The sequence below is a fragment of the Triturus cristatus genome, chromosome 8 (assembly GCF_964204655.1).
Source record: "Triturus cristatus chromosome 8, aTriCri1.1, whole genome shotgun sequence".
NCBI lineage: Eukaryota > Metazoa > Chordata > Amphibia > Caudata > Salamandridae > Triturus > Triturus cristatus.
The window spans coordinates 1,090,642,798-1,091,219,513 of record NC_140591.1 but is presented as its reverse complement, the minus strand read 5'-3'; the positions used below and the strand labels follow the sequence as shown (position 1 = coordinate 1,091,219,513).

The following is a 576,716-nucleotide window of genomic DNA, read 5'->3' as shown; positions in this document are numbered from 1 at the left end:
ACAGAATACGCATATTTTGACCTCAAGTTCTTCCATGTCAAAATGGTGACAGGCTTTTCCGGGTCTACAATGGTTCTGTCGGGTGTTCAACATATTTCTTGTGAAACCAGATACTTGTTATTGTCTTCAAACCTCAAATAATGATATATAAGTTGTTTTAACATATGGAACACCAAACAAGAAGGCAAAGGCAACACATTGAGTTATTTTATATAAATTAAACCATTTATATATACACACATTTTTAAATAAGGCTGTCAACACAAGGTGAATTGACTATGGTGACGTCTGCTAAAGTGAGATTGGTGCTTAGTGATAGATCATAGTGCATATATTATGTACAAGGTGATTAAAAATATATACAGGTAGAAAGAAGGCCAGAAGACAACGGAATTCACAATGACTAAATTAGTCATTCAATTGTACAGAGAGACTTGGAAAATCTGGTCCACAGCGAATCGTCGACGTTTCAACCTAATCTATTCTCAATTAATCAGTCAAAACGGGTCTTCATCAGGACAAAGATGGCGGAAGGGGATGACAGCCCTCTATGAACCAGAATAACTCTAGGTCAGTTGGTCATCTTTAAAACGGTCAATCCAAGTGGTTGGATCAAATGTGGTCTTGGTCCTGGCTTGGGGAATCAAGTTTAATTTTTCCCAGTGTAAAGATTCTGGAGTGTTTGCTTCCAGATAAAGATCGGGGTCTCAAAGTGGCGAGGTAAAGCCAGGCATCAGTCCTGTTTCAATGCAGCCGTCTTCCGGGTCAGCATAGGTGACCACTTGGGAGACCTCTTGGGTGACCACTTTATAAGGCGAGTAACTACTGAGTGCAGTGTATCTCAATACATCATTAATTAATCTATGTCACAATGAACATCCTTCAGAATTCATTGTGTTTTGTTATTTTTTTCACTTCTTTGACATTGCTTGGCATAATGTTTTTCTTTCTTCTTGAGAGTTTTATCTGACTTGTTTCATCTTTGTCCGCTCTTCCTAGATGCTTTCCTCTCTGTTTATCGAAGGTCATCACAAATAAAGAAACTATTGTGGAAGAATTTGGAGGAATGCTTGAAATTTGTCTAACCACTGGCAACTGCTCGGGAAAGCATAAGAAACCATTGTTCTTTTACCCACCATGTCAACTGAGACTAACCCAGTCATATGCAAATCAGTCTTAAGCCTGCTCCAATTGGACGAGTCCAGCCCGAACTGCCAAACCGGGTCCTCTCTAAACTGAAACACAAGCAACCCAAGACCAGTCTCGCCCAAATTGAGCGCCATCAGTCAGGTGCAGCTTGGTTCCAGTGGCACATTGAGCAAAGGACCCAGGTTGGGGCAAAACCATGGCCATTTAGGGCATTACATCAGACACACAATGGTGATGGGAGGAATGCATTCAATTTGTCTAACCACTGGCAATCACTCAGGTAGTATTCCAACCCATTGTTTTTTTGCCCACATGCCACCTCAGTTTGGACCCAGCCTTAGGCATACCCTTGGCCACTTAGGGAGCTACATCAAACACGCAAAAGGTGCTGCAAGTTTGTCACCTATTTGAGTGGCACCTGTGAAAGCTGCTTTACATGTCTTTTTGCTCGGGCCGGAGAAGCAGCAGGCTGGCACCTGGCAAATGTTGCCCTTATCATATTTTCGAAGTAAAACTGTAGAAGTGGAGGATTGACTAGAAGTTGCACCCATGATACTCTCATGCACTTGTGCTAGTCCTGTCCTAAGGTCACTAGGCCTGCTGCACTATTGTATTCGTGGTCACAAGTGAGACACATTGGGCACTGGTGGTGGGCAGCTGTTGCTGATCCTCTCACCCATCTAACCGGTTGTCACAGGCAGGCCTGGAGGTGCCTCAGTGCCAGTAAGCAGTGGTGACGAACGCACTGGCTAGACAGGGCCTGAGCTGCAAAATGAGTGTGACATGTGTACGGATCCGACAGTGACCAAACTTGAAAATTAATTGCAAAGTCAAAAACATTTTGTTAAAGAGTTGTCAATGTCTCACATGGGAGACAGGACATTACGTGGCAGCGAGCCAGCTCCTAGTCCAGTGATGGAGCCATCTTGCATTGTGCCAACAGTGGATACTGTGTATGCATGAATGCGCTGGGCTTCAGCCTAACGCTTCGCACCTGGCGGGACCCAGACCTGCACTCACCTTCCCCCCCTCACCACAATGGTCACCTATCATTGACAATGCCTGCTATAACACTGTGACTGCACCACCGGTTACAGCCTTGGCATATTTCTTTAAGAGTAGACCCCGTGACCATTCCTTGGCAGATGACATCAAGTGCAGCAAGCACGTGTACCCTACCCCTTTAACCCTTGTGCAGCAAAGTGCTGCATCGTACGTGAGTCAGAGAGTCTAAGATAAGGGCACTGACAATGGAAGCATACACCCCAACCTCAGGAAACAAGTAAGAGGGACATTTAGTATGTGATGAGAAATGAGTCGTAAAATCCACCATTTTTCCACAATGTTCAATTCTTTTTAGAAGGAAGACGCCTCCCAAAGTTCCCTTAAAGCAGTAGTCCCACAAAGTTTGGTATGGCTAAACCCACGAGGGCTGTTTTTTGTTCCTGGTCTGGCCCTGGTATGAAGGTTACGGTGTGGAAGGAACTCTTATGTTTGAGTCGAAGCACAAGTAAGTAAAGACATATCTGTAGGGTGATCAGACGTTCTGGTTTTCACTGACGGTGCTGGTTTTTGGAGCAGTGTCCCGGTGTCCCGACACTTTGCTTCAAATTAAAGAAATGTCCCGGTTTTTGCGCAGCATCCGAGATAAACAAATAAATGTCCTGGCTTTTAAATAGTGTCTCGGGGGCGCCTGCTGTACTTCTGAAGTCAGTGTGAGCAGTCAGTGTGAGCAGTCAGTGTGAGCCAGGTGCAGCGAGAAGGTGCAGCTGCCCAGGAGGCGCCACAATGGGGAGTGGAAAGTCAGCCAGGTGAGCAGCTCAGTGCGTTAATGCACCGACTGCGGGGATCTGCATCAAACCTGAAGGCCACCTGTTCACAAGCCAGCAGGATGGGGTTACTTCTGGGACCGGGGAAATGCGATGGGTCTATTGGGTTCTCCATTTTTGCCCTCATGGTGACAAAAAAAATCTTACTGCTGCAGCATTACCACGTTTCAGTGCCTTCAAAGAGACCAGTTATAGTTCTTTCACAGTCTCATCATTCCAGAACTGAAGCATTTTCAATGTTATGTACAAGGAAGCCAAAGTTGTTGCTTATTTAGCTTATGCAGCTAACAACAATTGACAAAGCTTATAGTCCTGGGTTGTTGTATGTGTATTGTTACTCGTTGTATTAATTATCTGGACACAATGACAGAAGCAGCACATTTTTCTGGCAGGACACTATGCTAAGCACAGATTTTTTTAGCTTATGTGTTTTAAGCCACGTCTTCAATTATATCAGCCACTCCCCTTGAGAGACCCTCCCCCACCATGTTTTTTCATCACACTTAAAGCCCTGGGTACTTCTGTCAGTCCTACTTCTATGTCTATGACCTGTCCCGGTTTGTAGGTCTCGCTAGAGCCAGCGCATGCGCTGCACTGGCGAGACATTTAGTTAGTGGGTTTGCAAAGTGCTACCCAGGCTTTTGCTGGCCTCAAGCTGGCGATTACGCGCACAGTCGCGCGCAGAGCCGCCATCTGCCTTTCCTTTGTTGTCATGGGTAATTAAGCACCTCTCTCGCGGGCACCTTTTTTATTGCAGTTCCATGACGTGCTCTCTGTTTAAAGCCTGCAGTGCTTGTTTAACTTTCAGCGCGCGCTCGTTTTTGTTTTTAACATGCTAGCTGGTGTGTGATGTATACTATAGTTCGGCTGATGCTTTAAACTTCAGGGCTATGAATATTAGTACATATATAGCTGTGAACAGAGGCGGTGCTTTCGAGGAAGCAGGATGAGAACTCGAGAAAGGCGGTGGTGATGAAGGCTCCAGCTAAAGAAAACGATCGAAAATGCTGAAGCAAACTTGACCTTTGTTTTAATTTTTAGCTCCAGCCACACATTCTAAGGTGAGGCAGTTCCCTCTGCTGGTCTGGAGCGGTGCCGCACCTGCTGCATAATATACAGTAGAGGAGGAGTGAAAACGCCGTTTCTGTTGTTGAAATTTATTATCAATTATTTTGCGTGTATACCATCACTTTCAGTAGCGATCCTTTTGCCATGCAGCAGTACTTGAAACCAGAGGAACAACAGTTGTCAATTTACACAAGGAAAGTGGGTCTTCCGACGCCCCGGTTTAACAGTAAATGACAGGCACTATTGAGGAGCAGCAGGCCAATCACTATCACGGGCACTGGTGCAACTGAACCCGCTGCACAATGTGATAGATCTATTCATGGGAGCAATCAGCACTGAAGTTGTGTAGTGCGGTAATAAAATAAAACGGGGCATATGAGTTAGCACACTTTTATAGTGCACATTGCAAACAAAATCTGCTCCAAGTACTGATCAACAGGAAAATAAAGTTCTTTGCCCCGGATCAAACAATTTACAAGAATAGTGAAGCTGCATTTGAAGGCTACCTCTCGGAGCTCCAAATGTTTAACTTTGACGTCAATCTTTTATTCTTTTTTGTTTCTGTTTCAATCCGGCTTTGTCTTGCTCATGTTGCTAATGCCACTGGGTCTGACTTTAAGCCATGCACATTGTGTTCCCAACCATTTGCAGCAGCGGCCTTGTACAACTTTTGCACCTTTTGTTTCAGAATACCAGTGCTGTGTGTGTGTGCCACGCCAGTAGGACGAGACTCCAGAATTGGTTGAGAAGGGAGCACCACTCCCACATGGGATACTGGATTTTATCATTAAGAGAAACTGTCTAAAGGTGAACACAGTGCCTTGGGTTACCAGGTGAAGTCCTGGTCACACTTCCTGCCAGGTCAGTAGGATACACGATACCCCATTCTACATTAAATGAGCGATGGCAAAGCCAATATGTCTGTCATTGGCCATGAACCTTTTTCCTTTGTCAATGCTTGTTTTGCTTCATCATTATTTTTCCAAACACTGATTGCAGACGAAGCAGCTGGGCACTCAATCTTAAAAAAATTAAAAAATAAAACAGGCTGAAACCCAAAATATTTTTGAGGTCTCAAAAGGCTTCCATTTGCTAGTGGTTGCCATTGGCACTTAAAGGATCTGCTTAATGTATGGATGTGCTCTTTGTCAAAGGGCAGAATGCCATCACTCTCAGTGACGGAAGTGGGCCTATCCTCCACCCCATGCTGAGGTGGTGTAAGAAAAATGTGAATGACACACCAACAGAGGAATGGACGAAGAGGGCTGACTGAAAGTGTGCTATACATTTCGTTTTTGTAAAATCAAAAGGTTTTGGCTAACGCCAGTCCTTTAAAAGCGTACTGGTTGTAATCTTAGTTAAAGTGAACGTACCTGGCCCCCCAACACCATTGCAGTGGCAAATATACAACAAGCATTGGCATAGCCAATAGGTCTCGCCTTTCGAACCTTATAAGTATTTAGTTATGCAGTACAATATCCTCACTGCAACAACATTAACTGTCGCATGGCTAAAACACTTATAAGGTCCCAAAGGCGAGACCTATTTGCTATGCCAAGCAATGCTTGTTTGTTTTGATAATCCGGCCACCCTACATATCTGCAGCAATTAACAGAAAGTAATGACTAGTGCATTTAAGCGTAACAATTTGTCGGACACCGTGAATGACCAGCAAATAATAATATGGAGCTATAAGGGAACTACTTTCCACAGTGTAGTACAAGATGTCTTTAACAAGAGTGAACAGTTAATGCTGGCCTACCACGACACATCGACCATACCTTGTATCATTTAAGTTTCTTCAAGACGTGAATGAAATGCATTTTGGAAAGTGCATTAGACATTTTTGGCATTCGACTTGCAAAAACAGCACTCCACCGGCAGCAAAACACAGAGCTGGACCTGTACTTGTCATGAAAATTCAAGCCCGGTTGCCAATAGCCCCAGGACCCGAGAAATTCCGTGCAAACATAGAGACGTGTTTCATACGTGCAAACGCTCTTCTGGAAAGAAATACAGTGCTTCTTTGACAAATTACAGCCGAAGGCGACTACCGAGGATATCTTTTAAATATGCCATAAAACATGAGAAGCGTCCCTGACGGGCCAGACACACTTTCCAGTTTGTTTCCAGTGGAAGGATGCTCAGCGCCAGCTGGTTTGCTTCAGGTTTCTAAGCTGCATTCCATTGCTTGTGTCAGCTCGCGCGCATCCACGGGAGCTTTCTCCAGACCAGAAGATGGCCTCGCGCAGCAGCACGCTCCACCAGGGCTCGGCCGGTACCGCCAGGTGGTGGTGCCCTCGTGGGCTCTCCTTGGCAGCATTCACCCTCCTCCTGGCCCTCATCTGCCTCTGCCCAGGTGAGAACAATTCCACATGCACGTGCGTAATTTTTAACTCTCTTAATATTGTATGAAGAAATGTGTAAAATGTCTGAGGAACGACCCCGTTTAGGGCAGAATTTCCGTTAGCCAATGCGAGGAATTCCGACTCCACCACCATTTCGACGTATTTCTTTCGAATGTTCTATTAGGAGAGAGGAGATTTCTATTTAGAAAAAAAACAGTTTAATCTATCATGGGTCGAACATCTTTGGGGGAAAAAACACTCTGAAATTATATAAATGCCTGCTACTTCTGGTGGAATTTAAATCACCAAATGTGGAAAACGGAAAAACAAGATATCTGTTACTAGCGGGTGGCTTTCTTAGCATATTAGGAACATCGCAATTCCCTTTTTATTTAAGGTCTTCTGCCATTTGCATAAGACGCTTTCATGGAGTTTAGGCTTTCAGATGAGTTGGTGAACCAGTCACCCAGGATTGGACAGCCCAAGACGTTTTAAGGCATGGGCAAAGAGAGCAATTGCCCACGTCGCCCACCTTCTTCCTCCCTCCTCCTCCCCCAGAAAAAGAAAAATGTTAAAATATCGAGAATAATCTCTTTCTCTTTCTCTCTGCCTCAGTATTTCGCACTACTTGGCTCTCTTCCTTTCACTCTCTCACTCTCCTCTATTTCTTTATCTCCTCCTCTCTATTCATCCCTCTCTCTACCAGGGTCTGATTGGGATCACAATTCAGCCCGGGCATACCCCTAAGTGACCCGCATCTCTGGATCATGCTCTTTCATGAAACACCATTTGGTTTGTCTCATTTTAGAGAAATGTTTGGTAAATGAAGCATTTTAAATCTAATATCCAGTAACATTGGTGAAAAGTATTATAAGCACAGCATTTTGTCCGGAAGGTGGAGGTGAAATACAAGGGCCACAACATATGTTCTGGCTAGCGTTGCAACTTGTCTGATTACTCTCCAAGCATGAGTGGTATTTTAATAGCTTGGCCCTACAAAATGAAAAAAAATCACCCAAAGCCGGTATTTTTCCTTTGACCAGTATGTATCTGAAATAGTGCCCCGTAAAAGCACTTTAGAATGTGTTTTAAAGCTGCCCTAATTGTCCTGACTGATAGTTAAACTAAACAAAGGCAGAAAAGACATGGTAAAAGGGAATATGGGTGTTTTTATATGAAGAGTCCTCTTTGATTATCATGCTCTGGCCTTTGCAGAGAAAAGAAAAAAAATAGATAGTTATTTTTGTTATTGTAGCTTTAAATAGTGTGAGCACGACCCAAGGGCATTGGAGCAGTTTACATGATCACCAGTTACATTGCACAAAATCAAATTAATTTTGATTTTAGGCATGGGGAGATTGATTGCCTGGAATTACAGGATGTTGATAGGACAGTGGGACTTGAACCTAGCGCCCCAATTTCAAAGTTGACAGCTCTACCCTAAAGCCACATCTTCTCTATTTTTAGGTCTCGGCTAGGCAGCACATGCACTGTCTCGTCGAAAGATGCTGTGTACACATTAGTGGGGGAAGCTCCGCCCACTTTCCACCTATCTTTGTGATTGGCCACAATCGTAAATGCTGAATGCTGATTGGTTTTTGTAAACCTAATCCCGCCTCCTGACGGTCATGTCGTCATTATTATCCTTCCACAGCTATCAGCTCCTTTACCTTTAAAACTGTTTAGTTTCCCTGCCTCCTCCCGTTCCCTCCAGCAGTCCGTGAATTCTCAAGCAAGCAGCACCACCCCACCCCCTACCGTTTGTGCATTTTTAACGCTCGCACTTCCGTTTAAAATGCTATAGGGCTTGCGTAAATACGAGTCCCATTGCATTTTAAATGCTTGTTTGGTGTGGGTTTGGTGGGTGAATTAGCACTCCTTTTTCGTTGCAGCGAATGCGCTGCTTGTTTCTCTCTCATGCACGCGCAGGCACTAGCAGATGCTACTCAGTTGTAAACATGAGTGCTGTCTGCAGCCTCTTTTGAGCGAAGGGAGCACCGTCCACACGCTCGTAAACTCTGGGAATTGGAGCCGTGGTGTGCAAATCGTTTCTGGTAATCTTTGATGTGTGGATTCCTTTTCTTGATAAATATAAATACGGGTCCTGCACCCGTGAACTTGCACCGATCCCGTCAGCTGGACATGGCCGTGCTGATTTCTGACATCAATTTGAGCCCGACCTTCGCCGCAGCATGCAGACAAAGGATTATTTGTCTGCAATCTGAGAGATTATCGGATGGCTAACTGAAAGTATCTCATCACGAAGACCGTGAGCGTGAGACGGCAAGTGTGACAAGTTGGGGTGCTAACGCACAGGAGGGCGTGGGGGGAGCCTGACCTGGTTTACTCACTGGTCTTACTGCTCGCGGGGCTCTGTATCCATTGAGTTAAAGCTATCACCTACATATAATTGCGGCGGGATACTCCAGGGGGCACAACTTTGGAATTTCCCAATTTAGATTTTTTCTTTTTCCCTCTGTACTTTCCTGCTCAAAGATGGTAGATGGCTAATTTTTAAGGATTGGAAAATATTTTACATCTTTTCAATATGAGTGAAATACGAAGGAAAATAACAGAGTCAACCAAGAGTCTTTTCAATGAATTTGATGATGGACAGGGGCCCTCCCCAGAGTGCAGAGAAGGTATACCACCGGCCTCCAGCACTATAAGACAATTACTATATGTTAGAATCCGGGTTCTCTGGTTGGCACAGGCGGGTACTTGTGTCAAGCAGGGAACCTTTCCTCTAGTCAGGGTAAGGGTGTACACTCCTAAAATAACCCCTGCTCACCCCCTTGGTAGCTTGGCACGAGCAGACAGGCTTATCTCAGAGGCAGTTGGTAAAGCATTTGTGAACACATACAGTAACCAAGTGACAACACTACAAATGGACACCACACAGGTTTTATATTAAAAATAAGGATTCTTTATATAGAGTTACTACAAGACCATTAAACGACAAAAATACACAATACTGTTACTTTTAGATGGTAGAAGTTTGCTTAGTTCTCTTCAGTTCTTAAATGCGACACTTTAAGTCAATGTACCTTTTAGATGTGACACGCAGGGCAACGAAAGTGTTGCAACGATGTTGATGCGATGAAGTTTTTGGTGCAAAGAAATAAAGACGTGAAGATCTTCCAGATGCGTTACGCTTCTCCGATGTTGCGAGAAGACTCGACTTGATGCGTCAGCTGCAGCGGCGTCACCCTTTACGCGATGCGACGACAGCGGCCTTGGCAGCGGCACTCTTCTCTGACGTTTGCGAGACGTTTCGCTCGATGCGATGTTGCAGCAGCGACCCCCTTTACGCGATGCGACGACAGCAGCTCTGACGGCGGCACGCTTCTCCATGGATGCGAGGCGCTTTTCTTGATGCGGTGCAATGCGACAGCTACGATGGCTGTGATGGCGACACGCTTCTTCTTCGATGCAAGACTCTTCTCTTGATGCGGTGCGATGCGTCAGCTATGATGGCTGCGATGGCGACACGCTTCTTCGGCGTTGCGAGACACTTCCTGGATGATGCGAGACGCTTCCGCTCGATGCGATGCTGCAGCGGCGACACACTTTACGAGATGCGATGACAACAGCTCCGATGGCGGCACGCTTCTCCTCCTTGAGTCGCGCTTCCAGCTCCTTGCGACACGCAGTCCCTCAGAAGGCCCAACAACAGCAGCAGGCACTTCCAAGGAACTCTGGGGAGCTGGGGGGTGAAGTCTGTTGTTCCTGAGACTTCAGCAGGAGGCAAGCTCTAGTCCAAGCCCTTGGAGATCTTTTTAAGCACAAGTTGAAATAAAGTCTTTTGTAGTCTTTCTCCTCTCCTTCAGCAGTAAGGCAACCACTGCAGGCCAATCCCCCTGGTCAGGGACAGTGCTCCTCCTTACAGCTTTCCCAGTTCCTTCTCCTCAGGCAGAGGTTCTTCTTGTCAAGAAGGATCTAATTTCTTGGGATCAGGGTCCCAATACTTATACCCCTAATTCCTTTGTTCCTCTGGGGTAGAGGGGCCTTTGCCCAGTCCAAACCAGTTCCTGAGCACTTTGTTGACATGACTCTGACTTTCTATTCAGGGTGCAGGGCAGAGACATCAGCCGCTCCACAGGAGGTGGAGCCAGCATTGTGGTGGCAGAACACAGCCCTATTCAGAGTCCAGGTGCACTCCTCCCACCCATCTGGATGTCAATCTCTCTATTCACCACCAGGCTACCTAGCCCTGCCCCTCTGGGTTTCCCCAGCCCTGTCACTCACACAAACCAGACAGGTAGATACACATCATAGCAGAGGCGGGCTGAAATGCTTAGGCAAGCAAATACCAACTTTCTAAAGTGGCATTTGCAAACACAGAATATTAAAATAAACTTTACTAAAAGATGCATTTTATTATTCTGAGTTCAGGCATACTAAACTCGAATTTCTACCATGTTCCCTGGGTCTGTTAGGATCATAGAATGTAACAATTCTAACAGCCCATTCTGGCCTATGGAGAACAGGTAGCCTTACAATAGTGAAAAACAAAAATGGCTGTAATTCACTATTAGGACATGCCACACACATCAGGGCTTGTCCTACCTTATGCTTACAATGAACCCTGCCCTTGGACCTACCATGGGGGTGACTAATAGGAAGTTAAGGGAAGGTTTAGGGACTGGCAAGTGGGTGCACTTGCCCAGTCAGCATGACAGTACCAATCTGCATGCAGGTTCTGCAATGGCAGACCTTAGATACATTTTACCAGGCCACTTCTGTGGGTGGCACAACCAGTGCTGCAAGCCCACCAGCAGCATTTGTATTTACAAGCCCTGGGCACTCCTGGTGCACTTTACTGGAGTCTCACAGTAAACCAAATAAGCCAATCATGGAATCCAACCAACATATACCTTTTAAATAGGGAGCACTTGCACTGTGGCACTGGTTGGCAGTGGCACAGTGCTCTGAGCAGCTAACACCAGCAAAACACATGAGGCACAGCGACAAAAATTGGAAGAGAGACTCACGCCAAGGTGCCAGGTCTAACACTATATCATTATGAGAAACTGCTGAAAAAGGAAACAACTGTTCCACCATAAAAACTCAAGCCGATTCCTGCGCGCCGGAAATTAGCTGTGTAAAATAAAGCTCATTAAACTACAGTACAGTCACCCTTCTGTCAGACCGCAAATCTGAAAGCAAAACAAATGCGGCGTAGAATGATTCTTTTCAGCGGCTCCCTCGTTCTGTTTTTTTTCTCTTACAAAAATGGAAGAAACTTTTCACTTTCCCTCTCATATCAGTACTCTGTTGCGTACTTTGTTTTTGTGAAGACCGCACTGCCTCCAAATGCCCCCAAACAACTCCTGATGTCGCACAGATAGTTGGCGTCTGTCCCTTTGCACACACCCCTTGTGCAGAAATTAACGAGCCACACTGTGCATTCTGTCTGACTTTTCTCCTCATGGTCTCACCTGGGAATTGTCCTCCTGTCTGTAGGGTGATCTGTGTGATCTTCGGCAGGCCGGGAATCAATAAGTAGCGTGATTTAGGGAAATGTGAAGTGCTAAACATCTGACTCTCAACAGAGCGACTGCTTATATACAATGGTGGCGATGGAAGGGGGTGGGCGCTAATGAGGATGGTGCACCACCTGTAAATGTCCTGCACCCCCTTGTGTGTTGCTGCCAGTGACATCCGCAGCTTCACCTCTGGAACAGCTCACCTCAGGGACACCCAGGGCTGCTCTACCCCGCCACGTGCACATTCTGCTAGCCAGACTCACTCTTTCCCCTAAATCTTCCCCATCCCCTCACTGTTTAAAACATCCCCGTGCAGACAGGTAAAGCATACTCTGCAGTGAGCACTGCCTGAACACCACACATGCTCCCATGGAGGGTGCAAGATGCGATGGAACAATACTGCTGCCCCAAAGAGAGACTCCAGAGACCCAACAACCCACAACCTGCTCCATGCTCAAGTACATGCATCCAGCATACACAGTACCTGCCTTTAAATAGTATACTGCGTGTTCCAATAGGTTTTATGTGATGCTATCGAAACGTTGCCGCACACCGTTTCTTCTTAATTAATTTTCAATGCATGGAATTTCATGCACCTGTATGTAACGTAAAATAATGGAGCCCTGTTTCCTGCGCCTTATTACCAGTCGCTGGCTGGCTCCCTCAAGCTGCCAGCTTACCTTTTCCCTCGGCAGCCTGCAGCCAGACCCCAAATTGCCAGGCTCTGTAATTACCAGAGTGCTCCTGTTTAAGTTACAAGCTTTTTTTTGTGAACTCTAAATAAAACTCAAGGACGAACCTGTCTGTCCTCTGCTTATCTAGGGAGTCACTTTCTGGCCAGCCCTCTCAATTTATCTCTCTTATATTTAATCAGCATTAAGGTATTGGTTGTCCTTAAGAGCTTTGTCTAATGGGGTTACTGGACGCTTTTGTAAGTCAAACGTTTCCTTTTAATCATATACTTAACTTTCTAAAGCACAATTGGGGGCAGGCAGCGCATAAGGTGCTGCATAGCTCAATAAGGTCCCAAAGCCAAGACCATTTGCATTGCAAATGCTTGTTTTATTTGTAAAAGGTGGCCTCACAGTGAGGCCCATATAAGCATACACTTCCATCCACCTAGGCATGAAAGACACTGGGGAAAGGTGATGACACCCGACTCCCAGGTAGCCCTCTTTTCTTATTCACCAACTGACCAGCCCATCACAGCCTCAGTGCGATGGCCAGGCAGGGGAGAGGTTAGGAAAAACACAAAGCTTCTGCTGCTCTAGTAATGGGAGGAAGCAAAAAACACACAAATTATGGACAGAATGCAGAACAAATCAAACATTCACCCCCAGTCACAGATCTGGGTTAAATCCATCGTTTTTTTGCTTACCACACCACCTCAGTTTGGACCCAGCCATATGCAAATCAGTCTTGACCCTTCTCCCCATGAGAACCGTCTAGCCCGAACTGCCAGTCCAGGTCCTCCCAAGACCACAAAACAAGCATACTGATATCAATTTCGGGGATATCATCCCTCATCAGCCAGGCTAGTTTGATTTCAGTGGCATAGTGAGCAAGGGACCCACGTCTGGGCATACCCTTCCCACTTAGGGCGACAAAGCAAAACAAAACACAAATGATGGACGAAATGTAGAACAAATTACACATTCACCCCCAGTCTCAGATGTGGGTTAAATCCAATGTTTTTTTGCTCGTCACACGACCTCAGTTTGGACTCAGCCATATGCAAAACAGTCTTGACCCTGATCTCCATGGGAGCAGTTCAGCCTGAACTGCCAGGCCAAGTCCTCCCTGAACTGGAAAACAAGAATCACCTACTCCCTGCAGACCCAAACCTTCTCTTTTTCTATATGTAAGGCACCCCTAAGGTAGGCCCATGGGCAGGGTGCAATGTATTTAAAAGGTAGGACGTGTACCTTTGGAGCTTTACAAGTCTTGGAAGTTAAAAACGGCTAAATTTGTTTTTCACTACAGCAAGGCCTGTCTCTCCCATAGGTTAGCATAGGAGCTGTCTTGTAACACTTTGTGTATCTTCCAATTGGGAGTAGATGGAAAAATTGGAGTTTGGTGTCTCTGGACTCACAATTTATAAACATATCTTCAAATGAAGTTAGTTTTTAAATTGCAGGTCTGAAAATGCCACTCTTAGAAAGTTAGTGTGAAGGTGTCGAGTGCACTCCTTCCCTCGACACCTTCACACTTGCTTTGCAACTAAACTCGTCCCAAAAATGAGAGTTGCACCCCACGAGTGATTCAATTATTGAATTAAGCGAGTTACAATATACACTTATACATCGCTTTGGAGACAGGATAACATCAAGGACCTTAAGATCATCGTTTAAAAAAAACATCAAGTTTGAACTGCATTTGTTTCATTCTAAGGAAGTTGACTCGACACTCTAAGGGCTGCTAATTACATCATGGATTTTTTTCTGTTGAAAGTCATCGATTCCAGATATTACTTTTTAATATTTATTTCATTATGCTTTGATAGTATATTTATAGCAATAAATTTTGGATTATTATTTATGTTTTAAAATCTATCGTGGTTAAGGAGGATTAGTTCTGATTTGCGTTAATTTGATGTTGGATTTCTGGGTTAGTGCATTATGGGATGGGTAGTTTTCAGTTTTCGCTCACGAGCACCAAAGGAGAAAGCAGGGAACGGGACTTGGTCTAATTAGGCTTAAAGGGGAAAATGTGTGCAAACATGATTTAAGAAAGGGTTGTGGAAGGAGGGAAGTTGATAATTTTTTGCAAATAAGGGAAGACACACAGATTTTGAGTTGCCGGTTTCACGCGGTAAATGTACATTATATCTTGAGGGTTTTATATCATAACAAGGGAGTTTGGGTGAGGAAATCTTTGATATTCTTTTCTGTATTATAATTTTGTTTTCATGGGTTTCAAGAGGGGATGGGAGTCTAATGGCAGACCGAGGTAAAACTGTAGCTGAGGTTACTGTTCTTTAGAAATCAAATATCTTGCGCCTTTTTATCATTGTTGATGCAGTTCTTTTTTAATTTATTTGCAGTACCCCTGAAGAAGAACAAATGTTCGAAATGCATTGGGTTTATTTACTGTACCGGTCTAAGGAGGTTGAAAGCACATGTCAAAGTTTAAGCTTTTGGCAGCATTTGGCATTTGAAAATGCGGAATAAAACATTCCATCTCAACCTAGCTGTCTCTGCAGTGATTTAAAAAGAATGTAGTACATGGATTATCAGTTTCGTAAACTTCAATTGGATTACTATGGCTAACTATGGTTCACCTGGTTTACATATGGTTTATTGTAAGAGGAAGGTTTCCTCACTTTCGCAGTGCAGCAGTAAGGGGTACAAGTGTTGCCCCCTTGTTCTACTCTTAGAAAGTTAGCATTTTGTTACTTTAACCATTCTGTGCCTCTGCCTGTCTCTAGAATCCACGTCTTGATTGGATGACAGTTGGGCTTTGTGAATTCACTCTAGACAGTCAGACACAAAGTGAGCTGAGGTGTGCCTCACATTTCCTGATGGCACATCACCAGGCTGATGGGTCTTCCTGAGCTAAAATGGTGGGAGGAGTTGACACTTGCACCTGAATATGACTCTGCCTGTCCCGTCACAAAGAGCTGCATGCCACCCATGTAGTGTTTCTGGAGCCAGGGCCAGAAATGGCAGGGTCTTGTGCGCTTCAAAGACCTTTCGTTGAAGTCTCCTTACTTCAAAGGCTAAAATGGGTATATGTACTGGACCTCAGACACCACATCCTCAGAACACTGTTGGACTGAGGACATTCTGCCAGGAAGAATAGCTGTTGTACTGCTAGGAGGGACTGCCACTTTGCTGCTTGCTTTACTGTGTCGGCCTGATGTCTGCTGCTTCTTGCCTAGGAGTGAAAGGACAGGACTTTACTCTCTGCATCCTGTTTTCTAACCATCTCCAAGGCCTTGACCAAGGTTGCCTCCTGTTGCTGAAGACTCAGGGACATTAAAGACTTAACCTACCTCTTGCTACCAGCTCTTCTGCTCTGAGTACTGACTTACCAAGAGGTGCCAAATCCAGTCCTAAGCCATTGGAGTTGATTCTGGTGCTGGTCCTGTTCCAAGTGAAAGAAGTGCGCTGATCTGTTGTGACCACCGTGAACAGACGAGGAGTGGTGCAAAGTGCTATAGGATCTGCAAGTAGGTCCTTCCCCCTGGGTGATTGGAGCAGGGGTGCTTGGGAGGCACCTGGGCCTTTACAGAAGTCATGGAGTGCTGACCATGCTGCATTAGAGGCAATGTTCCAGAGGACTGACCCCCAGCTGCAAGGGCCATGGGAAAAGCGATGTGAAAGACGCCTAGGCTCTGCTGTGGTTCCTGCCAGTGCTGATGGGGGCCGGTGGGCGCCTGCTCCCTATGAGGGGAGCCCCCAGCCTGACTGTATTCCCAGGGTCTGCATCACTAGTAGTCCTGAGCACCTGCAAGGAATGCACCTGGGCCCGGTGGGGGGCATCATATCAAGGCTTGATCACTGACTGTTGCTTCTGCCTGCTGTCCATCCAGGTACCCAGATGATCTTGGGATTGCAGGGGTTTCTACTCGGCCTCCGTCCTAGACTGATGGCCTCTCTAACTGAGACACAGTTACCTGACCAACTGGGCTTACCTGGTTATGCAGGCCTACAACTGTGTCACTAACATGAGGAAAGACAGATTGTAGCATCAGGCTCAGGATAGCACCATCACCCAATACACCATCACGTGCCAGCTGCTACACAGCATCACTTGTCAAGGTTAGGCGGCCTCGCCAGAACAGTACCCGGCATGTGAGATTAACCATCCAGGGTGGATCTACTGGTAGCCATTGAGGGCTCCAGGGAAGCACTTGAGGGACAAATAGCAGGTGTATCCATGGAAGTCAACCTCCTATGCACAGATGTACACAAAGAAGCAGACAAGGTAGACAACACTGAATCCATTATCAATACCTTGCAATCGGAGGTCAGTCAGTTTAAGCAACAGGTGTCACAAATGTCAGATGCCACAAATTTGCCGAAAAATAGAGTTGAGGATGTCGGTCACTCATTCTGAAACAATGTAATACTATTGGGATTTCCTGAATGAGTTGAGAGCCAGTTTGCGTAGACCTTTCTTGAGGAATGGGTACAGGACACTCAGCGCCCTAGGAGCCTCTCAAACCTTTTGTGTTGGGGAGGGCCTGTGGGTCATGGACCCCCTTGACACCACCAGGAGACCTACCCAGGGTTCTCATTGCCAGGATTATGAACTACTGTGACAGGGACATTATCCTGAGGGCCACAAGGGAACTTTCAATCCCTCAATTCGAGAATCACAACATCGCCATATATCCGGACTACACTCATAAGTTTCAGGAGAGGTGCAAGTCCTTCCTTTCTGTGAAAAAGAAGCTCTGGGAGATGACCTTCAAGTATATGCTGTTATATCCTGCAACACTCCGTGTCATTGGCACTGGGAAATCACACTTCTTTGAGCACCAGGGGGAGGTATGGTCCTGGTTGGATTTTTCTTCTCTGATCTCAGCATGTCCGCTGAGTGATGTTGGACCCCTTCCATGATCATTCTGGGAGAGGCTTGAATGGATGCCCTCAGAGTGGAAATAGTGGCCAACGGGAGCCGCGGAGGCTCGGCCACATTGTGGTCAGAGAGGATGGCACCATAGACTTTGATGCAGAAGATCAATCCTTGGTTCCCAAGACTTTGATAACTGAGATCCACGGTAAAGGTGGAGCGCTTAGCTTTACCCCACGGACCCCTGACGTTGTTCCTGAAGCTGTGATTTCCTGATTTGGGGAGCTTCTCCATTTCCTACTTGACATTAACCTTGTTTCTACGGCACATCAGTCTTGATCACCTTACTCCTTCATTCAAGGGGGTGTCTGCTCTCTTACACCTAGATCTTTTGGGGCACACAATGGGTTACAGGATGGAGCTGTGCCAACACCTAGCCATGGGATAGGGTATGACAGATATTGGATTGGACCCTGCTAATGACTGCCCTCTGTGCCTCGTTGGTGCGGAGGGTGCACTATCACTGAGTGGGGCGGATGGGATCATACACCCCTGATTTTTTTGTATCGGTGGGAGGTAGTCTTCCGGAGGAATGGCATCTATCCCTCTCTCCCCTTTTTTCTTTCTAATTCTTTTTCCTTTCCCTTACAGGTGCCACTTGTTGGTGTCGGTTGGGGATTTGGGGCATAGTAGTGTCCTTTCCCCAGCACTTTGATGAACCTTCGAGTTTATGCCAACAGTTTGCAGGGCAGGGCCTCTTGATTCACACTCACACTTACATTTGCCATGGTTGGTACTGATGCTTACTTGTTGATATCCTTGAGTGTAAGGGGTCTGGGTACCTACACGAAAAGATATCTAGTGTTGTCCCTCCTGTGGTGGAATGCTGTCCAGATTGTGGGTCTACAAGAATCCCATCTCTCCGACTCAGAAGCCAGTAAATTTGTTAAGCGGTGGAAGAGACAGCTTTACTTTGCTAATCACTACACAACGCCAGGGGGATCCTTATATGGACAGCACCAGACTTTCCTTTGATCTGAGACACATGGAGGCCTATATTGAGGGGAGGTTCCTACTGCAACAGGGAAGACTTGATGAGATAGACATGGCCATTGTGAACACTTATGCACCTAACACATATGACTGGCAATTTTTCCCCAAGATTCAGGATGTCCTCACACTGACCATACATTGATCAGTGGTTTGTTCGGGTGATTTCAACTGTGTCGTGGATGGTGGTCTGGACAGACACCCTTCTAAACTGACCTCTAAACCCAGGATTACACTTTCCCTAAAGGAGGCAGTCGTTAATCTGGGCTCCGCAACATATGAAGGGGAACTTACCCCGATGTGAAGGAGTTCACTTGCTACTCCTCTACTGACAACACATACAGTTGATTAGACCGTATAGTGATCTCGGACTCCCTGGGGGGAGGGTGTCATTGGTGGCCCATTTGTATCAGTACCTCTCCAATCACTCCCCAGTACTCAGTAAGTTCAGCTGGGGGAGTGCAACCTGCTCGCTTCTGGGATGGAGACTTGCCCCTGAGATCCCACAGGATACAGAAGGTCAGGAGACTGTCGTGAAGGCTGTCTCAGACTATTTCACTGTGAACTGGTCCTGCACCCTACATCACGTGACCGAATTGAAGACGATGAAGGCAGTGATCCGGGAGAGTTGCGTGGGGCTCTCTTGTGGGGTACGGCGAACACGCCATTCCAAACTTTAGCAGGGGAAAACTGAATTAGCACGTGTACAACAGCTGCCACAGGTTGGCACCTCCGAGTGCCCAGGCGAACTGGCCATTCGGCAACATATTGTGGAAGTGAGGGATAGACTGGAGAAAAATACCCTTAAATCATATCGCCAGCTCCTCTATGGGGAGGGCAACACTTCAGGGCATCTGTTGGCCTGGCTCCTAGGAAGGGAGCTTCCTCACTCCCCTGTACTCCACCTCAAAGACTCTATCTGAAGAGATGTGAGCACACAATGGGCATTGTCAAAACCTTCAGGGCCCATCTGGAGGGTGCCTACCAGAGGGGCACTGCAGCAGCTCCCCAGTGGCAAGACGCTGGGTGGCGATTGCCTCCTTACAGAGTTCTACCAGGCTTTTTCCCTTTCCCTTACCCACTACCCACTGGAAGTGTTCCTGGAACCTAATAGTCCTGGGGTCCTGCCAGAATCTATGCAGGAGTACTACATCTCCATGATGCTCAAACAAGGGTGTGGCTGCTCGAATCCCACCTCCTATATATCCATGATTAATACAGACACTAAAATCGTTTGCAAAGCTCTTGCTCTCAGGCTGTGTCTGGTCATTCAGCAATTGGGCCACTAAGATCAATGTGGATTAATTCCTGGTCATAATACCACCGTGGACTTATGTAGGTTGTCTTGCACCAGGTGGATGGAAGGGAGAACGAACTCTCCATTGTCTCCATAGATATCGCTAAAACCTTCAACACGGTGGAATGGCCATTCCTTAAGCAGGAGCTGAGGATCATGGGGACTGGCCCTTGATTTCGTTCCAAGGTGCATTTATTATACAGGTGGCCTGACACCAGGGTGTGGGTAGGTAAATTATGTTCGGAGAGCTGGCCTACTGACAGAGGAATGTGGCAGGGTTGCCCTCTATCCCCGCTTCTTTTTGCCCTTGCTCTGGAACCCATGGCCATCTGGATTCGGCAAGCGATGGCGCCCTTCGGGATCACCATGGGGGACACCAATCACCTTGTGTCCCTGTATGCAGACAACACTCTCTTTTACTTGTCTTTGTAATGACACTTGCTCCCTGGTCAAGGGATCTTTAAGACAGGTTCGGGAATGTGTATGGCCTTCAAATCAATTATCGGATATCCTTGCTCTTCACAGTGGGAGCACTACACTCTCCTTTCTGATATGGGCTTGGGGATGCTGCTGTGTTGCTAAGAACATTCGGTTTTGCCCCCTGGTGGAGGAGGGTTTAGCAGTCCCTAATTTGTAAAAATGCTGCCTGGCTTCACAATTACAACACGCAACGTGCTGGCTCATGGAAGAGGATAACTGGGAGAAGAAATTGTCACAAGACAACTCCGGTGCCTTCTTATTACCTCCGATCCTGATGGCAAGTGGGAGGGGAGAGGGTTATGTGCCATTGCTGGTAAAATACACTGCACTGCAGTAGGGATGTACAGTTAAATCAATATTAAAGATGGCACACTTTACCAGGGAGTTAACTTTCTGGGACCTCCCAGCGTTTAGGGCACTCATGAGTTCAGTGGACATGACCCCATGGCAGGATGATGGGCACGAAACCCTATGGGATCTATTCCCTAATGAAAAGTTAATATCCTTTGAAGCCACTTGAGATGTTTTTAATATGGGAATAGGACACTTCTTTCAACATGCCAGCCTCTTTGGTATTACCAGAGGCATCTGGATCTCTTTACCAGCAGCCTCACCCACTTCACACACCTTTCAGGTCCTACTGGAGATAGGAGGAGGGCGACACCTGGTCACACACTTATACAAGGCCATGTCGGTGGATTGAATGCCGGTTCTACCCACCGTTAGAGCGACCTGGTTTGGAGAACCTGGGCTACAACTTGATGACATGCAATGGTCACCTGTATGTGGTCTGGTACAGTCTATTTCTAGCAACTCCAGATTCAAAATTACACATTTTCACTTTTTACATCGGACATACATAGCACCATCCAAGCCACACAGAATAGACCTTTTTAGGCCCCAGCAACGCCCCCAATGCCACCATCCGACAGTATCCTTTCTACACTTTGCATGGCATTGCCCATTAGTAAATGCCTTTTAGGTGCCGTGGCAGTGATCTTGTGTCTCGTGGATCCAATTACATGTATTTTGGGGGACATTTGTCACACAAAAAAGTCATAAAAAGGCTTTCAAGTTTTTACATGTACTCCTCGTTCTTGCCAAACAGCACATTACAATCACCTGGAAGGGCACAGTGACCCCAGACTTGAATCGCTGGGAGCATGATGGGACAAAATGGTTGGTAGCAGAGGAATTGAAATTGAAAAAATTCAGGACTGATGACAAACTGTACGAGGACCTTGATGTTTGGGGCAGAATGTTAGCTACCTTCCTAGACTCTTCTGCCCGGGCCTCGGGAGATGAGACTGGTAACTCCTCTATGTCAACTTCTGATTAAACCGACACTCTCATTCAACTTCCAAATTTGACATTGATTGCTTATGGGCGCATTACACTGGCTATTACTTGCTGTGTATTGCATACTTACGAATTGTATTGTGGATCTGGAACTGTACTTCCTTGTGAATAGGTTTTGAATGGAATATGTTTATTGATGACTTGTCATCCTTTTCTCTATTGATATTACCAGTAACCAATAAAGAATGTTTTAAAAAAAGAAATTTATGGGCATATTCACAAAGGTGACTTACATTAGTGAGTAATTTACACATGTATGTTTGCTCTTACACTTTTGAGTGACTTTACTACGTTGGGCTGCACACAAAACCGGAGTGTAAAGTTACTCAAAAGTGTAGACTTGAATGTCAGCATCCCTACCAAATTTACGAGTGTAAGCTACTACTGCCAAACTGAAACAATAGTAATTCCAGCACCACACAAGGCCAACCACTGACACTGCAACAATCTCCCATAGAAAATAAGGGAAGAAGAAGGTTAAAATAAAACCCCTTAGGGAATAATATTAAAATACCTTACTCTTTTGAGGGTGGGTGCATGTCCTTCCCTAAACTCCATCCCTGAACCCCCCTCACTCCTCCCTAAACCCCTCCCATTTAGGGGTAAGCATGTCCTTTTTTGCAGCCACTCGCCCTGGCCGCTCCCGCCTTCACTACTTGGGGGCCTATTACGATCTCGGTCGGAAATCGCTTTCCAACCAAGATCGCCGGTTTCAATTTCGTCCGCTTAATTTCAATGTAGTTGGTCTGCATTGAAATCCGCTGGATTCTGACGAGCTCAAGGAGCCCATCGGCCAGTCGGAAACCCCCTGTATTCCCAATGGACGGCGTTTTTGCCGTTGGGATTATGATGCTCGGTTTCTGACAGGCTTTGCATGCTGGACTTTCCGATGAGGAAAGCCTGTCGGAAAGTGAGTTTGGGGGCCCCTTGCAAGGCCCCCTTTTCCTTGCGGCCGCTGGTTCGGGATCGATGAGGCACCTATCATGCCCCCCTGTTCACCTTGAGGTGCCTGCCACGTGGTGCAGGGATGAATACAACCTCCCATTTCCCTACGGGAGCTTGTGTTATGGCCGGTTTACCGCCATGGCACAAACTCCCATAGGGAAATGTGAGTATACGACTGCACCATGTGCAGTCGCATCATAATTAGGGGATGGTCGGTCCCTAATCCACGATGATGTTGGTCGGAGGCAGACATCATAATGGGCCCCTGAGTAATAAACTTACGTGTATGAGGAACTCCCCATGGAGAAGATAGTAGAGGTGGATGTGAAGATTTACACTTGTAGGATTGCAAATAACATTTTGTAGTACATTTAGTAGTAGGATTTTAGTACTCCTAAATGTATTACAACATGCTGATTGTAAATAGGCCCTTTAGATGTTGTTAAAGATCATCCTCAAAGTAATTTAGAAAACACCACTAATTCGAAATTTATTGATTGCGTGTAAACAATGTTGTTTCTTGGAGTCAATTGACACAATGTGGGATGTAAGTATCATTACAGTCAAATTTCATCTTGTTCCGCAATTTGATTTATGTTTTGACAGTTTCTAAATGAACCAAAACTTGAGATAACAAATCTTGTCCTGCTCGTTTTCCATAAATATTTCAAAATCCACATTTTTCAGAATCAAAAATGGTGTCGTTTTAGTAGGAGTCACTTCGCGATCTAGAAGCAATTGGTCACATTTTACAACTGGTGATATTTATGTGCTAAATTCTGCTGCCTTGCGACCTACCTCTTCTTTGTAATAAAGCAAAAATGAGGATACTTAATCTATGAAAATGTGGGAGAGGTTGTCGCCTTCCCTTGACAGACTGTTTCAATTTCAGCTCCCCAATAGGCAAAATAAAATTCGACCAAGGCAAATAGTTTTCGATCACACATGGACTAATACTTAGTACCAAGGCAAGGAACACACTTCTCTTGCGCTTATTAATCCACATGGATTCTATTCGGAGAGCCAATGGAAAAGTGGTGAGATTTAAGTACTCATGGATACTATTTCAAAATTTCTCAATCCAACGTCTCAAACTAGCAGCTCTGAGTCACAATTCATATAACAAGCATTTGCAATGCAATAGGTCTTGCATTTACGCAAATTTGAGCTATTGACATGGCAAATAACAAAGCCTTTTATTTTTGTTTTAGTTTTTAAAACAGAAATAAAAGGCATTGTCATTTACACTGCCAATAGCTTAAACTCGCGTAAATGCGAGACCTATTGCATTGCAAATGCTTGTTTATATAATTTAGCAGAAACTGAAGCCATTTTGTGTTGAGTCTGAAGCAGAACTAGTGTGGGCTCTGGAACAGAAGAGAACGGTTGCCTAAGTGCACTGCCAGTTCAGATAGGCTATGCTCTTAAGGCATTACCGCAGATTCTCTTTCAGCCGTGCATTATTATTATGCTAACACGTTGAAGAGACCCCTTGAATACCTAACTTTCCACTAAAGGAGATGCAAAGACGCGCTACTGCTATGCAATTCAGATCAGACGGCACGTGAAATTCAGGAGATTGCTTGTTGCACCGTTTGTAGCTCTGTTGGTATGACGGAGAGGGAGAGAGGTCAAACGGATCTTTGTTTAAACTACCACCTTCGCTACAGGTTTAAGTATTTATATTATTTGAAACGTAGGATTTAACTCCTTGCTAGAAGGAAAACGCGGCCAGCATTTACACAATTTTTGGAGATTCATAAATTTTTATGCAGCGCCTAAAACAGCACGTTTTCGGCACTTTAGAGTGCTACTAATACTAACTTTAATGCTACCGAGTTTAGCGACCTCGGAATCAGTCTTGCCGGACCTCAAACTGATGGCCTACAGATTGCTGCACTTCCATCCTGCCACCTTGGAAACTGATGTGTGCAAGGCCAGCGGATGTATGCACTAAAGTGGGTCAATACAAGTTTGCCCCATACAGCTATTTGGAATGAATAAAGTACGAGGAATGGAGCATGTGACGTGTACTAACAGAACACCCATCTCGCTAACACTTGCAAGGACATTTAGTGCACGCGCACTTCCTTTACCTCAGAGAGACTATTCCCCCCCCCCTCCCTCCCACCTACCACACACAGCAGCACAACATTGTCATTTTCACAGTTTGAAATGTAGTGCTGGAAACCCTAACGCCTCAGGTTGGAGAAACCGAGAGAGAGGGTCAGAGACAGCGAGAAAGGCCCAGAGGAAATTAAGGAAGGAGCAAGAGTGATCAGGGCATAGAGGCCGGTGGAGCAAGAGTGTGGGAAGCAGGAGAGAATAAAGGTGGATGGTAGGGAAGCACGGAGCAAGGGTGTTTTTTTTTCAATCAGTAGATAATATGCTGAAGCTACAATTGCTCTTAAAAAGAAAGAGTGAATGACGTCATTTGTGGGCCAATGCGCCAAAAAAACCTTGGAAGCTGGAGGGGAGGCTCGTCACTGCACAGACGAATCAGTGTTTCAGACCCCTGCCGGTTCGCACTGCTGGGTTGCCTGTGTGTTTCATCCTTCCGTGTAATCTGCTCGGTGGGCAAAGAAGCATTGTCAGGGACCTTTTTGTTTGACACCAAGCACAATGCATAGTACCCCCAGGGGCACCCCGCTGTCGCCCCTCCCCCATGGTAGGTTACCCAAATGACACACACAAGACAGTTGGTGTTGGGTAACAATGCTGCAGGTTTATCACATAATTCCAGAATATGTAATGAGTGGGTTATTTTACGGGCGATCCAAGGGCAGGCAACCAACTGGGTCGCCTGCCCGCCTGATGAGCCGGGCAGTGCGGGAGCGATGCCCGCTGATGCTGCCATCCATGTGATTCTTTCTAAGATCACGTGCCGTTGGTAACTTCTACTCACGCCCCCCTATCGGGGCGGAGCGTCGCTTAGCAAGCCCCCGGTTGTTCAGGCCCACAACCGCCCGCAGGACTAGTGGGGCGCCGACACGGCTTACGGGACCCTCTCATGAGGCTCTTCGGTTTTGGCTCAGGCACCCCCAATGGTGCCGCGCAGAGTTACCCTTTGTACCGGCCTGCTTCCAGATCGCCCTGTAACTCCGCCTGCAACGAAAAAGGAAAACATTACAATGCTCAGAAACCACCCCCACCCAACACCTACGCCGGGTAAGCGGTAGAGAGGGATGTGGCGAGGTGGGCGACAAAGAGGTCGCCAGGAGGGTGGGGGAAGGCTAAATAGCCTCCCCCTCACACCAGGGCCAGGAAGTGACACGCATTGCGCGTCACTTCCGGCCAACCCGAGGAGGGGGGCTCCGGTCAGCGTCCCCGCCCCCTCCCCGTGGGAGGGAGTGGGGAGGGGTGACCGATGCCCCGGGGGCACTAAGGCGCCGACCGCTGATTGGCCCCCTGCGGCATAGTACCCCCAGGGGCACCCCGCTGTCCCCCCTCCCCCATGGTAGGTTACCCAAATGACACACACACAAGACAGTTGGTGTTGGGTAACAATGCTGCAGGTTTATTACATAATTCCAGAATATGTAATGGGTGGGTTATTTTACGGGCGATCCAAGGGCAGGCAACCAACTGGGTCGCCTGCCCGCCTGATGAGCCGGGCAGTGCGGGAGCGATGCCCGCTGATGCTGCCATCCATGTGATTCTTTCTAAGATCACGTGCCGTTGGTAACTTCTACTCACGCCCCCCTATCGGGGCGGAGCGTCGCTTAGCAAGACCCCGGTTGTTCAGGCCCACAACCGCCCGCAGGACTAGTGGGGCGCCGACACGTCTTCCGGGACCCTCCCATGAGGCTCTTCGGTTTTGGCTCTGGCACCCCCAATGGTGCCGCGCAGAGGTACCCTTTGTACCGGCCTGCTTCCAGATCGCCCTGTAACTCCGCCTGCAACGAAAAAGGAAAACATTACAATGCTCAGAAACCACCCCCACCCAACACCTACGCCGGGTAAGCGGTAGAGAGGGATGTGGCGAGGTGGGCGACAAAGAGGTCGCCAGGAGGGTGGGGGAAGGCTAAATAGCCTCCCCCTCACACCAGGGCCAGGAAGTGACACGCATTGCGCGTCACTTCCGGCCAACCCGAGGAGGGGGGCTCCGGTCAGCGTCCCCGCCCCCTCCCCGTGGGAGGGAGTGGGGAGGGGTGACCGATGCCCCGGGGGCACTAAGGCGCCGACCGCTGATTGGCCCCCTGCGGCATAGTACCCCCAGGGGCACCCCGCTGTCCCCCCTCCCCCATGGTAGGTTACCCAAATGACACACACACAAGACAGTTGGTGTTGGGTAACAATGCTGCAGGTTTATTACATAATTCCAGAATATGTAATGGGTGGGTTATCTTACGGGCGATCCAAGGGCAGGCAACCAACTGGGTCGCCTGCCCGCCTGATGAGCCGGGCAGTGCGGGAGAGATGCCCGCTGATGCTGCCATCCATGTGATTCTTTCTAAGATCACGTGCCGTTGGTAACTTCTACTCACGCCCCCCTATCGGGGCGGAGCGTCGCTTAGCAAGACCCCGGTTGTTCAGGCCCACAACCGCCCGCAGGACTAGTGGGGCGCCGACACGTCTTCCGGGACCCTCCCATGAGGCTCTTCGGTTTTGGCTCTGGCACCCCCAATGGTGCCGCGCAGAGGTACCCTTTGTACCGGCCTGCTTCCAGATCGCCCTGTAACTCCGCCACAGCCCTGGAGGCGGCTCACCGTCGCAGCCAGGGCCCCCCACCAACCCGCTATAGTCTTACCTGCAACCTCTGGTGAGGTGGGCGACAAAGAGGTCGCCAGGAGGGTGGGGGAAGGCTAAATAGCCTCCCCCTCACACCAGGGCCAGGAAGTGAGACGCATTGCGCGTCACGTCCGGCCAACCCGAGGAGTGGGGCTCCGGTCAGCGTCCCTGCCCCCTCCCCGTGGGAGGGAGTGGGGAGGGGTGACCGGTGCCCCGGGGGCACTAAGGCGCTGACCGCTGATTGGCCCCCTGCGGGGGCCGCGGTCAGCAGCAAAGTAGCAGCGCCTTAAAGCATCACAAGCGAGGCACTTTTCATTAAAAAATGGTGTGCTGGTAAAACATTTTAACTTCAGAATGTCAAAATGTCTCAAAGATGTAATATATGTTTTAAGCTAAAACAAAACCATGCAGAATTGTTATAAAGAGGAATGCATGCTTTTTAGGTCTCGCCTAGCGATGCAGTGCATGCGCTTCTCGCTATGGCGAGATCTATTGTTGTCGATGTAGCTTCCAAAGGGGGACCGGAGATATGAACGCGTCCGGACAGGTGATGTGCACGTGTACGGCTCGCGGCATTTCAGCACAATGCGCGCAGTGCGCGCATTCACTTTTCCTCCTTTTTCCCGTCGGCTCCAGATCATATCGGACAGGAGATGAGCACGCGCCTGGACCGGACATGTGCACGGGTATGGTTTGCGGAAATGGCGCGCTTCCACTTTTGTTTTGTTGCATTGCATTCTGCCGTATCTTTTCATTATGGCTTTTTAGCAGAACATGCGCATGGCGTGCTTTCCGTTTTTTTACTCCCCCTGAGTGCCTTTTCTTGGTTTTTTTGCTGTTGTATATAGCGCTTACTCGGTGGTAAAGAGTCAGACCCCATTATGTGAGCACCTGTTGTTTTACAAGCGGACACGTTCAATTTTGGGCACAGATTACGTGATGTGGCCAGAAACACAGGATGTTCGAGCGTTGGTGCCGAGATTCGAACCAGGTTCCCTAGCTTTGAAGTCCGACGCTCAAGCCATTCTGCTTTGTTGCTGTATAGTCAAATACGTGTGTATCCCGGAGCTGTTGTTGAAGTGCTTCTGTTCCGACAGGTGAGGGCGCCATAACAAGCGACACCGACAAGTGTCTGGCACCGCAGGATGTGAAAGAGCTGAGTGACGATTCCCTGCCACAAGAAGGCTACATGGGGGCGCGATCTGTGTGGGTATATAGAAAATACCCCTTAGTATCGTTTGCATTGCTGATGTCTTTTCAGGCCTATATGAGTGTTCAGGGAGTGTTCAAATGCTTACACATGACGTGTTGAGTCCGTCAGTCATGCACTTCCTGTCTGCCTCAGTTAATTAAACAGTGGCGTAGCATACAGAAGCTGCTGCAGAAACACGGCGCAAAGCAGGTGATATGCCGATTTCCTTCCCACTAAAAGCACAGTTCATGTTTCTGGCAGTGTCTGTCTAAGCCTTTTTGTTTTGCTTGAAATAAAATCTGCCTTGTGCCCGTGAATAAATAACTTCCACAGTGGTGGATTGTTTGTATGCAGGAAGTGACGTGAACCTCATGTGCACAATTTGGTCATGTTGTTCCTCCTCTATTGAACTGATCCATACATATTATCTGATGTTATATACATAACTGACCTCCCCTATAGGCGCATGCATGCACCTGCACTAGTTGTGCATTCAATCACATTCTTGCAACATACATATATACAGTGCTTCAACATTGTGACATAACTTTTTTGTACTGTTTTTGAAGTATGCACATTAAATTAGACAGCAGGCAGCTTTCTGATACCCAAAAGGCATACGCACAAATCCACTGAGTTTTCACTGTTCTCATTCAGGATGGGAGGAGAGCGGGGAAGGGAGACCAGCTAGCCCCCTTTCACAGTGCGGGAATGGTGTAGCGGCCAGAGGACCGCTCCCTGCTCTGCTACTCTGAGAACTGCCGACTGTCCTGCGTGCACAGCTAGCGCCCCTTGAGGGGCGTAGAGACATGCTCTTAAACTCTGACCGTGTGGGCTCTTGCTGAAGAGGGGTCTTGGGCTCAATCTGCAGTGTGGGGGAGAAATACACTAGTGACATCCCCAGAGTGAAAAGCGGAGCTATACGTGCTATGGTATTACAGGGCTCTATGGTCCCCGAGGCGCTGTCTGGGGGAGGGGGCAATTCCTGTTCTAGACTGCGGTTTACAGCTCTGTACTTCAAATCTGTGGCTCTTTTATGTATGGAGGTAGCAACCCCAGGGAACAGCACTGGCCCATTTGAAGTGGATTAAAGTCTCTTTGGTGAGGAGGGCGGAGTTGGAGGAATATGGTTGGCTTGGGAAATAGATGTCATTCACTGTACGGCCACTCTAACTGCTGGACATACACAAGCAGTTGTTGCGTGGCTCGCTGGTTTAAATACTGAATCATCAATGGAGCGCAGGTTGGTAGGGTACATCCATCCTGTTCCAAACCTGTGCCACGCTAGTAGTGGCTTCCTGGCTAAAGCAAGCCCTCTGGCCACCCTGGCATTTTACTGGCACTGCCTCGGGGTGGTTTGTGACCTCATCTGTGTTACTGTACCTGGCATGATGTGGATTTCTTGCTTTAATGCTTCCTGTTCCCCTGACATGTTTTTGTGATTTTTTTATTGGTAAGCAGGGCTGCTTTACCAATAAAGTGTATACACTGACTCTTATCACTTCTGCTGCTGTGAGTGTGTGTATATATATAATCAGTTTCTAGATAAAGACTTGGATTAACTTGGTATATTATTTATCTGAACACTCAAAGCCATTTGACCAAATCTTGGTTATGTTTATTAATTCACTCTCAAAATGGCCCACACATACATCCAGCGGAACCAGCATATTAGTAGAACAGCAGGTTAAATGTGACAAAAAAAGTTCTAGCATTATCCAGGGCTGACCACTGGACAATCATATATGTATCTAAAAAAAAAGCGCTAACAACAAGCGCTCGAATTAATACATTTTTTTATTATGGAGCATTAATCAGTATAACTATAGTCTGTTTCCATTTACTTCCAGTTTAAAGCAAAAGTTAACTGAATGCAGTGCTTGCCTGTCGAAACAGTTCCAATGACACGTATAGTAATAACCCTGTGAAAGGGTAACGCAAAGTCAGGCAGCGGGAGCAGGAACTGCCCATGTGGACCCAGTTATGTCTTAGGCCCTTGTGACTAGGTGTAAAGAGCTAAATTATTTCTGCTTCGTTTAGCTGGAAAGCCACACGAGGAACTTTCATGTGTTGTCCTATAAACAGATAAAAAAAGCATTTACAATGGAATACATCTCACATTTGCATGAGTTTAAGATATTGGCATTGAAAATGACAATGCCTTTTATATATGTTTTAAAAAACAAAACATAAATAAAAGGAATTGTCATTTACAATGCCAATAGCTCAAACTCGCAAAATGCGAGACCTATTGCATTGCAAATGCTTGTTTAGTAATCTGAGCACGGGCTTTAACAATCCTGTCTTGGTGTGGACATTTACTTTTAGCCAGACACCTTCTTCAAGACCACAAAGATAGAGAAAGCTTCACAAGGTGACCAAGGGGGGTGGGAGGGGAGGGTTCATCTGTAGCTGTCCAAACTGTAAAAGTGCTGATTCTGCGCAAATTGCCTAATCTCCAAAAATGAACGTGTGTAACTGGTGCTCATGTAAAGCACTTCAATATTTTCGGGTCGAGTTGGCGCTACATAACACTGCAAAAAAAAAGAGACAAATATTCTATGGGTAGGTCCAGAGATATATACCATGACCCAATGGGAAATGAAAGTGCTAAATATAAAAAAAAATCTGAAAGAACCCTTTTTGTACCTCATATGCAGTAATAAATAAACTTTTAAACAGAAAACAATATACTGAGCTGGCAATTATTTTTTTCTGCAGAATCAGTCTGTTGTAGAGCTGATCACCGAGCCTCACGTGCAATCTATTAACCTCAGTTACATGAATGAATGTATGTGGCACAAAACTGGTCACTCAATGGCTGACAAGGCAGAGAAGCCACTGTACTATTCTTGGAACTCTCTCCCCGTTGAAATACGGGTTCCTGGAATGTTACCGCAGCCCACGCGGAAGGTGGTCAAGAGGATTCGATCTGTAAACATGGGATTACACTTTACAGAGAACAGTGATGTTGCTGCTCAAACTGTGGTAACATGGAAAGCTGCTCAGATGCATAGCCCAGGGTAAGAGGATCTATAGGTAAACAACGTCACGTACAGAGGGCATTGTTTCGCAAGAGCGAATCACACTGTTCCTGCTAGGGCCCCTTTAAAAACACCAGTGCATGCATGTCTCACAAATACATTTATACACCGGCAGTATTTTGTATAGCGCCGACATGTTGTCTTGCCACTAGCTCTTGGTTACAAGGGCGACTCTATCCCGCAGGTGACGTCATCGGGGATAATGAAGAATTGCGGGCACCGTGGCGTATTAAAAAAAAAAGCCGAATGCATGTTCTTATAGTAATCTGAGCACAGGCTTTAACAATCCTGCCTGCGCTCGTCACCTATGACAACGCACACCATGAAGCGGGCGCCGTGGCGATAAAAATAAAATATGGGAAGCATCTGTTTTTGAAGGCGCCACAAGTAGTCCCAAAGGAAACGGACAAAGCCCTACAGCTCAACATAACTGTAGTTGCTAGGCGAGACATAAAAAGGGATTAAAAAGCAAAGGGAGTTAGCAAAAGGGCAAACTAGGAAAGTTTATTATGTGTCACAATTTTTTTTTTAAACCAATCCTGTATGCAAAACTAGTCCTTTTAGTCCACGCACTAGTTTATGCCAATTGGTGGAGATTACTAAATCAGCGGGAGCAACAGTGTAATCCAGCAAAATAGCCCTGAGAAATGTTGATTTTGCTGATGCGGCTAGTTTATACCTCCTGCATTGTGAGAAACGATTAGAAGCTACACACTGGAAGTGGAATAGAATAACATTCAAGCGTCCAGGGAACATACTAGAGCCAAAATGACAATGCCTACCGTGAAAGAGAAATAATTCCTGTATTTTGCAAGATGAAGGGGCTAAAATACTATTTTACTTGATCAAAGCAGACAAGTTCTAAGTATGGCAGTCACTCGATCCTTTCGTGATTGAAAAATAAATTTGGCCCAGTAATCGTAAGAACACAGAACATCAGAATGGACAAAAAACTGCCTATTTAAATATGTAAAGCAACCTCAAAGATATCTAAGTAGAACACAAAAATGATGAGGTGCAACCTAATCGTCAAAATAATTTACAATGGCCAATTTCAAGAGCTACTGTATTCTGCAGTATCAGGTAAACTCACTTTTTGACATTTCCGGTAGAGCAGCGAATCACTGTCTGATCAACTGGCGCACCCAATGAAATCTTGTGTACCAAATTCCATTACTTCATGACTGTGTCTTTTCACTCTTTCCTCTAGCCAACTCAATATAGTTCTCTAGTGTAGGAAGGTGGAATATGACTATATGGTTGCCCCCACTTTTTTCCTGGTGTTGTGATGGTTTTTGACTAGTCTGGCTGGGATCCTGCTATCCACGACCCCAGCCTATCTGCTTTCTCCCTTACATGACTTGGTGTGCATATTAGATGCACTAGTGATTGGATACTGTGGTACCTTATGAACCTCTAGTATATGGTACCTTACGTACCTAGGGCATAGGCACTTCACAGGCCTACCAGGGGCTGCAGCGTGTATTATGCCACCCCTGGGAAGCAGACACAATCTGACACCACAGGCCTGCTACTGCAGCCTGGGTGAGATAGTGTTAGCACTCCTCACAGAGGTATAAGTTCCTAAATCTCACCATACACACACATATAAACCTATCAGCCACCCCTATGGCAGGCCCTAACAATCCTGAGGGCAGGGTGCTTGGTTTACTATGTGAGGGGGTGCTTCTGCATGAGCAGGACCCCTCTGCAGCTGGCAGAGTCTATTCTCTGTGGCTGTTTGTGAATGCGGTTAAACCATATACTCTTAAGTGCATTATAACCCAACGATAAATGCTAACTTTGGAATGACTGCATCAAAACATGTTGTGTTTGGTGTCAAACAACTTGAAATCATACCCCCACACCACTAACTGGTGTGGGAGTATGATCCCACCCTTCTAGAGGGGACGACATGTACCAACTGTACTAAAACAACAGAAATCTGAAAGAGCCTTGGCATCACAAAATGGATGCCACCAGCACAGACGCTGGGCTGCCCTCTTGCTGCTGACTGAAACTCACAGTGGAGGAAGCCCAACAAAAGGCATCCTGTCACAGGGAGGTGTCACCACCTTCCATACAGAATTAGTGTATTGGATCTGGGTGGGTGCACTTCTAGAGTGCTTTGAAGTCTTGCACTGGGGGAGCAGTAGGCTCCTCTGTGTATATGGCAGCTCAAACCGGTTCAGGGGCTACCTGTCCCTGCTCTGGCGTGAAACTGGACAAAGGGAAGTGGGTGTAACCACCCCTATCCTGACCCTCGCAGAGGAGTGGTCATAGAGCGAGTCCCTCCCCTATCTTCAGTATAAGATAGCCAACCTTGCCATTGCAAAGTAGATAACCCAGGACGACGCTCTACAAAGAAGAATCCTGGCCCTTCGACATTCCACTACCTTTGGAAGACAGAAGAATCTCCCTTTTAGTCAAGGAGTGACACCAGGCACCAGAAACTCTAATCAATGGTCGCAAACTTTCCCGCTCCCACTGGAGTTCGAAGTCCCTGCAGCCCCAGAAGTAGATTTCCTGACTTCTCGAAGGCCATTGTGAGTCCCCAGGTAAAACTGTGGCGAGTGGACCCCACGAGTGACGAGGAACAGCAATGCCCGGGGACTGTGCACAATTGTCAAGTGCAACCCCTTCACGATGTTCTACGAACTTGTGTATTGGACCATTTGTGGCCCAAGCCTCCAGCAGGTTTTGCAGTGAAAATCAGAGGCCTACCCCGTCCCGAGTGACCGTGGGCTCCTGTAAAGCTTTTCATCAAGAGGCATCTACGCAATTAATTGTCCGTTGGCTTGTGGGTCCCCTGAAGACTTTCTTATCAACTAAAAGGGCTCCCCTGGTTGCTCCAGGCCTGCCCTCACTCACCCTTTCTGGGTGAGTCCCTCAGACCTTGCTGGTCTTCAACGCTGACAATCTTCACTTTTCACAACACTTGCAGTTGCCAAGGCTTGTTGGCTCCAGTCCGGTTGCTCACAAGGCAGTCAGCTGCAGACGTTGTGGTACACTCCAAATCCAGCTGCTTGTCATCGTCGATCTCTACTGGATCTCGTGAGCGAATAGTCAAAACACCATCGACGACCTGAAATCACCCGACATCTGTGGTCATCCATCTTCCTGGCCACCGGTCACTGGCAAGTGACTTTGAACACTGTCCCTTCAATTTTCAGGTCATCTCAATCTTGAATCCACCCTTGGATTCCACCGGACACGTCTTCAGTGGACGCAAGCAGCAAGTCTTCTTTGGTCTCCATAGAAAACAGCGACACGACCCGACACCAAAAGACACCTATGCACCCGGCTTCCCTGGGTGAGGTAACTCCTGCACTCCGGTGCCCTGGTACGTGTTGGCTCTCGAAATACTTACCTTGTAAGTGGCTTGCTTGTAGACTTCCTCGAAGTACCCTTAAACTTTAAAAATCAAACCGCGACTTTCTCCTTTGTAATCAATAGGGATCCCGCGGCTGTGTTCACACACTGCACGCGTCTCCCGTGGACCTGTTACTTACCTGCTAACACTGCAGTAGTGAAGCCCCAGCAATTGCCCAGGCCCTAGGCCTTGTCATTTTGCAAGTCGACATTCTTAACCCATTTGTTTAGTATATGGTCTGGTATGCCCCTGGGGCTCCAGCCATATTTGTGCTTAACTTATTGTGAAACATTGATATTTGAATGTGTTCCTGACTTATAATCTCATAAAGAGATTAGTAGAGTGTGTCTAGTAATAAATACATATATATTTGATATATATACCTGTGTGGTGTCCTTTCATTTGGTAATTCAAAAGACTATAAGGTAAAACAAGCTGCTTTACATTCCTCAGAGACTTAGCCCGAAGGCTGCTCTCCACAGCTACCACTAGGATAGCTTTCTTTAAAAGGTTGTCTTAAACCTATCTACCATAAGAGTCAAATTGGACTGGTGCAAGGTGGCCACTATAACTAGTGACCAGCATATGCCAGGCCAACTTCTCACATTGGTGGCAGCGGTGGGGTTCCAGCTTGCCATTGTTTTACCAGAAAATCTCTATTTGAATTACTAACTGAAAACCACTAAAGGTACTCAAGGTACATGTAAAAGTCAAGCTTAGAATCAATAAGTTCTACTGAACTTAGAGTTGTTTGTGAAGGGATAGCACACCTTTGCTACAGCTCAAGTTAGGATCAGTAGGCCACAAACTAGTGTAGGTAGTGCAACACTGCAAAACACTAGAATGTCCTCAAGGGATGGACCCAGTGGATCCACCCAACCCCAGTATAAGGACATGACCTTCTTTGACTTGAAGGCCATGTGTGTTGCAAGACACCTGGGATTAGGACAGAGTCCCTCCACACAACTCCTGATAAATCTACTTGTAGCAGATGATCTTAGACTAGCTCTAGAAGCTGGTAGATCTGGACCAGGGGGTGGGTCAGCCATGGTCTCTGGGTCTGATGATGACAATCAAGATGACCTGGAGTCTGTGATTGAAGGGCCAGACCCAGAAAGGTCTGAACAGGACAGAGGAATTCTCCCTATGAGAGTTGAAAGAGTGGAAGAAAGGCATAGGTCCCCTTCAAGCGAATCTAACCTCTCATAGCACTCTGACAAGGATTCTGTCCATCAGAGGAACTCATACTTACAAAGAGAGACCTCCTCTGAAAGAAGGTACAAGATGCTGCAGTATGAGGAAGCTAGGCTTGCCCTCAGAACCAAGCAATTGGCCTTAGATAGAGACGCCTTTGAACTCCTGAGAGCTTCTAGAAAAGAGGGGTTAGATACCCCTGGTGGCAGCAACAGTGTCCCTAGAGGCAGAGATTACATTCCAGACCATAAGAACCTGTCCAAGGTTGTTACTCCCTACCAGAGTGGGGATGATATCCAAAAAGGGATAACTGCTACAGATAGGGCCTGTAAAGTTAAACAGGTCCCCCAGAAACAGTGGGCAGCAATCTTGTAGCTCTCCTTTTCTGATAAAGGTAGAGACAAGCTCCTCACTTTTAGAGAAGAGGATGCTAATGATTATGAATCCCTGAAGAGTGCATTAATAGATGTGTTTGGCTTAACCACTGAACAGTACAGGTTGAAGTTCAGAGACACCCAGAAAGCAAAACATTCAGCATTGGGTGGACTTTGTAGATTGTGCTACCAAGGCTCTGGAGGGATGGATAGTTGGCAGTAGAGCCACTGACTTTAAAGGATTGTATAATTTGATTATGAGAGAGCAGATCCTTAACAATTGTCAAAACCAACTCTTACACCATTACCTGGTGGACTCTGATCTGACCTCTCCCCAAGAATTGGGAAAGAAGGCAGACAAATGGGTCAGAACCAGGGTAAGGCCCAAGAACCAAGGTGGTGACCAGAAGAAAGATTCCACTAAACCCAAAGAGAAAGGTGCGGATAATAAAAATACAGAAAAGTCCTCAGAAGGGCCCCAAAAACCCACTTCTGGGGGTGGGTCCCAAAATCCTTCCTCTTCCACTAAGAAACCATATTGCCATGTGTGCAAGCAACCTGGCCACTGGAAAACTGACTCCAGCTGTCCAAAGGATGGCAATAAAGAAAATGTTCCTCCCACTGCAGCTCCAACACCTCCTGTTACAACAAGTAGTAATCCCCCAGGTGGTGGGAGTGCACCCAAAAACTGTTAGGTTTTCTTGGGGAACTCAGGTGGACTCTGGCCTAACCAGGTTCCCTACACAAGCAACTCTAGTCTGTGATGGTGGCATGGGGTTTGCCAACTTTACCATGCGTCCCAATATTTTGGGCAGGTAGAGACAAGAGCCCATAATCAATGGTCAGCAGGCTGTGGCCTACAGGGACACAGGGGCTAGTGTTGCCGTGGTGACAAGGAGACTAGTGCCCCTAGAACAGCTTTTACCTGAGTTTAGATACCAGGTGACCAATATTGATGGAATTAGGACAGACCATCCCATGGCAGTGGTAAATCTCAGCTGGGGAGGGGTCACTGGCCCAAAGAGAGTGGCAGTGTCCCCAACCTTGCCTGTAGATTGTCTACTGGGGAATGATCTGGAAATCTCAGCCTGGGCTGAGGTAGACCACAATGTCCATTTAAGAATGTTAGGCATCCCTGAGAGAGTTGATGAGACCCTGAGGGCCTCACCTCCACCCCAGGGGAAATTAAGGGGAGTGAAGCCTGAAACTATGGATCACTCCACACAAACAGAGAGCATAGGGGGTGAGGAACAGTCCTCCCCCCACCAGACTAAAGGTAAGGGTCAGCTTTCTAAGGGAACTGATCCTGCCCCTTGTGAAGTAACTGCCCCAGAAGTGGTCAGGCCTGTCCTGGCCACAGCTCTGATGGCAGGGGATCCTTCCAAGGTGGTACCTACTCTGGAGCAGGTATCCTGCCCCTCTCTACCCTGCCTCAGTCAGCCCAGGGCTGCAGAGGTCAGGGAGGTCAGTGGACCCTTAGTGGGCCCCTGTCCAGAGGAACCCCCTCATCAGCAGATTAGGGACACCCAGCAGAGTACTTCTAGCCAGTGAATATTCCTCTACAAACTGAGGGATCCCCCTTACCCTTAGGTACAAGTACCCCCCAGATGGACTTTGTTGGGCACAGTGAAACCTGGGGCTTAGTAGCCTCAAACATTCCAATGCCCTCCACTATTCCAAACAGAGGGACCCAACCCCCAGCTGTAGGCAGCCAGAGGATGACCCTTAGGGCCAGATATGACACAGTCATGGACAGAAAGGCTTCCATGGTGACCAGTGTCCTGAGGAGGTTGAGACCACCCCAAATAGGGCCTCACTTCCAGACTCAGACACCCCACCAGCCTGATTCTGTACCCAAACACAATACAGATAATTTCCCTAGACTTTGGAGAAACTCTAGAACCCCTTGGGGTAGGATTTCCAAAGTGGACCATGAGACAGGGAGCAACCATGCTAGTGCAGGTTCTTCCTTATATGGCCACTCAGTCAATAAAGGCTTATCTGGACAAGGGTAGCCTTATCTCCTTTCGTTTGGGGGGGGGGGTTATGTAGGAAGGTGGAATCTGACCATATGGTTGCCCCCACTTTTTTCCTGGTGTTGTGATGGTTTTTGACTAGTCTGGCTGGGATCCTGCTATCCAGGACCCCAGCCTATCTGCTTTCTCCCTTATATGACTTGGTGTGCATATTAGATGCACTAGTAATTGGATACTGTGATACCTTATGAGCCCCTAGTATATGGTACCTTAGGTACCTAGGGCATATGCACTTCACAGGCCTACCAGGGGCTGCAGCATGTATTATGCCACCCCTGGGAAGCAGACTCAATCTGACACCACAGGCCTGCTACTGCAGCCTGGGTGAGGTAGTGTTAGCACTCCTCACAGAGGTATAGGATCCTATATCTCACCATACACACACATATAAACCTATCAGCCACCCCTATGGCAGGCCCTAACAATCCTGAGGGCAGGGTGCTTGGTTTACTATGTGAGGGGGTGCTTCTGCATGAGCAGGACCCCTCTGCAGCTGGCAGAGTCTATTCTCTGTGGCTGTTTGTGAATGCGGTTAAACCATATACTCTTAAGTGCATTATAACCCAACGATAAATGCTAACTTTGGAATGACTGCATCAAAACATGTTGTGTTTGGTGTCAAACAACTTGAAATCATACCCCCACACCACTAACTGGTGTGGGAGTATGATCCCACCCTTCTAGAGGGGACGACATGTACCAACTGTACTAAAACAACAGAAATCTGAAAGAGCCTTGGCATCACAAAATGGATGCCACCAGCACAGACGCTGGGCTGCCCTCCTGCTGCTGACTGAAACTCACAGTGGAGGAAGCCCAACAAAAGGCATCCTGTCACAGGGTGGTGTCACCACCTTCCATACAGAATTAGTGTATTGAATCTGGATGGGTGCACTTCTAGAGTGCTTTGAAGTCTTGCACTGGGGGAGCAGTAGGCTCCTCTGTGTATATGCCAGCTCAAACCGGTTCAGGGGCTACCTGTCCCTGCTCTGGTGTGAAACTGGACAAAGGGAAGTGAATGTAACCAACCCCTACCCTGACCCTCGCAGAGGAGTGGTCATAGAGCGAGTCCCTCCCCTATCTTCAGTATAAGATAGCCAACCTTGCCATTGCAAAGTAGATAACCCAGGACGACGCTCTACAAAGAAGAATCCTGGCCCTTCGACATTCCACTACCTTTGGAAGACAGAAGAATCTCCCTTGGAGTCAAGGAGTGACACCAGGCCCCAGAAACTCTAATCAATGGTCGCAAACTTTCCCGCTCCCACTGGAGTTCGAAGTCCCTGCAGCCCCAGAAGTAGATTTCCTGACTTCCCGAAGGCCATTGTGAGTCCCCAGGCAAAGCTGTGGCGAGTGGACCCCACGAGTGACAAGGAACAGCAATGCCCGGGGACCGTGCACAATTGTCAAGTGCAACCCCTTCACGATGTTCTACGAACTTGTGTATTGGACCATTTGTGGCCCAAGCCTCCAGCAGGTTTTGCAGTGAAAATCAGAGGCCTACCCCATCCCGAGTGACCGTGGGCTCCTGTAAAGCTTTTCATCAAGAGGCATCTACGCAATTACTTGCCCGTTGGCTTGTGGGTCCCCCGAAGACTTTCTCATCAACTAAAAGGGCTCCCCTGGTTGCTCCAGGCCTGCCCTCACTCACCCTTTCTGGGTGAGTCCCTCAGACCTTGCTGGTCTTCAACGCTGACAATCTTCACTTTTCACAACACTTGCAGTTGCCAAGGCTTGTTGGCTCCAGTCCGGTTGCCGACATGGCAGTCAGCTGCAGACGTTGTGCTACACTCCAAATCCAGCTGCTTGTCATCGTCGATCTCTCCTGGATCTCGTGCGCGAAGAGTCAAAACACCATCGACGACCTGAAAACACCCAACATCTGTGGTCATCCATCTTCCTGGCCACCGGTCACTGGCAAGTGACTTTGAACACTGTCCCTTCAATTTTCAGGTCATCTCAATCTTTAATCCACCCTTGGATTCCACCGGACACGTCTTCAGTGGACGCAAGCAGCAAGTCTTCTTTGGTCTCCATAGAAAACAGCGACACGACCCGACACCAAAAGACACCTATGCACCCGGCTTCCCTGGGTGAGGTAACTCCTGCACTCCGGTGCCCTGGTACGTGTTGGCTCTCGAAATACTTACCTTGTAAGTGGCTTGCTTGTAGACTTCCTCGAAGTACCCTTAAACTTTAAAAATCAAACCGCGACTTTCTCCTTTGTAATCAATAGGGATCCCGCGGCTGTGTTCACACACTGCACGCGTCTCCCGTGGACCTGTTACTTACCTGCTAACACTGCAGTAGTGAAGCCCCAGCGATTGCCCAGGCCCTAGGCCTTGTCATTTTGCAAGTCGACATTCTTAACCCATTTGTTTAGTATATGGTCTGGTATGCCCCTGGGGCTCCAGCCATATTTGTGCTTAACTTATTGTGAAACATTGATATTTGAATGTGTTCCTGACTTATAATCTCATAAAGAGATTAGTAGAGTGTGTCTAGTAATAAATACATATATATTTGATATATATACCTGTGTGGTGTCCTTTCATTTGGTAATTCAAAAGACTATAAGGTAAAACAAGCTGCTTTACATTCCTCAGAGACTTAGCCCGAAGGCTGCTCTCCACAGCTACCACTAGGATAGCTTTCTTTAAAAGGTTGTCTTAAACCTATCTACCATAAGAGTCGAATTGGACTGGTGCAAGGTGGCCACTATAACTAGTGACCAGCATATGCCAGGCCAACTTCTCACATTGGTGGCAGCGGTGGGGTTCCAGCTTGCCATTGTTTTACCAGAAAATCTCTATTTGAATTACTAACTGAAAACCACTAAAGGTACTCAAGGTACATGTAAAAGTCAAGCTTAGAATCAATAAGTTCTACTGAACTTAGAGTTGTTTGTGAAGGGATAGCACACCTTTGCTACAGCTCAAGTTAGGATCAGTAGGCCACAAACTAGTGTAGGTAGTGCAACACTGCAAAACACTAGAATGTCCTCAAGGGATGGACCCAGTGGATCCACCCAACCCCAGTATAAGGACATGACCTTCTTTGACTTGAAGGCCATGTGTGTTGCAAGACACCTGGGATTAGGACAGAGTCCCTCCACACAACTCCTGATAAATCTACTTGTAGCAGATGATCTTAGACTAGCTCTAGAAGCTGGTAGATCTGGATCAGGGGGTGGGTCAGCCATGGTCTCTGGGTCTGATGATGACAATCAAGATGACCTGGAGTCTGTGATTGAAGGGCCAGACCCAGAAAGGTCTGAACAGGACAGAGGAATTCTCCCTATGAGAGTTGAAAGAGTGGAAGAAAGGCATAGGTCCCCTTCAAGCGAATCTAACCTCTCATAGCACTCTGACAAGGATTCTGTCCATCAGAGGAACTCATACTTACAAAGAGAGACCTCCTCTGAAAGAAGGTACAAGATGCTGCAGTATGAGGAAGCTAGGCTTGCCCTCAGAACCAAGCAATTGGCCTTAGATAGAGACGCCTTTGAACTCCTGAGAGCTTCTAGAAAAGAGGGGTTAGATACCCCTGGTGGCAGCAACAGTGTCCCTAGAGGCAGAGATTACATTCCAGACCATAAGAACCTGTCCAAGGTTGTTACTCCCTACCAGAGTGGGGATGATATCCAAAAAGGGATAACTGCTACAGATAGGGCCTGTAAAGTTAAACAGGTCCCCCAGAAACAGTGGGCAGCAATCTTGTAGCTCTCCTTTTCTGATAAAGGTAGAGACAAGCTCCTCACTTTTAGAGAAGAGGATGCTAATGATTATGAATCCCTGAAGAGTGCATTAATAGATGTGTTTGGCTTAACCACTGAACAGTACAGGTTGAAGTTCAGAGACACCCAGAAAGCAAAACATTCAGCATTGGGTGGACTTTGTAGATTGTGCTACCAAGGCTCTGGAGGGATGGATAGTTGGCAGTAGAGCCACTGACTTTAAAGGATTGTATAATTTGATTATGAGAGAGCAGATCCTTAACAATTGTCAAAACCAACTCTTACACCATTACCTGGTGGACTCTGATCTGACCTCTCCCCAAGAATTGGGAAAGAAGGCAGACAAATGGGTCAGAACCAGGGTAAGGCCCAAGAACCAAGGTGGTGACCAGAAGAAAGATTCCACTAAACCCAAAGAGAAAGGTGCGGATAATAAAAATACAGAAAAGTCCTCAGAAGGGCCCCAAAAACCCACTTCTGGGGGTGGGTCCCAAAATCCTTCCTCTTCCACTAAGAAACCATATTGCCATGTGTGCAAGCAACCTGGCCACTGGAAAACTGACTCCAGCTGTCCAAAGGATGGCAATAAAGAAAATGTTCCTCCCACTGCAGCCCCAACACCTCCTGTTACAACAAGTAGTAATCCCCCAGGTGGTGGGAGTGCACCCAAAAACTGTTGGGTTTTCTTGGGGAACTCAGGTGGACTCTGGCCTAACCAGGTTCCCTACACAAGCAACTCTAGTCTGTGATGGTGGCATGGGGTTTGCCAACTTTACCATGCGTCCCAATATTTTGGACAGGTAGAGACAAGAGCCCATAATCAATGGTCAGCAGGCTGTGGCCTACAGGGACACAGGGGCTAGTGTTGCCGTGGTGACAAGGAGACTAGTGCCCCTAGAACAGCTTTTACCTGAGTTTAGATACCAGGTGACCAATATTGATGGAATTAGGACAGACCATCCCATGGCAGTGGTAAATCTCAGCTGGGGAGGGGTCACTGGCCCAAAGAGAGTGGCAGTGTCCCCAACCTTGCCTGTAGATTGTCTACTGGGGAATGATCTGGAAATCTCAGCCTGGGCTGAGGTAGACCACAATGCCCATTTAAGAATGTTAGGCATCCCTGAGAGAGTTGATGAGACCCTGAGGGCCTCACCTCCACCCCAGGGGAAATTAAGGGGAGTGAAGCCTGAAACTATGGATCACTCCACACAAACAGAGAGCATAGGGGGTGAGGAACAGTCCTCCCCCACCAGACTAAAGGTAAGGGTCAGCTTTCTAAGGGAACTGATCCTGCCCCTTGTGAAGTAACTGCCCCAGAAGTGGTCAGGCCTGTCCTGGCCACAGCTCTGATGGCAGGGGATCCTTCCAAGGTGGTACCTAGTCTGGAGCAGGTATCCTGCCCCTCTCTACCCTGCCTCAGTCAGCCCAGGGCTGCAGAGGTCAGGGAGGTCAGTGGACCCTTAGTGGGCCCCTGTCCAGAGGAACCCCCTCATCAGCAGATTAGGGACACCCAGCAGAGTACTTCTAGCCAGTGAATATTCCTCTACAAACTGAGGGATTCCCCTTACCCTTAGGTACAAGTACCCCCCAGATGGACTTTGTTGGGCACAGTGAAACCTGGGTCTTAGTAGCCTCAAACATTCCAATGCCCTCCACTATTCCAAACAGAGGGACCCAACCCCCAGCTGTAGGCAGCCAGAGGATGACCCTTAGGGCCAGATATGACACAGTCATGGACAGAAAGGCTTCCATGGTGACCAGTGTCCTGAGGAGGTTGAGACCACCCCAAATAGGGCCTCACTTCCAGACTCAGACACCCCACCAGCCTGATTCTGTACCCAAACACAATACAGATAATTTCCCTAGACTTTGGAGAAACTCTAGAACCCCTTGGGGTAGGATTTCCAAAGTGGACCATGAGACAGGGAGCAACCATGCTAGTGCAGGTTCTTCCTTATATGGCCACTCAGTCAATAAAGGCTTATCTGGACAAGGGTAGCCTTATCTCCTTTCGTTTGGGGGGGGGGGGGGTTATGTAGGAAGGTGGAATCTGACCATATGGTTGCCCCCACTTTTTTCCTGGTGTTGTGATGGTTTTTGACTAGTCTGGCTGGGATCCTGCTATCCAGGACCCCAGCCTATCTGCTTTCTCCCTTATATGACTTGGTGTGCATATTAGATGCACTAGTAATTGGATACTGTGATACCTTATGAGCCCCTAGTATATGGTACCTTAGGTACCTAGGGCATATGCACTTCACAGGCCTACCAGGGGCTGCAGCATGTATTATGCCACCCCTGGGAAGCAGACTCAATCTGACACCACAGGCCTGCTACTGCAGCCTGGGTGAGGTAGTGTTAGCACTCCTCACAGAGGTATAGGATCCTATATCTCACCATACACACACATATAAACCTATCAGCCACCCCTATGGCAGGCCCTAACAATCCTGAGGGCAGGGTGCTTGGTTTACTATGTGAGGGGGTGCTTCTGCATGAGCAGGACCCCTCTGCAGCTGGCAGAGTCTATTCTCTGTGGCTGTTTGTGAATGCGGTTAAACCATATACTCTTAAGTGCATTATAACCCAACGATAAATGCTAACTTTGGAATGACTGCATCAAAACATGTTGTGTTTGGTGTCAAACAACTTGAAATCATACCCCCACACCACTAACTGGTGTGGGAGTATGATCCCACCCTTCTAGAGGGGACGACATGTACCAACTGTACTAAAACAACAGAAATCTGAAAGAGCCTTGGCATCACAAAATGGATGCCACCAGCACAGACGCTGGGCTGCCCTCCTGCTGCTGACTGAAACTCACAGTGGAGGAAGCCCAACAAAAGGCATCCTGTCACAGGGTGGTGTCACCACCTTCCATACAGAATTAGTGTATTGAATCTGGATGGGTGCACTTCTAGAGTGCTTTGAAGTCTTGCACTGGGGGAGCAGTAGGCTCCTCTGTGTATATGCCAGCTCAAACCGGTTCAGGGGCTACCTGTCCCTGCTCTGGTGTGAAACTGGACAAAGGGAAGTGAATGTAACCAACCCCTACCCTGACCCTCGCAGAGGAGTGGTCATAGAGCGAGTCCCTCCCCTATCTTCAGTATAAGATAGCCAACCTTGCCATTGCAAAGTAGATAACCCAGGACGACGCTCTACAAAGAAGAATCCTGGCCCTTCGACATTCCACTACCTTTGGAAGACAGAAGAATCTCCCTTTTAGTCAAGGAGTGACACCAGGCACCAGAAACTCTAATCAATGGTCGCAAACTTTCCCGCTCCCACTGGAGTTCGAAGTCCCTGCAGCCCCAGACGTAGATTTCCTGACTTCTCGAAGGCCATTGTGAGTCCCCAGGTAAAACTGTGGCGAGTGGACCCCACGAGTGACAAGGAACAGCAATGCCCGGGGACCGTGCACAATTGTCAAGTGCAACCCCTTCACGATGTTCTACGAACTTGTGTATTGGACCATTTGTGGCCCAAGCCTCCAGCAGGTTTTGCAGTGAAAATCAGAGGCCTACCCCATCCCGAGTGACCGTGGGCTCCTGTAAAGCTTTTCATCAAGAGGCATCTACGCAATTACTTGCCCGTTGGCTTGTGGGTCCCCCGAAGACTTTCTCATCAACTAAAAGGGCTCCCCTGGTTGCTCCAGGCCTGCCCTCACTCACCCTTTCTGGGTGAGTCCCTCAGACCTTGCTGGTCTTCAACGCTGACAATCTTCACTTTTCACAACACTTGCAGTTGCCAAGGCTTGTTGGCTCCAGTCCGGTTGCCGACATGGCAGTCAGCTGCAGACGTTGTGCTACACTCCAAATCCAGCTGCTTGTCATCGTCGATCTCTCCTGGATCTCGTGCGCGAAGAGTCAAAACACCATCGACGACCTGAAAACACCCAACATCTGTGGTCATCCATCTTCCTGGCCACCGGTCACTGGCAAGTGACTTTGAACACTGTCCCTTCAATTTTCAGGTCATCTCAATCTTTAATCCACCCTTGGATTCCACCGGACACGTCTTCAGTGGACGCAAGCAGCAAGTCTTCTTTGGTCTCCATAGAAAACAGCGACACGACCCGACACCAAAAGACACCTATGCACCCGGCTTCCCTGGGTGAGGTAACTCCTGCACTCCGGTGCCCTAGTGCGTGTTGGCTCTCGAAATACTTACCTTGTAAATGGCTTGCTTGTAGACTTCCTCGAAGTACCCTTAAACTTTAAAAATCAAACCGCGACTTTCTCCTTTGTAATCAATAGGGATCCCTCGGATGTGTTCACACACTGCACGAGTCTCCCGTGGACCTGTTACTTACCTGCTAACACTGCAGTAGTGAAGACCCAGCGATTGCCCAGGCCCTAGGCCTTGTCATTTTGCAAGTCGACATTCTTAACCCATTTTTTTAGTATATGGTCTGGTATGCCCCTGGGGCTCCAGCCATATTTGTGCTTAACTTATTGTGAAACATTGATATTTGAATGTGTTCCTGACTTATAATCTCATAAAGAGATTAGTAGAGTGTGTCTAGTAATAAATACATATATATTTGATATATATACCTGTGTGGTGTCCTTTCATTTGGTAATTCAAAAGACTATAAGGTAAAACAAGCTGCTTTACATTCCTCAGAGACTTAGCCTGAAGGCTGCTCTCCACAGCTACCACTAGGATAGCTTTCTTTAAAAGGTTGTCTTAAAACTATCTACCATAAGAGTCGAATTGGACTGGTGCAAGGTGGCCACTATAACTAGTGACCAGCATATGCCAGGCCAACTTCCCACATTGGTGGCAGCGGTTGGGTTCCAGCTTGCCAATGTTTTACCAGAAAACCTCTATTTGAATTACTAACTGAAAACCACTAAAGGTACTCAAGGTACATGTAAAAGTCAAGCTTAGAATCAATAAGTTCTACTGAACTTAGAGTTGTTTGTGAAGGGATAGCACAGCCTTGCTACAGCTCAAGCTAGGATCAGTAGGCCACAAACTAGTGTAGGTAGTGCAACACTGCAAAACACTAGAATGTCCTCAAGGGATGGACCCAGTGGATCCACCCAACCCCAGTATAAGGACATGACCTTCTTTGACTTGAAGGCCATGTGTGTTGCAAGACACCTGGGATTAGGACAGAGTCCCTCCACACAACACCTGATAAATCTACTTGTAGCAGATGATCTTAGACTAGCTCTAGAAGCTGGTATATCTGGATCAGGGGGTGGGTCAGCCATGGTCTCTGGGTCTGATGATGACAATGACAATCAAGATGACCTGGAGTCTGTGATTGAAGGGCCAGACCCAGAAAGGTCTGAACAGGACAGAGGAATTCCCCCTATGAGAGTTGAAAGAGTGGAAGAAAGGCATAGGTCCCCTTCAAGCAAATCTAACCTCTCATAGCACTCTGACAAGGATTCTGTCCATCAGAGGAACTCATACTTACAAAGAGAGACCTCCTCTGAAAGAAGGTACAAGATGCTGCAGTATGAGGAAGCTAGGCTTGCCCTCAGAACCAAGCAATTGGCCTTAGATAGAGACGCCTTTGAACTCCTGAGAGCTTCTAGAAAAGAGGGGTTAGATACCCCTGGTGGCAGCAACAGTGTCCCTAGAGGCAGAGATTACATTCCAGACCATAAGAACCTGTCCAAGGTTGTTACTCCCTACCAGAGTGGGGATAATATCCACAAATTTATAACTGCTATGGATAGGGCCTGTAAAGTTCAACAGGTCCCCCAGAAACAGTGGGCAGCAATCTTGTGGCTCTCCTTTTCTGATAAAGGTAGAGACAAGCTCCTCACTGTTAGAGAAGAGGATGTAAGGATTATGAATCCCTGAAGAGTGCATTAATAGATGTGTTTGGCTTAACCACTGAACAGTACAGGTTGAAGTTCAGAGACACCCAGAAAGCAAAACATTCAGCATTGGGTGGACTTTGTAGATTGTGCTACCAAGGCTCTGGAGGGATGGATAGTTGGCAGTAGAGCCACTGACTTTCAAGGATTGTATAATTTGATTATGAGAGAGCAGATCCTTAACAATTGTCAAAACCAACTCTTACACCATTACCTGGTGGACTCTGATCTGACCTCTCCCCAAGTATTGGGAAAGAAGGCAGACAAATGGGTCAGAACCAGGGTAAGGCCCAAGAACCAAGGTGGTGACCAGAAGAAAGATTCCACTAAACCGAAAGAGAAAGGTGTGGATAATAAAAATACAGAAAAGTCCTCAGAAGGGCCCCAAAAACCCACTTCTGGGGGTGGGTCCCAAAATCCTTCCTCTTCCACTAAGAAATCAATCAATCAATCAATCAATCATAGGCATTTATAAAGCGCACTACTCACCCGGAGGGTCTCAAGGCGCTAGGGGGGGGGGGGTCCGCTACTGCTCGAACAACCAGGTCTTGAGCTTCTTCCTGAAGGAGAGGTGGTCTTGGGTCAGGCGTAGGTCGGTCGGGAGGGCGTTCCAAGTCTTGGCGGCCAGGTGGGAGAAGGATCTTCCTCCTGTTGTCGCTCTGTGGATGCGGTGGACGGCTGCGAGGGCGTGACTGGTCGAGCGGAGGTGGCGTTTGGGAGCGTAGAAGTTGAGGCGGCTGTTGAGGTAGGTCGGGCCTTGGTTGTGTAGGGCTTTGTGTGCGTGGGTGAGGAGCCGGAAGGTGATTCTTTTGTTGATCGGGAGCCAGTGCAGGTCTCTCAGGCGTCTGGAGATGTGAGTTCGTCTGGGGACGTCGAGGATGAGTCTCGCCGAGGCGTTCTGGATCCGCTGGAGTCTCTTCTGGAGCTTGGCGGTGGTACCGGCGTAGAGGGCGTTGCCGTAGTCCAATCGACTGGTGACGAGGGCCTGGGTGACCGTCTTCCTGGTCTCGGTGGGGATCCACCGGAAGATCTTACGTAGCATGCGCAGGATGTTGAAACAGGACGAGGAGACGGCGTTGACTTGTCTGGTCATGGAGAGGGAGGAGTCCAGGATGAAGCCCAGGTTGCGTGCGTGGTCTGTCGGTTTGGGTGCATAGCCCAGGGCGGGGGGCCACCAGGAGTCGTCCCAGGCGGAGGGTGAGGAGCCCAGGATGAGGACTTCCGTCTTGTCTGTGTTCAGTTTCAGGCGGCTGGTCGTCATCCACTCGGCCACGTTTTTCATCCCTTCGTGTAGGTTGGCTCTGGCGGTGGCGGGGTCGTTGGTCAGGGAGAGGATCAGCTGGGTGTCATCGGCGTAGGAGATGATGTTCAGGTTGTGTTGGCGTGCGATGGCCGCGAGGGGGCTCATGTAGACATTGAAGAGGGTGGGGCTGAGCGAGGAGCCCTGAGGGACGCCGCAGATGACCTCCGTGGCTTCTGATCTGAACGGGGGCAGGCGGACTCTCTGTGTCCTTCCGGTGAGGAAGGAGATGATCCAATCCAGTGCCTTCTCCTGGATTCCGACGTTGTTGAGGCGCTGCACTAGGGTGCGGTGGCAGACAGTGTCGAATGCCGCGGAGAGGTCTAGGAGGATGAGGGCCGCTGTTTCTCCGTTGTCCAGCAGGGTTCGGATGTCGTCGGTGGCAGCGATGAGGGCGGTCTCGGTGCTGTGGTTGGCCCGGAAGCCTGACTGGGAAGGGTCGAGGGAACCGGTCGTCTCGAGGAATGCTGCCAGTTGCTTGTTGATGGTCTTCTCGATGACTTTGGCTGGAAACGGGAGGAGCGAGATGGGGCGGTAGTTCTTGAGTTCGGTGGGGTCATCCGTTGGTTTCTTTAGTAGAGCGTTGAGTTTGGCGTGCTTCCAGCTCTCAGGGAAGGTGGCGGTGTCGAGGGAGGTGTTGATGATGTCCCGCAGGTGGGGTGCGATGACAGCGTCAAAACCATATTGCCATGTGTGCAAGCAACCTGGCCACTGGAAAACTGACTCCAGCTGTCCATAGGATGGCAATAAAGAAAATGTTCCTCCCACTGCAGCTCCAACACCTCCTGTTACAACAAGTAGTAATCCCCCAGGTGGTGGGAGTGCACCCAAAAACAGTTGGGTTTTCTTGGGGAACTCAGGTGGACTCTGGCCTAACCAGGTTCCCTACACAAGCAACTCTAGTCTGTGATGGTGGCATGGGGTTTGCCAACTTTACCATGAGTCCCAATATTTTGGACAGGTACAGACAAGAGCCCATGATCAATGGTCAGCAGGCTGTGGCCTACAGGGACACAGGGGCTAGTGTCACCGTGGTGACAAGGAGACTAGTGCCCCTAGAACAGCTTTTACCTGAGTTTAGATACCAGGTGACCAATATTGATGGAATTAGGACAGACCATCCCATGGCAGTGGTAAATCTCAGCTGGGGAGGGGTCACTGGCCCAAAGAGAGTGGCAGAGTCCCCAACCTTGCCTGTAGATTGTCTACTGGGGAATGATCTGGAAATCTCAGCCTGGGCTGAGGTAGATCACAATGCCCATTTAAGAATGTTAGGCATCCCTGAGAGAGTTGATGAGACCCTGAGGGCCTCACCTCCACCCCAGGGGAAATTAAGGGGAGTGAAGCCTGAAACTATAGATCACTCAACACAAACAGAGAGCATAGGGGGTGAGGAACAGTCCTCCCCCCACCAGACTAAAGGTAAGGGTCAGCTTTCTAAGGGAACTGATCCTGCCCCTTGTGAAGTAACTGCCCCAGAAGTGGTCAGGCCTGTCCTGGCCACAGCTCTGATGGCAGTGGATCCATCCAAGGTGGTACCTAGTCTGGAGCAGGTATCCTGCCCCTCTCTACCCTGCCTCAGTCAGCCCAGGACTGCAGAGGTCAGGGAGGTCAGTGGACCCTTAGAGGGGCCCCTGTCCAGAGGAACCCCCTCATCAGCAGATTAGGGACACCCAGCAGAGTATTTCTAGCCAGGTGAATATTCCTCTACAAACTGAGGGATCCCCCTTACCCTTAGGTACAAGTACCCCCCAGATGGACTTTGTTGGGCACAGTGAAACCTGGGGCTTAGTAGCCTCAAACATTCCAATGCCCTCCACTATTCCAAACAGAGGGACCCAACCCCCAGCTGTAGGCAGCCAGAGGATGACCCTTAGGGCCAGATATGACACAGTCATGGACAGAAAGGCTTCCATGGTGACCAGTGTCCTGAGGAGGTTGAGACCACCCCAAATAGGGCCTCACTTCCAGACTCAGACACCCCACCAGCCTGATTCTGTACCCAAACACAATACAGATAATTTCCCTAGACTTTGGAGAAACTCTAGAACCCCTTGGGGTAGGATTTCCAAAGTGGACCATGAGACAGGGAGCAACCATGCTAGTGCAGGTTCTTCCTTATATGGCCACTCAGTCAATAAAGGCTTATCTGGACAAGGTTAGCCTTATCTCCTTTCGTTTGGGGGGGGGGGGCTATGTAGGAAGGTGGAATCTGACCATATGGTTGCCCCCACTTTTTTCCTGGTGTTGTGATGGTTTTTGACTAGTCTGGCTGGGATCCTGCTATCCAGGACCCCAGCCTATCTGCTTTCTCCCTTATATGACTTGGTGTGCATATTAGATGCACTAGTAATTGGATACTGTGATACCTTATGAGCCCCTAGTATATGGTACCTTAGGTACCTAGGGCATATGCACTTCACAGGCCTACCAGGAGCTGCAGCATGTATTATGCCACCCCTGGGAAGCAGACTCAATCTGACACCACAGGCCTGCTACTGCAGCCTGGGTGAGGTAGTGTTAGCACTCCTCACAGAGGTATAGGATCCTATATCTCACCATACACACACATATAAACCTATCAGCCACCCCTATGGCAGGCTCTATCAATCCTTAGGGCAGGGTACTTGGTTTACTATGTGAGAGGGTGCTTCTGCATGAGCAGGACCCCTCTGCAGCTGGCAGAGTCTATTCTCTGTGGCTGTTTGTGAATGCGGTTAAACCATATACTCTTAAGTGCATTATAACCCAACGGTAAATGCTAGCTTTGGAATGACTGCATTAAAGCATGTCGTGTTTGGTGTCAAACAACTTGAAATCATACCCCCACACCACTAACTGGTGTGGGAGTATGATCCCACCCTTCTAGAGGGGACGACATGTACCAACTGTAGTAAAACGACAGAAATGTGAAAGAGCCCTGGCATCACAAAATGGATGCCACCAGCACAGACCCTGGGCTGCCCTCCTGCTGCTGACTGAAACTCGCAGTAGAGGAGGTCCAACAAAAGGCATCCTGTCACAGGGAGGTGTCACCACCTTCCAGACAGGATTTAGTGTATTGGAGCTCAAACCGGTTCAGGGGCTACCTGTCCCTGCTCTGGCGCGAAACTGGACAAAGGGAAGTGGGTGTAACCACCCCCTACCCTGACCCTCCCAGAGGAGTGGTCAGAGAGCTAGTCCCTACCCTATCTTCAGTATAAGATAGCCAACCTTGCCATTCCAAAGTAGATAACCCTGGACGACGCTGTACAAAGAAAAATCCTGGCCCTTCGACGTTCCACTACCTTTGGAAGACAGAAGAATCTCCCTTGGAGTCTAGGAGTGACTCCCCTGCTTGGCAGGCACCAGAAGCTCTAATCAACTGTCGCAAACTTTCCTGCTCCCGCTGGAGTTCGAAGTCCCTGCAGCCCCAGAAGTGGATTTCCTGACTTTTCGATGGTCATTGTGAGTTCCTAGCAAAGCTGTGGCGAGTGGACCCCACGAGTGACGAGGAACAGCAATACCCGGGGACCGTGCACAATTGTCAAGTGCAACCCCTTCACGACATTCTACAAACTTGTGCATTGGACTTTTTGTGGCCCAAGCCTCCAGAAGGTTTTGCAGTGAAAATCAGAGGCTTACCCTGTCCCAAGTGACCGTGGGCTCCTGTAAAGCATTTCCTCAAAAGGCGTCTTCGCGATCACTTGCCCGTTGGCTTGTGGGTCCGCCGAAGACTTTCTTATCAACTAAAAGGGCTCCCCTAGTTGCTCCAGGCCTGCCCTCACTCACCCTTGCTGGGTGAGTCCCTCAGACCTTGCTGGTCTGCAACGCTGACAATCTTCACTTTCCATGAGACTTGCAGTTGCCAAGGCTTGTTGGCTCCAATCCGGTTGCAGACACTGCACTCAGCTGCAGACTTTGTGGGACACTCCAAATCTAGCTGCTTGTCATCGTCGATCTCTCCTGGATCTTGTGAGCGAAGAGTCAAAACACCATCGACGACCTGAAATCACCTGACATCTGTGGTCATCCATCTTCCTGGCCACCGGTCACTGGCAAGTGACTTTGAACACTGTCCCTTCAATTTTCAGGTCATCTCCATCTTGAATCCACCCTTGTATTCCACCAGACACTTCTTCAGTCGACCCAAGCAGCAAGTCTTCTTTGGTCTCCATAGAAAACAGAGACGCGACCCGACACCAAAAGACACCCATGCACCCGGCTTCCCTGGGTGAAGTAACTCGTGCACTCCAGTGCCCTAGTGCGTGTTGGCTCTCGAAATACTTACCTTGTAAATGGCTTGCTTGTAGACTTCCTCGAAGTACCCTTAAACTTTAAAAATCAAACCGCGACTCCAGTGCCCTAGTGCGTGTGGGCCCTCGAAATACTTACCTTGTAAGTGGCTTGCTTGTAGACTTCCTCGAAGTACCCTTAAACTTTAAAAATCAAACCGCGACTTGCTCCTTTGTAATCAATAGGGAACCCGTGGCTGTGTTCACACACTGCACGCGTCTCCTGTGGGCCTGTTACTTACCTGCTAACACTGCAGTAGTGAAGCCCCAGCGATTCCCCAGGCCCTAGGCCTTGTCATTTTGCAAGTCGACATTCTTAACCCATTTTTTTAGTATATGGTCTGGTATTCCCCTACGGCTCCAGCCATATTTGTGCTTAACTTATTGTGAAGCGTTGATATTTGAATGTGTTCCTGACTTTGAATCTCATAAATAGATTAGTAGAGTGTGTCTAGTAATAAATACATATATATTTGATATATATACCTGTGTGGTGTCCTTTCATTTGGTAATTCAAGAGATTATAAGGTAAAACAAGCTGCTTTACATTGCTCAGAGACTTTGCTTGAAGGCTGCTCTCCACAGCTACCACTAGGATAGCTTTCTTTAAAAGGTTGTCTTAAACCTATCTACCATAAGAGTCGACTTGGACTGGTGCAAGGTGGCCACTATAACTAGTGACCAGCATATGCCAGGCCAACTTCTCACATCTAGGCTCCCTCATTTCTCATTGATGCTCCTTCTCTAGTAGCAAAGAACAGAATGTTATTTTTGACTTATCTCCTACTCCATGCATTATATACTTTTGTTTTACTGTTAAATTATATAATTTGCCTGCACCACAAGAGGCTTGTTATTTAGCTGGAGTAAGGTCAAAGGAAACTTGAACATTTCAAAACTTAGCGGAAGCAGGCTGGGAAATTGACTAGCTGAGACTGATGATCCATGTCAAGCATCAATATGTAGTTAATTAATGTCAAATACTAGTCACTCCCAGATTTGCAGAGGACACACCATGGTTATTGTGCATTTCATGTTACACCGATAAAACAGAAGCTTTTGTGAAGCTTTTGGACCCACCCCCAAGTTGTACCTCACATTCACATAAATCACCGATCATCAGTATGGTGTATCCTGAGTAATTAGGCTGTTGCTTCATTCGACACATGGGAAATAGGCCAATGCCAGAGGAGCCATTGACTGTCCCATTCCAAATACCAATGTGTGCCTTGATTGATGTAAAAGGTTAGTTCACTTGCCTGGCTGCCATGCACAAAACACACAGTAGGTCCAGCCTCAGAGGTCCCATGCACACAGTGGGGGTCATTGTCATGCACAAATGGACAATGAGCCACCCAGCTTGGCTTTGATATATGTAGCCATGCTCATCTGTGCTGCATTCTACGGACTGGCACTCTTCCTCTAACAGAAGTGCCCCAACTCACAATTGTTCCTACCCACAGCTTTGATTGGGATGGGCCATCCTCTACCCCAGGTGCCACCAGGTTGGACTTACAACAGCACAGACTAAACAGAGGCTGAAAAAAGATGGGCAGGAACCCTCTCTGAAATTGTGTTTGTTTCTATTATTTTGGGTAATTAAGTGTCGGGGATTGGCATGTGTGAAGCCAGAGGGACAGCGTGCCCCTCCCACAGTTCCACTTGCACAACTCACATCTCTCCTATGAACAGAACAACTATATGACAAAGTCTATTGTCTCACATGCTCAGGCAAGTCATGACGTTTTCCACATGAAAGAGAACAAAATGTGTGTGAAAAAACAAGAGCTGAAAGGCATTGTGTAAATGTGCTATAGCCTGTCTTCAGATTCGGGAGGGAAAATAAATACTTTTGAGTGCACAAAGTAAGTACTGTATACTAGGTCTACATGGTAAGTTTATTAATGATCGTAAATGTACATATATATATATAGCAAAAAGAACAGCTCAATTCCTTCTTACATCTTAATAACATTTTAATTACTATCCAAATGAATGGTACTGATTTTATTGACCTCCAAAGAATGAACATTCAAGCTAGCCCTGCATGGATTCAACCTCATGCTCTGCATGTCACATGCAGGTCTTTGTAGTGTTACATAACTTAATGAATTATTTTACAAGACTTCTTGCAAGCTGGTAGTAATGCTCGGGTCTCTACAACAAATGGACAACCTATTATGCTCTCCTGATAGGATCCAAACCTGTGATGGTGCTGGAATTCCTAAATCTTGAACATCGGGAGTAATCATTATACAAACCCGGCCACAGACCTTTGTTATTCGATGTGGAGAGAAATCTAGGAGAACCCACTGACATACATTTCCATAACAGTGAAGACCAATGGGAATCCACAGGAAATAACACAGAGAGTTGTAGTGAGTTTAAAAGGATTTATCAACAAATGTAGTCAGACTAGCAGTCATTAATCATTGAATATTCAGAACTTGAGTATCATTATTACAAAGTCAAATGGTCCAAAGCCGATATTTTAGCATGAGATAAAACAGAATACCAGCAATAGCTACAAAAAGAGTACAGAATATACAAAAAATGTGTTCCATGAAAGAAAACTCTTTAGTCTAAATTAAGCAGATATAAGTCAAGGAAGGTAATTTGGTTAGGCAAATAAGGCAAGGAGTCAGCTTAAAAACACCAAATAAAGGTTTCTGATGAGATAATATGAATGCTTAGGAATAATGAGAGAATATGCATGTTTAGGCATAAAACCTTTGCACATTGTGCAGTGGAGATCAGCACGAAGGATTTTCTCAGATCGAAGACAGAAAGCACCTCCTCTTCTCTAGTCTAAGGAAAACAGAGTATTATTATTCAACAAGATGTTAGTTTGCAACATTGCAGCTTGTTCTCACCCTCAGGAGCCAATCATGTTCCTCCACACTTTGAGAGCAGGTAAACACCCTTCTTTTTCAAGGCAGCGCAATGGTCCATGCTTTACTATGTCCTTGAATTGATAAACTGGACAGACTTGTGGGTACAGTCAGCTCTTCCCATGAGTTGTTCTCCCATCCTGGCACCTCCTTTTAATGAGACCCTCACTATCAGTCATGTAATACATAACAAAAACTATTTACTAGCTAGCAAAAGGCATCTGGAAAAAACACACCAACTGCAATGAAAAAGCAAAATGTGTAAAACAAACACAAATGAAATGTGCAATGAAAGGCCTAGTAGTTTGAACATAAGTAAGATGGCATACATTCAATATGGTAGTCAGAAATGTATGGTCAACTTTAAGTTGTATGGTATTTTAAACTTGTGAGTTGCTAATAATGGCTAAATTCAGTCACCTGCTACAATTATATGATTAATATGCATACGTTATTTAACAATCAATCAATCAATGTTTATTAAGCGCCTACTCACCCATGAGGGCCTCAAGGCACTGGGGGAGGGGGCTTTAGGTCCTGATGGGCGCTGAGGTTCAGTCGAAGAGCCAGGTCTTGAGATCCTTCCTGAATTGGGTCAGCGACAGGGATAGCCTGAGGTGGAGAGGCAGGGTGTTCCAGGCTTTGGCAGCGAGGTAGGAGAAGGATCTTCCTCCGGTCCTGGTCATGCGGATCTGAGGTATGGTGGCAAGGGCCAGTTCGGTGGAGCGGAGGTGTCTGGTGGGTACGTGGAATGCGAGGCGGTGGTTGAGGTATGCTGGTCCAGCGTCATGGAGGGCCTTGTAGATGTGTGTGAGGAGTTTGAACGTGACTCTTTTGTTGACTGGGAGCCAGTGGAGTTCCCGCAGGTGTTCGGAGATGTGGCTGTGGACCACACGGGCTGTGGCATTCTGAATGTTCTGTGGCTTCCTGAGGAGTTTCTGGGTGATGCCTGCGCAGAGTGCTTTGCTGTAGTCAAGTCTGCTGCTGATGAGTGTGTTAGTGACCGTCTTTCTGGTTTCATTGGGGATCCATCTGAAGGTCTTTCAAAGCATGAAAAAAGTGTGAAAGCATGATGAGGAAATGGCGTTGATCTGGTGGTTCATCATGAGTGAGGAGTCCAGCATGATGGCAAGGTTACATGTGTAGTCTGTGGGTGCGGGGGAGGTTCCTAACGCTGTCGGCCACCAGGAGTCTTCTAAAGTGGAGGATTTGAGCCCCAGGAGGAGCACCACGGTCTTGTCCGAGTTGAGCTTGAGGAAGCTGAATTTCTGAAATTCTTGAGGTCGGGGTTGATCTAAGTGTTTTTCCAGTCATCAGGAAGGTGGCGGTCTCGATGGAGCAGTCGATGGTGCAGCATAATTCAGGGAGGTGGGGGTTCTGTGGAAGATGTGGTGTGGACAGGGTCCGAGGGTGCTCTGGAGTGAAAGCTCATCAAAGTCTGGAGAGTGTCATCCATGATGAACGGGGTCCAGTTGAGCAAGATCTGTTGGGGGATGTTGTCTTCGCTTGTGGTGGTGGTGGGATTAATGGGCGTGTCTTGGGTGTCGAAGCTGTTGTAGATCTGCTTGATCTTGTGGTGGAAGATGGTGCCGAGTTTGTTTCATAGGTCTTGGGAGGCTGGGGCTTCGGTGGTCTAGCTGTTGGGTTTGGCAAATTCCTTGACGATGGCGAAGAGTTCTTTGCTGTTGTGTTCATTGGCATTGAGGGCCATTTTCTTTGTGGTTTTGAGGAGGAGGTAGTGTGTGGTGGTGGCGGCTTCAAAGTCTACATGGACTTCCAGGGTTTTGCTGTTCCTCCATCTCTTCTTGAGCTGTCTGCAGGTGTGTCTGGGCTCATGGAGGGTGGCAGTGTACCAGCTGGCTTTCTTGGTGTGGTGCTTGCCAGGTGCTTTCTTGAGGGGCGTCAGTGCGTCGGAGCAGTTGGAGATCCATCTGTGGCTGTTGTGTGCTTCGGTGTCGGCATCTGTGGATGTTAGTGGTTTGGTTCTGCTGAGGGTGGCTCTGAGCTGTTCTGCAGTGACTCTGTTCCAGTTATGGTGGGGGGTGGGTGCAGTGGAGTACGGTGGGTTTGGTGAAGGCAAAATGAACGCAATGTGAATCACACTGATATTAAATGCTTTCATTATGCTAATGTAAAATTGCACTCCTTCACCTGTTATCTCTAGATTACAGACAGTGCTTTGCAGTGATACCTTAATTATGTTAGCTATTTTACCAACCAGAGTGGGGTATTTTACAGATAAAACATACACTTAGGAAGAATTGGTAACCAGCTTTATTGCAACCAAGAGGACACACGACAAGTGGTGCATCTACCTAGAGAGTTTCACTTCACTTGTCTTCCAGGAATCCTTAACACCTTAAAACCACTCCCTGATTTCATACTTTACAGTACAACATGGTCAAAAACATGATTGACATTGAAACACACACACACACACAGACGCACACACACACACAGCCTCCATATTTATGTATAAATGTAGTAAACTAGACATATACACTTCCCACTTAAGATATACACCAGGATGAGCAATAACATGTAGGTGCTCTAAACAAACAAATACAAAAATAAAAGTAAGGAAGGAACATTTTACAGATTTTCTTTCTCCAAATGGAAGCTTTTTTCATTTTTACAGAATTGTGATGATTGTTCTGCAAAGAACCATCTACACCATTTGCTCTATTGCTACTAACATCAGGCTGCGAAGAGCTGCTCTCTCCCTCACATCTTCCTATAACCATCTCATTATGTTCAACTATATTCTCAAATTTTCTCTCCAGCCAGCCTATATTCATGCAGCGTGACACTAACTTTTAACCAGTTCCATTTTCCTCATCTCAATGCATGCTGACCCTATGGCCATTCCAAGAGATGCCAGACCAGGAGTGTGCATAGAGATTAGGGTAGGGGCTAAACTGCACTTACACGCTATCATATCTGATCTTGCTTTCTCCTTTCAGATCCATCTAGTGGAAACAAACTGAGACTGATGCTACAGAAAAGAGAAGGTAAGTTAAGAAGAAGGGGTTACCTATCGATTTATCATGTTTATTCTTTCTTCAGTCCTTTTATGAAATACAAAATAATGAAAATTAAATATGGAATGACATTAGATATAGCTGTGCATACATTACATCATTTAATTACCACTGGTTCTGTCTAGCCACTTCAAAGCACTTGTAGGTAGGGATAATGGTCTACAAATATCTGTAGAGCTCAGGATGACTTCTTCGACTCTCAGATAAAGTAAGGCGGGGTTCTAGGTATTGGAGCCTATTATTTAAAAGGTTCTTCAAGCAAAAGCCTTGTGTTTACACAGTTAAAAATACATTTATGGGCAATCAACCACAGGTATCTGGTTGCCATGAAAGGGCAGATGGATGACTTGATGAAGTAGACTGGCACAATTCCATAAAATGCCTTACACATCAGATTCATGTCTAGTATTTCCATCTTTGGTTGTCAGTGCAAGTCTATTACTGCTGGAGTGAAGCGATCAAAGTTTAGCAGTCCAGATGTGGTGTACTGAATATGGTTTCAGGCTCTCTGGAGTTTGTTGATGATCTTGGCTGGAAGTCATGTGCATGGGTTACAGAATGTAGGCAAGAAGCTATCAAAGCATTCATTATTTCAAACCATTTTCTTTTGCACAGTACCAGATTTCCAACACAGAAACAGAATCTGCTGCCAGTACCTGCTTCTGGCTTTGTGGCGCTGTGGGAGAATTCCGATTAAAGGCAGCTGAGGTGAAGAAAGTGGCACAAATTCACTAAGCTTTCTAAAAGGTTTGAGGGACTTGATGGTAGCAAAATCTGCATGCCACAAAGATGCCTACTTTTGCACCAGACAACCATGGCGAAGTAGTTATTGAGTTGTACCACAATAGCCATCTCAGAAGAATGAGCTTTCAAATCATGGGGCAAAATGTGCCACACTTGAGGTCCATTCTGTGTGCTATCAGTGCGAACATTGAGAATCTCCATAGGAACTGGCGAGGCTTAGCACCACTGGATCTACCTCATCGTGTAACGCTGTGAGAGAAGAAAGGTGGTTTAGAGAAAATGAATGTAAATATCGTTTTGCCAGGTGAATCCTTGCTGGACACTTGTAGCATTTATATAAAGCAATGTCTGTCCTTAAATGTTCTCATGGTGTGCATGTACTAATAATCACAATCTCACAACATTTACATCAGCCTTCAGAAGTCTCTATCTTAGATCAATACAGAGAAACAGTGGGGTTCTCTAGCAGAAAATCCACTTTCGCAAACAAGTTATTAATTTTCTTTCTAGTAATGTGCTGTGTGGTTGCTAGACTTTCAAAAGGGATTATTCCCCTCAAAACTCAGAGAACTAGGGTTGTAGAGTCTTTTGGTACACATCATTTTATGCAGGCTCAATGAAAGTTCTCTCCCCATCATGCTATAAAAACAAGAGCTTGTGGCCTTTGACCATCTTCTTGTAAGAACAACATTACCATGCTCGGCTCGGTTCTTTTAGTCATTTGTATATTGCTGACAATCATCTTCTCCCTTCTACACCTAAGATGAACAAATATTTAATGCAATGGAAATCAGCTAGGAAACGTGCTGCACTGTGTGAGCGGGAGATAGCAGAAATGTGCCATATGTACTAAGAAATGGTGCATTTCTGATCTCTCCTAGCACTGGCGCACTATGTGCTGCCTAGCATCAATGCTGTCACCCTTGTGCCTTGCTACAAGGGTGCCTGTGTTAAGTCAGGATTGCTTTTGTGCAAGAAGATCTTTCTTCCTGTACAAAAACAGTTCTAAGAGGCAATTTCCTGCTGTTGCAGAATGCATCATGCATAGAAAGAGGAAGTCATGAGGAGAAATATATATCTCCTTGTTATGCTGCTCTGTAATTGGCAGACCATGTTGGCAACATGCCTTTAGTGAATCTGGTAATGTGTCAGACACCCATGGAACGCATACCCAATGCAAAGTGATGCAACGGAGCACAATGAGTTCCTTTAGATTTACTAAACCAAGCAAATCCACACAAATCAACGTTGCATGGCTTAGGAAATGCCTACATGGATTTTGCATGGGCTACGCCACAAAAGTGACACAACCCTGATACGAAATCTTAGTAAATCTGGACTCTAGTTTTAACAAAGTCCCGTTACCGATAATGGAATTCTGGTTTACCTCAGTTTGATTTTCTTAATGTATTCAAAACTGTCATTCTTATTACTAAGATGCAGCCGCGGCCCGTGGAGGGTGTTCCGTGGGGCGGAAAGGCGGGGCGGGGGAGGGGCAGGGTGGGGGGTACTAAAAACCGGAATATGGATAGTTGGAGGTAAGTAAACAATTAAATAAATAAAACGAATTTCGTAGCGCGCGCTGCCTCGCAATTTGGGATGCAGGGCGTGCTACGAAATTCGTTTTATTTATTTAATTGTTTACTTACCTCCAATTATCCATATTCCGGTTTTTAGTACCCCCCACCCTGCCCCTCCCCCGCCCCGCCTTTCCGCCCCACGGAACTCCCTCCACGGGCCGTGGCTGCTAAGATGCATGTTTTCTGAAAAGAAGCCTTGCTTCTGGCCTGCCACCACAAATTTTATTTGCGTTTACAACCTGTTTGAAGGGGACCAAAGTGACCCACTCATGCCCCTTGAGAGCTAGCAAACTTAACTGCAGCAGTCCAAATTCTGAAATAGTAAATCACCAGCATTCAGATTGTGCAATGACCTTTGATGTTGATCCATCTTGTTGTAATTTAACTTGTTATCTAAAACATACACACATATTTCTGAAAACACGTTTGATACTTTTATGTTTAATGTGCTAATGTTATAGATAAAAAATATGGAGCAATGCACCCTTCTACATCTCAGCCTGCCACCAACTTCCACAATCTCACGCGTCTCACTCAATTCGCCCATGGGTACACCAACATTCGGATCATGCACAGGTGGGTTTGTATCCCATCGTCGCTGCCTCAATGTTGAGTCATGATAATCAGACGACACTGTAGACATTTCACAAAATGTATTAAAGTTATTGAGTACACGTAAGAAGTGACACACCCATCTGGGTCTCTGCTAACCAACAACTGGCACCCACTAGCAGTGGCGGCTGGTGACATTTGAAAGTGGTGCGCATAAACTTATTGCCGTACTGCACTATGGTGAGCGAGCGAGCTCAAACAACTTAATAGGGTTCGGGGGGGGGGGGGGGGGGGAGGGTCTCCCCGGGAGAAGATTTTGAAATAAAGAGTGTACAAATGGTGCATTTTCAAGCAAACTTGAGGAAGTTGGAAGGTTAATGAAGCAATACGATTGAAATATTTATCATTTAAGAAATTGCCAATTTTTATGAGTTATAGAGGACAATCTTTGCGTATTTTACCAGCAGAGTGCTCGAGCTTTTACTAAATAGCCTAAAAAAAGTCACATTTTCACCCTTCTCACTGGTTACCTAGAAGGTTTCAGATACATAGCACTCTGGTCAACAGCCTCAGGTAATTAATACTCCAAGGCCAGCCCATGGAACCCACTACCGAAAGACCACTTACAGCTGACGGTAGTGCAAGACATACATGAGCTATACCAGCAGACTTACTCCTGAAAACCCTATCCATGACCAGTATTGTAAACCCATCACAGTCAATATTAAAAAATACAGACAGGTCCATTTTAATATTATTATTACTCCATCAGACAACATTTGGTCTATGAGGAGGGGGTGGGGGTATCACAAATTTAAAACAACAGACTGACCCTGTTCAATTATCTACATTATTCTTCCGACATATTCATTATATCTGACGTGTGTGTGCCATCAAGTGATGTTTCATGTCATTTCACTGCCACATGAATGCAATACCTAGACTGGGCTGCCTTACTTTCACAGATGCAGCATCTTGTGTGGTGTATCTAGTCCTTGCCATGTCAATGCCAGCCTAAACCAAAAGCCATCACAGCTCTTGTTGCATTAGATTATCTGTCACTAGCAAAACAACATGTAAAATGATGCTCTTCTAAGACAATGGGCTTAAGATGCCTTTGCTATCAGCACAAATCCACTGGGCGGTATGTTTTCCGGCCAAACATGCCACCCAGAAATGTCTACCTCCTTGATGATGCCAGGGGCTCGCTCACCCGTTGAAGACCCTCCTGAACCTCTGTTGCAGGGTGAAGGGCGTGCTTGTTCTCGATGGTGGACACTGTAGTGTCCTGCGAGACACGCTCTAGTGTCTCACAGGAAGCTGTAACCCCAGCCACTCCCTCGAGGGCTGGGCACACTGCACCCGACACCCATCCGGGTGTCACGAGTGACGTGGCCCCGCTAATAAAAAGGCCCGGGTGCACGTGCTCGTGGCCAGTTACTGCACCAGCCATCCAGTGTCCGTATCACTCATTCATCTGCCATTTGGGCCTGAGGCCCAACATTACACTGGCGACGAGAGTGGGTCTTCTCCCACGCGTGTGACTGCTGCCGCCTCCCGGTTCTTCGGGGAAGAAGTGTCGCCTGCAACCCCTGAGCACGCGCCCGCCAGTCCGCCCCTACGTCTGCCCACACGCTGACCCGGCGACTGCCCATCACACTGGCTGGCATGGCGGCGACCATTCGGCGGCGGAGAGGGGCCTGCTAAAGCCAGCACTGAGTTCGAGGCGACCGTGTGTGCTACTATTGACACCGCAGGAGACGAGGCGCTAAAAGCACCACCCACCCGTGGAGCGATAGTTGCGACCATCCCAAAGGTGAGCGAGGCCTGGAGCCACCCTGCATCGCTGCCCCGGTGCCTGCTACCACCCGGACGGTATGGGCTGACAGCCAACAGTGCGTAACAGAGGTCCTTGCCCCCATACCTGTTAAAGCGCGAGGAGGCTCCTTGCCCACCACCACTGCCCACCGCCTTTGACGACGTGAGCGGCTGCCGCAGCGCCACGAGGCGAAGACTGCCCACAAAACTTCACAGGGAAAGGCTACAGGTTACTAAGGCCCCGAGAGCTCCCCGGGAACCTCTTCATGCTGCCATCATCGCAACCCCTAGTCCGGGCAATCGCAAAGGAAGCAAGAGTGCCCTCGTCCACCGTAACAGACAGTGCGACGACCGGAGTCCCAGCGGTGCCGACAGGAGGGTGGTGAGTGCGCCGTGCCTCCTCTGCCTACGAGGCACCGAAGACCGCCCAAAAGCCACCAGAGGTCACTAGTGCGAAGCGATGCCCAACACGCGCGGTGAGCGCGAGAAGTCTGTCACCCGCCAGCGGAGTACGCACCCAGCGAGAGAGACTACCAAGGCTGTTTTCCCTTGGGGGAAAGCCCATGCATGACTGAGCCGGGACGCGGAGGAGTACAGGCCGCACCGCCCGGGCTCAGAGCGTCACCGCCAGCAAGCTGTCACCCAGGTGCGAGGCCCCGACTGCGCCCCCTATGTTCTGCAGGCGACCAGTACGGTCCAGGGGCTTAACTGCCAGTAAGTGCCTGAACCCGGTGCCGGATACCACCACTGATCAGCCCCACGCGCTGAAGGCCAAGAGGAAAAGGCAAGCAACACAACAGCCTACAACAAGCACCCACCAGGCTGACACCCCCTGCCACGGCCTGCGAGAGGAAACACAGAGGCAATCCTGAGCAGAAAACAAAGTAGACGACAGCACTCCCTACCTGCCAGTGAGCTTCTCTGCCAACCCCCAGACCACAGCGAGGGTTTTCCTTTCTGTCGCCGGTCAAGAGGCTGCAGCGCCACCTGGTGGCCACAGAGCCACATTGCACCTGAAAGCAGACAGAGCTGACACACGCACCAGCCAGTGGTACAAGGAGGGACATCCTGTGTCTCTGTAGCTCCCTGTCTGTGCCTACCGAGTGGTAGAACGTCGCCAGAGGCCGCTGCCACAGCCAGTGAAGAGGAGAAGCCTGCAGTGTCCAGAGCATACCGCAGCTACTTCAACCGGGCACAGGAGGAAGAAACAGCCTGTAGGGCGAAACTATTGGCAGGACAACCTCATCATACCAGGGAGATCCATGCACATACATCCACAGGTCCGCTGCGACCAGTACACCCCCGGCCCAGGGACAAGGCGGAACAAGGCGAAGCTATAAGGAATGCCCCAGACCTCACACAAGGGGAGAGGGCAGCTCACTCCACCTTAGCACCAAGGGCACCACGCAATATTCTCAGCTCCCGCACGGTGGCCACGGACAGTCACCACACCGGCTCCCCCAGCCCCCACCGACTACAGCATTCAAGGCAAGCCACCGCGATAACCGCAGCGCCACCTCGTGGCTACCCAGACACCACGCGCTGAGGGACAGACGCACCGCCTGGCCAGAACTGTTAGCCAGCTACACCCCGCGACCGTCAGCCCAGCAGCACTAAAGACTGAAGGGGAGGCCCTGACACACACTACCCTGCCAGACGCAGCAGGATCAGCAACAAAAATTTGCGAAGGGATCCGAGCAGGAGGTCCCAAACGAGCACATCCAAAGAGCAGTCCAGCACACTCGCCACCCACCGCGACCGATGACTGCAGACCTGCGACAAGCATAGCTGCGCGGCACCCTACAGACCGTCAGTACTGACCGCAGTATCCGGCTAACCAAGCGGCAGTCGATAGATCCAAGCGAGCACACTGCCGTCACCTGGAAGACAGCCTACCCATGCCCAGTGGCTGAGATAAACTGCACCTGGCACAGCAAGACACGCACTCCAAGAGGAATGCTCATGGAGTGACCCTCTGAACCCTGCAAGTGAGAGCAGCAAGGGCACCTTCAAAGACAGCAAAGTACCCAGGTAGCTGTTACACCTTGAGCTGCAAGAGAGACTGATACCAAGCGCACACCACCGGTGGCTGATTGACTGTACCTCCAGCAAAGACACGGCGACACAAGCCCCACTAGTAAGGGTGGACGATCAGCCAGAACAGCAACGTCTCAAAGGAACTGTCTCCACCGACAGCGCGAGCAGAGACCAGTGCAAAGCGTGCACTGCAAGCAGCTACCTAACGCCGCCACCAGAGAACAGGCACAACCGCCAACCACACCACGGGCACACCAGTGCCAGAAGGGAGTGCCGAAGGCAAAGACGGAGCGCACGTGGTCCGAAGAGCGCAGAAGACCACACCAGCGAATCCGACAGCACAGGCAGGTGCCAGGGAGATCCAGACATCCCCACAAAGGAGCACTGCTAAACACAGGCAGGAGAGCATCCACGCCTCCACTGCCCCAGCGAAGCCCCGCAGTGGGCCGAAAGCAACAAGGTCCTCCTCAACACTGCCTCAAGATGGAGTCGGCGGTGACCCACGACAGGCAAGAAAGGAGTAGCAACCGCAGCCCCGCAGTGGGCCGAAAGCAACAAGGTCCTCCTCAACACTGCCTCAAGATGGAGTCGGCAGTGACCCACGACAGGCAAGAAAGGAGTCGCACCCACAGCGGCCCGAAAGCATCACAGTGTCCTCCTCAGCACTGCTTCAAGATGGAGTCGGCGGTGACCCACGACAGGCAAGAGAGGAGTCACACACTCCACGTGGCAGGCCGCCACAGCAATAGGCGCTCCAACACCAGTGACACGCGACTGGACGTCACGTCGCCCAGCAAGCAAGGAGCGCACCGGAGCGAAAGCAGAAGCCGGCGCCATGACAGCGCCGCCGCGAGGTCCAAGCGCAACGCCCTCGAAGAAAGAAGAGTGACAGCCCTGTCACCCTGAAAAACCGGAAGACACAGGTATACTGAACAGACCGGAAAAAGGAGAAGACCAGGGACTCACAGCAAGCCAAGAGCTCACCCTGACACATCCGACAGCCACCAAGGCGGACCACCGTCCCTGGACACAGCCTCACAGGAGAACCAAAGGTAGGCCGCAGCAGTCGCGAAACGCGTCTCTCCACAACGCCACCCCAGGTGAACGGTCGCTTTCCAAGGGTCGGAAGTCCGAGTCAAGTGGCATCCCTGCTCCTGTCCGCAGATGCCCCGGGTGAAGATCTGCTCGGAGTGTCCGTCCTCACACCGCCTCAAGTTGGAGTCGGCAGTGGCTCCCAAGCCAGGCAAGAGAGGATCAGCACACGCTACGTGTTAAACCGCCACGGATGCTCAACATCAGCAAGGCGGAGGCACGTGGCTGTCCAGGTCCATCCTGACATCCGAACTCTCTCAGCAAGCCACCATCACCTGTAATTCCGACTCACCACGTGGCTGGCAGCCATCACCACGCCAGCCGTCAACACATGCGTCAAGCACCACTCCCTGAGTACCGATGAACTGGAGTCCAAAACCGTTGCCACACAAGCCGACTAAATGGAACCCAAAACATCCTGTGAACCTGGCCTACACCCGAACAGCGACAGCGAGCGCAAGTCTTGACCAACACTCCTCCACCCGTGAGGGTTGTGCGTGCGACCAAGCAACGGCTCCTCGGCGGTCCGGCAGCTGCCCCCAGACGGCACACAAGCAGCGGCTCCAGCGCAGCCTTCCTACAGTCCCGCAGCAACCCCGACGACGGGCCTCCCCAGGCGGGAGAGCGAGAAGAGACATTGCCCCACCGACAGGGTACCGGTCACAACCAAGTGTTCCACAGGGACAGTCGGTCCAGCAACACCTCCGTGAACTCTCACGTTAGACCCCGTCCATGGTCATGACGCAGCCCACCAAAAGAACTAGTAGATCTCACCACAGACCATCACCGACGTCCGCCAAGAGGAAGCCATGCAAGACACGTCATTGTCAGCGAACGGACGGTATGCAGCGGACGTCTCCAAGCCAGCGGTCGTGCCCTGTGTCCCTCAGGTTAAATTATGAGTGCCCGCGGAGAAGGTTCTGCTGCAAGCCAAGTTCACTAGCCCACGTCTGATGTCGTCCTGCCACCTGACTCGAGAAGCTGATGAACCCTGTGGTATTTCATCAACTGTGTTTTTCCCCACAGGTTGGACTTGACTCTTTGTTTGTCCTTCAATAAAGTTGGGGAGGAATGTAGTGTCCTGCGAGACACGCTCTAGTGTCTCACAGGAAGCTGTAACCCCAGCCACTCCCTCGAGGGCTGGGCACACTGCACCCGACACCCATCCATCACGGGTGTCACGAGTGACGTGGCCCCGCTACTAAAAAGGCCCGGGTGCACGTGCTCGTGGCCAGTTACTGCACCAGCCATCCAGTGTCCGTATCACTCATTCATCTGCCATGTGGGCCTGAGGCCCAACATTACAGACACCACATAGTTGGCCTGCTCGGGCATCATGTGGGCAGCAGGTGGTCCAGGGCAGGTTGGAAACGCTCAGAGTTTTCCACTTAGACACATCTTAGACAGAAAATACTTCCGCTTGTAGTTTCTCATATGCATATTGATTCTATTAGGAAACTATCGAGTTTTCAGGTCCGAAAGGTACCGTGATAACAGAGCACAAACCAATTCGCTTTCGTTAAGACATATTAGGTCCTCTCATCACAGGCAAGTTAAACATTTTTTGGATTGAAAACAGCTTGCACTTTTCATCTTTCAAATCGTCTTAGTTCTGTCGCATAATTTCCCGGGAACTGCTGTTTACATTTACCATGACGCTACTGCGCAGCTTTTAGTCAGATGCTTTCGCAAAACCACGTGGCTTTTCAGCACTATTTTCCACGTGGGAGTCACACACAAATTCCCCAACAATATTTTGGCTTATAACGTTATCTCGGTGGCGTAGGCTTCCACTCTGTGTCATCTTTCAGTGTGAAATGTGCATCACAGCTGGAACTAGAACATTAAATGACAAAGAAGCCACACACTGCAGCAGCATGCGTTTAGCCCAAACAAGTTTCCTCACTACCTCATGCGGCAGTTTTCACTGTCGCCTTTACACGGCAGAAGTGTACATACACACGGGGAGGGCTTAGCGGCCCCCGGCTGAGCATGCCTCTGGGCCTTAGGATGTGTACAGGCCTTCGAGCTGCTGGGCAGTGCGACGTGTGACAGATCATGTGATGCTTGGGTGCATACCGCCAGCTAATATTGACCCTACTGCCCTAGCAGAGTCACTCCACAGACCTGTAGGAAACAACAGCTTGGCGCGCCCTGCCGGCTGTGTTACAAATTACAACAAATTCGAGCACTTCCGTTGCACATTGTTTTAGTAGGCCAACTTGCCGAATGTGGAGCTTTGCACATTGTTCTATACTAGTCCGATGAAATGCTTGAAGTGTATTCTACTTAATAAATGAAAATCTCTTCTGAAAGTTCCAGACAGCACAAATAACAGTTTGAGACGAATTTCAAACTATACCTTACTATAGGGTCTCACGTTAGCCACATGCTTATCACATATATGTTTCTCTGGGTATCTCATGGGTCATTTGGCGAACGTTTTAAAATCAAAATGCTTACCACCATCCTAAAAACCAACTCAGCTGTTGTGTCTTTGGACACATTGTGAGCGCTTACCGCGCGATAGGACTGCAGGCCGCTGTGCTAGGAATGATGACACGGGGACAGTAGTGGTGACTTATGCAGTCCGCCGCCGTAGCCTCAGTGGCGTACGCGCGCGCGACTTGCTTTTTATTTTACTTACTCATGTGACCTGACGCGTACGCCCAGGCGTATCGCGTCATGGTCACGACATCACACTCAGCTAACATTTACAAAAGTCGAATCTCTACAACATTTCCACCCAGTCACGCAAACACCATGGCATACGATTAAGGCATTATAAATAGAAGCGGGATCGTTGCATATAAGCACATAATTTCATTTTGTGGACCTGGCTGCTTTATATCTGTTTAACAACTTGCTTCGCTTCAGCGTAAATCCAGCGTACCAAGTCCCGGCTCACAATACGCAGGGGGGGGGGGGGCGCTGGGGAGTTTTAAAATAAAATTTTAAAAAACTTACCGGGTCCGCGCCGCCGCTGCTCCGGGGTCTCGTTGGCGCCTACAGGAACAGCCGTGTCACTGCTGGCAACCCCTCTCAGCCAATACTGGAGCTGCTCCAGCAGCACCATGATTGGCTTAGCGGGGATACTCGCCGCCCGCCTGGCCATAAGGAGACTGAGGTTTGAGCCTTTGATCAACCCTCGGTCTCCTAATGCGCAGCCGCCAGCTTGAGCAGACAATAATGCGCATGACTGGGCAGGTCAGAAAAATTCGCCGACCTTCACCAGTTATGCGCACTTGTGCTGCTGCCTGCCCCTGGTCTCCACTCTAACAATGCATGTCAGTCAACATGACGCCGGACCGCCCACCCGCTAGGCACTCTCAAGGGGGTTGGCGGTCCGACGTCATGCTGACTGACATGATTGTCAGTTCTCCCTCGGCATCTCTGAACTTAAGTTAATGTTAATGTTAATGTTACTGGGTATTTGTAAAGCGCACAGCTACTCCCAGGAGTGTCCCGGCGCTAAAAACAAGAGGGACCAGTGACAAGAACACGTCTATGAAGCCTCGAGGCCGCCGATCATACAAACAGGCAAGTTTTAAGCTTGTGGCAAAAGCACAAAAGATTCCCCTCACGACGCAGATCAAGAGGTAGGTTATTCCAAAGCCCGGGGGCCACCACCTGAAAGGAGCGACCACCCAGTTGAGAGCGAAGAAACCTTGGGGTCTGTGACAAACATGAGTTTGAGGACCGTAGGTTTCGAGCTGGAACATAGAGCTGGCATCTATTTTTCAAATACGGAGCCCCAATGTTGTGGAATGCCTTAAAGGCCAGTACCAAGGCCTTAAAAATCACCCTCTTACGTACTGGAAGCCAGTGTAGGGATCTGAGGTGAGGGGTCATATGGGTCCTGAAGTCAACCATAAGTATGGCTCTAGCCGCGGCACTCTGAACCAACTGAGAGTTTACTTAAGTTCAGAGACGCCGAGGGAGCTGTGGGCGCGGGCGGCTTGTGGGGCAATGCCCCAGCGTCCTAATGGACGCACCGCCACTGCCCACTAGACAATTTAATTGCAATCGCCCACGCTGACCAGCTCATCCAGAAAATTCCACAAACAGCCTTGGCGAAAAACTACACTCTGCAATGCTTCTAAGAGATTTATGTGACTTTTTAACAGAAGAACTGTTCTGCAGTCTGTGGTAAATAATTTAATTACCGGTACTTAATTTGATGCGGAAAATCTATAATAATAGCTCAGTAAAATAAGAGGCAGAATCCGTGGTATTAGAGGTTCGGAACGGGCTTTATTCCAAAATCAATTCGAATTGAGGACTCCATATTCCATCACCACGAAGGTTCAGGAAGTGAAGGACCAACTTTATTGACAGGTAATCATTTTTATACAGAGGCATTATAGTGAAACAGATGCAGGAGGCGTAACAGTTGATAACAGAGATAAAAACATACATGCGTAACTAAAATGGGTGTAACTAGGCGTAACTAAAGAACGTCATTAGGTATGATGTCATAAATGGGTGGTTCCATGAAAGAATTTCGCAATATCAGCAGAAATACTTGGCAGAGATGCGCGCGCAGCAGCATGACGTGTGATTGACGTGCAACTAGGGGGTGAAGGGGACTTGACATTTAGCTCTACATGTGGAGACAGAAGTCTGGGGGGTCAAGTCAACCTAATCCCAAATCATATCTAACATCCTATGTTTAAAGAACTATGTTATCCAAAAGGAAAGGTCTCTCGAACAAAATCTATTCTATACTGACTGTGAGTGCGTGTACAAGCGTCTAAGTGTCTACATGAGATGCAAGGGCAGAAATCTTCCATAGTAACAGGGCTATGAATTACTTGCATAAAGACAGAGAAGCCGGGCCTTTTGCTCGGTAGCTGGAAGAATGTTTACTTAAACTACTAGACAGGAATGCATTGGATGGGGAGCGGAGCAGATAATCTCGAAGGTGAAATACAGTTTTTGGCAAGCAGACAGGTCGAGTCAGGCACCGTTAGCCGCGCAGGGAGTAGGACAAAGTTCATGGATACAGATGCGAGCTCAGACTGGAGCTTTCAGAGGCAGAAGGCAGGAAAAGGCTTAATGGCAGAATCAGGGCCTACTCGCCTGGACTGTAAAATGGCATAAATGAACCATATAAAGCCGGTGGCCTTTCATACTTAGGAATAGAATATCCGGCCCATTCATGGTGGATCTGAAAGAGGACATGTTGACGGTGGACGCACATGTGTTTGCGTCTTCATAACTGGAACTGGAGGAAACATGCATGTACTTGTGATTTATACATGAAACCGTTGGGGTCCAAGATAGGGGACATAACTGATCATAAAATCCATATTTCCACATTCCCTCCTTGTCCCCTACTTGCCCTTAAGAGAGATCAATCTTCATCAATCCGTTGATCTGTTCATATAGCATCATTTGTTCTTCTTTCTTCTTCCGGGATGAATGAAATCTTGGTGGTGGAATACACGATGTGGCACACAGACCACAAATCGCTGGTCCACATTGTAGGCATAAGCAGCAACTGAATAGTATGAGAAAGCCAATACCTAGGGAGGATAGGACCCTCCATCCAAAGGTTGACAATACACTCCAAAACCAACCGGACCAAGTCCAGGTGCCTGGATTCTGGTGTATCTGGCTTACAATCTTATGAAGGCGAGTTATGGCTTTATATACAGACGGCGAATTTTCTGGTATGAAAATGCAACAACTTGATCCGATGACCCTACAAGCTCCGCCCCTATCGGCCAGGATGACGTCAAGGACAAGACGATTTTGAAGCACAACAATCCGCATAGCAGACTGCTCTTCTGTTAAATTGCCTAAGGCGGAAATAGTTTCGTTCACTACTGCTTCAAGGGTTCTGGTTAATCTACGTATCAGCTTACTATTGGTAACTGTACCTATATAGGGAAAGAGACCTTTATTGAAATCTGTGTATTTTTCCCATGCTGTTTCAGTGTAGTCGACTATTGGGAGATCTCTCCGTTCTCTATTGTGTACTAAATGAGTATTTCTGTGATAATCAGGAGGAGCTAGGAAAACAGGTGGCAAAAGGAATCCGATGTAGCAGGTACCATCCCAATCTAGAGGTAGACGTATATATGCAGTCTGACCACATACGAAGTAGGAATGGCGAGAAGCTCTAAATGTAGACTTGCCTTGATCACTGAATTCTATTACAGTGGTGCATCTACTATGGCCCATATGTATGGAACCATTCTTTCTTACACATAATTCACCTTTAACTGGAAATACTGACATAGCGGGCAAAATTGGTGCAGCTTCGGATTCAACATTCAGGATCATGAGATTAAGCGTGAAATTCCCTAATCCATATACTTCATTTTCTAGATCAGTTCCTGTTCTTTTGGGAAGTCCCTCCTTGTTAGGGTAGCAGACTTTGAGTAAAGCTAGTTTCAGGTTTCCCCTTACCCAAGTATCTTGATAAGTTACTGAGTTTGAATCTAAGTAATTAATTAAACTAAACCATGCTCCACAGGAGCCATTGTGTGTGAACGGATATGGAAAGAGAGGCAGAATTCCCTTATAGTTCTGATAGGGAGGGAGTCGGCCACATATCCAACAATTGGTAGCATTGCTAGTCTGATGGGAATGATGTAACATACTAATAAAAGTGTTATTGCGCAGCGCAAATCTATAGGACAACTCATGCGGGGGTAATTCACTAAAAGAATGTTCAGCAGTAACATTGTAAACATGTTTAGAAATAGGATAATATATGTGCAACAATATACTTGCAGCGATTATTAAAAGACTTAAGAAAAACAAAATTAATAACGTCACTGTGCAATGACTACGCAGTGATTTACAGTACGCATGTTGTTTCAACTGCATCTTTCGGTTTCTTTCTCTATTCAGGTCTAGGGAATACATGTCAGAGACAAATTCGACCGATTCACCTTGGAGAGGACTTAAACAATCAAATTGTCTGACTTGTTAGACCGTAGTTTTAGTTTGTATAGTTCCTTATTACTCTGTTCAATCAAAGGAAGCTTTGAGTCAATCGGTGAAGACACGCGAGGTGTATCGTTTACATCAGACGGTAGTCCATGAAATTTCTTGATATGACTTGAATGTATCCAACCTTTGCGACCTTCGATCTTCACGGCTGTCCTCGTGGTGAGCAGTACTAGTTGAGGCGATTTCCACCTAGGATCCAGCTGAGACTTCCGGTCAAAGTTCCTCACTAACACCAGGTCCCCGGGAACTACGTCATGGGGTTTCACCTCGGTGTTGTCGGGAAAGGCTGCAGCTACCTGTGAACGACAAGATTGTAGTGCAGACATCAAGGAAGCCAAGTAATCTGTCAGCATATTACAGTCAACATCAGTTATTTTGCGTGGTATAGGCGTCCCCCACATATTTGGTGGTCTACCGAAGATCACCTCATAAGGGGATAGCCCTGTTCGAGAGTGCGCTACCATTCTCATGTAAAAGAGTGCAACTGGTAAGGCTACTACCCAGTCGACACCTTTCTCTCTACATATTTTGGACAATCTAATTTTCAGAGTTTGATTATGTCGTTCCACGAGACCTGCTGCCTCGGGGTGTCGGACACAGTGAAATCTCCACTGATAGCCTAACAAAAGTGAAACGTGTTTCATTAGTTCGGATGAGAACGGCTGGCCGTTATCTGAGTAGACAACACGTGGTAAACCGTACCGTGGGAAGAATTCTCGAACCAACTGTTTGGCAGTAGTCGGGGCAGTGTAATCTGAAACCGGGTATGCCTCTGTCCAACGGGAAAGAGCACAGACAACTACAAGAACATATGTGAATCCTCGACATCGTTCCATCTGGATATAATCCATCTGGAGGACTTCAAAAGGGTGCTCAGGAGGCTGAAATCCACCCTGTTCTACGGGAAAGCTTTTACCTGGGTTGAACTGACAACAGATCATACAGGTACGAACTTTTTGTTTAGCTGCTGCTCGTAAATGTTTGTTGAACCAAATGTGTTGAATGCTGTCTAGCATAGCTTTTTCTCCTAGGTGTGCTGGACTATGTATAGTGTTAATGATAACTTGAACCATAGAATCAGGAAGGAACCATACAGATTTTTCCTTCGTCATCCATCCTTGATCCGTTTGGATCCCTCCTAATTCAGTCCATTTCTTTATTTCATCTGGTGTAGCATGTGTCTGTATGTCAATTACGTCAAGAGCGGGATCCTTAACCGTCATGCAATGTGTTGGTGCCAGAACTATTGTCTTTGTCATGTCAGATGTGTGAGTTTGAGCAGTCTGTTTAGCTGTTCTGTCAGCTAGATCATTGCCTTGGGAAATGATATCAGTAACTTTCGTATGAGCTTTACATTTCATAATTGATATTGCAGTGGGTAGATGTATTGCATCTAATAAGGCATGAATGAGGGGTCCGTGCTGAATGTGGGCACCGTGAGAAGTTAAATAACCTCTCTCTCGCCACAGCACGCCGAAGTCATGTACAACTCCGAATGCATAACGTGAATCAGTGTATATGTTGACTTTTTTATTTGTGGCTTGAATACAGGCTTGTGTCAGAGCGATGAGCTCTGCTGCTTGAGCTGACAGGGTATTTATGCAATTTGTTTCAATGACTTCAGTGTCTGTTGTGACTGCATACGCGGCCACTAGCTCTCCTGTACTTGTTCTCATACATGAACCATCTACGTACAACGTCAGGTCTGGATCTGACAATGGGACGTCCGTCAAGTCTTGTCTGGGTTTCGTCGTGATAGTGATAACTTCAATACAATCATGTGCTAGTGGGTCTGTTCCGTTTACTGGTAACAGTGTGGCAGGATTCAATGTACTACAACGTCTGATTTCTATGTGTGGCTGAAACAATGTTAATTCGTAACCGGTGAGTCTTGCTATAGTCAAGTGTTGTGTTTGTGTGCGGTTCAAGAGAACCTCTACTGCATGTGGTACTTGTACTGTCAATTGGTGTCCTAACACTATGGCATCGCTTTGTCGGATTGCTAAAGCTGTTGCTGCCACTGATTTCAGGCACGCAGGCAGAGCCTGAGCTACAGGATCTAATGTACTAGAAAAATAAGCACATGGTTTGTGTGATCCTGCTTGTTCCTGTGTGAGTACTGACAAGGCAGTACCTTCGCGTTCTGTAACAAAGAGTGTAAACTGTTTGTTGTAACATGGTGTTGCTAAAACAGGTGCTTGACATAAAGCTTTCTTTAGGCTTTCAAAAGCTTGTGTATGTTCCTGAGTCCAAGGGAGAACAGTCGATGTGGCTGCCTCCTGTGTTGTCAACTGAATGAGTGGTTTTGCTAGAAATGCATACTGAGGGATCCACTGCCTACAATATGAAGTGAGGCCTATAAAAGCCCGCACCTCCTTTTGTGTCTTGGGTATTGGCATGTTAGCAATTAACTGGATGCGATCGGGTGTAAGCTGCCTTCCCTCCTTGGACAGCGAGTGCCCAAGGTAAACAACTCGCTGGACACAGAATTGCAGCTTAGAAGGGGACACCTTGTGCCCCTTTTCGGCCAAAAATTGTAAAACCGTCAGTGAGGCTTTTTCACATTCAGGTTCGCTTCTAGCGGTGATCAGCAGATCATCGACATATTGAAGCAGGGCAGTGTTGACTGGCATGTGGATACTGTCAAGTTCTCGTTTCAGTGCTTGGCTATAGATGCTGGGGCTTTCTGTGAATCCTTGAGGTGCGCGTGTGAATTTAAAGCTTCGTCCATTTAAACTAAATCCGAACAAGTATTGGCTTTCCGGATCTATTGGGACGCTGAAAAAGGCATTCTTGAGATCAATTACAGTAAAGAATGTTGCTTCGGAATCAATGGCTGTCAGTAATGAAGAAATGTCTGGGACTACTGGGTATTGTGGGACAATACATTTATTTAATTCGCGCAGATCAATAACCAGTCGATATACTGGCGGGGCTTTTGGATCAGTTCGTTTAAGAATCGGAATTATCGGGGAATTACATACATTGGAGTCGGTTTCCACAACCACTCCTTGGGTAATAAGCTCGTCAATGATTTGCAGTAAAGCCACTACAGCATCTGGGGGTAACTTGTATTGTCGCATTCGTGGTAGTACCACTCCTGTCTTTAGTGTGACTCGATATGGTGTAATGTTCATGCAACCAACATCTGTAGGGCCTTGTGCCCATAAATGTGTGGGTAAAGTCTGCAGTCGGTGATCCATGTCTCGGGACACGTAGTGCCCTTTGAAATCACGTAAAAACAATCTTACTCCTTCCGGAGAACAACATATTATAGCTCCTAGAGCTTTCAATGTTTTTATACCTAACAGGTTTTCTGGACAGGATTTAGTAAGCAATAAATCTGTAGTTCGTGTCAAGGGACCAATCGTAAGTGGAAGAGGCTGTGATACTTCGTTAATGATAGGTTTTCCTGAAAAGCCAAGGGAAATATTCTGTGAGCCTGAGAGGGGTGCCCCTGGAACTTCACTACGTTTTATGGTTGTTCGGCTTGCCCCTGTATCAAGTAAAAATTTTCTATCTTGGCCTAATAGTTCACTGTGTACATAAGGTCCTTCTTGATCTACAGGAACCTCGATAAGGGGTAAGCCAACTTCCCTCTCTAGGCTGTTTCATGAGTATCGTTGATAATCAGGATAGTCATACTGTGCGGTCTGGTACATCTGTTGTGTCGTTGTTTGTGTGGCAGCAATAGGCTGCGGTGGCGGAGCTGACATAGACTGTTGCGGAGCTGGCATGGACTGTGCATGCTGCGGGGCTCCTTGTTGGTTCTGATCCTGTCTAAGTGGCCGTGGTCTTTCTTTTGTATTACCTATGGCGATATTATGTTTTAAAACTGGACAATCGTGTACATAATGACCTGGCTGTTTACAATAGTTGCATGTCCCTTTTACAGAACCTACTGAAACACTGGACTGTGTCATACCCTTTTTATGACCGTCAGCTGGAACTGTCTGGGAAACTAGCATTTTCATTTTCGTGTCTTTCATGCGTCTTTGTTCATGTTCTTGTTCCTCTCTAATTCTATTGCGATGGTACTGTAGCATTTGTAACATTTGTGACGGAGTGTTACCTTGCCAGGTACTCTCGAATTTCAATACTCTATTCTTAACTTGGGGCATGGAATTTTCAACTAATTTTGTCACAAACAGATGTGGGTACGATTCGCTACTTGCTTTTATTCCACTATTTATACCAAAACATTTTTCAAATCGGGCATAGAAATCACTAGTGTCCTCATCTTGCTTTTGTTTACAGGCTGAGATTGCACCCCAGTCTTCCTTTTTCGTAGTTAATAAACGTGGCAGTACCTGTACTAGTAAACCTGGTAGTGTTTTGGTCTTGTCCCCAAGCCCTGAACCTGGACCTCGAGCTTTTTCTTCGTTTTCTAATGCTGTCCAATCTATCTTTTGGTCTCCCACCTCCCAATCCTTTTCCTTGAGTTTTTCGTAAATGCCCGCAGGCATTAATACCTTCAATATTTTCATAATGTCGGGATAGGTATACTCTCCCATGAGCAACATGTCTTTAATTTCACGGTGGAAACCCGCTGGGTCTTTGTCATGACTGGGTACCACTTTCTTCATTTCTAATAGTTCTATTTTAGATATGGGTGTGTATACAAACACACGTTTAAACTGGTTGTCATCCCCTTTTATCGGGTGCACTTCGCGTAAAGGATTCTGTCTATCCATATAATACGTCGTTCTTTCCTTGATGGGCAGTGAGACATGTTCGGGACATACAAAAAGAATGTACTGCTTTCTGGATTCTAGTATTTCTCTAATTAACTCAGTACCTGAACCTCTCCATTTATTCGTGAGTAATTCAGTCAATATATCAGGTAAGGGACCAGGATCGGAGTGTTGGCTTTTATATAATATAAGGAGTTGTTGAATCATGTAGATACCAGCTAAACGCTGTTCATCTGGGGTGAGGTTCAAAAACGTATGTGCTAGTGTATCATCACTATATTTTCCGGGACTGTCAACCCAGTGAACGGCTGACCTGGCTAATTCTTGTTCGTCCATAGAATCGAGTATATGATAACCCCTTCGTTCTCGGAGTAATTTGTCAGCGGCTTGGAACGAATGTTCGGGGGACCTTATATTTATTATAGGTGTTTGGAAATTTCTGTTATTATCTGGACGTATCGGACGTATCGGATCAGTAAAGCATCTAGTATTATTGCATGATCTTCCTCTACCTACATAGGCCATGGTTTCTAACTGTCCTGTGGGCAGTTCTAATTCTTCCTCCTCCTCGGTTTGTTCAGGCTGGTCTACTGCTAATCTTTCTTCGTGTATTCGTTCTACTTCTTTGCGGATTTTTCGGCACATAGCTACTATACTTAATCGTTTATCATGTCTCCCCTCTGATATATTCCGACTCCATGTGGTAAGAATTTGCATTTCCTCCGGATTTACCCCTGGTCGGTCTTGATTTCTGATCACACAATTTATGAGGAAACGTAACAGTTCCCCCTGTATCTCCACTTTCTGGTACTCCATGGCTCTATTAATACTCTCAGAATCTCGCCCTGACTGGACAAAGTGATATATATTTTCTAAATGTGTAGTCATTCCTGGTAGCCTCCCTAAATATATTGCAGCTCGTCGGATACGTAATGATGCCAGCAGCATTTCGTCCTCTTTGCCGGGCACAGGGTCATATCTACAATCTATTAGAAGTTCCTTAAGCATGTCGGGAGTTACTAGTTTGGGCGTACGTTGGTGGGCTAATTCTTGAAAGGAAAGTTTATTTACTCTGGGTGGCGTGGAAAAAATGTTTGATGTACCTCCTGTAGCACCACCTGGGGTGCTGGATGTGAAAGGATTCGTTTGAACGTGATATAGCAACCATAGGTGTGGATACAGCTGTAGAAACAGATGTGCTTGCCGGAACTTGTGTCGGAGTTTGTTGTTGTGGAGGTACAGACGGAGGAGGGTCTTGGCGTTGAACCCCCTCGGTAGGCGGTCTATGTGGCGCAGTATTAGCATACTCGGGAGCTGCGTCGTCTAAATAAGAGGAAAGGAAAACATCTTCTGCGGTTCTGGGATGCCCTTTGGGATGTGCTTTTATCGGAAACAATGGGGGTGGCAAGTCTTTTGGTATCTCCGGAGTAGCCTTAGGTAACCCTTCGGCCAGAAGAGGATACATACCATTCATAAGGGCATTTCTTTGTCTGTCTACTTGTTCTGATTTTACTCGAGTACCTTCTTCAATTAATATATTTTCTCGAACTTTATTTGAATTCTCTTTACTTTTCTCTTCCTGTCTGAGTGCTTTTTCTGTACGTCTATATGATTCTTTACGCCATAATTCAATGGCATCTTTCTGTGACTGTCTAGCTTTCTTTTTCCATAATTCTTCCTCTACTTTCATGATGCAATCTGCATCCCAGGTCCCAGCTGCGGGCCACCTCTGACTTTCTGGTAATTCCTTGGTGTAGTCTACCCATAAATCAAGAAATAATATGGCGTCTAGGCCATGTTTATGATACATGAAGTACCCTGGAGTGTCCCTAGGAGGAATGGGAACAGCTTCTTCGAGTACCCCTTTTCTAGTTTTGATCTGTCTTAACTTCGAAAAGAGCGGCATATTGAGAACTGATCTGATACCTAATTTTGAACACGTTTAATACAACAAAACACAATAATGAACAGTCATTCACACCACAATATGCAGAACGTATTTAAAACATTTAACATTTAACATTTAATGAACAACAATGATGGCCATTTAGGGAACTAGTCACTAAGCATAATACTCGGCACTAACTAGGTAATTCTGAATTATATACTAGACATACTTGATATACTGCTAAACAGTACAGATACACTGCTGAAACAGTGCAGACCGGATTTGTGTACCCAAACCCGTCTTGACCGGCACAACCTATGTGCACGTCAGAACGCCTCCCCGACAATGGTACTCACCGGGTAGCTCGGAACGGAAGGCCTCGGAACTGAACTGAACTGGACTTGAACCGGACTGGACTCGACTCGAAACTTCGGAACTTCGGAAACTGGTGGGCCTCTGTATACCTCGGATCTTGCTCTCTCAGCTAGGCTCTGGTCGGGATACTTCGCACTTCTCACCGCCTCGTCTGGGTGTTGATCGCAGCCTCAGTTACCCCCGCTCGGCAGGAGGGAGATACAGGAAATCCTGTGGGTACGCGTTGTTGTCCGTCCAGCTGTGGCAGGAGACCGGGCCTGCAACGCACCTCCGGCGCGTGAGATGAGAAAGTGTCCCTGTTCGGGCGCCATATATGTGGTAAATAATTTAATTACCGGTACTTAATTTGATGCGGAAAATCTATAATAATAGCTCAGTAAAATAAGAGGCAGAATCCGTGGTATTAGAGGTTCGGAACGGGCTTTATTCCAAAATCAATTCGAATTGAGGACTCCATATTCCATCACCACGAAGGTTCAGGAAGTGAAGGACCAACTTTATTGACAGGTAATCATTTTTATACAGAGGCATTATAGTGAAACAGATGCAGGAGGCGTAACAGTTGATAACAGAGATAAAAACATACATGCGTAACTAAAATGGGTGTAACTAGGCGTAACTAAAGAACGTCATTAGGTATGATGTCATAAATGGGTGGTTCCATGAAAGAATTTCGCAATATCAGCAGAAATACTTGGCAGAGATGCGCGCGCAGCAGCATGACGTGTGATTGACGTGCAACTAGGGGGTGAAGGGGACTTGACATTTAGCTCTACATGTGGAGACAGAAGTCTGGGGGGTCAAGTCAACCTAATCCCAAATCATATCTAACATCCTATGTTTAAAGAACTATGTTATCCAAAAGGAAAGGTCTCTCGAACAAAATCTATTCTATACTGACTGTGAGTGCGTGTACAAGCGTCTAAGTGTCTACATGAGATGCAAGGGCAGAAATCTTCCATAGTAACAGGGCTATGAATTACTTGCATAAAGACAGAGAAGCCGGGCCTTTTGCTCGGTAGCTGGAAGAATGTTTACTTAAACTACTAGACAGGAATGCATTGGATGGGGAGCGGAGCAGATAATCTCGAAGGTGAAATACAGTTTTTGGCAAGCAGACAGGTCGAGTCAGGCACCGTTAGCCGCGCAGGGAGTAGGACAAAGTTCATGGATACAGATGCGAGCTCAGACTGGAGCTTTCAGAGGCAGAAGGCAGGAAAAGGCTTAATGGCAGAATCAGGGCCTACTCGCCTGGACTGTAAAATGGCATAAATGAACCATATAAAGCCGGTGGCCTTTCATACTTAGGAATAGAATATCCGGCCCATTCATGGTGGATCTGAAAGAGGACATGTTGACGGTGGACGCACATGTGTTTGCGTCTTCATAACTGGAACTGGAGGAAACATACATGTACTTGTGATTTATACATGAAACCGTTGGGGTCCAAGATAGGGGACATAACTGATCATAAAAATCCATATTTCCACAAGTCCATGCAACTTCTAAATAATCGAAAGAACAACGACAGAATTTGCAGAAGTATAGTCTTATATTGGTGATATTTTGTTGCTGTGTTTGTTTCAGCCCCAGTTCCCTCTAAGGCGGAGGTGTCAGTATCGGAGAATGCAGCCAAGGCCTTTTTAAACACCCCCAAACGTCAGAAGCGCCAGCTGTGGGACAGAAACCAGCCAGACGTGCAGCAGTGGTACCAGCAATTCATCTACATGGGATTTGATGAAGCTGTAGGTATTCAAATACTGCAAGCAAAAACAGTCTTGAATAATGATGAATTTCACAGTGTGTTTTATGATTAAAACCTGTTTGAATGCGGCTAGTGTCTGCGTCGAGACAACCTAGATCAAAAAAAATCTTAGGTGTTTTTCTTATCCATGTTGTACAGCAGCGCGGCTGCTGTGCAACATGGTTGAAAATGAAATAATGATGTGGCCAGCGTTGATAGCGTCATAGATTTAGGGTTATTTGTATTTATTCAATGTATGCATTTGTGAGGTGCAACACCAAGAGAAAATGTACAACGTTTAATCACAGGTGGACATTATCACCCTATGAGTTTACTGTATGTACGAATAGTTGCAACTGCGCCTAACTCAAGATGCATATGACTCACCCAACATTGTGAGCAATGTTAGCCCACTTCTTTATGGGGATAGCATCCTACTCACCTCACGAAAAGATTTGCAAAAACTGGTAAATACATATTTTAAGTATAGGGTATCCACTGATCTATGTACAAACATACATAAAAAAGGTAAAGTCATGATAAGTGTTTTCAATTTGAGACGTGGCAGAATGGACGACTCAGTGGACTCACTTCTGTGAATTCCCCACCCATGCTGTAAAAATAGAGTAATATCTTGTTCACCGCCTACTGCCAAAATAATGATCTATCATGTCTCTCAGCTGCAGTAAAAGGCCCATGGGCAGTCTTAATGTACACCAGATGCATTTCTGTACATGTTGAGTTCCAATTGCCCAAGGTTACTCCAAAGTTTAAGTGAGAAAACTGATGTTGAAGACAGGGCACACAGGCTCTGTGAATGTATGGTGTGACCTGTCGCCAGGCAGGTGGAAGAGTGGGGAAGTGAACCTGTCCTTTGCTACAGACGCTGCTGCAATTGAGTTCCCTGGGTGACCCCTATCTCGCTAGTTGACCCCAGACTGACCTGAAGCAGGGCAGCCTTTATGTTGGAAGTAGTGACTAGATCCACACAGCCAGAGTATTGATAGCCTCGAGGGCTAATGGGTATTAGCAGGGCCGGACTGGGAACCCAAAGTAGCCCTGGCATCTTAGTCGAACCAGTATCCCCCCAAACCCCCACTGCCAGTGGGCAGGGCAGGTACAGGAGGAGGGTGCACTGCTGCTTTTATTACTGGGGCCTGATATTGCAGCACTGTTACGAAACTGGCCCCCAGTAACAAAACCGGCCTCCACAGCTGTAAACCCGGCCTACCATTCCAGCCTGCCGGGTAAACGCCTGATGCCTGCTATGGCCAGTCCAGCCCTGGGTATTAGAGATAAGTTGCTGGGCAGCACTGACATGGTGGTGGTACTTGAAAACATATAACACATGTTTTGTGGGGCCGCACCAAGAATCTGGAACTGGCTACCTCCCTCCATCAGAAGAATTCCTGCTTTGTCGCGCTTCAAAAAGGAAGCGAAAACCTTCCTAATGAGCAAATTCCTCCAATAACTCCCCTTTATTGCACATTCCGCCTTTTCATGGCCTAGGTTTCTGTGCATAATCTCCTGTATTGCTTGGCCTCTCTATGTATCAATTGCTCCCCGTGTTTTATTGCTGACATGTCGCTCGCTGATTTTAGTACTGTACTGTTTATTGTCTATAGCTCTGACTTTTATCCTACTGTAGTCAATTCCCTAACCCCATCCTTGTATTTTGCCTATGCCTATACTGTACGCAATGTGTATATCCCTGTAAAGCGCTCTGATACCCTAACGGGTAATGTTTGCGCTATATAAAACCTCAAATAAATAAATACTGTCTACCGGTTAATTTATGTGGTGAGGTTAAATGAAGTAGAAGTAAGGGCTAGCACTGATGACCAGCTTACAGAGTGTTGATGGTACTAGTTGTCCCTCCGGCTTGAGTCTTGTTGCAGTGAAATGACCCTGAGTCATTAGTAGCAAGGAAGCAAAAGGCTGCAATCTGAGTAGGAGGACAGCCTGTTCCAGGAGCTCTGATATGAACAAAATTATATATATCAATGTCACTAAGTTCTTATTCTCCACATGAATTGTTCCCAGGAAAGCTTCAGTTCCGCGGTTGACCATTGACCCACCGTGATTATATTGGTCTTTCAAGGACTTTTGCAAGGTATCTTGCTTTGCACTTATTGTAATTACGATACTTTAAGACAATGGAGGAGCAGGCTCTTTTGATTGCTTGTGTTAATATTAGTCTGCTTCTTTGCCTTAGCATTCGCACTTTATGATATTTTTTAACACTAATGATGCTATACTGGCATGTTTTTAGCTTGGACACATACTATGTATTTCTAGGAGATATTTTACGATTGCTAATTTTATCTCAATCATAACAATTTTAGTTGACTGTTTTGATTGTGATGTATGCTGTTTTTAAGAATTTATAATCCGAAATAAACTACTTTGATAATGATGTTCCAGGAGGTAGTAACAGCCAACTTGGACACAAAATCTCAGTACCACTGTACCACCCACCGTCTGTGAGCTCCCCAGCAGTCTTTGCTCTGGATCTACTCTCGAAGCACCGGAGCCCTACATTTCAGTGCCTTCCTGGTGCTCCAGTGGTCCCTCTGCCACCAAGGGATAGACTAGAGTGAGATGGAAGTGGGAGGTGCACAAGAACACTGCCCTGGGGACTCCAATGTGAGTGAGCAGAGAAAATGGGGAGAAAGGGGGAAACTAACAAACTCTAGTAAATTGAAAGACTTCTATCTTACCCTGACCTCGCTTTGACTCTTTCTGCCTTGGACACATCCTGCTGTCTTTCTCAAAACATCAGCCACCAATGCCATTTTCCTATTGATAATTTAGTCGGAGGTTTATGTTTACTGGAGCCAGGACGCTCCTTGGCTGGAGTATCTGTGCGCACAATAAATAGTCGTAACATAACATAACATAACATATCATCTGCACATTAAACATGAATACTCAAGGCTGTAGTGTCAGAGGCTCTGTATGTCCCACAACTGTCAAAGGAAACAGTCCTTCTTTAAGAACGAAAGCTTTCACCCACCCAAGGGTGTCCTGCTTCATCGTAGGGCTCCTCGTGTTGGCAGGATGCCAGTGTAGGCTTCAACCCTACTTAGAGGAGAGCACTGCGGGAGATGTGATTGGCAGGTATATTCCTATGGAAAATGTGAGAGAAGTATGAAAAGTTGTGCAGAGGAGAGATCATCAATGGTGAGAGCATATTACAACTTCCTCCTGGCAGACTCAGTCTTTATTGTTGTCCACAGTGGACACGATTAAAAGGAAACAGGGATAGGTTTCACCTGCAGAGAGTGGTCCACAAGTGTCTGCCTCAAACAAATGCCCTCATCAAAGAGGTGCAGTGGCTTTCATCAGGACATGTCCCTCTCGGCTTATCTTAGTGCAATGAAGTAGTGAATGTAAAATAAAAGTTGGAATACAACACTAATTGTGTTTCTAGTGGTTGAGCTCCACAGGCGTATCTGTGTATGGTATGAGAGGCTTAAAACATACATATAGTATAGATACCTCAATAGTGATCCAACATGAACCACACAGTAGATATATTGCGTGAACACTGAACGCCACAGATCCATACATCTCGTAGCCCTATAAGGTTGCTTACCCTGTGTGAGTCAAGGTATACGTCTCAACTCACCCTCCAGAACTGGCATGGGGGGTTTAATGTTAACACATTAAATGAGAAAGTATTCAGAATAAATAAATCAAGTTAGATTTGGCGGTGAAGATAAAAAGTGATACTATGTTGTCTCAACGTGTGGTAACCTCCATAGTGCGTGAGCTGTAATGCAAAAAGCAATAACGCTGTATACAGAAAATGGGAAGCGTCTCAAGGAATGGAACTCTTGGCTCAAGTGTCTCCCCCTAGGTGGTGGAAAATATGTAAATAATTTCAAATGAACCCCCCCCTCCCCTTACTTGTTTCTTGTTGCATGCCTGCTTGTCGTGTTGTGAATGAGAAATGAGGGAACAATGTATAGCCAGCAGTACACTTTACATAGTACTCAAGGTGTGAGGCGGATTTATCGTCTCAGTGTGCACAGGGACTCTGGGGCGTAGCTTGGTCAGTAAGATTGGGGGCGTGAGAATCAGATTTCCCGACCATCACGCTGGCATATAAAGTTAAAATACACAATATGACAAGCAGGGCGTATGAGAGGGACTTAAGAGGCAGTGGAAAGGGAGATGAATATGGATTAATAGAAGTACTAAATGAGAGCAACACAATATTCTGTAAAATAAAAATGTTTAGGGTTTTCAAGACAGAGATGAGAGAGAGTGTGTGTGTTTTGGTCAGTGTGTTTATGCAAAAAAATCACAGATGAAACTCAACATATCCGACTGAAAGCACCTGTACCTAACGATTCATCTGAATATACATTTATTGAGGGGAGGTGTGTAACACCCCAAACACCCCCCCTTCCCCTCCCCTGAAGCTACGCCCCTGCACTAACTGTGTTGTGTTGCACGCCGGACGCTGAGACATGTATTTGTTCCCAGTGCACACAGAGGCAGAGTGTATTGCACCCAGTTGCGGTCACATTGGTAGGCAGAGAAGTGCATCCGATTCTCACCGGACTTTGGGCAATGCCGATTTTGGTTCCCAATGCTTGGTGTATGCAGTGAAACAGAGTGTAATGCTGCCAGCCCTGGTCGCATTAGTGGGTGGAGAAGGGAGACTCCGCTTGTATTTTGCACAGAAATGATGGACATTGGGGGTGTAGTTGTTTATGAATGTCACGTCTTGTGGTGTGTGACTGGCTCACACGATTGAACCTTTGTGGTGTAAAAATCATAAATCCATTGAGCACAGTAATACATGTTTTTCGTCAAATGGACATCTCACAGCTCTACAGTTGCGATATGGGCACTATTTACCCGAATACAGGTGAATGAACTTCATAAAAGATTCACAGCAAATTCTAAAGCATAGGCCTGTCAACAAGGTATCTCATTGTTGTATAGATATAGTGTCACCAGAGCCAGGAGACATAATCTGACTGGGCAAGCTCAAAATTATGGGTTGGCTGATTTTGTTATATTGTAGCACTAGACCAAACTGTGAAGGAAAGAGACACACATCCGATTCCAGCATTGAAGATCCCTTTTTAAGGAGTCAAACCATGAGTCGCATAGTGTAGTCTATGGTACATCGTCATTAAGTCCTGATACATTGTCCACAACCAGAAGACCCATCATGGTTCTTTCATCAGGAGAACAAGGGGTCTGTCAGTGGGGAAGCATGATAACTGAGGTTTCTCCACTATAGTTCAGTTTATGCCATCTTTACAATGTGACATTTCCAGAAAATGGTTAGTCAGTACCGTAATGGAACACTTGTACCTTACCTCACTCTTGTGTTCGATTAGCCAGGTCTTAACCTTCCTAGTGTTTATTCCCACATAGTGAAGCACACAAGGTAATTAGGTAGATTGCTCCTTTGCTGTTGGAGTTAACGAAACAACTTAACTCCCAATGAGTCGTGAGTCCCAAATCTAGTTGTTTAGAAGGGATGGCAAATTTACACACACCACATGTGCGGCAATGAAAGTGACCTATTACCCTTGGAGGGTGCCAAAGTGGAGATTGTACACCCGACTCTAGTGGCTCAGTTGACTAATGTGTCCACTGCAGGGGCCTGTATTCGACCTCATGGTCACAGGTTCAAATGCCAGTGGGTCCACTCAGCCTTTCATCCATCTGAGGTCGATAAAATGAGTACCATTGTGTTGGGTAACAATAGACGTCTGTTATTCAGTGCCAAGATACCTCTGGGTGAACAACGCTTTACAAATACACATGTTATGTTCTCTGTGTGGGTACTCTTCTTCGATCCAGTATGTACTAACAGATCCTCGAGATTCTTGCACTGTTTAAAAACAAACAGAGGTGTGTTTGGTAAAATTGTTTGCTCGCATTCAAAATGTGTCAATTTCTTATTATTGCTCTCTTGATATAATTGGCAAAACTTTCCATGTCTTGCCACAGACGCACTTGTCTGATTCGCTGTGTATTTGTGTGTTGAGCAGTGGCATTCTGTTGTTGTTCTTGGCCTGCTGTTTGGCTTTACATACCAGCCTTCGGGGAAAGGCACTGATGACTGAGAGAGCCCAAAAGATGGGACCACCTGCTGTTCGGATCAATGAGTATTGCTTATCTACAGGACATTTCACTGGGGGCACTACTACTGACACTTGTCAACCCCACCCTCAGCAGAGAAGAACTTCTGCATGGTCTTCACGTTGGGGTCCTAAGTTCCAGATTGCCTGATGGGAGAATTACATAGGCAGCCCTTTGGCAGCCATACTTTGCCGCTGAATTGACTTGCACCAATGTGGCGGATTTTCTTCCATCAGTCACTGGGACTTGAACTGGTCTATATTTCATGGATCCCTCTCTGGGCTGGAACAATGCTTCAGCTTTGGATGTCACTTGGTTCCTGAGGGATGTGACCTAGTTATGCGGGCATGCTGACTTTAGGGTGGCCAAAAACTCCAGACATTATTGGCGATGCCTCCAGCACTGAATCGTTCATCCTCAAATCATTGTTTTCAGTTGTGTTCGTCAAATTAGTTCAAAGGGAGCAAAACAAGGCCACAACATCCTGAATGCATTGCGTTATCACACAGAAGCAGAGGGGTAGAATCTGGGACTGTAATGACCTGGAGGGTGATTAGCAGTCTGATTGAGTTTGTACGGCCACATCAGTGATGGTAGGGTCCTCTGAACAACCTTGTGACCATGACTGTCCATATCCTCCTCATGCCTACCCTTTGTAGCCTTATCTGACCGCTTTTCTGCAGGAGCAACTTGAGCAGAATTGGATTATGTTTTTGAACAAAAAAGATTTCCTCAAATTTCAACTGGCTGGAGTGGGCTGCCCGAGGCTCCAGCAGGCACAAGGGACCTGTGCCTGCTCTCCACCCAGCTGTCTAAGACAGCTGAGTGGAGAGGTTACATTGCGCATGTCAGGCTGGCTGTCGCAAGACGGCCTGCCAAAGTGTCATGCACAGTGTAAACAAGTGGAGTGAGCCCCACTCCCCTGCTGCCAGTCAGCAGCAGTGGCCCCACCCCCAAGCAGGGCTCAGCCTCGAGAAAGTAAAAAATAAAATAGTTATACATTCATTTTATTGCCATTTTATTTTTCACTTTACTGGCAATGGCAGCAGGGGGTGATGCTACTCCACCCTAATAAAGGGGCTGTTACAAGGAAATGCCTCTTTTTGCATGTTCACTTCCGTATTTCTGGACTGATGCTGCTGGTTTTTCAACTCTGAGAGGGCACCGAGGCATGCTAACCAGATTTCAGTGCCAGTGTTCTTAAACCTTGACAAAAGAATGTTGCATTGGCTCTACCCAATTGGCAAGTACTGACTTACTTATAAGTCCCTAGTATATGGTACACCGGGGATGTAAGACAAAGTATCCACACAGGGCTGCATCTGGTTGTGCCACAATGAGTGTGACAAAGGACAGGAATCCCAGCCTGGCTAACTCCTGAGTGGGACTCCCTAACTGGGTAATGTAAGGCATCAAATTAATGTTGCCATATATCTGAATTGATGCCCAAGTCGAGATTTATGGCACTTTTGAAGTCAAGCAATATTTAGAAAGTTGCCACTCTGTACCCTGCTAGACCAGTGGCCTCACAAAGGCCTTAGCACACAGACAACTTTCTGCCCACTTGGGGAAAAATGTGAACGTTTTCCAGGCTAAGAAACAAAGGGAGTTGCAGCAGAGTGAGGTGCTACCTCCTTGCCAGGCAGGCCACTTGCGGCGTTATCCCAAAAGGCGAGCTTCAAAGGGTAAGCTGCCTTTGAAGAGCCACTTGTAACAATACTCCCGGGCAGGAGGCCTTTTGTTCCAGCAGACAACTTGGAGACATGGACAAGGAGGGAAGACCCATTCTGAAACCTGTTTTCCTGTGGGCATGTAGTCCACAGGTAGCAGCACCACTAGGGTGGGCTACTGAGCTCCTGGCAGCTGAGAAAGGGTCCCTACATTTTGAATGAGGCTAGAATAGTGCACTCTGTGATAGCTAAATGCTAGTGACCGTATGGTTCCCTCAGCGCACTTTACTGGGATAAAAGGATAAATGTGGCACTCAACACCCTGATTGACAGATCACTCTTGACTTGAAGAGAGGATCAAAGAAAGAATGCCCTGATGTTCTGTTTTTTGGGGGGAGTTTCATATGGTGCGAACTTGGTCGAAGGTATCAGGGCACTTTACATGAATACCAGTTGCCTTACACATTCATTTTATTAGGCACGGGTGATTAAGTGATTTGCCCAGAATCACAGGATGTTGAGCATCCCTATTGAGGATTGAACCTGATTCCCAAGCTTCAAGGTTGACCACTCTAGCCGTTAGGCCACACCCTTTCTTCCTGAAACTGCATGGAGAGAGGCTGCACCATCGGAAGAAAATCACCTGCTCCACTTAGTGCCAGTGAAGTTTGGACTGTCCCTGTGGATCTTGACCCAGGAAAAAGTTGATTCACGGCTTCATCTCACTTCAGAGACTCCAAAGATCAGGTGAGCAGGTGGCTGATCCCCTGGAACAAGATCCAGGAACACAAGAGATGAAAGAGACCAAACCAACAAGTTGGCAGCCATCGAAGAAGATTTGCTGCTAAAAGGCGCTGGGTGCAGAAAAAGATAAATCCGAGAGAGCCAAAGTCTGCACCCAGGTCTGATAGACCCAAGAGTGCTATCAGAGACCAGTTTCGTCATACTCAAAGGACACTAGCCCCACGTAAGGATTTCACCCCAAATGGGGTCCAACGAGACCAGTAGCCCAGCATCCGCTGGTCTGCTCCTGCAACACAGAGAACTTCAAGGGACTTTGATCACTGTGGCCACAGTCGCCCTTCGACACCCAAGGACCGAGGGAGAACCACAAAGACACCCTCATCAACCGCACCTCAACCGGAGAATGCATCCCCGGCATCAGGATCACTCCATTGCAGTCTACGGCGGTCATACTGTAGAGCTTGGTATTTGCCCTAAAAACACACTAGTAGCCAGATAACTGTTCAAAGTATCCTCTCTGCCCCCCTAGTCCTCCATCCTATCTGATTTGTTGCCTAAACTAGGCCGTAGTTGCCAAATTAGCTCTTTCATACTTTTCAAAAGTTTACTAACTGTTTGTTGACCAGTGCTTGTTTGCAGTTGTCTTTAAAAGTATTTAAAAGTTCTAAAATTTGTATCTGCAGAACCCTCTAGCGGATTTTGATCCTCAAGGCCTCATAAAATTCATAAACATCTGCTCTATTTTTATAAATTGTTGTTGTGTTTCTTTCTTGTAGTGTGACTTTCCTATTTCATTGTTTGGTACTGGGAAATGCTTTACACATTGTTACTTTGCTAAGCCTTGCTGCTCAAAGCTATTGCTACCCAGGGTTGAGTTTAAGGTTTGGAAATGAGCCTGACTGGACTCAAGACAGTTTTTGTGAGTGTATTACATGATAAGGGCCCACAGCCATTTCATATAATACACCCAAATCCTCACATAAAACTAGAATGGGTTATATATAGAACCTTATAAGAAGTGCCACAAAAAAACATCTGGTAACTCTGTCCCCCAAGGTGTTACCAACACTGTTGTATGGCTTATACATTCTCAGTGAAACTGTGTGTTTGTTGGACAGCGTAAATGTAAAAACTGTGCTAGACTGATTCTGAGCACACCATCAGGATATATTGACTTATGTCCTGCTAGCTCACAGTGCACCATCTGCGTCCCTAATCAAGTATGGTAACAGGTAGAATGTGCAACCTCACAACATAACAACCCTAACTCCTCAAGGAAATCGTGGTAACAGATATAGAACCTTTTTCCTTGGCAACTCATACATACCCAAAGAGATACACAAGAAATACACAACATGGCATTTTATATTTATTGACTCATGATTTTTGTGTAAAGTATGTGCACTGCAATTATCAATAGAAGAAAATAAAATAGCGTGATCAGCATTACAAGAATGGTGAAGAAGATAAACAATTCAACCATTGTGCTGCTACAGAAAATGTATGCTTGCATATACGTACTGTTATGTTTTGGGCTCCTATCTAGTGCTACCATCCTAGTGTGCTTAGGGTGGGTGAATCTGCCAGAAACCCTGTAGGGTGATCTAACTCTCCCATTACCTATGGATAAGTGTCATCCGGGAGACCGTCTTGGTGGGGGGCTGGGCTTCACCCCACACAGGAGGTAAACAGGAATCATCTGAGCTGGAATTCTGGCATGGGGCAATCTTAGTGACAGCCAAATGCTCCTCTGATTAAACAAAGGAGTTAAGTTGCTTATATAATAAAATTCCCCAATGTTTTCATGCCAAAGTCCCAATCAGGTTGCCAATATTGATTCTACCCTGACAAAGCTTTCAAAGAGTGAACATTAATAAACATGAACTTTAGCTTTCAATCAGAATGTTCAAGGCTGTGGTAGTGTAACTACAAAGATGTGTAAATGTAAGCAACGCTTATTTCATGGAACATTATCCATACAAGTATGCAAGCAAAAGTGTGTCAAGTGTCAACATTTAAGAAAAGATGTCAAGTTTAAAAGTGAACGTGTGATACACAATACATTAAGCTCGGCCCAAGGGTTAATTGTAATAGCACAAATAACAGCTGTTCAATGTAGAGTTATTTTGTCATGTAATACTAAAATAATGGATAAATATAGGTCCTGCCTAGAGACAGCTTTAGCTGTGTTACCAGCCTTTTATAGTAAAATAAATAATTTATAAAAACACATACATACAGAGGGGTTTTGGGTGAACCCTCTTTATTCATTGGTCTGTTCAACTGTCATTCTGAAGTCAAATAAAAAATAAAAAACATATATAACTAACCATCACACCACCAAAACAAGGCCGGATCTATTGGCTGTACCAATGCTTGTATGTTTCACAGCCGCTTTTGTGAAAGGTTTTTATCTTACCTATTCTTTTTTTTCAATTTCCTTTAGCTCAAGAGGGTTTCAGGCTTGTTTTCATAACTTATAAAATCAATCAAAGCAGGCATTGTACAGCAATCTGGATTTGCAAAACATTTCAGTTGTACCAATCAAACACATCAATGTGTCTTACACAATGATGTTCATGTTACTGATAGTCTACACATGCTAATTTGTGTGCCCTGTGTGACTTACTAGTTACAAGAATGATAAATTGTGTATGGTCAAAGTGTTCTTTCTCAGCATCACCCTTTGGTCAATAAAGAAGTTCCCTTTTCATCTTTAAGCACTTGCGACAATCCGATGATCTTTGAAAATAAAATCCTCAGAGTCTGAGCCAGTGTAGTATAGCAATCAAGGACATTATCCTACATAGCAACTAAGCTGACTACCATCCCTACCTCACTTCCGTCTGTTACTGCACTCAAGTTTCAAGGATATTCATTAAGCCGCAAGCAAATTTAAATAATCTAATATCAATGTTGAACCTTGAACTGTCATCCACAGCTAAAGGCCACTTTCTGGCTTAGTGGAAATGACAATCTTAATAGCCTCTTTCCAAAAATGATCAGTGCTCAGTGATTTAAAACTTGCAATAATCTCCACTTTAGTTAAGAAAGCTGGCGTCAGGCCACTGGATTGAGCACCCTAAAGGCCAATGTTGAATCTCACCTGTATTAGGAAAATCACAGAGGGGAATGCTACTTGCCAACTCCAGGAATTCGCAGAACAACTTAGTTGCTCAACAAAGTCAGACTTCAGATGAGGAAGCAAGGCAGAGAGTGCAATATTGGACTTCAAAAAAGATATTCTCACCTCCCCCAATTGATGTGTGTGGAGGGGCTGGGAGGGGGAATTAGTCTGAATCTCATATCCTTCTTCACTCATTAACTTCATATGGCACACTGAACCACAAATCCCCACCTCCTTCCAGTTCATTACGGACACTGTTTGCAGTCCTGCACTTCAGTACAATCATCTAGTCCATTCGGAGTCCTGTAGTTTTGCTTCCTTTACAATGAGCTAATTAGACAATGTTAAAAATCTCTCTGGAGGTTATGGGGCTGGCATGTGCTACTGGGACACAGCAGTGGGGGCGTCTGCCTCTACTGTACCAGGGCCTGTCTAACTATGGCACTGCAAACTGAACCAAGTGCAACACTTCCAGCACTTGACTCTCATTGGTGGTGATGGAAAGCAGTCAGAGGCTTCTCAGGAAAGTTAGGAAGTGGGTACTCAGGCTCAGCACACAGAGCCAACCCCAGCAGCACAAGAAGGTCATTCCAGCCCAATGCTTCTATTTATAAAAACATTAACTCTATTTCACAGAAAGCAAAAATACTTCACACTACAATCTCGTGGAAATTCCTGAATCAAAGGTGTGAGTGCTAGGTCCTTTAAAGAGGGGCAGTCTCCTTTTGGCGCTATACCTTCTCCCCCCCTCTTTCTCAGGGTCTTCAGGGTTTGTGGCAAAGGTTCTTTAAAGGTGCAGCTTGCTCCCCCCCCACATCTCTGCACACACAGTTTTCTAGGGAACGGAGCCATCTCTCACTCCTTAGCTGGAGTGGCACTGGGCCACCTTGGCAGCGTCATTTAATCTTCAGGACAGGGCAGTCCTAAGGAGTGTATAGCCCTCTGCTCAGTGTGGGGGTCCTCGGGTTTGATACTTTTTACTTCTTGGAGACCAGTTAGGACTGTACAGCACAGATTGGTAGTGCTGTGGTAATATCATCCACATCCTCAGGCACACAAAATCCCAGCTTTAGTTGGGCCAACCAATTGGGTGCCATGGTACCAACAACTATGATAATGCAAGGAGACCACTGGGCATACTTTAGCAGTGTGGCAACTCCTTTGATGAAGCTGCATGGACGGCTTGGCGCTCCCAATCTAGTTAATCATGTTTAATGGTGAGTCTCTGATGGACGGACCCCTATGCCAGGATCATTTACTGCAGCACCTTCCTTGGTCAGCTCCTCCCTCTCACATTAACACTACTCATTGGTTCCCAGGCAAGTTCAGCAATTCTTCCACCAGATCTGACTACAGGTGGTTTCCTTTATTTCTGGGGAGCGGGCTGTCAGATGAACTCAAACCCTTGGTTGCACAGTAGTCCTCTGAGTACTCTGCGAAATACTACCTCCTCGGCTGAAGAGAACTTGGAACAACAAGTGGGTCAGCACCACTCAATTTTGTATGGCTTTCCCAAACAGAGGATGTGGATTTCAAAGCTGCCTTCATGCAACCAGTTTATGTTAGTTTCACTTTTATGTGTCCTGGGCAAGCCATTTTCATGACCCTGTCTTTACCTTGAGTGATGCTGTTCTGTGCAGGGCAGTCTCCGGGAAGAGCACCCACCACAAATGTTCAAAAAGGTGTGTGAAAGCTGCACCAGGGCTATTTACGACCATGTCTGATAGACATCATGAAATGACAAAGACACGGAGGCCACCAAATGGCAGTACAAGAAGACCCATTTGTAGCCCTCTGGCTCACAAAGGACCTACCCAACTACTAAGCAAAAACCTTTCTCCTCTTTCCTCACTCCAGTGTCTGGTTACCTCTTTTCCCATCTCAGGAATGTCAGCCATATACTTCTGGCATCTGGGACAATACAACCTCACCTCCATCTAGTACACACTAAAATGGAAACCATAGGCTTGTGACATTCTGACTAAACCCAGACACATGTTCTGCATTCTATCACATACAGATGCTCAGTGCTTGGGATCTAAGTGCTAGGATTTTGGGTTTCCCATGGGCAGCGCAACATTCAGATGAGTTGGCTCGTAAGCTAAAATTCACATGACTTGGGTAACAAGCATTGAAAATGCAATAGGTCTCACCTTGTATTAAGTTAAAGCCATTTGCTTTGCTAATGGAATTGTATAGCAAAGCAAATGGCTTTAACTTAATTAAAGACGAGACCTATTGCATTTTTAATGCTTGTTTTAAATATTGCCTTTAAGAGGGCAAACATTGAAATAACAGGTGCATAAGGACCCTTTGTTTAAGAAGCATCTCAGGAAGCATATGCCAGGACCCTGGCAGGCAGCAACTGGGAGCACCTGTGAAAACAGTCAAGCCACATTATTTAATCGTGGAGGGTACGCAGCCCAGTGGAGCAATTCGGTGGGCACAACACCATCGCCATAACTTGGTTCTTTCTATCTCTGAGAGGCAGCTCTTCCCGGCCGGTCAATTTCATCCTTAGCTGCACTAGCGCAGGCCTGACGTGAAGGCTACAGGGCGGTGCAGGAGAGGTGAGCGGCGCATGTCGGCAAACGTGCAGAGAAGCACTCACAGCGGGTTGTGAAGAGCCTATGGCTGGGCGGTGTTCGGCCTGCACTCACGGGAACACTCGCGGTGAGGCGGGCTATGAAGCAGGAGGGAATGTCTAAGACCCAACAAGCAACGAGTGCAGACGAGACCGGGGGCAGCAGGCGATGATGTCCCATGACGTAGGTAGAGGCCGCGTGGCTCCGATCAGGGGAAAGTTTCAGGGAGGCCGCTGCGAAGCTGTGTTTGAGAAAAAAGACTGACTGAGTTTGCCTTTCGTACCAGTCACAGTTGTCTTCCTGCTGGCTTGAAGTCTGTCACACTGACGGACAGGCTAGATTTCAGGCCTGCAGTTAAAAACCCAGAACAGATTAGTTATTCAGTACCAAGCGCCCCCCACACAGACATAGTTCAGCTCACCCGCTCTCGGGAGGCGGGGCCGCGTTGTAGAAGGACTACAATTCTAAAGGAGCACAATTTTGTTCTGCGCGCGCCGAGCAGTGATGCAGCTGGGCACCGTGGGTGCGTCACATGAGTGCACCGTTGCTTTGGCTGTCGGTCAGAGGAGGCCACGAGGGTGAGTGTTCTATTGATTTTTGGGAAGCAAGCTGCATACGCGAAGTAGCATTTTCATTGCTATGACAACGAAAGCTTCTTCGCAAGATGGCGTCGGACTGTCCACAGTCCGTACGGACACGCGCATGCTGTCTGCTATAGACAAATGGCAAGAGCAGCCATGTTTGTCCATGCAGACGCGTGCACGAAAGCCCTCGCCAGAATTGATTACAAAAGGTACTTGCAATAGGGAGAGCAGCGCATGCGCTGCTTTCGTCAGGCGAGACCTAAAAAGGCTTGCTCAGTATAGCCAGTTAGAAATCACAGTATGCTGCCACCACAGCGTTACACGCGTAAAAACTGTGACAGGGACAGTAGTGCGGCAAGGACAAAATAAAAGAAAATATCATCACAGATTCTTGCAGTTTAGGCATGCAGTGCAGATGACATTATTGTACATCATGCAGGTGGTATTCTTGTCCAAACGGACTAACATCTGATTACAATGATGTGTAGGTGAACAGCTAAGGACTAGAGACGGTCTGTAATGTTCAGGAATGAGGTGATCACCATAAGGTCAATGGACCAATAGCAAAAATGGGCTAAAATAATGGGGCCAGGAATCCAAGAGAGACAATATTACTCCAGAGGAATTGCTACTACCCTAACCACTTTTTTAATAGTTACTTGAGATCAGTGATCACATCAAAATATGACATAACGTTAAAAAGGTTTGTTGATTATGTTCAACCAACACATATGCCTGGAAAACAATTAGACCGAGAATAAAATCACTGGTTGTTAGAAACATGAGGATAACTGAATGAAGGAGAATTATATCTGCCTGAAAGGGGCGAATACTGAATCAAAGATCCCCCAGAACATTTTCTAGGCCCTTGCAAGCTTTAATTACAACAGCAAAACTCACAAAATTTGTAAATTTCACATCACATGAAGATCTTGAAATTTCGCAATACTCCAATTTGCATTGTGTTTGGCTTGTTGGAAACTAGTTGGTGCAGAAAGCTGAGAGACATTTTATGCTTGAACAAGTCGCCTGTTGGTATGTCTTGTGACTTTTTTGCACGAGGTATGCCCTTGTATAAAAACTGAACATGAGAGGCCAAATTATATTTCACACCATGCATTACATTTTTTTCAAATATATGTTTTTATTCATTTTCAAAAGGATTAACAGGCGTATTTATGGGTGACATACCCAGTCTGATGCCGCAAATTATTATGCTGTGCCATGCTGTGTTAGTTTCCAGGCACAGGGATGCAACATATTTACATCAACATGTCGCATCTCTGTGCCTTTCCCTGCACTGGTGCACAAACTGCTGCCATGCGCAGGTGCAGGCACCCTTGCACCATGGTGCAAGGGTGCCTGCATCATCTGGAGATTGTTTTTGTGCAGGAAGGGGCACCTTTCTGCACAAAAACAGTCACTTGAGGTAATTTCCTCTTCCAATGCGTGCTGTAGAAAGCAGCATGCATAGAAAGAGGAAAAAACGAGGAGAAATGAAGACATCTCTCCTCGTTGCACCTCCCTGCGCCAAGGCGTAGCATCCCGACGCATTTCCAGATTTACGATTGCTCATAAATCTGGAAATGCATCAGTGGGCATCGGTGTTGCGTGGGAACACCCACAACAACACCCATGTCACGCCCCTAACACGTAACATGTTGCATGAAATGGAGCGAGATTTACGAGCACATGTAAAGCCACGCAGGGTTGCTTTATTTAAGGTTATATAGAGCGCGAACATGACCCGTTAGGGTATCAGAGCGCTTTACAGGGATAACACATTACGTACAGCTTAGGTACAGGCAAAACACGAAGATGGAGTTTAGTAGTTGACTACATTAGTACAAAAGCCAAAGTTATATACAATAATCAGCACAGTACCATAATCAGCAGAGCAACATGTCCGCGATAAAAAGAGAAAACCAGCAATTGTATAAGAGGGAAGATATTATAGCAAAAGGCAGAGAGAACCAGCAGAAAATTACAAGGAGTGAGAGTTGGTACACGGGAAGGGCTAGGCAGTACAGGAAATTATGCACAGAAACAAAAACCAAGACAAAAGGCGGTATGCGCGACAAAGGAGAGTTATTGGAGGAATTTGCTCATTAGGAAGGTTTTAGCTTTCTTTTTGAAGATTGACAGAGAAGGTATTCTTCTGATGGAGGATGGTAGCGAGTTCCAGATTATTGGTGCAGCCCCAGAGAATGCTTGGTTATATGTTTTTTCCTTGCGGAAGCGGGTTGGCTGGAGCACACGGTCTCTGGCAGACCGGTAGTTACGGAAATCCCCATTTACCACGATTTTCTGGGCGAGATATGCCGGGGAGTTCGTGTACAAGGCTTTGTGAGTGATACAGGCCAGCTTGAGCTGGATTCTGGCTTCAAGAGGAAGCCAGTACAAGGCCTTCAGATATGGTGAAATATGGTTACTTTTTTTGACCCAGATTGAGGCAAGCTTTTAGAGGGGCCGTGGATGTCTTTGGTAGCTTTACATGTGCTTGTAAATTTCACGTAGGAGGTTGCGCCATCAGTGCCCCTAAATATGTACAGATTAATGATGTCGAAAATGCCAAGTGGGTGTCGTTTTAACAATACAGCAGATAGGCAGGTATATGTTTCACACAGGTGATATTATTGCAGCTTCCATTTTATGTCATGTACAATTTAACAAGTCAATTGTTGCAATAAATACATAAGATTTCCAACTTTCAACAATCATAGAAAGCAAGCCTGAGTAATTTGTTTGCTCCTTATCTATACAGAGTTCTGTTGAGGCCTTGGTACTTGTCCCAGGCTCCACAGATGGTAGCAAACTTTCTGGCACACCCACAATCTTTATAAACATATTTTCCAGCAGTCATGCACCAGTCCATATCTGCCTTCCATTAATTTGCGACTTCCCAATGATGGGCAACATTATGTCTCGCCACGACCAAACCTAGGTCTTATAGGAGTTTTACATATTTAGGATGGGCATCATGATTCTAAATGCCTAATATTAGAATTATGTTTCCTCTTTCATAGAAGTATCTGTCACCCATGCTAGGATATGTCTGACCCCTTTTAAAAAGGGTCGCATGAGGAACAACCATACGGCATGGAAAGAAGGTGCTCCAACCCACACTCTCAAAAGCAGATACCGGAACTGGTTCAACTAAATGTGATCTCTTGAGTCCTGGTATTCTATACCCTGTGTAGTATTTTGATTTGTGACAGCCTGGACCCCACTCTGATAGCTACCTCTCTTAGCTATTGAAGATCTTCTTCCCAATTTCATTTATGTAATTTCGTGTAATTTTGTGGAATAAGAAGATACACAATGTTAGACCTGGCACCTTGGCGTGGGTCTCCCTTCCATTTTTGCTGTTGCCTCATGTGTTTTTGCTGGTGTTAGATGCTTTGGGCACTGAGCCACTGCTGTCCAATGCCACAGTGCAAGTGCTCCCTATTGTAAATTGATGCATGAATTAGTGATTCCCCGATTGGTTGGTTTGGTTTACCTGTCAAACCCTAGTACAGTGCACCAGGAGTGCCCAGGGCTGGTGATCCAAATACTGCTGGTGGGCTTGCAACACTGGTTGTGCCACCCACAGAAGCAGCCTGCAAAAGTGTGTCTAAGGCCTGCCATTGCAGAGCCTGCGTGCAGTCTGCTACTGTCATGCTGACTGGACAAGTGCGCCCACTTGCCAGTCCCTAAACCTTCCCTTCTCTACATATCAGAGACACCCCTAAGTAGGCCCAAGGGCAGGGTGCATTGTAAGTATAAGGTAGGACATGCCCTGGTGTGTGCGGCATGTTCTAATAGTGAATTACAGCCATTTTCATTTTTCACTATTGCAAGGCTACCTGTTCTCCATAGGCCAGAATGGGCAGTTTGATTATTACATCTTATAATCCTAACTGAGTCAGGGAACATGGTAGAAATTCGAATTTAGTATGCCTGAACTCAGAATGATAAAATACATCTTTTAGTGAAGTTGGTTTTAACATTCTGTGTTTGAAAATACCACTTTTAGAAAGTAGGTATTTTTTTGTCTAACCAGTCAAACCTGCCTCTGCTAGGCTGTGTATTCTTTGTCTGGAGTTTGAGTGACAGGGCTGGGGGATTCCAGGAGACAGGGTGAGTCAGCCCAGTGGTGAATAGAGAGATCTGCATCTAGATGGGAGGGAGGAGTTGCACCTGGGACCTGAATAGGGCTGTGCCTTCCCTCCACAATGCTGGCTCCACCAACTGTGGTGCGTCTGATGTCTCTGCCCTGCACTCTGAAAGGAAAGAAGGAGCCATGTAAACAAAGTGCTCCAGGACTGACCAGAACTGGTTTGGAATAGGCAAAGACCTCTCTGCCTTCAGAGAACAAAGAGAAACGGGGTATAAATATTGGCAACCAAACCCAAGAACTTTCGATCACTTTGGGAAACAAGATGAAACGTTTGCTGAGGAGTGGAACCAGAAGAAACTGAGGAGAGACTATCCCTAAGCTGAAGTGCTGCTTGGGGAATTTGCCTGCAGTGGTTGCCTGACTGCCAAAGAAAGGACTTTGTGTGCATTTTCATTCAACTTTTGTAAGGATCTCCAAGGGCATGGAAAAGAGCTTGCCTCCTGCTGAAGTCTCAGGGACAACAGACTTCAACCACCAGCTCCCCAGAGTTCTTTGGAAGTGCCTGCTGCTGTTTTGGGCCTTCTAGGGACTGCATGTCGCAAGGAGCTGGAAGCACGACTCATGGAGAAGAAGCGTTTCGCCATCGCAGCCGCTGCCGTTGCATCACTGAACAAGGGTGTCGCCGCTGTAGCTGTCGCATTACACCGCACCACGAGAAGTGTCCCGCAACACTGAAGAAGCGTGTCGCCGTCGCAGCCACTGCCGTCGCATCACTGAACAAGGGTGTCGCCGCAGTAGCTGTCGCATTTCACCGCATCACAAGAAGAGTCTCGCATCGAGGAAGAAGCGTGTCACCGTCGCAGCAGCTGCCGTCACATCGTGGATGTTGCTACTGTAGCTGTCGCATTGCACCGCATCAAGAAAAGCGCCTCGCATCCACAGAGAAGTGTGCCACCGTCAGAGCTGCTGCCGGCGCATCGTTGAACAAGGGTGTCGCCGCTGCAGCTGTCGCATCGAGCGGAAGCATCTCACATCGTCGGAGAAGAGTGTCGCCGTCAAAACCGCTGTCGTCGCATCACTGGACAAGGGTGTCGCCGCTGCAGCTGATGCATCGAGTCGAGTCATCTCGCAACATCGGAGAAGCGTGCCGCATCAGGAAGATCTTCACGTCTTTATTTCTTTGCACCGAACTTTCATCGCATCACCATCGTTTGAACACTTTCGTTGCCCTGCATGTCGCATCTAAAGGTACATTGACTCAAAGGGTCGCATTTAAGATTTAAAAGAGAACTAAGCTAAATTCTACCATTTTTAAAGTAACAGTATTGTGGATTTTTGTCGTTTATGGTCTTGTGTTAAATCTATATAAAGAATACTTATTTTGTATATAAAACCTGTGTGGTGTCCATCTGTAGTGTTGTCACTTGATTACTGTATGTGTTCACAAATGCTTTACACACTGCCTCTGAGATAAGCCTGTCTGCTCATGCCAAGCTACCAAGGGTGTGAGCAGGGGTTATTTTAGGAGTGTACCCCCTTACCCTGACTAGAGGCAAGGGTCCCTATTTGTCCCAAGTACCTATCTGTGCCAGCTAGAGACCCCCAAATCTAACACACAATTTTAAACCACTAACCGGTTTCTCAATCCTTAAGGATGAAGTAATTTTCTGAAGGAAAAGCAAATGACAGTCATTTCTAAATGTGGAAGCTTTTTGCCATTAAGCATCACAGATATGATAATGTGTCTCAGATGAGCTACTGAGATGTCTCTGCTACTTACTCGAGGCAATATTGTCACATTTAGGTGGGTGTGATCTGCAGAAAAAGCTAGAACTGTAAAAGAATACAGGCCAGTAAACGTTTAGTGGGTTCAACATTAGAAATATAGAATCATAAAAAAACTGACACAAATCCAGTGGTCGCTTCGCCATCTTCCTTAGTCAGCCTGTGCCTACTTTGTAATTCTTTCTATTTTATTTCCGGTTGTGTATGCCACACCACATGTATCCCAAAGGATTGCCTCCCGTTTTGTTCTGACCAGAAAATCGAAAACATTTACTTCTAACATTCAAAACATGAAAGCCTTTAGTCTCATTTCCTTAGGAGTAACATCAAAGGCTCAGTGCACCACTACAATGCACAGTTTTAGTCTCATATACTCGTATACAGCTGCATATGTTCAGAATGAGCCCCATATGATCAGCATTCCACTATATGCTCAGGTTTAGCCCCATTAACTCTGGCATAGCTCTTAAGCATAATTACCAAACATACATGCTCAAGCTTAGCCCCACATGCTAACCTCATATCCTCAGTTCAGTTCGATTTGCCAAGTTAGAAGACCATATGTTTACTGCTGCTTTATGAACAGGTACTGCCCAATATGTTCCTCCCCATCAGGGCAACATGTTTGCAACAATAAATAAATGCCGGCCCACAACAAACATAGTAAAAAGACTCGAAGTCTTTCTTCTAAGTTTAATAAAGGAGTCTGAGTTTGACTGCAAACAGTCACTCTCACTTTGAATGACTGTATAAATATACAAGGACTATGCATTTCACCGTTCACATTTGAAGGACTTGAACCAGATCCTCTGCGTCACCAACAAAAGCATTCACAAATCCTGTAGATTAGTGTGAAACAAACACACCATATGTTGCTGGACGTTGCCACTTCTCCTTCTACCAATTGTTCATTCGTAGCTCAGGAAAAGCACCAACTGTACTAGAAAAGGAGGAGGACAGTGTGCTCCAGGTTCCTAACTATAATGCTCCTAGCAGATTTCTCCACTGAGAATAACCATAGGACAATAAAAAACAAAACCGAACCCATATTTTATACATACCTATCTCCTCTTCTTCCGCAGGGAAGTGACCAACTTTGTGAGGTTGTCGTATACGAGCTGCCTTATGCGTTCATTAATTAGTTCATTCATTGTTTTCCGAGAAGCAGAGTAGCACTTTTATATGCATCATTAAACCGTTTTCTTATGCAAAAAAAAAATGTTTGGGGTGACACGCTATGTATTATGTGCTTGGTTTACCATTATGCGTTCATTTTTTGCAGAAATTTGAAGATGATATGACCTACTGGAAGAATATGGGCCGCGGTGGCAGTGAACACCATGGGGGGTACTACCAGCACCACTATGATGAGGATGCAGCAATAGGACCAAGAAATCCACATACCTTCAGACATGGAGCAAGCGTCAACTACGACGACTACTAAGCGCGCCTCTCTTACTATAAAGAGTAGCATTGCCTTTATTCATGCATTGTTGGTTCCCAATCGAGAGCTCCTTTCACTCTGTGACTCACATGTATCAACAGATCGCAAAAAAAAGAAACATGCAAGCATAAAGTAACCGAGCAGCTGACTCTGTTAGGTCTATCTGCATTCTATTCAAACTTCTTTCATTCTCTGATACTATATATTGAGCATATAATTAAAACATTTTTGTACAAAAAAAAGTAGTATTTTCTGAAAATTACAATACAGTCTTTACTAGACTACATACTTATAGAAGATGCAATGTTTATATACAGAGTCTCAATAAAATATCAACATTTTATGTAAAATGTAAGGCCGTATCCCCACACATTGCACTTTAGATGCTGATGTAAGAAAGCAGAGGATGACACAATCATAGTCGCCAACACAACTAATCAAGAATCGCCAAAACATATACCTCACCGAAGTAACAACGACTCCTCAATGACAACCACGAGAATAGTCAGCCTCTTTTACCATCAAATCACCACATTGGTATACCTTCAACCTGCACATCCCAGGGTGGTGGGCAGGTATTTGCTCTGTTCCTGTTGTATCAATTCAGACCAGCGAAGAATGTGTAGTCATAATGACCAATAGATACCCGTCCGAATCAATATTCATGAGGCAGGATTCCTTCAGCAAATTCTTGCAAACAGGTGTGAATGCAGACAGGGAGATCTTCTTCTCTCCATTCACAGAGTCCCAATATTGCAACTCCATCTCCATTAAAGGAAGGAGATTTGCAACACCAAAAGAAAGTGTCACTTTGAAAAGGGACTTTCAGGGCTTTAGGTGGGATTAAAAATGTGATGGGTCTCTAAAAGTGGCGTGGCTATGCAATTAAGGGCATGGCTTAAACACAAACCACATTTCTGTGATTCCCATAGTGTGCCACCTGACCAGTATTTTGGTGCCTCTTTGAGCTTTCTTTTATTGCATCAGATGAATAACACAACAACTGACAGACACCTAAAACCAGTTAGGACTATTGGCTTTGTCAATGGTTGTTAGCTGTTTGAGATAAATGAGTAACAATGATTTTGTTGTAAATAATATTGAAAATGGTTCAATTCTGAAATTATGAGACTGGGAATTAAACATTACAGAGGCTCGCGGAAGCAGTAGTGTTCATCAGAGTGTCTCAATAACTCCTGTCATGTTCACTCAGTTAGACAGGTGCACCCTTTTTCTCTCCTTGCCTTCAGCTGCATATTTTGTGCACATCACTTTCTGCTCCAGGCCCACATTACTTTCTCCTGAATGCTCTTCCTCGCATCTCCTTCCCTTCTCCACCCCCAAATACACAACACGCCCACTCACCTGGGAGCACTGCATTTTCATTTACTTCCACCTTGTCAATATTTTGCTAACTGTAAACCACCTTTACACACATTTGCACAGAATCCCAATTGCAACTGACATACATGTCAATTTCTCTGTGCACTCTGCAAAGAGGCTAAAGATTGTATGACAATGTAGTCTGACCACCTTTTGGACTCACTGACAGGCAACTCAGTTCAAAGAACCCACTATACAAGAGTAAAATGCTACACGAAAAAAATACAAAATCACACCATCCTGGAAATAGCTAACACTCTTAGGGGATACAAGATTGAATAAAATGTGAAATATAAAGTAGAATTAAATCACTGACTTGGATTACCTAAACGTTTTTTACATTCATTGTTCGGAAATCAATCTGTGTTTACCAGTTCTGTTAAGGACATGAAGATAGGGCCCCATAGAGACCCGTTTCAATATCTGTTTTTAATTACTGCTGGGTCTGAGACCCAAAAGGACCTGGCCCATTTAAGACCCTGGGGACAATGGTGGAAGCCAGTAGCAGTCTATGTGAATACTGTCTGCCCCCTCTTGCCGACAATGACCATCAGCACAGAGGGCTTCCATATCGCAGATAGCTATCAAGTGGCAAGAATGGACGCTAAACATTGAGGGCCAAACTTACTAACTGTTAAGAAATTGGGTTATTGGTTGAGGGGGTGAAAGCCCCACTCAGGAAACAACCACCTTCCTTGTCAGGTTGAACCAAAAAAGTCAATAAATTAACCAGTGATTAACCCTCTAGTAGCTTGGCACAAAGCAGTCAGGCTTAACTTAAAGGCAACGTGTAAGGTATTTATGCAGTACAAAAACAGTAATAATGTGAAAATCCCAAATTCCCAAAAATATTTTGATAGATAGAATGATACCATAATTACAAAAAACCAATCAGTAGAACTTCTTCTGTAACATTCACTGGTCCAGGAATGTTCTGATGGGTGGCTCTGGAGGTAAGCCATAGCAGCATATGTACAAGCCCCGATCGTCAAGGAAACATCACTTATTGTGATGTTTCCTTAGCGATAGGGTTTGCCTCATTTACAAGGCAGAGTTAACACACTTAACTTGGCTTAACGCTGCCTTGCAAGTAAAGCCCCCTTTCACACTATGCTTAGCGTGAAAGGGGTGGGCAGTGGGTGTTGCGGTGTGTGTTTCACCGCAACACCCATTGTTTTTGATGCTGCCCCCTATTTACAAGGGCAGCGTAAATAGGAGACAGCTGCAAAATTAAGATCAAGGAAAACCTGGTCTTAAGTTGGTGAAACGAGGAGAAACACTATATCCAAAAAGCAAAAAAGCCCTTTGTTGTTTATATACAGGAAGGTCCCCCTTCCTGCACATAAACAATCTTTAAAAAAATGACATTTTGTGACTTCCATGTGTGCTGCATTAAGCAGCACACACAGAAGTGACAAAATGGCATTTCAAGTTTGTTTATGTACAGGAATTGGGACCTTCCAGTACATAAACAATCTTTCCCCTGCACGCAGACACCCTTGCACTATTATGCAAGGGTGCCTGCATTGGCGCTACACTGCTAAGGGTAGCGCCAGCGCAGGGGGAAACGCAAGGCTGCACCATATTGTTGTAAATATGGTGCAGCCTTGCATTTCTGAAGTGGCGGAGTGCAGCGTTAAGCCATGACGGCTAATGCCTCACTCCGCTACTTCTGTTGTACATATCCCCCATAGTCCCTTTTTGTCCACTGTCTTGAAGCAACACACAAACCCCAACAGCAGAGACATTCAGAGTCACATGACCCAGGACCCTGGCAAAAGGCAAAAATGGTTAGGAAAAGAAAATGCCAACTATATGAAAGTGGCGTTTTCAGAATTGTGACCTAAAATTTGACTTCGCCATTAAAGAGGATTTAAAATTAGTAATAATTTGATTGCAAACAGTATATTTCTATCTGCTCCCAATCCAGAGTTAGCACTTATTACATATAATAGGGTAAAACAGTGTTAGTCAATGGGGCCTTACAACAGTGAAAAACGACTTTAGGAGTTTTCACTGCTAGTACATGTAAAACTTAAACATCCATATACTACTTTTTAAATACAATGCAGCCTACCCTATGAGCCTTTAGGGCCTGCCTTAGAAATGACATATATATTAAAAAAGGAAGCTTTGCGCCTGGTGGCAGTTTAAAACTGCCTTACAGGCTGCAGTGACAGGCCTAAACCATGTTTTCAAAGCCTACTTTAGAGAGTGGCCCAATGAGTGTTGTAGGCCTACTAGTAGCATTCAATTTACAGGCCCTCGGTACATGTAGTACCATTTACTAGGGGCTTACAAGTAAATGAAATGTGCTGATTAGGTGTAAGCCAATGTTACCAGGGTTGAAGGAGAGTGCCCAAGCACTTTAACACTGGTTAGCACTGGAAAAGGGCACAGATTACTAATGCCAACAAAAAGGAATTCAGCAAAACAGGAAGAGTTAAGGCAAAATGTGTGAGGGAACACCACGCAAAGGATGTCAGGTCTAATACTAAAGTTTCAGGCAATGTAATACAGAAAGGGAATGTGTTGTGCTGTGTTGCATGGAACCGAGCAGAAATGCGCCATATCTACTAAGAAATGGTATGCTTCTGCTTCCTCCTAGCGCTGGTACACTGATGGCCACCCAGTGCCAATATAGGCACCTTCATGGCATGTCACAAGGGTATCTACGTTACAGTCAGGATTGTTTGTTTTTTCAAAATCGATTTTATTGAGTGCAATAGGAATGACCAGGCCAGAATGGCCTTTATACAGAAATAGAAAATGATAAAGCAAAGTTCCATAACCAATGGAAACACTAAAACTTGCACAGTTGATCCCTGACCCGCCTCCGCGCCCACAGTTCGCATGTCCACATGTCTTTTATAACGATTACCACCTATTCCCTCAGTACTGAAGCAGAAGTAATTTTGGATGTAGTGGGACTACCAAGGACAGAACCATGACAAGACAGGACATCACCCCCCCCCTCCCCCGAAGCGTGGCAAAGCCGCACAACCCCACAGCCCCGCAACGGAGGGGAACGGATTGTTTTTATGCAGAAAGGGATACCGTCCGGCACTAAAACAATCCTTATGACTTTTTCCTCATCCCATGTGTGCTGCAAAATGCTGCACACATGGAAAGACAAAATCATGAGGAGATAAAAAATATATTTCTCCTCATTACGCCTCTCTGTGGTTTGGGCAAGGAGAAATATCTTCATTTTTCCACTCTTTTTCCTCTTTGCATGTAGGAATATGCCTATCCCTACAAGAATATTTTTTGTGCAGAAAGGTATCCCTGGCTGCACACAAACCATTCTGACCACAATGCAGGCACTCCTTCATCCTGCGGCAAGGGAGCCTGCGTTGGCGCTAGGCTCACTTTCACGCAACGCAGCTCAGCAAGTTCCCATGCAGTGTTGCGTGAAAATATAGTAAATCCTGGTCCCCATTAAAGGATTTGAGTTGCTTTTTGATGATTTGCACCACGTAAGGACAACGCAAGTCCTTTAGTAATTTTGGCCTTCAAAGATTTGTGACTGCACTTGTTGTCACGCAGCATTTTATATATCCGCGGGTATTACAAGGAAGTGTGTTAACCCTTTTTGAGTACAAGGAGTAGAAGAACGCTGTTTACCTATCCACGTTTCCACACGATTTGCAATGCTAACATTGCGAGTAGCAAATATCTGTATAGCCAGCACTGTCATTTTAATATATCGCAGTTTGGCTTTTCACCCTGGCAAAGCCAGTCGTTCATCACACACTGGAGGCTTTGTGAGGCCAATAGCTTTTAATATCAGGCTTGCCATTAGTTGGATTTTGTGCATCCTAAAATGGGAAATACAAGGACACAAGTAGAGTATTTTGCTAATTATTGTGTAGTTTTACATAGCTCGAACAAGACCTGAATGGGTGAAAGAGTGCTTTACACAGGAATAATTGCAATGGATGATACACAGAGGGCAGGTAGCAAAAGGATAGTTACAATCAAGCAACAGAGTAACTTCATGTAATATTTCAATAGACAATGAGTAAATCAAACACTGTGAGATAAGGGTATTCAGACATATAGCCTGCCATTTTAGGGGGAAACCACCTGTCGCTATGGAACTTACCCAGGCCCGGACTGGTGCTTTCGGGCACCGGGCAATCCCCCGGTAGGCTGGATGGGGTGGGGGCTGGTTTTCCGATAGGGGGCCGGTTTTGTGGCTGGGGGGCCGATTTTCATTCCGACCGTCGTCGGACCGTGAGACTGTCTGACTGACTGTCTGACTCTCAGTCCGACAGTCAGTCAGACTTCCAAGTTCCTAGCTAAAGCAAGACTACTACTCCGACCGAGTCCGCTCTCTGAGTGCAGCTGCAGGGAAAAGAGCAGCAAGGCTGATTGACCCCTGCAGTGTGCAAGTGGAACCGAACTTTCAGGAGGAGGAGGTGCCTCTGCGCAGCGCGCAGAAAGATGCACTGACTCCTCCTCCGCCGCGTCTGCGCGCCTCTCTAGGGTGCGGCTGATGTCATCCCCGCATGCGCATTGGGCCTCGCGCGAATTGAACTGCGCGACTGCCTGCAGCATCAGGAGTGACGACGAGCAGAGGTCCGCACTTCTTGATCTTGGGCAGCCATAATTTTTTAATTCTTTCCTAGGCTAGCCCTCCGACGTAGCCCCCCTATGTCTGCAGACTGCCACCAACAGCAGGTGAGTACGTAACGTTTTTCTGGACCAAATCAATTAATATGACATTGATTCATCATGGTGGGTGGCACAAACAGTTGGCGGGCGTCGCGCCTCGTGCAGTGGTGGTGACGGGTGGTGGTTTGGAGATTCCATTACCGTGTATGCACAGCTCTGTCCTCTGTGTACATGCTGAGGCCTCTCGCCTGCTAGCGCCTAGTTTAACCTTCACTGAGCTACCCATTTCTGAGCTGAGCGCACAACTCAGGCTCAGCCTGAGTTGTGCGCTCAGCCTCTCACGGGGCTTTCGCGGGTGCAGGCAATAAATCAAAATGTGTAATTATGATGATGAATCAATCATCATCATGATTACAATTTTTGATTTGGTGGCGCGCATGGTGCGGGCGGCCAGGCCGCGATTAAAGTAGGAGAATTTACCTAAGCTAATGCAACAGGCTGGCTGGCTGCTTTTTTCGTTCTCCTACTTTAATCACGGCCTAGGCATGAGTTTGATCAATATTAGTGATCAGCATTTGCTGTAACTTTAAGGGATTGGTCATGAAATCTGTAGGCTGCACCGAGCTATTTTTGATCTTAGTTTGAGAAACTATTCAGTAAGATGTAGACACACTTTATTGTGGTAAATCACTGGCAGAGCTACGCATGAAACCTTTTTCATGGGCATTTAATCTCACTGCTTTCCTTTTATCCATACCCCATGTCTAAACCTTTCCCATGTAAACTCCTCCTTTCTGTCCCTCAAAACTTACAGCTGTTTGTATCTCTTCATATTTTTGTCTCCCTTTCTCTCCTTTGCCAAGTCTGTCTTACTCTCCCCTATTCAGTCTCTTCCCCCTTTTTTTTTTCTTTTTTTTTCTCTCTCTACCTACGCTCAGTTGCTTTTCTTAATTCTCTTCCTCTTGAATTTATAGGGGTTCTTTCGTCTCTTTTCCCCATCTTTACCTCTCACTGCCTCCTGCTTCTGCATCACTGTACCTTCCTTCCATCTTATTGGCGACTGGTGGCTTGGAATTTCGTAGCTATTTGTTTCTGTTTTTACACGAATACAATGAACAAAATCGTGTTTCTGTGCCATTACAATACTTTTGCAATGTCTTCTCTCCCTCTTTTGAGCGGTATGTCAAGTCATACATTTCCCTATCTCGTTTACAATTGAACAGGGAGCTCGCTGGGCCGCACACAATAAATTAACTGGTTGGTAAGGTTGGCAGCGTGTGATCTTGCAGCAGAGCTTGCTCTCTGTTTGCCAAACAGGTGACCCACTGTATAATCAAGGCCCAGGAGGAGCGCCTGCACTGCTGCTGGAACCCTGTGAGCACCGGTATTCTCCCTGTCTAAGGAGAAGCTCCAGTCCTCCAGGAGAGAAAACTGAGAAATGCTGGAATTCCATAACGACGAGTACCGGCCAATTTAAAACACAGGTCATGATGACCAGTCGGCAGGGTTTCTTGACCCTAGAGCCAGAAAGACCATCATTGTAGTACAACTGTACCCAGCGGTGCATCCTGTAAACCTGGCCCCATGGTGTCCATTGAAATTGCCATATCAATCATGTGCCTTAACGATAACTCCTCACAGTGAAATCTACTTATTTTTGACTGAAAACCGAAGGTAATTGTATGATCACACATTTGTTTTGCACTTTGAGGAGCAAAGGAAAGTGAGGCTGACAAACGTGATGTAAAAAAAAGTTGTCTGTTACTTTGGATCTGCTGCAGTTTACAATAAGTTTTGAAATGCGGACTCGGAGGCGTCCAAGTTTGGTCCAGGAAGGCTGGATCCTTGGCTGGTGTTGGGATAAGCACAGACTGTGTAATGTGTTTCATTTCAGACTCGGTGGATGTGCATTTATCTCATGTCCATAACCTTAAAACGTCCCAATGCCTATGGACCTTTTCGGTTAAGTGTTGCCTGCTGTCAATATTGGGACGTGCTCTGTCTAGCATGCATGTTGCCCCATAGGTGGCTGAAGTGGAGCCAGTCGGGGTGGAGAGCCTACTTGAGTGTGGCTAGCAGTGACTTCGTTTGGAGAGCCGATCATGCAGAGAATGAGAAGGCTACTGTGATTGCTGCCTCAGCCTCTCGGGACTGCAGGGGGATGGGGGGGGGGGGGGGGATTGGGGGGGGGGGCCGGGGCCACCGAAAGTAAATCACAGGCCCAATTAAAAAATGTTTAGATGTTTAGATTACTCCTCTCAAAATCGGAATGGTTGTATTGAAAATGCAGAAATGGCTGCTGTGTGTTGTGGTCGCAAATTATACATTCTTTAATGTTCAACAATTAAACTCAGAAGCCACATAAATGTGATTTGCCTCAGTAGTTCAGCCAGTGGGGAAGAAAGATGCTTGTGCGACCAGATACTCTCCTTGCGACACTGGGTCTGGTTTGATCTGTGCAGATATCACGAGCATTACCGTACGGTGGCTGTAATAATGGCAGGCCAGGCTTAGACATACAGGTGTTTCACTGCGTAGAAGGGGTGGGGAATGAGAGATTGGGAGGTAATGTGTTTTTGTTAGTGTGTGAGAGCGAGACAGAGCTGCAAATCTGTTTGTGTGTGTGTGACAGCGAGACAAAGTATGTATGTATTTACATGTGTGCAAAAGCCATATTGTTTCTGTTCGTATGTTTGAGTGGGAAGCAGAAACACGCATACACAATGGGGGTGTGTGCGTGCAAGCGAGAGTGTGGGTGTGAGAGAGAAGATTAAGGGGAGACTGTGTGTGAGAGGGTGAAACAGAGAAATACGAATGGATTTTTTTTCATTCTTTGGTTAGGGGGTTAGTTTACCTCTGTAAATACCCTTATATGTCACCTTCCACATTCTGCCTAAAGTGGTATTGAAAAGTGTGGCCATACCTTTAAAATAGTGCAGCACATGAACCTACAAGCACTGTTTTTATAGTTACACACGGTTACATGAAACGCTTCAACAGCCACAGTCCCCAAATGTGAAGTGTATGTGTGTGGGTCTTCCTGGGAGGTCGTGCCACTAGACAATGCACACACTGCAGGAGTGAAAGCGACCAGAGAATGTTTACTAACATGGTGCACTCCATGAGACTGCATGCAGTGTTCACTATTTTGATATGAAAACGTTTAGCAGCCAGACATGCCCCCAAACATGCAGTCATGAGTTGTCACTTCAAAGCAGCTGAACATATGTACTTATCCTTCCTTCTAGAACAACTATGCCATAACAGAGTGGCCATGCATGTGATTGCCCATGTATGTAGTCTTTGTGACATGTCTTGTTTGCTGTGAGTACCCGTTTCTATCAGAGAAACCACAAAATGTTACTGACTGGCAGGCATATGGGAGAGAGAACTGCCTTCCCTGCAATTCTAGCGCCTACACATTCTAACTTCTACCTGCTGCAAGTGCTTTTTTTGCTGAGAACGCCGCCCAACCAAACTCCTGGTGAAAGAGCGCACTGGGGGAGTGGGTGGAGGGGGAGCTCATTCGCACTGCCTTCCACATCTACAGAAACGCAGGGGCCATGCCCTGCTGCAGGCTGGAAGGTCTGCTGTCACGCGCATCTGTTGGGCACACGGTACTGCGGACGCATTCAAAGGTGTAAACTGTACACAAGCACTCTCGCGCCTGCCAGTACAAATCCCCGTGCCAGGGACTCTGCTCACTACAGAAGATGGCTTGAAATGCCGCACCTCCAGCCTGCGCAAGATCTGACTGACCCATCCACCTTTCGATGTCTGTAATTGTGGCATGGGAGGAGGGGGGGCACTCTCTCCCCGCCGCATATCTGATGGAACCTCGTGCATATAACGAACACCCCAGCGTGCCCCGTCCATACTGCAGGGGTGAGCCTGTTTTTACCAATTCACTCTGATCCGACGAGGCACACAAGTCAAACTGTGATCGCTTTGGCAATTCCGACAAAATAAAATAAATGGCTTGTATTTTTCCTTCTTTTTTTTTCTTCTTGCATTGTGAGCAGCCCTCCTTTTAAATGTACCTTTTTTAGAGAGTGGCTGCCTGACTGTAAACCCAGCAGGTACAAGCAAATCTCCTTAAAAAGGGTGGGGGGGGGGGGGCTTGGCGCGTGTGCTCGCCGTTGTGTTCAACCAGGACTTCTCTGTGATGCAGACGTGACCTCAATTTCCTATTATCACAGGTGCATTACATATCTTATAAAAAGTGGCTACAAGCTTATGGGAGGCCCCACCGGATACACCCATCGCACAATAACGCACTAGCTGGAGTTTGTGAGCCCACGGTTGTGCCGATTCCAGTGTATAAAGCATCTGTATGGTCTAGAGCGCCTTATTCGTTTTTATAGCAGCTTTATATTTCCTTGTCATATGAATGCATTTTTAATGCAGGCGTTCCTGGAATATTGAAAACCTAACACACAAAAAAGAACTATGTTTTGGAAGGCCCACCTCTTATATTTCGTAGCACTGTCCCTGGACAGCATGAAAAGATCTCATCGGTTTATTTTGATTGCAAGTTTCATCTACATTCAGGGGAAGAAACCACAAAAAGGCAAGTACAAAAGGGTCAGAGACAAAGAGAAGGGACCGAGAGTGAAACAAAAAGCGAAAATCAAGGTGGTAGAGAGATGAAAGTAAGAAGAAAAGACAAATGCGGACAGGAAAGGGAACAGTGTGATCGCTCTCGCGCTCTCTCTCTCTCAAGCGCTCTCTCTCTCTCTCTCCCTCTCTCTGGCTCCCTCACGCGCTCTCTATTTATCCCTCTCAATCTCTCTCTACACCTGTCCCCCTATCGCTCTGTCACTCTCTCCCCCTCTCTCTCCCTCCATCGTCCTGATGTTCTTTAAGGTCATCATCTACTATTTACTGTGCTTTGAAAATTGATACAATTTGAATATGTAATGAAAAATGTGCTGTAAAATTCACCATTTTGGTCTGTCGTTCTCCAAAATTTTCTTGGGGAGAACCCCCCCCCCCAGTGGCGGTCGGGCGCGCTCGCGTCGCGCCGGACGGGGGCTGGTCTGGCTAAATTTGCCAGGGCTGCTTTCAGTTCCCAGTCCGGCCCTGAACTTACCAGTCCAAGTTCATTTGCTGCTTTTTGTGTCAGAAATTAAGATAGTCCCAGCAGGGTCCCGCGGAGTCACGTAAACCATCATAGTTGTTACAAGGTGCCTCCAGAGTTGATAACTAGCTAAATTATATCTGCCCTGTCTAAGTTGCAACCTCATTAGCAACACCATCAAGCCGTTGTGTAATACCAAAGATGCGCATGCCAAAAATACCCCTTAAGTCAATCGAAACCAAATATCTGTGCAGAACCCACTTCAGTGTTTGACCATATTTAACAAACAAAGCACCAGCATTGTAAACCCATAAATTGCAATTTCTGAAATCTCTATTTGAGCAACTTCAATTGTAGCAACGTCCTGCTGGTAGGAAAACAAGACCCTTCTCACTGGAAGCGACCACACACTGAGGAAGAGGGCACCCCGGAAGTAAGAGATAGATTATAATAGGGATGACAGTAGGTATCTCCATGGAAGATTATGTAGGGTTCCCTGGAACCTCTGAAGGGCAAAATGGTGGCATTCGGATCGGAGGTGGCACCTGCAGGAGAGAACTGGGAGCAATCCTGGTAACAAACCATTGTGAAAACAACTGTTGCATAGTATTGCTCATTGCACCACAGAATTCCCATGTGTCAGGGCATTTAAACAAAAAGCTTGGTATTCCCTTGGTAAGTGAATAGAGGTAAGCATGGAGCATTAAGCGCTGCCATTTTGGGGCCCAATTCATTCAGTCATATCTGGGAGTGCACTCCTACCCAATGTCCCAGCATTAATAAACCACTGATGGTCCTTTAGTGATGAAGAGGGTGTGCTAGGAAAGATATGGCTTTAGGCCATTGCAAGGGTTAGGAAGTTGATGGCCACTCAGTTGTTGCTGGTGCAGGTGAGGAAGCCTGGCCCCAGCCCAGTTAGGTGGCATCAAAGAAGCTAGAGGAGCCGTGGACGGGCAGGCTGCAACCACAAGTTGGGAAGAGACGGCTGCAGGGTGAGATCAAATATCAGGCAGGGATCCAAGAATGAAGGCAATTCAGCAAGCTAGCCAAAAAACACAACAACCATCCTTAGGTTTGCTGTGTCGACGGTCTGGATATTCAACTTAGGAAAGAGGACTTTCCCCTATGGGTGAGGTGGATAAGAGGTCCTCTCTGAATCCCACCTTGGTGAGCAGAAGAAAACTGGAAAGCTCTTCCTGTCGTCAATGATCTGTACTGAATGCTGGTAAGATTTACAGTACAACATGCAATATGGCACAATAAAGTAGTGGAAACCCAGTACTTACTGTGTGCCGATGGTTGTAGGTGGTGGGCAATGGCACTCATTTTTGGGAACCAGGACTTATATTTCATATTTCAATTTTGACCCAGTACAAGGGAGGATATGTCAGAAAACAGAGAAAGAGGTATAGTAGGATATGAAAGCAGTGACAAGCGGAGAGAGCAGGAATGAAAATGATCCTGCAAGAGTGAAAACAAGAAACATGAAGAGTAGGGAGGTGAAATCAGGCAGCCTTGGTATTCAGTGGCGGGCTCCTACGAAAAACTATGGGCACCTAAAACATGTTGTTTTTTTTAGAAAGCAACCACTAGAGGAAACCCACACCCTCTGAGTTTCTTGATGAACTGAAGGGCAGTGGCAGTGATTACATTGCAGTCCATGGAGGACCAGTACTCTGGGGGACCCGTTCTGCTTTCTGGCTCTGCAAACCAGGATGGCAACCAGGCTCACTGGAGAACAGCCTTTTTTTTCTTTTCTGCAGATTCATAAAGCGCGAACTCGACCCGAAGGTATTGGAGCGCTTTACATGAGCACCAGTTACGATACACAAGGACACATTCCTTTTTTTTGGGGGGGGTAGGCAAGGGGAGATTAAGTGATTTGCCTAGAAGCACAGGATGTGGAGTCGACCCCGAGGCTCGAACCTTGGTTTCCCATCTCCAAGTTCGGCAGGCTAGCCGTGACACCACATGCTCTCCCCTTTTCCACAAAACACATGCATACAGTGTCCCTGGCTGCAGAGCAGTAGGTAGCTTTTTATGCCCAGGTTAAAAGAGGTGCAGTCACATGGTGCTAGAAAGGAGAAGGGAAATCTGCTCTCACAGAGAAGTATTTGTGCATGGCATCTCAGAGATCATCAGTAGACATCAATGATATATTCCAATATCTTACCCTCCTTAGTCCTCTTTGAGCTACAAGAACACAGCACAAATCCTATGCCCATCTGATTTGAGATAACGAAAAAAAATCCCACAACACTGCGCCTTCATGGGAATCTTATAGAGAAAGCGAGTAGTAGGTTGGAGCAGGGCCGGCTTTAGAGCTGTTGATGCTGGGTGCGACAATTATTTTTGCTCCCCCCCCTCATGACCACCTCTTCGGATTCCCTCATGACCACCAGGCAAAAGTGCCCCTCATCTCTCCATAGCCCCTCTCTCACATACATTCATTTGTTTTAAAGAAGTAGTAAAGGCTGACTGTTAAAAAAGAATGTATATCTACTCAAACAAACACTTTTCAGCAACATTGGGAATAGATCATTACAGACTGGGGGGGGATATGATGTCCTAACCTATTTTATGCTGTTTACATGCAGCTCTTTGATGACAGTTACTAACAGTCACTGTTCTATTTTAGGGTTGTATCTTATGATCTGCGGTGACTAAAGGATCTCTGTGACAAAAGCACTAATCTACTGAGCTAGCCACATAAAATACAGATCTGTGAACTGCACAGTACGCGTCCTTTGCAGCAGGCATATTAACCCTCTTTGCTAATTTATGGCAAGTCAACACTGCCCCTACACAGAACTCTGATTTCTCTCTCCAGCAGGAACATTAATCACAAGAGTTATCATGACATTTTTATTGCAGCCTGAAAACTGGATGCACAAGGAACTCTGCTGAGGGTGTTTTTAAATCGTAAGTTATTGCTCAACACAGCACCCCTACCTGAGGTCAACGTCCCCGCCCCATGTCAGCGGCCTGTGCAGCCTCACCAGTCGCACTGCCCTGAAGTCAGCCCTGGTTTGGGGAACACTCAGATGCATTGTTGGATGGTCTCTGTGGAAGCAATACAATCTTCTTAGTGGATCATACATGATTTGCTGCCGCAAACAAAAACTGCTTGGGCCACTATGACAAATTGCGAGGCAAAGATAAATATTTAAGATGCTACTATTTAGAACTGCTTTCATCAGTATATTTAGGGCATTGCACTAGAAAATGAATTGTTTCGGCCTCATTAAATATAAAGAGAGAGAGGGGGGGCAGGCAGGCGGACGGACGGACGGACAAACAGACAGACAGACAGATGGATAGATAGACCCTCCAAACAGTTCTGGCGCGCTGATTGGATCTGTTGAGTAATGGAGCAAGCTAGGGCTAGTGTGAAAAAATGTGCAAGTGTGTATTTTAGCCACCAGACTTGCCCTGTCTGTGCATCCAACAACATTTACCCCTAGAACAACTTTACTCTTTATGCCTCTTTTTCCCGCCAGTAGACTGCTTCATTGATGATGGCCTGTAATTGGATTCTCACTTTTTCTGCCATCACAATAATCAGGTTAGAGTTTCCATGGAAACCTGAGATTTCTGGAGAAATAAACTGACAACCTCTGGCAAGTGAAATGGGCAGAAGGAATTCGTTTTAATGAAAATAAGAATATATATTTAATTAGCCACACCTTGCATAAAGTAACACATTTAAAAGTAACAGGAAATGCTAAATATAGACGTTGGCTTGAAGAAAGATTGAGATTCTTCAATGAAGCAGAAAATGAGATATTTCATGTGCCAAAAATCGGGATTTCTTCCTTATCAATAGAGTCCAGGATATTAGTTGAATACACCTGCATCGCTGAATATTTAGGAGGTCACTATAGTTTCTGTTCCCCGATCTCACTCACTGATATGTGGGAGAAGCCTTTGCCCCTAAGGGAGATCCCAGTACCACCATTCCAACTCAGAAAAAGGCTTCACTGTTTATTTTCAAGATATAGTTGAATATTGGCGCATTCCAGTTAAGAATATGCTGCACACCAGAAGATGTGCAAAGCCTCACTTGAAAAATGCGTAGCATTTTTGTAGTTAATGTGAACTGTTGGTGATATGGTCAGATTCACTGTGTGGGATTGGTTGCGAAAATGTGCTCAATGGAGAGGAAATTGGGGACATTGGTATCATGTGTTGGAGGATTCAATTACTTATGCAGGGGAAATGCCACTAGGGGTGGGTGGAACTTGCGGAGTTACAGAAAAACTCAGCAAGATTCTGTGGAATTCCTTGAACAGGCGGAAAATATGCACCTCGTGCTACAATTCAGCACCGGTAGCGCGAGCAGGGCAGACAGTCAGTTTATGCGCCACCATGCGTTGCACAAGAGTGTGCAGCCATTTGAGTTGGCTTTACTGCTGCTCGAGTAGAAAATCTACGCGAGCGGCAGCAAATCTACTCAAATGGTAGCCCTCTTACCATAACCGCTCGCGAACGCCAGCTTCCGCACACATTAGAAAACCAAGCTGGGGGATGCCAAATCTCGCTTGCATATTTTTGAGCCTCACAGGAGAAAGTTTCCCCCATGCGGCGATTGGTGGAATTTGGACAGAACTCTTCATTAAAGAGTAACACGGAGTGGCTCAAATTCCACCAATTCCAAGGGCGGAACAGAATATTTCGCCCACCCCTAGATGCCACCACACTTGAAGCCAAGCCTCACTGGAAAAATGTGTAGCGTTTTTGTAGTTCCTGTGAACTTGTGGTGGTATGGTCTGATTTGCTGTTTGGGAGTGCAGGTTAAATGTTGCTTGCTGGAGAGTAAATTGGTCACATTCGTATCATGTGTTGGAGCATTAAAGCTATTTTTCCAGTGTGTAGCTATGTTTAAGTTTTCCTCCATGCTGTCTTTGGAGCAGTTCCGATCCCAGGAGGTTGCCACCACACTTTACATTTTTATTTATGCCAGGTTACATAACACTGTAAAGGGCGCTCTGCTGGGTTTTGCAGATGAACCTACTGACTTTCCCCCATTAATGCAGCTCATGACCTCGGCCGATGCCACCGGATGGGTATCTAGGCTCTATGTCTAGTTATCACAATGCAGACTGTATTGGTCTGATGCGGCCAGCGTGGCTTGAGAAGTGGAGTTGGGCAAGCCCCTGGATATATTGATGTACACAAACTGGTATAATCTCTATGAATTATAGATACAAGCTATTGCATTATAAGTATCTTCACCGGGTCCACAATGCTCCACAGCAACAACACAAAATAGACCCTTCCCTCCCCCACAGTGCTCCCGATGCAGACAGGACAATGCCGGGTTATTCCATCATGTTTTTGTTTGACCTGTTTATTAAAGTTTTATAAATGAATGAAAAACAATATACAATCATAGGAATTATCATGCAGAACCAGTAGGTAATTTGCCAAACCCAATTTGTGAATCAGCATCTCAACGGCATGGTTACATCATTATTATTAGGTACAACTGGTAACAATAGATGGCATACCCCATCGAACACAGAGCTTCCTCCCTCCATCAACAATGCTGTTTAATCTCGTTGTGGTACATTATACCTCAACTATGCAAATACGTAAGGAAACACAGATGTCAAATGCTGTGAAACAGAACCCTGTCAGCAATCATATAGGTGCACTCCATGACTGCCAGGAATTTACGCAGCCCCTGCGTATCCACACATACTAAGGAAAAAGCCTCCGCCTTCACCCAATTCAGCATTGAGAGAAGCCAAGCCTTCATCGGCGGAGGCTCCTCCGCTTTCCACCGGCGTATAATTAGTCTTTTAGCCACAATGAAACCCCAGTCCAGAAACCTAGAGGATGCTTTGTGCTTTTTGCTTCTTGGAAATACTTCCTGTGATGCAAGCCTCTCATGTACGCGGTACCTCCCTGTCCGTGCTAGTGGCTAAAACCCAGAGTGCCACTTCCCAATATGAATGCAGATAGGTACAGGACCAGAGCATATGTAAATGGTCTGCATCTACATGCAGCACGGGCAGCACGCATCCTGTCCGTGAAAATATCTATTTATCTTGTCTGGGAAGAGATATGCCCTGTGGACAATGTAGAATTGAATTAATCTAAAACTGGTGTTTCAGGGGATCCGTTTAGGACTCTCCAAGACTATGAACCACTCCTTCTCCGAATAGGGCCTCCCCCGGTCAGCCTCCCATTTAACTCGCAACAACGTTAAGTCACCAGATTATGCTCTCGTATCGACTCTGCAAACCACTTCACTAGGTGGCGTCCCATACCCATGACGTGCACATATTGCATGAGGAGATGTGTTGGAGGCTCCCGTGCAATGTCATCTCACCAGTGCCTCATTGTGGCCATCCAGGAGGCATGATTCAGGAATTGGCCCGAGGGAACCCCATCTTCGTCCCTGATGGTGAGTAACTGCTGTAATGCGCCCTCTCCATATAAGTCCCTTAGGGTAGTTATACCAGCCCCGCCCATTCAGTAATGTCTGTACTCTGCACTCGTCCCTGAACTGTCGGCATAACCAATATGGGCACAACTGGTACGTTCGGTCTGAAGGGTCTGGTGAGGCACAACGCCCTGTGAAAACATTTCCGCGCAGTCTGGACCAATAAAGCAAGAAATTCATTCGATCTTTACAAGGGTGGAATAAGGAGAGGATCCTGTCCAGAGAGTATGGGGGGGGACGCGCTCCACCAATTTTGAAAAGTGCAGTTCCTCCCCCCATTTTGCCACCCACAATATTTGAGATGCCAGGAAATAATGTTCTAAATTAGAGAGAGCCAGCCCACCCCTTGACCGTGGTAAGTACAACTTCGAGAACGCCACCGCGATTTATTCCAGATGAAGTCCTGTTGCAGGGATTCTGCTTATGCGCAGAACTATGCGCAGGAACCCAGGCCCTCAGTGAATTGTGGTGTACCAAAAACTCACCTCAGAACCCAGAACCCCTTATCCGGCCAGCATCAGTGTCCCATTCGTTATCTGAGGTTTAGCTCGGCGGTCCCAATGTATAGACAACCCAGAACAAGCGACTTAGTATATTTCTCAGGAATGGTGGGAATCAGAAATACCTTTTTGTAATTATTCTCGTACCAGTCCACAACAGAATAAACAGAGACACGGTAAAAGTTTAAAGAGTTTATTTTATAAACCTCGTGTCCTAAGATGCAGCAGTTTGGCTAACATTAGCAGACAAACGATTAAAATCAAAACCATCAGCATAGTTACAATACCATAGAAAATGAAAGGAGCAATCATACTAACATGACAATGGATCTAAGTCACCTTCCTTTCTCTAACACACTAATAGTATTATTAGACTAATAAAAGGTCTCTAGGCTTGAATAGGGAACCCCATACCGTAAAGATCAGCTCCAAGAATTCACATCACAGGATCAGCTATGCTCTGCTCCTAGGAACGCTCTTCTTCCGAATGTCATGAAAACATGTAACGCTGCAATATTAAAAGCACTCGACTTTCAGGTATTTGCAGCGGCGTGCGTGTTATGGCTAAACTAGTGGGCCGATCAACCTGAACTCAACAACATGCACCGTCTAGCGACCCAGACTGTTTCTTTTACACTGTGTACAGACCAAGGTCGCTGCTCACTGTTTGGGATGTTAACAACAGACAGTTCTCATGTGAAGCAAAGTCGAGTAAGCATTTCTCAATTTAATAACATGTGACTACAGTGTCGTGTGCAAAAGCAGCAAAAGCAGCAAAAGCAGCAAAAGCAGCAAAAGCAGCAAGATGGCTTTTTAACATCTAACGCGGTTATGCTAACTTAGCATTGTACATAGGTAGATAACGATCTTCACTACACCCCCCCATGATCGGACCACTAACCATTAAGGGCGCACTTGCAAGAACGCAGAGTTCAAGTTTGATAGAACGGAACCAAGGGCATGAACTATAAGTCCATATAAGGGAAGTGAAAAAAGTTCGAAGAGAAAAAAAAAAAAGAAAAAGTTAAAACGGAGTAAAAAAAACATGTAGAGGAGAAAAAACATCATTGAAGGACGTAGGACGAAATGAAAGTACAAAAGTCAATCCATCACTGTATAGGCACAATAAGTTGCAACAGCTTCCAAGAGGAAATCATTGGAACGTTCCGCAAAATTATCTGCCATCCAGTTCAGGACGGGGAAGGAACATACATGCTCCTCAACCACCGGAGCATCCAGCACCAGATGAGGACAACTGGCGTGCTCTTCAAGATAACTTCTCTCTAAGAATTCAATCGCAGCCTTTCTGATGTCCCAATTCCCAAGGACTCCATGTGCTGCACCACAGGCCATAATCGCAACTCCCGAACAGTCTAACTCATGAGCCACTAAGGGGCTCATTAGCCGATCAAAATCCGGGGCCGGAGACGCCGAGTTTGACAGACACAAATCCAGAGCCCATTGGAATGGACAATCTAGGCAATGAAAAATGGGCTGTACACAAGTAAAGTATGGAAACCGGAAGGAAAATCCATAGGCTATGTGATGTAAGTAAACACAAGCAGGAATGCAGGAGTCTCTTCTATATAAAGCAGGATCTTTATTTGCAGAGCACAGACAAAGCGTACACCACAACCGCTGACCGGACACCAACTGCCCCCAGCTGGAATCCCCACAACGGTAACATGCTAGTACTAAGAACGCTACAAGCGTTCTAGGATCTGAACTGGGAAAGGACACAAAGGAAGGCTTGACCCACACACAAGAAGCAGGGTAAGTACTAACAAGGCTAATATGTAAATAAGTATTTACAACACATCTTCTTCCCTAAACCAAAACAAAGAAACAATATACCCCAAGATACAATCACATCACTTGTGACACAAATAATCATCCAAATAAGCTGGAGGTCTGCGAGACCTCACCACTCTGGTCTCCTCGCGGTGAACAGAATCATTGTTAGCATGGGCTTGACTCTGTATATCAAAAGAACTACAAGCATCACCACCACCATCCTCCCTACAGCGGCTTGAACTCAGACCCGAAGTAACATTCTCCGGGGTAGAAAACAAGTAACCGCTACTGGTTGAACCTGAAACAGCAGGCGTAGGAAAATCCTTAACCACTGCAGACTTGCTATACAAAGCCACCCTCCGAAGATTCCACTTCTCCCCATTGTCAAGCACCACATAATGCTGAAAAACCTTCTTCACCACATGTGGACCCCTAAATTTCGAAAGACCCTTGGCCACTCTCCCCGATTTGACTTTGACTAAGTCACCCTCGGAAATTGTACTCCCCGTTTTAACAATTGTCTCTTGCTGAGTACAACCAAGAGCTGAATTTTTAATCCAAGAGGGAGCTAGTTTGGTGCCAGGACGTCTTCCCCGCATGAGTTCAAAAGGCGATTTAAAGTCCGCTTTATGAACAGTGGTCCTATAGGCCCATACCATGTTTCTGACCATTTCGTGTGCAAACCCACCTGAAACACACGACATCTGAATAATACCCTTGACCACTCTATTAGCCCTCTCACACACACCATTCGCTTGCGGGTTATAAAGAGAAGTGCGGTGATGGGTCACACCACACCCACTCAGAAACACACGCATCTTCTGAGACGTTAGTTGAGTACCATTATCTGTGATTAAAATTGAAGGATACCCCTCATCCAGAAAAATCCCTTTTAAAAACTGTATAGTGCAGTCAGTGGTTATGTCCTTAACGAACTCCACAGCAAGCCACTTCGAGTAAACATCCACTATTACAATGGCAAACCGTTGAGCAAAAGGCAATTCGTCCATTGGACCTATAAAGTCCAAGCTCACGGTATGCCATGGTAAACCCGGACAAACAACGTGGCTGGGCGTAGAACTAGACCCAATCTTGAGTCTCTTTTCACTATCCTTACACACTGAGCAATTCTCCACCCATGAAGTCACCTGTGTGTCCATGGCAGGCCACCAAAAATCCATTTTCAACCTACGCTGTGTAAGAGTTTGCCCTAAATGACCCTCATGAGCCAACTTTACAATTTTCAGTCTTAAACCATATGGTGGAATGTATCTATCGCCTCTCATTAAGATCCCAACACCATACAATGACAGCTCATCCAACACCTTAATGAAAGGTCGCACCGGTGGTTGGACACAACTTTCCCGCCGGGAGCCTAATTTCACCAAATCAATCACCTTCTGCAAAACTATGTCTTTTTCCATGGCATCCAACCACTCCTCCTTAGTGAAAGTACCATCACTCAAGGCGACCACATCTTGAATGACGGCAACAGCCTCATCACAATGCGTATCGGACAACTCCTTCAACGTAACATCCTCTCTAATAGGAAGCCTTGATAAACAATCCGCCTGTACATTACGCCAACCTCGTCGCCAAAATGATGTAAGTAAACACAAGCAGGAATGCAGGAGTCTCTTCTATATAAAGCAGGATCTTTATTTGCAGAGCACAGACAAAGCGTACACCACAACCGCTGACCGGACACCAACTGCCCCCAGCTGGAATCCCCACAACGGTAACATGCTAGTACTAAGAACGCTACAAGCGTTCTAGGATCTGAACTGGGAAAGGACACAAAGGAAGGCTTGACCCACACACAAGAAGCAGGGTAAGTACTAACAAGGCTAATATGTAAATAAGTATTTACAACACTATGCTTAACGTCGCCAGTGGTAAAGTGCCATAGTACTCAAGCATCCGGTTACGAAGATGGAGCAGCCGGGACAGGTTGTCGCGTGACGCAAGTTGTGCATCCATAGCGCAGGGCGCAGACCAACAATAGTATTCCAGCTATGAGGGCGAGAAGTAAAGGGAGACCTCTGAAGACACTGGAAAAAATAGAATGAAAAAAGGCCGGGATCACACCAAAAATCGTTTGAAAAGAGGTCACGAGGCCGGAGCCCACAATTTAAAAAAAAATGAGCTATGCCACTCGTGGACGAGGCATTAAAGATCGTCTGAATCAGAGTCCCAAAATGAAGTGGGAGATCAGTATTCAAAAGCGTTTGCACCTCATTGTCGGTGTTTGCTACGTGAAGGACAAATGTTTCCCGGGATGAAGTCAACGCAACTTCTTTTGGAGACAATAGAGCCCTTATTCTGCTCATCTTGTTGAACTCTGCTTTCACGGTTGGAATGGAAGGCCAGATGGATACATCGAGCCGGCCATGCGGGGGTGGGAACAGGACGTTATTACAGCAAACTACTCTCTGTGATACAGTCACTATGTAGGGAATTCCCACTAACATCCCACAGCAAGCTTCAATATTTAACAGCAAATAACTACCTTTAGCAAGCAGCGTAAAAGATGGAGTAATAACCGGCACAGGAATCCCTTTCAGGACGCAAGCTAAATTAGGGGCGTGCACATTACATGCACCATGCAATTGAATGTGCCTACACACAACAGAGTGATCCGGAGTGGAAGTGCACTCTACACCTTTCAAATAAACCTCCTTGCCGTCCCTCACACATCTGTATGTGAAAGGGAGTGACCAAACTTCATGCAGGTAGGCAGTACCCAGTTCTTCATATCTGCCTAGAGCATAATGTATCATGCATGAACTAAACTTGAACAGGGGAAACGGTAACGTGATCAACCCATGTACAAGCCACACAGCAGAATTCAATTCAGCAACAGAGAAAGGCAAAGGTTCTAACTTTTCAATGTGTAGCAATGAATATGTAGCATCTTTCATGGACATGAACTGCTGTTTTGCAGTTAAATTAAAAGGGAGGAACAAAGATGAAGTATTCATGTAATCCCAAGGGACCTTCCCTGCCTTTAAAGTTTGCAACGTCCATGCAAACTGCATAATAGAGCGCAACTGATTTTGACCATGATACAATACAGACAAATCATCCTGCACAATGTCTACCACAGACGATACAATATTGTCTAAGGTATAAATTCTAGAAGAGAGGGTGTTACTACTATTATCTATTACAGCCAACACCTTTTCCATATTGGCTTGATCAATAGCACGCAATCTGGATGCAACCTCAATTTGTGATAACTTCCAAACTTCGTTATAAACAGCATACACCCATCGTTGGAGCCTGCCAACAGCAGGACCCTTAACAAAATCATTCAAATCTATTTTGTCATTTAATCGTGCTAAATGAAGTTTAACAGACGCTAAAGTGGAATGTTGCAGCCAAGACTGGCATAACTTCCCCACTGAGTAAGTAGTTACAGTGTGAGAAGATTCAAAACGGGGGTCTACACGAACCTGTGTATACCCCTGCTTGAGATCCAGAAACCGATGTTGACAGGAGTCTGAACTTGTTTGCCACACCAACCACCCTTCCGGATTCAATTCAGAAATATTGAAGGACGTGTTGGAAACCTGTGTCTGCAACACAGCAAGTGATAGATCCGTATGATTACCCCAATTGGGATAAGCACCCAGACCCGGAACCGAGGGAGAATTTAATTTTTTAGAAGTAGCCAATCCAAAACAGGTTGTCTGAAAAATGGATGAATTTAAAAATAACATGTGATTCGGGATAAGACAGGCACGATGCAAAACTTCTGTTCCCTGTACTTGCCATCGTTTGGAGCCCCAAACCGATTTAAGATCGACTGTAGCTTTCCACAGATCATACCCACCAATTGCCAACTCGTCCATAAAGGACTTGGAATACAAACATTTGGTGTGTGTCAGTCTAACTTTAGAAGCAGACTCAGGCGCAACTTTAAAATAAAAGGAGGCTAGATTGGACACACTAAAATCAGAAAAATAAGTGAACTTTTCCACTAACCTGGCAGAGCTGCCCATCCTAGGGGCGGGGCAGTGTTCCCACTGCGTAAAATTTACAAAATTTCTAAACGTATTTGCTTTGTGTAGGAAATGCGTGCCATAATGTTGATAACAAAACTGCTCATCATAATTAGCAGTATCTAAATACAAATCCTCAGCATCAAATGCAGCATAATATTTCAAATCAGAAAACAGTGTTTCTATGGCCTGAACATCCCAGTCATCTGAATGAATGTTCTGCTTAACGACATCACCCATAGAAACACGAAATACATTTGGCACATTAATTACTTCAGTGGGGCCATGAATTTGAAATTTAACGGCATCCCAAGCGATCCCATCACGTACAGGCCAGGCAGTAATGTTCACAAAAGTCTGGTCCCTCTTCATAATATGTTATGAGGAGTGGGGGGCCAAAGTTCCATTAATTAGTCGAATCGTAGACCTTTCATTCAGGTAGTGTCCATTGATAAGCCTAAAAAACACTACCACAAAGCCAATGGACATAAACAAAAAAACACATATGAGCACCAGCCAAATGTAAGTCCAAGGGGGTATTAAAAAATGTCTTTTGAACCAAGCCACAAAAATTGAAACCTTGGACGGGGCAATGGAAGTCATTGAACGAGAATCAAAAGAGTCTTGTGAGAGGGCAACTGTGGTGGATTGTAAAACAGGCAAGGTAACATCCGCAGGAAAAGCATACTCAACTTCTTCAAGCACACCACTAGGCGTTTGTGGCAACAAGGGACCAGTAACGGCATGCATCTCGATGGCAACATCAGGCACTGTGTCAGAAGCTCGGGCCACAACAGGATTTCTCAGCATCGAAGGGCAGGAAACCGCCGGCGTCATACTAAGAAGAATCGGCCACTCGTTGTAGTCTGACATTGTCAATCGAAATGTACCTGTTATCCTTTCGACCAGGAAGTGGAGGTAAAATGACTGTTCTAGTACCCTGCACTCCAAGCACTGGAACCGGTGCACGATAAGAGGGGCCGAACTCCTTCTTGTTCTCCACCTTCTCACGGACCAGATCACCAACTCGAGGTAGCCAGCCGACTACCGGAATCTGAAGTTCAGCTTCAGATGAGGACGGTACGTGTTCCTTCGCTAGACTGTTTCTGGCTTCTTGAAGATTCTGCAATACAGCACAGTGTTCATCTACATCAAAGGGTACGGCTGACGCCGCCATGTCTAGACCATCAAGATCTGGAACAAACATTCGAACACCAAAGAGCATCATGTATGGGGTCCGCCCACCCAGAGACCTTCTAGGAAGATTATTAAGTGCACGTTGCACATCATACAAGTGGGCTAGCCAGTTCCGGCCAGTACCCAAAACTCTGGCTGTCAAAGATTGCTTTAAGTCACGGTTCATTCGCTCCACTTCACTATTGCCCTCAGGCCGGTATGGAGACGAAAATTTGACTTGGACCCCCAAATTTCTCATGGCCTCTTTGTACGCCTTAGAGGCGAACGCCAGGCCCTGATCAGAATGAAAGGTACCACATGCAAAACTCCCAACAAAGACATGCAAATCTTTTATGACAGTGCGAAAATCAGCACTCCTTTGTGGCCACACCCACAGAAAACGTGTGCACGAATCAACTGCAACCAAGATGTATTTGTACGCAGTATCAGAGGTAAAAGGACCGCAATGATCTAAATAAACACAACCCATTGGTTTATTAGATATGTACAACTGAGTTTGTGGTGGGCGCGCCGCAGTTGAAGGTTTAATCTGCTGGCAAATGTCGCAATTAAGAACATAAGCTCTGGCTTGTTTATACAAACCGCACCACCAGTAACGTTGTTGTAGCAGAGATACAGTAGCTGCAATGCCGGCATGCGCGGACGCCATGCCCTCGTGAGTCGCTAATATCAAAGAAGGTCTGCAGTCCGCGTTGGGAATCAATCTGTCACCAACGTCATTAATCCACACTAATGGGACCTTATCAGGACTCAAGCGATAATGGTAACGAGCAGGGAAACCTCTCGGTGGCTTCGTTCCCTGTTCTGTAGCAGCAATAGCTGCCAAAATGTCATCATCGATCTTACTTTTGGATCTTGTAACCGCTGCTACTAAATATGTCGCCACTGCTGTTTTTGCTGCCTCGTCAGCTAGGCTGTTGCTGACAGCATGGACACCAACTCGTTGGTGACCAAGAGTGTGAATTACATTCACGAGAGGCAGACGTTCTTTAAGATCTGCCACTCGAACCCAAAGCAGTTTATGCTTAATAGTGCTACCTTTGGAATCATGGAAGTCATTCTGAGACCAAAAATTTTGATTGTCTTTGTAAGATTGAACACAATAAAAGGAGTCACTCACTATAAGAGTAGTGACTGGGGGATCAGCAAACTCCAGTGCAAGCACCAGAGCACGAAGCTCCGCCAACTGAGCGGTACAATCACCCAATGACTGCGTATGCACGTCATCGGACTGGAAATCACCATTTACGAAAGTACCGACTACAATTGCGCAAGCAGCTGAATAGGCGTGCTTTGATCCAGTTGCGGGTTGAGCAGAACCGTCAGTGTATATGACACAATGGTAATCCTCGAGCGGGCGCAAGGACAGAGGAGCCGGATGAACGAATTCATACTGCAAAAACTCCTGAGTCTGAAGTGCCGCGTCAAAGATAAAAGTGATGTCCGGCGAGGTCAAGGAAGTGGCCCATTGTATCCACCTTGGATGCAAAGCTTTAGAATTCGGTACACTTGCTTTTGTCACCGCCTCAAGGGCAGGATAGGGTGTTACCACCAACATGCGTTTTCCTTGCGACTTGCACTGCTGTCACAATTTTCTCGACAGCGGAAAAACGCAGTTCAGCTGAAGTGTACAAGTGAGATTTGTAAGCAATGGGGACTGTATCGCCCTCATTGAACGTTAAGTATGTGAAACCAACTGCGACGGGCACTAGTCTTATGACCAGGTTAGTGTGGTTATCACGCGTCAGTAAGTATTTAGAAGCAAGAAGATCAGTTTGCAATAATTGCAATATAGCTGAATGCTCTGTCAGCCAACAAGATTTGGAAAAAGTAGGTTGTACCAAGGCATAAAGCGGCTTGATACGCTGGGCATAATCCGGGATGTAAGTTCGACCGAAATTCAGAAAACCCAGCAGGGATTGTAATTTCTTCAGTGAAGTAGGAGCACGGAGGCATGCGCACTTCTCTAGAAAGTGCGGAGCCAATCCTCGACCTTCATTGTTGAGTTCGTACCCCAAGAACAACACTGTATATTCCACAATATGTGACTTCGCAAAGTTGAATTTGTAACTGAAGTCTGCAAACAAAACAATAATGCGATCAACGCGTCGGAGATGCGGGTCCAACTCGTCATCTGTGAGATAAATGTCATCCACATACGAGTACGCATCCGGGTCTATACCCTCTAAGAGGGAGACCACCCGAGCGGCAAAGACTCCCGGGCTATTCTTATAGCCCATTGGTAATCTTTTGAATTGTTTTTGTTTGCCACCAGAGGTGAATGCCGTCCACTCACTACTAAGAGAGGACAGGTTGTGGCTGTAAAAGTCAAGTGTGGTTTTAAAACTTTTTCTCACGAGACTATCGACGAGAGCCAAACTATGGGTGTTCTGTACTGCACAGGTCCGGCAATGAGAATTTAGGTGCCGGTAATCCAAAACTAGGCGGTACGACCATAATACCATCCGCTGTCTGAGGTGTAAAGTCCGGCATTCTCAGTGACACCTTATCGGATGAGTCCGCTATTGTGGGGCCCCCATCACCCAAAGAATGAAAGGAAGTGTCCACTTTGTCCTCCGTTACTGCTGTGTCTGCCATCTGTTCCCGAATATATAACATTACAACGCATGTGATTACAACGTGGTCGTTACAACAACCGCATTGTTACATCACAGTACTATTACAACACAAGTCATTACAACTTGCTCTTGAAGGCTTGCTCAACTTAAGAATAGTATAATTTTCTATTCCAACTCCACTGTGGGCAACAGTAGGGAAGATGTTGAAATAGTAAATTATACTACTCCTTAGTTTAGAGCGCCATCTAGAGCAAGTTGTTGTAACGACTTGCGTTGTAATGGTGCAGTCGTTGTAACGACCGCGTTGTAAAGGTAACGCGATGTAATGACCATGTTGTTAAGGTTGTTTCCCTCTGTTCCGCAATGCGAACCACCGCCTGCCATTCTCTTTGGTTCTGGTCCAGGCCAGGCACCGCTGCTGACCCCAGGAATCGCCTCCAAGGCCACCGTCACTGAGGTCCTCAACCACCTTCCTCACCAGACCAAGCCGCAGCAGTGCCCGTGGGTCGTGGGCCAGAGTACTGACCGACGTCTCCAGCCAGTCGCAAGCATCCTGAGGCGTATCGAAGAACCTGTACTTGGGATAGCTGTGCGCCTTATAAATTGAAATTAAAATAACTTCCCATCAGAGACTACGCGGAGTCTAGCTGTGAACAGCGGTGAATAGGAGATATTGAGCTATCAAAGCTGGCACTTGACCGGAAAGAAGGACCCCCGCTGATGTTGGATTCTCATTGTATAGTCCGGAAAAAACAGCACCATGGCGTTCTCATGTTGGATTTCATCCAGTTTCCTTGTCTCTCGGAGGATGACATCATGATCCCTGACGTATAATATTTTGAAGATGAGCAGGCGTGCCCTGTCACCCGGGGCCGGCTTTTTGCCCGGGACACAATGTGCCCTTTCTATGGTGAAGAATGGGGAGAATTCTGTATGTGGTAGGGTGGTTTTAAGCCAATGTGACCGCGTCTTGTCCTTCAGCACTTTCCGGCAGTCTAATCAATCGGATATTTTTCCTATGGGAGCGGCCCTCCGCATCCTGGATGCGCTACTCAAGGTACCAGATCCGAACCTCATGGGCATTCTGCTGTTTTTTTGGAACTCCGCGGCCGGCTTCAATTCAGCTACCTCCTGTTCTACGGCAGTGACCCTATACTGCAAATTCCGATGGTCAGCATGCAGCAGGTTGAGATCCACGGCCACCTTATCTAACTTGGCTTCCATGGATGCATGAGAGTGCTCAATAGTTGCAGGATAGCGTCTAGGTGGTCATCTGGAGCCATGTGATCCCCCACCTGTTGTGGTGGATCAGAGTCACCGGTGCCCGCAGCTTGCGAGGAGGCCTTTGACTCGGTGCCCCTGGTGTGCCCCATTCTCCCACGCACAACTAGTCTCACCTGCTGCACACCCAGGGACTCTAATCGATCGGACTAGCAGGGCGGTGCCCCCCACCAAGTATGTGGGTCAACTCAAGTATGCACTGCATGAGGGCACAGCCCAGTGCTGTCCCCACGGTTGTCGTGTTGCCGGCCCGCAGTGTGTCATTGTGCTGGTCAATCCAACCACTGCAAGGGTCCGCTGCCGCATTACAACCCCACTGCCGAAGCTCCTAGGCTGCCACACAATGCCGGCTGTACACTATATGCCTGCCACTGCCCACGGGGCAAGCGCTGTCCGAATCCTGTTTCGGGGGCCCCCATCACGCCTCTTGGCCCACCACCAGCACACTCACCTTCAGACCACAGCTGTGGGCCTCACGCTGCTCTCCCATCACTCACCACCACAACAGTAGCCGCGGGTCTCTTCTCCTTGCCCCACAGTCACGAGGGCTCCTAGGCACCACGCCGCTCCACCGACATAGAGTGCATCACCACTGCACTCCAGTACGGTAGGCCTGTGCTCGACTGCGCCACTCGCCTGCTCCTGCTGCAGGATTGCCCCGATCAGTGTCACCACTCCATACCTTGCATCAGCCAACAAGGTGAACTGGATTGGCCCGTACCTGTGCCTCCCGGTGTTAACCGGTCATCTGATCCCAGGCCTCCGTCCAAATCAGGCCACCGCTAGGCGCTTCCTCCAAACTCCCATCTTTATCCGAGGCCCACAGGGTCCTCACTCCACTGCTACGGCCTCCAGTCAGCCTGCTGGTGCCCCCTCACCGTCGTCTCCGCTCCTCATGCGGCTAAGCCAGGCCTTACCCGGCCGCTGCGCGAAATGCCTTCCGGGGCCCCGTAGGCTGCACTTCTTGCCGCCCCCAGCATCTTGGGGGTCGGCTCCCTCGCTCACCGCCTCTCACTACACTCTTGTGGGGGCACGAGATGCTTGGACGTCCAGATCCAGAAGCCGGGGCCCAGTCGCAGGTGCCTCACCCGGTCGATTGCGACCCGTCTCTCTGACTGCTCACCAGCGCTCCGCTGTCATAAGCTGTAAACTCACTGTCAGGGCCCAGTTTCGGTTTCTGCTGGCACCCGGGGGTGTCACTGGGGTATCAAGCACAGCCCCTTGCCAGCAGATAGTGGCGATGCAGGAGATATGTGGTGGATTAAGGGGATAGACGACGGAGCTATCTCAAAATGCCATGCTGCCCCTGCAGGCCAGGACCTGCCAGGTATCTCCATCAAGTGTGGGAATGTCCCCCTATCTCTAAATACTGGCAGGAGGTTCTCCAGGTCAAGAATAACATGACACAGAGGGAAACAGCGTTTACAACACTGTCTCCACAACGCGGTAACTTTACAACGTGTTGTTACCACGTGTGCCATTACATCGCAAGTCATATCAACAACTTGCTGTAGGGGGCTTGCAACACCAGGAAATGTGTTGGATTTTAAATCCGACACCTTTACTGCTGTTGCATAAATTGGAGTGGCATAGTAATTAATACTATTCCTAGGTCCAGCACACCCCCTACAGAAAGTCATTGATACAACTTGCGATGTAATGGCACGCGTGGTAACAACGCGATCATTGTAACAACCACGTTGTAAAGATATGCGTTGTAAACGCATTTGTTGCAACGACACATATTCGACACAAAACTCACTATAGCCAGAGCCGTGGGTGATATGGTGGGGCTATGTGAAGGACCTCCCATGGTGTGTGCGCCAGTTGCTTTTGATGGCCCTCTTCTTGGCCATACATGGAATACCCATGAATTGGGGATGGACTAGACTACCCAAATGCACTTATTTGTTATGCAATATGCTGACATGCAATGACTGTGTAGAAGCTTACTCCTTGCTACTGTCCCATACATCCAGACCTCAGGATAACTGGGGATCTAATAGGTCTTATCTCCTTCGTGGTGAGGCAGAGGCACCTGGGGACCCTGCTAAGGGTGGGACTAAATAGCTACCCAGCCTATACATGGTCACTTACGGGTTGCGATTTCAGCCCTGGTGTTTTTTACTTCATAATGCCACTTTTTGGGTTTTTCATAATCTCTTTTCTTTTCACTTTTCACCTTTTGTCTATGATCTGTATGCACTGATGTATTGATCTGTCTACATTTGAACTCTGCCTTTGCATTGTCACGTGCCTGTGATTACCTCTCCTGGATAATGATAATGTCCTTTGTTGAGCTATATTTTTCCAACCCGATCTGTGCATGATCGCTAGTACTGCTTCTGTAGGATTGTACTTGCTATGCTGATCATGAAATTAAAAAAGTTTTTCCCCACGTGTAGTCAGCAGTGAGTGTTCTGTTCTGGTTACACCAATGGTCATGAGCATGGCACCCTACAAGTCAGGGATACAGCATAGTATTAGCAATAGACTCACATACTCTTGGTCTCTTGGTGTGGACCAGTGTCTGTGCTCACTCAATCCCTTTCATTCAAGCCTTGCCCAACCAGGAGGGTGTGTACCACGGAACATTGGCATCATACGTCTTTCATCAGACGTGAGTGCCTGTTGTAGTAAATAACACTGAGCTGCGGATATGAATCTGAAGTAAACTAAATTTGCACTTTTCGATTGGCTATCGTTGATAATGGAGTCTTAGGCCATCCTGACGTAAAAAGGGACTGCCCGCCATAAGTGTGGCGGTCCCGTGGGGGTGATTAGGATGCGCCCGCTACACTGGTTGGCACATGCAGCATTTTTAACATTGCAGCGGTCGGCGCTTTCAGCGTCACCCGCCGCAATGCCAAATATACATGTTGTACATTTGCATGCACAACGTGGCAGGCACCGTGTGGTGCCTGCCATGTTGTGCATGCAAATGCATGGGGGTACCATAGGTACCCCCATGTGCCCCCAACCCACCCCCCCAACATCCTGGGGGCCCACAACGGGCCCCCAACTTCAAATTCTGCATGCCTCTCCAGAAAGGCTGCCTCCTGCCTGCATCTTGATATGGATGGCAGTGTCTAGCAGACACCACCACCATATTATACCCTTTTCCGCCCGGTCGACTCGTCAACCGGGCAGAAAAGCGGCAGACGGTCTTTACGTCTGCCGTGGTACCCCCGCCACACTGATTTGGCAGTGCATTGCGGGCACGCGAGTTATAGTTAGCTGAACTAACTATAACGGGGGAATTTCAATGGTTTTGTACGAGTGAAAAGTCCAGCTAACTATAACGCCCCTGAAACCTATGTTTTTTTCAGTGAATTTCTAAGGTTTTTTAAATGCTAACTCCTAACTATAACGTGCCTGAAACCTATGGCACAGAAAGAAAAAAAAGAAATGCAGAAAGAAGCAACAGAAGTCCTCAAAGACGAAGAAAATTGCAGGAAGAAAGATAACGTGCAGAAAGAACAAACAGAAGAGCAGAAAGAAGCCTTGTTGCAAAATCATCCTGTACCCTCAACTTTTTCAGACGGATACTGGTGGTGACTGAGTCTGACTAACCAGTCCTAGAGCCAGTGCTATGTTAAAAGACACTCAGAATACAGTGAAAACACCTACATACACTAGGGAACACTATGCGTTGGGGTCCCCCTGTGATCAGCATGACCTCCTCTGTAAGCCCCTCGTATTTAATAGGGCAGGGGATTAAAACTACCTCTTAAAACGCGCCACAGGGCGTGTTTGCACACGTCACCTCAGGCCCCGTCCCCTCACTTCCCCACTGTGTAAACACGCCCTGTGGCTGTTTTAAGTTGGGAGATTAAGTCCCCTTGAATCCTGAGGGTCCCTAGGGTCCAACTAGACCACTAGGTACCTCCAGTAAGCGCCACAGAGCTGTGTTGCAGAGAGATGTAAAAAGGGGCACGGCCTGGACCACCTCTCTGCAACGCAGCTCAGTGTCGCTTACTGGAAGCACCTGGTGGGCTAGTTAGCCCCCAGGGGCCCTCAGGATTGAAGGGGAATTATTTCCCCAACTTAAACGCGCCACAGGGCTTGTTTGCACATGTTAACTCAGACCCCGTCCCCTCCCTTCACCACTGTGTAAACACGCCCTGTGGCCGTTTTAGTTGGGAGATTAAGTTAATTTGAATCCTGAGGGTCCCTAGGGTCCAACTAGCCCACTAGGTACCTCCAGTATGCGCCACAGAGCTGCGTTTGCAGAGAGGTGTAAAAAGTGGCACGGCCTGGACCACCTCTCTGCAACGCAGCTCAGTGGCACTTACTGGAAGCACCTGGTGGGCTAGTTAGCCCCCAGGGGCCCTCGGGATTGAAGGGGAATTATTTCCCCAACTTAAAACGCGCCATAGGGCGTGTTTGCACACGTCACCTCAGGCCCCGTCCTCTTCCTTCCCCACTGTGTAAACATGCCCTGTGGCCGTTCTAAGTTGAGAGATTAAGTCCCCTTGAATCCTGAGGATCCCTAGGGGCAAAATAGCCCACTAGGTACGTCCAGTAAGTGCCATTGCAGAGAGGTGTAAAAAGGGGCACGGCCTGCACCACCTCTCTGCAACGCAGAGCAGTGCACTTACTGGAAGCACCTGGTGGGCTAGTTGGCCCCCAGGGTCCCTCAGGATTGAAAGGGAATTATTTCCCCAACTTAAAACGCGCCACAGGGCGTGTTTGCACACGTCACCTCAGGCCCCGTCCCCTCCCTTCACCACTGTGTAAATGCGCCCTGTGGCCGTTCTAAGTTGAGGGATTAAGTCCCCTTGAATCCTAAGGGTCCCTAGGGTCAAACTAGCCCACTAGGTACCTGCAGTAAGCGCCACAGAGCTGCGTTGCATAGAGGTGTAAAAAGGGGCGTGGCCTCAGAACACCTGTCTGCAACGCAGCTCCCTGGCGCTCACTGGAGATACCTGTTTGGCTAGTTGGCCCTCAGGGACCCTCAGTATTGAAGGGGAATTTATTCCCCAACTTACAACTGGCCAGGGAGCGCGTTTGCAGAGTGCTGCAAGGAGGGGGCATGGCCTCCAGCGCGATGCCGGTCTTTTATTTATTTTATTTTTTTAAGAAGGAGGGCTGTGTGGCCCCCCTTCTTTTTCTAATTTACTGGCCCTGGGGACCCCATCCCCCAGGGCCTGTACCCTAATTTTTTTTGTTGAAAAAAATTAATTTGGCCCTCCCAAGGCCTTAATCGGCCTGGGGACCCCAACCCCCGGGTCATGGCCTTTTTTTTATTTAAATTCTTTAGGAGGGGGCTGCGCCCTCCTCCTCAGGCCACTTATGGCTCCGGGGACCCCATCCCCCGGGGCCGGGCTTTGTTTTTTATTATTTTAAAAATATATATATTTATAGAAACACCTAGGACAAGCTGGACAAACCGTATGTACCTATCACCATGACGATTTGCGTGATATTCATTAAAAGGCGACTATGCATAGAATGAATCCACATGGAATGTATTTACACCGCTAGTGAAGCTCCGACGTGTCTGACGCCCTACCGTGCCTAATCCCGGCGCCCCCACCGGTGGGCACTCTTGTCGTTTATTTATACAAACATGGGTAGCTATTGACGGGCACATTTAATATACACGCACACCAAGCCATTCAAAGGGGATTCGACAAAAATTCGACCAAACTATGCAAGAAACCCCCCTCACGGTTAATAAAAAACACATCCACCGCCGGATGTGTAATACTTTTTATTTTACTCTCTGGAAAGGAGATGAACCTCACTTGAGAGTCACAGCGTGCTCCTGGCTGAGCCCAATGCTGTGTTACACCCACCAGTGCCCGCTGATTGCCTCACACCTCTGTGTTGTATTCCACCAGCTAGTGCGTATGCTATGACACTCTCTAGCCCATGTGCACTGTAACACCACCCTGTGAATATGTCATGCCACACTTGCCTTCGCACGGGTTATATTGCCCCATCTAACGTGCCTTCCTCGATGTGTATGTTATAACGCACAGCGCTATGCCATACATATTACAATCTGGGATCCATATCTTTGTCACAGTGCATATGCAACGTTACACTCCCCAGCACATATTTTATATTACAACTTTAGAGACTAGTTATGTTACACAACACTTGGTAGAACCGAGGCACAAGAAAGCAGAAAACAAATGTGCAAAACACGCAAAGGGGGCAGGGTAGACACACCCTGACCCCCTAGGCCTGCTCAGGGGGTCCCACAAGGACCCCCAAGGCACCCAAAAAGTTTTTTGTTTTTTTTAAATCGCGGGATGCGCAGATTAGCACATCCCGCTGCTAAAAAAAAAAAAAAAAAGAAGCGCGGGCTACCACACTTCGTTTATAATTATCCCCCGGGGGGGCCAAGTCCCGGGGGCATTATTTTATGGTCATGGGGGGCCCAGAGGGGCCCCCCAGCCCCGAGGACTGCCAACCCCCGGGGCTTTTGTGAAATATGTGGGGGGCTCTCAGCCCCCTCAGCCCTGGGGACCGCCACCCCCAGGGCTTTAGAAAACATGGGTGGGGGGGATAAAAGGCCCCCCCAAGCCCAGGGGACCGCAACCCCTGGGGCTTTATGACATTAAATGCGGGGGCTCACGGCCCCCCAGGGCTTCAAAGTATGACGTGGAGGGGACCGCCACCCCCCGGGGCTTAAAATTAATTGTGTAGCGGGGGGCACATGGACCCCTGCAGCCCCGGGGACCGCCACCCCCTGGGTTTTTAAAAAAAATAAAATCAACCTGTGTGGGGGGGGGGTTTGAGCCCTCACCACACGCCCCGGGGACCGCCACCTCCCCGGGGCACTAAGTTTTTTAATTTGGGGGCTTTGACACAGGTGGGGCGGGTGCGTGGCCCCCCTCCTGGAGCCCTTGATGGCCCTGGGGACCGTCAACACCCAGGGCCAACTCCTGCAGTGTCCCGCGGTGCCCACCCATGGGACACTGCTGTTTGTAATGGCAGGGCGGGTGCCTCGCGGCTCCCACCGTGCCATTGCAAACTGCTTTGCTTCATTGAAGCAAGAGCAGGGAAACCTGCTCTCACTTCAATGAAGCAAAGCAGATTGCTTTTCCATATGGGGGGCAGCATGTTAGCTGCTCTTCATGTGGAAAAGCAATGCCGGCTCCCGCAGGAGGCGGGCAGCCGGCTGGGACCGTGGGGGGATTTGGGACCCCCCCACGGTCCCTGATGAGAGGCCAGGCCCCGGGGGATGAGGGCCACGCGGTTCCCCTCCCCATTAAGAACAAATAAATAAATAAAACAATGGCTGGCCCCGGGGGATGGGGTCCCCGGGGCCTTAAGTGGCCTGAGGAAGGGAGCTACGCAGCGCCCTTCATAAAAATATTTTAAAATGTGGCCATGCCCCGGGGGATGGGGTCCCCGGGGCCCGGAATTGGCCATGGGAGGGGGCCACGCGACCCCCTTCCCGTAAATAATTTTTTAAAATTTTCATTTGGGGGTGAAACCCTGGGGGATGGGGTCCCCAGGGCCCCAAAAAAGTAAAAGGAAGGGGGGCCACACAGCCCCCCTTTCACAACATTTTTTTTTAAAAAAGACGCAATCGTCCCTAGGCCCCGCCCCCTCACAAACACACTCTGCAAACACGCCCTGTGGTGTGTTTTAAATTGGGGAATGAATTCCCTTTCAATACTGAGGGTCCCTGGGGGCCAACTAGCCCACCAGGTACCTCCAGTAAGCGCCACAGGGCTGCGTTGCAGAGAGGTGCTCCAGGCCACGCCCCTTTTAACACCTCTCTGCAACACAGCCTTGTGGCGGTTACTGGAGGTACCTGGTGGGCTAGTTGGACCCCAGGGACCCTCAGGATTCAAAGGGACTTAATCCCCCAACTTAAAACATGCCACGGGGTGCGTTTGCACAGTGGTGAAGGTAGGGGGTGGGGCCTGAGGTGATATGTGTGCAAACACGCCCTGTGGCGCGTTTTAAGTTGGGGAATTAATGCATCTTCGATCCTGAGTTCCCCTGGGGGCCAACTAGCCCACCAGGTATCTCCAGTAAGCGCCATGGAGCTGCGTTGCAGAGTGTTGTAAAAAGGGGCGTGGCCTCTGAACACCTCTCTGCAAAGCAGCTCCCTGGCGCATACTGGAGGTACCTGGTGGGCTAGTTGGCCCCCAGGGGACCTCAGGATAAAAGAGGAATTAATTCCCCAACTTAAAACGCACCACAGGGCGTGTCTACAGACTGGTGAAGGGAGGGGACGGGGCCTGAGGTGACGTGTGCAAACATGCCCTGTGGCGCGTTTTAAGTTGGGGAAAAAATTCCTCTTCAATCCTGAGGGACCCTGGGGGCCAAGTAGCCCACCATGTGCTTCCAGGAAGTGCCACCGCGCTGCGTTGTAGAGACGTGGTGCAGGCCGTGCGCCTTTTTACATCTCTCTGCTACGCAGCTCTGTGGCGCTTACTGGATGTACCTAATGGGCTGGTTGGACTCTATGGACCCTCAGGATTGAAGGGGAATTATTTCCCCAACTTAAAACACGCCACAGGGCATGTTTGCACAGTGGGGAAGGGAGGGGATGGTGTAGAAAAGTGGCTCTGTATATACGGGACATAAGTAAAATCAGCCGAACTACGAATTCCCTTTTAGTCACCTGTTATCAGGAGAGACTTCAGTGCTGCATCTTTGAGCCCAGTACTGAACCTGAAAAGTAATTCTAACTGTACTTACCAGTAACTTGAATTTCCTTCCATAGGCTAACATTGAATGGTTTCACTTGGAAATTCTTCTAAGTGTGGAGTTTTGGAACTTACAAATATTCTTCTAAAATCAGCTGAAAGACAAATTCCAATTTATTCACCTGCTATCACGAGAGACCTCAGTGCTGCATCTTTAAGCCCAGTACTGATCCTGAAAAGTAATTCTAACCGTACTGAAAATTAACTTGAATTTCCTTCCATAGGCTAACATTGACTGGTTTCACTTGGAAATTCTTCTAAGTGTGGAGTTTTGGAACTTACAAATATTCCTCTAAAATCAGCTGAAATACAAATTCCAATTTACTCACCTGCTATCACGAGAGACCTCAGTGCTGCATCTTTAAGCCCAGTACTGATCCTGAAAAGTAATTCTAACCGTACTTAAAATTAACTTGAATTTCCTTCCATAGGCTAACATTGACTGGTTTCACTTGGAAATTCTTCTAAGTGTGGAGTTTTGGAACTTACAAATATTCCTCTAAAATCAGCCGAACTACGAATTCAGATTTACTCATATGTCATCAGGACAGACCTCAGTGCTGCATATTTGAGCCCAGTACTGATCCTGTAAAGTAATTCTAACCGCACTTACCCGTAACTTTAATTTCCTTCCATAGGATATAATTGCCAGCCACCCCGTTCCTGTTTAATAGTTTAATAGTACTCCCATTAGTGATTGAGCTGGCGGATGAAGCACCCGCATGCCTGTGAGAGGTACCTGACCTGAGAAAGATGTTGGCAGCCTACTCAGCAAACCCGACATTTCAAAGACTGTAATCTCTACTGATGACCGATAAAGAACCAGAAACACGTGTCTAGAGATCAGCACTATCTGCGCCAACTGTGGCAAAACACTCGAACACTCTTGAAGCAAGCAAGTAACTGAAACTGCATTTACCACAATGCCAGGGGCAAACCTTGCTGGGAGGTGAAGTGGTGTGCTCCCACTCCTGTTCTTGTTTAATAGTACTCCTGTGAGTCATTGAGCTGACGACCTCGTGGATGAAGCACCCGCATGCCTGTGAGAGGTACCTGATCTGAGAAAGATGTTGGCAGCCTACTAAGCAAACCCCAAATTTGAAAGACTGTAATCTCTACTGATGACGGTTAAAGAACAAGAAACACGTGTCTAGAGATCAGCACTATCTGTACCAACTGTGGCATAACACTCGAACACTCTTGAAGCAAGCAAGTATCTGAAACTGCATTTACCACAATGCCGGGGGCGAACTTTGCTGGAAGGTGAAGCGGTGTGCTCCCACCCCTGTTCCTATTTAAAAGTACTCCCGTGAGTCATTGAGCTGACGAGCTCATGGATGAAGCACCCGCATGCCGGTGAGAGGTATCTGACCTGAGAAAGATGTTGGCAGCCTACTCAGCAAACCCCAAATTTGAAATACTGTAATCTCTACTGATGACGGTTAAAGAACCAGAAACACGTGTCTAGAGATCAGCACTATCTGCACCAACTGCAGCGAAACACTCGAACACTTTTGAAGCAAGCAAGGAACTGAAACTGCATTTACCACAATGCCAGGGGTGAACCTTGCTGGGAGGTGAAGCGGTGTTCTCCCACCCCTGTTCCTGTTTAATAGTACTCCCGTGAGTCATTGAGCTGACGAGCTTGTGGATGAAGCACCCGAATGCCTGTGAGAGGTACCTGACCTGAGAAAGATGTTGGCAGCCTACTCAGCAAACCCCAAATTTGAAAGACTGTAATCTCTACTGATGACGGTTAAAGAACCAGAAACACGTGTCTAGAGTTCAGCACGACCTGCGCCAACTGTGGCGAAACACTCGAACACTCTTGAAGCAAGCAAGTATCTGAAACTGCATTTACCACAATGCCAGGGGCGAACCTTGCTGGGATGTGAAGCGGTGTGCTCCCACCCCTGTTCCTATTTAAAAGTACTCCCGTGAGTCATTGAGCTGACAAGCTCGTGGATGAGGCACCTGCATGCCTGTGAGAGGTACCTGACCTGAGAAAGATGTTGGCAGCCTACTCAGCAAACCCCAAATTTCAAAGACTGTAATCTCTACTGATGACGGTTAAAGAACCAGAAACACATGTCTAGAGATCAGCACTATCTGCGCCAACTGTGGCAAAACACTCAAACACTCTTGAAGTAAGCAAGTATCTGAAACTGCATTTACCACAATGCCAGGGGCGAACCTTGCTGGGAGGTGAAGCGGTGTGCTCCCACCCCTGTTCCTGTTTAATACTACTCCCGTGAGCCATTGAGCTGATGAGCTCGTGGATGAAGCACCCGCATGCCTGTGAGAGGTACCTGACCTGAGAAAGATGTTGACAGCCTACTCAGCAAACCCCAAATTTCAAAGACTAATCTCTACTGATGACGGTTAGAGAACCAGAAGCACATGTCTAGAGATCAGCACTATCTGTGCCAACTGTGGCGAAACACTCGAACACTCTTGAAGAAAGCAAGTATCTGAAACTGCATTCACCACAATGCTAGGGGCGAACAATGCTGGGAGGTGAAGCGGTATGCTCCCACCCCTGTTCCTATTTAAAAGTAATCCTGTGAGTCATTGAGCTGACGAGCTCATGGATGAAGCACCCGCATGCCTGTGAGAGGTACCTGACCTGAGAAAGATGTTGGCAGCCTACTCAGCAAACCCCAAATTTGAAAGACTGTAATCTCTACTGATGATGGTTAAAGAACCAGAAACACGTGTCATGAGATCAGCACTATCTGCGCCAACTTTGGCGAAACACTTGAACACTCTTGAAGCAAGCAAGTAACCAAAACTGTATGTACCACAATATCAGGGGTGAACCTTGCTGGGAGGTGAAGCAGTGTGCTCCCAACCCTGTTCCTATTTGACAGTACTCCCATGAGTCATTGAGCTGACGAGCTCGTGGATGAAGCACCCGCATGCCTGTGAGAGGTACCTGACCTGAGAAAGATGTTGGCAGCCTACTCAGCAAACCCCAAATTTGAAAGACTGTAATCTCTACTGATGACGGTTAAAGAACCAGAAACACATGTCTAGAGATCAGCACTATCTGCGCCAACTGTGGCGAAACATTCGTACACTCTTGAAGCAAGCAAGTAACTGAAACTGCATTTACCACAATGCCAGGGGCGAACCTTGCTGGAAGGTGAAGCGGTGTGCTCCCACCTCTGTTCCTGTTTAATAGTACTCCAGTGAACATGGAGAGACCTCAGTGCTGCATCTTTGAGCCCAGTACTGAGAACCGTACATACCAGTCTTTGAATTTCCTTCCATAGGCTAACATTGACTGGTTTCACTTGGAAATTCTTCTGTGTGGAATTTTGGAACTTTAAAATATTCCTCTAAAATCAGCCGTACTACAAATTCTGATTTACTCACCTATGATCAGGAGAGACCTCAGTGCTGCATCTTTGAGCCCAGTACTGATCCTGAAAAGTTATTCTAACACTTATAGATTCACCCAGGCACCCTCCCTGCAGTACTCTAATCATTCAGTCAGTATCCAAGTACTCATGCAGCGAGCCAAGCATTAGCACATGGACTCCCTCAAATCCCTATCCACCATGCATGCAGTCCCCTAACTAACCAACACACTTATAGTTCTGCACTTATACATTCAACAAAAAAAACAATATTTCAGTTTCAATATTTTTAAAAACATTTTTATTTCCATTTATATTAAAAATATATAATGTAATTTAAAAACTAAAATATGTAAAAATAAACAGTTAAACAACTGTAGAAAATCAGTATAAAAAAATACATATAACTATTATTACATTTAATAATTATCATTTAAAAAACCTTCGAAATTCACTGAAAAAACCATAGGTTTCAGACATGCTATAGTTAGGAATTAGCATTTAAAAAACCTTAGAAATTCACTGAAAAAAGCATAGGTTTCAGGGTTGTTATAGTTAGCTGGACATTTCACTCGTACAAAACCATTGAAATTCCTCCGTTATAGTTAGTTGTACTCACTATAACTCGCGTGCCCGCAATCCACTGCTGATGATGTCACATATTACATCATTCATGACATGGTCAGTGACATCACTGATGACATCACTGATGACATCTCAAATAACATCACTGATGACATCATCCACGTGACATTCAGATACACCTCATCATACACTAGTATAACCTTTCATCACTCACTGTAAAATACAGAGTACCATATTTGAATCCATAGGCTGACCAACCTTTTAAATACAAAACTTAAATGAAAATTAAAGTGGAAACCTAACTTACAGAATCCTTTTCGGACTTATCTTTTTCGTGCACCCCCGTTTCTCAATTTCTATTTGACATTTGATCTGGAGCACAGCAGCACCACACAGCGGCTGGCGTTTTTGGGGTGGTGTGCACGATAACCACTACAGTTTTCGCAGGAACTGATGTGAGGTGCGGCAAGAGGGGCCCGCCGCTGTTTTCAGTTCGAACTCCATTGAAACACCAATACAAGTTTCTAAATACCCACTCAGTGATTCCTAGATCTACACACACATCTAAACACTTACCTATAGATTCACTCATACATGCTGTCAATGATCAATAGAACACTGTCAAATATACTTATACACCTATATCGACATTACACACCAGCACACATCCTATTCACTTATGCAGTCATCCTACTCATTTATGCAAACAATGAATAATACTTACATTTACTCAGCTACACACTTATACAAACACCACTTCATTTATTCATATAGATAGTAACTCATACTTAGTGTGTTATAAAATCACTATTACAAGTGTACAGTTGTCCATACAGTCACTCATACAATCACTGAGTCTTATATACTTATTTACATACAACAACTGTCACATACACTGCCTTTTATTTTTCTAGTTTGTTGGACATGTACCATTGAGAGATATATTTGCTCATCACCACACCCATAAAGATATTCATTCACCCAAACAACGTTTATAACATGTAGTCTTAACCTCATTTACCTACTGAATCAACTATTCACACATCTTTCGGCAGTCACACACCCCCACCGAACCAGACACACATTCATTCTCCCATATAAATACTCAGTAAACTAATCGATAACTAGTATAGACTTTCACATAGCTAGTAACCAACTGGTGCAGCAGTTTACACAACAACTGACAAAGTGATACAGATATTCACACAGTTTAGTCACTATCCAATATATTTAGTGAGACACTTTAAATTAGTCACTTAGACAGTCAATCACAGTGCTACTAAATCCTCCATCCAGATATTTATATATCCACTCATTCTTCAATGCAGATTGCTATATATATAATACATATTTAACTAAGGAACCAAACCACATTCACTGGATGATGTCATCAGTGATGTCATCAGTGATGTCATTTGAGATGTCATCAGTGATGTCACTGACCATGTCCTGAATGATGTAATATGTGACATCATCAGCAGTGGATTGAGGGCGCGTGAGTTATAGTGAGTACAACTAACTATAACAGAGGAATTTCAATGGTTTTGAACGAGTGAAATGTCCAGCTAACTATAACAGCCCTGAAACCTATGCTTTTTTCAGTGAATTTCTAAGGTTTTTTAAATGCTAATTTCTACCTATAAAAACCTTTGGTTTTTTCAGTGAATATATATATATATATATATATATATATATATATATATATATATATATATATATATATATATATATATATATCCAAACAAAAAGTCTGACAATCAAGAGCGCCTCAACCTCAAGAGTTGGGGCCTGTCTCAGGTGTGTCAGACACCTCCTATATTCCATAAGAAAACACACTGCCCTTGCAGCATGAAAACAGGCCACTCCAAACATGCTCAGCAATTTCTTTATTTGAGGCAAAGGTAGGCATGCAGGCATTACGCGTTTCGACTCGGCTGAGTCTTCATCATATGCCACTGTGTCCTGGTGGGTTCGTTTGCATTTTGAAAAACGTAACTAACAACATTGAAAAAGGACAATGTCCATTTCTTTCCAATTTTTAAAGAGGCAGTGAGTGCTTTATCTAAGAGTTCGTTTTTTATGCAGCAAAGGTGAGTACAACATTTCGAGTTTCATCAGGTTGAATCCTTAGAACAACAGTGTTCATTAAATCTATGTTTCCCTTTGTTTGGAAGTTATATATTTTAATGGCTGATTTTTAAAATCTTACTTACAAACATTGACCATGTATTATGGAGATAACGCCAGGTAATCTCTCCTTCTTCCAATTTGAAATCACCTTTGCCTCTGAGCACCTATGCCAGACATTAGGCAGATTTACTGACTCAGACTACAGCGAGGGTAGACATATTTTTTATTGTACCACTAGTAAATCATAGATTTGAATTCATTGCTAGTATTGTAAAAAAAAGGGGCAGAAACAAGGGTGAGCCACCACTTAAAGATTTTTGATTTATGTGATAATCAGGGCCGTGGACAGAGTTAATTGAGAACGGCAATTCTCACAACATAGTGCAAGGAGTTGACACTGAAAGTACGTTTTCAGTTTTCACAACTACAGTGTTTGCAGTCTTCACCAATGCTGCTCACCCTTCAAGATTTAAAATGCTTAATGTACCACAAATTTCTCACAAAATGAACCCACTGCTACTAACCAAGACACGTTTTGTGAAAGATTGCACTCCATGCACTTGGGACACTTTTTTGGGTTGCCCGGGCCGATTTTTGGTCCCAATCCGACCCTGGTTGGTCCATGCTTCATTAACATTTTGCACCTTAAACGAGAGCGCATCTTTAAACCAGAGGGATTTGCATGAAGAAAACTCACGAAAAGTGTGTAAAAGAACTATTGATGCTTTTGGAGCGAAGTACGGAAACAATTTAAATTCACTGGCACGGGTAACAGGGGGAGCATTCATGGGCGATAGTTCCAGCGATTGACGCTCCGACATTGCCACCTAGTGCCAGTGGTGCAGAACTACCAGAACAATATCTCAGATTTAGCCTTTTAAATGTGAAGCAGAATCATCAATACTTACAATCACCTAACCTTTTTTCGGTAAACGAGATAAACATAAACACCACACATCAGGGTATTCTTTTATAAACAGCATTTGGATTTCTCTGGTTAATTCCTACGCAAGTAAGGAACAAGAGAGCAGCCACATAATGAGCTAAGAAACTGATATACAATCAGGGAAATTCAAGGCCTGAAAAGAAAGCTTTATAAGACAGGAGGATTATAAAAAAAAAAATTTAAAAGACAAACTACACAGGAGCTGCACTTGCCTGACAAAATATTTTGTGTGTGAAACATCGACAACGCTGGAGATCTCAAGAAAGGATAATACCGTGTAATAAAGTCCCTATCAGGACCGTAAAGAACGAAGGCAAGTTGTAAGCATCTTCTTGGAGAAAATATGGAATCTCTTGTGGTTTTTGTTAAGGACCTTGAAGTGGAATGGACTGTTAGTTATCGGCTGTGAGGTTCTTTTTCCAATCTTTTCTTTGAAGGAAGACCTTACATTTGCATACCACATTTGAGATAGGACAGAGCAGTGTAGAACACAAGCAGCTCTTCTGTAGCACTTAATGCTCAGTAGGCCTGGGCAAAATGTAAATTACACCAGAGTAATCTACATAATTTTGTAAAATTTGTATTTCGCTTGTTATATAAAATTTCCAAAAATTGCACAACTACAGCACGTTGCGTAATTAAGCACTATTTGCAGCATAAATTTAACATGAATAGAGAAATTTGCTGTCAAAATTTACCATGAACAAATGGGAACAGCGGTTGTTTGTGGTGCTTTTAAAATACAGCCTTGCATCAAAAATGTATGTAAAACTGTAATGCTAAAATATAGCATCGGCATGAGAATTTGTGGTGGAAGGATACTCACTTATAGGGTTGCCTTATTGTAGTCGTCTCATATACCTTATGCTAAGAAGAGTAGAGTTTTGTACTGGCAATAAGCAAGTATACAATGCATGTGCGTCGCATAAGCAGAAAAACAAGGGCACTCTGTTGTAGAGTCAAAGGTTAAATAGGCCTAAGGTGATTAGAAAAGTGACATGTACATACCAATGCAAGGATTCTTGTTTGGAAATTCCTGTTTTTTGACAATTTGTATGACCTGTTATGTAAGAGAAAATAAAGAAACATTGATCCAAGACCAACAAGCTTGAAGAGTTGGTAGTAGACTGATGTCCTATGAAGATGCAAATATCAGGTCAAGCTACTTAGAGATGCTAGAAGAAAAATAAAGTTGTCTGATCAACAGCATACCAGAACCATAATTGTAGCTAAAAGTAGACTATTCCTTTAGTAAATAGACTAACATTGCGAAGCTCCAAACCATCTAAGCAGTAGGGGTGTGCAAAATTCATTTAATTTGCTTTCTCGTAATTAGGCAAAATTTCGGCAACAATACAGAAGGGTCTAAGGTGAATGTTTTCAAACATTACCTCTGTCGAAAGACCAAGTGTAATGTTGTGCCTTATTAGAAGGAGAACAGGCTCTCCTACACAAAAGGGCAGTCATACCTGTACTGAATTCACAGAGGGGACAAGGTTTTTACTTAATCCTCTTTTTGGTTCAAATGGAATCCAGAAGCTTTAGACCAGTGCTGGATCTAAAACCACCTCCTCAAGTAAAATTTTAAATAATTTCATTACAGACAGTGTTGCAGTACGCAAAGAAAGGACACTTACTGGCATCCTCAGATCTCATGGACAATTACCTGTACATTTTGATACTTAAAGCATTGCACATGTATCAGAGTTTTGTATATCAAGACAATCATTACCAGTTCCAGGTTCTACCTTTTGGGCTGACAACCTCGCCGAAACTCTTTACCAAGGTATTGGCTCCTTTGTGGAGCTGTTACACACAAAAAGAATTCTGGTTTCTGGATGGCTCAGACAACATGGGAAAGAGGTTTTGTGAGTTTTGGAAGAGTTGCTTTATTAATAAACTATGAAAAGTTTCACTTCACGCAGACTTTAGATCTCCAGCAAACAGGAACCCACTTCTGGACAGATCTAGGAAAGGTGTTCTACTCAGCTATCAGGAATCAGAAACTGGTGTCTTGAATTTCAATTCTGCTAACTTAGGACGATCCAACACCCAGAGACTGTTTGGTATTGCAGGGTTTCATGGCATCCTCACAAGTAATTCTTCCCTGGTGCAGGCAGCATCATTATCCAAATGTCGATCATGTACTTTGACATTGGAATCCCAAGCCACAGTCGTTCAAGCACAGAGTTCTGGTTTTGCCATAAGTCTCCCCGACACTGCAGTGGTGGTTAAATCCAGAGATCCTGGACAGGGCATTTTCTCTGGAGGCTCTTGCCACCAAAGATCCTGATGATGGGTGTGAATGGGATTGGATGGAGAGTGATACTGCATGACGAGGCTGCACAGGGTGAGTGGTCCAAGAGGCAGAATGTTTTTTCTTTCAATTGGAGGGAGTTAAAAGAGGTTCACAGGCATTGCTGCATTTTGCTCTGCCGGCGATGGGTCACATGGTCCAACTCAGGGCAGGCACTGGGTGATTCTACCATCAAGCAGGTTTGAGAATTCACCCACTGTAGCTACTGGCTCAGGAGTGCTGATCCTTGACAGAGATCAATCTCCTCTCCTTACATGCAGCCCATCTTCTGGGGTAGGAGAATGGGCCTGCAGATTATCTGAGCAGCTTCTTCAAGAATGAGTCTGCAGGTCATCTGAGCAGCTTCTTCAAGAATGAGTCTGCAGATCATCTGAGCAGCTTCTTCCTTTCTTCAGTGGATCAAGCCCTGTCTCCAACAGTATTCCATCAGATAATGCAGAGGTTTGGGCTCCCGGACTTAGATTTGCTTATGGCCACACAAAATGCTCTTCCTGTCCAGTTCTGCAAGGGAGTGTCCTGTCAAAGAGTTTGGAAAGTGCATGCGCTATCATTTCCATGAGCCAAGGATCTTCTTTATGCCTCTCTTCCAATTCCCCTACTGTTGAATGTATTAAGGAAGGTGCAGGAGGATCAGGCGGATGTTCTTCTGGTGGTTCCATTTTGGAAGCAACATCCATGGTTCCTACTTCTTCTCGAGTTGGCAGTTCCTGTGTCTCAGGCATCTCTGATCCACGACCAACTGCAGGTATGGCACTTGAAAGGGCAAATTTGGTAAGCTTGAGTTGTTCTCTGAAGGTAGTGGAGCTCATAAAACTATTTAGGACCTGGCTGCTCTTAGGTCTTATTCAAAACATTGGTGGAATTTTTAGAAATGGAATTCGGCTGGAGACCTGAACCCAGTGTCTTGTGATCCAGCCTCATCCTTTAGACGGGTGCACCTGGAGGTCTTAACCCTGTTGGTGGATAGATTAAGACTTATTTTCGAAAAAGACCAGTGATTCATTCACCAGCGCCAGCATGAGACCTGCCATTTGGAGTTACAAGCAATCCAAAAATCTTCATTTGGTCCATTGGAGAAAGCAGATATGAAGTATGTCTCGTACAAAGTTTGGTTTCGATGTTGCAATTTCCCTGAGGAGGAGAATTGGGGAACTTCAAACCCTTTTAATATTAGAAACGTTGTTAAAGATGTTTTCAGACAAGGTGATCTTAGTCCTAAACTCCTTAGATATGAAAGGGCATGGGAGATTCATTTTGAGAAACTCAGCCCTTGCCATGTAATTTTTTGGGAACCTCTGGGAAGGTAATAAAACCCTCACAGTCATCATTGAGGGTATGGATGGAGCCAGCCATCATATTGTCTTATGAGTGCGAAGAGAAGTCCCAGTACAACCAGGGGATATTAGGTAGAGGAGTGTCAGCTCCTTGGGGCATTTTTAAAGATGTCCCAATGAGTGACTTATGCATTGCTGCCACACAGGCTACCCCTCGTACCTTCATTGGACACTACGGATTGCAGTTTGGCGCAGTGCCACTTCTTCGATTGGTACTGCAGTATTGAGTGCAGTGTTGTTAGAGTAGTCGTAAAAAGAGACCAAACCTTCAAATATGACTGCAATGATGTATGATTCTTAAATGTACAGAAGGTTGAAGCCGAGTGCTTAACGTTGATATCAGCGCACTCTTAAGGACTGTGCCGAGGAGAGAGTGAGGAGGTAATGCCCAGTTAATCGCTGGTAATCTTCATTACTCTGAGTCCAGGTCTTCTACGTCACAGTCCAAGATTCCCTACTCACCCACCCAGAGGGGTGGAGGTTGTTGTCTGTTTCAAAAGGCAGGATGCGCTTGAGTAACAGGAGGGCTTCTTTTTTCTATTGCATGATGGGAGAGGAGCGACAGGAAGTCATTTAGGGCGGGTGGAGTTTAAGTTTCGTTTGGTTGGTGAACTTCTGCCAATAAGGAGGAAAAGATCATTTGTCAGGACTGTAATGAGGAAGACCTGGACTGGTTGTAATGAAGATAACTGGTTAGTGGGCAGCTCTATTTACTTTCAGCACAGTAAGAGGCCAGCAGTAATGACAATTGCATGGCTGGAGCAGGGTTTCTCTCAGAATCCCTCCAAGTTGGTGCTCTTTCAAAGATGTAAAAAACAATGTCATGACCAAGCGTGAGCTCATTTAGCCATTTAAACTGTGCAGACGGTGGCCTAGTGAGTGGCAGCAAGTAATTTTAGCAAGGAGGTAGGTGGGTGGCCACACACCAACAGTCACTCACACCCATGCATTCACACACACACACAGACCCATTAACAACACTCAATCACGACTACACATACATGCATACATTCATACATAGATGCACCAAACATCAAAAAACATAAAGTTTACTTTCAGTGCAATTCCCCAGGAGTGAAGACTCGGAGGCCCCAGCAGGGTTGGGACAGCTGCCTTCCCTCATTGGCTGACTTTAAGTCAACTGAGAGAAGGCAGCAGTCCCTCATTCTTCACAAAGTGGGATGAGGTCAGTGAGGCTCCTGAGCCCACCCCACCCTGTGACTAGGTGTGACTGATTGACACTCAGCTCTGGGCACTACAGGGCTTAAAACTGAAGCACCCAGGTCCAAAGCTATCAGTGACTCTCCCCCTCGTCACAAGGGGGTGGGCCTCACTTTTGCATGGCTGAGGAGGTCACACCCACAGGGCTGTGAAATCCTCAGCATGGCAAAATTCAGCTCAGGCAGCCAGGAGCATGCGCTCTTAGCGTACTTCTAGCTCCTGGCTGCCTGACCTGAACAAGAGGATTGTCTGTCAGGCCGACCTTTGTTCAGCCTGACAGACACTCTTCTTGTCAGGGGTAAAAAGGTGGGGGACATGGCCCCTATGGACAGCCCACGGCTAGTGCTGCTGGCATTTCATTTGGGTTTAAAAACCCACACTTTCTGCTCATGGAGGGCTGCAGCTACATTCTGTCTCTTACTGTTATCATCTGGATCGGTTCCATTTAATGCCTATACAGCTCAGTGTACATTCTCTTATTAGCAACCCGCACAGTAGTTACACCTGGTAGAAAGCCTGATTTCATCATCTTTCTTCCCACCCAGGCTTGTTGTGCTGCTGATTGCTGGCGCTCGCACTTATTTGTAAACACTGGCAGATATTTACGAGAAACCACCACATGGTGGCACTGTGTGTGTATTTTTGAACATAGTTCATTAGTGGAGCATTTCATTATTTTTTAGGTCTCGTCTGAGACAGCGCTTTAGCGCTGCTCTGGCGAGACTTATAGTAAGCGAGTTTTGGAAGTGCAAACGAGTGCTTTCAGGCCTCCAAATACAGTGCATGTGTGCCGGGCGCGCACACCATTTGGAAGCCTGAAAGCACTCGTTTTCTTTCACTTTCGCCTGTCACACAGCCGCGCTTTGAAGTGTGATCGCGATTGCGATCACTTACATTTCGCGGGCGCTTTGATGTTTTCAGTGAGCCGCGCGGCCACTGAGGACATCAAAGCGCCCGTGAACACCATTTGCCACCCCCACCTCTTCAGCCAACTTACTCGCCATGTCTGCTCTGGATTCTTGTTTATAATGCCTGAAGAATTACTAGTCCATACAATATGGAGCAGGTTCCTCAGATATTTTTTTAAAAAGCGAGCTGGGCCTGGTTCTATGCCTTGCGTCCATTTCACCCACGGACGTGGCTGCTGTGCAGAATTACACTCGACTTCTACATAATGGAAGAGGAATGGGCTAGAGACTTGCCTTGCAACGTGGAATCTTCAATATGCTGAACTCAACACTGTAGAGCCACTTAAGTGTGTCACTAATGCATTTTGCTTCTGGAATTCAACTCAGTGCTCTTGTTGCTTTACAGACTTTAGAAGCAGCCATTCTAGTTAATGGCAGAAAACAGGGCTGGGGACAGCCCGATCCCAGTGCTATAGGTCTAGCATCACAGAGAAATTATGGGTCCATGACTGTGGTTTCCATTATTATAGGATTATTCTCTGATTACGGGTTCTTATAGGATTTATGAATGTTATAATTATTCCAGGCTAAGTACAACTCTGCTTTCTGTGCTTTGCAGCAGAGACCTTCAAGCACCAGGGCTCCAGGATCCCTCAGAAGTGACACTTTAGACAATAAAGACCCCTGGTGAAAGGCACTATCCAGTTTCGGGTACACCCACCAACTTAAAATTCTAATTTTGACATCATTAGCAAAAATTCATTAAGGGTCCCCCAGAGCACTATGCAATGCCTTCCAAACGAACAGACAGTCACGAAAATCAATATGAATTAGCCCTCCTTCAAAAGAAGCATGAAATGGCCACAAAGAATGTGCAACTGGTGATAGGATGGAACGTGATAGACTGGCTTCGCCTTTGCCCTACACAAAGTATCATGCCCGTGCTTGGTTGCCTTGGCCTGGTTTTCCTTTCCTTCTACATGGTCCACGAAGAGGAACGGACTGGAACGATAATGGGCTTCCTGCACTTTAAGAAAATATATATATTCCGTACTAGGAACTTTGTCTCATGGTCTCAATCTGGAGAGGCAGTCGTTATACAGGCCAGATGTAAGCACTGGACCCCAGCTGTCCAGCACCAACAGAAGTTGGTGCCAAGGGGTGCTCCCTCAGTTTTTCCGATTAGAGCCCCGACTTTAAGGCTTCCAGCAAAGCTGCAGCAGGTCCCCCAAGGTGACCTCAACCCTTTCCCTCATATCCTTTCCGTCAGGACTACATGGGCTTTACAGCTGCCTTACAAGCCTTCAGGCGCTTAGTCTTGCAGCAGTGATGACAGACCTGGGAGTCCAAAAAGTACTAGAACGGATCAAACTATTAATTATAACAAAGCCATGAAACACCAATGATTGTATTTGTTTAAAAGAAATCTGTATAAACTGTTTATGACGAATAATTATCGTCAAACCTTTTATATCAATTCTTCTCCAAGAATGGTTTTCAACAGGCTGAGAAAACGCAACCTGGCGAATGGTCCTCTTGGAGAAAAATATTTTTTTGTGGGGTCGTTTTTATTTTTTTAAAGGGGAGCGGCTTGCCTCTCTTGTGAACCTTCTTTTCCACCTTTATATGCCCATCCCTCTCTCCTTTTGGCCTACTACCCCAACCCTTGGAAGGTGGTGTAGCCCTCTGTCGTTCTCCCCCTCCATGTTTTGTACTCCTAACCCCCTGTACATATACCTACTTACTGTTGTTTCTTTCCTATCTTTTTTATTCTTTACTCCTGTGCTTTTCAGTGTCCTTCTTTTCCTATTCTTCTAATTGGTACAGCTTTTCAACCTATTTCCTAAAAGGAGATTCCTCTGCCCAATTTTATCAATCGGGATTTCTTTATTTTGCGGTTTTGTTATAATGACAGAATTCCAACACTAGCACATCATTCCTGAAAGGAATCTCCTGTCCTGCAAGAACTCTTAGAAAGCAGGGTAGGTCTTCAGCTGGCACAAAGGTAAGAGATGCAGATTGTTTGAGGTGGAGATAAACAGCTTTGATATAGAATTGGATTGCAGCTTTTGTTTCCTATGATATCCACCCACCATTATGGCAGAAGGAGCTACAAGAACTTTGTCTAAGCAGCCTAAATATACAGTGAATCTATTGCCACATACCCTATGACTCCATGATGTCTTAATAGTTCATTTTCAAAATTAATCATCTGCTTTGTTCCTCTCCCATGTTTTTCTGTCTACCTCAAAGGACCAGACACCAGAGTGTTGGGGTTTGGATCAGGCTTTCATACTAGGCTGTAAATTTGACAATCAGGAAGAGACAATCCTACCAAAGAGATGACAAAAAACACGTGGTGGCCCACAATGTAAAAAAGATCTGGCCGCTTATTGTAACTGTGTTATCACAGATGCAGTTCAGTTCTTGGTCAGACACCAAAGTCCTTACCTTCTTTTTTTCGCATACCAACTAGCCATGGGTGTAAGTTGACCTTGTCACTCAGTTTTCACTTCCAAAGACTTTTCACTAAGTCCAGTATTAGACCAGTTACAACTGGTCAAATGGTCTGCCTCACAAGAACAATCTTTTGGGTGCTCTGCTGTGGCCCTGGGAGCTACCAGGAAATCAGCCAACATTAATCCTATCGTAGAACAAAATACACAGTTTAGCAGTCTGTTGTCAGCTTCCAAGTTCTGCATTATGCATGTGTGAGGGTCTGTTAGTATTCCCTTCATTAGGTCTCGCCTGACCCAGCGCATGCGCTGGTCTGGCGAGACTTATTGAGAGGGCTCCAAAAAGTGCTACCAGGCCAACCTAGAGCTACAGTGCATGTGCGCGGGCGCCGCACCGCCATTACTTTCACTTTCGCGGTCACCCGGCCGCTTTGATCGTGATCGCGATGACTTTCACTTTCGCGGCCGCAGGGCCGCTTAGCATAGCATGGTACTCTTTTTTTCTGGGTAGAGCTGTTCTCTGCCTATAAATCTTCTGTCACTCGGTGTGCATGTGAGTTTATGCAGCTGCTATACCACTGCACGTGTGTGCGACTGCAGGAGTCTACACATATGTGAATACTTGTATGGGACAGATGTGGGTGTTCAGCTGCTCTGATCCTTTTAATGTAGGAGTCTCCTCTATTACTTTTCCATTTACTATATTACCATTTGAAAGCACATTTTTGAAATATGAATGACATCGTGGAACTCTCACAATCTGTGTGGATGTCCACATCCTTTTTAAATTTATCAATCACACTACTCATGGTGGCCTGAAGTGTGTGTCTTTGGCCAGTGACGATCGATTTGTTCACTTTATTGTTAACAAGTGGTTGGTATTGGCTGACTGGAATAATACAACTTGCTTGATTCTGTCAGTGATGTTTGTATATGTGTGGTATAAGTTCCGGGGCGTTGTGCACGGTTAAAGACAAGCATACAGTTGTGAGTGACTGAGGGGTATCTGAGTTCGGGGAGCAGGAGTGGGCTGTTACTTTGTTGTGATGTAGTGTCTGTGACTGAGCCGTTTCTTTAAATCTTTCCTAAATTGGCGCAGGTTTGTGCTATTCTTGATGGATATGGGAATGTTTTACCAGAATATGGGTGCATCGATTGAGGCCGCCTGTTGCATTGTTTTTTCGGTGTTTGTTCTTAGACTCATGGTTGCGTGTGGTATAGAATCCTGAATTCATTTTGTTCAACAGGTGAAAAGATTTATCCGTTGTCTGTCTTTAAGTGCCTTTTATTGAGCTTCACTATTCTTAATGGGCATCACTGTGAAAATCTGATCAACTGTCTCCTTTTGCAACCGCTCTGTGGATGCTCGTATGTGCAAATAGCCTGTGACTTTTCTGGTTTTTTTGTTGTACTGTGGATGCAGTTTTTCTTATCTTTAAATCTGTTGGTTATATCTGCTGTATGGGTGTGACTACTAGGCCTGGGCGGAGTTCGTGGCGTTCCGCAAGTGGCGGAGTGCGTTAGGTCAAACTGTTCACGCTGATTTTTAGCACCGTGTGTTTGTCCTGCACTGAAAAATCAGCATGAACATCACCATGCGCAGCGCAAGAGGGTGATGCTTCTTTCTGCTGCTAGAGTAGATGTTCTACTCGAGCAGCAGCTTCTTCAACGCAAATGGAAGTTTTTCATTTAGGCTGCGAAAATGTTCGTTGCTTCAGGCAAAATATAATTTTGCTACTTAAGTACTCCCTGTTCACTCATCCAAATTCCGTGTTTCCTTCCTTTTCTTTCCATTTAGTGGTGACGCCCTTGCCTATGGAGGTATCAGCGCCAGTAAGGAATCGCGTGGTCGGGGGAGCCGCAGTATCTATGCACTTACCAACAATTTTAAGGTTTTTGCGAGAGTTTAAGTTATTGGCATTGTAAATGACAATACCTTTTATTTATCTGTTTTGAAAACAACACATAAATAAGAGGCATTGTCATTTACAATGCCAATAGCTCAAACTCTCATAAATGCGAGACCTATTGCATTGCAAATGCTTGTTTTTACTATATCGTAAACAACGATAAAACCGGACCTAAAAATGCAGTTTGAAGTGAGGGGCGAGTTGTGCAGGCTGCAGTGGGCCCGTGTGAAATACCTTCGGTCCTTAGCACTACATTTTTCAGAAGTTAAGTATCTTTTGTACGTATCCATCCCCCGGGGCGTGTGCATTAACTGCCTTTCTCCTAATGCTAGCGTTTGTTGTCATTTGAATTGTGTTGCTACAGCAGACGTCACGTGCCTCTGTAGAATCTAGCCCTTTATTGCTGCACCTAGTTGCGCAACTTTGCTGTACATAATAAATATTTCCCCATCGAATATCTCGGCCGAAGACGTTGGCACGCCTATAACAAACAACCTCCGCCCAGGGGCCCCGCTTCCCGTTGACCACATTGTCAGCGAGGACTGAAAAGGTGTTAACATTCCATCCGCCTCAGAAAATCATTCGCAGGACAAAAGGTTGCCCTTGCCACGCTCCCCGCAAACGTTTATTGAATAGGTTATCATAATTGTAATTTAGGCTTTCGTCCCAGATGGAGGCATTTCTAATACTTTGTGCGGCACCATTTTGTTTTCCTTTAATTGCCAAAATGAATCATCCTGCAAACGCGAACAAATGCACTTAGGGGGCTAGAGAAGTATCAACGCGTTAGAAAAAATATTTAGCCAAGTCCGCCTCCCCTTACCTACCATGGTGGGCTACATGTGAGAAAGAACAAGTGAGAGCTCCTTAGTAAAGCAAGACAGGAAAATATGAGGAGGGAAATATTTTAATCATCCACACACTGGTTAAAAGAGTAAACTGAGATGAAATTACCAGTGTGGGATGCAAAAGCGTGGTCCCCCCCCCCCCCCCCCCGGAATGAAGAGCGGAGGCTGCGGGGAACGTTCTGTACAACTTTATGGTCAGTACAACCCTCTAAATGGGACAGCCGTCCTGTCTCGCCCGGCGCCGCAATCAGCATCCACTAGCCCCCCGTGTCACTGTCTCCCGCGATAGCTCTCGCAGTTCACGTGACTGCGGGAAGGCTAGAGCGCAACACTACACATCTCAGGGCCGGCTTTAGTGTAGGCCTGGGCGGTAAATTCCGTTCCGCTCGCGGAATTTGCGGAATTCGAGTAATTTCTCGTTTCGCGGAGAACGCGAAATTGCTCAAAATTCTGCATTCCGCGACTTCGCGAAATTTTTTGCTTGTTTGCGTTCTAAAATGGCGTGTTCGCAAGATATTTCTCCCCGAGCACGCAAACAGCAATTGTGAACAGGGAAAAAGCATAGCGAACAAGCAGTTCCGCTTGTTCGCGAAATTTCTGCGTGTTCGCGGAGATTTTTTACCGTTTCGCGGAGATTTGCGTAACACGATTATGCAAATTCCGCCCACCCCTACTTTAGTGCTGGTGGCGCCCTGTGCGACAATGTTTGTTGGCGCCCCCCCCCCAATGACCACCTCCACCACAGATTCTCTCACTAGCACCCTTTAACAGTGACCAAGTCACCATAACCACACTCTCTCAGATGCATTGAATTAGTTATATAGCGCCACTCATACCAGTGTAGGGTGTCCGAGCACTTTGCATCACACACACATTACACAGAGACAATAAATCATACGAGTGTAAATCAGTGTATAGGAAATGTTACTTAAGCCAAAGGACTGAAAGTGTAGGAGTCACATGTCACCCATACTGGTAGGCAGTATAGTTTAAGAGTGCTTGGTGTGGAGAAGCACAAACGCAGAGTCGAAAAAGAAACAGCATAGTTGGGAGTTTTCTTTAATAATAAGAGTCGATTTCTAGCCAAATTAATCCTTTTTGCAACATTAATCAATGTTCTAATAATGCATACTTTGCAGTGTGTATGCAGTTCTGGGATGAAAGTTAAAATAGCTCACTGTTGTATATTAGGACTTTAAGTTATAAATTGCAAGTAACAAAAGGATGTCTCTTTTGAAAGCAGTAATCTGCTGACCTGTTTACATCATATGTAATCTACTTGATACAAGTTCTTTGCAGCAGGCATATTAACCCTCTGCACTAACTTCACCTAAGTCAAAACCTCAACTATACAAAACGCTGATCTCTCTCCAGGAAGATAATTAATCACACGAGTTTTCTTGACATTTATGTGAGGCCTGGTAATTGCAGGCGTAAAGAAACGCTGCAGCAGGTGCTTCAAAAGCTTAATAAAGTTTCAAACACAGCGCCCCCAGGAAGCCAGTACCTGGTGCGGTGGCACTGGTCGCACCGCCCTAAGGCCGGCCCTGACACATCTTCCCCCTTAACAATAGAGGACATAACTGTAACTGTGCCCACAGGCGTGGGGAAAGGATAGAGAACGAGATAGAGAGAGAGATATGGTTTCACAACTGAAAGTCATTGAGGTGTTTCAGCAGCTTCACCGCACGGCCCTTGCGGATGTGCGATCCGGTCCCTTGCTCTCTTCCTCCGCGGGGTCCGTCTGACCTCGCACCCTACTCCTGGTCTCTCTGGGAGGCGTTGGGTGTCTCGTCCGGAATGCTCCCTCCGTCTGCGTCCTGGCTGGGCAGATATGGCGTCAGCTATCCGGGTGATTATCCCTCCCCACTGGTGCAGGTCCGGCTGCACTCGCATGGTCTGCAAAGTGTGCTGCCACTCCCGCTACGCTGGGGCTTTCGTCTAGTTCACTGTTGTTCATGCCCCAGTGCAGGATCTTGTTTCACTTGGCCATTCTGGATTGGGACCATACCTTGCCATCACTCAATAAGGCAGAGCGGGTGTATGCTTCTACCACCCGCAGGGGCTCACTGAATTTGCTGTCACCTTTGAGACCTGGTTGGCCTTTTTTGACTCGGACCCACTCGCCGTTTGTCAATGAGTCCTCACGCACACTGTTCCTTTTGTCATAGTGTGCCTTGTAGATGCTTTGTGCCTTTTCTATGTTGCTGTGGACAATGGCTGGGGACCATTTGCTTTGTAGTCTCATGGTCATCCAGGCTGTGTTGTCTCTGGTGAAGGGTTCTCTGCCTCGTAGGATCTTAAATGGGCTGTAGCCTGTCAAGTTAGGTGTAATGTGGTAGGCCCATACCGTGTTTCTGACTTTGGACTCCCAGTTCTTACCGGCGCTGATGGCTGCTTGGATCGAGCCCATGATCACCCGGTTAAAGCGTTCCACTTTCTGGCTGGGTGGCAGACCGGAGTGCGCTTCGTCTGGATTCCGTTTCTGTTGGTGAAGGCTGGCCATTTGGCTGATGTGAACTGGGGTCCATTGTCGCTGGTGATGGACTTGGGGATGCCCTCCCTCAAGAAGATGCTGGTGAGGAAGGTTATGACTGCATCGGAATCAACCGACTCACAGATTTCGACTTCTGGCCACTTGGTGTAACAGTCCACGATGACAATGAGGTGTTTGGGTGTGCCCCATGTGTCTAGGACTGGGCCTACAATATCGATGGATAAGTCCTTTCAGGGGTTGCTGGGAGTTGAGAATTTGCCCATGTGGGGCCTCAGGGTGACAAGGGTTTTGTCCGCTCTGGCGCAATAGGCGCAGTCCCTCACGAACCTTTTCACTTGGACATCCATGGCAGGCCACCAGTACAGCAGTTTCATCCGCCTTTTGGCTATCACGATGCCCAGGTGTCCTTCATGGTTGATGTGGAGGATGTGATCATGCAGATCATTCGGGGGCACCACTTTGTCACCTCGTAGCAGGAAAATGGAATCCTCGCCAATGGAGAGTTCCTCGCGGACTTCCCAGAATTTTCTTAGGCTGCTGTCGATGTGCTTCTTTTCCGGCCAGCCTCTCGTGACGTACCGCTTGACGTGGGATAGTTCCGCGTCCTTCATGTAGGCTTCTGCCCAGTCCTGGGCACTGATGGTCTGTTCATGATCCGCTATGAAGGCGACGCCGTATTCATCCCAATCAGATGATGTGACAGGCTCCTCCATGGCTGCGGCCCTGCTCAGGAAATCCGCCACTCTGTTCTGCGGGCCCGGGATGTACTCTACATCGTAGACAAAGTCCAACAGGCACAATGTCATTTTAGCGATGCATGGAGTGGCTGTCACGTTTCTGCTGGATGTGAGGACCTTGATCAAGGGCTTGTGGTCAGTGCGGAGTGTGAATCGTGATCCCCACAGATACTGTCGGAATTTCTCCATCGCCCAGATGGAGGCTAGCATTTCCTTCTCAATCACACTGTACTTCTCTTCACTGGGGGTGAGGGATCGTGATGCGAAGGCCACCTTGGTTTCAGTGCCGCCTGAGGCCCTCTGGGACAGGACTGGTCCCAGTCCCTTGTCACCGGCGTCTGTGGTGAGGATGCTGGACGCTGAGCCGTGGAATCCATGTAAGGGAACAGCCTTGCAGATGTCCTGTTTGATGGCTACAAACTCTGCTTCCGTCTCCTCCAACCAGGCGAAACTATTCCTTTCCTTGAGCAGTTGGAGTAGGCTGTGTGTCTTTGTCTCAAAGTTCCTGACAAATTTACTGTAGAACTCTGCCAGCCCCAGGAATGAGCGAACATCGCCTTTGGACTTCGGGGAGGGAGCTGACATGATGGCCTCTACGTTTGCCGATTTGGGTGTGATTCCCATGTTGCTGATTTCATGTCCTAAATACGTGACCTTACGAAGACCGAATTTGCATTTCTCCAATTCGGCCATGAGGCCATTGGCTGCGAGCGTGCGTAGGACGGTGTGCAGGATGCCGTCATGTTCAGCTTTGGATTTCCCCATGACAAGGATGTCATCTTGAAAGTAGAGAACTCCTGGGACACTTTGGAACAGCTTGTGCATGAGTTTTTGGAAGACAGCCACCGCGGATGTGAGTCCGAAGGGCAGACGTCTGAACCTGTAGCATCCGAAGGGTGTGATGAAGGATGTGAGTTTTAAGCATGACGGGTGGAGTGACACCTGGTGGAAGGCTGCTTTGGGGTTGATGGTAGAGAACCACTTGATACCTTTTGTCTGGGCGAGCAGTTCGTTTATCTTGGGTAATGGAAACTTGTCCACGATTATGTTTTTGTTAAGTTCGCGGAGGTCAATGCAGAGGCAGATCTTCCCACTAGGTTTGCGCGCCACCACCAAAGGCGCGAGCCATTCGGCGCATTCAATCGGTTCAATGATGCCGCTGTCTTCTAAGCACTTCAGTTCGAGCTGTACTGCTTCACGGCAGTTGAATGCGATGTTCCTGACTTTGTGGGCAACTGGTACTGCTCCGTCTTGAAGTACGATCTTGTGGGAGAACTTGCACATTTTGCCAATCTGGTTGCTGAAAACAGTGGGGAACTCTGCTTGGAGTGAGGACGGCATAGACTTGTCATACATCAGAAGCATTTGCGTGTCGCCACCGGGGTTGAGCTGGATGCCAAGCGCTCCCAGCTTAGCTTACCCCAGGACCGATGGGCCCTTCTACGCTACGTACAATTTCGCAGTGGTGTGCCTTGCTTTGAACTTGAACAGGAGCTACCGGAAGCCTACCATGGGGATCCGTTCTCCCGTGTATGTGACTGGGTGGACATCCGTGGGATGAAGCTGGTCCCCCACCACTCGGGTGAAGTCTCGGTCCCAAATCTGTTTCTGGATGATGGTGTAGGGCGATCTGGAGTCCGCAACCATGAATACGTGGACACCCCCTATCGAAAACTTGCATGAGGGCTTTTTCATTGCAACGCCCCCTATGCCCAGGATGTGGTCTTCGATGCAAAGAATGCTATCTGGCTCTGAGAGATCTGCTCCCTCTTGATCATCGGAGACGTCTTAGAAGTATTTGACTGCAGCGTTTTTGGGCCTCCGACGGCAGACCTTGACAAAGTGTCCTGTGATGACGCAGAACAAGCATTTAACGTGTAACGCTGGGCATTTTTTGTCATTACCCATGTGGGAGTGGCTGCCACATCTGTAACTGGCGCCCTTTTTACCCTGAGGGGCACGACCTGGACCTCTGCCCTTAGACGTCGGTTGGCGGGGTGAGGCGGAGTCCGTCGTGGTTTTTGATGGTGGCGCCTTCCGATCAGTGATTTTACACACTGGCTTGTGGAGTTACGTCTTTTTTGGCTGCAAGAGCGCATCGCTTGGATAATTCCGCTCATTTCACTATCGCGATGATCTCCAGTAAAGGCGACTCACTGCTAACCCAGAGCTTTTCCTGGACACTCATGAGGGTTGGGTGCATGATAATTTGGTCTCGTATGAGGTCGTCGTGCAGGGTGCGAAACTTGCAGTTGATGACCAGGGCTGCCACCTAGTCCTCCACTGACTCCACATCTGTCTGTTTCTGTTGGAAGAAGTTGTAACGGTCGATGGGCGTGCATATTACCGACTGGTAAAGGCTGTCCAGGTCTTCAAGAGCATGTTGGAAAACGTCGTCGTCGGTCGAAGCTCTGGTCTTTTTCACCATCTGGTCATAAACGTGCAGACCCTCCAGCCCTAGGTTGTGTAACAGGATCTTCTTCCGCCGTTTGCTTGAGAATTCCTCCTCGCCTTCGTCCTCCAACGCTGAGAGGTAATTCAGGAGATTCCCCTTCCAATCAGCCCACTTCATGGCCGGCTTCCCAGGTTTAGGCAGGAAGGGCACTGGGTTGGTTAAGGAGTAGGTCTGTGTGCACATGGTGTGTGTGGCGAGGACAGCAGTGGAACCTTACAGCACTCGTAGAGCCCAGGGGGGCTACGGCAGGCTTGGAGGAGGTGCACCCCTGCGTGGGCTGAGAGGGCACTGCTTCCTGGGTAGCAGGCTGTAACGTGCCTCTGCGGGACTGCCCTCGTGCTGGTGTGTGGGGCAACTGTGTGGCCAGGAGGTCGCTGAGGCCGCTAGAGGCCAGCTAGGGGCCCTTCTGTACGGGTGATAGGCGGGGCACCTGGCCCTCTGGGAGTGCAGGTTGTGAGGCTGATGCCAAGTGGGCCACGTGCCGAGGGTGGGTCCTTGTAGAGATAGTCCAGGGGCGATTCCCCTAGCGCCCTGCCCTTCCCTGTATGGGTGGGCTCCCTGTGCACCAAGGCTGTGCTGTGCAATGGCTGGCTCTTCTCTGAATGGGGCCTGGTGGTGACTGCTGCAGTTGCCCATTGGAGGTTGCCCCTCGTGCACCCCAAAATGAGCTGTGCCTTGGCTGGCCCACCGTGTGTTGGAGCCTGGAGGTGGCAGCCCCTATGGTAGGCCGTGGCAAGCAGGGAATGGAATGGTGCTGGCGCCGCGCGCCGAAATGTGAGCCGAGACTACGGTGGGCGTGGTCCGCGCACCGCGCTGGAGTGCACGCCGATGCTGCACTTTGGATGGGGCTGCTATTGGAAGTGGGGCAAGGTAGAGCGCGAGGAGCGGTGTGCCCCCCTGCCTCGTTGCAGGCGCCGGCTCTCCCCTACCTGGCCGAAGTTGGGTGGCGTGTCGTTCCGTCTGCCTCATCGCCACTGTGGGATGCAAAGCGTGGTCCCCCCGTAATGAAGAGCGTAGGCTGTGGAGAACGCTCTGAAACAACTTTATTGTCAGTACAACCCTCTAAAGGGGAGAGCCGTCCTGTCTCGCCCGGTGGCGCAATCATCATCCACTAGCCCTCCACGTCACTACCTCCCGCGATAGCTCTCTCAAGTCACGGGACTGCGGGAAGGCTAGAGCGCAACACTACAACCAGGTGCTCTCTGGGGGTACTTGGTGTAATTGGGACGTTTTTGAGGGGGACACGCACTCAGTGTTCCACGTACTGATCTACAGTGGCGACTGCGCCCTCAATAGGTTATGCACAAGCTATTTCCGGTGCCACTGCCCCTGTGGGGAGACTGCCTACCTGCTCTCCCCAGGCAGTGCTTAATTTGTAAAAGAATAAGTGCCAAGCCGAAAGCTTTGCTCAGAAGCTCACAGCCCAAGAAATGTGGCACCCTTGCGGCTGCTGGTGAATAATATGTGGCAGCAAGGAGGTCCAATTATATCCCTGGTGGCTACATCCAACAGCGGTTCCTCCGCTAAGGCGGAGGAGTGTCACCCCAATGCTCTGTGAGCAGTTCAAAAAGGAAAAAATACAATTATAATTACACAATGTTATTATCACTTTATTTTTCCATCCTGGCTCAGCTGATTCAAATTTTAGGGGTGGGCTGGGCTGTCACAGGAGCAAGGTGAGGAGTGGTGGGCACTCTCTTAAGTGTGCATGATGGTTTGTCTGGCAGTCTTGGGCCGGCCAAACAGTCATGCGCACTTAGCATGTTCTCCGCCCGGCTGTATTGCACAGCCATGATGGAGAACATGAACAGGCTCCCAGTCCCTGTCTGAGCTCCGAACCACGGCGGTCAGTCAAATCACGATGCTGCTGCCAATGCTGGGAACAGCAGGGTCGTGATTGGCTAGGGGAGTCTGGGAGCCTGTGTGCTTCCTGCTTCTGGAGTCAGCTGAAGAGGATCAAGAGGTGGCAACCGGCCTGCAGGTAAGTGATCTCTTTTTTTTTTATTATCCCCCACCCCCTGCCGCGTCACCCTCTTTAAGTAGCAGCCGCCATTGACTACATCAAAGTAGTGACAGGACTCTGAACACATACATTTCTGCTCCTCCCCCAACTCACCTGGCTCACTCTGAGATTAGCTCCTCACGCTGGTGCCAGGGTGTTTGTTGGCGTGGGGAGGAGGCTAATAGTGTGTGGCAGCAGTGTGTATAAATACCTTTTATTGCGAGATTCATTGAAATCATTGCAAATCAGGTTGAACAATCATGATGCATACACGTGTTAAAACCGCAGCATGGTGCCATACAACAACCAATAACGTTAACATAATCAAAAGTGAATCCTCAGTTTTTACATTCAACTTGTTTTTCTCCCTACTAATATACCGTGTTGTGTAAACTAAGGGAAGACTAAAAGCTGCTTTGAGCGTATATGTTAAACAAAATTAACCTGTACAAACTATTAAAGGATTATAAAAAATCGTGCAATAATGTGCTGCAGTGTAAACATTTAAGCGCCCTTTAAGGACAAGAAAGTGCGGGTGAGCAAAGTTGCAAACCGCAATATCCAGTAAAACCATTACAGAAAAGAGCCCCAGTGAACGCTGAGCACTCGTTGCATGACATCACAGGTACTAATTTGGCCTGACTGTGTGTTTTGCGTTTCTTGCCCGAATGTCCACTTTAACTGCGACATCAAAAAGTGCATGTGTGCAAAGTGGCATGGTACATCTTCCCTTTAAAGCATTACTAAAGTGCATATGTGAAAAATTGCAAACAGCAATGTCTGGTAAAAGCATCACAGAAGATGCAGCAATGAGCGCTGAGCACTCGTGCGTGACGTCAGAAACCGATTTGACCCAAGTATGTCTATAGTGTGTCCACTTTACATGCGACAACAAGGTGAGCATATGTGCAAAGTAGCATAGTACATCGTCCATTCAAATCATTGCTAAGGGAGTACAGTAAGGGTCTTAAGGCCAGGCATTTATCCACTATGGCCATACTTTTTATGAGCATTGCTGACGCAAGAAGAGTCACCTTGCAGGCAGAATACTATCACATGTCTGCATGTTCTGGCTACAAACTGATTAAAAATGCTGCAAGCCCAGAAGCGCCAGTCATTAGGCAAGAACGTACCCGTACATGAAAAGTGTGCTAATGATTCTTCCTGATTAATGCAGAGTCGACACATCTTTGTTAAGGGTTTCGATAACCACTTCGACCGATGATCAAGTGTCGATATATTACCAAAACGGAGATGCTGCAGCCGGATCTTGTGATAGCGTCTATAATTCTCAGTTAGTATTTATTAATGGACATTCAGGCGTGACTTCTGCGTTGAAATTATTCCATATTGCTAATTAGTTAGATGATTTTTAATTGTTTATTAAGGAAGTGTTTAAACTGATTTTTTTTGTTAATGGTTGATCCCACATTAATGCAGTTTCAAGCTTTGAAAGTGCGTCTTTTAGTGCAGTTGCCCATGCATTTTTAGGTGGATCTGTTTGAATTTCTTCACAAATTAGGGCGTTGAGGGTTTTAGTGTCCGCCTTGTGCAGGGCAAAGAGATATTTCAATAGGCCTGACTTCGGGGCCAAGTCTTGTTCAATCAGCCCAAACTCAAGCCTAATTTGGGACTGTGAGGTGTCTCCAGGTAAGCCAAAAAATTGATCGCGGAAGACTTTGCATTGTGCAACATTTAGAAATGATGTTAACTTGTTCAGGAAGGCCTCGGCCCCATAGGCCAGTGTTGGAATAAATTAGGCCTTTATGGCTCGAAGTTGCGGACTCAGCAAAGGGTTTGCAGTGTTAGCCAGGAGTTCCTGAAAGGCAAATGTGAGTGAGGCGAGCTTGGGCTTCAAGGCATTCAAATGCTGGAGGTGAGAGGCGCGGGCTTTAGGCCAGGCTCCTAGATACTAATAAGAATGTTTTCTCTTTATGATGGCTCTCCCAAGTACCATGTGCCCTTTTTGATGCGACATTTCCCCAAAATTAGGATGTTCGTCTTTTTCAGGTTAACTATCATTCCATTATCCTTGCAGTATGTATCCAGGACGTCAAGCAGTCCTTGGAGGCCAATGCGACTCAGTAAGACTACAACATCTGCATATTATAGGGTTGTAATTGGTTGTTGAGCTTGTTTGGCAGATGAGAGTCTGCTTGAGCTCAGAGTTGTGAGATCTGTTCAAAACGGATTATAAAGAGGGGCACCAGGACACACCCTTTTTTCAATCCTCTGGTTTGAATTTTAGGGAACAATAAATGGTTTTCTCCCAGTTTAACTCAAACCTACGTGTATGGCTATAGGAGCTGAATTGCACAGAGGAGGTTTGAAGGTATGTTAATTCCTTTGAGTTTTTCTCAGAGTAGATCCCTGTCAACGTGGTCAAATGCCTTCAAAAAGTCAATAAAACAGGCATACAGTGGCTGACTTTTGCTGATTGATTTTCCCACAAGCATTGGAAGTGCTAATAGGTTATCTAACATGCTTGCATTGGGCCTGAAGCCGTTCTGATTTAAGGGAATTGGCTTTCCAGATTCTTCCCGCGATTCTAGATCTTCCAAAAGGAGCCTTGCAAAATATTTAGCCGTGTTATCCATCAGGGCAATCAATTGGCAGCTCTCCGGATCTGTGTGAGACCCCTTTTTAGGTCGCAGACTACCAGACAGCGCAGCTGTCTGGCTATGCTAAAGACATCTTGGGGAGTTTCAGTACGTTGCCTGCCTGCCTGTTGCTTGCCATTGGCTTTGTGGTTTGTAACTCACATCTTCTTGATTTCCATTTTTCTGGCTTTATTTGCTTTAGGCGGTCCAGGTTCAGTTAGTTCCTCCCAATGCCAATGGCGTGTTTACTGTATTCTTCCACAAACTTGTTTTCCGTAATATACAGGCCTTTAAATCTTGTTCCAAAGACTGAGGTCAAATGTCAAGATGTGTGTTTGAGGGAGTCTGGTGTTTATTTTGCCTTTGGCTGACTTCAACGTGAGAGCGTTTACAGGAAAGAGGAATCCATATTTCTTTCCCCATGGAGCCTGCTTATGCCCCTCCTGTGCTCAATTTACGAGGCTGTAACATAACCCTTAAATAGCACATCATGTAACATGCGGATGACAGATTACTTTTTTTAGGCTCAAGAAATGTGACCTGCTTATAATCACAGGATGTTGCAGCAGCCACAATGTCCCTGCTTGCCTATTACAGAAACTGCTAGCTGCATTGAATTGGGGAGGGGGGCATTTTAAAGTGCTCATGTGAATTGGAGTTTGTTACATTCTGGAACACTAAAAATGTGTTCAGCACTCACTGCAAAATGCATTTTCTCTAGTTGCACTGTGTAACGGGTGATGGTAACAGTAGGTAATGGGATAGAATAAATGCACACCTAAAGCTCAGGAAGCACCATCTATGTGCACACCATCAATAGATACATTGTTAAAAACTACAAACAGCACTGAAACGTTGTGCTTCCTCCTCCAAACCTCCTTACAGTGCCATGACTGGCAGCCTCGTGGCAATGTGCTAATCGGACTACAAATATCCCCACAGACACCTAAAACTCAGCGTTTTATCATCAAAACCAACAGTAGGCGCTATACTACTATCACACTGGGAGCATCCCAGTGCATTGTGCTTTCTCGTGATAAACTGCCATGCAGCACCAAGCGTCATCATTGAAACACGTATTTCTTTTTTTTTTTTATAACTTTATTTTTATTTTCCTGTATCAATAAAAAACAAAACATACATATGGGAAAAGAAATCATCAACACCAAAGATACGATCAATAATGTGCATGGAGTTACGATAATGGACACTGAACATTGCTGGGGATTGTTCAAGAAAACACATAAATTCACATCAACAGTGAAAGTCCAATAAGTACACAAGGCAAGACCTCCCAAAGTTCCAATCTCGAATGGATGGTGGGGAAACATTTCTCACGTGCCAGGTGTAGACCCGGTATGAGACAATGGAAGGGCTCCTTCCTCTGCACCAAGTTCTAGTTTGTAATATTTCAACCAAGGGGACCAAATTTTTCGTAATTTGCGCAGGCAGCCCCTCGCCTTATAAACCACTTGCTCAGCCGCCATGTAGAGATCCATGTTGGACTTCCACTCCATAAGTGTAGGAAGGTGATGTGCACCCCAGTACTTGGCAATATCACTTTTAGCCACCACTAACCCCAAGTTGGCCAGTAGGAGCCCATAGCATGGCAGGTCAATATCCGTGGGAATTGGAACACCTATTCTTTGCAGCACTTAGAAAGGACAAAAAAACGGTAGAACTGGGCGCTGTATACAATCACTTTATTATCCTTCTGATCAACAGCTACTCAAATCTGTACAAACATTCTGATGGTCAGATATAAATAGCATCATGCTCTATAGTAACAAACAGCCATGCTGACCCCTTGCTTTTCTCCTTACCAACAACCACGCACCACTTGCCTTTCTTGTGACATGGCGGGTCCTTAGCCCCGGGCTGCCTTAACAGTAAAATTCATTTCCTTAAGGAGCTGGACTCTTGCCATTACAAACAGCAAAATAAGGCAACCGAGCACAACCACGTCACGCGCTTTCTCTCCTGAAAGAACACTTAGGTATCACATTTCATTTAAATAAGAATGTTGTTTATTTTAGGCGGGGTTGTTCCAAACCAAGATTTGAATTGACTTCAGGCCCTTCCTAGCTTGAGTCAGTGTTAGTATACAGGTGACATAACTGCCATGGTGACTCACGTGCAACACATTCAGCCACTCATAGCTTTTTGGCCTACAGGACTTTGTCAGCTGGAATTTTTACTTGCCCAATCTGTGGCACCATGCATATAGTTACCAAGTGGCCCCACATGATAATGACACCATAGGCTACTTTGGGCTACAGACCAGCAGAACACTGCAATCCAAAGCTTGTAATTTAACATATCTCTTTATACGGAAGGGACTACAAGTCCCAGAAAGCAACCTGCTGTTGGGCACAAAGCCAGGACAGGTTGATGATATCGTGTCTAACAAGGGTTACTTTTCACTTGGTTTATTCCATTGGAACGTGCAATTCTGTTTACCAATGCACGTACAAACCTATTTCTTTGTGTTTTCTTTGTGTACTACTTAGGAATACAGGCTGTGTTGCACAATAATATACACCCAGTCTTGCAGAGCATTATAATTTGAGCACAATATTATTAATTAATCCCAAACTTCTTTTTTCTTCTTTTCTGGAAGGCCCAGTAACTGAAATTTGCTTCTGGGCCTGTCCTGCCTCTATAATTCACGCTTGCTTTTTGTTTTGTTTAATTTGAAGCTACATGATGGGAGTCCACCAACTGGGAACAGAAAATTTGAAGTAAACAAAAAATTGCCTCCCCAACATCATGACGCATATGTGTGCATGCATGGTGACAAGAACATGCATATATGTCATCACATTCAGACAGGAGATTTTGCCTTTTTTTGGTGCTCTTCTTCATCAGCAATGGCCATTTTTTTTTTGTCGAAGCTTTTCAGCATCAAGAACAAGCAACTTGAAAGTGAAAACATTATTTGAGACCTATTGGCTTTGCCAATGCTTGTTATAAATTAGGTGTATCACCAAGCCATGCCAGGAATCAGGGACTGAATTAGTTGCCAAGCAATATTTGAACAATTTCAGGAAACCTGCTTCCCTGTATTTTACGTCTTGTTTGAATATAATCGCATGCAGGCCGTTTAGGCAGGGGGCACCATAATAATAATACTCGGATTTGTATAGCCTGGCTAATCACCCATGAGGGTCTCTAGGCGCTGCTTATACTGATGCAATTCTCTATATCCTTAAGCTGGTACTCTATAGGTGGCCGGGATAGGTAATGGGGGACTGACTTGAAGTCAAGTGTGCCCCTAAGGTACAAGGATTGGACGTGTGATATCCAGGACCGAGGCTCCACAATATTCCCTTCTATTCTTGATGAGATATTTTGGAATTGCCTAATGACATTTCAGAAAAAATGCTGTTTTTTGCTGGAACATGCCTTGTGGAGTTCTATCCATATCTCATTTTCTCTATTTTTCTTTGCTGCCCAAAGTGATTTTTTATAGGCCTTCCCTAATAATTAGATTTTATTTATTTTCCACCTGTTGGATCTCATGAGGCGTTAATAGCCGTGGGATGCCTATCCAAATTTGTCTTCCCTTTTCTCAAAGTTTTAGAGCACCAATCCTTGGTTTGAAGTAGTTTATGAGGTTTTTGAGGAGTTGTTTGCATTCCAAGAAGTTTTTTAAGCTCTGTTTGAATTTGTTCCTAGATTTGGGGAGAGGATTTCCAGCGGCCCAGATCAAAGAATTTGTTGCCGCTTGCCATTCCATATAACACCCCTGCAATGTAATGTTCCTGAAAGTGTATCAGCTTGTGAACCGATATGTAGTATGGAGTTATGGGGGATGCTCCAGTTCTGAAGAAAGAGTTTTTTGCGGATAATGATCGCTTCCACATCTGGGGATAATTTCGAAGGATCTGATCTTGGCATATAAGGGCAGTGATACAAAAGTGTAGTCAATAATGGAAGTGTGGTCTTGCTTACCTTGTGGGTGCCTTTGATGATCAGGAGCTATATGGCCATTGGGAGCCAACACCCTCTAGGAAGCTAAGAAAGGAATGGTCCGGTTTAGGCAGGCCCATGAATGGCGGAATTTGCTGCGGAATTCTCAATTTAGCATCTACTTTGTTCAAGAAACCCTGTCTTGCACCCTAACTGGCCAAGTTTAGATTGAAAAGTGTTATTGCCCATGGGATGGGACCGTGGACTGATAGTAGGTGTTCCAGTATGCAGTCTATGCGTGTTGTTGTGTGTTGCTTTTCCGAGTGGCCTTGAGTGGCAGCAGAGGGTGAGAGTGGGATGAGGCGCTAAAAGGAGGCGTATGAGGTGTTAAAAACAGCACTTGCAGAGTGCAAAAAAAAAGTCAAAGCACTTTAATGTGAATCACTGGAGCCAGGTAACAGGGACTCTGCTGTCTGCATGACGTTCTGCAGTTAGCTGCTTACATCACTCAGAAGAATGGCCTGGGCCCAGCTCACCCATGCCAAAAGCCGGCCCGGCCACCAGACACTTCTTGCCCCTTTATTTCACTCTCACATATATGTTTTCCTCCCTGCGGCCTCACTTTATCACTGTTTTTCGGTCTTTCTCTTCCTCTTTTTTTCCCCTTTTGTGTTTTTCTCTCTTTTGCGCTGGGTCAAAGTGGCATAAGAAAAAATGTGCCAGTCCCCCCCAAAAAGTACTGGTAGGCCCACCTGCAACCACTGGCTCAAATTAAACACTGCTCCCCAGATATGTGACCCATTGATTACACCGTGGTTGGGGCACATATGAAGGATATATCTTTATGTGTGAATGTGCAGCTTGTGGGTGGCCGGGTGAATGTCATTTGAACCACGCTACACAAAATGTTGGTTTCCTTCGTTTTAAGCTGGCGGTGTCCTTCAGGGCCATCCCTGCCTTCGTAAACACCCTTCCTGTTCCCCTTGACAAAAGAAGTGTATCTGATGGGAGTGGGCGCTATCAAGCCCATTGCCTTTTCAAAGCCCTGAGTGGAGCATCCATCCTCCATATTCCTCCCTTCTGACTGAAGGAGCCTAAGCACTTTCAATACGTCATATCCTCTGATCGGAAATGAGGACAGGAACTATAAACAGAAATGTATATGTTGAAAAGCATACCAGTAGTTCGTCTGAAGAAACTGCTTGGCATTTGACTGACTTCAACAAGTATCAAATGCTCATAGGAAGAAACAAAGACCTTTTTATTGCCTATTTTCCAAATAAACTCCATTAAAAAGTTATTTGGGGGCGAAGCAGCAACTCTGTATCCCTACTTCCGGAGCCTCACCACAATTAATACACTGCAACTGTAGCTTTGGAAAACCGCCAATGGAAAGGTGCCAGGGCACAGAAAAACACACAGAGGAGGGTCGTCCACACAAAACCGTCAGGAAAGGAAAAATAAAACCACACTGTTTTTTTTTCTTTTTTCTGCCGAGTCTTAGGGAAGGGGTCTGGTGGGGACAGGCACTGAGGGGAGTGGTAGAGCACTCCCATCACTGCCTGGGCCGGACTGGGAACCAAAACCGGCCCTGGCAAAGTGCTCGGCCGGCCCCTCCCCAGGGCTTGGGGGTGCCGCCGAGCTCTTTGCCAGGGCCGGTTTGGCAGATTTTGTTACAGGGCCAATTTTGCAGCTATGCTGCAAAAACGGCCCTGTAACAAAAACGGGCCCCGGGGCCCAAAACCGGCCCCCACCCATGCGGCACACCAGGGGATTGCCCGGTGCCCGGTGCGGCCAGTCCGGCCAGTCCGGCCCTGATCACTGCGCATGATGGTTTGGCCGGCGGTATCAGGCCGGCCAAACCATCATGCGCAGTGAAAGCTCTCTCCAACCCAGCAATGCAGCTGAGGTGGAGAGAGCAGGCACAGACTCACAGTCTGTCCTGGAGCGCTAATCCAGGGCACTCAGGACAATCCTGAAGCTGCTCTCACGTGCAAGAGCAGCTTCAGGACTGGCCACAGGGCATTCTGGGAGCCAGTGCCTTTCTGAAGATGTGAAGAGGAGTGTGTGATGGGACAGCTGTAGTTTTTTTTTTTTTAACCTCTACCGTGACCCTCTAGTGCCCCTCCCTCCCGCCCACCCACTCCTGCAGCATACTGGCCGGCCCTGAAAACACAGCTCTTGTGAACATAGCTGCTAGACATGCATATTGGATTGCTTGGATTGAAAAAGGCCTGGGGAATGCCAAGCAACATGGAATGCATGGGAACAAAAGAACCTATGAGCTTTTATTGCACTCTTTTTAAGCTCAAAATTGGTTTGCGTGTCAGAAATTAACTCAAGGACCCATTTGACTTGAAAATATATCGCTAAATGAAAGATTTGCAGAATTTTACCAATATTTCCCCTAATTACCCGAAATCAAATTATGCAAATTTCACTCACCCTAGTGAGGACAGCGAGATTTACTCAACACTTCACCACATGTCAAATACGCCCTGATGGTGCTGCTTGGTGACAGCAGGAGCCGCGGCAGGGAGGAAAGATTGGGGGGTGTTGCTGTTGGCATCAAAGGTAGGAAAAAGACTCTTATGGTGGAGACATGCAGTGGGTGGCAAGCGGCAGGAACATGTGTACATCAGAGGGGTGGTGGAAGGCTCTTTGTGCAATAGTAGCCACATACACCACTATTTAAGTGCCATTATTGCTTCAAACTTTAAGTGCACATTAAACATGCACTTACAAGAAGTGATGAATATGAATTAAGAAAAAAGTATCTTTAAAAAAATGCACTGGAATGATACAACTAATCCAATCAGAACAGACTGAAATGCTCCAGGCAGAAAAACACAAGAGTAGCGAGGAAAGACACTGAATAAAGAGCAGGGAATCAAGCTTGACAAAGCAAACAAGTATGACCATTTCCATATAGATTTATTGAAAACAATAGGTCTGCCTGCACCCAGCTAAAACAGTCTGTACTCAAGACCTGAAAAGGTAATGTAGAGCAATCTACTGCTGAATGAATCACTAGTCCATCTGTTCTTCATAAAACCAGGACCACCAGTTGAGTCCTGACAATGGCCCCCTTTAACACGCAGACTATCCCTGTTCTGATACTGGTCACCTATACATAACTTCCAGAAACACCGCAAAGCACCAGGGACTTTTCTGTGTGGGATCAACTACTTGTTTGGATGAAAAGTATTTGGGATAAAAAATTTGGGTGACATTTACTTTGGCCTTGTCCTGTTTTTTAAGGGTTGAACCTCTTATTCTATTCTTGATTCATGTGTAGTGGCCAAGGATGGTGCAGCGACAGCGTCCGGTCAAGAATCCCCACATTGGTTACCTCTAGCACAGCTGTAATACCACTGTCAAGGATCAGCTCTTGCTACCTTCGGGTGGTATTGGCTCTACATAAAACTGAAAGAAGCACAGTGTTAGGCTGGTTAGTGGACATGAGGAAATACATTGCATCAGCAACCACATCACGAGGACTACTTTTGCCATGGACACTGAAGGGAAGGCAGAGTCACAGCGGAGTTAAAAACGTAGGCAGAGTCACAGTGGAGTTAAAAATGCAACAACCATGCTTTAACATCTATTCCAAGGGTCTAGATCCCATAAAAGTTCTTTTTGACAAAGGGCGGAAATGACTAGTCACATCTGGGGATGCTACAAGTCAAGGGGTAGCCATCACTGCGTAAGGCACTTACTCTTTCCGCTTGAGGGCATTCGTTTTTGTTAACACCCATTCCCTCTGTCTTCTTCTATTGCCTCTTCATTCTTTTGCTTTATTGAATTCTTTCTGATGAATTTCTCTATGCAATTACATCTTGAAATCTAACTTCCTCAGGCTTGGAGCATCAACATCAGGGACTACAGTAACTACTGGGGAAACCTTTCCTGGGCAGTGAGAGTAGGGGCTGATGACAGGGACTGAGGAGACTACTGATGAAGGGTCCTGTGCTGCGGAGCACTATCATTAAGCCCTGCATATTCCGCATCTATATCCAACTAAAAAAGCTGCTTTGAGATGACGTTTTTTTGTAGACTGTAATAAATAATAATCTTAGCCATGTTGTCTCTTGAAAACCTGACTTAGGCTACCAGCACACACTGCTCAACCGGTCAGCCATTTTCCATTAATGGCCTCCTACTTTAAATGTAGCAAATGTTGTGCGTCAGAGCCAGACGTCTTGCCCAACACTAGGATATTTCTCTAGGTTCTGCACCACCCAGTCCTGAATGGGTATTATCCATGATGGATAGAGTCCTTTGCACACTGGTGTCCTAAGGTACTACTGTTGTACACGTGATAACCAAAATTTACAATCGTCCTCTAAAGACAGAGATGCTGAGCAGTCAAGTCATCATCAAGGAGGTAATAAAGGATTTGGCATTTAGATACAGGATACATACTTGGCTCAATATATTCCCAGCAGATAACAGGTGTTAAATTAGTAAGTATAAAAAAAATATCTGTACCCCATTGTGAGTTTAAATACTTTTAAGGGTGGTTAATTTATGCACAACAGGAGATGAAAAAAATGGTATGCAGGCGGACTAGTTAAGGGAGTGACATGTAGAAAGTCGGACTCCATCCTAGTACGTTTTGTGTGTTTTTTGAGGCAGTAGTTAAAGAACTAGTTAGTTCCTTTGGTAATGATCTTTCTGATGGATACTCTATCTAACCTCAGATTCCTCACCTTGTAAATACTCCCCAGCCGTCAGACAGGACATGTAAACTTTAAAGTAATACTTCTGCGTGCCAGTAGGTGGTGTCAGGCGCCTCCGCACAGATGTTGCTCTGCTTTGGAAGTGATGAATGAAGCCACATATAAGCGCCACATGTGTGCTGATGTCAGTTGCTTTCTTAGGCTCAGACGCATGTCATATTGGCAGATTGGCATGCCCAGTGTGCAAATTTGTAAATTAGGACCATTTTAGATGGAAAAGGAGCCAAGTTAACAGAATGGGGATATGGAAGAGTCATTGAGGAATCTACAATTAGATAGAGTATCCACCAGAAATATTGTTGGGGAGGGTAAGCAACTTATTCTTTTGATGGATGCTTCTAACTGCAGATTACTCCCCTTTTCAATAGATATCAAAGTAGCACCATACTCCCAGGTGGTGGGGATTTAGAATGGCTCAACCAAAAAGTCCTGCCAGATTGAACAGGCAAAATGCCCCTCCGGACAGACCTGACTGTCGAGGTAGTAGTGTTTTGTGAACGTATGTAACAAGATACACATCACAACCTGATGTCAAGGACAGACACGCCACATGTCAGTGGAGTGGTAGCAAACTTTACCCTGGTGGAATGATCCTATTAGCTTTCTGGAGGCTGCTTCTTAGCTAGTGCGTAGTAGTTTTTAATGCAGAGAACTAGTCACCTTGACTAAGTCCATTTCTGCTCTGACTTGCCTTTCTTACACCACAGAAAACCCCACAAAGAGCTGATCATCCACCAAATAGTCTTTGGTGTGATTGATATAAAAGCTTAAAGCTCTGTTGGTGCCCAACTGATATAGTCTCTACTCCTGTTTCAAGGGGGAGGCAGAACAAATAACGTTGTGAGAGTAATAGATTGTCCAACATGAAAATCGGATCACGCTAGGCTGCTGCCGTCTGAATCAAATTCCCTGAGTTTTTATTTTAATCTCTTTTAAGCATCTTTTAAGCATTTTAAATACCCAACACAAAGCCAACAGCGCAATTTACCTGCTTTCCCCGCCCTGGTCCATCGCGGCTTTTGCCGTTTGTTTGGAGGGTGTGGCAGACAGCACCAGCACCAAAAGCACCTGACTTCTGGTTGAGGAGGGGGTGGTGTAGTTGCTGCGCGCTCTCCCACTTTAGTCAGATGTGCCAGCGGACATGCAGCGGATCACGGTAGGCTGCTGCCGTCTGAATCAAACTCCCTGAGTTTCTATTTTAATCTCTTTTAAGCATTTTAGGCATCTTTTAGGCATTTTTAATACCCAGCCACAAAGCCAACAGCGCACTTTACCTGCTTTCCCCGTCCTGGTCCATTGCAGCTTTTGCCGTTTTTTTGGAGGGTGTGGCAGAAATATGAGATCTATGAAGGAACAAAAGCCTGACGCCATGTTTCTCACTGAAACATGGCTCAACGATAGCTCTACCCCAGATATCCTGGATGCTCTACCAAGAGGGTATGGGATAGTTTATTTACTCACTTAAATTACTCTAACGGATCAACCGTGGTTGATATTGGTGCACGTTAGTGGGGAGAGATGTGAAGGATCTAATTAGAGTAAATACCTACGTCTTCACCAACAGGTGAGCAAGGAAAAGTCTTCCTTTTTGTTTATTTACCCTCACACACCCTAGTGGTGTCATGCTTCATCATCGGGTCACCCCGACGCCTAAAAGTCGGGGTGGGCTCAACCACAGTATTGGGAGCTCTTGGTAGAAGTTGGTGACCTGGGGGGCTGAATAAATTAAAATACCTCAAACAGATCCCCGGTTTCCCTTTATTCTTGGGTCTGTTTGGGTAACTAAAAAATAAAGGTTGGGTCTTATAAGGAGTCTTATGGTCCTAAGACCCTAGTGCCAACATGTTTCAGTCCTATTCTGGCCTTATGGGTCCTGGACTTTCATCAGGGCTAGGTTTTGGCCTCCCTAGGAGCCAGGATATAAGGGGGTTTCCCTATCCTGTATGCGATTCAAGGGAAGAGTAGCTGCTCCTTGTAACAATGATTGATGATTTACCAATCATGGGTAGTACTCCATCTGTAAAGAAAAGACAGACAACAGAGAAAAACGAAAAGACAAAAACAACATACATTTTATAGTAATGTCAATGTTTTTCTTCCAGACTTCGTCCCACATTGCGTGCTCTGGAACTAATTAATAAACCACTGGTGCCAATATGTGTCTATGACATAGTGGTAATCAATTGCTTTCAAACTTGTGCCACTCACGTGCTTGTCATCATATAATACTATTAAGTGACAGATGATTGGTGGGGTGGCTATGGTACTCAATAACTGATCTTGATTTGTGTCAGTATGTCTATGCTTATACTAGTGTAACACTCCATGCCTCACATTCATTCCACATTCATACAGTGTTAGTGCGAAGAATAGCGATAATCGTAATCATGTTGTATTTATGATTTATCCCTCCTGATTCTGTGCGAAAAAATAATAAACAATAAAATCTTAGTCCCTTACCCAATTCTTGGATGGTTTCTGTGTCTCAGGGGATCGTTAAGCATCTAGGGGTAGCTTTATAGTCAAACCCTACATTCATGACCCCAGATGGTTAAGGGAAACAAATATGGCGAGTGGTTATTGTCTAACCTCGAAAAGTACATCTCCCTCGTATTCCTCGTTTAGAGAAACGAAGGACAAAAGTACTTAGCGATCGAGTTGGAAGTTGCCAGACTATGACTTACTTCATCAAAAGTCCTGCCCCGCATGCACACCTACTTGGCTCCGGTCCCCGGCTTTCGCGTTTTGAAAAGCGAAGGGACCGTGTATTTAAACCCGTGAGTTGTCATGGAGACAAATTGGTAGGACGACCGTCCTAGGCGCATATCCGTATACGTCATAACGTTAGTTACGTACGCGGATCCATGGGGTTTGTAGTTCCAAATTAGATTTGTATGCATACGCCGAGATCGAGATCTTGTACTAAGATCCAGCCTCTTAAAATGCCAACCTTGTACTACGTCTTTTAATTGCCATATCATAGTGCAAACATGCAATATAAAAGTATATGCGGGCCGTAGTTGATGGCATTGTATATAGTTATCGCCGTTGGAAAGTGGAAATAACGTCGTTACGTAAGCCCACGTACCGGGAAATTAGGGAGATGTAGTTCCTTGTGGCTAATACACTCCGGGCGAGTGAATAACACTGGTACCATTATCTAACAATTAATGCCTATGGGATACAAGGCATGTATTAAATACAAAGAGGGTGAGATAAAGAATCCTTTTATGGTCTTATTACAACACAGTTGAGGCACACTTGGTGTGCCAACTTTTTCGGCTGTTTACTTGACCGCTGATTATTGGAGAAAGTTTAAACAACACAATGACAGCGGATTTTTCTGGTAGATCACTGATAGTGATGCATTAATTATTCGTGTTCAGCTCGTGTAGGAGGATCAGCGGGGGAGTTTTAATCTAAGTATACTCCATGTGTTATAATAGAGGGAGCTTCCTTTTTTGTAGCAATTGATAAGCTTGATTCAAACACCAATCTTTTTATATATGTATAAGGGGTGTTGTATTTATATATATGTATATATACATGTATGTGCCCTTAAACGAAGGGAGAAAAAAAATTTGGGAATACCAACGTATACCAATGCTATCATTAGGAATATGAGCTAGTGCTCATGTTGCCACCAGATAAAGGTCCCCAAGTTGTATAGACAGTGTTAGTGCCCGTTTTTAATAAACACATAACAGGAGGGTAACCTAGTTATATACAACTTTTATTTATTTAGTTGGTTCCAGGGTATGCAATCGTTAAGGCCCCTTTCATAAGTTTTTAATCGGTGGACCCAACGTTGTTCGCGCTCCAAGAGTTTGTATTGGAGGTTGTTAACATGCTTGATCTTTTCTATGATGGTCCACTTTATTTCTGTGTCTTTGTGTTTTTTATCATTGTAGTGTGCAGTCAATTTAGTTGCTGTGATTGCACGTCTTATTGTGCTCCTGTGTTCACTAATGCGTAATTTTACTTTTCGGCTTGTCATACCAATATACATTAGATCGCACGGGCACTTAATCATATAGATCACTGCTTCAGAGTTGCAGTTGGTATGAGTTCTCTGTTCCCATGGGGAATGTAATCCCAGATCTATCTCTTTGGTGTGTTCTGTGAATGGACACGCTACACATGTGCCACATGGATAGTGTCCCGTGACCTGAGGTGTATTCCAGAGGGTTGATTGACTGGTGATCTTCGGTGTGTATGTGTCAGTATGTACCAGTAAATCTCGTAGACTTGTATTCCTTTTAAATGAGAACATAGGTTTCTCAAACGTTATTGTATTTGATGTCAGGATGGACCATTTTTTGTTTATTATCTTCTTTAGATCATTAGAAGATGTGTTATATGTAGTAACACATATCAGTTGGTCACTGTGTGTCTTTTCATGGGTCTCTAGCAATGCCTCTCTTGGTGTATTACGGGCTCTCTTATTTGCTTTATCTATAATCTTTTTCGGGTACAGTTTCTGTTTAAGTTTGTTGGTTAGGATGGTCGCTTCCTTTTTGTATGTTTCCAACTCAGTACAATTTCTACGTACCCTTAAAAATTGGCCTACAGGTAGATTCTCTCTTAATGAGCGCGGGTGTGCGCTATCGAACCTAAGTAGGCTATTTTTATCTGTAGCTTTGGTGAACAGAGAGTTCTTAAGGGTACCTTCACTAGCTGTGAAGACTACGTCTAGGAAGGATATTCTTTCTTTATTCATACTCATTGTGAAATGTAGATGGGGATTCAAACTATTGATCCATTTCTTGAATGTTTCCAAGCCAGTGGTATCTCCTTCCCAAATCAGAAAGACGTCATCAATATATCTATACCAACAACGTATGTTGGCAGAGAATGGATTATGTGTCCATATATGTTGGTCTTCAAAGTGTCCCACATATAGACAGGCCAGGCTCGGGGCGAATGTACTGCCCATCGAAGTGCCGTGAGTTTGTAGATATATCTGATCTTCAAACTTAAAAAAGTTTTCAGTGAGTGCTAAATGGATGAGTGTAGTGATCCATTCGATTGGCGCTGCCCATGGCCATTCTTCCTTTCTGAGGATCTCCTCAACTACCCTGATGCTCTCAGTCTGAGGGATGTTAGTATATAGCGCCTCAACGTCAAGGCTGACCAGGATATTCTTCTCTGGATTGTATTGTATCCCGTCCAGTAGGTTGAAAAGGTGTTTTGTGTCCTGTACATAAGACTTAATCTTCGTTACAATGGGTCGTAGGAACCAATCTGTGTACTTGGACAGAGGTTCAAGGATGGACCCTATCCCTGAGACAATCGGTCTTCCTGGTGGGGGTATCTTCCCTTTATGTATTTTTGGTATTGTGTAAAAAAGAGGTGTTCTTGGATCTTCCTGATTTAAAAAGTCATGTTCCTTCTTCGTGATCCAATCCTTATCCAGTGCCTCCGCGGTCAATGTGGAAATTGTTGTCTTGATCCGTTGTGTGGGGTCTCGATTAATTTTTTTGTAGTACTTTGTATCTGCCAGCAGGTTCATACATGCGGTTCTGTAGGCACTTGTACTTTGGATAACCGTGGCCCCTCCTTTATCCGCAGGTTTTATTATTAGATCAGTTCTAGACTGAAGGGAGGTTAAGGCTTCCCGTTCCTTCTTACTTAGATTATTGAACGTGTCTCTCCTAATTTGTAACAATTCAACTTCTTTCGTTACAGCTTCTTCAAAGGCGAGTACCTCTGGCGGCATCATGTTGGTAGGGGGATAGAAGGTCGATCTGCACCGTAGGTCCGTGTGTGTTTCGTCCAGATGTGGGTCCTCTTTGTCCCTAAAGAATGTTTTTAAACGGATCTTCCGGAAGAAGTCACCCAATTCACAGCGTAATCGGAATTTGTCCAAATGTGACGTGGGTACGAACCCTAGTCCTTTTTCCAGTACTGTTTCTTCATCTGTAGTAAATATAACATCCGTCAAATTTACCACTAGTCTCTCATGCTGCTCGTTCCTGGTTGTTGGTCCCGGGTGCTGCTCCGTGTGTTCATGCTGCTCCGATCCTCTTCCCATTGTACTCTTTTGTTCCCTCTTCTTCCACGTCTGCCTCTCCTGCCGCCCTGTCCTAAAAAACGTTGATTGTAGTCGGGCTGGTAGTAAGGACCCATAGGGAACTGGGTCGGGCCTTGAAATGGAATTGGTCCAAATGGGGCGGGCCATGGGTACATCTGCTGGTGTCCATATCTCTGGTTGTAGTTACCTCTCCGTGGTCTTCTACCCCTACCTCGCCTGCTCTTATTTGATCCATCACTAGACCAGTTGTCATAGTCAGAATCCGATGATCCCGTCTGTTCACTATATACAGATCCTGAGTCTGAATTTTCTTGGCCTTTGTAGTCGTCCCGGATGTAAGGATAAACCTTTTCGTGACTAAACTTTTTTAGATCCTTCTGTAGTTTGTTGATTTTACTTTGCATGAGGTAGTCTTTATGTTCACTTATCTCCTTATTTACTTCCTCAAGTTTTTTCTTAAATATGGATAGTTTTATCTCCGTCGCTAGTGAATCCTCACTGATTTTAATTTTTATCAAAAGAGCATCTGCTAAACGTTTGGCAGTATTGATGATTAAAATGAGCCAATCGCGCGAACATCTCCACGCAATTAACGACCATTCTTTTTTAAATTGGGGGTCTTCGAGAAAGATTCTAGGTGCATTGGTGACAAGTAATCCTGTCGGTGCCGTGTTGCCTCTTAGGTACTCCGTCATGATGGCTCCGTGTAACAAAATTTTCATTTGGTTACGTTTTAATTCCTTCAATTCATCCCAGTTCTGAGCTTGGGAGAGATTCTGACTGATGTTCGTGTCCGGTAATAGTGATGGTCCTGCTAGAATGGCTGATGCTATATCGTCCGAATAGCCAATACCCAGTTGTTCTGCCATATTTCTACAGTTAGATGATTAGCTGTTGCTTTGGTGTATTGTTAAAAGGAGGGAGAAAGGCGCGTGAATTGAGTGTGAGTACTAATGAAGGTCACTAGAAAAACAGATAATGGCTTATGTTACAGATAGTTTCTGGTGATACACCCTGCAGCTGTGCGCTGCGCTAACACTATATTCACTTTAAAGGTAAATTCGAAAAACACTTTTTTTCTTTACCTGGAGGGGTAGAGAGGATATCAAGTTAGAGTAACTCCTCCTATAATATAATCAATTACTCACTTAAATTACTCTAACGGATCAACCGTGGTTGATATTGGTGCACGTTAGTGGGGAGAGATGTGAAGGATCTAATTAGAGTAAATACCTACGTCTTCACCAACAGGTGAGCAAGGAAAAGTCTTCCTTTTTGTTTATTTACCCTCACACACCCTAGTGGTGTCATGCTTCATCATCGGGTCACCCCGACGCCTAAAAGTCGGGGTGGGCTCAACCACAGTATTGGGAGCTCTTGGTAGAAGTTGGTGACCTGGGGGGCTGAATAAATTAAAATACCTCAAACAGATCCCCGGTTTCCCTTTATTCTTGGGTCTGTTTGGGTAACTAAAAAATAAAGGTTGGGTCTTATAAGGAGTCTTATGGTCCTAAGACCCTAGTGCCAACATGTTTCAGTCCTATTCTGGCCTTATGGGTCCTGGACTTTCATCAGGGCTAGGTTTTGGCCTCCCTAGGAGCCAGGATATAAGGGGGTTTCCCTATCCTGTATGCGATTCAAGGGCAGAGTAGCTGCTCCTTGTAACAATGATTGATGATTTACCAATCATGGGTAGTACTCCATCTGTAAAGAAAAGACAGACAACAGAGAAAAACGAAAGGGACTAAGATTTTATTGTTTATTATTTTTTCGCACAGAATCAGGAGGGATAAATCATAAATACAACATGATTACGATTATCGCTATTCTTCGCACTAACACTGTATGAATGTGGAATGAATGTGAGGCATGGAGTGTTACACTAGTATAAGCATAGACATACTGACACAAATCAAGATCAGTTATTGAGTACCATAGCCACCCCACCAATCATCTGTCACTTAATAGTATTATATGATGACAAGCACGTGAGTGGCACAAGTTTGAAAGCAATTGATTACCACTATGTCATAGACACATATTGGCACCAGTGGTTTATTAATTAGTTCCAGAGCACGCAATGTGGGACGAAGTCTGGAAGAAAAACATTGACATTACTATAAAATGTATGTTGTTTTTGTCTTTTCGTTTTTCTCTGTTGTCTGTCTTTTCTTTACAGATGGAGTACTACCCATGATTGGTAAATCATCAATCATTGTTACAAGGAGCAGCTACTCTGCCCTTGAATCGCATACAGGATAGGGAAACCCCCTTATATCCTGGCTCCTAGGGAGGCCAAAACCTAGCCCTGATGAAAGTCCAGGACCCATAAGGCCAGAATAGGACTGAAACATGTTGGCACTAGGGTCTTAGGACCATAAGACTCCTTATAAGACCCAACCTTTATTTTTTAGTTACCCAAACAGACCCAAGAATAAAGGGAAACCGGGGATCTGTTTGAGGTATTTTAATTTATTCAGCCCCCCAGGTCACCAACTTCTACCAAGAGCTCCCAATACTGTGGTTGAGTCCACCCCGACTTTTAGGCGTCGGGGTGACCCGATGATGAAGCATGACACCACTAGGGTGTGTGAGGGTAAATAAACAAAAAGGAAGACTTTTCCTTGCTCACCTGTTGGTGAAGACGTAGGTATTTACTCTAATTAGATCCTTCACATCTCTCCCCACTAACGTGCACCAATATCAACCACGGTTGATCCGTTAGAGTAATTTAAGTGAGTAATTGATTATATTATAGGAGGAGTTACTCTAACTTGATATCCTCTCTACCCCTCCAGGTAAAGAAAAAAAGTGTTTTTCGAATTTACCTTTAAAGTGAATATGGTATGGGATAGTTAACAGGACCTGGTTGGACAAAGAAGGGGGGGGGGGGGGGGGGGGTTCGCAACAATTTATAAATTACCATTGAAATGCTGTATAAAGGAAGCCAACCTAGAAAAGTGTGAGGGTATCTTTTTTACTCTTTCAGTAGCAGATAATGACACTATAGCAGGTTTCCTGATTTACCGTCCACCTGGCATAGAAACGCAGTTCATACCTAGCTTAGGGGGGAAAAGTGATACATACAGCAAAACGTCACAACAAACTCCTCGTTCTAGGTGACCTGAACATACACTTTGATGAAACTGAAAAATTGGAGGTACAAACTGTAAAGACCTGATGATGTTTAACTTCGCGCAAAAGGTTAAGGCTCCAACACACCTAGCGGGTCATATTTTAGGCCCAATCTTTACTAATATAACAGATATCGAAGTGAAAGCATCCTGGCCAGTTCCCTGGTCAGACCACCACATAATCCCTTTTGTCATTCCGCTTCAGGGTCCCCCAGTCAAGAAGCCAAAACAGACAGTGACCCACAGGAAGTGGGAACATTTTAATCCTAACTCGTTTACACAGGCACTGCGAATAAATGAGCCCATAATGGATAAGGACATAAATATCACCAATAGACAAGTGGGAGCATGGATAACAGAAGCATTGAATGAAGTCGCGCCATGGACCATAATAAATACCAAGAGGGTGAAGGCATCAGCACCTTGGTTCAATGAAAAATGAATAAAGGCCAAACAAAAGTGTAAACAGTTGGGACGCAGATGACGTAAGAACTACTGTATCAAAATTAAGGAGGAATATAAACAAGAACAAAAAATATACCACACATTGATTAAAAACAACTCGCTGCGATTTCTATTGAAATTGAAAGGGCAAAAAACTCTTCAAAAGAAATGTTCACCATACTAAAATCCCTACAGTCAACTGAAAAACGAGTGGAGCCCCCTTCGAGTTCTGCAATAGAATCGCTGACTTCTTTGCAGGGAAAGTGGCAAAGATTTATACCTTCCCTACGGAAGCACAGCAGGGCAGAAGCACTGAATGCACTTCGGACACAGTATTTAGGGGAGAAACCCTAGATGAACTTAAAGTGGTAGAGCCAGATGAGATGAGGAAGCTAGCTAACGGAATCAAATCTGGCTCCCTGCGGGACCCAGCACACCTAGTAATCCTGTTGCAGGTAGAGAATCGCATTATGGCACTCATCTCGGAGCTAATTTCCCGGTCCTTCTAATTGGGAGAAGTCCCCTATGAATGGAAGCAGGCCATAGTTCGCCCACTAAGGAAGAAACCGCAAATAGACCATACAGTGCTAGAGAACCTACGTCCTATCTTGCTTCTACCCTTTTTGGCAAAAATTGTAGAAAAAGTAGTAAACATACAGCTTACCAATCATAGTGATAGAAATGCCCTACTGCACCCCTCACAATCAAGTTTCCGAGCTGCACATTCCACTGAGACAGCTCTGCTCCTGGCCACAGAAACCCTAAGACAACAGGCGGACGAAGGACATACAGCTGCACTGATCCTTCTGGATCTTAGTGCAGCTTTTGGCACCGTCTTCCATGGCCGCCTTCTCCAAAGATTAGAGACATGGGGTGTTAGGGGCATGGCCCTCCGCTGGATGATATCCTTCCTGGCGTCACAGGGTTTCCAGGTCACGCAAGACACATATACATCCAAAAGATCTCCCCTATTACAAGGAGTCCCTCAGGGCTCAATTTTGTGCCCCACGCTGTTTAACTTATTCATGGGGCCACTCGCCAGCATAGTGGAAGGTCATATGGTGTCTATTGTTTCCTACGCTGACGACACTCAGCTAATTGTTACACTGTCCCAAAATTAGAACGCACTGCCCATCAATTTTCCCATTGCATGGAGGAGGTAACAGCATGGATGTCAAATCATTGCCTGAAACTCAATGGCAGTAAAACAGAGGTGATGATAGTGGGAGGGGCTCCATCGGTCTGGACATCTGCATGGTGGCCTGAGTCACTTGGCCAACTTCCAACCCCTAAAACACAAGTCAAAAACCTGGGAGTGTGGCTTGACTCGAATCTGACTTTTGAGAGTCAAATCTGGAAAATAACAGGTAAATGCTTTGGGATGCTGAAAGTCTTGAGGAAGGTCCTCGACCTACTACCAGTCAACGCCTGGAAAACTATAGTACATGCCGTGGTCACCTCTCAGATTGACTACGGCAATGTCCTATATTTAGGTGCATCCAAAAAAGGCTAATGAAGCTGCAATCAATACAAAACGTAGCTACCCGACTAGTGCTGAATCTCCCCAATAGAACATCTATTATAAAGGCCTTAGCCAACCTGCATTTGCTACGTGTGGAGAAAAGAATATTGTTCAAGACAATGTGCTATTGTCACCGTATCCTGGCAAAAAAAGGTCCACGGTACCTTCACACTATGATAACTGCCTACACACTCAACAGAAAACTGAGATCCGAAGGAAAGGCTCTAGCAAATGTGCCTAGAATAAGGAAGCAAAACACTGGAACTCATTACCTGTTGATATGAAAACAGAGCCATGTAAAGCTACCTTTTGGAATAAAACTGAAAATGTGGCTTTTCCCCACAGGAAATTAGAATAGACCCCTGATATATACTCATAGACTAGAAGTGACAGGCCTTACTTCCAACTCCTGCCATCTGAGAGTCTGTTCTAGCACGGGGACACACCGGCGGTGTAACCATGTGCTCTATAAATGGATAAATAAATAAAAATAAAAAGCAGTCAAAAAGGCTGCTCAGCTCCTCAATATCACTTTGTCTGGAAAAAAGGTGGTTTAAGGTGGCTGCACCAAGACAGCCTGCAGTTCACTCCCAAGATAAGATGAAGTCACCATGACCGGAAACAGTCTTCAGTGCCAGGAGACCTAAAGGACAGCTGTGCATTGGTTCAAATGGCATGCAAGAGAAAAATGAGAATCAAATTAAGATCCTGCGGTGGCATCACAAAGCGTTTGGGAGTCAACCATTTTAGACACCTCATCACAACAGGTGATTTGAACAAATAAGATTTGTCTGATAAACTTAAAAAGAATGAAAGGGTTAGCAAATAATCTTTATTGGTGCCCATTGCAAGTAATTGCAGGCAGGAGATAAAATAATAAACAAGAAATCTAACAGTTTAGCATAGGACACCTGGCAGTCAGGATGACATCCACAACTTAGGAATGAGGACAAATCCAGTCAACTTCAGGTGGAAGTCAAATCCAGTCAACTTCAGGTGGAAGTCAAATCCAGTCAACTGTAGCCACTTGTCTCCTTACAATTTAGAACCAGTATGATTACTTGGGTCCCAATTGTTCCATATATGCTTAAGAACTTGGGGAGGCAATGGTGAAAAGGCCTACAGGAGTCCCAAGCTCTACTCTATTCTGAATGCGCCTCCAAGACAGAGCCTGCTTGGAAACTCCTACGTGCACCAGTTTTCTTGGGAGTGGAGAAAATATCTATCCAGGGTTCTCTCAAATGCTGGAAGATGCACTGTGCCACGTTGCTGTGTGACCACCATTTGTAATCCACCATGCACTGCCAGCTAAATTTGTTCGCCCTAACATTCAAACATTCAACCAGGTAGATCACAACCAGGAAAATGCCCCAGACGCTCCAGCTCTGGCACATAACCCAGGACTCGACACCACCCTGCTTGTTGCAGTTTCACGTGGTGGTGTCCATGAGAACCTGATGCAGCCTCCTCTCAACAGACGGTAGGGAAACTTTCAGTACCAGTGACAGATTCTTTTGGAGATGGATCTCTGCCGGAGACTAGAATCTTCTGATCTCCAAGTTGACCTACCCATCCCAGCAGCGATGTATCAATAACCATCATCAGCTCTGGGTGGGGTAGGGAGAAGGGTCTACCGCTGGTCCAACTGCAGTCGAGCAGCAACCATTGCAGATCTTTTGCAGTTTCCTCCCTAACATGGATGAAATCAGACAGGTTCCACTGATGCTGGTCCCACTGATATTTCATAGTCCACTGCAGCGCCACCTCGCATAGCTGGTAAGCAGGATGCAGAAGTCCAAGAGGCCCAGAAAACACAGAACCATGCTCGCCAAGACCCAGGACCAAGGATGAAACATAGGGATTGTAGCCTGAATGTCCTGAGCTTGCAGAGATTGAGGTAAGACCGAAACTGTGCCATATCCAGGATGGCTCCAAGGAAAGGGAGCCTCTGTGATGGAGTCCGGTGTGACTCCATCAAGGCGATTGTGAACCCCAATGGTGCCAGAAGGTTTGCAGTCATGTAGAGATGGTCTGCTACTAACTGAGCCGAGCCTGCCTTCAACAACCAGTCATCAAGGTAGAGGAAGAATGGTATCCCTAACCTCCAAAGGTGTGCCGCAACCACCGCCATCACCTTCATGAATACCAGTGGGGCAAACTAAAAATGCTCCTTGCCCACCTTGAGTCAGAAGCTTTGTTTGTGGGACTACAGGTCAGTTACATAAAATTAGCCATAATGTAGGTCCAAAGCAACCATCTGGTCAACCCTGTATCCGTACATCATCCCCTTTGGTATCGCTTTGTTCGCCCTAAGTTGGCAGGGTATGCCCAGACGTGGGTCCCTTGCTCACTTTGCCACTGGATTCAAGATAGCCTGGCTGATGAGGGTTATTAACCCGAAACCGGTCCCAGGATGCTTGTTTCCGGTCCAGGGAATACATGGCTTGGCAGTTCGGGCTGGACTGTTCCCATGAGACCCAGGGTCAGACTATTTGCATATAGCCATGTCTGAACTGGGGTGGTGGAGAGAGCTAAAGACTGATGATGGATTAAACCCAGATCAGTTGACTGGGGGTGAGTGTTTGATTTGCTCAAACGCTCCGCCCATCATCCCCTTTGGTATCGCTTTGTTCGCCCTAAGTTGGCGGGTATGCCCAGACATGGGTCCCTTGCTCACTTTGCCACTGGATTCAAGATAGCCTGGCTGATGAGGGTTATGAACCCGAAACCGGTCCCAGGATGCTTGTTTCTGCTCCAGGGAAGACACGGCTTGGCAGTTCGGGCTGGACTGTTCCCATGAGACACAGGGTCAGACTGATTTGCATATAGCCATGTCTGAACTGGGGTGGTAGAGTGAGCTAAAGAATGATGATGGATTAAACCCAGATCAGTTGACTGGGGTTGAATGATTGATTTGCTCAAACGCTCCGTCCATCATCCCCTTTGGTATCACCCCTGTATCCAGGACAAAACCTGGGTCAACATGAGCATCTTGAATTTGTCTTTCGGTAAGACACCAATTAGAGGGCAGAGATCTAAAATGGGATGAAGGCATGAAGAAATAGTGTGAATAACAGCCAGCCTATTTTCCCAAGGCCAAAAAACTCTCTACGGCTCCTTTTGCCACAAAAGGCTGTATCTCTTCGAGCAAGATGGACAGATGCTAAAAGAGGTCAGAGCTAGGGAGGTTCTAAAAAGGATGGCAGGGCATAGCCTTATTGCATGATCTTAAGGACCCACCCATCAGATGTACTTTTGCCACCTTTGGAGGAAATGTCGGATTCTACATCCCACATCGAAGAAGAATGCCACTGAGGAAACTGAAGCAGCTTTTAGGCTAATGCCACCAAGGGGGTGGGCTGAGAAATGCACCCCCCCCCTTTGTGCCTGAGTGTTGTCTGCTTGATTCCAGTCCTTGACCTCGTAAGGACTGTGGTGCCTGTTGTAAAGAGGTGGCCATACACAATCCCTCTGGAATAGCCTCAAAACTATTGAGAATTCCTTCTCACAGGGGTAAAAAGGCCTAAGCAAAGCATGGTGGCCTGGTACTCTTCAAAGTATTCCAACTCTGAATCAGCCTTCTTGCCAAATAGGTGAGACCCATCAGAGAGGCTTGCACGTCCCCAGAAAGCCCGAAGTTGTTAAAGCACCACGGTAGTACCAACTTCTCTGCCCAAGCACTTAGTAATGTTCAGCCCAGAATGTATATTTTGCAGCATCCTGACCATTCTGGATGGTTTGAGCCAGGTTGAGCTAAAATTCCTCAGGGGCAGCAGGAAAGATCTCACCAACCATGCCCCGTAAAGCATGGGTATTTCTCCCCAGAAAGACACCGACATTGACTGACCAGAGGGCAGACTTGTAGAAGAAAACATCGGTTTCCTGAATGCTTGGATTAATTTTCACTCTTTGTCTAGGAGAGTTGTGGGGAATACAATGGGGTTCACCCTACTGGTTTAAGTCTGAACTACCAAACCTTCTCGCATAGAATGCCACGTCAAGAAGTCTGGGTCACCAGATCCTAGCATGTGTGTGCCTAGCAACCTGCCTGTTCACTGGTGGGCAGGAATAAGACTTAGGCCAGATGGACAGAAAGGTGTCAGTCAGGGCTTCATTAAATAGAAATAAGGGTTGAATGAAGTTTTTCTAAGTTGCAAAACTTCAGTTGGCACGTTAGTTTTGACTTCCATAGATGACAGCTGTAAATCCAACATCTCAGCTACCCATCTCATTAGCAGTAGCAGGCACTATAGTCTGTAGTTGGCCCAGGAGGAGAACACATCTCAGTGTCCGGGGAGTGTCCAACCCACTAGCCTCCTGAAAGTCCATGTAGAAATTATCTTAGTGTGGTGTGGAAAATAATCCCCTTCATCTACATTGTCATCGACAAAGGATGGTTGGCTCTGAATAGAGTCTGAACCAAAAAGTTATTGGAGGGCTCTGGTGCGGCGCAGAAATAAAGGCATGGTTCTGTTAGAATTAGACTGGACTGGACCTGGGTCTGGGTCTGAACAACTTCAGAACACGACCTCGGTTGAGGCACAGAGAAGAGTTTGAGTGGGATTCGGAAATGACGATTAGGGCAGGGTAGTCATTCGGTACTGATGTCAAAGGGACTGGTATGGATTTTGGTTCTGGGTTGGAAGTCAGCTCTGGTGTCCGAGCGGAACTTGAGACAGGTTAAGTAGGCACAGAGGGCGGACCGGCTGGCAACATGAATTGAGGCTTCTGCGTACCCTTGGGGCCTGAAGGCACACTGGAAGAGTGCCAAAAATTTGCAACATGGCCTCTTTAACGACCTCAATCTATTGCAACAGTAAGTAGCCCTGGATACTCGTGGTGTTCCGGATCAGTTGTGGGATTGGCTCCTCAGTGGGGGATCTCAGCAAGACAACAACATGCTTGTGAGTTTTCGAGCTGAGAGTGGTGGCACTGGGACCAATTCCATTTCATGTGCTTTCGCTTAAGTTCTCAAAATATTTGGACTGCAACGAATACCTGTCATGGCAAAAGTCTCCAAAGAGGGAGCAGGTCTGCGTCTTCAATTTAGAGTAGGAATTCAAAGACTACTTTCGGTGTTTAGTGATGTACAGCTTCACTTTGCTTTCCCAGAGAGCCTTCAGATACTTAAGGGCACACTCTTCGCAGGACTTGGAGTTGTGTGCAAACACCAGACACACTTCTTGGGAATCTGTCAAAGGCATTTGTTTGCAACAGTGTCCCTACAAGGCTTAAGCCCTGTAGCCAGGCACTTCCAGGGCAGAACAAAGTCAATGGAGAGAAAGCCACACAGTGTCACCTATGGCATGGAGGAGCAATTTTTTATTTCTTAAGAGGAAGCTCATGTTCAACACAGGCTCACGTTGGGAGGGAAAGTAGTGGAGGGGAGGCATAGTGCACAATTGACCAATTAGAATCCAGGAAAAGTATTTATGTCTAAGGTCTACAAAATAACACACGAAGGCTTTTGGGTATCAAGAGTGGAAAAAATTAAACAAGGACCATATATTCCAACATTAACCTTAAGTGATGTCATGCCGTCATATGGAAGAATGAAGGGCCATCTAATGAGACAAATGAAGTGCTCTGTTCCAGTTCATAAGTGCTTTTAGGGGCCAGGACTTTCCCAGAGAGAAAAAAAATTCTATCCCATGCAAGCCAATGTGTCACATTAAATATATAAGCTAACTCGCCTGTGACAATGGTAATGCTCATGTCAGACAATAGATCCTGAGAGTAGGACAAGCTTTTATCTAACATTGCCAGATAAAATGCAAAAGTGGCAATTATTTTTACTCATTTCACTCAGTGTGTAGATAACTGGTGACAATGTTTGTTACTGTACTCCTAGAACCCTGCTCAGGGGGCCATGGAGCACGCAGGGGTTACTGGGCCCAACTGTGGGTATTACTCCGGATGTCCTGGGTCCCAACCTACTATAAATCATGAGAAACTGAGCCAAATACCCTTTCTGTACAGCACTGTTGGGGTAAGAGTGGTCTGAACAGTCCAATGCACCCTCTTGGGGGGAGTCGTGGATACAGGGGGGTGAACACTAGCTCACCACTCAAAATATGTGCATCAGCATTAAATGATTTTCCTTTAATGATAAAGGAAGTATTTTATTTTTACAACTATCTACACAAAGGGAAATAGGATATTCACAAATAACTACAAAGTACCCCTGAGGTCAGGGTGCCAGTGTTTTTGGGTCCCACTTCCTCCTACCGATCATGGTTATAACCCATCCACTATAGGCAATATCCATGGTAAGCCCACCCTATTAGCTCAAGAGTCCATTCTGACTATTTTAAAGTCAACAGTGTTCCAGCGACTCAGCGCTATTTAAGCAATTGGGCCTGGGCTGACTGGGGGTGGTCTTACCTGCAACTGCAGACTTGGCATGACTGGAGTTCCTGAGCGTGCCCAGTCCATGGGCTCTTGGAACGGCAGCAACTGAATCAGGTTGCACAGGCACCGGTCTGAATGGCACAGCAGAGTGCTCAGAGGTGGCCCCTCCTGGTATGCGGGATCGAGGCCCACCATGGTACAAGGGCTACAGCCTTCACAGCACGGCAATCATCAAAAGGCAGCCTCTCCTGGTATGCAGGGTTGTCGATTCCTCATGATACGTGGGCTCTGACCCCATTGGTGCAGTGATGCACATGGCTAAATTCACAACGGCCCTCCTCTGGCAATCAAGGGTCACTGACTACATCCTGCACACAGGTAACAACTTGATTGTTACAACAGCCGTTCCTCTCATCTTACAAAGGGAGCCCACTCGACAGGGCTCACCACTGGACCTCACTACTTCCAATACTCTCCTCTACCTTACAGGGCACACTGGTCTTGGCAAGCAGGCTGACGCTGGTGCGCCAGAGCAGGTAGTCTTAGATTCCCTGGGTGATGTCCCCTCACCCAGCAGTGGGACTAGCATGCCTTGGCCCTCAGTCCTGGTCACAGGCAGAAGTGTTTCAGAACTTCACTTCACCACGTAGCCCGTCTGTCTGCTTGGCAGATGAACATTTTGGGGTCTCAAGCTCTCTTTCTTACAGTTCATTTCCAGACATCTAATGTGACTTAGAGTTTGAGTCTCTGAAGTTTGTTTTGGGGGTCTGCTTCCTTTTGAAATGCCCACTCCTCTGCCTTCTCTTCCTCTGTCACAGAAGGAGCGACTACAAAGCTGATAGCCCCACAACACAGGGCATTGGAGGGACTAGAGTTCACACCTGGATGTCAGACACATTGATAAGTGCATCAAAAAGTTAGCACAGGGCCCTTGCCTTACTCTTTAAGATCCTTTTATCAGCCCCATCTCCAATAAGAGATGTGCCCAGGCCCCTTCCTTGTGACCCCTCATTAAATCAAAGAGCAACCTTTGAAGTGTACAGGGGAACCTGGTTCTCCCCTCTCTAGTGTGTATCCCAACCAGCTTACAGAAATGCAGCAATACACAAATTTGCCTGGGGGTTCCCTACCTCCTCATCATCATGCAGGCCTGATCTTCCCAAAATGGAACCCAGGGTCTTCCATTTATTGTACCATTAACAGACACACATACACCCAAGTACATGCATTTAATATACACACACTGCACAGCCCTACATCCTTCATGTACTGTACCACTCAGACACACATACTGCACAGTACTGCATTATACCTGGACTGTCCCCTTCTCAGACACATACACCCGGTGCAGATACACTGCTCATGCTCTGCGCAGCACTACATACTAAACCACTGCAGTCCAAGGGCGAGTTAAGCACAGCAGTGGTACTTTAGAATGACTGAATCTGTATGCTTCAATCCAGTGACAAAGGTTAACAAGCATTGGAAATGCAAAAGGTCCCACATTTTTTTTAGGGAAGAGCTATTGGCACTGTAAATAGCAAAGTCTTTTACCTACCATGGGAGGAGGGCGGGAGCAGCGGGGGCGGACTCATGAAATTCTCTCTTAAAAAATGATTGGCCAAAAGTAAACAAAAGAAGCAGAGACTATTTGTAAAATAAATAAGTCTGTATCAGTTGGGGGTGTATCTACTATTTGTAACATTACTGCAAGAGAGCATATTGATAGGATCGGGTCTGTGCTGTTTCTAGACACTATTGCAATATATTACACACAGGACCATGTTAGCAGGATGAAGGGACTGATGGAGGCGGGGTGTAATAAAGAAGGGCACAACACCGCTGGCTCTTCAGCACCGTGGCCTGCGGTGCCCAAATACCTCGGGCTAAAGTATGCCAGCCCCAAACCACCAATTCCATATGCAGCACCTTCATGGTGATGCCTCGATCCATAAACATAGGGCAGAATAGCTGATTTCCTTGTTGAAAAAGGCCACAAATTACACAAACAGATGCATGTGAACAGAAACAGACACGATGCATATAAAGACATACACACAAGCCTACTGATTGTCAGTCGGATGCAGGATATCTTGCAACACCAATTATCATGAAAGTTCCCTGTGCGTACAGGTTCTGGCAAATACAATATATGCACATGCGCCAATGTAGGTAGCATTCTGTCATATTTGCGCAGATACTGTTCCGTTTTATGTCTTCACTCTCCACCTGAGGATGAATGGCTGGTCTCGAGTCCCCGGTTTGTTTCTCCCAGCTGTTTAAATACTTTCTATTAAAGTCCCTAAAATTCTAAGTGAAAAGAAAATGCAGCATTTGAGAACATGGACACTTGTGCAAACTGTGGTGTCTTTCTCAGGTGTTGTAGCACAAAAGTGAAAATAGGCTGCTTTCTTCTCATAGTTTACATCCCCAGCCCCTACAAATTATACAGCACTCAAGATGGTTCTGAGTCTACCACACGGAGGTCCATGGTGGCTTTGAGTTTATAGACGTCAACAGTCTTCAGGTTGCAACATGGATTTTTTTACACCAAATGAGAAGTGAGGGTTTCAGTGAGATTAGTGAATGAATGTCTGATTTTAAGTCTCATGGTTGGAGATTGAGCAGTCGGAACTTGTCGTATCAAATGGCATCTCAAAGCAATACTAGTGCCGTATGGGTGACGATTCTGCTTCTATGTCGACTGGGGTCTAACCGTGCTATGAGCAATGAATAAAACTGTGTGTGGTGTTGGCAATCGTATATCTGAAGTACAAAAAATAGGACATTTCTCCTATGCAACACAGCAAGTGCGTGCTGCGACCCAGTAATACTGGTACTACTTAGTATTAGCTACGGGATAATGAAGGAACAAAAGAGAGTTCCTAGTCAAAGTATTTGTGTACGTTCTGTGCAGGCACTGGAATTCATGTTTGCTAACTGCACACCTAAAATAACTTACTAACACACAGCTCCTCCCACCAGTAAGCCACTTGGGTTGAAAGGCATATGAAATATGGGCCTTCATGTATGATGGTTGAGGGGGAGAGTGAAAAAGAAAGATGGGCAGCGGAACAGCAAAGAACGAAGAAATAGAGGGAGAAACAAGAAACTGTGAAAGAAACAGCTCCATACGGAGTCCGCTTACCAGCAGTGTCGTTGCCAGTGGGGGCTACTCTTAGGGGGGGGGGTTCTCGAGGGGCAGGGCCCACTGACAAATCCTGGCAGAGTAGAGCGAGAGAAGCACGAGAGTGAGGTGAAGAGACCATGAGGAAACAGGGATACAGGACAAGAACAGGAAAGAGAGTGTAAAGATGATGCGGAAGCAATTGTAATTCCAAGGATTTATTCCAAATGTACAAGAACAGGCGAGCGCCAGGCTACACAGTCTCCCTTCCAGGACATCAGTCCTGGAAACTGTCCAGAACCCACAGGGATTCCATGCCACACTCCACACTTACATTAAAAGAAAACAACACGGTAATAAAGCAATACACAACACATCCCCCAGCCTTGGAAAATAAAATAAAATAAAATAAAACTGAAAGTAACTTACATGGCAACCATAAAAAGGAAAGAAGAAAAATGGAAGGAAGAACTTTTTAGGAAAGAAAAGAAAACCATATTGGTAACCAATATAATCAAAAGTGTGAGTATATTCAACAACATACTACTTGACATATTCCTTAAGCCATGCAGGTAGAACTCTCTTCCTTTCACCAATGTCCACACCTATGTCCCCACCTTCCTTTACCAACTCCATATTAATACTAGAACTACCGGGAACCACCCCCCACGGTGGGGAAGAATTCCGGAGGAGTGGAATTCTTTTCACCAATCTCCGTGGTGACTTGGACATCCTTGGATGCCCCATTCTGTTTCTCGATCTCTTTTGCAACCCTATCTTCACAACCCAAATCAGCTTGAATTTTCCTGCAATCAAAATAATCTTCCACCCATTCAAAATTAGATGTATACTCAGAACTGGGTGTACTCTCACAATGCATCTGATCCAAATCAAGTGCAACATTTTTCAGGTTCCAAACCCTTCCATCTTTAAGTATAACGGCATTACGGAGAACTTCCACCACCTGTTGTGATGCTTCAAACATACTCTCACCTTTAGGAACTGTATTGGGTCTTTTAATTTTGACCCTGTCACCTTCCCTTACAGTTACACCCTTAGAGCCATGATGTACATCATAGTATTCCTTACTCTTACCATGTGCTATTTCTAAATTATTATTTACTTCCTCTGATGACCATTGTTCAATCCCCCCTCTCATTAACCAGTTGGGACAGAACTTACATCTAGGCCTTCTACCTCTCATCATAACAAAAGGTGACAAACCTGTTGTAGAATGTTTTGTTACCCTGTAAGCCCAAACAGCTTTTTGTAATTCCAACTTCCAGTCCAAATGCTTACTCATTGCAAATTGGATTACACCCTTGAGTGCACGGTTAAAGCGTTCTACTGTACCATTGCCACTAGGATTATAAAGTGAAGTTGTCTTATGTTGGATGCCACACTTTTGGAAATATTCTTTTGCTGTATTGGAGGTAAATTGTACACCATTGTCACTTAATACACACACAGGTAACCCTTCTAAAACAAATATTTTATCTAAAAACTTTAAAATAGTGTGTGTATCTACTTTGTCTACAATCCTGACCACAGGCCATTTGGTGAATAAATCAACCGCAACAATGCCATACTCCCTCAACTCACCTACCGGTCCAAAAATATCAATTGCAATCACTTCCCAAGGAAGACTGGGAATCAACCCTTCACTCATTGGGGGTCTCAAAGTCTTTAATGATTTGTCTGCAGAGGAACAAATTGGGCATCCTCTAACAAACTTCTCCATGTCAACTCCCGGCCACCAGAACATGCCCTTAAAAACAAGCTTGGTCCTGACTACCCCAAAATGTCCTTCGTGACACAACTCTAAAATTCTCTTACGCAAACTTCTAGGTGGAACTATTCTATCACCTCTAAGTAGTAAATCTTTATCCAAAGATAATTCTGTTCTCACATCCCAATAGGCTTTTTCTTCCAAACTGATATTATGTTTCTTTGGCCACCCTTTACAAATATGGTTAGAAACCGCTTGTAAAACCTCATCCTTGGATTGTTCATCCACCCATTCAGTTTTAGTAATGACTGGGGTGCCAGAATCTTGAATAAGGGCAATGCTAAAATTACCCCAAGGATCATCCTCACACTTCTCTAGAGGTGCAGGTAGTCTGGAGAGACAATCCGCAACTATATTGTCCTTTCTAGGTACATAAATGATTATATAAATGTGTTCCTTCATCCTCATGGATATTCTTGACAGTCTAGCAGAAGCTCCCACACTACCCTCACTAGTCAAAATCTTAACCAAAGGTCGATGGTAAGTGCGGATGAGAACTGGCTAGCCCCACACAAAAGCTCTAAAATGTTCTAACGCCCAAGCACAGGCTAATGCTTCCCTTTCAATGATGGGATATCTGGTCTCCGCAGGAGATAAAGCTCTTGAAGCAAACAGAATAATTTTTTCATGAGCATTATTTTCCTTCTGCGACAAGACTGCACCCAGTCCTTTATCGCTTGCATCCGTGGTCAAAAAACACTCTAAGTTTGGATCGAAACAATTTAAGTCATTCACATTATCCAAATACGTTTTGATCATCGAAAACTCTTTTTCACAGTCCTTTGTCCATTCAAACTTTACTTTTTTTTTTTAAAGTGAGCGGATGTTGTATAACATGCTAGCAAAATTAGGTATACATTTTGAGCAATATTCACTCATTCCCAAAAATGATCTAACTTCCTACTTAGTGCAAGGAGCTGGCGATCTCATTATTGCATTAATAAGTGAAGGTTTGGGTTTCACACCCTCGCCACTAATAGTGTGTCCTAAGTAAGATACCTCTCTCTCACCAAATTTACATTTGCTCAGCTCTACACTCAAACCAGCATTCTGTAAAATTCCCAAGACCTTATTAAGCAATTCATCATGTTCTCCTTTGTTTACAGCAGATACCAGAATATCATCTTGAAAGAAACTCACACCCTTTATTCCACCAAAGAGTTTGTGCATCAGTCGCTGGAAAACAGCCGCGGCTGAGGCGAGGCCAAATGGCATACGTTTGAACTGATAACACCCAAAAGGTGTAATAAACGCAGTGAGCTTTCTTGATTCTGGCGCCAAAATAACTTGATGATAGGCTGCCGATAGGTCAATGGTTGAAAACCAGCTAGCCCCTCTGAGTGAGGAAACCATTTCATTAATTTTTGGTAGAGGAAATTTCTTTATAACGATGTTATTGTTTAGGTGGCGTAAATCAATGCACAGACGAATTTTTCCGTTGCCCTTCCGCGCGACGACAACCGGAGAAATCCATTCCGAGCTTTCCACCTCCTCAATCACACCCTTAGCTAAAAAATCATCTTGTAACTCTTTATTGACCTCATCCCTTATCAGAATGGGGAATGGTCTCACCTTATGAACTTTAGGTTCAACCGCTTCTTTAAGCACTATTTTATGTTCAAACTCTTTGAGTGCCCCTAATTTCTTTCCAAAAACACCTGGAAATTTTTTAGCCAATGAATCTCCAATTTTGCTGGTTTCGTCCATTATCAAAACTTTTTCCTCACTATTTGGGTCTTAAACAATGTGTAAATTCTTTTGATCAAACCAACCCAAAACTGATGGTCCATGTCCTGCCACATATAATTTACCTCTGGCTGATCTTCCTTTGAACAGGAATGTAAGCCATCTGAAACCTAGCATGTTAATTTCTCCCCCCGTAAAACTTACAGGGTTCACATCCGTAGGATTTAAATCCATCCCCATTTTACCTATAAACTTTTCTTTCCAGACCGCCTCATTTACAATAGTGTAAGGTGATCCAGAATCCGCATATACGTTAATCCTGACACCCCCAAAGACACTTCACGTATAGGCTTCCCTTTGACTGATTCCTCTAAGACATTTATGACATAGTTCCTTTTTAAACTTTTAACACAACTGTCTTCACTGTCCACTCTAACTTAATTGTCCTCTTCACCTTCTCACACATATTTCACATTACTTCTTCTACGGCACATTTTGCTAAAATGACCCATCAACCCACAAATGCCGCATTTCTTCTTTAACGCTGGGCAATATTTACTAAACGCTAAATGTTCCTTGCTATCGCAGCAGTAACATCTCCTCTCATCTTGTCTCCATTCTTTCTGTGCAGACTTCTGAGCTTGAATAGGCCAACGTTGTCCTAGATTCTGATTTGCATTCTGTAATTTAAAAACGCCACTAGGATCCTTTCCCGACTCTTTAACCACAGTGGTGCATCTTCCTGACATCTCTGATTTCCTCACTATGGCCAAAACATCGTCTAAGGGTGCATCCCCGTTGACCCACAATCTGTGTTGTAAGGAAAAATTGTTGTTGTGCATGACCAGTTGGTCCCTAATGAGATCGTCATGAAGATTACCAAAATTGCAATCTATTGCTAGTCTCTTGAGGTCATCTAGCCATTCATCCACAGGTTTATCCTTATTTTGTTTCCTTTGTAAGAATCTATGTCTTACTACGCCGATACACACCTTCGGAGCGAAATATCTATCAAGGTCTTTTAGTGCCGCCTCAAACACATTCACATCGCTGCCAGTGACTTTCTGCATTCGTGAATATGTTTTTAACCCACAGGACCTAAAGAGTGAAGTAGTAGTCTTTTTTTTTGGTCTGGTTTCATCTTACCTTCTTTTTATAAACAAAAGGATCCACCTTATAAAAGGAGGTACTCAAAAAGACCAGATAGCAGGGGTAATGGTGAATGAGTGTCCCAAAACGTGGTTGGGCACACCCAATGTTGTTTAAATACCCCTCACACACCAAGAATGGCCCATGGTGTCATGCTTCATCATTGGGGTCTTCCCGCCCCGCTGCGGGACGGGGCGTGCTACGACCTACGACTACGTGGGAGCACTTTCGATGAAGTACTATGTGTGATGTAAAGGGAGGGTCTATTGTAGTTGTGAGAATGTGTATGTTAAAAAGCAACTGGCCCAGGGAGACAGAAAAAACTTTAATTTGTCCCAAGAGGGCTGGTGCTAGTAAAAACAAAAGTGCGGAGTTTGCCTACATAATGAGTGGTTACTCCTTGTGGGTCAACATGTTTCGATGCTGGGCATCTTCATCAGGACAGAGAAAAGATCCCTCCCAACTTAGAAGCATGTGCTTAGTAAATACGTAAAAGTGAAAAAAATGCAGTAAATAATGCACGTGTATACAATACCTAATAGTATGTATGAAGATCTGCAAAGGGAAACAGAGACTTTATCAATTTCCCCAGAAGGAGAGCGTAGTACCTGTAAATGTAAATAAACGCCACAGTGTGACTATAAATAGCGTGCTTCAACTGTAATATTAGCGTTATCAGGAAGTGTGCAGTGACCTGTAAAAGAAAGGACAGTACAAGACACTACACAACAGAAAACACACACTCTATAACTAAACGTGAAAAATCATTGGCATTTCAGGTGAGAAACGTGGTTAAAAACAAAGGTGCATACTTATATGTATATGAGGAAAATGCCTCATGAACCTAGAACGGGTAGGATCGTAATGGAGCTTTAGTTCTAGTGGGGAAAAAAAGGGTAAAAAAAGGATCAGGTTGTTACCTCCAGCGAAGGATTTGAGTGATGGACGAAGTCTTCAAACCGGAGCCGTGGCTCCGTACTTACGTGCCCTGGCTGACAATCTCAGCTACGAGTCTGTCCTTCCCGCGGTTCCGCTGTGTATTGGAACCAGGGCGGGTAGAACGCTCTTAAAGCTCCCGTAATTGGCTGGGAAATGGGAGTCAGCTGATGACGGCGGAGCACCTAGATGCGCTTCCGGGTTGGGGCTTTTACAGAGACTAGACCGTAACCCTTGCACACTGGGGAACGGAAGTGAATAGAAATCTCTAGGTTGATGTGATGTTGAATAAAAAGAGTATTATAGTGCACCAATGTCTGTGGAACATTGCGTCTATGCCGGTGTGAAGTGACAAAAAACGGATTACGGGGCTGGCGAAAAAGACAATGCTGAACTCATGATAGATGATTTAGCTGGATTTTACGCTGTGGTTGATTCCTACATAAATACGTAAAGTCCGATATGTGCATTAATTTCTGGGGAAAAAAATCGGTCTAAGGAGGTATGAAGTGACAATAGTGGATTACGGGGCTGGCGAAAACAATGCTAAGTTTGAGATTGATGTTTTAAAAAGATTTTAAGCTGTGGTAGACTCCTACATAAATAAGTAAGGTCTGTTATTGACACGGTGTGCCTAATGAAGCAGTCGCGCCAGTAATCAAGAAAAGGGGGGGGGGGGAAAGGGGGAAGGGGGAAAGGGAGGGGGAGGGGGGGGGGAAAGGCACAACACCCTGTAGGAGAAGTGCTCTGGTGTATGCAAGTACACCCACAACGTTTTGGCAAATTCTGACTATTCACACCTCGTCGTTCTTGATAGATTATTGATAGTAATCCAGTAAGGAGACACCCTTATTATGTCAATTGTGCCCAAGGTATATCATCGTTCAGGCCCGTTATGTGTGTGTCCAGACGGAACACCCAACGTTGTTCCTTTTCAAAGAGTCCACGATCATTGTTGAGTTGTTCAATGACAGTCCACTTGATTTCATCCACGCCATGATTCATATTCAGAAAATGGGTGGCCATTTTGGTCGTGCTCTTCTTGCAGCGGATATTACTTTTATGTTCTCCAATCCGCACCTTTACTTGTCTCGTGGTCATGCCAACATATTCCATGCCGCATGGACAGGTAATGAGGTATACCACGTTCTTTCTGTTACAATTCGTGAACTTTCGTTGCTCCCATGACGTCCCATTTGAAAAGGTAAGCTGGGTACTCTTTTTTGTAAGAGAGCACGCACTGCACACGCCACATGGGTGATGTCCTTTGATGGGTGGCAACAAACTACACGTATTTTGATGTGTTGAAAGGAGACGGGGTCTGGTATGAACCAAAATGTCCCTCAAACTGCGGCCGCGTTTGTGAGAGAACATTGGTTTAGGTAGATCCAGACCGCCACAGTTTAGAATTTTCCAGTTCTTATTAATGATTTTGGACACTTGGTTAGAGTGGGTATTATAAGTGGTCACACAAATTGGTCTGGTCACCTGTTCTTTCGGTGTTTGGTTTTCCAGGAGAGCATCTCTGTTGTTATTCCTGGCACGCTTGAGTCCTCTTTTGACTATTCGTTCTGGATAGTTGCGATCTAGAAGCCTCCTTTCCAGGTCTTTGGCTTGTGTTTTAAAATCTGTAAGCTCTGAGCAATTTCTCCGTAAACGGAGGAATTGTCCGTAAGGCAGATTATCCCGAAGATGGCGAGGATGGAAACTGTCATAGAGCAACAGGCAATTTTTTGCAGTCGGTTTGAAGTGTGTTCTGGATTTTAATTTTCCTTCTTCAGCATATATATATAGATCAAGAAACACCAAGTTGTTGTTAGAGACAGTGTGGGTAAATTTTAGGAAGGAGTTCTGTTCATTTAGCCAAGTCATAAATTTAGATACTGATTCAGAATCACCTTTCCAAATGACTAAAACGTCATCTATATAGCGTTTCCAGAGAATAATGTTGTTGAAAAATGGGTTTTGTTGAAGCAGTATTTTCTGCGATTCCAGGTGGTGGACGTACAGGCCCGCTAGACTCGGCGCGAAGGTACTCCCCATACTGGTACCGTGTTTTTGGAGATAGTGTACATCCTGGTATAGGAAGAAGTTCTTCTTTAGGGCTAAGGTGATACACTCCAAGACCAAATTCCTGGGTGTGTGGTAATTCCAGGTACCGGAGAAAAGAACCTCTTCAATGATGTCAAGGGTCTCATTATGTGGGAGACTGGTGTATAAACTCTCCACATCCAGTCCAAGTAGTAGATGTTGATTGGGGTCAAAATTGAGACCTTCAAGGAGTTGTAGGACTGCTTTTGTGTCCTTTAGGTAGGTATCAGTAGCCTGGACTAAAGGGCGGAGGAAAGCGTCTGAAAATTTGGATAGAGGCTCAAGAATGGAGCCAATACCCGAAACAATCGGACGCCCTGGTGGATTATCGAGGTTTTTATGGATTTTGGGAATGGTATAAAAATAGGGTGTTCGGGGTGATTTTTGAATGAGGAAATCAGCCTCTTTCTTGGATATCCAGTCGTGTGTGATTGCTTCTTCTACCATTCCCATTATTCGTATCCGGATTGCCTCCGTGGGGTCATCGGGGAGGATTTCATAATTCCTCTGGTCCCCCAGGAGTCTTCTGCATTCGGTGTCATAGTTAGTGGTAGTTTGGATGACTGTCGCTCCACCCTTATCCGCTGGTTTTATGGTGATGTCAACATTATTGGCGAGCTGTTGTAGTGCTTCCTTTTCGGATCTCGTCGTGTTCTGAAAGGTTTGGTGTTCCTCCTTAAGTGTCTTATTTAGATCTTCCATTACAGCTTTTTCAAAGGTCAATAGTTCAATGGGTATGGTTGAGTCCAAAGGACTAAAGGTGGATTTTGGTCTCAAACCCGTGTCGGAAGGCTGACTATCAGAGGATGTCTTGTCAGCAAAGAAAGTTCTTAATTTAAGCTTGCGTACAAACTCTTTAATTTCTAGACAGAGTTTAAATTTGTCTACCCTATTAGTGGGGACAAAACCGAGAACTTTTTCTAAAGCTGCGATTTGGGGATCAGTTAGTATGACCTCCGAGAGATTGACAACTAATTGTCCTTTCGGCTGGTTGACGGTTGATTGGACGCCGCTGTCATGCTCCGTGTGGATACTCTGGTCTGGTCTTCTTGGTCGTTGTTCCAATGGACCTGGTGTCCACTCCGATTTCTTCCCCGTGGTTGTCCCTGGCGCATCCCTAAAAAAGGTGGTGGACCGTAGTAATTGTAGTCTTGGGGGACCGGATTCCACTGTGGGAATGGTATACCCATTGGTGGTGGACCGAATGGATACTGTGTATATAGAGGTGGGCCCTGATAGCCCCCCCAACCTCTGCCTCTTTGTCTGAACGGTCTTTGTTGTTGGCCCCTGCTTCTCTGATTCCTTGGGTTACTTGTTCTACTGGAGTAGGAGTCATTAGAGGCGGTGTCTGAAAGATCACTGTCTGTGTCCTGGTCACTCCCGGTTCTATTCTGGACGTAATCGTCTCTTATATAGGGGTATACTCGCTCGTGACTGAAGGCTGTGACATCTTTTTTCAGTTTTTTGTATTTACTCTGTTTGAGTGAGATTTCATATTCACTCATCTCTTGATTGAGTTCTTCAAGTCTCTTCTTAAGGACCGCCGTAGATTGGTAACTCTTACCTTCCTCATCGATGGCTTCAATATAATTCACAAAATATTCTTTCCATTCCATCCACTTTATAGTGGGTTGTGGTCCATTCACCCAAAAAGCATGTGGGGGGCTTATAGTGAAACTTTGTTGAGCCATCGTTTGTACCTCTGTTTGGGGTGCCTGGTCTCCTTGATCCATAAACAGTTCCCAATAATTCAGAAGTGGAAAATATGCATTAAGAACTTGTAGAGATCAAAATTCTGTTGTAAAAGGTGACTTGCAAAATTTACAAAAGATTGTTCCACCTGTATATTACTTTTCTCTTTTTTTTTTTCTTTGTTTCTAAATATCTCCCCCGACTCTCTCACCTCTTCTTTTCTTTTAATTCTTGCCTCTCGATGTCATCTATGCATGAGTTTCCGATTTAAATTGTATATTAGCTGTTAGTTATTATTATATATTTTTTTTCCTTATGTTTTCAAATTGCTGCTGTAGGAATATAACCTTCCTCCTCTTACGATCGTGATTCCCCAAAATGGCCGCTACGTTACGCGAGGTCGCGTTGCGTGACCTTGCGCGTCGGTGGTGCTGTTGAAATGCGCATGCTCCCGCGTTAGACTTCCTATGACGGAGCGAGTGGGGTCTGCGCTAGGTGGAGGAACGTTGCTGCCGCGTAAAAGATGCGGCCGATAGCCCCAACAGTCCACGCTACTATGTAAGCAATTAATCTTACATCCAATACGATCGGCACTCCGCAGCAGAGCTAGATAGAAGTCACACAGGGATAGATGATATCAAAACCCCTCAAAACAAAACGATCAGTTCCTCGATGAAAACCTTGTTGAATTTCCTCTCCTCTTTTCTTTTGAGACGAAAATAATGACAAGATCTTCGTGGGTTCAATCCGTATCGTAGCCAATTGTAAAGATGATGCGGAAGCAATTGTAATTCCAAGGATTTATTCCAAAGGTACAAGAACAGGCGAGCGCCAGGCTACACAGTCTTTCTTCCAGGACATCAGTCAGCATCGGACGTTCTGGACTGGAAACTGTCCAGAACCCACAGGGATTCCATGCCACGCTCCACACTTACATTAAAAGAAAACAACACGGTAATAAAGCAATACACAACAGAGAGCAGCAAGAAATTAAAGATTGTGGATAAAGAGAGAGGTGGAGAGACAGATAGAGGGAAATATGAGAAAGAAAGACTGCAGCAAGGCGGGCTGAAGAGAATGGAGAGATGCTGAGGGGGCGAGAGAAAAAGGAACACGGGCAGCGGAACATCAAAGATTCAGAAAGAGAGGGAGAGAAACAAGAGACTGTGAAAGAAACAGCACCATATGGAGTCTGCTTACCAGCCGTGTCGTTGCCTGTGGGGGCCGCTCTGAGGGGGTCTCTCGAGGCAGGCACTGGAATATAACCCACAGCCGAACACAAGCCAGAATGAGCAGATGGATAGCCAGAATGAACAGATGGAAAACTAGAAGGAACCATGAGGCTGGGATGCACAGACGGGAGGAGGGGCCATCGCACGCTGTTCCAGGAGGAAGCGTGAACATGTTGAGATGGCCAACAAAACAAGCATTTGCAATGCAATAGGTCTCGCATTTGCGAGAGTTTAAGCTATTTGCATTGTAAATGAAAATGCTTTTTATTTATGTTTTAAAAACCAACACATAAATAAAAGGCATTGTCATTTACAATGTCAATAGCTCAAACTCTCGCAAATGCGAGACCTATTGCACTGCCACAGTGTGCATGGCGCGCTGGTCATATATAGAAGCGGCCGCCATTGCCAGCGTCCCGCAAGTGCTGGGGGGCAGCCACAGTGAAAGCGCGCATGGCACGCTGCTAATACATAGAAGCGGTTGTCTTAGGGTTTTCACCAACTGTTTAACTGCATAAAATGAAACGTATTTTTCTAAGGCACAGAAGGTAAACTATCGGAAGCAGTAGAATAAACTCGTCACTAAACCACCTTTTCATACATTTATTTTCTTCGACAAAATAAAGTTTGAAAAGCTCAGTTGAAAAAAAAACCTGCTGTGCCTCACCTCATCAACTAATATTCTGTGCTGCTATGACCACAGGATACAGTGTTGCTACAAACCATGAGTTAGAAAAAAGTGCGCTAATCGCTCCTTTAACAGTCCATAATACGGGATATTTTTAAACAAAAAGAATCCGTGAATTCTTATTACTACTAACTGATGTAAAGGGACTAAATTTGATGGGTGGCACCACAGAGGAGCGGGGCCAAGGGAGCCTGTTGTCTGTGCCGCTGATGCGTGTAACAGACACCAATAGGAATGGGCGGAGCAAAGGCGGGACATGCGCCCGCCTTTGCCCAATTGCGTGCTGTATTTTTTTTAAAAAAAGCATGCTAAAGCCAATTGCAGCCGGCGAAAGCAAAACCACACGCACAAGCATGTGGTCAGCTTTCAGTACCCCCTACATTAGGTCTCGCGCTGCGCGAGCAGTGCTACGCACTGCAATGCTAGGAACGAGACCTAAATAGGACTAGCGGGTGATAACGCCTTGGAGGGAACCAAGTATCCAAAGGAGGTACCATTACAACAAACACACCAATAACAAGCATTGGCATAGCCAATAGGTCTTGCTTTAGGGACCTTATAAGTATTTAGTTTTGCAGCACAATATCCTTGGTGCAACAACATCAGCTGTTGCATGGCTAAACCTTGTACCTTATAAGTGTTTAGCCATGCAACAGTTGAAAAAAAGATGCTATTATGCAGTCGCAGTAGCTGTGTCATTTTGTAGGTAAAAGCACAACACATGAACGCACCTACAGCGTGCGTGTGAAGTTTTCTTTTTTTTTTTATTTACTGATCCAAGTTGCACTGGTAATTAAAGAAAAAAAGCAGTGCCAAAGCTTTTTTATTTTTTTTAAGGCGGGTGGAGGGAAATAACGAAAGCAGGGCTCAGAAGCAACACGGAGAGTACTGGTGTGGGAAGGATTACGGAGGATGGAGTATGTGTGAGAGAGCGTGCATGTGTGCCTGTGTGAGTGTGAGTGTGAGTGTGAGTGTGAGTGTGAGTGTGAGAGAGAGAGAGAGAGAGAGAGAGAGAGAGAGAGAGAGAGAGAGAGAGAGAGAGAGAGAGAGAGAGAGAGAGAGTGTGTGTGCATGTGTGCGTGCTTGTGTGTGTGTGAGAGAGAGGGAGAGAGAGAGCGTGCATGTGTGCGTGCATGCGTGTGTGAGAGAGGGAGAGAGCTTGTGTGCATGAAAGAGAGAGAGTTGTAGGGAGAGCGGGTATATCCAATCAGTGAGAGGAAAGGCGCCCCGCGGCACCGGTTCTCATGCAATCTTTTCGTGATTTTAGGTATTTCAAATGCTGTTTTTTTCGGACCTCTGTAATATACACACGAGGGACAAGCGGGGAGCGTGGAGTAGAGCAGGAAAAGATGTGAAGGAACACACACACACCACCCTAGCCTTTCACAACCGCACCCACTGCTGACTCCGCAGCTGCAGGAGAATCATTAACAGGTAACAGCCCTGAGCAGCTGGAATGAATGATGCACCACCACTGCTGGAGACTTGACAGGGAGCAGAGGCCTGTCTGCTGTCAAGCCATGGCCCTATTGAAAGCAGTGAGAACCAATGAATGCCTTACCGTGAATAGCAGAAGTCAAAAGTGCTTCGGCACTGCACACTACCACCACCACGCCACCAGTGCTGGAGGCCTGAAAGGGAGCAAATAGGTCCTTGTATCATACCACAATCAAGCTAAAAGCACCAGTGAAGGTCTTATTGTAACTACCCCCACCACGCCACCAGTTCTGGAGGCCTGGTAGGGAGCAAGGGGTCCTTGTATCATAATTAAAACACCAATGAATGACTTACCGTGCGTAGCAGGAATCAATGGTGCTTTGGCACTACACACCAAAGAAAGAGAGAGAATGCATGTGTGCGTGAGTGCCTGTGTGTGTGCGTGGGAGAGAGAGAAAGAGCGTGCGCGTGGGTGTGTGTGTGTGAGAGGGAGTGTGCATGTGTGCGTGCATGCATGTGAGAGAGCGCGTATGTGTCCGTGCATGGGTGCCTGAGAGAAAGAGAGTGCATGTGTTTGTGCGTGTGTGTGTGAGAGAATGTGCGTGTTTGTGAGTGAGAAAATGTGCATGTGTGTGCGAGAGAGCGTGCATGTGTGCATGCATGTGTGTGAGAGAGGGGGAGAGAAAGGGAGCAGAGAGCCTGCATGTGTGAGTATGCGTGTGTGTGAGTGCGAGAGAGCGTGCATGCGTGCCTGTGTGTGTGAGAAAGAGAGCGAGCGCGTGCATGTGTGCATGCCTGTGTGTGAGGGGGAGAGGGAGAGCGAGCATGCATGCGTGTGTGAGAGAGGGAGAGAGAGAGCTTTTGTGCGTGAAAGAGAGAGAGAGTTGATGCTGCATGGCAGAGCATGTTGTGGATGCCACAGCAATCCTCGAACCCCTGTAGGCATGTGTTTTGTGGAAAACATGAATATGATGCCAACTCGAGGTTTGTAGGCATGTGTAGGGCACCCTGCCATCCCAGAACAGTAGACTGGGTGTAAACTCTGCTAATTACAAACACAATTAATACAATGCACACATTGAAGCACAGAGCTTTCAAATCGGATGAAGATCTACCTTGGTTTTGATTAGATGAATCCGGTGGCTCTGTATCATAGGTTATTAGACCTGGATTCCTGTACTGGCTTGATGTATTGAACTTTTATGAAGCTGTCTTGTTACGCATGATTTGATTACGAGATGTAAATATGCTCACTAGTTAATTACAATCTTAACTTTAGTAATATTAAACTGTTTAGCACATTGGGGGTTGTCATGGCTTGACAAAGGGATTGGTTTCCGAGAAGAATCCGATCTGCACATAGTTATTGTAAAATGTTTATTATTGCATAATATCAATGTTTATTATTGCATAATATCACTGAATTACACAAACGGTACCTGCAAGCCTTTAAATACAGGAGATGCCGTTGCTATTTAAGGCCACGGGATGGCAGTGGTAGTCTCTCGAGTGGTGCTTGCGCGGCCGTCGCGCGACGCAAAAGTGATCGCGATCAAGCGAGCGATGCGCTTAATGAGCATGAGGAATGCCATATGGCGCCTCTGCTCAAGTGCGCGCCCGCGCACATGCACTGCAAGCTGTAGCCGGCGGTAGCATTTTTTGAAGCCCTTACTTAAAGTTTAGCCAGTCCAGCGAAAGCGCTGGGTCAGGCGAGACCTAAAAAGGGAGCATTTCTAAATGGCACAACAAAGAACAAATGGCAATGATGGGAGTGACAAAAACCCACAGATGAGATAAAACATGTCTTGCTGACAGCGCAAGCGCTGTAGGCTCGACCTAAAAAGAACAAACTCACTCCTACTGACCACCATATGGCATGCTGCCACCACCGCGCTCGAGCTACTTAATTCCTGGTGATGGAAGTAGCCTTCCACCACTATGAGGGTAGTGCTTTGGGCAGCCGTATCGGCCCAACAATACCTCATACCATGACATAGGCCTATGTCATGTCGCACATACATTATCTGTGTTTGTGTAGGACAACAAAACTCAGAAACCGGTACGGTTGGGGAACTCAGTTCAGGGGTGCATGCCCATTACCATGCGGAGGACTTCTCTGTCCCACCATGTACTGATCATCCCTTTCAAGTTCAATCTTAGTTAGTTTTTGAGATGATAATGATGCTCTTAGAGGGCGCATCTGCCACGCTATTGTTTTGGGTATTCCCTTTTTTGCCTCAAAGGAACTTAAATGGTATTTATAATCCAATCTGTCTGTAGAACTTCTATGTACCCTAAACATTTGGCTCAATATGAGATTTCTTGACATACTTGTTGCATATAAGCTGTTGAAGTGGGTTATGTGATGAGGTTTACATGTAACTTGCAGTTCTCACTCATACAGTTAAAATGAATAAACTCATCCTCCGTTTGCAGACAATGGCAATTTCTTAAACTGGTTCTGCAGAACAAGTTATTTACCTCCTGTAATGCTCTTTCTGGTGAATATCTAACCACAGATTCCTCACCTTAGAATATCAGACAGGCACCAGATCAGATCCAAAGAATTTTGCAGAAGTGCTCCTGCGTACAGGTAGGTGGCATAATACACATCCAGGCTGGCTCCATACAGCTCCAGACGTCATAGAATAGAGTAGCATATAAGCCCGCTGACATCAGTTTTTTTCTTTTTTCCTTTTCTGTGCCCTCAGATACACAGCACTAAACAATTGTTAACGGTATGCTGATCATTAATTGTGGACCTTTTTTTTAGATGTTAGAACTTTTATAAGTGAAAAACAGGGCACTCCACAGAATGAGGAGGAGGGAGCACAGTGAGGACACGACGAATAAATAGAACTTACACTAGAAAGAGTGTTACAGACGGCAAGTAACTTGCTCTTCGGACGGATACTTCTATCCACGGATTCCTCACTTAGAATAAATACCAAAGCAATAACTCAGTGGAAAGTGGAGGATCTGTGGAGTGGGAGCAGACATATAGGTCTTGTAGAGACAAATGGGTTAAGACTCCTTCCTGCCAAACCAGCATGTCTAGGCAGTAATACCTTGTGAACATATGCCTCGATGTCCACTTCATGGCCTGGCAGATATCAAGAACCGACAACTCGTGTCAATGCAGGGGTAGCGGTACTGACCTTAACGAAATGTGCTCTCAGGCCCTCAAGGAGCTGCTTCTTGACCAGTGCAGAGCAGCTTTTTGTTAAGAATACTCCCACTCAATAAGGTAAGAGAGAGAGCGTTTATTGTGTTTGGATCCTTCAGTGCCCGCTCAGTCAAATCCCAACATTCTAAACAAGCTTCACTCTAAGATTCCACAGGTAGGAAATACCACTGCGAGGGGAAGGAAGGGGGGGGTGGAAGGGAAGCAAGAGGAGGTCAAACTGGGTAGTTACAACACACCACCTACGAATGAGGACAATAAAAGCAAAAACAACCGGCATAGTCAAAACAGATACAACGTGCACCTCCCTAAGACAGAGGCGGACAGTAAAAAATGTAAAATATACAGATAAACTGACATTCTCAATGTAAATTATACAGATTAACTAACAATACTGTACGGAAAGTATAGTCAAAGGAAACACCAGGTGGCTACATTTTACAATCGGCTTGCCAAGCTGGCGGTCGGCGTAGCCTGGGCACCTTGGGTTCAAGAGCGATGGTGGCTGGAATGTTTTGGCTATCTCCGCTAGAAGACATGGAGCCTAGTACTCTGGGGCAGCAAGCTATGTTGTCCTTGTTCCAAGTGCTTCTGTCTTCCAGCCGACAGAGTTGTTGTGAACACGTTTTATCCTCAAGGGTTTTGAAATCGAGGAGACCTTGGCTCTGGAAACTTTGGGTTTCTTGACAACCACCCATTGGCCTTCTTTCCAACACTTGTCAGAGGTACCCCATTTCGTGTCATATCTGTACTTATATTCTAGTTGATGTTTCTCAACTTGTCTTATAACAGAACTCCTGTCCACCCAAACAGGAGACCCACCATTCAGCCAGGTAGGTGTGAGTTTTGAACCTGGATTCCTTCCTTTAAGGGAGGTAAATGGAGAAACCCCAGAGACTGCATTAGGTGTTATATGATATGACCATAACATCTTCCTTATGGCTTCTTACACTGGTTCATGAGAGACCAATGCCAGTTGAATGGTGTCTTTTAACATCCTATTGGCCCTTTCAACTAGACCATTGGCTTTGGGGCAGTAGAGTGGGGATTTGAGATGTGTTATGGATAAGGTGGTCATAAGTTGCTTCATTTCGTCTGAGGTGAATTGAACCCCATTATCCGTTATTAACTCGCTTGGAATGACCTCTTTGGAGAAGGTTTCCTTCAAAAATTCGATCAACGATGAGGTGGTGATGGAGGTGAACATTTTTGTAACAATCCAGTGAGAATGGTAATCAATGAGAACGAACATGTATCTTTGAGAATGACTGAGCAAGTTCAAAGGACCAATTATATCTAACCCTAGTTTGTCCCAGGGTTTGGTAGGGATCGATACAGGCGAGAGCAGGGATTTGCGGATGATTTTGGTTTTGTCACTGGTTGCACATGCCAGACAATTTTTTACTTGCTCCTCAACCATGGAGTCCATGTTGGGGAACCAATAGTCTTGCCTGATTTTGCTTTTAGTCATTTTCCTGCCAGGGTGACCTTCATGTGCAATTTGGATGATGCGCTCATACATGTTTTTTGGAGGAATGACCCTATTTTCCCTGCAGACATGGTCTTTTACGATAGATAACTCATTTCTCACAACCCAGAATTTTCAGAGATCTTCTGGTAAGTCCTTTATGGTTTCAGGCCATCCTCTGCAAATTGTGTTCTTCAACTGAGTGAGATCATAGTCTTTCTTCAATGATTTCTCCCATTCTTCTTTACTGATGGCAGGAATCTCAACTGAGAGGATGGTCTCTTCAGGAGGGCTCAGTGTGCGGTTCTCGTTGGTTATTGAAAGTCTTGAAAGGCAATTGGCTACTCGATTTTCTGTCCTGGAACGTAGATCACGGAGTAATTAAATCCATGTAGTCCCAGTACCCACTTGGAAATGCGAGGAGTGGTATTTTCTAAACATTTTGTAGCGAAAAGAGGTAGTAACGGTTTGTGGTCTGTCTTCAATTAGAATGGAATCCCCCACAAGAAGTATCTGAAGTGGTTTATGGCCCAATAGCAGGCGAGGGCTTCTTTCTCTATTGTGTAGTAGTAGAGTTCAGCATCCTTTAAAGTTCTTGACGCAAATGCTATCACTTTTTCTTGGCCATTTGCTTGCTGTGTAAGTGAAGCTCCTAACCCCTTCATGCTGGCATCTGTAGTTAAGATAGTCTTTGCGTTAGGGTCAAACGCGCTTAGAATGGGCGCTTCAACTATGGCTTCCTTAATGTGTGTAAAGGCGTACTGGCACTGGTGACTCCACTCAAACAGTGACCCCTTCTTGAGCAATTCCCTGAGTGGGTGGACTTGATCTGCAAAGTTCTTGACGAACTTGGACATATACTCAACCAGGCCCAGAAAAGACTTAAGTTGTTCTTTATTTGTGGGAGCTGGGGCAGGCTTGACAGAGTCTACCAGGCTGGATTTAGGTTGGATTCCCTCACTCGATATTGTGTGGCCAAGGTAGACTACGGATTCCACTCCGATTTTGTATTTTTCTTTTTGGGTCGTGAATCCCGCTTTGCTAAGTCTTGTTAAAACTCCCTCCAGAACTTTATTATGTTCCGTAGCTGATGCTCCATAAACCAGGATGTTGTCCTGGAAGGAAAGTACTTTGTCTAATCCTTGTAATATATGCTGCATTATGCGCTGAAATATCGCCGCAGCAGATGCCAGCCCAAACGGCAATCTTGAGAACTGGTAAGCTCCGAACGGAGTTATAAAAGAAGTGAGGGGTTTCGACTCGGGATGGAGGGCAACCTGATGGTAGGCTGAGGAAAGGTCTAAAACAGTAAAGAATTTTGCTCCTTGTATGACGGCGAGCATTTCATTAATGTTGGGGAGGGGGTGTCTGTCCACCCATATGTTGGCATTTTAGTCTCTGAGGTCTACACATAAACGGATGCCCTTGCCCCCTCCCTTAGCCGCTACCACAATGGGAGCTAACCATTCGGAGCTTTCGATGACTTTATTAGCTTCCAACTTGTCAAGCTCCCTTTTAAGTGGTTCCCTTACAAGCAATGGAACAGACCTGGTTTATGATTCGCTTTAAGTTTAATCTTGTGAAGAAATCCTTTTAATAGTCCTAGATTGTCTGTAAACACCTCTGGAAACCTCTCACATACCTCCTTCCCAATGTTCGATCTATCTACTAGGTAAACTGGTTCGGGTGCATTTGGGTCCAGTTTGATCCCTAAGTCTTTTTGATGTTTCCACCCAAGTAAATTCGAACCATTTTTCGTGATGTATACCTTCCCTAACGTTGATCTGTCTTTGAAGTCAATATGCATAAGTAGCATTCCCACCAGAGGTATCGGGTCCTGATTGTATCCTCCCGGTCTGATGTCTGGAGGCATTAGGTTGTGTTCTTTGTTTCCTGAATTAGCTTGGAAAGTGGCTTCATTGATGAGGGTATATGGGGAGCAAGAGTCCGCAAATACTTCATACGTGACATTGTCTAGTAATATCTCGCACTACAATCAGTAAAGCTAGACACTTGGAAAACAATGTCCTCATTGGGATGCGGTGGAACAGGTTCACTTGTTACCATGTGGGTGACACTTTTTTTAAATTCATGGCACACTTTGGAGAAATGTCCTCTTTTCTTGCATTTACCATACGTTACACTCCTCGCCGGACATCTCACGTTGTTTGCTAAATGGTTAGGATTACCACACCTGTAGCACCTTAGCTTACTCCCACAGGCACCTTGCTTCTCAGAATCCGTAGGTGGAGTTTTAGGTTTGGTGTCCCTACTAGAGACTTTGTTTACACTATTGTCTGAAACCTGCTTGACCTCAACTGCTTCTTTCATCTCATTCATGCAATACGCGGTATGTTCTATATTTTTTGCACAGTCAATGGCACGTTTTAAATCTGGGGCTTCCGCTAAAAGTCTTTCTTGTATTTTCTTGTCACTGGTGCATCTGACAAGCTGATCCCTAATAAGAGACTCTGTCAAAGTTCCAAAATCGCAAGTTGAGGCCAAGCCCCTCAGTACTGCAATATAATTAATCACCTTTTCATTTTTACCTTGAGCACGCAAAAAGAATTTGTGACGCTCTAGCACAATATTAATTTTTTCACCAAATTGTGCCTCCAGTTTTTTCAAAGTTATTTGATACACATCATGTTGAACATCTCCCTGAGAAAAAGGAAGAAGAAGCAAAGAAGGAAGAAGAAGAATGAGAAGGGAAGCGGTAAAAGCAAAATAAACCCAAGAAAGGAGGAGAGGAACAATGTGAGAAATTTAAATGCAGTAGTACATCAAGTCAAGTCAAGTCAAATGGTCTTTATTCGGATAAAATATCCATAAAAGTACAAATCATCACCACCAATAAGATGTAAAATACAACATAAAACAACAATAAAAACAAGATCATTGTCCATGATGATATTACTGCTGACATGGGTAAAAAATGCAAAAATAGCAATAAAGTGCAAATATATTCAAAGTGCATAGCATGTGAACATCATCAACTATATCGTTTTGTGCAAACCAGCAATCAAATGCATAGGATAAGAATGTTGATGCAGATAATCACCTCTAGGTTAAAATGGATGAAACTTGTCCAAACATGTTATCAATGTCATAGGAGTTTGTACAAACTGGCAATAAAGTGCTAACAATTTCAATAAATACACTGTGCATATAACAGCCTGACAACAACCATATGTAGGTGAGCAAATTTTAAGCGATAGAAGAGGTAAACAATAACGTCAGATGGAGGACAATCTATATAATATCCATTGTTTTCCGTGAACGTATCGCAGAATACAAAAATGAGCTTACTCTGAAAATCGTCTCATCACTTCCTAACCGCAATATTTCATTGTATGCCATTTTGTGATCCGTGATAGCATGTGACTTAAAGTAAGGGATAAAATACTGTTTAGTGTAACTAATGTAAAAATTGCAAAAAAGCAGAAAGTGTAAAGTTGTTTGTTTTTGACCATTTCCACATGGACAGAGCAAATACTCTAAATTTTTGTTAAAACCAAGTGGAAAGCAGAGAGAATATTTTATGCTTCCATCCCTAAGGCGAAAGAGCAGGCTCCTATTCCATCTTCCAATGTTTCTCTTGAGATATTCCTGTGGTGTGACTTTGTTATAACCAGGGCAAGACGAGATGGAAATATATCTGATTATTGATGATTTGAGGAGCTCTGAATGTTCTCTTTCCCTTCGGTATGTTTCATATAGTAACTCTCTCAGTGTCTTGATGTTCATGCCCTCTGCGTTTTGATGGTGGAAAAAGATATGTTCCAATTCCACACTAGCTAAACTTTCTTTTACAGCATTAAGCCATGGTATGGAAATGCCCCTATCACATTTGATGCAATCAATGATTATTTCCTGTGTTAGAATTGCGGCCGGGTTTTGCCACAACTTCAGCCAGAACAAGGCTGGCCGGGATTTGATAAAATCCTCAACATAGTGCAGGTTTAACTCTTTATGGCATATATAAGTGGGTGATGAGATTTGTGCCCCCAAAACCTTCCTACAGAATCTATTTTCTTCTATTTGAATACCGCTACTATTTATGTAACCCCACACCTCGGCGCCATATGTTGCGGTAGGTAAGCATTGTGATTTATAGATCTGTATTAGGGGCATCATAACCTCAGCCCTCTTTGGCTGTTGTAAGCTAATAATAGAATTAACTGCCTTGGCGAGTTTGTTTCTGCCATGTGCTACGTGTGCAGACCATGAGCCGGTGTCTGAAAAGATCAGACCCAGATACGGGAAAGTGCTAGTGCTTTTTAGGATATTATCACCTGAGACTATGTGGTTAATACGGTATTTGTTGGGCCCGCAAGACATAATGTATGACTTCTTAAAATTGGTGCACAAGTCCAAACCAGCCATAAAGGAGACAAAGCCCATAATTAACGTACGTAGTGCTCTGGGTGTGCGGCCCATCAAGACCGCATCGTCTGCGTATAAAAGTACTGGGAGTAAGTTACCATTAATTTTCGGCACATCGCAAGAAAGTTTAGATAGGGATTTGTTTAATTCATTTATATAAAGGATAAAAAGAAGGGGGGCCAGAACACAACCTTGTCTGACCCCTCTGCCAATTAAAATATCCCCGGAGACCTCTCCATCATTATTTATCCTAACACGTGCTTTTAGGGCTCTGTGCAGGTATGCCAGAAAGTGAACTAGTGGCTCATCTAGTCCATAGTTTAAAAGAATCTCCCATAACTTCGATCGATTTACAAAATCGAACGCTGACGATAAGTCCATAAAGCCCAGGTACAAAGGAACTTTTTTAGCGACGGTATACTTGCCTAAAATAAGGTTTAAATTCAAACATTGTTCGACAGTTCCCACATTGCTTCTAAATCCCAGCTGACAGGGATGTAAAATGTGATTTTCCTCTGCCCAAAGCCTGATTCTATTAAAGATCACTCTGCCCAGGATCTTCAGTGTATTATCTATTAAAGATATAGGGCGGTAACAGCTGGGGTTTGATCTATCGTCCTTTTTAAAAATAGGTACGATGACGCTGCTTGACCAGGTATCTGGGATTTTAGTGTTAGACAAATTGTTAAAAACATTACAAAGCAAAGGGGACCAAAAATCAGGTTCGGATTTAATTAGATCAATTGATAGACCGTCAGGGCCTGGGGCTTTGTTCCCTGCGCTTTGGTTAATAGCATCTTCCACCTCCGAAATAGATATAGCAACCTTAATTTCTGTACAAAAGAGATCTATAATTGTTACTGGGGCTGTATATATTTTTGCAAAATGCTCCTCCCATATCTTGCTTGGTATATTACAGTTAATGGGGGTTAAGTTGGATCCTATGGACCTCAGAGCTTTTACTTCGCCCCAGAACCCAGTCACGTCTTTAAGTGCGGCAGTGCGGGCTAGTGAATCCCACCTCTCCTTCAAGATCTCGTTCGTACGTAACTTTGTTGCTTTTTTATAGCATCTTCTCAGGGTCATAACCAAATTCGTGTTCCGGGGTTTTTCGGCCAGTGCCTTGCGGAGGTCCCGGTTAGCCCGTGAGCAGGTCCCATCAAACCATCTTTTGTTCTTGCTTTGTTGCCTGATGGGTTTAGAAATTTCCTGTTTAATGCCAGTGCATAGCCTAACAAAGGCTTCAACAATCTCTGTGTCTTGGCTGTCACTAGACAAGCACGTGTCCACAGTTAAAGAATGAGATTTTATAATTCGCGCAAGTAAAGCTTTATTATTTATGCCTTTCCAAATTACTCTAAGTTTGTCGGTGGATACGACCAGATCCCTTGCCCCTATTTCTTTCCGTTTAGTGACTTTATTGACAAATTTGATGATTGTCAAAATTGGGTTATGGTCACTATACCTAGCTGATAGGACCTCAGCCTTAACTAGGCAATTCTCAAGGGCCGATGATATAAAAACATAGTCGATGGTTGATGAACAGCCACGGCCTATAAAAGTAGGCAAATGGTCAATGTCGGGTGATCCACCGGCTTTATCCATGACATTGATTAAGTCCCTGGAGGATAGATGATTAAACAGTTCTTCCCCTCTTTTACAGGGGATTATTGGGGGAGATGAAGCTGTGGTGTTATGCATGCTTTTGTACAAATGAGCATTAAAATCGCCCCCTAAACAGATTCCATCCAGTTTCCCAAACTTATTACCCTCTAACATATCATCAATGAAATCAAATAGAATGATAAAATTCTTATTGGGCAGTGATTTAAAATCATTGTTATAAAAATGTATAAAACGTATCGTGATCCCATTCGAGTATATTGTGGCCTGAAAATGACTGTCATTTGTCCCCAGGGGTTGAATACAACTTCCTGCAGTAATCTTTATCCATGTGGATAAGCCCCCGCTAGGTCGGCCAGCTTCAGGGCTGAGGGCAGTATTATTAAAACAAGCAAAACCCTCAAGTAACAAACTACTGGTACTCCATGTCTCCTGAAACATCAAAACATCAAAGCTGCTGACCATTTTAGTCCACTCTGCTATATTCATTTTAGATTTTAGGCCAGCGATGTTCCAGCTTAGTATTTTTAGATGTTGATCAGAGGACGTAGGTTCACAAATGGCAGTACTAGAGGGAAGGCACTCTACCGGACAGGCTGTTCGGGGATTAACGGTAGGGCTTCGTTTGGACTTAGACTGCATGGCTATTGGTGCCTCCCGAGGCTGTGCTACATTATTTGAAAGATTGCACGGAAGTCAATCCTGACCCTCTAAATCAGTCAAAACATCAAACCGATTGTATACGGGATATATCGGGAGTATAGGGTGATCATTTCTTAGGGGTGGTCTATAAAAGAAGCCCAGTGGTAAAGAAGTTATGGCCGTTGCAATGCTAGGATGAATAATGTTACGTTTTAAAATACATTTTACCAGGGAAGGATGCCTAAAATTTACGACTATGCAGTCGCCCATAATATTTTTTGTCGAGGGTCCAACCCAACCCACCCGTCTTACCATCAAAATTGTATTGGCAATCTCCATATCCATCCCCTTAAACTTGCATAACCAATCAATACACTTGTTCTTGAGTTGGTCCCAAGACTCACTTTGGTTTTCCTGCAGAGGTGATACTCCGGCTAAAATTAAAACGTAAGGACATGCCTCTGGCGGGAGGTTAAGTACCGCAGCGGCGTGTTTTTTAGACCGGATGGGAGGAATAGGCTTGTGGTTGGTGTGTAACGTTGGGTTTGTGGGTGCTGTCTCAGGCGGGATAGGGGGGACTGCTATTGGGAGTGGAGCGTGGCAAGAAGGGTTATTGGTAGCAGGAGCTATTGACAAAGGTGGTATGCTGACCAAATTACTCATTACGGGGTTGCGAGGCAAGCTCTCCTTACTGCCCTCGCATTGTGCGCATAAATTGTCTACGCTAGTTATAGTGCGAATCCCACTACCTCCTTGAGTCCCCTTGTTAGTAGCCTCCATATCTTTTAGTAATCGTTCCCCCCTGGTTTGATCAATAATAAAAGTCCCTTTCCTTTTGGTGTCTTCTTTCTTTACTAGGCTCTCCAGTCTATCCAGACGTTTAAAAATAAGATTAAACTGTTTGTCCATTAGACTTTTCAATTGTTTAAAAGTGGAATCCACAATGGTGTCAATTAAGTTCTCAGTTGACCTACCCAGCATACTGTTTACGGGTGTCGACTCAGTTTGTGTGCACAAGGAGTTGGTTTCTACTATAGTGGTAGTTAAGTCGACGGTGCCGTTTGTCGGGCCCTGTAAATGTATGCTTACATTAACTGGTCCCACACTTGCTGTAGATTTCCCTCGTGACCACATACTCTGGGGAGTTGGTTGAGTTTTGTTGTTGCGAGGGGGTTGTTTCCTCTTGGCAATAGGCGCTTTTATGTTGCCACTCTTCCTTTTCCCCCCGGTGGTCTTGGAATTTGGGGCAGATTTGACAATAGGGAGGGCGGCTTCCATTTCCTGCTGTGAGTCAGCTATTTCAGCAATGGGAGTAGCGGACTTATTGGCCTCTGTGACCCCAGATGAGTTTTCATGATGAGTAGGGTTGACGACTATTATATTAGGTGTTAACGGCACAGGGGTTATAGAATCAACATTGGCAACACCACGGGTCATAGGTGGCAACAGTGTGATTTGTCCCAGAGATAATCGCCGTTCAGTGTCCTCAATTTCAGACGTAACCAACATAAAAGCATTTTCCAACATGCATTCGAGGGACGACGTAATGATGGGAGAACTTCTTGGGCCCTGACCAGAAGAGTTTGCAGATAGTTTCCCCATAATAGAAAAATGTGCTCACCTCACTTAGATGGTATAATCAGTCCCAGTCAAGAAAACAGGAGGCGGGCTTTATAATAACAGGCTTTCGTTGGCGTCGGGGGTGTTGCTTGCATGTGATGTGGACGTACTGTGGCCGGCTATATTCACGCTCCTCAGGCTTCCGTGTACATCACTGGGTCTGTTGATCCGAATGGAAATTAGTGTGATATGCATCAAAGGGGGGTGGCCCAGCCCTGCCTCTGTCCGCCCCTGACGGCCACAGACGGCCCGCCCTCTGCCCGGGCTCAGCCCGGCGACGTACGCGCGCGTCCCGCGACGCGGAGGGAGCCGCTGCTGAAGTAGCGCCTCCGGGCGCGCTTCCTGCCGGAAATGGGCGGTGCGAGAGGGGGCTGCTGGGGACTGTAGTCTCCCCCTGTGGCAGCCTCTGATGGTGAAAGGCGGCGAGGGAGAGAGAGCCCAGGTGGGTGCAGTCACTTCGCTGCTGGTGCTGGTGCCGGTGCTGGAAATGGCCTGATGACCCCCCGCTCCACCGAGGGAGCCGCTGCTGAAGTAGCGCCTCCGGGCGCGCTTCCCGCCGGAAATGGGCGGTGCGAGAGGGGGCTGCTGGGGACTGTAGTCTCCCCCTGTGGCAGCCTCTGATGGTGAAAGGCGGCGAGGGAGAGAGAGCCCAGGTGGGTGCAGTCACTTCGCTGCTGGTGCCGGTGCTGGAAATGGCCTGATGACCCCCCGCTCCACCGAGGGAGCCGCTGCTGAAGTAGCGCCTCAGGGCGCGCTTCCCGCCGGAAATGGGCGGTGCGAGAGGGGGCTGCTGGGGACTGCAGTCTCCCCCTGTGGCAGCCTCTGATGGTGAAAGGCGGCGAGGGAGAGAGAGCCCAGGTGGGTGCAGTCACTTCGCTGCCGGTGCTGGAAATGGCCTGATGGCCCCCCGATACATCAGTTGAAGTTACACAAGAAACAGCACAGAAGACGCGTGATATGGGTATAATAAGTAAACAAGGAGACAAAATCCCTCAAGACTGTGAGAAATATAGTCCCAGTGTGTACTGCTATAATTATAACAAATGGTTGATAATGAGATAATGAATAACCCGGAGAAACACAGTAAGTGTGGTCTTGAAGATCATGAGACTGAAGCGAATGAGCAGCTGTGCCTGTCAGCGAAGATCCGGCAGGCTGAAAAATGTTAAAGTAATAGTAGGTTGCAATAACTGCCTAACAATGAGCTGTGCCTGTCAGCGAGGAAGTGCTGGCAGGCCAATGAACAATGACGTTAGAGGAAATGTAGGTTGCAACAAACTGCTATAACAATGAGCTGTGCCTGTCAGCGAGGAAGTGCTGGCAGGCCGATGAACAATGCCAGCGGGTCAGCTGAGGCGGGAATAACGTTCTGAGGGAGAACGTGGAGCCAGCGTCTATCCTCTAAATCAAAGGCAGCTGAGAAAAAGGGGCGGGAGAAGAAGCCGTGAGGTGTGGCGGGAAGTGTTCCGCCTCAGGAAAACTCCAGTCACAAGGAGAAGGGGCGGGAACAACAAACGCCGCGCTCCCTCCAACGCGGAAGTCGAGCACCTTCCCATCGGGGCTCCGCCACAGACAAGAAGCCCACCGCTAGATCGGGAACCCAGTTGCGGAGAAGATACGCCGCCGCACAACAAGGCTCCTCAGAGGCGGCGCCACACCGTAGCCACCCGGCAGGCTCTTCAGAAGTAGCGCAGAAAGCGATCTCCAGCGAAGGCGCGGAACTCGCCACAAACAAGGATCACGGCACCAGCGGAGAGCGACCCTCCGCCCAAATAGTTAACTGCTGGAACGAAAGGACCTCGTTTACAGCACTCACCCGACAGAAGTGAAGGCAGCAGAAATCGTCCAGTCGAGCGGAAACTCCCCATGAAGGTACGCTCCAGTCAGCAGAAGAAGCAGGCTCTGGCAGAAAACGAGGGTGAGGCAGGGCTGGAGGCGTCACAGGCAGGTAGGCAGGCAAGAGAACTGGGGAAAGGATCCACGACCGTCCCCAGCACGGTCAGTCGTCGCCAATTTGTTAAGAATACTCCCACTCAATAAGGTAAGAGAGAGAGCGTTTAATGTGTTTGGATCCTTCAGTGACCGCTCAGAGAGTTAAATCCCAACATTCTAAACAAGCTTCACTCTAAGAATCCACAGGTAGGAAATACCATTGCAAAGAGGAGGGAAAACTGGGTAGTTACACTTTTAATGCCATCCATCTCAACAGGGTCCCTTTTTACACAGGCTTCTCTTTCTATGCTACAGAGAAAGTTCTTGGTATAATCAATGTACAAACAGCAAGCTCTTTAGGAGTTAAACCAATGGCACCTGTCCTCCTCTCTAGACGGGCGAGAGGGAGCAAAGTATAAAACTACAGCAATCAATTGCCCAATATAGAAAGGAGTTGTAGAAATCAAAACCTTCTCAGGGGCTTCAATGATACACCTGGTCCTTTTAAACCAACAAAGAAGAGATTGGCACAGAAGCTGTAATATAAAAGGCATCTTTTTATTTAACCTCTAAAGAGGGAAAAAATGTGTCACACAGTATTCTCAAATCACTGTATGAGACATTTTCTAAGGAGTACAGAGAACAGGGGCATTATATACCAACACAGGGGCTGAAAAAAGGCGGTACAAGTACACATGAGAAGAGTTATGCACATAGATGGTCATACAGAAACTGCACAGTCAACAAGTAGGAGGAGTAATAAGTTGCTGACATCAGTTAGAACAGCCTGACAGTTCTATACTAGGAACAGGTGCACTCTTACTAGCTAAGCACATCTGAGCATGTGCAAGACTCTGTGAGAGGGAAACAGCAAATGTCCAGCACATAGCTAACTAAAATGGCTGCCAAGTACAAAAGGGCTTTCAGCTCATGCTAAGAGATTAATGCAATCTTCAACAGATGGTCCTTTTAGCATGAGCTAAAGACATTTCCCATAATCCAGTAGGAAATATGCATATTCATTTTTTTCATAAATGTATCAATATCCTAATTTATTGGTAGGTGGGCATTTCTCCTTCTAAATATTGTTAAGCGGGTATGTATAAGGTATAAGCAGGAGTGCAAAGGGAACAGAGAATTGGGTCATACAGATAGCAGGAGAGAGTAATGACTATTATCAGAAACAGAACTATTAGCTTTCTAGTCCTAAGCAAATCCTAGAACCATCCAGTAAAAACATTTTCAAGGCTCCTATGCATTTCAGTGACCATCCATTTCAACTTCAAAATAGTCAACAGCACATATCTAATAAAAACATTTTCACTAGACTTTTCCAGTGTTTCCTTTATCAGGGCTAGAGTATCAATCAAAGGAAGGGTAAAGTAATATTTGTCAATTGCTCAGAGGAACTTTTCTCTCGCAGAATAAACATTATTCCTAATACAATTATGAAAGCAGTCAGACATATTATTACAAAAATGATCCTGGATCCAGGGGACCAGGAGGACCACACAGGACCATGAGAATTAGGACGAAAAGCTGCAAAGGGCTGCTCCTCCTCAAAAATGGGAAGACCATGGGGGTACATTTTCAACAAAAAAGAAAAAGAAGTCCTTGGGAAATTAAAGCTGCTGTACAACCAACCAGAGGGGAGTCTTCTCCCTGTGTCCGTTTGAGCCTCACAGGCAGGCTTTTGTTGTTCCCACGGTGGAGCTGCACAACTCGCAACTCAGGAATCACGGCCAAGTTTCAAGGGAAAAGTTTCTCCTTTCAGGATAGGGCAATCACCCACTAATCTAACAGGCACCAGAGACACAGCACTTGTACCCTGAACTCAAGTCCTTCCCTAACTCCTGTATTGCTCTGCTGGCACACTGCTCTTTCGTTGGGGCCATAGATTGCATTCAGTGTGCCCAGGTATCTCTTGACCAACAAAGGTCAAGACTTTACAGCCACTTTGGGACCAGGATTCAGAGGCCTGATGCTAGGATCTCTGAAGCAACCCTTGTTTCAAAGGGGGTTACCCAAGCAAAAACTTTCTCGCCTTCCTGGTCGGTCTGTGACTCTCGGCTGGGCATCAAAAACTTGATCCACAATTTCTCCTTTCTGATTTGTGACCCCGTCTTTCGCCCAAGACAGTGGCAGGGGTACACACTTCACATCCCAGTGCTTCCGGCCTTCTACCTTCACTGAGGTACTGATCGCCAGCAATACCTTTGCTGGTCACCTTCACTTTGACTTCAAGCTGGACTGGTGCTGACTCCTCAAGCTAGATCTGACGTCCACGCCCCTCTGGTAATGGTTGTAAGGCAGCAAATATCTATTGGTGGACAGAACAAAATGTCTTTAGACAAGGCACAGAAATAATCTATCAACAGAGAGGTTAGTCTCAGAATACTTCCTAGTCTAGGGACGCCCCATATATTAGCAAGGCACCCAAGAACCACTTTCATCTATGGGAGAGTAAAAAAAACAACAGCCTCGACCTATTGGATATAAAAGGAACTCTTTGGTGAACTGACAAGAGTAATATGTCACCCAATCCCAAGCAGCCAAGGAAGTCTGTGTTCATTTACTAAATTTTGAGGAAAAGAGAAAAACAATACAGACATACTCCAAATCCTTACATCTGTATATTCCTATCTCTCATGTTATAGGAGCAACAGGAAAATCTAAAACTGCTAATTTAGCAGGGATTCCTATTACATAAAGAACTAAAAAACTTCAACATAATGGGTACATTTTCTCCAGCAGAACATCTTGTGACAGACTCCTATAAAACAATATTTTCCTCAAAAATGTTTGCTAAGGATCACATGGGCATCTTCTCTGCATTCTATTTTTCACAATCCAAACTATGCAACATCAGCTCTAGTAAGGACTGTCAGTTTATTTACACAGACTAGCTAATAAAAACTAGCAATGCCCTTGCAAAACTGTATGTAGCATGAGAATAACCAACAATAGTTTTGCTATCACCTGAGAATTTTAGAACAAAAACTACCCACAGCTAGTTCCCCTTAAAGATCAAATAAGGAAATAGCAATCTAGACTACTCATCCTTTCATAATTTCATCAGACAGGATGGGCAGTAACATAGCAAATTTATTTATTCATTTTATTAATAATAACAATGTTTAAACAGTATTACTGAATAGCCAATTAAATGTCTCATGGCTATTTCACAGACAGTTTAGACAGGCTCAAAAGAAATTGAGAAAAAGAGATAGAAAACATAAATTTGCCTACCCTTAATTTGTAGAGGAGCTAGCCTCCTCCCCCCATTTTTGACAGTAGGAAACCTGTAACAGGTTTCATTCTGTCAACACTATCAACCCCAATTTGTAGCAACTGGGCATAAACAAACTCTGAGGAGCTAAATAGCACATTGAGCTAGCTAAAGAACATATTCCTTTAGCAAATGTACAAGTGTAACACGAGGGCACATGAATTCAAACTAAATCCCATTGCTTCCTTAATTCAGCCCTAAAAGCATTAGTGCTATATATATGGCAGAGCCATTGTCTTACTAAGAGCTCACATATACCATTATTATTCAATCTGTTCATATGAGTGAACAAAAACTTGCTTTTGCCCAAAAAAGTAAGCAAAACCTCTTTCTGTCCCTGCCCTGCCATTTCGTCTTTCAAATGTCAAAATGTCAAAGAAAATGTTGCGCTGAGCCCTGCTTCTAAATGTAGAACTTCGACCTTTAACCTATTCGCAGCTGTCCCATCTTGTGTGCAAGGTTTTCATGCAGTTTTACTTTTACCAATTCAAAGTGACCCTGGAGACTGAGAGCTCAATAGCAACCCACTCTATTCCTGTCTACCAGCAATTCAGAGGTAAGCTTAATAACTTCTGCCAGTTTCTTTTGTACATATTTATATTTGTAAGCAGTGTGCTGAGTGCTTGTCTAGCAGTATAGATGTCAGCTATTCATTCTATACTTACATATGTGCATTTACTGGAGCCTAAGGCAGTTTAAAAGCTGCTCTGATTGGAATAACCTCATTTAAATAGTGAATTTTACTCAATTTCAACTTTGATGTTTGGGGCACTTAAAAATGAATATCCTACAATGTTTTTGCACAATAGTCATCCCCAGAATGTCCTCTACATATCCCAGAGATGTGGCATCAGAAATGTATAATGTATACCATTATAAAAATAAGTTTTGTATGCCTGGGTAAAGTGACATTTCACATGTAAGTGACCCCCTATTGCTGTATAGCACGGCTTAAATTCAATTTGGATGCTAGGAGGTCACAGCATCATTATTAGGCATTATAAATATTAAAAAACAAATTTAATGCACCTATTTTAAATAACATTTTTTATATAATCAAATATATATATATTTTTTTAATAAATCTAATCATTTTGATGAGTCCACATATGAAAAGCAAGCTGCATCCCTTTGCCTATCATATTTAAACGCAGTCATTCACAGCCCTAAGCACAGAAGCTTAACTTGAAAGTCTGCGCCACTTTTAAATAAAGGACAGTCGTTATTATTTAACATCAAAAACCACTCTTATCCTTATTTAAAAAGGCATTAAGAAAAGAAATCCCTACTGTCAATCTGTCCTCTGTTTATCAAAAATAATGAAACTATATTTCTAACTTTTAAAACAGCAGTCTGAAATGCAGGATTTAACTCCGTGTTTGCACTGACTTAAGATGTAGTCTCGACTTCAGCTGTTTTCTGTGGCCGGAGTCAGAAATAGTCTAATGTTTACACAGCTGCTTGACATGAAAAGGCGTCGAATTCACACGCCTTTCAAGTCAGCCTTTCGAGCCAGCACAAATCTGTCATTCTGTAATGTGTATTCAGGTCAGCAACAACCAACTCACTCAGATAATGTGAATGCCTTTTAATACCTAATACAGAAGGATAAATGCTGTTACATTTTGTATCTTATTTTTTTCTATTGCAAAACACACAATTTCGTTTTTTTGAAGCTTTTTTATTCCTATTAAATGTGGATTCTAATTTTATCTTTAACATTGTGGCAATTTGCACACATGTATAGTGTCTTACTCTGTCAATTTAATGATAGCGTGCAGCTATTTAGCATATATTATATAATTCATTGCTGGATTCTTTTAAAATATATTTTATTTTAATGATGTTTTGCATAACAGATGACAAAAAAAAACATTGAGCTCATTCCAGACATTTTCAAAACGGTGTCCAGGTTTAGCTTTATTCGATATAAAAAATATCATAAAAGCAGTACAATTTCAGATTAAAAAGAGAGACATATTTACAGAGTTTTTTAAAAAAAGCAATTCAATCATAACCTAGTACAGCTTATGCAATGCAATTTCCAATCCATGTTTTTTGATTTTTTGTTTTTAAAAGCCATAAAAGGTGTAAAACTATAAGTGTTAGCCAAAAACCTGTGTGAAAGAGAGACCCAGAATTAATACCACCAATTGACTGGTCTCTAATCACAATTCATGTCTGGACCAATGGGACAATTTGGCTTCCTTGCCAAAATCTTGCTTCTTGTTAGCCAAGCACAGCCCAAGAATTTGGCCACCCCGCATATCAAAGTAAGTGATGAAGTATCTGTACATAGGATGCGGAGTGCATTACGATGGCTCATTGGTCCTAGCAGTTGGCAAACCGGCTTTAGCCACCTGTTTCTGGCAGACCTATACGCCGGACAGGCAAACAAGAGATGTGCAATGGACTCGTTATGATAAGCACATCCCGGGCAAGGTGTAAGTGTCATATTTATCCCTTTCCAGCTTGCAATTACACTGTTGGTAGGGAGTGTCCCAAATCTCATCTTCATGTATAATACCCTATCTCTGGGGGTCTGGATAAGATCCAAATAGGGCTCCATTTTACAGATGGTTTTGTGCTGAAAGAATCCCTCAGTCAATTTCCCTAGTCTGGGATTTTGAAAGACCTGTGTCTGCACCCACTCCCAATAAATTCTTTTTAGAACCTGCTTTGTCGGTGGGATCTGGCTGCACCATGCCTCTTTTAGACGAATGGCGGTTAAAAGTTTCCGAAGGTCCGATAGCCATTTGATCTTACTCCCTGTGTCGGCTATTAAAAATTCATCAAGAGCTGCCGCATAATTAGACAATTCGGCAGTCCTTCTGATGCGGGCCCAAAAAAGAAGAGGGCGCAGACGTGCTGTATCTTGAATAGAATGCCTACCCAGGTCAAAGACTAAAGGCTTCAGAGGTGTCGAGGTAGGTAGAGAAGTCATGTCTCTCATAAACTTAGTTTCGGACATGACAAGTTGACCAACATTCTGAAAGCCCCAGAGCTCAGATCCATACAAGGCCGACGAAAGCACTTTGCCATCATAGACGGCAAGCACAGGGGCCACTGGCCTACACCCAGATAGGCGTTGTTCTCTCAAAATGGCACCAGAGACCCTCTTGTGGTTTAAAAGCATCTTCGCTAGGTGGGGACCCCACCTCATATCCTTGGAGATGCGAATCCCCAGGTAGTCAAAACCGTCCACATTATCCAGCGGGACAGCATCCAAGGTGAAATTGTTTTTAAAACGTTTGGACGGGTTGATGCTCATAATCTTAGTTTTAGTAGTGTTAATTGTCAACCCATGCAATTCACAAAAGATGCCAAACCTATTCAAGAGCCTCTGGAGTCCCCCCGGTGATTTTGAAATCAAGAGAATGTCGTCGGCGAACAGGAGGGTCGGTGTCTTCTCCCCAGCCAGGGAAGGAGCGTCTGCCGGCTCCTGTCGCAGGAAATCAACCACCCCGTTGATGTATAAAGAAAACAGGGTGGGTGCCAGCACACATCCCTGGCGGACCCCCCTGTTCACCGCGATGCCCTCAGTCAATTGCCCATCTTATTTTAGCATAGTTACCATTGTGCTAACGCTGTATATCAAGGATCAGGGGGGGATACCTAGTTGTTGTAGAGTGTACCACAGTTTCCCCCGCGGGACCAGGTCAAAAGCGGTCTTCAAATCTATGAAGGCCAGATACAGACTGCCTTTCCCCAGAAGTACTGTCTTCCAGTAGATCATAAAAAATCTAAACACCTGGTCGATTGTTCCCACTGTGTTCCTGAAGCCCGCTTGGAAGTGGGACAGAATGCTGTTATCTTCCATCCAAGTTCCAATCCTGGCAAGGAGGACCCTGCCAACCACTTTCTGTATCACATCGATTAAGCTAATCGGTCGGTAGTTGGCAGGGTCCTCCCTATTCCCCTTTTTGAAGATGGGGACCACCTCAGCACCCTTCCAAGAATCTGGCACAGGTGATCCCCTCGCTATTAAATTCAGCGTCAATAGGATGAAGAGTGCCCATGTCTCAGGCTCATGCAAGAGCAAATCTCCAGGGAGACCATCTGGGCCCGCCGCCTTGCCTGGGGCTATGTTATTTATTGCTGTCTCCACCTCAGCTAATTCAAAGCAATCTAGATATTGGACGGGAACACTGGGAGTGGGAAGGCAATCAGTGTCTGGGGAAAGGGGATAATTATCAACAGCAGAATAGAACTTAGCGAAATGTTCCAGCCATTGATTAGCAGTAACATGGTTAGAAATTGGGAGCGAGGTACTCCTGGCCCTTTTATTGATAAGATCCCAAAAACCTTTCGGATCTTTCTCTTTGGATACTTGTTTTAAATCTTGCCAATGGTTCTCATCCCAGATTTTCTTGGCCTCCCTCTGGGCCCCGGAGTATTCCTTCCTTGCTTTAGTAACTGCCAGGGGATAATTTTTCCTAATTTCCAGTAAAAGGGCCGCCCTTTTTTCCTTACATTTTGTGGAATACCAGGGGTTACCAGCCTTTGCCTGGGTGCCTCTAGATCCTACTTCACCTACAACAGTAAAAAAGGCACTCAATTTGGTGATGAATTCTTGGTAGGTCAGATGGAAATTTGATTGGACCTGCACTGATTTAGAGAGATTCATGAAATTACTGATCTCAGCATCTAGAATGCCCTTAATACTTTCCATTTTATATTCCTGGGTGGCAACTTTCAGCCATTTGAGGCGTCTACAACAGTTAGTGGGGATTACTTCTCTGGTTGACAGGAGTGGCCGACAGTTTACCTCAGCACCATGTGCCTGCCAAACATTATTTAGTTCTAAACATAAGGGATTGTGATCACTGTCTGAGGAAGGTTTAACTTCCATGTCTATCAGATCTCGCCATAGCCTAACATCCATAAGGATGTAATCGATCCTAGACGGGGAACTGATCCTATTAAAAGTGTGAGCCCCGTGTAAGTCAGAGGTTGATCTCCCATTTACCGCTCTGAGATTAAATTCCTGCGTGAGTGCATTTATTTGGATAACCCTTTGGGACCACTTCCTAATGGGGGGTAACTCAAGGGCAGGAATATCCCATTTTGCATCTTCTTCGGTGGTGCCAAGAAAATCCTCCTCACCAAGCGGTTCAAACGTGCAATTTAAGTCACCCCCTACAATGATGTAGGAAGTAGGGGGAATGCCAGATAACATACTCTCCAGAGATGAAATAGTTGCAGAGCCCAGGGCACCCTTAGAGCCCCTAGCATAGATATTAAAAAGATCCAATGTGGGTCTATTAGGAGCTCCTCGTACTGTTAGGTGCAAAATATCATGTGAGGTACAGTTATGGGTGGTAATTGACCAATTCAGTGAAGTGCTAACCCATATATGGAGACCCCCAGATGGGCGACCCTTACTTGAACTAATAGCCAGGCAAAAATAAGTAGAATATCCTGACTTATGTAGGGGGTTTAGACTCCATGTTTCTTGGAATAGACAAATCTCATATTTTCCGACTAGGGCATTCCATTCAGGGAGTAATAACTTCTTCTCTAGTCCTGCTATGTTCCAGGAAAGAATGTTGAGTTTGGTCTTATTTAATGTATCTATTAACCCTATGTCTCCAGAGATGTCACATGGTGTCAGGTTTCTATAGATTGCCCTACTCTCACAGATATCTAGAGAGGAGGGTGCAGCTGGGACAATGTGTTCACTGGAGCAGGTTAATGGAGGAACCACACTGTGGCCATTGCATGATGCCAATGTCAGTCAATCAACCCTATCCAAGTCTGACTCCCCCCTAGGTCCCCCTGGGGTCAGATGGAGTTTCGCCCCCGATGGAACCCAGAGGGGTGTGCTCCTGATTTGTATAGACGAGGGCTCTGGGGAGGAAGTGCGGAATTCCAAGGCCACTAGGTTCTCAGCCAGAACAGCATCTACTAATTCCAACTCGATGCAGTCCGATAACCTCCTTACGCTGATGATGTCCTCACTAATGATGGATCTACAGCCCCTAACATGGCGCAGCCAATGTATAACCTTATTGCGAAGTGATTCTCTGCCTTCATACCCCTGATTGGGGGAGGATTTGGGGACTTTCGCCATATATACTGTTTTCCTATTAATTGGCACCCTGTCTATACGATGTGGTCCGGATGTCCGGGTGTTATTGGTCGGGACATGCTGCTCGTTAGGTAGGTGGCCTTGAGGAACCCTAGTATTAACCCCCCTAGAATATTCAATGTTACGATGGGGCCCGCATAAACTTGGTTTTTCCGCGTAATTTCTCTTGGGATTAGGGAGAGAGGGCAGGGAAGGTGGGGCGGTTTCACAATTAGACCGTCCTCGTGGTCCCCTAGGGAATATCTTATCAGAGGAGACAATCTGGGGTCTGTCGATTGGGATGGCCACAGAAGCGGAAGTAGCTTTGGACTGGAGAGTTGGGGAAGGCAGGGAAGGGCTTAGCTTAACGTGAGACTACCTCACTTTGAAGGATTTCAACTTTCTCCATAAGACCCTCAAAAGATACTTTGCAGATGCAGGGAATCAGAGGGGCCACTGCCTTAACAAGATCACACCTTCTCCTAGATGGACTAACTACTGCCTCCGCTACAGAGTCCAGCGCTAAGAATCGATTAGAACATGGGATAGATTGCAGAAACTCATCACCGATTTTCTTAGGACCGGAGGCCCCCGACTCAGAAGGTTTGGACCGGGGTGCAGGGGAGTCCAGTGCAGAGGTAAACCTCGTGTCATTCATTAGTGAACTGTGGGAAATGGGATTGGGGCGTGTGATTTTTTTTTTTTTTTTTAAACTTGTTCGGAATGACCTTGTGAGGATTATTACCCGACCCTCCCTCGTCACCCACAGCAATCACCGTGATGTTACCTCCCAATATTTCCTCGCAGTCGGTGACAATACTCTCAATTCTGTCTAAGACACAATTGCTGGGTGCAAGTCTGGCTATTTTGGTCTTTTTACCCTTTTTACTCCCCACGGTGCCCCCACCCTCCATTGCCTTCCTCTTGCCCATTCAGTAACAATGACTATATTGAGAGAGAGCTTCAACGGAAATACAAATATGAAACAATGGGCTTGTAGACCTATTTCGTCAACGGCTTGGATATAAAAATGACACAATTATCATTCGCACCATGGGGTGTTCGCAGGTATTATAGCGATATCAAAGCAATGTACCTTGGAGCCCTTATCATCGAGATTAGAGGGGGGGCCCAGTCCGGTCTCCTCCTGGCACTGACGGGCAAGGACGGGCCCGCCATTGGCCCGGGCGCTGCCCGCGCGCGTCCCGCGCTGCGGGAGGCAAGAGGCACAGATATGGGCCGTGGGCGCCTGTGTGAGGATGCTGTCCTCCTGCGCCAACAGGGCCGCTGGCAGATGTAGTAGGCTAGACCGTTCCTCTCACGGTAGTCCCGATGGACGTGGAACAGGGAAACAAGGTCAGACCCCCGAGGGAGCAGCCGTTCCCCTCGCGGCTCTCAGGTTGTAATCAGGATGTAAGCCGCTGGTCGGCGCGTCAAAACGGTGTCACACACATAATACAGGGCACTTAAGGCTACCCATTCTTGCACCAAGAGCGCAATCGCTACTTACAAGTACCACGAATGACAAACCACAGACATTTAAACACACATTTAACCCACAGATCAACACTTAGGGCAGAAACAAAAGACAGCCCACAAACTGTACTTAAACCAAACCATTTGTAAATACTAGTTATAAGTCATATTCACTAGATTTGGCTGGCAGAACACCAAGAAAAAAAACGCTCTGCTTATCACCACTTATGAATGTTACTAAGTGCACAGACTAGGATCCTTTCTACGTACATATTTAGTTCCTCGGGGTACTAGTCACCAAGGAAGTAATACGTTTCTATACCTAAACCTAGTTAAGTATCCCCTCTAGGGGAGCCGGCTAATTCTATACAAGTTCCAAGGGTACCTAAAAAAATGCAACACATTCTACGATGTGTGCTAAGAACAGGCATGCCAAAAATATTGCAGCATATACAATATTATACACAAAGTAGCACTTAACTCAAAGTGTGCCGTTCAAGTTTATAAAAGTTTCTCATTACCTGCCTACATAAACTGCAGTTTACATACTTCCAAATTCCAAATATTGGCCAATTTCCATACAAATCCAAGAAGCGTCGTAACAAACAACCTTACCAAGCACAAGTTTCCAGATTCTAACTGCCAAGTTCTGAGTGACCAAACGGTCATTTTTAGAATACTCACGCCAAAAATGTTCTCAGTCAGGAGTGGTAAGCAGTTGGAGGAGTCCAATCAGGAAGACCAGAAATATACTGGGCTGCAGAGACAGAATCTCAGTTTTAGGGTACCTTTTTACTAGAGTCCTGTTCTGTCCTCCTCAGTAGATTCCTGTCTCCCATCAGGATCACTCCCTTGGATAGCCACTTCTCTGATGAGCCTCACAGATGGCACCAATTGTAGAAATCAAAACCTTCTCAGGGGCTTCACTGATACACCTGGTCCTTTTAAACCAACAAAGAAGAGATTGGCACAGAAGCTGTAATATAAAAGACATCTTTTTATTTAACCTCTAAAGAGGGAAAAAATGCGTCACACAGTATTCTCAAATCACTGTATGAGACATTTTCTAAGGAGTACAGAGAACAGGGGCATTATATACCCACACAGGGGCTGAAAAAAGGTGGTACAAGTACACATGAGAAGAGTTATGCACATAGATGGTCATACAGAAACTGCACAGTCAACAAGTAGGAGGAGTAATAAGTTGCTGACATCAGTTAGAACAGCCTGACAGTTCTATACTAGGAACAGGTGCACTCTACTAGCTAAGCACATCTGAGCATGTGCAAGACTCTGGGAGAGGGAAACAGCAAATGTCCAGCACATAGCTAACTAAAATGGCTGCCAAGTACAAAATGGCTTTCAGCTCATGCTAAGAGATTAATGCAATCTTCAACAGAGTTACCACTTTTGCTAAGGCAGCACCAACCTGTTTGATAAAAAGGTGGAGTAGGGCAGTTCTATGGACAGTTCCTGCAGTTCGCACACACGACAAGCTGACATAATCGCAATAAGGAAGACAGTTGTCAAGGCCATGCACGAGCTGGAAAGGTTAACGCATACAGAATGTTAAGAACAAGTTAAAGGCCAAGTCTGGTATCACAGTTTGGGAGTAAATGTTTATCAAAGCTTTCATAAACCTCATCAACAGAGGTGATTTAAACCAGGATGGTTGATCGAGGAAACATAGAAAAACTGAAAGGGCAGACAAATAGTGCCCACTGTAAGGCCTTGCTGGATTATGGACAAAACAAACAAAAATACATCAACAGTTTTGCCTGAAAGGGGTCAGTGTCCTGGGCATCACACCAGGTTACAAATTTGTTCCAACACCCAGCATAAAGGGATTTTTTGGCAAAGTGTTGATGATGACATCAACAAACTTGGGTGATCAATCGAAAGCAGTAAATTGCTGCACGAAATCTCCCCAATACGGGTGAAAGTTGTGGAGGCTGCTTAGGAGCCAGCCTTGCTGCGGTGACAGAAGGTCCACCCAAAGTGGTAGCCTGATCACACATCATAGGTTCATCCTCAGGGGTTCTGGGTACTCCACTCTCCTGGCCCAATTTGGGGCTACTATGATGACTTGGGCCCAGTAAAGCCTGATTATCTTCAGAACCAGACGCAGGAGAGGCAGTGGTGGAAGGCATTCAGCAGTCCTAGCATTCTAGTAGGAATGAGACTCCAAACAAGATTTCTTGGGAAAACGACAATCTGCAAAACTGTTGACACTGTGTTCTTGACTGAGGTGAAAAGTTGCATCAAGGGCTCATCCCACTAGTGGAGGATGACATGCACCACATTGGTATGTAGATGCCATTATGCCAGATGATGTCTGCTTAGTTCATCTGCTCTGGCTTTCAGGAACCATGGAAGGTGGTGAGATCCGGAAAGATTTCCTGGTGCTCTAACCACTTCCAGAGATATCGGCACAATAGACAGGCTGTTTACAGATCGCAGTGCCAGGCAAGCACAGTAAAACAGACATTTGCCAAAGGCATCAATCCTTTTGGATTCTATATCTTGAAGATTGATCTGAAATGAGTTAGTCTTCATCTTACAGGTTGGGGCCTGTGTTTGGAGAAGGGTGCTTTGTGAGAAAATCAAGAACACTTGATAATGGCCTTTGACGTCTGGCCACCTGGTGGCTAATAGGTGGGCAAGAACATGGTTTCCATCAGGTGGCCATCAGCGTATCTGTAGGGCATCATTAATTGAAAGTATGGGCTCAGATGCTGATGACCCAGGCTGCAGAATCTCTGTCGAAACATCCTCTTTAGACTCCATGGAGGGCAGCTGTAATTCTAGTACCTTGGCTGCCCTTCGAAATACCACAGCAAAAAATTGACTTCTTCCGTTGGTGGCCCATGTGGCAAGTCAAGCTCCGACTCAGGAAGAGTATCTAGCCCACTGACATCTGTAAATCAAGATATAAGGCATCATCATGTAACAAAGTGGGAGCCAGATATCCCCTTTATCACCATCAATATCCTGGGTTGCATTTTGCTCTGGTTTTGGATCAGATTTGGCGCCAATTAGATAATGGCGTCTTTGCTGATAGATATTATGAGAAACTGTGATGTTGGTTGAAGGGGTGACAATGCATATTCAAGCAAAAGTCACAATCCCCGTCAGGGAACAAAAAGTCCTAAATTAACCCGTGCTTAACCCCTCTGGGTGCTTGTCACAAAAGCAGTCAGCCTTAACTAAAAGGCAACGCGAAAAGCATTTATGCAGCAAACAAACCGTAATAAAGTGAAAACACAAACCAAGAAAATTCCCAAACCAATTTAGACAAAGTAAAATGTAACATTATTTGACAACAAAATTACAAAAAGTCAATCAGCAGAACCGGAACTAGGAATTTTTAAAGTTCTTAACAAAAGTCTAAAAATATGGGCGATCTAGATACAGCGTGTGTGGACTGGGATTGGTCGGCGCTTACTTTCAGTATTTAAACTGGTATTTTGGCTTGCCATGCCACTGGATTTAAGCTATTCTGGCTAATGGGGGGGGGGGGGGGGGGGGGGGGTAATACACTGAAACCAGTCCTAGGATACTGGTTTCCGGTTCAGGGAGAACCTGGCTTGGCAGTTTGGGTTGTACTGTTCCAATGGGGAGCAGGGTCAAGACAGATTTGCATATGGCTAGGTCCACACTGGGGTGGTGTGGTGAGCAAAAAATTATGGATTTAGGCCCAGATCTCTGGGGAAGTGTGTTTGACATTGTTCAGCATTCTGTTAATCAATTGTTCTTTTTGCTACTTTCTAAAAGTGGCATTTTCAAAATTGCAATTTAACATCCAATTTTACCATTGAAGAGGATTTTTAATTACAGTTACATAGATTCAAAACATGAAACGTATAGCTAGACCCAATCAAAAGTTAGCATTTATTAAATGTAACGAGGCAACACAATGTTATCCTATGAGACAGGTAGGCCCACAGTATTCAAAAACACATTTTTGTGTTTTTTACTACCAGGACATGTAAACCTTGAAAGTACATGTCCAACTTGTAATTTGCAATGCACCCTGCCCTATGGGCCGCCTAGGGCCTACCTTAGAATGCATTTAGGCTGCTGGCCAGAGACTTTTTAAGGCCTTTAAGTGGGTGGCACAATAAGTGCTGCAGACCCACTAGTAGCGTTTAATTTACATGACCTGGGTGGTATACCACGTTACTAGGGACTAATAAGCAAATTAAATATGTTAATTAGATGGAAGCCAGTTTTACCATTTTAGGGGAGTTTCACACAAGCACTTTAGCAGTGTTAAAGTGCACAAGTCCAAGGCCAATAAAAACCAATTCCAGCAAAAATAGGAGGGGTGAAGGCAACGATTTTGGGGGTGGCCCTGCAGAGAGGGCCAGGTCCAACAGATATGATGTAGTAAAGGCACTGGTTTAGAGTTAGGATGTGTATGACAACTGGTTGTGCCTTTGTAATTTCATAGTGCAGCACTGGTTGAGCTCGAGCAGAAGTTAGTTTGGGATAGAACATGGCATCAGATCATCCACTGGCGCCACCGTCACTGGCGTGATTCTCGGACTGGAAGTCAGTAGTGGAGTCGGTAATTTCCTGGGAACAAGTTAAGAGGACACAGACTGCGCTAGTGAGGGGCACGGCCGTGATAAAAGACTAAAGGTCACTGAGGGTTTCCTAGGTCAAAAGGCACACAAGGGAACTCGATGCGCACTGAAAATTTGTAGCTTTCTTGAAGGCCTCGATCTGCTGTGGGGCGACCACAACCCGGGAAACTCTAGGCATGTCAGGACCAACTGAGGAATCAGCTCTGTGGCTGTTGCATTGATGAAGTGCGACTAATCATGATGCCCTAGAGCATTTTCCTAGGATTCAGTGTCAGGACAGAGTAGAGCCCTGCTTTGCTTTTTTTATGCTTGTGCTCGGTCTAAGACTTTTTTTAAAAAGGCATTCTTTATTGTTTTCGTCCTAAATACCAAAAGCAGAAATATCAACAATAGCCATCATCAACAATGTCGCAGAGAGGAGCAGCCAGTACAACACAGGAAAATCCAAACTACAGCATTATACCCAGATTGATCTCCATCTAGAACACAGGATGGGAACCCAGTCATCCTTCGAACATTCAACATGGATACCCCCGAGAATAAATTAGACACCATCTGTGGCAACAAAGTCCTCGTCATCTGTTGAGTAGTGATTTCAAGGGTCTCCAGGGTCCATGAAAACTGCCAGAACATCTGCGCCTTCACCACCAGATCACCCCCACATTATCGTTGCATCTACACAGCTTCAGTAGCACCTCCTCTGCCACTCAGACACATCCATCATCCAACACTCCACTGGAACCCACCTGATCCATCCAAGTGATGCCCCCGCTGCGTTAAGCCAGCAGCAGCAACAAGTGCAAGAACTGAAATTTAATCTTCTGGACTTTCTGCCTACGGGTGTCACCTAACAGGCAAAGCGCAGGGTCCGCAGCATTGGGAATCGGCACCATAGCCCTAATCAAAGCCACCATGCTCATCCTGAATGTATGCATTTGCAGGGCACGTCCACGCCAAGTGTGAAAAAGTGGCTACTGAGGCCTGGCATCAAGGACAACTAACCAACTTACTCAGGCCCATTTTTTGAAGGAGGACCGGTATCATGTACGTGTGATGTAGAAAATGAGTAGGCTTAAATCTGGCTTTGCTTGATATGGACTTCAACAGCCTCACATTCTCACCCACTGTGCATCCTTAATATGTATTGCCAGGTCGCTGTCCCATAATGCACGGGCAGGGAATGGAGTGTGGGACCGCCTGTAATGGCTTTGTATAGGCGAGGGACTAAGTAGCAGCCCCCTCCCAATTCCAACAAGCTCCAAAAAGTGAGTGACTCCCACAGAGCTGCAGGGAAGGAGGGCTATATATCATGGACTACAGATGCAATAAGAGCCTGCTGCAGGCACTGTCCTGGCCTCAACGAAAAGCTGTCCCTTGCCACTTCAAATGTAATAAATTCATCCCCCAGTGTCTTGCAACCACCCCCCCCCCCATCAGGCACACACATTCACAGATTACACCAGCAAACGGGGTGCTAGCAAGTCCCAAAACACAAATTTCCTAGCAAAAGGAGCCCTCTGCAATACCACCATGATGGTCCATTCCCACAAGGATGCTGTTTGTCTAATAAGGTGTGGGACCCGGGCCACATGCTTGGTCTTAGACTTACCCGAGGACTTTGAGTGATAGGTGCAGTGGTCATGGCACTGGCCCCAGGACCGGGCATGCAACTTAGAGCAAGACCGGGAGGATGTCTTCATGTGTTCAGCAACTTAGAACATTGCCTCAATGTCTCGAATTGCCTTCAGGTGGATCGGGCCCATTTATCACATAATCTGTGTTAAGTCTAGAGGCCAGGCACCAAAAGCACACCTCGTGCCGGTCTGTGACAGACTTCTGCTTATTGCAGTCATGGCATGGCTTGAATCTCATCAATTTTAGTGGGGACAATGTTCCCTAGCACACTGTGGAAATATTTGAGTCATCGGAAGACCAACAAAGCCAGAAGTGGAGCTTTGGATTAGCATCTGAAGGCGAAGAATGAAAGGAATTGATGTCAGCATGCAGGTGTGGTGCCCACATATGAGTGCAGAGGGAAAATGCTACTTACCAGTATGCATCTGTTCTTGGCATGTAGAGCTGCAGAGTTGTACACTTATACATAGATCGCCATCTGGTGTTGGGCTCGGATGTTTGCATGTTGTTTTCGTCTTCAAAGAAGTCTTTGTAGTCACGAGGTTGGTGACCCCTCCTTCGGTTGACAGTGCGCATGGGCATCGACTCCATCCTTAGATTGTTTTGCCACGTAGGGTTAGATGGAGTAGTGAGAAATAGAAAGATGTCCATGTGTAATGTATCTAAGTAAGATAACACTGGAACAGATAGTGGTATTTGGGGAGGTGGGTGGGCGTGCACAACTCTGCAGCTCTACATGCCAAGAACAGATGCATACTGGTTAAGTATCATTTTCTGTTCGAGGCAGATGAGCTGCAGATTGTACACTTATGAATAGACTATACAGCAGTTACCTCCATAGCGGTGGCTACCTGTATCTGTTGCAGTAGTTTGAAATAATGTTCTTAATACAGCCTGGCCCACACTAGGTTGTTGTTTTGTCTGCACATCTACACAATAGTGTTTTGTGAAGGTATGTGGTGTAGCCCAAGTTGCTGCTTTGCATATGTCATCTAGGGGAATGTTCCCTACGAATTCCATAGAAGCCCCTAGTTTGTGTGTAGAATGAGCTCTAGGGGGAATGGTTAACGTGCGTTTGGCTTTTATGTGGCATATATGTATGCATTTTACAATCCACCTTGCAATTCCTGATTTAGACATAGGATTGACTTTATGAGGTGGGGAGAAAGCCACAAAAAGTTGTTTAGTTTTCCTAAAAGATTTTGTTCTTTCAATGTCGTAGAGTATTGCTCTTTTAACGTCTAACACGTGAAGAGCTCGTTCTGCCACTGAGTCTGGTTGAAGAAAAAATACTGGGAGTTCAACCGACTGGTTCAAATGGAATGCAGATACTACTTGGGAGAACCACTTTGTTATGATGGATTTGAAAAAATGGTTCTTGTATGGTTAATGCCTGGACTTCACTTACTCTTCTGAGAGATGTGATAGCAACCAAAAAGGCTACTTTCCAAGTAAGAAACTGCAGCTCACATTTGTGGAGGGGTTCAAAAGGAGGACCCATTAGCCTGGTAAGGACTATATTAAGGTTCCACACCGGAGAGGGTGGAGCTCTTGGTGGACTTATTCTTTTAAGTCCTTCCATGAAAGCTTTGATAGCAGGAACTCTAAACAAGGACAAATGTTGTCTGTTTTGTAGGTAAGCTGCTATGGTGGCTAAATGTAACCTAATAGATGTATATGCTAGGTTACTTTGTTGTAGATGCAGTAGATAACAGATGATGTTCTGAATGGAAGCATCTAGTGGTTTGAGCTTATTGTGCGTGCAGTAAATGACAAAACTTTTCCATTTTGCCGCATAGCATGCCCTTGTTGTAGGGCGTCTGTCTTCTTTAATAATATTCATACAGTCTGGCAGGAGATTGAGGTAGCCAAACTCTAAGACCTCAGGAGCCAGATCGCAAGGTTGAGTTGATTGGGATCTGGGTGTCTTATCTCTCCGTGGTTCTGAGTAAGAAGCTTGGGTGAGAGGCGTAGCTTTTGGTGCGGTACTACTAATAGTTCTAGTAGAGTTGTGAACCATGGTTGCCTTGCCCATGTTGGAGCAACTAGGACCATTGTGAGAAAATGTTGTTTGAGTTTCCTCACCACTAACGGAATGAGTGGGAGAGGTGGAAAAGCGTAGGCAAATTTGTTTGACCAATTCATCCATAGCGCATTGCCTTTGGACAATGGGTGTGGATACCTGGATGCAAAGTTTGGTCATTTTGCGTTTCGGTGTGTGGCAAATAGATCTATCTCTGGGTGTCCCCACAGTTGAAAGAATGGAGAAGAACTTGCGGATGAAGTTCCCATTCGTGGATCTGTTGTGCTTGACGGATGAGCAGATCCGCAATCTGATTGTGTATCCCTGGTAAGCGTTCTGCCAGGAGGTATATATTTTGCAGAATGGCCCATCTCCATATGTTTTGCGCTAAGCGCGATAGCTGTAGTGAGTGTGTACCCCCTTGCTTGTGTATGTAATACATTGCTGTCATGTTGTCTGTGCGGATCAGGACAGCTTGCCTAGAAGGTGCAGTTGGGAAGATTTCAGTGCTAGGAATATTCCTAACAATTCTAGGTAGTTGATGTGGAATTGTTTTTGTTGCGGGATCCAGATACCTTGAATGGTATAGGTTTGAAGATGAACTCCCCAGCCAGTGAGCGATGCGTCTGTTAGTACTATCCGTGGAACTGGCTCAAGGAACGACCGCCCTTTGGAAAGGTTCTGTGTTTTCCACCATTGTAGAGAGCGGTGGGTGCGGTCGTCCACCAACACCAGATCTGTTAGCCGACCTTGAGCCTGGTTCCACTGACGTGCCAGACACTCTTGCAACTGACGCATTTGTAGTCCTGCATAAGGAACGAGAAAGATGTAAGAGGCCATCATCTCTATTAATTGCATGAACACTCGTGCTGGTAGGGAGTGCTGTGGCTGAAATCTTTGAATCAGAGCTTGCATGGCAGTTATCCTGATAGGGATATTCTAGGGCAGTGTAAATATTTATGGTAGCTCCTAGGTATTGTTGTAATCTGGACGGTTGGAGGTGGGATTTGCTCAGATTTACTGTGAATCCCAGACTGTGATGCAGTTGTATTGTGTTGAGCGTGTCTTGGACACAGCTGTTGTGGGAATTTGCTTTTATAAGCCAGTCGTCCAGATAAGGGAAGACATGAATGTGTTGTGTTCTCATATGAGCTGCAACTACTGCGAAGCCCTTGGTGAAAACTCTGGGTGCCGTGGTGACTCCAAATGGTAGGACTTTGAATTGGTAGTGTTGACCATCTACCACAAAACTGACATATTTCCTGTGAGCTGGATGAATGGGAATGTGGAATTAGGCGTCCTTTAGATCCAGGGTGAAGAGAAAGTCGCCTTGCTGGAGTAGTGGGAGCAATTGTTGTAAGGTGACCATGTGGAAGTGGTCTGATTGGATGTAAAAGTTTAGCAGTCTGAGGTCCAATATTGGCCTGAGAGAGCCATCCTTTTTTGGAATGAGAAAGTGGAGGGAATAGACCCCTTTGCCTTGATGGGGCAAGGGAACCAGTTTTGTTGCATGTTTTTGTAATAGCGCAAGAACCTCTTTTTTGAGAAGCGTGAGGTGTTCTGAGGACATTGGACGCTGTTTGGGAGGAATGTTGGGAGGGGTAGAAGTGAGTTCCAGGCAATTACCATACTGGATAATTTGTCTAACCCACCTGTCTGTTGTGATGGAATTCCAGACAGGTAGGAACTGTGAGAGGTGTCCCCGACAGGAGTGGGATGGTCGGGGGGAAGCGCTGGGAAGTCACTGTTTGGTGCTAGGGGAGCTGCGGGTTTTATTACCCCTGCCTCTGCCCTTGTTGTTGTTTCCCCTGTAACCTCCTCTGGAGTATCCTCTAGAAAAGGAGCCCTGGTTGGGACTTTTGTAGGATGAAGACGGGTGCTCTGGTGTGTTTGTTTTGGAGCCTGCTCTATAGAAGGAACGCCGAAAGGAGCCTCTGGTAGAGGGTGATTGCAATGCTCCCATAGACTTGGCAGTCTCCATGTCCTTCTTTATCTTTTCTAAAGATTGATTGATTGATTGATGTACTTATAGAGCGCAGCTATCACCCTACGGGCATCTTGGCGCATGCATTGGGAACCCGTCCTGGTTTTTCCCTGTAAGATAACCCGTACTGGGCATCCCCAAGGTGAAAGCCAGGCATCCCGCCGCGGGGGGCCGTTGTGGAGATTAAGCAGGCTTGTTGCCCAGAGCTGCATAGTGTGAACTCGTGCTTAGAGTGGGCACCGAAGCGAGAATTATCGAGTCCGTGGACGATTGGGCTCTGGACCCTGCCGCGTCGGGAATCGAACCCAGGTCCCGGGTCTGATCTCTGCTTCAGGGTATGCCTCCTCTAACCAGATGTGTCCACTACAGGGCCAAAGAGGTGCTCCTGGTCAAAAGGCTGATTTAGGATGGTATTTTGTACTTCTTGTTTAAGGCCAGACACCCTGAGCCAGGCATGTCTGCGTAGCCAAACACTAGTATTTACTGCGGGGACGCGGTGTCTGCTGCGTCGAGCGTGCATTTTAAGGAAGTATTAGTAATTAATTTGCCTTCCTGTATAAGGTTATTGGCCTTGTCCTTATATTGTTGAGGGAGGTGTTGGATGAGCTTTTCCAGCTCACCATAGTGGGCCCTATCGTACCTTGCTAGGAGGGCTTGTGTGTTTGCTATCTTCCATGAGTTGGCAGCTTGAGACGCCATACGCTTGCCTGATGCGTCTAATAACTTCGATTCCTTGTCAGGAGGTGGTGTGTCACCTGATCCCTGAGAGTTCGCTCGTTTGCGCGCATTGGCTACGACTAGGGAACCTAAAGGGAGATGCCCTTTGATGTAGATGGGGTTGGTAGGAGCTGCCTTGTATTTTTTGTCTATTCTGGGGTTAAAAACCCTAGCTCTAACTGGGTCTTTGAACACCGCAGGAGCGTGCCTAAGAAGACCTTTAAGCATTGGCAATACATGGGTAGATTTTTGAGGTTGAGCAAATGTCTCTAAACGAAAATCCTCCTCTACAGGGTCTGAATGTAGTTTGACTTTATGGTATGTTGCGGCCTCATTTTTTAACTGGGCAAAACCCACATTGTCATCTGGTGGCGATGGTTCTGAGGGGTAGTAGTCTGGATCATTGTTAAGATCCGGATCAGTATTGTAATCATGCCATGGGTCTGGTTCCTGTGGGGGATCATTAGGATCGTCAGTGTCAAGTGGCACTAAGTCGTCGTCTTCTTGCCTTTCCCCCTGTCCCTCGTCACTATCCTCTGGTTGTGGAGAGTGTGGTGGAGAAATAAGTAAATTAGGGTTGATTGTAGGGGGGTGAAGGTGGTGGTGAAGTGTTGGTAGCTATGTGAATCTTCTTGAGAGGAACTGGTGCATGTGGTTGATGCTCTGGTTTCCTCTTTGCAGGTAGCTTGGTAACTATATGACCAGTCTTTGGGTGAATCAAAATGGTGGTTTGCTTTGGATCGGGGAGAAAAAGTTCTTCGGTATCGAAAGTTTTCTTTGGTGTGGAAGATTTCTCCTTAAAAAACTGGTCTTGTCTTTTTAGGGGCAATGTCCGGTATAGAAGCCTTTCCCGGTTCCCAGACCTTCGGTGTGCGTTGTTTCGGCTCCGGAGGTGTTTGTTTGGGAGGCTTCTCCTTTGGTGTTTTCGGCTCCGACGTTTTCGGTGTCAAAGGCTTATCTGTGTGCTATGGTGCAGAGATGTTTTCTGGTTGCTTCGGTGCCGAGGTCTTATCCGGCTGCTTCAGCGTCGAGCCTTTATCCGCTTGTTTCGGTGCCGAGAGGTCTTTTGCTGTTTTCAGCGCCGAATGTTTCTCCGGTGCTGACGGAGGAGGGTGTGGCAGCTCGGGAGACTTAACCTTCGGTGCCGAAGATGGTCTTTCGGGACAAGGTGGTTGGCTCGAGTTGGAAGGCTTTTCTCTATCCTTCGGAGCTGGGCCCGGAGCGCTAGAAGTTTTGGTTCAGTGTGGACCTGCGCTCGAAGGCGAAGGTGTCACCGGAGCCTTTGGTATGGGCTTGGGTGGGGGGGTCTCTGTACTCACATCCTGTTGCGCCGGGGTGATGTCATCTTCGGCGTCGGAGTCGTCTGCTTCATAGACCGGGACCTGTTGTTCTTCTGGTCCTGGAAGGCTTTCGGGACCTGGATGGAAGATGTCCGGAATAGAACCTGTGCCTCGGGACATCTCGTGGCGTCGAGCTCTTCGATCCCAGATAGTCTTCTTGGATTTGAATGAAAGGCAAGCCTCACAGTCGTCCTCTCTATGTTCTGGGGACAGGCACAGATTACAAACGGAAGGGAGGTCAGAGTGTGGGAATTTAGCCCCAAACTGGGGACATTTTTTAAAGGGAGTCTGTTCCATCGACGCCCGTCGCTACCGGCACGGGTAGGCCCAACGGCCCGCGTCGAAGTTTGTCGATATCGAAGATTTTTAAGTTTTAGTTGAGGGTGCATCGAACTAAACGTGATCGAGACAATACAGTCAGTTAGCTGTGATTGCGCGAAGGGGGTTCGATAACGACACCGACAGGGAGCGCAGCAAGTCACATCTGAACCCGATGGCGGAAAAAAACAATCTAAGGATGGAGTTGATGCCCATATGCACTGTCGACCGAAGGAGGAGTCACCAACCTCGTGACTACAAAGACTTCTTCGAAGACAAAAACAACATGCAAACATCCGAGCCCAACACCAGATGGCGATCTATGCATAAGTGTACAATCTGCAGCTCATATGCCTCGAACGCACTTTTACAAAATGTTCATGATCCAGTCTGGCATCTGGGGGATATTCTAAGGTGAGGTATCTGTTGTTAGGAGTATTCATCAAAAATATTAAGCCAGTGACTGTACTCATGATTTGCAAATGTAGCCTAGTCTCCCATGCTTAATACTAGGTGAGTTGTTGCTTTAGATATAATGGCAAAGCGTGTGAGAAACACAAACATGGTCCACTACTGCTAGGTTTCCCAGTAGATCAGGGCGGAATCATCTGGATGCTTGCAGAGATAATCTTTTTTCTCCTTCATTCCTCATGCTCTTCAGGTTGGCTTCACCTCACACCTAATTTGATCTATTTTGTATAGCAAAGGCCAACAGTGGAGACGGTGGAAACATTCAAGTCAAAATTCCAAGGAGAAAAGTATGATAAGTAACGAGTGACCAGAATTGGAGACAAATGAAAAGCATAGGGGGCTGTAGTGAACAGTGGAATATACAAGGACACAAACAAATTGGCTTGGGGGTGGGGAGCATGAATAACAAGGAATGAGTAGATAAGTCAGTAAGGCCTTGGACTGGAAAGAAAATGTGATAATGCAGGGTAAGAGGGGAGCAGTGGAGGAGAGAATGGAAAAAATAAAAGGGGCATGTAATAAGAAATTGGAGGGTGGGAAAATGAAAAGAAAAAATAGGGCAAGAGTGGACATGAATCAGCAGTGGTGGGAGAAAAGTAAAGAGCCAGTAAAATGGGGGAAGCTAGGAAGGTTAAGAAGAGTGGACAAAACACAGGGAGTTGTCAGAGCACAGGGGAAATGAGAGATTATCCACAGGAAATGCCTGAGTGTGGCAGGAGGAAATAAGAGGGTAAGGCAGCAACAGTGAAACCCAAGCAAAGCCACCACCAAAGCTCCACCCCACCATTTTCTTGATCAGTCCTGCTAGAACCTAGATTACACGATCAGTTTCAGAACAAATTGAATCAGTTCTTCCTCCCATTCTCTCTGAGACACATGAATATGTTACAATAAAAGTTGTGTACCATCATAATTAATCAACCACACTCACATTTCTATCTTGAAAGGATGAGCAACCGAGACAACAGAATATGTGCTCCAGTGAGATTTCAGTCATCAAAGTCTAAAACATGTACATTAAGCAGACAAACTTTGCTTTTAGCCCTTTAGTATTTAAACCAGCATGGCACAGTAGAAGAAATAGGTTTTGGTTTCCATATTTTATTAAAATAGCATATTCAAACACAAGTAAACAATACAATAAACTTTCTTTCCCAGAGAACACACAACACAGTAGTGATTTCAAATATCCCACCCCATGATAACTGAATGTAAAAAGTAATGGTGACATTCTAGAACGCGTGGCCGTGTCTAGACCTTCACATGTTCCTGATTCACATAAAGACATCAAGCTCTGCGACTGAACTCCTTTCACTCCTTAACACGCTACACTAGGAAATGCCAGTGTCTCACTGTCCCGACAGTGCTGCAATGGCAGCTTTCTTGTAGTATGCATAGAATAACGCCTCACATTTAAAGTACCCATTTTTATTTCATAAATAAACTGGTAGTTTTCCTCTCCACGTATCTATCATCTTTAGCTTCAAAAAGAAACCAGTAAATAAAACTGTCCACAGACAGTCACAAAATAATGACATCACAGCAAGATAAAAAACAGACCTTGAGAGACTTGGGATGATGATTCTAATCTAATCTAGTGTACATAAAAAGACAAGGTTTAAAAAGTGCAAGGCAAGGTTTGCAGTTTTGTTTTTTAGGCACATCCATTTCTTTAATGCAAGCTTCAGGATGAAATTCCAGTTTCTTCTTCATGACACCTGATCGAAGTCTTTTGTTTAAGGGGGAAAGAAAAGGAAAAGTTACATCCTGCAAAACGTCAACAGGCATCCTGTCCTGTAATATGGAGTTTTCAGTTCTGTCTTGTTCTACCTTTTTTTATTCTTGCAGGTTTCGGCTTTGGGATGTATTGATTGTTTGCCTGAAATTCAAGTTCTTTTCGAAAGTAGTGGATGGTTTTATTCAAGCCTTCCTCTAAAGGAACCTGTTAAAATAAAAAATAAAAAGCAATATTTGAGCATTATTTGCATAGAGTAAAGAAATATCAAAGTTGAATAACAAGGTTTTATGCAATAAAGGACAGCCATAATGGTAAGGCCTTGGAAAATGTCCATCTCCTCACATTTACCTGCAACCATCAATGCAGATGGCCTCCCAATAGACACATATCCTTAAACTCGGCCTGACCCATTACGGTCAAACTGCGCTTTAATAACCTGCAAGATCTTCACACGCCCTCACCCATCCACTTCAAAATATGTCAGTTTCTACTCATCACATTCCTCAGAAACTAAGGCTCACGTGTAGATGGGGCACAACTCTACATTAAACTTTCACGATCAGGTCACGTCACATTACGCACATCCAGACCCACATGTCATGACAGTCGAGGTGTACCGGGGTGGCAAAATAAGTATTTCAAACCAAATTAGACCAGTTTCCAAGATAGCCTTTACCAACTCTTTTCGCTGTCATCAGCTCTCCCAAGATCTTGGTCATTAAGAACCTACTGGACTACTCCAACACAAACTCAAAATGTGACTTCACTGGGTACATCACTGTTGGGTACTTTGGATGTCTAATGATCTAGATGACCACTTCAAAGGTCTTCTGTGATCGAAAGAGAACTTTGTTCTGGAAAAATGCTAAGTCCAAAGTGTTGTATATGTATGAATTGCATTGTTAGTGTAGCGTGACCTTCACGAGCGTGTTGTTTGTGCTCGTGGAGATCACGCGGGGTTGTATTGATTCAAGAATGGAGGGTTGGTGAGGAAAACGTTGGAATCAGTTGTTGGGCATTGATAAGATGCACTCGTGGAGTAAGGACTGTGAATAAACTACTCCGTTGCTACAACTCTGTCGTCTCTCTATTAATTACTTCTGTGGGTGGATAAATAAGCACTTCTCAACACTGGCGACGATTGGGCAAGAACAGAAGCATTATCGGATGGTCATCGGAAAAGAAAATAATAAGCTTTAAAAAAAAGAGAAGAAGCAATTCTCAAAACCACCCATCGACGCTGTAAGGGTTTGAGTAAGCGAAGACGGCTACAATTTAAAAAAAAAAAAAGAAGAGAGAAATTCACTCGGAGCGGAGGATAAGTAGTAAACATTATTTGAAATACAGCTTCAAGTAAACGGTACCGTAAAGGAGTTTATCATTCTTCAATCCAGCATGAATTTGAAATCGGCGAGTCCTTCGAGATTTCGGTGATTTTCAGCTACGGAGGGGTGTTGTGGTCACGTGAAGTCTCGCGTAGACGTCGTTCCGCGTTACCATCACAACACGCTGTAAATATCACCGTGAGGCGTGTTGTAAACATCACCGTGATTGGAGGGTCTGATTTCATACGTTCTTGTTTTTTCTGTTCTGGTTATTGCGATTAAATTCAGTCATGCACAAGGTCATCTCGCGTTATCTGCAACATCTGAAATCCGAGGAGTGAAAGAAGGAAACCACCGCTTTACATAGAACAAACGGGGAGTAGTCTTCACACTTGGAGAAACGAGGTAAAATAAAATTAAAGTGATTGTACAGCGTGTGAGAGGAAAAGCGACTTGATTTAAAAATGTCAGGAATTGTTCCGCCCCCTTCCTTTCTGTCATCATCAGGTGACCCCCCTATGCCATGGGAGGTGTGGGAGCCTGTGTTTTTGGCCTATGTAGAGGTTCTTGAAGGAGATGACTGTGAACCTGAGAGGAAATTGTCATTGTTAAAACATTGTCTTGGGGGTTTTGGTTTGAAGGAGTTTGCAACACTTCCAGCCTTAATAAATCCTGGCAGAATAAATGCATACCAGTATGCTTCATCGCAATTGAATATTCGTTTTGGGAAGAAAAAGAATGTAGTAATGGAAAGATTCATCTTTTATTCACGGAAACAACGCCAAGATGAGTCAATTGAAGATTATGTATCTGCTTTAAGGTCATTGGCGAGTTCATGTGCTTTTGAACGAATCTCATATGAGCAAGTTTTAAGAGACCAAATATTAATGCGAACAAACAGTAAAAAAGTCCAAGAGAAGTTATGGTCTACCTCTGACTTATCGTTGAATGCTGCCATTGACATTGCGAAATCTATTGAACATTCAGAAGAATTTGTAAAGGAGATCAGAGGCAATGAAAAGGGAGATGTTTTCAGCATAAACAAAAATCAAAAAGAACATGTCAGGGAAAAAAAAGAAATAAGTCAAAGGCCAGTTAATACAAGTAAATATGAGAACAAGAATAAGAGTCAAGGCACCAGTCAAGAAAAAAGGAGCTATTCATTACTATGTTTTAGGTGTGGTAGCTCAAACCACTTAGCGAATTTTAAGGGGTGTCCAGCTTTTGACAAAGTGTGTTCAAAGTGTAATAAGAAGGGACATTTTAGTAAATATTGTAAAACTGTCATGAAGAAAGTAAACCATATACAGTGGTTAGATGATGAGTACAATAGTAATGATGAAAGTGAAAATGAGATAAATACTGTGATCAATATGTGTAATGAGGTCGGGAAATCAACATTTCCATCAGGTATAATTAAGGTTGATGGGAAAGATTTGAGATTTCTTGTGGACTCATGCGCTCTGTATTCTATTATTTCAGCTAAGGTTTTCAATGAGAATTGGCCCAACAGACCACTAATTAATCCTGATGTTTCTCCAGGGGGTTACACCGGTCATAAAATTGACCTAATAGGTTACTTTAATGCTGACTTAGCGTTCTCTGGCCAAGGTACTGTAGGGAAGATTTATGTAGCAAAGTCAGGAGAGTCTTTACTAGGGTGGCCACATCAATATGAATTGGGCATTAAACTTGACCCGAGAGCAAATCCTCCTGTGTTTGCAATAGACTCTAGTTCCAGGCAAGGGTCAAATTTTGTAGATAAATTGATTAGTGAATTTCCAGGGGTTTTTAGTGGAAAACTGGGGAAAAACGTGGGGTTTGAACACGTGATCAAACTCCATGAGAATACAGTTCCCATTCGACATAAGGTAAGGAATGTTCCTCTCTCTTACAGGAATAAATTGAGTGACATGTTGAAAAATTTATGTAATGAGGGTATTATAGAACCCATAGAGTCTTCTCCATGGGTTTCTCCCATAGTTATTTCGCTAAAATCTTCAGGAGAACTTCGTTTATGTGTTGACTTACGCAGTCTGAATCGTGTAATCTGGGTAGACGCTCATCCTCTTCCCAATTTACATGAAATGGTATCCAGTCTAGGCAATGCACAGGTTTTTTCATGCATTGACTTAGCAAGCGCGTACCATCAGGTAGTTCTGGCAGAGGACTCTAAGAATTTCACAGCTTTTATAACCCCAGATGGGTTATTTAGATACTGTCGCATGCCATTTGGACTTGCTAGTGCAGCCTCTGTATTTCAGAGATTAATGAAGGAAACCTTGGAGGGATTATCTGGGGCAATAGCTTTTCAGGATGATATCTTGGTTTATGGGAAGGACGATGAGGAGCATGATAGAAATCTTTACAATGTTATAGCAGCATTAGCTAAGAAGGGTCTTACTCTGCGATTGGACAAATGCAAATTGAAGGCCAAGGAAGTAGAGTACTTAGGGCATACGATTAGCGGTAAAGGGATTAAACCAAAGCAAAAACATATTCAAAGTGTTGTTAAGGCTCCAGTACCATCATCAAAAGAACAGTTAGTTGCTTTTCTGGGGCTCACCGAATTTTACGCTAAGTTCATTCCAAATTACTCAGTCAAGGTTGATCCTTTTAGATGTTTAATGAAAAAGAATGCAAAATTTGTGTGGACAGAGAACATGACTCAGGCTTTTGAGAACCTCAAAGAATTCATAGTAAATGCACCCTGTTTGAAACCGTTTGTTCCAGGGGCAAAGTGCATAGTCATGGTGGATGCTAGCAATCTGGGATTAGGAGGTGTGTTGATACAAAAGGACGATTGCAATGAGTGGATTGTAGCGTATGCATCTAGGGCATTAAGGGATGCAGAAAAAAACTACTCGGTGATTGAGAGAGAGCTTCTTGCCTGCGTATGGGGTGCAGAACATTTCAGAAGTTTTCTATGGGGGAACGAATTTATCATCAAAACTGACCATAAACCCCTTGTGTACTTAATGTCTCCTGGGGGTGGAAGATCAATGTCAGCACGATTAGCAAGATTATCATCAAGATTACAATCATTTAGATTCAGCATTGAATATGTTCAAGGTAAAGCAAACATGCATGCGGACTGTATGTCAAGACTACCCATTGTTGGTGAGGAACATTACCAATGTGATGACTGTGAGGTAGCTTTCACTACACATGATTTGAATGTAATACACGGTACGGGGAAACATTTAAGAGAGGAAGACTGGATGATGGAAATGGGGAAAGATAACGAATTGAAGGTTTTAAAGGAATACATTGTACAAGGTTGGCCAGAGATAAGGAAGGTGTCGGGTGATATGATGAGTTTTGCTAAAATTCAAGAAGACCTAGCGCTTGAAAACGGTTTAGTTATGAGGGGTGACAAAATAGTTCCTCCTTTTGGCCTCAGGAATGCAATTATGGAGATTGCTCATGAGGGACATCTCGGAATTTCATTCACTAGAAGAAGGGTTAGGGAAGCATTTTGGTGGCCTGGAATAGACTCTGCAATTGAGCAATATGTGAGTAAATGTAGTATTTGTGCTAGCAGTGATAAATCTGCTGTACCGTTACGGGTAGAGTCTCATCCTGTTCCTTATCCCAGTGGTCCGTGGAGGAAATTGGGTATTGATATCATTGGGCCTTTTCAAGTGTTGCCAAAGGATAAATGTTTTGGTATTGTACTCATTGATTATTTTTCTAAGTGGCCAGAAGTTAAGATGGTTAAGGAAGTTACTTCACAAAGTGTCATTGAATTCTTAGATGAGACATTTTGTAGGGAAGGAATTCCGCAGGAAATAGTCACAGATAATGGACCACAATTTATTAGTAAAGAGATGGAGGCATTTTTACAGAAATGTAATGTAAAACACAGAAGAATTGCTGTTTTCCATCCAGAGGCAAATGGTCAGGTGGAACGATTCAATCGTGTCGTGAAGGAAGCTATACAGTTGTCCCTTAAAGGGGGGTTGAATTGGAGCAACGCATTACAGTCTATGCTTTTATCTTATAGGACGTCACCAAATTCAGTAACTCTTGTCAGTCCTTTTGAGTTGTTGAGGGGACGTAAACCAAGTACTAGTTTGGTACCATGGTGGTTAAAGAAAAATTGGAGTGATAAGGAATTTAATGCAGTTGATTATGATGTTGTTAAGCAAAGAGTTAGTGAGCAGAAGGGGAAAATGAAATCTATAATGGACAAGAAAAGAGGCACTTGTAGCAAAGTAAGGATTAGTGTTGGTGATCTTGTTCGGGTGAAGAGGAAGGAATGTGTTCCCAAAGGTTCACAGTGCTGGTCGGATCCTAAGAGGGTAATAGAAGTGTTAAGTAATGCTGTACGTGTTGAGGGAGGAAGTGTTTGGAATTTGAACAGGATTTCATTATTTAAAGGGATTGCTCATTTAGAAAAAAGTGTTGAGGTGAGTCCAAGTTCAATTGAAGATCACAATGAACAGCAACCCCATTGTTCAAAATGGGGTGGTGAATCAAGGGGGAAACGTGAACATCATTACCCAGGGAGATTCAAGGACTATGTTATGTGCTAAAAAAAAAAAAAAAAAAAAGGGGGAAGATGTGTTGTATATGTATGAATTGCATTGTTAGTGTAGCGTGACCTTCACGAGCGTGTTGTTTGTGCTCGTGGAGATCACGCGGGGTTGTATTGATTCAAGAATGGAGGGTTGGTGAGGAAAACGTTGGAATCAGTTGTTGGGCATTGATAAGATGCACTCGTGGAGTAAGGACTGTGAATAAACTACTCCGTTGCTACAACTCTGTCGTCTCTCTATTAATTACTTCTGTGGGTGGATAAATAAGCACTTCTCAACACAAAGGATATGTTATCCAAGAGGCGTCAGCCAAACTACCTTGATACACATACGTCTAGCCCTATGCTCTAACTGGAACTTTGAATAAGCTTTTAGTTTAAAACCCCATTCCTAAAGCACAACTGGCGGTTATGATATTTATTCCAGTTGGGGATACTACCCTTACAAGTTTATTACTAGTAGCATCTAGTTGATGTAATTTTTATATTATGAATTTCATTCGTCTAAAAATCGGTTTCTTGATTTCACTGGAAAAATCGCACATAAGCATTTAATCTCTCCCAGATTTACCAGCCCAGTGAGTTCTTCACACCTAACTAGATCAGTAACTTTTCCCTTTACTTGCAAACAGTTTTCAAAAGTACTTTAAAATTTTGTTTGACATGTATCTTACTGCGGCACAATATGGTGGCAATACCGGAGGTCGCATTTGTCGATGTGACAACTTACCTGGTGCTTTTTCTGGGACTCTTGCCCAGATATCCCAAAGACGTCAGGATGGAGAGTGGAATCTACATCCATCCAAGCCAAAACATCTTCCAACAACACTACCAGAGTTCTCTACTGTGTTGTAAGGAGCTCCAGCTAGCACAGGAAAAATCCTGGCCTGGAGTGTTTGGTTGAACCCTCACTGGAATTCACATTGCTCATCTTCCTGTTCTAGACATGGGTTGGGCACATGGCATATTTTTGTTTCAGAGGGCAGCAGTGGTCATGGCTTGGTCTCTTGTGTTCCTCCTTGCAGCCCCACAGGCAGTCACGCCTCAAATCTGCTCAACTTACGGGGATGAAAATAAATATCACCTTCCCTGCTCCATATAAAACTTTGTGACCTAAACTAGACTGCCTGGCTACAATGTGCTGGGCAGGGAGGGGGAGAAGGAAGGCACAACACAAGGAAATGCAAGGAAACAAATTGAAGACTGATGCCAGCAGATGTACAGATCTCTTAATGGCAACACAAACTTGGGGCTACACAAATACATGGTGACTCACAGTCACGACTGAGCACTTACCCTTCATGTACAAACATGTTGGACACTGGCATTTCGGAAGTAGGCAGGGGTTTTGTTGGGGGGTCACGGAAATGACAGAGTGCACAGACAGGACTGATATGCTGAGAAGGGCAAGAAGAATGTGGCCATCCCTTTAGTCTTCAGGACTTTGAGATGTTGTGGAGTGAAGACATGGTAGGATCCTAGAAGGAAATTCCAGTTCCCAGCCACAACTGGTGATCTGATGAAGGTCTACTGCGAACCCCTACTAAATGAAAAAGATTACCAGCAATGTTCGAGTGTTGCAGGGATTCTGCTCATGCACAGAACTATGCGCAGGAAACCAGGACCTCAGTGAATTGTGGTGTACCAAAAAAAAACTCACCTCAGTACCCAGAACCCCTATCCGACTAGCATCAGTGTCTCATTTGTTCTCCGTACTACAGCGGAGCTACCAATGATTAGACAACCCAGAACAAGCGACTTAGGTTACTCTCAGGAATGGTGGGAATGAAGAACACTCTTTCGTTTTTATTCTCATATCAGTCCACAACGTGAGTAATCAGACACGGAAAAGTCTAACATTTTTATTTTAACTACGTGCTCTAAGATGCAGTATTTTGGCTAACATAAGCAGGCAAATGATTAGAAATAAAACAATCAGAATTGTTACAATTCCATAAAACACAAAGGGAGAAATCATAATATAATGATAGTGGAAACAGGTCTTATATCGCCTTGTGTACCACCCTCCCCTGGCTAGAAGCTAGTCTTATAATAATAGAAGGTCTCTAGGTTTGAATGGGGAACCCCATACCTCCAAGATCTGCTTAGCTGAATCACAGCACAGGATCAGCAACGCTCTCTGTAGGTGGAAAGGTTTTCTCCAAGTGTCAGTATCATGCATGCAATGCAATATTAAAGGCACCTGAGTTTCAGATATTTGCAGCTGTGTGCTTGTTGTGTCTAGAGCGTGGGCCAATCAAGGTCGCGGTGTAAGTCTAGGGATGTGAAAAACAGACCAGTCTCATGTGAAGAAAAAGCAAGCAAACAGTTTTACTTACAATAACAGTTACCTGTAGTGTCGTGTGCAAAAGCGGCAAAGAGGCCAGATGGTGTTTAACTCCTAAAACGCTTATGCTAACATAGCAATGTGTGCAGGCAGAACCCTGTCTTCACTACAACCTCCCTTGATCGGACCACGAAAAAAATAGGTAAGCAATGTAGGAACGCAGAGTTCAAGTTCGAGAGAGACAGAACCAAGTTCATATTTTGCCAAACCGGATAATTGGTAGTGAAAAGTTTGAAAGTGTGAGGTGAAACATTTAAAAAAAATATTTAAAAAAAATCAAGCATGGCCCGTATACTGTCCATTCTGAAGCAAAAAAATAAAAGTAAAAAATGTGAGCCAATACGTGTTGAAGATGGACGATTTCCAATTTAGTCCATCAACGTATAGGCACAGTATGTTGCAACAGCCTCTAAGAGGAAGTCATTATAGTTATCAGTAAAGGATTCAGCAATCCAATCTAATAAAGTAAATGAACATACATGTTTTTCGATAGTCTGATCCTCTAGCACCATCAGAGGACAACTTGTGTGTTCTTCGAGATAACTTTGTGCCAGGAAGTCATGGGCTACTGCACATATATCCCAATTTCCTAGGATTCCATGCGCAGCCACACAGGCCATAATCCCGATACCAGAACAGTCCAACTCATGAGCCACTAAGGGACTCATTAGTCGATCATAATCTGGGGCAGGAGACACCATGTTTAAGAGGCACAAATCCAGAGCCCACCCAAATGAACAATCTAGGCAATGGAAAACAGGTTGCACGCAAATAAAGTATGAGAACCGGAAGGACAATCCATAGGCTACACTCAAAGTGGCCAGAGATAGCATCCGGTTGCGAAGTTGGAGCAGCCGGGGCAGGCTGTCGTGTGACACAGATTGTGCAGGCATTGCAAAACAAACAAACCGACAGCAGCACACCAGCAGCCAAGGCGAGGATTAATGGAAGCTCGCTGAAGATGCTGGAAAAAATAGAATGAAAAAATGCCAGTATCACACCAAAAATAGTTTGGAACGAGGTCACAAGGCCGGAGCCCACAACTTTGAAAAAATGCGCCAAGCCGGTTGTTGACAAGGCATTGAATATAGTATGAATCAAAGCACCAAAATGAAGTGGGCGATCAGTATTTAAAAGCGCATGCACCTCGGTGCGGGTGTTAGACAAATGTTTCACGAGAGGCAGTTAGGGCGACTTCTTTTTGGGACAATAGAGCCCTTATTCTGCTCATCTTGTTGAACTCTGCTTTCAAGGTTGGTATGGAAGGCCAGATGGATATGTCGAGTCTCCCATGTGGGGGCGGGAAAAGCACATTTTTACAACAAACTACACATTGGGAGACAGTTACAATATACAAATCCCTGCTAGCATCCCGTAACACGCTTCATTATTTAAAACCAAATAACTACTGTTAGCTAGTAATGTGAAAGTTGGTGTAATAGCTGGCACAGGCTTTCCCTTTAAAATGCAAGCCAAATTCCATGCGTGAACGTTGCACGCGCCATGCAATTGTATATTCTTGCAAACTAATGAGTGAGCAGGTGTAGAAGTGCACTCCTCTCCTTTTAAATAAACCTCTTTACCCTCTCTCAGGCACCTGTATGTGAATGGGAGTGACCAAACTTCATGGAGAAAGGCGCTACCTATTGGTTCATATCTGCCTAAGGCATAGTGTTTCATACATGAACAGAACTTAAACAAGGGAAAAAGCAGTGTGATTAACCCATGAATAAGCCACACAGCAGAGTTTGATTCGGCCACAGAAAAAGGTAAAGGTTCCAACTTTTCAATACGCAAAAGCTAATATGTAGCATCTTTCATGGACATGAACTGTTGTTTATCAGTCAGATTAAACGGCAAAAATAAAGATGATGTATTCATGTAGTCCCAGGGAACTTTCCCAGCCTTCAATGTTTGTAAAGTCCATGCAAACTGCATTATAGAACGCAATTGATTTTGACCATGGTATAAAACAGACACGTCATCCTGTACAATATCCACAACAGATGAAACAATATTATCTAAAGTGTAAATTCTGAAAGAAAGAGTATTAATGCTATTATCAATGACAGCAAGCACTTTTTACAAATTAGCTTGATCAGTAGCCCTCAATCTAGAAGCAGCATCAATTTGAGATAAATTCCAAAGTTTGTTGCAAATTGAATATGCTACTTACCAGTATGCATCTGTTCTTGGCATGTAGGGCTGCTGACATTCATATCTGTGCATAGATCGCCGCCTAGTGTTGGGTCCGGATGTTTACACGTTGTTGTCCTGGAAGAGTCTTCGAAGTATCCTGAGATAGGTGACTCCTCCCCTGGACCATAGTGCGCATGGGCATCCTCTCCATCCTCAGATTGTTTTTCGAAATTGTGGCAGTGATGGAGTAGATACAGAAAGTGATGACCATGTATACAGTAATTCTGAGAGCTGCAGCTGCTACAGGCGCCGGGGAGGAGGGTGGGCGATATGAATGTCAGCAGCCCTACATGCCAAGAACAGATGCATACTGGTAAGTAGCATATTCAGTTCGAGGCATGTGAGCTGCTGAATTCATATCTGTGCATAGAATACATAGCAGTACCTCCCATTAGCGGCGGCTACCAGTGCCAGCTGCAGCGGTCTGAAACAGAGTTTTGAGAACAGACTGTCCTACAGCTGCCTGCTGTTTTGATTGCACATCTACACAATAGTGTTTGGTAAATGTATGTGTAGTGGACCAGGTGGCTGCTCTACATATATCATGCAAAGGAATGTTTCCCAGGAAAGCCATGGAGGCCCCTAACTTACGTGTTGAGTGGGCTCGTGGGGGAATCGTCAATGTGCGTTTAGCTTTTTGATAGCAAATTTGAATACATTTAACGATCCATCTGGCTATTCCTGCTTTGGAGATGGCGTTACCTTTGTGGTGTGGGGCAAAGGCAACGAAAAGTTGTTTTGTTTTCCTAAAGACTTTATTCCTGTCTATATAGTACATGAGGGCTCTCTTTACATCCAGTGTATGGAGTGCTCTTTCTGCGACAGTTTGTGGGTTTTGAAAGAAAACAGGCAGTTCAATGGTTTGATTCATGTGGAACTGCGATATCACCTTGGGCATGAATTTGGGGTTGGTACGTAGTACGACCCTGTTGGCGTGAACCTGTATAAATGGCTCTTGAACGGTTAGTGCCTGGAGTTCACTAACTCTCCTCAAAGAAGTGATTGCTACTAGGAAAGCTACTTTCCAGGTGAGGAATTGAATCTCGCATGAGTGTAGAGGTTCAAAGGGTGGACCCATCAGGCGTGTGAGGACCAAGTTGAGGTTCCACATTGGAGCTGGTGGGTGGCTTGGAGGAATTACTCGTTTGAGTCCTTCCAAGAATGCTTTGATGGCAGGCACTCTGAATAGAGAGAGGTGCTGCCTGTTCTGGAGATAGGCTGATATTGCGGTCAAATGGACACGTATTGAGGTGTATGCCAGATTGCATCGGTATAGGTGTAAGAGGTAACAAATTATGTTTTGGATGGATGCGTCTAGCGGGTTAATGTCATTATTATTGCAATAAATGACGAACCTTTTCCATTTGGCTGCATAGCAAGCTCTGGTAGTGGGTCTTCTAGCTTCCTTAATGATGTCCATACAGTCAGGTGGCAGGTTTAGGTAGCCAAACTCTAGGACTTCAGGAGCCAGATTGCCAGGTTCAGCTGTTGCGGATCTGGGTGCTGAATCTCTCCATGGTTCTGCGTCAAATGAGCGGGTTTGATCCGCAGCCTTTGATGCGGCACCACGGAAAGTTCGAGAAAGGTGGTGTACCATGGTTGGCGTGCCCATGTTGGAGCAACCAGGACGAGTGTCAGTGAGTGTTGTCTGAGTTTGCGTGCCACCAGCGGTATCAATGGTGCTGGGGGAAAAGCGTACGCAAATCTGCCGGACCAGTTCATCCATATCGCATTGCCCTGCGACTGCGGATGTGGGAACCTGGCGGCAAAGCTTTGGCATTTTGCGTTTTCGCTTGTGGCGAATAGGTCTATCTCTGGATGACCCCACTGTTGGAAGTACGGTTGGAGTACTGACGGATGTAGCTCCCACTCGTGCATCTGGTGGCTGTGTCTGCTGAGCAGATCCGCCATCTGGTTGTCCTTGCCGGGGAGGTGTTCCGCCATGAGGAAGATGTTCCTCTGAATGGCCCACTTCCACATGCTCTGAGCCAGATGAGACAACTGTGGAGAGTGTGTTCCTCCCCGCTTCTGTATGTAGTACATGGCAGTCATGTTGTCCGTCCGGATCAACACGACTTTGTTGCACAAGTGTACTTTGAATGCTTTCATTGCCAGGAAGATTGCCATCAGTTCTAGAAGGTTGATGTGCATCTTCTTTTGCTGTATTGTCCATAGTCCCTGCACTGTGTAATTGAGTACATGAGCTCCCCATCCCTGGAGAGACGCGTCCGCTGTCAGTATTATTTGTGGAACAGGCTCTTGGAACGGTCGGCCCTTGCAAAGGTTTTGTGGATTCCACCAATGCAGAGAGTTGTATGCCCGACCGCTCACCAACACTAGGTCTTTTAGTTGCCCGTGAGCCTGATTCCATTGACGTGCCAAGCACTCCTGAAGCGGGCGCATATGTAGTCTCGCGTGTGGGACTATGAAAATGCAGGAGGCCATCATGCCTATCAGCTGCATGAACACTCGCGCGGGAAGGGAGTGTTGGGGTTTGAACTTGGAAAGCAGCAGTTGCATGCTGTTGATCCTCACTAAATTTGGCTGAGCTGTGGCTGCCAGAGTGTCTATGGTCGCACCCAGGTACTGTTGTACGTGTGCGGGTTGGAGATGTGATTTCGGGTAATTTAGTGAGAACCCCAGGCTGTGTAGAAGGTGAATGGTGCGGGACATGTGGCTGGCACATTGCTGGGCTGACTTTGCCTGAACAAGCCAGTCGTCCAGGTAAGGGTAGACGTGAATTTGTTGTCTCCGTAGATGTGCAGCCACAGTAGCTAGGCACTTTGTGAAAACTCTGGGTGCTGTTGTCACGCCGAAGGGAAGAACCTTGAATTGGTAGTGCTGCCCTTGAATAGTGAACCTGAGATATTCTCTGTGTGAGGGGTGTATGGGTATGTGGAAATACGCATCTTTGAGGTCTAGCGTGGCCAGGAAGTCTCCCTGTTTGAGCAGCGGGAGGACTTGTTGTAGGGTGAGCATGTGGAAATGCTCTGAGAGAATGTAGCGGTTGAGGGGTCTCAGGTCTAGTATAGGTCTGAGTGACCCGTCCTTTTTTGGTATTAAGAAGTACAGGGAGTACACCCCTGTACCTTGCTCGTGGACGGGCACGACCTCTATTGCACCCTTTTCCAGCATACTTAGCACTTCCTGCTGTAATAGCGCTAAGTGCTCTGAGGACATAGGACGGTGTTTTGGTGGTATGGTGGGTGGAGTGGAGGTTAATTCTAGGCAGTAACCGTGTTTGACAATATCTTTGACCCACCTGTCCGTGGTGATGGAGTTCCACGTGGACAGGAACCTTTGTAGCCTTCCCCCGACAGGTGTTATGTGGTCGGGAGGAAGGGAGAGGGTGTCACTGTTTGTTCTTGGGGGAGGACCTGGTATTGCCGTATCCGCGTCCTCTACCCTTTGTGCTGGAGCCATGATATCCACCCCGGGTGTTTTTATCGTAGGTACTTTGTGTGTTGCCTTTGTTGAAGGTTTGCTGTGACCCCTGTCCTCTACCTGCTCCTCTATTTCCGGGGCGACGAAAGGTGCCACTCCGAAAGGACTGTGTTTGGAGAGCCCCCATGGACTTTGCAGTGTCTGTGTCCTTTTTTATTTTCTCTAGGGTGGTGTCGACCTCTGGCCCGAACAAGTAGTCGGGGTTGACCGGCTGATTGAGGATATTATTTTGAACCTCTGGTTTGAATCCGGAGATTCGGAACCAGGCGTGTCGTCGTAACATGACGCTGGTATTTATCGCTCTAGCAGCTGTATCTGCGGCATCCAGTGCACACTTGATGGATGCGTTTGTGAGGAGTTGTCCCTCCCTGATGAGGATCTCTGCTCCCTCTTTGTATTGGTCAGGGAGATGTTGTAGTAGTGTTTCTAATGTGTCATAGTGGGCGCGATCGTAGCGAGCTAGGAGCGCCTGGGTATTGGCAATACGCCATATATTAGCTGCCTGGGCTGCAACCCGTTTGCCGGAGGTCTCTAGCACCTTGGACTCTTTGTCCGGGGGAGGAGCTTCGCCAGTAGTCTGTGAGTGCGCCCTTTTGCGAGCATTAGCGACTACGATGGAATCTAGAGGCAACTGGCTTCTAATGTACGTAGGATCCCCAGGCGCCGACCTATATTTTTTGTCGATCCTGGGGTTTATTACTCTTGCCCTAGTGGGTTCTTTGAAAATGTCCTTTGCTGGTTTAAGGACACCTTTCAGCATGGGTAGAGTTTTGATATTCCTTTCTGAGGATGCGAAAGTATCCATTAGAAAATCGTCCTCTATTGTGTCAGAGTGGAGTTGCACCCCATGATTGGCCGCAGCACGTTCAATGAGGGCGTTGAATGCGGAGTGTCCTCTGTGGGAGACGTTTTCGCGCCATAGAGCTGCGTGTCCTGTGTATCCATAGGCGCACCCGGGTCTACAGGGTCATCCCAAGCCTGGTCAGGGTCCTGTTGGCCTTCAGGGTCCATCTCTCCGGGGTAGGGGACATCGTCACCCATGTAGTCCTCCAAAGCATCGGTATCGGAGGGTGTCGGAGAGAGGGGCTGTGGATCCAGGTAAGAGGAATGGAGGCGTTCGTAAAGAACTGGTTCCGAATCCGCTGGCAGCTTTTTCTTTAGCGGGATCCGGTAGGAGTCCAAAGGCTGCTCGGAAGATATTCTCCGCTTGTGGAGCATAAGTCTTCCGGTGTCGGCATCGATGGTGTGGGACGGTGACGTCTCTGTAGGAGAGCGTTCGGCAGGTGTGATCCTAGTGTGGGTGACACGTGTCCTGATTTCAAACAGTTTGGGTGCCGTGGGTAGTGGCAGACCAAAAGTGATGTTTGGTATTGCTTGAGAAGCTTTTTGACCTTTTTTCGGCTCGGAGCCCGACGTTTCTTGGAGGGCTGCCTTTTCTTTGATGCGTTGCAAGGACGCTGCAACTTGTCGAACCTGTAACGCCGATGGTTCTTTGGCGCCGAGCGGTTCTGCAGAGGCAGGCGTGGACTTCTTCGGGGCCACGGGGTCATCGAGTCGAGGAGAGGTAGTAGTTGTCGACGACGTCGATGATTGGGCCTTCGGTGCTGCTCTCGAAGCGATGTGCGACGCAGCGGCCATTTTGACCTTTGTGGCCGGAGCCGATTGTTTCGGTGCCGGGGGCCGAGGCGGCTTGTCGGTACCAATGGCCTTTTTCCGTGTGTCGACGTCGGCTGCTGCGAGTTCGGCACTGAAGTCCCGTTTGGTGCGGTCGGTGCCGACGGGTTTGGCTGGCGTCGAAGGTGTAGTGGGCTTCGATCCGACCAGTGGTAGTTTCACTTTCGGTTTCTGGGGAACCGATACGACTTTTGGTTTCGGTTTCGAGGAAGGGAAACCAGTCGTTTTGGGCACTAATGGCTGTCGCTGAATGTCCGAGGCCGGGCCAGATGGCGGGGCCGAAGAACTGCGGGATAGGTCTTGGGTAAGGCCCGAAGGCGATCCCTCGACCGGAGCCATTGACTGACGCACTGGGATATCCTCCGTCTATACGGGTAGGCCTTGCTCGTCACCGGAGCTACTTTCTTCGGCCGCTAAGGCCTCATCGTAGTCTCCTACCTCGGTGTCGGCTTCTTCCCTGTGAAAGAGTTGTTCTTCGACGTCTTCCGATCCGGAATCGTGTTCGGAAGCGGGGCTGGAGGGTAGGTTCTCCACGCCTTTTACATCTTCGTCCTCGGCGCTGAAGATGTTGGTCGGGGCCGGTGCCGCTTGCTGCGCTTCAAGTCTCGCTGCTCGTCGATTCCGGAGTGTCTTTTTGGATCGGAATCGGGCACAGGCCATACATGTGGATTCGTCGTGATCCGGTGAAAGGCATTTGTTGCACACCGGGTGGACGTCGACATGGGGATATTTCGCATTGCAAACAGGACACCGCTTGAAAGGTGTCTTCGATTCCATCGTCGATGTAGGGTCGATGGTCGGATACGATGCGAAAAAGTTGTTGTTGTAGTCAGTAAACTAACAAGTAACTGTCGATACCGAACGGGAACAGTACCGACGCGAACTAAAGGCCTTTTGGCCTTGAAAAAAGTTTTTCCTAACTTGAGTCAAGATAAGCACATCCGAACCCAATGGCGGAAAAAAACAATCTGAGGATGGAGAGGATGCCCATGCGCACTATGGTCCAGGGGAGGAGTCACCTATCTCAGGATACGTCGAAGACTCTTCCAGGACAACAACGTGCAAACATCCGGACCCAACACTAGGCGGCGATCTATGCACAGATATGAATTCAGCAGCCCACATGCCTCGAACAGTATATACCCATCTTTTGGACCTGCCTCCCACAGGGCCTTTAACAAAATCATTCAAATCAACATCGTCAGTCAATTGGGACAAATTAAGTTTAACTGACGCTAAGGTGGAATGTTTAAGCCAGTTTTGACATAATTTGCCTACCGAATTGGTAGTAACAGAATGGGAGATTTCAAACCGGGGGTCCACCCTAACCTGTGTATAGCCTGATCTCAGACCCAGAAAACGATGTTGGCATGAATCTGAAGTTTTTTGCCATAATAACCATCCTTGGGGATCTAAGTTGGAAATATTGAAATATGTATTAGTAATTAGTGAATGCAATTCATCAAGGGACATATCCGTGTGATTGTCCCAGGTAGGATAAACACCCAGATTAGGAATGGTCAGGGCATTCTTTTTTTTTTTTTTTTTAGAAGTAGCCAATCCAAAACAAGTGGTTTGAAAAATAGTGGAATTCAAAAACAAGATGTGGTTCGGGATAAGGCATGCACGATGCAAAGCTTCGGTGCCCTGCACTTGCCAGCCTTTAGAACCCCAAACTGATTTAAGATCAACGGTATCCTTCCACAGCTCATAGCCCCCTATAGCTAATTCATCTATAAAGGATTTTGAATACAATAATTTAGTGTGTGTAAGCCTAACTTTGGAAGCGGATTTAGCAGACACTTTGAAATAAAAGGCTTCAGAATTGGATTCACTGAAATCTGTAAAATATGTAAATCTTTTTAACAGAGTTTTCGAACTACCTTCAATGGGAGCTGGGCAATGTTCCCATTGTGTAAAATTAACGAAATTTCTAAATGTATTCGATTTATGCAGGAAATGATTGCCATAGTGCTGGTAACAAAATAACTCTACATAATTCACTGAGTCTAAGTACAAATCTTCAGCATCTAAAGCAGCATAATATTTCAAATCAGAAAAAAGAGCCTCAACGGCTTGGACATCCCAATCATCAGAGCGTATGTTTTGTTTCACAACATCCCCCATAGAAACACAAAGTACATTGGGGACATTAATCACCTCTGTAGGGCCATGAATTTGAAATTTCACAGCATCCCACACAATCCCATCTAGCACAGGCCAGGTAGTAATGTTAACAAAAGTCTGGTCCCTCTTCATGATGTGGGATGAGGAGTGGGGTGCCAAAGTTCCATCAATAAAACTGATTGCAGATCTTTCAGTAAGATAATGTCCATTTACTAGACGAAAAAAAGACAACCACAAATGCAATCGACATGAACAAAAAAACCAAATATGAGCACCAGCCAAATGTAAGTCCAAGGGCTAATTAAAAAATGTCTTTTAAACCAAACAGCAAAAATAGAAATTTTCGATGGGGCACTTGATGTTTTAGAGTTAGTGTCAAAAGAAAAACGTTACTGGTCAACTGCACTTGTTTCACACCAGGCAACGACACATCTGTGGGATAGGTATACTCAGTTTCTTCATGGGGACCACCAGCCGGTGGAGTCAATAAAGGATTAGTAACTGTATGCATCTCAATGGCAATGTCAGGCCTGTTCGTATTTGCCGGAGCCGAAACAGAATTTCTCTGCATCGCTGGACAAGAGACCGCAGGAGTCATACTAAGAAGAATCGGCCACTCGTTGTAGTTTGACATTGTCAATGGAGATGTACCGGTTATCCTTGCGACCAGGAAGTGGAGGTAAAATGACTGTTCTTGTACCCTGCACCCAAGCACTGAAACAGGTGCATGATAAGAGGGGCCGAACTCCTCCTTGTTCTCCACCTTCTTACGCACTAGGTCACCGACTCGAGGTAGCCAGCCAACTACCGGAATCTGGAGTGCAGCATCAGTTGTGGAGGGCTAGTGTTCCTTTGCAAGACTATCTCGAGCCTCTTGTAGATTCTGTAACACAGCAGAATGATCATCTACGTCAAAGGGTGCGGCCGCCGCCATGTCTAGACCATCAAGATCCGGGACAAACATTTTTATGCCAAAGAGCATTTCATATGGGGTCCGCCCACCCAGAGACCTTCTAGATAGATTATTAAGTGCACGTTGAACGCTATACAAATGTGCCAACCAGTTTCTGCCAGTACCTAAAACCCTAGCTGTCAAGGATTGCTTTAAGTCACGGTTCATTCGTTCCACAACAGAATTGCCCTCCGGCTGGTATGGAGACGAAAATTTGACTTGGACTCTCAAAGACCTCCTGGCTTCCTTGTACGCCTTATAGGTGAACGCCGGACCCTGGTCCGAATGAAGGGTACCACATGCAAAAATTCCCACAAGACACGCAAATCCCTGATGACAGTTCGAGCATCAGCACTCCTTTCTGGCCAAACCCATAGAAAACGTGTGCACGAATCCACTGCAACTAAGATAAACTTATATGCAGTATCACAGGAGAAAGGACCGCAATAATCTAAATAAACACACCCAAGTGGTTTATTAGATATATACAACTGTATTTGAGGTGGGCGCGCAGCAGTCGAAGGTTTAATCTGCTGGCAAATGTCACAAGTAAGGACATAGTCACAAGTTTATTTATACAATCCGCGCCACCAGTAACGTTGTTGCAAGATAGTGACAGTCGCTGAGACGCCTGCATGAGCCGAGGCCATATCTTCGTGAGCGGCTGTTTTCAAAGAAAGCCTGCGGTCCGCGTTGAGAATCAATCTGTCACCAACGTCGTTAATTCTCACATAGGGAACTTTATCAGGACTTAAGTGATAATTTAATCTCAATTCGGTAACGATGTATCTGGTAGAGACACACCTTAACTTAGAATATCCCCAGGCGTCAGACTGGATCCGGAAAACTTTCCGCAGCAGCACCTCGCCCTGACGTCGTCCACGGACGTGACATCAGCGTAGCCATATAAACCCCTCCCAGCGCGCTGACGTCAGTTTTCGTCTGAGAAACTTTCCTGTGCCACAACGCAGAGCTACCACTAAAAACTGTGAGAGTATGGGAACAGTGTGCGAAAAGGATAAAAAAGAAAAGAAATTGAATGATGAATACCAGCACCATAAAGGACAGTGCTAGACACTGTATACTGAAAAATAGCGAAGGGAAAGAGCAGAGCACCGCTCTGAGAAGCAACCCCGCAAAAGCGAAGGCTAAACCCTCCCCGGAAGCAGAAGAAGATGTGAAAAAACATCATGGCAGACGACAGAAAGTCTGCAACCACAATATATAACTGTGAAGGACAACAAGTCCGGAACACATGATCATTGGCGATCCACCACAAGTCGTCACCAGAAAGGGATGTCGTATCCCCTGTAAGAGACCTAAAGACTGAGGCAGAGCCAACAGACTTCAAACCAATGGACTGCAGGGGAGGTAAGAGACCCCAGACGTTTGAGAGAAAAAGGGAGGGGGGAGGGAGGGAGAACATGAGTAGACCCCACACTGGACGACCCAGGGCATAGGGATGTAAAAGGACACATGACAAATGAGCATACCGCCCAATCACGAGAATTGGTGGAGAGCAAGCAAAACAAAATGAAGCATCCCGTTGAGGAGTGAAGTGAAGTGAAAGAGGTCACCCCACAGAAAGACAAAGCCACTCGGAGGGAGGCGAAAACAGAAAAACCCAACCTGAAAATGTCCTCGCAGAACGGAAAGGATGGGTGGGAGTTAAGGAATCTGCGGCTAGACTGTGTCTCTACCAGATACATCGTTACCGAAGGTAAGTAACTCTTCCATCTGATAAAAACAGCTAGCCGTAGATTCCTTAACTTCGAATAGATACCAAAGCCATAGAGCCACAGAGGAGGCGGGTCTGCAACTGAACCCCACTAAGTTCCAGACAGAACTTAGCCGTCAACAAGGTGACGAAACACAGTGGGGACAGCAATGCCAGCGCAGCCAACACCAGACCACAAAGCTCTGAAAAGAGCGGAAAACAAAAGGAGGCAAAGGCACCACAAGCCGTCAAAGAACAGCACGAAAACCCCCGTTTGAATACCGGGTTGAGAGAAAGAAAGCACAGAGCCAGAAATGCCGTGCGGGAGGGAGTTCATGGCTTCGTAAAGAGGATGAACTGAGCCTTGGTTCCGATGGATCTGCAGGAACCGATGTGTCGGCGGGAAGCAAGACCCAGATAAAGGACAAAACGGTATGACCGAGTCAACGCATACTGGTCGAGTATTCACAACAGTGGAAAAAAAGCACTGTTGAACCTGCACCAGCTAAAATACGTGGGGCAGCATCGGCTGGATGCCGACCCATGGCCTGATAGTGCCGGCATTACTAGTAACACAAGATACTCCAGTACGCAGTCGCTCCTTCACAAGACATGTAAGAGGGCGGATGACAACAAGCAGAAGCACCGAGAACAGGACCACAGTAAGACTGGTATTCATGTGCCAGACAGGAGTACACATAAGCATACAGTGTGCACGGCAGAACCACACCATGAATAGGGAAATCCTCCTGTAGGGTAGCGTGAGCAGCCCAGATGTGAAGGACGCATCACCAGGAAGGCAACCGGCAAAGAGTAGTCTCCGGCAAGCCGGACACACACACACACAAGAGCTCGCCCCATGAGCAAACCGGGGCGAAGACCACAGATACCGCAGCAAGGAACGTTGCCTGCGCGACCTTGTTGTGGGAAGAGCACAGAGCAGATATAGATTTAGAAAGATACACATCTAAAAAGAATGTGTTACATAAAACAAGACAAGGGACCGCCATAAGTGCCAACAGTTATATTGAAGTAGAGTTGGACAGGACAATGTCCAGAACCGTAAGTAACATCAGCCACCCGTCCGGGAGGAGCCAATGTCCCCCACTAGACAGATGAGGAGATAGAGCAGGGCACGAAAGTGGAAACAGTCAGGACCAACGTAATGGTCAGGGAGGTACAGAGAAGACCACCCAAGAAAGTGAGTATCCTGAAGAGAACACTTCCCCCTGAGAGTGTTACAGCAGGAACCCAAAGCAGAAGCGTGGAAAACACCTGCTCGGAAAGTAGAAGAGAAATAGGAAAAACTCCTGTTTGGGAAGTGCCCAGAAAATGAGGGCACAAGGCAGTATACAGCATAGACGTACAGGGTGAAGACGCCACCACCTATAGACAAGTCCAGACAGGGCTGAAGTACGAGACAGCATTACCTAGCCCGGAGAGTGGAGGGTAAAACCAGTCACCACAGAAGCGGAAAAAAGAACGCAGGCACCCCATAATGGCGAACGTACCAGGGTGCACCCACGCTACGCGCAAACACTGAAGAAGTGTACCGTGCAGCGGCTCTGCCCAGACGCTGTATGATGGCAGGGCGTCAGCCTCGGAAGAACTGTGCCGGAATGGAACAGAACAAGGGGTCCCAAGGGACAGTGGCTGGCGAAAAGAAGAGCAGCCAACATGGACAAAGAGTAGCACAGCGAAGCTGAAAAACGCCCTTGGGGAAGGCAGGCGAGGCAGAAGCCTCATGGTAGGGAACCTCTACCGATGCTTCGAAGTACTACGGACAACCGTATACCCAAACCCTAACTGAAAGTGCAATAGAGTGACGCCAACCTGTGGGTCACATAACCGCAGAAAGAGAGGACAGACTGATCCACAGAAGAATCTCTGTGAGGAAGACTCCACAGGAGCGTACTAAGCCTTCCTTATAGAAAGGCAGCTACACAATAGCCAGCAAATTCTCCACATAGGGTAAGTCTTAACCCTGGCAAGGGGGATTCCTCTTGAAACAAACTCACAGTCAGAGGACTGAAAGGAAGGCAGGACCAGCTGACCAGCTGTACTGAATAAAGGCAAACACGGCGGAGTAGCCGCCTAGACCATCTGGGCATTAAGTCATGAAACCAGAGCCCAAACAAACAAGGTAACGCTGCCTATGCACAAGAAAAGATAGGCCACAAGGGCCAGAAAATCACGGGAGACCAGACATGAGGCGGGAGACCGCTGAATCAGCGCGACAGTCAAAAAGGTCCACGCCATTGTATGGCAGATCCCGAAGAGCGTCCCGAACATTGTCTGGAAAACTACTATCGCGCAGCCATGCATGGCAGCGCAAAGCAACCGACCGGGACATTGCCCTGCCCACAGAGTCAGTAGCATTGGAGGGCCGATAAAAGGAAAAATTGTGCCATTCACCGGCCATCAAGAAGATGCAAGACAGCCCGCGGTCCTTCTGGGAGAGAAGGAAGAAGGAGCTCAACCAAGTCCCAAAGGGCAAAGGAAGCATGCGCGTACACGCAAGACGTGTTCAAGGCACGGATACCAGCACTGGCGGAGGCAAAAATGTGGCGACCAGATGTCTCCAGCCACCGAGACTCCCTAGTGGGAGGTAGCAACGGTAGAGCGGAAGAAGGCTGCAATGCGAAAGCTGCCTGGACAACCAGACCCTGAGCTCTAGGTTGAAGGGACAGGCAGACAGGATAGTCTGGGCGATGCTGGCGAGCAATGGCTCGATCAACAGGGTCACCAGAGGAGGGGCGTGCCCAGGTACCAAGCAGGATGTCAAATAAAGACCCACCAAGGGGCAGCAAAGGCTCCACGTCCACAGTCTCCATGTGGAGGAGATCCAGTAAAGGATCAGAGGACAGGGAAAGCGCAGAGGGGTGCAAGCGAAGAATATCCGCAGCCCTCGCGAAAGCCGCACTAACCTCTGTCGCCATTCTGGGGGGTGACAACAAACCATTGGTCGGGGACGGTTGGAGGCTAACTCGTCCACTAGATAGTAAAGGTAGAGGAGCCTGAGGTTGATCCAAAGGCCATGGAACGCTAGTCACCTGTACCAAGAGGCACCGAAACGACCCTGGGCACGATGAGCCCAGAGGGATCTCATCCTCCTATAACAGAGGAGCCGTAGGCGCCGGCACTGGCATCGACTGACGCCGCGACAGTGTCGTATCGACGTCGAGAACCTCCAGAGAGGACTCGATCTGGGCGTGGACCGATGGTGATCCGACCTCCACCTGCAGGGAGGAAAGAGGTCGACAGGGCGTCGAACTCGGTGCCGCAGCAGACATCAGCACAGGAAGCTGCACAGGGCTATACGGCGACTGGAAGGGTGGGCTGGACGGACGACTGGGATGCCCCTTCGGGCCGTGTCCTGTCGACGTCGTATCGACTCCGGAACTGAAGTCGATGCACGCAGCCGGCGCCGAGGACGATTCCACCGGCGAAGACCCTACACGAGTGCCTTCCTCCTCTGTGGGACCCGAAGGCGCACCAGGGAGAGGGGGTGACCCAAAGAAAGACCGGAGAGCCTTTGAATAGGCCTCCATTTGGGTCCTTGGAGCTCCGACACCCGGGAAGGGTGGGTATGGGGGAAGACGACTGCTGGGTGCCTGTGCCTGGCAAAGACCGAGAGCAGCGGGCCCCAGTGTCACGTTTACGGGAGGAAGACCTCCGTGACTTATGCTTGTGCTTACCGGTCTCCGAACGACGTCCACGGGAATGACCCAGTGAGCGTGCCGGATCCCCAGAGGGAGATCGGCAGCGTGAAGGTGCAGGACCGGACATCCGGGTGGCCAGAAGCTTCATACGGCGCTCCCTTAGGGACTTTGCTCACAGGCACCATGTACATATGGCGTGCGGACCCGTGACAGACATTTGCCGCGTGCAAGTCTCACAGGCTTTAAAGCCCGAAGGCATCGCACCCTGTTTCGTGTCACCGAAGGCTTCGAGAAGGCCCAAAAAACAGGCCAAGGAACCGCTGGTTTTCCGGGGTCCGCGTTGGGACGTGGAAAAGAAGAAAACTGACATCAACGCGCCGGAAGGGGCTTATATGGCTCTGCTGACGTCACGTCTGTGGACAACATCAGGGCGGAGCCGTGCGTGTCCGCCCCCCGGCGTGCAGAGGTGCTGCTGCGGAAAGTTTTCCGGATCCAGTCTGACGCCTGGGGATATTTTAAGTTAAGGAATCTGCGGCTAGATGTCTCTATCAGATAATTAAAATTACTCTGGTCACCTGCCCAGTCTTAACTTTGTACAAATATTCACTTTTACACTCAATTGTTCCAGATTCTAGCTAGCTTTCAAGAGGTTAGGTCCTGATCTTCACCGTCTTATTCACAAATGGAAGATTGCCTTCTAGTTTCGAGCGTTCCTTCCAGTACTGGGATGTGAATGCTTACATTAGACCACCAGGCTCCTTTAAAGGGGAATTAATACACATTTACAGATGTGTATTATATAACCCTAGGGAAACTTCCCTTATAATAATTCATTTGATTTTAATTGTCATTACAGCCTATGAAGTTCACTTAAGCCCATGCTCTTTAAATCGATTTGCCTTCTATGAATTTAGTATTTCTCACCTTCATGCATGAACATGGCGACAACCAGTTCCTATAGATTACACATTCAGTATATTATACATTAACTGTCACATGACTAATGCGATAAGATAATGTTTCACCTCTTCACAATAGCTACATTAACAGTGTGTCGACTAGGTTTTTGACCCGCCACCGCTTAAAGCTTATAACTTTGCACCATTTCAATATTGTTCATGATATCACACCACGCAGCATGTATGTCACTACTGTACTCCCTGGATTATTCTCCTACTCCTGTATTTAAATGCCTCGCTATCCTAGACTGGCCAACCAATCCTTTCTGGTAGAGGCCATATGTTTTACCCAAACACAACAAGACTGTTCAAGAACATTTTTACATTTGGAGTTTCTTGTTTCATATGCCTTCTGTTCCTGCATCTAAAGAAAACCATAAAAGATGCACAGCACACCCACTAGGTGATGTGAAGTTTACCAGCATGGTACAGGTGTGTTTGCTGATTTTAAGGTCAAATTCTGTATTACTTTCAACTAAGTGCTGTGATGTTTCGGGGAGGATTATTAGGTTAGAAAAAAATGTTTCAATCTAAATCTGGCTCCGACTGAACATTACATTCAGAATGTGCACACAGCACAGGTTTCATCCCTTCTATCTCCTCTTCGAGTAAGCATTAACTACTCAGAGTCAATTGTTCGGAGTCTGTTGGATATCCTGGAGGAATGGTTGGGTCCCTTGGACAGTGGAGGTAACCAGCAATACCCACCATTTCCCTGCTCAGAAACTCTACACTCTCCGGGGATGCAGAGAAGAAGCTTCACACATCAACCAGATGGCAGTCACATTCACTCTTGAGGGAATTTAGATTGCATCCAAAGTGTGAAGAGTTTTTCTCAGAAAGGAAAGAAAGATACTAAAATCCTAGTCAAATTGAAAACTCTGCCACACTATATAAAGTCCTAAACTTACTTCTGATGTTGTACAGAGAAACACCGGTTTAGCTAAAGATTACACCAGTGCATTTGGCGTGGGGTGTCACATTTTCAGGACTTGATTAATCCAGAAATTGTATTGGACTCCCACTCCTGGTCCACACACACTGCTGATGCTCGCCTACTAGGTCGGCATACTTTCAAATTCAGTAAAATTACAAAACAATACATATGACTCACAATGGTATTGGAAAGTGAAATACTGTTCGCAACTCAATTACATACCACAGGCTCCCAACCGAGCAATAACTTGGCTTTCCTGATATCAGGCTTCCGTCTCTGTGGATCATCTTGTGCTTCAGACAGAAACTGAATTTCACTCCCGCTACCTGGCGTAATGAAACAAAACATCGTATTTAAGAACTTTCTGTTATGAAAAATACAATTAAGTCAGGGATTTGCAAAAAGAGATAGTACAAGCAATTTTTGGTTTTATGTACCAGATATCAGGCTGCTGACCCGTTTCATGGCTTTAAGCTTTCGACAGATGCAAGCATCTTGCAATAAAATGTTCGGGCATTCTACTATATTGTTTTATAGCTTTCGTTTACTAAGAGATATTGGAGCCCAGCAAGGTGAGTGTTTGCTGTAGACAAGTGGGCCTGTATTATAGCTAGGGAGCACTTCTCATGTTTGCGCCATTCCGCACCTTGATGCTAGGAGAAAACATGGAATGTCCGCCCTATCACGAAGAATGCGCTACCCTCGGGGCAGCCGTGAACTCTGGCTGCCCCCAGGGCAGCGCATTCAAAAGAAATACGGAGCAGCTGTTTAAAAGCTGTTCCATTTTTTCTCTGAGCAGGCAGAAACTCACCGGAACTTTTAAAAGGGATTATAGATCCCCTTGAAGGTGGGTGCACTGAGTGACTGCACCCGCCTGCAAGTGAATGTCTGGGGGGTCCATGGGACCCTCTTTCATCCCTTTAGAGGGGTGTATTTAGAAGGCGCACTGAAAGAGCGCAACCTCTTTGTGGCGCACTTTCAGTGCGCCTTCTACACGCATGTTTGCCTCTGCGCCCCCGTCAATGATAAGGCGCGGGCGCAGAGGCAAAGTGATTCCCTCATTTGCATTGGACCACGTCCCCATGCAATTAAGTAAACACCCTCTAATGATAGTGCTGGCACTGTATGTGCGTCAGGTCTATTTGCATTACAGAAGCGGCTGCATACGCATCTGTGGCCCTTTCTGTAATACCAGAGTGCCCCGGAGAGCAGAAGGCGGGCGCAAATGTTTGTTGCACCCCGGGGCACTTGTGTAATATGGCTCCTAGAGCCGTATTATATATAACCACTCATTTTCCTTGTAGGCACCAGACACATCTTTTTAAAGTTGCACCCGGTGCAAACAAGGAAAATGTGCCATATTAAAATGAATGCACAGCCCCCAGGGCAGCTGCAAACTTGCGCTGCCCTGGTGGCAGTGCATTCACATAAAAAAGGGAACGGCTGCTTTGAAGCCGCTCTGGGTTTCACAGTGCAGGCAGCAACCTGCCTGCACTTTTAAGAGAGATTAGAGATGCCCTTGCAGGCAGATGCAGCGAGTGACTGCACCAGCCTGCAAGGGGATGTTTGGGGGGTTCATGGGACCAACTTTCTCCCCTCCAGAGGACTGCCATCAGGGGGTGAACCGAAAGTGCATCACCTTTTAGGAGGCGACTGTCAGTGTGCCTCCTGACAGCTTTGTTGCCTCTGCGCCCACGTCTATAATACGGCGCAAGGCAAAGGGATTCCCTCGTTTCAGGGGGCCACGCCCCCATGAAAATGAGGGAATGCCATCTGAAGATAGAGCTGTTTATGCTTACACGATCAATACATTGATAGTGTTAACTTGAGTAGTAGCAACTGCTGTTATTTACGGAGCTTAGAAATAGAACAAGTTTTGGAAACGCCAACAGGCTCTAGATTCTTATTAATCTCAAGTGCTTGGTAGGAGAGTTTGTGGGCAAGTGGGTATTTGGTAGTATGAATGGGCAAATCACAATGAGGGCATAGCAATCAGTCATCGTAAAGCGGTGGGTAAATGAGAGTAGAAAGGTTTGATTGGGAGGGTGAATGAGTGGGTAGGTTAGTAAAGGTAATATGGCCCTAGGAGCGTAATAGTATAACAGGGTGATACATTTTCCAAAAAAAAGGAGGCATATGAGAAAAATACCAAACGTAGCAAAGGCCTTAGAGAGAATACAGGGTGCATGTTCCACAGGACAAGGGGGTTCAAGGTAAAGGTGTCACAAATACATAGGTACTAAAAAGATATTACAACCAAAAAAGTACAGGAAGAAACATCAAGTATGGCTGCTCAATAGTCCTCTGTTCAGTCTGTGCACCCTCAGCACAGCATGATCCTTCAGCAGGACCTTTCTTGAATAGGAATGTTTTGAGCTGGTTCTGGATTTCTACACGAGTTGGTTAATCTGATTTTCAAGCCAGGTTGGAGGGCATGGAGGGGGAATGGAGTTTCAAGCCTTAAATGCCATGTAAGAAAAGGAACGACTACCAAAAATGTTTTTGAGGATTCAAGGACGTAGCATTGCTCAGCAAACAGTGTTCTGGCGTATATAGAGATAATATTTGATAAGAAATGCGGGGGCAAGTGTAGATGGAGCGGAGAACTAGCGACATTGGTTTAAATTGTATTCTGGCTGCCACTGGGAGACGCCCAGCTAAGTACTAACTAGGCCCGACCCTGCTTAGCTTCCGAGATCAGATGGGTGCATTCAGGGTGATATGGCCTTAGGCACCACTAGGAGTCGATATAAATGGTGGAAGGATGATGCCTGCATGAATGGGGGTAGGAGGAAAGGTGCAGAAGGTCAGAAAGGAGAAGTCTCACAGCCTGGCTCTGGATATTATGCGAATGGTGAAGACAGGATTTGATAAACCCAAAAAAGATGGAACTGCAGTAACCGAGATAGGAAGTTCATTACCAGGAGACTAACTACAATGAACATAAATGCATGTGGAGGTAAGCTATTGAAAGTCCAACTGTAGTATAACATAAAAGAGTAAACTATACAATTGTACCATGCAATGTGAACTAGAAAAAGAATAATCTCTAATAAAGTCAAGGAAAAGATAAAGCTCTATTCCTGCTGGTGTGTGACAACACTAAAGGATTTAGGTTTCAGGTTTCCATGCGGCTGGTGGAAATGCACTGGCCATGATGGTGCCTTGACACACATCTGCTATCCGAAAAGGTACTGAGGCACTATGATGTGTGAATATTTACCAGCTTAAAAACCAACTACGCTGCTCTGATTAGCTCCAAATAGGACGAACCCCACATCAGGAGTTGTGTGGCAGCAACGTCAGGAAATGGGGTACTATTTCCATACTTACAATGACTATAATGCACTAAGCTATTAAACATCCAACTGTGATGTAGTAGCCATCTTTCAAATATTCAATCACAAAAATTAAATGGGAGACGAGAAAGAGAAGAAGGGGAAATACAAATAAGCCTGGCTACTCACTGGTGGATCCATGCTCGTTCTGGAAGGGTTTTAGTGTAAGTGAGGAATATTGCCAGAGAATGTTTAACATCACCGTACTCCGAGGCAAAGTAACTTATCAGGGATGGAGCCAGTTCTTTTAACTCTGAGACCCAGTATCACTACTGTATTTTAAATTACATGAGTGCTGTACGAGCCTCCGAAGTCCTCATAAATGAGTTCCAAAGAATTTGCTACTGTTGGTTTTGCTTCCATCTAGTCTTGATGGTGTTGCCTCAGCTCATCGCAGTCCTGCTTCATCAAAGATGACCGTTCGAGAACACAGTTGCATTTAAAACGACTGAAGACTATTTCGCAGTGTGTGGGAGCTTCTTCAAGTGTCACGGGTCAATCAGGGGTTACTGAGGCCAGATTGTGAGGTTCAGGGCCAGTTGACGCTGGTCTCTTGGAGCTTAACTGTACTATTTGACCAAAAACTAAGCATCAAGTAAATCCCTTTAGCACTTGACTATCTGGGGTATGGCTGAGCAGCTAAAGGCTTACTCAGGAAAGTAGTAGAGAGTTGGTTGACGGAACTCAAAAAAACAGCAAATAACAGTTAATAAATATGTTTCTAGCCAGTACTCTTGCTTATCAAAAGCAAATTACTTTATTGCACTCATGCACACACCTTGAATTATTTATGGACAACAGAGGAAGTACATGTACCTGATATGAAAGGGAAAAGTACTCATAAGGATTATAGAACACTCTTGAAGGTAAAATGTGTTGGCCCATAGTCCAGTAAGGAGAGGGTATTCCTCCATTTTATCAGGTGGTGGAACCAGTCCTGCTGTTTAGCTCACACACAGTCACTGGTTACTTCGTTCTAACCACAACCTCCTTCAGGGATCAAGTTCAATATACTAACAGTCTGGGTAAGTTTGGGTAGTCTCTTTGGCAGGCCGTGCCTACTTTGGTCTTGGTAGTTGATGCGAGCCTGAGATAGATATTGGGTGTTGTGTGGCTTGCCATGCAGGGAGGCTCCATCTCCATCCCAGGTGACAAAACATGTGAGAAGTGCTGGTGCCACTACCTTCCAGTAAGGAGCTGCACCACCAGCACCAGTCTGGTGAGCATGCGGTGGAGACAGTGGCCTTTGCAGTCACTGGGATCTTTCCACTAGAGTTTTTCTTGGGCCTAATTGCTAATCTCCCCACACAAGCAGGTGCCCACCCTGGTTGCTCAGTGGCCGTCTTCAGGGTGGTCTTTTCCTTGGCACTTGAAGATACTTGAGAGTCTGACTGTGATGGTAGTTTGCAGCTAGGCATAGCGTTTCAGCATTTGTTGGTGCTACACTTCCCAGTGGAAATCACCTTTGGTTGAATTTCAGGAGACACTTGTCCACAAGAGGTTGCCGTGGCTACATCTGGGGGGACACGTCCCGGCACCAACCCTCACGCTCCGGATTTTAGTGCAGGTGCACCCCATATCACAGCAGTGTTGATGGCTTACCACGCCTGCGCCCTGGCAGTCCTTGCTTCGTTAAACAGCATCTTCTTCATACAAGGGCACCTCAAATCCCCTTCCTGAGCAGTCTGTCAGCTCTCTCCCTTGAATTTAAATGCAGACAGCCCCTTCTAGAAGGCTTGTCAGATCTTCCCTAGGTTCTGGTTCCAAGCCTGGTAAGGAGAGTTGGCAGCTAAGTAACCCACACCTGGAATTCAAATAAGTCTTCCGTTGGCCAGTGGAGTGGATCCCAGACTTCTGGTAAAGGAAATCTTAGCACACTCAATTGAGGTTTGTGTTCCATCTTTATGTCTAGGTTACAGACAAACTGGGTTTTCCAGTAGTTCATTTCTGTGAACACTCTGTTATCTGTGTGATTTCGATGTATTCTGGTCCAGTCATCGTCTTAGTCAAAAGTGTGAGCAGGGAGGTGGGCTGGTGCTGGAGTCTCCTCTCAGGAGAAACCCCAAATAAGGGCACTAAAGGTATGCAGGTGTTTCCACTCCGCTATCTGTTCTCTGTAAGGGTGACACCACTGCTGTTTAACCAAGTGACAGAAAGGGGTGGGAGGAAAGGCTTCAAATGTACCCACTGTCTCCTCTACTAAACACTCTCAAGTCTAATCCATTACAAAGATCCCTGGAATGACATCTGCAGTTTGGACTCCATTTAAGGACCACTGGATTTAGCCACATTCAAAATGGAAGCTAATGTGGGCTTGGTCACATGCACCACACAAACTTCACACACACCTATGAGTTGCATATTACTACACATCTTGCACATGGATAGGCAAAATACCTGGTAACAATAACTGTGAAACAACTGAAAAGTTGGGAGATACTGCGAGCCCCTCTGTCTATCAGGTGATAGCTAAAAAGGCCTGACCTGCATACTAAAATTAGTATAGCTGCCACCACAGTTATTCCTCTACAGCCCATCGAGGTGTGTAGTCACACTCTTGCAAGGGGAGGATACCTAGTGAGCGCCCCTCTGACCTCAGAGCCCCACTCTGGTTCTTGTTCTTGTTCTTTATCAAAAAAGGCCTCCACACACAATCATCGTGTATATGGAGGTGGGGCTCAAAACACTATATTCTGGTATGCTGAAGCCCATGCATGGTGGCATGCTCTCCAGAACCATGCAGAAACCTTTCACTACCCCAACACCATGAAACCTAGAAATTACCCTCCCCAGTCACCTCATGGTTGTAGTATATCATTCAGTGTTTTAAGTGGTACTGCTCTACTAGGGTATCAAACACAGCTGTATCCAATCCTGTAGTATTTCCTTTTTCTGTTCCATAGCAGAGCAGCCAGGTTAGTATACAAGTGTACTCCTATCTTCCCATGTGCTTTCTGCCAGCTGCATTCATTGATAAGGATAAATTTAATGTCTATGTAGGCCCACAAGCCACGTCTCGTCCCAAGTTAATCTGTGAGAGTTTTAATTGTGGCAAAAATGTTGTCTTGAACTTTTTCAGAGCGAGGGAGAATGTTCGGAGGTCAGACACAAAAGACCTCATCAAATCAATGAATTGTAAAGCCTGACCTTTCCCAACACTCAAAGTTAACTATTCCGCATAACGAGTGAGATATTTTTAGAAATTGTGGACCAAAGTAACTTTTAAATGGCAACTGGTAGCAGAGTAAACCTGCAGTAAATCTCTTGATGGCTAACCATTTTGATGGCAGGCACGCTCTACAACCATTATGGAAAATAATATAGCACTCAAGGTTGTCCTGCTCCTACTACATAGGTACCTCTGAGTTCTCTCTGCTATTTCGCCTTGGTCATATTGCAGGTTTCAAGAAGAAAAATGAGAACTCTGAACCTTGAGAGTACATCTTATAACAGTCATACATGAATATCATCAAATTGTGAGGCGGCATTGGGGCTCTGAGGGTACTGCCAAATGTACGGTTTCATTCCATTAGCCAACTTGTGCAGCAGCAGTCAAGCATTTTCTTTTCAGCAGCATCCTGGAACAAATAACCTTTTAAGACAAGATTTCTAATAACCAGATTAGATTTGTTTTGTAACCAAAGGATGCTTTTACTTAAGGAATTCCTACTAAACAAAATGCAAAGCAACCTTTGTGCAAGGGGCCATACAGTGGCCTATGTGTCTCTTTTGCTATAGATATTCAAGTCTTAATTTTTATCACTATTCTAAGTAAAGCGAGGGCATTGTCTGAACAGCCTTTGGATATTCTGGGGAGCAGGTATCATTAAATAAGCTTATAACGCAACCATGGGATCATACCAAGTGCAAATACATTAAAGTGTATTCCCCCGATGAAATGTAAAATGTCTTGTGTCTACAGTGCTTACGCCATCTAGAACCTTACTTCATTATCTCCATTTCTCTACAGTTTGATGGTACAGAGCTCCAGAACAGTCCAGGGTTGGGATGCGAAGCCCATTTCATCATCATTCGGTGAATACATGCAGCCATCTTTCAATATTAAGGAAACCTGCAAGCACACCCCCACAGAAACATATACCCCCTTCCACTTGGCGGTTCCCTCCGTACGGGTTACTCGACCCGGTTTTTAAAGCTGACCTGGCTGAAGCCATTGAAACCTTTTTCGGGACTAACATTGGGTCAGTGGACTCATTTTCCACAGTGTGGGACACTTTTAAAGTTCATATCAAGGGATAGCCATGGCTAAGCACTCCCGTGTCCTTCACACTCTTCGGAAGCGCATATCAGACTTCGAGACCACCTTAAAAGTCCTAGAGCAGAAGTTACAAACGGAGGCGGATGAGAGTGTCACACAAGAATTGCATCGGACGCTGCAGGAGTACCACTCTACGGCTGATTCAGAAATGAAGCACTTAGGCAAATGTGCGACAGCCCGCGTATACGGAGAGGAAGAACGTCCGGGATCGGTCCTGGCCTCGCTGCTTAAAAAACAGAGGGAGAAGGCTAGCGTGGTAGTCATTAATGGTGCAGATGGGGAATCACTAATTGAACTACAGGAAATTGCCAACAGATTGAAGCAATATTATGGGTCACTATATAGCTCCGAGGGTGAGAGGGACGACGAAGCTACCTTCGATTACCTGGCTCACATTAAATCACCCTGGCTGACGAACGAACATAGAGAATACCTTATGCGCCCACTAGAAGTAGATGAAATAGCTTCAGCTCTAGCCGGGATGAAATCTAGCAGCGCTCCCAGCATAGAAGGTCTTACCGTTTCCTTTTTTAAGGAGTTAAGGGACCTATTAATTTCGCACCTAAAGACACTGTTCGAGGAAATTATGGAAACGGGAATTGTGCCACCCTCAATGCAGTAAGAGCCAATTGTTACAATACTCAAACCTGATAAACCACCGACCGAATGCGCATCTTATCGCCCTTTGTCACTCCTCAATGTGGACACAAAAATTTACGCCAAGATCTTAGCAACCAGATTGTCTCTCCTAGTGCCACTTCTGATATCACCAGAACAAGCCGGCTTTGTCCCTGGTTGAAATCTTACTTACAACTTGAGGACGGTGTTTGGGGCTATACAACATACTAGTCAGTACATCTAGGTGGTGGCCGTGTTCCTCGACATGGAGAAGGCGTTTGATTCCGTGGACTGGTGATTCATGACTTGGGTATTGACGAGAATGGGGCTAGGGGGTGTCTTTTTGCAAATGGTGGGAGTGCTGTACAGTTCCCCTACAGCCAGGATCAAGATCGGCGACTTGGTTACTGATCCGATTCACATTACCAGAGGTACACAGCAGGGGTGCCCGCTCTCCCCATTTGCTATATGCCCTAATCGCGGAACCTCTAGCCTGCCCGTTGCGCGGGTAGCACGGCCATAGGCAATGGATAAAACAAACAACAAGACATCAGAGTTTGGCCTGAAGGGGATCAATCTGGCATGTGTCACACCAAACCACAAACTTTTCCCAACCACAGGCATATACAGTTTTCGTCAAGAAGCCTGGCTGTCAAGATAACACCCTCCAGAGGAGGTTGAAGGTCAAAAATGTTCAGCTGTTGCCACCCAATGCATGAAGGTGGACAGAGTGCGGAGGCCAGGTGGAAAACCAGACCCTGCTACTGCAACACCATATTTCCACCCCCACAACCACTCAAAAGGACATACTGATCAGAAGACAGATGCTCAAGCCCTTGGGTTCTCGATCCCATACTCTTTGTGCCCAATTTGGAACCACTAGGATGAATTGGGCCTGGTCGGTCCTGATATTCTTGAGAACTCAAGATTGAAGTGGTACGAGTCTTTGAATGAACGCAACCTTGGAGACTTCAATGCGCAAAAGTGCAGAAATTGCACATTCCCAGTGGTGGCGAAGAGATCAAGCCAAGCTTCTCCCTATGCGTGGAAGAGATCTTGCACCATCTCTAGGAACAACTGCTACTTGTGATCCGTTACGCGTTTGTCTGCCTTGGTAATCAATGAGCCTGGCAGGTGGTTCGCCATCAAGTAAAATCCTTGGTGGTCCAGAGATGGAAGTCCTCCTGACACGGGGTCTATGACCCTACCACTTTTGTTGCAGTACCACATGGCAGTGGTGCTGTCTGTGAGCACATGTGCCAGCCTCCCCTTCCTGGATGGTAGTAAGGTTTTCAGTGCTAAGCAGATGGACCTCAGCTCCAAAAAGTTGCTATAGAGCTAGAGCTCCGCTGGAGACCAGTGACCTCTGATCTCCACCTCTCCTAGGTGGCCACCCCAGCCCAGAAAGGACGCATCATCACCACTGTCAGCCCTGGGTGGGGAAGGTAGAGGGTTCTGCTGCGGTAGAGGTAGGGGGAAGACTGGTACCCCTGACCTCCGAGGGTGTGCTGCCACTACCACCATCACTTTTGTGAACACCTAACATCACTTACGAGTTCAAATGGGAGAATAGCAAACTGAAAATGCTCCAACAACAAACTGAACTTGGCCACATGACAACCATCTTAAATCACCGGAGTCAGTACAGGGCAAAGGCCGTCCGGCACACCAGGGAGGACTTGTGCCACTGAATTCAAGCAGTGGATTCAAGCAAGCCTGGCTGAAGACGGCTGAAATGCCAGAAACCGGTCCTAGGAAGCTTGTTTCCGGTCCAGGGAAGACATGGCTTGGCAGTTCGGGCTGAACTGTTCCCATGAGGCACAGGGTCAGACTGATTTGCATATGGCCATGTCTGAACTGGGGTGGGCTAAAGAACGGTGATGGATTAAACCCAGATCAGTTGACTGGGGGTGAGTGCTTGCAATATTCAACACTCCGTCCATTATTTCCTTTGGTTTTGCACTGAATCCCAAAGGGCGTGAGTGTAGCAGTTTAACAAACGGAAGGCGTGAAAAGCACACAGAGTTAAACTGGTGGATGTAAAGATGTTTTCTCTAAATGTTTCTACTCACGTCAACTGTATATCGGGAGAGATATAGAAAAAGTGCTTGGATTGGAGCAGCTGATGGGGGCTTGCATCACAAGTCTTACTGATAAAAGGTGCTGTGACAGGAAAGCAGTCACCAGGAGAGGGGCAATGGCGCCTGGTGATAGGTCTATGTACTGGTGAGCCAGATCAAGGCTTGGCCAAAGTACCCCAAAGGGTGTCCATCAGAGCCTCACTGAAAGGCAAGAGGGACTCAGAGGAAGTTTGGCGCAGCTAAAGGCCCTCAGTTAGAAGATTCGTTTTCACCAAAAGGGTGGGAAGCTGGAGGTCAATGCTGCCTTATACATGACCATAGCACAGGAGGAAGATTCCTCAGTGGCTAGTCCGAGAGGAGAGAAAACAGCTGTGTCTGGAAAAGGGTCTAGACTACAAGCCTACTGCAAGTCCTCATACCAGTTATCTTTATGATAGGGCTGAGCAAACTCATCACCCGGGTTCATAATAGTAATCGGTGTCAGTCACAAAAAGGGAGAACAGAGAATGTTGTTTGCCCTGTGTTAAGTCGAGTGCAGACATAAGAGCCTGGGTCTTATTTGGGCGTGACGTTGGTGGAAGTTGAATCCTCCTCAGAGAGGACAATTTGGGCCACCTCTGCAGGCGGCGAATTCCACATTGGTGTCAATATATTTGGGCCTGGCATTGTTGTAGGCGCCAGGGGTGGTGTTGGAACAGGAGCCAGACGCAACACTGGCCCAATGGGACCAGCTGGCACTGAAGGCAAACCTGCCGGCAGTATCCCAGGAGAACGCCTCTAGGCTCGGACGGCACCAAAGGTACTCTGGATGGAGTAGGTAGGGATCTGAAGACCTGGATCATAGCTTTGCGACCTTTTTGACTAGGCATGCCATGGCTGAAGGCACCGGAAACTCTAGTTGTGCCAGAACCATCTGTGGAATCGGCTTTGAAGTTGGCCGACTTCAGGATTGTGATAGAGACAGTTGCTGCCACCTACACGCTTGCTAAGAGGAGTGCGAATGGCGCAAAGGAGTGGAATTCCACTTTGATTTTTTTTGTTTCTCTTGTGCTTACCTGAGGACTTTGAGCATGACGAAGACTGGCCTCTGGAGCTGCTCTATCGACTCTGGAAACAGGTGCAAGTCTCGGGGGCAGAACAGGATTTTGAACGGTCCTGGAACTGGGTTTTCTTATGCTTGGTAACAACGTTTTGCCTCACGTTCCTGGATGGCATTCAGGTTCACTGATACGCAGTCTCCGCAGATCCGCAGATCTTGAAGTCATGGTCCAACCCCAAGCACCACAGGCATACCTGGCAGGATCAGGCACAGTCGTTTTAGTGGGTGAAATCCCTTGTATGCTGTATGAATTTTGAGAAAATGGAAGTCAAAGTGTCTGAGAGACGAGAGGAAGCTCCGGATCTGCGTCTTGTGGCGCAGAAAGAAAGGCACTGATATCATCAGGCTGGAGAGGCACATTTATGGGTCCACAAATCATTTTTGGATCAAAACGGCATCAGTGCAGAGCCGCACAATGCCACCTTCTGGCTCACAGTTGTACTATGGAATTTAGATCCAGTCTGCCGAATTTCAAAAGGTGAAAAGTCTGCAAAGAGAAGTCTCTATCAGTAAAAATCTTACAAACAGTTTCTTGTAACCATAAAGAATACAGAAGGTGTTACGCCTCAGGTGCAAGATGACCATATTGAATTCTTGATTATAAAGGTGCTGGCATGTTAATTCTCCTTTAGATTCTACATAAAGCAACAGGGAGAGCTGGAGTATTACCTGTTCACCTCCAATCATCAGTATGCTGATGATATTCAAGTGTTAGTTACATTTGGTATCGATTTATGACAAAGAATCTTAGGCCATGTTCAAATCCAGCAAAAATGGGGTTCATCCTTATCCACAGAAAAAAAATTATCTGCAATTTAATTCAACATGGAAGTACACTGAAAGCCAGGTCTCCATCAAACTAGAGACACGTCTCCATCAAACTAAAGACAAAGCAGTGAAAGAAATAACTAGGCAACTGATCTACATCTGGATCACTAACCAAATATTGGGAACAGAAATATAGTGTGGACATAATATAGAGGACAAAAAAACAAAGAAGGTAAGCGCAAATAGGTAAGTATAGATTAACCATTCTTATCTCACATCTATGTACCTTTAAGATATACATATCATCAAGGTGTATATATATATATATATATATATATATATATATTCAGTGAAAAAACCATAGGTTTCACACACGTTATAGTTAGGAATTAGCATTTAAAAAACCTTAGAAATTCAGTGAAAAAACCATAGGTTTCACACATGTTATAGTTAGCTGGACATTTTACTCGTAAAAAACCAATGAAATTGCCCCGTTATAGTTAGTTCAGCTAACTATAACTCGCGCGCCCGCAATGCACTGCTGATGACGTCACATATTACATCACTCATGACATGGTCAGTGACATCACTCATGACATCACTGATGACATCTCAAATGACATCACTGATGACATCACTGATGACATCATCCAGTGAATGTGGGTTTTTCTGAAAATTAAATATGTTTTATATATGTATATCTCAAGGTCAATGGAAGAATAAATGGGTATATAAGTGTCTAAATGGATGATTTGTTTTTGAAAAATTGATTGTTTAACTGACTGATTAAGTGTATCATAGTGAATACATGTTTTAGTGAGTAATGTTTAAATATGTATATATCTGTATCAGTCTCTCACTTTGTGTATAAGTGGCTGCATGGGTTGGTGAGTAGATACATGGGTGTCTATATAGGTTATTAGTTGGTTTTTTGAGTATCAGTCTGAGTGTCTGCATGGTTCGGTGGGGGGTATTACGTAGTGCATAGGTGTATGAATGAGTGACTCACTGTTTGTATGTGTTGAACACAGCATGTGTGCAGGACTGTATGGGTGGATGAGTGTGTGCATGGATGTGTTATTGAGTGAATGACTGTCTCAATAGTGTCTTTATGAGTAACTACATATGTTTTAAACTAGTATATGTGACTATTGGTGTATATATGTGAGTATATGTGAGAGTGAGAGATTGAAAGAGTTCTTGTATGAATAAGTATGTGTTTCTATAAGTGATTGTTTAAAAGACTAAGTATGTGTAAGTTTCCGTAGAAGTAAGTGTGGTGGTGTGTGTATAACTGTATATGCAAGTAAATGTATGTTTGATTCTTTGTTAGCATGAGTGACTATGTGTGTGAGTAACTCTATGGATGAGTGGCATTGTGTAACAGGATGTATAGGTGTATGAGTACATATGATGAGTGAGTACATGTATGAGTGACTGAATTGGACTGTTGGTGAATGAGTGGATGTGTATGTGGATCTTAGAATTACAGAAAAGGTTGTTTTAACTGGTATTGGTATGTCTATTGTTTTGAACATTGTAGTTTCTATTTTTGAATGTGTGTGTCAAAGGTTATATTAGGGGAAGAGGAGGTCTGCCACTCTATCACAAGGATGATGTCATCAGTGATGTCATCAGTGATGTCATTTGAGATGTCATCAGTGATGTCATGAGTGATGTCACTGACCATGTCATGAGTGATGTAATATGTGACGTCATCAGCAGTGCATTGCGGGCGCGCGAGTTATAGTTAGCTGAACTAACTATAACAGGGCAATTTCATTGGTTTTTTACGAGTAAAATGTCCAGCTAACTATAACATGTGTGAAACCTATGGTTTTTTCACTGAATTTCTAAGGTTTTTTAAATGCTAATTCCTAACTATAACGTGTGTGAAACCTATGGTTTTTTCACTGAATTTCTAAGGTTTTTTAAATGCTAATTCCTAACTATAACGTGTGTGAAACCCATGGTTTTTTCAGTGAATTTGCAAGGTTTTTTAAATGCTAATTTTTTTTTTATTCTTCAATTTTTTCAAACATATTTTTAATTTAATTTACTTACCTTTTATAAAGACTATGCTTTAATTTTTAAAATCCATAAATATTTTTTTTTAATATATTTTTTAAAATAAACATGTAAAATTTATTTCCAGTTCTTTTTTTTTTTTTTTTTTTGGTACGCGTACCGTAAGCTCACGGTAAGCGTACGATTTACGCAACGTCCGTAATCTATCTACGCTGCTTGCGCATAGTTACGCACTTTGCGTAGCCGCGCGTACTGCGCGTGGGACGCGTGCGCGCTTACGCCACACGCGCACGTTACGCGGAAGTGCCGGGGAGTGACTGTTATGCGCATGCGCGCAAGCGCGTGTCTTTTTTACGCGCACGCGTACTTTTTGCCGTAAGCGTACCGTAAGCGTACGGTAGGTCATGTGATCTTGAAACACAACTTTTGATTGGTTGAAACTACTTTCAGTTCTAGAACTCTCCTACACCACACCCATTCCCCTCATTTCTCCTTGTGATCCCTTGGGAGAAGGAGCTGGTTTGTCTTTGGGATACGATGGCAGAACAGCAGAGCTCTTCTGAGAGTGAGGCTAGCACTAGCAGCACTGTCTTGAGGCAGAGATCGAGGAAACAAAAGCCTTCTTATGTTTGGGATTATTTTACTTTTCCAGAAGGCCAGCAAAAGGTGAATGCACCCTTAGTTACTTGCAAGCTGTGTCAGCGTGTACTTTCTAGAGGTAATCCTAACAGGAAGTATTCCTTTGGGAATCACACCATGAAGAGACACCTCCAGGATGTACACAGAAGGACACATGGTCATCTTTTTGGAGGTAACTCTTCAGAAAGACGAGCCAGTACATCCACAGCAGCTCAGCCTGGACCATCACCTGCAGGGCTTACTCCTTCTTCTGCAGGTCAGGTGAGCCCTTCATCTGTGGGGGGAGAATCTCCTTTTGCTGGCCCTCTGGAAATGAACCCTCGATTTCGGAAGGTTGATATTCATTGCACATTTTGTAAAGATCTAATTTGCCATAGGGAGACCAGTGTTTCCCTAGTGAACAACAAAATAGATCAGCACATTTGTCGCTTTGAATAATTTTCCCATGCTTCCTTTCCTCTGTCCCTGCATGAACACAACGGTTCTTTTAAGAGCCAACCTTATCTTTCATCTTTTTTTTACATATGTTTTTAAAAACTTTTTTTTATTTTTTTTTACCGTACGCGTACGGTGCGCGTACTTTTTTTTATTTTTAAAAAAAAACACTAAAAATCATTTATCACATTACATTGTCCTTGAGAGACTACAATTATTATTATTGACTTACCATACTCACTGAAAAAATATTTATTCATTTCTTTTTTTTAAAAATAGTTTTAAAAATGTTTGTAGTTTTCGAAAATTTTCTATATCTATCTGGAAAAAAAGAAAAAAGTATTAATATTTTTTAAACATTTTATAATACAGTACACACATTTACATTGTTTACCAAAAAATCTTTTTGCCTTATTTTTGCTGTTTTCAGAATATATTGCATTTCACTATAAATTGTGAAAGCAATTGCATTCATCATTTTACAGCGGGCAAAAAAAAATACCAATCACAAAGATTGTATTAAAAAAGCCCTGATTCTTTTTTTAATTAAACTTAACATTATAGAAATGCATAATATTGTAAAAAAATTTCATCTAATACCAATACTTATTTCTTTAAAATACCGTCTGATATGTTTGTTTCAGAACTATAATCACAATATTATATCTCAAATAACTCCAAAATACATCTGATTTCATTTCCTTTAGGCCAAATAGTAATTTTAATTTTTTTTTTGGAATAAATTTCCAACGGAAATCCAATAAAATTCTAAAGTTTAATTTGTCCAGATCTCACTGATTCTCTGTAACATTTTGGTTCACGAAAATTTTTTGAATAATTTATTTAGTCCACAATAGAATTGGTTACTTTTCCACATGGCCAAATAGTAATTTTTTAAATCATTTTTGAAAAAATTTCCAATGGCAGTCCAATAACATTCCAAAATTTAAAATGTGCAGAAGTTACCGATAATCTCTAAATTATTGGTTTTTCAAAATTGCATTAAAAATTAAAAAAGTCCACATTACAATTGGTTATCTTTCCATTAGGCCAAATGATAATTTTAAAAATCTTTTTTTTACAAAATTGCAATGGTAATCCAGTAAAATGGTAAAATTATTTTGTCCAGATCTTGCCAAGTCTCTCTAAAATTTAGGTTTCAGGAAGATTAGATAGGAATTTGCTAAATCAAAAGGCAAACGTTGTTTGAAAATCAATTGGGAATCATTACACAGTGTCCAGCCTTTTTCACATTTTAGATAAACTGTGTAATGTCCAGAAGTAACAGTAGGTCCATCATGGAAAATTATTGCAACAGTTACAAAAGTTTTTCCTGAAATTGATAATTGCTGTCCTGTAAACTTCTTTATTAAAGTATCCAATTTTGAACCATCAGCTCTACATCGTTGCATCATTAAAATTACATACTGTCCGTATTCCTTTAAAATTAATGTTGAAAACATGTCAGAATTACACTCGCCACATTTCATGCTATGATTAGCATCTTTAACTAATTTTGCAAAAGTGACTGTTTTACTCTCTGGCAATGTCAAATAAATAAACCTTTCATTATCAACAATAGAGCCACATATATTATAACAATTATCACAACTATGTTCCCATTTATAAGAGAGACCAAAAAAAATGTCAATGGGAACTCCTTCTTCTTCCACTACCTGAAGAAAATACATCAAAAATTCATGTGCATCTTGCTGTTCATTTTGAGAAAACTGTGTTCGTCCTGAACATACATCTAAAAGTTTTCTAATGTCAGTAGCACTTTCTATTTGAGTTTTATCTTTACTCAACTTTTGAAAAAGGAGACTCAGCTCTGAACAGAATCTTTTTCCCTGATTTACTATTATCTGCTCTTGCAAACTTTCCAGATAAAATGCAACATTCAGCACTACATTTGCGTAGCAGTTGACACCAGAGCTATTTTCAAAATGACATCCTACAACCTGTTCTTCATTTTCCTTTTTCTTTTTGCTTGCAATTACATCACTCCTCTTTTTTTTCCTCTTCTCTACATCTTCACTACAGATATTCTCATTTTTTCTTTTACGAGAAACTACACGTTTCTCCAACACAGGATACTGACCTAAATGAGGAGCATAGCTTCTTCTTAATCTATTATACTCCTTTACACAATTTGTATCAGCACTAACTTTTGATTCTTCAAAGTCTATCATGAATAAACCTGATAATGTTTTGACTCGTGACAAAGCAACATATGCCATACCTTCTTTGAACACAGTTGAACCAATGTTCACAAATGCACAATCTACAGTCAATCCTTGAGACTTGTGAATAGTTACAGCATATGCTAGAGAAAACGGAAACTGCTTCCTACGTACATATAAGTCTTTCACAAGCATAAAACGAACTGTACAACGACAAATATCTTTAACTTCATCTATCTGATCAAATTTTATTTTTAAACATTCAATTCCTTCTTTTTTCTGATAATTAATAAAACCCACAACTCTTCCCATCGCTCCATTAACTAAACCTTTCTCAACATCCAAATTTCTCCTTAAAAACACTCTACAGTTCATGCAAACATATAGATTTTTTTCTAATCCAGCTGTTTTGGAGATGTTCTTCTCTAGTGAGTTCAATTTATTTTTCAGTTTGCCTGTTACTGTGACAGTAATTCTTCCATCCTCAATTTTGTCCACTGCTTCCAATTTCCTGATCTCTTCCTTTTCCAATTTCAAAAGCTCCTCATTGAATATTGAGCATTCACGTAGAGTAGGCATTAAGCAGATGACACTTTTGTTTTCTGCAATGTTCTTGTATATCTTCTCTGCAACTATTTCTTCCTTTGGAAATAAATTATGTAGCAGCCGAGTCTGTAATGCTTTTTTGCCAGCTTCTGTGAGTAGTCCAATCCTGATATCTTTCAGAATACTTCCATATTCTTCATCGTTTGCTTGCCTCATATTAGTTGTAAGTTCCTTGTACTCAAAGAAGGACCAAATATTTGTATTACCGATACTTCCCAATGACTTCTTCGTGTCTTCATGTGTCACAGTATTAAACACTGGTTGTCCTTTAACTGGAGTAAGTTGCAAAAGATCTCCAAAAACTAGGACGTGTTTTCCACCAAATAACACGTCATAGTCTGTCTTCAAAATTTGCTGCATTCTTAAATGCACAAAGGCAAGCATTAAGTTTGATACCATGCTCACCTCATCAATAATGAGAACTTGCATCTTCTTCAATACTCGTGAAACTTCCAAGGATGCTTCTCCAGTTAGCTTGTTGAATTGTATTTTGTTCTCATGCTCCACTGGTAACATTAGCAAACGATGTAAGGTGATTCCTTTTATGTTATATGCTGCTAACCCAGTTGGAGCAGTAACCACACAAGACAAAGTAGAATCCGTTTTTTGCTTTAGGTAGCTTCTGATGACTTTAATTAGGAAACTTTTTCCAGTGCCAGCTTGTCCGCTTACATACATCCTGATTGGATGAAATGATGTGCATGAGCACTCTTTTTTTACATGTAGAAATCCGTGATCAATTTTGTTTTTGATCTCTTCATAAATTTGTTGCTGCTCTTGATTCAGTTGTCTTTCCAAATTTTCTAAGTCTATAAATTCTTCTTGAGCTTGATTCATAGCTGTTTCCACTTCATTCATGGCTATTGATGCTTCATTTTCAACGATTGGTTGTCCTAGGGGATCTTGACTGTGTGTTCCTGAACTTTGGCTGTCCTGAGAACTGTCTCTAGCTATTTCTGCTGCAATTGTAGTTTCCTGTTCAATTTCTTCATTTAACATTTGCAGATAAGTTGTGAATGTATTGCATTGTATGCTGTCTTTGCAAGCATTAAATGAATCCTCATAGCTTTGAAATTCTCCCAGTAGTTCATCCTCTGTACGCCATGGTTTAAACAACTGTAAAAGAGCCAAGTAGTAAAATTCTTTCTTGTCGGTAGTGTCGCAACTCAGCTTCCGGTGATTTATCAAACTTCCTTTGGTTTGCTTCACCAAACATCCTTCTTCACCAACAACTTTATATTTTCCATTATTAATGTCTTCTGCAGCTTTCCGTGAATAAATGTAGTTCTGCAACACTTCATAGAGACACATGTTCTCCAGATGATGACTTCTCTTGGGATAATATGTGTCCAACATGTTTGTTTTCAATATATCTGTACTTTCTGGGTCATTCTCGGCCAAATATTCAATTTCTCCAACAGATTTCAGTACCCGATTTCTCATTGCTGCAAGGCCTAAACTTGCCCAAATTATTCTTCTTGACTTCGAGTAGAGACTTGCAGAAGATAACCTATCTGAACATTCGTAGGATCCAATTTCTCGATGGGATAACATCTTCAAACTGAAACTGTACAGCTTCTTACTGACAGTCTTCTCGTGAGAAATCTCTTCCCACATTTCCTTCAATTCTGTTTTTTCTGATTTCGTAATGTAAGACGTTACATATCGTGCAACAGCAATGGAATTGTCAGCTACATACTGTATATCCATGTTAGCGTTCCACATGGATAAAATGACTGGGTTGTAGTCATTTATATTTTTTGATTCTTCTTTTCTTTTAAGGTTGTAGGTATTCTTAGGTGATTTTCTTGTGATAGTATGTCTCACAGCTGACATAAAACTGTTTACTCTTCCATTTGAAAGAACAGGTCTAGGAAATCCAAATCGACATTTAGTGTAGTATTTTTCTTTGCTCTTGTATTTCCGTCGACAGTATTTTCCACACCGATGACTTTGGAAACGTAAAACTTGCTCCTTTAACTTGTTCTCTTCTGTGCTTTTTGGTATACCACATGTTGCATATTCTTCAATGTAAGATAACACTGCTTCATCAGTATCTGTTCCAAACTTTGGGGCATCCTTGATCCACAACAGCATAAGAATATGAGGAGCACCTCTTGCCTGGTACTCTTTTCTCCAAAAGAAATCCACTACTTCTCCAAGGGGTGGATTTTTTTTTATTGCAGATGAAGGACATCATAGCCTCAAATCTATGATTGAAATATCTGCAAACATTAACCGGATCCAATGAGCACAGTTCTCCTGCTGTCTTGTATTCGATGTTTTTAATGTTTGAATTGGCCTCTCGTAGAAAATCCAGTAAATCATCCCAAGCGTACTCGGCACAGCTTAGGGTAAGGAACCATGTTGGTGTTCCTAAATTGCGTAACATGCATTTTAGTTCACCATGGCGTCGGTACCAATATTCATTTGTCCCACGCTGACAAGCCATCAGATTGATCAGTTGTGTTTCCAAATGATCATCTCGGTGCTGCACTTTCTCCATAAAATCCTTAGCAGACACATTTTGTAAATGTACTCCACTTTTTAAAATGTGATTTACTGCATAAGACAGTGCAGACAAGTCGCTTTCAAATAAAAGATGAAACAAATAAGGAATACTTTGTCAAAATCTGGGATCTTCAGCATATAGTCTTGTAGTCCGATACTCTGAAGCTGGAATCTGTTCTGGACGTTCATCGTATCGTCCTCCTTTTCCCGTAGGAAACAGCTGGGGAAAACATCGAGCTTCCAAGCTCTCCTCCCATACACTCACGGGAGTTCCTTTTGCTTTCTTCATCTGAAAGAGATCAATATTGTCTCCCATAACTTCTTTCGAATGAAGAGGATGTATGCTAAAATGTTCATAAATTTCTTCTTCCTTTGTCTTGTCCACTTTTTCAATTTGTCCAGTTGGTGTTTCTGTGTCTTCTTGAAAATCTTCGTCTTCTTCTTCTATATAAATTGATTCATACCATTTGTTATTTTTTTTCAAATACAAATTTGCTCTTTGTACTTTCCGCACATCTACCAGCTCCTGCCAAATCTTCTTATTCTTTGTAGGTACACCATTAACCAGAATAATTAATGGTTCAGTTTCCAAAGTATCCGCATCAATAGTTTCCATATTTTTTTTCAAATCCAAGGGCAAATACACCACTCTACCTTTTAAACCTCTCAGTAAATCTGAAGGAGGTAATTTACCAGTTTTGGGCTCCATACGTACTATGGTCTGGAACGGATGAACACATTGAATGAGTATAGACTCATATGTATTTAATTCAGAAAGTTCAGCAGGAATAGCATCCAATTCTAAATTATTATGTACAGCTCTGGTCGGCATTCTATTTTCCTCTAACTTGTTGTAACAGTATTTACAAATACGCTGATCTTCACCCAATTCAAAACAATTTTCAAGAAATATATATGTGGCAAAATCCATCCACTTATAATTATCTTCATTTTCACTCTTTCTGTAGAGATCAACATTCCTAGTTTGTTTTCTATAATGAGTTCTGCGGCAACAAATACAAGTAACATTTGGTCTTTCATTAGAGACTATTGCAAATTTTGTTATGTGATCATTAAATGTCTTACTTACAGAAGGTTCTACATTCTCTTCCACTTCTTCCTCATTTACTGTGTCCTTCTCTGCACTGTTTTGTTCAGGACCAAAGTAACAAAACTGAATTTCATCAACAACCTTCTCTACATCTGATACCGTTCCTCGGAACAGAGCCCTATTCAATTCATTTAACTTTATTGCTGGAGTTTTGGCAAAATACAACCGTCTCACAAACTTTCTCATTTCAGTATGATGAACAGCCAGCATCCTAAAATGATGGAAAACACTATTGCACACTTTTCTAGATAGACAAGCCAGAGAATGACCCTGCAAACCAGTATTCTCTCTCACTCTGCATGGATCCAGACTTTGAAGCACCTTAATCTTCTGTTTTACACTTTTTTTTACTATATTCTCTTAGAAACTCTCGAAATCTGTCAATAGATTCCTGACGCACAGTGCAAATACTACTACAATTCCAAGTGTACACTGGGGCTTTAGGACGTCTCCCCATTGCCTCATCTGCCATCACTTGTACCTCATCTCTTGGAACCATTATCTCCTTCTCCATTATGCAACCATTTTTTACTTCGTATGAACGACCTCTGGTGTCAACTGCATGCAGCAAACTATTACTTTGAAAATAGCTCTCTTCATTAAAAAAAGGTTCACTACTTGAACTATGCATCCACTTTCCTAAAAACACTTTACAAAAGTTTGTTCTGTTCACTACTCTTTTGCTTTTGCTTTGTGATTTCAGTACATTAACCATTTTATCTAATGTACGCATCCTATTCAAAATTAATATGAATAGTTTCCTTTTTAATTCTAATGCTTTTGCTGCAATGGCTTCAATTTCTTTTTTTCTCTTGTAATATTTTGCCTTTTGCTTATATTTCTTCACATCCTTTATCAAATTGGACATAACTCTTCTCTGAAACATTTTTCTACGTATCTCTTTAAACGCTGTTTTTCTGTTTATGTAAAACTTTTCAGTTGCAGAAGGTATATTTGCATTAACTAAATTCTCAATTTTTTGCTGTTCTCTTCGTTTTGTTACATTCTTCCCTGGACAGACATTTTGTACATTTTTCTTTGTTTTGAATATTTTTTTAAGAAATTCTTTTTTCTGCTTACCAGAAGATTTTTTCTTTTTCCCAACATGAGCATCTTCTACTAACTTTGGTCCTCCAGTTGTCTTCAAATATAGTTTTTTTTTTAGCGTTTTTTGAACTCGAGATTTTGTAGGCATCTTAAATTTTGTTCACTGTTCTTCAGCAATACCTGAAAAAAACTAAAAAAAAATCCTTTATTGTATTTAAATATATTACTACATTTCTTTTCACAATAGTCACAAAACAAAATTTCTTTGCCAATTTGAATGCACACAAACTGCTCTTTTTTTTGGGCAAGTGAAAATCTCTTTTACAAACTGTCACATTATGAAACCACTTTTCAGATGTTTTAAAAAGCCCATGTCCAGAGTGCTACACTCCAGCAAGGGCAACCAGCCTTAGTGAAGCTCAATGTATTTGCATTACAGACTGAAACCTGAAAACCCCACTCGCTTCTAAATACTGTGCATGACTATACACGGCAAGCACATGGGTGTGTGCTAAGACTCTGCTTCTTCCCCCAAAAATTCACTCCCCCTTTCCATCTAATGCAACTGTGAAATCACCAGAGCAAGACGCAATAAATCTCTGCCTATAATTCCTCTATGCACACAGAGTCATGTTTTCACATTAGTCCCAAAACGAAATTTCTTTGCCATTTTTAAAGCACACTTACTGCTCTTTTTTTTTTCGGGGCAAGTGAAAATCACTTTTACAGACTGACACATTATGAAACCTTTTTTTTTAATTTATTTAATTGCACTTGTCCAAGCTGTTTTTTTCAGACCACCACCATGTGTATTCGCGGTGACTGCCTACACTCCAGCAAGGGCAACCAGCCTTAGTGATGCTGAATGTATTTGCATTACAGACTTAAACCTGAAAACCCCACTCGCTTGTAAATACTGTGCATGACTATACATGGCAAGCACATGGGTGTGTGCTAAGACTCTGCTTCTTCCCCCAAAAATTCGCTCCCCCTTTCCATCTAATGCAACTGTGAAATCACCAGAGCAAGACGCAATAAATCTCTGCCTATAATTCCTCTATACACACAGAGTCATTTTTTCACATTAGTCCCAAAACGAAATTTCTTTGCCATTTTGAAAGCACACTTACTGCTCTTTTTTTTTCGGGCCAAGTGAAAATCACTTTTTACAATTGGAAATCACTTTTACAGACTGACACATTATAAAACCACTTTTTTTTATTTATTTAAATGCACATGTCCAAGCTGTTTTTTCAGACCACCACCATGTGTATTCTCTGTGACTGCCTACACTCCAGCAAGGGCAACCAGCCTTAGTGATGCTGAATGTATTTGCATTACAGACTTAAACCTGAAAACCCCACTCGCTTCTAAATACTGTGCATGACTATACATGGCAAGCACATGGGTGTGTGCTAAGACTCTGCTTCTTCCCCCAAAAATTCGCTCCCCCTTTCCATCTAATGCAACTGTGAAATCACCAGAGCAAGACGCAATAAATCTCTGCCTATAATTCCTCTATGCACACAGAGTCATGTTTTCACATTAGTCCCAAAACGAAATTTCTTTGCCATTTTTAAAGCACACTTACTGCTCTTTTTTTTTTCGGGCCAAGTGAAAATCACTTTTTACAATTGGAAATCACTTTTACAGACTGACACATTATGAAACCACTTTTTTTGATTTATTTAAATGCACATGTCCAAGCTGTTTTTTCAGACCACCACCATGTGTATTCTCTGTGACTGCCTACACTCCAGCAAGGGCAACCAGCCTTAGTGATGCTGAATGTATTTGCATTACAGACTTAAACCTGAAAACCCCACTCGCTTCTAAATACTGTGCATGACTATACATGGCAAGCACATGGGTGTGTGCTAAGACTCTGCTTCTTCCCCCAAAAATTCGCTCCCCCTTTCCATCTAATGCAACTGTGAAATCACCAGAGCAAGACGCAATAAATCTCTGCCTATAATTCCTCTATGCACACAGAGTCATGTTTTCACATTAGTCCCAAAACGAAATTTCTTTGCCATTTTTAAAGCACACTTACTGCTCTTTTTTTTTTCGGGGCAAGTGAAAATCACTTTTACAGACTGACACATTATGAAACCTTTTTTTTTAATTTATTTAATTGCACATGTCCAAGCTGTTTTTTCAGACCACCACCATGTGTATTCTCTGTGACTGCCTACACTCCAGCAAGGGCAACCAGCCTTAGTGATGCTGAATGTATTTGCATTACAGACTTAAACCTGAAAACCCCACTCGCTTCTAAATACTGTGCATGACTATACATGGCAAGCACATGGGTGTGTGCTAAGACTCTGCTTCTTCCCCCAAAAATTCGCCCCCCTTTCCATCTAATGCAACTGTGAAATCACCAGAGCAAGACGCAATAAATCTCTGCCTATAATTCCTCTATGCACACAGAGTCATGTTTTCACATTAGTCCCAAAACGAAATTTCTTTGCCATTTTGAAAGCACACTTACTGCTCTTTTTTTTTCGGGCCAAGTGAAAATCACTTTTTACAATTGGAAATCACTTTTACAGACTGACACATTATGAAACCACTTTTTTTGATTTATTTAAATGCACATGTCCAAGCTGTTTTTTCAGACCACCACCATGTGTATTCTCTGTGACTGCCTACACTCCAGCAAGGGCAACCAGCCTTAGTGATGCTGAATGTATTTGCATTACAGACTTAAACCTGAAAACCCCACTCGCTTCTAAATACTGTGCGTGACTATACATGGCAAGCACATGAGTGTGTGCTAAGACTCTGCTTCTTCCCCCAAAAATTCGCTCCCCCTTTCCATCTAATGCAACTGTGAAATCACCAGAGCAAGACGCAATAAATCTCTGCCTATAATTCCTCTATGCACACAGAGTCATGTTTTCACATTAGTCCCAAAACGAAATTTCTTTGCCATTTTTAAAGCACACTTACTGCTCTTTTTTTTTTCGGGGCAAGTGAAAATCACTTTTACAGACTGACACATTATGAAACCTTTTTTTTTAATTTATTTAATTGCACATGTCCAAGCTGTTTTTTCAGACCACCACCATGTGTATTCTCTGTGACTGCCTACACTCCAGCAAGGGCAACCAGCCTTAGTGATGCTGAATGTATTTGCATTACAGACTTAAACCTGAAAACCCCACTCGCTTCTAAATACTGTGCATGACTATACATGGCAAGCACATGGGTGTGTGCTAAGACTCTGCTTCTTCCCCCAAAAATTCGCCCCCCTTTCCATCTAATGCAACTGTGAAATCACCAGAGCAAGACGCAATAAATCTCTGCCTATAATTCCTCTATGCACACAGAGTCATGTTTTCACATTAGTCCCAAAACGAAATTTCTTTGCCATTTTGAAAGCACACTTACTGCTCTTTTTTTTTCGGGCCAAGTGAAAATCACTTTTTACAATTGGAAATCACTTTTACAGACTGACACATTATGAAACCACTTTTTTTGATTTATTTAAATGCACATGTCCAAGCTGTTTTTTCAGACCACCACCATGTGTATTCTCTGTGACTGCCTACACTCCAGCAAGGGCAACCAGCCTTAGTGATGCTGAATGTATTTGCATTACAGACTTAAACCTGAAAACCCCACTCGCTTCTAAATACTGTGCGTGACTATACATGGCAAGCACATGAGTGTGTGCTAAGACTCTGCTTCTTCCCCCAAAAATTCGCTCCCCCTTTCCATCTAATGCAACTGTGAAATCACCAGAGCAAGACGCAATAAATCTCTGCCTATAATTCCTCTATGCACACAGAGTCATGTTTTCACATTAGTCCCAAAACGAAATTTCTTTGCCATTTTTAAAGCACACTTACTGCTCTTTTTTTTTTTCGGGGCAAGTGAAAATCACTTTTACAGACTGACACATTATGAAACCTTTTTTTGAAATTTATTTAATTGCACTTGTCCAAGCTGTTTTTTTCAGACCACCACCATGTGTATTCGCGGTGACTGCCTACACTCCAGCAAGGGCAACCAGCCTTAGTGATGCTGAATGTATTTGCATTACAGACTTAAACCTGAAAACCCCACTCGCTTCTAAATACTGTGCATGACTATACATGGCAAGCACATGGGTGTGTGCTAAGACTCTGCTTCTTCCCCCAAAAATTCGCTCCCCCTTTCCATCTAATGCAACTGTGAAATCACCAGAGCAAGACGCAATAAATCTCTGCCTATAATTCCTCTATGCACACAGAGTCATTTTTTCACATTAGTCCCAAAACGAAATTTCTTTGCCATTTTGAAAGCACACTTACTGCTCTTTTTTTTTCGGGCCAAGTGAAAATCACTTTTTACAATTGGAAATCACTTTTACAGACTGACACATTATAAAACCACTTTTTTTGATTTATTTAAATGCACATGTCCAAGCTGTTTTTTCAGACCACCACCATGTGTATTCTCTGTGACTGCCTACACTCCAGCAAGGGCAACCAGCCTTAGTGATGCTGAATGTATTTGCATTACAGACTTAAACCTGAAAACCCCACTCGCTTCTAAATACTGTGCATGACTATACATGGCAAGCACATGGGTGTGTGCTAAGACTCTGCTTCTTCCCCCAAAAATTCGCTCCCCCTTTCCATCTAATGCAACTGTGAAATCACCAGAGCAAGACGCAATAAATCTCTGCCTATAATTCTTCTATGCACACAGAGTCATGTTTTCACATTAGTCCCAAAACGAAATTTCTTTGCCAATTTGAAAGCACACTTACTGCTCTTTTTTTTTTCGGGGCAAGTGTAAATCACTTTTACAGACTGACACATTATGAAACCACCATGTGTAACTACAACAAAAACAATTCCCATTTCTATTATTCATTTCTTAAGTTACCACATACATCCCCTCTCAAACTGTAAACTCACCTTTAAAATTAGTTAGTTGTGAAAGAAATGTGACACTCAAACAGCAGATTATCAGAGCCAGGATCTCTGTTGTGTTCACCTCTCTCCTCTCAGCAGAACCAGATAATGGCAAACTTTCCCTCTATTTTTCCACACATATACATGTAAGTTTCAAATCTCAGTGCTTCCCCCTTTTTTTCAAATGTAATCACACATTTCTATTGGTTGAAAACCAACCCTTTTCCAAAAGTACCCTTCCCCCAACTTGACTTCTGCCTAGTACCCTTCCCCCAACTTGACTTCTGCCTGCTACCATAGCAACAGCTCATGGAACACTGCTGTGTAGAGTTAGGTCAGAAGTTCGACACACAATGTTTCAATTCCACAGAGCAAGAGTGCTTGACTTTTCAAACCTTACAGCAAATCCATAGTACTGTTCTTTGGTTACACATTTTTTTGTACCAATACAAAACATGCTTCTATTAATTTACACATACAGCCTAGTTTTTATTCTAGAATGGTATGAAACAGCCAATCAGTTCTTTTTGTTTTGAAAAAAATATGTATGCCTCCATTTCCAAACTGTCTTTCTTTTCATATTGCCATTCTACTGAAAGACACCTCCTGAGTGCATCCAGTTCTCCTTTGAAGATGTTCACAGTGTGGATTGTAGGGCACAGCTATGTCTTCTGGAGTGAAAAGTTTGCAGAGAAAACAGGTATGGTGAGAGACCTTGCTTTGCCAAATGTAGACATTAAATGGATTGGTCAGAGAGGGTTAAAGTGGCACCAATTGATGCCATTGGTGAAATCCTTCATTCAAATCCAACACCCTGACCTCATAATAGTGCACTGTGGTGGCAATGACCTAGGCACTTTGACTGGGGTAGGTCTGGAAATGCTTATGAAGGACACCTTTGCACAACTGTTTACACTTTTCCCTAAAACTGCCTTTGTGTTTTCCAACATATGCCAAAGGCAAAAATGGAACTGGTCCAATCATTTCTGTCCGCAGATTGACAAAGCAAGAAAGCACGTCAACAAATCTGTTTCTGCTTTCCTCCGTGACTATGGTATGGGTGCCATTTACCACAACAACTTGCGTTATGACATGCAAGACATTTATAGAGGAGATGGTGTGCACTTCAATGATGAAGGGAACAGAGTCTTCCTCTTGAACCTTAGACTCTGCATCGGTACTTACTTGTAGGTACCACTAAAAAAATGACTTCATAAACACAACAGCTCTTTTTAGAGCTCCCTAATTTCTAAACTCTTAAATCTGCTTTTCATTTATTTATTTTTATTTTTTTTACCGTACGCTTACCGTAAGCTTACGGTACGCGTACCCCGTGATTTTTTTTAAAATCAATAAATGTTTTTTTTGTACTTTTCTGTCCTTCTTTGACCCCCTTACAAATGTTAGGGGGTCTGTAACTCTCCTCATTGCCCCCTTTCCTTGTTTTCTCAGTTTTTTTTCTGAGTGAAACACACAAAATGGCGGCCGCCGCTTCCTGGTTTCGGCCGATTCGAATGTTTACTAAGATCTATGGGCCAATCAGAATCTCCTTCGCGCACGCCATGTTTCTTCCGTACGCTTACCGTAAGCTTACCGTACGCGTACCCCGTGATTTTTTTTAAAAATCAATAAATGTTTGTTTTGTACTTTACAGTCCTTCTTTGACCCCCTCACAAATGTAAGGGGGTCTGTAACTCTCCTCATTGCCCCCTTTTCTTGTTTTCACTCTTTTTTTTTCAGAGTGAAACACAGAAAATGGCGGCCGCCGCTTCCTGGTTTCGGCCGATTCGAATGTTTAATAAGATCTAAGAGCCAATCAGAATCGCGCTCGCGCACGCCACCGTACGCTTACCGTAAGCGTACGGTAAGCGTACCGTAAGCGGGCTCAGATATATATATTGATTTAAAGGCTATTTTCTCAGAATCTACTGAACAGATTTACACCAAACCTACAAAAGGCACTTCCTTGACCTAGGGACTACCTCTCTACCAAATTTTGAGTAATTCTGTTCAGCCGTTCGGGCTGTAGCTCGTTCTAAAGGTCCTATGGAAAAATGCATGGGAAAAACGCGTTTTGGGACCCCCCTTTTATCTCAGCCCCCGCTTGACGGATCCCCCCGAGACTTTCAGGGTAGGAGCGGAGCGTAGCGCCCCACCTATTTTGAGAAATTCGCGAGGATTCGTCGACCAGCGCCAAAGTTATTCAAAATAGAATGTTGAGGTTTTCCTATGGAAACGTGGTCCTAACTATAACTACCTACTGGCGACCGCCAGTAGGTAATATATATATATATATATATATATATATATATATATATATAGTTATATATAGTAATACTTTGCTTATTTGTAGAATATTACCTTCACAATAATTTGCCCTCTATATTCTTGACAATATATTTTGTACCACAATATTTCTGTTTCTGATATTCTGTCTGAATACCTCTACATCTATGCTCCCAGAACCTACAATGACATCCTTATATTCATCAGGACTACCCCACATGTCTGAGTCGGACTTATCGAGCATTACTAGTAAAACAAGTGAATCTCGAGCTAGGACACCAGTGACTATGGGGGAAGGGAATAACACCAACACTGCATCCTCTTTGTTAGTGGAATTAGAGTGCTACATAAAGGGAACCAGATTACACGTCAACAAAACAAATACAAGAACAAAAGAACCAGAAGAGGTGGAAGAAAGAACAGGTATTTACCAGACAGAAAGAATGACAACGAGATCAACATCGCACATCCAAAAGAACTAAGTGCTAAAGTAGGATGTGTACCCAAAGCCACTTCTGAGCCTAATGTTGTCAAGGACAATGACAAAGGTGATGATGTTTCAATTGTTAAATTGTCCAAACTTGTACTATCTGCTGCAGAAACCAATGTATTAAAGAAAGGGGTAAGTTTCGGTCTCATGTGTAAACCCAATTTCATACAGATTCACATTGACGTGTTCAAGTTTGTGCGCAGATTAAAACTCAAGAAATATTTTGATGCTATTCAGAGACTGCTAAATTCCCATTGTCACTGCAAGTGACAAAACAATTAAAGATATTCAAGATTTACAAATCTTGTTGTCTTTAGATGAAAGCACTGGGCCAGCGCCGACTATTGGTGAAATTTTACAGGATCTGGACATAACCACGAATTTAAACATTGATAGTGGACTAAGGACTAAATCTACCTTCATACTGATGCTACCACCTGAACATTTAATTGATTAATTTTACAAGGCAGTAACCAGGGACCTGTATGTGCTAGAAGACAAACTATACCACAAACACAAAAACTTCAACCTCAATATAGGTGAACACACAGCATTACAGCAGCTGTCAGACTACACCAAAGTGATAATCAAAGAGGCGGACAATGGGGGAAACATTGTTATAATGGATATGGAGTACTATATATTCAGTAAATTGACAATAAACTAGCAGACACAATTGCATATAGCAGAATACCACATAACCCACCTAAGGAAATAACATCGCTTATTGAAAGGAAATAGAGCTATTGGCGGAACTCCTGCCTTTTGACAGATATGGAATTCAAATATCTATTTAACCCATCATCACGTGCCCCATGTATCTATGCCTTACCCAAGATACACAAGAACTGTGCATCTCCACCAGGTAGACCCATTATTTCAGGGACTGGATCACCCACAGAACATATATCTGAGTATAGTGACATGTTCTTGCAGCCCATAGTACAAAACCTACCATCTTTCATAAAAGATACAAAAGCTATATTGAGAAAATTGGATGATCTGGCTTGGTCAGATGAATTTACATTGGTCAGCCTTGATGTTAATGCTCTGTATACTAGCATACCTTTGGGACAAGGGTATGGAGGCTGTGACTTATGTTTTGTCTAAATGAGATGCCACACCATATGAGCACACTCCGATGATTCTGGACCTTACACGCCTCACTTTAGAAAAAAACGTGTTTATACATAATGGCACGTGGTTCATGCAGTCATCTGGGGTTGCTATGGGATCAAACTTTTTACCCTCTTTTGCTAACATTTACATGGCATTTTTTTTTTAACACCACCATATATGGAGAGCATGCCCACAAAACATGACAAAATCAATCATCTACTGGGGGTGATTCATTGATGACATTTTTATGATTTGGGGTGGAGATAACACAACTTTCAATAAATTAATTTCATATCTCAATAATAATGTCTATGATTTACACATCAGGTCAGTAGTAAGGAGATTGACTTTTTGTACATTACTCTATACATAGATGGTGGAAAGATTGCATCTAGACTTTACTGCAAACCCACTGCGTGTTACTCTGTACTACATGCCAAGCGAGCTCATCCCATTACTACAACTCCTTCTCAGGCGCGTCATCTCACCAAAGGGGATTGCTCTGATTTGTGTACTGACACGATCTTTGAGAAGGAATCAGATCATCTAAGATCCAGATTTACACCTAGAGGATATGATAGAAATCTATTAGAACAGGCACAAACTAAGATATGTAAGAGAACTTGTGCTAACCTTTTAAAAACAGGGACCAAAAGGAAATGACAAAGATGCAATGTGGCTCTCATTACACAATACAACTCACAGTCAGAATCTTTTCAAAATCTTACACAAGCATTGGCACCTTTTGACATTGGACCAAAGCATACAAAAATATATAGCTAAAAAAAAAAAAAAAAAAAAAAAAAAAAAAAAAAAAAGAAGATCACTTACAGTAGAGGCAGGACGCTTAGAAACATTCTGTGCCCACCTTACATTCATACAAGCAAGGCAGGACAATCAAAATATTGGTTTACCAACAGACCCAGGGGTTTTTATAAATGCACTTCATGTAATGTCTGCCAGTATGCAGCAGACAAAACAATGAGCTTTTGCTACAATATAGGACAAGTCCATCAAATAAGACATTCCATAAACTGCAACACGAAATATATGGTGTACTGCATTGCTTGCCACTGTGGTCCGATTCATGTGGATAGCACGATCAGGCCCTTAAAAGAACTAATTCAGGAGCACATTAGAGCAATCAGAAATGGTAACGCCAACTACCCACTTGCCGTTCACTATAACACTTCTCATACAACATCTGAACTGACCAAACTGAAATTTCATGACATTGCAGTAGTTGATGAGAATGCTTGTGGTGGCGACAGAACCTTAACACTCAGGAAATTAGAAACGAGGTGGCTGATAAAACTTAGGTCTGTGGACTGAGGTCTGAATATGGATAGGGAATTACAGGTTTTCCTGAAAAAATGATAAGATGTATGACCATAGAAGCAACATCTAACTAGATATGACATTTGATGTACGTTAAGTTTCTGCTAGAATATTATGGGCACAACTAAACATTACTAGAATGTCTAAGACAAATGTTTGGCAGTGAATGATACGATCATGTTACATGTTTCTTGCAAGGTGCTAACTAAAAGTTTGAATATATCAGTGGATTAATGTGAATTTACTCTGGACTTAACATACTGAATGTATGAACAAGTATTCGTCAGGCTCCTCCCCTGTTTGAATTTTCTCTGAATCTTATCTCTTTTTTCCATCTATTTTTTCTACACAAATGGGTTATGTAAAACAACACTTTATCTCTATTTATACAGAGACGAGGTAGGTCTACCGCGTTGGACTTCACATACCTTCAGACCATTCATCTGGTTATAGCGAAATTTGAGTACATTTGTTAATTTCTTGGGACGACACGATAGGCCCTGAAATGTTAGTGTACTGTAGACACCTTTAATTTCAGATGATCGCATAGCAGCTTTGAACATATTGATTTTGGGCTAAATTAGCACTGAGCCCGTATATATATTTTTTATCATGTACATTAGGAACTACTCTTTCTTGCTAATCAGGACTACAGTCATAGGCTACGCATACTTTAAAACTATGTTATAGGAAATTTTTGGCCGTTCCAAGATGGCGGTTGCTGTTACCAGTTTCAGTTTCCTCGTATTGTTACCTTCTGGTACATTTACAATAGGAATTATCGACATGCTTAAGGGCAATCTTAAGACTTTCGAGTTTTCTTACATTCCGAAACTGATAATAAATAGTGGATAGAAATAGATTATATGACACTCCGTCTTTACACACTGCAATAATTCACTATTCAAACATGGTGTCGCTAAGTGCTCTGACTTCCTTTCTGGATACCAAGAAGTCACATTACTGGGATGCGGTATATACGTGTCGTATGAATGGACGCTTGGGGTCATTACCGTGCACAGACTTGTGCTTGGGACACCTTTGCGGGGACACCGGGTAAGCGCACTTAAATCTTGTGTGACTGAATGGTATCAAGAATAAGACGGAAGGACTACCTGTTGTAATAGCATCAGGACTTTATGGTTGATTTTTTCCTTTATTTGCAGTGAGGGAGCCTATCATGGACTTCCTCCACATCTCTTAAATACTGTGGCTCGTCGTAGCAGCTAATCCTTATTTTGGATCGACTCATATACTTGGTATCTATCGAACATTTATTGATTTTATAAACACTAAGATGCAACAAGTTGGAGTGCGCCTTATTGCGTTAATTTTCATCATTGTTTTTAACTCTGAACGCTGTGGCTGACATACTTTAATGCAGATTACTGGGTTATTTATGGGTTTACTTCACATTTTACTGCTGGCCAGATCAGGTAACAATGGTGTCACACCATACTCAATGGTAGTTCACAGGATTCATTGTGATCAGTGTCTGACATAAGTCATAACTTGGATTATATATATATTTATTGTAGATAACGGTTGATTGCTCCACATATTCTTACTTGGACTTGATTTGGAATTTAAGCCTACGATAATTTTGTTTATTTTGAAGTAAATGAACCATCTAAACACGCCTTATCGCTAGCGCTCCTTATGGTTTAACTCTGTGATTCACAGTGGACACTGTTTACTCTCAATGTTTCAGATGCTTGGAGTAGCAGATTAGTTCCAGCCGCTACATACGGGCACCTATGACTATTTTTGACAAAGACTGAAGATTATTGAGATCAGTAATACAGAACTTGTGGGTGTATTGTTTAAATATTACATTGGCCAAAACTGGGTGGAATCATCTTGAACTTTCGGTCACTACATCTGGTGAAGTTCTGACTTTACATGCACTGACTTTTGGTGCAAAACTCTTCGGTCCTAAAGGTTTACTTCTTTTTTTTCTCTATCCGGTCACAATGTAGTGGAATCATCTTGAATTTTCGGTCACCACTCTTGGTGAAGGTCTGACTTCACATACGCTAACTTTTGGTGCAAAACTCTTTTGTCAAAAGGTTTGCTGGAATTGTCAGGGTACAAGAATAAACAAACTGTGAAAAGCTTGGAAACAATTTGGATATCGTTATTTTTTTATCCATGAGAAACAAGGCTTAGTGAACATTGTATTAATGTCTACATATATCCATGACTTTTAGGGCTGCATTGAATCTCTATGAGGGTGCCGCATGCAGTTATATTGAATGTTCACTTAGTTTTCTAATTTACAGGAGTCACCTTTGGTAGTAGGGTGCCAGAACTGCGATAGCACCTCTTTGTTTACAATTTTACCTAGAATGGTTCTTACCAACTATATTAGTCTTTAAAACAGTTAAATGAGGTGCGGTATTTTTCCCATTTGGTCCACTACTACCACGTAGAATTCTTACATAAAATAGTAAATCCTCTAGCCACAAAAAAACAACAACTGCTGCCTACAAACTGATTGCACCTCTCCTTTCGATCCTGTACAGCACTGCAGTGCCTTTCAACTGAGTACAAGCGATAGAAATTGCAAACTTTTAATATTCATGCAATATAAAATTGTGGTCCAAAAAAACAGAACTGTCTCCTAGAAAGAAAAGTAATACGACGTACTTTTTATGCCGTTTCTATAGAAGGTTGTCACACCACAACTCTAAGATCATCACCTAGAGACATTTAGAATGACAGGGGCAGACAGTATTTCAACCTAGTAGACAAAACATACATTGAATTGCAATCAAAACATTTAAATAATTTCTGTTCCACTAAAGCAGCATTACCGGAGTCTGATAAGAATTTAAACATAGAGCACTTACCAACAAGGTTTTTGATTAATTTGGCAAATTCTAGTATGGTGTGCTCTTCAGGATTCCCCTGAGGAAAAAATTCATAAACTCATTAAAATATGTCACTTTGCTTTCAGATTATGATTAAGGAAGTGCAACTGGTCAAATTATTTAAATTAGGCATTTTAACTGCAAATCTGTGACACTGATACAATTTATTAAACCAAATGTGATATGTATTGATGGTTCACATTTGTTTATTTATGTGTTTTATATAACACTTTGTACAGCTGTCAGATGATGTAGGAGACAGCTGTGTATACAGGTTCAAAGCAAAAAAGAAAGAAAGGAGATAATAATGGATCAAGGGGGTTCAGCCACGCTCATGCTTTTGGATCTGAGCGTCTCTTCCGACACCGTCTCCCACTCGATCTTGCAAAAAAGGCTAGCGGCACTAGGAATTAAGCACAAAACATTGAGCTGGTGGACATCCTTTTTTAGAAACAGGTTAAGGAGGTGCCTTGCTTGTCAGAAGTACATCAACTCAAATGGGCAGTGACTCATGGCTCATCCTTGAGCCCTACACTCTTCAATGTATATATGCATTCTTTAGAGGATATCTTTTAGTCAACAGACTTTACGATGGTCTCATATGCAGACAGCACTCAGATTGTCATCTCCCTAGCCTCTAACATTTAGCAAAGCTATGCCAAATTGGTGGACTGCAATAAGCAGGTAGGTGCTTGGATGTATAATAGTCACCTCAAACTAAATAGCGACAAAACAAGGGTCCTGTTGGTCAGAAATAATCCCTCTCCTTGGGACAAGCTTCCCTGGCCCTTTTGTTCGGGCAATCACCCCCTTCCAACAGAGGATGTAAAGAGCCTGGGAGTACTTCTTGATAAGAACCTCACCATGGTGGCACAGGCCAAGAAAGTGGCAAGCTCATGCTTTGATCTTCTAAGAGCCCTCAGGAAAACAATCAAATTGCTTCCCATTGACACGTGTAGAATAGTAATACAAGGATGTATTCTATCACGTTTAGACTACAGCAACTCCCTTCATCTAGGGAGTCATATGTATGTCACAAGAAAACTGCAGATCATACAGAATGGCACAACTAGAGTCCTGTTAAATATCCCTAAATCCCAATCAGCAAAACCGGCACTGGCAAACTTTCATTGGCAGCCAGTGAGGAAGAGAATGGATTTTAAGACTCTCTGTATGGTTCACAAAGCAAAGCATGCGCAGAGACCATATATTCTGAAGCAATTTATTATTCATCACTATAAAGTACGGAACCTACGATCAAACAAACAATTTCTTCTGACAGTACAGAGAATAAAAAGTGCGAGGGGCGGTGGACGTTTCTTCACCTATCTGGCACCCAGGCTCTGGAACTCACTTCCCCCCCTACCTAAGAGCCAATGATAATTTGCTCAGATTTACCAAGCAATTAAAGACATATCTGTTCTCTTGATTTACCGGGTCATCTTTTAAACCTCCTGCCAGCGCTGGTTAGCCATTCGCTTTCCAAGATTAAAAATAAATAAATAAAATATATAAGACTGAGTTTCATCAGATTGGTCTAAGACGTGTAATGACCTTCTGTCTGTCCTACAAGACCATTCAATGCTTGTTTGAAGGCAATTATAAAAAGTGCAGCTTTCATAAGTTTTCTTACTTGCGTGTGAGTAGGTTCAGCTCTTAGTTAGTGAGCATTCCTGCTTCTTGACCATCGCACTCCTAGGGAGCTGCCTACATGTTCAACCCATAATAGGCTTGTTGATTGATAAAATGAGCAGACCTTGACAAGTTTTCTGCTTGGTGTGTAATGAGGAGCCAGCTTCTGGAGGGATCCTGGGCCTTTGACCCAGTACTCTTTACGGAGAGCGCAGAGGACCCTGACTTTAAGTGTTTGATTTGGGCGTGCTTAAGGAAATTTCAGCACAAGAAAGCAGTCCGATTCTGTAGGCTTTATAACCAGTAATATGTTTTTTGAGAAGACCAGGGTAATGGTTTTACAAATGTCCAGACATGCTGTAATCTAAATTCATATTAACTCCAAACATTGTCTGGTTGGGACTAGTGGTACGATTTTGCAAAGTAAGGAGAGCTGGAGAATCATGGGTGAGGCAGGCAGGTCAGATGGGAGTCAAAACAAAATCTCTCTAGTTTCCTACTCAGGGAGGATGATGAAGGCATTCCAAGGCCTGAGCACCAGTTGAAGGGTAATGAGTGACATAGTTCCTCTCATAACTATGATCTCCGTTTGGGCTCCATTCATATAGAGAAAACAATTTAAAAAAGAACCTGGTTCAAGCAAGACGTGATGCTTTGTTGCCCAGTGTTGTTTATCTGAAAGTTGATTGCGTATCATCTGAATACATTCAGAAATACACATGGAGCTGGTCTAGCAGTGCTGCCAAAGGACTACTGTAGATGTACTTCTGCATTTCAGAAGACCTTCTCATATCAGAGAACAGGTCACCTGAGATTCCTAAACAAATACATCTGTAAGATCAGTATTCGCTGTGACCCAATAAAAGATCATCAATTCCTAGGAGTATATTTTTCCTAGACCAACATAGTCGAGGTTTCTGTTTTTAGTATAAGACTAGGTTCTCTCTCACACACAACTATTAGCAACGATAACTGTAAGGCAACAACAGGATTACTTACTGATTGCTGAAGTCCTATTTCCAGGTCATTAACAAAGTTTTGTGCAGTGCTTGATCCTGAGTTAGCCCTCAAACTGCAGACCTGATACTCCTCATTCATCTTTGCTATACTCAAATGCGGTGGGCCCTCCACTGGTGTGCCCACCCTGTAGTCTCACTAGGGAACCTACTCATTTGCCCACTTCGGCACAGGCACGGATAAGTGGCAGCGTTTTGGGTCGGGGTACAGTGGCAGCACCTGGGGCTGATGAGTGCTGGCCTCCCCTTCTCATTTCAGTCCGGTGGCCTGGGTGTATTAGCCCACTTTAGGTTAATCTTTTTTAATGAGTGCAAATATTTGCAAACATTATGCACATAGGTCTTGCAATAATGGTGGAGAATATTTGTAAAATATCCTTCACGTTCTCGGATGCAATCACTATCAGTGCACCAGACGTCAATGTTTCCCTAGGCTGATTGGAAACAGTGGTATATTTGTAGAAATTGCAACTGCAGTATAGAAGGTAGGATCTAAAAAACAACAGCAAAGACTGCCAACCATCACTCCCTCCCCCTCTCCTGCACCTTCATCTCTAGGACCAGCCAGAGGGGACTATGCAAGGTTCCTCACCAGAGTCAGACCATTAAAGTTGGACATGGCTACATGCAAACCAGCAATACCATGACTGGGACATCTGGGAAGAGGGCAAAGGTGCACTCTGATACAGCCGGTCCAAGAGGCAAAAGAGGCCCTGAACAGGATCAGCAGTGGGCTGCTACCCAAAATCAAGGACTTGGGCATACAAGATGGAGATTCAAGCTTGGAACAAAATGAACAGGTTTTTATCAAACTGTTTTACCGTAATTGACTATGACATTTTTGTATGTCTTGTTGCAAGCATATTCTAGAAACAAACTGTATATTGTTTGCATTCAGGGACACTGACTTTATCGCTGTGTTGTTCTGCATTAACATTTAGAAGGTTCATTGCCACTTGAGGGCTTTACGCTATTTGACTCTTGTTTTACTGTACAAATATCAATACTTTAAGATATTAAAGTGTTTATATAAACCCACAACATGTCTGGAAATTGCCATCTTTACAGCCACTTTAACAACTGTTGCACTGTATCTAATATCAGTCCTACATCAATCCCTGTAAGCTAGGCCTTGAATGTTTGTTAATGTCTAGTGGTAGAGTCAGGAAGATTTGGGGGAACAATTCTCTATCACAGAGTACCCATTGCTCTGGACGGTGGAGAACACCAGCACCATTTGTCTTAATAGTGCTTTGTAGCCCCTGTAACTGCAAGGACCAGCGAAGAAGCTCGACAGATAAGAGAAAAGGGTAGAGGAAAAAAAGGAGAAAAGATAGACCACATGAGATGGGTATAGGACAAGATTGAGAGACTCTCAAATGAAATAGGTCAATGACAGGAAGATCCCAGGGGAGATTAGGGGAGAATGAAAGGTCGAGAAATAAGAGGATGTGCCAGAAAAAACTGTGAAAAAATCACAATCTTCTCATCATTTCTTACCCTGTCATAATTCACTAGACAACACAGACAGTGCAAAGGCCTGGACTCTGGCTCTGGAGGAAGCTAAATGAGGGAGCTGCTGAAGTCCAGCTGAGAGGCAAAAGCCGCAGCTGCTGTTAGCCGAGACAGTTTCATGATGACTAGGCTAGTGGCACCAACCTGCAGCCTTCACAGTTGTCAAGTCAAGAAAAGCTTGGTCTCCTAACTGAGCAGTTCACTGGCCCAACTTAAGATTCAGCTACTGACATTACAATCTGCAAGTCCGGCTAAAGGAGTGCAGCAATAGCTTACACATCAAGGCTGAGCTGACCGGTCTGTGCTAATTCTACTTCTGCAGCTCCAACCTCACACTGTATATGTCAGTTGTCGTATGCAGTTTGTGATGGTTAGAGAGAGAGGATACAGATCCGCGAAAAGTGTGAGTACAGCGGCTGGATGCTTCGTTGATTGAATCATTCAATGAACACAATTAACAAATGTAGGCTGTAGGAGTTGTAGAAGCTAACAATTAAGACAGTAAACCTTGCAGCCCAGCTCCCGAATCCTCTCGATAAGCACTGCATCGCACGATAGCTTACCAGAGGGACGTACATATCAGTCGCTTGGCAACTCCTAAACCTAAACCCTCCATTTGGTTTTTGTAATACCCATACAGTCTTCAAAAACAGGAACAGTGTGCCATACTTGCACTGATATGTAAAGAAGATAAAATGAACTCAACGAATGTGAAATTGTAATATAAAGCATAATATCTATGCTTGCACCATGCTAAAGCTATGCCCTTACGGAGCTTAAGTGCATGAACCTAAAAATTCAAAATATACATAAGTGTGCAAAGCGCAGATTTGTAAACAGTAGGCAATAAATACAGTACATAATTGAAACTATTTGCTACTAAAATGAGAGTCATCGCCCAGTTGTGCCATTTTTGCAAAACACAAAAAGGAAGAGAACAGGAGTGGCTTGTGCAATATGCTTACCAGGTTGACTGGACTGCTGACATTGTTGTTCATCAAGGACACCAATCCATTCACAAGGTCACTGAAAGCAATTAAGAAATTACAGTTTAATAGTCACAGAGGGGTAGAAAGAACCTAAGCTCACCCATTGTCTTAAAAAGTCAGACCTCAACAGCACAAAATGTTTAAAGCAATCGAGCAAGAGGCAAACCTAAAATGCAAGCAATGATTATGCGCACATCAATGCTAAGTACATATTGTGGTGAAGAGAGTGCAGACTTCTCTAGACCCCATGTACATAAAATAAGCTCCTTGCCATCATCAAGTATGGACAACTCAGGTAATGAAGATCAGAATTGGCAATTTATATTTAAATATCTCCAGGTTTTTCATGTTCAAAGGCTAAAAAATAAAACACTGTTTCACCATAAAAGACCAAAGAAAGGTAAAGAGCTGTTTCTGCCCATAAACATGTTACGCAAATGGAATTTGACTGTAAGAGTGCACAAAATATCATAACTATTCGGTTCTTTGCCAAAGTTGCTTTTTTCTGACGGCACAAATGAATCTAGCTTTTTTCTAATTTCATTTCTGCTGAAATAATATAGTTCTGATGCTTTCCCAGAGCTCCACACAAAAATTAATGCTCACTATGGTTATAAAGGGTTATTATAAATCAAATAAAATTACACCTAGCCATAGAGAGCGGGTCTGTGTATGTGAAAAAATCAATTAACTGGGACAATAACCTTCACCCACCCAAAGGTGACATGCTTAATCATTCTGTCCTCACCTCACAGGACCAAAGGAAAGAGCAGCCAAGAGGGCCAGACACACTGCTAGAGGTCGTCCCAAAAAGAACCTCTGACTGACTGGTATGTGCAAGCACCATAAGTCATCTTACCAATACTTTAAAAAGAGTTGTCAACAAGAACTTCCACATCTTAAATACAGGTGACACACACCTCAAGAAACCAATGTTTGCCCTGAAACGGAGCAGGAACATCAAAGATATAGTGACAGATACAAGACCTCAAATGACTCAGAGGGACAAGACTCTATGGATATTACCCCGTGTCAAGGGAAATTTCCTTTGCGAATCATGCTCAGTTTGCCCATCTGACACAACCATAAACTCAGACTATTTGGGACTTAGAGCCCCCTGGATACTAAATAGTCATACAAACTGAAATACCAGTGGGGTGATACATTCGATCACCCGTCCCTGCAAACTCCAATGTGGGGGCATAACAACTCACAAAATAAAGACAAGGGTGGTAGAATATCGCAGACCTGGCACTATCTGAAGTCACAACACACTGCTGAAGATATTAAATGGACGATCATTGACAAACCACACTACACCACACATAGCTTGGATGATCTCCTGTTCCAGAGTGAACAGCGTTAGGATTGAGGAGTCATCTACGAGAACTAAATGATGAGATCCCGTGAACTGCACCAGCTTCACTGGTCTACTGTAGGTTCATAACTGAACACATTTTGTTCGGTATGATTCTATCTATATTTGTAGGTGGAGTATTACCAGATGAATATCTGTTCCAAAGGCTCCCCGCCCTGCTAATGGTCACCCCCCTATTGTTTCTAATGGCTATCCGATGGGACTCTATATCCCAGAATACCTCTCACCTACACTCATTTTTGTCCTAACAAAACCCACATCAAAACCTACATCGTAATCAGTCTTTTACATGGTTAAAAAAGTAATTAGTGTAATCTACACAAATTCACATAATATGCAGCCCTTTGGTTGGTTTTCATCACTGAATTTACATTATTGATGCAATGCGTGCCCCATAGTGGGCACCTTTACAACAATTACCATGGTACCCGGGGACTCTCACTCATTGCAGACCACATGGAGCTTGGCTGCTCCTCACGCATCAACATGCGTTCCTTTAAAAGTGACGTACCCACTCGAGGTTACTACTCTCACCGGGTACGCCGAATGAGGAAAAGGAGTTTCTCAGAAGGTATTTCTCTTCTTTCTTTTCTCTCCTCTACAGGCTTGGACACTTGGCCTGATCTCTATTTCCTGTGTCACCTTGCCTCTAGCTTTGGCTGATAACTGGATAATGTTACAAGTGATTAGAGAAGCATTGCTTAGAACATGTAGCATGTTGTGATTGAGAAATCATAGTGCACGGCATTGTAAGTTTGGCAAATGCAATTCTCAATCCCCGCTGATACCTGGCCATATTGTGTATCATCATATACAGCTTTGCCACCTAGGCAGCCAACTTAGGCTTGAGGGTGAGCTGGATATTCCGTTCAGAGGGTAAGACTGTCTCTTCACCAATTATATGCCACCAGTCGCTAGTATTCACATTGGTGTTGGGCACACTCACCCAGGTCTACTCACATTTGCTTGGTAGTAGACTTATTATTCTGTGTATGAGTTTGAATGTTTTTAAAGCTGTTCTCTGTTTCCTTATTATGTAGTATGACAGTGGACCCTCACAAACAAGGAGGTTGTGGGCCAACTTCTGTATCAGTTGGCTTACCACCATTAGGCCAACATTAGGTTTTATAATTTTTGTTTTCTATCACAGTGTGACTATAATAACCGGTCCTGAAGAATGCCCCATAACCCTTGGTTGGGTCACCTATAGGGCAGAAACATGTCGACCATATAAGAAGAATATTATTTCCAAACTCCCCCCTCAACTGATACCTAACCTACCAGGAGATAGCTTTTACTCACCATAATTGTGTATATATAGCACTCCCACCCATACCGGTCTCTCATCCAGAAATCAAAACCTCAGCTCCTCTCCTTCAGAGAATTGAAGCCTACACCAGGCGCCTTCGGTCCTGGTGTGAGAAGGGGACCCAATGATGAAGCATGCCATGCATGAAGTATCACTTCAACACTCATCTATTGACCGCTGATGAGTTAAATAGGTCAGTAAATTCTCCACAATAAACAAAGATTGAAGTTATTTCTCCCACTGTCAAAGAGATGGTTTCCAGCATTCGACCACTGGGATCCCCTAATGTCCGAGCAAAATACTCAAGGTCAAGATGTCCTAAGAATCAGAGATTATGGTCCCTATATTCAAACTGCAGTTTATGAACAGAAAAATTCCCTCTGCTTGGAAACTAGTTGTTGCGAAACCCTTACTGAAAAAGCCTGATGTAGATCCCAAGCTGTTAAATACTATAGACCAATCTCACTCCTGTTTTTTGGAAATGTTCTACGAACAGTCAGTGAAATTTGTTGAAGCACAAGCTGTTGGATCCACATCAGGCAAGTTTCAGATTGAGCACAGTATGGAGATGGTGGTGGTGTCTCTCCTCGATCTCAGGAGAGGGGCATATAAGGGAGAGGTCACTACCCTTGCTTACCTCAATTTATCCGTCACCTTCCACAACATCGGCCACTGTATACTAACTTTTAGATTAATCGAAACAGGGATCGGTGGCACAACTCTGAAAAGGATCCCTTTGTTTCTTCATGAAAGAACACAAACTGACTAATACGTTCTTTTTCAAGCCCACAAATGTTAAATTGGCAACAACACAGTGCTCAATTTTGTCTCTGCTATTATTTCATATTTATTGACGCCCACTTATATGGCTAAAATGTTTGCCCAGCGTGATCCTAATTGATGTAACAAACTTGGGCTCTATCCAAGATTGAGTCTACAGCAACCATGGACTATTGTTGGCACTTCAGACTCCTTGACTCTTTCCTACTAAAAACATTTTGTTGAAATTTTATGAAGGGATAAGGCTATAATCCTACTTTGTATTTTACAGGGAGAACCAAAGGTGAACTGCAAATAAATGGTCTGGGGCATGAAGAATCTAGATAGGATTTAGTGAGAGGAGGTAACAGGTTGATGTCTTCATAGAACAAGAAATACATTTTTTGGTTTTAAAAATCCAAGGAGGACCCACTAACCATATACATACTACATAAAAGAAGCAGGAGATATCAATCAAAACTTTGAAATTGCCAAAACAAATGAAGGTACAATTGTTTTTTGCACAGAGGACTAAATGCTTAAAAGATGCGGTTGTGTTATATGGCTGGGATCAATTGGAAAAACAGAACTCACTTTTGGGCTTAAAGAGAAGAGATTGAATGGAACAATCTTCAATAACCACTGCAGGCAGGACAAGCTAAGAAGATGCCTGGGTCAGAAAAACAGGACAGACAGCACTGATTAAGTAAGAGTACAAGGAAACCATGTACGGATCTGAGTGCAGAAGTCTGGCAGAAAATTAAAGACTAATTACTTATCTCTAAGAACAGTTTTGCATATTGTATCTCTTCTAGATTCATGTATGTATTGTGTATTATTCCAACTTCTAGCAGTTGGATCCAGAAACCTTCTTGTACCAAATAATGATGTCCTGCTTATTGCTGCAAGTGCAAAAAATGGCCTTGGCAGATTGTTGGGTCTGCTCCTTTCAACTGATTACTTTATAAGCAACACCCTTACTTAGTAGGATTGATGGTAGAAAAAATGCTATTGCCAAATCTTGACAACTGGCATAAGAAGGATTCTTTGGTCAAACAATTACACACATATATAAATGCACTTCACTCTATGCATGAGGAAGAGCTTTGAAACTATGCTCCACTTACAACACATAAATAAATCATGTTCCCCAACAATGGGTAAGGCTGCACACAGCTACAAAGCCAAAGCTCCATTCTACTGCCAGACTCTATCATTAATGAAGATGTTTGATCACATTACCTCTATTCTCTGCAATCTGCATTGGTTACGTACTTAGGCAAGATTAGCATGGGCAGCCTCCTCAAAATGCTCCCGGTTTACGTAAATGTTGTGGGTGAATTGGCTGAGATTTGGGGTGTATGCTAACGTATCGCATACAGGTAGGATGTCTCCACCCAACAGTTCCCTCCATATATACTCTTAACAAATAGTAATACCTTATCGAATGGGCCCTGACACAAGTACTGCAATCCTCAGACGTGGTAATTTTGGTTGAAGGTGATTTTAATCTCATCATGAAAATTGCCCTTGACCAGTCGGGCCCGCGTTTCAGCCAAACTGGGGCTTTCTCAGCAGGACGCCTGAGGTGGTTGAGCAAGTGTAGCCTGGAGGATGTGTGGAGGCAAAAGACTACACATTTTACTCTGCAACCCACAAAATGTTCACCCGTATTGACTATTTCCTGGCCACTACTGTGGTTCAGGCCCTTGTCAAAGAAGTGAGCATTGCTTCTATTTCATTATCAGACCATGCTCCTCTCACTCTAGCGCTCCAGGTGGAAAAAATATGCATGGGCCCCACAAGATGGAGACGACACAACTGCCTCATTAAGAACACGACTAACATTACCACTTGAGAAGCGGCGATCTCTACATTCGTACAGAACAATGATACAGAAGAGGACCCTGTGGCTACCCTTTGGGAAAGGCTGAAGGCAGTGGTTAGAGGGGAACTGATCATCATATCGTCAGCGGACAACCGTCAGAGACAGGAGGAACGAGATCAGTAGAAAAAGGCAGTAAAGGAGTTAGAAGCCCTATATAAACGTACTGGGGCCCCTAGGGCCTGGTGTGAGCTTGACAAGGCGTGGAAACACCTTAAGCGCATTGACCTAAAAAAGGCAGAGTATGACGTAATGCATTTAAAACACAAATTTTACATTGAGAGCAATAAATGTGGACGGATGCTAGCATATCACTTCTGGTCCAAACCACAACAGGCAATCATAACAGCCAACCAAGACGTTGAAAGGAATGAGACTTGGGGTGGGGGGCCAAATTATACACAGCTCAGAAACGTACCCCATACAGTATTTACCCCCACTTGGAGAAGGTTCACACGACTACACTCACTCCAGCACAAGTAGAGAGTTTAGAGAAACAGATTGGAATTGAGGAGGTGATCTGTACTATTGCCAGGTTGAAACAGCTGAAATCCCCAGGCCCTGACTGATTATTTCCAAAGTTCTACAAAACATTCTGCCATACACTAGCCCCAATCCTCACTAGGCTTTTTAACACCTTTGTAGACACAGGGACACTTACAGAGTCCATGTTTGAAGCCTCTATTACCATCATTCCCCTGCCTTGGAAAGGTAAAACACTATGTAGCTCGTTCAGAACTATTTCCCTCCTCAATTTTGATTCTAAACTATTCACATGCATCCTAGCACAGACTTAATCCACTCATGCCCAGCCTGGTCTTCCCTGACCAGGAATGCTTCATTCCAAATAGGCACTCTGGAGACAACTTCAAAAGCATCCTCCACCTTGTCGATAAACTCCACCGCTCCAAGAAGAAAGCGCTGCTTCTCGTCATTGATGCATAAAAAGCATTCAACAGTGTTATTTGCAACTCTGAATCAATCGACAAAGTTTACCCCAAAACTGAAATGTTTTAGTGTGTCACAGCAAACAAATGACGGACAGAATGCTGACAATGCAAACATTCTCCCCCAGTCAAAAGATCTGGGTTAAATCCATCGTTCTTTTTTACCCATTAAGCCACCCCAGTTTGGACTTAGCCATATGCAAATCAGTCTTGACCCTGTGCCCCATGGGAACAGTCCAGACCGAACTGCCATGCCAGGTCCTCCCTGGACTGTAAATAAGCATCCTAGGATCGGTTTTAGAGTGTCTACAGCTGCTCTGGGCCACAGCGAAGGTAAATGGGGTGCTGTCAAAGCCCTTTTCCGATAATAAGGGGAAAGCGCCAGGGCTGTCTGCTCTACCTGCTCCTATCTGCCCATTACAATGAGCCACTAGCCCACTGCATGCGGACAGCACCCATATCACGGGAATTTCCTCTGAAGGGGCCACACACGATATCAGCCTATATGCTTACGATGTCATCATAGCCCTCACTGAGCCAATGTCATCACTCCCCTCCCTTGTGGCTGGACTAACCAACTTGGGCTATATCTGGGTTCAAGGTCAACCTCCAAAAATACCAAAACTTAATGTCTGTTCTCCCGCTCCATGAGGAGCACCTTTGCACCACATTTCCTGTTGCCTGTGCTGGGTCAACCATCCCATATTTCGTCAACCATCTCCTATTTTGGGATCCAACTGGCCTGCACCATAGATAGGACAGTAAAGGTCAACTACTCTGTACTTTGCTGGCAAGTCCAGGCAGACTTGGCTAAATGATGCGGGCTTCAACTCTCCTGGCTAGGCATAATAGCGGCTATACAGAGAACCATCCTCCCCAAATATTTAAAAACCTGCAGCTGACACCGCCTAAGAACACTCTCCGGTCCTTGCAACTATAAATACATTCATATGGGAAAGGAAAAGGTCTAGCATGGAAAAGCAGCTACTTTACCGTACAATGCTAGAGGGAGACCTGAAATGCCCCATGATTAGATACTACCAGGCAGCACAACTTTGCTTTACGGTGGAGTGGGGCAGAACAGCCACGGTAAAGCACAGGTGCTTTATGAACCAGACAGTAGCTGGCGAACACAAATCTGGAGGGTGCCTCGGCTAGCCCGTAAGCATAGAGCGTTTACTCATTGCCTGTCACTAAATTACTTCTCTAGGTGTTGGATGAAGTGGCAGGTTCGAATGGGTTGACTTTGTTTCCTGCCCCAATGACCCACATAATAGCCAACCCAGGCTTTACGCCGGACCTGAAGTTGAGCGCTTCCGCAGATGGCAGGAAGGGAGCTGTAAACAGGTTGTCGGCATGCGGCCCACGGAATCATACCGTTTCACTGCATGAAGACAGACTCCGGGCCAGATGACGCAGATCATATCCAGTGCCTCAAAATCCAACACTGGGTAACACCCTTCCATTAGACCATATGTTGAGAGGCCACTAACACCCTTCGAGGAATTAATATTTTTCAAACGGGACAGCAGGTGCCTTATCAGTGAGATCTATGTACTGCTAGGGCAACCACCCCTACAAGATAAGACTGCAGGGCAAAGAAGATGGGAAGCAGATCTAGACTTTGTGCTCACGCCCAAAGAATGGGAGGACATCTATTATTGAGCGAGAGACACAGCACTCAACATGGCCAGTACGGATGTAGCTAATAAAATAGCTTCCTACTGGTACTCAACACCTGACCGAGAGTTCTGAAATGGTTCCCAGAGTGTACAGGGGAATGCTGGTAGGGCGGTGGCGGACTAGTAGGGCGGTGGCGGAACTGGCACCCTACTGCACTTGCTTTGGCACTGCCCAAAGCTAGTTCGCTATTGGGGGAAAATACTTGATAACAGTGATAGATCCTTCAACACTCAAATACAGAGGTTTCCTACATACACCATACTGGGACTTCTCAATCCCCTGACCTACTTTCTAATGTCAATGCCAGGACAGCAGATGGCCCTTGCCCTAGGAGCCACCCACCAGGCTATACTTTTCCCTATAGGGCTCTGATAAAACCCCAGACTACACAGCATGGCTACATAAACTCTGGTTCATACTAGGTATGGAAAAATTGACACTCTCAGCAGAGCTTAAAGAAGATACCTTTGAAGAATTATGGGCCCCGTTTATTAACATTCTATCCACAGAATTTAATGACCTGACTCGTCCTAATTATCTTAAACTACTACAATTGATCCAGAAATCGTCGACACCCTCTGAGATCAATCAGAGGGCATGCAGAGCACAGGACAAATTCCAAGCATGGCCCCGTCCCCCCACTAGATGGAAAAGTGACCAACATGTGACGCAAGAATGAAAGGTAGAGGGGGAATGTTAAAGGGATAAAAGTTGGGTTTTGTTACAAGTGTGCTACGGCATCACACTGTCGACCCACAGGTTGTAGTCAGAAAGCTGTGTAGGACGATTTCCTCACTGGCTGTTTATTTCTAATAAACAGAATGTACCCATAAAATGGGCTGCCCACCAACAACATCTTCCTCTTTAACAGATCAATAGGCTCAAATGTCCAAAATTGATCAGGCAGACAAACAAGGCTCAGAAGTAAAAACACACTTATGAAAATCCCAAGAATTAAAACAGACCACACACCACACCAAATTGTGCTGGAGCTACCACGTCTTTCTAGAATTCACTGTCAGTAGAATTAAAGGCCAAACCATCACTGCTTTTCTTCCACCATCTAAAATCTCACCTTTTCATACTCTACCAAAACTAAACTTAGTATCGTCATTCTTCCCATCATCCTTTTGTTTACTGTTTGCAACTAAGAATTGGCAAAGCTGTTCACTGAATTCTACTGTTACTTTCTATTTTGTGTTTAATACTTTTATGGATTTAAATGCATTTTGTAGCAGGCGGAACACCACAGACTGAACTAATAAGTTGGCAGACCTGGAAGGGGGGAGGGAAGAGAGGAGAAGGAGAACAGATAATAGAGTTATATGTTCGAATATTTGAACACTAAACGCTGAAGGTAATGGGTAAATGTTTTCAGAACAAGAGTTCTATTGTTACTTTTAAAAGTTCTGTTTTTATTTGGTCTTATAATGTAAAATACCCAATGTTCTATTTTATGCCTGAGCGCTATATAGAACTATGAACATAATTAAAATAAAGCAGGTGAAAACCTGAACCCGCACATAAGCAGTCTGGTTCTGAGCATACCACAGCAAATCTCAGGTTCTTTTCAGCAAACAGCAGTTTCCGAACAGCACCTCCGGTTTTTAGATCATCTACCTCAGTTTCCTATTTTGAATACATCAGGAAGCCGTACTATATATATATTAGTGCCCTCAGGGCACAACAGGTACGCTGTCCCCGGGGCACTATGGTAGTAGAGAAGGGGCTGCAGACAATTGTGCAATTCCTTCTTTAATACAGATAGCACTGGTGCTATCTTCAGAGGGCGTTCCTTCGTTTGCATGTGGGAGTGGCTTGATGCAAATGAGGGATTGACTTTGCCTCCGTGCTGTATTATGTACAGGGGCGCAGAGACAAGCAGGCCCGAGGAAGGGCACTTACAGTGCGTCACAAAATGTTGGTACATTGTCCGTGCGCCTCCTGATGGCAGACCTCTGCAGGAGGGAAAGGAGGCCCCATGAACCCACCCCAGAAATCCCCTGCAGACTGGCACATTCACTCCGGCATTCATCTGCAGGGGTATCTTAGACCCCTCTTCAGAAAGCAGTCGGCTTGCCGCCTGCACAGAGAAACACAGAGCAGCTTTGTAACAGTGGCTCCTTTTTCACTGAATATGCTGCTATCAGGTCAGCCCAAGTTCATGACTGCCCTGAGGGCATCACATTTATCCTAGTAAGGCACACTGTCCCAATCTGCGGATGGAGCACCTGTTTAAAGGTGCGCTGTAGGCACACACAGGGACATTGTGCCCCGCCTTTAATACGGGCCCAGAAGCGCACTTAGTGAAGTCAAATAGATACTGCTGAAGATTTCTCTGTGCATACTAATGATCAGCTCTCTGGATGATAGATGCAAGCAAGTAGGGCATTTGGATACAGCTCACAGAACAGAAACACAGCTGCTGTAAATTCTCAGATGCTCAGTGGAGCAGATTAGCACAAATTCACTGTATGGACCAGAGGGTAACAGATACTCATTTATCAAATCGTCTTACCTAACGTACTGGAAAGCGCGTGTCTGGGTCCCAGAGCCATAAACCTTCACACAAAATAGAAAAAGAGAAAAAAAGTAATGTTACTTGTGGCGCATGCTGTCTAATGTAGCTTCTGCATTGATGAGAATTGCAGTTATCCTTGATGTTCTGTGGATGAAGAAACAAATGCAGGTGAAAACAGTATGTGCCATCGGATTGTACATTTCAATCATCAAAAATCTCTTGCACCCTTTGCTCTCTGCCAAAAGAGCCACCACACAAAGGTGCCTAAAGAGAAACACATGTGCAACATAAGGAGTGCACATTTCCTAAACGAGGTCAATAAAGGCCTCAAGTACATGTTCACCCTACCAATTAAAATAACCATGCAATATCTTTGATTCAATATTTTTATGGTGGTGGACTTCAACTAAACTCAAGCAGTGAATTTAATATACCAAGATATTCTGCTGTTGCACGACTGATGTATAGTCTTCTAAACTCACTTTTTATACACAAAAGTCACTTGGGCTTCATATAGTTCCCAAGAAAATAGCACCACTAAAGTGACCTCCTTTAGGTTGGTGTCTGCCCCTTTTTAAACAGTCTGTAGAGATAAAACTGATGAAAAGATTGACCAGGCAAGGAGCAGTAATGCAGGGTTCCTTCAGATGGCAAACCGACTACTATACCGAAATAAGGACGCCGTTACGGCAGTTCCTTCTGTGGTTGAGAAGGACAGCTAGATGCAGTTCAGGTATTGACACTTAATTACATGCTCCATTTGTTCTTTGAAGTAATGGAGCACTTTAGCATTAATCTTAGTCCTGCACGTCTCTAGCTGTCACTAATGAATATTTAGTCATCTGAATCCTGCCTGCTTTCTGTCTAAATGGTAATTTAGGGAATTGCTTTCTGTATTCTAAGTATGTGTTGTCAATCAATTTACCAATAGAAAGCTTTTCAATGGATGGACATTGATTCAAAGGCACAGATTTGCACTACATTACGGATAAGATCAATGTTAATGGGTTAACTTGCCGCTATCTATTGACGAAGCAGATTGTGTGGTTTTTGTACAGTATCATTTTGTTTTACCTCTATCCTCTACGTGCTTCAGTAGGATTCTTATTTTACACTCACTATGCTGAGGTCCTCTGTGGAATAGGGCACGCATGCTATATTTGGGTTAGAGAACTGGATAAGTAGCAACTCTTCTGCTTTAGGATACAGTAATGTAGACCAGATCAATCGATCTTGCATTTTCAATACAAAATCTGGTTTGAAGGAGGCAAAAGAATGATAGAGGTCTTCCTTTGGGGAGGCGAGGGGGGACTTTTACGGTTGTCTGTCACATTCTTAAAGCATGCGTTTCATTTTAGAAAAACACTTCAAATTTCACTCTAATTTAACTTTATTGCCATTACAAGTTATACTTTTCAATAGATGGTGCATAACCAATATGCAAAACAGTAGATCAGGACAGTAATGCTTGGCGACATTACATTTCATTTATAATCTGATGACGAGATCAGATGGCAAATCTTTCCTTTTTAAACAGCTTCTGATAGAAACTGTGAAACAAGCTATTTACAATTTATAGCTGCTGATCAATCATGACACAGCATTTACGTGATGTAGTGTCTCAGAAAGATGGGTTAGAGAGCAGAGGTATTACTATTTTATTGTTCTTGCATACATGCCTTGATGGAACAAAGGGTCAAATTTGAAGTGTCATTTATCAAGTATGGTAAGGAGGGTGGGTACAAGTCACCAAAAGCACAGAGGAACCACTGGAGACATGCAAAGCAAGCAGGAGGACTGTGTACTGAAGAAAGGGGATAGCCAAGTCTCTACGGTGCCCCAAAATAAGAGCTTATTTTGAAAATGTGAGGTGTACTAGTTTTGATGTTTGTAGAATTGAGGGATTATATTCTGATGAATCGTTTAAAGGAAAAAGTAGGCCTGAATCGGCACAACTTCCATTGTTAGAAAGGTATTGTAATTGAGAAGGACAAGAAGAGACTGATGCGGGATCAAAATGTGTCTGAGAACCCATTATACGCCCTTTTTTGTCCTCTTGACTTGCACAGTTAAATAGGATACTCTGCTGAGATGAACGTCATCACCTCTAGGAGGTGCAAAGCTGGAGTGGAGGTCAGAGGGCTGAAAGGACTACAGTTCAAAGACAGTTTCGGGCTCTTCCCAAGCTATGGTTGATTGGTACTTCCAGCGTGAGACTGGGATCCCCATCCTGGGAGAGAATACTGCTAACAGTAATTCTGAATAAGATGCATTAACACAGGACTCCGCGTTAGTTAATTCATCTGGGTTACTAATGCCACTTTTATCAATGTTTTTTTTTTTTTAACAACAAATTTTATTGAGTTTACAACCACCAGTGGGCGAACCCCAGTATACATCGGAGAGACGAATGACAAAATGCAAGAACATGAGATACTGGAGAGGGTCTCACCAGGAGATCCTGGAGAGGGTCTCACCAGGAGATCTGCAAAAATTTCGAACCAACAACCCCCCCCCACCCCACACCACCCATGAGGAACAATATAGGCAAGTAGTATAACTAAAATAAGTCCACAGCTGCAATCAAAAAGTACATTAGATTGGGGAGTCACTAACAACCAGTCGCTCAATAGGGTCCGGGTTGGCTGGCTGTACGAGGAAGGACAGGTCAATACCCCTGTCTTTTGCCCACCTATTCCAGATTTTCCCGTGTTTCTGTGGGCACCCCATGCCTGAAATACCGCCACTTCGGCCGACATGCATTTGTCTAAGGCTGTTTTCCATGCCGCCACCCCAGGGGGAGAGGGAGATTTCCAATGTTGCGCAATGTCGCGCTTGGCCAAGGTGAGGCCTAGGAACAGTAGGTGTCGCTTAGTCTGTTTCCCCCGATGTCTTCTGTGCCGTGAAGGAGTGTAAGTCTAGGATCGGCCGGGATGTCCCAACCCAACACCCGTCTCCGACAGGACAGCACACTCGACCAAAAATGATGTAATGCACCGCAGCCCCAGACCGTGTGGAGAAACGACCCATCCACAGAGTTACAACGGAGGCATGTAGGGGGCTTAATAGCTCCCATCTTCCACAGGCGGAGGCGGGTGTAATATATTCTGTGAAGATATTTAAACTGTATCAGCCTGTACCTGGAGGAGACGGCAGCAGACCTGGGACTGGCGAGGGCCTCCGTCCAATCATCGTCAGTCAGGGCAGGTAGATCAGCCTCCAATGCCGCCCTAGTCCTATGTATGTTCGTCTTGGAGTGTGTAGTCAAAGTTTGGTAAATTTGGCGGATTTTGTGTCCTCCGAGATCCCCCAATAACAGTCTACCCTCCATGGGTGGAATTCGGGCAGGGACTTGAGGTGCCTTATCAGGGGGGACAGGGCATGGCGGAGCTCAAGGTACTTATGAAACAGACTTGTGCAGGCCAAACTCCTCCTGCAGCCCCTGGAAGGATTTAAGTGTGGGCCCATGCATCACATCTCCTAGCGTAGAGATTCCTATAATATGCCACCTGTGAAACCCGGTTAGAGTCGAGACGGGCCGGAGATGTGTGTCCTTCCAAAGGGGAGTCTTGCCCGTCAACATGCCCCCCCCAGCCAATGGACCGGAAGACACGTCTCTAGACCTGAAGTACAGTACGGCAGGCCGGGGGAAGGGTGTCTAAGGGCGAGTTACTGTATAGAAGACCAAGCAGTGGGTATTCTGTCAGGAAGAGCCGTTCCACAGCATAGGCCGGGTGAGTTTGGGGGGGATTTTCATCACGGGGGGTAGCATTCGCTCCACGAACAGATGGGACGTTTTTTATTCCGACATGACATTCATCATAGTGTTTTCTGTGATTGAACCGTTTAGCGTTATTATTGTTAATGGTTTGAAACTACTTGAATCGTGCCTTTTTGAGGCTTTTCTGATATGTGGTCTTTTCCATGTTTTACAGTTACCCTGACGAAGGGCGAGAAGCCCGAAATGCATTGGGTTAAATCTCATCATGATTATTGGCTATATTGGATTCTTTCGACATGCTGTAATTAAGGCCTTTGAGCATAATACACGCACTTGAAAATCGAAATGATCAATTTCATATGCCTAAAGATTCGAATAAAATGTGTTTAAAATGAATGAACTTTGGTTGAACAATGATTTTCTCATCTAGAATGCAGGTGTTGCATCCTGGGACTGATACACAGTTGTGCATCAGCATTACGTTACATTTTTTGGTGCCATGGGACAGGGCACTCTCCAGGATTGAACCCTAAAAAGGATTAAATTGAACAGAACATTGAACAAAAGGAGTGCGGGTTGCTAACTAACTGAATCGTTATTCCCCTTACTGCCCGACTAGCACCCAGCACCCATCACGAAACTCATCTTAAAGAATAATCTTCGCTGAAAACTGGACTTGATAATAACAACGGATTACTTAGGAAGACTTTTCAAGGGAGTTAATACAAACGCATTGTATTTTATGTATTTACAGGGACTTATGATATTTGTTTAAGCACTCGTCTATGTAATAGGGTTGCTTTGTATGGCCTTAACTTTATTGTTTTGTTCAAACTTTCTTTCATTTCTACATTCGGAGGAGCACACATGGTCGCAATGGGGGTGGAGTTAGATTTTATTTAACGGGGTTGGTGAAACTGATTTTTCAAACATGAAGTGTTCATCTGCTAGTCGCTCCACACAACTAATTAAGAGGTTTGAGGTAGGCAACGCCGAGAGCGGCATTTTGCAGGTTTTTGTGTGTATTGCACTTTGATTTATAATCGAGTCACAACATGAGTTCATTGTGATTTTTTCTTTCATTTTCATCACGGGGGGTAGCATTCGCTCCACGAACAGATGGGACGTTTTTTATTCCGACATGACATTCATCATAGTGTTTTCTGTGATTGAACCGTTTAGCATTATTATTGTTAATGGTTTAAAACTACTTGAATCGTGCCTTTTTGAGGCTTTTCTGATATGTGGTCTTTTCCATGTTTTACAGTTACCCCTGACGAAGGGCGAGAAGCCCGAAATGCATTGGGTTAAATCTCATCATGATTATTGGCTATATTGGATTCTTTCGACATGCTGTAATTAAGGCCTTTGAGCATAATACACGCACTTGAAAATCGAAATGATCAATTTCATATGCCTAAAGATTCGAATAAAATGTGTTTAAAATGAATGAACTTTGGTTGAACGATGATTTTCTCATCTAGAATGCAGGTGTTGCATCCTGGGACTGATACACAGTTGTGCATCAGCATTACGTTACATTTTTTGGTGCCATGGGACAGGGCACTCTCCAGGATTGAACCCTAAAAAGGATTGAATTGAACAGAACATTGAACAAAAGGAGTGCAGGTTGCTAACTAACTTAACAGTTTGGGGGTTGTACCACCATTCACTGATAACTAGGAGCTGAGATGCCCAATAATATGACTGAACATCCGCTGCGGCAATGCCGCAACAGTAGGTGGACTGGACACAGGTCGCCAGGGCCACCCGTATCGCCCCTCCCCCCCAGAGGAATCTGTTAAGACGCGCATTGATATGAAGGAACCATGACGGGGGATAGGATACGGGTAATTCTGCAGCCTATAAAGCAAGCGTGGTAAGGACACTATTTTAAAAACAGCGGACCGGCCGTATAATGATAAGGGAAGGTGGGACCATACCGTCTCCTCACGTACTGCGGCTAGGCAAGGGGTCTATGTTACGCGACCACGCCACGGTGGAACATCTGGTGATATGGACACCAAGATATTTAAACCCCTCGTCAGCGATAACTAGCTGTGCGGCCCAAGTTTGACTCCCCTGTTCGCCACATAGGGAAGAGGACCGATTTGGACAGGTTGGCATGAAAGCCGGTCGTTTCGCCGAATACCCGCAGAATCTCAAGCACCCTCGGCCCCGTAACCCAAGGGTCAGAAAAGAAGAACAGCGCGTCGTCAGCATACAGTGCTATCCTGTCTGCGCATTCAGGTGACCAGTCCAAGCCCCGATAGACTGCGTCCAGGCGCACCCATGCAGCCAAGGGCTCTATAGCTAAGGCGAAGAGGAGCGGAGAGAGGGAACAACCCTGCCTGGTCCCTCGGCGGATGGGGAAGGAAGCAGAATGGTAGCCGGCCATACGAACTGAGGCTGTAAGATCTGTATACAATAATTTAACATTTGCGCGAAACCGGGGTCCCCGGTTAACTGCTTCTAAAAGTTTTAAAAGGTAGGTCCAACTCAAAGAGTCGAACGCGTTGGATATGTCGGCGAGCAGGACTGCCGCAGGGCGTCCTAGACGGTGGGCCTCAGCTACAGCAGTATGCACGCGCCTGATGATATGTCTGGTAGAGCGTTGAGGCATAAAGCCGAATGTTTTGAGTTTTACTTCTGATGGCTAAATAGATTTCAGATACCCTCCTCCCTTCTGTATGCAAGGAGCTTGCATATATAATCTGAAGTCACTTGGGTAGCCACCTTTCAAGATTCTAGGTTTGAAATTCATGACATTGATTGCACCCTTCTTTGTTCATCGCCTTATTTCTAAATTAATTCATCATAAATCCATATAACTCTTACCCAAACAAAGTACTGATTTCATTATTGTATTCTTAACAGTACCCTTTCATTTCAAAAGTATTGTATTTACTCCGCTTTCCCAAAGTAAAGTACAGCAATTAGGTAATTGAACCGGTTGTCCATTGCTGTATTTAGAAAGTTACTGTGTTTGTCCTTGATACAGGCCAAGTTATCATTTAACAAGCCATAACCTCAAAAGCAGAGTTGAAAATGGGCACAAGTGCATGGACTATTGTCGGTAAACTCACAGTCATCCTATATTGTTGGGTTACTGATACTGTCAAATAGAAGCCATTGGTACTGTACTTTATTTAGGGTGAAGGTCAGCAAAAGAATAGGTTTGACTTGTGCTTGCATAGACCAAATAGCCTAAGAACAAACAGTCTCAAAATTCAAAATATGCGCAGTTACAGCAATACATTATTGTCCAGCCAAACGCTTACATTTATGATCAAGAACAATTTTTATGTTACCGCTAACGCAAAGAGAACACAGTACCCTTGAGGTCAGGGCTCTAGTGTTTCATAGCAGTTACCAGTGTCCCACTCCCCTCTTCCTCTAGCAATCTCTGTTATTCCACATTTACTTTAGACAACATCTAGGGTAAGCCCCACAAGTAGTACGAGTCTCAGGAATCCTTTCCGGCTCTGTATCGAAGTTAATAGTGTTCCAGTGCCGGAAGCAATTTAACCCTGAACCAAATGGGCCGAATTCAGTCTTACCCCGCCCCCCACCTACAGGATTGGTGCAGCCGGAGTTCCTGAGCACGCCCCCTCTGCAGGCACCGGAGCAGCAACGGCTGGTTCAGGAGAGTTCACTTCACATGGTCCGGGGGGCTGCACTCAACAATCCCAGATTTCCTCACACTCACCTACAGCAACTGGAGGTTCCTTGTAGCTCCTTCTGGCAGGGTAAGTCTTTGGTCTGTCCTGTAGTGGGGAGAAGATGGTGAGAAGCTCCTGATGCTGAACCCTAATCCCGGTGTAGGTACGCAGGGGTTCTCATGGCAGCCTCACTCCTCCGACGACGCTCTTGATCAGGTTACACTTCTAGCTCATTCCGGTGAACCCTCTGGCATGTAGGGTTACCCTAGATCTACTGTACAAGGGCACCAACCTGAGCTGCACACCTGACGCTTGCATGGCGGCCCCTCCTGGCATACGGAGGTCACCGGCTCTTCACCGTACAGGAGCTACAGCCCTCTCCACACTGTAATCCACCCACAGAAGCCCCTCTTGACATAAGGGGTTGCTGATCCCTCACTGCTCACAGGCTCCAGCCCAACAACCACAGCAACCATTACAGTTCACTTTGTGAAAGCTCCTCCTGGCATAAAGGGGTCACAAACACCATACTGCACATGGGCTCTGGCCCGATCGGCACAGCAATATCCACGCCCTGCCAGAGGAGGGTTATAATGGATTCTACCCAGATCTGCGACGGGGTGAGTGTCTGAAAAGTTTCAGCGCTCTGGCCATCATCGCCGTGTGTTTGCTTTGTTCTGCTAAAGGAGGTATTCAGGGATTGCCAACTTTGCACAAGGTATTCTCGCTCCAACTAACACTCTCCTTTTCCTCACAGGGCACACTTGTCTTGGCAAGCAGGCACTGATGCTCCATACCAGTTGGTCATGGTTTCCCTGGATGATGTTTCCTCACCCAGCAGGTAGACTGGCCTTGGCCCCCAGTCTTGGTTACAAGGCAATGTCTTGTAGAGCTTTTCCTCCTCGCAAAACCCAACTTGCTGCTTGACAGTTGAATATTTGTGGTGTCTCCACCAAAAACTGATTTAGGGCCTCACACCAAATGTTTTGTAGGGTCTGAGCCTTTGAAGTTTATGTTAATGGTCTGTTTCCATTTGAAGTGCACACTCCTCTACCCACTCTTCCTTTTGAAAACAGTCTGTCACTGCAGGAGCAACTTCAAAGTGGATAGCCCTACAGCATAGGCCATGGGAGTGACAACAGTTCACATCTTGGTGTCAGCCACAGTGAAATGCATATCCAAAGGTTAGCCCAGGGCCCCATTCCTACTCATTATGATTCTCCCATCAGCTCCATCTCCTTACTGAAATGAACTCAGGCCCCTTTATTGTGACCTCTCTCTGAATCGAAGAGCACCCTTTGAAATGTACGAGGGAAGCCTGGCTCTCCTTCTCCAGTGTGTCACATGCAGCAACACACATGTCTGTCAGGAGGGATTCCTCTACCTTTTCTCCTAGTGTTTCACAATACAGCCCTGGGCCTCCCAAAATGGAACCCACAGTCTGCCATTTATTATACCATTCACAGGCACACATACAACCAGGACATGTATTTAACATACAGGCACTGCAACACACTGTACCCTTTATGTACTGACCACTCACAGGCACAAATACACCCAGCACATACACTCAACATGCATGCACTGCATTACATCCTTCATGCACTTTACCACACACAGGCACACATACACGCAGGACATGCATATATAACATATAAACACTGCAAAGCACTGTATCCCTCATGTAGTGTACCACCCACAGGACACATGCACCAAATGCGGATACACCACTCTTTCGCTGCGCAGCACTAAAAATCAAACTGATGTAGGCCAAGGTAAGCACACTGCAGTGGAACTTTGAATGAATGAGTCAGTAGGTTTCACTCCAGTGACACAGGTTAAAGAGAACCCGGTCTCTTCTACTGATCACTACACGATAAGCTGCCTCCACTGCACTTGTGCTTGTTAGCTCCAGGTAAAAGCAGTAGACTTTCACCACTATGAGGGTAGTGCTTCGGTGCCCCAACCGGTCCAACAAGTTTGCAATCCACTGGACAGACCTAGTCCATGGTGCACACACAAGATTTGCATTTGTCTAGGACAATCAAATTCAGCATCAGGGATCTAGGAATCAGTGCAAACAAATAAGGGTGGAATTTACGCAATGCCCACATTATGACAAAGCACTCTTCAATAGCCGCCCAGTTCTGTTCTCTGGGAAGTAACCTCCATCTAATAAAGGCTACCGGACGCTCTCCACCTAGGTCATCCAGTTGAGCTAACACCATTTCAAGCACTTGGTCAGAGGCATCCACCTGTACAAAGAAAGGCTGACTTCAGTCAGGTGCTTCAGTACAGGTGCAGTGCTTAGTGCTTTCTTTAGGTTCCTGCTTTCTGGCACTCTGCAGTCCATTTCACTTTCCTGGGCTGCTTCTTGAAAGTGATAGCAGTCACTGGAGAAACTATACTTCCATAGTTCACCAAAAAGTTACTGTAATGCCTAGTGGTGCCTCAAAACACCCTCACCGGAGTCTGGGGAGGAGGCACTTCCCACAACATCACAGACTGAATCTTGGCATCCAGCGGGCGAATCTTCCCATTCCCTGCCTCATGCCCAAGGTAGACTACAGAGGACTGCCCCACCTGACACTTTGTCCCCTCGATGGCCAGTTTCTCTTCTTTTATCTTAGCCAAAACGTGTCCTAAGTGAATTAGGTGGTTGCGCCATGAATTATTTAACACTGAAATTCCAGCAATAAAAAAATCAGCATTAGGGATCCAGACATCAGTACAGTTGGGCTCTCAGGGCATGGGTGCACATCCGTTACTAGGTGGAGAACGTTTTCGACCCAACAATGGGGCATGGCTTGTCTAATGGTGGGTGAAAGAAGCATGATGTGGAATCAAGACTATGCAGATATTGGGCAGCACAGACATTAGATAGTACCAGCTGTGGTCATTGGAGCAAAACCTTAGGCCGTGGCAGTTCTTCTTCTACAAATTAAGCACTGCCCTCACAAATCCCAGCTTGTACGGTTCCCACACATTTCCCAACTGAAAAGCGTACTAAACCATTATTAGCATTTTTGAAAAAAGCACACAAAAAACGTGCCGGCTGACATGCATATGCTCTAACCCTATTTTGGCCAGAATAAAACATTTGTAAGGAGCTGCCCATTAATAGAGTGCCTGAAGAACCACCCATGTCACAGAGTTCTGAGAGGGTGCCAGGGAAGTTACATTTGCACAGTGGTTTTCACAAACAAAATGGAGGCAGCATACACACAACCTCTATGAAAGGTGGATGATGACACGTTCTGGTATGCAAAATCTTTTTATAAAGCTATTAACGTCAAACTGGACTTGAAACCCTTACTTATAAAGACATATCACATTTATGTATTTTCTGGACTTCAAAAACACTAACTCAATTTCTTTGTGATTGAAATGACTGCGCATGTCAGCACAAAACCAAACAAACAACAAGCATTGGCATAGCCATTAGGTCTCGCTTTTGGGACCTTATAAGTATTTAGTTATGCAGCACAATATCCTTAGTGCAACACCACTAACTGTTGCATGGCTAAACAATTATAAGGTCCCAAAAGGCGAGACCTATTGGCTATGCCAATGCTTGTTTACTAGGCTGCAGCGAGACGTGCTTCACAATGGCTGAATGAGCCTCATCAGAGAAAGTCAATGGTTGGAAAGGACAGAACTAACGCCCACTGTTTTGTTAGCAAAGATTTTTGAAACGCGGACATGAAATGGCCATTTAAAAGTATCCAGAGCCTAAACAACATCACGTTTATTGAGACCTCGATCCGTTAAAGTCAGAAAAAGATTTGTTGGGCTTTTTACATCACATGCACTTGGCGACTTTTTCTGTCACCTTACGTCCCTTAGGCATTCTACATTAGTTGTGATTAAATGGTGCAAAAAACGTTTTCCTAACTTTTGCAGCCAGGCACTATTCTTTTAACTCCCGCCAATAAAATAGAAATGTTTCCACGCGCGAAGCACCATAACGGTACATACTGTGTACAGTTTTTGTTGCAAACTGCGAAGAAGAGGAAGAGAAGCAGCAACGTTTGCGGCCCTGAACTTTTTAAACATGCTTCGCGTTTGGCTAAGTAAGTGGTGGCACCTCCGGTCGAGACCTGCTAAAAACATCCTGTTCAAGAGCTCTGGCGTACTCTGCCGACGCCAAACATACGGCGACCTAAATCACCGACTCAAGTAGCCATGCGGCACTGATAGGCATACATCTTAATTACCTTTTAATACAAGTAATCTGATAACTGCCCCTCGCTGCATCCACGGCGGAACTGTCATAGCGATGAAAGATTTAAAAATTTTAAAAAATGAACCTCTCTGCCAACAGCCGCCCCGCTGACCTTTGTCAAAGAAGCCCAGCTGCTGGTTGCCACAGTAACTGAAGGCAATTGATCGTGCCGAACAGAGCGGCGTCGAGAAGTTTGTCGCCAAAGGAATGCTGCAGTATTTCAGAACTGAGACGGGGCAGCGCGCGTGCATTCCCATTATGCAAATGCACTTTCGCGAAAGCACTAGTTGAGGATTGGTCCCAGAGAGGCGAATGCAAGCATGGTTTGCCCTGAAATGCTTCCTTGTCGTGACCAGAAAGCATCCCAGATCTCTGGGCTTTCACTATCCTTTCGAAATGTTCCAATTTGCAGGCATTAAAATGAAAGCAGCAGATGTAAACAAACATTAACAAAGGCAAGCAATGTGCTGCCTATCATGCAACAAGCATTCAGGCAGTAGGCCAGGCTTGCATTTTGAGCCCAGACTTAAATACATTAAAAAAGCATTGGCAAAGCCAATAGGTTTCCCCACTGGAGCTATTGTCAATGCCTTTTGGCCATGCTCTACAGCTTTTGGCTTTTTCTTGACGATGTGCATTATCATAACAAATAATAATAATACAAGGTGCACATGGCATGTGGAGCATGCATAGGGCACACGTGGTGGGAGATGAATGGGCACCGGGAATCAACATAAGCCAGCTGGGAAGGCTGAAAGAGGCAGCGTGCACAGGGGCAGCACCATATGCCTGAGGCTGCAGGTACATACAAGGGGAAAGCGGCAGCATGCAGAAGTTATTGGACCTCAGGATCATGCCCTGGGTAGAAGCATGCATGAAGCAGCTGGATATGAATACAGGCTGCAAATGGATAAGGCACCGGAGGATCAGGCTCAAGCGGTGTTGTCCCGTGATCAGCCCTCTATTATCTTGTGTTCCTGTTTGGTGGACTTTATGGCGCAAAGGAGGCAGAGAAAGAGCAGGCCGGAAATCACTGCGGCTCGTCCATTCTTCACCATGTTTGGGTGTGAGCTGTGCAGCGCCGGGCTCTCGAGTCTGGGGGGTTATGCCGTCTCTAGGGATGGATGATCGCAGGACAGGACGAGCACAGCACAGAGGTTCAGCAATGCTGGAAGAGAGGCTGGGAGGGGCCAGCTGGGATGTGAAATTCGGGCAGGGGAAGCGTATGGCGCGGAGGGAGCAGAAAAGCAACCAAGAGCACTCCATCACAGCTACGCAGCACAACCCCATCTGTAGCCTGCAAACACCACCTCCAATAGAAAGCAGAGCCAACAAAACAATTGGCAATAAAACAAACATTGGTGCTAGGAACAAAAAGTCCATAAGACAGGCAGAGATCATAAAAAGTAAAAGAAGCACAGATGACAAAAAGTGTCATTAAAGCATAAATACAGTGAGGCAAAGAAGCACAGCTAAGAAAAAACATGCAGTAGCAGAAAGAGAAACAAGAGTGCTAAAAAGAAGGGAAACAAGAGGGAGATGGGTAAAGAGAAAGACAAGCGCGCGCGCTGAAAGTTTAAAACAAGCTGTGAGACGCGCTCTGTGGTGGGGGAGGGGCATTGAAGCGAAGCGCGCGCGTGCTTGGCCGAGCGAGAGGAAAGCCAGATGGCGCCTCTACTCGTGCATGTAAATCACACACTGTATGCCACACAAAACTGTGGTCGGACTTTGAAAACTCCAGTCCTAAATGTCTCGCCAGAGCAGCGCATGCGCTGGCTCAGCCGAGACCTAAAAACCGCTTCAGAGCATCTGCCCATCCGACAGTAGCCCAAAAGGTATTTTTTTCCACTGAACCGAATCCAACTTAAAACCTCAAAGTTAAAGTACACGCTTAACTTCCACCCCTGTTCCAGTGAATCACACCACTGTCCGTTGGCGATTACAATGCACCACACACTATATCCGTCATAACACCACGCATCAAAAGAATAGGATGAGGAGACGGAGGCAAAAGGGAGACGGCAAACACTAATCTGTATATTTTATAAAGATTACCAGCGTGGTGCGTTTGAAGGTCAAATGCACAAAGGACTAAAGGAGCTGGAGCAGAAAATTGGGCTTCGAGGATTCAGTCCTCCGCACTGCTTGAGTCTGTCAGATCGAAGTTATAAAATGATAATTCTCATTTAATTCCTATTTCCTAATGCATACGTATATGGTTCTGCTAAGGGATGCACAGCTTTAAGGGGGAAAACACACCCCTGCACTGAAAGTACACCAGAGAGCTCATTAGTCTTAGCAGGCTGGCCTTTAGAACGTGAGAGCGGAGCCACACCCACAGCGCAGATCTTCAGAGGAGCACATGAGGATGCCTGCTCCGAGATGGCAGCGAAGACGAGCACATTTAGTTAACACGGTTTCTGGAGGCTGCTAGGTGCCAGTATCTGCATTCTGAAACTTTTACTTCTCATTATTTTCATTTCTCTTTCTCCCCTCACCTTCTCCCTACCTCACTCCATTTTCTCATCACAGACAGTTGAATAGAACTAATGAGAGGGGGGCCAGATTTGGTTTCGCCCAGGGGACTTTCTGAGCAAAGGCCAGCATTTCGTTTTAGCCAGGCTCACCCGAATTATGCTATTCTGCGGCCATAACGTTTAATATAGAATGATGGATTTTCTGCATTTGCCACATAATCCACCATCTGCTGCACAATATGCCGATTTCCCCTTCCCCAAAATGTGGTTCTACCTCAAACAGATTAGAAGTCATTAAAAACACAGTGACACAAGTGGCCGCGTAGTGGAAGACCCTTCACAAAAGTTGAATGGCCACCTTTTAATTGCCTATTGCTGCATGTATGTGTATAAACTATCACTTATTAGGTGGACACCTGTGCCCACAGTGTTAACCGGTGTAAAAAAGTCAAAATAAAGTAGTAATACGCTCTCAAAAAGTGTGCCATAATTTGCCCTTTCTTGCTGCATAATTTAGTCAACGCTGCTACAGAATTAGGAGCTCCCATTTTGTATAATTACAGTGGCCCTGGCTCGAATGTACATTCTACACATTAACTTTGGCAGAATTACCGAATTTAATATACGTGGTTGGATTCCAGTGGCAAAACCTGGCGGACCTACTTTTCTTAATGCGGAGACAGGAATTGAAATACTGCCAACGCATTGAAGAGGAACGTCAAGGCTTAGGTCTTCTTTACCCTCACCTGAGCTACAGTCGATTTGAGAGAATAAGGAAAATTTCTCCAAAAACCGTTGTAACAAGGTAAAATATGCATTGCTGGCAACTTACAACCTTAACAAAGTAAGACATTCGCCATGGCCCTGTTTGTACAGAATCAAGAAAGGCCAGTTGGTCACATACTCAGCAATAAAACAAGCAGCAGATCTGCAAGAGATCAATTTACAATGACCGCAACATTCAAAAGCAAGGCATCTCAGGGCTGATTTAATAAATGCATCTCTAAATAAGTAAATTTAACAAAGCACCTCAATGAATGGACATCATCTAAGAGGTAAGGAGCTTTAACTGTTTCTCTACATGATCGTAGGCGACTAAATATCGACTTCATCAATTATCTGAGAGCTGTTTACAAGGAGGGACACAAAACAAACGACATTTTAATTCCACTTGCCTACAGAGCAAAGGCCCCCGTCGAGCTACCTTAAAACCATCATATGGATTAATTAATGTGGACGAGGTTGAATAATGAAACACTGTAGGATCCTCATTCGGCGAGTCTACAAGCTTTGATGTTTACATGTTAAATATAGGGGACCTTTAGTTGTCAGAGAAAGGAGTGCATCTGTTGAAATGTACAGAAACAGTTTAATTCATCTTTTTTCAGACAATGTATTAGGCAGCAACATCACAGAACACCCCCCAACACAAGGCAATGATGCAAGGAAAAATGGCAAAACCTTTAAACTAAGCAGGATCAAAACAAATGAGACCAACATCAAATGGATAGAAGGACACTCTGAAAACTTTGGAACATGAAGAGTTAAAATACAGGCAGATTCGGACAGCACGTACCGTTAAGGGTTCGCCCTGGAGAGCCTGAAGGATGAAGTTACTAACAACCCGTCCATCGTTCATGTGCATCCGAGGACCGAAGGTGTTGAATATTCTGGCCACGCGCACCTCCACTCCTTCCTGAAGCGGGAAAAAACACACAGACGGCAGCCATCAGCACAACCAACAAGTTATCCATCACAGTCGGTAGTAGATGAAGGCTAGCAAACAAATTGAATATGCTACTTACCAGTATGCATCTGTTCTTGGCATGTAGGGCTGCTGACATTCATATCTGTGCATAGATCGCCGCCTAGTGTTGGGTCCGGATGTTTGCACGTTGTTGTCCTGGAAGAGTCTTCGAAGTATCCTTGGATAGGTGACTCCTCCCCTGGACTACAGTGCGCATGGGCATCCCCTCCATCCTCAGATTGTTTTTCGCCATTGTGGCAGTGATGGAGTAGATACAGAAAGTGATGACCATGCTTGCAGTAATTCTGAGAGCTGCAGCTGCGACAGGCGCCGGGGAGGAGGGAGGGCGATATGAATGTCAGCAGCCCTACATGCCAAGAACAGATGCATACTGGTAAGTAGCATATTCAGTTCGAGGCATGTGGGCTGCTGAATTCATATCTGTGCATAGAATACATAGCAGTGCCCTCTATTGGCGGCGGCTACCCGTGCCAGCTGCAGCGGTCTGAAAAAGTGTTTTGAGAACAGCCTGTCCTACAGCTGCCTGCTGTTTTGACTGCACATCTACGCAATAGTGTTTTGTAAATGTGTGTGTAGTGGACCATGTGGCTGCTCTGCATATATCGTGCAGGGGAATATTTCCTAGGAAGGCCATGGAAGCCCCCAACTTGCGGGTTGAGTGGGCTCGTGGTGGAATAGTTAATGTGCGTTTTGCCTTTTGATAACAGATTTGAATACACTTAACTATCCATCTGGCTATCCCTGCTTTGGAGATGGCGTTACCTTTGTGTTGTGGGGCAAAGGCAACGAACAGTTGTTTTGTCTTCCTGAAGGGTTTAGTCCTGTCGATGTAGTACATGAGGGCCCTCCGTACATCTAGTGTATGTAGTGCCCTTTCTGCAACAGTTTGTGGGTTTTGGAAGAAAACGGGCAGTTCAATAGTTTGATTCATGTGGAACTGCGATATTACTTTGGGCATGAATTTGGGGTTGGTACGTAGCACGACCCTGTTGGCGTGAACCTGTATAAATGGCTCTTGAACGGTTAGTGCCTGGAGTTCACTAACTCTTCGTAGGGAAGTGATCGCTACAAGGAAGGCCACTTTCCAGGTAAGGAATTGAATCTCGCATGAGTGTAGAGGTTCAAAAGGTGGACCCATCAGGCGTGTGAGGACCAAGTTGAGGTTCCACATTGGAGCCGGTGGGTGACTAGGTGGAATGACTCGTTTGAGCCCTTCCAAGAATGCTTTGATGGCAGGTACTCTGAATAGAGAGAGGTGCTGCCTGGTTTGCAGATAGGCTGAGATCGCGGTCAAATGGACACGTATAGAGGTGTACGCCAGATTGCATCGGTATAGGTGTAAGAGGTAACAGATGATGTTTTGGATGGATGCGTCCAGCGGGTTAACGTCATTATTACCGCAATAAATGACGAACCGTTTCCATTTGGCTGCATAGCAAGCCCTGGTAGTGGGTCTCCTGGCCTCCTTGATGATGTCCATACAGTCAGGTGGCAGGTTGAGATAGCCAAACTCTAGGACTTCAGGAGCCAGATCGCCAGGTTCAGCTGTTGCGGATCTGGGTGCTGAATCTCTCCATGGTTCTGCGTCAAATGCGCGGGTTTGATCCGCAGCCTTTGATGCGGCACCACGGAAAGTTCGAGGAAGGTGGTGTACCACGGCTGGCGTGCCCACGTGGGAGCAACTAGGACGAGTGTCAGGGAGTGTTGTCGGAGTTTGCGAGCCACCAGCGGTATCAACGGTGCTGGGGGAAAAGCGTACGCAAATCTGCCTGACCAGTTCATCCATATCGCATTGCCCTGCGACTGCGGATGTGGGAATCTGGCGGCGAAGCTTTGGCATTTTGCGTTTTCGCTTGTCGCGAATAGGTCTATCTCTGGGTGACCCCACTGCTGGAAGTACGGTTTGAGTACCGATGGGTGTAACTCCCACTCGTGCATCTGGTGGCTGTGTCTGCTGAGCAGATCCGCCATCTGGTTGTCCTTGCCAGGGAGGTGTTCTGCCATGAGGAACATGTTCCTCTGAATGGCCCACTTCCACATGCTCTGAGCCAGATGAGACAACTGTGGAGAGTGTGTTCCTCCCTGCTTCTGTATGTAGTACATTGCGGTCATGTTGTCCGTCCGGATCAACACGACCTTGTTGCACAGGTGTACTTTGAAAGCCTTCATGGCCAGGAAGATTGCCATCAGTTCGAGAAGGTTGATGTGCATCTTCTTCTGTTGTGTCGTCCATAGTCCCTGAACTGTGTAGTGGAGTACATGAGCTCCCCAACCCTGGAGAGACGCGTCCGCTGTCAGTACTATCTGTGGGACAGGCTCTTGGAACGGTCGGCCCTTGCAAAGGTTTTGTGGATTCCACCAATGCAGAGAGTTGTACGCCCGACCGCTCACCAACACTAGGTCTTTCAACTGTCCTTGAGCCTGATTCCACTGACGTGCTAGGCACTCCTGAAGTGGGCGCATATGTAACCTCGCGTGCGGGACTATGAAGATGCAGGAGGCCATCATGCCTATCAACTGCATAAACACTCGCGCTGGAAGTGAGTGATTGGGTTTGAACTTGGAGATCAGCAGTTGTATGCTGTTGATCCTCACTAAATTTGGCTGAGCTGTGGCCGCCAGAGTGTCTATAGTCGCACCTAGGTACTGTTGTACGTGTGCGGGCTGGAGATGGGACTTTGGGTAATTTAGTGAGAATCCCAGACTGTGAAGAAGGTGAATGGTACGGGACACGTGGCTTGCACATTGCTGGGCTGACCTCGCTTGAACGAGCCAGTCGTCTAGGTAGGGGTAGACGTGTATGTGCTGTCTCCGTAAATGTGCTGCCACCGTAGCTAGGCACTTCGTGAAAACCCTGGGCGCTGTTGTCACGCCGAAGGGAAGGACTTTGAACTGATAGTGCTGCCCCTGAACAGTGAACCTGAGGTACCTTTTGTGTGAGGGGTGGATGGGTATGTGAAAATACGCATCCTTGAGGTCCAGTGATGCTAGGAAGTCTCCCTGCTTGAGAAGCGGAAGAACTTGCTGTAGAGTGAGCATGTGAAAGTGCTCTGAAAGAATGTACTGGTTCAGGGGTCTCAGGTCTAATATAGGCCTGAGCGACCCGTCCTTTTTTGGGATTAAGAAGTAGAGGGAGTAAACCCCCGTGCCCTGCTCGTGGATGGGTACGACCTCGATAGCGCCTTTTAGAAGCATACTTTCTACCTCTTGCTGTAAGAGCGTTAAGTGCTCTGAGGACATAGGACGGTTTCTTGGTGGTATTGTGGGTGGAGTGGAGGTCAACTCCAGACAGTAACCGTATTTTATAATATCTTTGACCCACCTGTCCGTGGTGATGGAGTTCCACATGGACAGGAACCGTTGTAGCCTTCCCCCGACAGGTGTTATGTGGTCGGGAGGAAGGGAGAGGGCGTCACTGCTTGTTCTTGGGGGAGGACCTGGTGTTGCCGTAGCCACGTCCTCTGCCCTTGGTACTGGAGCCACGATAGCCACCTCGGGTGTTCTTATCGTAGGTGGTCTGCGTATTGCCCTTGTTATATGTTTGTTGTGACCCCTGTCCTCTGCCTGCTCCCTTGTTTCCGGGGCGACGAAAGGAGCCGCTCCGAAAGGACTGAGTTTGTAGGGCGCCCATGGACTTTGCAGTGTCCGTGTCCTTTTTTATCTTCTCGAGGGTGGTGTCAACCTCAGGCCCGAACAAATAGTCGGGGTTGACGGGCTGGTTAAGTATATTGTTTTGTACCTCAGGCTTGAATCCTGAGATACGTAGCCAGGCGTGACGTCGTAGGATGACGCTAGTGTTGATGGCTCTGGCAGCCGTGTCTGCAGCGTCTAGTGCACATTTGATGGCAGCATTTGTGAGTAGCTGTCCCTCTCTGATAAGGATTTCTGCACCTTCTTTGTAGGGGTCAGGGAGGTGTTGAAGAAGTTGTTCCAGCGTGTCATAGTGCGCTCTATCGTAGCGAGCGAGGAGCGCTTGAGTGTTAGCTATGCGCCATATGTTTGCAGCTTGTGCGGCAACTCGCTTGCCGGAGGTCTCTAGCACCTTGGACTCTTTGTCCGGGGGAGGAGCGTCACCCGTTGTCTGCGAGTGTGCCCTCTTGCGGGCATTCGCCACAACGATGGAGTCGAGTGGTAATTGGCCTCTGATGTAAGTAGGATCCCCAGGTGCTGATCTGTATTTTTTGTCGATCCTGGGGTTTATCACTCGTGCCCTGGTGGGTTCCTTGAAAATGTCAGTGGCTGGCTTGAGGACCCCCTTCAACATCGGCAGAGTTTTTACATGTCTTTCTGAGGATGCAAAGGTGTCCATTAGAAAGTCATCTTCGATGATATCAGAGTGAAGCTGCACATCGTGGTTGTTTGCCGCACGTTCAATCAGAGCGTTGAACGCTGCAGTATCCTCTGTGGGTGATGTTTTTGCCCCATATAGCTGTGGGTCCTGTGCATCCAGAGGTGCACTGGGGTCTGCAGGGTCGCCCCAAGTTTGGTCAGGGTCCTGCTGGTCATCAGGGTCCGTGTCCACATGGTAGGGGACTTGTTCATCCATGTAGTCCCCCAATGCATCCGTGTCGGAGCGTGTGGGGGAGGCCTGGTGTGGATCCTGGTAGGGTGAATGGAAAGGTTCATACAGGAGAGGTTCTGAGTCCACCGGCAGCTTCCTCTTTAGCGGGATCCTGAAAGGTTCCAATGGCGGTTCCGAAGTTATCCTTCGGTCGTGGAGAATCATCCTGCCAGTGTTGGCGTCGATGACGTGTGACGGAGGCGTCTCAACAGGTGTAACCGTAGTCTTGGTGACCCGTGTCCTGAGTTGAAACACCTTCGGGATTGTGGATGGAGGCAAGCCGAAGGTAATGTTGGTCGGCACCGACGAAACCGCTGGAGCCCCGATCGAACCGGAACCCGACGGGTCCTGGAGGGCAGCCGTGGTTTTGCAGCCTGGCTGTGCACCAGGTCGTACTCGGGGCGCCTTAGAGGACGTGGCCCCGGTCTGGGTCGCGGCTGTAGATATCTTCGGCGCCAGTGGTGCATCGAGTCGAGGTGCGGAGACCACCGTCGACGTCTTCGACACGTGAGGTTTTGGTGTCGTCGAGGGAGTGATGCGAGGCGTAGCAGGCGGTACGGCCCTCGGTGTCGGCGGCGTCGAAGCCGGTAACCGAGCAGGTTTGTCGGCGCCGATGACCTTCTTCCGTTTGTCGACTCCCACGTCGCCCCTTTCGAGTTCGGCACCGAAGTCTCTCTTGGTGCGGTCGGTGCCGACACGGTGCGCTGGCGTCGAAGGTGTTGAAGGCTTCGATCCGACTTGCGCCTCTTTCAGTTTCGGTTTCGTAGGAGCTTGAGCAGCTTTCGGTTTCGTGGAAGGGAAACCAGCTGATTTAAGCGGTAATGGCTGCCGCTGAACATCCGAGGCCGGGCCCGAGGGCGGGGCCGAAGGACTGTGTGATAGGTCTCGGGTAAGGCCCGAAGGCGATCCCTCGACCGGAGCCATAGTCTGTGGCACTGGTGAGTTTTCGGTTTGAACAGGTAGGCCTTGTTCATCATCGGCGCTACTCTCTTCGGCCCCTAAGGCCTCGTCGTCGTCTCCTACCTCGGTGTCGTCTTCACCTCTGTGGAAGAGTGACTCGTCGGCCTCGTCCGATCCGGGGTCGTGGTCGGAAACGGGACCGGAGGGTAAGACTTCTACTTCTTCGACGTCGTCGGCTTCGTCGAAGATGTCAGCTGGGGCCGGTGCCGCGTGCTGCGCCTCGAGCCTCGCCGCTCGACGATTCCGCAGAGTCTTCTTGGAACGGAATCGGGCACAGGCCATGCATGTCGATTCGTCGTGGTCCGGCGAAAGGCATTTGTTGCACACCGGATGGACGTCGATGTGTGGGTACTTCGCATTACATACCGGACACCTTTTGAATGGCGTCCTCGATTCCATCGTCGAAGTAGTCGATGGACAGGTAAATGCGAACAAAGTCGGTGCTGAAAGTCAGTAAACTAACAGATAGTATCGAAACCCGATCGATAAACAGTACCGACGCGAACTAAAGGCCTTGTGGCCTCGACAAAAGTTTTTCCTAACTTGAGCTAAGATAGCACATCCGAACCCAATGGCGGAAAAAAACAATCTGAGGATGGAGGGGATGCCCATGCGCACTGTAGTCCAGGGGAGGAGTCACCTATCCAAGGATACTTCGAAGACTCTTCCAGGACAACAACGTGCAAACATCCGGACCCAACACTAGGCGGCGATCTATGCACAGATATGAATTCAGCAGCCCACATGCCTCGAACTCTCAAACACTCTTCTCTTTTTGAGGCTGGCTACAAACAGCTTTAGCTGAGAGTGCGACTCGGCCTCATGTGGACACACACAGCATAAAACATACAAAATACAGAAAGGCTTCAGAGGTGTGCCGGATTTGCTTAACCCCTTCCCCGCTCATGACGGAACCGCTCCGTCATGAGCCACGGTTGCGCTGTGCTCATGGCGGAGTGGTTCAGTCATGCTGCGGCCCCCACGCGGCGCTAATTCCTCGCCTGTGCGGGCGATTAGCGCAGTGGGCGGAGACGTGACGGAACCACTCCGTCATGAGCACAGCTCAACCGTGACTCGTGACGGAGTGGTTCCGTCACGAGCACAGCGGACCCGAAACTGCCCCCAAACCCCCCCAGCGCCGCGGCGGAATTCCTGCCGCAGCAAAGGGGTTAATGGAATCGGCCATGTTTTGGATTCGCTTACAGGATTTCACGGATGTTTACATTCTTTGCGGCAGTTGTAAAGTATGTTGTGCATGGGTAAGCAGTCCACAGAGACAAACATCCATTTGGTAACCAGCACAAGCTAAACAGGCAAACCACCAGCAGGAAAGGTAGGTTGAATGCTTCAGGAACCGGCTTGCGAACAAATACCTCTGCCATGTACCCACTATCAAAGCAGGGGGCAGCTGCCGTATTCTCGTCTCTTCCACGCACAATTATCACGCACGGACAGGAACACAAACAAAATCCATTCTGGCCTGTGCTAGCGACAGCCCACGCACCATCTCCATTCTATGAAGAATGGTCAGGACAAGGGTGGGCAATGCAGCGGTGTGAATCTGCCATGCTGCCTCAGACTAGGAACGAGGCTAGGCAGAGACCTAGCGCCTACACTTGGGGAAGGATAATTTGAAACACAGGAGCTGGTTATGTCTTAAAGTAATAATATTGGGAGGTATCTGAGGGCTGGGCAACAGGTTGGAACCTAAAGATCATTCATCCCCTAAAGAGTGCCTAAATTCAAGCATCATATAGACCAATATTTCCTAATCTCCGGTACGTGGACCCCTTGATGCATTTTAGGAAGTTCACAGCTGTTAAATAGTGTCAGCAGAGTAATACAGCAAAATGTACATCAAGCAGAACTGAAAGTTTTCAAACGTCCTGTGTAAGCGAAGAAATTTGAAATTGTAATCTAAAAATTAAGTTGGCATCATTACCTTTGATTTTTGGGGGCAGGGCAAATACAGCAAACAGAATTGAGTATGGACTATTGGTGGACTCAGGTGAAGCAGCAATGGTATGCGCCGACAAAAAGAGCATGCATCAGTAGAAAAAAGGACAAAGTGAGGTGCTAGAGTTTAGCATATCACTTCGTATTATAAAAATAAAACTAGATTTTGGGAAAAGCTTGTTTCTCATTAAAATTTCAATCTTGACGTATTGTTTTTGATTTGTGAATTAAATAATTGCCATCATTTGTGTACCTGCTTGATGTATATGTTTTTGTGTAATGTTTTTAGGTTCAAATTATAGAAACTACTTAGGCGGTGACCTGAGCTTCCAGTAATGATTCACTGGGGTCCACGAAAGTCAAAAGGTAAAGAACCGCTGACAAAGACTAACAGTGACAAAGCATCGAGAGAAGTGCCAAGGAAAGGAACCTGTGTTTACTACACATGCAGAAGTTTCTATCTACAGCAGGAAAGGGCACCTGATTCACTTGAAATACACAATAAAGAAAGAAGCAGCATCTGCATTATTAACAAGCATTTGCAATGCAATCGTTCTCGCCGTTGGAACCTTATATGTATTTAGCTATGCAGCACATTACCCTGGGTGCTGAAACATTTACTGTTCTTTAACATGGAGGGAAAGTAAGCACCAAACTGCGTGACACACCAGGTATGGGAACACATGGAGAGAAATATTGTCTTTCGGTGGGAAATGGTATAGTCCAAAGCTCTGTTTTTAATATGAAATCAGGGCCTTTGGTGGTCAGATCACTGAAACTACAAGATTTAAAAATATATATTATTGTAATGCTAGAAATGGGATTTCTGGTTGGCTAAGGCTTGCGCCAAAGCCAGGCAGAAACCACCACTCTAGTCAGGGCCAGGATGTTACACGCCAAAGATAACCCCTGCTCACCCCCTTGGTAGCTTGGCACGAGCAGTCAGGCTTATCCCGGAGGCAATGTGTAAAGCGTTTGCGCGCGCACACAGCAACAACACCCTAGGCCCACCACAAAGGAAACTCCACACAAGGTTATATATAAAAATAGCCTTTGTATTATAATAAACACATTAGATGATAATCACATAATTTACACTGTGCCAACTGGCACTGGGCAGAATTTTACAAGGGACTATTTACACGGGACAGGGCCACATGGACCACTGTCAGAATCAGCACAATCACCAATTGTACATGTAGAACATATCCTAACTGTAACACAAATTAGCACTGTAGAACACAACCAGTAACTACTGGCGCAATAATGACCTCAGCGTCATCACACTAGCATCAGGTATAAAACCTATCCTGCATCCATCACAGGGGCATAAACACATTATGCAATTTCTCATTAGTCTAACGCATTAGACCTAACCACCCAAGTATAACTACACTAGGGGCGTACATCACACAGGGAGACATAGTCTCACTAGCAAGAACAACCTCATAATCAGAAAAGACCACATTTAGAGGTATAACACAGAGTGCGCAAAACATGCTATATACAGTACATTTCCTAGCACCCAACGCACTAATATAGGCATCACAATAACACCTCAATCGCATTAGGGTCCAGGTCGCATCAGAACCTAAACGTAGCAGGTGCCCACTACTTGCTGGGCAGCTGGGGACAAGGCAGGGCCTAAACGCTGCAGCTGGCACTAAGTGCTGCGCAGCTGTGGAAGGCCAAGGATGAGGAAATCATGGGGCCTCACGTTGGAGCCATCTGGCTCAGAAAACACCCATGTCCCCATGGAGCGCACGGACTCCTGAAATGGAATGTGTCCCAAAACGTTGGAGCCACCTAGGCTCTAAGGATGACGGGGCCAACGTTGGAGCCACCTCGGCTCTGAACCAACACGGCCCATGTTGGAGCCACGGGGCTCTTAAACGAACATTGTGCCCCGTGGTAGAGCCTCATGGGGCTCTAGAACACTAGTGTCCGTTGTTGGGGTAATCTGGGTGTTGGACAGGCCACACGAAGGGCTTGCGCCCCCCCCCGCATGACAGGGCCCAAGCCCCGGCCCCCCAGGCGCGACCCACGAGAATCACCCGCACCCCGTCTCCCGACGGAACTCCTGCCCTCGGACCTCCCTGTAGCACGGGCCCAAGCCACCACCGGCTCCCTCGGCCGGGTCAAGCCGCCATCTTGGGCCCTGCGCCACGAGGCCGCGTGGCCTCCCCCCGACCCTAACCCTGGGCCTGGCCGGCCCCGACATCCCGGCACCACCATCCACCCAGGAGGTGAGCGGATCACTTGGCAGGTCAATGGGAGGACGAAGTGCCAAGGACTCTCCCCTGCCAGGTGACGATCGCCTCCAGCTCCCCCAGGCAGCGGCTCCACCCCCCGCTGGGTGTCTGGACACCTTCATCCCGGACCCTCCGACCTCCAAGTGCGAGGGTCCGGACATCAAAGGGCACCTGCCCTATAACTGGAGCAGCTGCGGAGCAGGAAGGCAGTTGTATCCTGGAGTCGAGAGACACCGAGAGAACTCAGCCTTGACGGACTACTGGCGCTGCCGTAGCCCTATCTTGTGATCTATCGTCCTGCCTGCTGGCGCTGCCGCGGCCTTCTGCAACATCCATCCTCGTCGGGACCTGCTGGCGCTGCCGCGGCCCGTTGTAACGACCATCTTCACCGGGACCTGCTGGCGCTGCCGCGGACCGTACATCGATCATCTTCACTGGGACCTGCTGGCGCTGCCGCGGCCCGTGTATCGACCATCTTCACTGGGACCTGCTGGCGCTGCCGCGGCCCGTACCAGCTAGACCACCTAAGCTCGAGGATTGTGAGCTACCCATCATACCATCTCAACTACCAGCCTGGTAACCAGACTGTCCCGCTACCCCCTTTTCCCATCTTGAGAGACTTGAATCGAGGGGACCCCTGAGTCCAGACCTCCTTGTACCTTTTCATCGTACCTTAAGAAGTGCTTATAAAGAACGCTAACTCATCTCCTTGTGTGGTATCTGTCTGTGGGGGGGGAAGTTATTTGTCTGTACGATCGCTGGAGACGGCTCTCCCCGGAGACCTCTCCCCTTGTCCTCGGCCGACCCTCCCGGTCCGTCTAACACTGGGGCTCTGACAACTAATACGCCCCCCTAAGCGTAGGAGCCACACGGGGCTCGTAAACTAAACATGCCCCCATAGCGTTGGAGCGGCCCACTGCACAAACGGGGCCGCTCTGACTCGGTGCCTCGCACCGAACGCCAAACCTGCTTCCTCGGTGGAGCGTAAGGGATGTGCAGCCCTGTCTCCTGCCCCGCCCTTACTCACCGGGCTCCGGCGCAGGGGACTCCTCTTCTGGAGGTGGCAGCGGGCGGCAGCACTTCTCATGCGGCGTGGGGCTTCCCTCACTCCTGGGAGCCCCGCGCTGCCATCTTCACCCGGGCCCCCTCCTGGGACCCGGGACTTTATCTCTCGGCTCTGGGAGGCGGGGTGGGCTCCCGTTCTCCCTCGCGCTCTCCACATCGGGGCTCCCATCGGCCTACGTGGGCCCCGCATCGACGTCGCACCACTTCCGGTCCTGCCGCGGCCCCGCCCCGTCACAGGCCGACCTGCCTGAATTCCGGGGCGGCCGCGGCAGCGACAATCTCGGGCACAATGAGGGGTAGGCTCCCACCTCCATAACCACGTACAGCGGGGTGGGCACCCGCTTATTAAAATATAAAAATAGGCGGCCATGTGGGGTGGGCACCCACTATTAAAATATCGATAAATGCGGGGTGGGCACCCGCGAGACCCGCATCACGGGGGAATCCCTCCAGTGGGGACTCCCTCCAACGAGGCGACCAGCATTGCGCTGCGCAGCCCACGCTCCTCCTCAGGTGGGTAATTAAAGGATAGCGCTTCCAGGCGCTAGATGAAGCCAAAGTCCTGGGGCAAGAAGAATAAAGCAAATCGTCCTAAAAGTCCTGGAGGCATCAAGGGGACAATGTAGGGCTCAGGGGCCAGCACACAGAGCCGTCCAGCAGGGAGGCAGCCCTCATGGCGGTCCCTCCTGGGCCCCACCAGCAGCAAGCCCCCCTCTGTCAGGATCCAAGAGCAGATCAAGAACATTTTTCTGGGGTCACAGCCCCTTCTTTTATACACCATTTCCCTTTGTCTCAAGGTGCAGCGAAGGGGCGAACCAGATACAACTGGTTCTTGAGCACTGTGTTTTGCTCAGCCCCTCTCCCTATTCACAGAACAGGCCAGGGTCATCAGTCGCACCACAGGGGGCGGAGCCAGCATTGTGTGGGGAAAGCCCAGCCCTATTCAGGTCCCAGGTGTACTCCTCCCACTCATCAACATGCAGCTCTCTCCACCCACCACTGGGGCAGACCCATCCTGACTCCTGGAGCCAGGCTCACCAGCCAATCACACGCCAGACAGTCACTGCACATTTATGCCAGCGTCTAGAAGTGGCACTTCTATACTAGTCACAGTAACGCCGCACACATCATTGCCCAGCATTTAATCTCACGAGTTCGCACATACCAATCTCGGCCCTGCACTCCCCACGCATCAGGAGCTAACATGGTCACTCAGATCCCCCATGCATTCCTATGGGAGGGCAGGTCAGTCTCACTCAATGTAACCCAGAGCACACGCACTTTCCACTGGGACACAGAGTGAAAGCGCCTAGAGGCCTAAAACCACTAGTACAACACAGGAAAAAGGCTAGGATAATGCAAAAAGCTCTAGGGGTGAACTTGCCAGAAGGGCCAAGTCCAACATATTGTCTACGGGTGCTCGTGGAAAACTATTTCTATGGACTAGAATCTAGAGAATGCTAAAGTGATTCTGACCTCTGCTGGTCTTTTTCTATCAAGAAAGTTAGAGTCAGTTGCCGGAAAAATAAAAAATAAAAGAAAGTCCCTCAGCAGAAATCAATTCTGGTATTTTACTGACCTCTACTGGTCGTTTTCTATCAAGACAGTTAAATAGAAATCGTTGAACAGAAAAAAAAAAAGTCCCTAAGCGGAAGCATAGAAGTCCTAGGTCTGATCTCCAGAGCCCACAAAGTACATACACATATAAGTATATACTAAAGTATATACAATAGGTCTTGAATGCTAGACCTAAAAAGATAAGGACGCTTGGACAGCACCCACAGGACTGAACCATCTAAGGTTCAATATTTAGAACAAAGAGCCCGTGAACCAGATCAGCTGATTATCCATGAATGATCCAATGAACTTACTTAGGCAAGAAAATGAGCATTATTTTCGTTTTAATATAGTGCAGGAGAAGAGACCAATTTCATCCTTGCGATCAGCTAAATACATGCCGTGTCACAGCCCTGGCAAAGTTTTGGCTATGCTATGTGTATTTTTAGGGCCGGAGAACATATACGTTTTAGCTTCGAAGGTTCTACGCAAAACTTATTCTACGGTTGGCAAGGGAGCGGGGGACTATAACCCACCAGGGAAAAACAGTCTTGTTCTATCCGGACTTTACACCGGCGATGCAGGTGGCACGCCAAGAATTCCTGCCCGCGAAAAGGCTTCTGCTGCAGGCCCAGATCCCCTACTCGCTGCTGTATCCAGCAAAGCTAAAGTTGTCACATGAGGGCACGGCACATTTCTTGATGGATTTTAAATCCGCACTAAAGATCGCAAAGCATGTGGGGGGGAGAAGAAACAGTCACAAGGGCTGAGGAGGCATCTTGGGACAGGCTGAGTGACGATTGACCTGTGCAGGGTCTAACTAGATCTCAGGATGTGTCTATCTCGGTCTTAAATCAGTAAGGTACAGCATGGCTTTTTTTGTTGATTTTACACATGTGGGTTGCACCAGGTTTGTAATGGGCAGTCAGGGGAACTGGTTGCTCCGTTCTTTTATAAGGAATCGACCCTCTGATTTACTCTTGGCCACCCTGCCGGTGGGGGTGTATGCTGGTGACACCGCGCCCGCAGGGAGATCTCCCTTTTGTTGGTTTGCCCTAATTGGGGTACAACCCTTCTTCGAAAATGTTGGAGGGGCAGGGTTATACACAACCTTTTTGAGGGGGTGGGGGGGAGGTGGAGGGAGATAATAATGTTGGTAGTCAGTTGCATATTTTACAACCCAGATCACCTCTACTTCCTGACCGAGGTCCAGATTCCTTCACCATCTCTGTGTATATGTGTTTTTGGTATTCAGTTCAAGATGGCATACAGTTACGTCTACTTGTGTTCAGGAGAAAAGGTGCTCGTGGGCCCCATGTCAGGAAATTGTACAAATTCAAACAGATGTGGTAATGACTAGTATTAGTTTTTTAACATGGAACATTCGAGGCTTAATCGTTCATACAAAGGCGCGCCTGGTTCATTCCTATCTATCGAGGCATCACATCAATGTGTGTCTGCTGCAAGAGACACACCTGAACACCACACCATCTACTAGGGTGGAGCACAGATGATGGTGGCATATTTACCCTTCTATATCCTCTAATTACTCTAGGGGGGGTGGCTGTGCTGGACAGGCGTGGACTGGACGGAGAGCGAACACCACACAACTCCAGAGGGAAGGTACATCATATTACTGTCCGCCCTAGGTGGAACCCAAGTGGTCATAGTGGCGGTTTATGGGCCTAATGAGGATACCACAGAGTTCTTTCAGGATCTATGGGCCAAAGTGCGTGCGACGGAGTGTGACACCATTATTTGGGGGGGGGGGAGGGGTGATTAATATGCGATTTTAGAAGACACATTGGACAGGAAGGAGCAGTCCCGATCCCTACACCCAAACGCAAGCGCTGCATTGAAGGCCATCATTTCTGATGGCAATCTGGTGGATATATGGCGCCAGCATCACCACCAAGTAACGGAAGGTACATGCATAATAGAATTCCATAAGGCCTGGCCTCGGTTGGACTTTTGGTTGGTGTCGAGAGACGTGGCGACATGGACATGTGAAGTGTCACACCTCCCAAGATACCCGTCAGACCACGCCCCTAGCTTACTGTGCATGGTGTTACCAGGTTCCCCCACCAAATTGTTCAGTTGGCGGCTTCCCTTCAACGCACTCTTAGATGAGGTATTTAAGGAGGAGATTAGAGGGCACATAGTGGAGTACTTTACTTTGAACACCGGCTCGGTAACATAGGCGTACCTATGGGAGGCATTTAAGGTGGTAATCAGGGGGAAATGAATAGCTCGACAAGCGGGGGTGTTGAAAGCTATAAGGGGCACTCTGGAAACCCTGGAGAAGCAGATTAGGGAGTTGGAAATGCAATTTTTTAACACGAACGATCCCACACTTGTGGCGCCATTGAAGGAGAAGTTACTTGAGTTTGAAGAGGAGGCCCAGCGAGAGGTCAATTTCCTCGGCAAATATACACAAGCTAGGAGGTATGGGGAGGGTGACAGGCCAGGGAGAACCTTAGCGACGATGCTTCGCACCCGCGCACTACCGCATACGTCACAGAGATTAAGGATGTGTTAAAGATTGCAGGAATTGCTGTTAGTATGACCTAAATGCCATTTTGTTCCTGGCAGCCATTTTAGTTAGCCATGCGCTCATCATGTACTTTTTCCCTCTTTTAGAGCCTTGCATATGCTCAGAAAGACCTGTAGCTGCCAGAATGCACCTGCCTTAGACTGTAACTGTCAGGCTGTTGTAACTGATGTCAGCAACTCATTACTCCTACTTGTTGACTGTGCATTTTCTGTATGACCATCTATGTGTGTAACTCTTCTCATGTGTACTTGTACCGCCTCCTTTTGAGCCCCTGTGTGGGTATAAAAGGCCCCTGTACTCTGCACTCCTTAGACTGTCTCCTACAGTGGCCTGAGGGTACTGTATGACGCAGTCTCCCTCATGTGAGGTTAATAAATATTTCTCTTTGATATTACAGCTTCCGTGCCAATCTCTTCTTTGTTGGTTTAAAGGACCAGGTGTATCAGTGAACCCCTAAAAAGGTTTTTATTTCTAGAGATGTACCTCCTCAAGTAATTAGAGGTCCGCAGGCAATACTCAACAAATTCACTCAGTTTTACACCACATTATACACGACAACCGAGGGTCCGGTGCAAGATAATCTCAAGCCGTTTTTGGATTCGCTTGAGCTGCTGTGGCTGGGAATCGGGAAACAGGGAGTACCTGGGCGATCCCTTTGCGGTGGAGGATGTGATACAGGTGATCAGGAGCCTCCCCTCGGACAAGGACCCAGGGTCCGACGGACTGACTACAGCCTTTTATAAGGCATACGCCGAAGAGCTGGCCACACATCTTAGAACGCTTTACGAAGACTCACAAACCTCGGGCATCCTTCCACCCTCGATGCAAGAGGCTATCATAATCATCTTGCTTAAACCCGGGAAGCCCGAGGACGAACTTACCATCCACTTTCACTGATTAATGTGGACGCAAAAATTCTTGCAAAACTGGTCGCTGATCGCCTGCAGCCTCTTCTCCCGCTGATCGCCCATCCAGACCAGTCGGGCTTTATACCCGGGCGTTCTACATCTCATAACCTCTGGACCTTCTACTCTGTTGTGCATTACCTCCATCCTGACACGTAAGCTGCAGCAATTTTCCTAGATGCTACAAAAACGTTTGACACGCTTGAGTGGCCCTATCTCTTTGTGATTTTAGAGAGGATGGGGTTAAGTCACCTTTTTCTTAGTCTGGTGCAGCTGCTGTACATCAAAACCCTCTGCCAGGATCAAAGTTAATGGTATTGTATCGGACCCGTTCACAATTTCATGGGGCACAAGGCAGGGGTGCCCACTGTCTCCGTTGCTCTTCGCGATCGCAATGGAGCCACTGGTGGTACGAATCGGGCAACATCACACTGCTAGAGGCCTAGGTTTCAGCTTGAGGAGCATTCGGATTTCCTTATATGCTGATGACGTTACTCTATACATCTGCGATCCAGAGACGAACAAAGCCCCTATCCTCCGTGAACTGATCAAATTTGGGGGTTTGTCTGGCATCTCCAAAAACTGGTTGAAATCCACCATATTCCCCCTGACCGATGCCACCACACCCTTTCCTCTTGACTACCCCTTAAAATGGGCTGATGGCCCGGTTAGATATATGGGCATTTAGTTGAGCAGAAAATGCAGGAAATCTGGGACATGAACTACGGGTGCACAGTGTCCTGGGTGGAGGACACTGTTACTGCATGGGCCGGCCTCCCCCGTCTCTGACGGGGAGAATAGCCATTGCAAAAATGGTGGTACTGCCTAAACTGCTGTATTTGTTTGTCAACATCCCGATCCCTCTTACGAAATTTTTTTTAAAACTCCATACGCTCATTATTAATCTCCATGATCTGGGGGGGTAAAAAAGCTCTGGTTCCGTGGGAATTTTTGGCCTTACCGCTGTCTCGGGGAGGTATGGGTGCCCCAGATATCCAAATGTATGCTCTCCGTGCACAGGCACAGTTTCTGTATTATTGGGTTCACCCGACTCCTTTTCAGCCCCATACAGGTGTGGAGACTGATGTGGCGGCTCCAGTTCCCCTCCAGGTGGCTCTGTATCTGACCTATAAAATGCCTATTGAAGACATTGATACGGTGGAAACATTGAGATTGGCTTGGGATAAACTATAGGAAAGGGCGCATTTAAAAATCCTATATGCTCCGTCTATCCCGCTACCATATAACCCCATGGTGCCCACATGTGGTTATGTGGACAGAGCACAGAAGATGGGGATACTCGCCTTCGCAGACCTATACCTGTACCACATGGGGTTATGTGTACAGAGCACAGAAGATGGGGATACACACCTTCGCAGACCTATACCCGGGTGAAATATTCAGAGCCACCCCCCCCCCCCCCCGAACCAGTGGAGGGACACACAATCTCTTTCTCCGAATCATGTTTCTATCACAAAATCAGGGCCACGTGTAGGGCAATTCATGACCTTTCCCAGTGCTCCGCCCACATTGACTGCCCACGAAAACGAGCTCAAAACTGACTCCCCTTGTAAACTTAATCACAAGGATTTACAACAATATGCAGAATTATGCCCCCTTGCTGGAGCCGCAAGCCTTCAAGGAGTGGAACCTGGAACTGCAAAGGGTGCTAACGGAGGAACAGTGGGCTTTTTGTTGTAATCAGCTAACAGACCTATCCCCCAACTACAAGCTACGCTGGATTCATTTAAAAGTTCTCCATAGATTCTATAGGACCCCTTCCCAACTTCATCGCATGGGTACCAGGGCGGATGATGGCTGCTGGAGATGTGGCTTTGCCCCGGCTACATTCCTGCATATGGCATGGAGTTGCTCCAGATTGCCTACGTTTTGGGCTTCAGTTTTTCTCACCATACATGAGGTTATTGGCATGTCTAACAATCCAGATCCCATCCTGGGACTTTTGGGATATGTAAAAAATACACTACCTGGGACCTGTAAGTTACACACCATGTTACTGTTACTTGCTAAGCAGAGGGTGGCTATGCTATGGGGGAGGAAGGGGGCCCGTTCCACGAAGTAATGGATTTGGGATGTGACATTTAGCCACACACAACTATCCACGTTCTGGGAGTTGATGCCGTCGGCATCCAGGCCAAGAGATATATGGGAACCCTTTCTGGAGTGGGCATGCACACGCACGAAGGAGGAAGCAGGAGCTTCAGGAGTATCTGCTGACTAGCAGTTGCACCTAGGTTTGCTTATGGGCGGAGGTGGAAGTACCCGGGCTGCATGTAGCTATACAATGATTCAGGGTTACAAGGGCTAGTACGGTGGGACCTCCCTCGAGAATATGCCTGGTGTAAAAGAGTTGAAGATGTACAGAGAACACTAAATGTTATATGGATGTACAATGTATGCTATGCCTTGTTGGGATCGATTTCATTGTTAAACGCAGGAGTAGTGAGAGATCGGACTTGTAAGTCTATTCTGTTATAATCAGCAAGAAACGGAACAGTATAGATACTGGATGTAACGGACTACTCTATTGGTTTTGTTGTTTACATGTTCAAAATGCCAATAAAATAAAACACAAAAGAAGGTTCGACGCAAAAGCTAGAATTAAATTCAGAAACTATTGGGAAGTGTCATGTGCAACCTGGATTTGACATCCAATGGCACATTATTATATTTGTTTGATATTATCCACCAATCTTCAGTCCTCTGTGCATTTCAAATTCACCTAACAGGGCAGTATTTGCATGTGAATGCTGGACTAAATGCCGGTGACTTCACGTATTTTTCACAGCTTATTAAATACATTTTGGAACTAAAAGACAATGTTCTGCTATGAAAATGTGTGTACTGATACTTAATTCTTGGTCTAAAAGGAGTAGAGAAGGTCCTCCAGTCTTTACTTGCCCCACTGTTCTGAGCAGTGCTTAATTTGTTAAACACCTAAGTGCCAGGGCCCTCGTCAGTAAGCCACTGGAGCTTGCTCCACCCAATGATTCTGCTAGCGCAGCCACTGCCAGGTGGCAACACAATTCATTACTAACCATCAAACGCCTATAAATATGGCAATTCTGAATATTCCAGGTCCCCAAAGCTATAAGAATGGCTTGGGTGGCAGGTATTGGTCATTTTTAATGCATGTTGAATTAATAAACAAATGCTGATGTGCTCATCTCTAAATCAGACAAACAGTGTCACCATGTGGCAGGCTGTCAAAGATGTTGGTGTGTCAATTAAGTGCCAGGGCAGAAAACCAGAAACCACCGTCTCAAATTAAGCACTGGTTCCAAGATACACAGTAGTAGAACACATGGCATGTGAGGATGAAATAGCATTTGCAATGAGCTGTCTGCAAGGTTGCACAGTCCTAGCCCCTTCATACCATAACCCCTGAGCAGAGAAGACCACCAGGGATTCACCACCTGTGTGCGGATGCTGCCATCTCTCTTAGTCTGCCCACCAGTTAATCCCGCAGTGTGCTGCGTGCAGCAGTGTGCTGTGTGCAGCAGTGTCGTGCAGCATGCAGCAGTGAGTAATGCAGCAGTGTGCAGCAGTGTGTGGCGTGCAGCAGTGTGCGGCGTGCAGCAGTGTGCGGCGTGCAGCAGTGTTTCGTGTAGCATTGTGCGGCGTGCAGCAGTGTGTGGCGTGCAGCAGTGTGTGGCGTGCAGCAGTGTGCGGCGTGCAGCAGTGTGCGGCATGCAGCGGCATGCAGCAGTGTGTGGCGTGCAGCAGTGTGAGGCGTGCAGCAGTGTGAGGCGTGCAGCAGTGTGAGGCGTGCAGCAGTGTGAGGCGTGCAGCAGTGTGTGGCGTGCAGCAGTGTGAGGCATGCAGCAACATTTTTAACCAAACATTTCAAGCATTGCAAAGATGTTCCAGGTTTTCTTTCATTTAAATTGGGCAAACAGGATTTTTTTTCTGGAATACATATCAGGAATACCCCTCTCTTTGTTGGAAAATTCTCTAGCAAAGGTCAAAGGTCAAACAGGAAATGTCTTTAGCAAGTTTACGCAAGAATGTCCACACACTGGTTTAGTTTTCCAAAGTTTTGTTAAATTCACAAAAACGAGTGAAGTTTTAGAATTTGCAATTTAAATGTGCGCACGCCAACCTACTTTTTACAGAGCAAAATCAACTTTTAGAATATTGCGTACCTGGCAAGAAGGTCTAAACTCTCTGGGACAGTTGCCCTGTGGCATTTAGCTCTTCATGTGCTCATTCTGAATGACACGATCGGTTTACATGTGCAAGACTCATTTGTGTCAAATGTGTTACCTATGTTTTGGTCTGCTGCTTACAACAATGCTGAAACCTGTTGAACAATAGGTGTAAACCTAAGTGGCATTCCATTTTATCACGGGAGAAATACGGTCTCCAAGACTAGGTCACAACAGGACAACTGACAGCTGACGGCAACTGATTAACAGCTATAGGACAGAGGCCCCTTTACCTGCTCCCAGTAAAAGATTAACTGCCAGCGCCTTTTGCGTAAATCTGTGCAACATATCAAGACGGACCCCTCCTGATTATCCATCATTGTATGTGAAGTGTGAGCAGTGCTTTGGGTACCAAAGGGTGGGCTGCTTTTAAGACTAGCATGTGTATGCAGACCCTAAGGTGGAAGGGAACTCCAAGTGGTTTAGCTTCTCTGTTCTTCTCTCCTCTTCTGCAGCAATTAATGAGTAGCCAAATGTCTGTCCACTCCGCAAGAGATCGCTTTGATGGCATCTCAACTGCAACCAAACTATCAGGTAGGGTGCATGCATGGTGACTCAGTCTAAACCCAGTGCTGCCTTTCCTAAGGGAGAGACTGAAGCCGTCAGGCGCTGAGGGCACTGCGGACCACGTCCATGGTCTCCACAGCCCCTATGAAGAGACAGACACCACGGCATAGCACCAACCAATGGTGCAAGCAAAGTGCGTTTTCCATGTGCAATCCACTGTCCAATCATGTACAAGCTAGACATATACGAAACAATAAGATTCTGGCAACTTCAGGTTGTGGGGGCAATCTGACTAGAGTTACACTTCCATTTTGAACCACTGTCTTTGTCACGAACGTAAACAGGAAATGTGAGAGTACATATGGAGGTACAGATTTTAGACAGCCCAGAGGCAGGACATTTATTAATTTCATAAAACCTCCAGAAGCTACTTTTACTTAACGTGAATAAAGTTTCATTTATTTTTCGGAAAGAATAACACGGATTGGACATTATATTTATTGTGAGTTATACACGCACTAATTCAAAGAGGTGTTCTAACGCTTGCCATCCTCCAAGACTAAGCCATGACTCTTCGGCCACTCTACCCTCTGAAAGTGAAAGCCTAAAATGAGGTACTTCGAAATCCAGTGAGCTCGCTGTAGCATCCGCCTTGGTTCCAGGGACAATGGCAATACCGTCACAAGGACTGCCCAAAACCACCGCAGGACATGAAGCGCTGGTCTGACACTATTTGTTTGATGGTCATCTGTGGTAGTAAATGGGGAGTTACTCTTCCCCCTGCAGGAGCAGTCTATTCCAGGGAACATGTAATAACAGGGACAGGATATCAGCCACATTATGACATGGAAGGGGGGGTGGGGGGCGGTGAGTGCTAAAGCAACACAGGGAAGGCTGGCATATGGTGAGCACTTTCGAGGCCGCTTTGATGTTCTCAGTGGCCGCGCGGCTCACTGAGAACATCAAAGCGGCTGCGAAAGTGATCAGCAGGCTGCCAAATGGTGCGCGCGCCCAGCGCACATGCACTGTAGTTGGCGGCCTGAAAAGCACTCGTTTGCACTTCCAAATCCCGCTTTCTATAGCTCTCGCCAGAGCAGCGCTAAAGCGCTGGCTCAGGCGAGGCCTAAAAAACCAACACTGACGAGTGGCGGCGACGTCGGAAAGAAAACGTTAAAAAAAAATAATTGAAACGCTATAGGTCTCGCATTTAAATGCTAGACCTATGGCATTGGAAACAAATAACCGCCGTGGTCCTGGCTGCTGTGAAAGTGAACGCGGGCATGGCCCGCTGAATGTATGCTTAGCACGTTCGTGCTAGACATAAGAAAAACTCAATAAAGGAAATAGTACAGCTACTGTGTAACAACCAAGTAAAAGGGGCAGTAGCCATGGGAAGTTACAAATGACGACATGGCTGTAACTAAGGAGCAGAGGCACAACTAGAGCCAAATTTCGGGGTGGGGGCTAAAAAAAAATCGGGGGGGGGGGGGTCTGAATCTTTAAGCAATAGGCAGAGTGGGGCTGCAGGGGCTCTTAGAAGGGGTGAAACAACAGCGAGACCTCATTAACATGCAAATGGTCTTTTAAAGACATGTGAAGTGCTCGGGTGCGGCTGTGTGTGTGCCCGGGAAGCGGACTCATCCCGGGCTGCCACACACGACGGGGGGGCTGAAGCCCTTTGAGGTCCAATGGGTGTTGCGCGCCTGCTAAGGAGGTACTAACAAGCCTATTAAAGAATCAGACGGCAGCATTTACAAAGGACAAAGACGCAAGCCAATAAAAAATATGTCAGTGGCTTCTCTCCCGTACTGACCTACAACAGATCATCGCCAGAGCAGCGCTTGCGTGGTGGCTCAGGCTCAACCTAAAAATAATCAAGGGGTGGGGCAAAAATACCTCAACACGCATTTACATGAAGTCAGTGGGCTGTGAAGCAGGAAACAAAAGTAAGGGTCTGGGGATTGGGCGGTATGGGCCTGGAAGGTACGGCTCCTCATATTCGCAGGCTTGAAATTCGAACCCATTTTGTACCTCATAAAAACAATTCCTCTATCACAGGTCTGGCTATACCACAGTTCAGGAACAATGGAGTACTGGACAGAGTCATATTTGTCAAAAACGTTATTGGTGAAATGATTCACTGTATCTATAAGCAAAGAATGCCATTTCATACAGGAAACCCTGAATAAAAATAGCCAACTATTCGGAATAGAACTCGAGGTAAAAGTGGTCCAGTGGCAATGAAATGGAATTACTGTAGCAGCAAGCAAGTGTACACTGCAACATGAAAGCATTGATCAGAGTAGGGTGCGGCTATCATATAGGTAACATAATAACATTTCATGCTAAAGCTATGAGGACCAAATGATCTTATTAACTTGGTCTCACTGAAAAATATCATTCTTTGGCATACTTTGACTCCTCCTACATTGAAAGTACTATTTTGGGTCTTCCTAAGGTACAGAAAGACTATCAAAAATACCAGGGAATATTACAATTGGTACAAGGCCACCAGCTGACACATCTATTTCTTAGAAAATTGTGGTGTGGGCTGCTAGTGGCTGCATAGCATGTATTCATTTGCACAATTTAAAATAAAACACACAGGTTTTTGTTCAGTTTACAGGTACTCTCCGATAGGCAAGCAGTTGGTTGGAAAATGCAACCTATCTATTTATATTGATGAACACTATTTGGCACCTCTACTTCTAGATAATCACAGTTAATGCGACATACAAGCTGTTGTGTTTTAGCTTTTGACAGTAATGTGGACAGTATAATCTCAATCATGCTAACCAACCTGCTTCATGTAGGCATAACACATAGTTTCAGCAACTCTTTTCCCTTCGTCATAGCAAGCTCGGGGACCAATGGGGTTTACATGGCCCCAGTAATCTTCATTTTGAGGGTGGACTTCAGGATCTGAAAAGAGAAAACTACAGTAAATATCAGACGTTAGTGTTTGGCCTAAAAGACCAACATTCTTATGTAGGTGCACTTAAGAAATGCTTCAGCGGGAGAAGAGAAGCTTGATTTTAAAGCATGTAATCTGGCCTGGCTGTTGTAAGTGTAGAAGTCTGAAGTGCTTAAATGCCTTCAAGTGAAGTGGGAGAGCAGAGTGTTGATACAAAAAAAAAATCAATATCAATATTCAAAATGGAGACAGTTTTGCACAGCTCAAAACCACAAGACTGGCAATTCAAGTTTTCTCAACGACACTTTAAATTCAATGTGTGGTGCAGTAGGATGTCTGAGTGTTAAGTATAAACCCCTTCCAGGGAAAATTATAGGCACTGAAAATCTCCGTACTATCATTAAGGGTATGCTCCAAAAGGGAAAGAGGAACTAGCCTCAAATCAGAGACCAAGAGCCTAGAGTTTAGAGCACTGATTAGATAGGTCTATGTAGTCATGTTTAGACTGTAGCGCTCCCACATACAAAAATCTGCACTTTAATCCTCCAACTGGGGAATTACCCTACGATCCACCGTTTCACCAATTATTTTTAATACATGTATGAAGCCACTGGCTGCCCTACTGCACACACGCAAAGCACTATTCTTCATGTATGCAAATGACAATCCAGTCATCATTTTTAAGAATAAAGACAGGGTGCAATTGTCTGCCAGCAGCTGTTCCAATGCTTAAATCAGTCTGCTCATGATCAGATAGCAGATGCACTTCAGAAATTATGTGTACAATTCTAGTATTGCCATTCCATGGACTCCCCCTTGTGGCATGCAAGCCTGTGGCCAACTTTAATATATACCTACCTCCAAATTGTTAAAGCTGTGAAGTATCTTAGATGAAAACTCAACTTTAAACCATGATTAGAAAAGCAACACTGGACAGTGTCTAGCAGCTGCTTGTGCCAGCTTGCCATACTTCATTGTACTTTCCCTTTTTTGATCCAACGCATATCAGGGTTGCAACTACCTTCATCCATTGACAGATGAATTATAGTAAAAACTGTCATTTTTGCTAATGCATAAGAAAACCGAGTGCCCAAGCCTTCTGAATACGTGTGAATTCTTCTTTGTTCTCATCTGCACAACCACCGCTTCTGGACTGTATCAAAGATAAAGGCAGCCTCCGTTATATCATGTGTATGTAAGCAGACGTCAAATTTCACAACCTTCCTTGCCATAGGGAGGTTCACTCCTACCATTGATCCTAGCTAGGGTGGGGCTTGTTACTTACCTTCGATAAAGCATTATCTGGAAGAGACTATCTAATCGCAGATTACTCGCATTACAATGTACCCCAGGTGTCAGATTGGATTTGAAAAATCTTGATCAGTACCGCTGCACGCCAGTAGATGACACTGCTCAGTTCTGCGCTGCCTGCGTCTGAAGTGACGTCACAGTGCTTATGCAGGCGCCACCTTGGCATGTAGACATAAGGTTTTTGTGTGACTAGTTCCACACCACATATGCAGAGTCAGGTAAAAAAAAAAACTATTACTGTTTTGATCAGGGTGCAAAGTCTAAAGGGATCTTTTGGGGGAAAGAGCCTGGATCACTGAGCAGTCAGGATGGGAGGGTCGGTGAGGAATCTGCGGTTAGATAGAGTCTATACCAGAAAACGCTTTACCGAAAGGAAATAGGGTGTTTTTCTGCTGGAGACTGCTAACCGCAATTTCCTCGCCTTAGAATAGCTACCCAAGCTATACCATCCCAGGGGTGGGTCTGCGAATTGGCTTAGACCAAAAAGTGCTGCAGGACTTAATGAGTGAAATACCCATCGCAACAGACCTGAATGTCCAAGCACTAGTGCTTCGTGAGCAAATGAAAAGACATTCACGTGACAGCTTGTCAGATATCCAGGACAGGTACCCTGCACGTTAACACAGTAGTGGACGCTTTGGCTCTGCTGGACTGAGCCGGTAAGCCCTCAGGGGGTGCTTCTTCACCGCTGCATAGCAGATTATTAAATATAGTACGATCTATATTGCAAGGGTTCGACTCTGCACAGCCTTGACCTTCTTCGCTCCAGTGAAACCAATGAAAGCATATTGTCCACCAGATGGTCTATGGTACTATAAATGTAGAATGGCAGAGCTCTTTTAATGTCCTAACTATGGAGTTTCTCCTCCTCCTTTGATGGATGAGGCAAAGAGTTGAAGGCAGGCGGAAAAATGCTCTGGCTAATGTGAAAAGGGATGACTGTCTTCAGTAAGAAAGAGGCACACGTTTGAAGGACCAGTTTGTCAGGAAAGAAGTTAGTGTATGGCGGCTGGACTGACAGCAGCTACAGCTCACTGACCCTCCTAGTCGATCTAATAGCCCCCAGGAATGCGGTTTTCAGAGTCAACAGCTGCAGAGGGCAGCTATGAAGGGGTTTGAAGGCAGAACACACATGAAAAGTAAGAAACCAATTGACGTCCCATTGGGGCCTTACAAAGGGCATAGGCAGAAACAAGTGTTGCAAACCTTTCAAAAATCGAATTGCAACAGGTGACTAAATAGGGAGGGTTGATTCGGTAGACACAAATAAGCGGAGAAGCCTGACAAATAACCTTTAATGGTGCCATTACTAGCTGCCTCATAGCATTTTTGAAAAATTATTTTAAGCAATGGTGCACAGCAGCCCAACTGCTGTGCGACATGTAAAAAATGCATTGGGAAAGCCAATCGATTTTGTCCTACCTTGTTTAACTTGTATGTTATTCCTCTGGCCAAATTAATTAAAAGCTATGGCTTAACTCTGGTGTCATATGCGGATGACACCCAGATTATCGGGTCAATCAACAGTGAACCTGCTGAAACTGCAGCCCGATTTCAAGACTGTATTGGGCCATTTAGGAAACTGGATGCAAGACAACTGTCTGAAATTAAATTAGTCAAAAACTGAAGTCATTCTCTTTGGGAATTAATCTTCAGTATGGTCAGACAGTTGCTTCCTTTATCCTTTTGAATTGAGGGAAACTGTGTTCACTGCACTTATTGCATCTAGGCTTGACTACTGCAATGCCCTATTCACCAGTGCGAGTAAGCGCAGCATTCATAAACTTCACACTTCTCAAAATGCAGCAGTCCTGTTTGGGCTCACGCTATGAGTCCGTCTCTAAGACTCTCCTACGATCGCACTGGTTGCCAATTGCCAAGCGTATTCAGTTTAAGGCATTATGCATAGCATTTAAAGCTCTGCATGGTCTTGGTCCGTGGCAGTTGTCACAACATTTTAAACCTTACATACCGGCTAGACCACTCAGGTCCCCGGATTGTGGAAATGTGATCGTTCCTAGGGTGCGGAAAGTAAAATGGGAAGGGAAAAGCTTTACCCATACCACCACAAAGCTCTGGAACTCCTTGCCTAGGACACTGAAAAGAGAAAACCATCTGCTTAAATTTAGGAAAGGACTGAAAACTTGGCTTTTTTAATGGCGAGTCCATCGTAATATTTTAAATCCATTAGCCTGAAGCAGGGCCTAGACACCCTCACTTACATGTAGCACTATATAAATACTTCATTTAATTTCATAGGTGAATCCTACTGGCTTTGCCAATGCTCGTTTAAAAATAGGTACGATGGTGGAGTGGAACCATCATCATGGCAGGCCACTCCTGGCAACACTTCTCAGGATGTTGTGCACATCAGGAGCCAAAAGAAAATATGGTCTCTTTAGAACACAGGGATGCCATTAGGACTGGGCATCTTGCCTTTGATGCACTTATTAATGTCAGTCATGGTTTCCATAACCTTGAAATACAGATTTATGGATTTATTTTCCTAGGCCTCTCTGCTCAAAGCAGCAGTCATGAGGCCCAAAGTGGGCATAGAGTAAACTTCATAAAAGTGAGCCACCCATCTTTCAGGAGGGTTCGAAATATCTAAGCCCAAATCTGTGGAGTCCCTAAGAAAAGGTTGATTGCTGGTTAGCCAAAATGCACGGTTGTCCTTCATTGCGCCTGCGGCCAACAACGATTCCCTGGTGTTCTCTTTAACTTGATTTTTTCCTGCAACTCAAAATCTTCTCGTAGGCCGACCTGCATGTGCACACATTGTGGATATTTCTAGGTGTGTTCTTTACAGAAACATAAGACGGCGATGTGCGTGGGAGCACATAGAGTCAAAGTATTTAGTGACTTACTTTATTATGTAGCTGGGGTCATAAACTCCCTAACCATTCCACAAAGAACTCCAAAATAGATTATGTCCTCGAAATTAGTAGCCTCATTAGGCAGCACATGAGCTAGGTCGGATTTCTCTTCATAAGACAAGACATTAGACCCAGCTTATTTACATGATCCCATTTAATAAAAACTGCTTTGTTCTTTACAGCCTCTAATGCAACTGGCTTAGCGCCGTTTGGCAACATACTAAGCCCCCAACAGAGAGAAAGTTATGATCACTTAATACATTGGCCAAAACAATAAAATCAGAAACACATTCTTAAATATTATTAGTAAGGATTATTAAATCAATCGTACTAAAATGATTCTACCTGTTAAAGATCAGTATAGTGGAAAAGGAGTGAAGACATATGGATTGCAACAACATATTATATTTTGCCATTAGCCATGTAATGCTTCACTGTGGGCAACATAAATTAAATGTGTTTAAACAAAACCTCAAATGATCCAGAAATGCCACAGGTTGTCCTGGAAGGTAGCTAACAAGGACAGATGTTAAAGTCCCCTCCCCAAATAATTGGTCCATCTGCTACATCTTTAGAATTTAAAGAACTTTCTATCCCCTAAGAAAATTAATACCAGTTTTCTGATAATCAAAATTGTTACTGTAAAAATTAATGAATAATAAGTGTCTGGATTTGTCACCCTTTCCCAAAAATTGAATAATGGTGAGAGTAATCTCCAGATGAAAAAAAACACACAAAGAGGCTACGTGACCTACTTGTCGTGAGAATGAGAGCGATGTATCAAAAAAGAAATTATGGCTCTTTGTAAAAAACACAGGAGTTGGGCGAAGTGCACGTTTTGAGGCCACCAAGGTGACCAGAAGAAATTTTGTTACCCATGAGCTGCACCTAAGTGTTATCACTGTTCAGTCTGCGGCAGCATTTATTCATCACTGCAGCCACATCTGCCATGCATTAATGGACATTTTCCTGGATGTAGACCAGATTGTTGCCATTAAAAGACATGATTTTGGCATCATTCGTATATGTCATAAGACTGAACATGTAAGACTGGATTAAGAAGGAGAGCGGATAAAAAGCTGATATGCTATTGTTCAATGCATGCTGATCCACTATGATAAAGTATGTTTGACATCTTAGCTTGGTTTACTCCATTTATGAAAGTATAGCGTTTAAGGGTTAGGGTCTGCTTGAGTGCAAACCATTAAAGCTGCCCCTGGCAGGGAGGGGTCGGCGGGGGGATATTCATTTAGGGAATTATTTGGTGAATGATCTTTCCTTAGTGTGCATCCCTTGTCCTTCACGAGGCTTTTCAGAGAGGGTTTCCTGCCATCTTATATTTGTAATTGAGTTTTTAGTATTTAGTTATGTGCATTTAGTTATGTGAAACTAAGTATGTGTCTTTTAAAATAATAAGGTGTAAGTGGCTGTCGATTAATTAAGTGTTATTCATAGCCTTGTCTAGTTCAAAATTACTATCCCACAGTACCTCCCAGAGTAGCCCTTGGACTGCTCTACCTAATTACCCTCATAGTTAAGTACTACATGGGTGGCTGACTGCAGTTGGGAAGTACAAAGTATGGGGGCCCAAGGGCACCGGAAACGAAAGACCCCAGTTGTCACACTTGGAGCCAGTAACTTCTGAATGCCATGGGACCCTTCGACCCAGATTTCTCACTCTTACAAAGTCAAACTTCTCTTTGATAGCCTTTTCTATTGATCACAAGTTTATAGAATTATTTATTATTTCCCTACAGCAGGTAATTGAGTTACACTTCTAGGGTGTGAGAATTAAAAATAAAACTAGTATGGTTTAACAAAGCTAAATTCAAACAAGCAGTGTATATTATTCTACAACAGCTAATCATGCAACAGGTTGCCCTAGAGCACTGGGGACTAGCCGAAAATCTAATGTAAGCCATGAAGTGGGCAACAACTCAAAGCACTCCACACTGATTAGAAGCCAGTTAGTCATCAACTATGAGTGTAAGCTGCTAATGCACAGATGCATGTTGGTTAAAAATGACTGGGATAATGAATGGCAAGTAAAATGGATGAGGTTTGATAACATGGTATTTATACATTATTACCAGGTACAAAAAGATTCGTCAGGAATGTCGTTCATCGGACAGGTGCTACTTTTGTAATGACCGAGAAGTCAATTCCTCAAAAGGTGGCAGGCATCATAAAATACAAGGAAGCCACAATGTATTGTAAATATGCAGAGCTTCTGGTTGTATCTTTGCTGCATCGAATTACTATTTGCATCTCTAGAGTGTGGCATGCAATCATCACAGCAAGGACAGTCAATATTGGGTCTGTCGGAGAAGAATGCAGCTTTTCTTAAGTGACGGGTGTCTTCTTTTGACCAAAGTTTTAGAATAGAGATCAAACACTTTTAATACTTTTATTACTGCAACTTCGTCTGTGATTAATTGTATACAGATCTATCTATCCACATATATAAATTTAACAGTTTTAGAAATATACTGCAATATCTTACATATGAATTATTTTCATACAATTATTTTAAAGGAATTTCGAGTAATAAATCAATGTTAAGAAAGATTAACACAGGGAAAATAATAATGTGCCTGTCTGTAGACGTTTCAACACGTTTGCACTAGTTGCCCTGCCTTTAAAAACATTTAAATGTATGGTAATTTTTCACAAAGCTGTCTATGCAACCGCCCTTCTAAATTAAACTGGCATTAACCTGCAAAGACTTTAGATAGGCTGAGCCGTGCTGGCTAGCAGTGGCCAGATTGAGATCAAACAGAGCTGCAGCAAAAGCATTTAGTGTGGAGTTTGAAACGATGGAACGTCTTACTGATTTCTCTTGAAGAAATATATCAAGCATTGGCAAAGCCAACAGGTATCACCTTTCTAATGCTTGTTCCTTGCAGTGGGCTTTGCTCATGGTTGTAAAGTAGTTTTGAAAGAATACAAGAAATAAACATTGCAGAACACTGGAGGACCTCAAATCTGTATATTGAATTCAATATTTTCAACCTTTATAAATGGCATGTTTTAGTTTTGAAACACTTTTCACGGAGGAAACACTGCATAGAATGTCAGAGCACGGTGTTCGAATACAAAGGGAAATTTTCGACCAGGCTTAATTTACTCTCTACAGGTTTCAGCCTTTTGATGCTCTGCCCCCATTGCCATAAAAGCCTTTTCGTGCCAAAACTAGTGCTTTCATGCAGTATGTGGAATACAGGAGCTCAAACAAAAACAAACCTTAAAGTCTGTTCTTTAGCCTTACCTAGCAAAAATATCCCCATTGTTATTCTTTTATGCACAAGCTGGGAGGGGTGTGAACCAAAACAGCGTGCGGCAGATGGGTATTTGAAAGGAGGAGCAGCACACAGGGAACAGTGTTATAAAACACATGCACTCTCATGGAGTGCTGAATGAAAAGGTAGTTTCTTAAATGTAAGCAATGGAAGGATACCAGTCATCCAATCAAAAATATGATAAAGAGGTTATGCTCCAGGGGAGGAACAAACACAAGAAAATAATGGTAGGCCCTCAATTAAGAAGCAAAAACCAAGCCAATCGTAAGCAATGGGTGGGCTGTAAGCTCACTAAAAGTTCACAAAAGGTCTTTCACAACCAAGCAGCTTTTGCTATCTGGTAGGCAAGGACAAATCACTGTTTAGCCTGGTTAGATTCATAGCAGTAGTGCAACTCCCTTGTTCAAATTATATAAAAGCATTGTGAGTGTTATCAGGAGGAATGTGGTAAAGTTTCTACGTTATGCCAAGGGCCCTCATCTTGGCTGAACACTCAACATGGGGGATCATATTAAAAGTCCATATGAACCTATCATTAGGTCTCGCCTGGCGATAGCAGCTATATCGGCTATATCAGATTTCAAAGGTTCTAAACCAGTTATAGGTTTGAGCTGCAAACTATGACCTATAATTCTGATTCAGGGCCTTTAACACCAGGTATAGCCAGTGGTGCAATGGAACTATTAAAGAACTAGTCGTAGGTGCACCATTGGGTCATTCCTCAAATAGAAACCATTTGAGGACTAAGACCATGGCGTTCCTAAAAAGTAGTTTATTTTTTAATGCAAAACACAATGGCCCAATTTAGGGCAAAAGAGAAAGGGATGAATTTTTACACAATGCATGTAGGAAATGAAAAATTGAAAGGGACAAAAAGTATGATGCGTGAGTGTACTTTTCAGATATAAAATTATCCCTCATGCTTTAGAAAGGGACAAAGTCCTATACCATCAGCCAAAAAGCATGAGAAGAACAAGCAATGCTCTTCTTGGCACAGCAAAAGCCAACTCTACATATGATTTAAAGAACTGATAAAAAATGTTTTGCAAACAGCTGTGCTGTCAAGCTAAACCCAAGGCATGGGTGGCCCTCCCATTCAGGGGTGATTCTCCCATGTTGGTATGGACCAGAGGTGGAGTTGAACCCTTGACTCCTCTCCTGGTCAACAACCACACTGAATTGCGCAGTTCTTGGATAATACCGGTTAAGAATTTGAATAATTCAGACCTATCCTGTCATCTCTAGCTTTCATACCCTTAATCAGATTTGCAAAAGAGCTTAAAGAGAATTACCTTTGGTATACAAATTAGTACAGAATCGTAAAAAAATATAGGTTGGATCATAACCTATATGTTTTAAACTGTCCAAAATGTAAACCCGTTTCAGAACAAAGCTGCATTGTGCTTTATGTTCTATTGTATATTTTGTCGGGAAAAAAACGTTTCTCGTCTCATGATAGCAAATTTGTTTTAAATTATCAAAGAAATGTCCTGATATGTACATGCCTGGCATATATATGGGAAACATAGCAAGGAGTAAAATATGTTAAACCCTGGTAGTAATTCACCAAAACCAGCAAGATGATTTCTGATGGTGGGGCTGCACCCTATATATGTTTCAGACAGGTATTTGAATTTCTGTGGGACCTACATTAACAAGCGATTATTTTGAGAACTAAATATTGATTCTTGTAGTTTATGACATTTTAATTTTGAGTGAACGTATAATAGGTAACAAAATACACGTGCTTGCAGAGATCTTTCATGACACGAAACATTACAGGTATGAATTCTACAACCCCACACACAACATCCCCGACATTGTAACACATTATTCACAGAAAACACCTCAGAATGCTTTCTATTAATAAACTCAAGTGGGCTCTGCGTAACCCGTCGGTGTGAGCGATACTTCCCACCATAGAGAGACAGAACAGTTAGTTATATGTCTGTCTGCTTTTGGAGGGATGTGTTCCGTGAATGGGGAGGGGCGGAAAGTTACTCGAGGGTAGGGAGAGTTGGGAGGGCGAGAGGAAGGGGGTTGTCGGTTTTCGTTAAACTACTCCTTCGTTGGTTAATATTTAAATTTGCATCAGTTTCATATAAACATGAGCAGCAAACAAACATGCCCGCTGAATCAGTTTGGAACTTCAAATGTTACAGTCAATCACAAAAATGAAACATGTAACTGCCAGAAAGATACAGTTCAGTGGGTGCACTGCAGAAATATGTGCAAGTTATTTACTAGTAAATGAAATGGTAACATTAACTTGCAAAGCATAGAAAAAATAACTTTTACAAACAATAAAATCCTTTATAAGTTTAACAATGCCGTTACAGAGCCTTTTGTACAACATGCATGACACAAGAGTGAATCCGCCCTCAGGCCACGCCCAGCCTTTCAATCCGTCAGTGTCTCAAGGTGAGCCAGTGTTTTGAGGTACTATTTCAAAAGCCCCTCAAAAATCTTTATTTTTTTTAAGAATGAAAAGATAACCTGAAGGTTGAATATGAGGGTTCAAATCCTAGAGAATAGCCTGTTATTATACAAGATGTAATTATAGCTATTCTACAAGCCTGTGACGCACAAGTACATTGTTCTGATGCGTTAACCCATTGTTTTTCACAGTTCCAGCGAACAATTTGCGCGATTGATTATTGATATTTTGCCTCCACTATGAATCTTGTTGCAAAAGCATTGTTTCTTTCATGCAGAAAATCATTTCTGCGGGACTAAGTTCCTGCACATAACCGCACACATTAAGTACCTCAAGTAATTTGGAAATTAAAAACTATACCTTCAGAAAAAGGAACCCTTTCCTCAAGGATGGAATGCCAATGAGATCTTAGAATGTGTACCTTATTTCTCAGATTGCTCTGGGAAATTAAAAAATTCAATCTGGAATTCAAGTGAATTAAGTGGTAGCAAGAGCGTCAGAGTTAACCAGTGGGCAAGAGAGATGCAGACTAAGGGAGGAAACTCTAAAGAAGAGACCACTTATCATCCGATCATACTAAAATTAGGGGTCACCCACTGACCTCTTGAAAAAGAAAACAGGTCAAAAAACCCAAATGCAAAATGAATATGGCGACTGAAAACAGGAACAACACAGTGCAAATAAAATAAAGAAACCCATTCAGCAAAGCAGATAACTTACCCCCATATACCTCCGATGTGGAGGCTAGAAGAAGCCTTGCCCCAACGCGCTTTGCTAATCCTACAAGAAGGGGAACACAGGAAATTTGCATAAACACAATATATTTTGTACAATATCAGCTACAATACTTAAGAATGAGTCTGTAAATATTGGGACTTTGGTAATCAGATGAAACACAGCCACTCAAAATTTATAACTTGTGTTAATTGTCAAACAATGATGCAGGTTTACATGCTGTCAATCACACGCTACAAATAATTATCTAAAGCACATCTCGTAGGAGCACAAGATGTTTTACATTAAGCTAATAATGACATTTCTGTGGGAAATGACAAACTAGCTTTTAAGAGGGCCAAAGTCCTGTTACAACATCTTAAGAACTAGTCTCCTTTGACGGGTGAAAATTCACCAGCAGTATTACAGAAACATGGTATTGCATACAACAACGCTCTGAAAGAGTCAGAAAGTGTATGTAATGACGTATAATGCTTTAAAAAGTACAAGTATGTATGTTATGCTGTCTGCAGGGTGTGCATGAATTCAAAATGGCAAAACAAGTTGGAGAAAATGTAGGTCTCCAAAATATAGTTAAATTACATTATAAGTATTTACAAAGAGATAATCATCACGGAATGGTCCTTGGTAAAATAAATGTAAAAGCTCAAGGCTCTTTTCAGATCTGAAGGGGATTGATTTTGTCAGACATGAAAAGGGGTCAGCACCGAAGGCAAGAATACCGTCCTAGTCCACAACACCAGTTTGTCTGGAAAAAAAGGTGGTGTACAGTGGATGAATGGGCAGAGGCTGCAAATCACTCACAAGACGAGCAGAAATTATTGTCGTGTGGAAGGCGGTCTTGACAGTCAGCACACGCAAAGAGCAATTGTCCATCGGCTCAAGTGGGGCACACGGAAGGAAAGCAAGAGGCAAATTAAGGTCAAACTACGACATCACAGGGGGCTTGGGTGGAAATATATGAACCAGACCTTCAAGAAAACACAAGGACAGATGAACGAGTAGTCGCAAAAAAAGGCAACAGGGATGACAAATAATGTTTAACAGTGCCCATGGCAACTCCATGCTGAGCTGAAGCCAGCACAAAAAGCAAAATATCCAACAACTTTGTCTGTAATGAATCTGTGAACATTTTCATAAACACTCAACTGGCACTGGTGAGGTCTAAAGGGAGCAATGCGAACTGAAAATGCTCCTGGCACACTAGGACCAGGAGTTTGCGCCGGAGGGTCTGCAGGGCAAGCACATGGATATATATCCTGCAAGTTCAACTCCACTATCCAGTCTCCAGAGTCTGAGGCAGTGTGTGAAAATCTTTAGTTTGTCCCATTTGTCTTTACGCAGGAAGATGTCGAGATAGCCAAGATCTAAAATAGGATGAGAGCCTCTGTCCTCCTTTGGAACAAGGAAGTAACAAGTGTAACACCCAATTCCTATTGTCGAGGATGAGACCCTCTCTATGGTCCCTTTGGCCGAAAGGCGCGGTTACTTTCTGCTGCAAAACCGACATATGATCCTCTGTCAGCCACCCTGAAGGTGGTGGAATGTGCAGGGGGGCAGAGAGAAATGGAATCGCAAAGTCCCCATGTACCATTTGAAGGACCTACTAGTCTGAAGTAATAGCTCGCCACCCTTGGAGGAAATATTGGATCCTGCCTCCGACAGGATGGCTGTGTGTCAGCAAGGGCACAATAAAGTGATTTCACGGCTGTGGATGCTTGAGGGGTGGGGGACTGAGCTGCATGCTGTCCCTTATTCCCATGAACATGGTCATTGTGAGCCGTGGTCTCGCCACAAAAAGCCTTCAAAGACCTTCTGGTTTGGCAGAAGGGTCTGGCATTGGTGAAACTGAAAACACTTACCATAGAGACAGAGATGGTGAAATTGGTGGGGCAAATGTCTGACGGGGCTGCCAGACCTAAAGAACATGATATAGCCCTGATCTCTTTGAAACGCTCTAGAGCAGAAACTGTTATTCTTCAAATAGGTGACAGCACTCAAACGGTATGTCCATTGAGGATGTTTGGACAATGCCAGAGAAGCCCGCAGACTTCACCCAAGCAAGGCGTCAAAGCCCCATAATACCAGCCATTGATTAACCCAAGCAGTTAGTCATGTTCAAGTCACAAAGCATTACAAATTTCGCTGCATGGAGACATCCTGGATAGCCTGAGTAAGGAATATCCAAAGGTCATCCGGAATGGACTGTGAAATTTGTGCCACCATGATCCACAGCGCGTGATAGAAGCGGCTTTCAAATACGCTCACCAAATGTCTCTATTGAATATATGTTGATACACTGCAATGCAAAACAATGCATACTTTTACCACAAAGTTATTAGTTCGCAAGTACCATTACAACGGAATTTTTTTCTACAAATACCATTAGATAGCAAGTTCCTGGAAAGGTTTTTAAAATGTCTTTACAAAGGATCCCTTTACCCCGCATACTTTTTCCACGCATTTTTTGTATTAAAAAACACCCCTACACTACGCTAAATTCTACATCCAAATACACTACCCTACACAACCTCAACAACACTACCCTAATCCCTCAAACACTACCCCCACCACGACACTACCTCTTCCCCCAGACCTCCCTACATGCAAACACTACCCTGCACGACCCACCTGACATTACCCTAAACCCTAAAACACTACCCTACACTACACAAACACTACCCTAAAACACTACCCCCTGCATGACGCTCCTCCTTCCCCAGTCCGCTCCCTACACTTCAACACTACCCCGCACAACACCCCAACACTACCCTAAACCCTAAAACACTACCCTACACAAACAACAATACCCTAATACCAAAAACACTACCCCCTGCACAACCCTCCCCCGACCCCCACTCCTGTACCTACATACAAACACTACCCTACACGACCCTACCCTGAACCCTAAAACACTACTCATCAAACACAACACTATCCTTAATACTAAAAGACTACCCCCTGCATGACCCACCCCCTACCCTAAACACTTTAAAACTCCACAGCCCCTCTTACCTCTTCTCCTTGTGGTTACTCTTTTCTCCTTCCAGCGTCGTCAGAGGGGCGGTGCACGTCATTGTGAGGAAACGGAAGAGCCTCAGTTTCCTCACAACAATGTGGAACACATTACAACGCTTGCGTTGTAACAGCGCATGCGATGTAATAACATGCGCAGTAAAGGCTACGCGTTGTTACAGCGCATGCGTTGTTATGCTTGCGTTGTAATGGTATGCGGAGTAAAAGTCGCGTACTAATGGCTGTTAACCGTCTCTATTGAATTTGACACGCAATCATAGGTGGGTGAAAGGTGAGAAATTGTAGAGAAGGCGTTAAAATCTTTGGGATGCTGTGTATGGATGGCTAGGTCTCCTGGCGCTGGAGGTAAGTGACCTACCGAAAAAATGGAGGTCCCATACATAGTTTTGCCAAAAATGCCCGAGAGAGTATCCGTGAGGGCCTCATTAAATTGGAATAGAGGTTCTGTAGGTGCTTTGCCAGGCTGGAGTACCTTAGTCAGCACATTAGCCTTCACTTCCATGGTTGGGTGTGGTCAGTCCAACACTTTCTGCTGCCCTTTCCATACCTACAGCAAAAAGAGGCGCTTTCCTCAGAAGTTTCTAGGTTTGGAAGTGTAACTATAACTTCATTTCAATTGTTGAGTTAAAGGAATTGCTACACGTTTATAAACAAAGTTCATTTGTTATCTTCAGTCCATAAATGTCTATTTATTCCAAGTCAGTGAAAATAAACGTGATCTAACAAAACATATCTTGACTGTAGTAATAAAAAGACACCTATGCAGTTATTATTAGATTGCAAAGGGCCAAAACCCTTGCTGTTACCATAGTATAGTAGAACTTAACTTGATTTCATTTTGTAATCCTTTATGCAAGAGCACATCTTTGTCAAAACTCAAATGGACTAATTAATGAGATTTTAATTAACACAAGAGTAACCTCATTTGCTTTAGTTCTGGTTAAAAGCCTCTGTTCAGAACTTCTTCATATGGAAAAAACCACAATGGCTTGAACAATACTGGTGAGAGGAAATTTGGGAGAGGAGTTGGCCTAATGGCTACGGCAGTCGACCTTGAATCTGGGGAACGGAGTTTGAGTCTCGGAATGACGCTGAACATCCTGAGATTCTGGGCAAATCTCTTAATCTCCCCGTGCCTAACAAAAATGAATGTGTCCTTGTTAGAAATGGGATTTCTGGTTGGCTAGGGCTTGCGCCAAAGCCAGGCAGAAACCACCACTCTAGTCAGGGCTGGGGAGTTACACGCCAAAGATAACCCCTGCTCACCCCCTTGGTAGCTTGGCACGAGCAGTCAGGCTTATCCCGGAGGCAATGTGTAAAGCGTTTGCGCGCGCACCCAGCAACAACACCCAAGGCCCACCACAAAGGAAACTCCACACAAGGTATTATATAAAAATAGCCTTTGTATTACCAAAACACATTAGATAAAAACACACACTTTACAATGTGCCAACAGGCACGGGCAGAATTTACAAGGGATTATATGCACAGGGGACAGGGCCACATGGACCACTGTCAGGTATTAGCACTTTGTAGAAATTAGCACTTAGAACATACGAATAAAATTACTGTAGCACAAAATAACATGTATAGCACACAACCAGTAACTACTGGTATCAGGTAAGTACCACCTAAGGAAAATATCGCGCAGGGAACTAGGACCTCACTAGCACCACCTGTACTAGGAGAAAACAACCACCTAAGTATCACAATACCTGTAGGGGTCTAAGCACGTTACACATGATGCATCACAACACATTCAGAGGTGTAGGGAGGGAAAACACATGATGCATAAAATACATTCAGCGGTGTAAAACAAGGCACATGATGCATAAACACACATTCAGAGGTGCAGGGAAGGAAAACACATGATGCATAAAAACACATTCAGCGGTGTAAGGAAGGAAAACACATGATGCATAAAATACATTCAGCGGTGTAAAACAAGGCACATGACGCATAAAAATACATTCAGAGGTGCAGATTAGGAACCTTAGCGAGAAACTCACATAAGCCACCACCTGTGGCAGTCCCTAGGCCAACTGGCCTTGTCAGGGCTAGGACGCCCTATGTCGAGCAAGGCTGCGCCAGCTGCGCAAGCCAAAAAGCGTAAAGGCCACAACCTAAATGTTTCAGCTGCCCACTAAGTGCTGGGCAGCTGGAGAAATGCTGGGGCACCACTGTGCCTTCTAAAAGCCAGTATCGCAGTCACGTGGGGCCTCTTGGGGCTCTCTAATACAAACAGTGCGCCTTTTTGGAGCCTTCTAGGCTCTTTCGACACTGTGCCCCTCCGTTGGAGCCTCGGGGCCCTAAACAACAACAAAAGCCCCCTAGAGCCTCTGTGGCTCTGTAAACTAATGTGGGGCAAGGGAGGAGTGGCCCGCTGCCATCTGGGGCCACTCAAACACGGAAATAATGCCCCCGACGTTGGAGCGTCTAGCGCTCTAGATACTCATGCCCCCTTATGGTGGAGCGGCCCGCTGCCTTCCGGGGCCGCTCTGATTGCCACCAGGGAAGAATGCCCCTCTGTGGTGGGGCCTCACGGGGCTCTGTGCTGGAGCCTCACGGGCTCTGAAACAATATGCCCCCGTATGTTGGAGCGCACTCGCTCCAAGCACCACAATGCTGTCCCCACTGGAGCGCACTCGCTCCGAGCACCACAATGCTGTCCCCCCTCACCGGGACTCTGGCGGCGCTCCTGGTCTTGGCGCGGGACTCTCTTCCTCACCGGTAGGCGGGGTGGGCTCCCGCCGAACCTCCGGCTCCGCTTCTCTTCCGGCCAGTGCAGGAGCGCGGGGTAGGCTCCCGTAGCTTCCTGCGTCAGAGTCCCGCCCCCGTCCCAACGAAGGCCGCCTGACTTCCGGCCGAAGCCCGGCTACGGCGGTGATTTTCACAGCGGCAACGAGGGGTAGGCTCCCTCTGTAGATGCGATCTACGGCGGGGTGGGCATCCGCCGTAAAATAAACAAATTAGCGGGGTGGGCACCCGCGAGCACACCACAATGCGGGGTGGGCTCCCGCTTGATCGGCAAAATAGCAGGGAATCCCTATGTCGGGGTTCCCTCGCTAATAATTGCAGCTCCGCGCTGCTGGCTGCAAATAAAGCGCTCCTAGCGCTATAAGTGAAAGAAAAGCGCTTCCAGGCGCTTTAGCAAGTCCAGCAACCAAAAGTCCTGGCAAAGTTCTCCTGGGTTATGCAGCAAAGCAGGGGGGCAAGGCTGGGCCCAGAGCCAGCTCACTGGGCCTCCAGGCAGGGAGGTAGTCCAAGTGGCGGTCCTCTGGCCCAGCAACAGCAGCAGCCCCCTCAGGCAGGATCCTGGAAGAGAACAAATTGTAAGGGGACATAGCCCCTTCTTATACTGTAAAACCCTTTGTCTCAAGGTGCAGGGAAGGGGTGAACCAGTTACAACTGGTTCCTGAGCACTTTGTTTTGCTCAGCCCCTCTCCCTATTCACTGGCAGGGCTAGGGTCATCAGTCGCACCACAGGGGGCAGAGCCAGCATTGTGTAGGGGAAACCCAGCCCTATTCAGGACCCAGGAGTACTCCTCCCACCCATCTAGCTGCTGATCTCCCCATTCACCACTGGGTGACTCATCCTGACTCTGGGGATTCCCCAACCCGTCACATGACCTCAACCAGCCAATCGCTAGACAAGGCACACATTTCATACTGCACACAGAAGTGCCCACTTCTAGAAGTGGCACTTCCACACTAGGTACATGCATGCCGCACACATCATCGCGCAGCATTCAATCACACGAGTCCGCACATACCAAACTCGAGCCTGCACACCCCACGCATCAGGAACTACCAGGGACACACACATTCCCCATGCATTCCTATGGGAGGGCAGGCCTATCTCACCACATGCACTCAGAATGCGCACGCACTTTACTCTGGGACACAGGGAAAGTGCGCAGAAACCAAAAATCACTACACCAGGTCACCAATAAAAAGCAAAAAGCTTCGGGGGTGAACCTGCCAGAAGGGCCAAGTCCAACAGTCCTCATGTAACGCAACTGGTGCTATGTAAAGCGCTCTGATACCCGATACGTTCCGGTCAAGTTTGCGCTATATAAAACTCCGTAAAATAAAAATAAAAAAAAAGAGTAATGTGCTTTTTAGTGTTATCACAAGACAAAGACAAGAGAGAAATCATCACACTTGTTCAGCAATCCCTTCACCGCCACCCACAATACCTAAATTAACATATCCTTTACTATACATGAACAAAGATAAATAGTAAAGTATGGCTCACAAATAATACACCATATACAGTCACATGTGTTAACATTACAATTTTTTCCAAGAACATGGTGTTCACCTCTGCACAATATAAAAATAATTACTATCAAAACAAGCTTAAGAAAAAATGTTCCACATCAGAATCCAACTCACCCAACATGTTCAAAGTGCCAATAGTGTTGGTCTTCAGTGTCTTGATAGGATTATACATGTAATTAGGAGGGGATGCTGGAGAAGCTAAATGATAAATTTGATCCACTGTGGGGGATAAACAAAGAAAAAAATGAATGGTGCATCAATGCAAACTTAACACTTAATGCAGTCAAACTTTAAACTATTGAATTGACACCATATGCAAAAACACTGGAATAACTAGAGGGAAACAGTTAGATAATAGAATCAGATGCTTTGCAACACATGAAGACTGAAAACCATCTGTTGAACAAAACCATGGTCATTTATCGGGAAAATGCATGAAGAATCAGACAAGAACAAGAAATAACTAAATGAGCAACCTTCATGAAAGGATCAGGAGGCAAATCAAGAAATGGGACCAGAAATATCCAACTATTAAAACCCGATACGCCCCAAATCACTCAATTTTTGAATGGACTGGAAATGTCTTCGGAATCTGATCGACCGCAGATCAGTGGGTTGTTTTAGAAAGAGAATACACTTTTGCTAACTTCTAACTAAAAGCAAGGCAATCACAGAACCAATGTACAAGGTTGGTATAAGACATCATTCATGGATATTCTAGTAAAACAAACAATTAAATTATCCGTCTGCTGTTGTTTGGTCACCAAGAGGAGAAACAGGAACATTTGGTTATGAATCGGAGAAGCTTCAAACTTTGAGTAGTCTATAGTGGTATTCCAGGGGTCATGTCAATTTTACTCAATACTTGATCACTGAGACTTAACAAGCATTGCCAAAGCCAATAGGTCTCACCTATGCAAGAGCTATTGGCTTCAGCAATGGGTTTTAGCCAAGTTATCTACCAGTGTGGCTGGTGTTCAGCATGGCTAAAAGTTGGTGGGGTGGAGTGGGGTAGATCGGAGTGGGGGACAGTGGTAGATTGGGGTGGAGTGGGGTAGGAGGGAGTGGAGTACAATGAGGTAGAGTGGAGTGCAGCAGATTAGGACAGATGAGTGAAGTGGGGTAGACTGGAGTGAGATAGATTGTGGTAGATTGGAGTGGTGTAGACTGAAGTGGGGCAGAGTGGAGATTGGAGTGGAGTGCAATAGATAGAGTGGAGTGACGTAGTGCAGAGTATGTATGGTGTGGTGTGGTAGCGCACTGCCAATACAACACAATTGCTGTGCAGCAAAGTCAACGGAAATGGCTTCAAAACTAGGCTGCTTAAAACCAAATGAGATAAATCACACCTCTCACCGCCTCTCTTGCAACCAGAAAAAACTACTTATTTTACTAGGTGAAGTTATTCTGTAGATCAGCCTCTCTACATGATCAACCTCTCTACATGATCACCTCCATGACAAGAAGGTATTCTTCTGACAGAGGAATGGATGTTTTTTTTTTTTAATACATCGAAGGGAATATGTGGAGGTAATACATAACACTTTGAAACGTAAATGAAATTTGAATGTAGATTTAAGAAACTAAAAGACACTTGTCACCACTTCTGTTACACTTTGAAGAATGGTAAAAGAAAATGAAAAGTTCTCCACTGGCAGTTAAGAAGCTAAAATGCTTTGTTTAACATTGGAAGCATTTAAAGACTACATCATTTGAAGAAGAAAAAAAAAAGACTTGTATTCAGTCTTACAACTTGCCTTCAATGTAGAGTGGCTCTACGACGTCATGGTTAATGAGTTCAAAGTTCTCATGACCAATCCAATGTTCCACATTTCTTTTCCTGCCCGTAAAGAAGTTGTCCACAACTGTGACTTCATGGCCGTCCATCATAAGTTGGTCAGTTAGATGAGAGCCCACAAACCCTGCTCCTCCAGTTATCTGTATTAGGACAGCATGCATGAAATATTTACACCACCATCAAAAGGCCCCCAAACAAAAACACAGCTTGATCAATAAATTGGTTGCAATTTAAAACATTTATAATTTCTAGGACACTAGAATGAGCTAGTTTCATGACTATATGACCACAAAAAAAACATAAGAGTCACCTGGCTAATTCTGGCAGTTTTTTAGCAAATTAAATCTGCTACCTGCCAGCGCATACCCACAGTTTCTTATTCTGCAGACTAATTCCCTCTCCTCAATGAGCTGGGCACAGTAGGACTCAGTCTGGCTCATTTGGCATTCTTGCTGCACAAACACATTTATTCTAAAGCCTACTGATAATCAATGCTCTGATGGCAGCTAGATCACTGATAACGATTCAGTGGATTACACATAAAAAATAATCTTCTCTTATTTATTAGTAGCGTAAGTCTTGAAACGTATTGCACTGGAAAAGAGAATTAGCAAGGCCAGAACCAAATACAGCTAATTGCGGAGTTTGCTCAAATCAAAATGAACTTTTCCAAAGCTCCCACCATCAAGAAAATCTGCCTTTTAATCTGATTTAAATGAAGAAAGTACAACATAAGCTTTGAATACCTCACCCTACTGAAAAGATAGCTTTAAAATTTAGCAAACTATACATGGGTACCCAATAATAGTAACAGTTTGTCAATATAAACCATTTTTAATTGTGTAAAAAGATGTGGTGATGTGATTCAACCCTTGTTTAGAGATGGATTCTTGATTCCCAATTTATAATCTATACTATTATTATTAATTACTTCTAGTAAATCATTTATTCTTAGGAACAAAATTTAACACATACAGCTATCTGCTTGAAGTGAGCCCTTCGTGGGTGATAGCTAGCTTTCCACTCGAGTTAGCATGTACAGCTTCAGATATCCACGCACTACAGTTATTAATTATCAGTATGGGAATCAGTAAGGCAATTGAGTGCAGATCCTCAACTGCGTGTGCTGGTTACAAATAAATCTTTCAAGGGCTTTCAGCGTGCATGCTGGCAGAGCTCATCAAGTGAAACAAGTTTTTGAAAGACTTATACATTCTAACTATGACTCCAAAGTAACTGCTCCACAGTTCAGAACAAAGGTTTCAGCTAAACAAGAAGTCCTTTGACCACACCAAATTGTTTAAATTTAACTTATTGTGATGTACAAATAGCAGCAAATATCAAGTTAAGACCTTGAAAAAAAAAAAAGAAAGATCAACAGGCTGAAAATATATTCGAGGAAGGAGTGGGTGATAAAAATATTGTGTTTAAAGGACAGGCACCTTTGTCAGAGACTAATATGTACAACTAGAAACACCACTAAACTATAGACAATAGTAAGTAGATAATATGCGAATTTGTTCATCAGACTTTCAACAGCACCAAGATGCCACTATATTTGCAAACATTGATAAATAAAAAAAGTTTATCATATCAAAATGAAGCAAGGCACAGGTACTAAATAACAAATAACTTCTCTTCGGTAATGCTCTTTCTGGTGAATACTCTAGGTAACCGCAGATTCCTCACCAGGTGCCAGACTGGATATGGAAATGTTTTGTCTCTGAATGCTACCGTCGGCCGCCTGGTGGCGCAATGTGGCTGGCATGTACTCTGTAAAGCAGTGAACAACTGTTGCTATCAGTGTGCGGATTCTTAACTTGTGACCTTTTTTAATTGTTAAAAAGGAGGCCACACTACAAGACAGAAGGCGGGAGAGTAGTGAGGAATCTGCGATTAGATGTATTCACCAGAGAGCGAATTATGGAAGGGAAGTAACTTGTTATTCCTATGGATAGTTGTAACCACAGATTCCTCACCTTAGAACAGATACCAAAGCAGTACCTCCCCAAGGTATCTGTGGCATGAACTTCGACCAAAATGTCTTGCATGACCAAGTGGCAGATGCACTTACCCCTACATCACAGTCTTGCAGGTGTCAAGGACAGGCACTCAGTGTGATAATGCTGTGGTCAGAGCCTCAGACCTGGTGGTCTCTCATACCTTCCGGTGGCTGCTGCTTGGCTGGTGTGCAGCAGACCTCAATGCAGAAGACTATTCACTTTGACAAAGTCCTCTTTTGCACAGTCTTCCCTTTCTTTGTGCCAAAAAACCCACAGAAAGCTGATCCTCCACATGGTGTTCTTTGTACGATCAATACAAAAGCTTAAAGCCTTTTTGGTTTCCAGATGATGGAGACTCTACTCTTGATGGGCGAGTATGGGAAAAAGAACATCAGCAGGATGATAGATTGCCCAACGTGGAAAGGAGTCCCACCATTTGGCAAGAAGGCTTTCTGTGTTCTTAACACCAGGGAAGATTCACCGACAATACTGAAATTCACACAAGCGACGAGCTGAAGGAATCGCGATGAGTTAGATAGCCTTGAAAGTCAAGAGACTTAGTGAGCAGCTATGCAACAAAGGGCATGCACATAAGAAACGTTAAGAACAAACTAAGGTCCCACTGCTCACTGTGGTAACACAGATGGTTTAGGAGGAAACATGCGCGTCGAGCCTTTTATAAACCTCATCACAAGGTGATTTAAGCAAGGCCTGTTGATGAACCAAATGCAAAATGTCAAAAAGGGAACCAAATAACTATTCATAGTGCCCACTGCAAGAAGGTGAGCCGCAGATTTTTTTTATTTTTTATGACAGCTTAAATAGTAAAAGCTGAATCTTACACTTGTGATGACACACCAAGTCACAAACTTGTCCCATCGCCCGGCATTAATGGATTTTGTGGACGCGTGTCTGGGAGTGAGAATGAGACACACCACTTCAAGCTGCACAAACGCAGTCAACTGCTGCCGCTCAGTCTTCATGCCTGGTGGTGTAGATTGCGTATATTCAGGTGGAGGACCCTGTCCCGTTGCTGAGACAGAAGATCCTCCAAAAGTGGCAGCCTGATCGGAGGACAGGTGCTCATTCCCAGAAAAGCTCCTAGGACCACACTCTCCTTGCACAATTCAGAGCCACTAGAATGACTTGGGGCATGTGGTTCCTGATCTTTTTCAGAACTCTGGGTGGAAGAGGAAATGCCTACAGGAGCCCAGAGCTCCATTTCAGCCACAATTAATCTTCCAGTGAGTATTCTCGCAGAAACTCCAATGTGCAAAATTTGACACTGCGTTCAACAGTAGAGAAAAAATCTAGCTAGGGTTCTGCCCGTTGCCGGAAGATCTCCTGAGCCATCTTGGGTATATAATCACCACTCATGGTCTGCCAAACACCATCTGGTGTGCTCGTCTGTTTTGGATTTCAAGGACCATGCCTGATTCGCGATTAGATTAATACTCTGATGCTCTAAACAAGTTGAGAGGCTAGAACCTCCTAACACAAGGTCCAGAACACCACTCCGCTCGATTTGTTGTAAAACCACATGGTGGGGCGTTGTCCGTGAAAACCTGTTTCTTCCTCCCTTTGATGGTTAGGGAGGTCTTCTAGATCAATCAAACACCTCGTAAGTCCAGCAAGTTGATATGGAGTAGGGCTTCCATCGAAGACCACTGATCTCCATCTCGCCAGATGACCTAGCCAATCCAGCAGTATGGAGTCTGGCAACCCTGTCATCTCTGAATGGGGAAGATAGAGTGGCCAGTCGCCGGCCCAATTGCAGTCAATTAGCCACCACTACAGAATGCGCACAATCTCCTTTGAAAGTTTGATGGTATCCATTAAGTTTACATGGTGTCAGGCCCCAAAGGAACTTCAGGTTTTGTCGCAGAACATCGCTATACCACTTGACATAGTCAACAAGGAGGATGCAGGAGGTTAAAAGGTCAAGAAGACTTAGAGCTGCAGAGATCCAGGAGCAAGTCAGAAATGTGACGATATTATCCCAAATGCCCTGGAGTCATTTCAATGAAGAGCAGGATCAGAACTGTACCCCATCCAGGACCAGTTCAATGAAAGAAAGCCTCAAGGAAGGAGTCAGGAAAAAATTCAGCTTCTTGATCATGAACCCCAACCATGTGAGGGGGTTCAATATTGTGTATATGTGTGGTCTACGACTGCCTGTGGAGAGCCAGTCTTCAACAACAAGTTGCAGAGTTAAGGGAAAGCTAGTATCCTTGACCTCCAAAAGATGGGCAGTGACCACCACAATCATTTTCATGAACACCCAATGGGCACTGGTGAGGCCGAGGAGGAGCACGGCAAACTGAAAATGCTCCTGTCATACATTAAACCACAGGTAACATCTGTGGGATTGCAGGACAGGTTTATGGAAATTAGTGCCCAGCAGGTAAAAGACACTATCCAGGGCAAACAGGATCTTGGCCAGTATGAGTATTCTGAATTTGCCATTCAGAGGTCGCAGCTCTAAAATGGGCTGAAGGCCTCCATTCCTCTTCAACAAAAGGAAATAGTGAGAGCAGCAAATTATTTAGAGTTCAGAACTCCTCCGATAGCCCCTATGGAAAGTAAGACTCAAACCTCTTGCAAAAGAATAGACAGGCTTTCCTCTGAGATCTGCTATGATGTGGTGGGGTGGGGGTGTGGTGTGGTGTGGTGTGGTGGTGGTGATGATGATCTGGGGGAGCAGAATGAAAGGGTAGAACGCAGACTTGCTGAACGATTTGAAGAATTCATCTGTCAGACATGACGAAACACAACCTGTGAGAATGTGCTTGATCCTGCCTCTCACAGGTTGGTTGTGCACCACTAAATGCAAGCTATAACGGCTATGTGGCTGCTGTCATAGGGACTGGGAGTACTGGTAACCTTGTTGGCCTGAATGTTGCAGGCCAGATACACGTTCTTTGCCTTGAAAGCACTGGAGTGATTAAAGCTGTGGATAGAGAAACTGATGACGCCTTCCTGCCAGCCCCCTAGAATACCCTCGAAATTTCATAAACTGCCAAGTACCAGAAGACCCAGTAAGCTTGTTGTGACCCTATGTTTTTTTAAAAATGTTCAAAGACAGAATTGGCTTTCTAACTGAACAGGTCTGAACTATCGAAAAGCATTTCCAAATTAGATGCCAGTAAGTCTCCAGAAAGTCCTGTGAAGAGCATCCACATTGTGGTGGCAGAGCATCACAATGGTGCCAAACACCCTTCCCAAACAATCTGTTGTATCAAGGACAACACAAATCATGAATTGTTTGAGATAGTGAGGCCCTAAGGTTTTCCAGTGCTGGTATCAAGATCTTGCTGGCAATGTCCCAGATGGCTTGCATTTATTGGCACAATAAGCATACTGTGCTGACCGATTGCAATACTAGGCTAGCTGAGGAGAAAAACAGAAGGGTATTAGTCTTAGTATCAAATAGAGGGAAGTTGTAGGTCCAACACCTCACATGATTGTCAGACTACTACTACAAATAATGCACTCTCTTACGGTTGGGGATTCAAATGGCAAATGAAACCCTATATGAGGTGAAGTATCAAGCCCACTGGTCTCTTGCAAGTCTATGTAAAAACTGCCATCATCATAAATGAGGGAGTAGATCATCCCTCTCCCCACATCATCATCTATGTGTGGAGGTAAAATTTGAAGCAGAACAAGTGGAGCCTCTGATGAAGTGTTCACCCTGATAGAGGTACTGGATCATGGTCAAACTGTACGGCCACCATTTGCTCCTCGGCAATTTCGTAGTATGACTTTGGTCCGGTCACACATTAGAAACAGCACCTAATCCTCTTCTGGACCAATGACGTTGGCACCTGCGTTGACAAGGGAGTGATTAGAGAAGGTTGCGGTGCAATGATAGAAGTTTGTAACGGAGTCAGAATGGCCCTCGTAATGGGTCCAAGGGGATGAGACTGTGCCAAGAACGGATTCGCTGGCAGTTATCGGATTGGAGACACTTTCGGACCCTTGGAGCCTGAAGGCACGCCAGAGGGAGGTGGAAGGACTTCAAATATCTGCAGCATGGGTTTAGGAAATCCGTGGTGCGCTGGGATCAATTGTGGAATTGGAGGGAGGGAGACTGACATCATCATGCTCTTAATTCTTCTCTTTTGATAGAGACTGGCAGTTTGGGTAGAGTCCAGCTTCTCTTTCTACAATATGCATTTGGACTTTCATTGTGACTTACTGGAGAACTTCAACCACAATGTTGACATCTTGCAATAGCGGCAGCAAGTCGAGCTCTAGACTTGGGGCGAGACCTTCTTGAGGCCCATGACTGTGTTCAGCAAGGTACAGCTTCGCCTCAGTCCCGGATCACCTTTGGATGCACGATAGCACACTTGTTGCACAACTTCGAGTCGTGTCCTGAGCTGAAGCACCAGAGACACACCTAACGTGGATCCATGACCAACATGTGTTTTCTATAGTCACAGCCTGGGTGAAACTTGTAGTGTTAGGAGAGAGATCATTCACTAGCACAATGGATTTTGTTTGATTTTCAAGAATCATTGGAAGGCTAATGAAATTGGGAGAGGAGCGCCAGATCCACATCAAGAATTTCAGCAACAAAGGAACTTAAGTCAGGCAGCAAGGGTAGGGTTTACATGCGGCTCATTCGTCACTTCTGTGGAAGTACAGAGTCAACATGGAACCACACTGCAAACCCAGGGAGCATTAAAAGAGAAAAATTTCCAGATTAGTGCTGCCTCCTGAGGAGTATTCTAAGATGAGGAATCTTCAGCTAGAAGTATCTGTCAGAAATTCATAACGGTCCACTAAAGGCTAAAGCTGAAAGGCAGACTTCTAAGTATGGCTGAAGGGTAAACAAGTTTAAAGCAAAATGCGGTTTATCAAAATGCATTTTTGCATAACAAATGGGAACTGGTATTTTACTTGCCATTCTCTTTATCCATCAAGGAGGTATGTTAGCTTAGCTGCTAAATGACCCACCAGGCCTTTCAAACCCTCAACCATGTCTGACTTTTCCAACTGCATTTTCCATTCTGACTTAATGTCCCTGCATGCGAATTGTTGTGAGCTCACGATCCACGATTGCCATAGAAGCCACTTAAGAGCAATAAAGCACACTGTCTCCAAATGCTGGAGATTTACAAAAGGAGAGGAAGACTTGAGAAATCAGCAGGTTTAGTGAAAGGGCTGAGGGGGTGTCTATTGCATCACAGCCTGAACCATGCAGCACACCACTTCCCTAGAAGGGCAAGGCTATGACTCAGAGGATTGACACATTTGAAGTACAGTGCTTGCTCCTCGCTATGCAGACTTGTACAGCTGATCAAATGGCTAAATAGCTGCTGACTGTGGGTGGATCCACATGTGTGTGACATTAGAACCAATGGACGGGGAGGCTCATCTTCCCATCGCTTAGAAAGAGTGTATATATTCTTGCTAAACAATTAGACATCTATAGACAGATGTGACGTAAAAAATACACAGACCTCTTCAACATATTCTTTCCAGTCAATTTTAGTTAAACTATTTGCAAATGAAAGTTGATGTATCAATACTGAGCAACTACATGAAACATCATGCCAGAGACTAGCTGTGGATGTATTAGATGGGTTCCTGCATTTAGGTTTTCAAGATTTTCACAGCCAAATATAAGAGTTCACTATTGCTCTCTCAATAGACTTCAAGTTGCCATTTCTACAAAACTTGAGAGGATCTTTCCTTGTCATTAATGCACACTTGAGATTATAACAGCTTCTGGATAGAGTCAAGAAAATAAACAGTTTAACTCCCTAAAGTCACTTCATTTATTCCAATTGTTGAAAGCAATAATTCCTGAAGGGTGTTGCCCAATTGTGTGTATTGTGCCAAAATGTCATTTGTGAGGGCATTCTCTCTAAACATAACCAGTATGCTTTTCTATTTTTTTTGTATGCTACAATGAGGGTACAAATATTTCATGAATATCACAAGTCTGCAAGACAAGTACGCTCTGTGGATTGCCTTAAGTGTTCTACTAATAATATGGCATCAAGTTTGAAGAGTAGGAGGCAACTGAGGTAAGGAGAGGCAAGAACAGAGTAAATTATAAATAAACATAATTTGTTGCCATCATTATGTAAGCAAAGTTGAAGGATTTACCATAAAAAGTAGTCCAACAGTGTACGTAATTCAAACAAAAACTTCTGTATCGCAAAAGAAACTTACCAGAATTCTTTTACGATCTTTTTCTGAAAGAAATTTCACTGGTGGGTACTTCTGGGTAAAACTATAAAGAGAGAAACAAAAACCACAAATGTTTCTATTCTGTAAAATGTCTTGCTTAATATAGGGAGGCATCAACAGCTCATCCACAGAACCTTCACTGCCTAAAGATTTCCTCAGACACTTAGTCATTTATCAAACTGTTCTCCTCACCAATAGAATTTAAAAGACACCTAGATTAAATTCAGATTTAAAGGCAACCATCAATTTCTCTCCAACAGCTTTGTAACGTTTGTTATTTCATTAGGGTATTGACAGTCTGTCTTGCCAACAGTTCTAGCATTACATTAGGGAGATTTTGGCCCATCCTTTGTTTGTACATTGCAGTTAGGTCTTAAAGGGAACGCAACTGTGTTATGAGATTATCCCATACACAAACTCTCTCCCCAAAGGACATCGGCAAGCATAATCACATATCAGTTCTGGCTGCCAAGCTTGTTTTGTACTTCCCTGTGAAAGCACACACATGTCCACTTTAGTGTTCACCATTCCATGATTTGAACGCAAGGGGTCCAAGTTGTAAGCGGATTCATGAACAGAAACACACCTTTTTTCTAAGTCTTTGATCTTCTCTCTCAACGGTTCCACGATCTACAAAAACCAAATGGAAAATAATCTTTTTATAAACAAAATGGCAGATTTAAATTTTCAAACACACAGCAAATGAGCAACCACCTAAAAAGCAAACAAAGAAAACTATTTATATGGGGAAAGAGAGGTCGAACGCAGAACAGAAAACGAGACAAAGTTAGAGATCTGAAAGACAGCAATATTAAAATAGGTTTATAACAGAATGTACATGGAAAATACAAAGGTTATAATAAAGGAAAGGAGTAAAACCCACCGAAGAGCCCTCATGCTATCCGAATATTGCCAATAGTTATTACGTGAACGGCAGATTAGCAGCAGGAACCGTTCTTAATCTTTTCTACGTTTAAATGAAAGGAACAAATATGGAGGAGTTGCAGCAGAGATAAATCCCATGCGTACTATTTAAGCACTGGAATCATATGAAACTGGTTTGTAATACCGAAATTACACTTTAAGCCATTTTGGAGGCTTAGCACTAAGCTCTTACAGGTTGCAATAAGGACCATCGTCTGATGAGAGGGAAGGTAAAGCTTCTACTATCCATTAACCTCTACATCACCCACATCAAGACTCACCAAACGATGTCAGCCAACGGCTGGCAAAGGTCCAGCTGGCACTTATTTATACCTATGCTAAGTGCAAGGCATTGAGTACCCTTAGCCAAACAGCAAAGTAATTAATTTAACACACAAAAAACATTCTAAAGATATAAAAAAATACCACTGAAAGCAGCCACAAGCACCAAAATTAAGGAGACAAGACTGATCATACAGGTATTATCTACTTGCAGCCGCGGTCCCTGCAGCAAACAGCGGTGAGGCGGCATTGAGGGGGATTTCGAGGGACAATGCCAAGGGAAAATGTATTAATTATTGAATTTTCCCTCTGCATTGTCCCTCAAACCCCCCCTCACGCGGCCCCATCACAGTTGCCTGCACGAACCGTGGCTGTCTACTTCAGTGTAAAGCGGAGTACATTTTTCCGAAAAATGCCGAAGTGTTGTTATAGGTCCTTTTAGATATTAAGGCCCTACAGGAAGTGCTCAGTTTTGAGTACAGACGTTGATCGGCTAGCTGGGAAAAGGTTGTCGCTGAAAGTAGGAAACGGCGGAAAAACAGTGCAAACAGGTTTCTAAAAGACAGAAAAAGGCATTTCTTTCCGGACCTGTGATATTATTGTTATTTGTCACTTCAGTCATTCTCCGAACGGATTTTTCAATATTGAGACACATTTCTGACTGCCACACTAGTAATGGGTTAATTTATCGCTCATGTTTTCTAAACTGATCAATGCTCTTGATAATGCTACGTCAGAGTTCGAAATTACACCGACACTTTGCAAGCCGCAGCTTAGTCACTAACCTCTTCGATTTTCCTTTCCATTCTCTGATCACCGTTTTCTTGGATTGTCTTGCTAGAAGAAAAAAATAACGTTAAAGTTAGACATTGCTTGGCAGTTTAACACGATCGCTGAAAGTCTCGTTCAGAAGACAGTCCTAAAGAGGCATATGTGAAGGTAGCAGACACGAGTACACATTTGCAAACCCACAGTCCGGTCAAACCCTGCTTCTAGGCACCCATGCCGCATACCTACCTCAGACTGAACAGAACGACATAATACCGGCATGTGCTAAATGGCAACGATACATTTCCAAAATGGGGCTGTATTTATGAAATTTGAGTTACCTTGCTGCGCTGTCTCACCAGGAAAGATCGGAATGGCCATATTTATCCAATACAGAACATTCCTGTCCTTTTCCCCTGCATTGGCGCCGTTTTGGCATCCTAACGCAGGCACTATTGCATCATGGCGCAAGAGTGTGTGTTGTAGGGTGAATTGCTTTTGAGCAGGAAGGGGCACCCTCCCTAAAAACAATCCTGAGAGGCTTTTTAGGTCGAGCCTGAGTAAGCGTGCATGCGCTGCTCTGCTAGACTTCTTGTTGAGGAGTATGGAAGAGAAGCCACGCCCACTCTCTGCACCTATTTTTCATTGGCTTGTGACATTGTCCTCCGTAAAGGCTGCTTTCCTCGCCATGCCCGCTTTCACTTTCAAGCAACCCCGGACAACGGCGGGCACTGCTTTGAAGTGAAATAGGTCTTGCATTTACAAGAGTTTGAGCTATTGGCATTGTAAATGACAATAGCTTCAACTCTCTTAAATGCAAGATCTATTTTATTGCAAATGCTTGTCTTTGTTCTGCTAACTTTGAAGTGGTATGCTTCCATGTATATCCCGAAGGTTTGATTGCATACCTCCCCGTTGTCCTGTAGCTGGCTAGCCCTTCAAGACCAGGAAAGAACTGAAGTGGTATCCAAAACGTGTACCGCTCTGTGGGAACTTCTGTTGTACTTTATATAGTTCTAATAGGGCACAGGGAGGACGGGCAGAGAAGGAGCCGTGAAACCGCAAGGCTGTTACTGCAATCACCACGAGCTTGAGAGTCTGGGGGCAGGATCAATCAGCAACCGCCAAGACCCCCTCCACCCCTTTGTGGCCGGCTCTTTGAAGGCCGCACGCACAGCTATCTGATCACCTGGAGCATCCGGACTTCTGCGTATCGGCAATGGGGCAGGTGAGGTGTTGCAGCGCTGAAGCTGCAAGTTCTGGCCAGGCCCCCCTGTGTAGACATGACGATCATCTTCGACCCGGCCCAGCAGGGAGTGTGAGAGAGAGTGATTGAGCACCAGGTGGCAGGCAGTGTTAAGTGGCTAGACCTAAGGACTTTTACCTAATCTATACCAAGGACGGGGCACTGTCAAACTGTTTGCGTCTGTCCCCCCGGCGCCCAAACATCCCGTTATCTTCATCCTTTGGCACCCTCTTGTGCAGTCTCACGTGCACTGGAGCAGCATGCTCGTGCCCCTTTCCCTCCCGACCATTTGTACTACTTCATGGGGGGATGAAGCTGTGCTGGGAGAAGGAATTAAGACATTCGTCATCTATGGCAACGGCCAAACTTATCTTACCTCATTAGACAGCAGATACCTCCCTCCAGCCTTAGGCCTTGACTACGTGTAGCAGACTAACCAGATTGATTAAACAAAAATGCGCTCTGGGAAAATTCGGGGGCAGGCCACCCAACCGTCAATAAAAAGGGGGAGGTGCAGAAAACAGCTGACAAGAAGTCAGCCAAGAGAAATATGTTCACCTCCACCAAGGGCCTGGCAGGCAATATCTACCATATTACCAGTACCATCACCATCTGGTTCTCTGTACACCTCCATATCTCATTCACATTCTCCAACATTTCCCTTCTGTACATAGTTTTGTCCTCCCCCTTTTGAGGTCTACAAAGACATTGTGAAGCTTCAGAGGAGCTGGTGTTAAGTCAGTCGCACGCCAGATCAGCCTACTGTGTCTGGCGGAGGTGAACATCTCTCCAGTCTCTTGGCTGCTTGCACCGAGTGACAATCTTGTGTCTGCCTCGTGGATGTAAGTAACTGCGAGGGGTACAGCCCCAAGTGCCCCCATCGTAAAGCGGCAGTGTTATAGACACTGACCTTTCCTAGCATGTTAAGCTGTGGTCATTTGTTTAGTGCTTACTATCATTACCGCAGCACAGAGCGCTTTCCTAATCTGGGCAATCATTTGTGCGGGGTCGGAGGTGCCATTACTCGAACATCTGTGGTTTGTTAGGTGCGCCAGTAAATTCTGCCATCTGTGAGCCAGGTCTGCAGGAACATTTTAATGTATGAAATCTTTAATTCTCGCATCCACAGTGGAGCGCTGAGATGCAGCAGTGGCGCCTCCTCCATTGTATCTGAAGGGTGTACAGAAGTGAAGGACACTTTTTGCACATCCTTTCTCTTGGCCCCTTGGAGAAGCCACCGTCCTGGTGTCCTTTTTGCCAGCTCATAGATGATTCTTGAAAATTCAAAAGTTGTCTTTTCCCTATTGTCTATCGGATTCACAGCTTGATTAAAGCATGTTCGTTGAAAAATGCTTTGAATTAAAGCTCACCTCGCAGTTAACTTCATTTCATTGCCGGGTGTAGAAAAGCAGAAGCGGGTATTGCCAAGTTTTCAGTGCTGGACACTTCCTGTGAAATCTCTATACCTTCTCTTCTCAGCAAATCTCCCAACTGAGAGACAAAACCAAGCATTTGCAAAGCAATAGGTCTCACAATTACGAGAGTTTGAGCTATTGGCATTGTAAATGACAATGCCTTTTATTTAAGTGCTGTTTTTAAAACGGATAAATAAAAGGCATTGTCATTTACAATGACAGTAGCTTAAACTCTCGCAAATGCAAGACCCATTGCATTGCAAATGCTTGTTTTCTCTTTCTATGTGTGCTGCATTTTTCAGAACACATAGACTGTATAATAAAAAGAGGAACTTATTGCACCTTGTAATAAATGAAAAAGCACAGAAATTCTTCAGAGAAATGGAAATACCCCAAAATGTAACTGCGTTTGGTATCTAACTACTGATGCTGCCCTTCAAATGCCAAACATTTTTAAATGAATATGCAGGTTCCATAATCCTTTGAAGAGCAAATTATTCTAGGTTGATGCAATGAGGGATCGCCATGCTTTTTGGACAGGCTGACTGATTTGCAAAGGTCTTCGTATCTCCATAATTTAAAATTCACATACTGTAAACAAGTCAAACTGGGGATAAATGCAAGTCAGAGATATTCATACCAATGGAGGGTATTCTGAAAAGTTTAGCATCACCTTTTAAAACAAGCAAATTTAATCTAGGATATTCTCAATAGCATGCAACCTATGTCATTTCTATCAATTTGCACTTATTTGGGCACTAGGCGCCTACCCCGTAAAACTATAGAATAATATCTCCAACTTTATACAGTATCCTATACACGCATAGCAAAGCCCGGATTTGCTCCCTTTAGTCCTTGAATGTTTATGCCCGGTAAAATTTATGGTCTGAGCTGAGTCAGGGATGAACAAAAAGAAAACCAACAATGAAGCATTAATCAAAGATGTATTACCTCATGTTGACAAAGTTTCCCCAAACAGCTGAAAAAGAAAAGAAAGAAAAAAATAATTTAAGTGGTGTTGAGCATCATTAATAGAAACCAAAAATAAAAATAACACAATTTTTTCCGTTTTTCAAAATGTTCAAATCTTAGATTCGCTAAGAAAAGGCGATCCACGTTTCTACTCAAGCAACATATTTCTGTGGTGCTCCTTGCCACCACAGTAGCCATCTCTTTCAAGTGCAACAAGCACCTACAGATTCTACATCAACTGCATAGCATGCCTCTCTAGGACCATCCAACCCAGTTATTCCCCAATCACTTATTCACAATTTAAATATTATTGTAATCACTATATTTGTATTACTATTTAAATTACAGCTATTAATTAAAACAAATAGCAATAACTTTTTACATAATCCGTAACATCACCAAGTTGCCAAACTGTAGTATTTATGTCATTTACTATGATCCCACTGGGTAGGGCTCAAAACATCGATAATGAAATCAAAACAGCATGGACCCTCCTATGACTTGAACCTGTGCCTTCAGGTTGATAACATTCAGCAGCGATCTAATAAACCGACCTTACGCCCAGAGACCTGATGATCAATAAAAATAGTTCACAAGGCCTTTTTCATCCCGATACATACCACTAGAATGCTCACAGTTCCTTCCTAGCACTATAAATAGCAGAATTGCGACTGTGCCAGGACAGAAGAAAGGTAAAAATACAGGAGACCGAATCGGAGAGAACAAAATCTAGTTGGAAAGATAGGGTATTCAGAGGTGAGCAATACAAGGGCAGCCTAAATCATACAAACCAGCAGAACATATATTTCTGCCCAGTCACATATTCCACACAGGAAAGAATATTCACTCAAGTTGAACAGGTAAGGTATACACTATGCAATTCCTTTCTCTACGTAAACAGGCTCTGAATACATTTTGATGGTGGAGGGAGGAGGGGGGGGAGGGGAGGGGAGCGGGGGGTGGGGTGAGCTAGTGTCGTTTCCACAGTAGTCAATGGCATGCCCAGTGACGGGTGAATATATAGGTATCTTCCCCCTTTTAATGCAGCATACAGGACGCTGTCGTCAGTCAGGAGGTAAGAATGCCTTTGCCAACGCCTGATAAAATTTGACTCAAACTCACAGGAAGGCCCTTTTCACATGATTTCACAGACGAATTTCCCTTCTATCCCTCGAGCAAAACCAGATAGATCTTAAATCAAATGGGACTAAATTAGCTGTGGCAACAACATTTTCATTATTGGAGTGCCCCATGTGAAGCCCAATGCCTAGCAAGACAGGCAAAAAATGAGGGACCCATAATTCCAGAGTTAGCTTGTTCTACTTTAGTTCATACTCATGATAGGTGTACTCTTCACTTCCTATTACAGCTGGCAGCCTCTTACACATAACGTCCAAATGTGTTCGAGAAAATAAGACAATCTGAGGAACTGTCTTTCAAAACATCAAACATAAAAGGTTTAAGAGGCACAGAGTGACGGAACACCCGCTTGGGCTTAGACTATATGTTGCTATGTTTACTCAATCAAGATGTGGTTTAACCCCTTGAGTGCCCATGACGAGATGGTCTCGTCATGGGCCGCGGTTGCGCTGTGCCCATGACGAGACTATCTCGTCATGAGCCCCGCCCGCTAATGAAACGCCCGGCACAGGGCGTGGAAAGGGCGGGGCACTCAAGGGGTTAATGCACTAATGAACCATGAATACAAAAATATAAAGTTTAAAGAATATCGTCTCCTTGCTTTCCGACACAACACCTGAAAAAAATTCCCAGTAAACAAGTAACAGTTATAGCTGCCAAGAAGCACCATGTCAAGTGAAACAACATCAGCTAGTCACGGTCAACAATACATTGCATTCTGGGACTTGTTTATGTTAGTTTTGCATTTAACATTACAAACTGCCTCTGAAGTATGCTTACCTCCCCCTAAGGGTGTGCACCAATTATTCCCAGTAACGTAAGATGTTTAGTAATCGCAATCAGTTTTGATTACAACCAGCACAGCCCTTGCAACCAGGTACAGTGATCTTGCATGCAACTTAGATATCCAGGGCTTCAAGTTCATTACAATCCACTTTTTTGTCGTTTTTTCTCAATTAGTGATTTACATTATTTGGTTAATATCTGTACCGTATATTTAAGTGCATAATTATTAAAGTATCGATTTATGCAAGACACCCGTGGCAATCCACTCCACCTTTACTTTAACTGTAAAAATTGGGTAGTACTATACCTAAGCACAACCCTCATACCATTTCCTTTGGGTATCTTAGTCAAGCAGTCTAGTGGACTTTGAAGGCCAACGTTCCACTTCAGACCAAGTACCCGGTGTACTGGTTAGTGGGGAACACCAGCAAGCTCACCTTTGATATCACTAGATTGTCCTTACATCTGTGGTCTGCAGATGAATTACCATAGGCTAAAGGATTAGAAACTGCCAACTTAGGGGCTTCTGATAGTCAGTAGGTGTCAGGGGGCTGGACACTGAGGAGTTACGGAGCATAATAGAGGTCACAGTAGCAGGTGCCTGCCCCAAACCTCCAATTTGGCCTCTACCCTCTCAGTCAAACGCTGTCAGAGCTCAAAGGGGCTCAGAGAAGGTCCCTACCCCTCCATGCATGTTTGTATACGTGGTGGAGGTCAAAGGTCCCCACAAGAGGCCCTGATCCAGCCTTCATTTTCTGATGGTCCTGCTATGCCTGTTCTCTACGAGAGCTAGGCTTGCACTGCTATCCTGCTGTCCGTGCTACACCTGTTTTCTCTGAAACCTTTAGCTGCCAAGTCATCTGTGGCTTTTCATTGTGTAAGGGGAAGCTTTGATGTGTACACTGTTGATCACAATTTACACCTAATTGTTGGAGAGCAATGTGGGGGCTCGCAACATGGAATATCATGACTGTCATGGTATCTTTGAGTTCAGCTCCAAATAAACAGGCTTTAACTTTCAACTTGCCATGCCAGGAGCATTAACTGTTGAGTTACATCATTTGGTGGAGTGTGGCCATCTTTTTTTTTACTGGGGGTGGAGGGTGGGTTTTAGCGTAAAGCATTTGAAGACCATGCACTACAAGATCAGATGAGGTCTACAGCAGCCACATGTTATTGCCTATAGAGTGTTAAACAAAGCACTGCATGTCCACTCAAGAAACTATGCAATTTAAGGGTAACACCAGCTATTGCATAGCTGCTTCCTTCTTATTGTACAGTTTACAGAGCTGCAAGTGCGTCGCTGTAGCCTCACTGGCAAATTTTTGGGGCAAGTCAAAAAGAAGGTAACCAAATCCCTTCTCCCCCCTAGAATCAAGTTATTGATATCCTCCACCTCATCTTTGTTGCTGATCTGATCCTACTGTATCAAAAAAGAAAGTGATGGATGGAATGCTTAAATTAATTTCAGCCACTGGCGATCTCTTGTGGGCGCATCCCAAATCACAATCCTTCACCCATCATGCCACCTCAGTTTGGACCTAGCCATATGCAAATCAGCTTTGACACTGATCCTCACGGGAACAGTCCTGCCCAAAATTCCAGGCCAGGTCCTCTCTGAACCAGAATACAAGTAATACATAACCGGTTTTACCCAGGTATAGCTTAATTCCAGTGGCACAGGGAGCACAGGACCCACGTCTAGGCATACCCATCACACTTCGAGTATCTAAAAAACAAAGTGATGGATGGAATGGTTGAATTAATCTCAGCCACTGGCGCTGGCTCAGGGCAGCATCCCAAAGCACCTTTTTTCATCCATCATGCCACCGCAGTTTAAATCTAGCCATATGCAATTCATCCTTGTTCCTGCGCCTCATGGGAACAGTACAGCCCGAACTGCCTGGCCAGCTTCTCCCTGAACCGGAATACAAACAACCCAGAACAGGTTTCCCCAGTGGCTGAGATTAATTCAAGCATTCCATGCATCACTGTTTAGTATACTTTATGTGGTCCCACTGTGGCCCAGCTTAAATTCTCAGCATTGTTACAGCAGAAGACATCAAACCTTGTGCCAGATCAATAACGCCCACACACAGAGACCAAATACATTTAACTTCTTCCAAAAAGGAGTTTTTCCTCAGGAAATCGTACCCAACATGTGATTTTCCTGATGTCCAAGAGCACTTATAAGAGTTACTACCTACAACCCAAATGCAGAGTGCACTTTCCCAGCAAGTGGTGTGGGACCTTTGTTTTTTGGGACAAGGGGGCCAAATTGTACAGTTCTGACATTGCTTATTTTTCATTATAAATAATATACTGCACAAGTATCAGGCAAATTTACTCTTCGCATACCATCATCAGCCAGCTTGGGCAATTTGCTTAAGATTTGTTTCTAGCGATTCAAATAATGTAATAAATGGTAAAGACTGTTAGGTTAAAGGCAACAAGCACATTATAGTTCAACATAAAAGCCAATGTCAATATATTAAATGGGAAAATAGTCAATTGTACTAAAAAGCCTGGCGCAAGCTATCATTAAATACAGATCTGCTTGACTTTCGTCCAAGAAGCAGATTACTGTAGAAAAGGCTCTACCAACATGAACTTCGGAAACTTTCCAACAAGTCTAACCCTGAAAGGGTTGGTGCGATACTGCACACAAGTCCTCCCAAACGATAGGGTCAGAAGTATCTTAGTACTGCTCTACGACGGCTGGCTTTCACAGAACACAGGAACTATTTCCATAAAAGGACTGGGAATGGGCAATGAGGTTGCACAACCACTTGAATCTTCTTCATATTAGTGAAACAGGAGGTGGACAGCAAGAGAACATGGAGAATCTGGCATATAGAGAGATTAAAGCGCGAGTGAAAGTGGAGAAGGGCCGATGGGGGAAAGCAAGCAGAGAGTTTGGACCTTTAGGGGTGGAATCAAATGTCATCACTTATAAACGGTTTCAACATCCCCCTGCACCTCACTTCCTGTACCCCTTCTCAAAGCAGGGGGAAAAGGTGAGGGGTCAGTGGACATAAACAGGAAGCTGGACCTTGCAGGGGCTAGCTGCCAGCTAAAAGTTTAAAAATCGGTTTCAAGCCCGTCGATCAGAGTCTTCAAAGACACATTTTAAAGGCAGTCTCCCACTGGAAAAACGAGCCAATGTTCAGAAGGTTTTGTCAAGGAAATATCCCTGTCGCCCTAGAGCTTGTTCAACACCAGATAGCACGGGCCTATCGACGGGCCCCCTCCAAACTGAAGCGAAAAAGATCTACGTGAAGGTCACACCATATTTTTAGCATCGATTAAAACTTGGCTTCGAGAGCTGCTTCTCCAAAGCGAAGCTAATCACTGCACAGAAAGCAGAAATACCGTTGTAAATGTTCCGTGGTACTTAACTGGTGCAGGAGGTTAGAAGAGTTACCATTTAAAACGTTTCCTGTGATTACAGGCAGAACAGTCGTGAAGAAGGCCGAATTATGAAGCTGAACATGTAAAATATTGAGAAGGAGAAGCAAGCTGCAATTAAAGGGCAGACGAGTCAAGTGTCATAGAATGGAAACAGAAGACAGCACGAAAGGCAACTCCACAGCAACAGGGGTAGAGGTCAAGAGAGTACAAAAAAGTGACAGAAGTTAGGGAAAGGTAGATGAACCCAACCCGGGGCATGCTCGATAGCCTATCAAATAATCAGCTCTCATCTAACACACTTTTGAGTAAAAGAAAAACTTTTCCGTTATTCACTTAAGTGCCTTGAAAGAAAAAATAATATTTCATCCGCACAACCAGCATTACAATAAGTTTAATAGTGAGTTTTAAAAAGTTTAAATTAAAAAGATAAAAGGTAAAAAAGAAACGCAGAATAGTTTGAATTAAACAGTGCACTGTAGATGTGGAGGGCTTCTTGCTGCAGAAAGACCCCAGGAGGACTTGGCCTCTGCCAGTCTTGTTTCATTGAACGGAGGGGAGGATAAACTGTGTGCATGCATGCATGCAGAGCCTCACCTATAATGCATCTACTTCGAATAAAAATAAAATAAAGTTGGTGTATGTTGGTGTTGGACTGGCTACTGGAAGGGGCGTACAGAGCATGCTCATCAAGCAACCTTGCAGACCACTCTTAGGCAATACTTCAAACTGGCTTTGTTAGAAAGTTTTGCACAGTTTTCCTCTCAATTGCAATGGGTGATGGAGGTGGGATCTTTAGTACTGTTCTTTTCTTTCTGTATTTGCAGCTTTTGTTCCATGTCATCTTCCCCATGTCTGGATTTCGCATTTTTGTGTCTTTATTTTAGCGCCTTGAAGTATCAGAGTGCTTAGCAAATAACATAATTACTGCCTACACACCACATTTTTACCTGTCACCAAGAGCAATGCTGTCTCTTGCTCACCTGACTTATTCTTCAGTGCAGACCGCACAACTATCTCTCACGTGTTGTGAGAGACAGAGGTACTCCTCACTTGCAGCACTCAGCGGGGCTGCCCCTCACTTGCCCAAAACACCTCCCTATTGGCCGATCGATGTCTTGCTCTGCTGGCTGATATCACACTCATCACAGATAGCAAACATACCTCCTGCCTGTTTCTGACAGCAGAGCTACCGCTCACCCTTCGTAAACACTGGTGTGATCCCACAATAGGTTACAGACAGAGTCATGCACAGCTTCTTTGCGTTCCAGGGCCACTGGAATTATGCGATTGTGTGCCGCATAATTAGATATTTGCCGCATAATCCATCATCTACTGCATAATCTGCAGGTATTCCCCCCCCCCCCCCCCCCAAAAAAAATGTCTTTCTCTAGCTCAAATGGTTCAAAAGTTACTAAAACGCAGCAACACTTCTGCTGCCAATGGAAGGCCCTTTGCAAAGCTTGACTGCCACCTTTCTGTTGTTTATTGCTTTCTCGGGGTGTTAAAAGGGTACTCATGAGGTGCAACCACTGCCCAGACTGCGTTAACAAATATACACATGGCAAAATAATGAAGTAATACTAGCACAAAATGTGCCGCATTCCGCCGCATAATGGGACTTGTCTTGCAGCATAATTAACTCAACCCTACAGAATAATTCGGCCCTTTACTGCTGCATAATTCCAGTGGTGTGAACCCACCCGATTAATTATCTGTTTGTTTAACTGTCTGTTCTGTCTTACATGAAAATCAAAGGAACAGGAGGTCTTTGTTAAAGAGAACCAAGGAGACAACTCTGGTAGGGCAGGAAATACTACCAGACGGGAACCCGAGTATGGGTGCTATGGGGACAGAAGGACTCACAATTGAGCGACTTTACACCAGGACGGATCAGACAGAATAACAACAACACAGGGGAGCTGCAGTCAAGATCAGAACAAGCATTTACAATGCAATGGTCTCGGCATTGTTAAAGTTAGAGCTATTGGCACTGCTCATGACATTATTTTTGTTTTTGTTTTTAAAACATTTAAAGAAACGGCATTGTTATTTACAATGCCAATAGCTTAATCACTCTCAAATGCGAGACCTATTGCATTTGCACCCACACACAGAGCCACACACACAGAGCCACTCACACAGAGCAACCCACACACAAATAGAGCCAGCCACAGAGCCACCCACACACACACACAGAGTTACCCACACACAAACAGCCACCACGCATAGAGCCAGCTACAAAATAAGCCACCCACACAGAGCCCCACACACAGAGCCACCCCCACACACACAGAGCCACCCCCACACACACAGAGCCACCCACACACACACACACACAGAGCCACCCACACACAGAGCCACCCACACACACAGCCACACACACAGAGCCACACATACATACACAGAGCCACATACACACAGCCACACACACACACATTGACTCTGTAAATATTTAATATGTATTTGTGTAACCTTAATCTCTTTAATTTTTCTAAATATGTAATCTGTAATGAATATGTAACTTAAAAATATGTAACTCTTGTCATGAGTACCGTAGTAGCTATACGTATTGTCACCTATTACTCAGAATTTCAAATGTAACGCTCTTTGCTCTATTGTAAAGCGTTGGGACACCTTTGGGTAATGTCAGCACTGTGTAAAAACGCATAATTAAATGGCAGTCCCAGATCTTTAAAAAAATTAACGCAGACAAGGATTTGTAATTTTAGTTCACTTAATTTCATCCATTTGAACTAAAAGACCTAAAAAACAATCAATCGAGGTAGAAAAGTACTAGAATGGAGCATTGCGTCCATGGTGACGAGGAGGCATCAGCTCCTATCATCAAGCCCCACGTTATGAAGCATAGTGGCAAGAAAAGTAGTGATAACCCCCGTTATCGCTACTTTCCTTGCGCCTGCTTCAGGACTAATTTAGCCATGCTATCCAATGGAAGGTGGATATCATGGCTAAGTATGTGAGGCCCTATCATCAAGCTAACGCCAAACTTCGTGAGATTATCGCTGGGTTTCCAGCGATAATCTCACGTTTGGCAGTTAGCGCTAGGATTTTTATCGCTTTTGAGATAAGCGTTGCTAATAGCACGCTATCTCAGCGATAATAATCCACGTTAGCTGGCGATAATTATCCTAGTGCTAAGTGCGCTTAGCGATAATTATCACCGGTTGTTGCTGATATGCCCACACATGTTTATTAAAACGGCGCTATGTGTGTATTTTGGAGCAATGTTTGTAAGTGTGGCATCTAAGGGGCATATTATCAAGGACGGCGTTAAAATTATCGCCGCTTTAGCGGCAGTTTCCTGCTGCTAAAGGGGGGGATAATTTTAACGCAGTCCTTGATAATATGTCCCCAAGGGGCATAATAGCAAGGACGGCGTTAAAATTATCGCTGGTTTAGCGGCGATAATGGGCTTGATAATATGCGCAGAGAATTCCAATAGAAGTCCATGTTCTGGTGTTAACATGGGCTTCTATTGGAATTCTCAAGGACATATTATCAAGCCCATTATCGCCGCTTTAGCGGCAGTTTCCTGCTGCTAAAGGGGGGGGATAATTTTAACGCAGTCCTTGATAATATGTCCCCAAGGGGCATATTATCAAGGACGGCGTTAAAATTATCGCTGGTTTAGCGGCGATAATGGGCTTGATAATATGCCCTGGAGAATTCCAATAGAAGCCCATGTTGACACCAGAACATGGACTTCTATTGGAATTCTCAAGGGCATATTATCAAGCCCATCATCGCTGCTTTAGCGGCAGTTTTCTGCCGCTAAACCGGCGATAACTTTTAACGCCGTTCTTGATAATAAGCCCCCAAGTATTTAATTTATGTTAAAAAAATGTTAAAACTCGGGGTTAAAGCTGCAGTTTAAAGTCGCACGTGTGTTGTGTCACCTACAGCTGACCGGTGTGAAATACCATCGGCCCTGGAACGTATGCGTTTTTACACATTAAACACTGAGCTCAGGACGTTATGCCACATCTTGTCCTCTCCTCTGGTTGTAAGGTTGGGCTTGTGGGTGCGTCGTTGTGTGAAGTGTAGGGTTAGGCTGCCGCTGTACCTAGATGATTGATTGATTGATTGCGCAAAACGTGAATGTAGTAGTGCCATGAAGATGCGTGGGAGAGCTCACCTGCAGGGACCATAAACTGAGGCAGGGGGCGCCACAACCTAACTGTGGAAACATCACTGTCGGGGCTGTTACTAATGTGCAAAGAGAGTGCTGGGTTGACGAATTCTTTTCACTACACAAACAACATTTACTGCCTGCATAGGGGGCAGCCTTATGGTTACACAATGCACTATACAAACAGCATAAAAACTTCACAGCAAATGCACTCGATTCTACCACATGGTACGATAGTGAACCGATCCGTGATGCGCGGTTGACGAATTCTTTTCACTACACAAACAACATTTACTGCCTGCATAGGGGGCAGCCTTATGGTTACACAATCCACTATACAAACAGCATAAAAACTTCACAGCAAATGCACTCGATTCTACCACATGTTACGATAGTGAACCGATCCGTGATGCGCTTTTGAAAGTCCCATCACGTGACCGTATTGTATTGTTTGGCCAGTAGAAGTAGTTTTTTTTAAGGATCGTTGAATGCACTTAAACATCTCACCGAACAGGTTATTGTACAATGTTTATTTTTCGCATAGCTGTACTTACAGGCTGCTCTTGATTAATGCTGGCATTGTGGTTTTTTTTTATTATTCCTCCCGAGATCAGTGTGGAATTTGGCTGGGGGGCGGGGGGTAGGGCGCACACGCCGGGGAAAGAGGAACAAACAGGGAACGAGCACGTCTCCCATCGACTGGCCTGTTTCTCTTTTACAGTGTTCTGAGTTGAATGCACTTAAGCATCTCACCGAACAGGTTATTGTACAATGTTTATTTTTCGCATAGCTGTACTTACAGGCTGCTCTTGATTAATGCTGGCATTGTGGTATTTTTTTTTATTATTCCACCCGAGATCCGTGTGGAATTTGACAGGGGTGCGGGGGGTAGGGCGCATGCGTCGGGGAAAGAGGAACTACAGGGAACGAGCACGTCTCCCATCGACTGGCCTGTTTCTCTTTTACAGTGTTCTGTTTGTGGCGTTATATATATCTAAAAGACATTTTAGGTCAGATCCCTAGGATAAGAAAATCTCAGAATCTCGGAGCCTCACTTGCCTCGGAGAAACGCAGCGCAGCGTCATTTTCGGATTCGGGGGCGTGTTTTTCTTTCTCTCCTCTTGCCATTGGCTGGAATGTTTACATTCCAGAGGAGAGAAAGAATCGAAAAAACACGCCCCGAATCCGAAAAAGACGGGGCTTGTTTGGAGAGACAATGCTCTTCTCCAATGGCTGACCAGTATTTCAGAGGCAAGCCAATGGAGACTAGGCAAAAAAAAGGGGCGGGTTAAAGCCCCACTCCTAACATTAAATCTCGGAGCGAGACTGCGCAAGCACAGCCTTCGCTAGCAATAATGAGTGCCAGATAAAACACAGAAGATCCGCAAATATTGCACCTTTGCACATAACCTCCAAGGTCATTTTGATGGGCGTAAGACCCATTACCAATACCGACAATACTGCTGTGCCTGGCTGAGGTTAGATGAAGGCCTCATGACCCAAACCCCCACTGAGAATCATCTTCCAGAAGCAATACACTACACACTCGACATACTGACCGGTTACGCTAAGGTCCAAAGGACAACCCCACCGGATAACCCACACCCTTGAAACATCCTACCAACACCAATTTGGAATCACAATTGTGGAATAAAGTCTGCAAAATGTGTTAAGAGGTCAAATGCCCAGAAACACACCCTTACATAGCGAAAGGTCGATTTATAAACAGTGGGACAAGACATTTCTTCACAAGGACACACGATGCTACCAGACCAGAAGTTTTTCACTGAGAGACACCATTTAAAGCGCCATGAACACATTTTGGTGTATGTGCGCTTTAGAAATATGCTGGAACATAACCTAACAAAATTGCGTACGTAACAGTTGTCTTTGGAAACTGTGAATACCATGCCAAGAGAGGTGGTGTGGTAATTGTTTCTACTCTCCTTTAGGGGTTATGAGTTGGGGAATCTGTCTGCTTCTCAGCCCCCAGACACCGCCTCCGCATATTTTCCCATCGCTCACACTTACCTCTCATCCTGCTGCTCACAGATGCTTACGTTCAGAGGTGCCTCTCCTGTACTTCTGGCACGCTGCAGCCATGCTGTTAAGATAACTTTAGGACCACACCTTCGTGTTGCGGGCTACAGCTATTCACCTAATGTTTCAAATATCTATGTGGAAAACTATTTTCCTGGGCCTCACAGTCCCCTGACAGTCACCACAACTGGCTGCTGTTTAAGAGTTCAGAACTTGAAAAAGGCCAGGCTGATAACTTTCTGCCGTGGCACTGCAAGAGGGTTTGGTTTTAATCGCACAAAACACCTGTGTGTGATAAGGGGCCACCAATCATAGTTAGACTGCCTGGTTGAGTTTCACCCAAAGTACTCATCCTTATAACATCCAAGAATGAATCTAATTATTTTGCAAGTTGACATCCGGGTTAAGGACAGCATTAATTTCATAAAGTTGGAGTACAGTTACTTTTACCTACCCTAAAGGGAGTGATTTACAGTCCCAGCACGGGGCGCTTGCTTACCCATGTGCCCATTTCCTCAGGCGAGCCCTTCTACCTGTTTCCTGGCTCATCAGATAAAAGTCTGGAATCAATCTCTATCTTGTTGGAATAGGTGGAAGAACTAGGATACATTCTTCGCTTCTTTTGCTTTGCTCTGGGTTCCTTTGCCCCTGGACCTCATCCCAAAAGGACCTCCAAGGTTATAGGGATCTTTTTTGACAGTGACCTGAGATTTCTGAGATGCTGCTGTAAATGTATCCACTGTGTGTTAACATACTCAGCTGGCCCTGGAGGATCTTAAGACCTCTGGCACACCAGAAATGTTTGAGTGCAGATGTCCTATTTTTGAATATGGACCTGTGACAATCCCGTACACCGGTCATCCATGCTTTCAATCAACATCAATCCAATTTGAAAACACATTTCCAGTTGTCTCTCACTGAGAATAAATAACAAGAATTGGCATAGCCAATAGGTCTCGCTTTTGGGACATTACAAGTATTTAGTTATGCAGCACAATATCCTTGGTGCAACAACATCAACTGTTGCATGGCTAAACACTTATAAGGTCCCAAAGGCGAGACCAATTGGCTATGCCAATGCTTGTTTACTGAGGCAAGGCTGGCTAGAAAAGCACTGGGTTACATTATAACACCTTATAATGCTTAACTTCAGTCTAGAGCAGTGTTTCCTAAACTGTGGGCCCTGAGCTGATTTTTGGTGAGTCACAAAAACCTCAAGCAATAGATAAAGATACCTTTACATTCTGTGTTTATCTTGTCACCTTTGCCAGTGCTTCAAAGACAGAGGTCAAATGTCAGACTATGTCTCCTGACAAATTGCTGCTTATTCTTTAAACATGAAGACTGTTTACTTTTTTTCTCTGACTGCACAGTGAGAAGAGTTTCCAAAGTGAATTATGTGACAATCCTGCTGGAGTACAGGGAGTGTAAAAGCAAAGACTGTAAGATTGTGTTTTTGCAACACACAACACAAGGCAAATATCTGTAAATGAATGATATGCATTCAGCAGTTAGAAAAGCAAAAATGAAGCGCTTTTTTGTAATTCTAAAGTGTTATGGTAACAGTTTTTAAGAGGATGAAAACTAATCAAGACACTTTACTTGGTGATGCACAAATGATAAAGAATCACAAACCGGATTGCCACACGTAAGTATTTGAGTGCTATATATTTTCACCAGTAAAACGCATGTCCGTGCAAAGTTAGTGGCCATTTCAATGGAAAATGCGCTGTCTGTAAATGACAATGCACTAAAACATGATGGTTTGTTGTATTTAAAAATCTCCCACCACATGTTCATTAAAGGTAGGAGAGTTGCGAAAGACTTTGGTTCTAAAACGTAGGCAGTCGTTCTTAAAAGTCTTGGAGGCACTGGTCAAGTGTCTTCCCGGGGATTGCGCCTGCTTGGTGTTTACTCTACTACCTTTACCTTGATCTGTTTGGTGGCACATGGTGTGCTTCTTTTTAGGCTTCTTTTTTTAATCCCTGTCCTAGTGGCTCACAGTGCTTCTGGTGTAGTTTGAACTGCGCACACTGCACTAAGGGTTATTTTTGACAGGAGTGGTCTTGTCCTGCCAGCCTATTGGCATTCATCTAGTGGTGCACAAGGTAGTTCATTTATCACACCCTGAATTATCAAATGTTTTTGGGTTCCTTTTCATCTGTGCTTTTTTCTTCTTTCAGTTTGTGCTGCCTCATTGCTTATTCTCCACTTCTGTTCCTCCTCTTTTTTGTTTTTGTTTCAGGCCTACTTTGTGACTCTCCCTTCCATGCGGTACTCAGTCACACTCTTAAGTTTCTCTTATTCAGTGATGCAGATAAGTTGGATCTCTTTCCTTGACGTCGAGCTATGGTTGCATTATCAATCTTTCTGCTCAGGTACATCCTCAATTTATTAGGACTGGTTAGAGAAAGACTGAGGAAGAAGTCATGCCTGAAAAGTGTCAGTGCTCCGTTCATCATCTCCTTGTATTTGCTTTGATCGCCCTAAGTTGACAGGGTATGCCCAGATGTGGGTCCCTTGCTCACTTTGCCACTGGATACTAGCTAGCCTGGCTGATATGGGGTGTTACCCCGAAACCGGTCCCAGGATGCTTGTTTCCGGTCCAGAGAAGACCTGGCTTGGCAGTTCAGGCTGACAGGGTCAAGACTGATTTGCATATGACTGGGTCTGAACTAGGGTGGCGAAGTAAGCTAAAGAACGATGATGGATTAAACCCAGATCTGTGACTGGGGGTGAGTATCTGAAAAGTTTCAGGGCTCCGTCCATCATCTCCTTGTGCTTGCTATGCCTATTTACTTACCAGTAACATACATTACTAGGAGTACAAGTCTTCTGCATCTTAGCCCTGAACTTGCCTCCCTATCTGATCCTAACAATTTGGTTCTTTTAGAATTTATCAGGACAAGCGAGGGACAAAGAAGCCTTTTACAGGCACAAGGGTAGAAGCCACCTATAAGGGGGGGATGCAAAGCACAGTTTTATTTACGGATTACATTAGGCAATCACATTCCAGGGTCAACAAAATCTCAGTTAGAAATGTCGTGAGGAAGATTGGACTCTTATTAATGAAGATTACCAGTAAGTAACTGAAGCAATAACAGTGCCCTTCGAGTTTCTTTCTCTACAAGTTCAGTCACCCGAAATATTTCAAAGAAATCAGGCTGAAGGTCGTACAAGCAGCTTGTAAACTATGGTACCAAACTAGGAGAGTGCTAGGAATCCCATACTATAGTACTTATGCCCCAATTTGGGAATCCCCATGAACTCCAGAGTGTTTGAGAGACAACCTGACAATCCCTATGAATAACTAAGTGGCGGCAGCTGACAGTAGAAGGATTGATGAGAAGTTGGGATTCCCAGTCAATAAGTACAGGTGGAAAACTGTCTAGATTCAAATACTATCAGTTGACAAGTTGGGCAAAATGAATGGGGAAAGATCATGTGGGAAATATGAACCTAGAGCAGAGGTCTTCAAACTTTTTGATGCTGAGACCCCCTTATTAAATATTTTTGGGTGTAATGAACCCCTCCTGACAAAAATGTCTAGAACCTGGTACTCTTCATCATTAACAACCATAAATGCCCCAAATTCCCACAGCAAATAATTTCTACGGTGGGGAAATAATAATAAACAGTGCTTAGCCAACCAAAGGTCAGTGAGCATGGGGATGTGGTCAGAGGTGTAGCTCATAAACAAAGGGCCTAATGTACGAGGAATTAGTGTAGGGCAGCGCCTCAAGTCTTCTTGCTGCGCTGCCCTACGCCAGTGTGAAAGGACAGGAATGCACCATATTTATGAAATACAGTGCATTCCTGTCCTTTCCCCTTGTGTTGCCATACAAATTGCTGCCTAGCACCAACATAGGCAGGATTTTTTTTGTTACCTGATGGAACAACTTCTTTCTTAAAAACAATCCAGAGAGGGGTTTTCCTCTTTTTATTTGAGCTGCAGAATGTAGCACGCATGGAAAGAGGAAAAAACATGGAGAAATGAAAACATTTCTCCTCGTTACGCCTCCGCTGGGGTGGCGTACGTTTTTGGCGCTGCCCCCAGGTTGTGATTTTGTAAATATGGGGCAGCATCAAAATCCATGGGTGGCGCACCTCCTTGACGTAGATTAAGGCAACGCAGTGACTTGTGCTGCTTTGTCTTACTCCATATCTATGAGGCCATGTAAAGCCATGCAGGGTGACTGTGCGCCGCCTCATAGGTATGGTTGAGACGCTTGCGCCGCCGGAGCATCAAACAAATTGATGCTCTGGTGGCACAAGGCTCTCATGAATAAGTTCCAAAATTTTCTGTACTTTTTTAGGTCTTTCACCATCAGGTAACTGCATACAAAATAATGGGCAGCTTAAATGAAAAACAAATTTAAAATGTTGTTACTTAGTAGGAAATGCACTGTAGTACATTATGAAACCTCTATTAGTTAATGTACTGCAAAGGTCTGTGTGTAACCAGGGAGCCACAAACTTAAATCTTGATTGGTGCAGGGGAGAATAGTGACTTGTGTATTTTTTGTGCTGTGAGGTCACAGCCTGTGACAGAAAGCACTGTGGATATGCAGGTCATTATTTTATACTTACATTGCATTACACACAGTATAAAATAGAATTATACAAAATGTGTAAATTGCCTTATGATAAAATTGTGCTTCCAAAATGTAACTTTAAGTAATACCAGGGCGTATGTAATGCAAATCTTTTTTTAAAACATAACTGTCCCTTCAACACATCCTCAGGGGTACTAAGTGTTGTAAATTAAAGCAGAATGTGATTAAGCATTTACTGAAAACATTAATGCTTCCCTTTTATCGTGTTTTCCTTATTATGTTGGCCGAAGTCCGGACTCCATTTTGTATTGACATGCTGCCACGTGTTCACCACGAGGAGAGTCCGACCTCTGTGTTAGTTGCTCTTGTAATCTGCCTAGCAACAGTTTATAAATAGCTCTCTCTCGTCCGTCTGGCGCATGCCCAGACTTGACCACATCTGTTATAATTAGCTTTGCTTGACCATGTGTTTTCGCGGGCCCAAGGAGTGTGTTAGCTCCGCCCATGTATTGATTCAGTATCGAGAATGACCATAAATGGTAATGTTCTTCGGCCTCATGTTGTATCCACCCACTTATGAGCCCCTCTGTTGTGCATAAAAGGGGACTGTGTACGAATGTTCTGTGTGCTACTCCTTGCAATACTGAAGAGTGTTGTGTGGATTGTAGGACCACCCTTAAGGGTTAATAAACGTTGTTTTTGTACTTTGCAGTTTCCGTGCCAACTTCCTTATAGATTTCGTTACAGAAGAGCGAACCCTTGTCTCTTGCGGGCCTAGCTGGGGCTTGTATTCATCAATTGGCGCCCGTCACGTGGGGCTCATCGACGACTCGGATGCTCGAAGGACTGGTCGTGACGAAGGTGAGGAGTTTGGCCGGGGACGTGATCACTGCCAGCGGCGTCTTAGCCCTGGCATCCCGAGGTTTTTCTTCCTTCCCTTCCGAGCTGACCGTCTGGGTGGCGCCGGTCATCGACTGAGACCTCTTCTGTCGGTCCTGCCGTGAGAGCCGTTTGGGCGATTGTGGAGCTTGGCAGTTGGAACCTGGACTCTTGATTGGTAAGAACCGTTGTACGGTACTTGCTCCGAGTTTTGAAGCCTGGTCTGGCTATTTGAGTTTGATTGATGGTGACTAGTCATATTTTGAATTTGTCTTTGTGAAAATATATGCATTGCAACACATATAGGCAGGTAATGTGGAGAAATTTCTCCGGAGCTGTGTAAACTTTGAACGGCGCAACGATTAAGTGCCATTTTTCTTGATAATACTGCATATTTTGCATTATTCCTAGCATGCCTGCTTTTAGCGCACTTCGTAAGTGGTGCTGCTGTTTTGGGAACCGGTTGAACCTCGAGGAATCTGCTCCAGCTCCCCCAGAGGGGACTCCTAATAGGGATATGTACGTGAAGCATGGTCTTTCTTCCATAATGTACAGCACGTTATGGAGGAAATATACGAGGAAGGATCCTGAGTTGCGATGGCCTTTGTATGGATCGTTTGATATACGTAAGATTGAGTATGTGGAACAGTGTATGTGTAAGCGACGTGCTCGTCAGGATATGTTTGAGTGTGTGCGATTATGGGTGAAGGAAGTGCGTGAGCGAGAGAAACGTGAGAAAGCGCTGTTTGATAAGGAGCAGCAAAAGAATGATCATGTGCGAGCTCAGGAAGCGAAGCGTCGGGAGGACAAAGAGCAAACGGACAGACAAGAGAAAGAGCGTAGGCTACAAGTTTCGGGTCAATATGTTGTTCGTCAGCCACTTTATCCTGTCCTTAATAATCCTGATGACGATTTTCATTTACTAGATCGCTCTCCGCCCCCTTATGTTGGCGCATCTGCTCCGCGGCCGCAAGATTCTGGCCCGGCTCCGGGTAAGGTCGACACACGGTCCATGTTATCGACCGAGCATATGGCGGATCTTCGGAAACTTTCCCTCCGTGCACTTAAGGGCAAGATGTCTAAGGATGAGTTGTTCCATACTTGGGGGTCGTGGCAAGATAGAGAGAGGGTGTATTTCCTGTCTCATTTTTCAGAAGAAGTAATTGCTGCTTTCCGAAAATATTCTAGTATCCTTGAGCCTGACGAAGTGTCTTCGGATGCCGGAGCATTACGTAATGGTGTTTTTTCTCCCCCTAAGGCTTCTGAGGCGGCTCGGCGGCTGTTCGCTTTGCGGGACGAGGTGCTGGCCCTTAGAGAGAAAGCACGTCAACAAACGGAGGAGGAGAAGCAGTCGGATTCGTCTGCAGCAGGGGGCCACCCATCCGCCTCCCAGTCAGATAAGGATGACATAGTGCATGTTAAACCAATGCGAGAGGCGGCGCCTTTGTATGTTCCTCCCAAGGGAGCAGGGACTAGCTCGGATATTAATTCTGTCGATGCTAGGGGATATTTTGTGTATAATTGGGTTTATACTCCATGGCATAGGGCCGATGTTATGGCATTAAAGAATGCGCTGCCTGACCCCCGCAAGAATCCAGCGGCCTTCTATGAAGAAGTCGAGGGGGCCTTGAATTCTTGCATTATGACCTTAGCAGATATAGACCTGTTCTTTGGCCTTATTCTACCACCGGATACGTGGCGCTCTGTCCGAAAGGTAGATGATGCGGTTGCCTTCAAGGCCCGGTGGTCTGACCTTGAGGATGAGGATAGGGAACGGAAGCCCGCACAGAAACCACCCCAGAATATTTTAGATCTCCCTGCGGCTATTGTGGCTAAGTTGAAGACGATTATCCCCCCTAAAAAGATTGACTGGAATATGTTAGCTGCGTGTAAACAGAAAGTTGACGAGTCAGTCGCGGACTTCTTTACGCGCTTTGAGGAGACGTTTCATGATTTTAGTGGCCAGTCGCTTACTGACGACACGGGCCGCCACCTCTTCGCGGACAAATATGTGGCTAATCTGCTGCCGGCAGTTGCGGCCCGGTTAAAAGCGATTGAGAGTTCTTGGTCCTCCGCGACACCGACGGCCCTTCTGACCATCGCCCAGTATTATGAGCGTCAGGAGCACGAGGCGAAGGGCCAGGAGGAGAAGAAATCGAAAGATCTCAAAACCAAAGTGATGTTAGCACAAGTATATGGCCCGCCCCGCCGGGGTAATAATAATAGAGGAAGGGGCGGATCTTATGGTCCCCCTTCGGGCCGATCTGATTTGAATAGGAACCAGTGTGCGTATTGCAAGCAGTTGGGCCATTGGGCCAGGGATTGCCCAGCGTTGCGTGCTTCGCGTCAGGGGCACACTCCGGGTGGCCCGAGAGGTAGAGGGGGCTTCTCGAACTTTAGAGGGAATTCCAACGATAATGTCCGTTTCGATACTGCTGGACAGCACCGAGATAGCTCAAATGTTTTTGATCGCCAGCACCAGTATCATGTATCGGACATCGATCGATCGGGATATCATGATTCCCAGCATGCATAGGAATGCGTAGGATGGGGGTCCGAATCAGTTGAGGTGCCGGTCGATCAGACGGGTCCTTATGTATCGGCTGAGGTTTTAGGTTCTACTGATCAGTTCCTAGTGGATACAGGAGCGACACGTAGTGCATTGTCTAGGTACTTGGTTCCGGGGGCTCCCCCATCCGGCTCAATAGTTACATCGGTAGGGTTTGACGGTACACTCTCCCGAAGCCCTCTTTCACAGCCCCTTGCATTTAAAGTTGATTGTTTTTCTGCGCCTTGTCCGTTTCTGCTTGCTCCGTATACACCGGATAACATTATGGGCCTTGATATGTTAAAGTACTTTAGGGCTACAATCCGCTGTTCCCCTGAGGGTGTGAGGGTGATTTTAAATGACAACTACCCCTGATCTGGGCGGATGTGTACGATCTCAGAGGATGCGTTGTTGGCTACCCTCCCCCGCGCTTTATGGGCGACTTCGGACACAGATGTCGGACAAATGGTGATTCCTCCGGTCCACATTAGTGTCCAGGAGGGGGCGGTACTACCGCGCCTCCCACAGTATCGTATTTCCCAGGAGGGCGAGGAAGCTCTCATACAGATTGTGCAAGATTTGATCGCAGTAGGAGTAGTGGAAGAAGTTCCCTATAATATCTGTAACAGTCCGATTCTCCCTATTCTGAAAAAGGACACGGATGCAAAGGTCTATCGGTTCATAATTGATTTAAGGGAGGTAAACAAGATCGTGATACCTCAGTACCCGGTGGTTTCCGATATCACGACGTTGCTTACCTTGGTCCCGCCTACGGCGACCATGTTCTCAGTGATTGATTTGAAAAATGCCTTCTTTTCTATTCCCATTCACCCTGATAGCCGATTTCTTTTTGGGTTCACATTAAACAATAGATCTTATCGTTTTTGTAGAATTCCCCAAGGTTATACAGAAAGCCCTAGTATTTATAGTCAGGCTTTGAAGCGACAGTTGGATTCCTTTGTTTTACTCGAGGGGGTCGCCCTCATTCAATATGTCGATGACATCCTGTTGGCGGCTGACACCCTGGAATTGTGCGAGAAAAGCACGATAGCCTTACTTTCCTTTTTAGCATCGCACAATCACAAGGTCTCTAGGAAGAAATTGCAATTCTGTAGACCAAAGGTGACTTATTTGGGTCACCTTTTGTCTAAGGAGGGGCGTGCACTCACACCAGATCGTATCCAAGTAATTTTGGACACACCGAGGCCATCCACGCAGAAGGATGTGCGTGCATTTTTGGGTCTTGTTTCTTTTTGTAGACAGTGGATATTGGGGTTTTCACACATAGCTAAGCCATTACTAGCTCTCTTGACAAAAGATACGCCCATCCCGATCCCCTGGTCAGATGAGTGTGATGCTGCTTTTCAGCAATTGAGACAGGCCCTTTGTTCAGCACCAGTGTTAGGGACCCCTGATTATGCAAAACCCTTTTCGTTGTATGTGCATGAGAAAGATGGATGTGCATTATCAGTCTTAGTGCAGATGCACGGCGATAAGCAGCGCCCTTGTGCATACTTTTCGGCTGTACTTGATCCTGTCGCCCGAGCATTGCCAGGGTGTTTTCGCTCGGTTGCGGCGACAGCTGTGTCAATACGGCAGAGTGAAGGAATTGTGTTATCCCATAAACTGTTGGTGTTAGTTCCCCACGCTGTTGATGCCCTGCTTAATCAAACAAAGACGCAGCATTTGACCAGTGCCCGTTTAACGGGATATGAGTTGACGCTTTTAGCTCCTCATATTACGTTAAAAAGGTGCGTGACATTAAACCCGGCCACATTGTTGCCATACCCCGAGACCCAGCCTGAGGCACAGAAAGCGCATGATTGTATTCTTGTGACTGAGGAACAGACAAAGGGTCGTATTGATCTCCAGGATACGCCCTTTTCAGATGTAGATGGAGAGTTGTGGGTGGATGGATCATGCCTGAAGCTACCAGATGGTACGACTTCAGCAGCGTATGCAATTACCACGTTACAGACGATAGTGGAGACAGCACGCATACCACAGAAATCAGCTCAAGCAGCGGAACTGATAGCGTTAACACGAGCGTGTGAGCTCAGTACAGGATTGTGTGTGAATGTTTACACAGACAGCCGCTATGCTTTCGGAGAAGCGCACGATTTCGGCCTACTCTGGAAGGAGAGAGGGTTTCTAACGTCACATGGGGTACAGATAATGCATGGGGAGTTAGTCCACAATCTTTTAACTGCATTGACATACCCAAAGAAAATCGCCATTGTTAAGTGTAGCGCCCATAGGAAAGTGGTTGATAAGGTTGGAGAAGGGAATGCGTTAGCGGATCGAGTAGCACGGGAGACTGCGATGCAGCCCGGTACTACTGCCATGTATGCAGTGAAGTCACAGGTGGAGAGATGGCATGATGCGAAGGAGGAAGTGCGAGAAATACAAAAGACCGCTTCTGACAAAGAGCGGGAACAATGGGCTAGCGAAGGAGAACTGGATGACGAGGGTTGCTGGAGAAATAAGCAGATGGATAGATGGAAATTACCCACGGCTTTTGTACAACCTATGGTCCAGATGGCACATGGGCTAGCACATGTTGGAGCTTCCGCAATTGTGAAATTGCTTACCCAAGTCTGGGAGCATCCAGAGATTGCTAGCACGGCAAAGAGGGTGGTGCAGACCTGTATGATCTGTCTGAAGTATAACCCAGGGAAAGGCACTCGAACTCCAGCAGGAGGATTTGCGACACCCACTGCACCCTTTGAGGTTCTGCAGATGGATTACATCCAGCTTGAGCGCTGTAACAATTTGAAGTATGTTCTAGTAGTGGTTTGCGCCTTCAGTAAATGGGTTGAGGCGTACCCTGCGAAAGACAATACTGCAATGACTACAGCGAAGCTATTGCTGAAAGAGTTTTTCCCCCGATACGGCGTCTGTAGACTTCTGTGGAGTGATAATGGCCCTCACTTTGTAGCGGATGTTATAAAATATGTCTTGAAGGGCCTAGGCATCACTCAGAAGTTCCACGCCGTGTTCCACCCCCAGTCTGCAGGACTAGTCGAGAAATATAATGGTACACTGAAGCTTAAGATCGCCAAAATCCAAGCTTCAACGTCTTTGACTTGGCCAGACGCCCTGCCACTGGCGTTATTGTCAATTAGGTCGGTGCCACACTCTCGAACCGGCCTTACGCCATACGAAATAGTATTCGGACGCCCAATGAACATTTGGGGTCCACCAAGGCCTAAGGCTGTGTATGATGTACCTTGTGTGATGATGAGTGATTATCTGGCACAGTTAACGGATAACTTGGTTTCTATTCATCAACAGGTCCGAGAGGCGCTCCCTGATCGGTCTACTGGCGAAGGACATGGTCTCCGGCCTGGAGATCATGTAATGATAAAGGTTTTCGACAGATCGAACAGTTTGGAGCCGAGATGGGTCGGACCTGAGCAAGTCCTTCTTGCAACGAGGACGGCAGTGCGAGTCTCGAACAGGAAGAATTGGATCCATTCCTTGCACTGTCGAAAGGTACCGCCCGGATTGGTGGAGTCTGCTGTGCTGACCGATCAACGAGACATCCTAGCAGCAGAGACAGGCCGTGCTGCAGAGCCAAACGACACTGAGGAGCTCTTTTCGGACCACACGACTTCTGGAGGAAGGCGATATCATCTTCGACCAAGGAAGTGAGTTTCCAGTACCGGGACATACTGTCAGAACGGCCCTTGGGTTAGTGAAACGGAGAGCCGATGAGGCAAGGGGGGGGGATCAGCCCTGCATTAGTGTAGTGACACCCGTCTTGGCCCGCTGGTGAAGAAATCAACCGCTGCCCAAGGGGAAGAGTTCTGACAGACTTTTTAGTTTCAGGAAGATATTAGGGTATTGTTTCCTTTGACATGGAGAAGAAGAAAATTCTTTGTGCGTTGGGGTTCATGCTAACAGTAGCTATCGTTGGCATAACCACATGGTTTGTGGAGGAGGCAACTCCTGCTCGAGAGACGCTTGTGTTGACGACTCCAGTGCCTGCGGAGCACTACTTTTATACATTGCCATATCAAGAGTTGAAGCATCGACAATCCTATTTGAATAACACTTTTATTCAGATGCTGCATCACACCCACGTTGCTACAAATGCTACGAACTGTTGGATATGTGGGATGATGCCAGCCCATCAGAAGAAAGGAGGTACGCCATTCATACCACTTCCTTTCTCTCACAATGGCTCTTGTAGAGCATGGTACACTTTGTTGTTTGCCACTCGGAAACCGACAGTGGGACGATTGCTTTTCAGACTTAATAAAGAATGCCATCAGGACAAGAATGGATATCCACAAGCGAATGGGACAATTTGGGAATGGGAAGAGTACCGACCGGACAATGAATCCATCCCCTATATCTTCACGAACACCAGAGACACTGTGGGGAAGGACAAATTCGTAATCCAAGTAGCACAAGCCCAAGCGGACCTGTGTGTCCAGAGTGTGGGTTTTATCCCTGTTGGTGTCAGTGATTGCATAACCGTGTTAAACATCGATGGGTTAAATAACAGTACCTTCCTAGCATCCCATAATACCTACTTTGTATGTGGAAATAAAGGTTATTACCGTTTGCCGGCTGGGTGGTCTGGGGTATGCTATGTATCATTCCTATTACCTCCTGTATTCTTAGCACCTGCGTCATATCATAAGGATTTAAAACTGTTGAATAATGTGACTGTAAATAGATATAAACGTACTTTATCAATTGATGAGGTGGATCAAACAGATACCAGCTTGCAACAGTATATTGATTTTAACTTAGGATTGTTCTTTTTTGTTTGAGCCGCTTTGAATAGTAGGAAGATCCGAAGATTAACGAGAGTGGTAGAAGCTGTGACTAATCAAACTGCTGCTGCTCTTGGGAATCTTACGGAAGAATTACAAATTACTAGGATTGTTGCATTGCAGAATCGTATGGTATTAGATGTAATGCTAGCTGATCGAGGAGGAGCCTGTAAAATTATTGGAAGTAGCTGCTGTGTGTTCATTCCTGATCATACGCCATCCGTTTATAACGCCATTAACAAGCTGCATAAAATAGCAGCTGAAATCCACACAGAAAACGGCACTTGGTCCTTTTCTGGATGGTTTTGGGCGTTGGTTACTGCCTGGGGTTGGAAGGTTCTAACTGGTCTCTGTATTATTGTAGCAATTCTGTTCCTTTTCTGTATGTGTATTCAATGTGGACCATTGTGCTGTTCCGTATGCATTTCATTCTGCATTCCAGATAAGAAAGCTATTGCCGATGTTGCCCGCCAGAAGGGTCTAGCTAAAGAGGTTAAAGGAATGATGATAATTGACATATACGATGATTATTCTTGGAAGCCAGATGTCTTCAGTAAATGCTGAAAGGGTCGTCTGTTGTAAATTAAAGCAGAATGTGATTAAGCATTTACTGAAAACATTAATGCTTCCCTTTTATCGTGTTTTCCTTATTATGTTGGCCGAAGTCCGGACTCCATTTTGTATTGACATGCTTCCACGTGTTCACCACGAGGAGAGTCCGACCTCTGTGTTAGTTGCTCTTGTAATCTGCCTAGCAACAGTTTATAAATAGCTCTCTCTCGTCCGTCTGGCGCATGCCCAGACTTGACCACATCTGTTATAATTAGCTTTGCTTGACCATGTGTTTTCGCGGGCCCAAGGAGTGTGTTAGCTCCGCCCATGTATTGATTCAGTATCGAGAATGACCATAAATGGTAATGTTCTTCGGCCTCATGTTGTATCCACCCACTTATGAGCCCCTCTGTTGTGTATAAAAGGGGACTGTGTACGAATGTTCTGTGTGCTACTCCTTGCAATACTGAAGAGTGTTGTGTGGATTGTAGGACCACCCTTAAGGGTTAATAAACGTTGTTTTTGTACTTTGCAGTTTCCGTGCCAACTTCCTTATAGATTTCGTTACAGAAGAGCGAACCCTTGTCTCTTGCGGGCCTAGCTGGGGCTTGTATTCATCACTAAGGGCTGTGTAAATAAAGTTCGGTTTAAAAGGAAGAACTTTACAGCCCAGTTGTTAACTGTTTGCACAGCGTCAACTTCTTCCTCACAAATGCGCATGCGCGGGCTCCTGCGCATGCGCTTTTGTGAGGAAGAAGTTGATGCTGAAGCAGGAAGAGGGTGCCCCGGGACGCCGCACCTCAGGTAAGACATTTTCTTACTTTTAAACACTTTAAGTTATTTTAAAATGAGGGCGGGCAGCTCTGCTCCGCCGTGGCATGTGCGTAGCGCTGCCTGCTACGCCTACGTCGTGGACCACGAAGCAGGCAGCACTACGCACACTCCGCGGGCGGAGCGGAGCACTACGCCCACCCTTAGCATCTAGAAAGGCTGTGGTAGGATGGGAAGTCCAAGGATTACTCGTATTGCAATAAAAACAAATTCTGGGACTTTGCAGTAGAGGAAGCCCAAGCAAATTTCTCACTGGATTTGGAGATTATAAAATGGGCCCTCAAGGTAAAACAAGAATGCTGGTTACCCCACCTCGGAGTCTGGGAAGAATCCTGTTGGTAAAGTTCAGAAGAAAGGGATCCCATGTCTCTTCATATCTCACTTATTGCACAAAATGAGGACAAAAAAACAGTGGCCTTCATACGATAAAAATGACACAGATTAAATTATAATCACAGATCTTTTTCTTAGCCATAGGGATTTAAGTTTGTGTACAAAGAAAATTGTCTCCTTGGGATCAATGACAGGAGTCAAAAGCAATACTTTGCTTCTTGCTTTCTCATCTAGAGTGCTACTACAAGGTACTACTGTATATTTTATGCAAAATACAATAGATTATTGCAACATGTAAAATCATAATTTTCATAAACAGTACTACAATGGCAAATCAGCTACTCTACTATTGGTAAAACTTGCACCACAAGTATCAGGTTCTCATGGAACAAAAAGGTACTGGAATGAGCATTAATTATGCCTATGCCTACTGTCGTATGTAGGTGGCTAGGAATGTTAACAGACTACTGCCATTAGACAGAGGTCTAAACTCATGTACACACGTTTGCGATCCAATATCTTATATACACACACAACATAAACACTGCATGTACAACGATTTAATATACTGAATTCTGATAGAATAGCTTGGAAAGTGCATTTCTTTACATAAAGTAAGAAAGACAAGATGACCATAAATAACCTCAAACGCTCGTGAAATATCCTTAAGTGCAATACCTCTAAAAAACAAACTTTCCGATATCACAACGCTAGTTTTGACAAGGACACATCATATGAGGAAGTTTTACTACATTCAGCAAGTGGCAAGATACTTACTCCTAAGACCCAACAATACTAATGAAGACAGTTCATGAATACCTCAGAGACATCCATCCTACACAGTGGTATACTTCTATAACAAGAGCTTGCCCTTAAAACCGTGCACACCAGACATTTAGTACTAATTTCAATACAATGGTTCGCATTGGTATCAATCATAAACAATTCCCCAAAATGAGTGACATCAGTGCATACACCGGAAAACCAATACTTGTATTGTTACATAAGCCCAACATATTTTATTTCTTCAAAGGAGAACCTTCATCCTTTTTTTTTTTTAAATATCTTTATTAGGATTTTTATCCCCCATTAACTATGGGAGATCAGTGCAGGTACATAATGTCATACAACAAACACATATCCACAAAAAATATTATGTCTCATAAGGCAAATAACATCTTAAGAAAAAAAAAAGTGCACATATAACAAATAGAAAAAGGAGAAGGAACGGGGAGCAAAAAGAGATAGTAAAGTAAAATAAAACATTTCTATAAGGCTGAGAGGAAAAGCCCAGTAATTTCGCTTTTATTCCCTTCCTTTCATAGATTGCACTTTCTATTGTATATATGGAGAGTAAGCGAGCTAGCCATTGTTGAAATGTAGGGGGAAGGGGATCTAACCAGGCAGAGGCAATGTTTATCCTTAAAACCGCCATAGCAACAAAAATAAATTGATAAGCAGTTTTATCTTGATTTATAGAACTTACTCCTAACAAAATGATTTCATGGGTTAATATTATTTTTACCCCAAGTGTATGATCCAAGTATTCCATAATTGAGTCCAACAATGCCTGCAGTCGCGGACAGGAGGCAAACATATGCACCAAATCCGCTTCCAATCCCCCACACCGTGGGCATACAATCCCTGTAGAGCCACCCCATTGTGCTATTTTGGCCGGGGTATAATATAAAGAGAAAACAGTTTTAAAATGTGCTTGAAGCCCAGCCAAAAATAGAACTGACTGACCCAGCTTTAAAGATTTCACAACTGTTCCGGGGGCAGCCCCAACACGCTCAGCCCACTTACCCTCATGGTTAAGTAAATCATCTTGTTTTAGATTAGTCAATTCTGCATAGATTAGCTTAATCGTCCCCTTAGCGTCATTTTTCATAATATTGATTATGCTATTGCTAGCGAACCCCCGTGCCCCACCAATTTTCTTACAGAAAAAACTACGAAGTTGTAGATACTTGAAAAAATTACAGCTTTCCAACCCAAAGTCCTTCTGTATATCTTTGAATTGTCGAAAACCTTGCTCTTCTAATAAATCCCCAACTTGACAAATACCCTTGCTGGCCTATCCAGCCATAACTTCATCCGAAAATACCTCGGCAAGCATTGGATTTTTAAACAAAACTGTGTAGAAATTAAGCCTCCCTAATCCAATCTTTTTCTTTAGCCCCCCCCCCCAAATCTTAAAAGCAGCGATCAGCGTCTTAAATTTTGTACATTTATAGTAACTGGGTTCTGTAAATTTTTAAAAAACAATATTCAGCATTTTGGCCCAATAATAGTCTATAAACATCCGGGAGATCATTTTCCCTTTCCATATCCCTGGAGCACGGCCCAACCAATATCCTCATATATTGCAGAGCAGCTGCCCAATAATAGTTACGAAAATCTGGGACCGAAAATCCTCCTTTCTCCCGTGATAAACACATAAACCGAAGAGCCCGCCTAGTTTTCCCATGTGCCCAAATAAACCTATTAACTAAACCTTCTAAAGTAACAAACCAGAATTTTAGAAATTCTAGGGGAATAGACCTAAAAAGATACAATACTTTTGGTAAGAACAGCATCTTAATGAGATTGCACCGACCCACAAGAGAGAGATGGAGGTTATTTAATCTGAGGAAATCCACCCTCGCTTTATTGATTACTGGCTCCATATTAGTGGCCACCAATTTCCCAAGATCTGAGGTGACACGTATCCCCAAATAAACTGCCGAATCAACAACCCGAACGTCTTCAAAATTAATAAAATGATTCTTAATAACTTGAGTCTTAATTTTATTCGGAGAACCTTCATCCTAAAGTATTTAAAGATTGTTTTCTTTCTTTATATAAAACCTGGTGTGTGAAAGTGTTCTTCTCGTGCATAAATCCCACAGAGAGAGTAATTCACAGGAGGGAGAGTCAGGCCCCACATTGAAAACCTGAGAAATGCTAATATTCAAATGTGTGTCACTGATTGTTTCTACTCTTTCTTGGTTGTTTTTTCTGTATTCTTGCACTGGAGACATTTCACGCATGCTTTTATAGAACGAAAGAAAAAAAAACTATGTTGAACACTTTAGGCTAAAGGATATCTTTACATAAAACAACATTTTCAATCTCATGTTATAATGAAAGTATTGACGTTCAATTGCATGCAGTGATGTCACTGATTATTATGAACTGTTTATGAATGATACAGATGAGGATAACCAATGTATCGGAAGTAGTCTCCTACAGAGTGGTAGCAGACATCCTTATAAAGGATGTCGCAGAGTCCTGCTTACTCACAGTGCGAGATCAGTCAGCAGCCTTTGATCACAAATCACTCAAAGACTTTGCAAGGAGAAATCCAATTAATTTTGCCCTAAAGCCTGCAATGGCCATACACCTTGGAAGGAGCTTCAGGGCTGCTTATATCACCCATAATGCTAAAAATAGACTTAATTTTACTGAGGAACCTACTGTGGAATGGGAGCAGTGGGGTTTGGAGAGGGAAGCTGTATTAATTAGTACGTCAACAATACAGCTACCACCCCAAACACAATTTTTTTAAAGTAAAAATATTTACCTGACGGACAGTAGATCGCCATTCTCCAACAGCTAAAGATCTGGTCTGTTTTGGAAACTTCTGAACTGCTAGAAAGTAATCAGACTACAAAAAGAGCTGCAATGCCATTCCAGGAATAGGATGTGTGTATGCAAAAAGCCAAGTAACCACAACACTACCTTAAATTGATGCTGACAGCACACACACAATCCATAAAACATTGCATTGATACCTTGATATGACAATGTTATTCATCCTAAAATAGACCACTGAGGTCCTCCAGTTGTTCTCCTTCACCGTCAATACTGACAAAATAATACCATTCTGGCTAACCACCTTTGCCCTACAGGGAAGATCTTTCCTTCCCCTTGCTAAATTTCACTTCTTTCACAACTCGTCACCGTCTGTAGAAAAAAAATATATAATTCATCAGGAAAAAAAACTACAATACAGACACTGGTGTTCGCTCATCTAGAAAATGGAAACTCGGTGTTTGCTGACCAGCCTGCATCCACATCAACACAACAAACGGAGTCCTCCATGCACCAAGAAATCTTGCTAAGCAAAAAAGTATATGGACAAAACAGCACAGATTACTAACTGATCTTTGTTCAGAACTGCAAGCCAGCATTATCTTCAAAATCATGGGCCTCAACTATCTGGACCTTATTAGCAGACAAATCCAATCTTATTAAAGAATTACACATGGCCAAAAGCTGACTTGAACAGAAGCTTCATAAAGCAAGAGCGAAATGGCCTAGCGCTAAATCCACTTCAGACTCTGGAACGCCGTTTATACCCAGCAGAATGGAGGAAGAAACTAAAAATGCAGTGTTTTACACAGAATCCATGAGCCCAACTTCACCATCAATTCCTAGAGCCACCCAATGTACATTAACTACATCACATTCTGCCTAACACTGATCAAATGCATCCCAGCTACTAACTACCTATGGGCTCTCAAGTAAAGCACATGGTTCGCTGAGCAAGTGTAACAATAACATGAGTCATGAATAAAGGTCTAATGGTTAGACACAGCACAGTTCTAATAGGAGGTCATCCCAGGATCAAGCAACTTGAACAGTAGATCACTACACAGCTTCATCTAAGAAGATCATTTTGAAATCTTTGGAAGAAATGCATGATACCTCCTACATGATCAAGACGGCCCATAACAACCTACTTTAGATAGGAGGTGCAAGGGAGAAGTGCTGGAAAAACAATTAAATGCCAGACAGCAATTTTAAACTGGACTCTGGCTTTACCTGCAAATCAGCGAAGGTAGGTATTTTCTTCAAAAACACTATTCTTTCTTTCCTCAGAAAATGGACAAGCTGAACCAATGTAATGAAGTAGTTATGGAGACAAGGAAATCACATAACCCAGATACGATTTTCTTGGGCCCCTAGATATGATGGTCTTACATGTAGTCAACACCAGAAGCATACACATCGTCAAATTTTATGTACAGAAACGTAGAGTGTCACTTAGCTACAAAGCATCAACGCATTGTACAAGAGCAGGGCATTAAATGTCGAAGTCAGATAAGCGAGTAGCTCTCATTGGGACTACTTAAATAGGTGCTTATAAACTCACACTCTACTCCCAAACACCAACTGAAGATTGTGCAGCTTATTCACCAAGATTAACTTCGATGTCCTACCAGTCACACAAACCAGGCTTTAGGAAACCTCCAATCCTGACCTTGAGATTGCTGGTCCAGCTGGATTTAAAATACTGCAGTAGAATAAGATGGCTAAAACAGTTGGTGCAGTTCTTTTCACAGCAGCACTTTGGGGACTCATTGGACATAGATATAAACTGCACCCTCCCGGAAACTTATGTTCTCTCAGTCATTGGCCTGGAGACTAAACCCGAGCTAGCTCCTTCAATTCTTACTTAGTTTGGCAAGGTAGCTTCTTCAATTTGGTTGGACCTATGTCAAGTATTATGCTATAGGTGGTTACCTTTAATGAGGACGGCTTCACAGACACTAAGGTATATTCAAGCCTTGCTAACTTTTATTCAGGGGTTAAATAATCTATTCATAAAACTGGACATACTTTCGACTTGCTTTTTGCACCCCTTCATTACTGGTCGTTGCTCCCAAACACATGATGAGTTCCCCATTTTATCACATTTAAGTGGTTTGGCCCAAGGATAACTAGCCTCGGAAGCCGCAACCTGCTCTGAGAGAGAAAGACACACGATGTGGAGAAAGCTTGAAGCAATTCAAGCCATGGCTGGTTCAGTGTACTTCAATACACTTATCAACTACGAACAAGATGTTGATATTGATAAATACGATGTCGATGTACACCATGATATTTATATATATAACAAACTTGCATCTCCATTGTTTAATTGACCTGATATGACCTGCCCCTCAAACCCAAGTCAGAAATACGTGGTCAGGCAAACCCTGCGACCTAGGCCTGAAGCAACAGATCAAAGGTAGCAGGGTTGGGGGGGGGGGGACACGTAGCCTTTAGACAAATGTGGGAACAGGAAAACCCAGAACAATCCCGCAGATAGGCAGTGACACATCAGGAGATTGGCCTCAATAAAAAACATTTGGCCAGAGGTGGCGCGTTCCCAAAAACACCATTAAGTCACATGCCATCATATAAGTTAGGGACAAACAGCCAATCTGCACACAGCATGCACACTACACACAGTGATCACAGACTCCCCATGCTGGACATCTGGACACGTACCCACTGACCCTGCATCATGTCAGTGCAAGGCCATAACCCGCCTGTGCTTTGTATCAAATTACCGAATGTATGGTGCCATGACTAGGCCCATACTTCTGTCTCCAGAGGAATGTACAAAATGTTTTATGATGCCTCATGCAGTGTATAAAATGACAGCCGAAACCAATGGGCTTTGCGACACTGTTCAGACCCCAACTCTGTTGCCTGTTCTCCCGGTTGCTGTTTAATTAAACCAAATATTCCGGTTTTGCCAAACGTCTCGTCTTTAATTTTTTCAAGGTAAATTCATATTCGAGCAACAAAGATACAAACTGGCCAACCTCATCAACACTTGGTTGAACAAATAAAGTGCCTGTCTCCAATCTCACTGACCAGAAAACATGCTATTCAACAATGTAACAGCCCCAAGCTTAGAAAACATCACCTAGGTGAGCAGGAGGGAAATGGGTAAGGGGGTCTTTTGAGGAAACAGTCTTTTCATGAGAAAACTGAGGTTCTATAAACAGAGGTCTTGCATACAAAACTTTCTATCACAACCCGCCTCAACACGTCTACGAACATGCCACAGGAACATTTCACAGTGAGGAGGGCAAGAAAAAGCATTTGATCTGATATGGCACACTGCCCAGCATGCACACTTAGGGTGCACTACGGAGGAGAGTGGGACAATTAACTGTATCTGTAATGCAATCCCAGGTTTCAAATGGTTCTTCTGTTTAATTTGACAGGTTAACACCATAAATGAAGAACAGAACTTTAGACCATTTCAAACTGTCAACAGTGTATTACTATTAACGAAGGGGGAGGACAGAAGGGCTTTTACAAGAGGCCCAGCATACATGCCCCTGATAGACTATATTTAGAAAGGGCATGCAGTTCCTTCACGGGAGGGTTTGTTAGTGAGGTCAATTCTCAAATCCGCCGATATTGATTGGACTCAAAGAACCTATAGGTATGGAAGGGGAGTTCCCATATTCGGAACTAATGCCCTCACACACCCAGCAAGCTAGGTGTCATGCTTCATCATCTGGGCCTGCTCCTCGTCGGGCCGGCGGTGCAATGCCCGACGGGCACCCGTGAAGGGGCTCTTTAGCGGAGATGTTTTGTTCCTTGCCGAGATGTGTACTTACATCCGTTCATCCATATTCCGTTGTTTACATTTCCCCACCCTGCCCCTCCCCACGGAACTCCCTCCACGGACCGCTACTGGCGACAGGTAAGGCCAGCACCAGGAAGTAGCAGAGGCTCGCCTGGCTCGGACGCTTCCTGATTGGACAGTCAATCACGTGACCATGAAGAGCCAATAAGAGCCTGCGTGGATGTAAACACACCGAGAAGAAGATCTCTCACAGTCTAGGTCGGATAAACAGCTTAGGTCACCAAGTATTTGCAATGTAATAGGTTTCACATTTGCGAGAGTTTGAGCTATTGGCAATTGTAAGTGACAATGCCTTTTATTTAGGTGTTTTGAAAACCTGCAAGTGGTGCAGGGACGCCGCCTGCAGGTTTTCTAAACACATAAATAAATTTACAATGCCAATACCTCAAACTCTTGCAAATGTGAGACATTCGTGGCACTTGCGCTTTAGCTGTAAAACATCTTGAGCTAAAGCGCATGTGCCGCAATTGCTTGAAAAATAAAGAAATATAGAACATATATTTTTTCTCATTTCTTTACTTTTTAAGCAATTGCAGCACCCGCACTTTAGCTTACGATAGAAAGAAAGAAAAATTCTATTTCTTTGCTTTTAAAGTAACTGTGACACCCACGTTTTCGCTTAAGCCGTTTAAAAGCTAAAGTGCGGGTAATTACATCGCAAAAAAAAAAAAACAACAAGTACAACACTTTTAAAAAAAGGCATGCAACCTCTTTTTGCGAGCCCAAGGAATAAAAGGAAAGCGTGTCTGCCATTATTGGTGCTGAAGCGTGCTGTGCGGGTTAAATACATTTTCTTTTAAAAACATTGCGAGAGAGCGTGCCCGGCCTGCAAAAAAGCAGGCAGGAGGAAGACCATTAAGAAAAGAGTGCTCAGAGGTGGTAATTGGTAGAGTAACAATACATGTAACAGGGCGTGTCCTGATGGGAGGTAACAACAGAAGAGGGGGGAGGTACTAAGGAGGACCTAATAATCCTATTAACAAATCAAAGGCCAAACTTTATAAAGGACAGTGACAGGAGCCAATAAGAAAATGGGCGGTGAGTGGGTGGAGCTTACAGTCTATACCTGAATACAGCATGTCTCAGAGACAGCTTAAGCGCTGCCTAGGCAAGACCTAAAAACCTGTAAAACATTTAACCAGTCTTAAGTAAGTAATTCACCCACAAATCATAATACGAACAGCCGGCTCGAATAATATGCCATCGACAACAATAAGGCATCTGCAGGTTTCCACTGAAGGAAATTGTTGCCTTTTGAAAAATTAGGCTGCAGATAGCAGACTACTTAAACATTATGGCGTTAAATACTCGCACAATCTACTGAAATAAAAAAATGGGAAAGTATCTGCTGCTATTCCGGAACCCATAGAATACATTATTTGGAAATAATGTTTGTTTTTACTTTATTCCGAATTGTCAACTAACATTGCAATACTTAATTGAAAGAATTACAGGACAACTTTTCAAACATTTACAGACATAGAAATTTGCTAACAAACTGGAAACTTGTGATTCAAGACTGGAAGAGTGACTGGATTGAAGAACCTACACACAACTACTGGAACTTTCAACAAGCATCAGTATATGGTGCCCAATTCTGAAATGTTTGAATCAAGAACTTAGTAAGGCCCTCACTGAGTATACACTGCCAAAATTTCACACAAGTGGTAACTCATACATGCGTGGTTTAAAGGGGGAAGAGGAATCTGCTTGCGTAGATAGGTACCACACCTATAAAACTAGTAGCTAGTTTTTCTGTCCTCTTTATTTCCAGAAGGCAATTAAAAGGAGCGCAGGGCAGAAAAGACACAGCTCAGTGGAATAGGGCTATGTGGTGTTCCTCTCAAGGTTTGGCAGCAGTCTTCAGTGATGCCTACACCCCTTGACAGGGCATGATTATACCAACCTGCCCCCTCCCCCAGAATACCACCCAGAATTTAGACCAGAAAAATGCTGCTCTAAAGATGGGTGGTGTTGCACCTTCCCCCGCTAGGCCTACAACACCGAAATGGGCTATTGCAAAGAGAATTCTGATATGGGAGACTGCCATCCGCTGTCTCAGCAGTGGTAATGGCCAGCGAGCCGCCATCAAGACATTCCTGCGAGCAGCACACCTCCGGGGCTCCAATTGACTGCCATGAATGGGAATGCAACTTAAAGTAGAATCCCAGCTAGCAGTACCCCCCCCCCCCCAAAAAAAACCTAACAACTAGGATTCTGAACATCCAGTCCACAATGATGGAATAACAAATACATAGAAGGGAATTATTGATAAAATAATGGGGGGGGGGGGGAGGAAGACCAAGATGGCAAGACCGGATCATGTAAAAGCACTGGAGAAATAATACCCCCACTGTTTAGAAATGAAACATCTAAGCAACGTTCCAGCTATACGACACATACAACAAGCATTTGCAATGCAATAGGTCTCGCATTTGTGTGTGTTAGAGCTATTGACGTCGTAAATGACAACGTCTTTTACCTATGCGTTTTTTGTATAGAGTGGATGTATGTGTCTAGATTGTTTTGGCTTGCTCACTTAGATATGTAAATGATGGTGGAAGAGCAATCTAAATGCATTTGGCATGGACTGGGGAGGGGGAGAAGGGCTTTGTGTTTAGGTGCTGTCGGTATGATCAGCGTTGTGCAAGGCCATAGCTGAATACAGCATGCCTTGCAAAGGTGTTGCGTCAGATATTAGATGAAGAGAAACAAAACTCCAATGCTTGTCATAAAGACATTCATGCCAGGAAACACAAACAGTTCCTTGGGCTGGCCCAAAATAGGTCCATTAACTTTTCTACAACACTTACGCTCCCACACATTTATAAGATTTACAGAGGGGGCTATTTGGGAGGCAAACATCCATGAGCTGGCACGGTTCGCACCTAAAAGAATCTCAAAGATAAAAGCAAACAACGCCACTTTACCAAGACCTTTACAGCTGCCACTCTAGCTCGCGTCGGAAAGGAATTACTTACTGTACAATGGCTTAGCTACCTTACGCTTTTTTATGCAAAGGGTAAAGCCCAAGACCACAACTCTGGTACAAAATCCTTAACCAAGATTCCGTCCTGGTGCACTGACCAGCTGCAAAACGCATCTAATGTAGACATTTGTTTGGTAGCATGTGAAATACATAAAACTTGGTCTAAAATAGGTATAAAATAGTTTCAAAGACACCATTAGGTTAGCAACGGACGTTCAAAACATAACTATTGATCGTACCTACTACCACACACCAAGGACTAGATGTCAACTTGTTTACAAGAAAAATTCCATAGTAAGCGGCAGTAGCAATACAGTGATCTTGTACCCTTTAGAGTTTTTGCAAATCAATTAAAAGATCATATTGATTAAAGGATGTTTCTAAAGCACACAAACACCTGGAAATGTGCTAGAAATAAACCTTGACTAAGGGAAGATTAAAGTGGGGTCTGCAAGAGCCATGTTTTGAGAGATTTTCTGAAGGTAGAGAAATTCTTTTCAAATAGTTTTTAATACTAGTGGATAAGCAAAAAAAAGCCCTACAGCCAGATCTTGCTTTCGATATCTTAGGACTTTTAGCAAGGAACTCGGATTATGATTGCAGTGAATCATTAGGGATGTAGAAAGAACATTTTGAATGCAGAAAGTGAGGTGCAACTTTATGGAGCGCTGTGTGACAAAGTCAGAGGGCAGCCAGTTAATTAATTGTAGCAGACTTGACATAAGCGTATGAGGGGAGTATTAACAATAGTTTAGCAGCAGAGTGTTGAATGATTTACAGCTGACGAACTTGAGACAGGATAGTCGAGGTAAAGGGGATTACAACAGTCCAATAGAACCAAGATTTTCATTTGGATCTCAGTCTTCCAACAGTCCAAAGACAGGAGGGTTAGAACTCATATCAGCAGTTTCAGCTAAACCCAAATGGAGTGCACTTGAATAATGGGAGTAAAAAAGTGATGAGCTGGTCTACAAGGATGCCTAGATTTCTAGCAGAACACATTTTTAATGGTGCTTGGTCAAGACATGAAGGCCAGCAGTATACTGCCCATATGTTTGGAGGACCCAGGATGACCTCTGGTTAGTCCCCATATAAAGTTTAATGAGTTAAGAGTATTAACAGCCCTAGAGATCCAAGAAAGGAAGAACATAGCTGCAAATGCAATCTCTTTTGCAACATATGATGAGAGAATGAAGCATATAAAGTATCAATCCAATCATGAAAAGGAGCCCCATTTCAAACTCTGAAGGTAGAAGATGACAAGAGAGACTTCGTAAAATTTAGCAGAAAGGCACAGCGAGATGATCTGAGCAAAAAAAAAAGCAAACAACAAGCTTTTGTAAAGCCAATAGGTCTCGTCTTCGGTAAAGCTACATGTTTGGGCAATCTCCGTAGGGGTGGTTAACGGGAGGGCGGGTGAGAGCGGTGAAGGGGAGAGCAGGTGGGGGGGTGAATACCAGGATTGGCAAAAAAGCATTAGGAAGTGGCCAGCGATGGCTGCTTCAAAATCGCTTGTTTTTCATTTACTCTGTTGGAGGGGGTGGGGTAGAGGAAACAGGGACAGGGGTCGGAGGGGAGAGAGGAAACAGGTACAGGGCTGGGAGAGAAGAAACAGGTGCAGGAGTGGGACAGAGGTAGGATGGTAGAGAAGAAACAGACAGGGGTAGGAGCGGAGGGAAGAAACAGGGACAGGTGGGAGGGAGAGGAAAAAACAGAGGGTGGCTGGTGGGAGAAGAAGAAAGAGGGACAGGGCAGGAGGGGGGATGTATCCAAATTCAAGCTCACCAGTGCTGTTGAAAGCAAAACGACAATCGTGAACATTGCCTGCGCCATCTTGTCTGGTGGAAATTTCTATGTGCACATAAGCTACAGTCATTTTAATCTATCACAGCCATTTTGTACTATGTTGGCCACCTTTGTTTCACCCTGACCTTACTAGCATCCCTCCGACCCTCTGACCGACCTGGTATGTGTGCTGGGGGCTATAAACTCTATTGCCACAACAAACCTCAGTGCCCCTTGCTGCCACAAACTTGTTTTTCCGCTCATCTCTGTTTACAGGCAAACCTTTGGACGCTCTACCCCTCACTGCACCTAGTTACACAAACAGGTTCCAAACACCAAAAAGACTCTTGCAACAGGATTTATTGCACTGCAAACAGCAAAACATGTTTTTACCAACAATGGGACCTGTTTTTATCAACAGAACGGACTCTTAGATCTGACCAGTCTCACATGTTTTAGACCCTGAAGCAAGGTCCAGCTGCAAGATAAGATTGTCTGTTTTACCTGGGTGGGAAGAGAATTACTGTTGGGCTTGTGTGACAACCTGCCCGGGGCGGGGACTTCAAGCTTGTGTAACCATGTTGATGAAACAAATGCATTGTGTCAAACCTGTATAAAAGGAAGAACCAAGGGAGTTATTGCAGAGCACCTCCCTCAGACATCCCGGTGTCTGCAGTTGACGTGATCTCCTCATGAGAAATAAACCTTTTTCTTGTCTTCCAGTTTCCAGCGCTTGCCTCATTATTTTGATAGCGAACCCAACGTGAATTAGAGGTGGAACCCTGCACCAGGCAGCATTGAGGGTCTTCGATGACTCGCTGCCTTTCACAAATTGGCGCCCAAAACGGGAGGGCCCATCAGCGACGCGTGGGTCCGGTAGAGAGGTCCTAACGACAGAGTGAACGACTAAACGATTGCAGTATACCTGCCTGAGAAGACCCTTGTCTGGCTGCCGATCGACTGAACTTCACCGGTTCCGAACAGACCTCTCTCGAGTGACCTGCGGTCCTGACTGGGACCTTAAAGGAACGCTGCATTGATTGTTGGAGTGAGAGGACAACCAGGCACTGGAAGGGGAAGACGAAGAACTGTCCATACGGTCCGGGTAAGGTCGTGAAAAAACTACTTAAATTGATTGATTGAATAGTTTGATTGAAATACTAGTATTCCTCTTTTATTGAGTTATTTGAGACATTCCCTGCTTGCAAACAACGAAGAATAGGAATATTCTCTCTCTTTGCAGACAGCGAAGGACAGGTAGTGCAGACTTTTTGTCTAAATTTATTGAGATATTCATTTTGACCGATAAATACGTCATGCCTGTTTTCTCTAGACTGTTTGATTGTAATTGTTTTGGACCGGACCGTTTGTTAGAGGTCAGACAGCCGGCGCCGCCGGAAGGCACCCCTAACAAGGACATGTACGTAAAGTATGGATTAGCCACCGTAGCTTATAGCAAACTATGACATAAATACACTAGGAAGGACCAGGTAACTCAGTGGCCACTGACGGGATCTTTCGATCCCGCTAAAATAGAAACGTTAGAATTAGCTCTCCACAAAAAGAAAACTAGACCAGCCATGTTTGACAGTTTTGGTTTATGGCGAAAAGAGGCAGCCCAAAGAAAGAAAAGAGAAGAAGCTAGACAAGATAAAGAAACGCGAAAATCAGCTTACCAAGCCTGTAAAAGGTTCGAAGAAAAACTAAAAGAAAAAGAAATCGATAAAAAGGAACAGAATCTAAAATATCAGGTCAATGCCCTGTTAGAACGCCCTTGACTCTTTACCCCGGGTTACCGGCAAAACAAAGGGTAGATGATGATTTATTGTTAGGTCCCCAATCATATACATGCCACCCCCTTACGCCCCTACTCATTACGTAGTACAATGCCAAGACCCCCAAAGTATAGCCGGAGGTGGCACGATCGCCTCAGTCTCCACCGCCTCTGCTCCCACCTAGTCACCCACACCAAATGCTTAATCAAAGGATACAGTAGTAGAGGTAGGATCAAAAGAAAAAGGAGCGCCCAGGGTCCCGCGATTAAGTACAAATGAGCGAGCAGGAATTGATAAAATAGTTAAATCCCTCATAGATAGGAAGGAGACAGAAGAGTATGTAACTAGCATATGCAACTCCTATGTTGAAAATCACAAACGATACTCTATTGTACGTCTCTGTTACCACACTCTTACTGCATATGAAGAGAAATACCAAGATGTAGGGCCCGAGCGACTAGTAGCTCTCTATAGGAAAGTAGACACCGGAGATGAAGGCAACGACGATGTTACAGAACTCTTTTCATCCACACTGGAAGTATTCCGTCACCTTGTGGAACAAGGACGGATAGATAAGGACAGGGCATCTAAGATAGCAGGACCCCGGTGGAAAAACCAGATAGCATGATGTCGATAAAAGAAGCTGCCCCTTATTGGGTACCTCCTAGAGGACAAGGGCCTAATGACGATATGAACCATCAAGACGCTAGAGGAAGGGTGGTCTACAATTGGGTGTATCAGCCATGGGACAGACAGGACATTTTGACGTTCCGTAAATCTTTACCAGATTTACGAAAAAACTCCACCGCCTTTTACACCGAGCTAGGAACCGCTCTGGGATCAACAATAATGACACTTGCCGACATAGACTTGTTCTTCAGGTTATGTTTGCCAGCAGATGTGTGGAAACAGATTAGGAAAATAGACCATACCGAACTGCTTGGTCATACCTCGGAACAACTCAACACACTAGATAACAGCGGAACCCTGGTCAAAAACCAGTTAAAGCAATATTGGACCTCCCTGACAAAATAGTGCAGAAAGTGAAAACGCTGATCCCAGAGAAAAAGATAGACTGGTCCATAGTAACCGCGTGCCGCCAGAAACCACAAGAGGATGTCTCAGAGTATTTCTCAAGATTTGAAACGGTGTTCTCCGATTACAGTGGAAAAGACATGTCCACCGCAACCGGACACCACTTATTTGTGCAGAACTACGTTAAAGGATTACTGCCAGATGTATCCCAGAAATTACAAGCCAGCGAAAGCAGTTGGGCAGCATCTAAACCGGCGGCCATTCTCCAAATGGCCCAGTACTATGAGCATCAGAGAAACGAAAAGGACAGGGATACAGAAAGGAAAAAGAAGGACTTGAAGGAAAGGGTGAGGATAGCACAACTCCAGGGGGCGAATACAGGAAGGGAGCAATATAGGGGAGGATACCAGCAGAATACCCCTAGAGTACAGCCATCTAGAAACAATTCATCGACTTCATATGTTGGACGCCAAGACCTAGGACAGGATCAATGTGCATTTTGCAAAGAATATGGACACTGGAAAACCCAATGCCCGGCTTTGTTAGGAGCTGGTAGGGGCAGGGGGGCGAGGGAAATAGCAAGTGGACAGTGAGGAAGAGGACGTGGGAGAGGGTACGCGAGTGAAGCAAACGAAGAAAGGCCAGGAAGAGTGAACGCATTTGACCATCTCAAACAGAATCAGTACCAACAGACAGATTATGACAATACGTACGATTTTGCATAGGACAGCCAGGGATCCAGTCGAGCTCTATGTTGACCAGCAAGGCCCTTATGTTACCGCTAAGGTCCTGGGCACAAAGTTGCCATTTTTGGTAGACACGGGAGCAACACGTAGTGCACTATCCAAACGACTGATTCCATGGACACCCTTGTCAGGCTCACATGTGACCTCAATAGGATTTGACGGTACGCCCACCACCAACCCTTTGTCCCGACGGATCCCTTTTAACCTTGACAACAATAGCATCGAATAGCATCCTCCTCTCTTCTAACACCCCAGACGCCATTATGGGTCTCGACCTTTTGAAACACTTCCATGCGACTATCAGATGCTCACCAGACGGAGTGCGTGTCATCCTGTATGACAACCCCCAGCACCATAGAGAGAACCCTTCCCAGCACGTTTCCCATCTCCGAGACTGACGCATCCCTACTGGACACTTTGCCATCACACTTATGGGCTAAAGCTGATTCAGACGTAGGACGAATGATGATTGACCCAGTACGCGTAACAATACGACAGGACGCAACCCTACCGAAAGTACCACAGTACAAAATATCACCAGAGGGTGAGAAGGCACTGACAGAGATCATACACTCTTTGATAGAGGCAGGGGTGGTAGAGGAAGTAGTGAGCAACGTTTGTAACTGTCCCATACTACCGATTGTAAAGAGACAGGGAGAGGGAGACGGAAAAGCCTACTGCTTCATCATTGACCTGCGGGAGATAAACAAAATAGTAGAGCCGCAATACCCAGTAGTTTCCGACATCACGACAATTTTGACTTTAATCCTCTCCGCTGCCACCACCTTCACTGTAATTGACTTCAAAAACGCATTTTTTCCATACCTATACACGACGACAGCCGCTACCTATTTGGATTCACCCTAAACTCCTATTCGTACAGGTTTTGCAGAGCACCTCAGGGGTACACTGAGAGCCCAAGCATCTATAGCCAGGCGCTTAAAAGACAATTGGACGCCATACAATTGCCAGATGGAGTGGCACTAATACAATATGTAGAAGACATCCTTCTAGCAGCAGACACCATACCAATAGCCGTCACAGCCACCATCAAACTACTCCATTTTCTTGCTGAGAATGGTCACAAGGTCTCCCGAAAGAAATTGTAGTTCTGTAAATCACATGTGACCTATTTGGGTCACCTTTTATCAAAAGAAGGGAGGAAACTCACGCCTGACAGGATCCAGACAATTCTAGACACCCCTGTCCCCAAAGATCAGAAGCAAGTCCGCTCTTTGATAGGCCTCACCTCATTTTGCCGACAGTGGTTACCGAACTTGGGGATAGCCTCATTGTCAAACCCCTTCTCTCCCTCCTGGCTAAAGACATCCCTTCGCCTCTCCCCTGGACCCCCGAATGCCAGTCAGCCTTTAAAGAACTACGCAATTCCCTTTGTTCAGCACCTGTCCTAGGAACCCCAGATTACTCCAAGCCATTCCTCTACACGCACGAGAGGGAGAGATGTGCATTGTCTGTCCTAACACAATCAATTGGTCACAAACAACCCCCTTGTGCATATTTCTCTGCCACCCTCGATTCAGTAGCGAGAGCGCTGCCAGCGTGCCTGCGCGCTCTGGCAGCTGCAGCAGTATCAATACGCCAGAGCGAAGGGATAGTGCTCTCCAATCCAGTCACTGTTTTAGTACCCCGTGCAGTCGACACACTTCTAAACCAGACCAAAACCCAACACTTGACTAGCGCCCGACTGACAGGATATGAGTTGACCCTGCTAGCACCCCACATTACTCTAAAGCGGTGTTTCCCAAACTGGGGTCCGTGGACCCCCAGTGGTCCGTGAGACATTCCCAGGGGGTCCGCAGGCAGCAGTTTTAAATGCACTGCAAAGTTTCTTGTAGAATTAGCAGTTTTTGAGCAACAATAAAAGTGTCAAGATAACACCAGTGATTAATGTACCTGCTGGAGAGAGATGTGTTTTGTCCAGTGGCAGTTTTGACTTATCTAATATAGCACAGAGGGTTAATATGCCTGCTGCAAGGAACGTGTACCATGCATTTAAATAAAAAAGTATTTTATGAGCATAGATCCGTGGGTTTCTGCATTTTTCACAGATCATTTTGTTACTCTGCAGCTCATAAGAGACAATCATAATCTAGCACAGTGACCTATAAACTGTCATCAAGGAACTGCTTACACACTGCATGGTACAAGTTAGTAACTTTTGTTTTCCCCAGTCTTTCATTATCCTGATGCTGCGAAAAGGGTTGATTTGGGTGGAAATACATTTTTGTTAGCCAATGCTAACCACTGTGTTATGTTCTGAATCCTGAGTTTGTGCTTTTCTAGACCAAGCACTCTTTAAAAATGCCTACCAGTAAGAAAGACATGTGAATCCTACACCTTGTAGTCCCCTTTGCCTCATGTAACATTTTCTTTACACTGATTTACAAGTATGATTCATTGTCTCTATATGTGTGTGATGTAAAGTGCTCTGACATCCTACAATAGTATGAGAGATGCTATAAAACAAATGAAATACATTTGACAGATGTGCTATGGAGAAATGAGAGGCACTGTTGAAGAGTGATCATAAGGGAATCATTGAAGAACCCCAACAAAGATTGTTGTATCCTGGTGCATAGTAAGGTCATCATTTACTATTCTTTATAAGCGAATACAATTCAATATATAATGATAAATGTGTTGTAGACTGCACCATTGTATCCTAATTTTTGTCGAAGGGAGAACCTCCCAAAGCCCCTTTGTCGTTGCCAGGCTCACTCACTTCACTTGGTGTGCACTGTATGGGGACTGGTCTTAAAACATTTGCCAGGGCTGCTTTGGGTTTCTACTCTGGCCCTGGCAGGAGCAGGAGCCTTGTACTGCGAAATAAAATAACCATTTAAAAGTTAATCATGGATATGCAGCACCAACCTTCCCATTAAAATTTTAATTTTTTTGCAAACTCTTTCAATATAAAATAGTAAAATCCTTAGTAATTTGAGTATTTCTATTGTGTGCACATGTGTGTTTATTTTTTTTTTAATTACTCTTTTAATGTTTGAAATTTAAATCATACAAATTGGTGGGGTTCCCTGGCTTCCAGTGGTGAGTCAACGGGGGTCCTCAGAAGTCACAAGTTTGGGAACCACTGCTCTAAAGCGATGCACCACCCTCAATCCAGCCACACGGTTAACCCTACCCGAAAATGATCCTAGTGTGACTCCACTATACGACTGTGTGACACTAACCGATGAACAGACTGTGTGACACTAACCGATGAACAAACAAAGAGTAAAATAGATCTCAGAGACACCGCCTTTCTAGAACCAGATGGAGAATTATGGGTGGATGGTTCATGCATCAAACTCTCCGACGGCACCACCGCAGCTGCATACGCTGTCACCACAGCCCGAACCATTCTGGAAACAGCCCATATTCCCCAACGATCAGCCCAGGCTGCAAAACTCATTGCCCTCACACGAGCATGTATTCTAGCGACTGACACAACAGTTAACATATACACCGACAGCCAATATGCCTTCGGGGTGGTTCACCATTTTGGGATCTTATGGAAAGAAAGAGGGTTCCTGACTTCACACGGTACACCCATCCTGCATGGAGATTTTGTCTCCGCCTTGACACAAGCAGTCCTCCTCCCCAAGAAGTTAGCAGTGATAAAATGCCAAGCACATAGGAAAGTGACGATCTCATTGGACAGGGAAATGCACTAGCAGACGTTACTGCCCGAGCCCCGGCAGGAGACAGAACTATGACACGAATGTATGTAACCAGGTCACAAGCTGAACAATGGACTGACGCTAGGACCACTGTAAGGGACATACAGACGACAGGCACACAGGACGAATTGACCGAATGGGAAAAGGTGGGACTAAAAGACGAGGAACATTGCTGGAGAACTAAATATGGAAATATATGGCTGTTACCCAATGCCTACCTCATCCCCATATTGACCATGGCACATTTATCAGCACACACAGGCTCCACCTCCATGATTGGACTAATCACCAGAGTATGGCATAATGTCAAGATAGCAGAATCTGCAAAACACCTAGTACAACAATGTATAGTTTGCCTACAGCACAACCCAGGGAAAGGGACAGTAGTACAACGGGGAGGGTTTGGAGTCCCTGACCACCCCTTTGAAATCCTTCAAATGGATTACATCAAACTAGAGAGATGCCATGGTCTAAAATATGTCCTGGTGGTTGTGGGCGCTTTTAGTAAATGGGTGGAGGCATATCCATCCCCCGCGACAATACCGCCTTAGCCACTGCAAATGTATTGCTAAACGAATTCTTCCCCCGATACGGCCTTTGCAGAATTTTATGGAGCGACAACGGCCCCCACTTCCTAGCCGAGGTGATACAGAACATACTGAGAGGGTTGGGGGTAAAACAAAAGTTTCATGCCGTCTTCCACCCCCAATCAGCAGGCCTGGTAGAGAGACACAATGCAACATTGTAACTAAAACTAGCCAAAGTAGTTGCCACGACCGGGTTGAAATGGCCGGCGCCCTTCCATTGGCATTGTTATCAATGCGCTCCACCCCAACCAAACACAGACTGACCCCGAATGAGGTGGTCTTCGGCAGGCCTATGAACATTTGGGCAGCACCAAGAACCACCTCCATTAACGATGTCCCGAACATATTGATGTCGGATTATTTGCATAAATTGACAAACGAGCTAACAATTATCCACCAACAGGTACAGCAAGCCTTGCCTGACGTATCCAGGGGCCCGGGACATGAAATAAAGCCAGGCGACCAGGTATTGATTTGCAACTTCCAAAGAACGAAGAATCTGGAGCCTAGGTGGACGGGCCCCTGGCAAGTCCTGGTCACCACCCGAACTGCCCTCGGAGTGGAAGGATAACGAAACTGGTTGCACGCTCATCATTGCAAGCGAGTCCCTCCAACCCTGGCAACCTGTGAAGGGGTGGAGGTGCAAGAGGAAGTTCTCACGAAGAACCGACCAGCTCGGAGTTGCTACCCACAAGAAGACATCCTCGAACTATCAGAATTTCCCGACCCCACGGTGCCATCCAAGAAAGGGTACAACCTAACATCGACGAAAAGGAGGGAGCTCCAACGACCAGGCCACTAACTGAGTCAAGGTCTCAGATCGGTAGCACAGTTAAACAACGTTACCAGGAAAGCGCCAGACAAAAGTCTGGGGTCCTACCAGTTGTTGAGCTTCTCGAAGACGATGGAAGAAACTTAACACCTGCAAACCCACCGCAAAGACACCAAGACTGTTAACCTGCACAGCACAAAGACAATTGCACTTGCAGCCGTGTTTCTCACCTGTCCCCTGCTAACGGTCGCACTCTGGATAATTGAAGAGAATGCACCTGCATACAGAACATGGTCACCCACCATGCAACCAATCACCAAGAAAGAACACTACCTGGTATCACTACCGCCACATCTCCGAGAAAGACGCAAAGAATTCTGGAATAATGATTTTGTGCAGATGTTGCACCAACACAATCTTGCCACCAATACTACCAACTGTTGGGTCTGTGGGCTGTTACCACATGCCAATGAACATTCCATCCCTTTTATCCCTTCGCCCTTTTCTATTCACGGATCTTGCCTTGCCTGGATGATACTCCTACAAGAATGTTAAAAAGACAATGCCACTTCCGACGGAACAATCGCCCAGTTCTACAATGAGTTCTGGCGAAACAAAACAGGAAGAACAGCCACCCCCTTCTGCCCTCACACCATCAATGCGACATTACCGATGAATGTCCCCTACAAAGAACGAGTGGAAATGCAGGTGTTCAATAATCCTAACAGAGCCACATTTTCCTACCTGAAGAAAAGAACTGCTGCAACACTGACTGTGGCCCTATCTGTGGTGAACGTCTCTGGCCTTGTATGCATTGAAGGCCGTGGGACTAAGAATGTGGGTCACAGCACCTGTAGCATTGAAAGGACTTTGAACACTAGCAACCCTCCAGCGCTTGTCGCATCACCCAATATGTACTTTGTTTGAGGAACCAAAGCCTACACCTGGCTCCCAAGAAACTGGAGGGGCACGTGCTACATCGCCTTTGTTTTGCCACCAACCTACACAGCCCATGCAGAGCATCATCGAGAAAAACGTTCTAAAGACACTGATCAAGCAGACACTGCCTCATCACAGTTCCTCGACGCAGCAAAAGGGCTCATCCCGCTATGGGGTCCGATGGCAAACAGCCGAGCCATCAGACATCTATCCCAAGCGGTAGAGACCGCAATGAATGTCACTGCTGGCATCCTCACCAACAACACTGCTGAGCTCCAGGCGGTCCGTCTGGTTACCCTACAAAATCGCATGGTCCTGGACGTGGTACTAGCGGACCGTGGAGGAGCATACCGCATCATCGGTGCCAGCTGCTGTATATACATTCCTGATAATTCACACGGTCTATGAAGCAATCGAACATCTCCATAGACTGTCTTCAGAAATTCATCAGAGATCAGAGACTTGGGCAATTGGAAGTTGGCTTTGGGGCATCTTGAAGGAGTGGAGTTGGAAAATATCAATGATTCTCTTGGTCCCAGTATTGACAATATGTGGTTGTTGTTTGGGTATACACTGTATACCACCTTTGTGTTTTCTTTGTATCACTACCTTGCACCCTAAGACTATGGACACTCAGCTAACAAAAATGAGAGTAATGTATGATCAAGAGATACAGGACATTATGGAGATCGAAATAGACTGACAAGCTGGCTAGTTATGTTCAAAGGGGCCACTGTTAAAAGCAAAACGACAATCGTGAACATTGCCTGCGCCATCTTGTCTGGTGGAAATTTCTATGTGCACATAAGCTACAGTCATTTTAATCTATCACAGCCATTTTGTACTCTGTTGGCCACCTTTGTTTCACCCTGCCCTTACTAGCATCTCTCTGACCGACCTGGTATGTGTGCTGGGGGCTATAAACTCTATTGCCACAACAAACCTCAGTGCCACTTGCTGCCACAAACTAGTTTTTCCACTCATCTCTGTTTACAGGCAAACCTTTGGACGCTCTACCCCTCACTGCACCTAGTTACACAAACAGGTTCCAAACACCAAAAAGACTCTTGCAACAGGATGTATTGCACTGCAAACAGCAAGACTTGTTTTTACCAACAATGGGACCTTTTTTTATCAACAGAACGGACTCTTAGATCTGACCAGTCTCACATGTTTTAGACCCTGAAGCAAGGTCCAGCTGCAAGATAAGATTGTCTGTTTTACCTGGGTGGGAAGAGAATAACTGTTGGGCTTGTGTGACAACCTGCCCGGGGCGGGGACTTCAAGCTTGTGTAACCATGTTGTGAAACAAATGCATTGTGTCAAACCTGTATAAAATGAAGAACCAAAATGAGTTATTGCAGAGCACCTCCCTCAGACATCCCGGTGTCTGCAGTTGACGTGATCTCCTCATGAGAAATAAACCTTTTTCTTGTCTTCCAGTTTCCAGCGCTTGCCTCATTATTTTGATAGCGAACCCAACATGAATTAGAGGTGGAACCCTGCACCAGGCAGCACTGAGGGTCTTAGAAGACTCGCTGCCTTTTACAGTGCAAATAATATTTCTAGGAGTAAGACTCATGAAAATAGACTGCACGAGAGCAGGTCTCCATTCATAAATGTAAACATGTTTATCTGCCGTCCATCTGATCCCTGCAAGCAAGTCAGGGGAGAGGATAAGGCGTAATGGCCAAAGTTGCCAACTCTGGAGAACCACGTTCTAGTCTCGGTGCTTTGGTTGTTACACCACATCAATAATAAGAACAATTTTACATAGTGTTTTGCCCTTTGTAAATTCTATAAATATTACGTGTTATTTTTAATGAATTTATTGGTACTCAATTTGTTATTCTAGGATTGAAACTTGAGGCTATAAAATCATCCTATTTTTTTAGGTGAGCTTTCAGCTCACTGAGGTACACTGATCGAGACAAGAGTACCAGTCAGACCCGAATGACCAGTTTGCTTTAGCTTTAATACGAGTAGTTTCTTGCTAGCCCAGGAACATTTAAATGGCCCTTCAGTGAACCTGGTAACCTTTCACATCCAAACAAATGCAGAGGTGGACGAAGCGTTTTTAAGAGAGTCGTGTTGCTTCTTCAGAGATCAACTGAGGAGACCTGCACATTGAAGTAACTTGAGCATGCTCATAACACAGCAGGCATCTCCAGGATGCACCAGCGAAAGCCTTGAGAGTGTTTAAGGCCTCAGAAAAGCTGTGCTCTCCTAGGTCTTTTAGGTAGGAGGGGTAGATTTTAAAAAACAGATTTTAATAAGCAAAAAAACAGACAATTTGACAGTGCCCGAAGGGCACAGGATAAAAACCCAAAGTGCATATCAACATAGACAAAAAACAGGATGTTTATCTTACCAGAAAAAAGTATCCTGGGACCAGTTTCAGGGTATCGACCCTCATCAGCCAGCCAACTTTGAATGCAGTGGCACAGTGAACATGGGTCCACGTCTGGGCATACCCTTCCCACTTAGGACTATAGTAACACAAAAAGATAATGGATGGAATGCGGACATTGTCAAACACTCACCCCCAGTCCATCATCCTGTTGTGTTTCTATGTTCGCCCTACGTGACCAGGGTATGCCTAGACATGGGTCTGATGCCCACTGTGCCAATGAATTCAAGCTAACCTGGCTGATGAGGGGTGATGCACCAAAACATGGGTGCTTGTTTCCAGTTCAGAGAGGACCTGGACTTGCAGTTCATGCTGGACTTTTTCCATGGGGAGCAGGGTCAAGACTGATTTGCAAATGGCTGAGTCCATACAGGGGTGGCATGGTGAGCAACATAACAATGGATTTAACCCAGATCTGGGACTAGGGATGAGAGTTTTGAAAAGTTTCAGCGCTTAGTCTATCTTCTTGTTGTGTTGCTATGTTTGCCCTAAGCGGCCAGGGCATGCCCATGTGTGGGTCTCTTGCTGCTGTACCACTGCATTCAAGCTAGCTTGGCAGACATGGGGTGATACCATGATGCATGGTCAAGAATTATCTGATTGGCATATGGCTGGGCCCAAACTGGGATGGAATGGTGAGCAAAAGAATGATGGATTTAACCCAGATCTGTGGCAGGGGGTGAGTGTTTAAAAAGTGCCAGCACGCCGCTAATCATCATCTATCTGCCTAAACACTAAGAACAATGCGTCATGGGGCACCTTTACCCCATTCAATGAAAAGGACATCAACAAGATTCTTCAGAATATCAACCTATCTAACCACTTCAGTGACCCGTTCGTTGCCCCCAGCCTTCTTTAAAGAATTCAAGAATGTACTCATCCCCACCTGGACAAGGATTGTGAATGCTTCTTATCACAAGGCATGATCTCAGACTGCCTAAAAGCAGCTCAGGTGTCACCTATACTAAAAAAAACCTAATGCAGTTAAAGCGGACCTCAATAATTTCCACTTTATCTCCAACATCCCCTCCCTAGCCAAACTTCTAGAAAAATGCGTACAATCCCAACTTCGTGCTCATATTGAGAATTTCCAACTCTTAGACTAACATCAATCTGGCTTCCAGAAGGGCACAGTACTGAATCAGCTCTCACGCATTTTATGGATGACATTTAAAAAATACTTGACCAAAATGTGTCCTGCCTCCCGATTTTTCTTGACCTTTCATCCGAATTTGACACGGTTAATCACGACAACCTCCTATCCATTCTGAAGAACAGGATGGGTTACTCGGGTCTGGTGTTACAATGGGCCTCGTCCTTCCTCCACCACAGATCACAAAGAGTCAAGGCAAACCACTCCCTCTCCAGTACTTATGGGTATCCCCCAAGGGTCTGCCGTATCTCCTATCCTCTTCAACCTTTTCTTGGAACCATTAGCTAATTCACTTAATTCCACAAACATTCTCTTCCATATGTATGCGGACGACACGCAACTCCATTTGAAAATCTCATCCACGGATAACATCATCTCACTCAAACACCACCCTTACGTCTACTCAAAATTGGTTAACTGAGAACCATCTCCTGCTCAGCACCTCCAAAACTGAATTCCTTCTCATCTCTCCCCCGAACCACATCCCAAAGATAGACCTTTGGATGAATCACCTCATTGCTTTCAACTGCACCCCTCTCATCATAGACTCAGCCAAATCACTCGGAATCACCCTGGACAAACACCTGAATATGAAAAAACATATCAGCAATGTGTGTAAGGGAGCTAATCACTTGATGAGGACACTTAGAAATATCAAACCATTTCTTCCACAAAAGGATTTCAAGCAGGTGGTCCAAGCGCTTGTCTTGCCAAGGTTAGACTACGGCAGCACTACGGTCTGTGGCCTTCCCAAATACACCCTGGCTCCCCTAAGGGCATCATTGAGCGCTGCGGCTAGGCTGGTCACAGGTACCAAACGAAATGAGAACATATCCCCCAGTCCTAAAATCTCTGAAATGGTTGCCCAACAAAGCTCGAATTCAGTTCAAGATTGCCATTCTGGTGCACAAAGCCCTGATTCTCAAAACTCCAAGGTACCTAGCGCAAAAGCTTGAACTATCCTGTGGTAGCAGAGCATCAAGAAGCTAACACTTTCCTCTTGAAACCACTCATCATTAGCACAAAGGGAACCTGTTACAGAGCCTTCTCTGGCCCTGCCCCAAAGATATGGAACTCTCTTCCACCGGAAGTTCGCAGAATCTCCTCAACAAGTGCTTTCGAACTGGAGGCTAAAAGATTCCTAATGAACAAATTCTTACCCTAATTAAGCTAGGCTCACCTGCTCGAAGTCACTGATCCTACAATCATTGTACCTTTATTTAATTAGGCTCTTCATTTCTGCATAGTGTGCCCCCTTGCATAGACCGCTATATACCTGTTTATTGTATTACTGTCCTTGATTCATTTGTCTTGTAAATTTGTGACTATTTCTGTTTGGTACTCTTATCTGATGTCGATATTGCATTTATATCCTTCCTCCCATCCTGTTGTAAAGCGCTCTGATATCCCTCGGGATCTTGTTCGCGCTACATAAAACTTTATAAATAAATAAAAAATAAAATAAATCTTGTTGTGTTGCTATGACAGAGACCATCAACAGAGCCAGGTCCAGTTTATGCACGGGGTGGGAGTGGGCATGTGTTGTGGTAGGTTGTGCAGGGTTATTTCGGACCCATTGTGGGACAGGCTGTGGCCTGGGCTCTCCTGTGCCAAATGGCTGAAAGGCAGTGTGACAAATAGTAGCTCAAGTTTGTCTGGTGTCATACATGACAGGGGCTGGACACCAGGCTTGGTCATGCTCAGTGTCTGGTGGTCTGTGACTTGTTGGCGCTATGCCTCAATCCCCCTTTTACCCGGTGTCTGGCAGGGGCTGTGGACAGTTCTCACTGAAATCCTGTGCCCAACAGGGGCTGTGCTTCATTTTATTCATGTTCAAAAAAAGACACAAGGAGACCCTAAATGTCGGAAGGGACCATGGGTGGACGTATGTTAAGAAAAACATTGGCCACATACAAAGTAAGTTGGTACAATGTCACAGTTTTACAATAAAAAAAACTGGGATTACAAGTGTATCAGATGGAAAGATAGAAACATTTATTAACAATTAAATTCAACGCACAAATTATTTACACAGAAAGGTGAGTGAGCAGGACGTGACAGGGTAATGGGAAATCAGCCGATTTCCTTACCACAGGCAAGTGATTTAAAAAGTGACTTTTCAATTTGTGAGAATGTAGGTAAGCAAAACGTCACCGCCAGATTTACATCTCATACTCCACAATTGGATACAAATTACAGTATAGAGTTGAAGATGTATGTGTAGACGACGTTTCGATCACAGCTAGGTATTGGGATCTCATCAGGACTAATAGATGAAACAAGTGCCTGGGAAGTTGCTGTGAGAATTAGTCGCAAGCAATCAGGGTGGATCCCGATGGGAAGAAGGAGGTGAAGCCCAGTACTGTATAAAACAATATACAGTACACAGAGTGATACTCCTGTATATTTGGAAGCCATAGAATAGGCAGGGATATTTTACTTTAAAATGTTGTGGAAACAGAACCATCAAAAGGCAGCCAAGCATTAACATAGGCCATGTTGAAGTTGACATAGTAGAGGATGACAGATCACTTATTTGTATCATTTGTAGTAGTGTTTTGCAACAGAACTCAAAATTATAAAATACACCATCAAGAAAACATCGATTTCATAAACTCCACTTCACCCATAGCTTTTTTTCAGTAAAGCAGGTGCAGATAACAATTATGTTAAAACTGTAGCGCCATATCTTCACCGCTGGAGCTGCAAGAAGTACTTTATTACACTGATGATGCAGACCAAGACGAACAATAGGTGCAATATACCAAGAGAAGATGGCCTACAAATCGAGAAAATATGCAACATAGCATTTCAGATCAAGAACTCTAATAGCGTAAATGCTCCCAGTTAAAAAGTAAGTCATAGTCTGGGACATAGTTTAATCCACTTTTGATAGGTTTGATTTAATGACTTTAAACTTCAAGTGCATTGATCAGGTTTAAATGTGACGGTTTTGCTGGATAAAACCCAAAATGTGTCAGATCCAACTCCTCTTGAATCGAAGGACTTTTAGAAGTCCACTTGAGAGCTAAGGAAAAAGTCCTATTTGGGGCAAAAGAAGCTGCCTATTCTCAATGCCAGGTCCTTGCCTCCTTTCCATTTACGCTGTCTCCCAAGATGACGGCCTTCTTTGAATTTCTAATGATCTGTCCCCTAGGCCTTTTTTATTCTTTTCCGTCACCTTCCCTGTCTATGCCCACCAATGCACAGACATGCAAAAATCTGAGGCTGCCTCACTGGATAGCCCACCACTCTCTTGTTAATATCTCTTCACAAACAGAGATAATTTGTTTTTCTGTCTCCTTTGATCTCAAAACACCCTTGTCCTGCTATTTTTACACCCTGGATACTCCAGCCACACTCACTTCCACCAGAAATCTTGATGTACACTTTAACTTGCAACTCAAGCCAATTTCCACTCCACTGCCATAGCCACTAGGTTCCAGCTACTAAACATTAAACAACAAATCCACTGCGTCCTTTCCAGCTGGTCAAATGCCAGCTCATGCGTAAGTGGAACTATCAGCCTACAAGTGAGAGTTCTGCAGTACTCCTTCACATATGTTGCAAAATGATTTGCTTTGCGATGAGAAAACTAAACCTCCCCAGAAACGTTTACCTTCTCACTCCACTGGCACCAAGCCAGCTTGCCGTATTCTAAAAAGACGGTTTAGTACCAACTACTTAATATTGTGCCCAAACCAGTTTGCTGTACATCATTCCACTATGTCCCCCTCAACAATCAGAAGCTTTGATTCATCCATTTTACATCATAACCATCCTCTGGGTCATTCAGGTTCAGACAAATCGAACTGAAATTTTGTCCAGCAGGGCACCCTCTCCAGTCAACACCATTCCTGCATACATTCAAACTCACTTAGGCTTGCAACTAATAAAAAACCACCGTTCTGCTTCTTCTTGACTCGTGACCATCTTTGGCCCTCCCGTGCTACATATTGTAAATACCAAACTTTGAAATTATCCTCTGTTCTGTACTGTCTGTCTCAACTCTCTTCTGCCATATATCATTACCATACATAATTACAACGCAAGCTTCTACCAATGCATTATGTTTTGCTATGTTACAGAAGAAGTTTGTCAAGAGGAAGGACCTTAAAGTGACAATTTCACTGTTTTCAACCCACTTTCCATTAAGCAAATTTGAAAGAACGTAAACATAATAAGGAATCGTTGGTTTTCAAATAGGAGATAAAGAGAAATTTTGATGATACCATTTTTGGCACAATGGGAAGAATTGTGCTAGATTGCAAAAATTGGCATCAGTTGTAATAAACTGTAACAGGATACAGTAGTATTCTGTTTTATATTAAGTATAGTTATTTCTAGAGCCTGTGACAAATCGCCAACTGTAAAGTAAATGTTATATTACAAACATGTTCGAGTCATGCATGCATGTGCTCACTGTATAAAATTAGCTGCAAATAACGTTTACATGCATTTACTGTTCTGTACAAATGTGAAAGGGGGTAAGAATCAGACGAAGAGGGTGAATGAGTGATACTGTCTACATGTAAGGGGTGACACGAGGCTATTTGTCCTATTAGTTCCATAGCACGCATGCTGTTGTATACCGACAGCTCTTAACTGCTCTAAGACAGCATTATTGCACATTCTTGGCTGGGGCCTATAACTGAGGGCAAACAATGAAAGGACTACGTGGAGAAAGGAAAAACTAGCTCAATGAAGCAGCTGTCTGGAAAACACTACCCCCTGGAATCAATAACCAAGGGAACCAGAAATTGAACTTATTGTGATTTGAGTTAACCCCTTCTGTGCCACGCCCTTTCCCCCTCCTGTGCCGGGCGTTACATTAGTGGGTGGGGTTCATGACGAGATAGTCTCGTCATGGGCACAGCGCGACCGTGCTCCATGACGAGACTATCTCGTCATGGGCACTGAAGAGGTTAATGGACGATCCAGATGTATGTAACGTTTATGTATAAAGTTTAACTAAGCCAGGAACTACTATCACTATGAGGTGGCTTTGTCACAATCCTAATGGAGCAGAGAAAAAGATTAGAGCAAACAAGTGGAGAGAAAAAGAGTTTAGCAGCAGCCACGCACACAGGAGTAAAAAGTAAAAGGTTTAAAATATAACACAACAAAGGTAAGATGCATATGCAATTATTGGCCTCCTCCCACACCCATTTTGGGGTGTTGTGAATGGGTGGGGGACAGGGGTAGAGAGCGATCAAGCACACCCACTAACATACCAAAAGCTGCTCAATTTGTTTTGTAAAACCACAGCAAACGAATACAAATTCAGTCATCAAAATAATCCAGGAAAATTGTGTTTGGTGCGTTGCCTTGGACAGCCACATAGTCACCCTTCTTTTCCAAAATATACCTGCATGTCCATAAATAGCCGCTCTTGCTGTCTGATTATAGTCAAATGGCCATCACCTTGAAAAGAACAATGCAAAGTCGAGTAAAAATGAGTGTTGTCCAGACCATCTCTATGTCAGAATAAAGGCAAAGTACCAATGCCTCATAGTGGTCCAAGAGAGAAGGTCTAGATCTGGATGGTGTGTAGAGAATAAATCAATGCCCTTGGTGGGCTCTTGACTCTAGGAACCGCCTCAATAACTACGTTAAAAAACCTGGACATCATTTTTTGAGTTTCAGAAATAACATCTATAAAACAAAAAATCAATGGTCACAAATATTTAGTTTCAATTATGCAGGGCGCAATGTCTCTAGTTATAGTTTGTCTAGACTAATTTAAGATACACTTATACCAACCACACCAGAGATGGAGAAATGCAGAGGACAAATTTACTAAGAACGATGAGGGAGGGTGTGTTCAGACTATGTACTTTTTTGTGCTCAATAAGTGTAAAGGTGTATGTGCAGGTCTTTCAAGATACAGAACACTGAGGACAGTTTTTTTCCAGGCTTAAGCAAAACTGAATAAGCATGTGCTAAGCTAAAGGAAATTAACGGGTAGGTAGGTTTTCAGGTTGAACATTACTCTAGGGCAAGTTATCACACTTTTAGAGAACAGGAACGCGCATTTTGCCTTGAACAGATGCTAGACTTGAACACAACTTGAAATGAACTACTGGAAGACAAATGTTTACTTCTAATTTACAGGCCATTATGAGTAGCAGAGGTATTCAGTGTGGTTGCCGAGCCCAAATGAGTGGCCACCAATAGCAGTACTTGGCATGTGTTAGAACTAGGGGTCTCTAGTTGGCCATGGTAAGTACCTTTGTCCAAATAGGGACACTTGCTTCAAGTCGGGGTAAGAAGGATACACACTTTAGATAACCCCTGCTCACCCCCTTGGTAGCTTGGCACGAGCAGACAGGCTTATCCCAAAGGCAATGTGTAAAGTATTTGTACCAACACTCACAGTAACGCAGTCAAAACACCACAAATGGACACCACACCAGTTTAGAAAAATAAAATATATTTATCTAAACTAAACAAGACCAAAACGACAAAAATCCAACATACAGTTACTTAGTAGAATGTCTTTAAAAAGGATGTTGCAAAAATAAACTTGTAGATGATAAGTGCGACACTTAGTCTTAAAGTACCTGGCATGCGTAACGCAAAGCAAACAAAAGGGGTGAAGAGAAGGCGATGCCTTGATTGTTCCTGGGCTCCGGTTCCGATGCGACAAGATGGCGCCTCAATGCGTTGTGACGATCCTTCGTGATGCGACAAAATGTCATCTCTGTTGCGATGCGACGCGTGCACGCCCGACGGCCGTGCGCTGAACTCAGTGATTTTCTGAGCCCGACAGGCCCTGCGACACGCTTCTCCGGTGATGCAACTAAACCCTTGGGGACAGGCTTCTCCAGTGTTGCGGCAGCGATCAGCGGTGGCGCGCTTCCTTAGCGATGCGACGACCCTGCAACATGCTTCCCCAGTGATGCGACGGCACCCTCTGTGGTGGCAGCGCGCTTCTCCAGAGATGCGATGGCGAACAGCGGCGACGCGCTTCCTCGATGATGCGACAGCGGCTGCTGCAGAGGCGTAATGCTTCTCTCTCGTTGCGTCGTGCTGCCAGCTCCCAACAGAAACAAGCATTGGCATAGCCAATAGGTCTCGCCTTTGAGACCTTTTGAGTATTTAGTTATGCAGCACAATATCCTTGGTGCAACAACATCAACTGTTGCATGGCTAAACACACAAGGTCCCAAAGGCGAGTCCTATTGGCTATGCCAATGCTTTTTTTTTTTTTTTTAAGAATAAAAGATCTCGAAAGCTGCCTCAGAGGAGACCTAAAAAGGAGTTTAGGTCAGTAGACATTACACAGTCCAAGCATGCACTCTTTAACGTCTCTTCTGTGCTGGGCAGGGACTCTTATGATGGAACTTAATTTGGAAAGTATTATAATTGCACAATAATGTCACATAATACTATACTGGAGAGGCACTAACTAAATAAGTCTCAAACCCATGGAGTAAGAGAAAATTCCAGTGCACAAGCATGTTGCTAGACATATTAAAATAGGCCATGAGCTAAACAGATCTGAGAGACCACAGCTGTTAAGCATAGTTCACATTTAGGTTCCAAACTCATTTTACCCACATTTGTATTTTTAAAATTATCAAAGGCTTATCACGTGTTTACCTTGCCAGGCTAATTTGTGGTAATGGACATTTTGAGTTGGAAGATCATTTCAATGTCTTTGGACACTCCTATGTTACGCGATCGATAGTCAGTCTCCGGAGAACATAATGATTCCTATCGAGGCCCTGAGTACAAGGGTACGGGTGAGATATTCACCACACCAGTATACAGGAGTAAGTGCATCCTATTTCAAGTTTTACTATAGGAAAGGAGCAATTGCCTACATATGCTGCATGTTTTTGAATTTACAGCACCTTTTTCACCCAGTAAATTCCGAAGGCTTGACCTTTTGGCATGGTTTAATGCAAATCTGTGAATTTCGATATCAGCACAAACAGGAGTTTGTGATGAGATCAAAGTTTACCCTGAATCTTTATTCAGAATGCAGTTGTTTGGGGGCTGGAACTGAAGAATTGCTAGCCCAACACCGAAAGTATTCATAATATAAAAGCCAAAAATATTTGCTTTGTTAGGTCTTGTATTATGCTACTTGTAATCATGCACTTCGAATGGAAAGATCAGAACTGCAAGCAACTGAGGCAAAGCAGAAACCAGCATTGGATGAACTACTCAAAGGCGCCATGGTGCAGCGTTCAGTCCGGGGGAACTAGAAGCAAGAACGCTGCTGCGCCTGGCGCGAGTGAGGGATGAAGGACGAGGATGCTGCTGGATTCCTGTGAGCGTGGGTCCACAGAATGCTGCGCGAGTTAGGGGAGAGCGGGGGAGGATGCTGTGTGTGCCAGGTGAGAGCAAACGCTGCAGGAGTCAGGTGAGAATCCAGGGGCTCGGATATTGGATACTGCAGACTGCAGGGCAGGGCTCAGGTGAGAGAGCTGGGAACACGCTGCTGCCCGGAGCATATATAGGACTGCACGTATAGGATGGGAATGAGAACTGTCATCACTAGGGACGGTCTGCAGCCCAAAAAGGCAGGAGTAGGGAGAGAGTAGGCAGAGCAAGGAGAGGGGGAGGGGTGGAAGAGGAGGCCAACGGAGAGCACAGTTAAAGCAACTGGGACAGCGGCGGAGGACGACGCGCGATACACAGCAGCAGCCAAGGTCACAACAGATGAGCCTGAACATCTGCAGCGCCCTGCTGAGCCCCTGGGAAGGCAGAGATTCCCGCCCGGGCAGGGCACAGACACCCTGGGGCTTTAAATCACTGCATGACACAGGAAGGAACACTGTTAACACTGCAGAGCTGGCGGGGTCCACTGCGGCTGCTGCCCGCCGTCGGGCAGAGGTGCGTTTAATGGCGCAACCTGGAGCGCCCTGGCACAAGTTAGGATGCCCTTCTTGGGAGTTTTAGGTTTCTGTGTTGTTTTGTGTGTTTCTCTCGTCACAGACTTTTCTCAAAGGTATGTCTTGTCTGTGAGGAGGGTGGGAGTGTCCTGCACTCAAGGAGAGGCTGTATGTTCGCATGGAGCGAGACGCAGGCAAAGGGCGGGATAGCAGGCTAGATAGAATAGTAAAAGGAGGGAAGAGGGGCGCAGGTACTTGGTTGGATAAGAATGTGGTCCGGAGAAAGGACACCGAACCGAGGAAATGTATACAAGAAAATATGGAAACTACTGGTGATGTTATGAAGAAGGGTGATAGGTTGGATTGTATTCACCTCCATTTACAAAGCAGGCAAATCAACACACACACACAGACGGCAAAAGTGAAAGCAGGGGTGCGTGCGACGGCAAACACGTGAGTGGTGCATGGCAAAAGTGAAAGTAATCATGCTCCAGATGGCGCCTCTGGGGCTGAAAGCTGGCGGATGCGCGCGTGACAGCAAGCGCTAGGCCAGCAGAAGCCTGGGGGAGCACTTTTTCACACTACAAAATGTCTCACAGAGCAGCGCATGCGCTGATTCAGCGAGACCTCAAAAGGCCTCACACACAGTTACAGGCCTTCCTGGCAGACTGGAACTCCCAGCAAGAGAGTTCAGGGAAGTTGGGGGTGAAGTCCTTTTGTGCCTGGTACTTTAGATATAGGAGGCCAGCTCTTCTCAGGCCCTTGGAGACTTCTCTTCAGTTGGACAGAGCACTCAGCAAAGTCCCTTGGTTCTCTCCTCAGTAGAAACAGCAAACTGCAGGCCAGCCCTAGAAACACTTGGGCAGTACTTCTCCTCAGTCTCTTCAGCTGATCTTCGTTGGCAGGGATTCCTCTTGAGCAGGAAGTAGCCTTTCAGGGGTTTCAGCTCTCATATTTATACCCCAAAAGTATTTGTTCTCAATGTGTGAGGGGTCCTGGACCCAGTTCAAACCAGTTCTGTGGGCACTCTGCCAGTGCACATCTTCCTTTGTGAGTGTGGGCCAGGGCCATCAGACACACTGCAGGAGGTGGAGCCAGCATTGTGATAGTCAGGCACAGCCCTATTCAGGCCCAGGTCCTACTCCTCCCACCACTCCAAATGCAGATCGGCCTATTCAACCTAGTGCTGACTCACCCAGGCTCCTGGAGCCACACCAGCCCCTGTCACTCTCAAACCAGACAGTCAATCCACAAACAGGCAGAGGCACACAGAAAGGTTGAACAAGAAAACAGCCACTTTCTAAAAGTGATATTTTCCAACACAGAATTTAAAAAACATCCTTCTTAAAAGATGGGTTATTAAATTCCGAGTTCAGGGATACCTGATTCCAAATTTCCATCTTGCTCCTATGGGAAGATATGCAGGTAAACATGTTACACAGCATTCCCAATTCAGTCCTATGGGCAAGATGGCCTTCAATAGTGAAAAACGAAAGTGGCAGTATTTCACTATCAGGACATGTTACCCACACTAGTACATGTCCTACCTTTCACATACACTGCACCCTGCCCTGGGGGGTATCTTTGGCCTAGCACAGGGGTGTCCAATGTGTAAGCAAAGGAAAGGATCAGGCCTGGCAAGTGGGTAAACTGGCCAAGTGAACAGGGCACAGGCACTACAGTGGCAGGCCTAAGACCTCTTTTCAACGCTACTCATGTGGGTGGCACAATCAGTGCTGCAAGCCCACTATTAGCATTTGAATTACGAGCCCTGGCACACTCAGTGCACTTTACTAGGGACCTACTGGTAAAACAAATAAGCCATTCATGGATAACCAATCACAATAATAACTTACACAGGGAGCACTTGCACCTTGGACCTGATCAGCAGTGGCAAAGTGCCCAAAGCATCTAAACCAGCAAAAACGAAATCCAGCACAGTGTAAAAAAAACTGGAGGTAGAGGCAAAAAGTCCGGGGATACCACGCCAAGGATGCCAGGTCTAACAGCATGCAAGAGCAACAAATGTATTAAGATTAACTCCAAAACGTACTACTTTAAACTTCGGGACATGATATTCCTAAACTACGTCAAGGAGTGCTCCTGAAACAAAACGTTTTGAACTAAAAGTTTTTGGGAGAGTCAATCCATTCAGATGGAGCCAGCTAATATCAATAATGCAACTATTTCTGTGAACTCCATCATCACTTAAAATTATTCTGGGTTACAACGTAGCTTATATCAGTGCATCAAGTATACTGTACTAACAAATAGATTCTAGAAGTTCCAGCTATGATAAAATTCACTTTTGCCAACCTACAAATCACCTGCATAGAAAAAGCTACAGACTTCGATATTACTCTCTTCCAAAACTTTCTTCAGCATAAAAATTGACTTCTCAAACCCCTAATACTGCAATCATGATTTTTATGGTGCATATTGTGGACTCTCCCAGTCACTTAATGCTTCTAAGGTTAACAAAATCCAATAGGCCGCAAGACTGTGACTTGCATAATGAAACAACTATCTTTGCACCCTGCAGACACATAATTTCTGCCACAATATAGGTTAAGTTAGACTTCTAACAAGAGGTGAAGTTTACAGCTTCAACCTTATCCATAAGGACATTACAGACGGGTTGAGTCAGAAAATCCACTGGCTGTTTGCTCTGTATCCGTTACTTTGATGTTGACTGTGGCAGTAGCCTACTCGCTAGGACAAGCTGCGTTTTAAATTTTAACGGCGAGGCCTTTTTACTCTCTAAAATTACCATATTTGACACTTTTGCAAGTCAGGCGTTTTTATACAGGTTCTCTAAGCAAATGTCAAGAGTATGTGGGAGTGAAGCGGTCGTGAAGGACAGACTGACCCGAAAACTTTTACAACTATAAAGTGTAGTTTGGACTGCACGCTTTAGTAGCAACAGATGCAACTGGAGTATACTCATGCTATGCAATAGGCCAGAAAATGTGTGACTGTTGACTGGAATGTCAAATCAGAACAAAATCTTCTACATAAGGAAAAAAAAAAGACCATTAGCACAGGTTGCTTGTGGTTACGCTAAGCAGAGACAGCAGGTATGTGGTATTTTTACATATTGTGTGTGTATATTCAGCTACATTTGAAAAAACATACACATTTCTGCCTCAAATTTACCTAACTTCACATTTGATAAATGCTGACATTTGAGCAGTCACAAAAAACAAATGATGGCACGACGAACTTGCTACTGAACCTTGCAGACAATTGCTTGACAGTGTCTGAACACTCTGCCCCTTCAAGAGTGCTGAAAAACAGAGACTTACTGAGGTCCTTTTTCCCTGAGGGAACCACATGTGCCTAGTGATGCAGACTGCTGGTTTTCATCTGAAGCTCAGTAGCATGAACTGGAAGGGACAAGGGTGAAGTTGAAGGACAGAGGAAAACGGTGTATTTGAGACACATTTCACCATCTAAGCATGTCACTCTGGGATAGACATCCATAAAAAACAGTCATGTAGGAAGCATGCGGAATAATTAGAAATGGCTTAGTGATACATCACTGATAGTAAGCCGGTTTATCTTTTAGAACAACCCATTTGGGCCACTGCATATAGAGAGCCTGACTGGAGCTGAAGAAGAAAGGATAGCTTCTTTATCTGCTATGCTGGCAAATTCCCAAATGCCCACCAGAGACCTTGGAAACTTTTTGTCCCCAACTCTGTCTTGAACTTTTGTTTGAAGCACACCTCACCAAAACAGGCAGCACGAAATGTTTGTCTTGAGGTCCAGCTAAATATTTTGAATAATCCCCAGAGAAAAGCATGCCTGCTGGTGGAACTCGTTCCACGGTACTGCAGAGCTGAAAGAGCCCGCCCTGGTGCTATGTTGTGCAGAAGGAACTTGCCAAGGAGACTAAGCACCAAGGTCCCTGAGAAGAGCCTGCTCAGACAGACTGCTGAGAGAGGACTAGGTCAGTGGAACAATCCTTGAAAAAACCTGCACCCTGTACCATGAATTATCAAACAAATACTGGAACTTTGAGCTACAGAGACCCTCCACATCGAGCCAGCACTCAAGCCTCGCTATGCCTTCTAACTTCATACGGTCAGAGATTTCGACATAGAGTTGCCAAGAGTGAGTCAGATGCTCCATAAAATGATGCCTCGTAGCTCAACTTGCTAATCAACAATAGGTGGTGACAGCTCCACCGTAGTCGAGAAGTCATCTTTGTTCAAGTTTCTTATCAAGCAATTTAACCATTTTGAATCAGTTTTTCGACTGACCGGAGACCTGAATGTCACATCCTTCAAGCCAACTAAACTTTCTTAATCATTCTGCAACATCCCTTTAACTCATTGTTCTTAAAGCCCAACTTGTCTTGTTTTATTGTAATGTTATAATTTTTTCCAGCTTTTTTTAGGCACAACGAAAGGAAATGAGGCAAAGGTAAGAGGTGGCAGGGTAGTGCTATAAGTGCAGAAAGGGGGGGGGGGGGGGGGTCAGGGGGTAAGAGGTCCAGGAAAATAATCAAAAAGAAAAATGGAGAGGAGGAGTGGATGGGCAAGAAACAGAGGAAACCCCATACGGGAGTGGGCACCCCGTTAAAGAAAAACATAGGCATACGACAAGTATATCAAGGAGGTGGGCGGAGAAGCAGATGGGAGGAACGTAAAAGGAGGAAGAGATTCAGGATAGAGGCCACAAAAATCTGAGGGGAAATGAGGGAAGGACAGCAGACAATAATTTATGACATCTGAAAGAAACCGAACTTGAACAAGATTAGATTCCACCTTTGAAAGAAAGAAAAAAAAGAAGAAGATCACCACGTTGGAACAATCCACATGATATATGTCCTTGACTTTGACAGTAGAAGAGCTAAATGGGTGTAGCAATTAAGGGGCAAACAGAACCGGTTTCCTCATTTTGATCCTCACCCAGATCGAACAATGCATGCAAAATTAGCACAGGCGGATGTTGGTTTAGGGGGGAGGGGGGGGGGGGGGAGGGGTTGAGAAGTGGAGGTGATTATGGATTATAGAGTGTCCATGTTCTCCGATGAGAGAATGTTTATTTAGGCTTCTTTTGAAATCCACAAGGGAGGATTGATGAGTATAGAAGCTCCAATAGCGGAGACGCTAGTGTGCACAGTGAGACTTTGTTACATCTACGAGCTGAATATAGGGGGAAAAAAAATAGGGAAGAGGGTTGGATGCAGCAGCCATCATGGTGAAAGCGATGGGGGGGCATGGGTGGCTTTGAATTAAGGAGGATTTTAACTTACTGTACCCTGTACATCCAGAATGGTGATAAGATATGTTGGCTGAAAAACTGAGCAACTACTATACCGCTAGTGAAGTAAAGTTGTGAAATTTATTGAGGAGAAGCAATGGGGATTGACGTGGGGGGAGTTCAGGGACACCTCTAGGCTATTACAGTACTGAAGTATACTAACAACCAGTCTACTGACCAAGGAGTTAGCTACTTGAAAGGGAGGGTGCTAGACATTTTGGACATGATGAGAAGCTAAAGCTTAGATGCTGTGCAAGTAGTTAAGGACTGCAGTTACGCAGTGGCTTTCAAAGTCACCCCTTAATTCCTCAAAGAAAAAGTTGTTGAGATATGCAGGAGAGCAACTGTGTAAGAGAGGTGGAGGACATAGGCAAGGAACTAGAGGATTACCTTAGAGGAACAAAGTCTTAAGAAGTGGAAATCAAAACTCTGATCGCTGACAGGTAATCAAGAAATAAACTATGCAGGAGTAGTACTATCTATGTGTGACTGTCACATACATATACATAGCATTTTAAATTAAAAAGAGAGGACTTTGGAGGAACAATATCACTGAAGGAGGTCAAGTATAGCGAAAAACGTACAGAGAAGGTAATGGTCATCAAACAAAGCCTGCAAGAGTGATAATGATCACGTAAGACTGATACACAAGGAGAACCAGGCTATGGCTTTAATTGTAGCATTTTGGAAGGAGGAGAGTGGCACATATTTGGTTGAGGAGACCACTGTTCTAAATGAATAGAGGAAAGAAAGATGTGGCTCTTAGAATACGTTACCTTTACCCCACAGTCTTAACAATACAGGTAAGTACCACGTAGGCCATTTTCAGGTGCTTTAAAAAGTGGGACTTTACTAAACATACTTTATTTATTTAAATGGCATAAGCACGTGTGCAAGCACACAAACATAAAATAATATTTCACTTACAAAATAATAGAGCATTATTAGGTTATAGGGATGAGTAAGGGAGTAGTAAAGGTTTTTTAGGGTCGAGGGTTCGGTAAAGGCTTTTTAGGGACGGGAAAGGGTTTTTTAGGATTCAAGGACAAGTAGAGGTAGTAAGGGTTTTTTACGCTTACGGGAAGGGAGGAATAGTAATGGGTTTTAATGGCACAAGGATGGGTAAGATGTAGTAACTGTTTTAGTATTCATGGATGGGTAGAAGTTAAAGGATAGAAAAGAATGTTTAGGGCTCAGGGTTGGGTAAGGGTTAAAAAGGCTCAATTAGGGTTTACAGATAGGTGGGGTAAGGGGTAGTAAGGTTTTGCTTAGGAGTTAAGGGATGGGTAAGGGGCAGTAAGAGACATGATATATATATAAAATACATACAAACACACCTATATACATACATACCAGAACTTTCCAGCACGTTTGCATGGTAACACTGTAACGCAATGTGTTGTAAAGTTTGATGCGTTGTATTATATATGTTGTAATGCACAATGTTGCAAAAGTGTGTATGGTAATGACTGATGCCTGGCTCCCTGATGTCAGAAAGATGGAGAAGTTTGTAAGTGCTACTTGAAAGAGTCAAGTTGCCAAAACGCAAACCTCGGCTGAAAAGCTGATTGCAGTATCATGGTCGGTCGTGGAAAAGAGGTTGATTGTTATTCCAAATGAAAGGTAAGGAGAAGCAGAGGGAAGGAATTTGCTGACTGATATTACATGGAAGTGAACCCAACCAACATGGCTGCTGCTTGGGAAGATATTCTACACCAATCAATCATCAGGAAAGATGTTCAGCTAAGTGAGGTCCTTTCATGTGCACATTAAGAGGAAAACAATAGAGCTCATAGGACAGAAATGGAGCAGTAAGACATAAGCTACACAGTCTGCAATTTCACAAGTGCTTTCGAAGGCAATGCGTATACACTAATCAGGTAATTCATTATGCAGGAGAAATGCAATGCGCAATACGCTAATCAGGTAGATCGTTATTCAGAAACAATGTAATGCGCAATACACTAATCAGGTAGTTTGGTATGCAGGAACATTGCAATGCGTAATACTCTTATCAGGTACTCCGTTATACAGAAATGATGCAATGTGTAATATGACAGTCAGGTACTCCGTTCTTCAGAAATGGAATAATGCGTAATACACTCAGGCCCCGATCACCGGGCCTTAGGCGGTCTCTCCGCCTCTCACAGTTGCCCCCACACAGTTCGATGTCATCCCAAAGTGCAGCTTCGCACTCCGGCCCCTGTACCACCACTCCTTTGGCGATAAGGGCCGCGACACGAGCCGAAGCAGAGGCTCGCGCTGCCAACACGAGAGAGAGGCAGAGAGCGTCGCCCTCCGAGCCCGCCCCAGGAGTCAACACACGTTACCTGGGGGGCGCAAACTCACTCACCTCGTCCAGCGGTTGGGCCTCCAATGCTGCTTTGTGAAATGGCAACGGCGGCTCAGGTCGGCAACTCAGCTCCTCCAGGACTGCCGGTCCGGGCCGCTTCAACTACGAAGATCTCAGGCTGCCACAAAGCACATGCACACAGCTTCGCTGAGTCTTCCTTCACTCCGGGTGCACGATCACTGGGTACTCCACGCACAAGTCTCCGGCTGCACGAAGATTACGTGCACAGCGTCGCTGAGACTCACTTTACTCCGGTGCACACGATAACAAGGCAAATCCTCACGAAGGTCTCCCGGTGCACAACGCACCCGCACACAGGGGCAATGAGACTCACTTGGATTCCGGTGCACACGATAAGGCAAATCCTCACGATAGTCAAACGGTGCACAACGCACACAGTGTCGATGAGACTCACTTAGATTCTGGTGCACACGATAACAAGGCAAATTCTCACGAAAGTCTCACGGTGCACAACGCACACACAGCGTCGATGAGACTCACCTGGATCACGGTGCACACTATCACAAGGCGACTCCGAGGGTCTCAGGCTAGACAGAGCACACGCACACAGTGTCTCTGAAACACACTAGGACATCAGGTGCCACGATCACAGAGCACGCCTTACGAAGATCTCAGGCTAGACAGAGTACACGCACACAGCGTCTCTGAGAGTCTTCTTTGGAAACTTTTGTGTTCCTGTGTTTCCGAACAGGTTGCCAGCTCATCTCTGGCCCTTGGGGATAAGTTACTTCAGGACACAGCACTCAGCAAATTCCTTCAAGCAGGGGCACACATCAAAGTCCCTTTAGCCTTTCCTTGGTTGAAACAACAAACTGCAGGCCAGCCCCAGATCACACAGCAAGAGAAGTCCTATCCTTCAGTCTCTTCAGTTGTTTCTTCCTTGGCAAAGGTCCTCTTGACCACGAAGTAGCTCTAGTCTTGTTCACACTTGATCAAGCCATTCTCCAAAGTTCAGGGGCTTCAGCTCTCTTAGTTATACCTGTTGGAAGGCGTCCCCCGGGGAGGCTGCGGAATGCGTTCCTGACCACCCTGAGGCCCACCTTTCCCAGAGCTAGGCCGAGCAAGAGCAGGGAGGCCCTTCCTGGAAGGGTCTCGTACCTAGGATCGCACACGCTGCGCTTACTCTCTTCTTCGGATAGAGGGACACCACACAGTAAGTCGTTGTAAGAGAATATACTTTTATCGATGGTTATCAAGGATCTTTATGATCCGGCAGGCAGGTGCAGAATTAATGCCACAAGCGGCAGCGATCTTGTGATGAGGAGTAAGGGGTAGCGGGACAGTCTTTCAATCAGTGTCTCTGCGAGGTATCCGGTGCCCAGCTCTCAATCCTCGAGCTGAGTGGATGTTGCTTCTCTCGGCGATCTCTGCCGATTCTCTTGGAGGAGCGGGCCGCGAGTCACTCAGCAGGCACCGGAGGTTCTTAGTTCAGGGAGCCGCGACGGCGTCAGCAGGGCTCAGATGGTTCAGAGTTCGGGGAGCCGCGACAGCGTCCGCAGGGCTCAGATGGTTCAGAGTTCGGGGAGCCGCGACAGCGTCAGCAGGGCTCAGATGGTTCAGAGTTCGGGGAGCCGCAACAGCGTCAGCAGGGCTCAGATGGTTCAGAGTTCGGGGAGCCGCGACAGCGTCAGCAGGGCTCAGATGGTTCAGGGTTCGGGTAGCGTTCTTCTGTTCGGGGAGCGATCGAGCCGCGACCAAGTCCGCAGGCTCTCGTCAGTCCAGGTCTTCTCTGCCTCCCGTCCCTTCAGCACCCCTTGTTATACTTCCCCTCCTCTTTGAAGTCCGGAGTCCTCGCAGAGAGGGGTCTGGTGCCTGGGGGCGGTGTGTGGGGGTTTTCCCGTCGCTCGGCCCTTTGATCTGTTTAGGTGTGTCCGGGAGGGACTCCAGACGCCCAGCAGGCAAGGCGCCCGCTCACCGGGGGCCTGGTGGTCGATCGAAACCTCCCTCGGGGAAGAGACCAGAGGTGTGACCGGGTCGGCACCTCTCGGTCTGGTCTGGGATGGGGGGTTCGCTCTCCCTCGGCCAGGCATGCGTGTTGGGGATCTGGTCGGCCCTCGGGATGTTGGTCCACGGGAGCCGGAAGGCCGTGTCCACGAGGTTCGGCGTGGTGGTCGTGTAACTTGCTGGTCGGGAGGGCCCACGCCACGAGGCCGGTCTCACAATACCCCTCAATAGCTTTGAAGTCTTTGTGTTTCAGGGGGCACTGACCCCTGTTCAAACCAGCTCTGGGTGCCTCCCTGCCAGTGACACCTTTCTTCCTTTGATTAGTAGGGGTCTGGATTCTCAATCACTCAGCAGGAGATGGCCCAATTGTTTTATAGCAGCAACCCAGGCCTCTTCACCTCTGGGGGCTTCTCCTCCCCCTACACTCCAGACGCAGGTCAGCCTGTTGCTGTCCCACCTCCTCCCCTGGGTCAAGACATTCCCCAGATCCTATTGCTTTCAAATCCAGATAGTCAATCCACAGCCAGGCAATCCACAGCCAGGCAGACACACAGAAATGTCAGAGCACAAAAACGCCGCCACTTCTATAAGAGTGGCTTCTGAACACACAATGCAAAAACCACCTACATAAAAAGATGTGTTATTACACTGTGAGTTCAGGCATACTCACCTTTCCATCTTAAGCCTTTGGGAAGATAGGCTGGAAAACATATTACCCAGCCTTCCCATTCTGTCTTATGGCCAAGATGGCCTTTCCACAGTGGAAAACGAAATGGAGATTATGTCACTGTCAGGACCTAACACACACCTTAGTACATGTCCTACCTTTCACATGCACTACACCCTGTCCAGGGGGTACCCCAGACCTACCATAGGGGTGTGTGAGGTGCACAGAAAGGGAAGGGTAAGGTCTGACAAGTGACAGAACAACATAGCAGTTTCACAAACTGCGCACAGGCCCTGAAATGGCAGGCCTGAGTTCCCGTCTTAAGGCTACTTGTGTGGGTGGCACAAATAGTGCTGCAGGCCCACTAGTAGCATTTGCATTACCAGCCCTGGCACACATTGTGCACTTTACTAGGGACTTTACTAGTAAGGCAAACATACAAATCATGGACAACCAAATACCATTACTTTATACAGGGAACACTTACACTTTGACACTGGTTAGCAGTGGCAAAGTGTCCAAAGCATCTAAGTCAGCCCAAAAAAATAGCGGAGGTAGAGGTCAAAAGTCAGGGGTAATCACCCCACGAAGTGCCAGGTCTAACAGTGGATATCTTAATTAACAAGCATTAAGGAGCTATATATAATAGTAATGCTTTAAGTACGGTCTATATCCATTTTACTTGCACGGTCATTGATTCTGAGCCTGTTAAGTTATGATAGTTCACAGATAATGAACTGCTGCTCTAACAAAAATGTATTGCCATTACTTTTTAGATGCTTCCTAGGACAGTCGCTCCAGCACAGATACAAACTTGAGGGACAAGTAGGTGCACCAGACCCCTTCAATGGCCACATATTTTTCCCTCAACTTGTTCAGCTTTGGATGGCAAACCTAACATTTGGAGAGAAATGAAAAACGGAAGGGGATGATACGAGTGTGTGCTACTGCCGGGTGAGAAAGAGAGGCTAGTAAGAAGCAGATGGAAGCGAAAGCAAGATGGAGGAACATAAATGAGAAAAATATGAGTGGGAGGAAGAGCAAGAAGGATGGAGTGGGGGTAAAGAAATAAAAAGTGAAACTAAATGGAAGGGAATAAAAACGATCTGAAGAGTGAACTGAGGATAATTTATAAGAAAGACAGACAGCACTTACAGAAAATTGTATATTAGCAAAGGACGACACAGCAATCCTTTGCAGTATCTATTATAAGGATCTAGGAGCGAACACAGATGGCAATAATTTATAGCGGCCTAGAAAGCACAAAAACACAAGACTAACTGGGACGTAACCTTCTTTTCTCCAAACTGCGAAGAGTGGGAACAGAGCAAGTGGCCTTAGTACGTTGACTCAGGGTACTGGTAATAACAGCATTACAAGTTAAAAAAAGAATTGCTGTAACGTGCTATATGAAATATACATAGTTGCAAATCGAAATCTTATTTTCAAAGACCTCTGCAAACCACTGTGCCAACACAAGTTCTGTTACACTATTTCTCATGATCTTTGTATACCAAATCAAAGTAGGTACATACAGTAATTTGTTTTGAAGGCTTATAAGAATGGTTTTTATTTTCTTCTAAGAGAAATGGTAACAATGATAGTTGGCAACCCCACAGCACTTGTCCTTATGGTTGGCCAACCAAGACCTGACTGCTAAAAATTACCCCCAGGAAACAGGTATAAGTTTAGGTCAGCACTGCTAATGACAAGGTAAGCAGGGCGGTGCTTACTAAACTCGGGCTAAAGACACAGTTTGCATGCACAAAAAAAGAAATGTGGGCAACCATCAACCGATATACACCGCTATTGATGCACATCTAATTGGCTTGCATTAAAGAGAGGTTTTTGATGTAGCAGAATCTCCTAAAGAGGAACTTAGGGCATGTGAACAGTGTTCCATAGTAAACGGTGATGCTGTACATCTTCAATACAACCGCAGTTCAGCTGAGCAGTATGCAATCAGCCCCAAAAGTAGGCACATGTCCAAAGAGCCACATTTAAAGTTATTAAAAAAAAAAAAAAAAAACACACACACTTCGCCCATACCTATCCTCATAAAAAAAAAAAAAAAACATACTTAAGTCTTTCTATATTGAAGTATTTCCTTCAGCTGTGGTTTCTGCACGAGAGCAGGGGAACATAGCCCCACCCCGCCGGATGCCAGTCATGCAGGAAAAATGAATGGAAATGAAAAGATTTCATTGCCATTTTATTTTTCCAACGTGCGCACTGCAGCAGCCGCCGACCAAGGGACATATGGAGCATGTCCTCTGCAGCAAATAAGCAGCAGAGGACAGGAGCAGTGTCTGGCTGGGTGCCTCAAAGTGTGCATGTCACTTTGGCTGGCTGTCTTGTGACGGCCAAAGTAATATGCTTATTTTGAAGCTCCACTGAGCTGTCTTAGACAAATGGGTGGAGACCAAGCCTACAGGGCCTGAAGGAGCGTCCAGCTAGCCAGCTCTATCCAATCCAGGCGCTTCTCTCATGCTGGTTAATAGCATGACAGCAGCACCTGGATTGGTATGGGGAACTCGACTGCAGATTTAGAAGTGGAACACCGAGGAGGACGTGCCACAGTGGGTAAGTACTATCATTTTATGTATTTAAAAAGTTATTCTAGGTTTTATTTTTTTACTTTTGGAGGAAGGAGTGTTTTATTTTAAGATTTTGGAGGGGGTGTATTTTATTTTGAGCTGTTGAAGGGAGGGAGGGTGGTTTACTTATGGGTTTTGGAGGAAGGGGGTATTTCAATTTGGGTTTTTTGCAAAGAGCTGAGGCCCTTTACTCTTCCCACCACTTTCAAAGGCTACCAGCCGCCCCTGAGTTAGTGAAAGGTGTGATGACTGGTTAGCATGCTCTTGAATACAGCTGGCATAAGGCTTTTCTCAAAGGGGCTACACGCTTAGCGGAACAAGTAAAGGTAATTAAAACACTATCAAATAATGACAACCATTAAAAAGACCAAAAAAGAACAAGATAGTTTGAAAACTGTCCCAACATGAAAACAGAATTATCAGCAGGTTGAAGAGCCATGTCCATCAAACTACTAGACCACACCAACACATGTTGGAAAAAAAGTGATATATGGTGAAGAGACCCTGCAGCGACGAATACAATACCCTGCTTTATTTACAACGTTACCAGGGCACAGATGACGAGCAAGAAATGTGAGAAGCATGGTGTAAACACTAGGGACGGTGACACGATGGAATGAGCTTTAAGGGGAGGGGGCAATGGCCACGTGTGCAAACAGAGAGGCGGGAGCTATCTGCCCCCAAAGAGAGGAGAGGAAGGGCAGCAGCGTTGAGCATCAATAGGCACCACAATTATAATATTGCAAATCCCGAGGAGTCCTAGCCCCACTAGAAGAGAGAGAGAGAAAGGATGCAGTGTCTGCAGGGAGATCCGGTGCAAGAAGTATCGGCAATGAATGAAGCCCCCCAAACTCACAGGCCACATAGGCGATCAGAGCCAGTCCAATCAGCAGCTTCATCATTTTCCTATTGATTATAGTCAGCAGGCGCTGCATCCGCTTCCTCAGCATCCCAGGCCAGGCGGCGGCACCGACACAGTGGGACAGCCGGGCTCATGGAACCCGGCGTCACACTACACTGTTAAACGAGGAGGGGAACCGCGTCCACGGTCACTATCATGATCATCCGGGACATCGCGCAGGCGCAAAAGTCACTTCCCTACAGAGCGGAAAAAAGTCCCAGACGATCGTAGGGCGCATGCGTTATAGTTCAGTGACCGACTAGAAATGTAGGAGGAGTTAAAAGGTGCAGGAGAAGTCGTAGAGTCGTCAGCCGAACGGCACCACAGACGCTGCGCTCGGTAGTTCGTTGTTGTCGCCGAGGCCCCTGTTGTGCAACAGCTTGGTGTCTCGACTTTCTCGTTGTCTGGTAAATGTCGCGGAAGTAACGCTGACGCACCTTGTCCTGCAGAAAATTGAAAAGAGTCCTGGATCTCCATAGCACGAATGCAGTTGAGCCTCACTTGAACCATACATAGCATGGACCTGCATTGTACCCTCAAAGGACTAGTAGTAGTAGTGCTAAAACCACGGCCTTAAGTGGGATGAAAAAAGTGGAGGGTCCCTGAAAGGGGTGGGGCCTATGTAACTAAGGAAGTGTCTGAACCCTGTACACTAAAATTCCCACGCTTCGCACACCTATCTATAGAATCGCAACTGCATATAGCATGTGTGAATATTGCACTCTGCGCTTGGCAGAGAGACCAATTATTCGATGACCACCTATTGGTCTGATGGCTAGTCTTCCGACTTTGGTGCGGGAAACCAAGGTTCGGAAACCTAGGGGTCGCGTCCACATCCTGTGATTCTGGGCAAATCCCTTAGTCTCCCCGTGCCTACCAAAAAAAACCAAGCATTGGCATAGCCAATAGGTCTCGCCATTGGGACCTTATAAGTGTTTAGTCATGCAACAGTTGATGTTGTTTCACCAAGGATATTGTGCTGCATAACTAAATACTTATAAGGTCCCAAAAGCGAGACTTATTGGCTATGCCAATGCTTGTTATCTATACTCACTTGATTTGTTTGGCACTTTCCATTTATTTCAACTATTTGTAATGGAAAATAAAAAAGTTTAATTTGCATTTTAACTGTGCTACTGTAGTAACTTGAAATTAGTACCTTTGATTTTTCTATGACTAACGTTTCACTGGGCCCCATATAGGACTGTGTGGCATCAAAATTTTATGGCAAGACCGGAGGCTCCTATTATGCTTTCTTTTCTGCTTTTATTCCAACAGCAGCAAGATAAACTAACATACCCAGAAGGCTTGGTGAAAAAACTACCAGCCAATGGAAAACGAAGAAACAAAATATTGTCCAATCATAGCTCAGCTCGTAATATAAGGTCTATCCTGACTGCGAACAGCCCTCTTTTCTTGCTGCTCGCAGTCAAGATAAGTACCTTTTAATTCATTTCAACGAAAGTTATGTCTTATGCTATGGTTATGGTGTACCTTGTTTGAATGTTCTTTTGTGCGCAGCGACGTTTCATTGCTGCTTGCCTTCGCGCTCGCACGCGCGTATGCTCATTATTTATTCCTTTTAGCCCCCCCTCGTTTCTAACGACGCTTCATCTGCTCCGCGCGCGCCTCGCTTACCGGCCATCATTTTTCCTCAAGCCGGTGGCGCAGCGCTTCGTTTCTCCTCACGACCCGACTGCTTCTCAGAATCGTTGTCACCACGCTACTTTCCGGTTCAACGCCCACTATTCACACGCCCCTTGTGGGAGGGGGTTTGTCCTCTTGTCACACGCCCACTTCATTTCCTTCAGTTTTAACCCTTTCCTTTCCAGTTTTGTGTCCAGTTCTCTCTAGTATTTCATTATGTATGTTTCTGAGGAAAATAATGACAATGACGGGGAAGCATTTAAAGAGGATTTGAATACCTTTATTAATACCTCTGTGGAGCATGCTGTTGAGACCTCCATGAAACGTTTTTCCAAAACTATGGAGAATTCTATTTTAAGTTTAATGACCAAAACAATGGCCCATTCTGCGGGGGATAGCAGAAAACATAAGATGGTACTCTCTAAGGTTCCTTTGGCGTCTCAAGTGGTTGGTGAGTCTTCCTCACATACGACAGAGGACGTGGTTCCTCCCAGGCCTCCTTCCAAGGAGGGGTTAAAAAGTTCAGGTGGCAAACGTAAAGCCAAACTAAATAATCCAGAGGTACCACAGAAATTGGTCATTTCAACAATTTATGATACAGATGACGATATGGGTGACGCCACTGACCTTACTGATCTTTTTGAAATTGTGGACCCTTCGTCTTCCCCTCCTAAAAAATTGAAGTTAGATGCTTTTGCATCTGAACCAGTGCTTGACCCCGAGGGTACTCCTCTCTTCGATCCTGCTTCTATTAGACACCCTAATTCAACCGAATGGTTTCCCATTGAACACGTGGGGGAGTATATCACCGCAAGACTTCGTCTTCCACTAGACAAGACGGTTAGGGCTAAACTGAAGTCTGAGTGCCCGAAGCCTTCTCTCCCTTCCCATATCACTTCTACTCCCGCTGTAGATCAACCTCTCATTACTTTTTTCTCAAAATTTGGCAAAGATCCACGTAAAGGAGTGGATAAAGCATGGTCTTCCTGCCAAGACAAATTGCTCGATCTAGTGGGTCCCCTTGCACGTATTTTTGATATGGCAGAGGCAGCTCGCCTTGACGGCTCCGAGCTCAATCCGGAAGAAGTATCTTTGTGGGTCCAGAGAGCCTTTTGCCTTCTGGGCAATACCAACGCAGCCATGACTCATGAGCGCCACAAGGGCCTCTTAATTAAATTGGATCCCAAATTGGCCAATCTTGCCCCTCTTGATCCTGGTGTCAAGGCCGATGGTCTTCTGTTCGGAGATTCGTTGGTGAGAGACTTGAGCAGGTTCGTCACCACCTTTGCCTCCCTGGATAAAGCACTGCAATCCATCAAGAAAGTCTTCCCATCTCAGGTTTTTGGCAGGGCCGGAAGAGGCAGGAGCCGCTCTACCGGCCGTGGTTTCCACTCCCAAGGCTCCCGTGGCTCCTTCAACTCGAATCAACAGGACTACAAGCCCCAGTTCTACCCCCAAAGAGGTCGGGGATACAGAGGCAGGGGCCAACGTGGCTTCAGCCACAACTCGTCCCAGCAAGGTAGGTGCAACAACCCCCGTTGGGGGACGTTTATCTCTTTTCCTTCACAGATGGCAGTCCCTCACTGCAGATCCTTGGGTTCTCAACACTGTCCAAGGTTATCGTATAGAGTTTTACGCTCCACCTTTTCAAGAAACTCTTCCCCTGCCGTTAGTGTTCTCCACAGAAATGTCCCTTCTGGTGTCCTCCGAAATACAAGTCCTTCTTTCCAAAAAAGCTATTCTAGCTTCCCCCTTCGATCCCTCAGGGTTTCTCAGTACTCTGTTTCTCGTTCAAAAGAAGAACAAAAAGATGAGACCTGTGATCAATCTCAAATATTTCAATCAGTTCGTGGTTTATCGCCACTTCAAAATGGAGACAATTCTACATTTACGAGACACTTTGCGTCAACACGATTGGATGATTCGTATCGATCTCTGTTAGACCTGACATCCGTGGCGTGGGTTTTTCCCCTATCTTTTGCCTCTGCTACATGGATTTTTGATGCTGTGCTGGATTTCGTTTTGCTGGTTTAGATGCTTTGGACACTCTGCCACTGCTAATCAGTGCCAGAGTGTAAGTGCTCCCTGTGTAAAATATCGTATCGATTGGATATACCTGATTGGCATATCTGTATCACCATGAAGTCCCTAGTAAAGTGCACTGTGTGTGCCAGGGCTGGTGATGACGGATGCTACTAGTGGGTCTGCAGCGCTGATTGCGCCACCCACCTGTGTAGCCCTAAAACAGTGTCTCAGGCCTGCCGCCGCAGGCCTGCCTGCAGTCCCCGGACTGCCATGTCCCCCTGGCCAGTGTCCACACTGGCCGGGCCTAACCCTTCCCTTTTCATACACGTCAGTCATCCCTATGGAAGGCCCAAGGTACCCCCCTGGGCAGGGTGCAGTGTATGTAGAAGGTAGAGCATGTACTAGTGCAGGTAACATGTTCTGGTAGTGAACACCGGCCATTTTGTGTGTTCACTACTGCAAGGCTATCTTGTTCCATAGGCTAACATGAGGGAGGCGGGTGCCAATGGCTATCCGCCTATCTTCTCATACGAACAAGATAAGACATGAGTGTTTGATATCCCTGAGCTCAGCATTTAATAACACATCTTTTAGGAGAGATTGTTTTTAAATCCTGAGTTGGAGAACAGTACTTTTTAGAGAGTAGCTGTTCTCTTGTCTGACCCTTCTGTGTGCCTGGGCGCGCTTGTGGATTGACTGTCTGGTTTGAGAGTGACAGGGGCTGGGGATCCCCCGGGAGGTTGGCTGAGTCAGCCCTCTGCTGAATGGCGACAATCGCAAGGAGAGTGGAGGGAGGAGATAGCACCTGGGATTGAATAGGGCTGTGCCTGCCTGCCACTCTGCTGGCTCCACCTCCTGCTGGGCGGCTGACGACCTTGCCCCTCGCTCTGAAAAGAATGTAGGAGCCAGGAAAACAAAGTGCCCCAGCAACACCCAGAACTGGATCAGACCGGGCTCAGGACCCACTTGCACAAAGACTTCAAAGACTTCTAGGGGTATAAGTACAAGACCCCTGACAACAGATTTTTAATTTCGACCATCGAGAGGAACCTCTGCTGAAAGACGGACCGCTGAAGAACTAAAGGAAGATTGCCGTGCTGTGTGCTCTAAAGGCTGACCTGTTCTGGCGTACAACTGAAGCTAAGGAGAAGAAGGGGTCCTGCTGTGTGCTGACCCTATCCACTTGACCAAACAAGACTTTGCTGTGTGCTGTGTCTTCAACTGAATCTCCAAGGGCCTGAGAAGAGCTGGCCTCCTGTTTCGCAACCCAGGGATAGAAAGGTTGCCAAGAACTCAAGATTCTGCTGTGTCCCACCTGCGCTGCTGTGTGCCGCAGGGACCGTGGACTGTTCTACCAAGCTTCTCAACATCTGCCTGTGAGGTGGGCTGGCTGCTCTCTGTCTTGCTAGAGAGTACCACACCGAGCCGGGCCCGACACCGGTTGCCGCATCAAGAAGATCGACGTGCTCATCGGCACGTGCCTTGCCGCGACCCGGAGGCCTGAAGCAGATCGAGAGTCGTATTTCCCTGCTCTACGAAGCCGCGCTGTGAGTGGCTGACTCCGGTGACGTCGACATCGTCACTGGGGGCTCGTCGAGGGAGTTGTGGAATCCTTGCACCGAACAACCCGAGGAGCGCTTGTATAACGAGCGCAGTGACACCGCCGGAGCAACGTAGCTGCCTAAAACATCGAGAGCCTACAAACTGATTCATTCTCAGTGAGTATCGAATCACTCAAGAGACTAGAGACTATCGTCTGACGGTCCCGACCAACGAAGAAAGCGACTATTGTGTAAACCTGTGATGCTTGATTTCAACTGCGGAAACTAGATAAAGATATATTATTTTTGATATAACTCACCTGTGTGGTCTAAGTTTGTGGTGTGCGGAGGAGGGGTCATTGTGGTGTCTACGTGCAAATACCTTACACATTGCCTTGGGGATAAGCCTGTCTGCTCGAGCCAAGCTACCTAGAGGGTGAGCAGGGGTTATCTACCGTGTGTGTCCCTGTACCCTGACTAGAAGCAAGGGTCCCTATTTGGTCTAAGGTTAATACCTCTGCCAACTAGAGACCCCCAGATCTAACATTGGTGGTCAGCGGTGCGGATTAGAACCAGTATTTGCACTTGACCTGCAGTGATTCTTCGGACATCACTAATCTAGTAAGCAGTTGCATCGCACGAAGTTTTTGCGAAGACTATTCTTGGAGGATCGACGAAGCATCATGTCTCTGAACGGAGTAGGCGAGGAGCTGGAGTTGCAATTCGAGGTGAAAAAGTTGCTCGAGTATAAGAAGGAGCAACTAAAGCAATTCTGCAAGCAGCTTGGATGCCCAGCGAAGGGCAGCGCCAACAAGACGGAGCTACAGAAAGCTCTAAGGGCCTGGTGGGAGGCCAAGAATGGCGCAACCGAGGAAACTACGGAAGGGGATGGCACACCGGAGCACGGATTTGGATCCGATGATCTGCCAGTGAATAGGCCAGCGTCTAGGGCTGGCAGCGCCCATTCCAGTAGGAGCCTCTCTCCAGAGGAGCTGGAGGAAAACCAAAGGGTCAGAGCCCATGAGATTGAACTTTTTAAGCTCAAAGCTCAAGCGGAAGAGAGGAAACTGCGCCTTGACAGTGAGAAAGAGGCGGAGGAGAGGAGGAATGCTCTTGCGTTAGAAGAGAAGAAACTCCAGTTGGCTCATGAGTTGAGCATGAGGGAGCTGGACATTAAAGCCAAACAGGTGGCGTCCAGTCCGAATGGTGGCAGCGCACAACCAGTACAGGCGGGTAAAGTATACATACCGAAAGATTTGGTGCAGAATTATCAGAGGGGTGAGGATATCTATGCGTGGTTTAGATCCTATGAGCTTGCCTTGAAGATGAATGAAGTGCCTGAGAAAAGTTGGGGAGCGGGTTTGTGGAAGCATTTTGAGGCCTCTGGGAGGGATGTCTTAGCACCCTTAGAAGCAGCAGGGACCTTAACCTACCCCACGATGAAGGAGGCCTTATGCCTCAGGTATGGGCTCACACCAGAACAGTACCGACAGAAGTTTAGGAACTTCAAGAAACTTGATTCGAGTACGTGGGTGGAGTGTGTGAGTATGTACACGCGTGCACTGGAAGGTTGGATAAAGGGCAGCAAAGTTACTGATTATGTGGGGTTGTGTCACTTGATTAGTTGGGAGCACTTGAGTAGTCTATGTGTTCCAGAGCTGCGCCAGCATCTTTTAGACAGCAAGTTAACTGATCCCAGCGAGCTTGCTAAAGAGGCAGACCGCTGGACTAGCACCAGGGTCAACAAAGGGGTGGTAAGTATGCCAGCCAAGGGTGGACAGGGTCCCCAGCAGAAAGGTGGGGAGGACAAGGGTAACAGTAAGGAGTTCTCTAAAGGGCCCCAAAACAGTTCCCAGGAGAAGGAGTCCCAAGCCCCCAAGCCGAAGAGGTCTTGGCCCCCTAAGGGCAACAGACCACCGCCTACTTGCTATGCTTGTAGGGAAGTGGGGCACATCGCCCTTAACTAAATGTCCCAATAAACCCCCAGCACCAGCTGCTGCTCCAGTCCCAGGGTTAGCTAGTGTAGCTTTGGGAGGGGATTTGATTTCCAGTGGGGAAGCGGGATTAGCTATGATGACCCTTGTCTCTTTAGGAGACCAAGAGATGGTCCAGGATACCTTGATACCCGCTAACACTAAGAAATACGGGCAAAAGGTGACCATCAATGGGAGGGAGATAGAGGCTCTGAGAGACACCGGGGCTAGTGTGACATCTGTCAGGTGTCAGTGGGTGTCTGAAGAGCAAGTAATTCCCAATGTGCTCCGCCCAGTAGTGGCAGCTGACACTTCAGTTCGCCTCTGCAAGATGGCGCGTGTTCCCTTTACATGGGGGGGAGTCTCTGGTACCTTGGAAGTCTGTGTCAGTGATGCCTTGCCGGTAGATTGTCTGTTGGGTAACGACCTGGAGAGTTCTCCATGGAAGGACGTAGAGCACAGAACTCACTTGGAGATGTTAGGACTGCCAGCGTGGATCTGTGTATCCACACGTGCCATGACAGCCAGTAAGGGTGGATTGGTAGAACTGGAGCCTGGAACGATGGCCCAGGAACCTGCCAGGAGGGGAAGGGGCAGAGGGCGCGGGAAACCGGCCCCCACTGTTCCCACGGTCCAGGAGGAAGCGGAACCTGAGGGGGATGCCCTGGAACCTACAGGGGAGCAGGTGGCCGAACTGGGGGAGTTGCCTGAGCTGACCCATTGGCAGCACGAGGGTGGCCCCTCCAGGGAGGAATTCTGCCAGGCTCAGAAGGAGTGCCCTTCTCTCATTGGTGTGCGGCAGCAGGCTGCAGACCAGGCAGCAGGCCTAGGGTCCAAGGAACATTTGATTTACTGGGAAGATGACTTACTGTATAGTGAGCCTAAGTTCGCTGAGCCCGGTGCAGCCCGTGTGCTGGTGGTACCCGAGCGCTTCAGGAACTTCTTACTGGGTCTGGCTCACGACGTGCCTCTCGCAGGACATCTGGGGCAAGACAAGACCTATCACAGGCTTGTCACCCACTTCTACTGGCCCCGGATGAAGAAGCACGTCGGTACCTTTTGTAAGTCATGCCAAACCTGTCAAGCCAGTGGCAAGAGCGGAGGGAAGTGCGTGGCGCCCCTCCAGCCGTTTCCTGTAGTGAGCACCCCTTTCGAGCGGGTGGGCATTGATATCGTAGGGCCCCTGGATCCCAAGACCGCCTTAGGCAACAGGTTTATCCTGGTCTTGGTGGATCACGCCACTCGGTACCCGGAAGCAGTCCCTCTCAGGACAATCACAGCACCCGTGGTGGGCCGTGCATTGATGGGGATCTTTTCCCGTGTAGGGTTCCCTCGAGAGGTGGTCTCCGACCGGGGTACCAACTTCATCTCTAGGTATATGAAGTCTCTGTGGGAGGAGTGTGGAGTAACGTATAAGTTCACCACTCCTTACCACCCTCAAGGAAATGGGTTGGTTGAAAGGTTCAACCGCACCCTGAAAGGTATGATTATGGGCCTAGCGGAGCCCATGAGACGGAAGTGGGACGTCTTGTTACCATGCCTGTTGTTTGCCTACAGGGAGGTGCCTCAGAAGTCCTTAGGGTTCAGCCCCTTTGAACTGCTGTATGGCCACCCTGTTAGAGGACCTCTCACACTGGTGAAGGAGGGGTGGGAGAAATCCCGTGGGAAAACCCCCCAGGATGTGTTCAGCTATGTGCTGGCCATCCGCAACCAAACGCAGCGCTTCAGGAAGCTCGCTCAGGAGAACCTAGAAGCCAGCCAGGAGGAGATGAAAAGATGGTACGACCAGAATACCACTCTGGTAGAAATTCATCCCGGGCAGAAAGTGTGGGTGATGGCGCCGGTGGAGCCTTCTGCGCTCCGCGACAAATGGACCGGGCCATATGAGGTGGTAGAGCGCAAGAGTGAGGTGACCTACCTGATCAACATGAAGACTCCTAGGCAGCCCCTTAGAGTCTTGCATGTGAACCGCCTCAAACCCCACTTCGAGAGGTCTGAAGTGACGATGCTCATGGCTACAGATGACGGTGGGGAAGAGGATAGTGATCCACTCCCTGACCTCCTGGCAGCGAAGGAGCAAGACGGGTCAGTAGATGGTGTGGTCCTCTCGCCCACACTGACCCCGGAGCAGCAGAGCGACTGTCGCCAGGTGTTGGGTCAGTTTGCCTCCCTGTTCTCCCTGACACCAGGTGTCACCAATTGGTGCGTCCATGATGTGGACACTGGAGATAGCCTGCCTGTGAAACAGAAGTTTTACAGAGTAGCTGACAAGGTCAGGGCCAGCATCAAGGAAGAAGTTTCCAAGATGTTGGCGTTAGGGGTAATTGAGCCCTCTAGCAGTCCCTGGGCTAGCCCAGTGGTCCTCGTTCCAAAGAAATCTGCTACACCCGGTGGCCCGTCAGAACTTCGGTTTTGCGTGGACTACCGCGGGCTCAATGCGGTCACCAAGACTGACGCGCACCCCATCCCCAGAGCTGATGAGCTCGTGGATCGGTTAGGAGCTGCCCGGTACCTCAGCACCTTCGATTTGACTTCGGGGTACTGGCAGATTGCCTTAACTGACGGGGCAAAGGAGAGGTCGGCATTTTCAACACCAGAGGGGCACTTCCAGTTTCGAGTCATGCCCTTTGGATTGAAGAATGCCCCTGCCACCTTCCAGAGACTGGTCAACCGGGTACTGACCGGGCTGGAGCAATTCAGCGCCGCATACCTGGATGACATTGCTGTGTTCAGCTCCACTTGGGACGAACACTTGCAACACCTCTGTGAAGTGTTGAGGGCGCTGCAGAAGGCAGGCCTCACTATCAAGGCTAGTAAGTGCCAGATAGGGCAGGGATCAGTGGTGTATTTGGGACACCAGGTGGGGAGCGGCCAGGTGGCGCCCCTACAGGCGAAGATCGATACCATTCTGGCTTGGGAACCCCGCAAGACGCAGACAGAGGTGAGAGCCTTCCTAGGACTCACCGGGTATTACAGACGGTTCATCAAGGGATACGGCACCATTGTTGCCCCCTTGACGGAACTAACCTCAAGGAATCAGCCCAGGAAAGTGAATTGGACCGAGGCCTGTCAAACTGCTTTTGATGCCCTGAAAACTGCAATGTGCACAGCACCGGTGCTTAAGGCGCCTGACTTTTCGAGTGAGTTCGTAGTGCAGACAGACGCTTCAGAGAAAGGCGTGGGAGCAGTACTCTCACAGATGGACGACGAGGGCGGGGACCAACCCGTAGCTTTCATTAGTAGGAGGCTACTTCCCAGGGAACAGAGGTGGAGCGCTATTGAAAGGGAAGCATTTGCTGTGGTCTGGGCCCTGAAGAAGCTGAGGCCCTACCTGTTTGGGACTCACTTCCGTGTTCAGACCGACCACAGGCCCCTCAGATGGCTAATGCAGATGAGGGGTGAGAATCCAAAACTGTTGAGGTGGTCCATCTCCCTACAGGGAATGGACTTTACGGTGGAACACCGTCCCGGTACAGAGCACGCCAATGCTGATGGCCTGTCCAGGTTTTTCCGCCTTAGCGATGAGAACTCCCAAGAGGGTGGGTAGTTCTCCCCGCTTTCAGCTGGAGGGGACACGTGTTAGACCTGACATCCTTGGCGTGGGTTTTTCCCCTATCTTTTGCCTCTGCTACATGGATTTTTGATGCTGTGCTGGATTTCGTTTTGCTGGTTTAGATGCTTTGGACACTCTGCCACTGCTAATCAGTGCCAGCGTGTAAGTGCTCCCTGTGTAAAATATCGTATCGATTGGATATACCTGATTGGCATATCTGTATCACCATGAAGTCCCTAGTAAAGTGCACTGTGTGTGCCAGGGCTGGTGATGACGGATGCTACTAGTGGGTCTGCAGCGCTGATTGCGCCACCCACCTGTGTAGCCCTAAAACAGTGTCTCAGGCCTGCCGCCGCAGGCCTGCCTGCAGTCCCCGGACTGCCATGTCCCCCTGGCCAGTGTCCACACTGGCCGGGCCTAACCCTTCCCTTTTCATACACGTCAGTCATCCCTATGGAAGGCCCAAGGTACCCCCCTGGGCAGGGTGCAGTGTATGTAGAAGGTAGAGCATGTACTAGTGCAGGTAACATGTTCTGGTAGTGAACACCGGCCATTTTGTGTGTTCACTACTGCAAGGCTATCTTGTTCCATAGGCTAACATGAGGGAGGCGGGTGCCAATGGCTATCCGCCTATCTTCTCATACGAACAAGATAAGACATGAGTGTTTGATATCCCTGAGCTCAGCATTTAATAACACATCTTTTAGGAGAGATTGTTTTTAAATCCTGAGTTGGAGAACAGTACTTTTTAGAGAGTAGCTGTTCTCTTGTCTGACCCTTCTGTGTGCCTGGGCGCGCTTGTGGATTGACTGTCTGGTTTGAGAGTGACAGGGGCTGGGGATCCCCCGGGAGGTTGGCTGAGTCAGCCCTCTGCTGAATGGCGACAATCGCAAGGAGAGTGGAGGGAGGCGATAGCACCTGGGATTGAATAGGGCTGTGCATGCCTGCCACTCTGCTGGCTCCACCTCCTGCTGGGCGGCTGACGACCTTGCCCCTCGCTCTGAAAAGAATGTAGGAGCCAGGAAAACAAAGTGCCCCAGCAACACCCAGAACTGGATCAGACCGGGCTCAGGACCCACTTGCACAAAGACTTCAAAGACTTCTAGGGGTATAAGTACAAGACCCCTGACAACAGATTTTTAGATTCGACCATCGAGAGGAACCTCTGCTGAAAGACGGACCGCTGAAGAACTAAAGGAAGATTGCCGTGCTGTGTGCTCTAAAGGCTGACCTGTTCTGGCGTACAACTGAAGCTAAGGAGAAGAAGGGGTCCTGCTGTGTGCTGACCCTATCCACTTGACCAAACAAGACTTTGCTGTGTGCTGTGTCTTCAACTGAATCTCCAAGGGCCTGAGAAGAGCTGGCCTCCTGTTTCGCAACCCAGGGATAGAAAGGTTGCCAAGAACTCAAGATTCTGCTGTGTCCCACCTGCGCTGCTGTGTGCCGCAGGGACCGTGGACTGTTCTACCAAGCTTCTCAACATCTGCCTGTGAGGTGGGCTGGCTGCTCTCTGTCTTGCTAGAGAGTACCACACCGAGCCGGGCCCGACACCGGTTGCCGCATCAAGAAGATCGACGTGCTCATCGGCACGTGCCTTGCCGCGACCCGGAGGCCTGAAGCAGATCGAGAGTCGTATTTCCCTGCTCTACGAAGCCGCGCTGTGAGTGGCTGACTCCGGTGACGTCGACATCGTCACTGGGGGCTCGTCGAGGGAGTTGTGGAATCCTTGCACCGAACAACCCGAGGAGCGCTTGTATAACGAGCGCAGTGACACCGCCGGAGCAACGTAGCTGCCTAAAACATCGAGAGCCTACAAACTGATTCATTCTCAGTGAGTATCGAATCACTCAAGAGACTAGAGACTATCGTCTGACGGTCCCGACCAACGAAGAAAGCGACTATTGTGTAAACCTGTGATGCTTGATTTCAACTGCGGAAACTAGATAAAGATATATTATTTTTGATATAACTCACCTGTGTGGTCTAAGTTTGTGGTGTGCGGAGGAGGGGTCATTGTGGTGTCTACGTGCAAATACCTTACACATTGCCTTGGGGATAAGCCTGTCTGCTCGAGCCAAGCTACCTAGAGGGTGAGCAGGGGTTATCTACCGTGTGTGTCCCTGTACCCTGACTAGAAGCAAGGGTCCCTATTTGGTCTAAGGTGAATACCTCTGCCAACTAGAGACCCCCAGATCTAACAATCTCCAAGACGCTTATCTAGCTGTTCCCATTCACGATTCCCACACGAAATTCCTCCAGTTTCAGTGGCAAGACGTCACCTATCGTTTTCGATCCCTGCCTTTCGGTCTTTCTTCAGCACCTTGGTGCTTCACAAAAGTGATGCGACCTGTAGTGGCTTATCTCAGATCTCTTGGGATCCGGCTCATCATTTATCTCGACGATATCCTTATCATGAATCTGGACAAACAGGCCTTATTGAACGATCTCAACATCACTCGTTCTCTATTACTCGATCTAGGCTTCCTCCGCAATTTGGAGAAGTCCTCTCTTATTCCGGCTCAGAGTATGGAGTTTCTGGGGTTTTGCATAGACTCCCCATCTGCTTCCCTTCTTCTTCCTCAGTCCAAGATCTCCAATATTCAATCGGAAATTTCTCAGGCGCTCCGCCGTCCATTAATATCTCTCAGATCCCTAGCAAGGATTGTCGGCCTTCTCTCGGCCTCCATTCAGGCAATCTTCCCGGGTCCCCTTCATTATCGGGCTCTTCAACGCCTAAAGATCAGACATATTCGGCAAGGCCTTGCATATTCCGATCAAGTAAAATTAGATCTCGAATCTCGTCAAGAACTTCATTGGTGGATGAACCATTTAGATGCTTGGAACGGTCGAACCATTTTCGCTTCCGCCCCAGATCTTGTATTAGAATCCGATGCAAGCCTGTCGGGTTGGGGCACCCGTTGTGGACCAATATCGACTGGAGGTACATGGTCAAAAGAGGAGTCCAAATTGCACATCAACTGTTTAGAGATGCTTTCAGGCTCCTTTGCAATTCAGAGTCTGGCAAAGGACAAAGTAAGTTGTACCATCCTCCTTCGCATGGACAATGTTTCTGCGGTTCGCTATATAAACCATCTCGGTGGCACCAAGTCAAAGGTCCTGGCAGACCTAGCAAAGAGCCTTTGGGAATTCTGCCTATCCAACAATCTCTCGCTCTCTGCGGAGTATCTTCCAGGGGATCTCAACGCCGTCACCGATTGGCATTCTCGCTATCTCCGGGATTCCAGCGATTGGAAGCTTCTTCCCTCCGTGTTTCTCTCCCTCTCTCGGTTGTGGGGTCCTTTCTCAATAGATCTCTTTGCTTCTCGACTGAATTCTCAGTTGCCCCGCTTTTACAGCTGGCGTCCGGACCCTCTGGCTCTGGCGACCGATGCCTTCCTTCAAGATTGGTCCCTCCACCTCAATTATGCGTTTCCTCCTTTCCTGTTAATCAACAGAGTCCTCTCGCAGGTACGTCGCCAGATGACGTCTCTGGTAGTGGTAACTCCCTTCTGGCAGTCCCAGATTTGGTTTCCGTCTCTCCTAGAGTTGGCGGTGGACTTTCCCGTCCTTCTTCCCCCACTTCCCGATCTTCTCTCGGACCCCCTGGGCAATCCTCACCCTCTAATTGTCGACCAATCACTGGTGCTGTCCGCATGGAAAATTTCCAGCCTTCCTCTTCTGATCTCGTCATTTCGCAGGAAGCTTCAGTCTTCATTAGTCGTGCGTGGGCCCCAGGCACCTCCAAGGCTTACAAATCCGCCTGGTCTCTTTGGTCAAGCTGGTGTCTTCAAAAATCAGTCGATCCCTTTTCAGCCTCTTTAAATTTTATTGTTAACTTCCTGGCTTCTGAGGCCAGTTCTGGCAAATCTTATCGTACTATTAATCTGTACAGATCCGCCATTTCTCTCAATCATGCCCATATCGATGGAAAACCTGCGGGAGCTCATCCCTTGATCTGCAGATTGTTGAGAGGAGTTCGTTTTTCAAAACCTCCGTTGGCTAAGTATTCTACTTTATGGGATGTTAATCTGGTTTTACAGTTGTTTTCTAATTGGCCTGATAACTCTGCTCTTTCTCTGAAAATGATTTCTGCCAAACTCACTATGTTGTTATGTTTACTTTCCATTAAAAGAGTATCTGATGTGAGGGCCATGGATGTCTCTTCTCGCCAATTCACTCCTACTGGTGTGCTGTTCCATATTCACAAACGCACAAAGACTAATTTAAATACTGTGTTCTATCCTTATTTTCCCTCCAATCCCAAGTTGTGTGTAGGTCAATGCCTAAAAGTTTATGAGAGTAAAACCTCTGATCTCAGGACTTCCTCCAGCTCCCAACTTCTGATTTCCTTCCGTAAACCCTTTCACCCTGTTTCTTCTGCCACTCTGGCCCGCTGGGTTCGTTGGGTCATGTCCCTGGCCGGTATTGACGTCTCCGTTTTTGGAGCTCATTCCACTAGGGGAGCCATGGCTTCTAAAGCCTTTTGGGCTGGCTCCCGTCTGGAGGACATCCTAAAATCAGCAGATTGGTCTAATGATACAGTGTTTCGTACATTTTATTGTAAACCTGTTGTTACTGCATCTTCTTTAGTGGTAGATATGCTTTAAACAAGCATAATAGGAGCCTCCGGTCTTGCCATAAAATGTAGATTTTCCTAATATATTATGACGGAAAGTCTTAATTTTATTAAAGACACGGAGGCGAGTATTATCCCGCCACAACACTTCTAACAATTGTTCTCCCTCCCCACAGGCACTCCAGCGCTTCCACCAGCGTCATCCTGAGGTTTCCCCGGATCCTGCCAAGATCGCTTCTTTGGTTCCATCGCCTACCATGCTTGGATCCGAACTCCTCTCCGAGTCTCCTCTACTGCTCTTTGGAAAGGAAGTCTTCACGTGGACTCTATCTTTATGCATTTTGTTATCCGTTACTCCTTTATTTTTGTATTCTCTGTAATTGCTCGCACAAGAAAGAGGGCTGTTCGCAGTCAGGATAGACCTTATATTACGAGCTGAGCTATGATTGGACAATATTTTGTTTCTTCGTTTTCCATTGGCTGGTAGTTTTTCCACCAAGCCTTCTGGGTATGTTAGTTTATCTTGCTGCTGTTGGAATAAAAGCAAGAAAAGAAAGCATAATACTCGCCTCCGTGTCTTTAATAAAATTAAGACTTTCCGTCATAATATATTAGGAAAATCTACATTCCTTTCACAAAGTTGTGAAAAATTCACAACTGCATGACGCTGCTGTGTTTGGGGTTTGCTACACTGCGACCACAAGTAAAAACATTTGTGTAGGAGAATACTTCCATTAACAAAAAAAATGATTGACAAAATGTACTATCTGTTGTTTTTCTATAGCGCAGATGTTCAGAAAGGCTTTGCAGAAAGCAATAGTGTTATAATTGGCACTTGGTACGCCCCGCCACCCCTCTCCCTCCTCCCCTGTTGGTCCCTGCCTAACCTTGCTGTACTTAACATTCCACAGCTGACTCCAGCTGACTGGAACCTGTGATGGTGAAAGGTACAAATAAAGAAGAGTCTTCATGTCATCCTGTCTTCTTTGCCTTATTATAACACTGGCAACGGACAACCGTGTGGGGACGGTTCCCCATTATCCCCAATACGTAATCCAGTTACAGCTGATTCCAGGACTGTACAAAGAATAAGTAAGATATTTGTCTTACCTGAATTCTGCTTAAGCTTGAAGAATTACTACAAGGGTTGCTGGCTGCTGCTGCGTGACAGGCAAATGTTCTGATGGTTTCATACTTGTGACCAGAAAAAGTTCACGAAAGATTGCGGTGTGGAACTGCTGGTGGAGTTCATTTGAGTTGTCTGTAGCAGGGGACTGAAGCATCCTGATTGTGCACGTGCGGAATGAAGCTGCTGTGGAGAATAGAGTGAGGCGGAGGTTGCACGGAGCGCTCTTCGATCTGCCAGTGTGACAAGCTGAGGAAGTTTTGTAGGCAGGTTGAAGCTGGCTGTGCGTTCTTCCCGCTGCTGCTGAACGATCGTGTGGCGCGTCCGCTCTGCTGGAGTGCTGCAGAGGGGGAACGCTGTGGAGCGAAGATCGCACAGCGGGAGATCCTCGCCTTAGCAGCGAGCCCCAGTGATCTCCCTAGACGAGGGCAGTTCTGCCTCATAACTGTCTGTCTGTGTCCAGCAGGCCCCAGTGACAAGAAAACGCGGAGGTCGCGTAGCGGGAGATCCTCGCATTACCAGTGAGCTGTGGGGGAATCGCGTCCCACGTTTCATCGCTGAGGGGAAGTGCTTTGATGTGGAGGTCGCACGGCCTCCTCACCGTCCTACTCGCAGCCTTCTCAAGCGCACCGGGAGTCTACGCGCGCCCAACGCTGCTTCTGTCTTCCCCGTCAGTCCCTGAGGCGGAGCAACGCCAAGACAGCCTTTGGGGCGTTCCTCAGAGAGGAGGCGAGCAAGGTTAACTCTTGCGTGTCCGTCTCCTCAATAAACGCCATCTTCCCAAGGAATATCTTCACTACACATGACGGATGCCTAAATTTCAAGGGAGCTTCTAACGCTTGTCACCATTGACACACGCTGACAAGCACAGCAGTTGTACAGCAGTATATATAAAAGGCACATTTGGTCAAAAGACAATTAAGTTGGTTACGCTTGTCACCATTGATACACGCTAACAAGCACAGCATTTCTTTATATGCCACACGCTGTCCGACACAGCAGTTTCTACAGGAGTTACCTTTGCTCATAAGACGGCTTATGACGTCCATCATCCTTCCTGCCTGCCTGTTCCTTGCAATCGCTGACAGGCACAGCAATCACCATCAGCTCCTTATCTGCTAGCCCTACTTACACAGTGCCTTGCAGCCTGCTTCACTCTCCCAGTCTGATCCTCGGTTGGGTCTTATCGTGCGCTGTCCTCCCTGTACTGCAAATTCATTTACACTGACCTTAAGCCAGTGCCCAGTAACAACCATACAAGAAGGAAGGAACATGGCCACTTCAAATATGTCCCAACCACCTCCTTTCCTCAACGAGGTGGGAGAACCTCTCTTGCCATGGAAGCAATGGTTTGGACTAATGAAGTCTTGCTTAATTGCAATAGGAGGGGAAAATCCTCTTCCTTGCGCAAATTGCATACCCTACTTTATAATTTAGGCATTGAGGGGTGGAAAACTTACGACAACCTTACAACATCAGCAGAAGCAGAAAATGATAGCGATGATGATGACAATGTGTACTTGGTTGCAGTTAACAGACTGGAAAAACATTTTGGTAAAACTATTAATGTGGTATTGGAAAGGCACAAATTCTTTTCAAGGGTACAGGGCAAGAATGAGAAAGTAAAGACGTACATAGCAGCCTTAAAGGGCTTAGCAAATACATGTGAGTTCGAAACACTACACGATTCCCTCATCAGAGATCAATTAGTGAGGTGCACGAACAGCACTAAAATACAAGAGAGGTTACTAGTTGCCAATCCAGACCTCAAACAGGCCATTGATATAGCGGTGGGTATTGAGCACACTGCAGATTGCATGGCAGCAATGAAGGAAGATGGAGATAAACATTCGGAAGTCAATGGAATAAGTAAACAGGAAATCAACAAAGAGAGCAAAAATAAAGTACCAAATGTTCTTCCAGCGGGCACTAAACTAAAGTGCTACCGGTGTGGTAGCCCAAGTCACTTAGCAAATTATGTGGGGTGTCTATGCCAGGTCGATCACATGTCACAAGTGTGGTAGAAGGGGGCATTTAGCTAGGGTTTGCCGAGATCAACGTCCTAAAGCAGTAATGTCCATTGAGCAAGAACCGCCCCAAGAACCCAAACGTGTTTCAGCTCAACGACCCTGACAAAAATGCTGAATTTCCGTCGTGTACTGTCACCCTAGACAAGAGAGAAGTCACTGTATTTGCAGATTCTTGCTCACCCTATACCTTGGTGCAAGCTGAAGTTTTCTAAAAAATGTTTCCCATAAGGCAACAAAACTTGCAACCCCCAGACACCAATCCCTTGGTAGGTATGACCACCATGAACATAGGATTCAAAGGGAGAAGCACTGTTGGGAAAATCTATATCACGCAGAAGGGATCCAACTTGTTAGGTTGGAAGCACCAGAGAGAGCTGGGTATCAAACTAGATCCCAACAGCCCGGACCAAGTTCTACTAGTAGATCCGTCGGTAGGGGGCACTGAAGTGTGCAACAACTTTCCCAAAGTCTTTACATAGAAGTTAGGGTTGTTGAAAAACTACCAACACTCCATCAAGCTAAAAAATAATGCTAAACCAGTGACTCACAAAGTCAGACCCATACCACACATGATGCAGGCACCCCTACAAGCTGAGTTAGATAGACTGTTGTTACAAGGGGTTGTTGAACCTATATCAAGCTCATAGTGGTTGGCTCCTATTGTTATTACCACCCAATCATCCAGCAAGGCGATCAGGTTATGTATTGACCTGAGGGATTTAAATGACAACATTTGGGTGGATAGGCACCCCTTTCCCCGGATACATGAAGTTCTTACCCCCCCTCCCCCCCCCAAAAAAGGTGCTAGCTGTTTTAGCGTGTTAGACCTATCATCAGCGTACCACCAAGTGGAGCTGCATCCCGACTCCCGCCACCTAACTTCGTTCATCACACCCCTTGGGGCGTTCCAGTACATTCGCATGCCCTTTGGGTTGGCTTCAGCAGCCACTGCCTTCCAAAGGATCATGCAACATGTATTGAAGGACCTCCCATGTACACTATGCTTCCAGGACGACATTCTTATTTATGGTAAAGATTTGGAGGAGCACAACACCTTTCTGAGAAATGCATTAGTTGACCTGGAGGCAGCAGGTCTAACCTTGAAGAAAGAAAAGTTCTGCATAGGGGTGGGGTCTGTAGAGTACTTAGGGCACACGATTTCCCAAGATGGTATTAAGCCCAAGTTAGACTTGGTGGAGGCCATTCAGGCCACACACGCTCCCACCTGTGTCGAAGATCTCAAATCGTTTTTGGGCTTATCTGCATACTATGCTAAATTAGCCCGTAACTATGCAAGTATTGTGGAGCCGTTGAGAACACTGTTAAAAGCAAGAACACCTTTTGTGTGGAATGGAGAGTGTCAGTCAGCTTTCATCACACTGAAGGAAAGTATTGCCACAGCCCCATCGTTGGGCGGATTCGATCCCACCAAAACCACAGTCTTGTGCACTGACGCTAGCAATAAAGGGTTAGGCGCCAGTCTTACACAAGTGGTTGATGGCAGTGAGCATGTTGTCGCCTTTGCTTCCCGCGCCCTTAAAGGAGCAGAAGCTAACTACTCTGTGGTGGAAAAAGAGGCACTTGCATGTGCTTGGGCCTTTAAACACTTCCGTTTCTTCTTATGGGGTATCCCCTTCACTGTGAAGACTGATCACAAGCCCCTAATGTACGCATTCACCACAAAATGGTCAGTGAAAACCACACCAAGATGGATCCTGGGACTGGAGGGGTACAATTTCACTGTTAAGTATTTGCCGGGCAATAAGAATGTTGTAGCAGACTTTCGATCTCGCTCACCACCTGATGATGATTATGAAACTGTAGTGGATAATGATGAAATGATACTGAAACTGACCTGCCTTAACAAACAAGAATGGAACGAGTGCTTGCACTCGGACGAGGAAATGAAGGCACTCAAAGACCTCAAAGTCAACAGTTGGCCTAACGACAAAAAAGAAGTAACAATGTCGCTTAGCGGCTACTGGGCGGTGAAATTGGAATTGAGCATTCAAGAGGGAACGGTCTGTAGGGGTGAAAAAAATTTCCACCTGTACAATTGAGACAAAAAATTGTAGACCTTGCCCACATGAGTCACCCAGTGAAAACCACACCAAGATGGATCCTGGGACTGGAGGGGTACAATTTCACTGTTAAGTATTTGCCGGGCAATAAGAATGTTGTAGCAGACTTTCGATCTCGCTCACCACCTGATGATGATTATGAAACTGTAGTGGATAATGATGAAATGATACTGAAACTGACCTGCCTTAACAAATAAGAATGGAACGAGTGCTTGCACTCGGACGAGGAAATGAAGGCACTCAAAGACCTCAAAGTCAACAGTTGGCCTAACGACAAAAAAGAAGTAACAATGTCGCTTAGCGGCTACTGGGAGGTGAAATTGGAATTGAGCATTTAAGAGGGAACGGTCTGTAGGGGTGAAAAAAAATTCCACCTGTACAATTGAGACAAAAAATTGTAGACCTTGCCCACATGAGTCACCTAGGGCGCAGCCTCACCAAAAATAAGATCAGGTTGGACTATTGGTGGCCAGGAATGGATACCATGGCTGAACACATAGTACGGGACTGTCTTGACTGTAGTTGTTCTGACAAAATTAATCAAACACGTAGACCCCCACTGTCCCCGGTGGTTAGGCCAGACAGGCCATGGTCCAAACTAGCCCTAGACATCATTGGTCCCCTCAATCTCAAAATGTTAAATGAACGGTTCATACTGGACATGGTAGAATACCACACCTGTTGGATAGTCTACAAGTGTGTACACCAGATAAGACACCAAGGTACTAATTAATTTCCTTAAGGATGGGTTTTTCGATGAGGGCATCCCCGACATTATAGTAACTGACAATGGGGTACAATTTACTTCAGAAAACATGAGAGAGTTCCATTCTGAAATGGGCATTACCCATCATAAAATGGCACTATACTGTCCCCGGGCAAATGTATTGGTGGAACTTATGAACCGATTGGTGAAAGAATGTCTACAACGATCAGAGGTTTTAGGAATCTCTGCAAAAGAAACATTACAAGATACACTTTGGGCTTATCGCTCAACACCTAATTCAGTTACCGGGGTTTCCCCCTTTAGCTCCCTGAAGGGAAGAGTCCCCAAAACTAGACTTTCACCTCCTTGGAAAAGATCATCACCTGTAGAGTAGACCGGGACGAAGTGGACAAAAGAATAAGTGTTCATCAGTCCAAATACAAAACAGGTATGATGAAATGAAACATGTGAAAGCACGTGCTTTAAGAGTGTGCGATTGGGTTCGTGTAGACCTACCTAAACCACGTAGAAGGGAGGCCACAAGATTCTCAGAACCCATGAAAGTAACTCACGTAGGTAGAAATGTAATTCAACTTGCAAATGGCCAAACATGGAGCATGGACAGAATTGTCCCTCACCGGCAGGGTGCTGTTCCTCAGGTTGTGGCTCAAGGGGATGATAAGGATTTTGAGGGTTCTAGAAGGTCACTAAGGTCCAGGTCCGCACCCAGGTGGACTAAAGACTACTGTACTACGTAATTTGCCTTGTTCAAATATTGTATTTTCTGGTATGTTATGTTATCTCTTATAAAGTTCCCGGCCTTACTGCCTTGGTTTCCCTTAACCCCCCTTCTCCTTCCTTTCCCCTTTCCTCTCCCTATGTAAGGAGATGTGTTATAATTTGTACATGGTATGCCCCGCCACCCCTCTCGCTCCTCCCCTGTTGGTCCCTGCCTAACCCGCTGTACTAAACATTCCACAGCTGACTCCAGCTGACTGAAACCTGTGATGGTGAAAGGTACGAATAAAGAAGAGTCTTCATGTCATCCTGTCTTCTTTGCCTTAATATAACAAATAGTGTTTCTGGGGTGAATGTAGAGAATTCAATGGTGATTCCTAAACTGTGAGATGGTAACGTTAAGTGATAAAATATGTGCAAAACTTAAGAGTTCAAAAACGAGTTGAATTGTAGATGAAAGATAATGTACCACTACTTTTCTGAAGTGCAGCAGGCTCGGCTGTGTTATTATTTGAGGTGTAAGGGGTCCCACCTGTTGGGTGCAGGATCCACAAAAGACTGAATCAGGGCCAGAAAATATGTAAATGCCGGTATTAAAATCTTACTAGGGCAGCCACTGAACACAAAAGAGAGTGAATACTTGTATTCACTCATAGCCTATGTTAGACCCGAGCTGCCACACTCGGGGTGAAAGGCCCAGTACTCTTGTCCCAAAATATCTAACCAGACATCAAAACCAGCTCCTCGTTGAAGAGTATTCACTCATTTCTCAGGGTGGCCAAAATGCATGCCTCAACGCCAGACTCAATAAATATGCCCCCCTCCTCCCCCCCCAAAAAAAATACTATCTTGGGCCTGTGATTTAGGAGCTGGTAGCTTCTCTGTGCGAGGGTCATGTGATGCAATTCTTTAAAAGATGTAAATCAATCCAAAATGAATGGGCAGCTTGGGAAAACCTGCCTGTGATTAACCGGCGGCCTCCTAAAAACAACTAAAAAGTACACATGCTGCAGACAGCTCATGCATTCAGGACTGGAGACGCTTTTCCTTGCTACAAATATAATTTAATCACACCTGAGGTTTAGCAGAAAAAAAGGTGTTATCGTTGCCAAATCTAAAAAGCTCTCAACGGAGATCAAAGGCGAACAGCTAAAGCCAAGGGTATTCCCAGTGTCAGGAAAATGCACCTGTCAGGGCAATTTATAGGCTTTTAGAAGCCCTACAAGGCAGGGAGAGAGGAGGGTGATGGGGAGAACATAATGAGAGGGGAAGGAGACAGAGAAGGGAGAGGAGGACACGCAGACATTGGCGGATAGAGAAAGAGAGGAAGAGGCAATGACAGAATGGAAGGCAAGGAAGAAGAAAGCCTAGATAGGGAGAGTACAAGGGTGGCAAGAGAGAGAAACGGGGAATGAGAGAGGGGAAGTGACAGGAGGAAAGCGCCAGAAGAGAGAGGGTGCAAAGAAGAAGTAAGTGAAAGGAATAAGAGAGAGAGAATGAAAGAAAAGAAGGGAAAAAGGAGAGAGAAAAGTGGGGAGGAGAAGGATAGAAGCGGGGAAAAGCAGTACGTCCTTGATTATGTATAAAGTTTTGTTTTGAAAAAAAGGTTTTTTTGCATTAAATATACAAGCCCGGGAGTTGTGTGCGCGCGCGCGTGCTAAACTGAAAAAAATAACACGCGTGTGGTGATGCGATCTGTGGTGGGGGAGGGGGAGGAAATTGAAGCGCAAGCAAGGCTTAATGAGCCATGACACAAACTCACATGGCGGCTGCGCGCGTGCACGCACGCCTGAACGTAAGCTTGAGGCCAGCAAAAGCCTCTGGTAGCACTTTGAAAAGCCCCTTACTAAATGTCTTGCAGAGCAGCGCATGCACTGGCTCAGTCGAGACCTAAAAATGGATGTGTTCTTGTGTAACATAACCGGTGTTCGTGTAAAGCGCTCCAAAACCTTTGGGTCGAGTTCGCGTGATATAAATCTGCAAAATAAAAAAAATCTGAAATCCGTTTTGACCCTGACAAGCACTAAGAGAAACTCGCTCTGCCCTCAGCCAAAACGCAATTTTTTTTTCTAGCTAACACGTGAAGAATTTTCAATTCTAATGGAAAGAACAACATGCGCATCGCTAGATACAGCTTATTCGAAGATGGCTTGGTTTAAACTTCAACAGTTGAAAAAGTCCAACCTGAAACAATATGTTTCTCTACCTTGAAACTGAAGCATGAATACACACCGCTGACTAACATCTTATGTTTTCTTGGACTCTGAACCTGAAAGAAAAACATTGGAGCTGTAACTCCTGAATATAGCTGTTCATACACTAAAACCTGCAAAATTTAGGGGAGGGTAACAGTATTCAAATGACAAGATACTTTAATCTGCATGTTATTAGTATTATTGTTATACATATTTTGTAACGCACATGGCTACCTAAAAGAAGGTTTCCCAGCGCCCAGTGAAGCACATTCCCCATCCATCATTTGTGAAATGCTCAGGTTGCAGTCTTGACTACGTGCATTCGGGCTGGATATTCCTTGCCTCGGAGTGTTTAATAGAATTGAAAATTCTTGACACTTTAGCTAGAAAAAAATGTTCTTCTACGTCAAGACTCTGTAGATCTTAGTATACTTGTTTAAAGCTGATAAACCACAATGGACACAGCATCAATAATAGGCTAATGATTAAAGGTCTTAAAAGTTGAATCTGAGGGCCACTCAACAGCCAACATAATATCCTCCAATCGGAAATCCAAGGCGTATGTCTTAGAAGCCATCGCACCCTGGTGGAGTGAGCCCCAAATCTAGTGACAGCAATGCCTACTTCATTCAACAGATAGCAGACCCATCTAGCAAGAGTTGCAGCGACACCTGGCCAAATGGTTTGTGCAACCCAATCAACAAGTGACTCTGCGGAGTTTGTCTCAACTCATGCGTATAAGCCTCATATTCTTTCAAATAACACACCGCACACAATTTATAATTGTTTGCGAATGCAGGGTACGAAATGCATCGAGATTTACCTTTTTTACTTTTGGAAATAGTAAAGAAAAATACATCTGGAAAAACACTCTGCCTGTCAAGTTCAACATTTTTACACCTGAAACTCGCTTACAGGAAACCAAACACAACAACAGGGTTAGTTTTGCTGTTAAATGTTTCCTATATATATATATCCCAATTATCCAGCCACTTCTCTAAAAACCTTATGACCAGGGAAAACATCCCACAAAGAAATGTATCAAAGTTTTGGGGGATTTGAAGATCTGATCCTTCGCATCAATTTGCAACCCAGGAAATGTTGCCCTATCGGTTTTCTGTCCAACGGCAGATGACTTGCAGGGATGGTGGAACAAATATTTTTCACTGACCTGTAAGCCAAGCCAGTCTAAGCTCAGTGGGACAAGAAATTGATCACAACTGACAATCCTACCTGCATGGGATTATTATTCTGTTCGTTACTCCAACTAACCCATCTTCACCAAACAGAAGAACGTCGTTTGTGGGTAGATGCGGACCAAACCTGTCTGATATATCAGTCAACTTGTGGCGAAATGTCTCGCAGGCTCTAACGTTGCCGGAAACTGCAATGCCATTAATCGTAATTGACCAGACAGTATCAATTAGTGCAGCTGTTCCTCTGGATCCAGAAACAGATTCAGGAATATTGGAAGGGGAATCGGAAAGTCTTAAGACAGTTACAACAAGTTTGGAAACCAAGCTTGAGCCCTCCAAATTGGCGTCACCAAAATGATCTCCGAAATCTCTCTCTCACTTGTGACACTACTCATGGAATCATGACAAAGGGAGGGAAGGCTTAGAGGAGCGATTGAGACCAACTCTGCAGAAATGCATCTGTAGCTACTGCTAAGGGATCTATCCGCCAACTGAAGAAAAGCAGAAACTGTTTGTTTATCCAGAAAGCAAAGAGATCCATGTGACATGGTCTCTGAACACATTGAAGATCTTTGACATTAGTTGTGAGCAGTTTCCAATTGCTGTTGTCCACTAACTGATGAGAGCACCAATCGGCAATCACATTACATTGCCATGGAATGTTCTCTGCAATTACCGAGATATGATGTTGGGGGAAATAATGCCAAAAGTCCTTGGCTATCTCCACCAGTAAAAAGGCAAATTATGCAACATAATGCAGGACATTTTGTGATTGATTTGCTTTATTACTTTGTACGTTTTCATATTTTAACACTTTAGGCAAAGGTGTCACTTTATTAGTAGCAGTTTATTAACCAAATAGAGCAATAAGCAACAGAAAGGTAACCTGCCAACCTTTGGGAAGAGTCTTCCACATCACAGCAAGACTGGGAGCTGTGATTTTAGTAACTTTTAATGAGTTTGTGATTAAAAAAAAACAATTGTTCGTTAAAATCTGCATATTATGGAGCAGATGATGGATTTTGTGGCACATGCAGTAAATCCAGAATTGTGTGAAAAACGTGGCTGTGAAATCGCATAATTTCAGTGGCTTAGATTCTTAGTGCAGATGAGGTAACATTGCAGTCAACTATATCAAACAGAAAAGATTATTGATTGCAGGCTTTCTAGTTTCATGTGCAAATCAGCCACTAGGTGGACATCTCATTTTCCTGTTTTGCATTCATGCTTAATGCTTTGTCTTTCATTCTTGGCGTATGTTGTTACACCACGGGTAGAAGGCAAAAGTCAAATAAAAGCTCAGCTCATTTTGGGCTTGAGGGTCCAAGAGAACTTCAAGGCTCGCCCTCCTCTATTTGCAAGCCACTGAAAACTCAAGCCAGATGCTTGGGTCTGGTTCAATTCAGGGTCCTCTTTAAATCTCAAGTCCCAAGCGAGCCAAGCTTTCAAAAGAGGCGATGTGGTTTAGTGACCATAGTTGATGACCATGTAACTTAGTGAACGAGATTCGAATCCCCACGTCTGCTCAGTTACCTGTAAATTACAGCAAATCTCCCTTTGCCAAAAAAAACAAATGTTCAGTGTAGTGTGTCTGTTGTAAAGCACTCATATGTCCTTGAAAAAGGATAGTGGGATGTAACACTGCCAAAGAAAATTGGGATTTTTCCTGTCACCCACGCTCTAATCTCATTCCCAACAGTTAAAGAAAATGTATTAACCTTTGATGTCACATAGTGATATACCCTTAGGGGCCGATTCCGATACTGTAAAAAGGCTGTACGAATCGTTGTACGGAGCGTATACCCCGTACGACTCGTACCCGGTAAACTTTCCGTACAACCTAGGAAGTACGATTCGTACAGAAAGCCTATTTCCGTACGTTTCGTAAAAAAGCCCGTACGGGTCAAAAAAACCTACGATTCAACTTGTACGCGACGTCCAGACGTATTCAGGCAGCGGTTTCCAGCCCAGCAAGTACGATTCGTCCCTACGTCACTCTGTACGGCTCTTTTAATACGGGAGTCAAACACAGCCGGAAAGCAGAGTCCGACGCGAACCGCTACGCAACGGAGCCCTGGTACGCGATGTACACGCCATGAACCCCGTCGTACGTGTCATCCCGGTCCTCTTGGCCTACGACCTGGTGCACCGCACCCGATGCACACGCCGCAGAAGGTGATAACAACACCCAGGGGCCAGGGTGGGGGTGAGGGGCAGGAAACAAACCCCATACTCAAAGCCAAACCTATAATATGGAGGCCATACATTACCACCAGGGTCTGGTCACTTGGAGGGGCGTGGGCAGCAACCCCTGCGTACCGCAACAACGGAAGAGGACGTGTACGGTGCATTGCACACGTACCCCTACGGCACCATTAGAACAGTGATATTGACCGTACACACGCAATGAATGCGTGGGTACGGTGCGTACCACACGTACCCCTATGGCACAGTAGAACTGTGATACGGACCGTACACACGCAATGAATGCGTGGGTACGGTGCGTGTCACACGTACCCCTACGGCACCATTAGAACAGTGATACGGACCGTACACACGCAATGAATGCCTGGGTATGGTGCGTCTCACACATACCCCTACGGCACCATTAGAACAGTGATACGGACCGTACACACACAATGAATGTGTGGGTACCGTGCGTACCACACGTACCCCTACGACACCATTAGAACAGTGATACGGACCGTACACACGCAATGAATGCGTGGGTACGGTGCGTACCACACGTACACCTACGGCACAGTAGAACTGTGATACGGACCGTACACACGCAATGAATGCGTGGGTACGGTGCATGTCACTCGTACCCCTACGGCACCATTAGAACAGTGATACGGACCGTACACACGCAATGAATGCGTGGGTACGGTGCGTGTCACTCGTACCCCTACGGCACCATTAGAACAGTGATACGGACCGTACACATGCAATGAATGCGTGGGTACGGTGCGTACCACACATACCCCTACGACACCATTAGAACAGTGATACGGACCGTACACATGCAATGAATGCGTGGGTACGGTGCGTACCACACGTACCCCTACGACACCATTAGAACAGTGATACGGATCGTACACACGCAATGAATGCGTGGGTACAGTGCGTACCACACATACCCCTACGGCACAGTAGAACTGTGATACGGACCGTACACACGCAATAAATGCGTGGGTACGGTGCGTACCACACGTACCCCTACGGCACCATTAGAACAGTGATACGGACCGTACACACGCAATGAATGCGCGGGTACGGTGCGTGTCACACGCACCCCGTTACAGCACCAGTACATTTGGGATACAAGGCGTACACACGCCAGGAATGTGGGCTTAGAGGACTGGCCCAGCATGTTACCTTCATATTGGTGTGTGTGTAGGTCCAGGCCAGCAGTGTACTGCTCCAAGGGGGTGCCTGGGTGGGTGCATATGACTCCCAGCAGTGGCCTGCAATATGAGGGGTGGGTGCAGAGGACTCCCAGCAGTGTCCAGAAATATGAGGGGTGGGTGCATATGACTCCCAGCAGTGGCCAGACATATGAGGGGAGGGTGCATATGACTACCAGCAGTGGTCAGAGATATGAGGGGTGGGTGCATATGACTACCAGCAGTGACCTGCAATATGAGGGGTGGGTGCATATGACTACCAGCAGTGGCCTGCAATATGAGGGGTGGGTGCATATGACTACCAGCAGTGACCTGCAATATGAGGGGTGGGTGCATATGACTCCCAGCAGTGGCCTCCAATATGAGGGGTGGGTGCATATGACTCCTAGCAGTGGACAGAGATATGAGGGGTGGGTGCATATGACTCCCAGCAGTGGCCTGCAATATGAGGGGTGGGTCATGTGACTCCTAGCAGTTTCCAGACATATGAGGGGTGGGTGCATATGACTCCCAGCAGTGTCCAGACATATGAGGGGAGGGTGCATATGACTACCAGCAGTGGTCAGAGATATGAGGGGTGGGTGCATATGACTACCAGCAGTGACCTGCAATATGAGGGGTGGGTGCATATGACTACCAGCAGTGGCCTGCAATATGAGGGGTGGGTGCATATGACTACCAGCAGTGACCTGCAATATGAGGGGTGGGTGCATATGACTCCCAGCAGTGGCCTCCAATATGAGGGGTGGGTGCATATGACTACCAGCAGTGGTCAGAGATATGAGGGGTGGGTGCATATGACTCCCAGCAGTGGACAGAGATATGAGGGGTGGGTGCATATGACTACCAGCAGTGGCCTGCAATTTGAGGGGTGGGTGCATATGACTCCCAGCAGTGTCCAGACATATGAGGGGTGGGTGCATATGACTACCAGCAGTGGCCAGAAATATGAGGAGTGGGTGCAGAGGACTCCCAGCAGTGTCCAGACATATGAGGGGTGGTTGCATATGACTACCAGCAGTGGTCAGAGATATGAGGGGTGGGTGCATATGACTCCCAGCAGTGGACAGAGATATGAGGGGGGGGGTGCATATGACTACCAGCAGTGGCCTGCAATATGAGGGGTGGGTGCATATGACTCCCAGCAGTGGCCTGCAATATGAGGGGTGGGTGCAAATGACTCCTAGCAGTGTCCAAACATATGAGGGGTGGGTGCATATGACTCCCAATAGTGTCCAGACCTATGAGGGGTGGGTGCAGAGGACTCCCAGCAGTGGACAGAGATATGGGGGGGTGTACATCATCATCAGATGACCACACCTGCATGGTGGTATGGACGCATCCCTAACTTTGGACTATGATTTTGGTGCTATTACAACACATCACTGACAGCAGGGTCCCACTCCCAGGACGATGGATGTCTGTCACACACTGCATGACACACCACATGTGGGTGTGAGGACATATAACACATGCATACCTACCCATGGCGGATGCAGCACAATGCACACCCTGATTTCATGTCAACACACTGTATAGTCATGTAACTGCATACAAAACTAAGATAGCCAAAGGGAACACACACTGTCACGCACATCCCAGGAGTGTTAGGAATGTACAGGTGCCGGTCCAGCCACCAAGATGTTGTCTCTCATGGAAGGAATAGGGTTCAATTCCACCAGATACAATGCCCACAATTGGGAGTCAGGTGACCAAATACCCTGCATAACAAGTACCATTTGTGTGGTAGGTCGTGATTACACACATGCATAGTGCTGAAAAGGGCCAATTTGTTCCTGAAGGCATTCCTACATACCCAAAACACAAGTACAGTGACTAGCAAAGATGGCACAGATGATTCAGCAGGAGACATCGGTGAGCAGGCATGGCCATTGTTGAAGGGATCCGTCACCAACAAAGGAAATGTGGACACAGTTCAGCACAACAATTGTGCAACTGTTTGCAGGGAAAATGTCAGGTGCCACAGAGGAAGAAACACTCCTTGGGACAGTGTCTCCAAACTAAATGAACAAACACTACCAATGATTCTTTGCAGAGACATTGTTATGGCAGGCAGATACCATGGTCCACCTCATGACCATCATACCAAAACATTTCTCAGAACCCTAACACATTACCAGAACACCAACTCCCGGAGCCTCATCACCAACATCAAGTACCTGAAATTCAATAGTGTTGAAAGTAAAAGAAAAGGCTTTATTCAGCACCAAAAATAAATAAATTTAAAAGATACTATGTACAAAGGCCAATGGCCAGTCCATTTCTCAAGTCCAAGGGTGGACGTAGGGGACCGCGTCCACCCCTACCTTGCCTGCTCTAAGGAACCTCAAGGTTTGTCGACCGGGGAGGCATCATCTGTGGCAGGACCAGGCACCGCAGGGACATGAGGGGGAGGGGTAGGTGTGGTGGTTGCAGGGGTGGACGTCTCCACCACAAGGGGTGGGGCAGCGCCAAAGGTGGAGGTGAGCTCGGCGCTGCACACTGCTGCTAGGTCCTCCATCTTAACCCCTGCACCTGAAGATACCCAGGGCCAACAGAGGGTGTGGTGGGTGAGGGATGGGGTGCAGCGCTCTTGGGGGAGGGGGTGGACATGGTGGGGGACTCAACTCTCGTGCCCGGGGACTTCCTCGTCCGCTTGTGGGGTGGTGGTTCAGTGGGGGCGAGGCCCAGCTCAACCATATAGGTCTCCTTAGGTGAGAGTTTGGCATGGGAGCTAAGGGGAGTGGTTTTGGAGGAACAGGGTTGTGAGGACTGTGGACTGCGACTGTGGCTGCGTGTATGTCGTCTGCCCCCAGCCCCTGTGGGTGTGCCTACATCCCCCTGAGTGTGCGTGCCAGGAGGTGTGCGCTGTGCCTTACTTGGGGGTGTGCTGGATGTGTCTGGTGGGATGTGTGCCCGTGACTGTCTGGGTGTGCGTTGGGCAGGCATGGGAGAGGGCAGTGTGGATGAGTCCGGGGTAGGGCGGGACGGAGCGCTGCAGGAGAGAATCTGCTGCCGTCAGGGAAGAGTCCATGGACCGCAGAAACCTGCGTTGGTCAGACATCGTTGCTGACATGCCCTCCATGAATGACACCATTTGTGTGAGCAGTTTAGTGTGTCCATGGAGTACTGTCAGCACCGATGCCTGACCAACCTGCAACTGCCGCAGTATGTCCACATACTCTTCACTGAGGGCAGCAGGGGTGACAGGGGCAGGGGGTGTGGTGCCTGGGCCGAAGGAGACATGGTGGGACTCTGCACGGACAGAACGGACGGGAGCAACTGGGAGGGCGGAGATGGTAATGGAGGAGGCGGGGACAGATGTGGGGATGCTGCCAGTTGGTGTTGCAGCCTCCGCCTCCTCAGGGAGGTCAGCCTCGGACCCGTCGGCGTCGTAGCTGCTCTCGTCTCCAGACATGTCCTCCGACTGACTCCCCTCGCCCTCCGTGCCACTGGCTCCTTCTGACTCTCCAGCACTGGTGGCACTATCGCTGGGTCCCTCCTCCAGGTCCATGCAGGTGTCTCCCTCGGTTGCGGATGATGATGCTGTGGGCAAGGAGAAGAAACCGAAATGCATCAGTCACCTGTATACATCTGACTCATGAGCACAAGAACAATTGGTCACAGTGCATATCAGGCAATGCATCATGAGTAACAGCTAGATAACTCCGCACATATGTAAGCCCTGTACTGCCCAGTTGGTAGACCCACTATGCCACTTGGACACTAGGAAAAAAAGAACACAAAAGGCCACAACTTGAATGAGAAATACACTGAGAAGCTAGTGTCTGTGAACCGGTGAGCACAACAATACCTGAAAGAAACAGTGGTGGTGCACCCAATGTAAACTGACACACCTCAATACTCAAGGTGTCACCACACTCAGAGACCTGTAAGTACTTTGGAACACAAAACGAAAAAATTTTGCTACCTTGGGACTCACAATACTTTACACAATCTACATGTTTTGAATGTGCCAATTCGCCATTTCGTGAAAAGAACACTCATGTGCCTGCATGTAATATGTCGCACAAGGCAGTGCACACAAAAGTACATTTACACTGTCATTGAAGAAGCTGGCACCTTTTCTAAGAAGCCACTGTTAGAAATTAATGGTGTTGCAGAAAATACATATACATGGGCCCACGGAGGTCTTGATGTCCTGAGACTCGTCAGTTTGTATCACCAACAACAAAGGAGTATCACAAAATCAAGAGCACTGTGGGAACATGTATATGGAGAATCTGCAACACCATTTAATTCTAACAGTAGGTTCTTAGAAAATGTGCCAGTGTGTTCCATGAAAGTGGAAATGTCGTTTGGTGTGCACTTCCTTGGGTGACTTTTTTCATGCAGGCACATCAGTGTTCTTAACACAAATCATCAAATTTCCACATTTAAAACATGAAGAACTGTTGACAAGTGCTGTGAGTGCCAAGGTACAATTTTTTAAGAGTAACAACTTGAATTATGTCAGCTGTCACATGGCCATCCGTCACCTGATTACGCAGTTGGCTACACATATGCCCTACTGCCTGTCATCTTGAGTGGCACACATGTCCACACCCAGGACAATGCATAAGCTAATGGGCCTGCAATTGGGTAGAAAAAAAGCCTAGCTGTACTGTGGGAACACCCTCATGGCAAGCCAGAATGTACACACAGATGTCAGCACACAAAGTCCAAACAGCATTGCATCTGAACCACACACAGGTGCTAAAAATGTATGAGCAGGAATCATGTTTTTAAAAAACTGACACAGGCTGCAAAGCAGGTAAATTAAGCACTGGCCAGCATCACAGGGGCACTGCACGGTGATTCTTTGTACAGCCAAGTCTCACACACAAATCAGACCTGGCAATGAAAAATCAGGGTTGCACATGTATGCCTCTCCCTCACACCCCACCCCATGCCTGAGTCAATGTGATTGATACAGATCAAGAAGTGACACCTCTTATTCAGGGTTGCAATAACTGTGCTGGAAAAATAGCTTCATTTACACAACATCACCCCGTGGGGCTGGCAACACATATTTGTGACAAACAAACATCAAGAGATTGTTGTGAATAGCCACACAGGCACTGCCCAGTGTGAATATGCACAAGCAAAATGGTGTATCCCTGTCCAGTGGACACATGTAGCACACATTTGCAAAATACTAACTAGGCCAGGGAACAATGCCACAGAGGCAGACCTATGCTGAACACACAGAGAATGTGCACAGTGTTGGATGACACACATGATTAGGAGGCCAGGGTGTCTCAGGGGACTGTAGTGGGCACACTGCTCCGTGGTCCTGGAATGAGCTGACTGTACCATGTTCAACCGTCATGGCAATATGCATATCTCCCACTCATGCACATCATGTCTGAGGCCACAACATTGGTCATGCATGCTGCAAGGGTGTTCAGTTGAAAGCTCACACTCCTATGTTGAGAATCATCAGGGCCAACAAATATGGACCCCCAACATATTGAACAGGTCATGGCACAGGCAAGGTACCAACACAAGTCACAGACCACCCTCCCACATGATGCCGAAAGCAATGTGCACTTAGATTTACTGGCACCCTAGATGACCATGTGCAAATGTGATTACACACAGACCAGGGGACACATGTTAAGGAGGGGAAGGGATGAAAAAGAGCACCAGGTGACATTGGGGAACAGAAAATGCACTGCACATATTAACTCTGGGAGTGTATCCAGGCTACAGAGCACTTCCAAAAGCTGGCGACACATAACACGACAAACAGCCATGTACCTACCCCCTCCTTGCTGCAGTCTCTCCTGTAACTGCCTATCGAGCTCAGGGAATACCACCGCCAGGACACGTTTCATGTGGGGGGTCAGGCGTCGGCGGCCGCCGTGGGGGCAAGGACTATCGAGCCCCAGCTGGACCCGGGCTATCCGCCGGGTCCAGCACCGGATGTCCTGCCACCTCTTGCGGACCTGTGGCAGCTGCCGACTACGCTCCCCCTCAGATCTCACGGCCCTGGCGATGTCTTTCGAGATCACGCCCTTCTCGTAGGCAGTTACCTGTCAGGATGACAAAGTGATACTACATCAATACACCTGCTCCATGTCCCAAAGACACACATTTGACCATCATTGAAATGTTGAACAGGGCATAGGATGCAGACAGGAATTACATCATACACAATAAGAAATTCGCCTGTGTGCAAGCTCCAATGCACTACATGGCATTGAAAGTCAACAGGTTGGCATGAGGGGTGCGACATACTCACTGATCATGCCACACACTGTGCAGCACATGCAACAGCAGGCTGAAGGCCAGCACATGCCAAGCAGTCACATGTCCCACTCCACTGACGCACCATCAGCATACTAGACAGACACACCCAAGCTCAGATCACTCGCCTGTCATTGACAACAGCGGATACAACCCTCACTCTGCACATGTGCCACTTGCCAGTGGACAGGAGTTATGCTAACTCTGCAAGTCAGACACACAGCACGGCTTACTTGTCACATCAGATGGGTTGATCTGTTGCCTCCTCCATGCAGCTGTGGTGCAACACTTCACATAGACACTCACCCACATGACAAGGAACATTCACACACTTCACTGTCCATGAGGTCGTACACATCATTTGGACACTCTCACCACAGGGCCACTGTCACACCGGGGGGACCACTGAATCACCTCAGGACAATAGGAAAAAAAGCCACCAAGGATTTGCCAGGCTGAAAGTGTCATTCACTATGCAGTGAAAGTCACAGTAAGCACAATGCAAGTGAGGAGTGCACACAGGAACTACATCATGCTCTGCATGAGAGACATCAGCATGTCCCCCCCCTGGGACCCACTCTAAACAACATTGCATGTCTGTCCCACCTGGAAACAATATTGACGGTCACACAACAGGTGCATAGGCAAAGTTAGTGGACTCAGCACTCACCTGCTCCCCTGGTCTCCCATACAGCTTGGTGTACTGTGGGAGGAGGACGTCCAGCAAGGCTTCATTCTCCTCCTGGGTGAATGGCTGGGCCCTCTCCACAGTACGTGACATGGTCCAGAGGAAGCAGAGACAGCAGCAGTGTGGTCGACTGGAAAGTTGTGCAGGCAAGTGCCCTCTCATGGGTTCTGGCTGCCTTATATCTGTCTTGCCTAGGGCATTCATTTAGAGGAGTACATAGTGATTGGTCAGACTCATTCGCATCCTACGTTTACTCCATCCCTTTAAACATACACCAATGACTTTAAACATACACCAATGACAGCATTCGCATCGTTCAAATTTTGAGCATCATGTCAAGTCAACAACCACTTTGCAACATTGTATTTTGTGGCCAACTGACTGTTCCAGGACACATGATCAACACTTTTCAACTGAAAACTCTGTCTCCATGACAACCAGCATGCATTTAGGGCCTAATACTTGTCCCTTATGTGTCCCCTATGTAATTTTGAAATCCACACACAGGTACAGTGCGTTTCACACATACCCCTACGGCACAAGTACAATGGTGAAACGAAGCGTACACACGTGATGATAGCGGGTGTACGGTGCGTTTCACACGTACCCCTACGGCACAAGTACAATGGTGAAACGAAGCATACACACGCGACGATAGCGGGTGTACGGTGCATTTCACACGTACGGGTACACACTAGTTCACACGTACGGGTACGCACTAGTAGTACAGTGCGTTAGACACCTACGGGTACACACTAGTTCACACGTACGGGTATGCACTAGTAGTACAGTGCGTTAGACACCTACGGGTACGCACTAGTTCACACGTACGGGTACGCACTAGTAGTACAGTGCGTTAGACACCTACGGGTACGCACTAGTTTACACGTACGGGTATGCATTAGTAGTACAGTGCGTTAGACACCTACGGGTACGCACTAGTTCACATGTACGGGTACGCACTAGTAGTACAGTGCGTTAGACACCTACGGGTACGCACTAGTTCACATGTACGGGTACGCACTGGTAGTACAGTGCGTTAGACACCTACGGGTATGCACTAGTTCACACGTACGGGTACGCACTAGTAGTACAGTGCGTTAGATACGTACGGGTACACACTAGTTCACACGTACAGGTATGCACTAGTAGTAAAGTGCATTTGACACGTACGGGTACGCATTTCACATGCTTACAATGGTAATACAGGCGCACACATGAAAGGAATGGAGGGCTACGAGTCGCACAAGGATGTCCATCAAGTGCTTGTCATTGCATACTGTTATGTGCAGGCCATAGGTGTGGCAGCCAGTGATATTGCACAGGTCATCTCATCTAGTTGCACAATTGATGTGTAATGACCTGTGGACACATGTCATGTGTGATGGGGCACTCTGTGGCACACATCACCTTGACACTTGCCACGTGTGTCTGTAGCCCAACTGTGTCATGCACAGCAGCAGTAGGATGGCACAGTCATCACCACCCGTGCCTGTATCCTGATGCCAGGGACAGGGTCACTCTATCAACTGACATGTCACGATCTGCGTGCCCCTTTGTGACTATGTCAGGTGTGTGTCATGTGTTCCCATGAGCTTGATGTCAGTGTTCCGTCAACTGCATCTGCTGTTGGTGCATCCAACATGGGTCTGTGTGGAGATGGGCATGAGACACATCTACGCACACCATGCCACATGTGGATTCCCACCGCTGTAGGGTCTGTGTGCATCGGACATCATATTTTCCCAGTCATACATGTCTGCGTTGTCTCAATGGCTGTGTCTTTCTCTTGTCACATGTACCCCTTCATCGCAATATGTTTGATATGCACATTTGACATTCCTTGTGACCTGTGGGTGTGCCTTGCAGTCAGCTGTGTGGATGAGATGACATCCTTCCAATGCAGCTATGTGGTTGTGTGTCACTCCGGTGATATCTGTAGCTCTTCACTCAGACTGACCACCAACTCATTTAAGTGCATGTCATGTAGACTTGACAATCAACAGGTGTATCTGGCTTTTTGTAGGTGTGCCAGCAAACTGGCATATGTGTCCTGTATGTATTGCACACACCCGACTCCATAGTTACCTGATGTGTATTAGCAGTGTAGCATGTGCTATGTATGTTCATTGACATTGATATTGGCAGACTCTCAATCTTCATTCTTACAAACAATGTCTTGCAGGGCACCGCCTGTCCCAAGACCAATGCCAGACTTGGGTGCCATGAGGGAACGTGCCTGCATCTGACGTTACAGAATCACTCAACAGTTGATTGAGGACTTGACCGACAGGCTGGCACCACACCTCCGACCGCGACACAGGTATCCTACTGCGCTGACCCCAAAGATGAAGGTGATGGCAGCCCCACATTTTTTTGCCACAGGTACGTTTCAATTCACCATAGCTGATGTTGGTGGCATGTCACAGACAATGTTCATCCGTGTCCTGCGTGATGTTTTAGCAGCCATGTTGGAGCACCTTGATGAATTCATCACATTTCCTACTTTTGAGGAGTTGACAGATGTCAAGTGTGATTTCTATGCCCTGGGAGGGATGCCCCATGTCATTGGGTCCATTGATGGTACACATGTGGCTTTGGTACCACCACAGGCACAGGAACCATCCTATCGCAATAGAAAACATTACCACTCGATAAATGCCCTTGTGGTGTGTCTTGCTACCATGCTGATTTCCCATGTCTGTGCACGTTTTCCATGATCAGCACACGACGCCTACATCATGAGCCGTAGCAGGGTGCCACAAATGATGCTGCGGCTGCACAACGAACGAGCATGTCTTGTTGGTGGGTATACTCTGCTTGTCCTGTGTGTTGCGGTATCTTTGGCTCTTACGGCATCTCCTGACCCACTTTTTTACATGATGTTTCCATGTAGGGGACTCTGGATATCCCAACATGCCATGGCTAATGTCACCTCTCCGCAACCCAAGAACAGCTGCAGATCACAGGTACAACAATGCACACGGGCAGACCAGGCGAGTGATTGAGAGGACATTTGGCCTCCTGAAGAGCCGATTCCGGTGCCTGGACAAGACAGGCGGGTCCCTCCCTTATGCCCCAGAGAAGGTCTGCCAAATCTTCCTCGTGTGCTGCATGCTGCACAACATGGCAGTTGAGAAGGCAGTGCCACTCATCTTGGATCCGGATGAGCAGGAACATCCACCCGTGGAGGATCAAGGGCTTGCTCACGAGGCTAGTGATGAGGAGGAGGAGAAGGATGATATCCGGAGTCAGCTCATACGCAACTTCTTCTCATAATGGTGAGTCACTGGGTATGAGTGTACAAGCTTGTAGCATTGAGTGGCATGTGTTGCAATGTGTGTGTCCAGCAGACTGAATGCAATGTGACTTTGATGTGTGTTCTGATGTGTCACTCGAGTGATGATGTCATGCCACACAGTTTTGCGGAGAGACTTTCTTTGAAATTTACATGTGCCCAACATTGTTCATGTTTTGTAAATGTCCATGTGTGCGGCGAGAATTGTTTTAGGTGACTTCTTGTGTGTCTGTCATTCCCAGGTTTTTGCGCCTGTTGTCTGCTCGTGTCATCTTTGTCCTCCTGCTATTCCTCATGAGGATTGCAACGTGTGCTGAATCAGCGTTCCATGCACGGACATGTGGAAATGTCAGTTTGGGTAAGGATAGCAGCAAGGCTTTTGATGGTGGTACGGGTTGGGAATGTGTGGGCCTGCTTCTGTGCATGTTGTTGTACCATGCATTCATGTCTTCTCACCATGGAGCATATAACATGTAGCATCACTCCCATGACATGATAGTCACCCTTCTTGACTGTCATCTGTAGTGGAGAGTGGCGTCTGATGAAGGCATCAATGTGTGTAAACCTTGCCTCTGAAACATTGCGGATGCTACGGGTGGACATAGTGTGGGACATCACAACAACAGGCTCTATGGGGAATTGCAGCCTCTCCGTGAGCAGCAGGATGTGTTTGGCTCATCCTCTTGACTTGTGTGCCAGTTCATTGGGATTGACATCATCCGTGTCGTGAAGGGGGGGTCCAGCGTATGTCCCACATGTTCCGTCAACTGACCTGTGAGTCTGTTCACATGGATGCATTTCCCTTTGTATGTGTATGTGGAATAAAGGTGTTCAGCACAATCCAAAGTGCCTCATCTCTGTCACTGCAGCTCTCTTGCCAGTTTGCATGTATCATCTATGGCATACTTGAGCATATGTGTATGTGTACTTCGGCAACATGCATGCAGTTATTCATGGCTAATAATATCTATTGTGCATGAAGTCCCTGGTTGTGTATGTATTTGTGCAGGTTGCTCCACACAACGGGACGTGAACACATGCTGATGGTGTGTCTCCTGTGTGCAGCTCCGCATTTTGTTGCCTGACCCTGTGACCGTCATTTTTGGTGATTGGTCATACATTTTCTCGTAGTGACCCATGAGTTACCTGACACTCCTTCCTTTACATACACCTGTTGCACTGTGCCTTTCTTTGTGTGCTACTTGTTTACTAGTTTCTCAGCCCTTCCGCTTGCTGCTGCGTCACCTGCGGCACCGCCCCACCGAGTGTCATGATTCTGCAACCCACACGCCTCCAAAATGCTCCTCCCTTCCCCCCTCCACCCATTCTTTTTTTTTTTTTTTTTTTTTGAAACCGTTTATTACAAAATTCAAAAAAATATACACAGATGGGCCTACAACCTTCAGGCCGGCCGCTAGCAGACAGAAGGAGCATATGGTACAAACAATAGTACGCATGCTGCGGCAAAGGGAAATGCACAGGAGTTAGCAGCGTTGATAGCCACACCATCCGGACCCCATATAACGGTTTCTTTTTAATATAAATAACAACAAAAAACAAATCCACAAGGCAACCCTCAATCGGAAACAGCAACATGTGCTCCCCTAGAAGGGGGACCCTACCAATCCATAGGAGTATCAAGGGGGGGAAAAGGTCAGGACAGGGACTAGGTGGACTCAGTGCCCGGTACCGGGGCGATAAACCGGCTAAGGGGACGGGGCCGGAGACGGATCGGGCAATAACGGCGGGGTACAGATTCCCCCGCGGTAGGCGTTCCAGGGGCCCCATACTTTCACCCATGTCCCAGGCTTACCTCTCGCAACATACACCACCTTTTCCCGAAACATGCACCAGTCCATGTTGTCCTTCCAGGCCGAGACGGTCGGCGACCTCTGGGAACCCCACAGTTGGGCAATGTCGCGTTTGGCCACCATATATCCCAGAGTCACCCACCACGTCTGTGGCGCCGAGTAGTCGGTTGGTTCCCACACATTCAGAAGGCATCTCCTCGCTTCAGGCGGCAGCGACACACGCGTAACCACCCGCAGGACCTCATGCACACCACGCCAGAATCGCTCCACCTCCGGGCAGTCCCACAAAATATGAAGAAAGGTCCCCAAAGAACCACACCCACGCTTACACAGCCCGTCCACAGCATAGCCCATACGCAATAGCCTTGGCCTTGTGACATATACCCTATGGAGTATCTTGAGCTGGACGAAGCGAAGGCGGGCCGGTATGGCCACCTCTTTCGGGGAGGCCACCGCAGAGACCCAGTCCTCGTCGTCCAGCTCCAATCCATCGGCAACCCATGCCTCACGAAGGCTAGTTAGCAATCCCGCGCGGTCATTAATAAGTTTTTTATAGATTAGTGAAATCGTGCTTTCCGGTACATGTCCATCTAGCACTCTGTCCTCCAGAGGGGAATACTCCGGGATGGAGGCAACATCCGGGAAGACGGAGCCTAGCGCATGACGGATCTGCATGTACGGAAAGTACTCCCTGTCCTGCAACTGGAATTCCGTCTGCAGCATCTCGAACGTTTTGAATCCCCCCCTAGTCCAGAGATCACCCACCCTGCTGATGCCTATCATGTCCCACCTCTCGAAGCCCTTCGAAGTCCACAGGGTGCCCAACTGCTCAGCTGCGTATAGTGGCGACGCCCGGGTCAAACGATCTTTCCACCCCATCGCCACATTAGCCGCGTGCCACACTCGTACCATGACACGCGTGGGGCCCGTCAGACGTGCGTCGAGCGAGCTGGAGTAAAGCGCACGGTTATAATCACCACCCGGCAGTAACATCTTATCCATTTCAAAGGCCGGGTTTAGAGCGGGCCCGTACATGCCGTGATTAATCGCAGCCAGCTGGGAGACCCAATAATACCGTTTGATATCCGGGAGGGCAATCCCCCCGTCATACCACGGGAGCGTCAGCTTCGCCAGGGCGATACGCGGTCTCCCCTCCCAGAACAGGCGGCGCTGCAAACTCTCCACTTCGCGGAAGTAGCGCGCCGGGACGACGTCCATTGTGTTCTGCAGAGCGTACAGGAAACGCGGCAGCGACATCATCTTAAACAATGCCGCCCGGCCGAGCGGCGAGAGCGGCAAGCGCCTCCAACGTGCGACATCCTCCTTCAGGCGCTGGAGGGGGGGAAGCAAGTTCTGACTATATCGGGCCTCCGCATCCAGGGTAATGAAGACACCCAGGTACCGAAATCCCCGCGGGGCGATCTGGATAGGACAGCCCCGCGGAAGGATAGGATCCTCCCCAGAGAGAACATAGACGCACGATTTAGCCCAGTTGATGACAAGGCCGGAGTTAAGACCAAATGAATGCAATACATCAACCAGTACTATCAATGACTTACGTGGGGAAGCCAGGTATAGGAGAATATCGTCAGCGTATAGAGATACGCGGTCCTCATACTCGGGGGTCCAGCGGAGACCACGAATAGAAGGCTCCCACCGCAGCCACTCCGCCAGGGGCTCCAAGGCGAGCGCGAAAAGGAGCGGCGATAGCGGGCAGCCCTGCCGCGTGCCTCTGCCCAGCTCGAACGGAGCCGATACTCTACCGTTCACGACCACCTGTGCCAGCGGGCCAGAGTACAACAATTTAACCCAACTGATAAACCCAGGGCCAAACCCAAATTTCACGAGCGTCGCCCAAATATATGGCCATTCCAGTGTGTCAAACGCCATAGTGGCGTCCAAGGATGCCAAGATGGCCGGCTCCCGTATGTACGGGACACGTGCGAGCACCCCATGCAAACGCCACAGGTTAAGCGCTGTGTTGCGGTGGGGGATGAAGCCGGACTGATCCTGGTGAATCAAGTCACACACTACGCCGACCAGCCGATTGGCCAACACTTTGGCAAGAACTTTGGGCTCCGCATTCAATAACGAAATAGGCCGATAGGATGTAACTCGGTCTCGCGGCCTCCCCTCCTTGTGGATAACCACAATTGTAGCCAGACGCTGGTCCAGCGGGAGGGAGCCCGTCGAGTGGGCCGCAAGGAACATAGCACGGAGATTTGGTGCCAGCGTATCCGGTCGCAGTTTATACAACTCGATGGGAAGACCATTAGGACCCATGGCCTTGCCGGAAGCGACCGAGCGTATGGCGAGGGCAATTTCTTCAGAAGTTGGAGCGGCGTCCAACGACACTCTGTCCTCCTCCGAAAGGGAAGGCAGCGCGATATCTCTGAGCAGGGCATGGGAATCTTCTTCAGAGCGGGAGGACACCGGGGAATACACCCCACGGAAATAGTCTGCAAAGCAAGAAACAATTTCTTCCGGTTCAGTGACACACACACCATTCTGTTTCTCAATCAAAGGGACAACTCGACTCGCTCTCTCCTTTTTGTCCAGCCACGCAATCAATTTACCAGCCTTATCACCCACATCGTACAGTCTCCCCTGTTGCTCTCTACTGAGGCCCCTGGCCGCCTCCGTGACGAGGGCCTTATAGGCCGCTTGCTTGAGTCGGAGAACATGTAATTTATCATCTGTCACCCCATATTCTAGATCACCCTCCAACTCGGTTATCTCAGCTTCAACACGGGTCACCTCCTCCCGCTCGCGCCTCCGGGAGTGGGAAATAAGGGACAGGGCCTCTCCCCGGAGTACCGTTTTGAACGCCTCCCACAGTGAGACCGCCGACGACACAGACCCCACATTCTCGTCAAAGTAGCGTTTAAGGGATTTAACCAGCTCCGCGCGAATGGTGGGGTCACGCAGGTACCAGGGATTAATCGGGGCCACCCTACCCTCTCCCCTCGGAAGAATATCAAAGCGCAACAAGAGCGGGGAGTGGTCCGAGATACCCCGTGCCAAATGGCTCACCTCTCCCACCCTCCCCACATGGGCCGCCGGAACCAGGACATAATCTAGCCGTGAGAGACTACCATGAGCCCCGGAATGGAAGGTGTACTGTAGCTGCGCGGGATGTTTCAAACGCCAACAATCCACCAGCCCCAAGGTATCCAGGAGGCCAGGCAACCACGCCTGGGCCCGGGGGAGATCCCTAGGGGGGTGACGGTCCACCGTTCCGGAAACCACAGCATTAAAATCCCCCCCCCGCGACTAGAATCCCCTCCGGAAGGCCAAGGAGGAGGCGCCCCAGGTCCGCAAAGGTGGTCGTCTGCAGCCCCGGCGGGACATATACGGACACAAAAACGACCACTCTGCCCTCCATTCTGCCCACCAAAACCGTGTAACGTCCCCTGTCGTCATGGAGCACCTCATCAATCTCCAACGGGAGCGAGTTCTTAACCATAATGCCCACACCCCTTGAACCAGACGTGAAGCCCGAATGGGCCACAAGGCGGTAGCCCCGTCGATTCATAGCACAAAAGGAGTTGCCAATGAGGTGTTTCTCCTGCAGAAAAACTATATCAGGGAAATTCGCTTCAAGAACTGCAGGACCACACCTCGTTTTATCCTGTCCCCCAGTCCATTAACATTCCAGGACAACAAACTCAGTCCCCTACCCCCCATCATAAACAGAAGCCATCACTCGTCCCCCAGAGAGCACTGTAGAGATAACACAATGATACATTTGCCTTGTGGTATAAACGAACAACACCCCACCCCAACCCACCCGCCCCAACAAAACTCCCCCCTCCCTGCACCCCTGCATGAGCCCGGACAGCCCCCCCAACTTGCAGTGTGCCTGTCGCCCCTATACAATGAAACTAGCTAGACCCCCTAGAGGAGGAAAGAGTACCCCTTCCAGACCCCACCCAACCTCCATGGGAGAGGAAAGAACAAAGACAGAAGCTTGGTCGAAAGTGGCATCATAGTCATCCAGAGTGAGGACCAATATCAACCCCTCAGTCCCGATCCAGTGGGCCGTCTCCTCCCGCCGCCCCCCCCGCCATCTCGACCACGATCCCCAGACAGAGTATCCAGCCAGTCCCCGGCCGCTTCGGGACGATCAAAAAAGTGCGTGCGACCATCCACCTCCACTCGCAGCTTGGCCGGGAAGAGCATGGCATATTTTAGGTTCATGTCCCGAAGTCGGCGCTTGACGCCCAGGAAGCTCAGTCTCTGCTTTTGGACCGCTTGGGTAAAATCAGGGTAAAAGTTCACCTCCATATTTTCCAGCTTAATCGGCCCTTGCAGTCTGGAGGCTTGCAAGATCGCGTCCCTGTCCCGAAAGTAAAAAATCCGGGCAATGAGAGGTCGCGGAGGGGCTCCGACCTTCGGCCTTCCCCCGGGAACTCTGTGGGCCCTCTCCACGGCAAAAAATTTACTCAGTCCCCGAGGCTGGAGATGGGTAGCGATCAGGTCTTCCACAAATAGATCCGCCGCCGCTTCCTCCCGTCCCTCGGGTACCCCGATGATGCGGATGTTGTTCCTCCGGGCCCGACTCTCGGAATCCTCAAGGCGCCGATCCATAAGTGCACTCGCCTGACGAAGTCGGCGCACCTCCGTTTGTAGGGCCGCCACCTCAGTCGTGAGGCCCGATGCGGTTTGGGCCAAAGAATCAACCCGGTTGTTGGTCTTAGAGAGATCAGCCCTCACCAGGCCAACATCCACGAGGACCGCGTCGATCTTATGTGCCAGGGTATCGAACCGCTGGCCCACCGAGGCCTTCATCTCGGCAATGGCGCCCATGACGTCTTGCAGAGTCAGATCCGTATGCAAGTCCGGAGCATCAGAAGGGCCCTCAGAGGACTTGTGGGGTCCGCCAGGAGATCCCCTCTGGAGGGTATAGCGGTCCATGATGTTGGCCTGGTGTACGGCGCCACGCCGGGTCGACTTGGTCTTTGATCGATCTCCATCTTGTTTCGTGGCCATCGCCACAGTTCTCACACTCGCACCAGCGACGCCGTAGAGGGCAGGCAATCGGGGCCACAAGCTCCGGGGGGGGCCACCCCAGATCGGCGGGGTGGGTCACAGCCGGCAGGCAGGCAGGGTCCCCCAGCGAGGCCACACCAACGCAAGGAGCTCCGCGATCTCACTCGCAGAGAAGGCGAGGGGGTGCGAAAGTGAAAGCGAAAGTGCGGGGTACGCGACCCACCAGGCCCAGCCCGCTGTTGTTGCCACCAGGTCACCCCCCAGCGCAAACCTGGGGTCCGGCGAGGAGAAGGCCGCAAACTTCAATGGGTGCTCACTCCGGCACCCGAGGTCCGATTTGAGAACGGGAAACGGGTACCACCTCAGCTCAGGCTCACCAACACAGTCCCCTCAACCGAGGCAGGATGAATACAGGATAAATGTAGGAGGTTGCGGAGGTCCTCGGGAGCCTCGCACCTATGCGGCCATCTTGGTTGCGCGCTAGGCTCCTCCCCCCCTCCACCCATTCTTAATGCAGCCAGCAGCTTGTCTGTGCCACTGTTGCGCCAACGCCGTGCCAAAGGCAGGACCTTCTGCGCCTGCAACGTGCACAGTGGCTGAGCCTCTGGTCTTTGCATGACCCACGTCACACAACAGGCTCATGCTGCAGCCAACCTCCAAGCAATGTCCTCCACACAATCATCCGCCTGCTATCAGGCAACCCCTAAGCGCACACACGACACCTTCGCATGCTGAGTGTTCAACTCAAACTGCCTACACAGCGCTGCGCATGCCTACCAGACCCTGTCAGAACAACCAGGTCATGTGCCTCCTACTCCACACCCGCTCCGTCCACCAGCACGCCATTGGACTCTGTTACCTCCTCAACACAACAGGCCCACACATCACCTTCATGACAGTAACCTGGACATAAGCATCCTCAGCACACGACTTCTTCATTGCCATCTCAGACGGATACAAGATCACCCGCAGGGACGGCACCAACAATCCCGGAGGATGAATTGCAATTGATTCACAAGTACACCCTCAGAATCACAAATCTGGGTTTGCAGCAACTCCCTGGCAACCCTCAGAGTAACACTCATCTACAGATATCCAGGCCTACATCCACAATTGCGCTAAGCCATCAACACGTACATCTGCACGCACGCCCTTACCTCCACAGGCTACATGTGGCTGGGGGCCAGTAACTTCTGGCTGGAGGAGAACCACACCACCATCCATCATTGGTCCATCAACATTTAAATCGACGTCTCCGACAAGCAACACACTGCCCTACACCCTGCTAACGATCCCCCAAAGAAGCTTGATGTAAGTCACCACAGACAAGCTGTGTGGGACACTCAAAACAACACCACCGCAACACCCTGAAACCTCAGCAACTGATCCAACAATCGTTCCACATTGACGGACTTTCCTGTGAAGCACAACAATAGTTAAGGCACCTGGGACAAGGCAGACCTACTGGACTCCTACAGACGTAGCCGGACTCTTGTGCACACCTTGCAACACAAAGAGCCATCATTTACCTTACAGGCCTGTAAAAGACCACACACAGCCATCACCATATCATCAGCAAGGACAAGTGGAGATCCTTCAGATAGTGCTGAGACACCAAAACACACAACATCAAGGAGCTCCTCAGCATTGTGAGTGAACTGACAGCAGATCTCCATCCAAGACATGCCACCCTTGCAAGGCAGATCACATCCCTTGCAACTTTGTACCACTGCTAGCTCATGGCCATACACAACAGTCTTGGCACACAGAGGCAGACAGCACTATTATCCGCAGGACAAACCCCCCTCCGGTTCTGGACTCCTGTCAGCAGCAAGTACACCACCTGGCTCATGTGCACCATCCACTCTGGCTCTCCATCAGGCCCCTTCCCACACAACATCTCAACCACATCATTCCCCATCCTTGAAGCCCATGTCCAGCACGTCCTGAATGTCTCCTTTGAGTTAGCCACATTCCATGGGTGCTGGAGGCATGCAGAGACCAAGGCCCTTCTTAAACAACGGACGGCAGTACCGCAGGATCTCCTGGTACATCACCCTGCTTCCCTACCCAGCAAATGTCATCTGGAAGACACTCAACAAGCAACTGACAAATTTCCTCCACGCAACCAGCTCCAGGCAACCGGCACCAGACCATCTTCCACAGTAATCACACCACTGCAACCGTCGTCATTGCCACTACCAACGACAACTTTGCCCTGCTCAACAATGGTGAGCCCACCCCCCTTGACCTCTCAACGTCATTGTACACCATGTGCTACCACACTGTCAGCTCACACATCTCCAATACTGGTATCCAGAGGAGGGGCCAGGATTCAATCAGAAAGTAGCTCACCAGCAAGGCCCAGGGAGTCTGCCTCCACCCTGCAGCATGTAGTACACTGGGGTCATGTGGCACATGCCCCAGGGCTCTTCTCTCAGCGTGACGATCTTCAATGTCTCCATGACCCCCCTCTCCACCATCACATGCGTACACGACCTCATCATCATCTCATATGCCATTGACACCCAGCTGCTCCTCAAACTCACCAAAGAGCCAGCCATTGCCAGATCCAAACTTCAAGAAGGCATGAGATCCGTTGACGAATGGCTGAACATCAGCCACCTGAGGCTGGACTTGGACAGGACTGAGGTCATCATCTGAGGATTGTCCCCTTACGGCTGTGTCAACTCCTTGTGTCCCACTGGTCTGGGCACCGCACCAGCACCCAGTGGCCACGCACGCAAGCTGGTGTTCATCATGGACCCATCGCTGACAATTACCATGCAACTCACCAGCATCTGTACCTCATGCTGCAACACCCTCCGCATGCTGCAAATGATCAACAGATAGATCCACTACAAGGCAAGACAGACCGTCCCCTAGGTCCACGACACCAGCCGGCTCAACTACAGCACCGGCCTCTACGTAGAACAACAGCAAAACTTTAGGAGAAGTTGTCCACATCCAGGGTGCATCCGCACACCTCATCTTCAAAATCCCCCACCCCAGCCACATCACCGTCCACCTGAGATAGCTAGAATGGCCCACTGTCTGCTGCAGGATCACCTTCAGACTCCTCAACCACACTCAGGAGATAGTCCACAACCCCAGACCCAAAACAAACTTTGGACGTCTGTCATCCAACACCCCGTTGGCCCAACACCGTGCAGCACACCTTGCCCTGGCCACCATTCATCACATCCACATAAACACTGCATGCAGGAGATAGTTCTCCCACCTCGCCAAACAGACCTGGGACACCCTCCCCGGGCACATCAACATGACCCATGACATCTACACCTTCATGATACTCTTCCAAATTGGTCTGTCTGAGCAGTATTGCAAGCCCCCCCTCAGCAGCTTGAGGCCATCACGGGTGAGTATTGGGCTCCATGTCTGTATTTGGTGATACATTGAGACACATGTGTGTCCGCGACCAGACTCAGATCCAAGTGCATGGATGGCTGGAGTTAGTTCCACACTCAGGCATACTTTGACATATCCCCACATGTATGTTGTGGACTCATGCTAAATGACTGCAACATAAAATTTCACGTATTAATTATTTAATTATAGGTTTGGGGCGTGATTTGTGCACTGAAAATGGTGCAATGCAGGCACCATAGAATCCAAAGTCACAGGGGGAGATGGGATCCTTGCCATTTGAAGTCATCAGAGTCCAGACCACAGTGTTTGGCATCATTAGTCAGACTGTGACCAGCAGGTCCATGTGGCAGATGATGTCAGTCAATGAGGTGATGCTGTCGCACATGAAGGCCAGGTGCCAGGCCAGGTGACCTGGGAGTTGTGGATGGTCCGCTGCCTCTCACGGTCTTTTCTGTGGATGACCCACCTTCGTCCGGGTACCCTCAGATGCAGGCTTTGACGATGCTTGGAACGCTCTGTCGGATGATTCCTCCTCCTCCTCCTCCCTCCCTGTGGCTGGTGGTGGTCTTCCCTGGTGGCACAGGGAGGGTTGCCCATGTTGTCGGCGATTCGACGGAGTGAATGGCTTATGTCCCTTTGCACCGCCAGGCGCTCAGCCAGTCTTGCCTCCATGCGTCCTTGGTGTTCTGTTGACTGGCATGTTGCTCGGCCTGCTGGCTCTTGATCTCTGTGAGGGTCACCACTACCTGGCTGAACTCCCTGGTGTCACGCCGGTATGCCTCCATGATGTTGTGTATGTGTGACATACTGGTCCCTTCAGCTGGCTGGTCAGGTTCTCGCCTCCACCTGCCTCCACTCCCACCACCCCTGCCCACACGAGCCTGGGCTGCCGTTGTGGGCACATCGGGTCTACGGGACCCCTGAGGGATGGTAGTGTCAGTGTTGTCTGCCTCCTCCTGGGTGCCCGGCGCTCCTTGTCCCTCCTGGTCAGACTGGCTCAGTTGTTCACTGCGGGAAGGGCTCCTCTGTGTCTCCTTGGATGTGGCAGGAATGGGGTGGTGGTTGGCACAGATAGTCCTGAACCAGGTTCTGCAGGGGCTTGGATACCAGAGGGTCCAGGTCGGTCGGGGTCATCCGCGGAATGTTGAGAGGCGTCACTGCCGGTGGGATCAGGTTCCTCCCGGGCCAGGGACTGTGAATCTTCACCCCTATTGTTGGGGGTAGATTCATCACGTTGCCCTGTGTGTGAGAGACAGACAATGTTAATGCTGTTTCATGCAACATGCATGTATCATACGCATTCAAGTTGGCACTGTTCCTCCAGGTAGTTGTATGTGCCTAGCATTCTCCTCAATGTTCACTTGTGGATGGGTATGTTGCGGGGGACAGATTGATATGTTCTCCTGAGTCTTTAACACGTAGATTTTTGGCTTGGATGCTTCTTTGTCTATGTGTCAAAGTACCAAATCTCCACAGGAGCCGATGATGGTCCCAACGCCCCGCCACCTCAGGCGCCACCCAAGATCAACTCGAGGTAGCGACTAAAGCAGGGGGGAAAGGGGAAGTGGATGAGAAACAAGAGAGACTGCCTGGTAAGTTGGTGGTACTTCACTCGGTCGTCTGGGTGGATCTTCTTACTGCACCTGGATTTAAAGACATACATGTAAAAACTGCCTAAACATGTTTAATGCTAGATGTAACACTACAACACTAAATTTACCCTGTCGACCCCAGGCTATTGCTTCTCTCTGTGATGTTTTATAATTGGGTTAATTTTCTGCATCTGAATGTAAAGGAAGACAGCACTTGTAAATCGTTTTTTGTTTTCCCAAAGAACTAAACTCTGAATGTGTACTCTTAGTTAGCGCTCTACTATTCACCTTAGCTACGAGTAGTAGCTCTTTAGTTTATCTGTCCGTAATTAATTCTGGAAGAAGTTATAACTCCCTCTAATACGCCAGTAACTGGAAACCCCATGTCATTTTAAAGTCTTGGTTTCAGGTGCTTCAGGCAAGAAAGTTTTTATAATGTCAAATAAGCACTTTAGTTCTTTAAGGTTGAAATTTACCACACTGTCCTCGGGAACATAAGCGTTACAAAGGTGTTACCTTAGAAATGCTAGGAAGGTTGGAACAAATACCGCAACTGGAACATGTAGGCTGAAGCGTTGCTTGAAATTCTCTTCCTTCGATAAATTCTTGTCAGGATAGTCGAATCCCACGTTGCGCATGCGTTATAGAACCAAAGAATTGTGTTTACGTTATTTCCTGAGGTAAATACCAAACAAGTTCTGCGCCTCACAGTGACGCTACTCTCTTCCAGAAAACTACAGTTGAAGTGCGCAGTTCTCCTGTGGAACGCGCACCTTGAGCTCCCTAATTGTCGCGTGAGGGGAAACACTAGACCGCTGACCTGCTTTGGATCTGTACCCATTTGCGCGGCCATTTTCCTCACCTGAGTTTCTTATCATAGTTAAGCATTGTCTCAACAGGATTTTGGGCGTCACACACTTTCGTTTCCTACATGGATGCTTAATTTGCTTTGTCCATGAGTTGCCTCTCGCTTTGGCTGTAGTAGTGGCCAAAGTCTTGACAGTACCTCCCTCCAAAAGGGGCTCCCCCAATTTTGGTTTCATGGGATTGATCTTATGGAATTCTCTAATTAACTTGGGTGCATGCACATTAGAATGAGGCTCCCACGATCTTTCCTCAGGCCCAAACCCTTTCCAATCAACCAAGTAATGCAATGTATTTCTGGAGATTTTTGAGTCTAAAATTCTGCTCACTTCGAATTCATCTCCGGACTCCACTCTAACTGCGGGGGGGTCTGGTTTCAGCCTTGCATTAGGAGGACTCTTTTTTAGCAGTGATATGTGAAAAGCTGGATGGATCTTTAACTGTTTAGGCAGTTGTAACCTCACTACTACTGGATTAATGATCTTAAGGACCTTGAAAGGACCGAGGAATCTCGGCTGAAACTTCCTATTCCCTTTTAGTCGCAGATGTTTGGTGGACAACCAGACTTGATCTCCCACCACGAACTGGGTGCCCACCCGTCTCTTCTTATCAGCCTGTCTTTTGTAGGACTCTTTTGCCTTGAGTAAGTTTGCTTGTGCCCTTTTGTATGAGTTCTTCAACTCCCTCACCATTACTGTGACTGCTGGCACTGTTTCGTTTAATTTTCCCATCATTAAATCTGGGTGTCTTCCAGAGTTCAGATAGAACGGGGAATACCCAGTTGAACTATGCACTGCGTTGTTGTAAGCAAACTCCGCAGTCCACAAAAGATTCGACCAGTTTCCATCCTGCTCCAACAAATAAAGTCTCAGATATTGCTCCAGCTCCTGATTGACTCTCTCAGTCTGACCATCGGTTTCAGGATGATAACTGGTAGAATATCGTGTGTCAATCCCTAAGCTGTGCATGAAGGTTTTCCAAAATTTGGAAATGAATTGAGTTCCTCTGTCAGAAATGATTATTTGTGGAATTCCATGTGCTCGAACTATGTGTTGATTAAATATCTGAACTAGTTGGGGAGCTGTTGGTAATCTCTTTAACGGAATGAAATGGCTCATTTTGGAAAATGAATCCACTAACACCACTATGACTGTATGACCCTGACTATCTGGTAGATCTACTATCAAATCTAAAGACACAGTGTGCCATGGGTATGGTGCATTAGGCAGGGGCTGCAATAGCCCCTGTGGAGCCTGTCTACTGGGCTTCCCTTTTATGCAAGTCTCACACGTTGAAACGTACTGTCCCACCTGAGCTGCCATGCCAGGCCACCAAAAATTCCTTTCAATCAACTCCAAAGTTTTCTTTACGCCTTTGTGGCCCGCCAAACGATCATCATGACAACCTTTCAGAGCTTTGATCTGTAAGTCTTCAGTGGGTAGATACAATTTCCCATCATAGTACGGAAGACCTTCTGATATAGTTTTCTTGTTGTCCTCTCCGACCCATTCCTCCCAAACTCGGTCTGAGCAGTTTTCTCGGATTTCCTGAGTAAGTTCTTCCAGATGGACAGCTCCTACAATTTTATCCAACGGAATGATTGGTTCCACCTTAGGGACTCTCAATTCTTCTGGTGCATTCATTCTGGACAGGGCATCCGCTTTTCCGTTTTTTATTCCAGGTTTATAGGTGATCACGAAGTTAAAGTCTGAAAAGTACAAAGACCATCTTAATTGCCGTGGAGTGAGTGTTTTAGCTGATTTCAGAAACTGCAAGTTACGATGATCTGTGAATACTGTCACGCAATGCTTGGCTCCCAATAAATAGTGTCGCCAATCCTGGAAGGCTTCTTTTACCGCCAACAGTTCTTTGTCTGCAATTGAATAGTTAATTTCCGGTTCTGATAACTTTCTTGATCTAAATGCCACTGGATGAAGCTGCCCCGTCAGTTTGTCCCTTTGTGACAGAATCCCTCCTGTGGCGAAGTCTGACGCATCGGTTTCCACAAAGAAGGCCTGCTCCGGGTCTGGGTGCATCAAGATTGGGGCTGTCATGAAGGTTTTCTTAAGGAATTGAAATGCTTCTTCAGCTTCGTTGGACCACTCAAATTTTTTCCCTTTCTTCAGGAGTTGGGTAATAGGGGACACCTTGGCCGAAAAATCTGGAATAAATCTTCGATAAAAATTGGCAAAGCCAAGAAAACTTTGTATTTCCTTCACATTTTTCGGTGAAGACCAGTCTTGAATGACTTGCACTTTTGCGGGATCCATAGCAACTCCTTCAGCGGAAATTATGAAACCGAGGAACTCCACACGCTCCACATGAAAAGAGCACTTTTCCAATTTGACGAATAGATGGTTTTCTAATAATGTTTGTAAGATTGCTCTCACATGTTTCACATGGTCTTCCAGGCTGTTCGAAAAAATTAGAATGTCATCGATATAAACCACGGCTACTCGATCCAGATATTCCCGAAGTACATCATTTACAAGATGCTGGAATGCCGCAGGAGCATTGCTTAATCCATATGGCATCACCTGATACTCGAAAAGGCCATATTTTGTCCTGAAGGCTGTTTTCCACTCATCACCTTCAGCCACTCTCACCAAATGATAAGCGCCACGTAAATCAAGTTTAGTAAAAACTTTAGCTCTTTTGACCTGATCCAATAGAGGTGAAATAAGAGGTAACGGGTATCGGTTCTTCACAGTTACCTGATTCAATGCTCTGTAATCAATACAGGTGCGAAGAGTTCCGTCCTTTTTGGGTCGAAAAAATAGCGGCGATGACACTGGCGATTGGGAAGGTCGAATGAAGCCAATCTTCAAGTATTCATCTATGTATTCCTTGAGATAGACATTTTCAGCTTCAGTCAAGGCGTAGATACGACTACACGGCAAGGTGGCTCCGGGTTCTAACTCGATCTTGCAATCGTATTCTCGATGTGGCGGAAGTCTCTCCGCATTTCTTTTGTCGAATACGCTTGCCAAATCTTGATATTCCACTGGAATTTCTTGTGTTCTTAAAGTACATATGCAATTGGTGAGTTGAGCCAATTCTGTAGCTGGAGTTCCTTCTGACCTGGTTTTTGTTCCTGCGAAACAATTCTGGATACAATGCGCAGAGTTCATTTTGACTGTTCTTCTTTCCCAGTCAATTGTGGGGTTGTGCTCAGTCAACCAGGGTAAACCAAGAATCAGTTGGAACTGTGGAGCATCAATGAGATTGAATCTTATGTACTCTCGGTGACTCTGTAATCCAACTAGCTCTAAAGTCTCAGTTTCATCTGTAATGGGCCCTGACGTGAGGTTTGAGCCATCTACTGACTTGACGACTTCTAGATTCTTCTTTCTGATTGCTCTTACTCCTATTTCTTTTGCGTAGCTCAGGTCACAAAAATTCCCTGTGGCTCCAGAATCGATCATGACTGACACCCCCGGAACCTCCTTGTGCCCAAACTTAATGGTAAATGACACAATCAAATGCGGAGCTGACGATTGTAGTGTATTAACCAATTGTTGGTGTTCTGGAGTCGACTGATCCTTGTTTCCCACCAGGGCAACTCCCTCTACTGATGGGATCTGTCTTTTAACCCCGAGTTGGTCTTGGGTTTTTTGAGACAGTCTTTGACAAAATGTCCAGAATCTCCACAATACATGCATAGATTTTTTGTCCGTCTTTTCTCTCGCTCTTCTTTGGTAAGAGGCCCTCTAATGGATCCTATCTGCATAGGTTCTTCTCCATTAACTGCATCTGTTTTGCTACTGTCTGTCTTGACACGGTCCCAACGGGTAACAAAAGACCGGAACTCTTTCTTCTTCTCCGAACGTCTTTCATATAATCGATGATCGATTTGAAGGACTAGGTCAATCAACTCTGAAATTTCTTGAGGTCTCTTGGGAATTTGGGCTAGAGCGTCTTTTAAGTCGTCCTTTAGACCTCGATAGAATAAGGCTGAACGTTTATCCTCTGGCCAGTTGGTCTCCACAATCAGTTTGTTAAACTGTGCGATATACGCTACCAAATCACGACTCCCTTGTTTCAGATCCAGCAGTTCATTGTCTGTGGCTTGGTTGGCGGTTCTCCGATCAAAAATTCTCAGAAATTCCTTCTTAAAAAGCTCATAGTCGTACAGGGCTGGGTCATTCCGAGAGATCAAAGGCATTGACCAGGCGGCAGCATCACCACTCAAGTAGGACAGCACGAATGCAACCTTAACCTGCTCTTCCTTAAACACTACAGATCTACACAAAAAGTGTAAGGAACACTGTGTTAGAAATATCTGCGCCTTGTGAGGATCCCCATTGAATCTTTCTGGATTAGCTAAAGGTACTATTGGGGCAACTGAATGAATAACTTGTGTAGCTACCTCTGCCGCTGACCCACGGGTTGTCTCCAATGGAGTGGTTCCAGCAAGGAACTCTTCCATTTTCAATTTAATTTGATGAGTCTCCTGTTGAGACCTCCTAATCTCATCCCTAAGATTTCGATTTTCATCAGCTGATTGAGTCAATTGGTTTTGTAAACCTTCAAGCACTCCAGCCAAAGCCTTTACATCGAAACCCTCAGCCATATCGACTCAGGTGGATTAGCGGGCACTTCAATCTGTCAAAGTACCAAATCTCCACAGGAGCCGATGATGGTCCCAACGCCCCGCCACCTCAGGCGCCACCCAAGATCAACTCGAGGTAGCGACTAAAGCAGGGGGGAAAGGGGAAGTGGATGAGAAACAAGAGAGACTGCCTGGTAAGTTGGTGGTACTTCACTCGGTCGTCTGGGTGGATCTTCTTACTGCACCTGGATTTAAAGACATACATGTAAAAACTGCCTAAACATGTTTAATGCTAGATGTAACACTACAACACTAAATTTACCCTGTCGACCCCAGGCTATTGCTTCTCTCTGTGATGTTTTATAATTGGGTTAATTTTCTGCATCTGAATGTAAAGGAAGACAGCACTTGTAAATCGTTTTTTGTTTTCCCAAAGAACTAAACTCTGAATGTGTACTCTTAGTTAGCGCTCTACTATTCACCTTAGCTACGAGTAGTAGCTCTTTAGTTTATCTGTCCGTAATTAATTCTGGAAGAAGTTATAACTCCCTCTAATACGCCAGTAACTGGAAACCCCATGTCATTTTAAAGTCTTGGTTTCAGGTGCTTCAGGCAAGAAAGTTTTTGTAATGTCAAATAAGCACTTTAGTTCTTTAAGGTTGAAATTTACCACACTGTCCTCGGGAACATAAGCGTTACAAAGGTGTTACCTTAGAAATGCTAGGAAGGTTGGAACAAATACCGCAACTGGAACATGTAGGCTGAAGCGTTGCTTGAAATTCTCTTCCTTCGATAAATTCTTGTCAGGATAGTCGAATCCCACGTTGCGCATGCGTTATAGAACCAAAGAATTGTGTTTACGTTATTTCCTGAGGTAAATACCAAACAAGTTCTGCGCCTCACAGTGACGCTACTCTCTTCCAGAAAACTACAGTTGAAGTGCGCAGTTCTCCTGTGGAACGCGCACCTTGAGCTCCCTAATTGTCGCGTGAGGGGAAACACTAGACCGCTGACCTGCTTTGGATCTGTACCCATTTGCGCGGCCATTTTCCTCACCTGAGTTTCTTATCATAGTTAAGAATTGTCTCAACAGGATTTTGGGCGTCACACACTTTCGTTTCCTACATGGATGCTTAATTTGCTTTGTCCATGAGTTGCCTCTCGCTTTGGCTGTAGTAGTGGCCAAAGTCTTGACACTATGTATTGGTGTTGTTGTGTTACATGTCCATTGTGACAGTGTGTAAATCCATTGCCTGTCCCGGGGGGTGTCTGCTTGTGTAAGGGGTGTGTGTGACAGGGCCTGCTGGTGGGTGTAGTGTGATTTGGCACTGGGGCTCCCAGGTGATGTAGCTGTCCCCCCATGGAGCATGCTGCCATGACAGTGAGTGTGAGTTCCTGTCCTAGATATCTGACCTGGTTGTCTTGGTGTTTGTGTTTGCACTGGTCACAGGAGGGCCTTGTGCTGCCTACACCCGGGCCGAGTGTGAGCTATCTTGTCAGTACTTTCCCAATCCCTGTGCATTGTGCATGGTGCATGGGTATGTACCTGGGCCATATGGGATGAGGGCAATTGTGTCTGATTTGGAGTTCAACAATGTGTTTTGTGCCACCCACCCTCCCAGCATGCCGGACATCCATTCTTGGGTTGCTGCTTCATGTAGCATGGGACATAGCATGGCCTTGCTTTCTCAATGGAGCATACACATGTTAGTGGCATTAGCGTTATTTTTGACTGTGGTTCTGGCCGGTGAGGGCTTGGGGGTAGTTGCGTGCACTTTGTGTAGTTGGGGTGTGGTTGCCATTACCCCTATGTTACGTAAGTTGTTTGTGTACTCACCAGGCTCTGGAAGTCCTTGCGGTCCATGTACTTCCACCGGCGGAAGCAGGGCCATTACCTTCTCCTCCCAGGGATGGTAATGTACTGGTCTGCGGGGAGCACCACCTCCAGTGATGTTGCTCTGGGCGTAGTCATCATTCATTTTGCGCTTGACCGCCCTCCGCAGATCGTACCACCTGGCTTGGCATTCATTCCTGGTCCTTCTGATGGGTGCAACAGCATTCATCCTATCGACGATCCTCTGCCACAGGCGTGATATTTCTGCTATGCTGGTCTGTCTGACCAATGTTCCAAACAGCTGTGGCTCGACTCTAATGACTTCATTGACAAGGATGTCCAGCTCCTCCCTTGTGAACTTTGGATTCTTGTCTGTGGGCATGGTGTGGGGTGAGGGTGTGGATGGTTGTAGGTTTGTGGGTCTGAATGTGACGGTGTGGGTGTGACTGTGTAGAGGGGGTATGTGTGAAGGAGGTTGTGTGACGGTGTATATGTTAAGGTGGATGGGTGCAGTTGTTGGTGTGTGCTCTGTAGCTGCAGTGAGTCTGTTGCAAAGGCTCATGGTTTGTGTGTGTGGGCCCTTTTTATTGGTCCATTTGTGGGTGGGCCTCAGTTTGAATTTTTGGTGGGTGTGTTATAAGGGGTGGTTGTGAGTTTGCCCCTCTGTTTGCCTGTTTGGATGTGTCCAGGTCAGTCATTTCCATTTTTAGTGCACTGTAGACATATTTGTGGTGTTGTGCGAGTCGAATAGACCCTCCTTGTGCTGTTTTACAGTGTCCATTGTTCAGTACGGTACAGGGGTACGAGTCGTACAGGCACACACCCCCATGTGTTGTGTATGTACGGTGCATACACCGCCATTGCTATGCACGGTGCGTACACCGCCATTGCTATGTACGGTGCGTACACCGCCATTGCTATGTACGGTGCGTACACCGCCATTGCATATGTACGGTGCGTACACCGCCATTGCTATGTACGGTGCGTACTACAACATTGGTGCGTACAACGACATTGCGTATGTACGGTGCGTACACTGCCATTGCGTATGTACGGTGAGTACACCGCCACTGCGTATGTACGTTGCATAATACAAACTTGGTGCGTACAACAACATTGCGTATGTACGGTGCATACAGCGACATTGCATATGTACAAGTCATTCCCCGTGTACGGGACGTTTTCAGTACGATTCGTAAAGCCGGTCCGGATCGTACTTGTACGCTCAGACTGTCTTTTTACGATTCGTACGGAAAAGTGTCCGGGTCCATCTCGAACAACTTTTCCCGCTACGATTCGTACGGATCGGGCCGATCCGTATGTACTTTTTCCCGTATGAATCGTACTTCACTGGTCGGATGTGACTTGTACGATTCGTACGGAAAAAAATACGGATACGAGTTGTACGGGAAAAAAAACTACAGGATCGGAATCGGCCCCTGAGTGTCCGAATTGCCCAGTGTGAATCAGAAAAATGTGGGATGAATCATGACTTCCGTACTTCACCCCTTCATCCTTGTCCCAGTCATTACTCATGAGGGGTTCCCACTTCATGACACCACTAAAGCCAGGAAGTAGGAGTGGATATGACCTTTGCCTGCCCCTTCATGGGTGATATAAGGCATAATATACCCATAATTCTTCCCGGTTCTTTTGCTGTCTTGTGGCTGAAATGAGGCTGTAGGTGGATGAGATCCCTACTGGGGTTGGATCCTTGATGAACCACAGTGTGGAGTTTGCTGTGCATCAGGAGAGGCCCAGGAGAGGAGTCGTATCCTTGGTCTTCACTTAAAAACCTGTACTCCGCAGGTTCCCGATAGTGGGAATTAAGAAGCTGGTGAGGAAAGTTGCATACCGCTTATTTTAAATGCCAGTCATGTGTTGCAGAGGGCACAGCAGGCAATTCCTTTAAGTTCTTTGTGGGTAAGTCTGTTTGATGGGAGTGATTTCAGATTTAAACTGTCTCCAGATATCACTGGGCAATACCGAGGAACCAAGGAAGACTGCTTGAGTGTTGCAATGGAAATTCCCACCTCCTCCTTGGATATAACATTTGGCATGACTGACTTCTGTTTCCATATTTCTATTTTTTCAAGTGAGTGTTATGGAGTGGATGTGAATGTCCTTCGGGAAGGTTTTGGGTTCGTAAATGTTTATTTTTTCCCTGAGGTGACCAATTATTGTCAGAAAACATCTTGCTGGATGTTGATGGCTCAAAGAGGCCAAGCAGTCAGGGCCGAAGTTTGCCAAAGCCATCCTCAAAATATGCCCCTCGCCAAACTTCATGCACTTGTTTCTTTTTCCATAAATGTAAAATCTCACCCGCCATTTCTACTTGTGTTATTAAAACCTGTTATGGAAGGGGAGCTGGGATCCTCTAGTTTGAAAACCTATGTTCAAGCAGCCCAGATCTGCTCATAACTAGAGCAGAACCAAAATACCAGCAGTAAGAAATGGGTACCTATAGAACAAAGTTTCTGTGCAGGGAGGAAATGAGCAGCTAATGCGCTTCCTTCTATTTGGGGGTGGAAAGACACAGCACTCCAGGCTGCACTTGTTCACCCCTCTCCAGATCAGCAGTTTGATGGCAGTGATTTCAGATTTCACCTGGCCATTTCTTTTGGCTGTGTTTTTCCGTTTCTATTTATAAACACAGAAAAAGGAAAACAAGTTTTCCGTCTGTATTTATGTGTAAAATCAGTTTAAACGGAAAACCGGGAGCCTTAACTATATATTGGCTGTGCCGAATCTGGGCATGTTTGGTATCAAACATGTTGGAAACGTACCCCAACACCGGTACCGGTGTTGGAGGCATGATTCCATGCACTGGGGGCTCCTCTGGGAAGCCCTCAGTACTCTTGGTAACAGCCTTCCAGGGTCTGCCAGCAAGCTAGTGCTGGTGCGCACCCCAGACACGATTCTGCCGCCCCCTTGCTGCTGAGCTGAGCTTGAGCAGGGGAAGGTAGACCAATACTCCCAGACAGGACTTAGGGTATTGGGCTGGGGTTAGGGCACTTGCCAGCACCACCAGACTGCTTTAAAGGGCACATTTGGTGCCCTCCTTGCATACTCCAGTTTGAGCCAGTTCAGGGAGCCCTTGGCTCCAGCTCTGGCACAAAAATGGACAAAGGACAAGGGAGTATCCTCCCCTCTGTCCAGCCCCTCCTCTGGGAGGGACCCCTGAATCATTCCATCCCTTTCCCTAGGGTACTTATGGGCTTACGTATGGGTGGCCCTGTAGATTCATTTTGGGACAAGATTCAAACCCGAGACCGCTTCAACTTTGATCATCTGGGCACCTGGACTTCGCCTGGAACAGAGACTGCACCAAGGAAGACTCCTGCTGCTCCTGGTCTCGCTGTCCTCCAAGTCTTCTTAGTCGTCTGTGCCTGTGCTTCTTTCAGGCTCCTCTCCAGGCCTGTGGTCCTCAAGGACACCCGAAGTAATCTCGCTTGGAGTGAAGGACAGGACATCTACAGGCACCACAATAGAGCTGACCGGTCTGCTGCTCCTGACGTCCCACGGACTTCGAAAGACTCAGCAACACAGGTGGTAGTTCTGCAACTCCCTCGAGGCGTGACCTGTCCTCTCAGCAAGTTTGAGGCCAGTATCCCACGTCAGAAGCGCTGGAACAGAACCCCTGTGCACCGCGTCCACTTACCGTTGCCAAGGCTTGTTGGCTCTGTACCCCAGAAGTCTTCGGGCTACAAGAAGCTCCAGCATCTCTTCATGCCAAGATCTTCATCCTCACCACATCCTCTGCACCATGGGCCTGCATCTTTGGTGAGCTACTTGAGGTTTACTTGTGACTCCTGTGCCTTTGGCCTGTGGGTGTAAGGGTCTTCTTTGACTTCAGTTGCCCCCCCTGCTTGCTCGGGCCTGCTCTGACTGTCCTGCAACTGGTGAGTCCCTTGGACCTCGCTGGTCCCTACGTTGCTCCTTTATCGTTTGCCACGTCTGTTGCTGCTGGAAAGGCTTGTTGGTGCTCCTGCCTGACAACGACCCCCTGGTTCTCTACATCTGACATAGGACAGCTTGTAAATGGCTCCTGGTCTTTATACAGCGTTGCCTAGTCCTCACAGCAGCGATAATGTCACCATCATCACTTCTGCATCTTCTGTCATCGGTGGTCATTGCTCTTCCGTGCCCCCTGTTCACCTCCGAGTTGCATAGACTCTGTCCCCTCTGCTTGCAGGTTCCTCTCTTCAAGAATCCACCCTTGGATTCCACCGGACTCTTTCACCTTCTTTGCCAGTGACATATTTCCTGAAGTCCTCCATTGTGGTCTACGGCATTTTCTGACGTCACTTCACACCTATGTACCCGGCTTCCCTGGTGAAGGTATTCTGGTTCCTGGGGTATCCACGGGTTAGATGACTCTCCAAATCTTCTGTCTCCCAAAGGGTTTCTTTAGGGTCCTCTGGGAAGGGTCCTCCTTCTTTAAAACTGCAACCACGACTTTCCCATTGACTTGTATTGAATACGCAGCTGCAATCCCACTTTGCACACAGCCTCTGTGGGGTTCCTGGATACTTACCTCGGGTGGTTCCTTGGGTCCCCAGTTCTTCTGAGTCTCCTGGTCCAAGTCCCGACTTCGGTCGCAGTTCACATTCCACTTCTTTAGTATATGGTTTTTCCTCCCCCTGGAGACCACTGTGTATTTTTGTGCTTACTTACCTGTTTACAATTGAAATATTGTGTGCATTGTGTTGATATCTCTGGGTAGGAGAAATACCAATTTGTTAGTGAGTGTGTATAATAAATAGACAATTTTATAACTAAACTGTATGGTTCTTTTTTGTTTAACCTACACTACATTATTAGATCTAGTAAAACAAGCTGCTTGACACTCCTTCTCGACTAAGCCTGAGGACTGCTCTCCTCAGCTACCACTTAGAGAACTTTCTATGGTTGTCTAAGACCCCTATATTCACAAAAAGGGTTGTCAAGAATAGTGAAAGGTGCTTCACTTAAATAAGGTTGCACTATATATTGAGGCAGCCTCCTACAGTCACCCCCACGTCTTGCCTGGCATTTGGTGTGATTTTGACTGGAAGGGCACTGGGTCCCTGGTAACCAGATGCCCAGTGCCAGATCTCTTTCACAAAACTGTGCAATTGTACCCCAGTTTGCAATACCTTTGGCACTTCCTGTAAGTCCATAGTAAGTGGTACCCTAGTACCTACAGCAAGGATGCCAAAGAGGGTCCTTAAGGGCTGCAGCATGAATTGTGCCACCCTAAAGGACCCCTCACCAACACCCACAGCCTGCCACTGCAGGCTGCTTGTCTGTATGCAGAAAAAAGTGAAAACACAATATTTTATACAGCCCTGTATGCCATGACCACAGACATTGCATGGAATATAAGTTAGTCACCCCCACTGCAGGCCTTACAGCCCTAAGGCAGGGTGCACTATACTACATGCGAGGACATAACTGCATGAGCAGATATGCCCCTGTGCTGGTCATCCCTATTGCTGCCAGTACAAGTGAACAGGGGAGCCATTTTGAGTTCATGCGCTGGACTCAGGTAAAAATGAGTTCCCCAGCTCCATGTTGGCTTCACTGAAAATAGGGATGTTTGGTAGCAAATATCTCGTATTAATGAACCCACACTGATGCCACTGTTGGATTTGTTAATACTGCACACAGAGGGCACTTTAGGGATGCCCTTGAAAACCTACCAGCCTTTGGTGTGTTGACTGATTGGTTCTTGCCAGCCTGCCGCCAGAGATGAGTTTCTCACCCCCAAGGATGAGGGCCTTTGCTCTCAGGAGGTCAGAAACAAAGTCTGCTTGGGAACACAGGATGACCTGCTTAGCATTCCAAGGCAGGAGAGCTTCAAAGAAGCCACCACATTTGAAATGCGAATCTGGCTCTCCTCACAGGAGAGGAAGCCGACCCCCTTTTTCCAGAACCCTTTGGCACCTGGACAGGTGGGAAAATTAGCTAGCCAGGAAAATGTGCCCACCCTCAGGCTCGTTCCACCCCTTAGGTGGGCTAACTGAAGTGGACAAAACTTTTCAGACTTGGCCATCTTGAGGATGGGAAACTTGGGAATTCTGGGACAGGGTTATGCCCATTTCCCTCAGAAAATGGTCATATAGGGTGTATAGTGGCCCCAAGGATAGGTAGCCCATTGGCTACTACCCTACACTCCACAAACGCTCCTAAATTCAGTATTTTGGGGAGGCACTTGTACCAGAGAATCAGATCCTGCTGACCTGAGAGAAGAAGATGGATGTGAAGAGTCGCAAATAGCAAGAACAGAAGGTCCAGCACACTGACTTGGGGCCAACTCTGCCGGCCTGCCTGCTGACCCGTCCCCATGCATCCTGCAGGCTCCTGTGAGGGTCCAAGATCGCAGAAAACCGACGCGAAAAACACCACTGCAACTGAGCTGCCTAGCTGGAGCTGAAGTGGGCCAACAGTGCAAACATGGTCCCCAGACCCTCCAGACTCGAAGCCCACCTTGGATTTTCCCACTGTGGACTCCTTGACGACACCTGCAGCCTCTGTTCACAGACCCCCTCTACAGCCACTACACCCAGTAAGGAAAACACGTTGCCTAAGGACACCTCTGCATCTGTCGACCCTGGCCCATGGATAATAGGACCAAAGGTGTCTCTACGTCCCCGAGCATTCTGAGACCTGAGCCCCCCGTTTGTTCAGCCCAACTGGCCTCCCAGTCAAAGCCTACAGCCTCTTTTTGCAAAGGCTGATGCCCATTGACTTCCACTGGGCTTCCGACGCTGTTTTGCACCCCTGCACCCGCCCACCCTAGTGCAGCTAGTGGTGTCTGGCTGGTGTAGCCTTGGACCTTGCCCTCCACTCACCATAAATCCCGGATATAAGCGTTAGTCACTGTACTGTACCTGAATGTCGTACTTGCTTTTCCAGCCATAGCATAACATTGCAGCTTCTGAAAAATGGACCATCGACTTTATAAATGCAGAAGTATTTCTATTGAAAAATTGACTTACCTAGTTATATTGATTCTGGTACCTAAATATATATGAATATACAGGTTATTTTTATAAGTTATTGTTGATCTCCTTATTGAGTCATATGCATCACTTGTTGACTATGGTGTGTATTTTCAGATGTCTAACACTTCTCTCTGATGAGCCTGAGGCTGCTCGACCAAACTATCCCCTAGAAGAACATCTTGGGATGGCTAGAGAAAGCCCCTGTCTACTCATAAGGGAACCCCTGGACACCTTGCATAATATTTCTCATTTTGGTATATCATGTAAGGATCCAGCTTCCTAAATTGGTGGTAGTGGTGGGATATAAGACTAGACATTCACTATACCACCTGGTTAATAATTAATTCCACTAAGGAATCCAAAATCGTCATTAATTTAAAAATATTTTTGTAGATTTCAATTTTTTCTAAATTGTTAAAAACCTACCTGTTAGGGCCTTGTGATAAGTCCCAAAGAGAAACTCTTTAGAAAATTAAAAGTTTGTAAGTCAGTTAGGCCTTTTAGAAAGTACAAAGCATTTTTTGTAGTTTTCTAAAAAGGTCCCAACTATTTAAAACCATGAATGAGGGAACAGGTTCCTCCCAGGAGCTTGTAGTGTAGTTCCTATATCCCTGATAGGATCTGCACATTGGAATAAAATACACTATAGTTTTGACATAGGACTGAGGTCAGTATGTCTCTATCGAGTACATTCAACTTAATTACTTGTGTGTGCCAGCTAACTCAGAGGTCACTAGAAACGTCTCGAATATACAAGAAGGGATTAGTTTCTGACGCTAAACAGTCATAATATCGAAAAACAAATATCGACTGGACAGAATATCGAGTTTTTAATATAGAATGGACAGAATATCTGTGAGAAGTTGGCCGGGCATATGCTGTCCACTAGTTATAGGGGACACCTTTCACCAGTCCAATTCGACTCTTATGGTGATAGGTTAAAAGACAACCTTTAAAGAAAGCTATCCTAATGATAGCTGTGGAGAGCAGCCTTCAGGCTAAGTCTTGAAGGAGTGTTAAGCTTATTGTTTTACCATAGATAACCTCTTGAATACCCAAATGAAAGAGTAGTCCACACAGGTATATATATAAAATATATGTATTTATTCTAAGAATAATCCCAATAGTCTCTAGTGAGGCTGGAGGTAAAGATAAAATTCAAACAAGCATTGGTAGTTACAATAAATAGCACTGGAATCATAGAGCCCCAGGGGGGGACCAAACCATATATCAAAAAAGTGGTATAAGAACCACGACAATTCTACAGACAATGCCTAGGGCATTTAGTGTCGCTGGCCCCTTGTGAAACTACCCAAGGTAGTGAGGAAGGGGACCCACGGGAGACGCGTGCAGTGGTATAAGCTACTGTCGGGATCTCTATTAAAGCTTATGGAGAATGTCGCGGTTGAATTTTACAAGATTAAAAACACTTCTAGCAGGAGTTCAAGTTCAAGAGTTTAGAGTTAAGCTTTTGAAGGGCCCACACCCACAAGAGTACCGAGTGTTAGACGGCGACCTCAGAGGAGCCCGGAAGGGGGTCCTGACTACCCTGAGACCCACCCTCGAAGTATCGTAGCCGGGCACTGGCGGGAGACTCCCCAGGGGGAGGAATCTCGCAGCTAGGATCGTACTTCTGGCACCACACGACACAGAGTATCCACACCGGTTATTCTCAGAAACAATCTTTATCAAGTAGGTTATCACGGCAAATATGTACAAGGTGTGCACGGGCTCAAGAGTCTCGGAAAGGTAGGGGGTAGCGGGACAGTCTTTGGCAAAAGTTCAAGCAGGGACGTATCCGGCGCACAGCTCACAATCCTCGAGCCGGGGGATACGGGGTTGTAGTCGGGGTCCGGCGGGACCGTGGGAGTCGGGGGGAGCCGCGAGTCACTCAGCGGGCTCAGGTACAGGTTCAGAGGTGTACGATCTTCAAGGAGCCGCGAGTCACTCAGCAGGCTTAGGCGCAAGTTCGGAGATGTTACGATCTTCCAGGAGCCGCGAGTCACTCAGCAGGCTTAGGCACAAGTTCAGAGGTGTTACGATCTTCCAGGAGCCGCGAGTCACTCAGCAGGCTTAGGCACAAGTTCAGAGGTGTTACGATCTTCCAGGAGCCGCGAGTCACTCAGCAGGCTTAGGCACAAGTTCAGAGGTGTTACGATCTTCCAGGAGCCGCGAGTCACTCAGCAGGCTTAGGTTGTTCCCGCGTCGAATCTGCCGGACCGACCCAGAGCACCCCTTGTTATAGGTCGACCCCTCTTTGATGTCCGGGGTCGGTGGCGGCAGGGGTCTTGTCACCTGGGGGTCGCTTGTCGGGGTTTCCTGCTATTGTCTTTTGATCTCGTTCAGGGCCGGGGCGGGAGGAGTCCCAGACGCCCAGCAGGCGTGGAGCCAGCTCTCAGGGAGGCCGGAGGGCCGATCGAAACCCATCGTCCCAGGGGAGTCCAGAGGTGCGATAGAACTGCTCCTCCCTCTCTCATCCCCTGGAAGTGTGATGTCCTCCAGCCGGAGTGGCGCCTCTAGGCCAGGGTCGCGCTGGGGCCGGGCGGCCATCTTGACGCATGAAGTGGGCATGCGGGCCCGGGGTGGCCGAAAGGAGAGGGGCCATGGACGAGGATGTCCGGGCCGGGTGCGGGTGTTCTGGTAGGAGGGACCGGCTGGGCCGGGTGGTTGGGGCTGCAGGTACCAGGTTTCGGTGGTGCGGGTGCACGGAGGGCCGTTCTGCGAGGCCGGGTCCAACACGCGTCCCCCCCAGCTGAAAGCCGGAGAGAACTGCCCATCATCTTGGGGGGTTCTCTTCGCTGAGGCGGAAGAACCGGGAGAGGCCGTCAGCGTTGGCGTGGTCCGTACCAGGGCGGTGTTCTACGGTGAAATCCATCCCCTGGAGGGAGATTGACCACCGCAGTAGCTTGGGGTTTTCCCCTCGCATCTGCATGAGCCACCGCAAGGGCCGATGGTCAGTTTGGACTCTGAAATGCGTGCCGAACAGGTAGGGTCGTAGCTTTTTGAGTGCCCAGACCACGGCAAAGGCTTCGCGCTCTATGGTGCTCCACCGCTGCTCTCGGGGCAGCAGCCGCCGACTGAGGAAGGCGACGGGCTGGTCTAGGCCTTGGTCATTCACTTGGGACAGGACGGCCCCAATGCCATGTTCGGAGGCATCGGTCTGGACTAGGAACTCCTTGGCATAGTCGGGAGCCTGGAGGACGGGAGCAGTGCACATGGCCTTTTTTAGAGCATCGAAAGCCTTCTGGCAGGCAGCCGTCCACTGCACCTTCTTTGGCTGTTTTTTAGATGTGAGTTCGGTGAGAGGGCCGACCAGGCTGCCATATCCCCGAATGAAGCGTCGGTAGTAGCCTGTGAGTCCCAGGAAGGCTCGGACCTCCGTCTGGGTGATGGGTGGTTCCCAGGCCAGGATGGCGTCGATCTTTGGCTGTAGAGGGGCTACCTGGCCGCTCCCGACCCGGTGCCCCAGGTAGACTACGGAGCCTTGCCCGATCTGGCACTTGCTGGCTTTCACTGTGAGGCCGGCCTGGCGCAGGGCGGCTAGCACCCTCCGGAGGTGCTGGAGGTGCTCACTCCACTCTGAACTGAAGACGGCGATATCGTCTAGATATGCCGCGCTGAACTGTTCCAACCCGGCCAGGACCCTATTCACCAGTCGCTGGAAAGTGGCCGGGGCATTTTTCATCCCGAAGGGCATCACGCGGAAGCGGTAGTGCCCGTCGGGGGTGGAGAAAGCGGACCGCTCCTTGGCCCCTTCGGTGAGCGCAATCTGCCAGTATCCGCAGGTGAGGTCGAATGTGCTGAGGAACCGGGCTGCCCCTAGTCGGTCAATGAGTTCGTCAGCTCGTGGAATGGGGTGGGCATCGGCTCGGGTAACGTCATTGAGCCCCCGGTAATCCACGCAGAATCGGAGCTCGGGGGCGACACCGGGGGCCGCTGCCTTCGGGACCAGGACCACGGGGCTGGCCCAGGGACTGTCAGAGGGCTCAATCACCCCCAGGGTCAGCATCTTCGAGACTTCATCTTGAATGCAGGACCGGACCCGGTCAGGAACCCGGTAGGCTCGGTGTCTCACCGGCGGGCTATCCCCGGTGTCCACGTCATGAACACACCAGTTGGTGACCCGGGGGGTCAGAGAGAAGAGGTCGGCAAATTGTCTTAGGAGCTGGCGGGAGTCCGCTTGTTGCTGGGCAGTGAGGGCTGGGGAAAGGTTCACTCCCTCCACGGAGCCATCCTGCTCCTTGACACACAGGAGGTCCGGGAGGGGATCCGACTCATCTTCGGCCCCGTCATCGGTGGCCAGCAGGAGGCTCAGTTCTGTCCGCACGAAGTGAGGCTTGAGTCGGTTCACATGCAGGACCCGGAGGGGGTCCCGGGGCGACTGGACGTCCACCAAGTACGTAACTGGACTCTTTCGCTCAACCACCTTGTAAGGCCCAGTCCATCGGTCCTGGAGGGCGCCAGGCTTCACGGGGGCCATGACCCACACCTGCTGGCCCGGCTGGAACTCAACCAGAGTGGCATTCTGGTCGTACCAGCGTTTCATCTCTTCTTGACTCGCCTCCAGGTTGGCCTCGGCCAGTTCTCGGAACTTCCTGGTCTGGTTCCGGAGGGCCAGGACGTATTGGAACACATCTCGGGGGGTGGTCTGGGGTGCCGCCTCCCACTCTTCCTTAACCAAACTGAGGGGACCTCGGACGGGGTGCCCATAGAGTAACTCAAACGGGCTGAATCCTAGGGACTTCTGGGGGACCTCTCTATACGCGAACAATAGGCAAGGGAGCAGGACGTCCCACTTACGCCGGAGGGGTTCTTCTAGGCCAGCGATCATCCCTTTCAAAGTCCTATTAAACCTTTCTACTAGGCCGTTTCCTTGGGGATGGTACGGGGTGGTGAACTTATAGGACACCCCACATTGTTGCCACAGGGACGTCATATACCTCGAGATAAAATTAGTGCCGCGATCGCTCACGACCTCGCGGGGAAACCCCACCCTGGAAAAGATCCCCATCAGGGCCCGGCCCACCACAGGGGCCGTAATGGTGCGCAGGGGGATAGCCTCCGGATAGCGGGTGGCGTGGTCCACTAGGACCAAGATAAACCGGTGGCCTTGGGAGGTGGGGGGGTCCAGTGGTCCCACGATGTCGATCCCGACTCGTTCGAAGGGGGTACTGACGACCGGAAAGGGTTGGAGGGGAGCCTTGAGTTTCCCTCCACTCTTTCCACTAGCCTGGCACGTGGGGCAGGACTTGCAATGGGCCTCTACCGCTGCTCTCATCTTAGGCCAGTAAAAATGGGTCACAAGACGGTTGTAAGTCTTGTCCTGTCCCAGGTGACCGGCGAGGGGGACGTCGTGGGCTAAACCCAGGAGGAAATCTCGGAAGCGGAGGGGTACCACCAGTACCCGTCCAGATCCCAGCTCCACCGACTTCTGCTCACTGTACAGGATGCTATTCTCCCAATAAATTCGGTGCGTCCCGGTCTGGTCACCTGTGGCTTGGCCCTCGGCTTGGCGCCGCAGCCCGACCAGGGAAGGGCAAGTGGCTTGCTCCCTGCAAAACTCCTCCCGGGTGGGTCCGCCCTCGTGGCGCCATTGGGCCAACTCGGGTAGATCGCCTAACTCAGGGACCGGGTCAGGGTCGGATGGTGTGGGTTCATCGCTAGCGACGGACCCTTCTGATGGGGGGACGGAAGGACCCTCGGCGGGGACTGTTCTGATCTCTTCGATCGGGGTGCTCTGGACTTCCCTCTGGGGGGTGAGTCGGGCGGACATAGATCGGGTGGTGGCGCACACCCACTCGGGGAGTCCCATCATTCCCAGGTGGGCCTTACGCTCTACGTGCTTCCATGGGGAACTCTCTAGGTCGTTCCCTAAAAGGCAGTCGACCGGCTGGGAGGTTCTTACGGCCACCTTGAGTTTGCCTATCACCCCTCCCCACTCAAATGGCACCAGGGCTACCTGGCACATGCTCTCTCTATTGTCTGCGGATATTACAGGGCAAAAGACGTTGGGGAGGATCTGCTCTTCGGGGACTAGGTGCCTGAGGACACCGGTGATACTGGCCCCGGTGTCTCGCAGGGCCTCTACCTGGTGGCCATTGATTTTGACAAGCTGCCCATACTTCTGGGTGTTGGAGGGGAGGAGGCTACCAGGGATCATCTCCCTATCTCCCAGGGATACTAGGGCCATTGCTGCGGGTTCCCACTCTTCGGCTTCCTCCACCCCCTCCCCCAGGGCTACGTTGGCTATCTGTCTCGTCGGGGGGACTTGGGTGGCCATGGGGCACTCTGGGTCATTGGCGTAGTGCCCGGGTTTCTGGCAGCGAAAACATGTGACGGTCACCCGGTGTCCCCGTTTCCCAGGGGGCCCGGTCACTGGTGGAGGGGGCGCCGGGAAAGGTGGAGGTGGTGTCTTCGGGGGGCTAGGCTGGGACTCTCTCGGCCCTCCCTGGTTCCCTCCTCCTCTCTGGCGGGGTGGTCCCTGACTGGTTCGGGGGTACTCTCCTACCATGCCCCGGGAGACCCGGGTGTTGGTCCAGCGGTCGGCCTCCACAGCCAGCTTCCGGGGATCTGTGAGCTTACTGTCCAGCAGATGCTGACGTAGTTCTACGAAGCAGTTCGCAGCTAGATGTTCCCACAACATGAGATCAGTGAGTTCGGCCAGGGTGGTGACCTTGCTGCCCTTGATCCACCCATCGAAGGCCCGACTGAAAAAGTTTACGTATTCCACCCAGGTGGTGCCCGGGATCTTCTTGCAGTCCCGGAACCGTTGACGGTACATTTCTGGGGTGAGGCCGTATCTTGTGAGTAGAGCCTCTTTCATGTGGCTGTAGGAGGTCTGCAGGGAGAGGGGTAGGTCGAGCAGGGTGTCCCTTCCTTCGCTCAGAAACCGCCCCCACAACCCCGCCCCCCAGTCCTTCTGCGGGATCCGATGGGAGGCCATGGCGACCTCGTAGGCCCGAAACCATTGCTGAATGTCATCGTTTTTATAATATTCCTTGACCACATCCTTCGGGATGTGGACCTTCTGTTCCGCTGGGGAGGCCGTCTCTCGGTTACTTGGGGGCCTCCCTTCCTCGTTTCGGGCCTTGAGCTCGAGTTCCTTTAAGCTGCGTTCGTGCTCCAGCTGGAGCTTCCTTCCTTCGTGCTCCCGTTGGAGCTTTTTCTCCTCCAGTTCGCCTTGTACACGCATTTGTTCTACCGCTAGCTTTTTTTCCGCTAACTTCAGTTCGCCCTCAATTTTGAGTTTGGCCAGCTCTAGTTCATGATTGCGGCTTCTCTCTCTGTCCGCGAGTTCTTCTGGGGAGAAGCCCCCGTCTGGTATGCCTCCTCGCACCTGATTGCTGCCGCTTTCACTTTGGGGAGGTTCGGTTTCGTCGGGGCGCTCCCCCGTGCCTTCCGGGCGGGAGGCCCCGGTCTCCACCCAAGTTTTCAGTGCTTTCTGCAAATCTTCCTTCGTGTTGAGACCAGTGGTAGCGATTTTAAGTTCTTTGCAAAATTGCTTCAGCTCCTTGTGTGTATATTCTTCTAGATGCTCCACCTGGAACACCCTGTTGGCGTTGGTTTCTGCGGGGCTCATGGCGCTTCCTTCTGCCATCCTTGTCGGTAGTGCGTCCGTTGTTCACGGTACGATCTCTAGGTGATGGGCCCGAATCCCGTCGCTTGCCACCAATGTTAGACGGCGACCTCAGAGGAGCCCGGAAGGGGGTCCTGACTACCCTGAGACCCACCCTCGAAGTATCGTAGCCGGGCACTGGCGGGAGACTCCCCAGGGGGAGGAATCTCGCAGCTAGGATCGTACTTCTGGCACCACACGACACAGAGTATCCACACCGGTTATTCTCAGAAACAATCTTTATCAAGTAGGTTATCACGGCAAATATGTACAAGGTGTGCACGGGCTCAAGAGTCTCGGAAAGGTAGGGGGTAGCGGGACAGTCTTTGGCAAAAGTTCAAGCAGGGACGTATCCGGCGCACAGCTCACAATCCTCGAGCCGGGGGATACGGGGTTGTAGTCGGGGTCCGGCGGGACCGTGGGAGTCGGGGGGAGCCGCGAGTCACTCAGCGGGCTCAGGTACAGGTTCAGAGGTGTACGATCTTCAAGGAGCCGCGAGTCACTCAGCAGGCTTAGGCGCAAGTTCGGAGATGTTACGATCTTCCAGGAGCCGCGAGTCACTCAGCAGGCTTAGGCACAAGTTCAGAGGTGTTACGATCTTCCAGGAGCCGCGAGTCACTCAGCAGGCTTAGGCACAAGTTCAGAGGTGTTACGATCTTCCAGGAGCCGCGAGTCACTCAGCAGGCTTAGGCACAAGTTCAGAGGTGTTACGATCTTCCAGGAGCCGCGAGTCACTCAGCAGGCTTAGGTTGTTCCCGCGTCGAATCTGCCGGACCGACCCAGAGCACCCCTTGTTATAGGTCGACCCCTCTTTGATGTCCGGGGTCGGTGGCGGCAGGGGTCTTGTCACCTGGGGGTCGCTTGTCGGGGTTTCCTGCTATTGTCTTTTGATCTCGTTCAGGGCCGGGGCGGGAGGAGTCCCAGACGCCCAGCAGGCGTGGAGCCAGCTCTCAGGGAGGCCGGAGGGCCGATCGAAACCCATCGTCCCAGGGGAGTCCAGAGGTGCGATAGAACTGCTCCTCCCTCTCTCATCCCCTGGAAGTGTGATGTCCTCCAGCCGGAGTGGCGCCTCTAGGCCAGGGTCGCGCTGGGGCCGGGCGGCCATCTTGACGCATGAAGTGGGCATGCGGGCCCGGGGTGGCCGAAAGGAGAGGGGCCATGGACGAGGATGTCCGGGCCGGGTGCGGGTGTTCTGGTAGGAGGGACCGGCTGGGCCGGGTGGTTGGGGCTGCAGGTACCAGGTTTCGGTGGTGCGGGTGCACAGAGGGCCGTTCTGCGAGGCCGGGTCCAACACCGAGGTACCACTGTTACCTGCCCCAGGGAAGCCGGGTGCATAGGTCGTTTTCTATGTCGGGTCGCGGGCTGATTTTCAATGGCAAAACGTGAAGAACTGCTGCTAGCAAGAAGCGTCGTCGATGTCGTGAAGATTGAAGATGTAGATCTTGAAGAGAAGGACCTGAAAGCAGAGGGGACAGAGTCTGGGTCACGGCACAGTGACCAGGGGGCTCAGGAGAAAGAGCCCTTCAATGTCGGGTGCTTCCAGGTGGAAGATGGGTAGCTTGGATCGTCAGCCACGGGGTCCAGGAGGCTTCAAGGAAGGCCAGCTTCTGGAGGGCGACTGTCCCACATAGGATGAGGGTAGCTGCGGTGTTAGTGTCCGGATTGGATCCACTAAGCCTTGGCAACCGCAACCCACACAACAGCTACTGGTGCAGACCCACAAGGTCTGAGCTTGGTCTCCAGCAAAGAAACTGAAGAGCAGGCCTGGAGCAACCAGGAGAACTCTTGGAAGTGAAGATTGACCACCGCCAGGGCCCACCAGTCGAGAGACAAGGGACCGGGAGACGCAGCAATTTGGCATGCGTAAAGATGCGCCCACGGGTCGCCCGAGCGGGCTAGGGCGTCCATCTTTGGCACAGATGATGCTGAGAGGTTGGCTCAATAATGGGCCAAAGCACAACTTTCCCACTTGTCGGGCTCATGTGCTGTGCAAGAGGTGGCCGGTGTCCTGGGGTATTGGGGATCTTGGCACCCACGGGGTCCACGGTGCTGAGCTTTGCTGTGCACACTCACTGGCCTCTGAGATGCTTGGAAACCCACCTCAAGGTAGGTAAGGTTCGTCGATGTCCATAGGAGCAGCGAAGTTCCAACCGGGTCACTTGCAGTGTTTCAGGTGCCTGCCAAGCAGCAGGGTAACTCCTTTACCCCAAGGGAGATTTCTTCATTCAGCTGTGCGGCAGCAAGTCGAAGTTCAAGTCTGTAAAGTCCAAGAATATTCTGAGGCTCTGGGGACCCTGTATTCACCTTTATCCAAAGATTAGGGGAGTGTCCAGATCAGAGCCCACCAATGAGAGTTTAGGGAAAGGGTGGCTACACCCTCTCCTCTTTGTGTGTTTCCCCGCCTGGGCAGAGGACAGGATGCCCCTGAACCGGTTTGAGGCGGCGTATGCAGAAGTAGGCACTGGAGAAGCCTACGTGCAGGTCTGAAAGACATCCTATGGTGCACTCACCCAGTTCCAATCCACATAGTCTGTCTGGGGAGGTGGGAGCACCTCCCTGCAATAAGATCCCTATTGTCCAGCTGCCATGGCTGGAGTTCTGCCCAGCAACAGGCAGCCAGAGTCGTGTGGGTGGCGGGTAGCATCCATTTTGTACTACGTGTGCACTTTTAAATTGGTGTCTAAAATCTGCAGCTTTTACCATATTGCCCCTCTAGCAGGGCGGAATCATGCCCTCACTCCCATGGTTGGATTGGGGGTATGATTCCTACATGTTTGACACCAAACACGACATGGTTCTGTGCAGCCACTCTCAAGTTATCACGCAATCGCGATTACTTATAATGCGGTTAAGAGTATATGCTGTGGCTGCACTACAAACAACCCAGCAATAGTTTTACGAAGGTTGCAGAGGGGCCCTGCTCAGGTAGGGGTTCCCCCTCACACATATCTCAGCACCCTGCCTTGTAGGATTAGCAAGGCCTGCCTTAGGGGTGACATATGAGAATATATGTGTTGTATTAAGTGGGATACAGGATACCTATATCCCTGTAAGGGGTGCAAGCACCACCTTACCCAGACTACAGTAGTGGTCTGGTGTTGGCAGTTTGTATGGCTGTCCCAGGGGTGGCACAATAAGTGCTGCAGCCCCTGGTAGGCCTCTGAGGGACCCATGCCCTGGGTACCTAGGGTACCATCTACAAGTGGCTGACAGGGTGTCCTCAGTATCCAATTGGGATGTACCTAGGGTACTCACAGCAGTTTAGAGAGGAAGCAGATAGTCTGGGGTCCTGGATAGCAGGGCCACAGCCTGGCTAGAGTCAGAAAACAGTCAAAACATCAGCAAAAAGTTGGGGGCAACTATGCAGTCGATGCCACTCCTACAATATCGAATTGCCAAAATATAGTGGTGAAGAATATCGAAAATCAGGAAAGAAATATCGATTTACATAATATAGAAGTAAGTAATATCGACAGTCATAATATAGTTGTTAAAAATATCGAATTTGTTTATAGTGTTTTAAGTGTTGGTATCTGTGTTAAAAGTATGTATTAATTTTGGAATAATGTTTGAATAATTCTAAAGTAATGAATTTTATGTTATTTAATTTTTGTGTAATTTAATTCCGTAGCGGGTTGTGGGTTTATAGGGGATTAGGGTGGGAAGTAATTTAATTATAGTACATTAAGGTGCCGAATCCAATCCTGTAAAACCCGGGTACGATTCGTCGTACGGAGCGTATTCTCCATACGACTCGTACCCGGGAAATCCACCGTACAATCCAGCAAGTACGATTCGTACAGAAATAGCATTTCCGTGCGATTCGTACAAAACACCGTACGGCAAAACAATACCTACGAGTCTGATCCTGGGCAGCGTGTACGCAATGTCCGTATGGAGTCAGGCAGCGTTTTACAGACCAGCAAGTACGATTCGTCCCTACGTCACAGCTATTATTTTACGGCAGCCAAAAAACTGCCGGAAAACTGAGTCTGACGCGAAAATGGAGCCCAGGTACGCGACGGACAGCCATGGACCCCATCCTACGTGTCATCCTGGCCCTCTTAGCCTATGACCTGGTGCACACGCCGCAGAAGGTGAGAACAACACCCAGGGGCCAAGGGGGGGGGTGAGGGGCAGGACACATACCCCCTACCCAAATTAAAACCTACAATATTGAGGACATACATTACCTCCAGGGTCTGGTCACTCCGGGGGGCGTGTCCACCAATCCCTGTGTCCCGCTACAACGGAAGTGGACGTGTATGCGTACCCCTACGGCAACACTACAATAGTGATACGCACCGTACTCACACATCCATAGCGTGGGTACGGTCCGTAGCACTATATTAGTGGTGCCGTGGGGGTACGCGTGGTACGGACCGTACACACGCTCTCAGAACGTGTGTACGGTCCGTATCCCTATTGTAGTGGTGCCGTAGGGGTACGCGTGGTACGGACCGTACACACGCCCTCAGAGCGTGTGTACGGTCCGTATCACCATTGTAGTGGTGCCGTAGGGGTACGCGTGGTACGGACCGTACACACGCTCTCAGAGCGTGTGTACGGGCCGTACCACGCGTACTCCTACGGCACCACTACTATAGTGATACGGACCGCACCCATACATACATAGCGTGGGTACGGGCCGTACCACTATTGGATTGGGGCCGTAGGGGTACGCGTGGTACGGACCATACACACCCTATGAATGCAGGGGTACGGTCCGTATCACACGTACCCCTACGGCACCAGTACATTTGGGATACACACGCCACGAATGTTGGCCTACGGCCTGGTGCAGCATATTACCTTTATATTGGTGTGTGTGTAGGCCCAGGACAGCAGTGTACTGCACCAAGGGGGTGGGTGGGTGGGTGGGTGGCTGCATAGAATTCCCAGCAGTGGACAGACATGTGAGGGGTGGGTGCAGAGGACTCCCAGCAGCGGACACACATATGTGTGTGGGTGCCGAGGACTCCCAGCAGTGGACAGAGACATGGGGGTGGGTGCATATCAACACCAGCAGTGGACAGAGACATGGGGGTGGGTGCAGATGACTCCCAGCAGTGGACAGAGACATGGGGGTGGGTGCATATCACTCCCAGCAGTGGACAGACAAGTGAGGGGTGGGTGTATATGACTACCAGCAGTGGCCTGCAGTATGGGGGGTGGGTGCATATCACTCCCAGCAGTGGACAGACATGTGAGGGGTGGGTTCAGAGGACTCCCAGCAGTGGACAGACATATATGGCTGAGTGCAGAGGACTCCCAGCAGTGGACACAGACATGGGGGTGGGTGCAGAGGACTCCCAGCAGTGGACAGAGACATGGGGGTGAGTGCAGAGGACTCCCAGCAGTGGACAGAGACATGGGGGTGGGTGCAGAGGACCACCAGCAGTGGCCTGCAATATGAGGGGTGGGTGCATATCACTCCCAGCAGTGGACAGACATGTGAGGGGTGGGTGCAGAGGACTCCCAGCAGTGGACAGAGACATGGGGGTGGGTGCATATCACTCCCAGCAGTGGACAGAGACATGGGGGTGGGTGCATATCGCTCCCAGCAGTGGACAGACATGTGAGGGGTGGGTGTATGTGACCACCAGCAGTGGCCTGCAATATGAGGGGTGGGCGCATATCACTCCCAACAGTGGACAGACATGTGAGGGGTGGGTGCAGAGGACTCCCATCAGTGGACAGAGACATGGGGGTGGGTGCAGAGGACTCCCAGCAGTAGACAGAGACATGGGGGTGGGTGCAGAGGACTCCCAGCAGTGGACAGAGACATGGGGGTGGGTGCATATCACTCCCAGCAGTGGACAGACATGTGAGGGGTGGGTGTATATGACCACCAGCAGTGGCCTGCAATATGAGGGGTGGGTGCATATCATTCCCAGCAGTGGACAGCCATGTGAGGGGTGGGTGCAGAGGACTCCCAGCAGCGGACAGACATATGTGTGTGGGTGCAGATGACTCCCAGCAGTGGACAGAGACATGGGGGTGGGTGCATATCACTCCCAGCAGTGGACTGACAAGTGAGGGGTGGGTGTATATGACTACCAGCAGTGGCCTGCAATATGAGGGGTGGGTGCATATCACTCCCAGCAGTGGACAGACATGTGAGGGGTGGGTGCAGAGGACTCCCAGCAGTGGACAGACATATATGGGTGAGTGCAGAGGACTCCCAGCAGTGGACAGAGACATGGGGGTGGGTGCAGAGGACTCCCAGCAGTGGACAGAGACATGGGGGTGGGTGCAGAGAACTCCCAGCAGTGGAGAGAGACATGGGGGGGTGCATGTCACTCCCAGCAGTGAACAGACATGTGAGGGGTGGGTGCAGAGGACTCCCAGCAGTGGACAGAGACATGGGGGTGGGTGCTTATCACTCCCAGCAGTGGACAGAGACATGGGGGTGGGTGCATATCGCTCCCAGCAGTGGACAGACATGTGAGGGGTGGGTGTATATGACCACCAGCAGTGGCCTGCAATATGAGGGGTGGGCGCATATCACTCCCAACAGTGGACAGACATGTGAGGGGTGGGTGCAGAGGACTCCCAGCAGCGGACAGACATATGTGTGTGGGTGCAGATGACTCCCAACAGTGGACAGAGACATGGGGGTGGGTGCATATCACTCCCAGCAGTGGACAGAGACATGGGGGTGGGTGCATATCACTCCCAGCAGTGGACAGACATGTGAGGGGTGGGTGTATATGACCACCAGCAGTGGCCTGCAATATGAGGGGTGGGTGCATATCATTCCCAGCAGTGGACAGCCATGTGAGGGGTGGGTGCAGAGGACTCCCAGCAGCGGACAGACATATGTGTGTGGGTGCAGATGACTCCCAGCAGTGGACAGAGACATGGGGGTGGGTGCATATCACTCCCAGCAGTGGACTGACAAGTGAGGGGTGGGTGTATATGACTACCAGCAGTGGCCTGCAATATGAGGGGTGGGTGCATATCACTCCCAGCAGTGGACAGACATGTGAGGGGTGGGTGCAGAGGACTCCCAGCAGTGGACATACATATATGGGTGAGTGCAGAGGACTCCCAGCAGTGGACAGAGACATGGGGGTGGGTGCAGAGGACTCCCAGCAGTGGACAGAGACATGGGGGTGGGTGCAGAGGACTCCCAGCAGTGGAGAGAGACATGGGGGGGGGGTGCATGTCACTCCCAGCAGTGAACAGACATGTGAGGGGTGGGTGCAGAGGACTCCCAGCAGTGGACAGAGACATGGGGGTGGGTGCTTATCACTCCCAGCAGTGGACAGAGACATGGGGGTGGGTGCATATCACTCCCAGCAGTGGACAGACATGTGAGGGGTGGGTGTATATGACCACCAGCAGTGGCCTGCAATATGAGGGGTGTGTGCATATCACTCCCAGCAGTGGACAGACATGTGAGGGGTGGGTGCAGAGGACTCCCAGCAGTGGATAGAGACATGGGGGTGGGTGCAGAGGACTCCCAGCAGTGGACAGAGACATGGGGGTGGGTGCATATCACTCCCAGCAGTGGACAGACATGTGAGGGGTGGGTGTAAATGACCATCAGCAGTGGCCTGCAATATGAGGGGTGGGTGCATATCACTCCCAGCAGTGGACAGACATGTGAGGGGTGGGTGTATATGACCACCAGCAGTGGCCTGCAATATGAGGGGTGGGTGCATATCACTCCCAGCAGTGGACAGACATGTGAGGGGTGGGTGCAGAGGATTCCCAGCAGTGGACAGAGACATGGGGGTGGGTGCAGAGGATACCCAGCAGTGGACAGAGACATGGAGGTGGGTGCATATCACTCCCAGCAGTTGACAGACATGTGAGGGGCGGGTGTATATGACCACCAGCAGTGGCCTGGAATATGAGGGGTGGGTGCATATCACTCCCATCAGTGGACAGACATGTGAGGGGTGGGTGCAGAGGACTCCCAGCAGTGGACAGAGACATGGGGGTCGGTGCAGAGGACTCCCAGCAGTGGACAGAGACCTGGGGGGTGTACATCATTATCAGATGACCACAACTCTATGGGTGTATGTACGCATCCCAAACTTTGGACAATGATGATAGTGCCATAACAACACATCACTGACAGCAGTGTCCCACTCCCAGTAGGATGGATGTCATTCCCCCACTGCATGACACACCACATGTGGGTGTGAGGACAAATAACACATGCATACCCACCCCTGGCAGATGCAGCACAATATTCGTTTGCAAAAACACTTTAGGAACAATGTTCAAAAAACAGAAACCTACAAAGCGAACAAATGAATTAAATATGAACTAGTAGATACAAAGTAGCAAAGTATACTTTATTTATCTCTCTTTATATGTAAATTGCAAAAAAGGGATTACATATCTTATTCATATATTTTGATAACAGTGGAGACAAAAAATATATCAAACATATGTCTCATACAATGTTGTAAACAATTCATTTTTTTCCAGACATGGTCAATGAGCTGAGATATGTATCTATCGTAGATTAGTACAAAATCACAGAATTTCATTTAGTAGTCATGGCTTGGTCGATCTTAGATCCTACGCGCGTTTCGGCTAGAAGCCTTCATCAGGATGCCATGTAACTGTGTTTTCGTAATCCTAAATAGAATATATACAAATTACGGTAAATAATAATGTCCACAGGTAGGTAATGTTTGTGCTAGTAAAAGTCTGAACTAAAGTCATTAAGGTTATAGTTCATGTATTAATAACATATATATATACACGACCTCTCAGTCCATCTATGGTATACACTTCTAAAAACCACACAAGAGTAAAGAGGTTTGTTAACATAACACCTTATATCCCAAAACCCTAGTGTGTTTTCCAAAGCTCTGAGCCCTAAGAGAAGGGAAAGTATTATTACATAATGCAAGGGTAATTTTATACATATCTACCCTGTCAATAGTAGTAAATGTCATTTTTAACACTAGAAAGTAGAGAACTTTCACCACACCAAAAAAAGGGGGAGGGGGGTGGGGGAATAGAAAAAAGTACCATGATTTGTGGAGGTGATATTATGATGCGGACATGCTACCATGGCAACAACGTGACAACTATATGTTACCTCGATAAAATCGCGATGTTCCCGGAGAAGAGTCAATGTTTCAACATGTGCAAAATCGCTCTTGAGATTTGTGTCCACGATGGGTTGAGGAAATGGCCTAAGCAGATGAAACACGGAATTAGGTAGCACGAAAGTGCCGTCTGGGTGAGCATGGTTGCCAAAGGATGTTATAAAAGTGGCGGAAAATTAATACCTTATTAAAGTAGCTTGATAATAGATGCGGCCATATATTAGTATAGGTATGGACTTCTTAGACTGGACAGTAGGCAGATGCTGTGGACTGAAATAGAGTACATTAGCCTACTTATTTCGCAAAATCATATACAACTAAATCGTAAATCTATAAAGGTCTGGGTATTACCTCAAGGGGGGTCTGAAGAGTAGTAATGCTCAACTCGGTTCCCTACAAGTTTGCCACTGTGCTTGAAGGGGAACTGGTGTAGTAGACCGTATATCCTCGCTGTGATGGAGGAGTTAAATATATCTACTAGTTCATATTTAATTCATTTGTTCGCTTTGTAGGTTTCTGTTTTTTGAACATTGTTCCTAAAGTGTTTTTGCAAACGAATGTTACTAGCACCCTGATTTAGGAACCTATCTCAGGGGCACCCCTATTCTTTCACCCACGGATGCAGCACAATACACACACTGAGATCATGCCACAAGACTGTATAGTCATGTCACTGCCTACTAAACTAAGAGAGCCAAAGGGAACACACACTGTCACGCACATCCCAGGACTGATAGGAATGTACAGGTGCTGGGCCAGCCACCAAGACGTTGTCTCTCATGGAAGGAATAGGCTGGAGTTCCCACAGATACAATGCCCACAATTGTGAGTCAGGTGCCCAAATACCCTGCAGAACAAGTACCATATGTGTGGTAGGCCAGGAGTACACACATGCATAATGCTGAAAAGGGAGAATTTGAAGGCATTTCAACATACTCAATACACAAGTACAGTGACTAGCAAGGATGGCACAGACGATGCAGCCGGAGACATTGCTGAGCAGGCATGGCCATAGTTGAAGGGATCCGTCACCAACAAAGGAAATGTAGACACATGTCAGCACAACAATTGTGCAACTCTTTGCAGGGAAGATGTCAGGTGCCACAGAGGAAGGAACACTCCTTGGGACAATGTCTCAAAACCAAAATAACACACACTACCAAATATTATTTGCAGAGACCTTGTGATGGCACGCAGATACCATGGTCCACCTCATGACCATCAGACTAGAACATTTCTCAGAACCATAACACATTACCACAACACCAACTCCTGGAGCCTCAGCACCAACATCAATACCTGAATTGCAATAGTGTTCAAAGTAAAAATAAAATGCTTTATTCAGCATAAAAAAGAAAATATGAAATCACACTATATACAAAGGCCAATGGCCAGTCCATAATAGAAGTCCTTGGAGGGATACATGGGCATGCGTCTCCCCTAGCTTGCCTGCACAGTGGAACCCTCAGGTTCGTCGACCAGGGGGGGGCATCATGTGGGGGAAGGACCAGGCACTGCAGGGACAGGAGGGGGAAGGGTAGGTGTGGTGGGTACAGGGGTGGACGTCTCCACCACAGGGGGTGGGGCAGCGCCAAAGGTGGAGGTGAGCTCGGCGCTGCACACTGCTGCCAGGGCGTCCAGGGTAGGCCCTGCACCGGAAGAAACCCCAGGGCCAAAGGAGTGGGGGGGTGGCCGAGGGATGGGGTGCAGCGCTCTTGGGAGAGGGGGTGGACAGGGGGGGGACTCAACTACCCTTCCCGGGGACTTCCTCGTCCGCTTGCGGGGTGGTGTCACAGTGGGGGTGATGGGCAGCTCACCCATGTCGACCTCTTTGGGTGTCAGTTTGGCAGGGGAGCCAAGGGGAGTGCTTTTGGAGGGACTGGGTTGTGAGGCATGCAGACTCAGACTGTGGCTGCGTGTATGTCTTGTTGCCCCAGACCCAGTGGGTGTGCCTACATCCCCCTGAGTGTCCGTGCCAGGAGGTGTGCGCTTGCCCTTACTTGGTGGTGTGCTGCCTGTGTCTGGTGGGGTGCGTGCTTGGGAATGTCTGGGTGTGCATGGGACAGGTATGGGAGAGGGAAGTGTGGATGGGGCTGGGGTAGGGGGGGACGAAGTTCTGCAGGAGAGTCACTGCTGCCATCAGGGAAGAGTCCATGGACCGCAGAAACCTGCGTTGCTCAGACATCATTGCTGACATGCCCTCCATGTACGACACCATCTGTGTCAGCAGTGTGGTGTGGCCATGGAGGACAGTCAGCACCGATGCCTGCCCAACCTGCAACTGCCGCAGTATGTCCACAGACTCTGCACTGAGGGCAGCAGGGGTGACAGGGGCAGGGGGTGCAGTGCCTGTCCCGAAGGAGACATGGTGGGGCCCTGCACAGACAGAAGGGACCGGAGCAACTGGGAGGGCGGTGATGGGAATGGAGGAGGCGGGGACAGATGTTGGGCTGCTGCCAGGTGTTGTAGCAGCCTCCGCCCCCTCGATGAGGTCAGCCTCAGAACCGTCTGCGTCGTAGTTGGAATCGCCACCAGACAGGTCCTCCGACTGACTCCCCTTGCCCTCCGTGCCACTGGCTCCCGCAGACTCGCCAGCACTGGTGGCACTGGTGCTGGGTCCCTCATCCAGGTCCGTGCATGTGTCTCCCTCGGTTTCCAATGATGATGCTGTGGGCAAGGTGAAGATACAGAAAAACATCAGTCACCTGTATACATCTGACACATGAGTACAAAACCAATAGGTCACAGTGCATATCAGGCAATGCATCATGAGTAACAGCTAGATTACTTCGCACATATGTAAGCCCTGTACTCCCCAGTTGGTAGACCCACCATGCCACTTGGACACAAGGAAAAATAGGACACACCAGCCCAAAACTTGAATGAAAAATACACTGAGGAGCTAGTGTCTGGGAACAGGTGAGCACAGCAATACAATGAAGTCATGCCACCTCTTGTTTACCCTGAAAGAAACAGTAGTGGTGCACCCAAGGCAAAGTAACACACCTCAATACCAAAGGTGTCCCCACACTCCGAGACCTGTAAGTACTTAGGAAAACAAAACGGAAAAATGTTGGTCCCTTGGGAATCACAATACTTTACAATCGACATGGTCAGAATGTGGGAATGTGCCATTTTGTGAACAGAACACACATGTGCCTCCATAAAAGATGGCTCCCAAGGAGGTGCACACAAAACTACATTTACCCAGTCATTGAAGAAGCTGGCAGCCTTCTTTAAAGAAGCCACTGTTAGAAAGAAATGGTGTTGCAGAAAGTACATATACATGGGCCCACGGAGGTCTTGATGACTTGACACTCGTAAGTTGGTATCACCAACAACCAAGGACTTACCCAAATTCCACAACACTGGGGGAACATGTATATGTATAATCTGAAAAACAGTCTCATTAGAACAGTGCCTTCTTTTAAAATGTGCCAGCGTGTTCCCTGAAAGTGTAAAGGTGGTTTGTTATGCACTTCCTTGGGAGACATCTGTCATGCAGGCACATTATTGCTCTTAACAACAAAACATCAAACTAAAGCATTTAAAACATGAAGACCTGTTGACAAGTGTTGTGAGTGCCAAGGTACAATACCTTTTGACTAACAACTTGAATTATGTCAGTTGTCACATGGCCATCCATTACCTGATGACACAGTTGGCAACACGTCTGAACCACTGCCTGTCATGTGGAGTGGCACACATGTCCAAACCCAGGACAATGCATAAGCTAATGGGCCTGCAATTGTGTCGTAAAAGGCATACCTGCACTGAGGAGACACCCTCATGGCAAGCCAGAATGTCCACACAGATGTCAGCACACAAACACCAAACTATGTAGCATCTGGACCACACACTGGTGCCAAAAATGTATGAGCAGGAATCTTGTATTTAAACAATTGACACATGCTGCAAAGCACAAACATTAAACCCTGCACAACATCACTGGGTCACTGCACGTTGAGTCTCTGTCCAGCCAATTATCACACACAGGTCAGACCTGGCAAGTAGACATAAGGTTTGTCTATGTAGGCCTCGCCCGCACAAATCCCCCATACCTGAGACAATGTGATTGAGACAGATCAAGAAGTGACACCTCTTAATCAGGGTTTACAAAAATATGCTGCAAGAATTCTCAAATGTACTCCACATCACCTCGTGAGGCTGCCAACACATATTTGTGACAAACAACCATCGACAGATAGTTGTGAATAGACACACAGGCACACAGTGTGAGTATGCACAAGCCAAATGGGGTCTCCCTGTCCAGTGGACACATGTAGCACACTTTGGATAAATACAAATGAGGCCAGGGAACAATGCCACAGAGGCAAACATATGCTGAACACACTGAGAATGGACACAGTGTTGGATGACACACATGATTATGAGGCAAGAGTGTCTCAGGGGACTGTAGTGGGCACACTGCTCCTTGTTCCTGGAATGATCTGGCTGTAACATGAGCAACCGTCCTGGCACTATGCATATCTCCCACTCATGCACATCATGTCTGAGGCCACAGCATTGACATGCATGCTGCAAGTGTGTTCATTTGAAACGTCACACTCCCATGTTGAGACTCATCATCAGTGCCAACAAATATGGACCCCCAACAGAGTGAACAGGACAGGGCACAGGCAAGGTACCAACACATGTCACAGACCACCCTCCCACATAATGCAGAAAGCAATGTGCACTTGGATTAACTGGCAGCCTAGATGACCATGTGCAATTGTGATTACCCACAGACTAGGGGACACATGTCAAGGAGGGGAAGGGACGAATAAGAGCACCGGTTGACTTTGGAGGACAGAATATGCACTGCACATATAAACCCTGGCAGTGTATTCAGGCTAAAGAGCACTTCCAAACGCTGGGGACACACAACACAACAAACAGACATGTACCTACCCCCTCCTTGCTGCTGTCTCTCCTGTAACTGCCTATCCAGGTCAGGGAAGACCACCGCCAGAACACGCATCATGTGGGTGGTCAGGCGTCAGCGCCCGCCGTGGGGCTTGGAGGTGAGAGCCCCAGCTGGACCCGGGCGATCCGCCGGGTCCAGCACCGGATGTCCTGCCGTTGTTTTCGGACTTGGGCTAGGCGCCGACTGCGACCCCCCGCCGTTCTCACGGCCCTGACGATCTCCTTCCAGATCCCCCCTTCTCACAGGCAGTTACCTGTGAGGATGACAAAGTGAGACAACATCACTACACCTGCTCCATGTCACAGAGACACACATTTGAACATCTTTGATATGTTGAACAGGGCATAGGATGCTGCCAAGGAATAGCATCTTTCTCATATAGACATTGGCCTCTGTGGAAGCCCCAATGCACTACATGGCATTGAAAGTACACAGGTGGCAGGAGGGGTGCAACACACTCCCTGATCATGGCACACACTGTGCATCACATGCAACACCAGGCTGATGGACAGCACCTCAAAGCAGTTACATGCCCCAGGCCACTGACGCAACCTCAGCAGAGTACACAGACACACACAGGCACAGATCAATCACCTGCCATTGGCAACAGCGGATACAAACCTCACTCTGCACATGTGCCACTTGCCTGTGGGGTGTCACATGTGTTGGGCTAGCTCAGCAAGTCAGACACACAGCACAGCTTACTTCTCACATCAGATGGGTAGAGCTGTTGTCTCCTCCATGCAGCTGTGGTGCAACACTTCACATAGACACTCACCCACATGACAAGGAACCTTCACCCACATCAATGTCCAGGAGGGCGTACACATCACTTGGACACTCTCACCAGAGCTCCACTCAACTCATACACATCTGTGGGTACAGTCACCTGGCACACCGGCGGGAACACTGAATCACCTCAGGACAATAGCCAGAAAATGCCACCAAGGATTTGCCAGGCTGAATGTGTCATGCACTATACAGTGAATGTCACAGTAAGCACAATGCAAGTGAGGAGTGCACACAGGAACTACATCATGCTCTGCATGAGAGACATAAGCCTTTACCCCCCCTGGGACCCACTCTAAACCACATTGCATGTCTGTCACACCTGGACACGATGCCAGAAGTGACAGTCACAAAAAAGGTGCACAGTCAAAGGTAGTGGAGTCTCTGCACCCCTGGTCTCCCATACAGGCTGGGGTACTGTGGGAGGAGGACATTCAGCAATGCCTCATTCTCCTCAAGTGTGAATGGCTGGGCCCTCTCCACAGTACGCGACATGGTGCCAGAGGATGCACAGACAGCAGCAGTGTGGTCGACAGGAAAGTAGTGCAGGCAAGTGCCCTCTCATGGGTTCTGGCTGACTTATATCTGTCTTGCTGGGGGCTTTCATTTACAGGAGTACAGAGTGATTGGTCAGACTCATTTACATCCTACGTTTCCTCCAATCCCTTTAAACATACACCAATGACACAAATTTGCATGGTTCAAATTTTGAGCATCATAGCAAGGCAAACACCACTTTGCAACATTGTAATTTTTGGGCCAACTGACTTTTCAAGCCCACATGATGGCCACATTGCAACTGCAATCTCTGTATCCATGACATCCAGCATGCATTTTGAGCCTAATACTTGTCCCCTATGTAATTTTTGAATCCAAAAAACATGTACGGTGCGTTTCACACGTACCCGTACACGTACGGCACCACTAAAATAGTGATACACACCGTACTCACACATCCATAGCGTGGGTACGGTGCGTATCACTATAGTAGTGGTGCCGTAGGAGTACGCGTGTGTGTACGGTCCGTACCACGCGTACTCCTACGGCACCACTACTATAGTGATACGGACCGTACACATGCTTTGAGAGCGTATGTACGGCCCGTACCACGCGTACTCCTACGGCACCACTACTATAGTGAAACGGACCGTACACACGACGTGTGTATGGTCCGAACCACGCATACTCCTACGGCACCACTACTATAGTGATACGGACCGTACACACGACATGTGTACGGTCCGTACCACGCGTACCCCCACGGCACCACTACTATAGTGATACGGACCGTACACATGATCTGAGAGTGTGAGTACGGTCCTTACCACGCATACCCCCACGGCACCACTACTATAGTGATACGGACCGTACACACGACGTGTGTGCGGTCCGTACCACACGTACTCCTACGGCACCACTACTATAGTGATACGGACCGTACACACGATGTGTGTACGATCTGTACCACGCGTACTCCTACGGCATCACTACTATAGTGATACGGACCGTACACACGCTCTGAAAGCGTGTGTACGGTCCGTACCACGCGTACCCCCACGGCACCACTACTATAGTGATATGGACCGTACACACGACCTGTGTACGGTCCGTACCACGCGTACTCCTGTGGCACCACTACTATAGTGATACGGACCGTACACACGCTCTGAGAGTGTATGTACGGTCCGTAACACGCCTACCCCCACGGCACCACTTCTATAGTGATACGGACCGTACACACGACGTGTGTACGGTCCGTACCACGCGTACTCCTACGCACCACTACTATAGTGATACAGGCCGTACACACGATCTCAGAGCATGTGTACGGTGCGTTTCACACACTTACACAGGTGATAGGAGGCGCACACAAAAGGAATGGAGGTCTTCGACTCGCACAAGGCTGTACATGAAGTCATTGTCATTGCCGACTTTCATGTGCAGGGCCTAGGTGTGTCAGGCTGTGATATTGCACATGTCTCCTCATGTAGTTGCACAATTGATGTGTGATGACCTGTGTACACATGTCATGTGTGATGGGGCACTATGTGGCACACTTCCCCTTCACACTTTGCACATGTGTGCCTGTAGTACAATCGTGTCAAGCACAGCATCACTGGTATGGCACAGTCACCACCACCCGCAACTGTCCCCTGATGCCAGGGACAGGGACACTAGCAACTGACATTTCACGATCAGCGTGCCCTGATGTGTGTCATGTGTTCCCATGAGCTTGCTGTTAGTGTTCCGTCAACTACATCTGCTGTTGCTGCATCCAACATGTGTCTGTGTGGAGATGAGCATGGCACACATCTACGCACACCATGCCACATGTGCATTCTCACGTAAGCAGGGTCTGTATGCATCAGACATGATATTTTCACATGAGGAGATATCTGCGTCATCTCAATGTCTGTGTTTTCTGTTTTCATGTGTACCCCTTCATCGCAAAGTGTTTGATCTGTACATTTGACATTCCATGTGACCTGTGCGTCTAGCTTGCCGTCAGCTGTCTGTATGAGATGACATCCTTTAAATGCAGCTTTGTGGATGTATGTCACTCCTGTGATGTCTCTGGCTGTTCACTCAGACTGGCCCCCAGATCGTTTCAGGGCATGTCATGTAGACTTGCCAATCAACGGGTGTATCTGGCTTTTCGTAGGAGTATCACCAGGCTGGCATACGTGTCCTGGATGTATTGCACAGACTAGACTCTGTATTTAGCTGATGTGTAGAAGCAGTTTAGCATGTGCTCTGTTCATTGACATTGATGTTGTTATGCTCTCAATGTTCGTTATTCAATACAATTTTCTGCAGGGCACCGCCTGTCCCCTGACCAATGCCAGACTTGGGTGCCATGAGGGAACGTGCCTGCATCCGACGTTATAGATTCACTCAACAGTTGATTGAGGACTTGACCGCCAAGCTGGCACCACACCTCCAACCGCGACACAGGTATCCTACTGCGCTGACCCCCAAGATGAAGGTGATGGTAGCCCTACATTTTTTTGCCACAGGTACGTTTCAATTCACCATAGCTGATGTTGGTGGCATGTCACAGACAATGTTCAGCTGTGTCCTGCGTGATGTTTTGGCAGCCATGTTGGAGCACTTTGATGAATTCATCCATGTGGCTTTGGTACTACCACAGGCACAGGAGGTAGCCTATCGCAACCGTAAACATTACCACTCTATAAATGCCCTTGTGGTGTGTCTTGCTACCATGCTGATTTCCCATGTCTGTGCACGTTTTCCAGGGTCAGCACACGATGCCTACATCATGAGGCGTAGCAGGGTGCCACAAATGATGCTGCGGCTGCACAACGAACGAGCATGTCTTGTTGGTGGGTATACTCTGTTTGTCCTGTGTGTTGCGGTATCTTTGGCTCTTACGGCATCTCCTGACCCACTTATTTACATGATGTTTCCATGTAGGGGACTCTGGCTATCCCAACATGCCATGGCTGATGACGCCTCTCCGCAACCCAAGATCAGCTGCAGATCACCGGTACAACAATGCACACGGGCAGACCAGGCGAGTGATTGGGAGGACGTTTGGCCTCCTGAAGAGCCGATTCCGGTGCGTTCACAAGACAGGCGGGTCCCTCCCATATGCACCGGCGAAGGTCTGCAAAATCTTCCTCGTGTGCTGCATGCTGCACAACATGGCAGTGGAGAAGGCAGTGCCACTCATCCTGGAGCAGGATGAGCAAGAACATCCACCCGTGGAGGATGAAGGGCTTGGTCACGAGGCAAGTGAGGAGGAGGAGGAGGAGGAGGAGGAGGAGGATATCCGGAGTCAGCTCATACGCAACTTCTTCTCATAATGGTGAGTCACTGCGTCTGAGTGTGCTCGCTTGTAGCCTTGGTTGGCATGTGTTGCAATGTGTGTGTCCAGCTGACTGTATGCTAAGTGACTTAGATGTGTGTCACTCGAGTGATGATGTCATTCCACACATTTTAGCAGAGACACTTTCTTTTAAATTAGCATGGGGACAACATTGTTCATGTTTAGTATATGACCATGTATGCGGAGAAAAATCTTTTATCTGACTTCTCGTGTGTCTGTCATTCCCAGGTTCTTGCGCATGTTGTCTGCTCGTGTCATCGTTGTCCTCCTGCTATTCCTCATGAGTTTTGCAACGTCTGCTGAATCAGCGTTCCATGCACGGACATGGGGAAATGTCATTTTGGGTAAGGATTGCAGCAAGGCATTTTGGGGGTGGCATGTGTTTGGAATGTGTGGGGACGGCTTCTGTGCATGTTGTGTTACCATGCATACATGTCGACTCACCATGGGGCACATAACATGTAGCATGACTCCCATGAATTGATAGTCACCCTTCATGACAGTCATCTGTAATGGATTTTGGATTCTGATGAAGGCATCAATGTGTGTAAAACTTCCCTCTGAAACATACGGCATGCTACGGGTGGACATAGTGTGGGACATCCCAATAACAGGCTCAATGGGGAATTGCAGCCTCTCCGTGTGCAGCAGGAGGTGTTTGGCTCCTCCCCTTAACTTGTGTGCCTGTTCATTTGGATTTACAACATCTGTGTTGTGAAGGGCGTGTCCAGCGTAGGTCCCACATGTTCAGTCAAATGACCTGTGCATCTGTTCATATTGATGCATTTCCCTTAGTGTGAGCTTGAGTAATAAAGGTGTTCCTCACCCTCCAAAGTGCCTCATCTCTGTCAATGCAGGTCTCTTGCCACTTTGCATGCGTCATCTCTGGCATAGTTGTCAAAGATTGTGCATATGAGTGCATATGTAGTTCGGCAACATGCATGCAGTTCTTCACGGCTAATAATCTCTATTGTGCATGAAGTCCATGGTTGTGTATGTATTTGGGCAGGTTGCTCCCCCCAACGGGCCGTCAACGCCGGCTGAGGGTGTGTCTCCTGTGCACAGCTCGGCCTTCTGTTTCCTGATCCTGTGTCAGTCATCTTTGGTGATTGTTCATCCATTTTCTCTGGGTGAGCCATGAGTAACCTGACACTCCTTCCTTTACATACGCCTGTTGCAGTTGTCCTTTCTGACATCCTTGTCTTTGTGTGCTACTTTCGGCATGGTTTCCAGTACATGCCGCCTGCTGCTGCGGCCCCTGCGGCAAGGGCCCACCAAGTTCCCGGATTCTGCAACCCACATGCCTCTAAGATGCTCCTCCCTTCCTCCCTGCACCCATTCATTAGGCTGTCACCAGCTTGTCTGTGCCACTGTTGCGGCCACACGTTGCCAAAGGCAGGACCGTCAGCGCATGCAACGTGCACATTGCACGACCCTCATGTCCTTGCATGACCCACTGCACACAACAGTCTCATGTTGCAGCCACCCTCCAAGCAATGTCCAACCGAAATTCAACCGCCTGCTCTCAGGCATACCCTAAGCGCACACACGACACCTTCGCATGCTGAGTGTGCAACTCCAACTGCCTACACAGTGCTGTCCCACCTTCCAGGCCCTGTCACACCAACCAGGTCATGTCCCTCCTACTCCACACCGGCTCCGTCCAACAGCACGCCATTGGACTCTGTTACCTCCTCAACACAACCGGCCCACACATCACCTTCATGACAGTGACCTGGATAAAAGCATCCTCAGCACACAACGTCCTCATTGCCATCCCAGATGGATACAAGAGCACCCGCAGGGACGGCACTAACAATCCCGGAGGATGAATTGATATCTATTCACAAGTACACACTCAGGGTCACAAATCCGGTTTGGCACAAACCCCCTGCAAACCCTCAGAGTAACACTCATCTACAGATATCCAGGCCTACATCCACAATTCCGCAAAGCCATCAACACGTCCATCGTCACGCACGCACTCGCTGGCTGGATGAGAACCACACCAGCATCCTTCATTGGTCCATCCACATTAGCATCCACGTCTCCGACGAGCAACACACTGCCACACACCCCGCTACCAATCCCCCAAAGATGCTTGATGTAAGTCAACACAGACATGATGTGTGGGACACTGGAACCAACACCACTGCCACACCCTGCAACCTCATACACTGGATCAGCAACTGATCCAACAATCTAGCCACGTTGACGGACTTTCCTGTGACGCACATCAACAATTAAGCCACCTGGGACAAGGCAGACCTACTGGACTCATACACGTCTAGCAGGACTCTTGTGCACAGCTTGTAACACAAATAACCATCAGTGGCCTTACAACCCTGGAAAACGGCACACACAGCCATCACCATATCATCAGCAAGGACAATTGGAGATCCTTCAGATGGGGCTGAGGCCAAAAAACCGCACGACATCAAGGAGCTCATCAGCATTGTGAGTGCACTGACATCAGCTCTCCATCCAAAAGACACCCCACCCTTGCAAGGCTGAGCCAATCCCTTGCAAATTTCTACCACTGCAAGCTCATGGACATACACGCAAGCCTTGGCACACAGAGGCAGAACGCACTATTATACGCGGGACCACCCCCCCTCAGGTTTTGGACTTCCATCATCAGCAGATACAACACCCGGCTCATGTGCAACATCCCCTGGGGATCTCCATCAGGCCCCTTCCCACACAACATCTCAACCACATCATTCCTCATCCGTGTAGCCCCCGTCCAGCACGTCATGTATGTATCATGGGAGTTAGCCACATTCCATGGTAGATAGAGGCATGCAGTGACCCAGGCCCTTCTTAGACAATGGACGGCAGGATCGCAGGCTCTCAAGGAACCTCACCGTGCTTCCCTAGCCAGCAAATGTCATCAGGAAGACAGTCAACGAGCAACTGACAAACTTCCTCCACGCAAAGAGCTCCAGCCAACCTGCACAAGACCATCTTCCACAGTAATCACCCCACGGCAACCGTCATCATTGCCACCAACACCGACAACTTTGCCCTGCTCAACAATGGTGAGGCCACCCTCTTGACCTCTCCACAACATTATACATGATGTGCTCATACACTGTCAGCTCACACATCTCCAACACTGGTATCCAGGGGATGGACCAGGATGAAATCACCAAGTAGCTCACCAGCAAGGCCATGGGAGTGGGACTCAAGCCTTCAGCATGTGGTACAGTGGCGTCATCTGGCACATGGTCCAGGGCTCATCTCTCAGCGTGTCAATCTTCAATGTGCCCATGACCCCCCTCTCCACCATCACATGCGCACACAACCTCATCATCATCTCGTATGCCATTGACAGCCAGCTGCTCCTCACCCTCACCAAAGACACAGCCATTGCCAGTTCCAACCTTCAAGAAGGCATGAGGTCCGTTGATGAATGGCTGAACATCAGCCACCTGAGGCTGGACTTGTACAGGACTGAGGTAATCATCTGAGGATTGTCCCCTTACAGCTGGGTCAACTCCTTGTGTCCCACTCGCCAGGGCACTGCACCAGCACCCAGTGGCCCACGCACGCAAGATAGTGTGCATCATGAACTCGTTGCTCACAATTGCCATGCAACTCACCAGCATCTGTACCTCATGCTGCAACACCCTCCTCGTGATGCACATGATCCACAGATAGATCCACTCCAAGGCAAGACAGACCGTCCCCCGGGCCCACGACACCAGCCGTGTCAACTACAGCCCCGCCCTCTACGGAGCAAGAACAGCCAAACTCCCGGAAAACTTGTCCACATCCAGGGTGCATCTGCACACCTCAGCTTCAACATCCTGCGCCCCAGCCGCATCACCGTCCACCTGAGATAGCTGCAATGGATCACAGTCTGCTGCAGGATGACCTTCACACTCCTCATCCACACTCAGGAGGCAGTCCACAACCCCAGACCCCAAACCAACCTTGGACGTCTGTCATCCAAGACCCCGTTGGGCCAACTCCGTGCATCCAACCTTGCCCTGGCCAACATTCTTCACTTTCACCGAACCACAGCATGCAGGAGATAGTTCTCCCACCTGGCCAAACATACCTGGGACTCCCTCCCTGGGAACCTCCACATGAGCCATGACCTCTCTGCTTTAATGATCCCAATTGGTCTGTCCGCACAGTATTCCAAGACGCCCCTCAGCAGCTTGAGGCCATCACGGGTGAGTATTGTGCTCCATGTCTGTATTGGATGATACATTGTGACCCATGTGTGTCCTGTACCGGACTCAGATCCCAGGGTATGGATGGCTGGAGTTAGTTCAAGCACTCAGGCATAGTTTGACATTTCCCCACACGTATGTTGTGGACTCATGCAAAATGACTGCAACATCTAATTAAAGAAATGTAGTTTTATTCTCGGTGGGGGGCGTGTTTTGTGGGGAAAAATAGGTGCTATACAGTGTGCCTAGAATCCAAAGTTCATAGGAGGTGATGGGATCCTTGGCATTTGAAGTCATCAGAGTCCAGAACACAGTGTTTGTCATCATTGGTCAGACTGTAACCAGCAAGTCCATGTGGCAGAAAATGTCAGTGAATGAGGTGATACTGTTGCGCATGAACGCCAGGTGCCAGGCCAGGTGACCTGGGAGATGTGGATGGTCTGCTGCCTCTCACAGTCTTTTCTGTGGATGACCCAGCTTCCTCGCGGGACCCTCAGATGCAGGCCTTGACGATGCTTGGGACGCTCCGTCGGACGAATCCTCCTCCTCCTCCCTCCCTGTGGCTGGTGGTGGTCTTCGCCTGGTGGAGGGTTGCCCATGTTGTCGGCGATCCGACGGAGTGAACGGCTTATGTCCGTTTGCACTGCCAGGAGCTCAGCCAGTCTTGCCTCCATCCGTCCTTGGTGTTCTTGTTGATTGGCGTGTTGCTCAGCCTGCTGGTTCTTAATCTCTGTGAGGGTCTCCATTACCTGGCTGATGGCCCTGGAGTCACGCCGGTATGCGTCCATGATGTTGCGTATGTGTGACATACCGGTCCCTTCAGCTGGCTGGTCAGGTTCTCGCCTCCACCTGCCTCCACTCCCACCACCCCTGCCCACACGAGCCTGGCCTGCCGTTGTGGGCACATCGGATCTACGGGACCCCTGAGGGATGGCAGTTGCAGGGTTGCCTGCCTCCTCCTGGGTGCATGGCGAACCTTGTACCTCCAGGTCAGACTGGCTCAGTTGTTCACTGCGGGCAGGGCTCCTGGGTGTCTCCTGGGTGTCTCCTGGGATGTGGCAGGAATGGGGGTGGTGGTTGGCACAGATGTTCCTGAAGCAGGTGCTGCAGGGGCTTGGACACCAGAGGGTCCAGGTGGGTTGGGGTCATCCGCGGAGTGTTGAGAGGCGTTACTGTCAGTGGGCTCAGGTTCCTTCCGAGCCTGGGACTGTGATTCTTCCCCCCCAATGTTGGGGGAGATCCATGAGGTTGCCCTGTGTGTGAGAGAGAGACAATGTTAATGCTGTTTCATGCGACATCCATGTTTCATACATATTCAAGTTAGCACAGTCCCTCCAGGTAGTTAGATGTGCCTAGCATTCTCCTCACTGTTCACTTGTGGATGGGTATGTTGCGGGGGACAGATTGATATGTTCTCATGAGTGTTTGACATGTAGATTTTTGGCTTGGATGCTTCTTTGGCTATGGATTGATCTTGTTGTGTCACATGTCCATTGTGAGAGTGGGTAAATCCATTGCCTGCCCCGGGGGTGTATGCTTGTGTAAGGGGTGTGTGTGACAGGGCCTGCTGGTGGGTGTAGTGTGATTTGACAGTGGGTCTCCCAGGTGATGTATCTGTCCCCCCATGGAGCATGCTGCCATGACAGTGAGTGTGAGTTCCTGTCCTAGATGTCTGAGCTTGTTGTGTTGGTGTTTGAGTTTGCAGTGGTCACAGGAGGGCCTTGTGCTGCCTACAGCAGGGCCAAGTGTCAGCTACCTTGTCAGTACTTTTCCAGTCCCTGTGCATTGAGCATGGTGCATGGGTATGTCCCTGGGCCATATGGGCTGAGGGCAATGGTGTCTGATTCAGAGTTGAACAATGTGTTTTGTGAGCCCCACCCTCCCAGCATCCCGGACATCCAGTCTTGGGTTAGTGCTTTGTGTAGCCTGGGACATGGCATGGCCTTGCTTTGTGAATGGGGCATACACATGTTAGTGGCATGAGCGTTGTTTTTGAGTGTGGTTGTGTCCGGTGAGGGCTTGGGGGTAGCTGCGTGCATTTGGTGTAGTTGGGGTGTGGATGCCATTACCCCCATGTTACGTAAGTTGTTTGTGTACTCACCAGGCTCTGCAACTCCTTCGAGTCCGTATACTCCCACTGGCGGTAGCAGGGCCATCACCTTCTCTTCCCATAGATGGTAATGTACCGGTATGCGGGGCAGCCCACCTCCAGTGATGTTGCTCTGAGCGTAGTCCTCGTTCATTTTCCGCTTGACTGCCCTCCGCAGATCGTACCACCTGGCTTGGCATTCATTTCTGGTCCTTCTGATGGGTGCAACAGCATTCACCCTATCGACGATCCTCTGCCACAGGCGTGATTTTTCGGCTATGCTGGTCTGTCTGACCAATGTTCCAAAGAGCTGTGGCTCGACTCTGATGACTTCGTTGACAAGGATGTCCAGCTCCTCCCTTGTGAACTTTGGATTCTTGTCTGTGGGCATGGTGTGGGGTGAGGGTGTGGATGGTTGTGGGTGTGTGGGTGTGAATGGGAAGGTGTGTGTGGGAATGTGAAGAGGGGGTATGTGTGAAGGAGTTTGTGTGAAGGTGTATATGTTAAGGTGTATGGGTGCAGTTGTTGGGGTGTGCTCTGTAGCTGCAGTGAGTCTGTTGTAAAGGCTCATGGTTTGTGTGTGTGGGCCCTTTTTATTGGTCCATTTGTGGGTGTGCCTGAGTTTGAAATTTTGGTGGGTGTGTTATAAGAGGTGGTTGTGAGTTTGGGCCTCTGTTTGCCTGTTTGGATGTGCCAGGTCAGTCATTTTGATGTTTTTTCTACTGTAGACGTGTTTTGTGGTGTTGTGCGAGTCGAATTGACCCTCCTTGTGCTGTTTTACAGTGTCCTGGTTCAGTACGAGTAGTTTTCGCATATGTAAGATGCGTACATATGCGAAGTTGTTGTACCGTGCTCGCATACGCAATGTTGTTGTAAGGTCTGTACATACGCGATGCTGGGGTACGGTGCTGGGGTACAGTGTGTCCAAGTAGGGGCTGGGGTACGGTGCTGGGGTATGGTGCGTACAAGTACTTGGCTGGGGTACGGTGCGTCCAAGTACGGGGCTGGGGTACGGTGCTGGGGTACGGTGCGTACAAGTACGGGGCTGGGGTACGGTGCGTCCAAGTATGGGGCTGGGGTACAGTGCTGGGGTATGGTGCGTCCAAGTACGGGGCTGGGGTACGGTGCTTACAAGTACGGTGCTGGGGTACGGTGCTGGGGTACGATGCGTACAAGTATGGGGCTGGGGTATGGTGCGTCCAAGTACAGGGCTAGGGTACGGTGCTGGGGTACGGTGCATCCAAGTACGGGGCTGGGGTACGGTGCATCCAAGTACGGGGCTGGGGTAGGATGCTGGGGTACGGTGCGTCCAAGTACGGGGCTGGGGTGCAGTGCGTCCAAGTACGGGGCTGGGGTACGGTGCGTCCAAGTACGGGGCTGGGGTACGGTGCTGGGGTACAGTGCGTCCAAGTCGGGGCTGGGGTACGGCGCATCCAAGTACGGGGCTGGGGTATGGTGCAGA

At 46.1% G+C, this 576,716-nt stretch overlaps 3 protein-coding genes across 3 annotated transcripts; 2 read left to right on the top strand and 1 right to left on the bottom strand.

Moving 5' to 3' along the window:
- The first annotated feature begins 6,006 nt into the window (after nt 1-6,006).
- ECRG4 (ECRG4 augurin precursor) lies at nt 6,007-105,450 on the top strand. Its single transcript, XM_085622620.1, has 4 exons — nt 6,007-6,405; nt 59,486-59,533; nt 82,897-83,054; nt 105,047-105,450. Exons 1-4 carry the CDS (start codon nt 6,285-6,287, stop codon nt 105,206-105,208), a joined length of 489 nt encoding a protein of 162 aa, XP_085478746.1. The 5' UTR covers nt 6,007-6,284; the 3' UTR covers nt 105,209-105,450.
- Nucleotides 105,451-252,900: 147,450 nt separating this feature from the next.
- On the bottom strand, nt 252,901-477,890 carry UXS1 (UDP-glucuronate decarboxylase 1). Its single transcript, XM_085622619.1, has 16 exons — nt 477,617-477,890; nt 403,719-403,746; nt 400,124-400,175; nt 398,719-398,762; nt 398,115-398,175; nt 389,882-390,062; nt 388,239-388,343; nt 380,790-380,849; nt 370,033-370,154; nt 346,495-346,614; nt 330,831-330,874; nt 320,328-320,388; nt 315,179-315,236; nt 279,663-279,766; nt 253,650-253,761; nt 252,901-253,548 (listed from the first exon to the last, which is right to left on the bottom strand). The coding sequence occupies exons 1-16, from the start codon at nt 477,708-477,710 to the stop codon at nt 253,529-253,531; spliced, it is 1,266 nt and encodes a 421-aa protein (XP_085478745.1). The 5' UTR covers nt 477,711-477,890; the 3' UTR covers nt 252,901-253,528.
- A 1,479-nt stretch (nt 477,891-479,369) lies between these two features.
- Nucleotides 479,370-496,126, top strand: LOC146805417 (uncharacterized). The gene is made up of 2 exons (XM_085623800.1): nt 479,370-480,827; nt 495,540-496,126. The coding sequence occupies exons 1-2, from the start codon at nt 479,525-479,527 to the stop codon at nt 496,124-496,126; spliced, it is 1,890 nt and encodes a 629-aa protein (XP_085479926.1). The 5' UTR covers nt 479,370-479,524.
- The last annotated feature ends 80,590 nt before the right edge of the window (nt 496,127-576,716 follow it).

Coding starts and splice junctions, on each gene's coding strand:
- ECRG4 (XM_085622620.1), top strand. CDS start 6,285: ATGGCCTCGCGCAGCAGCACGCTCCACCAGGGCTCGGCCGGTACCGCC. Junction 59,534..82,896: donor GATGCTACAGAAAAGAGAAG/GTAAGTTAAGAA, acceptor TGTTTGTTTCAG/CCCCAGTTCCCTCTAAGGCG. Junction 83,055..105,046: donor ACATGGGATTTGATGAAGCT/GTAGGTATTCAA, acceptor CATTTTTTGCAG/AAATTTGAAGATGATATGAC.
- LOC146805417 (XM_085623800.1), top strand. CDS start 479,525: ATGTATGTTTCTGAGGAAAATAATGACAATGACGGGGAAGCATTTAAA. Junction 480,828..495,539: donor CCACAACTCGTCCCAGCAAG/GTAGGTGCAACA, acceptor TTTATAATTTAG/GCATTGAGGGGTGGAAAACT.
- UXS1 (XM_085622619.1), bottom strand. CDS start 477,710: ATGCTGAGGAAGCGGATGCAGCGCCTGCTGACTATAATCAATAGGAAA. Junction 400,176..403,718: donor GGAAACTTTGTCAACATGAG/GTAATACATCTT, acceptor TTTTTCTTCTAG/CAAGACAATCCAAGAAAACG. Junction 253,549..253,649: donor ACCTGCAAGAATAAAAAAAG/GTAGAACAAGAC, acceptor CTTAAACAAAAG/ACTTCGATCAGGTGTCATGA.